The sequence below is a fragment of the Rhinolophus ferrumequinum genome, chromosome 6 (genome assembly GCF_004115265.2).
Source record: "Rhinolophus ferrumequinum isolate MPI-CBG mRhiFer1 chromosome 6, mRhiFer1_v1.p, whole genome shotgun sequence".
Lineage (NCBI taxonomy): Eukaryota > Metazoa > Chordata > Mammalia > Chiroptera > Rhinolophidae > Rhinolophus > Rhinolophus ferrumequinum.
In genome coordinates, this window is record NC_046289.1 from 4,391,247 (window position 1) to 4,911,228 (window position 519,982).

Here is a 519,982-nt window from a genome sequence, read left to right on the forward strand (position 1 = left end):
AGATGGCCCTTCATGCCCACTAGGGTGGCTCTAAATGTAATTCTACCTGAAATTTCCCTTTGCCGTGGGACCAACATATAATTACAAGGATATTATGGCAGTTTTATTTCAATACATTTTAGGACCTACATGGAACGGATGTTTTTCTTTAAAAACAAATAGGTAGAAATGCTGGTAATAGAACTTAAATTGGACTGAACCCTAAAACCAAACTGATAGTTGTGGGCACGTGGGTGGTAAGCACTGGGGAAACCAGCCAGCCCTGGGACCAACTTGGAGAAATGTTATATATTGCGACTGTGAATGGCCAAGCAGGCTGTTGGCAAAACAGCAGCTGGGCAGTCATCTGGAGACAGGGCTAGGAGCCTGGCAAGTGACCCTGCTCTGTCACCCCTCACCTTGCTGGGTCTGGCCTTCGATGACATGAATTCTAGGTGGTAGACTTTGGTGCCCCTTGGAGCAGCTGGAGGTGCCCGGGATGGAGTGGGGTGTTGAGGGGAAGGGAGTGGGTCCGAGGGTACAACAAACACAGGAGAGTATTTCTGGTCACCTCTACCCGCCTGCTTCAGTCAAAGCAGCTGCATTCTCAACCATATCATAGAGTGTATTTTCCTGCAAGATTTTATCTGAAGGAAGCTGTTGCTGCTAAAACAAAGTTTGAAAGCCAGCCCCCAAGTTGCTTTCAGCACTGATCTTTTCGTAACACTCACAGTTCATTGGTTTTCCTTTGATAACTTTCTGGTCTGTTAGAATTTTGAAGAAGTTTATAATGTGTGCGTGTGCGCGCTTTCCTTCTTTAACAAAACCACTGCTTAATTTGGAACATAATTTAAACTTGCTTTTCCCAAATGACATAGAAGTAGGCTAGCGCGCAGGGGGTGATGGGCCGGTGGCGGGTAGACAGTTTGCACACACGCCTGACTTTCTCTTCTGAGAATGACGAAGTTTACAGCCTTTAGGTAAAAATAGCTTGCTGCAGCTTCCGCCAGGAAGACACTTAGAGAGGAAAAGAGGATTCATTTGCTAAAAAAGAAAAAGGTTCCCAAATTGCTACCATAATTTTGGAATTCATTTTTGCAAAATGTATCAGGGGACAGAAAGACGTTCCTGCCCTCTGATTCAGTAATTCCCCTTGTGGGCATTTGCCCTAAAGAAGTAAATCTAACTATAAAAAAAGCTCAATGGACAAAGCGGTTCTCGGCGGTGTTGTTGGCAAAAGTGAAACAGTGGAAGCAGGAAAACATACTCAGGCTTGAGGGCAAAGGTTTAGGAATCTAATACAAGCCCACACGCTCCCCTTGACACTCACAGCTCATTCATCCGCATAGCCACCTCACACCTACTGATCACCTGTCCGTGCGAAGTGCTGGAGAAAGAAGAGTGAACAAGCAGCAGGGCACTCATGCCCCAGGGAACTTATGGACATAAAGGTTACATGCAAGTAAACCAATGCTTACAATTCCATGTGACGAGGGAAGTACAGTAAGAGAGACCAGAATCCCCAATAGGCACTCAGGGAAGGCTTCCTGGAGGAAGCAACTTTTAAACTGAGTTATGAAGGTGATGGTAGTTGGCAAGGGAAAATGGGAGGAAGAATATTAAGGCAGAGTGCATGGAAGGGCTGAGTAGTGACAGACAGCGGGCTGTAGTGTGGGGACAGACAGCACAGCAGACAAAGCAGAGGAAAGCGGGAAAGGAACGGGAGCCCACTAAACAGATCCCATGTACTATGTGAAGGAACTTTCTCTAAAAGCCACTGACTGCCTGCCGTGGCCACAGCCAGGCCAGCAGGGATGGTCAGCAGCCCGGGCAGAGGCAACGCAGATCGGGAGATGATGTGGACACGGAGCCTTGAGTCGTGGAGAGGCAGAATGGTGCAGTGAGTGAGTGTGAACGCTGGAACCTGACTCCGTGGGTTCCAGTCTCGATTTCCTCAATGTGTGGCTCTTAGCCAGTTAACTTAGCAAGTTAAAGATCATTGTGGACAAGAAGCCACGTCATAGGTTGTTGAGAGTCGCCATGTGTAAGGCACTTCCAATGCCTGGCGTGGCGTAAGTGCTACTGGAGTTGTTACTATTACGGGCAGTGAGTGAAAGAAAGGGGTCAAGAGGGACGCCCCAGTTGGCCTGGGCAACCGGGAGGACGGAGTGCAGGGTATGGGGGAGAAGTGGATGCATTTGGTTTGGGGCGTAAGATTGCGGTACCAGGAGACAGGCAGGTGTGAAGCTAAGGGAGCTGAGTCAAAGGTAGGCATTTGGGCCTTACCGGGGTTGAAGAGGTGACCAAGACCCTGGGAGCTGATGAGATAGCGGGGGGTGGCGGGGAAGAGGGGGAACAGAGGCCCGGGAGAGGCCCTACAGAGCACCGAGAGGTAAGTGACAGACCAGGGACATTCTCTTTTTAATGGGAAAGCATTGAGCCTGCTTAAATGTTGGTGGAAAGAGACTTGGAGGAGCACACTGGGGACAAATGCCCCCAGTAAGGGCGGCCTTTGTGATATTTTTCTTACCATCACCATCAACATGAGAGGACTGGACAAGGAGTGATGACACTAATCACAGCAGCCTGTCATGCCGCCAACAGGAGTTATAACGAGGTTATAATGACACGGAAAAATGCTTATGAAGTTATATGAAAAAAGCAATGTGAAGCATTGTATACGCAATATGTTAACTATGGAAATATATCCAAAAATGTACCAGTAGAAAAACAAAGCAGGAAGGAAATGCACTAAGAAGTAATCGTCTTATTTCTGGGTGGTAGGGATATGGCAGGGCTTCCTCCTGAATTTGCTATACTGAGTATGTATTAGTTTTATCATTAAAAACTACAGTAAACTTTATTTTATAAAAAGAAATAAACTAGGGTGGCCGGGGGCTGTCCCTGCCAAGATCACAGTGACCTTGGGCAAATGCCTGTTTCTGGGGAGGCTTTGGTTTCTACGTCTATGGGGAGGGGCTGAACAAAACAGTGCTGCGTCAACATGTGCTCCTGGAGATTCTGCCTTGTAGAGATGTCCCAGGAAGGAAAGGCTGTGTGGTCAGACAGCCTTGGGGACCCTGTGCACTCACAATCTGTGTGTGCTCTACATACGTGAGGACTCCTCCAGAAGGCCACAAGTCTCAGACACTCCACTCTTTGCTCAAAGGCCACCTTCCCCAAGTACCCAGGCTCAAGTAGCCTCTGTCACCACCGGCCCCTCCCTGCCTATCTCCAGCAAGAACTGTGGTATCTTTGGTCCTAGGATTATTAGATAGGTTAAGGGTCTCAAGGTCTCTAACGTTCTTACTAAATGTTATTCTTGCTCAATGTTAAAATGTAGCACAGTATTTATTTTGCAGAAACAGCTGTAACTGGATAAGTTCAGCCAACTGCAAAGAGGAAATCAACATGTAATTAATCAAATAGTGCATATGGGCAATGGCTAAGCCTCCCTTCCGGGAGACAGAGCCTTGGATGTGAATCCTGTCTTCTACTTGCTGCAAGTACACGAAACTACCTAAGGACAACCTCATCTTATTCTTGAAGAGAACACCCAAAGCAGCGAACCCCTTGAGTTTGGTAACACGATGGTGCCCGGCTCAGAGGAAGGAATGGTGCTTATTAGATGAATGGATGGATGGATGGATGGATGGATGGATGGATGGATGGATGGATGGATGCAATGGTCCTGCTGGACCCACATTAACGTATTACAACTCTAAGAAGAGCCACACTAAAAGCCCTGCGAAAACCTGTTTAACTCAGCAGCTCCCAAATCCAGGGCCTATTAACACCTTGTGGAATCCTGTTCCACATGCTGGGAAATACTCCTCCAAGATGACCCCCAAGTTCCCCTGCAGCTCTACCATTCTACGGGGCGTTCAGACAACCATCCCTGCTGTGGACGGCGGCCAGAGTACCTGGAGGGAGGTGAGCTGGGGAGCTGCTTGGCTGCACTCCTGGTCTCCAGATCTCTCCGTCTGTCTGTCCCGAGCATGCTGGGTCTTTCCCTCCACTGCTCCTGGCTGATGCCTGAGCCTGGCAAGGAGACCCTCAGAAGTGAACATGCCAGAACAGGGGGAAGCCTTTCCTGCAGTGTCTTGAGTTTCTGAAAATGCTTTCACATTGGCCCGAGGCCATGGACCTGCAAAGATGAAAGGTGAGGACTGGGCAACCTGAGGCCCCTGAGGCCAGGAGCACAGTGGTGCTGTCTGGCTTCTCCCAGGGCTTGTTTCAAATATAGGTGATGAGCTGATGCTGTGGTTTCTAAACCTGCCACTTCTGTGAGAATCAGAGTAACATAAACCAAAAGAAGCCACATGAAAATAGGCACACTGTGCAGTCCCACGGGTGTCTGTGGGGGCGGGCAGTGCACTGGGTGGTGACTACCCCAGCCCACTCTCCTTTCCGTAGTCATGGCTCTGAGAGGACTAGGGGTAATCTAAAAGATGCAGAAGCTCATCTGGCCAAAGGAATCTCACAGACCTTGTCACATCAGCCTTGCTGTGGCAAGGAGTCTGGCAATTTCCAACTCAGGCCTGATAAGGAGGGAGAAATTGCCTTCAAATGTTAAAAGCTGAAATGTTATAAGCAAATTATTTTTTCTAGTGTTCCCCATCCTATCCCTCCCATCGCCATGGCAACTCACCTAATAAAAGGAGCGAGGGGGGGTTAGATTTTGGGTCCTCCCTTGTCCAGGGCCTGGCTGGTCCCATTGTCACAGGATGTCATCACTGCACCCTGAAGGTCTCTAGTTAGATTTTATATATCAGTGAGGCTGAGTGCTATAGAGGAAAGCGGGACATAGTGTAAAGAAAAGCCCTAATGTGCCTATTCCCACCATTCAGAATTTGCCCTTGAAGCCCTTCCTGGTGGAAACTGGAGGGAGAGGAAGAAATGGAGAATCATTCGGCATCCGAATTGTCTTTCACAGCGTTTCCCCAAGAGGATATGTCACGGAATGCTGATCCACAGCCAATAATTAGTGTCTTGGGAGCAAAAGTGCCCAACGGTCAAGTTTGGGCACTTCTGGAACATGTCAGTATAAACAGGGCTCTTTATTATAGAACTTTGCAATGCCGTTACAGGCAGCCTGCTTTCGAGTCTCTACATACTACATGATGTGTAGTGTTTGGCACTTTCGAAAGTTACCTGGAAACCCTGTTAGCAGGAGATTAGGAAAACAGCCCCTCCCCTGTCACTCTCCACAGCCAGGCTAAGAGCGCATGTGGCTACAGGCTACCGGGAGGAAGAGGCTGGGCTCTGTGGGCTGGAAGCTGCCCGCCTCTGGGGTCTCGTTCTAACACAACCCCGGAGGTTCCAGGTCTTGTTTGCCCCACAGGAGTGAGTGGTGGTGCGAGGCCCTTGTTTGCTCTGTTAATGAGCAAGTGAGTGAACAATGAACAATGGGGCTGTTTAAAGAATTTCATTTAAATGTGGGTAAGTATGAAGATAGCAACATTGGTTTATATACATATCCTTTTCCCATTATTGAGCTTAAAAAATAGTGGAAGTATATAGATATAAAGGTAGATCTCATAAGTCAATAATGGGTCCTTTTCCTTTCCCTGATCTGGTTATTCTCTCAATTGTTAATTTCAAAATGACTATTTCTGCCAGTATTTACATAACCAAGTAAACTAACAACTGGGTATGGTAATTAAGCGGAATTCCTTCTAGTTATCTAATCTGATGCATGTTTACACACCACATGCAAATTATAGCTCCCAGGTGAGAAAAGAAATCTGTATATGAAACAGAATATAGTGTGAATCATAGCTAATTTTAAATATTTTAATTTATATACTTTCATGATTATAGGTCAATAAGAAATCCACTTTTCAGGTTTTATTTCATTACAGAATATATCTGATCAGGATACATACAAACAGATTCACCTTTAATACATAGTGTTCACTGGTGCCTTGCACTTCCGCAGCTGGCTGGAGATGTCCTAAAAATTGCTTCCAACGTCATGATTAACCGGCCACTAGAAACCACTGCTGCAGAGCTCGCGCGGTGTAATTCATTTACTTGCCTACAACAAGTAAAAATCTTAATATTTGTTCTTAAGTCTGTTGATTACTTTTCTGTTTGAAAATCTGAGACACATTCCCCAATGTAAACAATACATTTCAATCTGTCACACCATCGACATGGATAAGGCCTTCTTCCTAAATGTATGCCACCTACGTTTTACTCATCAGAACGCAATCTTATTTCCTGGGCAAGAACGAGCCGTCCAGGTACACAAGGCAGGAAAAAAGGCGGCTGCCTTTTGTACCTAGTGGAGCCCTCCAGACTTCTCCTTACTGCAGGTTTTATGGTATCTTTTTGACTTGGTCTACTTGGTCTTAAAATACAAATGTACAATGTCCATAAGCATAAAATAGTAAAGCCTAGCCTTACATATTTATTATGAATTGCTAAAATCCTATACAAGTACAATACCATATCATGCCAGTTAATATGCAGAGGAAGGTGGCCGAACATGTCCACCACTCACAACGGCACGTGAACGCGGAACCCAAGGGGGCGCCACTCAGCAGGGTGCTAAGCAGCTGACGGGTCAGGCAGCCTGCTGAAACTCTGACATGCCTGAATCCTCTGCTGAAACATTTAAGTTACTCTGGAGTCCAATCTGCTAACCGCAAGGAGAGTGCCACCGGCTTCGCCCCAGCCTCCCAGAGGGAGAGCTGCACGAACCTGAGACACCGTGACCACAGAAAGTCTATCGGCGTTTCCTGTGCAAGTCAGTTATTTCCTCTACTCCATCGCTTCATTCCTTCCTTCCAACCAACCAATCAACAGCGATCATAATTCAGTACCTTGTTATTGTCATAAATATTCGACTCAGCAAGCTCGACGGTGAAAGAGTAAAGCCTATGTACAGTATTTGGAAAGGCATTCTGTGACCATTTTCGAAGAGTTCATAGAAAAGTTAGGAAGGATACACCAGTTATTCTGTCGGTGTCACCGCAATGTAAACCTTGGCATCTTTTGTATATTAAATGTGTTTTATATATCGTACATGGAGAAACCTGAACTGCTGACCCGACGCGGCGTTCACTGACCCATGAAGCAAAGGTAACCGGTACAGGGACTGACTTTCCTGAGGGTTGTGACAACTTTTCAAACAAAACAGAAATCACAGTGACCGAGTAAACAAGGCCGTGCATCCCGGGCCTGCTCTAAATGACCCGCCACTGCATGATGCTCGTGTCTTTGCCGCCCGTGGAGATGAGGTGGCTGTCGTCACAGAGGAAGTCAACATTGGTGACGTGACTGCTATGCCCACTGTACACGTGGCTGGGAGCCTGGGAAGAAAGACACGGAGGGAGCTAAATGCAAAGCCAACGATTTGGAGTCAGAAAGGGCTGGAATGAACATTCGTTCCTCCCTTCCTTCCTTCTTCCCTCACTCAGCAGCAGCTCTCATCCGTGCAGCTTGGGCACAGGGGGGACCCAGATACAGCCATATGGAGTCCCTGCACATAGAGAATCTGGTCGGGGGGCACACATGGGTAAGTGACTGCCCTGGGCTGGGATATGTTCAATACCAGAGGGCTGTAGGGGGCACGGAGTACCCAAAGGAGGGACCAACCAGATGCCGGAATGGAGGGTGTCCTGGTGAAGGAGGATCAGGAACGGGAAGGACTAGGAAGGGCGTGCCAGGCATTGGTACCACCTCAGCTCAGCAGGGCTGGGGGTTGGGGAATGGGAGACACGTGGGGGAGGGGGGAGGATTGAGGTCCACCAAGGAGGAGACAGAGGTAGACGAGCCAGATTCTAAGGGCTTTGTCAAGTCAGGGTTTCCCCGGAGGACAGTGATCCCCTGAAGTCCCCTAGGGCAGTGGGATGACAGGGTCAAGTGTGCATTTGTGACTGGTGGCATTCACTCACAGCGCTTTTCTATTAGATTATCAAGCAGCCAGGTCAGGCTGCGAATGCGGCACCATAAGGGGTGAGGTTCGGGAAGATGCGTCCTTACCCTGAACTGAGAGCAAGGGTAAGAGAAGAGGTGTACTTTTCCGAAGTCATCACCAGTGGACAGGAGTTTTTTCTCGTGGGCCCGACAGATGGCATTGATGTCGGTTCCATCCGAGCCTTCTGGCCACACTCCTAAGACACAGACCACAGACAGAGCACTGGAAATACCAGAAACACTGGGCCACGCTGCGTGGGGACTGGCCATTGAACTCGCACCAAAATGAATTCACCTTAGTCCCCAGCTTTAGAAACCAGAGCCAAAGGACGTGGTGTCTCGGCTCAGGGCCACTCTGGGTGCCCCTGGGAAATATTCCAGGCCATTCCCAGGAACCCCTGCAACGCTTAGCCCAGTTCTACTTACTGCACGGGGATGGCAAAGACAGGCTGGTGGGGCTCCCCCCTCCTTCGGGCCCCTTCTTGACAATATAGCAGAAAGTGCACCGGAAGCCCTGGTTCCAAACACAATGCCTTTCCTTTGTCCCCGAGGCATCTGATGGTCATCTAACTAGTCCTCAAGCCTGAAGTTTCCTAACTTTTCTTTCTTCTGGGTAACTGAGTAATCTCTCCAAAGGACTTTTTAACCCTGGGTCTGTGTGTGCCTTTCAGGCATTTGTTGGTGTCAGCTCTCTGTGGCTGCTGCTTGCCTGGTGGCACCCAGCAGGTATGGTGTCTGTCTGCCGTGGTCTGGGGGGAGGCAGCCCTCTGGCTTTGCAGCCCTGGGCCCAGGTGGGCCTGAAGTGTGGTCTGAGGAGTGCCGTTTCCTGACCATTGCTCCGGAGAACCCTTTTGGTCCCAATAACTTTGGATCTGAGAGAGCTGGATGCACATCAGCTTTTCAACTGGTGAAAAGTTCTAGAGAAAACCCAGGGTGGGGCATTCCTAGCATTTTAATGCCAGAACATGGTAAAATGCTAGCTTTAAGGAGATTTGTGGAATTCTGGCCAATTTATTGTTTTACATAAACAGATTATAAATACTGATTTTTTAAAAAAATTCTACTAAATTGTGGCAATGTATTTTAGATCATTTATGAATATATTCCTAATCTGAACTATGAAGAAAGTGAAAAATTTAGTTTAAGGGCCAAAAAGATACAGTAATCACTCTAACAAAATGATAAGTAAATTGATTGAGTGCCATCTGGTCCACCTATCTAGGAAGTTTTAGCACAACCTCATGTAAGAAGATTCTAGAGAATTATTTCAAGACCCGTTTCACACAACAGTAAAGGGTTAAAACCCATCTCCTGGTTCTTCTTGCCTGGCCCTTCCCCAGGAAGCTGCATGGAATGTGTCCTGTGGGGCTCATGCAGCAGCAGACTGGTATGACAAAACTGGTGACCATGAGACTTCCTAACTGTTAGAGAAATATTCTAAAAGTAGATATACCTAATGCTTGAACTGACTGAAAGCTGGAGAAAACTTACCAAAGACGTGGAATCCCAAAGTGCAGGTATATGTTGCCCACTCAATGTCTCTCGTACTTTCCACACTTACGACTTGCTTACAAGCAGAGGGAACCCCTGGGAAAAGCAAACACAAGTCTGGTGGCATCTGAGCCAAAGAGCCCCCTCTCCTCCAGGGTAGGGCTGGGCCCTCAGAGCCAGGCCTCATCTGTTACAGAGCCCTCCAGAGAGGGACACCATCCACTCCCCAGCCCCGTGGGAGTTGCTCACAGCAGGAACTGAGCCCAGCGCCAGGGTGTGGGTGGGGCCCACCTCTTCTGTTTCCTCCCATCTCCCTCTCTGGGTCTGCTTCCCCAAGTCTGGCTGCTTTTTCCTTTGACCATCCCCTGGTTCCTAAGCCTCTACCCACCCACTGTCCCTTGGAGCCCTGAACACAACTTAGCCCCCTGCTGTCAGGCTCCCCAGCCTTCTCCCCAGCATACGCATGTTGCATACACACCAATCTGAGTTAGAAATGGAAGCTTCTGGAAACCAGTCAGATCAAGTAACTACGGTCTCCCAGGTGCTTTGTGCCCCAAATGGACTCTCACTAGTGTCTGAGAAGATTCTAGACCTGGGGCCTATCCCTGAAACCGCCCCGCCCCCTCACCCCCATTTCTGCCTCATGTCAGGCAGGACCTTGGAGAGGGCGGGAAGAGGAGAACACAGTCACTAGCCAGGAGCGAGGCGTGGCCCTGGCACAAGCCACTCCCTCTTCTTCCCCCACCAGCTGCCCTGCCTGACCCAGGCTCCTTCACAAGTGGGCCACCACCTCCCCACCCACTGGCTCTTGATGCTATGGCCTGGTATCTGAGCCCAGATTTCCTGGCCTATAAAACGAGGCGAGCCTGAAGGTGCTGTGGATTATGTGAGATGTAGGTAAGGACACTGCACTTCCTAGTACCTTCCAGCAGGGTGGAGATCGGCCCTCTCATGCCCCGTGATCCCATGCTTAGGCCAGAGCTGGGCACGTGGCAGGTGCTTGGCACATGTTTGAGGAACCTGAGCACGATGTGTCGTATGTGCTTAGTAAGCGCCAGCCATTATCATCCTCACCGTTCCCAGGTCCTGCCTGGGTGCAGACACTGGCCAGAGGGATTAGAAGAGAAGGAGGAGGGGTGCCAGAGAGCTGGGAGAGACATCATGGTCTGCCTGCTGGGGTGATGTCCCCACCAGGTCCCTCTCACTGTGACAGCTCTGACCTCACACTCTTCTTCCACATCTGCCCCCCACCAGCCTCTCTCTGTAAAGTTTGGCCTTTTCTTCCCCGGGGTCCTCAATGGGACCATGCTCGGCCCAAACTCCAAGAGTCTCAGTGTTAGGAATGACTTGAGAGGTTGTCCAGCCTGACTCCTCTATTTTACAGAGGAGGAAACTGAGGCCCAAGTTGTATGGGAAGTGCTTTGCAGGAGGCCCTGTTTTGGTCTCAGAATAAACATACTCCTGGGTGCTACTCACAGTAGAGGATTTCATAGTCTCCGGAATTTGACACGAGGAACTGTGAGTTCACAGACCAGTCCAGGTGAGTAATGAAGCTGGAATGACCCTGGGAGCGAGAAGCACTGTATGAGTCTCACTCAGCTTGTAAACTCCTGACTCACACTCTACTGATGTAATTAGAGGACGACACTTGTGTCCGTGAGAAATGATACATGCACTTACCGAGCATTTGCCAACTCGTGTGTACTTCCTCCCATTGTCACTGACTCCGTATATATAAATACAGTTGTCGTGGGAGCCTATTGCTAAGAAATTCCCATCTACAAAAATACGACAGATTACATTTCAATTGTTAAAAATAAACACTTGATCACAAGGGATCATGCCAGTTGCCATCACAGATTAGAAAAAATGGCCAGATTAACCAATTACTTAAAAAAAAAAATTTTGCTTTGGAGTCAGTCCTATACCACTTCCAAACTATCTTTTGAAAATCTACACCTGGCAGATTCCTCCCCTTATAAAATCTCCCCTGCCGTCCCCAGCACAGAGGGATGGAGACGCGATTCCTGAGTGGGGTCCACAAGGCCCTACCGGATGTGGCCTCATCATTCCTCACTGAGCACTCCACGTTCTTGCAGGCTTCTGCACACCCTGCCCCACTTCCCTGCCTAGAAGGCCCTTCCCACCTCACCTCTGCATCCGTCCCCTGCCTGGATGGCCCTTCCCGCCTCACCTCTGTGCACCTGCCCTACCCCCGCATGCCCCACCTGGTTCTTTGAAAATTAAAAAAATTGACAAAATCTTTAACTGGGTTGATCAAGAAAAAAAGAGAAAACACAAGTTACCAGCATCAAGAATGAAAGTGGGGACTTCATTACCAACCTCAAAAAAATTAAAAAGATTCACAAACAAATATTATGAACAATTTTATCCCAATAAATTAGACACCTTAGATGAAATGGACAAATTACCAAAACCGACTCAAGAAGAAACAAAAAATCTGAATAGATATATAATAAGCAAAGAAACTGAATTAGTAGTTAACCTTCCCACACAGAAAGAGCCCAGATGTACACTGAATTCACATGAATTCTACCAAATATTTAGTAAAGAAATAATACGGATCCTTTACAAACTCTTTCAGAAAATGGACAAAGAAGGAACATTTTCCAATTTTCTCTATAGCCCAATAGTAGTAGTCTCATAACTTAACCAGACAAAACCATCACAGGAAGAGAAAACTATAGACCAATATCCCTCATGAACATGGATGCAAAAATTCTTAGAATATTAACAAATAGAATTCACAAAATACATAAAAAGGATTAGACACTATTACTATGTGAGATTTATTTCAGTAATAGTTGGCTTAACATCTGAAAATATTGTAATATACCATATTAATAAAAGACAAAAACCATACAATCACCTCAATGGATACAGAAAAACTATTTGACAAACTAACACTCACTTATGATAAAAATTTTAAACACATTAGAAATAGAAGGGAACTTCCTCATCATGATAAAGGACATCTAACATCATACTTAATGATAAATGACTGAATGTTTTCTTCCTAAGACTGGGAGCAAGGCAAGGACCCACACTAGCCACTTCCGTTCATCATTATATTGGAGGTTCTGGCTAATGCAGTAAGGAAAAAAATAAAGGCATCCAGATTGAAGAGGAAGAAGTAAAACTGTCTTTATTTGCAGATGACATGGCCCTGTACGAAGAAAAGTCCCAAGGATTTTACACACACACACACACACACACACACACACACACACACCCCTACTGAAACTAATAAAAGTTTAGAAAAGTCACAGGATATAAGATCCATGTGCAAAAATCAATTTTATTTCTCTATACTAGCAACCAACATTCTAAAAATAAAATTAGACGAACAATTTCATTCACAATGGAATAAAAAGCAACTTACTTAGGAGTAAATTTAACAAAGGAAGTGTAAGATTTGTGCACTGAAAACTATAAAACATTGTTGATAAAAATGAAAGACCATCTAAGTAAATGGAGAGAAATTCTATGTTCAAGGATTGCAAGATTTAGTATTGTCAAGATAGCAATTATTCCCATATTGATTCAATATAATCCCTATGAAAATCCTGGTAGGTTTTTTAGAATTAGAAAATCGACAAGCTGATTCTAAAATTTATGTAAAAATGATAAGGACCTAAAATAGCTAAAACAATTTTGAAAAAGAAAAACAAAGTTGGAGTAATTATATTATTCAATTTCAAAACTTACTCTCAAGTTTACAGTAATCAGAACTGTGTGGTATTGGTACATGGATAAATAGAAAGGTGAATGAGACAGAACTGAGAATCCTGAAATAAACCTTTACATTTATTTTCAATTGATTTTTGACTAAAGTGTCAAGATAATCCAATAGGGAAAGGATTGTCTTATCAACAAATGGTGCTGCGACAACTGGATATCTATAAGCAGAACAAATAAACTTATACTCTTACTTCTCGCCATACACAAGAATTAATTCAAAATGGATCATAAACCTATATGGAAGGGCTAAAGCAATAATCTTTTAAAAAGAGAGCACAGGAGAAAATCTTCATGACCTTGAGTAGGACACCAAAAGCATGATCCATAGGAAAACAAAACTGATAAACTGGACTTCATCAAAATTAAAGCTTGTGCTTCCAAAGACCCCATTAAGAAAATGAAAGGACAAGTCATACGCTGAGAGAAAATAAGTGCAAATCATATATCTGATAAAGAACTCATATACAGAATATAGGAAGAGTTCTTCCAACTCTATGGTAAGACAAACAACCCAATTAAAAAATGGGCAGGATATTTGAATAGATAGTTCATCAAAGATCTGGGAATGATTGACAGGAATGTGAAAAGATGCTCAGTATCTTTAATGGTCATTACAGAAATGCAACTTAAAGCTACCCCTCTATTAGAAGGGCTCTAATAAAAAAGATGGACAGTAACAGGTGTTGGTGAGCATATGGAAAAACCAGAACCCTGACACCTTGTTGGTGGGAATGTAAGTGGTGCAGCCACTTTGGAAAGCAGTGGGCAGTTTCATACGATGTTAAACAAATTTACCATACAATCCACCAATTCCACTCCTAGGGATTTACCCAAGAGAAATGAAAACAAATGTCTACAAAAAGGGCGCATGATGAATGCCCGTAGCGGCATGACTCAGAATGGCCGAAACACAGAAACATCCCAAGTGTCCATTAACCGATGACTGGAAAACAAGGTATGGTCTATCAATAAAATGGAATACTAGCCAGCAATTAAAAAGGAACCAATTGCTGATACATGCACAATAACGCGAACTAATCTCAAAAACATGATCCTACGTAAAAGAAGCCAGATGCAACAAGCTCCACGTGGTACGAGTCCATTGATACGAAGTGTCCAGAAAGGCAACTTATAGCCGGGACAGCTGATCAGTGGGTGCCCAGGGCTGGGGCTGCAAGTGGAGATTAATTGCTAATGGGCAGGGAGGGAACTTGTTGGGGTGCCGGGAAGGTTCTAGAATTGACTCGTGGTGCTAGTTATGTAACTCTACAAATTTACTAAGAATCAGCGAGTTGTACATTACAGTGGGTAAATTATTATATGTAAATTATACTTCAATAAGGCTGTTAAAAGAAAAGTCCTCATCTTTTTGAGACATACAGTCATATTAATGGATTAGAGGATAAAATGTCTGGGAACTACTTCAAAATAACATGGGGGTGGGCCAGTGGGTAGGGTTACATATGAACAAAGTTGACTAAGAGTCAGGTAACTGCAGCTGAGTGATGGATACATGGGGATTCATATGCTATTCTGTCTAATTTTGTCTATGCTTGAGATTTTCCATAATAAGAAATGAAAAAAATACACAAACATAGTGACCAAAGAAGGGAAGAGAACCCCAAAATGCCACAATTATGTGCATGTGTAGTTTAAATTTCACTCGGAGGTTCGTGAAATTTTTTTTCTTTAAAGACATCTACATAGGATTTCATAAATGTTAGAGTTTTACAGTAGAGAATGGTTTGTTTTCTAACCTGGTGAGTAACGCATTACAGATAGTTGTTCATTTCCATCCGTGTGAACGGTGACCAGGTCTTTTGTTTCTGTGTCAAACACAAACCACCTGTTGTAAACATGAGAAAAAGTACAATAAGCTGTGTAGTGGGAAACGAAGTAAGGCTCTTACAATAATTGTAAGACTATTAAAAACTATTAATCTAAGTTCTTAATAAATACTCTGTATCTACTTAACGAGAACACCATTCCCAGCTTTTATTTAAAGACAATGTCCTACATACAAGCATTTCCTAAGAAAAGGAGCAGCATATTGGCTACTAAGTGAAACGATTCAGGTTCCGAGGCTATGACAAGGCTCCTTAGTATTTGAGTTCTGTCACTGATGAGTAAAGGAGAGAAAGCCCTCGGGAGGGAAGCTGGACAAGCACCTAACACCTGGTCGTGGCCACAGGAAGCAGCCATGGGACCACCTGTATGAGCCTGCCCAGGCACCTGGCCTGGGGCAAAGCAGGATGGGCCAGGAGGAAGGGGCTGGGACCACCTGGTGGGGGGGCGGTGACCTTCCCAGTTGTGCTGTGCAAGCAGAGGTAGGCCAAGTGTCTGACCTCCCATAAATGTTGGTGTGTGACCAGCCAGGTGAAAGAACCGACAGAGAAGGGAAGAAGGGTGAGTAGAGGACTGGTCTTTGAAGTTGACCTCCCTGGGCTCAGTTTCTTCAATTGTAAAATGCAGATAGGGCCCAGAACGACCTTGCAAGCCCAGTGTTCAATCAGACATGCTATAACGGACACGGATGGGCTTCGTATCCTCTAATAATGACCCGGCACTCGGTGAATGTCAAATGATGGAATAACTGCACTCTCCTGCCCGTGTGTCCTCAGCTGGTGGCAGTAACTGGGACTCCAAGGGCTCTCAGGGATGGAAAGGAATTCCTGCTGCTGCAGTTTCAAACCTAGGTGACACATTCCATCAGCATGGCATCGCCTAACCACCTGACTTATCCCCAAATTTCTGACCCCCTCCCCCCGAAATTTGGATTTGACTGCTCAGCTTTGATTCCTTGCATCTACAACATCCATTAACCCTTAAGGTGTTATTTAATCTTAATAGAGGTCTGAACATAGGTAGTAGAGAGACGAGCTGACTAGGCCATGCCTTTGGAAAGTCCTGTTGAATTGTCCCATTAGAGCTAAGCCTGGCACTGGGACCAGAGACGTAGGAGGCATACACGGAGGGGATGGATTAGGTTGCATGTTCTGTGCTTCCCCGTAGGACACCGTCTGTGATGCTGAGCATCCTGGCATCGTCACCATCCTGTCCCAGCACACGTAGACAGCATGGCGACGATGGCAAGACCTGACTGTCGGTCATTCATCACAGCCATGCATCAAACTGCTGAGTTGGAAGCTTTAGCTGTCTCCAAGAGAGACGGCAGGGGTGTGTGCGTGTGAGTGTGTGTGTGTGCACGCGTGAGTATGTGTGTGGCTACACAAACATTTTCATGAAGAATTCTGCTGGATATAAGGTGCCCGTCTGTTCAGATATTGCTAACTGTGACTCATCAATGGTCACTCCTTCTTTACTCACACTCTACAGTCCTAACAACAGAATCCAAGTGGTGTGCTTTTCAGAGAGGAAATCACCGAAAAGTATTTGAATTACGTCACAATGAGTGGATATATGAGGACAAACAACATAAAAGTGCAACTGAAACTTATAAAACAAGGATGATAAGCACCGTTTTGCCTGCCAGGCCACCCCAGCAGACGTTCTGCCTGTATCGTCACCTCCAAGCATCAGTGCGCTGTGACGAGGTAGGTCATATGATCACAATTTAAGGAAAGGACCTAACTCAGAGAGGTTATGGAACTGGTTCAGACACACGGCTGAAGAGCGGAGACGGGGGGTGCAAGCCCGGACCCGCTGCTGGGCTTGTCGGAGGTACCTGGTCAACAGCTTAGCTCAATCAGAGTAAGAGGCCCAGCGTCCGGGCAGTTTCTACCATTTTGAAAGGGCAGCAAGAAAAAGCATGTTTACATTCTCAGTGCTTTGAAATGCTTTCTCAACGCTGAGGCTCCTCCCACAGGCTGCAGACGAGGACTCGAGGAGTCCCACAAACGCTCTGGAAATGGAGGCAAAGGTGTGTGGGGAATAGGCGCATGTTCCAGGAGAGGGGTCCATAGCTTTCCTCAGATTTCCCCAGGCCCAAAATGCAAAGGACCACCGTCTTACATTTTCCTTTTGAGTTTTGACTTAGTTCCTGGTAAGTCATCAGTAGCTGAGAAGCAGCCAAGAGCTGCACTGAGCCTCTTCCCCAGGGACATACAGACAACATGCGTCTTTTCCATGAACTTTGAGGGCACAAGCCGTACTGACGAGGACTTACCTCCCAGTCAGTGTTCCAACTGCAACCACAGACCCTGAAGGATGAAAACCAGAAGACTGAGCTGGATCCTAAAATATTTTAAAGGAAGTGTAAATTGATGGCCAGACACAGCACTACCACATAAAATACACAGCACAGCTCTAATCCCTGAGGGCCATATGGCCCCATTTTTTTAAAAAAAGCTCTTTTCTTTCCAGGTGAGAAAAAAAAAAGTTTTCCTATTTGGACAAAGGTCATGTTTCAATACTACTAAATTTGTATCCTTTGAAAATGTCTCTCTTTCTGTCTTACACCCTTCCATATCTCCAGTAGTCAGGTGACAGACCAAGTCAATGCTCGTCCTCCAAATCTTGGAGGCCCCTTCGGGTGCCCCCCACGCTGAAGGGTGAGCTTGACCTGTCTGGAGACATGACCACTGTACCCATTCCATTAGGCAGACACTGGATGAGTGCCCACTGGGTCCAAGACACTACACAGCCCTAGAAGGACCTGGAGACAAGTAAGGAACATTCCAGGTTTTGATTGGGTGGTACACATACACGTTCATCACTAACTGTGATACAAGGTGGAACGTGATCAATGAAAGAGGTGGGAACAAGCTGGGGCGTCACAGGTGAGGGGAGTCAGATGAAGTCAGACGGGGAAGCTGGGTCGAGGCTTCCTGGTGCAGACAGCTGTGGGCTCGGCCTTCCTGTACGGGAAGAGCCGTCGCCAGTGACGGTGGAAGGGGACACACCACTGCATTTTGGGATCAGGTGTTTAGAGGGCCACAGTTTGATCGAAGAGGTTTGGGGCATATTGAAGGCCGGCAGGTAAAGTTGGAGGGTTTACAATGCAGATGTACTGGGTGGGGGTCGAGAAAGCATATGGATGACACAAGAAATGTGGGCTGTATTGCCATGCTAAAGGCTGTGCTCGCTAGGAAATAAGAATACAGGGAGTGATTCTTTTTCTTTCAATAAAAAGAGTGACATGACTGAATGTGTGTTTTAGACAGATGATCACTTGGCTGGAACGTTCAGGATGGACTGAAGTGAGAAGAGATTAATCACAAGAAGACCAAGAAAAGAGCAGCGACAGAAGCAGAAATAGAAGAAGGCACTGAAATACTGTTGGATAAACTAAAAAAAAACAAGAGACGAAAAACTCTTCAGGTATTAGTTACATTACTGCAATGCTTTTCCCAAAGTGGGAGCTGTAATTAAGCTCAGGGCTGTCACTGATACACAGAGGGAAATCATGTCACTTAAAGCTTTACCATATAATTCATTAGAGGCTCATAACATTATTGAGATGAAGACACTGAGGTACAGGCAGGGTTCTGTCTACAATTATGGGGCCAGTGGATAAAGCAAGTCGGACTTAATCGCAGATATTTCTGGCGTCTGGTTTGGCGCCCCTACCCCTCTGCCAGGCTGAGTGGGTTTATAGTCTGGCAAAGGCGAGGGGGATGGAGTAACTGGCATCGCTTTCAGAGGCTTGCTGTGCTGACAGAGACTCAGGGAAGGCCACCCTCCAGGCCCACCATTGTCACTGCGTCCGCTGGTTGCTGTCAGCCCTGTACAAACTCCTCATGCATTCCCCATCTTCCTCCAAGCCCCTGACAAGGACAAGTACAACACAGGACCCCACTTCCTCGAGCCACGCCCTGCCACCTCTGATGGCGGTGTCACCCCTCAGGCCCTGTCATCTCAGTGCTCAGCTCCACCTGTGGCAGGCCAGCTCTCATCCCTCAGTGGCCTTCTCTGAAAGCGAAAGGCAGGAGAAAGTCGGACCCAGCATGCTGGGAAAAGCCGGCAACTGTGTGGGGCTGAAAGGAGGGTGTGTGGGGTCTACAAAGGGGTTCCCCTTACAGGGGACTATACAAGTCACCAAGGGCACAGGACGTGCTTTTGAGTCACTACAGTCTGATGCAGTAGAAGATCCGGTTTTGGGAATCACACACAGCTGGGTGTGAACACTGGCTCGGTCACTTACTTAGTGACCTTGGCAAGTTGTGTGACTCTTCTAAGCCTCAATTTCCTAGTCAATGCCATCGGGGGAAAAAACCTTCATCCTTCAGGGCTGCTGCCAGGATTAAGGGTCACGCATGTAGAGTGCTTGGTATACAAACAGCGCTCAGTAAGTGTAGTCATTGCTATCACACATAGGAAAGGATGGCTCGGCCCTGCTATACAAGCTGAGTTCCTTTCGTAAAGATTCCAGAGATTCCAGCTTTAAAACATAAAGCTTTACTAAAGCTTTACGATCAAACTCAAACTGCAGAGATAAACTGTAGGCTTTTAGAGCAGCTTGTAAATTCTCATTCCAAAGGTATGCTGTAAACAGAAAGCGGCCCCATAACCAGAGCTTCTCAGCATTAGGGCCAGTGGAGAGACTCTGCACTCAGGACACCCAACAGCCCATCAGAAAGGCTAACTCGCCGTCGAAAAATTCAACAGCAAACTTCAGAATTGCATGGATGAGACCACACTTGGGGCGATGTGGAAAGCAACGTAACCCAAAGGGGGTCAATCAGTGACAGTTGCTTTGGGACAGTTTTATATCATTATTTATCTCCAGCGGAAAAATAACCATGTTCCAGATAAACTTTTATGAGAGAAGTGGAATGTGTCATGCATGTCTACCTCTATTATCTTGTCCCATACAGGCCGGTGACCAGCAGCGTCCCACAGAGTGGCATGCCTGTCGTGCCCACAGGTCAGGAACTGAGGTTTCGAGGCATGGATCGCCAGTCCCCAGAGCTCATCAGTGTGACCCTGCAAAGAACCAAGACAAATGGAAGCTCCCTGAAACGCTACAGTCAACACTCAGCCTCAATGACGGTGGACCGGGATCGCTGCATACTTCATAATGAGGCTCGGCTATTTCTCCTCCTCTCCAACTTCAGTTATGATAACAACTGAAACTCCGAAGCCGAGGGAAGCTATATGAGTGCAAAACACAGGAATAACCTCCTCTTTGTAATGCTTTACTATAGTCTCATTTTACATAAAATGAACATGTCTGGTGGGCCTGCTGGGAACGTACCTGAGTAATGGGTGCAAAGTCCCCTGACAGAGTGCCCTGTAGAACAAAGTTTCTGGTTGTGCCTATCAAGATCACATCACCTTTCCCTTCGGCCACTGTTCGTATTGGACCAAACTGTTCTGGAATCTGCATTGAAAAGACAAGATTTAAAATGTCATTAAACTATTAGCTCCATCATTCAAAATGCTTGTTTATACATCATGATGACAGCCCCTTTCTCTCTCTCTCTTTCGCTCTCTCTCTCTCTCTCACTCACACACACACACAGAGAAAGGTCCACAACCAGTACTTATTGCATGAATGATCAAAACCCCAAATCTTACGCTTAAACTCCAAACATTTTATATGCCTTAAAAGAATCAGCTAGAGTAAGGTTGTTAAAAAAATGATAATAAACAAGAGAGCGTTTTTTCCTTGACAAGGTTAAACAGTAAGAGACACTACTGGTTAGTTTACTCTTTACTTGTTATGCTCTTGGCTAGCAGCCACAGGTAAAATTGGGAGAGTGAAGAATAAGTTAACATGCCATAATAGGAGTTCCTAAAATTTACTGTAACTTAAAATGGTGATTTCTTCAGCAATTTCACTCTATTTAGTTTTGAAATCCATTGTTTATATTGGTAAACATATGGAATTATGTAAATGTGAAGAAAAATAATTTCAACATACACCAGCCAAGGACGACTTGCTAGGATAAGAGAAGGGGAGGTTTTCACACTGTCGAAAGAACGAAAGCCATAGCTAGACCCTGGTGGTTGCCCCAGACGTGCCCGTTCTAGGGAGGGAAGCAGCAGCCTGCTCTTCTGCACAGCTCCGACCTCCAGTGTGTTCGTTAGCACAGATCTGAGAACAGGTGATGTCAATCCAGGCTACTGAAGAGGAGTAGTGGATACTATAAACATGGTGAGTATCTTCTACGAAACTGGGTGAGGCTGTGCAGCTTTGATTGAGGTTATAATTTAACCTGGGTACACATTCAATGAAATGCTGGTCAAATCTTATGATAAAAAAAAATGCTGCAATGGTTAAAATCTCTGTGAAAGGGAAGTGATTTCCAAACTCAGATGAAGGGCTTCCTTTATTAAGAGCAAGAATCAACAAAACCAAATTCTTCCATAGTCAAAGCACCGTGCCAGCGGCTCTTGTATGTAACATGTGTTACAGGATGTAACATGTTCTGCGCATCTGATTTAGAAGTTGGGAAAGTTCTACAGTGTGTTCACCCTACGCTAGCGATGGCGACCATCAACCTTCAAGCTGACGCCGACCTTGACATCTGTCTGCTCATAATTTCCTGGGGTCTGGGGGAGAAAATTCAATGAGAGTGCAGAAGGAATATTAGATTTCTTGCCTTTGGCTCCTACCGGAGTGCAAGCTGCTACCCAGGTAATAAGGAGGTGAAACAGATACGAAAGAAGAACGTGGAGCTCTAGAGAATGTGTTGGCACTGAGCCATGTGCAAAGGAGATAATAAATATTAGCTCAAAGCGATAAAGTCTCCAAAGTAACACGCTAGGAATTAAAGTGAAAAAGATGATGTCAATGACAAATCAAAATATAGATAATATTCCTTTGAAAAAGTGAGACTGACTGCACTATAAAAATATCCTAAATGTGAAATATGTTACAACATCAAATTTTATAAATCTAATTCCATTTTAGTAGTTGTACTTAAACCGCCCATGATTTTAAGGAAATATTATCCCATTTCATAAAATTTTATGTAAACAGTTTTTCAAAACTGTACGCTAAAGATTTCCAACGAACAAGGAAGCTGGTTAGGATAACAGTTTAAGGTTCCAAACGAATTTCAACAGCTCTGCTCACTGTCTTACCTCGGTTTTATGAAGTTTCTGATAGTTTCCATTCCAAGAAATGAGCTTTCGGTCCTTCCCTCCTCCCGACACCAGCGTGCCGTCCCTTAACATACAAAGTGCAAAAATGCCACCCTCGTGGGCCCCTTGGACGGCATAGCTTATTCGATTCGTACCTAAACACACCAAGGACACCATCCTTAGAACTTTATGAAAAGGCTCACCCCTGCCCACCAAATCTCACGTTTGTTTTAACGTCCATACTGTGGGTTAGAACATCATTTGTAATGTGAGTCTGCAAAGGATTCGATCTCTCCAAGTTCACAGAGCACTAGGCCAGCACGGACTGGATCTCCTCATAATTAAGGAAGACAGGCTAACACAAAGCACAGTGTGGCTAGAGCACAACGGGAGGACAGCTGGCTCAGACCAGGACTAGAGTCTGATGAGCTGTGTATCTGGACACGTGACTTAACTGCCCTGCGCCTCCGTCTCTCCCTTTGTGTAACAGGCCCTGCTCATCCCACAGGGTTGTTCTGAGGGTGAGGGAAACAATCTTGAGAGCACCCAGCACAAAGGGTAGCAAGGGTACCACAGAAGTCACCACGTTAGACAGAAATTACATTGATGGGCTGTTTCCACCTTCACCCCAACCCAAACTCTGAAAGCCCTGAGGGATGGTGTACTTCCCCTTTTTTCTGGCACATGGTAAGCACACAAATGATCACAGAGCTCAACTGAATGGATGTCTTCAACGTGAAGAACCCTCTTTACCACACTGTTTGCTCACCGAGTGGGAAATTCGGATGTGACTCAGCTGTGTGCCCACAGCTTCTAGTGTGCTGCCTCGCACATAATTAGTACTTAATAGTGTCTGCCAAATACCATGTGACCCAGAACAGTTATTTAAATATTTCATAGCTAAATCAATAGTCACGGAATACATCATCATTATGATTTGTTAACAGATCTCCTAAGAAAGCTGTTAATTCCATCATAGTATCTTGGACTTAATGAGCCTTTTAGAATGACAGCAGGGTCAATGAACTCTAACCATTTTTGTTTTCCTCTGTGCTAGTGCTATGGTTTCAAGTGACACAGGCACACATGTATGTATATACCGACATAACTCGGAATTTAATAGCAATCCTATACATTATATTAGTAGACAATTCTTAACAGAAGTCACATGTGACTTGTTATAACGTTACCACAAAATGTTTGCTGTGACAATCATCAATCGTTACCTTTTCCCCATATCAAGATGTTGCCACTTGAATCTCCGGTAATGGTGTCACCATTTTCGGAAAAAGTCACACAGAGGACAAACTTTGGCTTTTCTTGCTTCTGCAGAATATTGTAAATATATACATATATTTAGTCAAGACACGCTTTTTTTGGATTAATAATATCTAGACTCACTGTAACCCCCCGATGGATAGTGCCAGTTTCTGTCACTACACTACATGCCTTTCATCTTTATCAACCATTAAGTAACTTTTACCATGAGATTATCTGCTCCAAAATAAAGAAATTCCTGACAGTTGCAGACAATTTGAGCAAAGGAGGGTGTTGGAGGGGCCTAAAGGGCGGTCTGCATTGTCACGACTATGGCCTGAGGAACAGGGGGCCCTGGCACCAGAATAAAGAGGTCCTCCAACCGCCTCTGGGCATAGGGACAAATATCCCCACAGAGAAGAGATGCTGTCACAAGGCCCCCAAGTGGCCAGACTGGAAAGCACAGGGAGAGTCTACAACCCTTTGCAAAAAGATGTGTTGCCCAATTGACCTCCTGAGTGCCTTCCTTCTTCCCTGTGTTGGCCCACCCTTCCTTCTTGGGATCTCCAGTGTCATCCACGAGACACAAGAGGCTCCCCAACTCTGTTAGGGATCCCAGGAATAGTCTTTGTCACTACACCCCCACATTGACTAATTATATTCTAAGATGGGATACCTCAAAGAAAAGTGGCTGACCACAAGGACACTCAGTGAAAACTAAAACTATAAATGTCTTTTAACTTTACCTCGAATAATCCTTGCTTCTTAACGAGGGCGTTTCCTTCTAGCGTCCAAAAATACAGATGTGATTTTCCACAGGTGACTATTATATTGGTGTCCGTGGGGTGGAAATCGGCCGCAAATACAGCTTCGTTAGAACACTGAGCGAAACAGGAGAGTCAAATGTCCCAAATCTCTTAAGACACTTAGGAAAATAAAATCTTAACCACAAATAAATACCGCATTAAGTTAAGCCCGAGCCTCTTCATTTTTCCCTATTTAATTCACCTTCAATGAACACGAAACTTCTGTTTGCTGTGGGCTTAGCCTCTCCCTGTCTGTCTCCCCACTGGCTGTAGCCTGAGGATGACACGCAGAGCTTTCTCTCCGGGCGGGCTTCTCAGCACCTGGCACAGAGAGGCCCGTAGCGTGCGTTCACTGAAGGAGTAGCTTAGGGACAGCTGGGGACTTAAGAACTGCCAGAATTGCTCTCCTCTGCCCAGCACGGATTCCCAGCCCTGGCTGAACAACAGAAGCAGCTGACGAGTGTTAAATGCAGATGTCAGCCCTTGACGCCACTTAGTGGTTGGAATCTCTGGAAAGGGCCCAGGAATCTGGATTTTCTATGGTTCCATTGCTCCTGCCTCACTTTGGCTGCCATGCTTGCCCTGGGAGTCCCTCCTGGTCCAGTTTCTGGCACGGTGCTGGTGGGTGGGTGACCAAGCTGGAGATTCAGCTCCTTGGGTGTACCACACTACCCCTCACCCATTATCGGATTTCCGGGACCTGCATCCTGGTTGGAAGAATCATGCCATGATTGTTCCTTTTACTTGATAATTCAGTTATACCTTTCAAAACCTGAATAATAACTTGCCTCTGATTATATCCAACCTAGGAACATAGCAATAACTTAAATACTTGACCAGAATATTAGAAGGCAGGGCTAGCGCATGAAAACAGGTATTAGGAAACACTACAAATTAGCACACAAGGGCTGCATCCCAACATGCAAGAAAGTTAGGTAGGTAATGTGATCCAGTGGTAATCCCAATGTGAGGTGAGGAGGGTGATCCAGCGGTAATCCCCCGTTAGCTTAGGAGAGTGATGCACTGGCAGGCATAATTTTAGGGACGTAAGGTTATTTTAGGTTAACGAATGCCAGGATGAGAAATCTGAAGTCAATTCCATAAAACAGATTGAATCCTGATTTAACAGGAGGAAAACATAAGAAAGCTTAAGGAAAGTTCATTGACATATTATACAGAATGAACGAGAGGTGGTAAAGAAAAGCCTACAGGTCATCGCTGCAGGCAGAGTCCCACGGGGGGACTGGAGTCTGGCAGAGGCACGCGCTTGTCTTTCCTGAGTGCACTCCGCTGTGGACAAGCCCCACACTGGCCGTGCTGACCTCACCCCCAGCCCTCGGCCTGCTCCCCTCCTGGCCCCTGCCTGACGGGGCACCTCAGAATCACACCTCCAGTGCTTCCTGACATGTGAGTACACAGGGGACCCTCAGCATTTATTGAATGAAAGCAAGAAAAAGTGAACAAATGAACGATGGAATGAATTAAAAGAATCGTGTCTATAAAAGAAGGTCGGGAAAACCCTTACAGACCCTGTGAAGAGAGAAGGAAACCTGCCAGGACTGGGGCATGGCCTCCTGAGAGGTGTGAGGGGCCGAGTCCAAGGGATTCTGGGAAGGAGAAGGGCTTCTGAGGGCTACGTGGGGGATGGGGGCCCACAGACCTAGTGAGAAGCAGGCAAGGGGCCGGGAGCCAGTGGGATGAGATGGCTCCAAGTGGGGAAATGAGAGCAGAGCCCAGCACAGGCTTGGACAGACCTTCACATCCGCTAGCCTTTCTTCTCTCTGCCAGTCCCATACGGAGAGCACGTGGTCATTGGAGTCATCCACAGCGCAGAGATTGCTTCCTCCGTTCTGGAAAACAAAGGGTTTCATAGGAAGACTACACTTGAGAATAAAACAGGTTGAGAGTGATTCACAATGAACATTCATTTTATTTTTAATAAAGAGTCCTCTACATTTTAGTTATAGAGTATGTACCCGCTGCTTTTGAGACCTGCTTACTTGGGCAGGCAGGCAGACAGGGAGAGCAGGTGAACGTGGGGTGATGAAGGGACATGAGCAGAAGAGAGGGGTCCCGGGGTGGCTCTTCACCAGCAGTTCCATTAAAACCAGCCTCCAAAAGGGCTGCAGAGCCCTCCTCCTGGAGGGGCCAGTGCCCGCAGCAGGCTCAGCACAGGCCTGGTACTAACCACGGCTGGGGTCACTGAAAGGTTGTGCAAGGAGTGAGGGCCTTGGGGGTGAGGCATGGGGTATGTGGATGTGAACATGTACGTGTGTCCGGGATATAAGTTCCGGACTGGCTGAAGCAGGGGTGGGAAGGGTAGATCTGTTGAACAGGCACATTCCAAGGAAGCCTGAGAGACCATGCAGCCCATTCAACTCCTGCTCTGCTCACAGACAGTGAGCCAGTCCCTCGGTGGATAGTAGAGGTGCTGGAGCCCCCGAGGGAGGGGCAGCTGAAATTCAAGGCCAGAGCAGGCAAAACTACCTCAGGAACCTGAAGAGTGTGGCTGCAGGGCCTCTTTCCATTACCACACTCATGTGGCTGGAAACGTCTGATGGGAGGCGTGTGACCTCTGAATGAGGGGACCTGGGAAGCAGGAAGGTTTCGGAGTCCGATCTGCACTCACTGGGTGGGTGGTCACCCAGGGTGTTAACGGTCTCCCTCTTCAGCCTTGAGATGATTCTCTCCGCCCTAGGGATAAAGGCTGCAGGACCTACAGGGCTCATACTTACAGATTTGGAGAATGCAATGCAGGTGACGGCTCGGTCAAAAAACCCAGTTCCGATGACATGCAGTGTATTCAATGTCACGGAATCCCAGATGCGTACATGGGGGGGCAGTTGCTGTTTAGAAAAAAACGCAAGGTCCCCAATTGTGACAGTTATACAAATTTATCTTTACCTGGATGCTACAAGATTATTTCAGTTTTGTCAAAACAAAAGGTCTTTTTCTGCGTTTGAGAACTCTTGTCTTTTAACATAAATGAAAGATTCCCAAGGCTTCAGGAGGACATGGCCACTGTGACCGATTTAACCTTAGGAGAGGTCTCCCACGTCTTAAATTTTGAATAGCCAATTCTTGATAACCACAGGAATATTTTAATTTGTACATCTGGATGTGTCTGAATTTTAAAAAGGAAAAATGAGAGGGAAAATGGAATCTCCTATAAGGGTTAGTCTTATAAAATGTGTGTGGATTCATCAAGACTGGGGCACCACCAAAGAGTTTTAAGGGGTCCCTGGGCCCCATAGGAGCACACTGGGCTATCAATTATACAAAAGTAAAATTTCGAATTGTTCTGACTTAGTTCAAAATCCTCTCAATTGTGTTCCAACATGGTTTAATACTAATTTTTCTCTTCCTCAATAGAAGAAAGCATTCCAGAACCAACAGCAGATTTATCAAGAAAAGGCCTAGCATTGCACCTAGTGGACAGAGTGGGTCAGGTGCAGGCGGGTGAGGCTCTAGTTTGAACTTGTCTCTAAGTAGCTGGGCATACACAGCCCCTCGGCCTCTCTGGATTTCTCTGTATGTAACTTGAAAGGGATGGCTCAGATGGTGATCCCATTTTCTCTGGCTCTAAAGTTCTAATTAATTTCAATGCCAGAAACTGAATTACACTTCTAATCCACTAGAGGGAGGAAAAATGGCTTACTACTAATTTCGAAGAACTTTTAAAGGACATTTAACATAAAAAAAAAAAAAAAGATGACGACTCTGTTCCACTATGTGTATTTACATAACAGTACTCTGATTTCCATTGTTCCTGTTACTTCTTCTCAGATGAAGAATTTTAATGGAAAATAGCATAAGGTTAATATTTAAAATTTGATGTTATTGAAGTATTTTCTGAAAAATGGTAGCATTCACGTTTCCTGGAAGAAAACATGTTGATAAAAATGGAAGTATTTCATGTAATTAGTTTCAGATCATACTTTGTGCAATAATAAGCTATAAAGGTAGAAATCCAAAAAGGTGCAAGGAGTTTTGGATAAGACATGACAACGACCACAGTCTGTTGTAAATAGGTAACTGGAAGCCAGTTTTGAATTGTTCGCTATTTGTTAAATTCCACTAGTTCCCCCTCTGATTCTTTAAAATACAAATTAAAGTCTTGCTGAAGGGCTCACAAAATTTGTGATAAAACTCCCGCAAATTTTGTGGATCACACACAGACACAAACTCCATGGGCTGAAGTCATAAACAGAGATTCACACAGAGGTTGCCTGAAATTCACTGAAGAGGCAAAATGCCTATATAGAATGATGATTTCTTATGACTTTAACTTAATAAATGTGTACTTACTATTTAAATGTTTATTATATATGTATGTAACTATCCTAAGAATTAATGAAATGTTAGGCAAGAACAATGCTATTTATAAATTGGTTGAAATTAAGATGAACTCAAAGGGTTTTTATAAGTCACTGGAAAGATTTTAATTTGCAATAAAAAATTCTAACGAGGGATTAAGAGGTATTCAGATACTTTATACCTAAGCAGGCTTATTCATCAGCAACATGTTCTGTTGTGCTACCAGTTCATTACAAAAATATGAAAAGAGAATGTAACTCACTTTTCCATCCTTAGACGTGCCTGCGACTTGTCCTGTTGCTATAGTGATCTTATCAGGATGAACTGCTAGGCTAAAAAAAAAAGGATATTTATAAAATACCTACTCTGTAAAAGTAAGCTTTACTTTTTTTTGATCAAATATAATCTAGTTGAAAATTTAAATATAAGAAATACATAATGCCCAACTTTTTACAGACTGACGATGAATTCTCTGAGCACCCCAATGACCTCAGACAATTAGTGCCTGTTTCATTTCATCTCAATTCCTTCACCTCCAGAGATATTTCAAACTCAAGGAAAAAGCATTCTTTACTTGCAAAATACCATTTCAATCTCAGAACCACTTAATTAGTCTGCAAGCTTTACTGAGAAGTCACTTTGAGTATTGCAAACAGCAAAGATAACATCTTTCCCCAACAGAACTTTTATAATTGACCAGGGACCTCGGACAAATAGAAATACATAAATCCATTGTTTCATCCACCCATTCTTCCAAGATACATAAAACCCCACCAAGAGTTATAAATGAATTATGAGAAAAGCAGACCCAGATATAAACATGAGGGAAAACATTTTTATTTTTATTAAAAAATAAAGACCCAAATTAGAAGCTGTTAGCATGAGATGCAGGAAGAAGGCCTCCAATCAGGGGTCTATTAGAGTCATTGGTCTAGGTAACATGGTTGGTTAAGATTACGTGTTATAAGGATAGGAAACTAAAAAAGTGTCTTAGAGAGCCAGGTAGTTACCGTGTTTCCCCGAAAATAAGACCTAGCCGACAATCAGATCTAACGCGTCTTTTGGAGGAAAGGTCGGCTAGGTCTTATTTTCAGGGAAACAGAGTAGTAGACGATACAGACATGAAGAGCTTTTCTCAAAGATCCTATTTTCTCAGATCCCTTTTCTTCTCTTTATTTCAATGCCAGAAACTGAAATACACTTTTAATCCACTGAAGGGTGGAACAAATGGCTTACTACTAATTTTGAGAACTTGTAAAGGTCATTTAACACTAAAAAAAAAAAAAAAAAATGACGACGACTCTGTTCCACTATGTGTATTTACATAACAGTACTCTGATTTCCACTGTTCCTGTTACCTGAGGAGTCAGGTGTAGACTTTTAATGGAAAATAGCATAAGGTTAGTATTTAAAATCTGATGTGATTGAAATCTTCTCTGAACAATGGCAGCATCCATGCTTGCTGGAAGACAGCATGTCGATAAAAATGGAAGTATTTCACGTAGTTTCAGACGAACTCAGCACTGATCTCCTTTCTGCTAAGACTGTGTCACAAGCGTCACAGGCACCCCAGTTTTGGAGGACTCACCACTTCACGTCATCATTATGGCCGGTGTAATGCCTCTGAAGCTGTTCCTCCACGTTGTACAACACGACCACTGACGCGATGAAATACACCGTCTCACCCGTCGGAAGTAGATACAGGTTATTCCGACAGTCGCGGCCCCTGTAGCCATAGCTTCGTGTATGTCAAGGTAAAACATTTTTTCTTCCTTTTAACACCTGACAAAGCATCAGCTTTATTGAACAGGCATAGGCAATAAAATTCTATGTGACTATTGCCATCAATTTCAGAAATTTAAATAACATTAAATTGTAAATACTCTGCCAAATATATCTGACCCTCCCCTCCCATATAGGCAGGCAATACAGTTGGAATTGGTCATTGATTTAATGTGAATATATACTTATAAATATTGGTCATTGACTTAATGTGAGTATTTTGCCGTGTATAATGCGCATCCATGTTTTTGGACCAAACTTTCAGGAGAAAAAAAATCTTTCATTTTAATTTTTTAATTCAAATTTTTATTTGTTTACATTTAGGTACTTGTTTTTTGTATTATAAAGGAATTTTAGCATTTATTTATTTATTTATTTATTTTTAAGATTTTATTGGGGAAGGGGAACAGAACTTTATTGGGGAACAGTGTGTACTTCCAGGCCTTTTTTCCAAGTCAAGTTGTCGTCCTTTCGATCTTAGTTGTGGAGGGTGCCGTTCAGCTTCAAGTTGTTGTCCTTTCAATCTTAGCTGTGGAGGGCGCAGCTCAGCTCCAGGTCCAGTTGCCGTTGCTAGTTGCAGGGGGCGGAGCCCACCATCGCTTGCGGGATTCGAGGAGTTGAACCGGCAACCTTGTGGTTGAGAGCCCACTGGCCCATGTGGGAATCGAACCGGCAGCCTTCAGAGTAAGGAGCATGGAACTCTAACCGCCTGAGCCACCGGGCTGGCCCTAGCATTTATTTTTTAACATAGTATAAGAAATTCTATGCAACAAGTAATTACAAAACACAAGAACAGATACAAGGTACAAGAAATTTTATGTACGGGTAACAAATTTATGATATTTACGCATCATAGAAGACCAAGAACTCTTCATCATTGCAAGTTCGTCATAAGTTCAACAAAACCGATTATCGTATTCCAGGGTGTTATTTTGTGTACAGATATCATTATTGATTTCTAGAGTTACACTTTTAACTCATAAGTATAAATAAAAGAATTAAAAACATTTATATAAATATGGAATTAGTCCTACCCATGTATAATGCGCATCCTTATTTTTCCCTCACAAATTTGGGCAAAAAAGTGCATATTATACATGGCAAAATATAGTACATACTTTTTTAACAGTACAAAGATGTAGTTTTGGTTTTAGAAAGTATTATATTTGGAAAGCTAAATTTTTCAGCTTGATCAAAAATGGTAACTTATTTTATTTACTAAAGGTAACTGATCGGCATTCGTAAAGTCACTGGGAGATGAACTCTTTTCAGTTTAGTCAATCAATCACGGATCTGGGGAGCAACAGCCAGGGAACAAATTTCTTTGTTGAACTGCTGGAATTTTATGTGGATGCCTTTCTTCACACCTACTCTGCCTTTAAATTTTGCTAAGCTGGTGTTCTGAAAGGCTGACAATCAAAACATTCTGCTAAACCTACCACCCTGACTCCAGAATTAAATTCACCTGAAGCTGCAGTTTGACACTAATTCCCAGGAATGCTGGAATGTTTCACACCAACTTTTGTTTCTCTTTCCTTTCTGCTGCCTTTCCTGGGTAACGTTATCACACGACTTGCTCAGATCTACTGAACTATCACAAGAGTCCCTAGTATGTTCACTTTCCCTCTCGAATCTCTGATCTTTCCAAGGCGAGGGCTTGGCTCTGGGAACTAGAATCAGAAGGAACAACAGAGCCAAGTGAATCTGTCGTCTTCTAACTCTCCATGTTGTCATCTTGAGACACGAAGCTACAATTGGGAACCGAAGTGGCCATTACTCTGTGGATTAATAAGAGATTCAGCCTGCTTCTGGAATCATGATTGGGAAATCAGTCGAATCCTGATTGCAGTTTGTAGCTTTTGTAGCTTGTTTGGAAAACTAAATATTAATATATGTGAAAATATTGTTATTATTATTCCAAATATTAAGTAGTGTGAGGTTATCAATCCTATTCCAAGAAAAAGCTTTGAGCTGTGAAGTTCCTTATGTTTTAGAGTATTTAAAAAGAAATTTTAAGATACTGACAATTGACTTTTATGTACCTCAGCAAAGTCAATTATAAGTTTATTTTTTACCATAATCTTAGATCTAAATCTTTTACATTATAAAAGTACTTGTAAAAGGTGCAAACCACACACACACACACACACACACACACACACACACAAAAGGTAAAAAATTTAGAACTTTACAATTGTACATAGAATGTTTTTACTGTAAAATTGAGTTAATGTATAAAATAATACTTTATGTCATAACAAATATATTAGAACTTACAAAAAAAAATTTTAGGTCTTCCTTGCCACAACCATTCACAGCTCCTTAGGATAATTACTTCTGTTACTATCTTGGCATGTATACACTTCTGAACCTTGAAAACTATTTTGAGAGCAAAATATCATATGAACTTGGATGTGAAAAAATAACCTGGCAAAAAATACCATTTATTTGGAGCAAATACCACTGTTTCATGTCTTCTAAAATATGAATAGGGAGTAGGCTAAATAAATGTGTTTTGAATAATACTTTCCAGATCTGATCGAATCAATTTAACCATTACTGACTTAAAGAACTGAATCACTTCAATTATGTGTGCCAAAATAGATTCCCAAATAGGTGCAGGTAAATGCTACGACATCTGAATCTGAAGACATAAAAATATGTATGCATTTGGGGGGAGAAATTAAGGTACAGATGATAATTCTAAAAAAATTCCAAAGAATATGATTCCATAATTTCAACTATACTAGTCATTTTTCTAACTGAAATTACAACAGTTTCAATTTAAATGAACTTCTTATAATTCGTGTTCAGAGCATCACGTTAAACTGGTACTCAATAAATATTTGCTTGAGGGTAGAGAAAGGGTTTTTGCTCTTTGTCTTAGAATCTGCATGGACTGGAAGGTGGCCTCTGTAGGTGTCCTCTAAAGTTAAAAACAAATTTAAAAAAATGTAAGTCATGGGGATATAATGCACAGCACAGGAAATATAGTCAATAATATTGTGATAGCGTGGTATGGTGCCAGATGGTTGCTGGACCTATGATGACCATTAGGTATATAAATGTTGAATAACTATGATGTACACCTGAAACTAATATAATATTGTATGTTAGCTAAATTTTAATTAAAATCTTTAAAAAATTAAAATAATGTTTTTAGCTTCAAAAACATTTTTTGGAGCTATAATGGAACAACTTTAAAAAATAAATAAAATAAAATAAAAATAAAAAAATAAGAAAATAGTAAAGTGAAGCAAAAGTAAACAAAAAGTGAAAAATCAACATTTCATTCACCGTTTTTCACAGGCTCTATTTTCTTGTCTTTCAGTGTTTTCTTCTCAGAAACTCATTCACTTTCCACATCCCGTACTGTATTCCAGCAGCTTTACTTCAAGACCGTTAGTCATATGGCTGACTCAGATTTTGTGGCCTAGATTTGGGGAGTGGAAGTTTCTTCATATTATATTTTTAAGTGATATTGTATCCATGCTCCACGCCGATTTTCTTGATGCCATTAATTGTACGCTTCCCTTTAATACTTGGGTACCCTTACTCTTACGTTACTTCTTCAGTTAGTCAGTGTTAATGTGCAAATCAGGTCCCCATGGCTGGCCGGGTCCCTACTTGGTTTGAGGAGGAATGTGAGTGCTTCCTTCCAGGGGATGGCTCTTTCCTCCTTCAGGTTTAGAAACTTTTTGCCAGCATAGTGTAGTGTCTACTTCTGATAATCTCACTTTCTCATTCATAAATTCAGTGTTTTCTTGCATTTTCATTGTTGTTTCCTTGTAAACATGTAAAGCTCCTGGCTTTTCCACTGGTCCCCGAAGAGTTGACTAAGTATATGACATTTACTATGAAAAATAATCAGCACTTCTATTTTCATGAGAATCCTAAATTTTACCCATGTGTGATTATTTTCGCTAAGCTTTCTTTTCTATAAGTTTTTCACTAACTTTATTTTATCATAAAAGTTAAAATCCAGGCCGGATGCTAGTGATACATCTTCCCATGACTCTCAAAAAAACAAACAAAAAGAAATCAGTCAGACAATCATATGACATTTTAGTATTTTCTTTTCAGGAAAATACAGTATATGTATGTGAGCAAGAACCACGAATACGGAATGACACGTCACTGTCCCCATAATCAGTAGCTCTTGTCGGACTCCCTTTGCGAAGACAGTACTGGGCTCTGACATGTGGCCAATTTTGTTAAATTAATTTTTTAAGTGTAAGTAGAATATTTTGCCCTTTTAGAAGCTTAAGAGCGCTTAAGTTTTATGAATTTCTAACAGTTAAACTTCAAACCAAAAGCATTCATCAACTGGTAACTTCAGTTGATCAGGTGTAAGACCTAGTCAATGAATAAAAGGATACACCCATTCCAGCTTGAGTCTCTTGGTTGGCAGTTCCATCTTTGCTTCCAAGTTGTAGGAATCCACTTGATCTTTGGGCAGGTACATGGTGACAGGGCGTCCACGAAGAAACATTTTTACATATCCTTCTTCTACAAAAAGAACAGAGATGTCAGTAAGATATCTCAGTGCCCAGTGCCTTTAAGCTATGCTAAGCCTTCTCTAGCCTTTCACTGTAAAAGTGAAATCTTTACCCTCATCTTGTTTACTTTTGATATTCTGCTTACTTAAGTCCATGGACTTATTGTAAGAAATTTCAAGAAGCAGGAAAGAACTAGATTCCATTATTTTTCCATGAGAGATTTTAGTGCTTATAATTTCTTTATCATCAGGAAGGGGGAAAATGCCAGCCCCCCAAAATACAACAAACACAAGATATCCACTGAAAACTTTTATTGACTTCAATGTATATACAATTTCGATATCAAAATTCATAAAATATCCTTCAATAGTTAAAGTGGCTTGTTATATCGCAATGTAAAAATGTATCTTTATGTATCTTTTACATTAGACAATTCTTTCAAGTGTAAAGAACCCCGAATCAGCAGAAGTACATGCTAGGATGCATGCAAAAAGGAAGATGCTCAAAGAAAAGCTAGAAATGGAAAAGACCCATTAGAGAGAGGAACTGGGAGATAAAACTTTCTAGAGCAGACATTTTGATAATAAAATAACTTTTGATGTTTTAATAAACTGTGGGGACAAAAGTAAACCTCAATAATATATCAACATGGAGCGACTCCTGGACTTTTAAAAAGGAACAGCTGAGGATCTTCTGGCTAGCATTTTTAAGACATAATAAGACCAAAGGAAATGTCTTGTGAGCTTCTGATGAATTTGGTTCTGACTCAGAGCTCGCTGCATTCTGCTGCTTCTGGAGATCAAAGGACCGGGCCTTAGTGGCACTTAAATGGGACAGTTGGAACCAGGATATCTGTACATCACTCAACTGAAAAATCATCCACAGAGAGGAAACTGGCGAGGGAACATCATGGAATCATTGCAGTACCGTTAGGTACCACGTTTACAAGTTAGTTTTGTAAGTCTTATTCCTAAGGATTTTCAAACAGTGTCACATGCAACATTGCCTAAAAATCAAGAGGCCATCCCAGTTTTGTTACCGTGTGCATGCACTTCAGGTCTTGAATGCATGCATGTGACACACTCTTCACTCTGCATATGAAGTTGGACTTTTAAATAACAACCAGTACGCGTTCACTCCTGCTCAGTGCGCCAGTGGCTGCCCTGTGTTCTATGGATCCTCCTGTTAAATATTTGCACTTGGTTCCATCCTCCCCAGATCCACTGTGACTAGCCCATCTGAGACCCTGTCAGCGCAGGCTCTCTTACCAGTCCCCCACATCATCTTATATTCTGCTGCCAAACCCATTAAGGTACAAACTGGATTTCACTGAGTCTCCACCTAAAATCCTGCACCTGCTCTCTTACCTGCTGGATTCAAGGGTCCAACTGCCCTGCCCCAAGCAGCGCACATGGATTCTCCTCTCTGGCCAGACGTGTCTCTTCATGACTCTACACATCTACCTTGCTCTGTGCCCCCATCCACGCTCTTTTCCTCGCCTGAGACCTCTTTCCTTCCTTAATCCCTCACCCCGATCCCAGCTCATCGGACTGTGTGACTAACCAAAGAACCTAAACGCGCCCAACCAGTGGACCGACAGAAGTAAAAAGAGGTACAGGCATGACAGAACTTAAAGTTAACAGAAAAGTGACTCCATCAATTCTCTGTGTAAGGGAGGAGTCACAGACTGCAGATCAGGAATGAAGAGACTACAATGCCACTTCCAGAATACACGAAATACCTACTTGTGAAGGCTGTGGTTATGTACTGGTTACAAAGTCCTCCTGACTGAGGCAGCTTACTTATTGCACAAATCTAAATTACTGCACTAGGCAAAAAAAGCACTGAATTTAGTCTTGGAATTGTCGTGTACTGGTAACTCAGACATCCTATGTCTAGAATCAAAACGCAGCAAGAGAAAGCAATGTTTTTTTCAGGCATGTTAGGATAACAGCACACAGCCACCACATCCAGGGGTGCCAGGGGGAGAGGCCAGCAGCGGTGCAGGGACCATTTCAAACAGTGGACATCCAAGGGTTGTCCTATAGCTCTCTTAAGGTTTATACAGACTTTTTAAAAGTTCCTGTAATCAATCAGCCAATAATCAATCAAGAACCAAATTACAGCTAACTCATTCAAACCCATCCAAGTCAAGGCTCAGGAGTGCTTTTAACTTAAATCCAAGTGGTATGCATCACAAAAACATTTTCATACAAGGAGAGACTCTGTTTGCCTGTATGAAAATGATTTCTGTAGCCTGGTAACAGCTTTGCTCAGAGAGCTATGAGGTTTCAGAAAGGCCTCCTACCTTTGCAGTGTGTCACCCGGCGCTTCCCTTGAGATTTCGGAGACAGACACAGAAGTGCTAGATAAAGAGATGGTGAAGTACTGCAGGGGACCTGCCTGCCCGCTCCAGGAGCAGGAGTGCTCACTGGCCCTCAGAGGGGCTACCTGCCGTCTGGCAGACACACCTGGACACACTGCCGGGATTCTGACAAGTACCCTCAAGACCTAGCCTGCAGGCTTATGGCGATTACATTTTCAGGGAGTAATTTCACACTTCCTGAAAATGAAATAAAGACTAAAGCACATGCTGATAAACACGAAATTCTGACTTTTATGTTTCATTTCTGAATTTAAGGAAAAATCTGGAAAAATTAAAATTAAATGAATTGACTATAAAACAAATAAGTCATGGGGATATAATATACAACATAGGAAATATAGTCAATAATATGGTGATAATGTGGTACGGTGTCAGGTGGTTGCTGGACTTTTCATGGGGATCACCTCTTTAGCATAGAGCATAATCAGTAATACGGTAATAACTCTGTATAGTGCCAGCTGGGTACTGTTGAATAACCATGATGTACTCCTGAAACTAATATAATAGTGTATGTTAGCTACATTTTAATAAAAATCTTTAAAAATTAAATTAAGTTAATTGATTTAACTAATTTATATATTTATCAATTCTTTTGCATTTTAAACGCACTTTTAAATAAGGTTAATATCCTAATAATAGCACCTATCTTATTATAAAATGTGTTAAAAAGGGTATATGGACAGGTATATAATGAACTATTAGTTTGCAGTTTAGGAAATCAAAGGCAGAAAAAGAAAAAAAAAGCTACTTTTAGACAAAGTTATGGCTTGATGCATCAGAAACTTTTCTTTTCAGAGAAACACATGTGTTGCTGACAGGAGCCTCGTTAGTAAGGAAGGAATAACAGAGGCAACAGAAGTCTTTGAACCCAGAAACCCCTACAGTATGGATGCGTGGTGGCATGTCACCCTGCCTCCTCATTGAGGTATCTTAAATCAGCTTTCAAGGGGGTCAGCAATGGGTTTAGTTTTTATGACGGTTTTAGGGGCCGTCTCTGCATGACCTGGGCTGCGGGACGCCCAGGGACAGGCTGACAGTCAGCCCCGACACACAGACACCAAAGTTGGACGCGTCAAAAGTTGGCCCCTGAAACAGCTACTTATTTGTGCTTCAGGTTCTGAGGCGGTGAGTGAGGGGCTCCCACACAAAATTAAATGAGACTTACCCGCGCTGAAGACAGGCTCCTTGGGTTTGCTGTGGAGAGAAAAGAACACCCGATTTTAAAGGGAGGCTGGAGGGCTCATATCATTCACGTGAGACCCCACAGTCATTAGCTGCAGTGGTTTGTCACACGTACTGCAGGAATGACGCGCGTTAGCAAGAGAAACAGAACCATGTGACTGCAAAACAAACGAGTGTGAACAGAAATGTCCAGAATCCCGGGTTCATCACCGAGAGCAAGTAAGTGTTCAGAGAAGGAAACCATTTGGCTGGTCAAGATGGGAACAGCCCTGCCCAAATGTGTGAAAGGTTTGTTTTCTGCCCCAGGCTCCTCTGACAGATGACTGACAGCATTGATTTAAAAAAGAAAAACCTAGCAAATTCCTGACAGAGGGTGTTTTGGGTAAGGACTTTTGGAGCCATCTCCCAGCAGGGTGGCCACTGTGAGCAAGCCTAGAGAGGGGAGGGTGAAAAAGAGGCAAGAGTAAGGAATAGCAGGGGGCGGGGGCATCTCATTGGAGATGTGGGGGCCCCACTGTGGGTTCCGGCCAGGCTGAGACCACCCCATGACTGCACCTGGGAACCCAAATGCCCAAAGCCTTCAAGGTCGGGCCACAGATGGACTGAGGTCGTCCCCAGGGGCAAACTTCCCACTGACAAGCCTGTGTGAGGAACCCCCCTGCGCAGGACAGCACAACCTGCCCCTGACAGCCACCTGGGGGACAGATGATCACCGCCCCCCCCACCTGCCAGACAAGGAAACAATTGCTCAGGCAGGGCAAGAAACATGCCGGATTCAAAGCCAGTTCTTCAACCCAAGTCTGTGAGACTCCAACATCCAAGCCGTCTTCACTGGACCACCCTGCTTCCCCATTACCTCTCGCTTTAAGATACAGAACAAGACATAGTAATAAATGAAACCCACACCTAAGGGGGCCTTTTGAGGCTCATAGATATTTTGTGTGTGCATATTTTAAAAAACATACCTGAGCAGATGTAGTCCTAATATGACTTCTCTCCTTTATTTTAAACTTCAAATACAATGGGAAACACCACCAGTAAAATTACCCTTAACCCCAGGATATAATACATAATATGTTAACATCCTTCATGTCCAGAGAATTTTATGCAGTCCACTGGGGAAACCTTTACTGATGCTTTACAAGTGTCTGCACTCTGTTCAAATGTGTTTTCAGTAGTTGGGTCTGCTACAGGCTTAGTTTTCTGAACTCTATACCTTTGGTCATTGAAAACAGTACTCTGACCGCGTGACACCACCTTTTAGCGGAAAAGCCTAAGCCTTACATTGGCCTATAAGGCCCTAAACAACCTTTCTGACCCCTTTACATTTCTGCCCCATCTCCCTTTGCTCTCCCCTCAGTCACTGAGTCCAGCCACCTGACCCAGCTTTCCCTCCCACATGCCAGGAGCCTGTGTCAAGCTCTGCCCCAGCTTCCCCTCCTCCTGGACGCAGTGCCACAGCCAACCACGTGGCCCCTGCGTGGGATCTGTGCTCAGAGCCACTCCCGGGGAGGCGTCGTCTGATGCTGCACTCTGCCAGCTCAGCCAGCCCTGCTCCCGACCTTCCCCGACCCTCCGCAAGCCCCATTGGCTTTATTTTACTCTGGAGCAACATTAGTGACGCCTGTCGTTTGCTTCTGCCCATTAGGAGGTGAGCGCCAGGAGGGTGGAGGTCTGGGCTCTGTTTGCTGCTGTACCCGGTGCCCGTGACAGCAGACAGTTGCTGGCTGGAAGGAGGTGAGGTCTGGAGCCCGTGGGACTCCTCTCAGCTCTCCCTCCTCAGACCAGCGGGTCTGTGTGTGGGCAGGTGGCCCTGCCTCTCTCCGCAGCCAGACACACTGCTGCCTGGAACCTGGTGTGAGGCCCAGAGCCGAGGGCGTCCCCCTCCGTCCTCCCAACAGGACCTCAGATTGCACTCTGCACCACATCTCAGGGCCTCTCCCAGCTTTCCCGTCCTTCCTACAGGGCTGGCGGCCACAGCCTGGCACCTATGCAAGGCCCACATGTGGAGGTCTCTCTCGGTTCTCCTGCTCTGCCCTTAGACGACAGCAGGCCGTGCCTGTGCCTCAGGGACAGTGTCTTTCCACACTCGCGTCCTGCTCCCAATCTCTGTCACCAGCTCACTGGAGGTCTGTGGAAAAGGGGTAGGTAAGTGTGTGACGATGGCCCCTTGTGCCTGGAGTCCCAGGAATTCTAAACTACCCTGCAGTCCACACGCAGCCTTTCATTATAAGCTTTCAGCTGCTCTCTTCTTACTCCAGCCACGCAGACTCCCTCTTCCCGCAGCTGTGGGGCCCGTCCCTCCTAAGGTGGGCTTGTCACTTTCTGGCCTTTAGTCCATCACATTACTCTGTGACTTCCGTGGGCTTAAAATACCTACGGTTTTGTACTTGCCCCAGCTTGTTCTCATGGTTGTGGGGCAGCGACACTTTTGTGCTTTTCTAAGCGGAAGCATAAGCCTTCCCTCCAAACTTTATACTGTATATTGTTAGATTCACAGGCAGGGTAAGGACACAAGAGGAAAACCTTAAACAGAAGACTACAAAGCGTGATGACAGGAAGCCAGGTAGGAAATCAGAAGACAGGAAGCTCTTTTTTCCATCTTGACTTTGAAGTAGAAAGATGCAAAAGCCATGAACACAGAAACAAGCCACCCAGAACGTTCTTTGGAGAATGAAAAGAGCAATTACAGATCATGTTCCTCTTAATCTGTAGAGGAGTGTGGACGCCAAATATAGGGAGGCCCCTGGACTTGTGATGCTGAAGCAATGTACCACGAAGAATGAATGGTCTCCATCAGAAGATCAGAAAAAAGCAGCGGGTGTGTTGACGCCTGAAGATCACTGAGAGAGGTACCAGGCAGTTCTAAAGTGCTCACATTTCTTTAACACTTACTCTAAACTCTGCTTCACTTTTTGGTATATTGTATTTAGAAAACATTCTATTGCTATATTTCATTATTTTAGAGAGTTCAATTTTTATAGAAAAAAATACTATATTTACTTTAGAATCCATTATCCCTGCCAATGCACCATCTTTCCTGAGCGGGAAGAAGAGTAACTGGGAGAGGAAACTTCACTCGTGTGTGCAAGTCTTATAAATACACACCCCTGTAACATGGCAATGAATCTTCCCAGCTGTGGAGAGAGGGGCAAACCCCCAGAACTTGTAATGATAATAATGATCCAAAATTAAGGACAGCGTGGCCTGTGGTCACACGTAGCCAACGGGAGCCGTGCACTGGACATACATCCTTTCCCAAACTCCCTGTCGGGGGAGTCAAGAGTGGGCCCTCAAACCCAGCACTATCTGAAACGTGCTTGGGCTGTGAATTCACTTGGCACAGGAGATGATGGCCTCTCGAGGCGTTATGTAATTTGTCTCTGATTACCTCGGCGTGAGCTAAATGGAAAAATTAAGTGGGTGACTTAAGATTGTCTCGACAGCCAGGGTGTGGCTCTCTGTGGGCAGAGTGAATAGGCAGTGGGACCAGATGAGATGTCATTCATCCTTCTCTGACTATGGCGTCAATACAGATGCCCCCCCCCCTTTCCCTCCCCTGGAGCTCAGGAGAGAAGTAAGGCCAGAGGAAAGAGCAAGGATTTCCCCTCTGGCAAGCAAACCCTCATCTCTTGGCTATTCTGACACTAGGCTGAGGCCAATATCTGCAAAATGAACAGTGTTGCAATCCGGGGCGGATTTTACTGCTGTGTTTTGGCAGGAAGGAGGTTGGCTGGAAGAACGGGGCTCACAGTCCCTTGGGCCAGTGGGTTCCGGAGACTGTCCTGAGGACTCATAAGCACTAAGCAGGACCGGGGTCTCACAGAGGACGCAGGTAGCCGGGAGTCTCCATCAGACCAGTGGCTGGATCTGGAGGCAGCAGGACAAAACCAGACAGTTGGCTCAAGGAAAAGCTCCCACCCTCATACCCATGAAGCAGTCACAGCCCTCTCCGTCTCGTAGCAGCAAATCTCAGAGAATGTTCATTGTGGGCTTTGGGCGCAGGGACTATTGCATTGGGCCTGTTTTCCTCTTCATCTGATAAAACTCCACTTGCTACAGTGCAGACGGGGTGTTTGTAAGGCGGAGAGTCCAGCGCAGAACGTGTTCAGACTGCGATTCACCGAGCAGTCACTGCCCTCCTTCTCCCTGGAGGGACCTCCACTCAGCACTTTCACTTGTTACCTAATTTACCCCAAGTTCCCGAAAGAGGGCTCAGCCACTACATGGCTGGGTAACAGGGCGCCCTGGGCAACCAGGATTAGAACAGAACTGACAGGCCAAATGCTGTTTGAGCAGACATACCTGCTCTTGGAAACGACCGGTAAGGCTCGATCAAGGAGGACAACCTTACAAAGTCAAACATGTTCTTTCTCTGTGACTTAGCCATCTATAAAATCTTAGCTCTCAGCATACGTTTCATTAACTCCTTTTGAAAAGGATTTCACGCGATGACATAAAATTCCGCTGGAAGTCAAAATACTCTACCATGGAAGTGATCCTTGTTTATATAAATTGTCCTTCAGCAGCTTTTTACTTGAAATAGAGTCATTTAAGAACCATCTATTCACAATGTTTAGAAGTCACTGGAGACTTTATTGAAAATGAAGAGTACTGCTTCGTAGACATTTCCAACCAATACTTCCAGCTCAACATGGCGGAAGGAGCACAGACAGTTGTTTCACCCCCATAAGCCTGTTTCCTTCCTTTACAAAACGGGGATAAAACCAGCGAGAAGTAGATTAACTAAAATGTGTGAAAAAGTGCCCAATGCATGGCTATCAATTAATATTACTTCCTTCTTCCTCCTAATTTCACTGACAAGAGCCAACATGTATTTCTGGGCTCTTCACCTAACACCTCAAAACAAGAACAACATAAAAATAACTAATAAATGCTAACAACATAAAAATAACTAATAAGTGCTAACAACATAAAAATAACTAATAAGTGCTAACTTATCAGTTTAATATATATTAAAAGATAAATGAACCCGGGCCCTGAAGAATGAAACAATCTCTTCAGTTAAGAAAGAAAGAACGAAAGAAAGAAAGAAAGAAAGAAAGAAAGAAAGAAAGAAAGAAAGAAAGCCTAATTTGTCACCCAATTTCTAGTGCAAAATGTTTCAGAATCTAAAAGGTAATGTTAAAATCATCCACCAATAGGTGGTGCTGTTTACATAGATCTTAAATAGTTTAAAATTAAATATATAATATCCTTTCATTCATTCATTCATTCAACGAATATTTACTGAGCACCTACTGTGTGCCAGGCACTATGCAAAGTACTAGAGAGACAAAGAATAGTGATACAGTTTCTTCCTCCCAAAGCTAAGTGAGGGCAAGGGGTGTGGGCGAGGTGGGAGTGGGGAAGAAGTTACAGTTACAGATGAAGTTCACGGGCAGGTACAAAGCGACCTGAAAGGCACCTAACTCAGACCCGATGGCCAGGGGCGGCTTCCCACAGGAAGGGGCAACCCGAGCTGGGTCTTGAAGGATAAACTGGAGTTCCTCCCAACACATGCAAGCATCCTTCCCTGCCAAATTTCCAGACACACACATATGCCACTCAGGAGAAGGAAAACCCTCCCCTTACTAGTGCTAGATGTGTAATCCACAAAGCGATGCATTTGTGTGGGTCTCCTGTATCTGTTTTACTTTACAATAAAAGAAAAAGATTTTTCTAAAAATGCTATCTTCTTACTTAGATTTACATTTCTTTAAGACTGAGTTTGATTAGTTTTTCATTAGTTAATTGGTATTTGTATTTCTTTGTCAGTGAACTACCTGTTCAAATACTTTACCCATTTTTCTACTGAACCGTTGTCTGTTTTCTCACTGGTTTGTGTTGAGTCCTTTGGAAATTAAGGAAACTGGCTTTTTCAGTTGCACGTGTCATTAATGTTTGTTGAGAGAATGAATCTTTGTGTATAAATCCTTCTACTTCTCACCGAGCCCTACACTGTGTTCTGTACATACCGTGTTTCCCCGAAAATAAGACCTAGCCGGACAATCAGCTCTAATGCGTCTTTTGGAGCAAAAATTAACATAAGACCCGCTATTATATTATATTATACCCAGTCTTATATTTATAAGACTGGATCTTATAGTAAAACAAGGCCCGGTCTTATATTAATTTTTGCCCCAAAAGATGCATTAGAGCTGATTGTCCGGCTAGGTCTTATTTTCGGGGAAACACAGTAGTAGGCGCTCAGTAAGTAGGCAGTGCTGTGGCATTGAATGAGTAAGGTGATAGAAACGTTCAGAACCTCTGAGTCCTCCCTCTTCCGGGTGGGGTGAGGGCAGAAACAGGAGTTGGAAGACTCTAAAATGTCCCAAAGAAGAGAGGCGCTTCCAGACTGGGGAGTGGCAGGAGCAGGGGCGTGTGCACATCGGTTCCAACACTTGGGAAGAAAGAAGGTGATAACCGCAGCTACCGTTTACCCTGTGCCAACAGTAGCAGGCTTGTGCAAGGGATTCTATGTACATGATCTTATTTAATCCTTAAAACTACCCTGGGAGGTAGGCAGTGTTTTTACTGGCACTGAGGAAACCCCAAAGAGATGAACTTGTTCACAGTCACACAACAAAAAGTGGCAGAGCTGGGATTAACACTTGCTTACGGCTATATCACCCCATCCTTTTAACCTTTTTTGTTATATGGATTGGGGTAAAAATATTTATTCAACAAAAGTTTACTGTACACTTACTATGTACCAGGCATTGTTCTAGATGTCAGGCTGGTCGGATCGGACTGGAAAAATCTTGTTGGTAACCGGATGTCTGACTAAAGTACATTTAGATAAATGGTGATCTACAACTAAAATAAATGATGACCTAAAATAACATTGTAAGAGTATATTTACTGAGACAAAGAGGTAGTTATAGAGTAAAAGAAAAAGAGGGTTATAAGACATATGCAGAAGAGTATAATTTATGTCAAAATGATACACTACACCCTAGAAACAAAACTAGATGGAAATGTAAGAAAATGTTAGCTGTGCGTTCTGAGCGGTGAGATTATATAGGTGATATCCATTCCCTCTTTTTTGTGCATCTGGGTTTCCTAAAACACGCTACTGCGTAATAAATAAATTATCTCAAAAAAGAATAAAAATCTTGCTGGGCAAAGTGAGAGCTGGACCTCAGGGCATAAGAGAGGATGAGGAGCCAAGAGATGAAGGACCCTGAAACCTCAGCTGAGAATTAACACTGAGATAGTAGTGACGCTAAAGTAAAAGAAGAACAAATCTGAGGGTCTCAAGGCATCACTAGAAAGACTATTCCATCAGATGCTAGAGCTTTAGAAAGGATGGAGCTCAGTGTCCAGCTCAGTGGTTCTGGACCTCACAGTTTGGCTAAAACGGTCAGTACGGGTGTTCAGGTTGTGCACTGCAAAAGGGCATCTAAGGGACCACATTCACAGGGTAGACAACTTCAGTATTTTGAACTTTTTTTCATATTTGTTGACTCCAAAGACGGGAAGTTGATATGTACGTTACAACAAGATTTCTAGCAGATGGCTGAAACATTTCTTTTTTTCTTTTTTTTAATTTATTTTTAATTTATTGGGGTGACAATTGTTAGTAAAATTACATAGATTTCAGGTGTGCAATTCTGTATCACATCATCCATAAATCACACTGTGTGTTCACCACCCAGAGTCAGCTCCCCTTCCATCACCATACATTTGATCCCCCTCACCCTCATCCCCCACCCCCCAACCCCCTTACGCTCTGGTAACCACCAAATTACGTTCCCCAGATTAATTTTCAAACCCCGTGGCCATCCTGTGGTCACCGACTGCCCTCCAATCCCCTCACCCTCCCCCCCACCCCCCTGAAACATTTCTTGTTCTAACAAAATCAGCCCATTACCAAAACTTTCTGATGGAAAGTGTCCTGCTTACAAAGTTGACAGCACTACAAAGGGTGAACCAGTTTTATAATTGAAACAGTTTATCAGTCTAATGACATCTAACATAAATTGTAGCTGTTTTTCTGTGTGAAAAAGACCCTTTTTTCAATTAAAAAATTCCTTATTGGATTAATATACTAGCTAGCTACATTAGCACAGGTCATTCATCAGAATGTTACTGTCGAATGTTACTGTACTTAATGAATAAGTACTTCATTAAGACACAAATCACTATATAATTGTTAATATTCACTTACCATCAATAATATATAAAGTATTACATTGTTATATACTGCTTTTGTTTGGTCAGTGCAAAGATTAAGTGCTATTAAAATTTTGTGGCTTGTTACCAGCAAAGTATTGTAAAATGTTAAGATAAAAGTCTACAATGTCACATGAGACCGTCAAATTCAGAGGCCATTTCCAAAGAAAATGAGATATAGAAGCAAGAAGACTGAAACTATCATAAAGAATATAGTTTCTATGAAAGAAAACCTGAATCATTTTAAAATGAATTATTATATCTGGGAAAATGTGAATGTTTAGGATCTCAAAGCCATTATTATTTTAGGGTAAACAGTAAGATGTGTAAAATTTATATGGAGGGGCTTTATATTTGCTATAATTATTATTATTGAGAAATATATATGCTGATTCCTTTTCTTCAGTAAAAGGAGCCTTTTTCTAATTTTCAAAAGGCATCATACGTGCTAACGACAGCTTTATACCGAGTGTGTGGCAACTGTGAGCTTTACAGCCAATAATCTGCGACCGACATCAGTTAAACCTTGGTCGGCCGTGTGAATGACTTGCTTCTTCTACAAACCAGGCCAGATCCAAAGTGACCCCTCTAATAGCATCATCCTTACTCACTTGCATCGTGATGAGCTTTCCTGAATCACACACAACCTGCAGACCAGCTTCTTCCTCTCTTCTTTTTGCTTTTGAAGATATGCAGTCTTCCAGCTGCCCCAGTGCTGATAAGCAGGCTGAAGTAATTCCAGGTTTTGAGACTTCGTATGTAACCTTTTTTTTTTTTTTTTTAATCCTGACTTTCAGGACTGGTACCCCCCCAGTGTCAAGGTATCTTGGTTCTGTTTTTGGTTTTTTTTAAATTTCATCCATCTTCCCACCCACTTCCCTTTTGGCAACTATCAGCTTGTTCTCTGTATCCATGGGTCTGTTTCTGTTTTGTTTTGCTTGTTCATTTGTTTTGGTTTTTTAGATTCCACATATAAGTGAAATCATACGCTATTTGTCTTTCTCTGTCTGACTTAGTTCACTGAGCACAGACCAGCTCATTCTGATGTCACATTAATAACCATGAGAACCGTGAGGATTTACAATACTTTTATTTCCACCTAACTACTTTTAGATTTTGCTGAAATCTGGGTTGAACTCACAGGACTGTGGGACTTACGTGGATGTAATTTAACGTGTGTCAGACCAGAAAAAAAAAATAGACAAATAACTTCAGATGTCATCTTACAAATGAGGAAAACAAAGTTTGGAATTCTGGAAAGCCTCTGCTCTGCCAGGTCTCATTTTCTCACAGCTGCCACGATAGCTATGTCCATTTACTGAGTGCCATGTGCCGTGCTGGCATTTTCCTACCAGCTAGCTCATTTATGAGATTCAAAGGAATTGGGTATAAAATCCAGACTTCACGGAGGAAAAACTGAGGCTCAGAGAAGTGGCAGAACTGGTTTACAAACCCAGATCTTTCTTTTACTCAAGAGCCTGTGCCCTTCCCATTATGTCTTGCTGCCTACCGTAACCAGACAAGGACAATCTTTTTACGTGTAAGAAGCATCCTGGAACCATGGGCAGATACTCGTGAGGGATGGGAGGGAGACCACACTACTGTGAGACCCCCGAATGCCATAATGTTGAAAAGGGAAATTGCATGAGGACTACTCCCTCTACTTGCCTGGACATGCTCTCCATCTCGGAGACTGGGCATGGGTCATTATGCTATAGTGACCAGCTCTGCTCTAGTGCCAGGTCACGGCTGCTCACATGGGAATGGAGAGGAAGAATGAACGAAAGGGGTCAGGCAGTGACTAAATCACCAACTTGACCTTCACTTGATTGCTTCTTAGCTGCTGTGTCTTCCTGTCTGAGTCACTGCTGCTACGACCCTATGGGCCCCTAATGGTGCCTGTCAGTACAGCCATTCCCAACGGGAAGGCAGGAACTTGCCCTCTGAATAGTCGTAGGTGCACACAGCTCAATGCTCTGCTGGCCTCAACTGTTCCTGGCTTCTAATGAGACAAAGAATTTATTTTTCAACGGACATGTTTAGTTGCTTGAATTATTTTTAGAAAATGATTAGTAAACTTTCCAGTCCCTCATTGTCCAATCAAAATTTCCTACTGTGGCATTTAAGAAAAAACAAAAACAAACAAACAACACTTTGTAAACATCTTTTATGGAAATATTTACCCAGCACATTTACCAAAGCCATAGGATTTAAAAGATAAAACAGATCTGGAGTTTGCACAATGCAGATTCTTCTTGGAAATTCTTAATAAAACTCAGATGTGCACAGAAGGGGCCAAGTTTTTAAGAGTTGCCAAAATCTAGACAGCTTTCAGGTCAACTTCCAAGCTCACCCTGAATTCAGAGACGCCCACAGTCCACACTGCATGTCCCACAGATGCCCACTGCTGTCATTGCAACCACTCGGCCTTATCTCCAAGGTATTATCACCCAATTAGCATAATCTTCTGATAAGAAGCACTAAGAGTTTAAATTAGAAGACAGAACCCATGTCAGTGGTTTCTAAGATTGTTACTTGACCCTGGACTTGACCTGTTATAGATGTGAGAAGCGCCTGCATCTTTTCTACCAAAGGTATCTTTTAGGAATAAAACTGAAAAAAGAGTTTAAGCTTCCTTTACAGGACTGAATCAGAATGGACGTACAACCTTGGAATTTTTACAGCCTGTGGGTTGGAGTCAATTGCTGCTAAATGACTGAGCCTTCTCCTTACATGAACATTTGAGGGGGAGAAAGGGTTTAGCCTGTGAAGCTGAAATTCCTTCCTAAGCTTTGCTCAATAGAGAGAATAAAATTAAAGCACGATGTTTAAAAAAACAGAATAAGGTAAATTAGGTAGATCTCATATACACAATACATTCTTAAACATAAAAACGTCAAAATTTGCTTTCACTAGTAAGATATTGCTATTAGTTTCATAGATATTTATCATAATCTATCACACACTAGCCTGAAAGGAAAATTCAAAATTAGGAGTAAGTGTATTTCCTGAAACCAGAAAGAAAACGGTTCCTATTTCTGGCGTTAGGGAAATATTAAAAACAGTTTAGATGAATCAATAAAAGTACAACTTTCCACCCACTCTGACTGCTGACAAACTTAAACAGTCCACTAACATGAACCTTAAAATGGCAGCAGAGAATACCAGAAATATGAAGTGCTCCATATGGAAAGTCAGAACAGCTTCCCAATACGACGTGGCTGGTACTAAACAAATTCTCGAGAACTACTTCTGACAGTGTAAGAGCGCTGGGCGTCCAAGTTGTCATTTTCTACCTGGACAACACTGGTGTGAGCTGTGACTACAGCTGCCCCCCCCCAATGGCTGGTGGATTAGCACCCTCAGTGACCTCAGGACAGGCCCACGCGCCCACAAGAGCTCCTAGCCTGTGTGCATATTACGGATCTTCTGATTCATCTCTGGGGAAAAGAGGTAACAAAGTATCTGAGCAGCAAGACTAGCGGGTAAGATGTCCCTTACCTTTCGCTGTTCTTCTTGCCGCTAGAAGAACTGCTGGTCGACCCCGTGCGATTCCGGTTGCCTTTGGAATCCCCATAGCTTTCCCTTCGACCTCCAGGAGACACGCGTTCAGAAGAGCTGGTCCTCTTGATGGTACTGAAAGCGACATGTAAATGACAATGAAACCCTCAATGGAGTGCTTTTATTTTATTGCTGAGTGTAAAAACATATACACAAAATGCCCTGTGTCTGTATGGATATTTAAAAGATAGATTGGTTCTAAAGCCTAAGTACAGAGATCGAAAAGGTCACGTGGCCAATAATCCCTCTGCTCACTGCCTTTGTGACTGTGGCAGTTCAGAGTCATAGAGGAAACTGAAAGGGAAGGCCCCCAGTGGCACCGGTGAGAGCTCCAGGGGCTGAGGGAAGTGACCCTGCCCTTGAGGCTTCAGGCCAGACCAGTGGCCGTGGTCCTCAACCAGAGGACCTTGCCCACCCCAGGATATCTGGCAATGCCTGGAGACATTTTGGGTTGTCAAAACTGGGGCGAGGGGGCTGCTCCTGGCATCCAGTGCGCAGAGGCCAGGGACGCTGCTCAACTCCCCACTGTGCCCGGGACGGCCCACCCCCCTCCTCCCAGAGAATGGCCAGCCTCAAATGTCAACAGCGCTGAACTGAAGAACTCTGGTCTAAAGGAGGCCATAGATAGGTAATGACAGAAACACTTCACGCTATGGAAGATGCTGTGTTTGGGGGTGGTGCCCATGTAAGCGCTTAACTTCCTTTTGTGAAACTGGAGGGCCAGAGCGGCTGGAAGCCCGGGGGGGGGGGGGTGTCGGGGAGACTCCCTGGAGACTAAATTTCTGGGAGACAGAAAACGAGTGGCTTGGATGTGTTGTGAGTACACAGTGGGGAAGTGTCCGCCCCAGGAAAGGGGCGTCCTATGCACAGGTAATGCTCAGGCGTGGGGTAGATCAGAGCCCGGGCAGGGGTACACTGACGGGTCTGCTCTTGGAGATGTGACTACATTACAGGTATCCATGCCGAGCTTTAAAATCTTCGTCATGAGGGTGTACATTTCTTGAGATCTTGTCTCATTTATCATTCTGCTACACTTTGATAAATGTTTATTAAATGAAAAGATAAAATAAATGAGCAAGTAAATGGGAATGACCTGGTCACAGGAAGAGACATGAGGTGCTTTAATTTGCCACCTGCTTTGGAAGAAAGATAGGAGGGGGGAGGACGGCTGTGCCGGTCTAGGGCTGGCGCTGTGGGAGGAGCACTGACTTGGGTGGGTCTAGATGTACAGGGAGGTGTGGGTGGGTGCGACCTGTGCGGTGGCGGCTGTGGACAGGAGCTGTCCAGGTGGCAGTTGCTGAACCACAGACGTGCAGGGAATTACCATGTGAGGAAGGAGACAGGAATGAAACCAGGGTAACAGTAAATGTTTACTAAACTGCCACGGGGGCCTGACGGAGCAGAGTAAGACCCAGAGAGACTGGGGAAGGAAGAAACGAGGAGCGTGGTGGGCAGAGACAAGAGAAAATGCGGCAGGACTGGCTAGGGGCTGGGTGCACAGGGAGGGAGGAGAAGGAGACCCCCATTAAGAAGTCTCAGGTGGCTTCAGTGTGCACAGCTCCAGGGGAGGGTGGGAGATGGAAATTTCCATCAGGAATTTCCATCAGGAATCCGTGGGAGCCCAGGCACTTGAGACTGCGAGACCCACTGCCCCTGGGCTGACATGCAGTGCCCTCGTTTCTCTCATAATTCAGTAACACAAGGTGTGACTTCTCGCCTTGGGGAGGCTCCCGCTGCCTCCTGGGGCCGCCTTCTCAGCAGCCATCCACTCTGCTTTTCATTCTCATTTCCTGCTAGCCTAGTCCTTCCTTCAGGCCTACGTTCAGTCCTTCTTCCTTTGTAAGTTCCAATCCTCCAGTAAATAATCTGTTAGCCTGTTTTGAAAAAACCGCACGGTGTGTCGGCCTTTGAAAACCCACTCACCCTCTGAGCGAGCAAACATAAACAAAACGGCCATAAATGTCAGGGTCTGAACACACTTTCTGCACAGCCCTGTTTTTGGTAACTGAGGAAGCTCTGAATTTACAGCACCAGAATCTTCCAGCTGGGCTCTGCATGGGCGTGCCTTTAAGACAAAATGGGAATTTTTAGAACACTCAATTTGGGGACAAGAAAATTATAGGTCTTCGGGGAGCATTACATTTTTGAAATTTGGGATGGAAGTCTAAAAATTATGGAAACCTTTGTGCTTCAAGTTCAAGATCTTCCAATGACGAAAACCACCAAACTAATTTACCTTAGTGGGTCATTCTCTGCCAAGTATCTAGTACGAGGCGCTTAGGCGCACAGCGCCAGCAGCTGGCAGCCACGGGAGAGTGGCTCTCCAGGGCCTTGTGGGAGTTCATGGCAAGTTCATGGCAATCTAAAGACTTGTATAAAACACACTTAAAGAGCTGTAGAACCATGACCATTAGTCAGCGATAGCAAATATTAACCAACTTTCTGATGACTAACAGTCAACCTGGTAGCTGTAAGAGGTAATAGGAGATATTAATGATGGAAACCTCAGCGGCAGCCATCACTTAATGTATATTAACACCTCTGCATTTTACACACGTCACTTAATTTAAGCCTCACAAAACCCATTGCCACAGTATCATTACCCCATTTTACAGAGGAGGAAACAAAGTCAGGTATAAAGCAACTCGGTGGAGGTTACTTCACCTCTCTCTGTGTCTACTGAGACTCTTAGTTAAGACCACCTGCAATTTATGAAACCCTGAAGCACAGTTTTGAGGACCTGTTAAACATCTAAAAATCCAACATATGCCAATAATTAATACAGTTACATCGCCTGAGACGTGATAAATGGGAGGCATTGCATAAGATCTCTAAGCTACTGTGTTAAAAGGGAGTTGAAGTCACCGGGCAAGCAGCTAGGGTTACCGAGTAATTCTAAGTACCCCTCACCTGGACGTTGATCTAGTCAGTTTGCCTGCATTGAGAAGACTCACAGACGTGTTTAATCTACGTATAAGAGGCACAGAAACAAAGCAGAATAAACATGAGTGCAATCATAAAAGCGTGGAAAACTATTTTGGCAAGCTTCAATACATTACAGAACACACACCACACATTGAAATGGAAAAACACTGTGGTTTGCATATATCGTCTTGAACATAATCCATCACAGCTCCTTCAAGCTACGTGTCATTCACACATCTGCATGAAAATGTAAAGTTTTTTTTTTTTAACTCTACCATTGTTGTATACATAGAAAAAACCAAGGTATTTCCTTTTGAGGGCCAAGAGCTCTTATGAATTGAAGAGGATTTCCTGGGACTCAGAGTGAAGGACAGAAAACAAAGCTTGAAGACAAGACATTTGCAGGAACAAGGGCAGCCAGAGGGAGTCATACTGTATACTCACTGTGAGAAGCCTCCTTAAATAACCAACGGGGAATATCAAAGAACTTATGTTCCCTCTGGACAGCAAGTAACAAACGGTGCTCTTTATGTTACAAGTGGTGGAAGTACTGGCTTGTGAGAGACTGCAATAATGCAGCACACTTTTTAGTGCTTAAGGCAAGTACAGTATTTCTGGTGTAGAAATGCACAGATACCGTCATTTCTTCTTTTCTCTTCTGCTCTCTAACCCCCTCCCGAACCCAAAACCTTCTGTGTTCCGAAAATACAATGGCTCTACATTTTATGTTACACATGCATTCAATGGTTTTTGCCAATTTCAACTAAATTTTATTAGACGTAATGAAATTTCTGCCACGGAAATTGGTGACCAGAAATGGCAATCTGTCTTCTTATGGTTAGATAACTGTAAGCATAATAAGCTATGATTATATCTTTTGTTATATGACTTGGAATCAAGAGTTGATTTTCCAAAATGATCCCAAACTTTTACCATAAAAAAAAAAAAATCGGACAAGTAGCTAATATGTGTGACCCAAGATTTTCTGATGATGTCATGACAACCAGGGTGACTAACACTAGAGCAAACAAATTATTCACTCAACAAACACTTACTAGGCATTGACCATCTACTGTGCACCATGCTGAGCCCTGGCGAGTCAACGTGGGACCAGAACTCACCTGGCTTTTGTCCTGCTCGTTACGAGATCATTCTGACAGATCGAGATCATGTGTGTCAACACTTAAATGTTCTTATCTTTCACTGCCTAAAGACGTATCTTTGTGGCAAGACCCAAGTCATTTCTGAAGAAGGCTGGTGGCCTTAGAGAATCTGCCAGATCAAACAAAGTTTCTTTTGCTACCATATGAAGCCAACCAACTACCTGAGCCCAGAGAGACCAGCAGCACTTTTGATGAAAGGATAGGTGCCAATTGATCTTCCCCTGTTCACAGCAGAGTATTTCCACCTCTGTTCTACTACTGAGAACGGACCCAAAGCATGAGTTTAACACCTACATTTCAATGAATCTCAGTGATAAAAATGTATTAGAAATAATAATAAAAACTAAGAGCAGATTTTGTTTTTCTGTTCTTTAAATTGTGTATGTATCCAGCGCTGACTTTGGTGCATCAACAAATGCTGTGTTTCTAACAATTGCAACTATTTTTCCAAAGGACTGTCAACTATTTATTTGGAAAGAAGATGTTGACCATCCTTATCCTACACCGGGAGCAGACCGTTTTTAAAATAATGTTCTCTTTTTGTACCAGTTTTGTTCTTTTGATCTCTCTTCTCAGCAGCTCTGCCCTATTGTAAAACTCCACATAGGAGTGGAAAGAATGAGTGATTGTTTCTGTGTTGAGCCAGTGGAAGTGTTACTCTATTGTCAGCTTCAGCACCCCCACTGGGCAAGGTATGACCTACACTTGTCTTCCCCAGATTCTCTCTCTGCCTTTTTCCCTTTGACTAATGGAAACAAAGCTTTTCCCAAGGATTCCAAAGCCAGCCCCCAATCGAAATCTTAATTGGCAACACAAAGCACAACCAGTGGGTGCTGGATAATTTCCAAAGGGGATTTTGTTCTTAAGCACTAGGCTGAAAAACCCCAAAGAAAAGAAAACAAACACATATCCATCCACATACTGCAGATGCCCCAACTCAGTTAATTTAGAACTCTGAATACAGAAAAAGTTCTACACGATTGCAAACATATTTGGAATAGCTTAGAAGTGATTTTCATTCTAATATTCACAATACCCAGCTTCTTTCTGTTTTCAAAATTCTCTCCTAATGAGAGCTCTAAAAGGACTTACCATGGAGTAACAATCAGATGCTACTGTCCGGGTTTCCAACTTCCAAAAATTCACATCCATGGAAACCCATAAAAGCCACAGGAAAAAAAAATAAGTGAATCACTACACTCTACACGGGAAACCAAGAGTCTTGGACACTTAATCTAGAAAACCATGTATTTCTAATTGGCAGCTACACAATAACTTATCAGATTTTTCACTTTTATTTTTTTTGCTCTGAATTTTTTTCTCTTTATTTAAGTTCCAAAGAGGGATGAATTATAAAACTCTATTTTCTTCAAGAATAAAGGGAAAGAATCTAAGTTTTCATTAACTACTTGCCACTTTAAAAGGTCAATCTTGAAATTAAACAACTCACTCTTTAAAAATTTGTTTTTAAATAATTTATTTCAATAGAAATATATCAAAAAACTGTACTTAAATTCATTCTAAGTTTGCTTATGCAGACACAGTGACATCTCACATTCATATTTGCATATTAAAAAGAAATAAAAAGTGAGAGAGAAACCAAGCTGCACATCACTCAAGGAGGTCATAGTGCAATCCAGTGCTTCATCATTAGAGTTCCTCAAGTTAACTGGGATAAAGAATAAAAATGGGGGGGGGCCGGCCCTGTGGCTCAGGCGGTTGGAGCTCCATGCTGCTAACTCCGAAGGCTGCCGGTTCGATTCCCACATGGGCCAGTGGGTTCTCAACCACAAGGTTGCCAGTTCAATTCCTCGACTCCCGCAAGGGATGGTGGGCTCGGCCCCCTGCAACTAAGATTGAACACCTCACCTTGGGCTGAGCGGCCTCCCAGATGGCTCAGTTGGTTGGAGTGCATCCTCTCAACCACAAGGTTGCTGGTTCAACTCCCACAAGGGATGGTGGGCTGTGCCCCCCTGCAACTAGCAACGGCAACTGGACCTGGAGCTGAGCTGCGCCCTCCACAACTAATACTGAAAGGACAACAACTTGAAGCTGAATAGCACCCTCCACAACTAAGATTGAGAGGACAACAACTTGACTTGGAAAAAAAGTCCTGGAAGTACACAGTGTTCCCCAATAAAGTCCTGTTCCCCTTCCCCAATAAAATCTTTAAAAAAAAAAAATGGCTTGTGTTTTCCTGTTATCATCATTAGATATTTATTTCTGTTATTATCATCATTGGATATTTATCCCTACAGATGTTTATCTTCTTTAGATTACATCCTGAACAAGTTCCCCTCCTCCTCCCCACACACATACACTTTGGTAGGCTGTAAAACAATGAATTTGTCAATATTCAAAGTGTAGAAACTCTTGAGAGTCTGGAGACTTATTATCAGCTACTCTGTCAGACCTAATAAGTCAATAATTATTGGACTATATTTGTGAATAGTTCTCATAGGTGATATCTTCAGGGGAAACAATACTTTGAACAACTCATTCTTAACCAATGGGTCAAAGAAGAAATCCCAAGAGAATTTAGAAAATATCTGGAGACAAATGAAAATGAAAATAAAACATACTAAAACTTATGGGATGCAAAGAAAGTGTACTAAGAGGGAAGTTCATAGCTGTAAACACATTAAAAAAAGAAAAAAAGGCTCAAATCAACTACCTAACTTTACACCTCAGAAAACTAGAAAAAGAAAAACAGACTAAACCGAAAGTTAGCAGAAGTAAGGCGATAATAAAGATTATAGCAAGATAAATGAAATATAAAACAGAAAAATAACAGCAAAAATATCAATGAAATCAAGGGATTTTTAAGATCAACAAAATTGACAAATCCTCAACTAGACTAAGAAAAAAGAGAAAAGACTAAACTAAAATTAGAAATGAAAGAGGTGACATTACAACTGATGTCACAGAAATAAAAAGGATTATAAGAGACTACTATGAACAAATATATGCCAACAAATTGGATAACCTAGAGGAAATGGGTAAATTTCTAGATACATACAACCTACCAAGGCTGAATCATAAACAAATAAAAAGTCTGAACAGATCTATAACTGGAAGGAAATTGAAGCAGTAATCAAAAAATCTCCCAACAAAGAAAAGACCAGGACCAGAAGGCCTCACCAGAGAATTCTATCAAACATTTAAAGAATTAATCCCAATCCTCTTCAAACTCTCCCAAAGAACTGAAGGGGGGAACACTTCCGATCTCATTCTCTGAGGCCAGCATTACTCTGATACCAAAACGAGACAAAGACACAAGAAAAATTCAGACCAATATCCCTGATGAACATTAATACAAAAATCCTCAACAAAATACTACCAAACTGAATTGAACAGTACATTAAAAGAATTATACACCACGACCAAGTGGAATCCACACTTGGAAAGCAAGGATGGTTGAACATATGAAAATCAATGTGATACACCATATTAACGGAATGAAGGAAAACATCACGATTGTCTTGATTGATGCAGAAAAAGCACTTGACAACATTTAACATCCTTTCATGTTAAAAACACTCAACAAACTAGAAATAGAAGGAAAGTACTATAACATAATAAAAGCCATTTATGAAAAGGCCACAGCTAACATGATATTAAATGGTGAAAGACTAAAAGCTTTTCCTCTAAGGTCAGGAACAAAGCAAGGATACTCACTCTCTCACTACTACTATTCATAATACTGGAAGTCCTAGTCAGTGCAATTAGACAAGAGAAAACAATAAAAGGCATTCAAATTAGAAAGGAAAAAGTAAAATTATCTCTGTTTGCAGATGCCATTATCTTATGTGTAGAAAATGCTAAAGATTCCATACACAAAAATTTTAAACTAATAAACAATTTCAATAAAGTTGCAGGATACAAAAATCAACACACAAAAATCAGTTGTATTTCTACACATTAACAATAACTAATCCAAAAAAGAAATTAAGAAACCAATCCTATTTGCTATAACATCAAAAAGGATAAAGTACTTACCGTGTTTCCCCGAAAATAAGACCTACCCCGAAAATAAGCCCCAGTTAAGATCGTCAGCCAGACAGACGCATTTAGTACCGTGTTTCACCAAAAATAAGACCTCGCCAGACAATCAGCTCTAATGCGTCTTTTGGAGCAAAAACTAATATAAGACCTGGTTTTATTTTACTATATTAATTAATTTTTGTTCCAAAAGACACATTAGAGCTGATTGTCCGGCTAGGTCTTATTTTTGGGGAAACATGGTATGTTATGACAATGTTCCAGAAGATGACATGACTGTATTTGAATAAATGTAGATTGTTGTACATGAAAAAATAAGACCTTCCCTGAAAATACGCCCTAATGCGTCTTTTGGAGCAAAAATTAATATAAGACCCAGTCTTATTTTCGGGGAAACACCGAAGGAATAAACTTAACCAAAGATGTGAAAGACTTGTACACAGAAAACTATAAAATGTTGCTAAATGCAACAAGGGGTTAACATTCAGAATATATCAGGAACTTCTACAATTCAACAACAACAACAAAATGAATAAACCAATTTAAAATTGGCAAAGAACTTGAACATTTCTCCAAAGAAGATATCCAAATGGCCAACAAGCATATGAAAAGATGCTCAATATCACTAATTAGAAGAGAAATGCAAATCAAAACCATGATATCGCCTTACACCCATCAGGATGGCCACTATCAAAAGAACAGATAACAAGTGTTGGCAAGGATAACGAGAAATGAGAACCCTGTGCACCGTTAGTGGGAATATAAAATGGTGCAGGCACTAAGGAAAACATTACAATAAATTCCTCAAAAAAATAAAAATAGAATTACTGTATGACCCAGGAATCCCACTTCTGGGTATTTATCCAAAAGAATTCAAAGGAGGATCTCAAAGAGATATCTGCAGCATTATTCACAATAGCCAAGAGGTGGAAGCCACCCAAAAGTGGCAGAAAAATGAATAAAGAAAATGTGGTCTATACACACAATAGAATATTACGCCATCTTAAAAAAGAAGGCAATCCTGTCACATGCTACAGTATGGACGAACCTTGAGGATATTAGGCTAAGTAAAAGCGTCCAGCCACAAAAGGACAAACACTGTATGACTGCATTCATGCGAAGTATCTAATGTAGTCAAAAACCACAGAAACAGAAAGGGGAAAGGTGGTTACCAAGGGTGGGTGTAGGGGGAGGAATTAACATGTACTGGGTATAGAGTTTCAGCTTTGTAAGATGAAAAAGTTCTAGACATGTGCTCTACAAAAATGTGAATATACTTAATACTACTGAACTGTACAACTAAAATGGTTAAGGTGATAAATTTAGTGTTAAGTGGTTTTTACAATAAAAAGGAAATCATAACAGATGGCAACCCGAATCTTTACAGAAAAATCAGTCTTCTCAATCTTGTAACACCTAGATTAAATGATAGTCCATATCTAATGCTGCCAATTAAGAATTCATAAGTCATTTCATGTTTATTTAAATAAATAAATGATTCAAACGAGTATTAAACATATATGGAAATGAAGCAAAGGATTTCATTGTGAAGTTCTAAAAAGCCCTGCAAAAAACCAATTTTCTTAAAATTCACAAACAATGAAACTCTATCTGGTGAAGCACAATGAAAATTTGCTTGAAGGATAGGCCATTATGCTTGAACACTATATATTTAAAAGATGGGATCGCTACATTTTCATTCTGAGTCAAACCCAGCATAAATCTAACTCTTACAAGCCCACTGGTACGCCCAGTACCCCACACAGCATATTCGCACCCCAGGTCCCCAGCACACATCAGGCAGTTAGTATTTTAATGAACTCGACAAGTTCTTGTAACAAGCCCCACGAGGCAGTATTGCCGAAGAATTTCTTTAAGGCTTTCCATCAGGTTATTTAATTTTCCAGAGCCTAAAAATTTAGCAAAGTGGCCTGGCATATAAATTATAAAATTTTAATATGACAACTATAAAATTATTTAAAAAGTTAACAGCAAACTATGCTCTAACAGACAGACGACAATATCTAGAACTCCACTGTTAGGCACAATTTAAAAGCTTATCCAAATTTTATAGATAAACATTTAAGGTTGGGGTGGTCATCTGAATTTAACTATGTGTCAAGTACGAACTTGGGAACAGCATAATCCTTTTTGCGTAAGTTATACTCCCACTTGTTTTTCAAAAGGGAGCTTTAAGTAAAAATACAAAACAGCACACTGTAGCTTTAGCTAATGAGATTTCAAAAATAATATGATTAAATTTTAAAAAGCAGAACAATTTTAAAAATTTTAAAAAGCAGAACCTACATGGTTCCTCTTATGGTAACTCATCAAAGACCGTAATTTTTACCTCAGATGAAAAATTGTACAGTGTCATATTAAAAAAATACTTATTTTAAAGTCTGAGATGGAACTGCTTTTAGACTCATTTAAGGCCCTTGGTGCCTACCTTTTGGTTGTCGCCAGCACAGCGGTTTCTTTCCTGGTCCCAGAGGGGGACGGTAGAGAGCCACTAGGCTTCTTTGGTAACACGGTGCCATTGTTGACAGTGGCTCTTAGAGGCAGGGTCTGCACCAGCGGTCTTGCTGTAAAACAAGCAGAAAAGGAAATCAAAACTTGCCCCTTTATCAAGGTAACTCTTTAAGATATGTACAAAGGAGGGGCGGCCGGATGGCTCAGTTGGTTAGAGCATGAGCTCTGAACAACAGGGTTGTTGGTTCAATTCCCACATGGGCCAGTGAGCTGCGCCCTCCACAACTAGATTGGAGACAACGAGCTACCGCTGAACTTCCAGAGGGGCAGCTGGATGGCTCAGTTGGTTAGAGCATGAGCTTTTAACAACCAGGTTGCCAGTTCAATTCCCACATGGGATGGTGGGCTGCGCCCCCTGCAACTAAAGATTGAAAACGGCGACCGGACTTGGAGCTGAGCTGCGCCCTCCACAAGTAGACTGAAGGACAACGACTTGGAGCTGATGGGCCCTGGAGAAGCACACTGCTCCCCAATATTCTCCAATAAAAAAAAATTAAAAGAAAAAAAAAGATATGTACAAAGGAAAAGGACTTCAAGCTGAAAATTCCAGAAGAGGGGTGGCCGGATCACTCAGTTGGTTAGAGCGCGAGCTTTCAACAACAAGGTTGCCGGTTCAATTCCCACCTGGGATGGTGGGCTGCGCCCCCTGCAACTAAGATTGAAAACGGCGACTGGACTTGGAGCTGAGCTGTGCCCTCAGCAACTAGATTGAAGGGCAATGACTTGGAGCTGATGGGCCCTGGAGAAACATACTGTTCCCCAATATTCCCCAATACAATTTAAAAAAAAGAAAAGAAAATGCCAGAAGAACTGACAAAAGTGCAAAGACAATTCAATGTTGATTTTCAACAAATGGTGCTGGAACATTGAATCTAGACACCAACCTCACATCCTATACAGAAATTAACTCAAAAGGGGCCACAGACCTAAGTGTAAAATCCCAAACTATAAAACTAGATGACAACAGAGGAGAAAAGCCGTGTGATGACTTTTTAGATACAACACGAAAAGCACAATCCATAAGAGACAAAATTGACGGCTTGGGCTTCATTAAAATTATAAAATTTTTTGCTCTGCTTAAAACATTGTTTAGAGGATGAAAAGACAAGTCATAGGCCAGGAGAAATATTTGCAAATCACATAGCTGATAAAGGATTTGTATACAGAATATAAAAAGAACTCTAAAAACTCAACAGTAAGAAAACAAACAGCCCAATTAAAAAAAATAGGCAAAAAATCTGAACAGACCCTTCACCAAAGAAGATATACAGATGGCAAATAAGCATATGAAAGGATGTTAAACATCGTTTGTCATTAGGGAAATGCAAATTAGGACAATAATGAGGTATCTCTCTACACCTATTAGGATGGCTAAAATCCAAAAAATAAACAAAATACCGACTGACTGCGGTGGGGTGCTGAGCCACAGGAACTCTCATCCACTGCTGGTGGGAGTGGAAAATGGTGTGGCCGCTTTGGAAGACTGGCAGTTGCTAACTATATAGTCTTACTGTACAATCCAGTAATTGGGTGACACTAGGTGTTTACCACTGATTGGAAAACTTATATCTCTACAAAACCTGCATTTAATATTTATAGCAGCTTTATTCATAATCGTTAAAAACTGGCAGCAACCAAGATGCCCTTGCATCAGTGAGAGGATAAACAGACTGCGGTCCATCCAGACAGTGGAATCTGAATCAGCAAAAAAGGCAATGAAGCAACCGTCACAAGCTGGATGAATCTGAAACCCACAGTGACGAGTGAAAGGAGCTAGGCTGAAAGGCTACACACGGTATTGTTTCATTTATACGACATTCTGTAACAGGCAAAACTATACAGACGAAAAGTGGCCAGTGGTTGCCAGAAGTTGTGTGTGTGTTAAAAATGTGAAGGACAAAAGATTTTTTAGGGTGGTGAAACTATTCTGTATACTGTATTGATAGATAGGGGACATTATGCTTTTGTCCAAACCTACAGACTCTTATAGCCCAAAGAGTGAACTTTATGCAAATAAAAATCAATTTGGAGATGGGGGAACCACAGGATGGAATGCAGACTGTGACAAAAGAATCTAACTTATTACAAATAAATATATGACATAATCTTGTGGAAGGGGGTGAGAGGAAAGGTGCTGACTTAAGTAATTTTGGAAATAAGTAGAGACTGTAAAAGTACAAAAGGAACTGCACAGAGCACTGTATTCCAGTTAGTAAAGTTGTTTCTCACTGGGGCATGGGTTAACAATTCTGAAACCACTATACGTGAACACTGGAATTGAACCATGAGGTAAATGCATGGAGGACGGTGGGAGCCAGTCTTCTAACTGTTGGAGAGGGAGGTTACAGACAAGTAATGGAGAGGCTAGAATGAACCAGGTGGTCATGGAGCACACCGGGAGACAGCAGGATAAAGTCATGTTTAGCTTGACGTAGCTACAGACACAAAAATCATAGATACATACGAGTATGTATACCTGGGTTAGTATAAACACACACGTGTTTCCTAGTTCTGTCTGCTGACGGCACCTAAAGACACTCAGTGCCCAAACCCTGATTTCTATCCATTCCACAGGAAAAGGAACCAGGACTCCTTGGGGAATTGCCTGAATCTAGGGCTGGGCAGGGAATATATGACACAAGACTGGAGCATCTGACACTATAGTGTCAGAAAGTAAGGACGTGTTCAGAAAAACAAGGAAACCCAAAGACCCTATACTGATGAGGGCACATCAAAGGGACACGGGAACCAACCAGTGGCCAGGGCTGGAACAATATGAACAACAAAATAAATAAAGTAGCATTGGATTACTTAAGTATTAAATAAATATCCACGAGTCCTTACTGATAGAAATGACTAAGTAACTAAATGGAAGAGACGAGATCAATGTCTCATGCAGAATAATTTATGTACATACTTTGTGCTCGAGGAAACGGAGGACAGCTCCCCACTCCTCAAGTGTGGGCTGTGTAGTGACTTTGCTCTGAACAGTACAGTATGGAAGTCGGGGGAGACTACAGTGGAGAAACCGACAAGCTCTACCTCAGCCAGGTAACCAAGGTCAACATCAACAGTGGCAAGTCCTGTTGACAGCATGTACTGGAAATAGCACTTTACCTCTGTGCTCTTCCTCCCTGAAACCCATAACCCAAGTCCACCCACGAGGAAAACATCGGACAAACCCAAATTGAAAGACAGTTAATAAACTGTCTAATCAGTATTCCTCAAAACCGTCAAGGTTATCAAAAACCAGAAAAACCTGAGAAACTGTCGGTCTAGAGGAACCTAAGGAGACATGATGACTGCATATAATCCAGGAGGGATCCTGGAACAAAAAAAGGACTTCAGGGATTAAACTAAGAAAATCCAAGTTAAGTGTGACTTTAATTAATAATAATGTATCAATTTTGGTCCATTAGTTGTGACAAATGTGCCACACTAATGTAAGATATTAATAAAAAGGGAAACAGTGAAGAGTATATGGGAACGGCCTGTTCTATCCTTGCAACTTTTCTGTAAATCAAAAACTATTCTAAAATTTAAATATATATATATATATTTAAAAATGCTAGCAGAATTTAATTTTGTTCACCACAGAATTAACTCTGCCTCAATTTAGGCTCTTAAAAACATTACTCACGACAAAACTCCATAGAATGCCAAATTTTTAATAAATTGCAACTTTTCAGCCCCTTAAGTGAGCGCCAGTCTTCCTTCTTTTTTAATGTGACAGAAAGTGGAAAATGCCACCGTCCACCCCCTTTGGCCAGAGGACGACACCTTCTGTACTCTTGCCTCATTTCCTGAGCACCTGCTCCAGCCATGGGCTTGCCCACTGCTGTACGTCACCGTCCTCAGTGGAAACCCCACAGCTGCAACACCAAGAGCCTTATCTTCTGCACCCCCAGTCTGCCCTGCTCGCTAACGTCCTCTCTTCCGGGGCAGAACGCTTCCCCTCACCGTCTTCGCCTCACTTCTACCTTCCCTCTCTACTTCACCCAGCATTTCAGTTTCTGGTCTTTTTCTTTAAATGCACACACTAGATTACACAGTGTCCACCCCCCCGCCCCCCGAATTCCTGTCTATCCAGAACCTCAGAACGGGACCTTATTTGGAAAGAGGGTCTTTGCAGATGGAATCAGTTCAGATGAGGAGGTCACCCTGGATCAGCGTGGACCCTGAGTCCAATGACCAGTATCCTTAATGAGAAGGCCACGTGAAGATAGAGCGGAGGGCCGTGTGACGATGGGATGGTGGCAGAGGCTGGAGTGACGCTTCCATAAGCCAAGGAACACCAAGGATGGCTGGCAGCCGCCAGGAACTGGGAGAGAGGCCTCCCTCGGAGCCTCCGGAAGGAACCAACCCTGCCGACTCTTTGATTTCAGCCCAGGGACACTGATTTCAGAGTTCTGGCCTTCAGAACTGTGTGAGAATAAATTTCTGTTGTCTTAAGCCTCCTGGCTTGTGGCCATGTGTTACAGCAATCCCAGGAAATGAATGCAGCACAGTATTAGCTTGTCTGCGCTTCCATTCGCACTATTACTGTCCGTCCATCCCATCTCTCCTGCAGCATAGCTCCTAGAACCGAGCGTTGGTCTCCGGACACTTCTGTGGGCTCCATGCAGGCGAATCTCCTTGAAAACCCCTCTCTTCACATCCCTCATCGATCTCCACAGCTCCCGACAGCCTGATGCCCCATGTTCACGTCACCAGAACCAACAGAAAACGGAAAAGCTGAAGTAATGACAGCAGCTACTGAGCCGCTACAGCGGCTACTGAGCGGCAGCAACAGGAAACGCACTGCTTCATGCAACTTGGGACCAACACGCCTGGTGCGGCTCCCAGCTCACAACCAAGCCTCCGGAAGGGAGGGGACAGGACACCGTTCCCGACCCCTAGGCCACTGCATGTCTGTCCACACTGTTTGCTAGTTACAATATTGTTCATATAACCCTCAGGAACCTGGCCTCATTCTCTCTATCCAATTTTATTTTTCCCATCATGCACCCAACTCTTCAGTGCCCCCTGACAAACAAAACTCCCACCTCCTTAGTTTGTTTCTGTCAGCGGCTTTCCAACCTGAGCGTGCAGCGGTCCCCTGGAGGGCGCAGATGGCTGGGGCTCACCCCCGCATCCAGAGCCGGAGGCCCTGCATCTCTAACAAGTTCCCAGCCATGCTGCTGCTACTCCCGGGACCACACTTGGAGAACCAGTGGTTCATGCATTCTCGTCCCTGATGGCCCGTCTCTGAACCTCCATTACAGAGCAGTTTATACTGTTACACTGTTGTTTCAGGTGGGCCAGTCTTACCTGGCCAGTTTGAGTGGGTGGGGGACATCTGTGCTGGGGTGGGATCACTAGACTTCTCCCTACCTTCTCTCAGTGGGATGCACTCCACACCTGGCTCCAGAGGTGGGCAGCTCACGCTCCCTGCTGTCTCCTGGGCCGGGAGCAGAACAGCTGTCAACCTCCTCTGTCTGAGGGGCCGAGAGAAGGCAGCAGCGACCTTGAACGTAAGTCAGAGAAGCTGTTTGGGCGCAGCAGCTACATCCGGTGGAGGGACCCCACATGGAAGGAGTCAAGGGAGTAAACACTCTGACCTCACTCTCTGCCCTCTTCCCAACCCTCAGCTGGGGCTTCCCTCTGCTCACGCCTCAACGGCAGGTGGACAGCAAGTGGACCTGTCTGTGCTATTCATACAAGTCAGCCTCCAGGCAGGGAGCAAATGGAAGCTATCTGGCACCCAGATCCTCTCCAGTGCCTGGCCCAGGACCCTGTACCCCCACCCACACACAGACGTGCGCGCGTGCCCCTAACCAGGTTGGGCGAGCCTCCCCTATGCTCCTCTAGTCCATGTCTTGGCTGCTGTCCTCCTATGGCCATCCTTACATCCTCACAGTGGAGTACTATGCAGCTGTGTAAAAGGAACGCAGACGGTCTCTATACCCTGCGGTGAAAAGAGCAAAGTATGGAATAGTGAGTACATATGTTACCTCTTACCTACTGTGCCAGAAATCTCAAGTCCTACAGCAGATTTAAACTGCTGACTCTTATATGTTTTAAAAGATTTTGAAAGTATCAGAATGCACATGAATCAAGTTTTAATATATTGTTTGACAAGTAGGGAAGGCTGTCCATGGTACCATGTGAATTTATTTAAATTCTCAGGCATGGGTCTAGTAGTACAAGAATCCTGTAACACTGAAAATTCAATGTACTTGGAAACATATATGGGGAAAAAAGACATTAACGAACGCATTGCAAAAGGTCATTTATTAACATCCCAAATTTCCATCAACTGATGAATGGTTAAGTGTGTTGTATTCGGCCACAAAAAGGAAAGAAGTACTGATACACGCTATGTGTGACATGCATGAACCTTGAAGACATGATGCTAAGTGAGAAGAGACAGGGGCCAAAGAATCACTGCAGGATTCCATCTATATGAAATGTCCAGAACAGGCACACATATAGAGACAGGAGATGAATGGTTACCAGGGACGGCCGTGGGAGGGGGCAAGGAGAAATGACTGCTAATGGGGATGGGGTATCTTTTGGGGTGATGAAATGTTCTAAAGTTAGATAGTGGGGACAGCTGTACAACTTTCTTTTTCTTTTTTTTTTTTTTAAGGGAATGTTCCTTTTTTTTTTTTTTTTTTTTTTTTTTTTTAGATTTTATTGGGGAAGGGGAACAGGACTTTATTGGGGAACAGTGTGTACTTCCAGGCCTGTTTTCCAAGTCAAGTTGTTGTCCTTTCAGTCTTAGTTGTGGAGGGCGCAGCTCAGCTCCAGGTCCAGTTGCCGTTGCTAGTTGCAGGGGGCGCAGCCCACTATCCCTTGCGGGAGTCGAACCAGCAACCTTGTGGTTGAGAGGACGCGCTCCAGCCAACTGAGCCATCCAGGAGCTCAGCGGCAGCTCAGCTCAAGGTGCCGTGTTCAATCTTAGTTGCAGGGAGCGGAGCCCACCATCCCTTGAGGGAGTCGAGGAATCGAACTGGCAACCTTGTGGTTGAGAGCCCACTGGCCCATGTGGGAATCGAACCGGCAGCCTTCGGAGTTAGGAGCATGGAGCTCTAACCGTCTGAGCCACCGGGCCAGCCCCACAACTTTCTGAACATACTAAAAACCAATGAATTGTATGCTTTAAAGGAGTGAATTTTATGTTATGTGAATTATCATAAGTATTTCAATAATGCTGTTATAAAAAAGCCATCTATTAGAAAATCTGAATGTTGACTTGAAATTAAGGAATTATTAATTTTTAAGTGTGATAATGGTACTATGAATTTTTAAAAAGAGAAGCCTTATATTTTAGAAATACATACCGACATATTTACAGATAAAATAAACTGATGTCTTAGATTTGCCTTAAAATAATCCTAATGGGCTAAGGGGAAGCCAGTGGGGGTGGGGGTGGAGAGGAATAATAAATAAAACAAAATTGACTACATGGTGATAAATAATGAAGCCAGGTAAAAAAATAAAAGGTGTTTTTACACACATTTTATCATTTTTCATAATACAAAGTTTAAAAACAATCTTTCTTAGTCTCTGAAAAATTGACTACATCTACTAAACCGTTTCTATAAATCACTAAAGAGTGCCTATCTAAACTGGGGAGGGCAATTAATGAGACAAATGGAAGAAACTATAGTGTGCTCTGTCTAAAAGAAAGCAAAAGTTACTTTCTGTAATTAAATGATTTGTAAAGCAAAACGTAAGGAGAAAGCACAGTAGACAGAAGGAAAAAAACTGCTATCTAAATTTGGTTAAGTAGGACAAAGAATTAAGTTAATTATTCATTAATTTCATTCACTGCAAAGAGGTTCAATTTTAAAAAAAATTAGTTAGCTGTACCTACCTAATAAAATTTGTGAAGGAACCGTAACAGAGTATTTCACACAATTAGGTGTTGAATATGATCTATTGGATTGGGGATACTTTGTAAATCAAATTAAACCTTGAGAAAAGAACTCTCATTTCTAGTTATATAGTTATTCATTTCTTAAATATCTGATTTGTCTTGAATAATGCTAATTTAAATAATATTGCTAAGAAGCATGCAGAGCAAAGCAACACGGATGCCAGAAAGAATCCATCTACCCGTCCAGCCAGGTGTTGGGGCCCAGTCCCAGACGTTCCTGAATTAGGTGTAATCTGGGGCAAATTATTCAATCTCCTAGAGACTGCTTTCTCATCTGTAAAATGGACATAATTACACTTACCTCAAAGAATTGTGCAAGGTGAAATGAGCTAATATAGCCCAAATACCTACTGCAAAGTCCAGCACCTAGCCAACTAATAAATGGTAGCTACAGTATTATTTTAAATAGCAAGGTTAAGTGTTAATGCAGCTGAGGCGACATTATTAAAGATAATTCATAATCTGCTTTCAACAGCAGTCGCAGGAGTTAAATCCTGTGACCAGGTTTCGACGTGCTGAAACGGCCGGACTGACTTGCTTATCAGCATGTCAGCTTTAGGTGGTATTTATTAATTCTCTGATCTGTTCATGGATGGGGCTGTTAATATGACCAATACAAAACATGTGTAAAGGTATGTTCAAGTTTCACAAAAGGCAAGCTGCTGAATTACAGTGTGAACACACAAGCAGAATTAAAATGAGAAAAAGGACTACCTGCTGCTTAATGCCCAAGAAAACAGACAACCCAGATGCATGGGACGATGACTATATTTTAACCCACATTTTACATTTAAAATCCTGTGACACTCTCCTGGTGCTGAAATGGAAATCAGCTGTGCGTGTGTACAATGGATCTATTATTAATTTAACTCCAAACCATGATTCCTGTCTGCTTGAGAACACACGTGAGCCAACTCCAGCGCTGGTGTTTGCTGTAAGCCCTGCTGCTGATCTCAGTACAGTGAAGATCCGATTCAGTGGTAAGAAAGGACTCATTTTTAAAACATAATTTCTTCTGCTTATTAAAGAATATGCACCAAAGAACACTTCGAAGCCAACTAAAAGTATAAAAAAGAAAAACATACTTATACCACTCAAAAAAAAAAAAAAAAAAAAACACAAACAAACAAAAACAACCAGTAACTCTTGGTATATCTCTTTCCAATCTTTGCATAGATTTTGTCTAATTATTTGGAATTATACAGTATATACAGTTTTATATCCCGCTTCGACTCTTAATGTAGCACATAAGCATGTCCCTGTGTTACCAATAACAGACATTTTTAAGGGTTGCACAGCATTCAAGCGTATGAGGTGCTGTAGTTTTCTGGCCGTGCCCCTACACTTGCTTTTCCTCTAATGTTTCTTATCCAGTTTTTCCCCATAATGAACTTCTTTATTCATCAAGCGTTTTTCTGTGTTTGCACTCATAACAGCAATACCTAAGAGAGTCCATTCATTTCGTTCTACTAGGAGCTGGCACTGCCCCACTCCAACCACAACACTGAAAAAACTTGAACATTAGCAAGAATCTTAGAATACATGCCCCAGAAGCAGCCTGTTTCTCCTTCCTTCACAGCATGGTAACCCCAGCTGGGCAAACCTTCCCAGTTGAACGTAAATCCAACATGAACAAAGCAAACTGCAGGCTGACATTCTCTTCACTTAGGACATACGACAGGGCAACAGTTCTTAATATTTAAGAAAACATATGAAAGTACAAGGAGAAGAGCACAGTTGGGGGAGCTTAGGTAGAGGCTGAGTTTATCCTATGACCCAGTATCACTGGGTTAGAAAGCGCGGGGTAATTAGTACAAAAGGCCATTCCAGGGACAGGAGAACATTGTCCAAAACAAGGAGCCTGACACACAGCTCCGTCTGTACAAACCGTGTCCACAGGCCCAGCATTTCATGGGATTAGCCACAATCTTTCCCTGTCTCAGGAAGGCTCGAACTTGATCTGTGAGCGAATTATTTTCATGAGACTGCAGTGGTCATTGTTCTGCTAGTTCAGTCATATAAAGAATGATGGAGTCAGTCCAAGCTCAGAGGTCATGATAACTCTCTTCCATCCTGTAAGTGGAGTCCCGTCCTGGAGAGGACCTGGAGCCACCGGGTCTGGCCTCACCGGCCTTTCTGAGACTCGGGAGTGGAAGTCTAACAACGGGGGCGGCAGAGGCACCAACACGCGGGCTCTTCACGCACGCGCTTCAAGCACGTTGAAGGTCACCGGCTTCCAAGGCGACCTGTTTCTTTGTAGCACAGCCATCCCTGTCCCTGGGCAAACAGCACAAAGATGAACACCCGAAGCTCAAGACAGAGCTTGACCACTAAACTTGGGGGAAAAGAAAAATCATTTAATATTTAACCATTAGGATGCCATGTGTCCAGTCTACTTCAGGTCTGTATTAGGATGGCAAGCCAAAAGAACGGAAATCAAAGGAGGTTTGCCTAAAATCCCTCTTGTCTTAAAGATCCCCCAAGCAAGCCCCAGCTATAGAGGGCCAGCTGTCCAGGCAGAGGGCACAGCCAGCGCCACGGCCGAGCTCTCGGAGCTGGTGACGGACTCCATCCTCCCCCCTCTGCTCCGGCGTCCCCTGAAGCACTGCACACGAGCAGGAAAAAGTACGGCCCACGCCATTCAGGGCACACCACGCCCTCCCTGACTTTCTTCGCATCTTTTCTCATTTCGTGACATGACCTTCTGGCCACTGTGCTTTATTGTCACTTGTGAAAAGAATGTCACAAAGAAACATCAGCTGTAACTATGAAAAAAGTGATCTCCCTTAGAAGAAGTTTTATCAAAATCAAACTTTACTCCAAATCAAGAAAAGATAACTGCTGGACAGCCCACTTGTATTATTTTTCCCCCTAATTTTCTAATAATAAAGAAGTTTTTAGAAGTCTGAAATTTTATATAGAAAGCAACTACTTCGAATGCACCCTTTAGGATACAGTAGTCATCACAATTATTTTTGGAAAGCTGAATAGGTCAAGCATACCTAAAATAACCCAGTTTCTATGTAAAATACCCTAATCACTTTGTAACTTAGGAGAAAAAGATCATTTAAAAGGTTCTTCAAAATGTAGACGTTGCCAGCATGTACATCTCACATGGAGTTGGTGATAAAAGGACAAAGAAATAGCTTTCTTTCCACAGGAATGTGAAAATGTATGAAAATATAACCAAGTACATGAGAAGAAAACTGGCATACACAGCATCAGACAGTACCCTCTCCTGACTCCAAGGAAAATACAGTTAACTGTGAAATAACTTGTTGAATCCAAACGAAAAAAGTTAATTTTAAAGGGACACTTACATGCTGCAATCTCAAAATGTTTTAACCAAAGGAATTGTACAGCCAGGAGGAATTTAATTCTGCTTGCCAGCGTGATCCATGAGGAAAAGTCATTCTGGCAAAAGATGAGCCTTGCGGATAGGTTGAAAGCAGACAGCAAAGTCTACTAGCAGGACAGAAGCTGTTATACAGAGGCCTTTTATTTCCAGCATTTTAGGAAGAGGGTCACAAAGTTACTTAAACCACACATTTTGCTTTTTTATGCTTTGTTCCCAGGTCCCACAGGGAAATGAAGTGATGATTTCAATTTGCCAGAAAGCCATTAGGTACAGGTGGTAGGCTACGTTCTCATGGGCAGCGAGAAGGAGGTTCAAAAGAAACGGGAGGCTTGGCCCAGGGGGAGCTCACTAGCTAGAAGGGGGAGCAGGGTTAGTGATGAACTTCGGGGTTCTGAGCCCCTCAGGGGAAGAGACGGGCCTGTCCCCACTGTGCCCCCAGTCCCCGGCTCAGAGCTTGGCATGTCCCACAAGGTCAGTTAAGTGTTTGCCGGGCTGAAACGAATGACAGTATAAGGTGAGTAAGAGAAAGAGATGCGAGTTCTCAAAACAGTTTCTAGGTTAACCTGCCTCCCAAGGGCACACAGCAAGGACTGTGGGCTTTTTCTGCAAGCTAACGCTATTTGGGAGATTCTGTATAAACAATTGTTCTCAGTCCGTTGTGGACAGTTCCTCCCCTGACCCAACAAGCATTTACTGATCACCTACAAATGTCAAACATTACCGAGCGCAATGTATCGGCCCGCGCAAGGGTCTCCAGCGAGCCTGACTCAACAGCTGCTCCTGTGTTACCTAAAACGCCCACCTTTGGTAGGTCCTTTCCGGTTGAGCACGGCCTGCTGCTCCTCGGTGATGTTCAGGCGCCGAACCACGTCGGCCAGGGCCGACTTGAGCAGCTGGATGTCGTCTTCTTGCATCTGGACCCGCTGCTCCAGGGAGGCGATGCGGTCCGTCACCTCCATGCTACTTGCAGCGGAAGCGCTGTCATCTAAACCAGAGGAAAGGAACCAGTGAGTCTGAAGTGCTCCCCTGAGGAAGTAACCCAGGAAGCACACACTAGCATGTGGCTCTAACGTAGTAATTAAACCCCGAAGACAACAGTCCTTCCGAAGAAATCGTGTGGGATCTCTTACTACGTAGGACTACAACACTCTCTCTGCGATAGCCTTTTCCTTCTCTCTGTTAGTGCTTCGCATTTTTTAAACTGTGGTTTTAACTGCCATTATGTCTTTCTAGATGCAGGCCAACTTATTTTCTTTTCCATGATATTAGAGAATCCCAGAGGTAGAGGGGATGTTCGAATCTACTTCCACTTCCCACATACTGCAGAAACCCACTGCAGGGTCTTCTAGTGTTTACTCCAACAATGCTAACTGACAAGCAGGTCAGATAACCACAAGGCCAGACCACCCATCAGCAAGACTTTGAAGGACTGGCTACTCTGATGAAGCAGTAGGAGTGGTCAGATCTGTCTGGTAAGCACCCCTTACAGTCATGGCTGTCATGTTTTCTCGTATAGAATCACTGATTCCCAATTCCTTACCAAGGTCTGTCAGGCCCTCCATGACTTTCGTGCCCCTCCGACCTCATGTGCTGCCATTCTCCATTCCCTCACCATGCTCCGGCCACGCTGACCTCTCTCCTACCTGAGGGCTTTTGGATCTGCTATTGCCTGAGCTTGAACTGTTTCTCAACCAGCTTTTTGGTGACCAAATTCGTCTGTTCTTTAGGTCTCAACTCAAATGGGAGCCCTTCGGAGAACCTCCTACAACCTTACCTAACGTTGTCACTTTCGAACATCAACCTTATTTCTTTCATAGCATGACAGCGAATTACAAATGATCCTCTCATTTGTTTGCTTACTGTCTATGTTCCCTAACTAAAATGTAAGCATCATAGAGTCGCTTCTGTGATGACAGACCCCTTGTGGACAGCAGCCCCTGCTGAAAGCAGTTCTCTAGCCCGGAAATCACACAAAGACCACTACCTGAGGGTTGTAGAGAGCAGGCCTGACCAGCTCTGATGGGGAATCTCCACTCACTTGGCGCAGGGCCGATGGACAACTCTACAAGTAAATTCCTCTTTTCGTGGCTTTTAGCCCAGAGCTAAGTGGTGCACCAAGTGGGGGTGAGGGTACATGTAGGAAACCCTGCAGATTTTTTGTCCTAAAAACCAAAAAGCGAAGTCCAAAAGCTGTGAACACTGAAGAGAACGGGGAAACCCCAGGAAGGAAAAAGCCAGAGACGGGCTCCCCAAACTCTGTCTATTCATACACATGTTCACACACACTCAAACCATCCAGCTAACGACAAAAGATCAGAACTGAGGTTTGCACTTCAAGTCCAACAAAGAAAAGCACCCAGGACAACAAAGAAAGTAACACTCACCAGAGAAAAATAATAGAGAACAGAATCTCCACAACTTCACATTCCTAATACGCAGGATACAATCCAAAATTACTAAGGACATCCTAAGAATCAAGAAATGGAACACATTCTGAAGAGAAAATAAAATAAATTGAATACAACTCCAAAACGAACAACACGTTGGAACTAACAGAAAAGCCTGAATAAATACTCCATTAAGAAACAAATATGCACATGAAAAGATGTTCAATGTCATTAGCCATTAGGCAGATGCAAATTAAAACCACAAGGAGATATCATTACACACCTATTAGAATGGTTAAAATACAAAATACCAACAAAAGCTAATGCAGTGAAAATATGGGGCAAATGAAGTGCTCCTCCATTGCGGGTGGGCACGTGAAATTGTATGGCCACTTTGGAAAACTGTTTTCCAGTTTCATATAAACTTAAACATATACTTACCATGAGACCCAGCAATCCCTAGATACTAACCCTAGGGAAAGGAACACTCATATTCATATAAAAATCTGTGAACCAACGTTTATAGTGGCTCCATTCATACTTGGTAAAGACTGGAAACAACTCACATGTGCTTCCACGGGTGAATGGATCAACTGTGGCACGTCCATACAGTGGAACACTACACAGTGAGAAAAAGGGATGGACGATGGATCCGTGCACCAATTTGGATGGACCTCAAAAGCATTATGCTGAGTGAAGGAAGCCAGTCTCCAAAGGTTACACACCGTATGATTCCACTTACATGAGATTTTCCAAAAGACAGAGCTAGAGTGAAGGAGGATAGATCAGTGGTTGCCCAGGTTTGAGGGCGGGCACACATCTATCTCATAGGGCTGTTGTAATATTAAATGAGCTGATATACACAGAGCACTTAGGACATATTTTCGCATAGAGTAAATGCTTTGTAAATTAAGCAATAATTAAGGTACTGTCATCATCATCATTATTACTGATCAAAATTACCAAAGTGCATTCAAGTTTAACGTCTCCTTCAATGTGCTAACTGAACATTGTTACGCAAACAAGCACTAAAAAATCAGAAATTCGTGTTTTATGAATAATATAATGTTATCTAAGTCATAAAAAATCTGGTGCATAGAATCATGAATTTCTATGCTTTCTTGGGGTTGTGTGACTAGACAGCAGCTCTGAGAGGGGACACACGCCCATTAGGGGCACACGAGCACACTGGCTGTGGTGGCCAGCTCAGTGTGAAGGAGGAAGTCAGTCACCGTCGTACGACCTTGCATTTTCCAATCAATATTATATAACAACGTACCAAGTAAGACAAGACAGACCTGCTGACTTCTAAAAATTTATGATGCAAAACAGCAGCAGTGTGGCCTCAGTTTGCTCTATAGATGGCTGCAATAAAACTGCATAAATCAGACTCCACTTTAATTACATAGCCAAATTTGTATAGGTAAAAGTCTAATTTTAATATTTTACAACAACAACAAAAAAAAACCCCAACCGCCCAATCAATGCCTGCCTTCAAACACAAATGATTAAAAACTGAAATGTCTGCTCTGCTTAAGAGAGGCTCCACTGGTGGGATTTGCGGATGTTGTCCCCAGGGCACGATCCGATCCGAGCGCTTTTCAAAGGCTGCCAGCACAGCTGCGTGAACCTGTAAGGGGCTGTCTGGGTCTGCCCCTGCAGGTAATCACTCCCCAGAATAGAGGAAGCTTCCAGCAGTGGGAGCTCCTCTAACATTTCTGTGCACTGAAAAGGCCAGCGCTGTTCAAATGACTTCACACTCCCATCCAGCTGGGAAGAAAGTGGAGGAGCACAAGGAAAAAGGAAACCCAAAGCTTGGTGTAACCAACACACACCATTTCCAACCTCTGAACATTTCTCAGGACTCCTCAGCACTAGGGGAGAGTTCACCTGAATCCCACCAAAGGAGACCTCATTCAATGAGGAAGCCAACACAAATAAACCTTAACGAGGTATTTATTTTAAAGTCCTTGTCCTTCCTGTACCTCTGGAAGTACCCATGGAGGCCACTCCCATCGTTTTAACCACAGAGCCTCTTTATCTTTTCTTCCAAGCTTCACATTCTTGTCAAGTATCACACACTTTGTGGCATTGGGGGAGGCTCGAAAAAGACAGTATTCTCTCTATTTTTACCTCTTGGCGTTTTTAAACTTCGGTCTGAACTAGAACTAGTGGCTGGGGTTGGGGCACCTGCTCATTTCCTTAGGAAGCATGGGGGTCGATTTACACACAACAGGCAGTGCCCCTTTATCACGGTAGTGGGTTACTATCTCTCAGTGATCATACTGCATACACTGAGGTGATGGGCAAAGGGCGGGCAGGATTTAATTCCAGGTAGAACCAACCCCAGAGTGGTATGAGGCCCTTAGTGCAAGTTTAGCTGTCTTAGCTGGCTACCTGCTCTAGAAGATACTCTGTATCCTCTGCCAGCAACAGCCCTTCTCAGCCTCGTGGCATTTCGTCAAGGTCCAAACATGGTTCAGAAAACTAGTTCTCGGAAAGGCTGATAATTAGTGTTACCTGCACTGGACAGCCCAGGTCCTGGGGCTTCCGAAAGAGCCCTGACTTGGGATTCAGAGCGGACAGGGTTCAGTTCCTGGATCTGTCACTTACTGGCCATGAGACCTTGGCAAATGACTCAACCCCCTCCGGGAATAATCCCACCGGCCTTCTGAAGTTCTTGTGAGAATAAATGTTGATGTCTGTGAACCATCCGATAAAAGGATGGCAAACACATAGTCAACACAAGCGGTAGTACAGGACTGTTCCAGTTCATTGTTACTGCTCCTGTTCGTAACACAAACAGCAAACACTGACCTCACTGAAATCAACATGAACAGCAGTTACTGAGCAAATTCTGAGCGTCCTGTGCAGTGCTTGGCCCATCAGAGGCCTAGACTAGAGGAAAAGGTCCATTTCGGCCTCCGGAGCACCTCTGTTCAAGTTGACAAAGTGTCACATGAACCTCAGGTTAAAGGATAGTTCCATACATTCCTTTAACCTGAGGTTCATGTGGCAGCACATGATTAGTGGCCAGAGGACGGACCAAGCATTCCCTCCACGGTGCCATCTCTGACTTGCCTCTCGTGAGAACCTAGCCAAATGCAGGCTTCTTTCTGAATTTTATGTGATGTCACGAGTCCAGGCAGGACCTACATCCCCCCAGTTCCAAGGCAGAAAGATGACCTTGAAGCTCTGCCCTTATCCTGGATCTTTCTGTAGCTACTTGCGGCTACGACTTCTAAGTGTATTTACTGTTTTACAGTAAAAGGTGGCGCAAAAAGATCTTCCGGTAACTTGTCTGTTTCATTTTATTTAAAAGGCGAGGAAAATGCACTTTTCCCTCCATTCATATGATTGTCTCATTATCTAGAGATCAAACCAGGCTCTTGACTCAGGAACCCTTCTGTGATACGAAGATACTGTCGCTGTCTGAGCAGTGTTCCCGGAAGTCCGGGGGCTGTGGGGGGGTTTACTAATTTTAAAAGGTTCACTTAAATCTTGAGACGTTTCTTCCCTTTAATTATTTAAAACAATAATGACTGTCCTTTATTCCCACCCACGATGTGTCAGATGCTGTGCCTCACAGTGCACTATCTCCCGTGCATAAACATCCTCCCATTTACTTGTCGTCCCCATTTCATAGATGACATTGGAGAAACTGGGTTTCTTGTCCACCTCATGTCAAGTCGCACAGCCAGCAAGTGACCACCCGGGAGCTAGCTGGAAAGCTTCCATTATTTCTACATTTTCACATTGTCCAATGCCAAGTATTAATTCCAGTGGGACTTGCGTGGCACTATGGATGTAAAACATACGTACAACTTTTGCATCATTTTACCTTTTCCAAAATATCAGACACATGCTACATAGAAAAAAAGTCTTATTACAAGGTTTTAGTATTTTAGAACCAATCGTGTAAGCAGTAAGGAATAACAATCTTTCACTCAATAATTTGCAGGTAGACATCTCAGATAAAAGCTGGCTTTTCGTATTATGCATTGTTTGCAGAAAAGTTATGTTACATTTGTCATACTCTGAACTATTCTATTAGCATCCAATAGCAACAGAAATAAAGACTCAGGTAATGTGGAGAAGCACTATATCCTCTGTCACGTGAAGGTCTGGATCGCAGCCCCGTCACATGCAGCCATGTGCACCACTCCTGGTGAAGGGCTCCAGCTTTGCTTCCCTTCTAAGACTCTTGGTTGTCCTTTGATCACCTGGGTCATCAGGAGCTCTGAGTCTGGCTCATCCCTGGGCTGGACTTGCCACTTGAGCTCCAGCTCTGAAATTCATCCCTTCACAAAAAACTACAAGAACTGACCCTCTCCATCAGCAATACTGTCTGACCGCAGTTATCAAGCCAACGAAGAGTTCCCACGGCGCACTGAGAGTCCTTGGAATCTCTGGAGTGTGTATTTAATACCACACACAAGCATGCTCATGCACACACACGCACTCACCCACCACACACATGCACGCACACATGTACACACACACACACACACACACACAAACCCTACCTTTGCAGAAGTAATTTTGTTGCTTGTTTCTGCCAGAAATTAAAAGACCTAGGCACTTAAGATTTATTAATCCCTTCCGCCCCCTCCACTCCCCCCCCCGTTTTAAAGCAAACAAAGGATCCTATAGCTGAGCAGAAAAGAAAGTCCCAGTGATGGGGAAACAATTATGATTTAAAACATGCCCTTTGCGATGAAGTTTGATAGGAGGCAGGGGTGGTGTAGCCAGGGTCTGGGCCAGCGAGGATGAGACAGACAGAGGACGAAGACTACAGCTTTTCAATGATGCTCCCAGCAAGTCATGCGAGTCGCCAAGCCCTGACCATAAAAGGAAAGATTAAAATTATGGAGGTGGAGGAGGGAAGAGCAGACAAAATAACGAGCATTAGGGAAGAACTTGAAAGAGATCTAAAGCCGGAGTCCAAATCTTATTTTATAAGGAGACTGACAATATTCACTCGTTACATTTGTTAGACATGTAACGGCTAGACAGGATGTCATCAGTTCCTAAACTGACTTAACAAAACATTGTCTAAAAAGGTAGCCTTAATAAATTTTTATTTGCTACATGGTTTCAAAACCTGTCAGCAAAAAGAATAAAATAAAATCTACTTTTAAATTTTACTATTAATTTCCATTTGTATAAAAATTTTCTATTTTAAAGTATTATACAGTTAAATTACCCATAATACTGATTGGCTGTGTGTAGACTGATTCGTTTCAGATGATATACCCTCAAGGAAAAGCCTGTCCTTTAATAGTTGGGATGAAAACTCAGAAAAGCACAATTCAAATGGTTCAAAACCCACCAGCGGGACTAACGCCAGATAACGGTTCTCCAAGCTAAAACCTCCTAATACCTATTGAAGCGAGCGGTCAGTCTTTGGGATGATACAGTAGCTATGCTGGCTCATGGAAGATATTAACACTGAAAATTCCCAGCTTCTCAATTTAGAGCTTACCTTTTAGGTTCCTATAGAAAAAGTGGAACTACAACATGATAAGGTTAGAATCTAAAGGAAGGTCTAAGTTCTAATTCCCCACCACCCAATGCCTTTTTTGTGGTTATTGTTACTGTCAATCTTTTTCTCTGCCTCTCTGATCAACATTGCGTAGCTCCCTTGTAAAAAGTGCTATCAATTTCTCCTTCCAGCCAAGTTGGAGTCACCGGCACTGGATTTGCTCTTCTACCTGAAACAGCTAAAAGGAACAGACAAAATACATTGCACGGAGCGTTCAAGACGTTGGCCATCAGACGAGGGACACTGACTGCTCAGAGATGGAAAGCAGAAGAGGTGACCCTGCAGCTACCCCAGCACACAGCCTGGATTTTCCAGAAAGTGATGTGGGGAGGGCACCCCCTAAGTTGAGGAGACAGAGCTGGAAGTCTGGTAAGGCCAAGAGACTAGAGTTCACAGGGCAGAGAACAGAAGAGAAGGGAGCCGCAAAGAGAAAGAACATGGGAAATCTGCAGAGAATACCCCCCAAGTCTTCAGCTGAGAACAGACCAGCATTTACATGTGAGGAAACTCCCCAGGGCTGGGAAAGGAACCATCGGAAAGAACAGAGAACAACAATCAGCAGGGCTCACAGCACTCGGAAGAGTTCCTGTCGCCATCAGCCAGAGTGGAGACCACACAATCCACAGGGCGCTGGGTCCACAACACAGAGATTTTTTTCCCCAGACCAAAGGCTCCTCTGGTCCCCCTAACAAAGCTTAAGAGCAAGACTCGAAAGGATCAAATTGTTTCCAAGTAACTTACTCACATCCCAGAACAAAGCTCAAAAGTATTTATAGGAACGTAAAAATATCCAGCTCCCAACAAGGCAAAATTCACAATGCCTCATAGCCAATAAAAATGATCAGGCCATCAAAGCAGCAGGAAAATAATGACCCATAATCAGGAAAAGAATCAACCAAGCAAAACTAACCCAGAAATGACACTGATGATAGAATTAGTAGAAAAGGAAAATTAAACAGTTATTATAACCTTTCCTCTGACACATTATATACATTAAAAGAGTCAGAGGAAAGGTTGACTATGTTAGATGGAGGCATGAAAGTGCTTGTGTGTAGTGTGTGTGTGTGTGTGTGTGTGTGTGTGTGTATTTTAAAGTCAAACTTCTAGAAAACTACACAACACTGGATGAGATTAACTGAAGAGATTAGTGAACATGAAGAAACAGCAATACAGAGAGAAAATGAAATACAGAGAGAAAACAGACTAGAGAGAGGAGAGAGAATGAATGAATGAATGAATATGAATGTGAATAGAGCACCAAGGAGTTTGTAAGACAACCTCAAGGGCCCTAATATCTATGTAACTCAAGTCCCTAAAAGGAAGGAGAGAGGGGTGAACAAAAAATCATTAGAAAAATAATGGGTAAAAAATTTCCAAATTTAATGAAAATTATAAATCTACAGATCAAGAAGCTCCATGAATCCTAAGCACAAGAAACAGGAAGAAAATTTCACCAAGGCAGAGCACAATTAAACTGCTTGAGACCAGTAATAAAGAGAAAACCTGGCAAACCAGGAATATAAAACTTCCTCAACTTGATAAAGAACGTCCACAAAAAGCCTATGAACACCTTACTTAACGGTGAGTCACTGGATGTTTTCCCCCTGAATGTCGGGAACGAAGCAAGGATGTCTCCTCTCCTCACATCATATTGAAAGTCCAGCTAGTGCAAGAAGACAAGAAAAAGAAGTAAAAGTATACAAACTGGGAAAGTAGAAATAAAACGGCAGATGATGTAATTGTCTATGTAGAAAACTCCAAAGAATTGACCAAAAAAAAAAAAAAAAAAACCCAAAAAAACTCCCAGAATAGGAGATTATAAGAAGGTTGCAGGATACAAGGCGTATATACAAAAGTCGACTGCCTTCCTTTATACCAGCCATGGAATATTAGAATTTGAAATTAAAAACACAACACCATTTACAACAGCACCAAATAAATGAAATACTTAGGTATAGATTGAACAAAATCTAACCATAAAATTATGATGAAAGAAATCAACAAAATGTGTACAGGATCTATATGCAGAAAACTATAACATTATGATGAAAGAAATCCAAAAAAATATAAAGAAATGGAGAGATATTCCACGTTCATGGATTAGAAGTCCCAATATTGTTACGATGTCAGTTCTCCCCAACTTGATTTGTAGAGTCAGCACATCCCAGCATAATCCCAGAAGCTATTTTGTGAACATTGGTAAGCTGATTCTAAAGTTTACATGGGAAAGACAAGACCCAGAATAGGCAACGCAATAGCGAAGAAGGATAAGAGTGCAGGAGAACTGATACTACCTGACATCAAGACAATACAAAGCTACAGTAGTCAAGACATTATGTTATTGGTGAAAGAATAGACATATAGACCAAAGGAAAGAATAGAGCCCAGAAACAGACCACTTAAATATTATCAAGTAATCTTTGAAACAGGAACAAAGGCAATTCAATGGAGAAATAACAGTTTTTTCAACAAATGGTGCTGGAACAATCGGATGTCCATAGTTTAAAAAAACAACAACGACAAAAAAATCCCAATAAATCTAGACACAGACCTTACAACTTTCACAAAAATTAACTCAAATTGCATAGAATGGAATTTTAGAAAGTATTTTGAACTGAATGAACATGAAAACACAGCATATCAAAATTTGTGGAATGTGGATGAAACAATTCTTAGAATTTTACAGCACTAAACACCTGCAGTAGAAAAGGAGGAGGAGAAGGAAAATGATCCCGGCTTCTAACTCGAGAAACCCAAAATCAGCCAAAGAAAGGAAGTGATACACATCAGAGGAGAAATCACTGAAATATGACAAAAGACTATAGAGAAATGTCAATGAAACCAAAAGCCGGTTCTTTGACAAAATAAGTAAAATGGACAAACCTGTAGCTAAATTAATCAGGAAAAAGGGAGAAAAGACACAAAATGTCGGCATCAAGAATAAGAGGGGACGGGCTGGCCCGGTGGCTCAGGCGGTTAGAGCTCCATGTTCCTAACTCCGAAGGCTGCCGGTTCGATTCCCACATGGGCCAGTGGGCTCTCAACCACAAAGATGCCGGTTCAACAACTCGAGTCCAACAAGGGATGGTGGGCAGCGCCCCCTGCAACTAAGATTGAACACAGCACCTTGAGCTGAGCTGCCACTGAGCTCCCGGATGGCTCAGTTGGTTGGAGCGCGTCCTCTCAACCACAAGGTTGCCGGTTCGACTCCCAAAAGGGACGGTGGGCTGCGCCCCCTGCAACTAACAACGGCAACTGGACCTGGAGCTGAGCTGCGCCCTCCACAACTAAGACTGAGGACAACAACTTGAAGCTGAACGGCACCCTCCACAACTAAGATCGAAAGAACAACAACTTGACTTGGAAAAAAGTCCTGGAAGTACACACTGTCCTGTTCCCCTTCCCCAATAATAAAAAAAAATCTTTAAAAACAAAAAAAGAATAAGAGGTGTCATCACTACAGACATACAGATGTTAAAAGGATAACGAGAATATTAAGAAAAATTCTATATCAATAAATTCAATAACTGAGATGAAATACACAAGTTCTTTGAAAAACAAAAACTACGAAAGCTCACGCAAGAAGAGATCATCTAAATGGCTTTATTAAAGAAATTGAATTTATAGTTAAAAACCGTACCACAAAGAAAACCACAGACCCAGGGGACTTCACTGGTGGATTCTACCAAACATTTCAAGAAAAAACAATACTAATTCAATGCAAACGTCTTCCAGATAGCGGAAGAAGAGGGAGTTTTTCTCAACTCATCTATTAAGCCAGCATTACTCTAATGTCAAAATCAGACAACTCTATTACAAAAAAAGTGTTAGGATGTGGAACAACTGGGTCTCTGATATAGCGCTGTGGGAATGTCAGTGGTACAACCGCTTTGGGAAATACTTAACCTACGCCCACTGTTGGATCCACCCGTTCTACTCCAAGGTATTCACCCAAGAGAAATGCAGAGACCTGGACACAAATGGTTAAAGCAGCTTTATTCGTAATAGCCCCAAACTAGAAACAACCCAAATGTCCATCAACAAGAGAACACAAACTGTGTATATACACACAATGGATAGACTGCTTAGTAATAAAAACATAAAAACGTAAATCTCATCCATGCTGAGTGAAAAAAGCCACAAAACAGTGTACGTGCTGTATGATTCCATTTATATAAAATCACACAAGATGGAAACTAATCTGTATGGACAGAAGACCAGTGGTGGGAGGAAAGAAAGGGACAGGGTGTTATCAAGGGGCCCAAAGGAACTGTAGGGGATGATTATGTCCATTATCTTGATTATGTTTATGGTTTCATGGATGTATGTCAAGACTTATCAAATTGTTCATTAAAATATGTTCAGATTATTGTGTGTCAATGATGCTTCTAGAGAGCTTTTTTTTTAAAGGGGGAGGAAAGCAGAAACAAAACAAAACACCTGCCATCTTTCAGTAAAATATGAGAAAAAAATTATACATATTTTAATGATTCCAGAAAACCTACTCAAGTGCTACAAGATATCAAAAACCCATCATGGGATGAGGCAGGATACAAAAAACAAGAAAATACTCAGTTTACACAAAAAAAGAAAAAAGATATATTGGATTGTTTCTGGACCTGAAGGTTATAGCACATTTTTTTCTTAATGTACCTTGAAAGAAAACTTTTTAATCAAGGCTAATGCTACATATTACAGCAGTCCCCCACCCCCCAATTTTACTCTCTTGGACAAGCTTTTAAAATCCCAATGGGGAGAAAAAAGAAAAGAAAATCACACTGGGAATTCCCCATTCCAAATTCCACAAAAGGACCCCTCCTCCGGCCCCCCCTACCCACCCCAGCTTCCAGCTGCTGATGGTCCAACAGGAGCGGTGCCGGGATTGGAGGCCTCAGGAGGCTTCCCCACCCGGCTCTCTTTCCACTTAGAGTTCGAGTGAGACTGAGATTAAACAACAGCTCAACTATTCAGCTGCATACTCAGCTCTCCCCAAGAAGACATTCGCCTCTCCACACTCAATCTTGTTTCCAACCCCATACCAAAATCCACTGGAAAACACTGCTCAGAGTACATTGCTGTAACATTTTCACTTTTAAAGGGTGTTCAAATAACACAGGTTGGCAGTCTAGTGCTCTAATCTGTTAAATACACTCGAAAAGGATATTTGTGCGATTGAGTTGTAGCATTTTCCAATGTGAAATTTTGCAGTTCAATTCTTTATTCGAGTACCATTTGCAGTTTACTCGGACACATGCATACAGTACCGGGGAAAAAGTGGGACAAAGCCAAAAAAAATAAAAATAAAGGAGGGGTGAGACACAGGTGACAATTAACTTTGCCAATCTAGAACCCTCAAAGAATAAGCTTCCTGGAGAGCCAGGTATTAGCAAGGACCCACGCTTTTAAGGAGCCCACTTTTTAAATGTTTCAACCATTTTGTTCAATAGCGAAACGATAAACCACCCAATTTAAAAAGGGAGCAAAGGACTTGAGTAGGCATTTCTCCAAAGAAGATACACAAATGGCCAACAAGCTTCTGAAAAAATGCTCATCGTCATTAGTCATTAAGGGAATGCAAACCGAAGTCACACAGGACACCGCTCCACACACACTAGGATGGCTCTAACCAAGCACTGGTGACGATGTGCTGAAACTGAACCTCGTGTGTGGATGGGAGGAAGGTAAAATGGTGCAGCCGCTGTGGAAAAGAGGGTGGAGCTGCCTCCAAAGGTTGAACACAGAGCTCCCCTCCATTCAGGGGAACACACCCAAAAGAACTGAAAATAAGGACTCGAGTGGATGTTTGTTCATTCATGTTTATGGCAGTGGTATTACAACAGCGCAAAGAGGGACACACCCAAGTGTCCAGAAGCTGATGAATGGGTAAAGAAAATGTGGTCCGTCCATACAGTGAAATATTCAGCAATAAAAAGAAATGAAGCCCTGACCCCTGCTACAACATGGATGGAACTTGAAAACATTATGCCATGTGAAATAAGCCAGTCATAAAAAAGACAAATATTTATGATTGTACTAGTATGAAATACCTAGAGGAGGCAATTTCCTCGAGGTAGAAAGCAGATTAGAGGTTACCCGGGGCTGGGGGCTGGGAGACGGAGAAATGCACGCTATAGCTTCATGGGTACAGAGTTTCTGTTTGGGGCGATGAAAAATATCCTGGAAATAGATGGTGGTAATGGTTGTACAGCACAGTGAATGTACTTAATGTCACTGAATTTGTACACTTAAAAATGGTTAAAACCGCAAATTTTGTAATATATGTTTTACCATAACAAAAAAAGTACCCCAAATTTTTTCAACCATTTTGAATGACTAGCTTTCAAGAAAATGATATGTTCATTCTTTCATTCATTTGTGCTTTCTCTGTAGCAGAGTCTGTAAGCACACACAACCACACTAACAAAAGTGCAATGGCAGAAAAACACACAGACGTTCCAAAGAGGCTCAGACAGTGGCTCGAAGACAAGACTAGAGGTTCTACGAAGGCTTCTTGGACCAGGTGACCGTGGTGGCTGACTTTTAAAGGACTGAAAGGACTTAGCCAAACAGAGACCAAAAAAAGGACATCCGAATAAGTGCTCAGTTTGTATAAGAACAGCTAACAGAATGTTCAAAACAAGGGCTAACGAACTTGAACCTGCATCTTTAAAATTAGGAAAATGAAATATTGGTGGGTAAAGAACACGAAATGTTGTGGAACCATAAAGAGAAAGAACTGCAACTGTCAGACATGTATGAAATGAACCTAGAAATCAGTACCTAGTCTGCACGCACACAACAGCTTCAATTCCTTCCTTTCTCTTTATGGGCAAAAAGTCGGCATTCCTTCATATCATACAGCACTTGTACACTGCGAGCCTACTAATCCAGACACTCTACGAGGGTGGATTAGCTTGCTGGGGCTGCCATAACAACATAATACACATGGCGTGGCATGAACAACAGAGACGTATTTTCTCACAGCCCAGAGGCTGGAAGCCCAAGAAGAAGGTGCCAGCAGGGTTGGCTTCTCCTGAGGCCTCTCTCCGTGGCGTGTAGATGGCTGCTTTCTCCCTGTGTCTTCACATGGCTGTCCGTCTTTACATGTGTGTGTCCTAATCTCCGCTTCTCGTAAGGACACCAGTCATACTGGATCGGGGCCCACCCTCGAGACCTCATTTTAACCTAATGACCTCTTTAAAGACCCTCCCTCCAAATATACTCAGTCACCCTCTGAATTACTGGGGGTTAGGGCTTCAACATATGAATTGGGGTGGAGAGGTCACCATTCAGCCCATAACATACGGTGTTTACAGTACCCATGCCTTTGCGGTCCGGACACTAAGGGTATTTGCACAGAACTAGAACCTACTAGGTGCCCCAGCTCTGCCAAGTCTGCTAAATGGCTCTCTGTGGGGCAGGACTGTCACTGCTATATTTATATTACACCTAGTACGTGAACAATGCCTGGCTTTGAATGAGTAAAAAAATGGGTGAATTTACTGACACTGTCAACTGGCTGAAGTCAGTATCTGGAACAACCTTGAATAGTCTGCTCCAGTGTCTGAACCACAATAACAGTCTGTTCCTCGTCAGTACAAAGTGCTTTGTTTTGTAGAACATCCCTGGTCACAACCAAGTTCTAAGACTCTGTTCCTGACTCATTTCCCCTCTTTGGCATGAACGTGGACTTTGGCTTTTTCCCTCTAATACTGAATCACATTGGTAACATTCATAGAATTCTTGAATAGCCTTAATAGTCATCTTTTTGCCCAAAGACTTTTTTTGCAAGAAGCAGGGCGATACTAAAATTGGAAACTCCCATTGTGTTATTGGGCGGTGGTGATACTGGTCTCCATGAACAAAGGAAAGTGTCCACCCGCGATGGGACACGAGTAGCAGCACTCGTTCCACGCCTGACGGCCACTGTGGAGGCTGGGACGCACTGCTTACAGGGACGACGCTCCCGGCGGCTGAGTTCTGTCCTCCGGAGGTGGTGGTCACGGTGGATTCCCGCCTTCCCTGACAGATGCTCCAGGCACCCCACAACTCCACTACATCCCTTCCCTGCTCAAAATCATGCAGTGGGCGCATGCTTTCAATGCTACAGACTTTCCAGAAGCAAAACAGTCAGTCCTCGCGAGAACAAACGTTCACATGAAGCCAGTGCAACTGCCCCTCCTTGGACAACCGCACACCGAGGCTTCTCTGCGGTGTAGGTACAGATCTCTGCTTGCTCGCCATGACGTTGCGAGGCAAGGCTTTCACCCAGCTCGTAACTCCTGTGAACAGAGAGGCCTGATGCCTAAAACAATTTCTCTTACATGAAAGGCCTTTATGTTTCCCTAATTTTTCCTCCAAACAGCCTGACGGTTCCCACTGCAGTCTATAGAGCTGAGTTCTGGGAACCCGTACGTGGAAATGCGTGGCAAGGGGCTGGCTGGAGCTGGGTATGAACTTGGTGGAACTGGGTATGAACTCCCAGGAAGTACCAGGCACTGCTCCAGCCACAAAGGGAGCACGGTTCCCATCCTTCAGGAGCTCGGACACTAACAGGGAAAAACGGGAAAACAGAAATGTCCATAGGCTCTGTTGAGTGCTGGACAGGTGAGCACAGGTCCTGGGGTGACAGGGAGATGGGAGACGTAGGAAGGGCACAGGCTCTACAGCCAGGGCACTCAGTTCTGCCGCTTCCCAACTACGAGGTCCTGGGTGATTACTTGGTCTCTCTGAGCCTGGGTGTCCTCCTTATAATGTGGGGGAATAACACTTTGTACAGAGGAAAGTGAAGATGAGAGCTAATGCATAGTAAATCCTCCGCCCCTAGTGGTTACTCAGTAAACCACAGCCACTCTTGTTTTAGCCTCTGACAATCAGGGAGAGCTTCCTGGAGGAAACGGTGTTTAACACCAAGTGATACCCTGGACCACCCAATCTAAGTCCCTTCAGTCACGAGTTCATTTTCTTCAGATTACTTTACACTCTAAAAAAGCACCTTGTTCATTTATTTGCTCACTTGTTCACCAACCCTCTCCCACTAGGCTGTAGGGATCTTTTTTGTTTGTTCTTGTCATTGCTCTTTCCCCAGAGCCTAGAAGGGGCCTAGGCACGCTGGAGGCGCTCAATAAATGCGTGTTGGGAGAATAAGCGAACTAATACTTCTCTAGTGCTTATATAGTCCACAGTCTGTCCACATCCATTGTTTCACTTGTTTCTACAACAAACAAGGCTTGGGGACAGGTATTATTCCATCACTTAATCCAATTTCACAGATGACAGACATTCAGGCTCAGAGAGGATCCAGGCCTGAGACCCTCTGCCACACCACACTCCACCAATAAGGGTCCGGCTCTGCCACCTAAGCTGGGGCATGGCTCCAACGAGGCCAGGGCAAGATCACCGCCCCCCACAGCATACGAGGCCCACATACGGGCTGGTGCTGCTGGGAGCCGGGAGCTCACATGAGCATCAGAAAGAAAGCTATTCTGCTGGGTCTCCTAAGTGGCAATCTTATACAAAGAAATTGAGTCCGTATAAAAGATGTCAGTTACATATCCTAAGCCAGCTCCCCCACCACCCCTAGAAGGATGGAGAGTCTCAAACCAGAAAGGGAGGGAGGGGTCTCGGTCTTCCTCCGGAGGAGGCGGTTTCTGGAGAGCCCAACACGCAGGCATGCGGAACCCAGCTTGTTAAGGCTTTGACACTCCAGCGTGAATCCAGAAAACACAGATGGATTGGACTGGTGACAACCAGCATGTCTGCCGGGGCAAAGCGGGCCAAAAAGAGGGAGTGCTGAGGTACGAAAAGGCTAGAGAGGTTTCAGCCGCCGGAATGGGACCCAAGAAATGGAAATAAACACCATTGAAAGGAGAAGAGTGCAACACTGGCTAGCAAATCCATTCCAAGCGGCCTTCCTCGACTGCTAACCTGTGTGAGCAAATTCAAGTTCTATGGCCTTCACGTGGGACGCACACGGTAATAAAAGGAAAATGAATGGCATTTTTAAATGAAACAAACACGCGTGCCACAACCCCTGGTTCTGGAAGTTCCAGTCCAAGAGGTATTCTACAAGAAAAGCTGAGAAGGGAAATGGGGACGGGAGGCGAGGATATGGATGAGAATGAATCAAAGAAACGAAAGCAAGAGCTAGGAGGGCTGAGGGGGGAACACATCTCCACTTCCCCACCCTCACTCTCCAGTGGGGGCTCAATTTCCTCAGAGACCTGACGGGAACAATAATGATGTGTAGCCTTAACTAAATCATCATTCGAACGGCAGGTGTGAAAGCACTTGGGAAACTGAATGCACCTTATCAACGTAAGGGATTTTGACTAGTGTTATTCCAACAATTGCATGTTGTTAAACGATTATTCATCAGTGGCCAGCACTCCTTCCCCCGCACACACACGTGCACATGTTATATAGCCGAATTTGGTATTCGAAAACCCCATTAATGACAGCACTATGGCCTAAAAAGGTGGAATTGAAAAGAAAAGGAAGAGCCCCAGAGCGATGCCCAGCGGCCTGAAGGTCCGGGTAGTCTTCTGCCAGAGAGAGGCCAGACCTCCCACTCGCCACCACCTCACAGGCTGCAAAATGCCTTTTTCACAAAACAGCAACCCGGCCTCTGGTTTCTGCGCGCCAGGCTGTCTGTCTGCTCCTGTTACTCCGGGTTCCACAGCGACGTGGCGTCACTTGACCCTAACTTCCTGATTTACTGCCCTCCTGACAGGCAGTGAACATGCCAGTCCTCTAACCGCAGATACCCTCACAGCTGATGGGCTGTGGTTAGCCGCGGAAGGGCACGACGGAGCCGGCATACCAGCAAGTAGAGATGCGATGGTGGACCCCCATCTAAATGATTGTTAGATCAGCTCCTATTCCATTTCACCATTTGTTGTCACATGGTGTAGACTCCACACTTGGCAGAGACGAGTCCCCTTCCCCCTGGCACAGAAGGCAGCCAGTGCAATAGACAGAAAGGGCCTGGTGAAAAGCCCCGGGCGAGGGTCCCGTTACTCCAAACAAGTCCTTTAACCGTACACCCATGGTCCTCATCTGTACAACAGGGAGAACGACCCGACTTCGCAGCGTCACACTGCTGAGACGCTCAAATTTAAAGAGCTCTGTACAGCAGCAGGGAAATTTTAAGTTAGTGCAAGAATCTCTTCTGTAGTAACCATGGTAGTGATCACCCAGCCTCTGCTCCAACCCACCAGTGCTATTGCAGGAGGGAACCTGCTAAGGCAGGTGAGTCTGGCTAGGAAGTGCGCTGGCTCTTTAAAACCCTCAGCAGGAATCTGCCACTGGGCCTGTGAGTGACCGCCTCTTCTCACGCTTTCCCCGTACCCTGGCCACTAGAGCACCTCGGTTCACTTTACAGTAGGTGCTTAGACGTTATACCTTACACAGCTGTTAATGGAGGTGAATAAAGCAAAACGCAGCTCCACTCCCGGACCTACCCCTTGATCCTTACCTGCTCTTAGGACGCGGTGTACACGTGTATGTGATGCAGGTGGGGATTAGTTTGCTCATAGAAAGTGCATTAGGTTAGTGGAAAAATCATGTGTCTTTGGCCTGATGTGTTGCCAAGCTATCTGAGTACGTGCAGGACCGGTTTTCTAAGAATTTGCTTCTAACAGTGAAACTGTGAGGCCAAAACCAGACTGGGAAGGTGCTGAGATGTCAAGATTCTTCCTCCTGATCCCCGATACTCCTCTCCCTGAAGCTGTCATGGGCGAGGCATTGACAGCCGACAGCCAGAACGAAGAGGCACAGACGTTTCCTTCTGCAGGTCTCCTCTGCCTGCCAGGGGCTGAGTGTCTGCGTTTCTAGGGCTCACCAACATCAGTTATAAGCAAGAGCAACACACTGTAATTCATTTTCAGGCAACACAGAACTAAGGATATATCGACAAAATAAAATGCTATGTTAACCCCCTTTTCTCCCCAAAAGAAGACACGGTGTATAGAGAGCTAAAAAGCTTTAAATAAAAATATTTAAAGACAGATCAACTTTCATGACCACATAACAGGTTGACAGAACCCCGACACCCCTTGCTGCCAAGCTGCCTAAATATCAGTAACATCCTCTGCATTCGTGCCATTCTTCCATCAGGACCCCTCCTGGATCCTGAGTTATGGGGGAGGACAGTTGACAGACAGCCTGGGTTACGAGTGAATTGTCTATGTGTCACAAGTTTACGGTTAGGAGATATTTTAACTGGTAGTTCTTTTATTTGTCTTGATTTTAAAAGTACAGAAAAGATTTAAAAATATAAAGAGAAATAAAAGTAATCAGCAGTCCCTCCCACCTCAGGCGAGGCAGGCGGCCTGGTGCCACGCCATACCTCAGGGTGGGTCTGGGCATTAGCAGGGGTGCCCAGGGAAAAGGCTGAGCGCCCCGTTCCAGACCCTCCCTTCTTCCCACGCATGCCTGCTTCACACCTACCACCAGGGAGGGAAACCGCAGAAAATGCTCCTGAAACCACAGACTACCTCACTTCTCAAATGCTAACAGGTCCCTCTAACTTCCCTCTCCTGTCCCTGCAGTGCCGAGGGCCAGTACTCGCCTAAACATCAAGGGAGAGACGACACTTCTCACTTACTATTCCCATCTTTGGCCATCAGTCTTAATGAAAATAACTTCCAAAATTAGCAGTAAGAAAAAAGGGTAAAATTTCTGAGAACTGTCAAACCATAGATGGGGAAAAATGCCACTCTATTTTTAAAAGAAAGATATTCAGAGGTGACAGGTGAAGACGTACACCGCCCCTGGCTTTTTACCACCCTTTTTACAGACCTAAAGTCTGTGTTAGTTCAGGAACAGAAATGTGTTATACAGGCTGTATTGCTCATACAGTATCATGCTGACTACGTTACCTTTAAACGCATGTTTAGACCATAATTCAATGTTTAATCAAAAAGTTATGCTTAAAATGTTTCTCTATTCCCTCCTGCACATGTCCAGGCCCAGGAAGACGTGGGTCTCAGCTGCCTTCCTCCCAAACCTGCCGACCTCCTGTGGCTTCCCTCTGGACTGGAGCCATTCTCCTCCTAGGGTGATGACCTCATCAACTTGGGGCTGTAAACATGACCTCTGCTGACGACCACTCAACTGAAACGTCTGGCCCAGAACTGCCTCAAGCCCCAGATCTGACTATTAGTCCACTGACACCTTCACCTGAGGACCTGGGTATGTATGCACGTGTCTGTACGTGTGTGCACGTGACTGTGACATACGAAGCTGCATCAGTCGTCCTGCCGGTAACCCCCTTCCCGTGTTCCCTCCCCTCTGTGGACGCACCACCGTGCAGCAGACGTTAAGCTATAAATCTTGGTGCGTCCTTGACTGCTTCCATATTTCTTAACCTCGACGTCAAGTCAATAATCAAATCCGGCCGACTCAGTATCTAAATATTCAGAATGTTAAACCCCTTCTCAGAAGCTATGGAGCCCTTCTCCATTATCACCCCCCGTTCTGGCCCTGGTCGTTTGCCCTCTGGGCTCCTGCAACAGCCTCACCGGCTCCCCTAGTGCTACATATCAAATACAGATTTGATCACATCCCTGCTTAAATCCTGCAGCAGATGTCCCTTGTCTTTGGGACAAGATGCAGCACTTGGGGTCTGTCCTCTCACACTCGCTAGCCCCATCGGACACCTCCACCTCCCGCACCTCCTGGACCTCCTAGACTGCAGCCCCAGCTGGACTACTTGTGGTTTCTCCTGCTTCTGCGCCTTTTCCCCAAGCTGCTCGATTGGCTCCCTCTTCTTCACCTGGCTCACGTCCACTTCTACCCTTCGAAGCTCATCGGCTTGGTGCTATTTCTTCCAATAAACACCCCTCATCACCAGCACTAGAACATATTTCCATAGCATGCTGTGGCTGACCATTATCACGGCACTTACTAAAATGTTTTGCAGACATCCATTTACGGGAGCCTTCCTCCATCAGACTGTGAGCTCCTGCAAACAGGAACTGTGCCATTCACTTTTGGAAGCCTCGGTGCCTGGCACGTTACCTGGCACGAAGCTGAGCCCCCGTGAATGTGCCAGTTGAAGAACTGTTTCTCGTACTTTCAGCAGCAGTTTGGAACGTATGGTCCCAAGACCCCCAAAAGTCCCTGAGTCCCCTTCAGGAAGTCCATGAGGTCAAAACTGTTTTCATAATAACACCGACACATGATTTGCCTTTGTCTCTGTGTTGCCATGTGCACTGTTAGTGCAAAAGCAATAGTGTCTTAGCCCAGTCAAGTTGGTGGCACAAAGTCACGGTGTTCTTTGCTGCCACTTACAGTAAAATAACATAAAATAAAATAAAATAAAAAATTTAAAATTTAAGTTTATGTAAGAATGTCTTTGATGAAGCTGCAAAAATTAATTTTATTAAAACTCAACCCTCACGGACATGTCCCTCTAACATTCTGTGTGGCAAACAAAGTACACACAAAGCACCTTTGCTGCAGATCAAAGCAGACGGTTGTCTCCAGGCAAACACTGTGCAACTGAGTGGTGAGCTTCTCCTCAGGGAACACCATTTTCACCGCAAAGAGCCACTCAGAGACAAACAGTGGTTATTCAGACATGAGGTTCTATGATCATCTCCTTAAATATGAGTGAAGTGAGCCTGTCACTTCAAGAAAAAACAATTGACAGTGTTTGCTGCAATTGAGAAAATCTGAGCTTTCAGGAAAAAAAAACAAAAAACAAAAAAAACCAGAAGCCTGGAAATCTTGCATCAGTCTCCGGGAGCTGACAGCTTCCTGACAGACACTTAAAGACTTTTCTGGTGATCTTTACCCTGGTGATTGTTTGATATTGTATAATGAAATGTGTCCACATTTGCAAGATCTGCATAACCCACTGAATTGATATTTTTCAAGTGAACGAAGCATGAGCTTGCAAAGTGATGTATGGTTCAAAGAGCCGTTCGAATGCAAGATAGACCAAAAGGTTTAAGAACCTCTGGCCTCCAGTGTCAAGCAGAAGGACTTGGGAGTAGAAGCACACAAATCTCCATCAGAAAAGACTTCCTCCTTCTCTTAGGAATCTGCCCTGTGCCCTAGCAATGAGGAATCTACCTGGCGCTTGCTTCTGACAATGGACCATCTCAGTGGAAACTTTCCTGGTTTCAAACAAAACACAACTTTCAAAGTCGGACCAAACTGAGAGGCCATGTGGAGAAAACCTGGGGATCAGGCATCCTAAGAACTGCACTCCAGTTGCCACCCAGGGGTACCAGGTGCCACCCAGTGAGCTGAGCGGAGCGTCCAGCCCAGCCTCTGAGATCGCAGTATCTTTATCTGCAACACGAGAAGCACTGAATCTGCTATCGACAGTACTGTGGGAATCCAACAAAATGTGAGGGGAAGTCCTTGCAGTCAGAACTCTGACCACAGGTGTTCCCCAGACCACACTTCAGGTTTCACCTGCCAGCATGTGGTATCGGTAATAACCCTCTGAAAGGAAGGGTGTGATGGAAGTCATTGGAACAAATGTGGAACTGAGAAATGGAGTGGAAAAGACTAGAATGAGGGAAGTGAAACAATGTTTAAGCCTCTGTGCTCTGCAGCGTCAGTAGCTGTCATGCCTGCTCCCCAGGAACCCCTACATTCTTACTCTCGTCAGATCTCTATCTTTCAGGAGCCACCTTTTACCTCGACGCACACACAGTGCCTGTCTTACAAGTCTCTCCACAACAAAAGAACGACAGTGTCACCAACATGGTTTATCTTTCAAATCATAAAGAAGATAAAGAAGAAATATCATAAAACCCTAAAAATCCTCTCAGAAATGTCCCTCCGCTGATCACTTATGAGCCATCTAATTGAAATTGTTCCTCCAGATTGCAGAAAGCAGGAGAGAGCTACTGTAGCTTGGCACTGAAACTAAACATCTAGTCATCCCCATTTTCACAAAGACAAACAAAAAGCAACCGCTGTTTGTAGAAGAAAAACAGATCATTATAATATTCTCTAAAATGAATCATTGATCATTGTGACACGATCATGACCATATTAGAAGGTGTATAGTTTCTTTTCAAAACAAAGCCTCACAGATGTCTGTTTAAGCACCGGAGCAAAGTCAAGCCCACAGATACCAAAATGACAAAGTAATGCTCAAACCACGAGCTGTGGGCTGTACAGGAAGGCTCTGGAATCATCAAACCAGGGTTGTCATGCTGGTCCTGCCACTCCCTAGCTGTGTAACATTGAGCAGATTACTCTGCCTCTCTGAGCCTCAGCTGCTCCATCTGTAAACCCTAGGTCACCCAACCTGCCTGCTGTGAAGAGCAAAGAGCATACAAACCCAGCATAGTGTCCGGACAAAGTCATTCACTCGGAGTTTGTCTTCACTAGAATAACGACTACCAAGACACACCTGCATGATGGCTTGGGAAAGTGGAAACGGGCATCTTCTCGGCTCTGAGTTAACTGGTCCACGAGGTGAGATCCACCGATGGAGGGACGGGGAAGGAGGAATGGGAGCCTCAGCTGAGTGATATGCAAGCCTCTGTATTCCCTAAAACAGCTTTAACTTTTATTTTAACATACTCCACTATGTAATCCATTCTTTGATTTACGACCTATTAATTTTAACAAAATGCTTCACAGTAAAATTGGTTCCTTTGACGTTCTTTCGGGGATTATTTTTTTTTAAGATGAATGTTAGCCGTGCATCCTTTTAGGTCCTTTATGTCTCTAGGTTTCCGTGAAAATGACAACAGCTCCAACTTTCCCTTTCTTTTCTACATTTAGGGAAAGAACAGGGTCATCTTTTAGAAATTACAATAACACAAAACACCGGTGAAGGCTACAGGTGCATCAAATACATGGCCTCCACACTGTTGTAATCATCTTGGAGTTGCAGTTCGCAGCTCCTTGAAGCTGATGGTTTTGAAGCTGAGGAAGGTCCCCGTGGCAGGCACCGTGTGTCCTGGGCAGCCGACTTGGACACTGGCAACCTCGTGGTAGGTGTGAAAGGGACTCTGAGGTCAGGTAAATGAAATACATTTTAATTGACTTTAATTGATAACTAGTTATTGATTTGGATTGGTACAATTACAGTCATGCACTGCTTAACGATGAGGATACATTCTGAGAAATGCGTTGTTAGGTGACTCCATCGTCGTGCAAACATCACAGAGTGCACCCACACAAACCTGGGGGGTACAGCCTACTGCTTCCAGGCTACAAGCCTGTACAGCATGTGACTACAAAAGATTAAATCAAGCACAAGAGAAAAGATGGAATCAAGAGACAGGATGCAATCAAGAAAATGATGCAATCAAGAGACAGCAGTAAGCAGTCCTAAGGGGGAAGTTCACAGCAATGCATGCCCTACCTACAGAAACAAGAACTATCTCAAAAAAAGCAGTCTAAATTTACACCTAAGGGATCTTTGAAAAGAACAGCAAACAAAGCCCAAACTGAGAACAAGGAAGGAAATAATAAAGATCAATCTTAAATGAAATAGAGGCTAAAAAAAAAAAAAACACCAAAAAACCGAAAAAACAAAAGATAAATGAAACCAAGAGCTGGGTTTTTTTTGAAAAATAAACAAAATGAACAAACCTGTAACCAAACTCATCAAGAAAAAAAAAAGAGGACCCAAATAAAGAAAATCAGAAATGAAAACGCAGAAGTGACAATGGAACCCACAGAAATACGAAAAAATTTAAGAAACTACTACAAACAATTATACACCAACAAATTGGACAATTTGGAAGAAATGGATAAATTCCTAGAAGTATACAATCTTCCAAGGCTGAATCAAGAAAAAACAGAAAATCTGAACTGACCAATTACAACTAATGAAATCAAATCAGTTATCCACAAGCCCCCAACAAACAAAAGTCCTGGACCAGTTGGCTTCACAGGTGAAGTTTACCAAACATTCAAAAAAGAAATAACACTTATTCTTTTCTAACTGTTCCAAAAAATTCAAGAGGAGGGAAAGCTCCCAAGCTCATTTTTCAAGGCCACCATTACCTTGTTTCCAAAACCAGGCAAAGACATTACAAAAAGAAAAAAAGAAAAAGAAAAACTATAGTTCGATATACCTTATGAACAGAAATGCAAAAATTCTCAACAAAATCTTAGCAAACCGAATTCAGCAATACATTAAAATGATCATACACCATGATCAAGTAGGATTCATTCCTGGTATGCAAGGTTGGTTCAATATTTGCAAATCAATTAACATAATTCACCACATACACAAAATGAAAGATAAAACTCATGATCATATCAATAAATGCAGAAAAAGCATTTGACAAAATCCAGCATCCATTTATGATAAAAACTCTCAGCAAACTGGGAATAGAGAGAACATATCTCAACATAATAAAGGCCATATGTGACAAAGCCACAGCTGACATCATATTCAATGGGGAAAAGCTAAAAGTATTCTCCTTAAGATCAGGAACAAGACACGATGCCACTGTTACCACTTTTATTCGACATATAATAGTTCTGGAAGACCAAGCAACAGCAATCAGAAAAGAAAAGGAAATAAGGGCAGCCAGATGGCTCAGTTGGTTAGAGCATGAGCTCTGAACAACAGCGTTGTCGATTCGATCCCCACATGGGCCAGTGAGCTGCGCCCTCCACAACTAGATTGAAGACAACGAGCTGTCGCTGAGCTGCCAGAGGGGCGGCCAAATGGCTCAGTTGGTTAGAGCACGATCTCTTAATAACAAGGTTGCCGGTTCAATTCCCACATGGAATGGTGGGCTGTGTCCCCTGCAATGAAAGATTGAAAATGGCGACTAGACTTGGAGCTGAGCTGCGCCCTCCACACCTAGATTGAAGGACAACGACTTGACTTGTAGCTGATGGTCCTTGGAAAAAAACACACTGTTCCCCAACATTCCCCAATTAAAAAAAAAAAAAAAAGAAAATGAAATAAAAGGCATCCAAATGGGAAAGGAAGAAGTAAAAGTGTCATTATTTGTAGAAGACATGATACTACATAGAGAGAACCCAAAAGATTCCACCAAAAAACTGTTAGAATTCATAAATGAATTTAGTAAACTGGCAGGATACAAAATTAATATCCAGAAATCGGTTGCATTTCTATACACCAATAATGAACTATCAGAAAGAGAAATTAAGAAAACAATCCCATTTACAATTGCATCAAAAAAATAAAATAAATAAAATACTTAGGAATAAGCTTAACCAAGGAAGTAAAAGACCTGTACTCAGAAAATTATAAGACATTGAAGAGAGAAATTAAAGAAGATACAAATAAATGGGAACATATACTACACTCATGGATAGGAAGAATATAGTTAAAAGGTCCATACTACCCAAAGCAATCCATAGATTCAATGCACTCCCCATCAAAATACCAACAGCATTTTTCACAGAACTAGAACAAATAATCCTAAAATTTATATGGAACCATACAAGACCCTGAATAGCCATAGCAATCTTGAGAAAGAAGAACAAAGCTGGAGGTCACGCTTCCTGATATCAAATCATATTACAAGGCCATGGTAATCAAAACAGCATGGTATCGGCATAAAAACAGACAAGTAGATCAATGGAACAGAATAGAGAGCCCAGAAATAAATCCATGCCTATATGGTCATTTAATCTATGACAATGTAAGCAAGAATTTACATTGGGGTAAAGACAGTCTGTTTAATAAATGGTGCTGGGAAAACTGGACAGATACATGATGAAGAAGGAGGAGGAGAAGGAGAAGAAGAAGAAAAAGAAGAAGAAGAAGAAGAAGAAGAAAAGGAAGAAAGGAAGGAAGGAAGGAAAGAAAGAAAGAAGGAAGGAAGGAACTTATACCATGTTTCCCCAAAAATAAGACCTCTTATTTTACTGTAAGACCCGATCTTATATAATATAATACCGGCTCTTATAGTAACTTTTGGTTCAAAAGACACATTAGAGCTGATGGTCCAGCTAGGTCTTATTTTTGGGAACACACGGTACTACATACAAGAATAAACTCAAAATGGATCAAAGACTTATATGTAAGGTCTGAAACCATAAAACTCCTAGAAGAAAATACTTGTATAGGAAGTAAACTCTTAGACATTACCCTTAGTAATATTTTTACTGATATAGTTCTGCAGACAAGGGAAACAAAAGAAAGAATAAACAAATGGGACTACATCAAACTAAAAAGGTTTTTCACAGCAAAGGAAACCATCAGCAAAATGAAAAAACATCCTACTGAATGGGAGAAGATATTTGCCAATGATACATCTGATAAGGGGTTAATATCCAAACCATATATATATATATATATATATATATACATATACATATATATATATATATATATATATATATATATCATACAACTCAACACCAAAAAAGAAACTCAACACCAAAAGAAACAAACACTCCAATTAAAAAATGGATCAAACTAAAAAGTTTTTTCACAGCAAAGGAAACCATCAATAAAACAAAAAGGGATCCTACTGAATGGGGAAAGATATTTGGCAATGATATATCTGATAAGGGATTAATATCACAAATCTATAAAAAACTCACTCAATTCAACTCCAAAAAAACAGACGACCCAATTAAAAAATGGGCAGAGGACTTGAAGAGACATTTTTCTGAAAAGGACATTCAGATGGCAAACAGACATATAAAGAAATGCTCAACCTCACTAACCATCAGAGAAATGCAAATAAAAACCACAATGAGACACCACCTCACCCCAGTCAGAATGGCTATCATCAATAAATCAACAAACAACAAGTGCTGGCGCGGATGTGGAGAAAAGGGAACGCTTGTGCACTGTTGGTGGGATTGCAGATTGGTGCAGCCACTATGGAAAACAGTATGGAGGTATCTCAAAAATCTGAAAATGGAACTACCTTATGATCCAGTAATTCCACTCCTAGGTATCTATCCGGAGAAATCCAAAACTCCAATTCAAAAATCTTTATGCACTCCTATGTTTATTGCAGCACTATACACAATAGCCAAGACATGGAAACAACCGAAATGCCCATTGGTAGATGACTGGATTAAGAAACTGTGGTACATTTATACAATGGAGTATTACGCAGCCATAAAGAAGAAAGAAATCTTACCACTTGCAACAACATGGATGGACCTAGAGGATATTATGCTCAGTGAAATAAGTCAGACAGAGAAAGACAAATACCATATGACCTCACTTATATGTAGAATCTAAAGAACAGAATAAGTAGACAAACAAAACAGAAATAGACTTATAGATACAGAGAACTGGTGGTTACTAGATGGGGGGCCTGGGGGGATAGGTGAGAAAGACGAATGGATTAGGAAGTACAAATTGCTGGTCACAAAACAGTCAGGGGATGTGAAATACAGTACAGGGAATACAGTCAATAATGTTGTAAGACCTGTGTAGGATGTCAGATGGGTACTAGGTTTATTGGGGGGATCACTTCATAAATTATATAAATGCCTGAGTATTGTGCTGTATACCTGAAACTAATATAAAATAATACTGAATGTCAACTATAACTAACATGTATGTACACACACACACACACACACACACACAGTCATGGGATGTAAAGTGCAGCATAGGAAGCATATTCAATGATACTATAACAGAGATGTATGGCGTCAGATGGGTAGTGGACTTGGTGGGGTTGTCACTTCGTGAAATGTGTAAATGTCTAATCATTATCTTGTTCTGTACACCTGCGAATTGTATACCGAAAGTATACTGAAAAAGAGTAAAAAATAGATATTAAAAAAAAAAAAGAAAGACGCAGTAAACATGAAATGTATGAGGCTGCTCCCGGAGTGACAGGCACACTGTTTTATAGCAAACTTTTTTGTAAGTAGGAAGAGTGCACTCTAAAATAACAATAAAAAGTATAGAATAGTAAATCTATAAACCAGTGACGTGGTCATTTATTATCATGTATTACGTCCTGTATATATGTACGTGTTATACTTTTATACGCCTCGCAGCATCACCATGAGGCCATAGGAATTTTTCAACTCCATGAATTCACAAGACCATCTTTGTATATTTCGTCTGTCGTTGGCTGAAATGTCATTATGTGGCCCAGGACTGCATATGCAAAATTTACAGTCTTCTTACATCTCTATATTTTTAACAGGTGAGGACAGTTGTTTTTGTCAGTCCTGACAATCTACCAGATTATTTGCTCTACAACCAAAAAAAGCCCACATAAATATCTATGCGAGGGCATGTGAATGTTTGCCTTGACGATTTGGAGGGGAAAAAAAAAAAGCCAAGCAATGGTTCTTTTTTATGCCCCCTTAAATCAAAAGCAGGTATTTCTCTTGCACAAGACTGTCATTTGTTGCTCCCTCATTGAGAAACACAAAAACGACAGATTGGTATTTTAAAGCACACTAAACTGGTTCAGCCATAATCCTTTTGTTCAGAATAACAAGCTTAATCATCTTTCCTCAAGAACAGTAGCTAAGGCAAATCCCTGGGCCAAACAGGCTCCTTCACCGCCATGGGCGGCACCCCATTTATTCAGCTTTAAGGAGGAAGACGTGGAGCTGACCGCATGTGGGACGGATTTGGGGCAGATAAGTTAGAGAGGCTTTCTTTGGTTTATGGCCTCTCTGCCCACTCTCCAATGGATCAGAAAAGAGAATTATTACACTCAGAAACACTTTATCTGCTCACTTGCTTTGAAACCCATGTAAGAATGTTTAGCTAAAGAAAAGCACATTGGAACAAAGCCGTTGGTAACAGAGATGCTAGTCACTGGGGACTCCAAACAAACTATTCAGGAGCCTCTATTCAAAGCTTTACATTATTTCCTTGACCCTTGAAACTTTCAGCTACCCTGCAGAGAAGCCTGGGTCCCCTTCCCTCCCCCACTCCCGTCAAACTGGCCCTAAATCTTAACACTCTGAGTCTCTTTGGTGTGGAGGTAACCTGACCCAGACGAATTGTACAGCCCATTGTATATGGAGGGAAGGGGGACGATGAGGGCTTGGGGGTGCACAATGCCACAGAGGAGGTCATCCAGAGGCTCCTGGCGGGGGAGAAATTCCCAGAAACACCTGAATGCTAGATGGTTCCTCCAAAAGGCCACAAGGCTCGTAAACCACTACTGTTTCTAGTTACAGTACACCGAAACAGAATCACCATCTGGATATTACCTAACATACACATTTTTAGACTTAGGTTAAACAACATTCCTTCGATTGACTTTCTCAGTCTATACCCAGCTGCTTTGGTGTCATAGAGACAGAGCCTTGTAAGTGCCCTCAGGCATGTGTGACTGATACCTGCCAGGGCACCACTGACACCGTCGGCAAGCGCGAACCACCTACGTTTGTAACCTACGTTACAAGCGCTACCTCTCTGGGGAGTATGAATTCTACACATGTACGGTTCACTTAGTAAGCTTGGCCACACACGGCTCTCAAAGATGAGTGAAATCATCAGAGGCTGTGCTCTTGAGGACGTCAGAAGGGAGAGTGTGGAAAGAAGTATAAGCGGTAAACCCCAAAAAGACATGTGGGGAACACCATGGGAGGGTCCCAGACTGACATACCTGGATGTGGGGGGCAGAGAAAAGAGAGGGAAATACTTCACCACGTGATCAGGTAGCATTTTACAGTTCACAAAGCACAGGCACACACTGACGCACCTGCGAGGATTAGGAAGGCCACTTCCCAGAACGGAACACCGAGGCCACCAAGGTCGATGGTCTGTCCCCGGATCTGAAAGGAGCCACCACCACATTTGGATTTGGTCGGGGTTCTTTTGGATTGGGTTTTGAAGAGCTGAATCCTAGAAGGCAGAAACTTGGTTCGAATCAACACATAATTTTGAGGGCCTCTGAAGGCTGCAGAAAAGGAAAAGCATGAGACCTGGGATCTGCAGACTGAGAGCTGTGCGTCCTTGTGGAAGGACTTAACCCGCAGTTCCTCTGCTATGAGAAAGGCCAGCCCCAGTTATGCCACGGGACTGTTGCAAGGACAGAAGGAGAAACGACAACCAAACAAGAAGCTGTAGATAGTAAGCAGATGTGAAGCATCACTGTTCCTTCTTACAAGCCAAATGCCAGCCCTTATTAATAGCAGACACTCCAATTCCGAAGGAAGGAAGGGAGGAATGGCAGGAGGGAAGGAGGGAAGAAGGAAGGATGGAAGGAAGGAAGGAACAAAGGGAGGGAGGGATTGAGTAAAGTCAGTCGACTCTGAACTTGGCTTTCTCGGGACAAAACTTGGCATATCTTGGGTGCTTGGTTCTGCAGGCCCCTGGCTGGCTCTAAGGACACTGTGACAGGTGACAGTGGTACAATGGCCTCACGGTTCCCCCAGAGGCCCCATTCAGCAATAAGCCAGGCTTTCTGCTGAGTGCCAGTCAAATGTGGAGCCACTGCCATGGACAGAGAACGCAGGGAAGACCCCTGGGCAGAGCCTCAGCAGCAGCCACGGGCGGCGTGCCCGCTTGGCTGCCAGGTCCCACCCGTCCACAAGCCCTTCCCTAAGGCCTCTGGGGCTGAAGTGCCTCTGAATTCAGGTTCTGACTGCAGCATGAAGCATGGACCATATTCCATACATCACCCCAAACGCCCAGGAGGGTCTGGGGCAGCACCTGTAACCACACTCAAAAATACCTCTGCAGAAAAGCCGAAAAGAAATGGTTTATATGAAAAGAAATTCCTATAAACCATTAAAAGCCCCATGTTTCAGTTCAGATGAGCCCCCGCCACCACCACCACCACATGATTCGTATCAGGCCAAGTCTACCAAATGAGTCACACAAAAAATTTGGTTTTCAGAGCCTGCCGGAGTTTGAAATCCCAGCTAAGGGATGGTGGGCTGACTTAGAAGCTACAGTTCTCAGACCTCGGGGCTATTGGGTCCCAAGGCATCTGAGATAAACCTCATGGCAGGGATGGACAGGCTGTGTTTCAGCCCATGCTGTGACCAGAATGGGGCCATGTCCGAGGAAGGATGTACCGCTGCAAAGCCCGCGATCTCCCACCTCTAAGATACCGCATACTGCGACTTGAGAAGGATTTAAAACAAACAAACAAAAACAAGAAAAAAACAGGGCAAGGCACTTTACCCAGGATGTGGCCCTGAAGAAGGCAAACGTTTGGTAAACATATTTAAGCAGAGAAGGACATTTACAGTTTTAAGAAAATGTTATGGAATCCTGTAAGTAATCTTGTCCTACCTTATATTTTGTACACCCAGATTTCTGAATGTCAGGTTTTCTTAAAGCAGGGTGTATCAATAAATAGTTTTCAAGGTCCAAGAAAAAAAACAACAAAATTGGCAGAACGAAAGATGCTATGGTAAGTATTATATTTACTTTTTAAACAAAGTGCTGTTATAAAGGCAGATTACCAGCTCTTGGGGGATATCAGCGTGAAGACATCCACGGAAGGCAACACGGCCTCGTTCACGGGGCCCAGGTTTCGTCAGGAGACCTGCGTGTGAGATCCGTCCCTTACTGAACGGTGTGGCCTTGGTGACGTTACTTAACAGCCAACCGTCGGCCTGACCATCTGTAGAACGAATGTGATAAAACACCATTTGACTTAACCTCAGAGTTTGGTCGTGAGAAATAAATGGGAAACAGATCTGAAGGTGCTTTTAAAGCTATAAAATGTGAGAGCGGAGACTGGTTTCCATTGGGTTATGTGTTAAGGTTCGTAAATGAAATGAAAGTAGTGTCTCTAAATCACTCTTGAAAAATTCCTTAGTCCACAGTGTCTGGCAGACGTGGCGTTCTGTAAACTGCAGCTTCTCTCAAGAAACCCCTCCAGTGCTGGGGTTGGCCCACAGACTGCAGTGGTTGGCCCATGTTCAGAGGCCATGTCAAACAACAACAACAAAAATAGTCAGCTAAGCAAAATACAATTGTATCAGTATACACCAGGGGTGCCAAAAAAACGTATACACATTTTAAGAGATGTTATCTATGTACTACTTTTCGAAGTTGAATTGAATTACGTAGCAATGTGCAGAGTGACGTTGGCTCAAAAGATGGCATTCATCAAATGAATGCTAGCTTCAGTCATAGTATTATAATTTTAAAATAGTTTTTCCCTTTCTTAAAATGTGTATACATTTTTGGGGCACCCTCTGTATTGTTTTTCGCCAGGTATGTACATCCCATCCATTGTGCAATAACGAAGGGGTTTTGCTACACACGACTGAGAGTTAGTTACCCCACGGCAGTGACGAGGAAAACAGTTCTGAGTAACACTGCAAAGCTTTTCAGGATCAGAAGCTCTCCCTAGCCTTCCATGATGACTGAAAGATGGCATGGCCCTCTGTAGAATTTCAGTATTTGATTTCTCATTCCACAATCATCTATGGAACACACACGAGTCACAGGGCACCATGCAGACAGCGGAAGGGAGCCCCATGTAAAGACAATACAGGGTCCCTATCCTCAGGGAACGCACTAGCTGGCAGTGGACACAAAAGTTACACAGTTAACCATTATGTTATGCCAGGTGGACTGAACCGAGCATCAAGTAGAGGTTTCCATAATCTGGAAATGCAGAGGAAAGACCAGTCACCCCGGTAGACCGGGGGAGACTTCTGCATGCAGGCTGCGCCCCCAGGATGAACTGTATTTCTGTATGGGAACAGGAGGGCGGGGGTAGGGGTTGACACGGCATGACTACAGAGCCATGGGAAATCTCGGCACCCGGAGGAACAACGCACCCAGTAGGCAGGGGGATGTGCTAAGACCCCCAACTCCAACATTGATGGGATTTCTACGTGGCTTCAGGAACTAGGATGCATCAATGTAATTGCAACCATCAAAACACAAAGGCGACTTTAATACTAGAGTAACATCTACATTCTGGACGACACTGCCGGGCCCCTCGTGCTTGCCCTCCAGACCTCTCTTGTTCTCTGCTCCATCCTCTGTGCGAGGGGCTGCCTGAGTGGCGGGGGGGGGGGGGGGGGGGGGGGAAAGGCTGTAACATGCTCCCTGCTCTCGGCTTCCCTCTGGGTGTGACCAACAGTGCACAGAGCAGCAGATAGGAGGAAGGGAGGAGAGTGGAGTCAGGGCGTTTATTCCTCAGCTTCTTCGTAATTGGCAGAATCAAGACCTGTGTCTCCAAAGCCCGTTGCTTTGAACCTCAGGGAAAGTAAGTTGGTAATAGATTGCAGCAGGTCTTGACAGAAATGCACGTAATCTTTTCTACTAATTCTCAAGAGTTCACGATTTATTTTGGACATGTGTAGCCTATGCCTGCTTATCGTTTTCAACAGCTCTACAAACAAGATGCTCCAATCAGACATTCAGGTCAGAAGACTGCACCAAATGTACAACTGCAATCTTTAAACAAAACAAAACAAACAAACAAACAAAACGCAGACAGTTAGAGATATTCCAAGACTCCAGTTCAGAGCCTTCCTAGCTCACGGGTCCCACGTCTCTGTTTCCTTTCTGGGAGTCTTAGCTAGTTGGGAGAGCACACATGCTATTGGTGATCAGAAGGCATATGTCATGGAATTTCTTTAGCAAACATATGACCCTCATCATTTTCCAAACTGCTCTAAATTTTTTCCACCTCCCCCATTCCTACGAGAGCTTAGACACTTGTCAGCATTCTCTGCTTGTCAGAGCAGGCTTTGTTGCTGTTCGCTGGGTGTAAAGGGCAGTGAGCAGCCTGAGCCCCACTTCTAGGATTCTGCACCATCCTCCTTGACCCGGCCTTGTACTGACGCCAGCCTGGGGGAAAGCACACACTATTTATTACAGGGATTCCAGAGATAAGATGCTTAGACTTTACACAGGCCGAGCAGAGCTGCTGGCAATGCATGTGGGTGTGATCTGGTGACACCCCAGAAGGAGTTCTGTGTAGCCTTGAAGTTTGAGGTTAATTATCACAGTCTTTGCCCCCGGCTTTGAACTCTTAGTTAGACATTGTTCACTTTGGGATTCTATAACTTCATGAAACTGTAGCTTGAGAAAAGGGTTCTGCAAGTGACATCACAGAAGGACACACACTGTGATTCCACTTACATGAAGGACCTAGAGCTGTCAGAGTCACAGGCACAAAAAGTAGAATTGGGGTTGCCAGGGGCGCGGAGGGGAGAATGGGAGTTAGTGTTTAGTGGGGACAGAGTTTCAGTTGTGCAAGATGAAAAGCGTTCTGCAGATGGACGGTGGTGATGGTGGCACATCAATGTGAGTGCGCTGAATGCCACCAAACCATACGCTTGAAAATGGTTAAAATGGTAAATTTTATGTTATGTGTATTTTGCAAGAATTGAAATTTTATAAAGGGTTCTGAGAAAAGTTAAGAGTATGATTTATAGGATAAGGCTGCTGCAGAAAAGCCGAGCGACTAGCGCTGTTAATAGAAAGACCGAGCAGTTTCACCAACACTCGCTTACAGCAGTTGGACTGGGCTACAAACAGCAAGCGTGAAAACCTCCCACGCAGGCAATTATCAGACCAAAATGACCATTTGCTATTTCCACTCTGAAATGGCTCACTCTCTGGTCCAGCACACAGGTACCAAGGGCACACAGCACGGTCCTCCAACAGCTGGGGTCTGCAGTGCAGTGACAGGTGAGGCTTGGGGCCTGGGGACACACTGTACTGCATCTAAATGAAACCCAAGCCAAGGAAGGCTTCCCAGGGTGCGGGAGCTGGGTCTTAAAGGATGAGGAGTCCATCAGGGTTAGAAGGACTGGGGAAGTGTCACTACAGGCAAGGCAGAGGGCACCATACGTGGATGCATGTAACCAGCCTACCACATTCACACGCTACTGGAAGCCCAGGGTGGTGGGATCCAAGGGCACCTGGGAGGAGAGGCTGCCCTGGGTCAGGGGAGCAGGCGGGAGGCGGGTCACAGACTGCCGTGTGCCCTTGGAGCTATGGGGAACTTCCGAGGGACTTTGGGCATTCAGATCAATGAGATTTCTGCTTTAGAAAGTGTGGACGTGTGTGATTTCAAGGGAAACATGGTGACAAGGACACTTGTTCAGAGACCCCACAGCCGTCCAGTGAAAGGAACTCAGATCTGAACTAGTAATTAGTATGCGGCCTCTCCTAGGAGCAAGGGGCAGACCACTAGCCTCTCCCAAGCCCCCATCATGCCCATGTTTTAAGCCGTCATTCATTCATTCATTCATCAAACTTAACTGAGCACCTAGTACGCTGTGGACAGTGGAGCCAGAATGCCTGGGTCCAAATCCCAGTTCTGACAAGTACTGGCCCGTTACTTAAACTTCGGGGCCTTTGTTTTCCTCACCAGTCAAAACGGAGATGATAACAGTAGTCACCTCAAAGGGGCTTGGGGGGTGTGGCAAGGATTGAACGGGGAGCACCTGTAAGGGCTCAGCCCGCGTGCCACCTGATGCTGCTCAGTGAAACATCCAGAACTGTCTGTGTTTCTCCTCCCCCGCCATTTTACACACGTACACGTGGTACCAGCACTGGGCGGAGGAAGATGAATGAGACACGGCCCCTGCCTCGGAAAAGCTCAAGGTCTGCTGGGCAGATAACAACTCTGTGGAGTTAGAGCTACAATCAAGTACAAGATGCGGTCGGAACACATATTTTTATGTCATTAAATTATATCAATTCAGTAAAAGGCCATTCTCAACAAAGGCAAAGGAACGCCACAGCAAGCCGGACGTTAGTCCTGAGAGCAGTGCAGTGGGGCAATCCAGCTTCATTACTTTCTAAAGGACTCATTTGGTGAAGCCAAGCAAACGGCATTATCTGCCTCCATCTCCCGTTCAGTCCCCGGGGAGCAGCATCCGCGGTTTACACACAGGATGGGTGAGCATTACAAGTGACTAACAATAGGTGAAGCAGGGCCACTGAGTTCTGTTCCTAAGGATCTTCAACAGTTTGTGACGCTGTAATTGGGGCTGAAATGTATAACAATGCCAGAGCAGAAGAGAGTCCTAGCTCTGCCCTACTGTTTCTCGACCGGAGCATATTTTGCTAAGAATGGTAAAATTCTTGTTCCATCAAATAACTTGATTGGGGGAGGCTGGTTTAACAGTCCAATCTTTTTTTTACTGCTAAAAACATGGATTTTGCCAAGAAGTACTTCATTGTGTCAACTACGCTGGCTCCAAATCATTTGTTTTAAGCTTCTTAAACTGCCAAACACTTTCTGCAAATGTTTCCACTTATTGAGTCAAGTGACCCAGTGTCCAGCTGGAGGTATTCTATAATGCTTGTGAAAATGAGCTTTGAGTCCATCAGGCCAGCGTCCTCACTGTCCTGCATTCATCTGTTTCCAGGTTTTACCCATAATATTCCCTCGCCTAGAATGCCTTCTCTTCTGAATGCCTAAGTCTACTAGTTCTTTGATGGAGGAAAGAGTTAAACGTCACACGTATGTATACGTGCATATACACACACCTTACACGTGTACTTATGTGAATGTGTATGGATACATACATGTGATACTTCACATATGAATATATATATATATATTGTTTCAAGCGTGCAGAAAAGCAGTGTGAGGCTTTCTCTATTTAACCACGATTTAGTGTACACGTGTTCCACGTCAGGCAGTTTGCCAAGCGTGTGTGTTTGAGGAGGTGCTGTAAGAAACAGAAGATTGTCCCTGGTTTCACTAAGTGATATTCACCAGAGAACCCATCAGGTGCCAGGCATGGCAGAGGTGCCAAGACACAAAGATGGTCACTGGGACCACCATCTGCCTGTGAGGTGGTGACCGTTTAATAGGAGATCAGGACATAAGCCATGAAGGCAGGCCTCTGGGATAACCGGGAGGCGGAGGTTTATGCTAAGTAACCACGCGGCCACCAAGGAGGGACACCTCACTGCACTGGGGAGCCAGGGACGGTGGCAGGTGAAGGAGCGGGGAGGCGGCCGAGACAGGCAGCCACCCCTGAAGGGGCTTGCGTGCCAGTGTGGGAGGGAGGGACGCTCACGCCTTGCAAAGCGGAGGCTTCATGACGAGGTCTGGCTTCCAGAAGGAGCCTTCTCAATGTCTAACTTCTCGGCAGGTGAGCTCATCTGTGCCGTGGATTCAGTTACCACCTACCTATGTACTCATGGCTCTCAAATTTTTTCTCTCCAGTCTAGACGTCTCCTGGGCTCCAGAGCCTACATCCCACAGCCTACTCAGCCCCTCAGCTGGTATGTGTCACAGGCCTGCCACCCCACAAACCCAAACTGAACCCTGTCTGTCCCTCTGGCTCCTTCTACCTCGCTTAGGAGAATGGGCCAGAAGCCTGGCTGCCTCTCCTGGCTCCCAGTGGCACAAGTCCAGATGAGTCCTAAGTCCCCTCCAGTGGAAACTCCCACGGCCTCTCCCTGGCTCACACCACAGACTCCCACCTCTCTGACCCTGCCCTCCCAGCCCACCCTCCACACTGCAGGCAGAGCCCTCTATCAGAACTCCCTGGAAATCTAACCAGCCACTCCCTTGCCTCAAAGTTCTCCGCCACATTCTTTCTGCTCCGCAGAATAAGACCAACCTGCGAACACGGCCGAGAAGCTTCACAGGACCTTGCCAGCTTCATTTAAGACACTCTGCTCCTTTTTCTTTCACCATCTGAGACTTTCTTTCACTTTCCAAAAGGTCCTTTCCCCTCAGCGCTTCCTAAACACATTTCCTTAGGTGGTCTGGAATGTTCTCCCCTCCCTCTGCCAACCCCTTTCTACCCGTCCCAGAAAAAAGGGCTCCCCAGATCTTCCTTAGGGCGTCCCAACACACCAGCCCCAGCCAGTGCCGGCAGCATTCTACCACCACTCCTCACACTTCTTCTTCGGACCCCCTATCTCCGGGCTCTTTAAAGAACCAACTGGGAACGCAGGGTTGAAGGTTGGCTCCCAATGAGCAAAGCAGGCTTCCTGTGTGTCGTGGGAACCCCCATCACTGTAATAGCAGTGCGATGGGCCCTCACTGCTTGTTTAATTAAAAAAAGGAACAGACTGGAGGGGCGGAGACTGGAGGCAGAAAGACTAGTTTGGGGCTGCTGTTTTTAAAAAGCAAACAAAAACCCAGATGAGAACTGATGAGGGTCTGACCTACAGCAGAAGCGACAGACTATCAGATAATTGGGCAGCACAATCTGCAGGACTGATTGAGGTGGGAGGGTGAGGGGAAGAGGAGCCTGGGATGATTGCTGGGGAAATCTAATATTTCTGGGGAAGACCACGTGTTACACGTTTTTAATTGTCCTATGCACACTGCAGGTAGCCTTTCGAAATTGGCTCCATCTGCCAAGTGGACGTAAAGGACTCTTTCCATGAATACTTGCCTAACCGTTTCCATCCTCATTGCCTTTAACTGTGAGCTGCCCATTGACCTTGAAAGGTTATTTGTGGGCATTATTCACAGTCCACGACAGGGATGCACAGGCCTCTGGTGCCCAGAATGAAAGACACAGCCAGTCCTGGGCCACACTGCAATAAAGGCATGATCTGGCAGCCACCCCTCGGAGGGCCGGACACGCAGCTGATGTGCCCTCCCTCTGCAGGTGCCGAAGGTCCCCTATCAGATTCCCACCTGGTTCTTGCCCTTTTGCATCATCCACACCTGTGGGTCCAAACTGCCCCTCCACAGTGGGGGTAGATCACTAAAGATAGAGTTTAAAGCTGGCAGAATAAACACACCATTGCATTTTTAAGACATAACCAAGTAGGCTGCAAAAATGTGGTGTTCCATACCAACAGTATTTTCCAGTAAAGATACAACTTTAGAGGAAACAAAATTGGAAGTATGCCTACTTAACTTTTAATTAAAAAGTAAGTACTTTAAAGGACGATCAACTCTTCTCAAGAGCTATTTCTTCAAAGCAAACCAAACAGGACTGCCTTGCTTCTCCTGGCACCAGGACCCCTCCCAGTCCTGCACGTTAAGACAAATGTGCTGCTTTCAGCAGAATATTGAATTTATGTCAAACATCTAGTGAGAAAAACATGAAGTTTTGTGGGCGGAAGTTGTATTGATAATAATTATACAACATTTGGAGTTTACAGCATACTTCTTTTTAAAAGCAATGCTGCTGATGACACTGAAAACATTTTGCTAATACTAGAAAGCTGCTGTTAATAAACTAGGATTTTAAAGATGAATAATAATATATTTCCTGAAAAAGATTTTTGTATATTGTACATAATACCACTGACTTAAAGTGCTTGGAGAAACCACCTTACTGATAAAAACAATACTTTAATGCACAATTTTCAATGCTTTCCGGGATTCACTTTTTCGTGCTCCTACTTTTATAGCATGAACAGACTGTCACACTAGAAACAAAGATCTCATTTCTCTTTTCTTATCCACCCTCCACTCAAATAAAATGTGTTTTTTTCATTTGAGAGAATATATGAAAAGGCTTACACTATCTCAGAAATGAACAATAACCAACTAATGGTTACTTTTTAAACACAGTTTCGTGAATTTTCCACCGAAATGCTTTTGTTTCTAATGTCATAAATGCTTGTGGTCTGGCTGTAAAACAAATTCCTTGCTGGGTGGAGCACCAAGTGTACCGATTAGAAATTCTTGCCTCACGTGGGTGCTTGCTCTGTGCTTTTCCGTGAAAGCGTTTTCTTCCAATTTTGCTATTACAGAAAGCCAAGTAGGTCTTCTGTCACCACGTGAGGTGCAAAAGAGGTTTGAAGATGCATCATATTGTTGAATGCAGATGACTTCCTCCCAGGAGTTCCTGGATCCTGTTTTAAATCCAGCTATTTGCCAACTTGAAAATCTTATCATAATCATAGGTAAGAGAAAGGATCAGTATTACAGACGCCAAAAGATGTTTAAGATCTTAAACAAATTATTCTTAATTCTTCAAATATACATGCTTGGAAGTTAAAACAATTTTCCATTTCAAAACCAGAAAAAATAAATGGCAGTTGCTCGAAAGATTATCACAGTGACTTCAAAATGTGACTGGGAGCAGCAGAGAGTGTGGACTTGACTTGCCATGGTTATTAACGAGTAGCACCTGCAGAAGAAACCCCGCTATATCAGAGAACTGCTAGATACATTACATACAGGCTTTAGAAGGAATATAATAAGGTCTCTCATGACACCTTCCAAGGTAAGATGGAAGAAAGGTTATTAGCCAGAATCATAACCCTTTAAGGCAATGAACTCCATGTTATTATAATGCTGTAATATGTTATATGAGTCCTGGGATTATTTACAGCAATATAACACAGATTATGATTGTGTTGTAATCTGATAGGGTTCTGCCTGCTGGAGAAAACTCAAAAAGAAAAGGTAAAAGTAAGAAAAGAAATGGCTTAACCATAGTACATGTGAAACAGACAAGAATTTTAGGTGAAAATCAGTGAAAGGTAACAACGTCAAGTGGCAAGCAAAAGGACTAATATGGTCTTGGGCAGCATTATTAGAAGTATAGACTTTGGAATAAGGGAGGTGAAGTATCCTGCTTTACTCTGCTCTGTTTAGAAATCATGCCTGGAATGCTTCATTTAGTTGTATCAAATTTTAAAACGCATATAGACAAAAGGAAACAAGTGTAGCTCATGCAAACCAGAATGATTAAGGGTTTAAAATTATGTCATATAAGGAATTTTTTTTTTTTGATGGTAATGTTTAGCTAGAAGACTTGAGAAAGAGCTATCACAATTGTCTTCAAACATGTGATGACCTAGTATACGGAAAAGAGATTAAACCTATTCTCTATGGACCCAAGGGGCAGAACTTGGGCCAGATTTTGACTCTACAAAGGAACTGACAGTCTGAACTGTCTGAAGAAGAAATGGATTGCATGGAGAGATAGTGACTTCCCAGTCCCCTTGGAAACTGCTCAAGCATGGGTTGAATACCCTTTGGAGCACTCCCCCTCCAGCAGACTTCAAGATCGGGAGGGGTGGGTGGACTGAATCAGGGGAAGGGAGGGGGCAGGACTGGAGGCTAGAGCACTGCCTCTTCCCACTTCAGATGGAGCAGCCCCGCATTTATCTGCTTCACATGTGGGTTCCTGGGTAAGCTGTACCTTGAAGAAACAGTGCAAAGGCTTAAGAAAATAAACCAGGAGATGAGATTACCTTTAAGTCCCTTCAAATGCTGAGATTCTTACAACCTATGGCAGCTAAGCAGGGGTGTGCATTGACACTTTGGTGAGCTGTGGCTGGTGAAAGTACTGAAAGTGACACAGAAATAAAATGGCAACATTTTGCTCTTTGCACTCACTCTTTCCCTCTTTCATCCAGTTCCTTAATTGCCTACTCTTTTATCACCACAGTATAATAAAAGGAGCTTGATATTTAGACGTCATAAAATTCAGATCCTCAAAAATGTTAAATCCAGAGTTATGATATAACCCAGCAATCCATTCCTCGGTCTCTTCCCAAGACAAATAAAAACATCTATACACATGACAATGTTCATAGCAGCATTATTCATGATAGTGAAAGGGCAGAAGAAACACCACAAATGTCGGTCAACTGGTGAATGTATAAACGAAATGCAGTCTTCTATAAAATGGAATATTATTTGGCCATAAGAAGAAATGAAGTACTGACACACGTGCCACAACTTGGATGAACCTTAAATCATTACGCTAAGTAAAGGATGCCAGACACAAAAGGTCAATTATGGTTTGATTCCATTTATATTAAACATCCAGACTCTAAAGAGATAGAAAGTAGGTTCACAGTCTTCAAGGTCTAACATGAAGGGGGAAAGGGAGTAACTGCTACTAAGTACTGGGGTTCTTTTGGGGGTGATAAAAATGTTCTAAAGTTAGATAGTGGTGATGCTTACACAATTCTGTCAATATACTAAAAGCCACTTAATTATATACTTTAAAAGGGTGAGTTTTTATGGTATGTGAATAATATCTCAATAAAGCTGTTATTAAAACAAAAAAGATTTGGACTGGTATCCAAGCCTTACTAGCTGTGTGACCTTATAAAGATACCACACCGCCTTAAACCTCAGTTTCCTTATATGTAAAAGAAGGTGGTAATACTACCTACCTCAAGGGAGGTCGTCAAAGAAAATATGGAGTACAGGATGGTAATTCCCAAATCATAAATTGATAAATTATAGCTTTTCTCCACTTTTCAGCAACTGCAGCTTTTCTTAGAGCAATAAAAGAAGTTTGTGATTTCTAGCCCACTTTACAGCGTTCTAAATACTCAGAAGAAAAAAAACTGCACAAATTTTCCACTTAAAAGAGAGAGCCAGTATCTAAAAGATGAAAATAACCAGTCTTTTCAGGAGCCTAGATACTGCCTAATTTACATTTTGCAGACACAGCAAGAAAAAAAGTTTAAGGGGAAGATAGGAATTTCATTCATTAGAACAAAGCTTTCTCCTGCTCCCTTCTCATTTGTATACCATCTTCTATCTTTAGCTCTCCAGGAAGACGTTAAGTGTGACAGTCATCCAAATAATAAGTATGGGTTGTATTTTTTTGAAGTTAATATATCACTATGACTTTTTAGTTCCTGCCACTATCAAAAGCATGGAGCGTACTCAACGTATGAAAATTCTTGAGTTCATATATTATGCTATTGTAGTCTTGCCATTGTAATGTAAATCTCTAATTTAAGAAGAAAAAATGTTTCAATGTAGCTAATAAAATAACCAAATGTTTAACTTAGCTCTTGGTGAAATGGTGTTTCTGTGACCCACTGCTTTAACTGAATCACCATAGTAATCAACTGAATTGTATTCATTTACATTTTCACTTAGTGGAAGCCTCTTAAAATGAATAATTTCACATCAAAACATCTGTTGCATAAGACATCATCAGTTAACATTCATTTCTGCTCCACAGACTATTCTTGCTTTAGACTTAATTCATTAGGTAACCAAAAAAAATCAGTAACAGAGCTAAGAACTTTTTGAGAAAAGTAATTCAACAGTTACGATTTACTCAATTGTGTACTGAAGTGATCTTATTGTTTGATTCTAGTTAAAGTAGTTTTTCTTTAAACTGTTACCCATACAATACGAAAGAGCTGGTTTTCACTTTCTTCTAGATACCATTACCAGTAAAATACCTTACCAATATCTCTAAACTACCAATTAACAAGAAAAGGCAGAAAACCAAAAAATTCAAGAATAGATGTGTAGGTCAACTTCATGACTAAACAGCTATTTATGTACAATATGACCAGGCCCTCAAACAACTGCTCAAATAAAAATATCTAGGCTCGTTTCATAACCTAAATCAAACTGTCAACATATATGACCACATATGAATTTTTAAAAAGCCTGGAAATCATTTAATTTTTCGGCCACATGCCTTGCGCAACTAACACAGGGAATTCTATCACAAGCACGTAGGAGGTGGTACTACCTCTTACATCAAATTACTATCAAAAATAGTACTCCCAATTACTACCAATTACTATCAAAAATAGTAATTCAAATATGATTGATTATAAGGCAATTAAGGAAGCTAGCCAAAATTTAATTGAGAATGCTATTCAACCTACTGGAGAGTAAAACCATTCCCATGACTCTGAGGGATTCCAGGGGCCAGCGGAGTACCAAGTACTCTCCACCTGCCTTATCACCTTCCGAGGATCAAAAACCACAGGGGTTCTGCCCTGGGACGGCTGTTAAATGTGAAGAGCGTCAAAACTTTCATTCCACTGAAAAGGGCATTTACTAAGTTCATGAAGGCTTGCCGGTGATTGATATGAAATTATAAGCTGCCAAAACTATCAGAATATACCCTTTTCCATGAAACAGATGATAAATTTCACCAGAGATTAAAATATCATTATAGAGGAGGAATCAACACACTCACTAATCTTTATTGCTACAGCTAATACCTGCTATTTGCAAACAGGTGTTAAATAGCTATAAAAGTTCCCCTAAGTCACACTTACAATTGCAAAATAAATAGGTTGAGTTGTCAAAGCGTCTAGAATTCCAAATTATTCCATCTGCACGATAGACAGATTCTATAAAATGCACATATTTTTCCCCGTTACAAATTTTTGGGGCCTTCTGATAAAGCAATAAATCCAAGATATAAAAAAAAATTGTGTTGTTAATTTTTGTGCATGAATTATCACACATCATGTTCTGATAAAATATGCAATGTGCTGTGAAACTCTTTTTCATGCCTGCTAGTGAGACTAAAATCTTTCAGGCATGTAGGATTTTATATTTTTTTAAAAGATGCCATATTGGTAGCTATTAATGTTTCCTTCCTGAAAAAAAAAACAACAACAACAAAAAACTATCACCCCGTAAACAAAATAAGTGGAAACACTTTTAAGGTAGGTCCATTTGCGTGTGCATTTAGATTGCATTCAATCGGGATGCTTTCATCAAAGTGAATGGATGCTGAGGGTCCATCCGCAACAAACACTGTGTGCACGCTCCTTAAGAGTGTTTTGTTATTAAGTGATTTGTTTGCCGAGTTCTTCATCCAGACCTTTCCAAACAGATGTGAGTTTGGAAGCAGAACGCAACACGTCCCCGGAGCCCGGGGGTGGCCGGGCCTCCCCACGCGCTGCCCGGCGGGTGCGCTCATGCGGGTGGCGCCGGGACCAGCCGGCCCCGCGCGCACTGGCCGGAGCTGGGGCTGGGCAACGGCGGCGGGGCGGGGGCGGGGGCGCGGCGAGCCCGGCCCCGGGCCCGCGGCCCAGCACAATGCGCCCCAGCGGCGGGAACCGCGCTCCCCTCCGCCGCAACTTTGCGCGGCCTCCCCGGCCGCCCGGCCTCGCCCCTCGGCCCGGCCCCCGCCGCGGCCCCCACCCTCCCGGCCGCCGCCGCTCACCGTTGCAGAACTGGAGCAGCGAGGACGTGTCGTACAGGCTGCTGTAGCTCGAGAAGCCGTCCTCCATGCTGAGGCCGCCGGGCAGCGCCCGCTCCCCCGGCCCGGCCGCGCTGCCGCCGCTCACCCCCACACTGAGCCGCCCGAGCCGCGGCCGGCGCTTGGCGCTGGGGCCGGCCCTGCTGTGGCGGCCGCTGCCGGTTACCATGGCAACCCCGGGCCCGCCGCCGCTGCCGCGGGAGCCGGAGCCCGCTCTGCTCGCCAGGGGGCGCCCGCGGCGGGGACGTGGCCGGGCGGGGCCAGGGGCGGAGTCGCGGGCCGGGCGGAGCCTGCCGTGTCCCCAGAGCCGAGGGCGGGCGTGCTGCCCAGCGGGCGGGGATGCTGCGGGAGCGCCCGGTCCAGATCCGCCTTCTCCAGGAGGGCGAGGCGTTGGGGGCGAGGGGACAAAGGCGAGCTGGGAGGGCAGCGGCGACGCGGGAGGGGGCGGGGAACCCTACCACGAGTTTTACCCTCTCATTTGGCCAGGGCGACCCTTCCTGCGGACGCCGAAGCCCGCGCTCCCCGGAGGCGTTGTCCCCGCGCCCGCCGGCAGCTCCAGGACCAAACATGGACAACTTGAGAGCCCAATTCAGCTGCCTTTCCACCTCAGAGCAACTCCGCTTTTGGCCAAGTCCTGCGAGGCGCGCCCGCCCCTCCTTCCCCACTGTCTTCCTTCGCAGCAGCGCCCTGACTCCAGGGAGAATTAGCACGCGGCTCATAACTCCGCTTGTACCTTTGCTCATGAGTGGGAAAAAACGCGGCTTCCCACTTCAAAAAGGGGCCGTTGTACTATTGGGCTGGAAAGTCTAGGCGTTTAAAGGAGCTAAGACGTCTGCGCTGTTCTCTCCCCCATCTGACCAGCCCCCGGGGAGCACGTTTGTTACATTACACAGTTGTTAATTTGTTACGGGACCCAAGGAAATCTGTACTCTATCTCAGAAAGAGGACAAAATCCCACAGCAGGAGAAACACACAAACCCACCCGTTTGTAACTTTGCCAGTACACACACACACACACACACACACACAGGCTAGGTTGATGATACGAGTTTCACTACCTGTCGCCTTAAGTAAAGGTGCTTGTAAACGACGAGAGAGTACTTGGATTGGATGATCTTCAGAAAAGACTGAAAAGACTGCATAACAGTTATGCTCCTTCTTGCACAATAGTTAGAATTCATTTACATGTAAAAATCGGAGTGATTTCAAGTTGTAGCTATTAATTGGGTAGGTTGAACACATTTAGGTGAAATGAAGACCAAGCAGAAAGTTGCTCTTAGGGAAATCTGTGAGCCTTCCTGGGACTCAGAGGCTCAGGGAGGCCTGTGCTTCTACAAGCAGAAGGCAGGGTTAGCGACGGCGCTCTGTCTCTGCATGTGGCATGTTTGACATAGGGTTGCCATGGCTGGCATGAGCTGCTGTAGCCAGAGGGAGCAGTGGACGCTCTTGCCTAGGTCCTCATCAGGGAGACCAAGCACAGAACAGAAGACGGATTGTTCATGAACAAGGTCCAAGTGGGAGGCTGAAGGGCTACAGGTGCTGTTGATTTGACAGTGACCTGGTGTTTGAAGGACAGTATGAGGGACAATGGTAGTGATCGTGGAGGAAGGGAGCAGGGCCTGCTGACAGGCCAATGGGCTGGTCTGACATGACTGGACAGCTTGTACTGCAGACAGTGGGAAATAAGAGTGATGGACACGGAGAATGGGGCCAGGTAAGGGCCCCAGCAGGAGACAAAGTGAGGCAGGGGGTTTTCACGCAAGCAAATGGCTGATAAGAGAGCTGTTAAGGGGATGAATCTGAGTGCAAACTGGTCCCTAAGTACAGGGACCAGGGGCATACCAGAGCGTCTGCAGCACTCCAGAAATAAGGCATGAGACGCAGATGGTCAGAAGGAAAAAAGACTGAGGGACGGGACAGAGGGAGACTGCTATAGGACCAAACAGCTGGAGAAATAGGCAGGCCGAGAAGGGACAGCAAACCTCCCCTTAGAAGTTCCCTGTGGCCACTGGAGATGCGAGACCAGCTCACCCGTGAAAGAATTGGGATTTGGGAGATGATGGCAAGGAGGCGGTAAATGAACTGTCTAATGGAGAGAATGCAAGGTCAGACAGGAGCTGGGCAGAGCCTTGGAAAGGGAGGAGAGGAGATTCCAAAGGAACAGTCAGGGGGCAGGAAAATCAGCCTAGGCTATTGTTTCATTAAGCTAAGAGCACAGAAAGCTGCAAAGAGGTGGGCCTTGTCACAGGGAGTTCAAGGGGGACGAGGCTGGGAAAGACCCTTCCATCTGGTGGCAGAGGGCTTGCAGGTTACCTGAAGCCTCTTGGTGAGCAGTGGGGACAGCAGCTGGGCTGTTAGACAGCAAAAGGAGAGCACATGAAGATGTGTGTTTCAGGACTCCGGCAGGGAAGGAAATGGGGGCCAAATATAGAGGGCAGGGATGTCAGAGGGTCACATAAAGTCTCCATACCCTACCCAGTACACGTGGACCCTCTGTATCTCTAAGGCAAGAGGCAGGTGCTATGGAGATGGGACTTTTGAAGGGCGAGACTTAATACAGGTGCAAATTTGAACTTTGCCCTTCTCAGTTTTCTCATTACCCATCGTATCCCCTTCTGTCCAATCTTTACACTATCTCTACTCCACTTTGTGGTTTTATGCATCAGGATACATTGGATAATTCGCATAAAAAGCTGACGTGTGGCATTCTTAAACTTGGCAAGGAAATGATAAGCAGAAAACGATGATTAAAAGATGGTTCTCTTTAAAAATGTTAGTGTCCCACTGTAAACCTGAAGCTGAAGCTGAATAATACTGAATGTCAACTATAACTTAATATATTGGTATATATAGTCACCAGATGTGGAGTACAGCGCAGGGAATAGAGTCAATGAAATTATAACAGCTATATATGATGTCAGAGGGGTAGTGGACTAGGAGAGGGGGGTTATCACTTTGTGAGGAGCGTAAATGTCTAGTACAGTGTTTCGTACACCTGAAACTAATAAAAACAAAGATTTAAAAAAAAGAATGTAAGTGTCCTTGATTTATGTTAAAAGTATGATATTTGATGGCCCCAACTAAAAATGGTTAGGGAATAAAGAAAATTCAGAAATGGGACAGGTGAAAAACTGAGCTGGAGATTTTCTTAGAAGATTTTACTTCCACTAGAGCAAAATTGCAAATAACAATTAAGAACTCAGTCCACTTGCTTTTGAGATGATAAAGACTGTTATTACATTCTTAACCTAGAATATTAGACAGTTATGTTTTTCCCACAGTGATAAAAGCATACTCTAAAAAAATGCAAACTTTAGTATAATTACAAGGCTATGCATGTTAAGTCAATTAGGTATAACCTACACGGCATTAAAAAAAAGATCTATGGAGAAAGTTCAAGAAAAATCTCTGAAAACTTAATAATGTGAGATTTTGCACCCAAACATTTGAACAGACTGTTAGTCCACGTCATTTTGAGATAATTTATGGCCTGAGTCCAAAGACTGTTGTCATTATAGTAAGTGATGTACACTCTCGGGGACAATATAATCGGAGCGTTCAGTGCATTAATAGCACCATTTGTACAACATGTGAAAGAGAGAATGGAAAATGGGAGCCCTGTAGCCTTTATTCATAGAGAAGAAATAAAGAAAAAATTACCCAGAAACATGGGCATCTATTGTTTAATTCAACATTCCTCCAAAAATCGTTGCATAGTACCAGGCAGCATGCTTGGGGCTGGGCATACTCTGTGGGTGGCTGTGAAGTCAATTTAAAGTGTCACTCAGCACTTTAAAAAAATAAAATAGAAAATTCCACTCTGGGTATATACACCCAAAGGAATCGAAAGCAGGGTCTCGAAGATATATTTGTTGCCCCCATGTTCATAGCAGCATTATTCACAATGGCCAAAATGTGGAAAGAGCCCAAGTGTCTGTCGATGGATGAATGGATAAACAACATGTGGTCTGTCCATACAATGGAATATTATTCTGTCTTACAAAGGAAAGAAATTCTGGCACACGCTACAACACGAATGGGCCTCGCGGACATTCTGCTAAGTGAAATAAGCCAGTCAGAGAAGGACAACTATTGCATGATTCTACTTATATGAGGTTCCTAGAGTAGCTGAATACATAGACAGTGGAACGGTGGGTGCCAGGGGCTGCGGGGAGGGGAATTGTGTTTAACGGGGACAGAGTTTCAATTTGGGATGTTGAAAATGGTCTGGAGACGGATGGTGGTGATGGTGGCCCAGCAATGTGAATGTGCTTAATGATGCTGAACCGTACACGTAACGACAGTTAAAATTTTACCACAAGAAAAAATATGTATTTTACCACGAGAAAAAATATGACATGGAATCGGAATATCAGAGTGCACTGAACAGGGTAAGAACAAGTAGTTTTGTTTGAAGCATTGGTCTTTACTTGAAATATCTGTGTGTGTCCTGAGTTGTGATGTAAATGTATTTCTCCCTATAGATCCTGAAGTCTAAGGAAACATTCAGGCATCTAATAATCATACACATAAATGTATCACTACAAATTGTGAAACATGCTGTGAAACAAAAAAAGAAGGAAGGATTTCAGATTATTCCAGAAGGTCTGAATTGGACTGAGGAGTGAAAGGTGGAACCAGAGTAGCAGTGGGCAAACCTGAGGAAATGAAATTGATTACGAGGCAGGAGAGGGAGCAGCCTGTTTACGTGGGGGTTCTGATTTCATTCTAAGAGTGAAGAGAAGTTGCCATTCAGTTAGTGTTATGGGTTAAATTGAGCCCCGCCCCGCCCCGGCCCCAAATCCATATATTGAAGTCCTAATCCCTAATGCTTCAGAATGTGATTTGGAGATGGGGGTCTTTACACAGGTAATCAAGTTAAAGTGAGGCCATTACGGTGGACGCTAATCCAATATGACTGCTATCCATACAAGAGGCATTGAGGACACAGACACACACAAAGGGAAGACCACGTGAAGACCCAGGGAGAAGACGGCCGTCTCCAAGGAAGGAGAGAAGCCTGCAATAGATCTTTCCCTCACAGCCCTCGGAAGGAACCTGCCCTGCCGACAACTCAGCCTTTGAGCCTCTGGAACTGTGAGACAACACATTTCCATTGTTTAAGCCTCCCAGTTGTGGTACTTTTTTACAGCAGCCCCAGCTAACTAGTACGGTTAGTATAGAATGTCAAAGTCAAGAACTGGCTATTCTACAGATTCAGGAACCTATCATTACTGGTATTAAAATACAAAATACACTTTCTCATGATAAGATTGTTGCTCTATAAAAATGAGTAGTAATCAGAGATTCTTAGCATCAATACAGAACACCAAATTCCGTGATCTCCAACCTGCAGGCTGATCCAGTTGTACTTTTTTACAACATCCCTGACTAGTGGTCACTCAGCCCATTGCAAAGTTGAAGAGCTTGAATTATTAAAAAGATTGTTGCTTATTTTTATCCCAAATAGCTCTCCCCAAAGCATCCTTCATAGATCCTCCTTTTGTCTGGTTGATTTAATCTCTCTTTGTCCTGGTGCAGGCTTTTGTCTGTTCTGAAATGTTGCAATCACAGCCCGTGTCCTGGTTTCCCCACCTCTGTGTTGTTACTCCAGGGTTAACTTGCCCAAAGAGGGCTTAACGAGGTCATTTCACTCTCTGTTGCCTACCCCATTAAGTGCAAACATCTTGGCTGAGACTTCAAGTCTGTGTTCCTGCCACAAATGCTGTCTTTGGCATCTGACACACTCCTGCCACACCACACGATCGACAACTCCTCACGACGCTCAGGCAAGCCATGCACTTGAGTGGCCTGGACCTTTGCCCGTGCCCCACCTTCCCTGCCCGCCAGCATAGAAGCTGCCCCATCATCTGCATGAACTTGGCGGCCTCTGCAGTCATGAGCAATGCTGTCTGCTGCACTCCCACATCTGCTGGTAGTTTACTGTATCCCCTCTGTTAGTCTGCCTTGCCTTGTAGGAATGTGAGTGTGTCCATCTTTCCCAGGTGATTCGGTGACTTTAACGCCTGTCATGCTGACACAGTGTTGAAAGTAGCTGGTACCGAGTAAATGCTGAGTGAGTGAATGAATGAATGAATGAATGAATGAATAAACCCTCTACACAAAATCAGTTGCCCATTACACACAATAGGCTTTCAAACGCCTAGAGAGCACATCTTCTCCAAGGTCAAGTTCTCCATTTCCTCCCTGTCCCGCATGTGGCATAGTTTCTAGAAACCTTGTCTGCATAGGTGCCCACCTGACACAACTGGACTCTTTCTCCTGAATCCTTGTACCCAGAACCGAACACAGTAATCTCATAGGACTGACCTGGGTGGCAGTTGCCTATAATAAATTGGATGTTATATTTCTATTGATGCAACTGAAGTTTGTATGGATTTGTTTTTATTGCAGCCAGGATATATGTTCTTGGTTCATCTAGAACTTGCCATCAATTATAAACCAATCAGTCTTTTCAAATGAACTGCTGTTGGGTCTTCTCCATCCAATACTGAGCTAATTAATTTTTTCTCTTAATCTAAAGACAGGATTTATCTTTACCCCTGTTAAATGTCATTTTGTTGGTTTCAATCCATCCTTTTAGCCAATCAAAATCTTTTAAACTCTTAAATCAGGCACCTAACACATCAGTACTTGACAGCAGCAAATGTGCCATAACAAACCTGTTAATGTTTTCTTCATCCTCGTAATGGACAAACACATTAATGGTGCAGGAGGGAGTGGAGCTCTGGACAACCTTGGACACTCCTCACCAGCTGCATCTCAATTGATCTACTTATCAATACTCTGAATATGTTTGTCCAACTAAATATGGAATCGCCCCAACTCTTCGCCCGCCCAGCCTATGTTTCTCTCTCTCATCCACGCCGTTTTATGAAGGAGTTTAACCAATGCTCTGCAAATCCAGTCTGGTAACTCCATGAAAATAGAGAACAGCGTTGGTTTGGCTCTTAGTAACCCTTTTCTTTCCAAGTGCATACACACCAGCTCTTCGGAGATCTGTTAACATTTTTGCTCAGAACCAACATTATCATCAAACTTATCTATATTTTCCAGAACCCAGCTTTTTCTACTTTTTGGAAAATTATGACATTTTTTCCCTTTTCCGTTTTCTGCAACTCCCATCTGGCAAAATCCAAGACAGTTTGCCCAGGCCTCGAGAAGGGATTCGCAGTAACTAAGCAGTCCCCCAGTCCTCTCTCACTGTCTTGGGCTTGACAGTTCCTCCTAAGGGTCATTTCTTCAACACTCTCCAGTTTCAAACGTATTCTCCTTATTGAAGAAAAAGAAACCCGCAGCGGAAAGTCCTAAATATGCACATAGGTGTCAGAGTCTTTCACGGCCCCATTCCTCAGCCTCTGTCAATCCATGCTGCTTTCCATTCCCTGAACACCCCACAACTGTCTGCCCCCAGGGCTTCCTTGTGTGATTCCCGCTATTGGAAATGCCCTGCACTCAATCTGTGAGTTCAGCTCAGATGCTACCTCCCTCTGTCCCACCAGAGTCCCTGCCCCCTCGGATTGCTAATGGTAGCCAGCACCTTTCCTCTGTGCTAACGAACCTGTCTTTGAAGCTCTGTAGAAACTGGACTGTCAACACCATGGGACACCATGGCAGGGGAGGAGGGCCCTGCTCTTGCCTGTGTGTGTGTTCACGCATCCTCCCACAGCGGCCAACATGGAGTCTTCACAGAACTCTCCCTGGCCTCTCCCCTGGCTGGGAGCCTTATCCTCAGGTGTGGAGGCAGGTCTACAGCTCATCTCACGCAAAGGTGAGGCATTCGTAACCTGGTGCACCCAGCTCCCTCTCTACCTGTGCACCACCTGTCATGGTGGGGTGGGGTGGGTAAGAAGCACCAGACAAGAAAACACTATGTGATGAGCACGGCCTTACTGAGGGCTCTTCCACTTCATTATCCTGTCACTAAAATGTTGACACTGCAGAATCATGAACTTCAGAGCTTTCCACAGGCAATCTGTTAATTGTCCAAATGGATATGAAAATGCCTTGTTATCTAAGAAACCCATGGCCTTTTCCCACGATAGGTTATTCTCTCAAAAGTGTTCTTAATGATTTGCATCCATCAAAAGAATTGACATGTTTTGAAGTGTCTGAAGTGAAGTGAAAAAAGAAAAGCAACATTCAGTTGGTTTTCTCTTTTAAAAATGTCACTCCATCTAGGAAACTTGACGTCACAATTGTCTCTAATTCATACAGTGATGCAGGCACTGCGGTAGATTGCAAACGAAATTTCCGTCCCAGGATCTCCACCAAACAATGTCATTTTCAGGAATTTTTGTTCATTTGCTCCATCATGTTACCTGTGAGGTTTTGTGGCCATTCTTGGCTTGCCAGCGACTAGCCACAGAGTAAATACACTAATATTATGTCAACTACTCATGGCAGGGTGCTGGAGCAGCCCGGTGTACTCCGGCTGCCTGGGTACTCATTAACTTTCTCCCTTTGACTCTGAAGTCTTCTGGTTTGGATGACAAATTATATGGTCATCCTAGCTAATATGGAAAGACCTAGAATCTATCCATATTGAACACTGAAAAAAATTATTGAGGTTTGTACAGGTATGTTTAAAATGCCATCCAAAGGTGCCTCAAAGCATCAAAGTTGCAAGAAATATAGAGAAGTTACCAGAAATCTGATTATTTATCCTTAAAGTCAAGTAAAAGACCCACTTCTGGGATTTACTTGGTCCGTTCCCAACACCCTCATCATTGGCTTTTTCATCCCAGTGGTCCAGATCCACAATACTTATTTATAATTAACAAAGTGTCCGGGAACCCTTCCGAAAACTTTTGCCTGTGGAGTCCAGATTTCAGCTCTCCCACTGATTAAGACAGAGGCTTAACGGGTCTCCTGATCAGAGCTCATTGGCAAGAGGCTGCTCCACTTCCCTCTGTTCTCTGCTTGTTCACTGTGTTCTTCATCACTGACAGTTGCTGGCTGCTGACCTTTGGTTCATTCACTCACACACGCTGATGCCCACTCTGCACTGGGACCAGGGGACACAGAAGGAATACAGCCCCAGCATGCCCCCTGAAGGTCTCCTGGTGCAGAAGGGGAGCAAACACACAAGAACACACCAAAACAATCAGGAGGGACCACACACACAGAAACTCACTGGGGGAATGTGTCGGCCACCGACTGTCCTTGCATCGGCTCCATTCCAGTCTCTCTCTCCCCCTCTCTGCCACATGAGGACACAGCGAGAAGGTGGCCGTCTGCAAGCCAGGAAGAGAGCCCTCACCAGGAACTTACCATGCTGGCAGCCTGATCATGGACCCCTAACCTCCAGAACTGTGAGAAATACATTTCCAATATTCAAGCCCCATCTGTGGTATTTTGTTATGGTGGCTCAAGGGGACTAAGACAGAAGCAGTTAGATTCCTTCTTGATCCTCCCTGCAGAACGCTGGATGTTTAATCTCTGGAACAGGAGAACTAAAGGATTCTCTGCACGAACAGATACCAGGGGGACCATCCTGAGCTGAAGACAAAGGACAGCCTAACACTGAATGATGACACCGCACCCAGCCCCTTCCCACCCTCAGCTCCCAGAATCCTGGTTACCAGTGCCTGCTCTCCAAACAAGAATGTAGATAGAAGACCGTTCTTTAGGAAATATGTGAAACTCTTGGGAAAAGACCCAGAGTTATGGAAAGTCAGGAATCACAGGGAAGTCCTCCTGTTCACAAGTATCCTCTGTGGACTCAGAGCTTCTAGGCAGTGTTTGAGAGTTCCTCTCTAAAATTTGAATGGAGAGCCAAGAATCTGTAAACGTTTGGGAAAATATACAAAGAAAAAAGGGAGGGGGATATGAGGAAACAGACAATACAGACAACAGAAGGAAATAAAGCGACCGTTGACATTCTCAAAGGTCAAGGTTACTGCAGTCACAAAACAAAGACAAGATGCTAAAATTCGATGATAAAAAAGTGTTTGGAAATTTTAAAATATGACACTGAGATAAAATATCCACAAAAAACTCTAAAATAGAATTAAGAAAATCTCCCAGAAAAAATAGAACAAAAAGACATAGCAATGTAGAACATAGGAGAAAAAATTCAATAATTATATTGGGAAGTTCAATGTATGAATAAAAGGAGTTTCAGAAAGCAAAAATGAAGAAAATACAGGGAGGACAATCATTAAATAAGTAATTCAAGAAAAATTCCCAGAACAAAGGGACAGGAATTTCTAGATTGAAAGAGTCTGCTAAGGGGCGGCTGGATGGCTCAGTTGGTTAGAGCGCGAGCTCTGAACAATAAGGTTACTAGTTCGATTCCCACATGGGCCAGTGAGCTGCACCCTCCACAACTAGATTGAAGACAATGAGCTGCAGCTGAGCTGCCGGTGGGTGGCCAGATTGCTCAGTTGGTTAGAGCACAAGCTCTTAACAAGGTTGCCGGTTCAATTCCCACATGGGATGGTGGGCTGAGCCCCCAGCAACTAGATTGAAGGACAACAACTTGACTTGGAGCTGATGAGTCCTGGAAAAAACACAGTTACCCAATTAAAAAAAGAAAGAAAAAGTCTACTAAGTGCTCAGCACAACGGAGAAAGAAAGAAAAGTACAAAAAAAATATATCCATGTGACATTTTAGAACACTGGAAATAAGGAAACCATTCTAAAAACTTCCCAAAAGAAACAACAGGTCTAAGGCAAAGATTTAAGAATTAGAATGGCACTGGATTTCTGAACAGCAATGAGAGGAGTTGGAACACAATAAAGAAATGCAAAAAGTAAATTTTTGAGGGAAACTCCTTTTCAACCTATAGTCACAGGCCCAGACAAACCATCAAATCAAATGTATGAGTAGACTAAAGAGATTTTCAGTCATGCAAGGTCTCAAAAATTTATCTCCTGTGTGCCTTCTTTCTCAGGAAGTTACTGCAGGATGTGCTCCACCAAAACGAAGTTGTTGCCAAGAAAGAAGAAGACATGGGATCTGGGAAACAAGGAATCAAACCCATAAGAGAGGTAAAAGGAATCCCCAGGAAAATGGGACGAGAGAGTCCCAAGACATCAATTGTGCAATGAACAGTCACAATTGTGCAAGTGCAGCCAGTCAGATTACAGGCAGAGGACAGAGGCTCTGGAGAAATGCCACCTAGAAGATGAAATTAGAAACTATGGAAAGGAGATTTACACATTAGCCAGAGTATTTGGGGATGACCTAGGGATAGATACATGGAAAACAGAAAATAATTACTTACTCCAGGAAAAAAAAAAATGTAAGAGAAAGGAAACTCAATTGTATACTGTATGGCTTAAATGTGAATAGTGTTTCATAGTCATAATATAAAAAAATTATAACATAACTATATTGGAAAGATGGGGAGAAGTGTGTGTGTGCATGTGAATTTGTGGGGAGTGATGTGAAAGAGAACTAAGCCTTCACCTTCCATGGTGGGACGTTAACAGAAATAAATTCCTGAACCTGGAAAATCAGGAAGTATTGGTATTCCCATGTTATTTCAAAAAAGATAAAGGACTACCAAAAGGAATGGATAAAATATTTGGAAGTGGCAGTTGCTTCTGGAAGCAGGAATGTGGGGCTGGCATGGGAAATGAGGGGAGGCAACCGCTAGTTTTTGGTATTAAGCCTTGTAGAACGATTTGATTTTTAAAGATGTGTGCAGTATGACTTTAATAAATTTAAATTAAATTTAAAATCAAATGTACATTTTATAATCTAACTTCTTGAGCTTCAATTTGTTTATTTGTTCTTTAGTTTGTTTGTTTGTTCATTCATTCATTCGTTCATTCATTCATTCATCCATTCTACAATCATTTGCTGTGAGGCCCTGTTCAGAAGGTCAGGTGCTATGCCAGATGAAGACAGAGCATCAGTTCCTGCCCCTAAGGACACTTCCCTTCGAATAAGAAAAGCTTCACGGAGGCTAAAGATTTATGTTTCTTTTTACTTTGCTTTGCATAGTAGATGGATTTCCCTAAGAACTCTACATTCTACATTTGTAAACCAGTTGAAGTCTGAGGATACTGTGTGGCTGAAGCTTGTGATTTAAAGGGGTCTTATGATAAATCTTTCAGGAAAAAGAACTCCCCCCATAATATGTCAATGTGTAAACTTGTATTTTCATATATTGGCCACGCTGGTGAGAAATAAATGTGGCAGCAGGAGAGGTAGTGTGAGCACAAATTTATGGGCCACATGTCACCATTTAGGAAGAGGGGAGTTCATTTATGACCAGTATTACTAATGACAACAAATTAGAATTCATTTATACACCATATACTGAGATGTGGTCCTTAATTACATTTTTATGTGCATTCTTAATGATGTCGTTTAGTGATTAAAAACTAACCATATCCAATAAATGGGATAGTAAAACGTTCAGCTACACATCATCAGGATTCTGCATAATGAATTTCACAGGATGTTACATTTTCTCCATTTATAACAGATATAATTACTTCCTTTCAGCTACACCCATAGGGGCACCGAGGAGAAATTCTTCTATATATTTAATATACGAATGGCTGTTATCTGCTGAGAATTTAGTTTTGCCCGTAGGACATTTTATTGCACCAAATGAGAGCAGCAGGAAAATATTCTTAAAAGATAACCCTAGTTTGGAGAAACCATCTGTTTTAGTTGGAAGAGTGTACACATAAACTGTACCGTGAAAATTTGCTGTGAAAATGCTCTTTCTCCCAAATGTTACCTTTTGTGCTGTGACTATTTATAATGTTCTGGGTGAATCTACAAAACGTTTTATTCCAAGTCCTCGTTGATATCCCCATACGGCCATTATGTGGGCAACAGAAGAAGCTAAGAATTTATCCCCTTGCACTAGGAGTGCCTTTCAAATTGGTACAAAAATTATGTTAAGTGAAATACATCCCACCTACTCTGGTTTATCTCAAATGCCATTTACTCAAACGCCACTTCCTCAGGGGACCCTTTCTGCTGTCCCTGCCAGATGGCCTCTCCCTCCTCTGAACCCCTTGGCACCTAGTGCTGTCCACAGGAGCTCGTCCTTCGAGACCTTGCCTTGCCCACCCAGTGGGCTCTGCGCTCCCTGAGAACAGAGACAGGGTCCCTCCAATGCTCTGTAATTAGAAGATAGGCTTGACTTGGAGACACGGGTCCCTGTAACTTTTCAAGAAGGTTGTGATGCTCTGCCTGTGTCTTAGGCACTGGGCCAGAAAGCTGCATTCCTAATTGCATAACCGTATTAAAATGGAAAGTGTATGTCAGTGTGAAACGAGAAACAACCACCTTTTTTTAGGGGGAGGGGAAAGAGGGGGAGGAATTTGTGACCAGAAAAGCTCCTTATGATCACTGGACTAGTTTCCATTTTAAGCTAATTAGTAAATTGCATTTTTTTGCTCTTTAACTAACTAGGTTAAATTTAGCTCATCTTTTCCCTTAAAGTCAAGCTGTCAGTGGGATTTGCAATTAAAATTTTCACTCTCAACTTTCTCTCCCATTCAGGGGATGTTGGCAACGCACCCCGTCTTCCAGCCCTCCTCTCTGCAGCTTCTCCCCAACCCAGGGCTCCATGTGGACACAGCGAGACGACTCCTTACCCCTATGAGTGTCACAGCATGGCTGGCATTCTTGGATCGCCCCCACAAGCAGGCAGGGCACGTACCCACAGCTGCAAATCCGCCCTCAGTCACGTAGCTGAACTCCTGTCAGATACCAGGCCTGGAGGCCCCCTGATGCGTATGACAAGGACCCTTTGCCTGTTGGACATGGGGAGTTCTGCGGGGGGTGGGGGGAGTCTCAGAAGAGGAGGCTGGGTGGCAGGAGAAAAGGATGCCCACAGGGAGAGAGTTGGGGGGTGAGCACTACAGAAGCATTTGAATCTTTTCATAATCAGCATGGCCAAACCAGGGGGTACCTGCTGACTCTGGGCCCTGCCAGGCCCCAAAGACGCCTAAGAATGTCACGGTGAGGAGCGTGGAAAGGTGTTAGTGCGCAGGAGCCCAGGTCGCCCCCGCACAGCTGTCTCTGGTGACCAGAGTCATTCTGAGAGCAAGGAAAGGACCCCACCCCTAGAATCCCAGCCTCTCACCTCCAAGCCCTCTGCTCTTTGCTTGGAACTCTGCTTTACTCCTCCCATGCTGTCTCCCCTAGAGCCCTGCAAAGGGCTCTTCCCACCCACCCCCAAGTGTGGGTCAGATGCACCCCCATGGCCCAGCAGCCCAGCCCCTAGCAGGATGGCCTTGGGGTGGGAAGGGGGAAGATGCTCACCCAGCCTTCGTTGGGCAGAAGAAAGACACCAGGCCAGTTCCTCCCTGTGTGAGCAGCCCGGCTGCCCCTCCTCCAAGGGGAGGTGGGGAGGCAGAGACCAGCCTTATGAGCGGAGGGCCTGCATCTGATTTCTCTCAGAGCAGCCATTAAGCAAGATGGGCAGTTGATTGCCAAGAAGAGAAGAGGAGGCATCCATTATGCAGGCACTAATGGCTCTCAGCCTCCAGCACTGCTCGGGGAGCAGGGCGGGTCTGTGAGGGGGGAGCAGCACCCACCTCGGCTGGCTGGGTCCTTTCCCATCCACGCTTCTGTTCCCTGCCAGGGGACCCTGCATATCTGGGTGGTGGCAAGTAGGGCAAAGGATGCCATCTCAGGGGACCGGCTGCAGTTAGTGAAATGAGCTCAGTGGCTTGGGGTGTCTACAGAACAGCGAGGGGCCCTGGGAACAAGCACCACATCTTTGCAGTCAGAGAGACTGGGAATTTCACTGGAGAGTTACCTGTGGGAAAATTGGGAAACACTTTTTCCTCTCCCACATGTGTGACCGACATTGAGCAAATCTCCACTCTTCTCTGGGCCTGACATAGGTGGAAAGGGGATTCTGGGACCTCCAGGGTCTTTCCTGCCCTGGTAAATGCAACCAATTCTCAAGAAAAAAGTCAATCAACAGATATCAACCCAAAGATGACCCAGATATTGGAAATATTAGATAAGAACATTAAAGCAGCTATTCTAACAATACTCAATGAAGTAGAGAAAAATATGTCTAAATAAAGAATACATAGGACATTTCAGTTGAGAAATATAACATAAAAATAAGGCCCTGGCTGGATCAGAGTCCCCCACACACCACCCACAGAATGGTGAGGAAAACGTGGAGTGTGTATGTCACGGCAATGGATGAATTTAATTTCAGGACTTTGCCTGTTTCTGAGATGGTCCAGCTGAGATTTTCATAGCCTTTCTTTTATGAAACAATGGGCAGAGTACATGGTCCCTATTTTTAAATGTCCTCCTTTAGCAAAATAAAAAGTTGGCAGCCTTATGTTGATGCCCTGAGAGGTCAGAGGCAGTGACAGTCTGTGAATCCTGTTTAGCAGCAAGGACTCTCACTTTGGGCTTTGGTCATTGCAGGCCAGAGGGTTTGGAAGGGGGAGGGGACACAGATGTGCACCCCATCTGTGGGGACAGCACTGTGACCACCCTGCTCCCCATGTGCTCAGGACACAAAGCCTCTAAACCTTGGGCAGGGGAGGGAGAAGCTCTTGCATTTTATTCCTTCAATGAGCTCTTACGCACAGAGCACCTGCTCCTCGTCTGCCAGCCATTAGAGCACCATGGGTCAAGCTGTGGTCATGACCCACTCACGGGTCATGAAATCAATTTAACAGGGGGCTGAGACCAGCATCCTTTAAATGAAATATTGTAGAATAAAGCAGAAAATATCAGAGTATATCCTATGTAGACATGTAGTAGGGTAAGTATTGACGCATGAACCTTTTGCTTCAAATATATATGTATTTATTTTTTGTTTCAAATATATATTCACATATACACACACATACGTATGTATATACCTGGGATGCCAACAAAATGTATACAAGTGAACACTTTGGTCAACGTTGCTCAAGCAGTAGTTTGCCATAATCAGAAGTATCTGGATGCTGATGGTAACCATTTTGAGCACCTCTTGTAATTGCAGAAGTCAAACATAACTTGTATTCATCTTTTGTTATCAGTATATTTTGAGTATTACAATTTTAATATAGTTTTCCTTTCTTAAAATGTGTAGACATTTTTTCAATATATACATTCATCACATATATATATATACGATATTCCTCTTCTGTACGGAGGAGTAAATTCCTCACAAACTAACTCTCCTGCAGACAACATCTACAAACTGTGGACAAAATGACAAAATGAGCTCCTGAGGGATCTAGACAATAAACAAAAGTAGGCAGTTTTTGGAGCAACATCAAAACCTAGAAGAGTCAACCCACGTGGGGCAAGTTTCCCATTTTTGGGCTTTGCCCTGAGGGCAGCCTCATTTGTGGTGGGGGCACAAGGTGACTAAATTCAGTAGGAAGCCTATTGTCCTTCCAGACAGAGGAACCAGGAGAAGGAGCCTTGGATAACCAGGGTAGTTGGAGAATGGGGAGGAGCCCCATAAAGGAAAGAGCCAGAGGAAAACCCCAAATTCTGTGTGTAAACACTGCCCATATCTTCAGCTGACCCCCAAACCACACATGTGCCTGGCATAATAAAAGCAGTCTAAACAGATCTGAGCACCTACCCACCGCACATGTCACAGAGTTTAAAATTTGAGTCTAACCAAGTTAATTGCCTACTGATATGGAAATAGCAACACTCTTCAACACAATATCGCAGAATCCAGTTTCCACAATAGAACATTCACAACCACCAGGACACAATCCAAAAGTACTCTGCATGTGAAGAGCCAGGCAAAGGCAACCCACTCTCAAGAAAAAAGTCAATCAACAGATACCAACCCAAAGATGGCCCAGATATTGGAAATATCAGATAAGCACTTTAAAGCAGCTATTCTAACAATACTCAATGAAGTAGAGAAAAATATGTGTAAATAAAGAATACACAGGACATTTCAGTTGAGAAACATAAAATATAAAAATGAACCAATTGGCAGCATTATTCCTGATAACCAAAAAGTAAAAACAATCCAAATGTCCATCAACTGATGAATGAATAAACAAAATATGGTAGATCCATACAATGGAATATTATTGAGCCATAAAAAGGAAGGAAGTAATGATTCATGCTGCAACATGGAGGAATCTTGGAAACATTATGTTAAGTGAAAGAAGCCAGTCACAAAACACCACGTATTGTATGATTCAATGAACAGGATATTTCCAGAATAAGATAATCTATAAAGACAAAACGTAGGTTAGTAGTTGCCAGGAGCTGAGGAGAAGGAGAAATTAAGAATGATTGCTGCTAATGGGTATTGTATTTCTTTGGGGAGTAATGAAATGTTTTTGAATTATATGCTGGTAATTATTCCACAACTTTGTAAACATACTAAAAACCACTGAATTATACATTTAAAAATTAATTGTTTTCTAATCCCCTCACCTTCCCCCTAACCACAAGATGGCCACGGGGTTTTGAAAATTAATCTGGAGAACGTAAATTAGTGGTTACCAGAGGGTAAGGGGGTGGGGGGTGGGAGATGAGGGTAAGGGGGATCAAATATATGGTGATGGAAGGAGAACTGACTCTGGGTGGTGAACACACAATGTAATTTATAGATGATGTGATACAGAATTGTACACCTGAAATCTATGTAATTTTACTAACAATTGTCACCCCAATAAATTAAAAAAAAAAAAAGGAAAAACAGGATATGTAAATGACCCAAAACTACAGAGGTCTGACTATCTCTTCTAATTTGAGCAATAAAGAAGGAAGGGGGAAATATATATTATATAAACTCAGGTTAACTTTCTTCCAGTCACAGTGTTATAACAAGATTCAAAACACATTTTGTTGCTTTTTGTTTAATACAGAGATAAAAGGTGAGATAATGTATAGAAAATAAAACATTTAAAAGTCTTAAAAAAATTGTATAAAAATTTTAGAATCGAAAACCACAATATCTTAAATGAAAAAAATTCATTGGATGAATGAGAGTGGAAATTACAGAGGTGGTAAAACACCAGTAAGCTTGAAGAGAGATGAATAAAAAATTTCTATTTTGAAATATATAGAGAGAAAATAGAATAAAATTAACAGAGTCTCAGGGACATATAAAGCAATATCAGATACTACAAGGCTACAGTAATCAAAACAGCATGGTACTGGCATAAAAACAGACACATAGATCAATGGAACAGAATAGAGAGTCCAGAAATAAATCCACGCCTATATGGCCATTTAATCTACGACAATGGAAGCAAGAATGTACGATGGAGTAATGACAGTCTATTCAATAAATGGTGCTGGGAAACCTGGACAGACACATGCAAAAAAAATGAAGCTGGACCACCTCCTTACACCCTATACAAAAATAAATTCAAAATGGCTTAAAGACTTAAATGTAAGATCTGAAACCATAAAATACCTAGAAGAAAATATAGGAAGAAACTTCTCAGACATTACCCGGAGTAAGATTTTTACTGATATATACCCTCGCTCGAGGGAAGTAAGAGAAAAAATAAACATGTGGGATTATATCAAACTAAAAAGTTTTTTCACAGCAAAGGAAACCATCAATAAAACAAGAAGGGATCCTACTGAATGGGAAAAGATATTTGCCAATGATATATCTGATAAGGGATTAATATCACAAATCTATGAAAAACTCACTCAACTCAACTCCAAAAAAACAAACGATCCAATTAAAAAATGGGCAGAGGACTTGAAGAGACATTTTTATAAAAAGGACATACAGATGGCAAACAGACATATGAAGAAATGCTCAACCTCACTAACCATCAGAGAAATGCAAATAAAAACCACAATGAGATACCACCTCACCCCAGTCAGAATGGCTATCATCAATAAATCAACAAACAACAAGTGCTGGCGCGGATGTGGAGAAAAGGGAACGCTTGTGCACTGTTGGTGGGATTGCAGATTGGTGCAGCCACTATGGAAAACAGTATGGAGGTATCTCAAAAATCTGAAAATGGAACTACCCTATGATCCAGTAATTCCACTCCTAGGTATCTATCCGGAGAAATCCAAAACTCCAATTCAAAAATCTTTATGCACTCCTATGTTTATTGCAGCACTATACACAATAGCTAAGACATGGAAACAACGAAAATGCCCATCGGTAGATGACTGGATTAAGAAACTGTGGTGCATTTATACAATGGAGTATTACGCAGCCATAAAGAAGAAAGAAATCTTACCATTTGCAACAACATGGATGGACCTAGAGAACATTATGTTAAGTGAAATAAGTCAGACAGAGAAAGATAAGTACCACATGATCTCACTTATTTGCGGAATCTAAAGAAAAGAATAAGTGAATGAACTAATCAGAAACAGTTTTGGAGACAAAGAGGAAAAACTGAGGGTTGCTAGATGGGCGGGAGGGGTGGGGGGTTGGGGGGAGGGTGAGGGGATTGGAGGGCAGTCGGTGACCACAGGATGGCCACGGGTTTGAAAATTAATCTGGGGAACGTAATTTGGTGGTTACCAGAGGGTAAGGGGGTTGGGGGGTGGGGGAGGAGGGTGAGGGGGATCAAATGTATGGTGATGGAAGGGGAGCTGACTCTGGGTGGTGAACACACAGTGTGATTTATGGATGATGTGATACAGAATTGCACACCTGAAATCTATGTAATTTTACTAACAATTGTCACCCCAATAAATTAAAAAATAAAATTAAAAAAAAAAAGCAATATCAGAAGTCTAAAAGTGTCAGAGGAGAGAAAAGAGAGAATGAAGAGGAAAAATATTAGAAAAAATACTAGATAAAAACTTCCCACATTTGGAGAAAAACTTAAATTATAGTTTCAGGAAGCTCAGCAAAATCTGAATGAGATAAATGAAGAAAACTATGGTTTAGGTATATCATAGTCAAACTACAGAAAACCAAAGATGAAGACAAAATCTTGAAAGCAGAAAGAGAAAAGCCATAAATTATAAACAGGGGATCAATGATTTGAATGACTGTGGAAGAAATCATGGAGGTCAGAATATAGTGGAACAACATCTTTAAAGTATTGAAAGAAAAAAAAATATTGTCAACCCAGAATTCTATATTCAGCAAAATTATCTTTCAAGATTGAAGATGAAATAAAGACATTTTAAAATAAAGGGAGCATTGGTAGTTTATCACCTCCAGACCTGCACAATAAGAAATGCTAAAAGAAGTTCTTCAGTCTGAAGGGAAATTATGCAGAAGGGATCTTCAAATCTTCATGAATGAATGAAGGGCATCAGAAACAGTAAATATTTGCACAAATATAAAAGATCAAGTTGCCTCTTAATTTAAAAAATTTGACTATTTGAAGCAAAAGTTATAACACTGTCTTGTGGGATTTACAGTAGATGTAGACATAACATATTGCAATGGTAGTGTAAAGGATAGTGGGAATGAGGATAAATGGACCTACATGGTTGCAAAGTTCCTACATTTTATGTGAAGTGGTGCCATATTAACTTTGAGTAAACAATGAAAAATTAAGACGTGTACTATAATCCCTAGAGTAACCACTGAAAAAAGCAGTGCAAAGAGGTGTAGCTGAAAAGTCAATCAGTAAATTAAAATGGAATTCTTAGAAATAGTCAAATAATCCTCCCAAAAGGGCAGGAAAGGTGAATAGAGAGATTAAAAACAGAGGTGATAAAACAGAAAATAAATAATAAAATGGTAGACTGATATCCAGTGAAGCCAATAATTACATTAAATGTTAATAGGCTAAATAAACACTCTAATTTGAAGGCAGAGATTATTAGGATGGAAAAACAAGTAAGATACAATTATATGCAGCCCACAAGAGACCCATTTTAAATATAAAACCATATCTAGACTGAAAGTAAAAGGGTAGAAAAGGATGTAACAAGCAAACGGTAAGTACGCAAGGTTGGAGTGACTATATTAATATCAGATAAAATAGACTTCAGGACAAAGACTATTACTAGAGCTAAAGATAGATAACTTCATAATAATGAAAGGGTCAATTTACTTGGAGATCCAAGAGGGCTGAGTAGATAAACACTGCGCCTCCTTCCCTCCATGAACACATTAAAATTACAACTAAATTATGGAACAATCAACCTCGAGAACTATCTGAAGTCTGGCTGAACAGTTTTATAACTAAGAATATAAAGAAGCCACGTCGAGACTGGTAGGAGGTGCAGAGACGCGGAATGGGCCCCACACCTGTGTATGGCAGTTGAGAATCAGGAGGGATATCTCAGCTGTAGAGGTTTTCTCGAGGAGCTAAGGGACCCCAACCCCCCACACCAGGCTCCCCAGCCTGGAGTACTGGTGCCAGGAAGAAGAGACCCCACAACATTGGGCTGTGAAAAACAGTGGGGATTCCAACCATCTGGGTGGGACCGAAGGATGCGAGGAAACCCAGACATCCTCTTAAATGTCCTGTGCATAGACTCACTTGCTTGCAGGCACTCACCTTGGGTTCCAGTGGAGGGATGGTGACTCTCAGGGGTGTTGGAGGCATATGGGGTGCAGGCTGAGCTGTGTGGCTTCCGTGGGAAGGCTGGAGGACAGTCTGCATTTTAACACTGTGGAGCCCTCCTTCCATGCAGCCAGCTGGTGGGCGCCATCTTTCCTGTGTTAAGCCTGCCCCGTATGCTTACGACCAAATTTGAATCTGATTGGCCTGGTGAGCTCTGGCCCCACCCACTTTCTCTCGAGCAGCCAGACCAGCCTGAATTGCACTCTTGCTTGGAAAACTATCAGAGTCTGCAGGTTCCAGGAGGGCAGCAACTGGCCTTGGTGTGCTCTGAAACTTTTGCTGAGTACCTCCAGGCTCAGCATTGGCACCAAATCAGAATCTACATTAACCTGGTGAACACAATGCTTCCCACTCTAGTGACTCCCTGAGACCCTGCCTCACCCAACTTGCACACCACACAAAGGTCTATCAGCATCTGAACTTTAAGGGAGCTGGCAGGTGACAACAGGCCTCAGGGTATCCTGGCTTTTTGCAGAGCTACCCCAGGACCAGTACTGGGGCAGCCATCCTTGGTTTGCAGCGTGGCCTCTCCCACATACCTCCAGGTTTAACACAGGCAGTGAACAACCATAGATCACTTTGTAGCTCCTACCAGGTAGTCCCTGGCCGGTCACAGGCAGTGTGTGACCTGGGCATTTACCAGAGCCCTTCCAAAGAGGTCCCAAAAACAATTTACTTGGAAGTTGGCTTCAGACCACAGCAGAGCACTACCCAATTAGCTCCCCAAGCAACACACACAAAAGGCAGTCTCAACAGTCACCAGAGCCCACGGGGCAAATCCTACTCAAGGGGGTAAGCCTGTAAGCTGTGGACACAGCCAAACCCCACAGCCAATCAGCCTGAAGGCCAATCCTACACCCTGGTGTGCCAATGGCAATCAAGGCTCAACCATAACACACAACCCACATAAGGGACACTCCTGGAGCACAAGGTGCAGGCGACCAGGGAGACTGTGCCAGAGCCCCATAATCCGCCTACTACATAAGCCCACCCGGCCAAGACTGGGAGATATAGCAGTCCCACCTAATTCACAGAAACAAGCACAGGGGGGCAGCCATAATGAGGAAACAAAGAAATATGTCCCAAATAAAAGAACAGGAGAAAAGTCCAGAAAAAGAACAAATCAAATGGAGGCAAGCAAACCTACCAGATGGAGTACAAAACAATGGTTATTAGGATACTCAGAGAACTTAGTGAGAACTTCAACAAGAGCTAGCAGGCATAAAAAAAGGACATGGAAACTAGAAAACAGAACCAGTCAGAAATGAAGCATATAATAACTGAAATGCCCTAAAAGGAATCACCAGCAGACTAGATGGAGCAAAAAATCGAATCAGCGATTTGGAAGACAAGGTAGCAGATAACACCCAATCGGAACAGCAAAAAGAAAAAAAATTTTAAATGAGGATAGTTGAAGAGCCCTCTGGGACAACGTCAGTGTAACAACATTTCTATCTTAAGGGGTTACTAGAGGAGAAGAGAGAAAGCAAGGGACTGAGAACCTATTTGAAGAAAAAAATGACTGAATACTTTCCTGACCTGGTGAGAGAAATAAACATACAAGCCCAGAAAGTGCACAGAGTCCCAAACAAGATGAACCCAAACAGGCCCACACCTAGGCAGGGGTCTACAACCAAGATTACTCTACCCAGCAAGGCTGTCATTTAGAATCAAAGACAAAGAGCTTCCCGGACAAGAAAAAGCTAAAGGAGTTCATCACCACCAAACCAGTACTACAAGGAATGTTAGAGGAACTTCGTTAAAACATGAAAAAAATGATCAAAATTACGAATAATAAAATGGCAATAGCTACATATCTATCAACAATTACTTTCAGTGTAAATGGATTAAATGCTCCAATCAAAAGACATACGAGGGCTGAATGGATTAGAAAACAAGACCCTTACATATGCTGCCTACAAGAGAGTCACTTCAGATTGAAAGACACACACAGACGGAAAGTAAAGGGCAGGAAAAAGATATTCATGAAAATGGAAACAAGCAAACAAAAAAGCTGGGGTAGCAATACTTATACCAGACAAAATAGACTTTAAAATAAAGGCTATAACAAGAGACGCAGAAGGACCCAGTAATCCCACTTCTGGGTATTTATCTGAAGAAACCCAAAACACTACTTTCAGGGGACATGTGCATCCACATGATCGTTGCAGCATTGTTTACAATGGCCAAGATGTGGAGGCAGCCTGGGTGTCTGGGTGTCTGTCGATGGAAGAATGGATAAAGACGAGGTGGTACGTATATACAATGGAATATTGCTCGGCCGTGGAAGGGAACAGGCTCTCGCCATCTGCAGCAGCATGAATGGACCTGGAGGGTACTGTACTAAGTGGAGTGTGTCAGACAGAGAAAGACAGATGCAATGTGATTTCGCTTATATGTGGAATCCAAAGAACAAAATAAACAAGACAGAAACAAACTCATAGATACAAAGAACGTTTTGATGATTACCTGATGGGAGGGGGTTGGGGGCTGAAAAAAGGAAAGGAATGAAGAGATACAAATTGATTGTTATGAAGTAGTTATGGGGATGTAGGGTATCACATAAGGAATATAGTCCATGATACTGTAATAACTATGTATGGTGTCAGATGGGCACTAGACTTCTTGTGGTGATAGATGGGAGGGAGGTGGGGACAGGTTGAAAAAGGTGAAGGGATTAAGAAGCACAAATTGGTAGTTACAAAATAGTCATGAGGATGTAAAGTAAAGCATAGAGAATGTAGACAATGATATGGTAATAACTATAGTGCCAGGTGAGTACTAGACTAGTCAGGGGGTCACTTCTTAAATTATATAAATGTTTAACCACTATACTATGCACCCTGAAATTAATATACAATAATACTGAATATCAACTGTAATTGAAAAATTTAAAAGGGGGAAAGGTGAAGGGGAATAAGAGGTCCAAATTTTCACATATAAAAGAAATAAGTCATCGGGATGTAATGTACAGCATAGGGAATATAGTCAATAATACTGTGATAGCATAGTGTGGTGTCAGATGGTTGCTGGACTTATGGTGATCACTTCTTTAGGTATATAAATGTTGAATAACTATGGTGTACCCCTGAAACCAATATAATATTGTATGTTAACTATATTTTAAATAAAAATCATTTAAAAAATAAAAATTAAAAATAAAGATCTTTCTTACATCTGTCTAAAAAGGGGTTATTTCATCAGGAAGACATAACAAGAATAAATGTATATGGGCCAAATAACAGAGCCTCAAAACAAATAAAGCAAAAATTGACAGCTTTAAAGGGGAGAAATAGATAATTGCAAAATCATACTCTTCTCTCAGCAATTTATAGAACAGTTAGACCAAAAAAAATAAAAAATCAGTAATGACAGAGAGGATCCCAACACGTCTTGACCTACTTGATATTTCTACACATGGGTTATGATGTGAAACATATTTCTTACTATGACTCATTTCTTTAAAAAGTTTGAAAACTACTCTTCCAGGGTAAACACAGAGGATTGAACTATAGACTCTGCAAAATTCAACTTCTAGTGGGTGAGGCAGACACTGGTCATTATAATACCAGTGGAAATTGATATAAGGGAGAGTAGGAAAAATGAAGAATTTTTATGGAGTATGTACTATCCACCTGTGTCTGTGCTTAATCCATTACAGTCATATCATTCTTATTACTTGGCCAGGTGGTATTATCATCCTTGCTTTTCAGGGGGCGGAAACTGAGGCCCACAGAAGCAAAATAACTGGGCTTGTGTCTGAAGCCTACAAAACAACCATTGGAAAACTGAGAGGGTAATTCCTTTACTATGGAGGAAAAAGGACAGAGTGGTACAATGACCTTTAGGTGTTCTTAAATCTGGGTGGACAAGGAGAGGAAAGAAACGGTGTGAGCAAAAGTGAGGAAGTTTGTGTGTGACATCTGTGGATGTCAGGTGACAGAAATTTGGAGGAAACATGGGGGACTGTAGGGAAATGCGACTGGAGGGTTCAAGTCCAGCTGAGCCCCCAATTCTATTCCCAAAGGGAGAAAGGGGGTGATAATGGAATAAAGAGGACGGGGCGGGGGGTCTTGCTCATCTCTCCCTCCTTGGCTGGCTGCTCTGGGAGATACAGCCCAGAGGAGTTTTCCCTATATGTAAGTTGAGTGTCCCCAGTGTGATGTTCTGCGACTACTTGAGCATTCAAGGAAAGCACGTCCCGAGGACATCATGACAGTTGCTCAAATGCTGAAACACACGCCCCATCCTTGGGCCAGACTGGTGTCGTACAGGTCGAGAATGGGTAGCGTAGAGACATGCAAACAATTAGCGTCCCCCTTCACTAGATGTGAACCCCAAAATGAGTGACATCAGATTGATCACATAAACCAAGGAAGCGTGGACTATCTGTTCTAAATGCATGACTGGGGGAAAGGGACTCCCAGATGAGAGAGGCGCTTATTTGTCTGCCTGCTTCTGGGGAGATCCGGGGCCAGCGCTGAGAACTAAGATGAGTTCTGTGGAACTTGTGTGCTCTGACTTTCAAAGGGATGACCTGTACGTGCTTCCAGAGCCTTCTTCTGATGGCACGCACTGCAGGGGCCCTGGGGCCAGAGCTATGTCCTCTGGGACGATGCTTTTCTTGGCATCGCAGGAATGAGTTCTTTCCACAGGTGGGAAACCTGGGTCAGGTGTCCCCACAGGTGATTGGTACCATCTGCAGAGCATGCCTTGCTATCTGCATACTGAATCCCCCCAGTTCCCCATGTGGCCAGCACTGCTGCAAATCCCTGCCTGGCTGACTTGCCAGGAGGGATCATTAATGCTACCCCTTCTCTTCTTTGCAGGCAAGTGGCTGGCAAGTGCGAGACTCCAGAGGCCACTGAGAAAGGAGGACCAGAAAGGAATCCTCTGGTGGGTTCCCCTCAATGGTAGAGGGATCTGCAGTACGTGGCCACCTTGACTCCAGGTCCAAACCACCAACCGATGCCAGTTTGGATCACCCTGGAGCCCCAAACGGCTCACAAAAGACAGGAGCGCCATCAGGGTCTTTCAAACGCATTTCTAAGTTTCCCCCTTGAACCAGCTGTTGTGGGGCATGTGTGCACTGTGGGAGCACGGATTCTCTCTGTGTCTGTTAGCGGAGTCCACAGCGCATGTGGTCAGTCCTGGCCCAGGGCCTGTCCGCCTTCTGTCCACCTCCTCCCTTTTCTGCACTCCAGCCACATGGAATTACTGAGTTCCTGGAATCGCATCAAGCTGTTCCATGCCTCTGTGTCTTTGCCCACGTTCTTTCAGCCACTCTGAGTCTCTTCCTCATGGCAGCTCTGTCAGCTCCAGGCCCTTCACCCTCCCAGCTCAGACATCGCCCCCCCCACCCCCCGACTCAGATGGCTGCTCCATGAGACTCTCGGAGACCCCACCCCACCTTGCAGCATGAACCCTTCCCTCCTCTGTGTCACCTCTGTCAGCAGTAGGTCTTTTGGAGAATCCCACTTAAAGGGAGACATAAAGTGGAACCTTACATTCGATGCATACCTTTAATGCAGAGGTGCTTCTCCCTGCCCTCCCACCCCGGCCCCCAGGAAAAACTGCTGTAAAATCAAAGGCAGGCCTTAGAATCAGATGACGGAGCCCCCTCCCCTGAGCTATCTATGTTCCCCTACAGCCTGGCAAGCATTTGCTGGACTCAAACTTGAATTCAATTCAAGTGTGTCTTGAAGAGGCCTGCTCTGAATGAAGTTGTGTGCTCAGCAAAGCGGAGGGTTTGGGACAAATACAAACTAAAGTTCCTGTCCTCTAGGAGGTCACAGATGTGTGTATGAAGGAGGGGATTGGGGAAGACCAGAAGGGCCAAAAGTCATGCAAGATAAAGCCACTAGCAACAGCACTTTGCCCGGGACTAAGGGGTTTTGTATTTGTTATCTATTTGTTGTGATTTTTTTGGGGGGGCAAGGGAGGAATAAAGTTTTACAATATGTAAATGTCTTGTATTTTCTCAATCAGTTCTACAGAGAATCCTAATTCCCATTATCCATTTCATTTTACAGAGAAAGGAATTGACTCTCAGAGAAGTAAAGAGTCTTGCCCAAGGTCAACAGGTGGAAAGTGCCAGAACCAGCTAGAAAGTACCGGAACCAGGACTGATTCGTCGTCCAGCTGTTTCATTCCCTGATTCCGCTCTCTCTTGGCTGGAATAAACTCTGCTTAGTGGAACCCAACTCTGAGATTTAAAATATAAACACGTAGCCCACTCTTCAACAGAAGTCCAATCTCTGTTCTGTGAAATAAGAAGTAAACCCTGAAATTTCTCACTACGCCTTCTTCTCACACAGTCACCATGGCGATGGGAAAATATTATGCAGTGAAGGAATTATGGGAATATGAATCAGCAGAGCCAGCAAAAGGACCTTCGGAAAACTGTGACTCCCAGTGGACATGCCGCATTGTCAAAGTAAACACTCCAACATGACGAATTGCACTTTGCTTCCTATAGAAACTCAATGGCCGGCCTGGTTCCATTAGCGACAGACCCACTGACTCCATCTGAACACTGGTCTCTTCTTTTTATAAGAAAAGCATTGGCCGTTTACGAGCATGATTGCTGCTTGGCAACACGGTGTTGTGGATATCTGCTGGCTGCGTTCAATTTTAAACATTTTTCCTTGCCAAGTGGAACAAATTACTGATGTTGATTCTCGTGGGTATTTAACATTGTCCAATAGAATTTCTATGGTGAAGAGTTCAAACCCGGTTCTTAAGTCTAAAATGATGGAGCTATTCATCAAACATTAAATACCGTTAGAATGTAATGACTGGCTTATCTTCTTATTGGTAAGCTTCCCTAAAATTGTTAGTCAATCTATGTGTGATTAAAAAAATATTGATTGAGTTCCTCAAAAATATAAATATAGAATTACCAGTTGATCCGCAATTCCACTTCTAGCTATACACTCAAAACTATTGAAAGCAGGGGCTCGAGCAGACATTTGCATGCCGATGGTCATAGCAGCAATATTCACAATTGCCAAAAGGTGGAAACACACAGGTGTCCAACGACAGATGATGGATAAACAAAATGTGGTCTGTCCATTAAATGGGATATTATTCAGACTTCCAAAGGAAGTCTGCTACAACATGGATGAAACTTGAGAACATCATGCTAAGTGACAGTCACAAAAGATGAGTCACACCACAAAAAGACAAATGCTATATGATTCTACTTATATGAGGTCCCTAGAGCAGTCCGATTCGTAGAGACAGAAAGTAGGATGGTGGGTGTCAGGGGCTGGGAAGGAGGGAAGGGAAGTTAGTGTTTAATGGGGACAGAGTTCCAGATTCACAAGGTGAAAAGAGTTTTGGGGATGGAGGGTGGTGATGGCTGCACAACAGTGAGAATGTACTTACTGACACTGAACTGCACACTGAAAAGTGGTTAAGATGACACATTTGCTGTTATGTGTATTTTATCACAATAAAAAAAAGACAGTTGAGGAATGAGCAAGACAGTGGTTTGGGGGTCCCTGGACACTGACTTGGACCTACTGCTGGTCACGCCAAAGGTCTATCAGGAAACTTCAGTCCATGACTCGCCAAGCAGGCATGGTTCTGAGGACAGGTCGAGTCCACACTGTTTATCTGTTGTGTCCCTGGGCTGCAGTGCAGTCCTTCCGTACTGGGTCAGCCACCACCTTCTTTCCTTCCAGGAGCACCTATGTTGTCACCTCCAGGAAGCCTACCCTGACTTTCACTGGCCCTCATGACTCTCCGTGTGTTTGCGAGTCTCCGTGCTCCCCTAGGCGGTAGCCCTTGGAGGCAGGATGCAGCGCCTTGGGACTCAAACTGACCAGTGACCAGTGCTGGTCTGTTTGACAGTCCCCCACCCCCATGGCTATGCCAGTCTGCTTCTTCTATGTTATCCACAGCACACTACCTGGCAAACAGTCCCCCGTTCGACAGATATTGATTGAGCACCTCCTAGGGAAGGCGCCGTGCCAGTGACCATGAGGGATAGAGCTGAATTGAACTTGGCTCCTACAGAGCTGCCAGGAGCAAGGTGATTATAATTATGGACTCTGGAGCCAGACAGCCTGAGTTCAAATCCTGCCTCTGCCACTCAAAAGCTGTGTGACTCTGCCCAAGTTACTCAACTTCTCTGAGCCTCCGTTTTCTCATCTACAAGGTGGGGATAATAATAATAATAATAAGGGGTGTGGCAAGGATTGAGTTAACAGTCGTAAAGTTCTTCAAACAGAGAAAGCGCTTCATAAGCCTAGCCTTGGCTGGCAGGCATTACAGGTCTACTAGGGCTTCTGGTTTCCTTCTGTGATTCCTCATTTCTCCCCCTCCCTGCTTGTCTAGGGCTCCCCCAGGGTCAGGCCTTGGTTGTTTCTGGGGCCCTCAGATAGCAGAGAGTGAAATGCACACAGGAAGTACAGTGAGATGGACCTGCATTCGAATCCCAGCTCTGCACTGGCTGAGTGCAAGTATCCAGAAAGATACCGTTTTCTCAGCCTACGATGGGACCAGTAGGCTGCCACATACAGGGACTGTCCATCCCAGGATAGGTGCTAACTTAATGAGATCACGATTAATATTGGTGGCTGTCAGCATGTGTTTGGGGGTTGGCCCTTACAGTGAGGTTGTGGAGAAAAGCACGTTGCGATGTTGTGTGCTGTAGGCTGCTGGCTGCTTGGAGGAAGGACGGGTCGATAGACTTCCTCCATTAGTAATGTGACATAAGAATTAAATTAACAGATGGATGAAAGTCATGTCCTTTGAACATGATGAAAAAATCCTGCACGGTAACGCCCAGCATAAGGAATGGTCCCATGCATGAGGTTTGGCAGCCGTTAGAAGCAGGAATTACAGAGCTAATGCAGCAATGAGGGGAATGCTTGTGACACAGTGGTGAGGAGAGGAGAGGGAGATGTCGGTTTGCGGGTGGCATGATAGGGCAACCTGCTCAGAAACCGACAGGGAGAGAAGGGAAGCCCACGTAGCTGGCGGTGCTAGGTTCCCAAGTGAAGGGACTACAGCTGATTTCATTTTCTTTTTCTCCATTTAGTGAATTTCCTGTATAGGTTTTGTTTACACATTTGGAAGTTTACTTTAAAAAAAAAAAAAGGGGTGGTTTAAGCCTAGCGCTGTAGTTCCTGATCTGTAACATTCACAGTAAATAAGGACAGTTAGACCCACTTGGGGCTTGACCTACAGCCATTGGGCTGAGGACAGTGATGTCCCCAAACTCACAGTGCCACCACCGAGCTGCTGACCAGGACAGGCTCTTCCGTCTCTGGCTGAGGCCAGAACTGTAAGACCTCCTGTATGGGCAGGAGCCCAGGCTACTGAGAGGATGGAATGAACGGAAAGAGAATGTGCCCACCGCTGGTGACGGTTGATAGCAGGAAAGACACTGATAGTCACAAAGGCCATACACAAAGAAGGGGATCTCCCAGCCCAGGGCTGCACTCAAGGCTGGCTGAGGTGACCCCAGGGAGCGGCTGAACCACCAGAGAACCATAGGGTCAGTGGCATCAGGAAGGTGGGCAGGTGTGGCAGCAGCTGGCAGGAGGATGGAGGGCCCCCAGGAAGAGGCAACCTCCAGCCAAGCAGTCCCCACAGAGACACCCCAACCCTGATTACAGGGTGCCCACTGTGCACTGCGGCACCTGTGGGAGGGTGAGGCTGGCACGGGAGGGCAGGGCCCTGTGCTGGCCCCAGACACCTGGGGTGGGGGAAGCAGAGCCCCTTCCTTCCCCTCCCGCTAGAACCTGGGCCCCACCCTGACTCCCTCGCAGTGCTTATTGCATGACGCTAGGGCCACCTGTACCTGAACAGGCTCCAGTTCAGAAAAACATGAGCTTTTTAAACTGAAACAACATGTCAATCCCACGTCTGGGCGTCAGCTTTTCAGCAACAGGGACCTCTGTCAGGTAAGACTGTTTTCAAGGCCTGTGGGCCTGAAGCAAGTCGCCCAGCGAGTGCAGGCCTGACCCCGACCGTCCTCCAGACCCACCAGCATTGCTGTCAGAGGAGCAACAGCCAAGTAAACTCCAGAGTCTTTGAAAACCAGAGGCCCACGTTTTAACAGAGCTGGGAGGCGCTCTGCACGTTAGCCGTGATGGAAAGGCAGGGCGGGCAGGCTGGAATACTGCTTTTCAAGAAGTCCCTGTGAGCAAGCCTTCTGTCTCTGGACCGAGCCATTCCCAGCCCTCCTGGCCTCGCCAGGACGCCCTGGTGTCAAATGCATAATTTATGAGGATGAGCCTATGCATATTCATGAGCTCACTGCCTTCCAAGGCCAGTTGCTGTCTGTGAAAAATCCTCGAATAATGAATTATTGCGTGCGGGGAGGGCCTGGGTTCAGGGCAGCCTCCAGTCCTCGAAATTACTATAATCTCTAAAACTTGCTTTGAAGAAACTGCTCCCAACTGTGCCTGCCTTTGGTCAAATGTGGGGAGATGCAGAGAATGAAGCCTCCGCCTCAAGGAACCCCTTAGCCCTCAGGCTGCAGGGGTTGGGGCACACCATCAGCATCCAAGGAAACTGAGGCAGGTGTCCTTCTGCAAAGCAACCCTGCCTCCATGGTGGGTGGAATTTGGTAATAAGCCCTCCTAAGCCTCTGAACACATCACAGGAAGAGCCAAAACTGGCCCCCTGGCCGGGGCATTGTCCTTTCTGGGCCTCAGTCTCCCCATCTGTTGACTGGGGAGGCTGCTCTGTCCTTCCACTGACTCTCAGACATGCTTTTCTTGTTTCAGCACTTCTGAGACTATGACTCCCATCAGGGTCTTGGCTGGTGGCGTGGTCTGTACATTTCATCATCAGTGAGATCCTAGGCTCTGATAAAATATAGCAATAAACTACTATTTACTAAGTGCCTACCGTATACCAGGCATCATACCTGGCACTTATAAACAGTGGTGCATAGATAATATGTGCATATCACATGTTCCACAGAACAGAGGCTGGCACGTAGTAGGTGCTCAATGAATGTGAGATTCCCTGCTTCTCCTAGGAAGAAAGGGTGCCCCATTCATCATAATTTGTCTGGTAGAGAATTCTGTTCACGAAACGCTTTATGTCCACGTTTTATTCAGTGAGCTGCGTGGTGCTTGAAGCATTAAATCAGGGCCATTTTAATCTGGATTTGGGGTGAGGGAGGTAAAAAGTTTTCCCAAACTAGTCACAACCCAATTGAAATGTTACTCATGAAACCCAAGACAGTGATTCATTTAATACTCCATCTGGTGGCATTTCTTGCTTACAAGCAATTCACATATGACTCAACTTTGATTTTGCTTATTAAACGTTAACCAGCACACTTCCTCAGCCCAATAAAAAGTCATTTTGAAAGTGCCAGAGGGTGCATGAGACACAGGCACATGAACCACACATGAAGCCCCAAGACATAGATTGCACAGGCCTGCGTGGGGCTCAGGAATGGAGCCTCTGCCCCCAGGGACCGTAATACACACCCAGGTTTGAGAACCGCTGGCCTCAGGTTTTAGGCACTGAACACTGAGGCTGATGAGGACAGTGGCATTCTTTAAGGACATTCATGCAGCTCAAAACCATCTCATTACCCACCCTATTATCTGAATTGGGGTTCTCAAAGGAACAGAAGCCCACGAGGAATGTCAAGGAACTGACAGGCGCCGAGGCTGCTGAGCACGGGGAAGCCGGCCAGAGGCCTCCATCGGCTGCCTGGGCCCGACCCACGCGGTGACTCACAGCCCAGCAGGACGGAGTGGCCTTGATGGCTAGCTGTCCCCCTCCCACTTCCCTGCATCAGCTACCCCGCGATTTCTCTGGTTTATCAGCGTGGGTCATACTGTGGGCCTGATCCCGGCACCCCACCCCTCCCCGTGTTCCAGACCTGACACCCCCCTCCTCCAAGATCCAACCTAAATCACAAGTGATTGACATTGGTCAGCACTCCCCACCCCCAATGCTCTTGGGGGTGCCACCTCCAGAAGCACAGGGTAGGGTCCTCATTGCACCCTCCTGGGGCCCAGCAGGCACTGACTCTCAAATCACTGGCTCCTGGTGACCTCACCCAGGATAACTCCACTCCTAGGCTCCTTTCCACTGAAAGTCCTCTCACTGGGCACATCACGTCCAGGCAAAGGGCTGCAGGACGGCAGCTGGTGACCCTGGGCTGGCCACTTGAGCTCTCTGAGCCTCAGTTTCCTCATCTGTGAAATAGCCTCTCCCCGTGCCGACCCTCGGCTTGGGGCCTGACTCCTGTCCTGTGCTCTCCTTCAAGCCATACCTCCACCTGGAGGCGACTGCTTGGCCACCAGAATCACATCTCAGTTTCCCCACTCCCACCCCAGGGGGGTCAGGAATGGAGCCACCAATGAGCATAAGTGTAAATTAGAATTGGAGTCCCACAAGCTTTGGGGTGGGGGGTGCCAGGACAGGCCCCTTGTTTCCCAGGAGCGGAAGTGGTCTCAGAATGGGCAAGAGGCTGGCCCAGCCCTGGACCGCCAGTCTGTAGCCCTAACAGAAAAGACGTTTTCTACTGCCCCGCCCCTTGAGCGTTTTCTTCCATAGCTGCCACTGCCAAGCACCTACTGTGTGCCAGGCACTCCGCAGGCACTCTCTGGAGCCCCCAAACTATCCAAGAGGTAGATGGGGACATCATAGATGAGATGAGGTCGCAGAGAGGTTAGGAGTCTGCCCAAGGACACACAGCTTGTTAGATACGAGATTTAAGCTCAGGGCCATTCCAGTGACGCTGATGCAGAGACACCTTGCCTGTCCGAGCAGCGTCAGCCCAGCCCTGAGCTCCTCTGAGCTTCTAGGATCCCCGGGCCATCTGAGGCTGAGTATCACCTGTGGTTCTTCCCCTCAGCTCCCCAACACAGCCCAGGAGGCTGGGGGACCAGTGCCAGCCTTTCTATTATTCATATCTCCCTTCGGTTGCCAGCAGGGACGAGGCCCAGAGGCCCTGGCTTTGCCAGGAAAGATAAGGTGCCAACACCTGACTCGCCCTCTCCTGAGCTCCATCTCAATTTCCCGAAAGCACACAAAGGCCTGTTGTTCCCGTCCCTGGCGGGAGCTGGACCTCCTTCTCATGAAAAGAAGATAAACCATTAGCAGGATTACTACCGGTTAGATTTACAGCTTTTCTTCGTGGCCACCTGTCCCCTCCGGTGACATTGCCTGGGCTCGAGGGGCGCGTGCCTGCCATCCGAGGGGCCTCAGGGGTGGGGAGGCGTCAGCTCCCACGTGCCACACTTCCCGGGGTAGGTACTACCAGTTGTCTGTAAGAGGTGAGGAAACTGAGGCTCACTCAGCCTACACAGCGGGCGGATGGCTTTGTCGGTGCTCGCTGCCCCATGTGGGATGCCAAGCTGACTCATTTCTCCTCAAAACAGGTCTTGGAAGCAGTGAATTCGTGTGTGTAAACCCTGCTTCTAACTTTATCGTCAACCAAGTGGAAATCAAAAGCAGAAAACAAAAATGCAAGTCTACCAAAGGGAGCCCCTGGAGGTCAGTCTGCGGCCCCCAGTTCACCCCTTCTCCAGCACCAGGCGGGTCTGGGAGCCCAGTAGTGACCCCACCCAGAGGTCTGACAGAGGTCGCTGGGCTCGGAGGATTCCCACGGTCTCCAGGTCTCTGAGTGTCACGTGGGCCACCCAACGGGAAGCAGGGAACAGGGTAAGCAGCATTCCAGGCTAGGAGATGAGGCCCCCTTCCCACCCTGACAGAACCCCCCCAAGCTGATAATGCTTCCGCCTGTCACAGGATTAAGGGGATGCCACAGGAAGTAGCCTAGTGCTGGGACAAGTAACCATCTGCAGATGGCTGGCATTCCAGGGCGTGGAGATAATCTTATGTCCCCCACCCCCTGTGGTGAGGCACTTTAGAGACCATCAACTGCAGCCCCCCTCCATGTCACGCATCAGGAAACTGAGGCCCAGAGAGGGGAAGAGACTCATCCATGAGCCCCTAGGGACGCAGGGCAGGGCCAAGGAGGGTCTCGGACACAGAGCGGGTCGGGGGCACTTCATGGAAAGCCCTCTGCCTTTGCCTCCCAGCAGCCTTCTGTTGAGACCTCACGCCTCCATGGACCAGCCGTGTGGTGATCCACACCCTCTGAGCCTCAGTTTTCTTGTCCATAAAATGGGAGCGATAATGATACCTAGCTGATGGGGTCTGAGGGAGAAAAAATAGGCAGTGCACGTAAGGGCCTTGCCACCTACTCAAGCCTAAGTGCTTCGTAAAGGCAACTGCAGGAACAAGGACCAGCAGCATCAGAGAAATGATAAGACCGTTTGGTAAGCACCTACTATGTGCCAGGTGCTGGGCACAGAGACGACTCAGACACGGACACTGCCCGCTAGATGTCACCATCTAGTGAGGGGACATACTGAGCGATGGAGGCGTCCAGAGAAGGCTCCTCCCTGGCGGGGAAGGAGAGAGTGGGAGGGAAGGAGGGTTTTGCTGGGAATGACGAGGCATTCCAGGAAGAGGGACCAAAAGGGGAGAAACATGTGTGATGTGCAGAGAGTTCCATCCGCCTGGCTGCACTTGGGGTGGGGCTGGCAGTGCTAGACAGGGAGTCCGGGGTGGCTGGAGGGGTCAGACCACCCAGAGAGGGCCCATGCGTGCCAGGCGGAAGGGTTCAGAAATGGACTCCAGTGCAGAATTCTCCCTGAAGGGTCCCATTAGCTGAATGTCAAGGATGCCAGACCATTGGGCAGAGACAAGAAGTGGCTCCTCTGAGAGGGTAGGTGCGGGGCTGGGGCTGCTTCCTGGGGGGAACAAGACCTCACGCCTCTATGTGTGCTGTGCCCACTGTGCCACCCACCCTGCTTCCTTCTCATGGCTATCCTGAGGTGGGCCTGATTATAGACAGGGCACCTATGCTCGGCAACGTGCAGTCCCTCACCCATAGGTGACTGCAGGGAGCAAGGCCAGGGCCAGCCCCCCACCACCAGCAAAGGCTGCGTTCCCTCCATTGTAGACCCCGCCTTTCAGCTCCCTGGAGTATTTCTTCCATTATCCACACAGTTATGGTTTTATTTCTTTTTTCAAGCTTCACTATTTTTTTAAAAAACTGCTGTTTTTAAAATGTGTATTGTTTCAATGTGTATTTTAAACAGGTAGCAGCTGATGCTTCCTGAAGTCAGTCTCCCTCTGGCAACCCTCACCCACCAACCCTGTCTGCTCAGGATCATAAATCACTTTTTCAGGGGCCGGGAGACCAAGGGGAGGTCGTTGCCCTTGCCATTATCCACACAGTTTATGGTTTTATTTCTTTTTTCAAGCTTCACTATTTTTTTAAAAAACTGCTGTTTTTAAAATGTGTATTGTTTCAATGTGTATTTTAAACAGGTAGCAGCTGATGCTTCCTGAAGTCAGTCTCCCTCTGGCAACCCTCACCCACCAACCCTGTCTGCTCAGGATCATAAATCACTTTTTCAGGGGCCGGGAGACCAAGGGGAGGTCGTTGCCCTTGGTACTTAGCAAGCTGTGGTTCACCAGCTAAACAGGGTTTGGGTCTGGGCTCTGGCGGCCCAGAGAAGGCAGCCCAGAGTGGCCAAGCCCTGACGCAGGCACCCCTACCTGGGAAACCACCTCTCCCCTCCAGTCTGCGCCTCAGCAGGCAGCCTCCCCACACCGACGGGACCAGGACACTTTCTATGGCCCTGAATCTTGGGGACCCTCCCTGATCCCCATCCTCCCTTGCTCCAACCACAGTGCTCAGGGAGGTGTTGTGGGCGGATTCAAAACCAGCATCATCAGAGGTGCTTCTGGGGGTGGGGGAGTCTCTAGTTGCCAATAAGGAACAACTTACACTAAAAATGTTCCTACCTACTGTTGAGCTAAAATTCAGATGTCACTGCACATCCGTGTTCTACCTGGCAGCCCATGTTGACTTCATGAGTTACGAGTGCGTGCCTATGCGTGCATTTATATATGTGGGACTGTGCATGTGTCATCGTTCTAAGACCTTGCCATGGAGAATCAGGATCAAGAACTTGAAACTGGGAGGGTCTTTCTGGGTACATAAGGAAAAATGCCTCTCCTGGAGCTTGTGCCATTTACACTGTGTCAAGGCCAACACTCGGAGCTCCCAGCACGTTGGAACTGTACGGGCTGGCGGATGGCATTTTAAATATCAGCGGCACTTGCTGGGTCCATTAATGGTCCCTCTGGAGCAGCTCCACCAGGGACGCTGTGATTAATCACACTCCAGCATGCCTGGCAAGAAGGCCTTGGGTTTGACATCTCTTATCTTCTGGTGCTTAGACTCCCTGGGTATTAACATCCCCACATGTTGTGCTTGCTAGTAAAACCCTGTGAGATCTCATCCCTCCCCTGCTCAACACCCTTCCCTGACTCCCGTCTCATTCAGTCAAAGCCAATGTCCCCACTGAGACTGCAAAAAGTCCCTTCACAATCTTCCCGTCCTGCGTCCTCTGAGCTCATCTCCCACACCCCATTCACTCTGCCCAAAACTGACCTCACTGGTCTTCCCTGAAACGACCAGGCACTCCTGCCCCAGGGCCTTTGCACCTGCTGTTTCTTCTGCCAGGAATACCCTTCCTTCAGATGATCCCAGGACTCATCCCTCAAGTCCTTCTCTAGTGTCACCTTCTCAGACAGCTCTTCCCCAGCCTCTCTCCACAGTACTGCTCTCTCTCTTTCCTGATTCACTACCCTCTGTCCTCACCACCCTCATCATCATTGCACACACTCTGATTATTTATTTTGTGAGTTATCTGAATGGCCCCTGCCCACCCCTGAGTGTCAGCCCTGTGAGGGCATGGATCACACGTTTCCTTGTCTGCAGCTGATCAGTGAGTGTTTGTTAAATGACTGACTGACTAAATGCAGCTACTTCTCTGCTTCTGTGCCAGGTCACCCAGGATCTTTTGCACAGCAGGCTTCATTTGGAGGACTCAGTTTGTAGCAGGAAGACCCATGTGCAAGGCTGTCTCTAGCACACCAGAGGCGCGATATCTCCCTGGGCCCTGGATGACCATGCTGTCCTATGTCCTACACTTTCCATGCTGCCCTCTGACCTGGAAGATCCTCCCCTCTCTTGTTACTTCCCATTCATACCTTAAGACCTGGCTTGGACTCACCTCCTCCAGGAAGCCTTCCCTGTCCATCCCTCACAGCTCTCACAGCACGTGCTCGCTGGGCTCTCATTGTCCATCTGCTCATTTGTCTCCCCGTCCCGCTGTGACAGAGCATCCTCTGTGCCCCAGGTCACAGCCATGGCCTGGCCAACAGCAGGTACTCAGGATGGTTTGGCAGCTAAGTAAACAATTGCTTGCATAGTTTATTTTTAGGTGTTTTTTGTTTTGTTTTGTTTTGTTTTAATTCCCCTTTACCGACCCTGGGACTTCACCTGGGAGATCTTTAGAGACACCTGCTCCAGACTGGTTCGTTTCACAGGTAGGGAAACTGAGACACGGAAGATGGAAAGTGTGGGAAGTAAGTCCTGTTCAGCATCTTCTCTGAGCCAAGTACCCGTTCCCAAGCAGTGACTCCTTCTCTGGCCACCCCCACTTCTGTGGGTCCCTTGGTAGCCGTTGCTTGGGTGGGCGGAACGGAAGTCATGGCCCTGAACTGAGGCCATGTTTGCTGGGACACTCAGCTTAGTCTGAGTCCCTCTGGAAACAATAGACTTGGGATCCAGGTTTCACAGAAAGATGATAAAGATTTCTGAACCAAAAACTTCTCTTCCCATATCAAGACAAAAGCCTGGAGGGCACAGAGAAGGGAGAGCAGTGGTGGAGGAGCCCGGGAAGGAGGGCGAAGGGCAGGAGTCACAGGCAAGGAGAGGGCTTGGCTCGCCCTTGGGGCAAAACCGCTGGGGCGGGGGGTGGTTCTGAGACCCTCAGCCATTCCCTGGGTCCCTGGCCGGAGCCTGGGGGACAAAAGCTTCTCTGAGGAATCCTGTGCTCGTGCTTGTAGGGGGCTGAAGTGTGGCCCGAAGGATGTCAGGCCCTAATCCCAGGGCCCTTCGAATGTTACCATATATGAAAAAAGAGTCTTTGTGGGTGTGATTAAATTAAGGATCTTGTGATGGGGAGATTATCCGGATTACCAGGCGGGCACTGAATGCCATGACAAGTGCACGTATAAGACAGAAGCAGACAGAGATTTGATGTCTAGAAGAGAAGATGGCAATATGGCTACGGAGGCTGACACTGAGGGATGTGGCCACAAGACAAGGAAAGTCTACAGCCACCAGGCGCTGGAAGAGGCGAGGGACGAATTCTGCTCCAGCGGGAGCATGGCCCTGCTGACACCTCGACTTTGGCCCAGTGCTAGTAATTTCAGACTCCAGGTCCCCAGAAGTGTGAGAGAATAACTACCTGTTGTTTCAAGCCACCAAGTTTATGGTCATTTGCATACTGCAGCGGCTCCAGGAATATAACCCAGTGTCACAACCAAACTGTGTAAGAGCAGAGGAGTTGGGGGAGGAGATGAGAAGCTTGCAGGGCCCTTGGGGACCGAAGCCTCCTGGCTGGCTGGGACTGGGGTACAAAAGCCAGGCCCTCTGTGTCAGACTTCGTGGTGCAGTCTACACTCCAGCGCTCCCCTGGGATCAGGCTATATGGAAGGTCCTATTGTATTTCAGTCACGCTTGGCAGGCATCCTACAAGGTATCATCAGCCTCGTTCTGTACATGAGGAGACGAGGGCTCAGAGAGATTATGTGACTTGCAAAGATCGCACAGCACCAGGTGGCAGAGCTCAAATGCCAATGGCAGTCTGTCTGATTCCCCAGCCACACCCCTCTCCCTGCTTCTCACCTGCTGTCCGAGGGGCTGTGGACGTGGTGGAAAGATGAGAAAAGAATGTGGGACTCTTGGCTGCTGCAGCCCCAGAGCCTGGAGGCCCCTTCAGCTATGACACTCCTTTCCTAGATGTTAAACTCAGCCAAGCATCCAGAGCCATGGAGCCCCCTTTCTCCCACTGGGCTCCACAAGAGAACAGGAATCGCTCCCTCTGGGTGGCCTCCGGGGTGCGCTGCGCGGAGGTGAACGTGTCTTCCGGCCGTGATGAGCTGACGGTGTTCCCTCACCTCGCGCCCAGCTCTGGGTCAGGTTATAGCTACACAATCAGCCTGACCGTCAGCACCTCCACCAGGCCGCAGACTGCCGCCCAGCCTCTCAGGAGGTGCTCCTGGCCTCTTTCCAGTGCTCTCCAGTGATAGACACAAGCGTGCAAGTCCAGGAAGGGCAATGTCACCCCTCGGGAGCAGCCAAGGGGAGGAAGCCAAATAACTCGCGATAAGAAAAACCCGCAGATGTTTCCTCACCAGGAACCTGAAGGACGGGCTGGGTGTATCTTCACTGAGCGTGTGGTCTGGACACCCACTTCATGTGTGTTTCGCCGGGCTGTGTAGACGCGGCCGGGCTACTTGGTCTGCCCACCCCTTTTGAGCTTCAAAGCTGGGAAGAAATCACCCCACGATGGACCGTGTCAGTCGGCACCTTCTTTGGTGATAGTGACCTGTTCTAAATGGGTTTGGAATTTGCAGAAACTTCCAGATTTCCACATTTTTCTATATCCCTTCCTCACGCCAGCCTTCAGAGGAGGGATTCTAAGCCCAGCCTTCAGCTTCAAGCAACAAACATTTGTTCAATGGCCACCCCCAGGAAATGTCACTGAATCCTCATCATGGCCTCGGAGGCAGGCGCTGCCATTGTCTCCGTGTTACAAACAAGGAAACTGAGGCTTAAGAGGTGATGGCCAATAAGCCCATGAAAAGCTGCTCCCATTATTAGTCACCAGGGAAACGCAAATCAAAACCACAGCAACATGCACCCCCACTAGCACGCACGGAATCAAAAAGATAATACCAAGTGTTAGCGAGGCCGCGGAGAAATCGGAATCGTTACATACACGCCGGTGGGGATGGGACATGGTGCAACGCCGGCAATTCCTCAAAAGGTTAAACATAAAGTGACCACATGACGAAGTCATCCCAGCTCCAGGTGTACCCCCAAAAGAGATGAAAACATATGTTCACCCAGAAACATGTACACGAGTGTTCATAGCAGCACTATTTAAAATAGCCCCAAAGTAGAAATAACACAAATGTCCACCAACTGAGGAATGTATAAACAAATGTGGTCTATCCATTCAATGGACTATTATTCAGCCGTGAAAGGAATGAGGCATTTACATGCCACAACATGGACAAAACTAAAAATGTTATGCTGAGCGAAGGAAGCCAGTCACAAAAGGCCACCACTTATCACACAATTCCGTTTATACAGCATGTCCAGAACAGGCAACCTATAGGGCCAGAAAGTGGATGAGCTGTTGCCAGAGGCTAAAGGGTGACTGCTAATGGGGAGGGGGGTTGTCTTTGGGGTGATAAAGATGTTGTAACATTGATTGTGGTGACGGTGGCACAACTCTGTGAAATTCCTAAAAAACACTGAACGGTGCGCTTTAAGTAGGTGAGTTGTATGGTATGTGAATTACGTCCCAGTAAAGCTGATAACAACAACAACAACAAAATAGTACTGCAGCCAGCACGGGGACCAAGACTCTCGGCAGAGCCCGTGGCCTGGAGCATCCATCACTGGGCATTGCCTTTGTCATCCCTGGGGGACTTGGAGGAAGCCGAACACAACTCCCCTGGCCGGCCCGCCCCCCGAGTTCCCCACAGCTTCAGGGCCAGCTTGGGAGCCCGGGACCTCTGAGTGGGCCAGAGACATGCCCCTGAGACATGCTCTCCTCGCCGCTCTGGGGTTAAGGCCACCCTGACAGCCCCGCTGGACTAGAAAAATCTTGGCTGCGACTCCTTCTCCTGCCAGTGCCCCCTGTCTGAGTTCTGACTCTGGGGGAGAAGGGCTACTGCCCAGCACCCTGGACACACACAGTCTTACGGCTGTCACAGCTGCCAGTCCTGGAGGCACCGAATTATGATACCGTACCTCCTGGGTTGGGGGCAGTCCTGAGGTCCCTCCTTTTTCAACAAGTTTCAAGATTGAAAGATAAGGGAAGAGAGTCCATGGCGGCTGAGGGAGGGGCTTTTGCTAGGCCCTCCCAGGGCACCGAGTGCCTGACTTCCTGCTGGGTCACAGGACAGAGCACCAGTCAGGGAGGAGCAGGGGCTAGGGCAGGGTGCCGAGTTCCTGGGACTCAAAGTTAATTCCTCACCCACTGGTGTCCAGGCATGTGAGACGGGGACAGTGCCCCTCAGAGCTGTGACACACAGATTAGTGAGCACAGATGGGAGGGAACCTCCCAGGGCAGGGCTCACAGTAGCTGCTCAATAAACCAGAGTATGCGGCCATTTGTGCTTCTCTCACTGGGAGGAACTGGAGAGGGTTGGGATGGGGGCAGCCCAGGGGGTGGGGACACAGCACAAGGCCCTGCTCCAGCCTCAGCCACACTTCTTGGGCATGAAGATGCCAGAGCACCCACAAGTGTTAGATCGGTTAGGAGTGCAGCCCTGGGCTGCATGGAGGGTCCGGCTGGACCCACCCTGGTCCTAAGGCAGAGCCAGGGGACCAGCCCTTGGCTGACAGTCACCGAGCTGCGCCTTTGGAGGCACCTCCCAAACCCTCAGCTTCTGCTACAGGAAAGAGAACGGATTACCTTATGTAACATTCCTGGGCCCAGAATCTGATGGAAGCCTCTCCAGGGAGGACAAAGGACTTGGCTGGAGGTCACTCAGTGCGTTAGTGTCAGCACTGGGCTGGGGCCAAGCGTCCAGCCTCCAAACCCAGTGCTCCCCCTGGCATCCCTCTGCCTTCCAAAGAAATTCAGACTCAATTTCATCTGCTTGTCTTCTCTCCTGGTAAAAGCCTTTCCCCCAAGCCTGCTGCCTGACCCGCCGTGCCCCCTTCTTAGCAAAGGACTGAGGCTTGGCCAGACCTCTTGCCAGCCCTCCTCAGGCTGCTGGGTGCAAAACAGCAGACCCAGGCTGTGGCCTGCTCTCCTGCATCCGGCTCCGGTCTCTCCCACTACCTACTGTGCGCTCCGGGGCCAGTCACTCAATTACTCTAAACCTCAGTTTACTTATCTGAACAACGGAATAATAATGCTTACCACAGAAGGTTATAAGGAGAGTCATGTGGAATTCTGTGTGTGGAAGGACCTAGGGGAAGGAGAGCGGGCATTTATTTAGTGCCTACTATATACATTCTCCTTTACTGCTCTAGTAACCTCAGTCTATTAACCCTACGGGCGGTAGAGGAAACTGAAGTACCAGGTGAAGGCAATCCCCAGCCAGCTCTTCCCTCAGGCCACAGTGCCTGGTGGGACCCCGTGCACATAGGACGTGCTTAGTTAAGTACCTGCTGAATCCGAACATGCACTCAACCAGTGAGCTCCCCCCTTGCCACGAGGAGCCACAGGAAGCGTGTTTTGTGCAACCGCACCAGCGTTTTGACATGTTTTTCCACCCGAAATAAATGAGGCGGGATTCCTAGAAGATGTGTTTAAATTTGGTAGAGTTCTCTAAACACTTTGGCTTAGAGGTTGGAACATGGGGCCCAGAACTGTAGGAGTGTCTGATCCCCCACACGGAGCCCAGCAATCCCAAACTCAATTCCGGTTTTACTTCCAGCAATTCAGGTGACGTCACTGACTCTCAGCGAAGAGCTCAGAGAGGACTGCTAGTCTCGGCAAAAGTTATTTTTAAACCAAGTTTTATCTCTTTATATGAAACCATGTGTGTTGTTCACCGCCATTGCCCTCTGCTAAGCTGTAAAGTTTTATTTAAACTCCTTTAGTTACATAGGATTAAAAGTCAATGGGGATTTTAAACTGAGGATGCAGCCCCTACTTGCTGGGTCATCGAATCAAGGAACTAGTGTCTGCATCAGAGCGACGAAGCGTGCAGTCTCCTCAGAGTTTCGTTTTCCAATATTTTTCTATAATCATTACCTTCTAAACTCATATCCCGTTTTTCAATCTGCTGACTACGTTGATTTGAACAGGTTCACGAGCTATCCATCCCAACTTCCTCTTTTGCGCCTTAGCAAGTAATATAATACATCAGCGGAGCTTTTGGCAATTGACAGCTAACATTTCTCTGGGTTATGCTTTCCCTTGCTGGTGTCATGACCAAATCTTTCTGAAATTACTTTTGTACTTTTAAATGCAAATTCAAGTCTGTAGGAGACAGCACATATTTTTAAAAATCTTGCCCCTTGCTTTGTGATTTGCATATTGGAAGGACTCGTGATATGCAGTTCAGACGCTAGCTGACCACAGCTCATAATTAAAATGGATTACTTAAAAAAAAGTCAACTGAGAAAAAAAGCCAATGCGAGGCAGCTATTGCTACTGCTCACTAATGATGGAGGGCTGCCGCTCCCCCCTTGCCACTGCGTGTGGCACGTACCTTGCTTACGCCAGTACATGCCAGCAGCAGCAATATCAGTCACTTCCGGTGGGAGCATTTAATTGCCAGTGTGGTGTGTCCTCCTCCCTCTTCTCCTGCCTTATGCCTGGGGAAGCGTGGGTCCATATGGAGGCATCAGGCTGAGCTACCCCGTAGGGGACCTGCCCTAAGAGTGGCCCAGACCCACAACAGACTTTGCATGAAAGTCCTTCATTGTCTTAAGCCACTGAGATTTGTGTTTTCCACAGTATGTCTAGCCCATGCTGAGTGATACGGTCAGTAAAAAACAAGGGGATTGGTGTGGTGAATGCAAAAATTTGAAATCAATAGTTATGGGTGACCACAAGTATCTTTGACCTGTCTCAGCATCAGCGCCTATTTCATTTTCAATGCATAGATTCAAGGAAAAACAGACAGGTGGATGTAAACACTAACAGCTTTGTTTGGTTTTTAAAATATAATAAGTAATTTTAAAAATCTATCTTGCTACATCAAGAAAGCTCCATTAGGATGGACTCAATACTTTGAAAGAGCAGAAGTAGGCAATTTCGTTTGCAAGTTGACTGCCCAACAGCTTCTAACCTGGATTTCTGGCCATATGAGTAAAAGCCCCAGGCCACTTCAGACGCTGGAACGAGGACTCAGCCACATGCATTGATTCATTTGCTGCTCTGAGCCCACGGGCCAGGGATGAGGGCCAGCACAGAGCAGGTGTCCCTGAGTCCTGCCTGATGTTGCAACACGGGACATGCCTGCAGAGCCGTGTGCTCACATGTAGGATTCCACATGAGTAGATGCAAACAAATAACCTCCGAGGCCAGAAGGAGGATTGTCCCAGGTCACACAGCACTGAGCCCCACCCAGCACATCTGACATCCAACATCATGCGAGCAGGACAGGGGGTGACCAGGTTGGCACTGCTCAAGCTGGAGCAGATGGTGGGAGGGGGTGCAGGGTCTCCCAGGGCAGCAGAACTCAGGGGAGAGTCCCTGGAGGAGGCAGGGCCCCCCCAGACCCAGAGGATAGGCTGGCTTTGAGCAGGAGGAGGGAAGTGGAAAAGACGGAACAAAGGTGCCGGACGGGCTGGACCTGTTTTGGAATCAGGTCTGAATCCCAGCTCATCATCCCTTAGCTGGGTGACCGTAAGCCAGTCTCTCTTTCTCTTGGGCCTCAGTTTCCCCTCCACAACATGGGGACCCCCGGGGTCAGGAGTGTGGACGTGGAATGTGGTGTGATGTGTGGGAGCATCCTCTGGAGGGTCCCACATCGGCCCCGCCCAAACCCCGCCTCTCGTGCAAGGCCTTTGGGGGCTGCTCAGGTTAAGTTCTCCTTGTCACCAATAGCACGGGCCCTGCACGCCTACGGCAACAGCTGAAAGGTTCATTCCTGAGGACCACAGGCTGCCACCCACACCTACCCAGCCTGTGGTTCATAAGGAGCTTGAAGGTGTCATCTCATCTAACCCCCATGACACCCTCCAAGGTCGTGGTGAAACCTTCACTTAACAGATGAGATGACTAAGCATCAGAGAGGAGAAGGAGCTGCCTGTGTCCACAGTGGGTGACAGGTTCGCCTGACTCTAGAAACCATTCCCCATCCACTCCAATGTGTTGCATGGACTGAGCCCTGGCACTTTGCCAGGTTTTGCCAGGTCACGCGCCAGTCCCCTGGGAAAGAGCAGTCTGTCCTTTATCCTTTAGACCTTCCTGATGGGTGCGGCAGCATCAGGCGCCAGCCTCCCCACCCCACCCCCAACACTTTCCAGATGCCCCCATCATTCCCCTCCCCCCCCTTGAGGTGGCCATACCCTCTCTCATCAGGACCATCTCACCAGCCTCATCCTAGGCCTCTTGGCCCCAGATTCTCTCTCCAGCCCCTCTGCCCCCTACACTGAAGCAGTCCAGGTACCTCCTCGGCTCCAGAGTCTGCACTGGATCCCTATTGCCCAAGAGATGTAACCTGAACCCAGTTGCCTGTCTAGAAAGGGAGGCAACCCTCACCAACACAACGGGAGCAACCTAGAAAGACGCTGAGGCCAGGGACCAAGCCCCCCTCTCCTGGGAGAAGACACTTCCTCTCTAAGAGCAGGGCCTAAATAATTAAAGTGTTTTGCTTTTATCTCCTCACAGAGTTGTTCGCCACAGGCCCATCCCTGAGGTCAGTCGGTAACAGAAAGGAGAACAAAACCCAGGCAGGACAGGGTGGAGGTGGAGGCCACTCTGCTCCCTGGCAAGGGGCTTCCTGTGAGGTCTGGAGGACAAGAAGCTGCGGCTGGATGTCTGGGACGCCAGGAGGAATTGAGTGAGGTACGGGGTGGCCCGCCCCAGTGTCAGGCCCCCACCCTTGGAAAACCTCCTTGCATTCAGGCAGAGAGATATCTAGAGGGCCAAGTATGGGGGCCTATGGGGGACCCCAGAGAGCTGGCAGCCCTCCCAAGCTGAGTTACTTGGAAGAGCTCCAAGAGCTCAGAGCATTGAGGGAGGCGATAAACCAGGGGAACCAGCCGCTCCCTCCCATACACAAACACAAAAACCAGGCACTAGCAGGGGTGGCCCTTCCCACTGTACAAACAGGGTGACTGGGACCCAGAGGGAGCAGGGGAGCGGGTGGGAGGTGACACAGGAAGAGAGAGAGGGTCACTCTGCTGGCTGAGCACTTAGCTTAGGGGTGTCCATCCTCACCACACCTCCCAACACAGGGCCAATGCCCCCCAGTCATTGAGGCTCAGAGAAGTTAAGTGACCCGCCCAAGGCCACAGAGGCAGGGAGTGGCAGAGCCGAGACTGAACCCTGGGTTCTGATGGACCTGCCTTGGTGCTCTGCTGAGAACACAATGGCCTGTCTTTGGTGCTTGGAATTGTAAAATTGCTTTGCTGGAAACCTTCCCAAACATGGGGGGAACTGACAGCACAGAGGCTGGATTCTCTTCCTGCGGAGTCCTGCCAGGAGGGGTGGGGGTGGGTCACAAGGTCAAAGGCAGGAAAAGACAATCAACAGACCCAGGATGTGTGGAGCCAGCACCTCCTGGGCCCCTCCATCCAGGCAGTGACAGCACTCAGACACCAAGGGGCAGAGCCAGGCCCAGCATCGGGACACTGTAAAGGCGGCACCCCCACTGACACGGTGTGCCGGCTGGCAGTTGTCGGTGCAGCCAAGTTCCTGCTATAAATACGGTGCTGACTCTGGTAACCTTAGCCTCCAGGCTCCCGGCCCAGGCACAGGGCCATAAATCCTGGCCGACCCACCACCTGCCGCTGTGCTCCTGCTCTGTGGGATTTTCCTGACACCCTAACGAGGTACCACATTTTTTTACAGGCTCCACATTATTAGATGCATTGGTGAGACTGCAGTCTCTGAAATGAGGGGGTCTGAGGGCCAAAAGGCCTATGAGATTGCCAGCACACCCTTAAGTGAGCAGGGCGGGAACCTCCCTGGAAGAGGCCCGGAATCGAAGTTCTACACAAACAGGGTATGGGGAGCTGGGTTCGAATCCCAGCTCTACCATTTACCAGCTGGGCGACCTTGGGCAAGTCTGCCTTTCTGAGCTTCAGTTCCCTCAGCTATGCAGTAGGGTTCATGCCACACTTCCAGGGATTAAACAATGGGTCCAAAATGGCCAGGGCACAGGATAGAGCAGATAATTTCATCTCTTCGTTTCCTCACGGGGTCGCAGCTCATTTATTGGTTGAATAATAATAACAACAGCTACAACTGCTGACAATAAGCCTGGAATTATTTTTAGTACATTACATGTCTTTGGTCACTTAATCCTCACTGGAACACGAGGAGCTAATGTCCTATTATTGTCCCCATTTAACAGATGAGGAAACTGAGGCACAGTGTGTTTGAGTAATTTGCCCAAGGTCACACAGATAGTGGGTGAAGAGCTGAGAACTTTCCCGCGGCTGACACAGGCCCAGGGATTGGTTACTAAAAACAGAAATATTTCCCAGCAGTCTCCTGGGCCCTATCGCTTCTACAAGGTAGGAACACTAGAAAGACTTGAACTTCAGATAATAGAGTCTAGGAGATCCCCCCAGAAATAAAAATACACCCCGGCACCCAGATGCTGTCTTCACTCCTGCCAACTAGGTTCCATCACAAGCCCAGTACATTGGAGACCAAAGACCATCACATGGCACTTTATAGGCAGGCAGCCAAGCCCCAAGCTCACCCAGGGCTACCCACCCAGCCAGGGTGGGCAGAGCCAGGATGGTGCCCACTGACTCCCAACCCAGCTGACCCTCTCCTGAACATTGAAGGGGCAGCAAAGGCCATGTCTTCTCCTAGCCTCCCAGACACACACACACACACACACACACACACACACACACACACGTGCGCGCGCGCGGTTGGGGCCCATTCCATCACCCTAACAGGCTAAATATTATCCCGGCCTTCCTGAAATACCCATCTCCACGCGGGTGGTTTTACAAGCTGCTAAAAGCAGGGCCGTGTCCCTGGTGGAGGGAAAGAGCTATTCCGGGTCCGTGTCAGGTGTGGGCAGAGCCAGCCAGAAAGGGCCTGTCTGCCGCACCCCCCACACTGGCTCCTCGGCTTTCACAGCCACGGCGGACAATTCCTGGCAGCCAGTGCCACTGGCGCCCAGCGGAAGAGGGTGAGGTCAGGCCACCTTTTTCAGTGTCCCCCTCCCCAACACACACACACACACACACACACACACACACACACACTGTTCCAAGTCTGACCCAGATACGCTCCAGGACTGGGACTGTCCATCACACACCATGCACAGTGGGGCCACGCTGCTGTCACCCACAACCCACCCCAGGACGCCTGGGACAGCTTTCTGTGCCCATCATTCTCGACAGCAGTGTTTGACAGATAAGGAATCCAAGGCCACAGACCTGCAGTTACTCGGACAGGGAGGCCTGGCTGGAGGGGGCAGACCACACACGCAGGCCCCTGCACCCCTGGGCTCCTGCCTGGATCCCCACTACTGGCTGCTTCCACGAAGGTGCCACTGAGTTCTCGCTGCACACCAGACACTGACAGACGCTATCACATGTCATCACATTTACTCTTCACAGCAACCTGTGGGTTGGGGACTATTACCACTGTCTCCTTTTTCACCTGGGGACACTGAGGCTCAGAGCAGCTAAGCTTCTACCTGCCCAAGGTCACCCAAGCTGGAAGTGAAAGAACTGGGATTTGAACCTGGCAGCCTGACTCCGGAGTCCCAGATGTACCTCCAGGATTAAACTATCACCTACCCCTGCCCCACCTGAGGCCAATTTGGGGGGATGTTCCGATCAGAGCTTGTCTTCAATTGGAAGGAGCTGGGGCAGCCAGCCAGGTAATCCAGTGGCTAGTCACCACCACAGCCCCTTGCCTGGGTCAGGGCAGAGGGCATGTGGGCAGACCCCCGGATCTGACCGCCCTCTGCCTGCCTGTGTCCCTGGTCATTTCTAACCTAGAGGATTTGGGAGCCCACAGCGTGCCTGCTTGTGCTGGCAGACCACAGGCTCAGAACTTCCCACAGGTCTCAGAACTTTGGGGAATCAGATGGAAGCTGTAGGTTCCTCCCCTCTCAGATAAATGTTCACACACACTCTTTTCCATGCAGTTCCAGGGGCCCAGGGCACCCTGAGACCACCCAGGAGTCCAGCTGCAGCCTAGGCTCCCGCTGCACTGTGGGGCAGCTCTGCGTGTCCCGGCTGACAGCCGGAGGGTTTGCAGCAGGCACAGCTTCCTGCTCCAGTCCCATGGGGAAGCCACGGGGGTGCAACAGAACTTAACTTTGAAAGTCAAGCTCCCCCCTCCAGGAGTGCAGGCCCCCAGACATCAGGCTAGAAGGAAGGGGGTCCAGCCCCACAGCTGCCTGCAGCCTGGGGGGGCGGGGGCGGTACCCTCCATGATCAGTGGCCTTGGCTCAGCAACCAGACCTGTAGTAGGTAAATATAGCACTGCCACTCACCAGCCGAGGGGCCCTCGCCGTCAGACATGGTGCAGGAGAAGCGGGCAGCCGGCCACAAACTGCAGGGACACTCAGAGGCCTCCGGGCCGTCGCCCACCTGGTGGGGCTTGGGGCTGCCGGCCCTGCTCTGTGTCCAGTCCCCAGGCAGCGTCCCGCCCCTGCTGGCCAGCCACCTCCCCCCATGCTGGGCTGGGCTGATAAGAACAAGCTCCACTGCCAGGAGCCCTCACGATTGGTGGATAAATCTGGGCACTGCCCTCCCCTGCCCGGGGCCTCTCCCAGGCAGCCTCGGAATGGTGCCTGAGAAACCACTGCACCCCTGGGTGCTTGGTCGGTCCCCAAGACCCCAGGCCCAGAATGCCTGCACGCATTTATGGGCACTAGAGAAAAAGAACCACGAGTATGTGCCAGGTGCCGGGTCATGCTGAGTGCCACCACATTTGTCATCTCACTCAGCTTTCTGCAGTAGCCATGACCATCATTGCCATGTCACAGATGGGGTTAAGTGACCCACCCAAGGCCACCCGGCCATTTTGGGGCGTGACCCGAGCTGGGCCCTGGAGCCCGCCTGTCACTCTTTCCAAGGCTCCAGGAAGGCACGGCTGCTGCCTTTGACCGGCTGACCAAGAGCAGCCAACACATATGAGCACCTCCTCGGGGCTGACTGCTGCATATGTGTTGGGGGTGCTGAGTCGGGAGGAAGTGGACCCGCTGGGAGCAGCCATGTGACTCTGGCTGGCACAGAATGGATTCTCAGGAAAATTGGTTCAGAGAACACACCTCAGCAAGCATTTAGTATGCACATGCTGTGGGCTTGCCTAAAAGCCAACATAGCTCCTCCTTTGGGTCCCACACGGGAAGGGCAGGTCTAGCCAAGGTCCTGGGCCAGAGACCAGGGCAAGCGGCAAGTGGAGGGCTCTGGGCTGAGATCCCAGACACATCCTCCTGGGTTCCAGGTCTACCCAGGTCTGTATGCAGAGCACAGAGGGAGTGGAGTGGCTTACGGAGAAGGAGAAGCTGACTATCAAGCCCAATCAGAGAGATATGGGAGGGCTTCCTGGAAGAGCTGGCATTTGAGTTGCATCTTTGAGGGATAAGAAAGTTTTTCCACGGGGTGTCCGGATGGCTCAGTTGGTTAGAGCGCGAGGTCTCAACAACAAGTTTGCCAGGTCATTTCCCACCTGGGATGGTGGGCTGCGCCCCCTGCAACTAGGATTGAAAATGGTGACTGGACTTGGAGCTGAGCTGCGCCCTCCACAACTAGATTGAAGGACAATGACTTGGAGCTGATGGGCCCTGGAGAAACAAACTGTTTCCCAAGATTCCGCAATAAAAATAAAGAAAGTTTTTTCAGGGGAAGGGGGCATTTCAGGAAGAGAGCCAACAGGTGCCAAGGTAAAAGATGGGAAAGCTTGACTAGAGAGTGGCAGGGGTCTCTGGCAGAGGCTGAAGGTGGTGGTGACCCCGAGATGAGAAGAAGGCTGATGCTTATGGAAGGGGAGTCATCCAGGTCTGGGGGAGTCAGGGGAGGCTTCCTGGAGGAGGGAGCAGACGCTGGTCCTGAAGGGTCCATGAGTTTCAGGAAAATGAGAGGGCATGGAGTAGCTTTCTAAGATATCTGGCAGATCTTCCGTCAGCATCGAGGCCTTTCCCAGCTCAGAGATCTGGGGAGCGAAGGCAGGAGCAGCCAGGCCACCATGTTTCCAGAGGAACTCCCTTCTGGGCACTGTGGTAAGGATTACGAGGTGAGATCTAAAAATATGGTGAATGTTTAAATAAAAAAAAATATTACAGTAAAAGACACATTACAATCGATCCCCCTCAAAATACTACCCTCCCTGACTTCAAAAGCACTTATCCCATCGTTCTTGCCACTTTCTGAAGCAGTTCTGGAAGTCCTCTTTCATAGCGTCTTCAGTTGTGCTGTAGTGGCTGCCTCGATGTCTTGAATCGATTCAAAATGTTTACGTTTCATGTTCATTTCGACTTTGGGGAAGAGCCAGAAGTCACATGGTGCCAGATCTGGTGAATAAGGTGGATGAGGACACACCGTAATATTTTTATTTGACAGAAATTGCCGTTCCAGAAGCGATGTGTGACACAGAGCATGTCATGATAGAGGATGAAGTAAAGACACTCATGAAAGAGGACTTTCAGAACTGCTTCAGAAAGTGGCAAGAACGATGGGATAAGTGTGTTCAAGCGAGGAGGAGTACTTTGAGGGGGATTAATGACAATGAGTCTTTTACTATAATAAAATTTTTTAATTTAAACATTCACCATGTTTGGTGATCACACCTTGTAGCGTCAGGGCCTTGGAGGGCATTCCACCTCCCACCCTGCAGCCGTCAGTCTGTCTGGCCCTGAGTCCCACCCAAACAGGCCGCCTGTGTCCACCCAGCTGGAGCCAGCTTCCTGTGCGCAGGCCACTTCCCCTTCCTGTCTCTGGCCCCAAGTCCCTTCCTGTTTTTTTTGTTGTGGGAACATGTGTTGGGGAAAAAAAAACCTCCATTCCTTTGCTCCTGAGGTCACTGCAGCAGCTATGGACCCACTACATGTGTGTCAAAATGTGTATGTAAATGTATATGGCAGTGAGCATGTGTGTGACAATATGTGTGGGTGTGCACGTGTGCGTGGGTGTTGGTACCTGTGTAGGAAAATGCATGTGCATGTGAGAATGTGTGTGCACATGTGTGAGCGTGGGCGAGTGTAGAAGTGAGCATGTGTGTGAGTGTGCACCTATGTGCATGGGGGCAGGTACACGTGTGTAGGGGAGTGTAAGTGTGAGCCTATCCCTTGTGAACATAAACTCGTATATGCATGTGCAGGGGAGCATGTATGCACGGGGGGGCGTGCATGTGCTCCCATGTGCACATGTGTGTAGAAGCGGGTGTGTGCGTGGGGGAGCGTGTGTGCATGTGGCGGGCCCACATGAGCACGTGCCCTCTGAGTCCTGCCAGCTCATCCTGCAGCTTCAACTCTCCAGCCAGCATTGGTGTCCCTGTTGTGGGCACTGAGACCTGGCATGTCTGTTGCTATCTTCACTACTCAGAGGGCACAATGACAGACAGTCCCATGGGGCTCGTAGGTTCAGTGGAGGAAAGGCAGGGCAGTGGTTGGGGGAAAGGTGGCTGTCTGGGAGGACCTCTTTATGAGTGTCGCTCAGGCCGACACCTGGAGGGGAGCCAGGCGCTCAGGCAGGACCGGGGTCAGGTGCAGGTGGAGGAGAAGGGCCAGCAAGGAACTGGGGCTCCAGAAGTGGACGGCGGCAGGAGATACAGTGAGAGACATAGGCGGGCCGCCCATGAGGTCTCGGCAATCGGCATGCGTTGGGGTGCTTGAAGGAGCAGAGGACGAGCGGAGTGCACATGTACTGATCGGGGCCCTCTCGACTGCTCCCTGAGTCACAGTAGTCTCAGGGGAAGCTGTCGCCCAATTTACAGGGGAGGATGACCACAGGCCCACAGTGCCCACTCACCTGTGTACTGTGTGCTCAGCACCCCACCCACACCCCTGCTCCTGAGTTCCCACACTGCTCAGCCAGCCAGCACAGATCTGAGAGGAAGGGGTGCCGGCGGGGCCCGAGGAGGGGCAGGGCCGGTCCGACCACAGGTGGGCAGGGCATCAGGGAGGAGGCCCCACTTCCTGTGCGCCGGCACCTGCTTATTCCACATTCATGCGGACCCCACATTCAGCTGGGTTTGGGGGTCCCACACCTCCTCCCTGATGGGGACCCCATCTTCCTGGGCCTGGGATCCCACTGTAAATAGAGTCAGGACAGTCTTTAACAGGGAGTTTCACCTGGGGCCTTGTGGGCATGACTTAAAGAAAGACCGTGGATGGCCACATCGAACGGATCCACTCCTCCCAGGTGTGTGACGCCTTGGGCAGCCCAGGAATCTCGCCAGACGTTGCCTCCTCTGGCCCTCACGCTGTGGAGTGCCCTTTGGGGACTGGCAGACTTGCCCCAGGCTACCCAGGCTGCCTCCCACTGGAGGTCCAGCCCCCCAGCAGGGCCTACCCGGAGGGTGATCAGTTTCCTCAAGTGAGGAGGGAGTGCAGGAGAGGCTGTGTTCTGGGAGAAGAGTGGTTGTAAAGCTCCAGGCTAAGGAGGGGCTGGGACTCCGTTGGTCCCCCAGCCCAGCCCTAATTCAGAGGAGTGACCCTCCGGCAGTAAGCCTGTGCCAGCTGCCAGAAATACCCCCAGTGTCTGTCTCTCCCTGGATTGGGGTTATTTTTGGATGTCCAGGCCGAGATGCCAGAGGCTGTCTGGAGCCCAGGGGTGAGGTCTGGGCAGACATGTGGATTCAGAAGTCACCCACCCGATGGGGGTTGAGGCCCTCCTTTTGGTCACAGACTCATCAGGAAGCCTGCTGAGGACGCAGCATTCTCGGCCCAGAGGACAGCAAACACGCAGAGGAGATGAAATGCGCAGTCACTGGCCTGAGACACCTCTTGCCCTGGCCCGAGGTCCACTCCAAGTGGCCAGGCCCGCTCTCACAATCAGCCAGGAACCCACACACACACACATGTGCTTGCGGGGGCCACCTGGGCTGGACCTACCTGACTCTGGACCAGTGTAAAGGACACCACACCCATTTGGTCAAGACAACCAGGAGGGTCCCCATCCAGAACATTCCCGGGCAGGCAGCTAATCACGGTCTTCTGCCCACCCTCGCTGGCTGCCCCTGAGGGCCACAGGACCAACAGGCAACTCCAGAGCCAGCCCCTTATTCCAGCCGCCAAAGCACCGATTAGGAAAACCTGCCACCCACCAGTCGAGGCCAAGCTTCTCACCTGGCCCAGGTAGGGCAGGGCTCCCAAGGCCTCACCCCCAACCTGACCTGGGCCACAAGCCACCCAGTGGGTTCTTACTCGCCAGCCTTCAGGCCCCTGGGCCCCAGAGCATGGAAGGTGGCTTCCACTAGAGCATTTTAAGCGCTAGAGCAGCTCAGCCTTGCGGAATCACGGGGCATCCCCAGACCCTTCCAGGCAGCAGGAAGCAACCTGCACCCGGCTATCCTCTCTGTGCCTTTCTTCACCGCGGGCCCATCTTGTCAAAGCTGCCCCTCACTGACAGCCCCACTTCCGCCAGCCAGAGACCCACCGCCAGACCCAGGTCCATCGCCAGGAGGGTGAGGGAGAGGGGCCTAGCTATCGCGGCACCCCAGCCTGTATGGCAGTGCCCTTATCGCCCCCACAAGCCGCCTGACCCTCAGCGTGTCTAGGTGGTCCCATCTGTGAAAAAGCGAAGGTGATGCCCCCTCCCTATTTCCACCCCAGTAGTCAGTAGATGCGCCACTGGATGAGCCTGGGCCGGGGCGGGATGCCGAAATTTGCACCCTCTAGCCCTGACCCCTCCTCCTGGAGACGAGCTCGCGTCTTCTGGGGCCCCACCCACTCACTAGACCTTTCGGCGGTGGGGAGCACCGCCCCCTTGGCCAGAGACCGTCGCACGGACCCGATCGCTGCGCCGCGGTGCCACCGTGTGGCTGTTCTGGGAACTGCCCTACCTGGCCTCCCAGACAAGCCCTTCCTTCCCTGGAGGTAACAGCAATAAAGATGCCACCGCTAGTGACAGTTACAGCAGGCAGGTCTGCAGCACTGACGCTTACTGGCTCTGTGCTAAGCACGATCCAGGTAGAAGGCTCTTAATTCTCCCACCAATCCTCGGATGTGGCTCCTACCAGTATTATTCGTCCTCCCTTACAGATGGGGAAACTGAGGCCCAAGCACCATAACCAATGACAGATGGGGTAGGATTTGACCCCAGAAGGTCTGGCTGCAGAGCCTTGCTCTTGCCTGGCCCCAGGGTTGGTACCAACCCTTTGCACGTTGGGGTCTCCTGGTGAGACTTAAAAAGAAAAATTTCCATGCCCCACCCCACAGACTGATCCAGCTGGCCCAGATGACTCTTATACCGTGTTTCCCCGAAACTGAGACCAGGCCAGACCATCAGCTCTAATGCGTCTTTTGGAGCAAAAATTAATATAAGACCCGGTATTATATTATATTATATTATATTATATTATATTATATTATATTATATTATATTATATTATACCGGGTCTTATATTACATTAAAATAAGACTGGGTCTTATATTAATATTTGCTCCAAAAGATGCATTAGAGCTGATGGTCCGGCTAGGTCTTATTTTCGGGGAAACACGGTATATAGCCAGGTCTGAGAACCACCTGCCTTCTCACAGAAAGTCTGTTTTTTGTAAGAGGAAGTGGCTCAGGAGTATCAGGATGGGTGCACTGACCCACAGAAAACGACAGCGGAGCCAGATTGGGGTCTAGCTCCTCAGCCCTCCAGCCCTGGGTGTCCGGTGCTCGGAGGCAGGCCCAGGCCTGCAGTGACCCGGCTTGTTGAGCTGGTGGTAGGTCACTGGATGCAAAGGGCCAAGAGTTTGAGTCCTGAGTCCTCTATGGCCTGGCTGTGTGCTTTGGCCTTGATTTTCTCATCTGTGAAATGGGCTACACTCTAGAGGATTTGAAGACACAGTGATGTGAAGCCTCAGGCTCAGCAATGGACAAATATTTTCTAAGTCAGGGGACAACAAAGGCAACTTGACATTTCCAGAGGGAGCTGACCCCTCAAGAACCCTCCAGAAAATACCACGTTGTGCCTCTGGAATGCTGAGACTTGGTGGCCTATGGATCTTTTAGATGGCTCAGCGCTGTCCTGTGGGGGCCAGGCCCAGCCATGGCAGGAAGTAGAGGGCATGGAGTAGCAGGGGCTAGTGCTGGGGACCTGGTGTGGGAATTGGGGGGTATGATGTGGGAAGGCCATGGAATTTGTGGAGCGGAGGCTGCTGTGGGGCTGTTTGGGGATCTGTTGGGGGGCTGATGAACCTCAGGGAGGGGCTGCAGAGGATGGGGGGGTCCCAGCAGGACAGGCCCTGGGAGCAGGGCAGTGCTGAGGGCCCAGGGATGAGACGAGGAGAGACAGCGTGTTGGGTAGCCATGAGAAGGGTCTGCTTTCAGGCAGGGCAGAGGTGAGCAAGGGCTGGGTTTGGCCATGCAGCTGGAGGCAGAGCCCGTGCACATCAGTCTTAGAGCCTCAGAAGGTTCTAGGGCCCCCCCAGGTAGGAAACTGGAAATGGAGGGGGTGGGGTGGAGCTTAATAAGGGCCAGCTGAGTGCCCAGGTTGGCATGGGGCTGAGGAAGCAGGACCCCCGCTCCCAGCTACAGAGGCACCCCAGAGGCCAGACCCTCTGCCCAGAAGCTCAGGTGAAACTCCAGCCCGGGCGGGGGACCCGGCTCTTCCCCAGTGGCAGTACTGCCACCTGCACTGAACATGTCACTTCTCCTCTGGAGCCTCAGTGTCCTCATCTGCTAAAAGGGAAGCTCCCTCAGAGCTGTTGTTTAAGATTGTGACAAAGACTGAGGAGCCCACGTACGGCCCAGCCCAGCCCAAGTGCACACCCTCCCTGGGGTGGAGGGGCACCTTTTCAGGCACGTGCCCCAGGTGCAGGGCGAGGGCAGTTTGTTCTCTGCACAACGACAAACTCCCAAGTGCTGAAGGAGAGACGGGGCCAGGCTTTTTCCTTGGACGGGCCGATACTTACTGCCCATTGGTCACCACAAGGCCCTGGGGAGGAAGGGGTGGCTTCTTCACCCAACCACCACCGTGCGAGCTCCAGTCTCACCACTGGGGGCTGGGTCCCCACCAGCCTTCTCCAACCAGGTCAGGAGGGGCAGCATCATGACAGCAGGTGAAGAGGATGCCAGGGCCATGAGGCCAGGCATCCAGGTGCTCAGCTCCACCAACTGCCCCCATGAGAGGGCCCCCGGCCCTCTCAAATCAAGCTCTCAAAACCCTGCCTGGGGCCGGCCCGGTGGCTCAAGTGGTTAGAGCTCCGTGCTCCTAACTCCGAAGGCTGCCAGTTCAATTCCCACATGGGCCAGTGGGCTCTCAACCACAAGGTTGCCAGTTCAATTCCTCGACTCCCGCAAGGGATGGTGGGCAGCGCCCCCTGCAACTAAGATTGAACACGGCACCTTGAGCTGAGCTGCCGCTGAGCTCCCAGATGGCTCAGTTGGTTGGAGTGTGTCCTCTCAACCACAAGGTTGCCGGTTCGACTCCCACAGGGATGGTGGGCTGTGCCCCCCTGCAACTAACAACGGCAACTGGACCTGGAGCTGAGCTGCACCCTCCACAACTAAGGTTGAAAGGACAACTTGACTTGGAAAAAAGTCCTGGAAATACACACTGTTCCCCAATAAAGTCCTGTTCCCCTTCACTAATAAAATCTTTAAAAAACAAACAAACACACAAACAAAAAAACTGCCTGTAATCCCAACCTCACACCACACCAAGGAGCACGATCTTGCACAGAACAAGAGAACAGGTTTCTGTTAACACAGGGCCCTCTGGGTAATCTAGGCAGTCTTCTCCCAAGGGCCCAGTGTCTGGGCCTCTCCAGGGGCAGCTTCCAGAGCTGCATCAGTCCTTAGAGGGACCAGCCTCAACACCACTCCACTTTACAGATGAGCAAACTGAGGCCACAGCACCCTGGCCTGATCTGGCCATTCATTCATGCAGTCAACACATATTTATTGAGCATCAACTCTGTGCCAGGCCCTCAGTGGGCATGGGGGGCTCATTGACGAATCACATTCAGACCCCGCACTCGAGGCACTCACAGCCTGGCAGGGCAGTCAGTCACATCAAAGGACACTCATGATACAGTGTGGTCAGTGTGGTGTTAGAGGTAGCACAGGTGACCAAAGGAGCACAGACAAGGGGCCTCTGGCCCGGCCAGAGGTAGCAGGGAGGGCTTCCTGCAGGAGGTGACACCTGAAGAGGGCTTTAGGGAGTGAGCAAGAGTTAAGGTATCTGGCAGAGGGAGTGGCCTGTGCAAAGAGGTGAGGGGAGACAATGGCACATCTATGTGGCATCTGGGAGCTAGACAGGGACTAGTCCAGGAAGGGCAGTGGAGTTAGCAGCAGACAGGGAGCTCTGAGGGGGGTGAAGCAGGCATGGGTGGCAAAGGGCCCTCTGGGAGCCAGTGTGCAGGGTACCCCAGAGGAAGAGGATGGGGACAGGGTGGGTGGCAGTGGGTTGCAGAGGAAGGTGGGCACGGCCCCTGCCCGAGGAGTCCGGTCCTGCGCAAGGTGCCCTCAGCAGGGTGGGGGTGGGGGTGCAGGCTGCCAGCCCCGAGGCTGCAGGGTGCACAGCACGGGGTCCAGCGGCTTGAGCGTGGCCTGCTCCTGCAGCCCATAACGCTGCCCAGGTACCAGCCGGAACTCGAGCCTCTGCAGCAGCTTGGCCATGACGACCTTCACCTCCATCTGGGCATGTGGGGGGGGGCAGAGTGAGAGGGGAGAGCAGGGAGTCAGTGAATGCAACCCCAGAATCGCTGGGTCCCCAGCCCCCAGCTCAGAGCAGGGGGCTTAGCCCAGGACAACATACCACCCTGCAGTCACTTCTGGGCAGCAAACCCAACCCGGCCTCCTACCTGAGCAAACTGCTGCCCGATGCAGGAGCGGGGGCCCAGAGAGAAGGGGAAGTAGGTGAACCTGGGCCTGCAAGGGGAGAGGAGTCAGGAGCAGGCCCGCAGCCGCTCGACAGCACAAAACAATGACTAGCTGTTGGGCCAGGGCTGGAAACATCTACAGCTGACTCTGCTCAACTCTGGCCCAACAGTTTCTCACATTATCCTCCTGTTGACCCTTCCAGAAGGAGCTATGTTTATCCCCGTTTCACAGACAGAGGAACTGAGGCTCAGAGAAGCAAGGCAATTCGCCCAAGGTCCCGTGTCACTTACTTGTTCGGCCAGTCACATGTCCAGTTCTGGGCAGTCTGGGTCTGGACTCAGGGGCTCTGTTCCTGGAGCCTGGCTCTCCCCACTGCTGCTTCAGCACTTTAATGCGGTCAGTCCCACAGCACCCCCCAGAGGGAACCATTGGCATTGCCACTTCTCAGATGGAAACATCGAGGCTGAGAGAGGTGCAGTCACTTGCCCAGGTCACAGGGCTTCCCAATATAAAAGACTGGCCATGAGCCGGCTTTAAAACCAGTGTGAGCTGGGCTCAAACCCCAGTTCTGCCACTTACTGGTTGTGTGCCCTCGGGCAAGTTACCTAACCTCTCCGAGCTATGATGTCCTCCCCAGTAAAAGGGGGCAGGGTGGGGATCACAACTCCCTCACAGTGGTCTGAAAGGCTCAGTGGGCTTGGTGGCCGTAGGCAGCTCAGACCAGAGGCTGCTGGGACCGTCCTCCCACAGGCCTCCATCCGTGGACAGCTCGAAGAGACACTTACTTGGGTGCTTTGGGGCTGAAGCGATCGGGATTGAAAGTCAGTGGATCCTCAAAATATGTGTCCATGCGCCCCATGACGTAGGTGCTGAACTGCCGGACAAAGGATCCGTTTGACTCCGGTTCCAAGGATTGGTCCCCTTCCCCCTCCCCCACACACTGTGACCACCCAATGGGGTGACTCAGAGCAGGGTAGTACCCCAACTCCCCACCCCTACTCTCCCCACCCACGCATCTGGGCCAGTGTGGGATCCCACTGGCCCCTGGAAAGTCTCTAAGAGGAAGAAAAAGGACAGCCCACTGCCAGTGACGCCCAGCTGGGCATGCTCCATCGTCCCATGCTTGGCCCCGCCCTGGGGGAGCTACCATTATCCCTTTACAGATGAGGAAGCTGAGACTCAGAGAGAGGTTGGAGGCTGGTCTGAAGTCACCTGGCAAGTAAGTAGCCAAACACACTCAGACTCAGGTCTGCTGTGAGGCCATGTTTCTCCAGATCAGTCAAAATCTGAGAGCTGTTATTATTCCAAGTTTCTCTTCAACGCCAGGCTTGCTGGGGATGTGGGGAGCTGCCGACCCCACCCCCACTAGCCTTTCACCTACACTCATGGCACCTCTTGATTTAATGGGGTTAATACTCCATGCCCTGCCCCCAGGGGCCCTGTGTGCCCCCCATAACTTGGGCCCTGGGTGCCAGCTTCTACCTCTTTACCCCGCACATAGTATGTCCCTGGGCCACTCTGCCTCTGGCTCTCTTGCCAAGAGTCCAGGGGAGAAGGGCCTGGAGGTGAACTTTGACAACGTGAGTGGGAGTGTAAGGCAGAGCGGGGTCGGAGGTCAGCAAAGGGTGCTGCTGATATGCCTGGGATCCTTGTCAGACAGACGACTTACAGAATCCTGTTGCTTCTTCTCAATAAACTGGGGCTCAAGTACCACCATCCCCATCTTACAAGGATGGTGCTGAAGCCCAGAGAGTCAGGGTCTCACCGAGATGACCCAGCCAGGCCAGCTGGGTCAGGGCTGGGCTTGGAGCCGGGGTCTGCCCACTCAAGGCCCGCTGAGGTGCACACCCAAGCTGCGAGGCATCAGCTGCAGGCCTCGGCCTGCCCGATGTGAGGGCATTCTAAGGAGATGGGCATTAAGGCAGGTGGCATCGGTGCAGGGGTGTTAAAAAACAGGCAGATAAACAAAATAAAGAACCACACACGTAGATGAAGCTTGGATACGTGCTGGGCAGGCGGGGCGGAGCCCTGGGGAAAATGGGGCTCAACAGATGGGGCTGGAAGCATGGCGTTCTCCTTTGTGAAAATAAAAATGGGTCCTGTTATGGGCTGAACTGTGTCCCCCTAAAATCCTTATGTTGAAGCCCTAACTTCAGAATGTGACTATATTTGGGGAGATCTTTAAAGAGGTTATTAATTTAAAATGGGGCCATTGGGGTGGGCCTTAGTCCAATCTGACTGGTGTCTTTCTAAGAAGAGGAAATTAGGACACAGACACACACTGAGAAGAGGCCATGTGAGGATGTAGAGAGAAGATGGCGCGGCCTGCAAGCCAAGGAGAGAGGCTCAGAGGAAACCAACCCTGCCGACACCTTGACCTTGGACTTCCAGCCTCCAAAACTGTGAGGAAATCAATTTCCGCTGAGCTCCCCAGTCTGCGGTGCTTTGTTATGGCAGCCCGAGCAGACACGTACAGATCCGTACCTCACACCGTACATGAAATCAATTCCAATAGATAAGAACCTAACTTCTAAAATAAAAATGTAACATTGTTAGAAGACAATGTAAACGAATATGCCGACCTCAGGATAGGGAAGGATTTCTTACACAAGACAACACGAAAGAACCAACCGCTAAAAACCTCTCTGAGCCTCAGCGTCCTCAGCTATAAATGGGGCACCCGCCTTCCAGAATCATCCACTGTCATCTTACACTGGACAGTGTGAATGGGGAGAAAGAGACCTCACAGGGTTATGACGAGGACTCAAGTGAGAACACCAAGGGTGGCCAGTGAGGAGAACGGGGCACAACCTCGGAGGAGAGCCCCAGTTAGCCACTGAGGACACGCAGGCGGGCCCCACGCACCAGGAGCGGGGTGTTGCCAGGCACCCTGACCCCATCAATCAGGGTCTCCTCCTCCAGCAGGCGAAAGGTGCCCCATGCTGGTGGGTACAGCCTCAGCGACTCTTTGAGGACCTGCAGAGCCACACGGGGAGATGACAAGAGAAGTCAGGAGATTCGGTGCCACATGTCCCAGCCCGTCTCCGCTCCCTTTCGCAGTGCTGGATGTGTACCCACATGCAGGACTGGGGCCCAGACACCTTTGTGTTCAACCTCTCTTGTGACAGAAGGAGAAACTGAGGCCCCAAAGGAGAAGGAGGTTGTGCAAAGCCACAGTGGCAGAGCCCAGACCAGGAGCCAGGCCTACCTCTGAACCTGGGCTCCCACCATCCTGGGAACCCCCACAGCACAGGCAGAGTCTTTTGCGGTGCTTTGTCTTCCAGGGGAGGAGGCTGCTGGGCCTGGCCCCCTGGGTGGGAAGCTCAGGGTAAATGCAAACACAGCTCCATTCACTGAAGAGCTGGTTTCCAATCTTGGCTGCATATTGGAATTCCCTGGGAAACCTTTGCAATGCTGCTGCCTGGGCCCCGCCCCCAGCAACTCTGATGTCATTGGCCAGGGGCGCAGTCTAGGCAGGGGAAATCTCTTCCATCTCCCAGGGTATTCTCATGTGCAGGGAGGCTAGAGAACCCCTGTTCTAAAGGGTTAGAGAGGCAGCAGGCCTGACCTGACCTGACCCACATCTGCCCAGAAGCTTCTCTCCACCCCCACACCTGGGACAGGTACTGCAGTCTCCCCAGGTCCTCGTAGTCAAGCTGCCTCTTAGAACCGATGACCTCGTCCACCTCGGCCTGCAGCCTGTTGGGTCAGACAAAGACAAGTTCATCCCTAAGGAGAGGTGTCCCCACATGAGTTTTCAGAAGCGGGGATGGAAGGAAGCGTGCAGAGAGGGGCCTGGGGTTTCCCCACCTGTGAACACTGCCCACCCACCCCATTGTGGAAGGTATCCAGGAGCCACGACATCCAAAACAAGGTGCCCAAGCAGGTGGGAACGATGTTCCAGGGCCCTTTACAACATTCACCCTTTGTGCCAGCTGCTGGGAAGCGGCACTAGGAAATCAACGAGTCACAGAACAAGGCCTCTGCACAGAGACGCCATCTCCGCCTGGGCCACAGCTGGGAATGGCAGAATGAGCGGAGCAGGGATGCTGGCTGAATGAACCCTGCCTGGGGTGTGCATTGTCAGAATCGTGTGCAGCTCTAAGAGTGGACTGGACCACCTCACACCCACCCACTGGGAGGGCTGTCACCAAAGACAGAAAAGAACAAGTGTTGCAAGGACTTGGACAAATCGGAACCACTGTGCACTGTTGGTGGGAACGCAAAAGGTGCTGGTGCACGTGGAAAACGGTGGGCAGACCCTCAGAAAGTTAAACATGGGACTACCATGTGATCCAGCAATTCTGCTCCTGGGTATGTAACCCAAAGAATTGACACTCGTGTCTCAAGTAGATATTTGCACCCTCATGTTCAGGGCCAAGAGGTGGAAGCAACCTAAGTGTCCACAAAGGGACAAGCACCACCCGTCTGTCCACACGGCGGCATGGACTCAGCCTTGAAAAGGAGGGGCATTCTGGCACAGGCTACAACATGGATGGACCTGGGGGACATTATCCTGAAACAGCCAGTCACAAAAGGACTCCACTTAAATGAGGCAGAGTATTCAAACCGTAGACAGAAAGGGGACTGGGGGTTGTGGAGGCGGGGTGGGGAGTTAGTGTTTAACGTGGACAGAGTTTCAGTTTGGGAAGATGAAAAGTTCTGGAGACGGAGGGTGGGGATGGGTACAAGACAAGCTGAAGTGCTGAATGCCACTGAGCTGTACGGTTGAAAATAGTTAAAATGGTAAATGAACTGAGCTGTACAGTTAAAAAAATGTATACAAGTGGACACTTTGGTTAGCGTTGCTCAAGCAGTAGTTCACCGTGATCAGAAGTGTCTGGATGCTGATGGTAACCACTCTGAGCACCTCTTGTCATTGCAGAAGTCAAACGTGACTTGCATTCATCTTTTGTTAGCGGTATATATTGAATATTACAATTTTAATACAATTTTCCTTTCTTAAAATGTGTATACATTTTTTTGGCTATATATATATATATACACACACGCATATGCGTGCACATACATACTCACACACATACAGAGGGTACCAAATATATGTATATATATAATATACATATTATATATTATATATAATATATATGTATATATAGATTTCATATATATATATATATTACCATAATATTACAAAAAGTGGATTTGGGAAGAGGTCACAATAATGTGGCGGTGATGTCGTGATAAAACACATGGTAAAATTCAGTAGTTAGCCATGAACTGTCTCTGGATAGGTGTGGGCACTACAGGCAGATTTTTTAATTATTATTACTATTTTAACTTTTCTCTCTTTTCTAATTTTTTAATAAAGAGCACATTATTATTATATCTTTTTAGAAATGCAATAAATGATTTTATATTCTCAAGAAGCCATTCACGTCCACCCTTTTATGCTGGTGATAACGACTAAGCACAGACCTCTTCCCACGTCCCCAGTGCTCACACCCCAAGCCTGGTGGCATTTTCAGAATGCTCTTACATTTGGCTCAGTCAGTCTGGGCAACAGTCCTTGAGGGAACCTGTTTGTATTTAAGGAAACCAATGGCCCCGCTCAAATGCCATGTCCCCAGGCACACCTTCCTTTGTCCTGCCAGCTAAAGACAAGCGCTCCCTCAGCACTTCAGTTGGAATTCTGTTCAGTCCTCAGTGCCAGCACCAGGCCAGGTACTAAATACACCACAGGGAGGGAAAGAGCCACAGTCCTGCCCTCTTAGAGCTTCCAATTTCATGACTGAAATAGACTTAAAGCAAATAGTCCCAGGAGAAAACACATTCATGAGCTGGGAGGAGATAGAGGAGTTCTCCAGAGAGAAGAACTTTCAGAGGAGGGAACAGCATGTGCAAAGGCCCTGAGCTGCAGAGAAGCAGGACACAATGCAGGGGGCTCAGCCATGGGAGGTGGGAGCAGGTGGCCCTCTAGAAATAAGACATCAAACAAACCCTTCACCAACGTCAAGGGAAGCCGTGCATCCTCTGGTCCCCCCTCTCCATACCTCGCCAAGATCTCAGGCTGGCGTGACAGCTCCATCACAGTGAATGCCAAGTGATTGGCAGAGGTCTCGTGACCTGCAGGTAAGGAAGAGAATGGCAGCTCCACATGGGACAATGAGGCTGCTGCTGGCCTGGTCTCTGACACCCCCAGCCCCTCACTTCTGCCCCTCGAGGCTGAGGTGGGCATACAGATAGGGAAACGCCTTCTACCCCCACAACGCCTGTGCCAGCCAGTGTAGTCACATAAATGGCGTTTGCCCCGGGCATCCACACTCTAACAGGCCCTTTCTCCAGCTGTCCTTGAGCCCTGCCTGGCCTAGAGGGATGTGCGTCCATACGTTGCAGAAGAAAAAGCTGAGGCTCAGAGGAATGTGTCTCGCTGAGGTCACAGAGCCAGAGGAACAGAGCCGGGACTCAAGTCAAGCAAGGCTTTCGAGCCCATGGCTATGTTCTCCCAGAGCTGCGAGCACCAGTCCCTGAGATCTGGAGAGAGCACACCTCCAGTTAGAGGGCCTGCCAGGGGCTTCGCCCTCAGAGGGCAGGGCTCATTGCGGGAGGGCCGATGCTGAGTTCTGGTAGGATCTGGCCAAGTTGATAGTCAAAGCTCCCGGTTGGCCTGGGAGGGAACCATCCGTGTCGTAGGAATTTCCTCTAAAGGGGCAGGTGGCTTACCAGGTGGCAATCACTGCCAGCCAAGGGGCTTTGCGGGTCTGCTCAAACACTAGAGAAGGGCCTACACCTCACAGCAAGTAGGTGCTGGGAAGTGAGGCCCACCTGCTCCTGGGGCGGGAAGGAGGAGAGTCACGGACAGGGCACCCTGCAGGGAGGGTTTGGGGACAGAGAGAGAAGCATCCAGAAGTCCCAGCCTGGCCCTGGCCCAGCATTGCCAGCTGCGACTCAGTGTCCAGACACTGCAGGAGCCCAGGGGAGGCAGGGCAGCTGTGTCTATTTTCCTTCCTCTGAAAACCCACTGCCCGGCAAGGTTCCCAAGCAATTCTGTCTCTGTCTGTCTGTCTGTCACTGCCATCAGACTGTGAATGGTCCCTCCTCTTGTTTTCCTCTGTCTTCCTTAAGCCTGGTATCCATTCACTTGTTCATTCATTTCATCCCATCTTCACAGATCCTACTGTGCTGGGCGGTGGGAACACACAGGTGGGAGAAACAGCATAACCCCTCACCGAGCATGCAATCTGCTGGGGAGACAGGCCGCGTGGAATAACACCAATAGATATACAACTTAAACTGTGAGACATGTGGGCAGAGAGCTCTGGGCCCTATGGAGAGAGTCTAACTGGGGGCCTGGTGAGTCTGGGTAATCACTGAGGGCTTCCCCGAGGAAGAAGCACCTGAGGGATCGCTGAGGGGTGAATAGGAGCTTTCTAGGTAAAGACAGACGCTCAAGAAGTTGCTTAGCATGTCTTTTTGTGTTAGTCTACTGAAGGCCTCCCCACAAATTCTGAATGAGGGAGTACCTTGAATTCACATGGCCAAGCTCTCCTGAGCCCCAAATCCCAGCTCCACAAGACCCCATGATTGCCAGCTCCATTACCAGGTCGGATACCACCAAGAGGGCCTCCTGGGCCTCCCTAAGCAGAGAGAGGGGGCTTCTGCTCCCCTCATCCCAGCACCCCCCCCAATTCCACAGCAGAACCCTGCTCTGATGGCCCGAGAGATCTCAGAGGCAGAGCTTAAGGGATCCACAGTTCCCATCATTTCTGCACAGCTTTGAACCTTTGGTCCCCACTGAAACTACAAACCAGCAATGAAGAAGGTGACGAAGTTGTCCAGCAGAATCTCATCGTCCTGAGCCCCCTCCTCAGCTGAAAGACAAGGAGAGGCTCAAGGCGCTGGCAGGAACATCCGCGACACTCATACTTCTGCTCCCTCTCCCCACAGCTCATCAAGACCCCACCGTCTTTCTCCCCTTAAGCCAGAGCCATCTGGAGCCATCTGTGATGGACCACCCTGACAGGAGACATCCCGACCGCCCCGGCCTCAGAGGGAGGTCCTGCACCTTTGAGAATCTGTGTGAGGATGTCAGCAGGGACGTCCTCCCCCCTCTTCAGGGCCTCCCGGCGCCGCTGGACCCAGTCCTTGCCAACCTGGCGCAGAAAGCGGACACTCTCGCGAATCTCACGAAGCTGCTTCCATTTTCCGGGCATAAACTAAACAAGAGTTCCAGCTGAAGATGGTCCACTGAACACATATACTTCCCTCTCCCCACCACTGCAACATGACTTTAGAAATCCACAGCAACACTGGCAAGCTGAGAAGAAGAATGTGAGATAATTCTAGAAAAGATAAAGTAGCCAGGCAGACTAGATCAAGATGGCAGGCCCAAGCCCATGCATCCATCGGCTTCCCCTTCCTGCACAAAATCCCTAGAAATGATGGAAAAGACGCCTTAAAACATCCAGGAATCACTGGAAAAGAAGAAGGGATCCCTGGAGGCTGGGTGTGGTTAAGAGGAAACCACCACCGCAGGACAGTGAGGTGGAACCAATAGCCGAAAAGATGGGGTGGCATCAGAGGACCGCAAACTCAGAGGCTAAAGTCCCAAGAACAGGAGGGAGTCCTGGGCATCTGTCTGAGAATCAACTCAACTACCTCTTTTCTCCCTTCTTCCTCCTTCAAGCCTAGAACAAGGAGGTGATAGCTGGAGCTGCAGCAGCCATCTTATGACAGTGAGGTGATGGGCTGGAGACAGTGAAACAAAAGAAAAACCCAGGAACATCTGACATTGTGGAGCCATCATAGCCAACCTAGACTGCCTGCTTCAGGGATCATTTTACACAAGAGAAAAATTAACTCCTAATTTACTTAAACTACTTTCATTTTGAGCCTCTACTTGAGGCAATGTTTGCAAATCCTAACTGATTCAGAAGTCATTTCACACATACACACCAGAACTCAAAATTCATTCTGGGAAAAAAAAAAAAAAAAACACTGGAGGAGGTGCTCCAGCAAATGAGGACACCACAAGCTCCAGCGGCTGGTCACCAGAAGGGGTGCTGAGGCAGTACCTTTGCCAGAGTGTTACGGGATGCGGTGATACCCTCCAATATCAGTTTCACTTTCCCGGACAGAGGCTTCTGGGCACCCAGCAGCATGCTGGTCTCCATCCCAAAAGCTGCCTGGGGAGAGAGAAGGGAGAGGTGAGACCTGGGGGACAGGAGGACCAAAGACCCAGTTCAGAACCTGGCACCATTTAGCTGGAGACCCAGGCCCTGGGCTAAGGGCTGATGTGCATCCTGTCATTGACTCCTTAAAATGAGCCATGATAATTCCGACCCCGTTGAATGTGGTGGGGGTTAAGTAGCACATAGTAGCTACTCAATAAACGTCAGCCTCCTTTCTTAACAAGATGCATTTCCCTGAACATGCAGCCTTCCTTGTGTGTCCTTTCTACACTCAGCTTCCCAGTGAACTGTTGAATGACAATGACTCTTCACACACTGTCCCTACACTCCAGCTGCCTGACTGTCTTTACCTGGGTTTGGGGTTATCTGGGCCACTGCTGGGTGTGCCAAGGTGAAAAGTCAAGCCATTCCTCCATGAGGGATGCCAAGGGGGAGGTGGGCTTTGGGCTAGGAGTCAGGCAGACCTGCGATCCAGTCCTGCTTTGGCCCCTGACCAGCCATAGGCCACTCCCCACGCCTCTCCGTGTCCATTTCTAGAGAACGAATTAGTAGGCCCAATCTCACTGGGCTTTTTGAATAATCAAGGAGATATGAAGGTCTCAGCTCAGAGAAGGGGCCACTGACGTGTGGGGGATCAAGACAGTGGGGAGGAAGTCAAAGAAAGGGAAGAGGAAGGGAAGAAGAGCCCTCTGCCGCGCGTGGCACGCCCCACCACACGCCCTGCCCCACCACACGCCCTGCCCCACGTGGCACGCCCCACCACACGCCCTGCTATACGCCCTGCCCCACGTGGCACGTCCTGCCACACGCCCTGCCCCACTTAGCACACCCCACCACACGCCCTGCCACACGCCCTGCCCCACTTGGCACACCCCACCACACGCCCTGCCACATGCCCTGCCCCACGTGGCACGCCCTGCCCCACGTGGCACGCCCCGCCACACGCCCTGCCACACGCCCTGCCCCACTTGGCACACCCCGCCACACGCCCTGCCACACGCCCTGCCCCACGTGGCACGCCCCGCCACACGCCCTGCCCTCCACCCATCACCTTGGCCAGGATGTCCATGGTGGTGCAGGTCAGCATTTCCTGCATGGACACCGGTGTCTGCCCATCTGCCTTGGCTTCTAGAATCTCCACCAGCTGCTCCGCTTTCTCGTTGAATGTCTCCATCAAGCTAACCAAGGAGCTGGAGAAACAGCACACTTATCAGGGGCCAGTGTGTAGAATGGCAGTTGTGGCCCCTCCCAGCCTTTCTGGCCTCCCTCAAGGCCCAGCTCCCAGACTGGAGTTGCAGTAATCAAACTAAGCCCTGGGCTTTCACCATTCTCCTCCACTCAGGATGGCTGCTGTCCCTTTGCCCTTGTCCTAATGGTTCCATGGGTCCTCCATCTACCACTGGGCCCCTCAACTCTGACCTCAAGGGGATGTGGAGGCATAAAAATTCTAGAGGACAATGGGAAGGAAGAGAAGAAAGGCCTTTTTGGCTTCCAGAGCCCATGAAGCTTCCCTTCCAACCTCTGTGCTGGTATGGCCCACTCTCCCCATCTGCCTGCCCAGGGCTGTCATCTGCAGCCTTTTGTTTTCCCATCGCATTCCCTGCCTTTGAGCAATCATGGTGTCCAACCCTACATGGAAATGAGTCCTCAGACCCAGAGCTCCCAACCCACAGCGCGCCCTGCCCTAGGACAGCTATGCAGGTCATCTGCCAGGAATAGAATTTAGGAAGAGGTATGGAAGGATGCGCTCCAAACTCACAAAAGTGGTATCCTCAAGTGAGTGGGAAGGGGGTAGACTGCTACTTTGCACATTATGTATTTTGAAGTTTTAACTGACAGAAAGCACTGCCTTTGAAATTGAGAGCAATTTTTAATGTTAACCATCTGGGTAAAGAATATAGGGGTATTCTTTCTCTTATTCTTATTCTTGAAACTTATCTAGATATTTGAAATTACTTCCAAACAGGAAGTTTTTAAAAACATTTAAAAGAGAAAATGGGAGACGCAAAAGGACAATTTTTTAAACCAACAAAGAAAATCAGCTCTTCGTTGCCCATCCACCAACCCTGCTCTGGCTTCCTGGCTCTAGTACAGACCCTGGTACCCTCGTACTTGCTATCACCCAGCCCCCACCCCACTCTGGCTGTGAATCTTATCCTCTATGGCCCAGGCCACGACTAAAAGCGCCACTCTGTTCTGGTCCCTTACCGACTTAAAACACTTTGAAGCACCCTGTCACTCTAAGGAGGGAGCAAAAATCCTCACCTGGGCCCAAGAGGCAGACTCTGCCCCTTGCTAACTCCCACCTGCAGTGTTGCCTTTCTGTTACAATTGCCTTTTAGCTCCTCCAAAGCACAATGCTCTGTCCCACATCAGGGCCTTTGTACATGCTGTCCCCTCTGCCTGGAGTTCTCCTCTCTGCCACCCTACATCCCCATGCTCCACTACAATCTTAACACCTGCCTACTCTCCAGATGGACACCCAAAAGCCACTTCCTTAGGGAAATGTCTCTTGAGACCCAAGTAGGCCCCATGCTCCCCAGCACCTCTGACTTTTTCTTCATATCACTTACATGGTTTGAAAATATATATTTATTTGCAAAATTACTTGTAGTTGTCTTTTTTTCTTTTTTAATCACATTCAAATTGACTATTTGGGTAGCATGTGGCTGGTATCAGACCAGTTCCGAATCTCTTGCAGCTATTGTAGTATAAACTCTGGGCTGGAGAGTTAGTGGTACAGTACAATCCCAACCCCCTTGTCTTTTATAAAAACAACTGGGACCAAGGTCTTTCAGTAAAAGTAATATCTGAAAAAGCAGAAACTGGCAATTTACTCTCACAAGTTTATTAAAAGTATATAACGATATTCTACATGAATAATGGCTGGAGATGAAACTCACCAGTTTTTTTTCTCTCTCTCATTAGTGAATTAGAATTTAGCAAGAGTTAAAACATTTACCAGGATCTCCCAAAGCTTTTTTCATACAACTTTGTAAATTTTACATTTCCAAAAAAAATAGTCATCTCTTAAATAACTACCTTTTTGTGAAAATAAAAATTAAAAATGTGTGGTGATGGTTGCACAACAATGTGAAGGTATTTAATACCACTCAACTGTATACCTAAAAATGGGCAAGATGGTAAATTTTATGTTATGTGTATATTACTACAATTAATTTTTAAAAATAAAAATGTCTATGAAAGCATTAAAGAAATGAAAAGTGCTGTTCAAATGCAAGGTCCTGTGTCCTGGAAAGCATTCACCTAGACAATGGCACTGGTATTTAAGCCATGGACACTGGATGGTCATCTGGTTAGAATCTATGTCCTCTTACAACCTCAAAGCTTCCTGAGGGCAGGGACCATGTCACCTTGGATGGCCTTCATAGCTCTGGCTCTTGGCACAAAAAGTATTTATTAAATAAATGCCTCTTTCTAGTCTATTTCTTCTTGTTCTCACTCCTGGCAACTCTCCAATAAGACCAAGACTATTTCAATTCATTATTTCATTAATGTATTCATTCACTCTATGGGCATTTCTGGAGGACTTGCAAAGTGCCTGGTGCTGTGGTGCAGGAGTTAGGAACGGGGTGTGCCTTCTGCCTTCAGGAACCTGAGATCTAGAGAGTGAGGTGGATGTGAATGAGAATCACTGCAGTGGGCATGACAGGAGCATGAACTCAGCCTTGGAAAGTCAGGGAACAATTTCCCGAAGCAGTGACATCTTAGCTAGGTATCAAAGGAGACACAGGATTGATACCCTGGGGAACACAGAAAGCAGAAGGAATGGCAGAAACACAGGCAGAGATGCCAGAAAGCCCAATGGTTCTAGAACAGTGGAGAAGAAATGGTGCAAAGGCTGGAGGGGCCTAGCAGTGGGTGGGGTCTTACCCTCATCTTTCAGATGACAGGGACCCATTGAAGGCTTCCGGACAAGGGAGTAATATGGCCAGATCTGAGTTTTAGCAAGCTCTCTCCGGGGCAGTGAGGTGGATGCATTGGAGGAGGAAGACAGGAGTCAGGGAGGCCAGGGAGGAGGCTGCGATGAAAGTCCAGGAGAGGATGTTTATATATTCACCCACAGATTACATACTAAGTATTAATGTCACAGTGGAGAAACCAGGAGAACACTGTCTTAACCAAGTGAGCAAAGTTAACATCTCCAGAGACAGGACAAATTGACAGCATGTGCCTCCTGACGTGATGTCCTGAGGAGAACACAACAGCATTTCTGCCATTTCTGCCAAAAAGCATAACCTGAGTGTAATGATGCAGAAACAGCAGAGAAACTCAAATTGAAGGACATTCAACAAAATTGGCCTGTAATCTTAAGATCGAGAAGGTCTAGGAAAGACTAAGAACTGTTCTAGAATGCAGAAGAGACTTGGTAATGAAATGTAACGCACGAACATGGATTGGATCCTAGACAAGGAAAAAAAATAACTGCAATTGCACAAGTGACAAAATTCGAATATAGATCATGGATTAGATAACTGTATTAGATTCATGCTAAATTTCCCCATTTTGATAACTGAACTATAGTCGTGTAAGAGAATGTCCTGTTCTTTAAAAATGTACACAGAAGTATTTAAGGAAAAGGATCCCAATGTCTCCACCTTACTCTCAAATGGTTTAAAAATATATGCATTAAAAAATATAAATATTTGTATATACACACAGAGAGAATGATAAATATATTTATATGTACATACAGAGAAATGATAAAGCAAATGTTGATTTAAACAATAAATAATTCATGAATATGGATAAGAAACATACAGTAGTCCCTTATATTATTCTGGCAAATTTCCTGTAAATTTGAAATTAAACCAAAATAGAAGATTACTTTCCTCAAAACATTGAATATAGAAAGAATTACTATCTGACCCAGCAACCCCACTCCTAGGTATACACCCAAGAGATATACACACATATGTCCACGCAAAAACTTTTACACAAACATTCAGAGTTGCATTATCCATAAGAAAGTGGAAACAACTCAGACATCCATACAATGGAATTTCATTTGGCAATAAAAAGGAATGAATTTCTGATATACCCTGTAACTTGGATGAACCTCAAAAACATTATACTAAATGAAAGAAGCTAAGCACAAAAAAAACATATATTGTATTATTCCATTTATGAGAAATGTCTAGAATATGACAATTCATAAAGACACAAAGTAAATTAGTGGTTCCCAGGAGCTACGGGCATAGAGAGGAAATGAGGAGTGACTGCTTTAGGGGGTGATAAAAATGTAAAACTGACTAAGGTGATGGTTGTACAGTTTTGTGAATATACTAAAAAACATTAAATTGTACCCTATAAATGGGTGAATAATATGGACGGTGAGTTGTATCTCAACCAAAGTTATTTTTAAAATGTTACCCCAAAATGAAAACTATAATAAATAAAATAAAATAAAATGCCCCGATGAGGAGTGATGAGGTCTGAGCCAGGGAAGCTCCTGGGGGACAGGGACCGTCACCCCTCCAAGCACCATTGTCACTCAGCCTTCGATGTTCACACACAGTGTGGTGACCTCTCTCAGCCTCACGTCCCAGTGGCCGACCTGCCTCACTCTCTCTTTCACTACTAATGCCGTCTCTTTCCTCTGCCCTTTCTGCCTGGGTGAGTTCCCCTCCAGGCCCCCCTCGCTGGGCAGCCCAGCCCCGTCTGACCAGCCCAGACCCACAATGCCCGCCTCCAGCCACACTCACCTGCGACTGAATGCCAGGTCCATGACTTTCCGCTGTTTGTGCCAGCGCTCGTAGTCACATTCGGACACCAAGCCTTGGCCAAACAGTCTGCGGGACACAAACACTAGGTGAGAAAAATGGTGAGGGATGGGGACAGACTGCTTGACGGGTGTGCGGTCACCTTTGGGGGTGACGAAAATGTCCTAGAATTAGACAGTGGTGATGGTGACACTGCATTGTGAATGTACCAAATGCTACGCAATTGTACCTCCAATGTGGTTAAGTGGTAAATTTTATGGGATGTGAATTTTACCACAATAAAAAATAAATAAATAAGAAAGAAACAGGGTGATCATGTGCCCCGGCCTCAGCGACCCCCGTCCTCCCATCTGCCATGCGAGGGGAGAGAAGAGAAGGAAGGGGCTGATGAGAAGAGCGCTGGCCACCATGTTTGGGGCACACATTGAGTGCCCAGCAGCCAGGGCCTCGGGCCCTAAGGCTTCCCCGAGGCTCTGGAGCCCCTGGGCCGCTGCTCACAGCTGGAGCCTTGCCTTACCTCTCGCCAAACACAGTCTGGATTGCGTGGTACATCTTGGAGTCCTTGTTGTACTTGGTGGACATCAGGAATTTCTAAACAACTCAAAAAATTCAATATGAGCTCCTGCACCCGTGAGAGGCTGCAAAGGACTCAGTGGTTTCCTTGACTCTTGTGAAACACACCCCAAGGGATCACCCTGAGCCGAGCATCAGCTAGAGTGTGAACACTCCATACACGTGACCTCACCTAACCCCCACAAGTCCTGTCTTTAAGCAATAGCATCCCGGCGTTCAGGGATGAGGAAAGTGGGGCACAGAGAGGTGAAGTGATTTTCCTGTGGCCACACAGCTGAGGAGCTGTGCAGAGGGGTTTCCTCATTCCAATGCCTACACCCAGGACCCCACACCTTGCTGTCTTCCAAAGTGACGAGCAAGAAAGGACACAGGCTGCTCTGAAATCAGAGTGGGGCAGGGGGCAGGCCTGCAAAGAGGGCTTTGGGGACACCGGCAAGACACTCAGCACAGATTCAGTGTTGCTTGTGCCAACACAGCCATGGAAGTCAAGGAAGGTTTCATGGAAGTCAAGGAAGGCTTCCTGGAGGTAGGGTCAACTTTCTCACCAAGAGCTTATGGTACAACAGTAACATTAGCTGACAGCTCTTGAGGCAGATGGCCCAGGTTATGGAGTCAGCTGGCTTGAATTTGAATCTGAGCTCCACATCCTTACCCCACCACGTGCTAACAACTCTACGACCCAGCTCAAGTTACCACCTCTGACCCTCAGTTTCCTCATCTTACAAGATGGGGATAAGAAGAGTGCCGGCCTGGTAGGGTCGCTGTGAAGAGTAAATTAGTTCTGTATGAAAGTGCTGACAATGGTGCCTGGCATACAGCAGGTGCTCCAGAATGCCAGGTGCAATCAACATCCTGTAGCTCATTTAATGCCCAGTCAACCCTAAGCTGTGCTCATCTTCCATACAGAGAAAGAAACTGAGATGTAAAACTGGCCCAACGTCACACGTGTGGTAAATGGTAGCCATAGGATTTGAATCCAGGCCATCTGCTGTGGGGGAGGGGAGAGAAGGCTGTGATCCTGCAGGAGCAGCCGGGGTCACATGGTGCATTCAGGTAGACGTGTGTGGAGTGGGGAGGAGCAGCAGGGAGGATGGAGAAACCTGGCCTGGGGATGCTGAGCTTTATCCTGTGGGAGCTGGGAAGCAGAAGGTGCCATCTCTACTGTACATTAACTCAGGGGCAGCTGGTATTATCTGGGATCTAATATCAATTTTTCAGCTGAAAGGAACCCCAAGAAATGGTTGACTTTGGATCATGAGCCACATCCTAGGGACCCCACCCAAACACTGTCATTTGTAAGCCAAGTTCCATCACTACCCCACTCCCACAGGTTTTCTCTTCTGCACAAAGACGTGACAGTAAAGGGTGGCCTCCCAGGCCCCTCTCAAACATCCCTGAGCACAACTCTTCCCAACCTGAATGAAGGAGCTCCCACACTGAGGCACAGCAGCCTCAACACAGGCCCTGGCCGGGTGTCCCTTACAGGAGCTCCTCACAGCCTGCTGTCCCTGGAGCGGGGGGCCCTTTGATGGCCCAGTGAGCTGGGCTCTGGGACATGAGGGAGGCCAGCACCTGCTGCCTGTGCTGGCTGCCCACACTGACAGCACACTTCTGCCTACGAAGGGGTAACTGCTAGTGACTTGCCCTCCCTCCATAAAGAACCAGAAATATAAGCAAAATGTATGAAATGTCTGTTTTAGACACTGGACAACAGGCAGTGTGCAGGATTGTGAACCCTGAGAGAAAGAAAAGGAAAGAAAAAAAAGACGTGAGCCATGTGACCTAGGATTACTCCAGCTTTCTGCCTAGAGTCAATTTCAGGACAGATACTAAAAGAAGAAACTCAGATATAGCCCAGCAGCCTTTCCAAACTGATGAGTCAGTGATGAGAATCCAGGCAGGCCAGAGGACGCTAGAATTTGCAGGCAGTGTCCCTGAGAGGGGAAACTAAGCATCGGAAGAGCTCCTGTGTGGAAATCGGCATAGGGATCCCTTGTGTCTTTGGATAAATACCACCATGTGCATGTGTAGAGTGAAACCCCCCAAGACTGGGTGAAAAATCAACTTCTGGGAAAAGGAGAATTACTGGGTAACTGTAGGCTGTATAATTCTCAGAACTTACACAGCCAAGAATTGTTCAAGTTCCCACCGGCCAGAGTTAAATCTCAGACACAAGCCCTTGATTAGAGGCCCCAGAAGGGGTCATTCCTTAGGAGTGACGCTAAAGTGGCTCTACAGTAAAAGTCCACTCTATGTCAACGCTACAAAATCCTTAAAACAAACCTGGAAAGGATAACACTGATCTGCAAGTAACTGTACCATCTACCAGAATGAAGTCCAGCACTCTTCAAAGGAATAAGACAAAACCAGGCACTCAACAGTGTACAATTCACAGGTCAAGTGTGCAATAGAAAAACCACTAAACATGCTGAAGAACAGGAAATTCTGACCTATAATCAGGCCCAGAAATAACAGAGATGACCGGATTCACAGACAAGAACTTTAGCACATTTATTACAAATACTATAAAAGCGCATATGCTCAAGGAACCCACATATCCAAGAAGTTCAAAGAATCCTAGGTAGAATTAACACAAAGAAAGGTAAACCAAGGCAGATCATAATCTATTTTCTGAAACCAACAATACAGAGAAAATCTTAAAAGTAGACAGAGATGAAGTAATACAATATTACTTGAAGATAGAGTGATATAAATTAAAGATTATACTATGAATCCTAACACAACTAGTAAGTGAGAGTTAATAAGACAATAGTACAGATACAATGGGATACTAAAACATAATCTAAAAGAAGGCAGGAAAGGAGAGAAAGGAACAAACAACAGATGGGACAAATAGAAAACCAACAACAGCATGGTAGATTTAAACCTAACCATATCAATAATTACATTAAATCTAAATGACTTAAGCACCTCAGTGGAAAGGCAGAGATTGTCAGACTATAAAACAGCAAGACCTAACTACATGCTATCTATAAGAAACCCACTTTACATATAAAAACCCAGATAGGGTACTATCTAAAAGACAAAGATATATCATCCAACACTAAGCATAAGATAGTTGGAGTGGCTATATGAATACCAGACAAAACATATGCCAGAATTAGAATATTACCAAGGATAAATGAGGACATTTCTAAAGATAAAGGAATCGATTCATTACAACAAAATAACAATGCTCAATGTACACATACCTAATAACACAACTTAAAAACACATGAAGCAAAACTGATAGAACTGAAAGTAAAAATAGACAAATTTATAATTGCGGTTGGAGAGTTCAACATTCCTCTCTCATAAATTGTAAGAACACGTAGACAGAAAATTAGTGAGGATTTAGAAGATTTGAATAACACTATCAACCAACTTGACCTGATTGATATTTCTATAACACTCCATTCAACAATTACAGGATATACATTCTTTTTTTTAGGAGGGTGCAGTTCACAGTGGCCCATGTAGGGGTCAAATTGGCAACCTTGGTGTTATTAGCACCACGCTCTAACGAACTGAGCTAACCAGTCACCCGAATATACATTCTTTTTAAGTACTCATGCACATGCCCAAAGATAGACCATATGCTAGGTCATACAACAAGCTACAATTAATTTAAAAGGATTGAAATCATGAACAGTATTTTCTCTGACTTTGCAGAATTAAATTAGGAATCAATAACAGAAAAAGTCTGGAAAATCTCATAATATTTAGAAAGTGAATAACACATATTTAAATAATCTATCATTCAAAGAAAAAAATCACGGGAAGTTAGAAATTAGGTTGGTGGAAAAGTAATTGCTGTTTTTGCAATTATTTTCAACCTTTTAAACCACAATTACTTTTGCACCAACCTAATATATTGAACTGAATGAAAATAAAAGCACAACATATTGAAATGTGTGGTACATTTGTGCTAAAGTAGTGCTTACAGGAAAATGAATAGCTTTAAATGCATATATTAGGGGAAAAAAGTCAAAAATCAATTATCTACTCTCTCGCCTTAAAATAGTAGAACAAAAACAAATTAAACTCAACGTGACTAGAGGAAGGAAGCAATAAAGAGCAGAAATCAATAAAATAGAAAATGGACAAACAATGGAGAAAACTAAAAGCTGGTTCTTTGAAAAGATGACTAATACTGATAAATCTCTTGCTAGCCTGATCAAGAAGATAAGAGAAAACTCAAGTTAGTATTCTTAGGAATGAAAGAGGAGAGACATCACCACAGATCTGGTAGACATTAAAAAGATAATAAATAAATATTGTGGACAACTTTATATCAATAGTTTCAACAATTTAGAAGAAATGGACAAATTCCTTGTAAGACACCAAACTCAAGGAAAAAACAGAAAATTTGGATGGTCACATATCAATGAAAGAAATTGAAACAAAAAACACTTCCCTCAAAGAAAATTCCAGGCCCAAATGGCTTCACTGGTGAGTCCTATCAAACATTAAAGGAAGAAATAACACCATTCCTATATAAACTCTTCCAGAAAATAGAAGAGCGGGAACATTTCCCAACTCATCTTCTGAGGCCTATTAACCTGATACAAAACCAGACAAAGGCATTATAAGAAAAGAATAAAGATAGAAACAAAAATTCTTAACAAAAGATGAACAAATTGTAAATTGTATCCTTGTATCCATGTATTCAGGAGCAAACTGTGTCAGGACCAGGAATTCAAGGTTGGTTTAATACTTGAATATGTATCAATGTAAGTCATCATATTAATATATACCTTTTGACTCATTTTCTGATTGAACATCATGAAGGTTTTTGTGTATGGCTTTTGGTAGCATGCTTTTAAAAGTCTTCAACTGTGACTGTATTTGAAATTAAACCTTTTAAAATAAAATTATTTTTAGCATCCTGTTAGAGACACCATAAGTGTTCCACTTGCCTCCTGACTCGGACCTCAGTTGTACTTTATCCCTCTTCGTGTCACCACAGCCACCCTGCATGCCGAGATTCACCCTACACATCATCTGAGTACCCACTGTGAGAAAAACAGCACCATCCTTGACTGAGCAATTGCTGTGTGCCAGGCAGGGCTGGATCTAGTCTCACATACTTTATTTCAGTTCCATTCTCACAACTACCTGTAAGAAAGGCAACATCCCTATTTTACAGACAAGGAAACTAAGGCCCACAGTGATGCCTCAGTTGTCCTCAACTTGTCCGAGGTCCCACAGCCAGTTGGTGGCAGAGCCCAGATTTGAGCCCAGTTCTGCTGACTCCCAAGTAGGTGATCTGATGGCCATTCTTGGTACCCACACAGCAGACACCAACCTGCACACACTGCAGACCAATTAATACTGCCTGTCTCTGTTTCCTCATCTCAAAAATGGGGACTAATAAGATCCTACCCCTATCAGATTAAATTAACAATTGAGAAGTACATAAAAAAGTGCATGACCCATGTAAACACTGTTTAAGTGGGTTTTTCTGACCTTCTATTTGTTAAATAAATTGATCAATATTTAATTCGCATCACAGCCCTGAAAGAGAGGGGTTATAATCCCACCTTGCAGATGAAGGCACTGAGGCTGAGGTGAACTAACTAAGTGTGTGTGCACTAGTTGGGCAGACTCCCAACCCGCATGAGTCCCACGGCAAAGTCCCCTCTCAATGACATCCAACAGTCCTGCTTGTAAGACCCCCCCCAAACAGTGGGTGGTTGAAAAGAGGCCATTCCCTTTTGGATCCTTGGGAAACCACCCCAAATGCATGTGACTTGAATGTTTCTCTTCCAATCCCCCAGGCCGAGTTTCATGTCCCCACCCCAGGGATGGGGAGGACTATCCGCATGAAAACCATGTTGCTTCCTACCTTGACTGACTCGGGGCTCGTGACGATGACCGAGGTCTTATGGAAGACATTGACCCGCACAACGGGCCCGTACTTCTTAGCCCTGGAAACCAAAGTCACCCAAAGGAGGCTGTCAACTACTTGAAAAATGAATACCACCAGCCCCGACCCAGCAGGAGAAACAGGGCATCCCATCCCAGGAGGGGGCTCACCAAGGGCCTGGGGCTGACTCCCTGCTGAGTCATGTCCCCCACTGGGCCTCAGTTTCCACATCCATGAAATGGGGCTGCTATACTCTTCCTTTGCCCCAAAGGTTGTGCTGGATATCAAGCAATACCATGTCTTTGAAAATGCTTTGAAAAGTGTAAAGCACCACCCCAAACAATGACTCTTATCTAGTCACACCTCCCACTCAGTTTATAGATGAGGAAACTGAGGCTCAGAGATGGCTGGTCTAAGGTCACAGGGTTGGCGAATGGCAGAGCTTGCCTTTTGAACCAGCCTGGTCTGCCTCTCCACTCAGGGGAGGAATTGCTGAGGGTGGGAGTAATCTGGACGAGGGAAGAGGGAGTGTATGTGCTGGACTGGGGGAGCAGAGGGGAGCTGACCTGGGAGGGACCTAGACAGGAATAAGGGCAACAAAGGACAAGTGAAAGACCCACCAATCCAAAAACACATCTTGGAGCACGCGGCCACAAACCTCATCCTTTTTCCAAAAGTAGGGGAGGTGTCCTAGAAGGAAACTAGAAGAAATGGGAAACATTAAGATAGCCAGAAGTCACCATTAAAGTGTGTTTCCTTCCCCACAAGACCCTGTGAAGTCAGCGTTATTAGACCCACTTCCCAGATGGGAGGACTGAGGCACGAGGAGGTATGGCACTGGCTCAGGATCACCAGGCAGGATGCAAACCTGGGTCTGACTGGCTCTAGAGGCCTCCTAGGAGAGGAGATGGAGAGGAAGAAAACCATCTCCCTGGTACGGAGGTCAGGAGGTGGCACTCAATTATATTGTGTGGAATTACCTGGAGACATTCATTGAGCACTCCATATGCAGGGTGCCATGCTAAGTCTCACCCCATCTGACCTCCTCACACCACCTGGAGGTATAAGTCCATTATTAACCCATTTTACAGGTAGGGCAGCCGAGGCTGGGCAGGTGAGGTCACATGCCCACAGTTGTGCAGCTGGTACCAAGGTGCTGGTACCAAGGTGCCCCACAGTCCTCACTAGGAGATGGTAGGGTCAAGCTGAGTCTGCAGTGTGATCACCAGATTGTAAACAAGCTTTTAGGTGTTGCATTGAGGCACGTTCCAAGGTATTCATGGCTGCCTGTGTTCTCTCTGACTCTATTCCAGTCAAGCTCACTATTGCTTACAGAATGGGTAACAACAAAACTGCAACTGGGGTTTTCTCGGTCAGTGAACTCATTCTCCTGGGGAGAGACAGAATAGATAAACAAACAAATAAATATGAAGTTAGAGAGTGATGGGAGAAAAATCAGACAGGGGGAGGTAAGGAGAGCTGGGGATAGGCATAGGGGTGGCCATTTTATACAAGCAGGTCAGGGAACGTCCTTCTATGAAGGTGTCATGTGAGATGTAAAAAGAGAGGGACTTGGCTGCGAAGGAAACTAGGGGCAGAGCCGGTGCAAAGATTCTGAGGAGGGAGTATGCTCGGTAAGTTCAAGGAAGGCGTGTGGCTGGAGCAGAGTGCGGCGGGGAGCATGGTACCAGGGTGGGGGGGGCAGAGCGCAGGGGCCTTGGGGGCCGTTGTCCCCACTTTGGCTTTGACCTCGGTGACGGGCGGCCACTGGAGGGTTTTGAGCAGAGCAGAGACGGGATCTGACTTGGGTTTTAAATGGATCGCTCTTGCTGCTGCAGTGCTGAAAGAGGGGTGAGGAGGGGGCAGGGGTGGAAGCAGGGGCACCAGGGAAGGGGCTGTGAGAAGTGACGAGGGCTCAGACCAGTGGGGGTGAGAAGTTAGTGGGGGTGAATGTATGCTGAAGGGGGAGCCAAGGGGACTTGCTGACCATTCAGATGTGCTGAGTGTCCAGGATGACCCTGGGCCACTGGGACAGTGGGTGGAGCTGCCATTTACTCACGTGAGCAGGACTGAGAAGGGGCTTGTTGAGGGCAGCGGACCCCATCGTCCACCCCCTGCCCATGTCCATGCAGGTGGGCAGGCTGCCAAAAGCCAGCCCTGAGACTGCTGGCTCCCTGGTCTCTGCCTGCAGAAGGGGCGGCCTGGAAACTCCAGCTCAGCACTCCTAGAGCAGCCCTCCCTCCGCCAGTGACCCCAACCCCTTCACCTCGGAGGGGCAGCTCTGCGACATGTGCTCCCCCCAGGTCCCAGAGTTCCTCAGGGGGCTATACTCAGTTGTCCCCAGAAGGAACTTGCTTTTCTGGCTTTCTGGCCCTCTCTCTCTAGGCAATCCCCAGGCCCTATTGAGGTCGTCCCCCATAAACTCCTTACACTTCAATTTTTATCTCAACATTGGCTTCTGGGGACCAACCTGAGGCAAGCGGATTCAGTGGGGAGCTTGGCTGTGGACCTGTCCACTTGGTGGTACCTGTCTCACATGGAAAGGAGGCAGGTAGACACTTGGGGCTGGAGGTGGGGGAGGCTCCAGGCTAGAGAGGCACAGCAAGAGTCCTCAGCAGGCACGTGGCATCTGCAGCCCGGCCACTGGATTCCGCCACAAGCAGGGGAGTGTAGACAGAAAAGAGGCCCAAGGACAGGCAGCAAAGGGACAAGTCACAGAGACCGAGCAGGAGACTTGGGGAGGCTGGAGGAGAGCTGGAGGGAGGGGAGTGGGTGCTGCGGAGAGAGGCTTCAAGGAGGAAGGAGAGATCAGTCTGCCCCAGGCTGCTGAGGGGCCAGGCAAGATGGGGACCCAGTGTGGCCTCTGTGGTAGCTCCAGGGAGGACCTTGGCCAAAGCAGGTTAGTTGAAGAGGTGGGGGCCAAAGCCCAACGGGGTGGTGGGTTCAAGAGAGAGCAGGAGGGAGGAACAGGGCCTCAAAGACAGGCAGGCTTCTCAGGGGTTTGCTGTGGGGGTACAGAGACAGGGGGCGGCCGTTACATGGAACGAGAGGGGGAGGACAAGGGCTGTAGTGGGTTTTTTAAAGCATATTATATAAAAATGGGAATGATGCAGAAGAGAAGGAGAAGTGACGGTGCAGGAGAGAGGGGACATTGATGGGGCAGGGTCACTGAGCAGTGGGCGGGATGGAGGGTGGGCTCCGTCCTTGGCCAGGAGCCTGTGTCCCCGTGGGAAGGGTGCGTGGGCCTGGTGTGGGGAAGGGGGCCGCTGTGGGGGCCGAGCCCTGAAAGGAAGTTCTCCCCGACTGTTCCATTTGCTCTCCGGGAAGTAGGAGGCAAGAATAAAGTCTGCCAGTGCGGATGGAGAGGCGGAGGGGGAGGTGCCGGGATTGAAGAGAAGGTGGCATGTGCAAGAGTGGGCGGGCAGACGCCTGGGGAAGGAGGTGCAGGGTGGCTACTGAGGCCCACTCAAGGTGAGCGGCCTTCAACTTCTACCACTCCACCTGCAGAAGGATGGACCACGGACATCACACATGACTGAGTAATCTCGTATCCATGGTCACTCCACAAAGCTGCACATTTCAGGACATGTTCTCAGTTTTCAGTCACCTGAGTGAGAACAGAATCTGTAACCCCCTCACCCTCCCAGGCCCACCTGAGAGCCTCTGCCCTAACCACTGTGGTCCACTACCACCTGGGGAGGAAGGTGAGTGACACCTCAAGAAGGCTAAGGGCGTGGAGTGCTGTGGGGTCCCCACTGCCAGGCAAGACAGGGAACTAAAACCCGTTCCTTCTGGTTCCTGCAGGGGGCGCGGGAGAGGCAAAGGCAGGGCATGAAGACCAGGGGTTAGAAACCAGCAGGTAAGGGCTGATCAAATGAGGGGAGGTAGAACACTGGGACTGGGGGTGGCCAGTCCCCAGAACATGCAGTTCTCTGCAACGTGCACAGTGGGGAGCCAAGTTTTCCTGGGGGCAGAGAAAGCTGTGTACAGTAACTGGAGCAGAGATCATCTGGAGAGCCCACTCTGAGACCACCCAGAAGGGTAAAGGGAGCCCACTGGATGGCGAAGGGGTGGGCCATCCACAGGGTGAGGGTGAGGGGTCATGATTGTGCCTCATGCCACAGGAATGGGGTTGTAAGTGCTCAGCTGGGCACCCAAAGTCCATTGGGTGCACCACCCAACAGAACTAGCAGTGGGTCTCCACCATCACCAGGAACCACCCAGTAACCTGTTGAACACTCCCTACCCCCAACACCTGGGCAAGTAGGAGTGGGAGGAGAGAACCAGCACTGTCCAGGAGTCAAACTTGAAAAACCTACTCCAAAAGAAGTAAACACGGGGAGAGAGACTTTTCATTGTCAAGTTTACATTCACCCCACACTACCAGGAGAGTGGGGGCTGATGAGGAAGTTTAGAGCAGTGACAGAGAAATAAAGAAGCTACAAGTGTTTGTGTGGGATCTGAAGGTGGGGTCTGAGGTTTCAGCTGTTACATGGATGATTGCAGTAGGATATTGTTTGTAATTAGAACACAGAGGGGGGCACTCAGGGAGGGCATCCTGGAGGAGAGGGCATTCTGGTTACTCCTGCAGAATAAGGAGGATGAAGGGTCAGGTGGAGGAGCACAGCCGCTGCCTCTTTGCAGGGCAGAGGGGTCCTTGCCTGCAAGCTGGTAAAGCCCTGATGCACCAGTGGGCAAATGGCACTCCTGGAAACTCAATACACTGATTTCTTGTCCACCATGGTATTGCCAATCATGGTCTGGGAATCCAGGCTTTGAATGCCAAAGCATCTGATTTGTGCTAGAAGAAGTTCCAGAACTTTCACTTAGTGCAGTTTTATATTTGACCACCAACCAATTTTTAATCCAAAATCTGCCTGTGGACCTTTCAGTTTACTTCCTTAGAACTAAGAGCCCCACCATAATTATATTCTGCCTCCTTCCACTCCTCTGACCACCCACATACACCTATAGGTCACATGTAGATTCTGTGGTGTAAGATTTGGGAGGGAATTCAGGCCTAAAAAAGGGAAGAAATGAGGACACATGCTACTCCATGGATGACCCTTGAAAACATAATGCTAAGAAGCCAGACACAAAAGGCCACATGTATGGTTCCATTTCTATGAAATATCTAGAACAGGCAAATCCATAGAGACAGAAAGTAAATTAGTGGTTGCTTATGGCTGGGGATTGAGGAGAGATGAGGAGTGACCACCAATAGGTATGAGGTTTCCTTTGTGGGTGATGAAAATGTTCTGGAACTAGAGGTGATGGTTGTACAACTCCGTCACTACATTAAAAAGCACTGAGTTGTATACTTCAAAAGGGTAAAGTTGATTTATTGCCCTTCCAAAGGGCACACAAATTTTATTTTTTAAATGTAAGTTTAAAAAAAAATGTGGGGAGGGGCAGAGAGGGGCTTGCCTTAAGTGTTTCCTTCTCAAGACACAGAGACTGCACCGGGTCTGTAGTGCTTGAAGCACTTGTGTTTACGAGAAGGCCAAATCATGATGAGACCTATCAGAACAAGCCCAAAAGTCATTCAGTTCCAAGCGGTTGATGGCTGACTTGAAAACTTGAAAGGGTGACAGTGTACCTAACAACGTGCAGATTTCCACCAGCCACCTTGAATCACCGTCTATTGATTGTCTACTCTGCACGGACCAGGCATTGCTATGCTAGATGTTGGGGACATGGCAGAGAACAGACAGACACAGGCCTATGAGGGAGACAGACATTTAACAAGAGGTTGCACAAATAAATTACTCAATTGCCGTTAGGGTCACTTAGAGTTCATAAAATGAACGAACATAATATATTTGGGCGTGGGAGCAGGTGGGACCTCCCTGAGGAGTTAGCATTAAAGCCAAGGCTGCAAGGCTGGGGGAAGAACCATCTAGGTGGAGAGAAAGACAGAGCTGCTAAGCAAGGGAAAAGGGGTCGGGAAGACCTCAGAATGGGAGAGGGCACCTGGGAGGACAGAGAGCCGGTAGGGAGAAACAGCTGCCTCCCTGTGTCACCAGCCACAGAGATCTTTCCCGGACCCACCAAACAGGAATTCAGGCATCTAATACCAGGGCACCTGGCTTGTGCTGGAGGTGGGTACCTTCCCGATGTTCAGGTCCTGAGGCTTTAAAAAGTGTGTCTAATACCATTGTTTATTCATTCATTCAACAAATATTTATTGAGCTTCTGCAATGTGCCAGGCGCGGGGAATACACAAGCAACACAACATCCCTGCCCTCCCAGGGCTCACATTCTAAAGGGGAAGACAGTCAACAGGTGAACAGACAGTCAACAGGTGAACAGAAGGTAACTTCAGGGGGGATGGCCCTATAAGGAGTTTGGGGCTAGGTGGGCTTTACACAGGGTGGAGGGGGAACAGCAAGACCCCAGAGGAGGGAATCAGCTGGGGGAGGAAGGTGCAGACCGACTGGGGGCAGCAGTGAGTAAGCAAGGGGGGAGAGGCATGTTCTGACAGCTCAGCAGGGGCCTTGCTGGCCGTGGGAGTGGACTTAATTTGGAATTAGATTTAGTATTAAGGTGATGGGAAGTCTTTGGAGCAGAGAAATGACACAGTTGATTTAAGCTTCAAAAAGGTAAGCTTCAGGTGGGGTGAGGTAGGTTGTGGGGGATGGGGGCCAAGGATGGAATGGAACTACCGAGAAAACAAAAAGGATATGCCAGGACAGAGATACAAAAGAGAATGTGACCAAAGTACAGTGTTCCAATCCAGGTTGAGTAACCCCGTCCACGTCCCCAAAGTTAAGAGCACCCACTTTAGAGCCATGCTGACCTGGGTTTAAATCTAGGCTTACCGACGGTGTGACCTTGGGCAGGTGACTTTGCCTCTGCGAGCCTCAGTCTCCTCGTCTGAACGATGTGGTAACAATAGCGCCTACCTAACAGGGTTGTCGCTGCCATCACGTTTGTGGGGCCCAGCAGAGCGCGGTGGGCGCCGAGCAGCTGTGGTCGCTGTGAGTAATTTGTTACTAAGAATAGTTAGCGCCCCTCTCCCGGCCGCGGTCTCCAAGCGGCCGCGCGCAAAGGCGAGGCTGGACCCCCGGCCCCGATTCTGGTTTGGACGCGGTCCCCCGACCCCCCATTCGAGCGCCCCATCCAGGCCCCCGCCCCCACCTCCCGCTCACCTGGGCCGCGGAGGCCCGGGGATGTGCTCGTAGCGGCTGCGAGCGCGGTGCACGAAGGTGCAGCAGAGACCGAAGGCGACCAGGACGGCGCTGCCGAGCAGCAGCAGCAGCCCGGGGCTCATGGCTCCGAGACAGGCCAGGCCGGGGTCAGGGCCGGGCACCAAGGGGGCGGGAGGCCGCTAGCCGACTCAGCTGTCAGCGCCGCGCGCCGCCTCGGCCCCAGGCCCGGCGCGACCCAGCACCGCCCCCGCCGCTCGGCTCCGCCCCCGCCAGCTCCGACCCCTCCCAGAGCGCTCCGTCCCCGCCAACCACGTCTCCGCCTCCGGCTCCAGCTCTCCGGGCCTGCCCCCGCTCTGCTCTGCTCCTCCTGAAACTCCGCCCCAATATTAATTATGCCCTAGCCTAGACCCCTCCCAGATCATGTGGTCTCCGCCAATCACAACTCCGCTTCTGGCTCAGACCCCCTAGGCCCCGCCCTCTCCCCGCCTCCCCAGGCTCCGCCCTCAAGCTCCACCCCAACAGAAGCTCCGCCCAGAACGCGTTGTCCCTAGCAACCCTAATTTCTCGGCGCTTGCTAACCTGGCGGCGGCGCTAACTTCGGCGGGCTGGTTCCGCCCTCTTCGGCGCCTTCAAATAATGGCGTTTCTCCGCGCGCGGTCCTAGGCCCCTTCCTTTCTCCCTAAAACCTTCCTGGAAACCCCATCCTAGTCTCCAAATTTCTGTATTACACCGACTGTTCCCAAACCTCTTCCTGGAACCCCCAAAGTTGGTTTCTCTGTCTGGCCTGTCTACGCTGAGTGCCCTCGGTCTCCCAGCTTGGGGCAAGTGACCAGCACCCTGGGGACACAGGGAGGCCTGAGTCTGAGAATGAAGAGCGCATCTCTGAGCCCGAGGCTGCTCTCCCGGAGTTTCAAGCACTTCTAGAATCTCCCACATTCAGGGAAGCCTCATCGGAGGTGTCGACCCGGCTCCAAAGTTGCTGGAGTGGGTGAAAATCTTGGCACGCAAGGTCACCCTCAAGAGAAAAGGAGAAATGTGAGCCGCGTGCCTGAAGGGTCTGCTTGAACTAATAACTAAGACTGCCTTCCCTTCTGTAACCTGCTTCTCATCACCCGTTCTAGTATGACAGAAGGGGTCAGCTCTGGGCTTTTTAGTTCCCAGTTCTACACTCAGGTGTCCCCCGGAGTGAAAGCAGTGGGTGGAATGGGCCAAATGTGCCCACTCCTAGTCCAGATAAAGATTCTCTGGGCTGGGGAGAAGGCACCCAAAGATAGATGCCGCTGGGTTTCTGAGAAGAGAACATTGTCCCTGCCTCACTCATGGACCAGTCCAGGAGTGGTTGTGCGACTGGAAAACTGAGAAGGCCTATGTGCCCGCTTTCCCAGGTACAGCCAGGGACAGTCCCCATCAGGAACAGGACTGTCAGGGGTATGCGAGCTGCGGCGTGACGGAGAAGGCCAAGCTTTAAGAGCTGGGTCCAGTACCGAAGAGACAGGATTTCTGCACCGAGGCCACCGCAGCCTAGGCGTCCTTCCCGGCGTGGGGACCTGGACACGCCCCCAGTAGGGCTGTGAGACAGTGGCTTGCGATCGCGCCCCCGTGTGGCGGCGAGAAGCAGCCGCAGACGCGCATCGGAGACCTTTGGTTGGCCCTGCTGCGGGGAGAGGGAGGTGGGGAGGTCAGACAGCTCCTCCTGGGCTGTGAAAGCTCCAGGGGTTGGAGGCAATTTGAAGAGAGGACCGCGAACAATTGTTCTTTGAGGGCAAGGAGGGCAGGGCAAGGTCCTGAACTGCTCTGGCCACAGTCTGTGCCCCACAGGAGGAGGGCATGGAGCAGCCTCGTGGTATAATTGTGAACCTGAGCCTGTCCAAGCAGAGCTAATGAAACGAGTGGGCGTTGGATAATACTCTCTGGTGCACGGGTCAACACCAGTGATCTCTGGCTCAATGTGACCGTGGCTCAACCTGGCATTTCTGTCAACAGAGGACCCCTGTCCCTGATGCGCAAGTCAGCTGTGTCCCCTCCACATGGCGACCTCATCTGATTCTGCCAGCTCTCCTGTGATTAAGTAGTGAATAAATAATGAGACCGGAGCACCATAAGGCTATGTCCGAGGCCTTTTGACCAGGGCGCGCAGCACTGCGAGCTTCCAGCAGACGGCGCCACTGGGAAGCACCTGGCCAGCCACCTGGCTCTTCCTTTGGAAGGTCTAGACTCTAGACAAACCAACGGGGTAGCCACTGGCCACATGTGGCTATCAAGTGCTTGTAGCATGACTAGTCCAAATTGAGATGTGCTGTGTGTGCAAAATACACAACAGACCATATCGACTTAATACAAAAAGAAAGTAAAAAGAAAAAAATCTCATTGATATTTTTATATTGGTTACCAGTTAAAGTGATAATTTTTTAATATGTTAAGTAAAATGAATCTCACCTGTTTCTTTTCACTGCTTTAACAGGGCTACGAGGAAATTTGAAATTACCTAAGTGGCTCATTTACATTTCTGTTAGACAGCACTAGTGTATAGACAATGGTTCTCCAAGCGTGGCCCCTAGGCCATCAGCATCACCTGATGTCACGATGCAAATTCTCGGCCCCACCAAAACTGAGTAAAAAAAACTCTGATAGGATCTGGCAACTTGTGTTTTAATCAGCTCTGAGGTGATTCTGCTCAAGTTTGAGAACCACCGGTAAAGATGGCTCCATACAGGAAGTGGTTTCCCGGAGGGAATCATGGAGGGAGACACAGGCAGAAGAGATGGCTCTGAAGTGGCTGCCCTCATTTGAATGTCCCGTCAGGGGACAGATACAGTAGCCTAGGGAAGGAGAAAGATAAGGCTCTGTGGAGGGGACTTTGGTTCAAAGCTGCCTCACCCTCTGAACATGGAACCCAAGACTAGTTACATTGTCACCTTGGGGATCTGCCCCTTCATCTGGAAAAGAGGGATGGTGATGTCAAGGGTGCCTTATGGAATCACTGTGAGGACTAAATGAGCCAGCACACCTGAGACACCTGGCACATAGTAAGTGCTCGATAAATGCTAGTCTTAGAAGGAGTGAGAGAACAGAAGAAGACGTCCTCTACGTGGTAGTGAAGAGGCTCATCTTCCTCCCATTTTGAGGATTTGTCCCAGGTCATTCTCATCTGGTCCCTCCACATGGCGTACCCCTCCCCACCCTGTCTTGTGCAGTTGGCAGCTGCCAGTGTGGACACCACCAGCCTGGCATTGAGCATTCTTTCTAGGAAACAATGGGCTGGAATGGGCTGGACATGTTTGCAAATGTTACCTCAGTTTTCTTCCAATAGTCCTGCTGATTACCTCTGTTTTCCAGTGAGGCTCAGAGGGGTTAAGTGACCTCCCCAAGGTCACACAGCCAAGGCTGGAACCCTGGTCTAGCCTCAAAGTCAAATATTTGCAAGGTATAAATACAGGGATGTCTTAGTGAACTGGAGGTTGCCAACTAGCTTGCTCGCCTTCAGTCACTGACACAGCTGTCAGGGCTGCCAAGGACAGGGGGCCTCTCCTATCGTCAGAGGAGAAAGGTGGCGACCCAGGGCCCTGGTCCAGCTGGGGCTTGCCAGAGGGGTGCAGGTGAACAAGGAACAAGTGAGGGCCAGTCAGGGATCTAGGGTGTTGTCAGCCCTGAGGCTGATGCCATAGATGCAGTCCTGGGCACTGAACCACACCCGGGATATTCCTGCAGCTCTGGGCTGCGAGGGCTCCAGAACGAAGCTGTGTGACGCTGGGCAGAGGCAGCCCCTCTCTGGGTCAGGTTCTCAGAGGTCACTCTAGCTGCTGTATGGAGGCTGGATTAGAGGGAGTGAGGGCAGAGGTCTGGAAGGAGCAGGGGGAGACTTGGCCCAGACCATCGCCCACCCTCAGGGATGCTGAAGGACTCTCAGGCAGGATCAAAGTCCCCAAGGACAGAGTCACTTGTGAATGCTGCTTTGGTGGCTGGCCATAGGCGATGGAGTGAAAGGAGCACTGGACAGGGAGTCTGCACCCAGCTCTGCCCCTCCCTGGATTTGTGTCCCCATCTGCACAGTGACAGGGCCTGATGATGGAGATCACTAAATTCAATGGTCTGGAGGTAGCACCGTGTGATAGCCCACAGCTGGGGCTCCAGAGCCCAGCCACCTGGTTTCAAATATTGGCTGTGTGACGTTTAGCAAGTAACTAAGCCTCCCTGGGCCTCAGCTTCCACATCTGTAGAATGCGGGAGACTGTCACATCTGCCTCATAGAGTTACTATGAGGATTTAATGAGTGAATAACAGGTAAAACTGAACTGTACCTGGCATGTATACACGCTCAGCAAATGTCAGCGATCTACCCTTGTTATCACTAGGAGCTGTGAGTCTTGCCAGCTTCCTTCTCAGGAGTCAGGCCACAGCCCGAGCCTTGCTTGGAGCCTGACGGATGATGAGTTGGGGGACTGGTGGGCTGAGGACAGCACTGTCCAGAGGAGTGGTGAAGCTTGTGAACTTCCCCAGTTGCCTCAACAAACAGCTCAAGGCCCCCGCTGAGGGCTGGGCCACTCCACTCCACCACTCGGGGAAAGGTGCTGAGGGCCCCAGAGGGCAGCCCCATGCTACTGGTGCTGAGATGCAACCCAACACTTCTGCCCCGCCTGCCAGGCCCTACCTTATGTCGTTCGTCATGGCCTCCAGGCCTTGAAATGGGGAGGGGAGCTCAGACACCTGGGGAAGGGCATGGAGAAGCCCAGGAAGAGGAGGCAGAGCCTGCTGTGTAACCCATCCCCCGACTCTGGGCCAGAGGGACTGACAGCTCTGGTCCCCACACTGGGTCGGGCCATGGTGCTGCCCTGCTCTGAGGGCCTTCAGGGCCACCCCACCTTCCCTGGGCTCTAGTCTCAGCTTAGGTGGCCACAGGCCTGGGCCAAAGCCTCCCAGGCCCATGTCCCCATCTGCACAGTGCAGAATTTGGCCTGGACGGTCACTGAGGGCCATCCCAGCTTCCTAACATTCTCAGAATTTTCCTCTTTCCTGGGAAGGTGCCCAGTCAACCCCTGGGCAGTGAGAGGCCGCACAGCCACACACTGGACAGAAGGGGCTCACAGGGGTCTCGTCTCCATCAGCTGCTCCCCAGCCAGGCTGGCAGCACACAGTGGGCAACCCGCTGGGCCAAGCTGCACCCCGAGCTAGGGAGGGCAGTGGTTAGGGTGCCAGCAGGCGCTCAGGCTAGGCTGCTCATGTTCAAATTGGGTTTCTCCCCTCCCTGACTGGGTGCCCTCAACTAAGGTGTTTAACCTCTATGCACCTTGGTATCCCCATCTGTAAAAAGGCAGACAAGGGCTGTTCTGAGGAATGAGTTCACACATGCTGACCGGTCTTACAACAGGGCCCAGGACAGGTCACATCCATGGCAGTGCTAATTGTGTTTTCCACGATGGGCACAACAGTGCCAGGTAGGCCACAAGGCCCAGGGCCCTTGACAGCCTGCTCAGGGCAGAAGTAGGAGGAGTCCGAGAGAGTGACCCTCTAGCGACTGCCTGCAGCCCGACTCCACACCCAGCTTCAGTGAGCAGAGCTTCACAGAGCCATTTCCTCCTCTACCACACGGCCCCATGTGCCAGCTCCACTCTCAACAACACGCAGGCTGGGCTGGGCTGGGCTGCCCCACCCGGAACGCTTCGCCCTCAACACGGGCCATATCCCCTCCTCTCTGCCCAGTGACCATCTGCTTAATGCCCGTGTCCCCCCCGCCCCCCCATCAGAAGCTGAGCCCAGCTGTACTTGACGCCCCTGCACAGGCCTGGCCCAAGCCAGGGCCAAGGCCCTCAGTGGGCAAAGGAACAGTGAGCAGGCCGGGGGCTGCAGGCCCATCCCCCACCCTGCCCACCTCCCCAGCTCCCAGGCAGCCATGGGTCAGAGAGAAGAGACAAGAAGGGAAGGGGCTGTAAACAGTCACGGTGTTGGCACAGCCCTGGGTGACAGAGCATCAGTAGTCTCACTGGACCACAGCCTGGTTGGCCCCAGGGTGGGGCTGGAGGAATGGAAGGAGGGGTTCCCTGGGATTTCAATGAGCAGGCGTGGGTTTTGAGATGACACCGGTGGGCCCAGTGGCCCCGACACCTTCTTGAAAGTGGAGAAGCCCTAAGCCCCCCACTCACCAGGAGCTGGGGTGCTGGGAGTGGCCACTGGGAAGCTCTGCCCAGTCAGTGCTGGGTGGCTTTTCTCCTGGGGAGAAGGGGAAGTCAGCCCTTAGGGTTGGGTGGCCCCGCACCCTCCCCAGAGCACCCACATGGGCTCAGCATGATGAAGAGGTTCAAGATGACCAGGAGGCTTCTCCCAGAGGTCGTCTAGTGCCCTCCAGCCAGCGCCCCCCAACCTGGGCACTCGCTGGGACAAACATGGCCCATTATTACCCTGGACCCATCGGTCTGATGGCTTCTCTTTGTCCCACTGGATGTCTCTCTGTTCTCTTCAGCACCTCGGACTGCTGGGCCACCGGTCCATGCTCTTTGGGCCACATTCCTCAAGTCACACATTTCTCAGCTGGTCTAGGGCCTCCCACTACATTTGTGAGCAGAGCAAGCCTGGTTCCCCTCCCTCAGTCTACCAGCTATGCCTCTGTTAATGCAGGCAGGGGCCATGTCTGTCCTTGAAGACTGGCTGCCCTCAGTGCTCAGGGTTCCATGCCAGGCTGTATTCCTGCTGCTGCTCAGAGGTAAGAAAAGAATGCCTCCTGCCAGGAACACACATTCACAGGGCCCCCAGACCCCAACACATACTGGGGCTTCCAGGCCGAGGACACATGGGCAGGGACACACAGAGAACACCATTCACTGTGCATACCTCACTCGCATCCACAGGACAGCATTACAGATGGGCCACCTCCACCCTCAGACTCCTGTGCACACACCAGGCATGCACAGGGAAGAGGGCCCTTCCAGGCTCCGGTCCAACAGAGGACAGCCAGGGCAGACAGACTACACTCGCCTACAGATCGGGGTCCTCGCGGCTGCACACGACGCCCGCGTCCTCCTGATGGCTGCAGTTGTGCGTGCCCAGGCCGGCATGTGTGCACTCCAGCAGGGTTTTCTCACTGCCTGTGCAGCGCACGTCGTCCAGCAAGATGGGCAGTGCACGGCCCTCACCGAACTCGGCGCGCCTAGTGGCGCGCACGGCGTATGCAAAGCCCAGCTGGCGGCACACAACGGCCGCGGCCTTGATGTCCCAGCGGTCGTCACACACAGTGCCCCAGCGTCCACCTGCGAACACCTCCACGCGCCCACGGCCTGGACTCAGGCCCGCAGGCCGCACCAGGCGTACGGCGCCATTTGAGGGCGCGGGGTCTGCAGTGCCTGGTCGTCCCCTCCGCCGCCCACTGCCCTTCCGGCCCCCAGGCCGCCGGGTGGGCCTTGCCGGCTTCCGGGTGGGCGCGGGCCGTGCGGCCGTGGGGCGGCTGTGTCGGGGCGCCTTGGTGGTAGCACGCGCTGTGGGCCGCGGGGTGCTTTCGGCCCTCCGGATGAACTCTGCACAGAGGAAGAGCCTGCGATCAGGGGACCTTGGCCACCCTAACCCACCCCAGCTCACCACCCCAGAATGCAGACCCTGGGGAAAGATGTCCTCATTCTGCCCTTCGCTCAGATCCTGAGGATGGTGTGCCTCTTGGGGCACCAATGGTGGCTTCCCGGGTCACCCTGGTCCCACAGGATGTGAACCTGGAGTTGGGTGCAAGGTGCTTCTTCAGGCATTCTGCAAACACTCACTGGCAGCTGCTTTATGCGGTCTGCTGCTGGGTCACCCCACACCTCAGCCTGCCCTCCTGGGAGTCCCAGTCTTGGGAGAGTGGGGGAGGGGGAGGGCCAGCAGACCCTCATGCTGTAAATCCTGGAGCTCCGTGGAAGGGAAGGTGTGTCTGGAAGGGCTTCTCAGAGCCAAGTGACCCTTTCTGGTTCTAATCTTTGGCTTAGGGGTGGGCAAACTGAGACCCACTGATGGGGAAAACTGCAGAGGGGCCGTGGCAAATGGACAGAATGGGAACCAGACTGCCGGGGCCCGCCTGGCCACAGTGAAGCCTTCCCTCCAGGCCTCCAGGTGGCCTTGCTTCTCCCACTGCGCCTCTTGCTGCTCCCTGTGCCTGGACTGCCCCCCGCCCCCCACCTCATGGTGAACCCTTCCTTTTCCTTCCAGGCCCAATCCTCAGCTCTGCTCTGGGACCACCACTGCCCACCCCATCCTGCACTGCTCTGGGTCCCCGTGGCACCCAGCACACGGTTCTGTCACTGGGCCTGGGACACTAAATGACTTTTCTGTGTGTCCCGCCAGGATACGGCTTTGTCTGACTTCTGTGGCTCCAGCACCCTGCCCTGAGCGGGTCACCAGCAAAAGTACCAGAAACTGCCGAATGAGTGAATGGAAAACTGGCCGAGGCCTAAGGCCAACTGAGGCTAGAATTAAGCTCCCCCAAACAATGAGCTCATCTCTTCCCTCAACTTTCCTCTTCCCAGGGCATCTCTTCCTCAAGGCCGGGCACCCCCACCCACCCATGTGCCCAGCCTCCCCTCTTTTTGCAATCCCTATACGTGGTCCGCCATCTGGTGACCTGTTAGCACACTTGGCCCACTAACGTATTCCCTTTGGCCCACAAGGCAGTTTTTAAAATTTTGAGCTAGTTGCCAAGATTTTCAAATGGGATGATTTGTATGTGACAACTCTAGAAGGCAAGGACCACATCCGTCTCACTCAGCAGTATATCCCCAGAAAGAAGCACATTATGTGCTAAATGAACTAATGAAGTAATTAATGGATGGGTTTCCTGCTTCTCTTAAGAACTGGAAAGTCTGACAACACTGGGTTTCTGTCCCCACCTAGCTTGGGCGCAGTAGAACAGCCCCGCTCCTTGGGCCAAACCCTTTTCAGTTGTCCCCAATCCCAGGGGGATTGGCACACACACACACACACACACACACACACACACACACCCCTTCCCACCAACCTTGTCCAAAGGGAACATCTTATGGCAGGCCCCGCCCAAATGCCCCCTGCCCTACAGGCCCTTGCACCTAGAATAACTCTTTCCAATGTTCCTTGCTCACACACAGATGCACCCTCTTTTTCTGTCCCTCTCAAGAACTCCAAGTGTACCTTCCCTGGTACCAGCTATTTCTCCCTTTGTCCCCCTCTGAGACCTGCATCCCCTTGGGGCCACCCACCCATGGCCTGGGGCTGGCATGCACCACACCAGTGGAGGGGGGTTAAGGAGGTCCACCCGCTTTAACTGAGCGTCTAATGTGTGCTCTGCATGGTGTTGGGCACAGGGGCCGAGGAAGGGCGTCCAGGTCCAGCCGTGAGGACCCACATCTGATGGAGGGGCAGGAGCTCCCCCCCCACACTGTGTCGTCGCTGGTGGGCACTTACTTTCTTTGGGCACAAAGTGGATGAGGCGGCTCCTCACCTTCACCTGGGCAGGCTGGATCTGACACTTGCCGGGGGGTGCCCGTCTGCCAACACACAGGAGGTCATGAGTCCCGCCCTGGGAGCCGGCCCTGAGCATGTCCCTCTGACATCACATTCCCGCTGTAGCCAGGCAGGAGGGACGGGCAGTGTGCTTTCAGGCCTGGGAAGGTGTGCACAGTGACAACGGCGGCCATTTATGAAGCACCTACTATGTGGCGGGCAGCATCCCTGCGTGCTCCATGCCCAAGGCTCTATAAGAGCCCAACCCTAGCGCAGGAAGCCCTTATAATGGCCTGCCAAGAGCCCGCTCAGCTTCTGCATGAGGGCCGGTGGCTCACCTGAGCCACTTCCGATTCAGAGCATGACCTGTCTGCAGAACATCATCAAATGTCACAGTCCTCCTCCCCCCATAGCCCGTAACTAACCGCAGCCCGACTCCTGCATGCTGCCCTGGCCCCCAGCCCCCACGGCCTTAGAGGAGGGTCTCTCTCTGCCCCTCTCGTTCCTTGATTTCTGCTGATGCAGAATCAGAGATCCCTCTGCCTGGAGGAATCAGGGAAAGATTAAGTCCATTTAAAGAATAAAGGTGGGGGGGTAGGGAAAGAGAGAGAGAGAGAGAGAGAGAGAGAGAGAGAGCGCACGCCCCGGGCTGGCAGTAGAGCCAGGGATCTGGGGGCCTTGGAGAGTGGGAGAGAAAAGAATCAGAAAAGGGTTGCCAGGGCTATGAATTGGGCTCCTCCGACATCCTTGAGGGGCACCAGTAAGGAATGGAATCCCATTTTAATTAGTTTTTGGCTGTCGATATGTAAGTCTTTTAAATGGGACCGATCCTATTCCGGGGCTGACCCACGTGGGTGCAAGACTTCAATAGGTTCCACCAGCACAAGGGGGAAACCCTAGGGGTAAAGCAAGCGTGTGACATGAGGTGGCTTCCAGACAGAAGGGACTTGGGCTTTTCCCCCAGAAGCTGAAGAAACGCAACCAAGCAACACACTTCTCAAAGCCATAGAAAGGTGGGTTTTCTGGTTGCTCTGAACTCCAGATAATATCCTCATGCTTCGCACAGACCCAGCAGAGTTTTGCTCCTCAAGAAAATTATGTTAAAAAAATCTTCATTATGCAAAAGGGTAGCAGATACATCAAAAAATGCCACAGCAGTTATACTTGGGTGGTCACGGATGACCCCACCCCCTCTACTCCTGGTTTCTCCGTTTGTCCTGTCATGAGACCTCTGTGCAATATGTCATGCGGCAAAGAAACACATTTATTCCAAAAGAGAAAAATAAAAGAGAGGAGAAGGATCAGAGAGGGTGGAGTCTAGCCTTTTCCTGGCTCCTCCCATCCACAACCTGGAGCAGAAAGAAACTTCCCTCTGTTGCACGGGGATGGTAACGGGTCAATAGCATGCTGCCCAAACTAGGACGAGGTCAAAGGCAGCATCTGGCACAACGTAGGTGCTCCATAAATGTGACATTTCCTTAGAGAAGCACTCTTTTTTTAAAAAAAAAAAAAAATGTAAATAACCTAAATGCCTGAGGAATGGTTAAGAAAATTATGACACAGTGAGTCAACAGAAAAGTACGCAGCCATTAAAAACGATCCTTTTGAGGGTGATGTTGCAACGTGGAAATGTTTATACAAAGCAGGGAAAAACGAAGGAAGAAAAATGCAGTTTGCATGTGCTCCACCGTGATGACGTAAACCCTGGGCTATGCAGGTAAAGATGGGTGAGACCTCAGGGAAACGAAAAGGGGGCATGAAAAGAGGACCTATGTTTTTCTTGATAAATAGTTCTGTCAATAATTAATAGATTGGTGCTTTAAAAAAAAAAAAAGTGTGGTGAACAAGGAATGTCTGAGAAGCTGTCACAGACCAGAGGAAGCTCAGGAGACATGATGACTAAATGCAATGTGGGATTCTGGATGGGATCCTGGAACAGAAAAAGAACACTGGGGAAAAGCTAGAGAAATCTTTTTCAAAAAGTGCAGTTATTTCCATGTTTTAAAAAAGCGTGGAGTCTAATTAACAGTAACGTACCAATACTGTTCATTAGTAGTGACAAAGATACCATGATAAGGTAAGACTTCAATAATAGAGGACACAGGCTGAGGGGAATAAGGGAAACTCTATATTATCTTTGCGACTTCTCTGGAAACCTAAAACTACTCTAAAATTTTTAAAAGAATTAATTTTCTTTTAATGTGATGATGGGGTCTGCGCTTATTGGCCCCCACCAGTATCTTCGACTCCCTCGTATCATGAGTAGAGCTGAACTTTGAGGCTGGCAGACCCAGTTTTGAATCCTGGATCTGCCCCTCACCAGCAGTATGGACTTGGCTAGTCACATCCCGATTCTGGGCCTCAGTTTTCTCATCTGAAAAGTGGGGATATGAATAATACCCACCTTAGGGAGTAGTAAAAAGGGGAAATGAGGCAATGGAGGTGAGGGCTCCTGGCAGACAGTAGGAACTCAGGCAATGCGGTGGGCTGGGACTCACCTGGAGGGATCAATCATTTTGTAGACAACCCCACGGGCCGCTGTGGCACTCGGCACGCCTGTCGACATGAAGTACAGCTCCCCTTAGACAAGAAACAGGGCAAGGAGTGAGAATGCTGCCTGGATACGGTCCCAGCCAGCCCCATGCCCCCCACCTCAGGCTCTGAGACAGACCCTAACCTCAGAAGGCAAGCCATGAGGGAACATGTTCCAGCTCAGGGTAGCTCTCCAGTGCCCGGAACTGGAAACAGAACCTGAGAAGGGCATCCAGACATGCCCAGGGGCTTCTGTCAGAGCCTGGACCCATCCAGGCTCTAACCTCTGCTCTCGTCCTTCCTGGTGCCCGAGCCCCACCCCTGGTCCCTGCCAGGGTTTCACGCCCAGCACACCTCTGGATACAAGGAGGGTCCTCAGCCCAGCTCCCCCACCAACTGCTTACTGGGTGGCACAGGCACATGTGGCTCTCTGAGCCTCAGCTTCCTCATCCCAAAAGCAGTCCTCCTAGGGCTGCTATTAGGATTAAGAGAGCACACAGTGAGTGCTCAGTCAGTGTTAGCTATTACTGCTAACTGTCCCTGTCACTGTCACCCAGGATCTGGGTCCTTCCAAGTCCTTGAGGCCAGAGTCTCTCTCCACTGACCAGTAGGCAGAATACAAGCTCGGGGAGTCTCTCATGTGAATGCTAGTCCCTGCACTCAGCCCCAACAAGTGAGTGCCAGCAGCTGTGGGACAGCCCCACTCTAAGCCTCAGTTTCCCCACCTCTCAGGATGCAGTGAAAATGCAATGAGTGAGTTACAAACACCTGGCACCATGAGTGCTATCAGGGAACAAGAGTTGTCTGTTCTCTGCTCATCCTATTCTGCCCCTGACTCTTGCTACCGGAGGCGCCTATGTCCAGGAAATAGGCTTCATTATTCCCATCTTACAGATGAGAAAACAGAGGTTCAGAGAGGTCAAGTGACTTATCCAAAGTCACACAGCTGGTGAGTGGTTAAGCCAGACCTGGAATTCAGGAACATCTTTGCCCCTAAGCCCACACCGATTCAGGATACATGGTTGGTGGGAGGCCCAGACACAGGCCACGTGTGACTCAATGTGATAGTTCAGTCACGCGAATACCTTCTGTCCTTGTAAGGGACAGTGGAGAGCTCTTCCAAGGTTGGGGGTGGGGGTGGTTTCCCCAAAGAGAGATGGAGACAGCGAGGTGAGAGCTCTGTTTGGGGGGGTGGGGAGCAGGAAGTAGGGGAGGTAATAGGCCCACATGGTGATTATACAACCTGTGGGAGGGAGTGGGGTACCCTGGCAAGCTGATTCCTGCTGGAGAGTACAAAGGCACAGCCGTGAATTTGCTGTGTAGCCTTGGGCCATCACTTCCCTCTCTGGGCCACTTCCTGTCTCCCCCCTGGCTGTGCAGCCCTCCCACCTACACTCCAGCTCCTGGAGCAACTCGGGGCTCCCTGTACACTCAGCTCCTTCAGCCTGGAATGCCTTTCTCCATCATCTTCCTTTGGCTGGCCAAAGCTTAGAGCCCTGCTCTGGATTCAGAACCCCCCTCCTCATGTCTGGGCATGAACAGTCAACCTCAGTTTCCCCATTTGTAAAATGACAGGGTTGGACCGGGCACACTCCAAGGCCCCTTCTTCCATGCTTGGGCAGGGAGCCCCCATTGGCACTGCCAAGCCCACTCTGCCGTCTTGGTCTCTGCGATGTGGACCGTCCCTGGAGGACAGCCGGCCAGCAGAGGTCCTTGTTTTACAATTTGCAAGTATCAGAAGAACAACTAGAGAGGCGGAGGCTGGAGCCTGCCGCTGGGAGAGATTTGTTTGCGTTGGACCCCAGAGCTCTGTGCCTTCCAGGGGCCGCCCGCTCAAGCTTGCCAACGGGCTGTTCCTGAGCTGTCTGTCTCAGAGGGGCCTCCGCCTGGCGAACCATCACTCAGTGTCACTCAGAGGGCTGAGGAAGGGCCCCTGGGAAATGCACCTTCCAGGTCCTGCCTCTATGTGTGTGTGGGGGGGGTGCAGATGGGGAGGGTGGACAGAGAGCACCCCTCCTTCCAAAACACGTTAACCCCCTATTGACCAAAAGAAAGGACTTCCCAGGGCCCAGTAGGCTTGGGATGGCAGTGGGGGCTGGGGCTGCCCTTTTGAAAATTTAGATTCTGATGGGTACTGGTTCAACAAAGGTTTCCCAGACTCAGGCCTGGGGGCCCTGGGCACCAGGCCCTGCAGGGGACACGCCTCAAAAGGCCCCTGGCTGGGCGTTGCCCGGCAACTGGGCCAAGCATCCACTAGGCCCCCTTGGGAACCCCTAGGCTTTTGTCTGAGGACAATCCAGGGCCAAGGACAAAGGCAACAGGCTGGAGCAGCATCCAGCCCCAGTGGCCCCTCTTCCTCTCCCTTCCCCCACTGTTCCTTGCATTGAAAACGCAAGCTTGAATGGGGGACCCACGAACAGGCAAGAAGGCCATGTATACCCACACTCTGAAGACAATGTAGCTTCATTTTATAGGCCCCAATACATTTGCCATCAGGAAACCAGGGCAGTGGAAGTCTCAGGAGGCGCTCTTCCCCTAACTGGCTGCTTCGCCATCATTACAGAGCCTTTCCTGGTCTGCTAACTGCCTTGGACTCTTACCCAGGTGATCACACTATCCGCAGCAAGCCTCTCAGGGTGGGGCTTCCAGATGAGGAAACTGAAGCTCAGACTGGTGAGGACAGATGCCCAGCAAGGTCTTCAGCCCACTGGACACATCACTCTCCAGCCTGAAGTTGATTTCAGGCCTGAGACCCCATTCCTCAAATCCCAGGCCAGAAGGACCCATGGGGTGGGGGCCTCGCCCAGATGGAGAGACCCCAGGAGTGCTCACCGGCCTCGTCCTCTGCGAAGGAGATGATGTGCGGATAGTAGTTGTTGATGAGGCCCGGGAACTCGCAGGTCTGGCCACGGCCCATGCAGATCTCACTGTACCGCCACTGGCCTGTCCCCTGTTTCTCTCTGAGGGACATCAGACGCCTGCAAAGGAAGAGGAGCTGTGGGGTCATGCCTGGCATGGTGCCCAGGGGAACCCCACCTCCAATCCATCCATCCACTCATCTGTTATCCAGGCAACGAGGACCATATGTAATTGTAGGGTCCAGTGCAAAATGAGCAGGCAGAGCCCCTTGTTCAAAGAACACTAAGCAGTTCAGGACACTGAAGGCAGAGCATTAAGCCAAATGTGGGCCCTTCTGAGCGTGGGGCTCTGTGCCAGTGCACAGGCCGCACATCCGTGAAGCTGGCCTTGCACGCAGTCTTTACTGAGCACCTACTATGTACCAAGAAGCTTGGGGGCGGGGCACACAAGACCAAAGACCAGCTTGGTTCCTGCCCTCTCAGCTCAGACCCACCTACTGACCAGCAGGCGGCAATCAGGAGCTAACTTGGGTTTCAGAACCCTCCAAGGCTGGTGCCCAGGAGTATACGCGCACTTTGGGGTTGCCTCAGCTTCTAAGCACGACATGGAACCTGGGCATCTTCAGAATATGCAGATCTGGCCCCTTGCTCCCTTTTCTACCTGTCAGTTACCCACTGATACTTCTAGCTCCTGCTCGGCTGTCTGTCCCCTCCTCTGGGAAGCCCTCCTGACTGCCCCCATGTTGGGCTTCTCCAGCCTGTGCACAGGCTCTCTGGGGTTGGACTAGCAAGCACTGAGATTTGTCTCCCTGACTCAGGTACGAGGTATTCTTCAACTCTGGCCCTGGCACCTGACCCAGCAGACAAGCTTGGGAAAGGTTGGCAAAACTAATTGAATCTCTATAGTCAGGTGACTTGGGCACTCCTGGGGGAGGGAGGAAGGGGGATAAGTGAATCAGGGTAAAAACAGAGGCTTCATCTAGACCCATTTATCAGATGGCATAGCTGAGTCCTAGGGAGGGGTGGAGCTGGGAGAAAGATCCAGCACCCAGAGTCCCAGATCAGGGCTCTCTCTCTGCTCTAGCTGCAGATATCCTGGCCACACACACACCCAGGTCAACAGCCTGCAAAAGGTGAGAATGCCCCTGCCAGCCTCAAGCTCTCTTAATTCCTTATTTTCCCTCCTGAGGAACAGCTGTGCTCGTGTGGAGAGTCTAGGGTGACAATAATCAAGAACCACGCGATACCATCCGCATACTAGATTCTAAGTGCTGTGTGAATTAACTGACTCAGTCCTCAGACAGCCCTAGGACACAGATGCTCTTATCATCTCCATTTTGCAGATGAGCAAACTAATGCACAGAGAAGTGAAGTAACTGGGTCAAGATCACATGGCTAATAAGTGGGCCAGGATTGGGACCCAAGTGATCTCAGCTGCACTTTTAAGCATCATGCCAGGTGTATATCTCCCTTGTGCCTCTCTGGTCCTCAGTTTTCTCCCCTGTACAATGGGAGAATGAGGCGGTCATGAGGTCCCATAAGCGCCCCTGGGGAAGGAGTCTGACCCACAGCAGGTTTGCAGGGTATGGTCTTTTCCCCTCCAAAACCTGTGTAGAGTGTGACACCCACACCCACACCTTCTAGGGTCTCGGTAGGTAGAGGTGGCACTGCCATAGAGTGTGGGAATCGGGCAGCAAGCCTCCAGGGGCCCCCATGGTCAGCCCTGGGTTGGAGCCCCAGCTCCCCTCTCCCCAGCAGGATCTCTCTCTCCTGGACCAATGCTCACTGGGGCCCTAGCCCGCTGGTACAATGACTGGTCCTACCTACTCTGGGGTGACCCTAAGCCTGTCTAGGAAGTTGTTTGTGTTCCCCAGACTTTGCTCCTTTGCCCTCCCAGCCCTCTAGAAATGCTGTCAGGCCACCTACCCGCTCATGAAATCTCCGAAAATATAGAGGCCATTCAGGTTGGGGTACTCGCAGCCGCGGTACACATAGCCCCCAGTGACTGACTTGCCCAGTTTGTGCGGGTAGGCAAATATCGGCAGCACGTCATCTGCAGTGTGGGGAGAAGGTGGGGTGAGTCTTGGGGAAATCCCCTCCCCCACAACAAAACTTCGTGGGTAGTCCTGAGTTTTGCTGGGCAAGGGTATATGAGGTCACTAGGAAGGTTCGAGATGGGGCTCCAGATAGTCACTCAGGGAGGGAGGCGCTTACAGCTTATAAGGTGGGTAGCACAGCATGGGTTGCGGGGGAGAAAAGGAGGAGCCTCCCAGGAGAATTGGGGAGGGGGGACGAGGCGAGAGGAGGTCCAGGGTAGGGGTTTGGGGGGTCCAGAAGGGAGGCATTGGCGTATGTCCCGTGGGTGAAGGATGGATCTGGGATCAGGGACTCCCCAGGGGCCATCTCGTTGAGCCTCGGGTAGCCACCGAAGGAGGCGCTGGCGCACAGCGGTGGGGTGTGGGGACACATCCGAGGAGCAGGGTCCCGGGAGCGCGCAGAGGGGTGGGGGTGGCGGTCACCGAGGGAGGTGTTGGCGCACAGCTTGCGGTCGTAGCACTCGAAGCCCTCGCGCGCGCGCCAGCCATAGTTGCGACCGCGCTCCACCAGGTCCACCTCCTCGAACTTGTTCTGGCCCACGTCGCCGCAGAAGAGACGCCCGCGGCCGGCGCCCGACGCCGGGTCGCCGCGGTCGAACGAGCATCGCCACATGTTGCGCACCCCCAGGGCGTAGACCTCGGGTCGCGCGGCGGGGTCGCCCACGAACGGGTTGTCGGGCGGGATCCGGTAGAGCGGGCCGCGCTCGTTGCCGTCCACGTCGATGCGCAGGGCCTTGCCCAGCAGCGCCGACCTGCGGGCGGGTGGGTGGGAGACGGCCCTGCTCGGAGTCGCCCTGCGCCAGGGCTCTGGCACCGCGGGGCAGGTACAGGGGCCCGGGGCCCACGGCCCAGCCAGAAGCAAGGCACGCCTGGGCTGTGGGGCCAGAGACCGGGGATTCAGTCTTCCTCAGCTCCTTGCCAGCTGGGTAACCTCCTTCATTCATTCAGCCTTACTATGTGCCAGGCCCTGTCCCAGGCATTGAACATGCATACCATGCTCAACCGGTTTAGGCCTCACAACAAACCTTTTAGGTAGGTGGGTATTATTGCGACCCCCATTTTACAGATGGTGCGGCTGAGCTCAGAAAGGTCACAGAAGTGCCCTGTTGCCACACGGCTAATAAATAGTAGGGCTGGAGTCCAGCCCAAGGAGCTTGGCCATAGAAACCCAAGCTCTTTACCACAACACTGTCTGACCTTCCCAGGCTGTGTCCTGCACTGTAATATGAGGCTGGTCCTTCTCTTTCCTGCTCGTTCACAGGGTTATGCTATGGGGTGAAAGTTAATGCTCCTAGAAAAATGACTCGTGTGTAGTTTACTTCCAGCACCTAACACAATGTCTGGCACATAGTAGGTGTTCTATGTGTTTGCTGGGTGAATGAATGAATGAATGCAATCAAAGTCAAGTGCACCATACAGAACACAGGTCAGGGCCGGGAGGTGGGAGAGAGAACACTGCAGATCTTCGCATAAGGGAGAATGACTTCTTGCTTTCTCTCTCACACGCCCCTAGGCCATTGTAGGCAGAACCACAGCATGCCAGAAAGCGCATAGGCCTCAGTGCTGGTTCAGTTCACCCCATATTCTACACCCCTGCCCCTACCTCAAAGATCAGGCAACCCAGATTCTGAGAGGGGGACCACTTCCCAGATCCTGCAGACAGCTCTGGACTGGAAGCCAGGCCACTCCACAGCACCACACAACATCACCTTCTACAACCCCTGGAGTGAGAAGACCTCAGGACGTGCCCTCCAGAGCCACACAGAGCAGGCGTGCAGCCCTAACCTCCACAGAGATCCTGGGGGTGAGTAGCTTGCGGGTTTCCTTCATCACATGACAAAAGTGACACATGATGGGGGAAATCTGCGTTGTGCTTGAAGATGGGAAGCACATTGGGAAACGCTCTTTTATCTGTGATTGTTGACGCACCTACGTAATTAATGCATGGGTTTTCCCTTGCTCTCAGCATTTTGGTGACTCCCAAATGCTGCTTTACAAGGCAGGACTGGCGTGGTTTGCACATTTGATGCAACTGTGTGCCCACCATTCGCACACAGCTTCAGCACCCAGGCATTTCCCTCATTAAAGACATCTTACAAGTGTCCTCTGTAACGATGATAAAACGCTCGCACCCACTAGAGTTCCCCCAGTTGATCCCCTACTGCATACGTTTAGGTTTTGCCCAATGGATTCCTGTCGCGTGCTCCAGCCTGCTCAGCACCAAGCTGCAGACTACAGCCCAGAGCCACACCAGGCACCAGGATTCCATAGGTAAGTGGGCAAAAGTCATAGCAGCAAAATAATGTTTTAAGTTCTGTCCAATTATCCACAAATCCTTAATTTCTATTTTCTCAACTTCATCTTGAAACACATCCCAAACACGAGAAAGCTGCACTGACTCTTACACTGTCACATATGAAAGCACAAGTCACAAATTGTGACTACTTTAATTACTGTAATCAGCATCTGACTCGCTATTTTTACTTTCTGGGCTGAGGAGGGTTTTGTCCTTTTGGCTAAGAGAATGGAGGAGGCTGTCCTGAGACTGCTAGATAGCCTTGTCTACACTCCAAAGACTCATAATTGTGTGTGTGTGTGTGTGTGTGTGTGTGTGTGTGTGTGTGTGTAGGAGTGGAATGACGGCAGGCCATCTGCTCAAGCCAAGAAGTGAGTAACAGAGCAATTTCTAGGCCATCGTAGGTGACCCCTGGGACAGAACACCCACTTAACCATACGACCCTGCTCCAACCAGCTCACATGCCCCATTTGGTCTGAGAAGCACCCCTTTCCTTTCTCTGGTTCCAGCAGGGCTGGGCTGACTTCAGAGAAAATCCTATCTTCCCAGAGGCTCTTTGATGTCACTTATCAGGTACCTGTGACAAGTAGGCACTATGCCTGGCCCTCCACAAACATGATTGTCTTTATTCCTCACGACAAGCCTCCCCATGGAGATTATTATTATTCCCCTCTGGCTGACAAGAGGCAGTGACCTGATGAGACCCCAGCTGGCTAGCTGCAGGCCAAGCTGGGGTCCAAGGCCCTTTCTGCTGCCCTCCACTGCATGGCTTAGGAGGTAACACCCTCCAGAAGAGTGTGTAATCCAGGAGTATATAAACCAGCCCACCAGCCAGCCGGAGCACAACATACTTGTTTTGGGCATTTCCAAACTTTCCAAAGGGGTCTCCAGCCATCCCGCCATCTCCGGTAAAGATGTAGAGGTACCCATCGTCCCCAAAGAGGAGCTGCCCCCCGTTGTGGTTCGACGCTGGTTCTTCGATCTCCAGGATTATCCTAAAAGAAGATAAGCCGACCCCCACCCCCAAAAATAACCTCAGCCAAAAACACAAGACAAAGTCACAGCAATAAAACCTCCTCTCTCTTGGATGCCATTTCACAGTTGGAAAGATGTTTCATATCATTTATAGCAAATGATTTTTACAAAGATCTGTTCGGCTCGGCAGGGATAATTTACTCCATGTGCTAACAAGGAATTGGAGGCTCAGTGGGGTTGAGGAACTTGCCCAAGGTCACAGCCATAGGTAGCAGAGCCGGGACTAGAACTCAAGTCTGCTAGTTCTGGTTTAGCGCTTTTTCTACTACTCCCCACCGCTAGCACCTGCCCTGCTATAATGATGCAAAACTGTTGACCCAGTCACTGGCACAGCTGGTTTCTTCATCGTCATAGCTACCCACACACCAGCCATGTAAGCTGCGCACTTTCTATACACTCCCTCATTTGTTATCTACTGTAACTTCGAAGGAGGTGGGCTGGTGGCATGGGCTCCACACCCACATCCACCCATCAGCAACCTCCATTACTGCCGGCCAGCTGGCTTCCGGTTCGGCTTTGCCAATGGAGAGTGGAAGGCAAGAGCCCCGTTTCCCTGGCTTCTGGCTCTGCCTCCAGGAACAGTGGTTGCGGAGATGGCAACAGCGCTGGTGAGTGTGGACACCTGGGCTTCAGCCCAGACTTCTTGGTACCAGGAGTAGCAAACTCAGCAGCACAGAACTTGTCCCTTTTGTTCTCCAGCCCATGAGTGGCAACAGACTTGTGCAGTTACTAATCTCTAGGTAACTTGACCTTCCCCTTTTCCTCTCCAGCTGTGTTCAATTCCCTCTTACTGACGTGCTTAGGCTGGTTTAGACTTTCCAGCATTGGTCAGTGACTTACCAATCTCTTATTCATACAGATGAGAAAAACTAAGATACAGAAAGGTCAAGAGCTTGAGCCCAGGACTTTGGGCCTTCAGAGCCAAGACTGGAAACCTTTCCATGTGAGGCACACATGACTTGGTGAGCCATACGGAGCCCCAAACCCCAGGTCGCCCGAGGAGAGGACAGCTTAGACTGTTGGTTTGTCCACCTCCCATTGGTATCCCAGCCCTGGGAACAGAGACTGACAGCTGACTCAGGAAAGGATGACCACTCGTTCCTGGCCCTGTCCTGAGCCAGTCAGGCCAACTTTTCCCCCTACATGAGTCAAGTTCTAGGCTTGTACTTGTGAAGCCCCCACAGGACCCTCAATGAACGCTGACTCTAAAATATGTTCATTTGTATATTTTGTGTTGCACCTTCAGTCTTTATCAGGAATACATTTTTAAACGTCACTATTGAAGACACGTCCATTCTGTCCCTCTGTCTCCCCTCTGTGAGATCCATGTGATACACTTGGTCTCTCTTGGAGAATTGGTTGTGCAGCCTCATATAAGACCATGAGTGTTATGTTGTCTCCTTTTACTCTGGCTGCCAGGAAGCTCATAGTCAAAATTACTGCTGCAGGACAAGATCCACATTAGCTTAGCCAGCATGTTTGATTCCTTCTCCGTTTTATATTTTCAATGTCAAGATTTTAGTTCTATCAAACACATGACGTATTGTTATTTGCCTGTTTGCCCTCAGATCCAGTCGGTCCTAGCCCTCCCCCTACCTGTTCTCTACTTCAGAGGGCTAGTTCCAAAAAACTGCATTTCCCGTGTTTCTTTGCTAGCTAGATTCAGCCAATGACAGCATTGGCAAGAGATTGGAGTGCGGGAGAAAGGGAGAAGTGAGGGTACTTCTCCCCATATCTCTCTCTCTGCTTCAGGCAGTGTCTTGGCAATATAACGGCACCTCCTCCCGGGATCTAACTCGCCCTGCCCGGGCCCACCATGGTTTCAGCTTCCACTGCGTGGCTCCAGCTCTGGGGCTCTAGTCACCCCACCTTCTCACTGTGTCCTCCAGCCCAAGAGGTGGAGGCAGCTTCCTTCAGCTATTAAACTCAAAGTTGCCTCACTTCTTCCGCAGGTTGCTCTGCCATCATTTGTAACACCTCAGTAACTAATTCCCGTATCAAATTCTGCCTATTGAATTATCTGGTACAAGGTTTATTTTCCGGACAGACCAGGGTTCCAGCTCTGATGCTTCCTGGTTGTGTGACCTACCAGGTCACTTCACCTCTAAGCTTCCATGTCCTCATCTATAAAACGGGGAAGGTAATACTAATCTCACTGAGCTTTATGAGAACCAAATGAAACGGACCATCTGAAATGCCTGACCAGGAGTCTGGACTTGATCCTGTGATATCTGCTTGGCAGCTGTCCCTCCCCTGACCCCAGAACAGAACATGGGGTTCAGCCCCCTCCCCAGGGTGATGTTCCAAACATTTAACAACCTGAGCGGCACACAGCATGAACTGACATGGTCATACTGGCCGAATTCCACCCCTGCCCCCACCCTGCCCGGCTCCCCAGGGAGGCCACCTCTCAGACTCGTGGTCCACGGTGTTCCCGTCATCCTCCGAGACCCTGAACTCGCTGATGCGGATCCACTCGTCAAAGTCGACCCCCACCGAGTAGTAGACGTAGAGCTTGCCGTTATGCCGGAAACGAGGGTGGAAGGCAATGCCCAGGAAGCCGCGCTCGTCGCCCTCCCAGGGTGAGGTGAGCACGGCCAGGCTGATGTTCAGGAAGGGCTTCTCCAGCCGTGAGCGGTCGGGCAGGTAGGCCCACACCAGCCCCACCTGCTCAGCCACGAAAAAGCGGTGGGTGCCGTCCCAGGCATGGACCATGGCCACGGGGTTGCGCAGCCCATTGGCCACCTCCTCCAGGCACAGTTGCAGGCAGCCCTTGGCATCGGCCACCACACGGCCCAGGTTCGAGTTGAGGTTCTCGTTGACCAGCAGGCGCGGGAAGCAGTAGTCCGTGTCGTCCAGGGACAGGTAGCGGCAGAACTTGGCACGGTTGCCCTCCAGTGCCCAGAGTTCGCGGTCCGGTGAGAGGTGGCGGAACAGGCCCCGGCAGGTTTGCCACATGTCCAGGCAGTAGTCCTCGCAGAGCCCGGGCACTGTCCGCAGGGGCGTGGACGGGTCTTCCGCGTCGTAGAGATGGGCCGCATAGGGCGAGCATTCCTGTGCAGAGAGGAACAGCTCAGGGATGCTTTGTGGTGGCACTTACCAGCTGTGTGACCTTGGGTAGGTCACCCCACCTCCTAGAACCTCAGGCTGCTGATCTGTGAAATGGGAACTAGTCCATCTGTCTGTTAGCAGGGTTAGTCGCAACTACAGCAGCAACTACGGCAGGCCTCAAGTCTCCTTGCTGGCATTCTTTTTCTCTTGCCTTAATGCTTCTGTTAGAACAAATAACCACAACTATGACTGTGACTACTAACAACAACATCAGTAGCTACTCTTGAGCACCTACTGTGTGCCAGGAGGGTCTGAGGTCCTTTTATCTACTTTCTCTTTTAATGTGATGCCTCCTTTGCTGTGTTTAGTTCCCGGCTCAAGGGCCGTCTCCTCAGAGGTCTTCCCTGACCACCTTCCACCACCTCCCTTTCTGCCTGGCCTCCGACTCAGCTTATGAAAGAAGAAAGCAACACCTAACATGCCTTGATAGTATAATAAAAATGAATGCATTTACATGGTTATTGTCTGTCTTCCTCAGGACATTAATTCCATGAGGGCAGGACTGTAGCCTGTCTTGGTCACTGCCCCACCCAGAGCCTAAGACAATGCTCAGTACATACACAGTAGGCTCTTGGTGAGTACTGAGGGAAATTGCTGAATACCACCATGCCTGACCATCCCTTAATGGTGACTAAGTTGCTCCTACCTCCATTATTCACTTAATCCTCACAAGAGCCCATGGGGGGAGAGTGCTACAGATGGGGAGACTGAGGCAGCCCCCCCCCCAGCTGTGATTCAGTGCCATTCCATCTTGGAGGAGTCTGGGCTTGGTCGCAGGCCGAGCCCGCTCTCCCCAGCACCACGGAGGCTGGCACCTGTATGTGTGCGTGTGTGCGTAGATAATGCCCATGCCCTCACACCCCCCAGCCCCTGGGTCCCCCTCTTCTTCATCCTTCGGGCACCTTGTTACAGCCTCTCCCAGGCACAGGCCTAGGGCTGTCCTCCACTCCAGGGGCTGGCCCCTACTCTGTCAGCTACCAGAGCAGTTTTCCCATGAGATAAAGGAATCAGACCCCTGGGGCACCTCTTCAGACCCTCTCAGCCTCAGTGGCCCCCATTCTAGCTCTGCTGGGCACTAACTTCACAGGGTAAAACCCAACAGCCATGGGTCACCCCTTGCCTCCCACCAAGGGCTTCCCCATTCATGAGACACTGTGGACCCCATGCAGTGCCCATGATTTGGAACGTGCAGGAGGTAATACCTCTGGGGCAAGCCTTTGACCCCTGGGAGGAGGGAGCTGACAGCTGAATTGTTCTGCCTTCCTCCCTGCCCCCGAACAGTCTGGATTCACAGTTCATATGGTTTCCTGGAAACGTGGGCCCGCAGCTTCAAGCATCAGTCACGTTCGGCAGTAGCCAGCTGGAAACATCTTCAACTGGGCTCCCCCTCCACCCATCACTCCAGCTTCCTGGGCAACTCAGTCGAATAAGAAAATAGCCCACCAGCTTTGCCTGAGGTTCTGCTTTGGGAAACCCAGGTGGAAGCAACAAACCTGACCAGGCCTCCCCCAGCATCAAGCCTCCAGCACCCGCCCTCTGAGAGCCGAGAGCCCACCCCACCTCCCATCTCCCCCGAGCCTGACAGCCAACACAGACATATCCAGATACTCGCTGACGCCTGATCCACTCTGCCCACAGCTTCCCCATAGCTCTGCCATCAGCCCCCATCTCCAGTGTCCCCGCCTCCTGCCCACCCTCCATTTCCTGACATTTTCACCTCTGAACCTTAGCATGCACTGTTCCCTTATGCAGGCATGCCCTTCCCTTGTAGACAGAATTCTATTCAGCCTTAAATAATAACCATGACCTTTGGAGCATAGTAATAATAGTAACAGCTCCTGGGCATTTGGGCAGACTGTGGGCCAGGACCAGGCTGGGTGCTCCAGTGAATCTGAATTTCCTCCTTGAGGTATCTGCAGGCAAGAGGTGTGTACAGATGGGGAAGCAGAGACTCAGAGAAGGAAGCCACTGACCAAGGTCACAAGCCAGAGTGGACAGGCTTGGGTTGGCAGGCAGGAGGAAGGGAGAAGCAGAGTATTTCCCAGCTCCACTGGCTGGCTGCTAACTACCCACCCCCTGGCACCATCTTACTGGCACCTCCCTGCCCAGGGCAGAGTCCTCAGCTCCCCGGGCTCTCTAAACACCTCCCTTGGTCGGAGCCCCTGACAAGAGCAGATATAATTACTTCTGTCTGTGTCTGACACACACACCGCTCCATCATGAGCTCACCCAGCCAAGGCCAGCTCTGACTCAGCTATGGGCCCTGGAGGACTCAGGGGCTGCTCTTCCCGCAGAAGGGGAGGTGCTGACAGCCGCGTGTTCCCCTCTCACAGACAGGGCCCGGCCAGGTTCCAACAGGAGGCCTCCAGCACAGCGGTGGCAGACTGCCCTTTTGGCTGTGTTCTCAGGCTCCAGGCCAGGGGCTACTCCCTCCCGTTACATGATTGTGGCTTTTGGTCACACCACAGCCTGTCTTCCTGGCCCCTCCACTGCTACTGTGGGGCCGAGGGCCACTTGGTAATGTGCACTTAGAGGTTCAGTCACTGTCCCAGGCCCAGACGGGGACACCACATTTCACACGCTCCGCTCTGCTGACAAGCGGCCCGACGGCCGGGCCTGGCCTCTACAGTGCCACTTCTCCCCCCACGGTCCCCCGAGAGCCTCCTGTGGTCCAGCCAATGGCTGTGGGAGGACCAGGGGGAGTCTGTGCACACACATGCTTCATTGACTCTCCGTGTGGTAGGGTCACTGTGACTCCTATTGTATAGATGAGGAACTGATGCGTAAAGGTCACAAGTCAAGAAGTGGCCAAGCCCGGCTCAGACGCAGGCCTCTGACGTCCAGACCAGGGCTCTTTCTACATGAGTCAGCAATGTCTCATTCCGCAACTGTTTACTGGGCACTGACTGTGTGCCAGGCACCACCCTTGACTCAGAGACACAGTGGGGAGCAGAACAGACCTCTAGAAACTAATCTGAGTGCCCTCCATTCACCAAAGCGCAGCCTAGAACTGGAGAGGGAGTAAGGAGGGTCTCTAGGGAGACAGGGAAGTCCAGCACCCACGCATCAAAACACTGGATCTGGTAGGCCCTTGCTCTTGGCCGATGTACTTTTACTGACACACAGTGCAAACCTGGTGCCCAGACCTGGGTAGTCCAGAAGCAGGAAATGACTAGAGGGTGAAGGGATGGCTGCTGACCAGCAGGACAATCAGAAGGTCGCCAGTGGGGGCAAGTGACAGAAAACCCACGGAAAGCAAACCCAGAATCGTCGTGCTCAGCTGCCTGGGCCATTCCACCCAGGAGCAAACAGCTTGCTCACCTCACTGCCCCAAGGCTGCCACCGTGCAGTCACTGATACTCCTGACTCATGGTCCCGAGTCCGGAAGGCTCCTTATGTCCACCCCCCATTCTTCAGGAAGACTGAGTGCACAGTGCACAGTGTTCTCTTGTAGGATGTTCCTGCCCCGCCCACTTCTGCATCTGGAAAACTCCTATTCGTGACTCAAGGCCCAACTCAAAAGTCTCTTCTTACTTCTCCATTCTCCCCGGGCCCTGACTCCTCCCTGGCCCTTGTAGATGCTTTCACAGTCCTCTCTCCACATCTCAGACATAACACTCACCAAACTGTTATTCTGTAGCTAGTCGGGTGAGCTCTCCACTTCTGCTGTCACATCACCATTGCCAGAGATGGTTCAGCTGGTCTGCTTAGCTAGGACTTAATTATCTCTGTGCATGTATGTCTACCCCCCTGACTATGGGACCCAGGGCTCAGCACACAGTGGGGCTTCAAGAAGGCAGGCAATATGGCAAAGTGATTAAGAGAAGGGCTTTGGAGTCAGAGCACACTAGAGACTGAATCTACCATTTCCTGTGTGACCTTGGGCAAATTCCTAACCTCTCTATGCCTATGTCCTCATCTGTAAAAGGGGACAGGAATTCCAACTTCATAAAGTTTATGCATATGCTACTTTGTTCAGTAAATGCTCTAACAATATAGTCTATCAAAACTACTACTACTACTACTACTACTACTACTACTACTACTACTAATAATAATAATAATAAAAGTAACTCAATGTTCCTTCCTCCAGGAAGCCTTCCCTGACTTTTCCAGGGAAAGTGTAGCCTTTCCAAGAAAGCCCCAAGAAAGGGTCTGAAGGGTCCAGGAAAGACAATCACCCTCTGGCTAAGGAGCTATTCTGGGCATCTGGAAGAGCTGTGGGTGCCAGGCGGGGGCAGGTTCTGGAGGGGACTGTGGGTGCAGGCATGTTTTCATGGTCTCTCTTTCCTGTCTGGAGTCCATCTCCCGAAGGCAGATGTGAATGCCTGAATGCCTGCTGCCTTTCACTAAAACTTGTAAATAAGGTACCTCGGCAACCTCCCCTGGTGGTGGAAATCAGGAGGAGCTGAACCCAGACACAGCCTTGGCTCACAGAATACAGCCATCCGTCCAGGGCTCTCCAAGCCTCCCACAAGGCCCCTTCAGGGAAACCATGATCCAGTCTCCGCTGCCCTCTCCAAGTTCACTCCAGACATGAGGTCACTCGAAGAAAAACCTGGGGTGAGATGCTAGCAGCTATTCCACTGCTGGTTGCTCAAAGCCAGGCCGTACTGGGAAGGCCTCCCAAGAAAATAGGGGACCCTATTGCCAGGGAGGTAGCAGGACTGACCCTTTCCTTCCTCCTCCACAGACCTGCTGAGCTTGCCACATAGTAAGTTCTCAATCAACAAACGTGGAATGAATGCACGAATCCTGCTCTGTGATCAGAGGTGAGAAGGCCACAGGACCTGGCCCCAAGGAACCCCTCAGGCAGGGGAGGGAGGCAGATGTTTGACCAGACCATTCTAGCTCCTCTGAGATGCACAGTGGGGCCTCAGCAGAGTCCATAAAAGGCAAGCACCCCCGTCCTTTGCATTCTGGAGCTCCCCAGGGTCCCCCATCCTCTCCCAACCCCTCTTATTTCCCACCCAGATGGTCTGCTCACATTAGCAATGAGTGCAGTCCAATTGCCCACACCATGGCCACCACTGGGCTGTGTGACCCCCAAGCAAGTCCCTGCCTCTCTAGGCTTTCACTAAATCAGCCTCTCGGCCTGGCGAGGTCCCCACCCAGGTCTGGGCAGCTAGTGGGGGCCAAGGAGGCAGCAGAGAAATCCAACTGGAATTGTCCATTGAGCCCCTTGTATATGTCATTTAGCCTGTGTGGCAAACCTGGGGGCTGCTAAGATTGCCCCCATTTTAAGGATGATGCAACTAAAGTGCAGCAGTGACCTGCGCAGGGTCACACAGCCAGGAAGTGGCAGAGCCAGGATCAAACCCTAGTTTGTCTGATTCTAAGCCAGTTCTCCTGCCTCTCCCACAGCACCTGCCGTGCTGGCTGAAGGCTGGGATACTGCGCTGACCCTGCAGGACACCTCTAGCGCCAAGTCCTCTCACTGCCCAGGTGCTGGGACAAGGCCAACCTTAGGGCTTAACAGCCTTGACCCTTACCCACCCGGTTCCGGTCAGCCATTCGGAATCAGACCCACGCAGGAAGAAAATGAACAGCTAAGGCACAACCTCGTGTGAAGAGAAGCTGGGGCTCCATCCTCAGAAGGGAGATGGGGACAGATAGGTTTCACCAAAAAGTTGTCACTCAGGTGGTCTTGAAAGATGAGTGAGCCTCTGAATGGTGGGGACACCGTCCTAGGGAGAGGCCACAGCACCAACAGAGGTGGGGCCCAAAGCCGCCTGGGCATCCCAGGCCTGGGGCTCACCCAAGGTCTGAGAATCCAGGCGGGGCTCTGACACTGCTCCCTGGGGGCAGCGGAAGGACCCTCATTGGGAGCACTGCCCCCCCACCCCCCTGCAAACCCAAGGCCAGTACATTGACCATGCCCTCTGCAGGCCCTTGGGCTCCCACCTCCCCTGGGACAACGCCAGGGAGCGCTGAGTGGAACAAAGGCTTCCCACCCTGGTTCCCCGACAATTGGGGGCGGGCTCCCTGGGACGGGGCACTGGGAGATCCCCGGACAGAGGATCCCCTAAATGCTGAGGGAGTGATGACAGCATCTGTCCGGACTCCTGCTTCAGGAGGGGAAACTGAGGCCCACAGAAGGCCCAAGTCACAAAGCCAGTGAATGGCAAAGCCTTGGCCGTCCCAGGATGCCTGTCCCCTCGTTCTGGGCCGACTTACTCCCTCTGGGGGACTCGGGGTCCAAAGCCCACTGCCTACCCATAATCCTCGCCCAGTGGTGTTGCCACCGCCGCCGCCCACGGCTGGGCGAACGGGTCCCAGGCGCGCGCCCTACCGCCGCCCGCGCGCCCGCTCACCTGGCACAGCAGGTCGAGCGCGTAGCCGGCGCACGAGGCCCACAAGCCGGCGTCCACGCGCGCCGCCAGGGCCCCAAAGCGGCCGGCCAGCTCCGCGTCCTGCTCTGCAGCGCAGCAGCCGAAGGCCGAGTACTGCGCGCAGAAGCGCAGCGGCTGCGGAGGCCGGAAGGGCGGCCTGAAGTCCAGGCACTGCGGGTGCGTCGCTGTCCGGAGCACCCGCAGAGCCAGCAGCGCCAGCAGCGCTCCGGCCCCGGCCCCGGCCCCGGCTCGCCCGCCCGCCATGCCGCCGCCGCCCCGCTCCGCCCCGGCCCCAGGGGAGCTGTCGGCCGCGCCCCGAGCGCCCGCCTCCCGCCTCGCCGGCACCCTCCCAGGACGATCGCTGAGCGGGGAAAGGGGGGCCACCCAGCAGGGCCTCGAGTTTGGGGATCTGCCCTGCAAGATAGTCACCTCTGGTGCGGGACACCCTGGTGGGACTGAAGAAGGAAGAGGGGCACGGTACAGAACTCGAACACCGCACAACCTCTGTTCCGGCTGCTCTGATCCGGCAGCCTCTTCCTCCTAGACCCAGAGCCTTTCCAAGGACAATGGCAGTGGGCCTGCCTCCTGGGGCCCCTGGTGCGGACTGTTTCCCGTGCTGCCTGGGACACAGCTTCCAACCTCAGGCGCTATTTAGCCCAGGAGCCCCGGGAGGGAGGCCTGGACCCTGGGGTTCCAGTCCTACCTCTAACCAGGCCAGGGGAAGGTCACAATAGAGAGGATGGCTGGGAATTCTCACGAAATCGCCTAATAATGGGGGTGCAGCTGTACAAAGGGTAGGCATTGTTGCTCGGGGAATCACAAGTAGAAGTGAAACCTTGGCGGGGGTGTGGGGAGGAAGACTGGGGCAGCCTCCAGAGTCCACTCTTGGACCCCACCCCAAGCTTCTTCCCTTTCTTCCCTCTTGAGCCAGCAGATTCTGCTACAGCACAGGACTGCTGGGCCTGCTCCCTCCCACACTGCATGCCTCCTGGGTGGGCCTTCAGCTCTCCATCCTGCAGCTCTTGGCCCGGCTTCTGCCCTATACCATTCCCCTGGATTGTGGGTCCCATTATACAGATGACAGAACACAGGGTAATCAGGAGCTTGCCCAGCTCACACAGCAAGCTGGTACTTGAAAACACGAGCATCTCCATTTCTGTTCTGATACATAAGGAGCTTGGAAGCCATCACACCTCTCTGCCAATAGGAAAAAAGCTGAACAAACTGAAAATCAATGACTTTTCTTAGACCAGTTAGAGAACTGAGGTCTGAGGGTCCACCAATACCCCCAAACCTGGAGAGACAAACAAATCCAGTCTCAGTCGAGATCTGCTCATCAGGAGAAGTTGCTGGAGCCATAAACTGGTAGGATGGCTAAAATGGGAGTTCTGATGAATTGCTGTGGGCCGAGTGTGCACTAGTATGACGTTGAGAAACTCGGGGGATAGGGATTCACAGTCCAAAGGAGGGGGGCAAGATTTTGTGATTTTTACCTCCAGGACCACCCCCCCACACCCAAGGCCTCCTCATGGCTCTTGCAGGGGGAGGGAGAAAGTCATCACTGTGAAATATACCCACAGCATTCTCCATAGCAAAGGCAATTCTCCAGGGGAAATGGCTTTACCAGAACCTATCTACCCTGAGGGAAGGCATTTCCCCAAATCCAGCCCCTTCTAATCTTCCTGTCTTAACTAAGGGAGGGAAACTAAGAAACACTAGTGAATGTCACAGCCCAGGGACATACGGCTATGGAACATTTCTCCTCCCAACTCCTTACTACCACCTCAACAGGCTTCTAGTATAGTAACAGGGTTGCAGCCCCAAGAGGTACAAGACACACACTCTATCTAAGGTGGGGTTCTTAGGAAATCTCAAAGAGAATGGGAAAAAGGAGGACAGCAGAGGAATTTGCAGCCACTAGCTCCTACAGCTGCAGCAGAGATTAAACACTAGCAATCCCTAGCCAGATCACATAAATCTTCACACCAACAGTCTATTTCAATTCCTGTTGCCCAGTAGATCATGTCTGGCTTTCAAGAAAAAGTTACGTGGCATGCTAAATGACAAGAAAAGACCCAGTCTGATGGGGAAAAATCATCAGAGCTAGACTCAGGGGAAGACACAGAATTTGGAACTATCAGGCAGGGAATTGAAAATAACTATGATTAATATGTTAAGGGCTCTAGTGGAAAAAGTTGACAACATGCAAAAACAGATGTGCAGTGTCATCAGAGAGATGGAAACTTGAAGAAAAAAATAAAAAGAAATGGTAGAAATCAAAAACACTGTAACAGAAATGAAGAATGCCTTTGGGGGTGGCTGGTTAGCTCAGTTGGTTAGAGCATAGTGCTCTTAACAACAAGGTTGCCGGTTCGATCCCCGCATGAGCCACTGTGAGCTGCGCCCTCCACAACTAGATTGAAACAACTACGTGACTTGGAACTGATGGGTCCTGGAAAAACACACTTAAATAAATAAAACTTTTTTAAAAAAATGCCTTTGATGAGTCCATCAGTGGGCTGGACATGGCCAAGGGGAAAATCAGTGAACTTGAAGATACGTCAATAGAAACTTCCCAAATTAATTGACAAAGAAGGGGAAAAAAAGTTAAAAAAAAAACAAACAGAACAGAACATCCAAGAAGTGTGGCACAATTTCAAAGGTTATAACATCTGTGTGATTGGAAAACCAGAAAGAGAGAATGGAGCAGAAGTATTTGAAGTAATAACGGCTGAGAATTTTCTAAAATGAATGACAGGGACCGGCCCGGTGCCTCAGGCAGTTAGAGTTCCATGCTCCTAACTCCGAAGGCTGCCGGTTCGATTCCCACATGGGCCAGTGGGCTCTCAACCACAAGGTTACTGGTTCGATTCCTCGACTCCCACAAGGGATGGTGGGCTCTGCCCCCTGCAACTAGCAACGGCAACTGGACCTGGACCTGGAGCTCAGCTGCGCCCTCCACCTAAGACTGAAAGGACAACAACTTGAAGCTGAACGGTACCCTCCACAACTAAGATTGAAAGGATAACAACTTGACTTGGAAAAAAGTTCTGGAAGTACACACTGTTCCCCAATAAAGTCCTGTTCCCCTTCCCCAATAAAATCTTTTTTTTAAAGTGTATATTTCCTCTGTACTATTTGCTCAAAATTTTCTGTACATGTAAAGTTGTTCTAAAATAAAGTCTATTAATAAAAAAATTACAGCATAAACAAAATGTAAATTGCATGTGCCAGAGCAACCACTAAAATAACTTTTAAAAGAAGTATAATTGGGCTGGCCAAGTGGCTTAGGTGGTTGGAGCATGGTGCTAATAACTCCAAGGTTGCCAGTTCGATCCCTGCATGGGCCACCGTGATCTGAGCCCTCCTTAAAAAGAAATTAAAAATAAATAAATAAATAAATAAAAGACATACTCGTAGACTATCAGAGTGGATAAAAAACAAGGCCCTACTATAGGTTGTTTACAAGAAATCACTTTAAATATGAAGACTCATGTTAAAAATAAAGGGATGAAGGGGCCGGCCCGGTAGCTCAGGCAGTCGAAGCTCCGTGCTCCTAACTCCGAAGGCTGCCGGTTCGATTCCCACATGGGCCAGTGGGCTCTCAACCACAAGGTTGCCGGTTCGACTCCCGCAAGGGATGGTGGGCTGTGGCCCCTGCAAATAAGATTGAAAACGGCAAATGGACCTGGAGCTGGGCTGCGCCCTCCACAACTAAGACTGAAAGGACAACAACTTGAAGCTGAACGGCACCCTCCACAACTAAGATTGAAACAACAACTTGACTTGGGAAAAAAAAATAGTCCTGGAAGTACACACTGTTAAAAGAAAATTAAAATTAAAAAATTAAAAAAAAAATAAAGGGATGGAGACTGATACGTCATGTTACCACTAAAAAGAAACCTGGAGTAGCTACATTAATTTCAGACAAAACAAACTTCAGTAATAGAAGCCAGAATGGAGTCCTCTAGTCCCTACTGGCTGTTGAACCCCAAGGGTAAGGTGTCTGGCACATGCTGGGCATTTTATTGTTTTTATGAACAAATAAGCACATGTATGGACAAAAGGATGAATGAATGGATGAGTGGATGAATGAATGAATGAATGAATGAACGAATGCTCTGACTTTGCTATCAGGGCCTGAGCTCCTGCCATAGCCTGTAGCCACAGGCTAGATGGCCTGGACAATTTCACCAAATGCCTCTGGAGCCAGGGATGTTTATGGGAAGGTGGGGGAAGGACAATGTCAGCAGCAGGGACAAAGCTGATCATTTGAGCTGATGTACCCTCAAGCCCTGTCTGATGGAAACAGCCACGGAAGCCAGTCCTGTGGCTGAGAAAACCTCCGGATTTGCTTCCCCAAACATTGGCTTTGTGCTGTCAGCAGATGATTCAGGGCTCACAAAGGCTGCCTTCTCGCCCATCCAGGCCCCGCCTAGCACGAGGTAGACACCCAGCCCTGCTGTAATCTCCCCTCCCTGACCCCATGCAGGACCCTCCCCCAACTCTCAACCCCAGTTTCCATACCTCTTGAGTGGGGGTGGGGAAGAGATAAGACCAGGCCACTGCTGGCCGCTCTGGGTCCCAGCCCATTGGTTCTGAAGGTCTAGGAGCTCTGCCCACATTTCCAGGAGCCTAGTGGGCACCACCGGCTGCCAGAACTAGGACACGCAGGGCAGTACAACATCCAAAGCCTCTTCGGCCAGACTGGGTCAGTGTGGGCAGCCATGCGTCGGCTCCTGCAGACCAGACATCTGCTAATTACATGGTCATTAGTTCCTTGTCCAGAATGAGGAGGAAGAAAGGCCATGAGGCAGCCTGTTTGCCCACTGGGCCACCTGCCTCCCTGTCTCAGGGTAGCAGCCCTGGCCTCCTAGGCCACTCAGCCACAGCCAGAGAATGTGCTAGGAGTCGTCTTATGCGCTGGGGTGCGAGTTAGTCATCGCTCTGCCACCCTGGGAGCCTGACTACCTGTGTGATGGGGATCATGGCCAGGCAAGGGGCCTGGGGCCCCTACAAAAGCAGGCGGCTTTTGTAGACATTTTACACCTACAGAAAATTATAAAGGAGAGAAGAAAGAACACCCAAGAACACACCACCAGACTTCAGCCACGTGAATACTTGACTACATCTGCTTCAGATGTCTTAAATCTGTTTTGAAACATGAGGAACTGTGAGCCGCAGTGTGAGGCGATGTGGGTTAGCAATCCAGAGCACTGGGTTTGCGTCCCGGCTCTGCAACCTGCTAACTGGCCCAGCGGTTCTGGGGGATTCCAATTTCAAATGCTGCCTTCAGACATTTCCCACGCTCTGTTCTGTAGAGTATGGGTTTTGGGTGCTTTCATCAGGGGCTGGGGCTACATAGGGTGCCACAGTCAGGTAAGTTTGAGAAACACCATGTTCCAAGCCCCTGCTGAAGATTCAAGACGCACCTCTTTGCTAAAGGCTCTTAGAAAGAAGTCCTGCGGCCAAAGCCTGGTTCATTTATTCGCTCTTATAAGTCTTCCAATTTTTCCAGCACACCTTTTAACACTATTCTAATCTGTTGCCTTGCTACACATCTAAGCCAGGACACTCACCTCTCTGTTTCCTGACCTGTAAAAAGGAATGGCATCTCGCCCTGGCAGGTCTGGAGAAGAGTTAGGTGGGAAATGTAAAGGAAGGGCCCCCGCCCGCCAAGAGGTCTGACAGATGTTGTCCCCACTCCCAACCCCTCTAGGGCAGAGGCACCTCCACCTCCAGCCCCAGATAGAGGCCCACCCAGGCTCTTGCTTAGAAGCCCAGGGGAAGACATTTGCACACTCTGAGCCCCTGAGCACACTTCCCTAGAGGGGCCTGTGGCTGGGAGATTTTTCAGGAGCTGACTATGAGGAACCTTCTGGGGAGCTCAGCACAGCCTCCCTTCCCTCATCCCCCAGTCCCCTGAGGAATAAATGCCAGCTTTGCTCTTATCCTGCTAGGCTCCCAGAGGTGAGAGCTATAGCCTTGCTCCAGGACAGGCTCAGATTCTCCTTCCCCAGTCCTCAGAAAGAACCAGCCCTGCTGACACCTTAATTTTAGATTTGTAGCTTCTGGAACCACAAAAGAATAAGTTTCTCTTGTTTGAGTCACCCAGTCTGTGGTACTTTGTTATGGTAGTCCTAGTAAAGTGAGACAGGACCTATTGCACCCAGGAGCCCCAGCTCCCTGCTCCCCGACATCCTGCCCACTTACTAGCAGTGATCTTGGGCAGTCTCTTCTCCTCCATTACCTACCCTGGCTCCTACTCACACCCTCCAGTGCATATTACTTTTATCTCGCTTGGTCCTCATAGCAACCTTCCAGGGTGAGTATTATTATTAACCCCATTTTACAGATGGTGAAACTGAGGCTCAGCGAGGTGGAGAATGGATGACCAGTCAGATGTATCCGACTAGAGCACCCCAATGCAAGGGCATGACCTGCCTATCACTGAGGCATTTCTGAAGAGACCAGACAGCAGGAAGTGGGGGTAGAGGATGTGACGCAATGAACTGTGGGTACTGTGCATGGCCAGAGGCTTTGGGCAATAAGGCCTCCTCTCTGTTGTTACAAACAGCCACCTGCCCAGTGTGTGGTAGGCAAGTGCTGCTTTGGCCAGGGCTTGTAGCCAGTGGCCTCAGAATCCCACCCATTGCATAGATTCCAGAAACTGGACTCTGGGCTCATTGGGATCAGAAACCATGGCCCCTGGCACCCAGGAGGCGCTCAGCCAATCCTAGACATTCTACAGACACCGAAAAGATCACCTCAGGAGGAAGAGGTTAAACCAGGCAGAAAGATTTCAGTCCACGGAGAGAGGGTCTTTCCCGATTACGAGTTGGCCTGTTAAGAGGTAAGCACCCCACCACTGGGGGCATACAAGCAGGTGCTGAGCAGCTCCTGTCAGCGCCGCTGTAACTGGGAGAACATTTGGTCACTTCCAAGTTCCTTTCTGCCATTGAATGTCCATGAATACTTCAATCTTTCATGTATTTTTAAGTATAGGCAATACGTCTATGTCATTAAAAAAATCAAAAAAACACAAAACTAAACCCTGTGATGAGAGCTCCTTCCAGCCTACGCCCCCAGCCCCCTGATTCTGCTTCCGGGAAGTGCAGAAGCTCTCAGGTTCTCGCGTGATCTTCCACAGTCTATGCAGGCACTCTATTTTTAAACGAATACACGTTCATGTTATTTTTCACTTACGGTCTGCCTCTTGCTTGTTTCCCTGACAATGGATTTTCAGCAGCAGCCTGATGATATGGGACTGTCCCCTCTAGGTGTCCACATGTATAACATGGGGGTGACGCCCACATTACAGGGCTGTTGGGAGACGACGTTTTCCTGTCGGCACCCAGAGAAGCTCCTGGCACCAGTCTGGGTCACGAGAAAGGTCCTACGTAGTTCAGTGGATGTCAGGGAATGAGCCCGCCCCGGCCCTTGTGGCCGCAACAACTCTTCAGGCCACCAGGGGGCTCCATGGAGCTACCTCATCCCGCTGGTGGCCCAACGATGTCCAGAGGTGATCAGGTCAAAGGCGGAGGATCCGCAGGGGGAGGGAGAAAAGCACGTGGGCTGGACTTCTGCGTTTTGGATTTCCAGACAGTGCTTCTTCCTCCATCCTCCTTGTCCGGAATATGGGGACAAGAAGCTGAGGTCACCTGTGACCCCACACACCTCTCCTGAAAAGAATAAAAAGTTAAAAGCAATCTTTGTCGTACTTTTCATTCAGAGAAGACAGAGAGGAAGAGGTTGTCCTACCCGCGGAGCCACACGCTCACCTGCCCCACTCACACCATCCCCTCAGCACCTGGGCCCAGCCTGCCTTAGCAAAACTCGCTGGGGGACCTCATGTCCTCTGCTCTGTCCATTTGCCTGTCTCCTTGCAAGCCTGTCTCTCCTGCTCATGCTGGTGCCTCTGTCTGGGGTGCCCTCGCCCTTCCCAACCCTATGCCTGCACAGCCATCCCTTTCGGGCAGGCTGCACGCCAGCACCCATCCTGTTGGGAGCCCACAGGGCCAGCTCTGGCCTGACACAGGTACCAGATTCCCCCATCCTGAAGCTGCAGACTTGGCCTGCAAGCCCAGAGCTCGGACAGCTGGGTGTCTCAGGGGCCTGCAGTGGTCTTGGGCAGTTTCCACCTCTTTCCATTGGTCCCACCTGACAGGACAGACCAGAACAGGATGGAGCTGGAAGCTGGGAAGCTGGGAAGCCAGGAACCTGTTTGGCAGGCTCCTCTGTGGCCTCTCAGCTCCGTGGGAACCAGGAGGCCCAGGGATCACAAACACAGGGACCCGGACCGCCCAGCTGCTTCACCAGCCCAGAGCCAGTGCCCACCGGGGCCCCAGGACTGTCCGAGCCACAGCTGCCGTTCTGTTACCACACTTGAGGCCAGCTATCCCAGAGTCAGAATCACCTGTAAAGTCGGTGGTGGGGAGCCCACTTCTCTTCCCGCATCAGGACAGACAGCTGCACCTGCTGGAGGGATGCGGATACAGACATTTCCTGAGCGCCGACGTGGGCCCGCATAGTTCTAGCACACTCAGTCCTCACAGTGGAGAAACAGGCCAAGTCACTTGTCCAGGGCCACACAGGGAGGATTTGAGCCCAGCAGACCGGGCCCGTGCTCTTAACCAGCAGGACACACTGCCTTTTGGAGTAGGGATACTTAGCTTGGGGAGGGGGCAGGGGGCTGTGCTTTGTACATTGAGTGCCTCTGGTTGAATTTTCAGGCTTCCCATTCATCTCCACCGGGTGCATCACCAAATGCTTCCAGGAGCAGATGGGTTGGAGTTTGTGCCTGAGCCCAGGATCTGATGGAGGGTGGGGGGACAGACCCAGGCCACATGATGGGGGCCTCACATCTTTAGCATAGTCCTGGGGCCAGCTGGGACCTGACTAATTATGGGCCCTGGCCAGGCACTTGGCTCCAATGATGCAGTCACCCTGACCTGCCTGCCTGGAGCACTGCCCTCAGTAATAATAATAATTATAACTATTATTACTATTCTATTGTGATGATGGTAAAACCTGTGAGAGGCAGTTTGGCGTGGTGGTTAGAAGACCAGACTCTGTGTCAGGCAGACCTGACACACCTTGGCTGCGGGACCTGAGGCCAGCGACTTGACCTTCTGTGCCTCAGTTTCCTCCTCTGCAAAGTGGGATGAGGTTGCATCAGTTCCCGGCGGCAGGGATGGAATCATCACCAGCCCAGGGAAGATGGAACCTGAGCTGCAGCCACAGAAAGCAGGCCACTGCATGCTTTTAGGGTGAGCGCACAGTGTCCCACAGAACCCACAGTCCAAAGTTCTGCACCTGTAACACCTGTCAGTCATCAGCTGGTGAGGGTTTCAGGTCCTGGGATGACAGCCCTCAGCTAAGTGCCTTATGCACTTCGTCCTGGAGGCACCCTGCAATGTCACTAAGTTGGGGACTGTTCTCTCTCCAGCCTCCTCTCTGCCATGGAGACATGAATTTGCTGGGCTCTCCACTTTAGAGTTAGGGTGACCGAGGCACACAGGAGGCCAGGGGCTTGCTCCAGGCCTGAGAGGGGGCAGAAGGTCGGGGTTCAAGCAGGGGTTCTCAATTTGGCCTCCTCTGTGTAGTGCCTGAACTAGGCTCCTGAGGAACAGGACACTGGTTGTGGCTGCACACACGACCGACTGTGCGGGAGCAAGGGAGTCGCGTGGCTTACAGAGGCCATTCGCATTCACAGGCCAGCTGCTCCAGCCTCCACCTGCCTTCTCTCCTCAGATCCCAGGATGGATGCACAGGGGACAGGGAGCTGGTTAGCCTAGACACTGTGTCACCAAGTTTGCATATCTCCTGGCCCCACAGGGTGCGAGGTAGGGGAGGTCGGTGCTACTGCTACTCCATCCACAGCTGAGGAGAAATGCAAGCGGTGAAGTAATTGCTCAGGCCACACAGCTGATTGGAGGCAGGGCTGCACTGAACCCAGGGCGGGGTGTCCCCAGATCCTTGTCTCATCTCACCTTGTCTCATCTCACACTCCAGGGAGCCACTGCCCAAAATGGGTGAGCAGAGCAAGGTGGGGAGTCAGCTCTGGGCTCTCAATGGGGCTCTGCAAGAACTTGGCGCCCCCGGCCCTTCAGAATTTCCACCCTCTCACCTGCAGGGCTTCGCAACTCAGCCGCCTCACTAGGCTGTCAAGTGGATGGAAGACAATGTGCCCATCTCGTGCAGTAGGTACTCGATAAAAGGAAGTTTCCATCTTCCTTTCCCTTGATAATAAAGTGGTGTCCCTCTCCCAGGCAAAATAACGTACATTTTAACAGAAGCCCTTTTCTTAAGAGGGGCCATGCGTGATGGTGGAATTCAATGCATGTCAGGCTGGGCAGCAGCTAGGAAAAGTCTCCGTGTTGCTCAGATCACGTGAGCAGAGGCTGCTGCCACTTGTGGCACGCCAGGGTTCTCTGCCCTCCTCCCCCGCCAGCCGTGGCTATCGTAATCTCAAAGGCACCACTTCTAAAAATCACCCACATTCTCCTGGGCTGAGCTCATTTCACAATCTTGAGCTAATGGAGAAGGACTTCCCTGGACTCATACCTTAAGGAATTGTGGTTCTCAGAGCCGGCCTTAAAGGGAAACAGACATGCAACAAAAAAGTGCAGAATAAGGCTGCTCCATCAGCATTTCACCCCTGTTAATCAGACACACAAATACTAGCAAGCGCATCATTAAAATGAAAAAGCCGGTGCTGGTGGGGCTGTAGGAGACGGCTCACTCCTGGAGCCAGCGTGTTCTTCCCCAGCTCTGCTAGCTGTGGAACGGGGAGCCCCCTTCCAGGCTCAGCACGCACATCTCCTCTATAGGGAAGCCCGCCCAGCTCTACATCAGAACCACGGCTCCCTCCCAGCGGTTCCCACAGTACACTGGTGGCTCTTTTTCTGTTCCCTTCTCCACTCCTAGCCAGAACATGAACTTGAGGACAGGGACCCCTGGCTCATTCAATCAGCCAGTGAACGCCAAGGGTCCACTGTGTGCCCAGCACTGTGTACACACAGTCTGGGATCCTCACCGCAACACTTAATGTGGTGAGGACCCTCATTTGACAAATGAGGAAACTGAGGCTCAGAGCGGTTCAGCCATTTGTCCAAGTCTGACTGGCCCCGAGCCTGGGCTCTTTCAACAACACAGTGTTGCCTCTGCAGGGACCCAGCTCTGGTTGGGCTCTGGGGACCCTGGGTTTCCAGGGTGTAAAGCAGGGGCTGGGCAGCTGGGCAGATGTGACCAACACAGTGCATGGACGCCGTGATTGGGGATCTGGGGGCCTGTGGGAACCTGATGGGCTGGCGGGGAGCATGAAGAAGGACTTCACAAACCTGTGTCCTGGCAGCCAGGTGAGGAAGAGGGACAGGGTGTCTAAGACAAAGGGAACACTGTGGGCAGAGCCATGGAGTGTGACAGACAACGGTGTGTCCAAGGAGCAAGCTCTTTATGTTGTCCTTTGGGCAGAGTGCAGATGTGTGCTGGAGAACAGGGTGGTTAGGAGAGGTCACTACTTCCTGAATAGAGGGACCTAGAGATGATGCTTTGAAAATCAGTGCAACCTGGAGTCAGAGGTCTCTAAGGGCGGGCCACAGGTCTCTGTCTTCAGCCACGTCCATTTCAATCAGCGCTTGGACAGAGGCGGAGCCTGGGAGGCTTGCTTAACAGATGTGCCAATGGCAATGCCCCCCGGGAGCCTGGCCTTTACTGGAGCCTCCATAGGTGGAACAAAGGACCGAAACTAACAGAATGGAATTGAACAGGGAGAGCCAGAATAACCTGCATTCAGGTGCAAAAGGGCAATGGCACAAAATGACGAGTTATTGATGAGATATTTTGTTCCCCTCCCAAATTGTCTTAAAAACGGGCATCTTGTGAGGCTGAGATGGGGAAACCTGTTTCCTGGGCCTGCCCGTAGAAGGTTCTCTATCAATGTTCTGTGGTCAGTGGATGGATGCCCTGCAACTGTGGGTGTCCTGGCCGGGAGAGTCCTGTAGAGGAGGCGGCCAGCGCCCCGGCACCAGGACGGGCCTGACCCCAGCAGTGTCTGTGAGGCTCCCCACCTACTCACAACAGCTGGGGTTGGCCTAACCCACATAAAAGACCCTCGTTCTATCAGGAACAGGCATTCCAGCTGCCCGGAGACTAAAGAGGGCCACGGCCATGTCAACAGCACCTTTGGGGTGGGACAGTGGGGGCAATTCCCTTCCTGTGGGAGTGACAGAGGGCAGCCCCCAGTGCCTGTGGTGAACTGTGGACAGTGGTTAGGAGAACTGGTCAAGGGGAGACTCAGCAAGCAGGAGGCCTGGCACACAGCAATCTTCATAAATGGTGATGGTTCATGAATGAGTCCACTCTCTTCAGAGCTCCAGAAAAGCCACCTCAGCCCCTGCACCTCAGTTTCCTCAGCTGTTAAGTGGGTATAACATACATAGCAGGCTAAGTATTGGTCAAGTAGTGGCATAGGATGGGCACTCAGCCTGGGAACCCCCCACCCCAGTAAGCACCCCCTCTCTACCTCTGAGAGACAGTCATGTTACCTTAGCTTGTTCACCTCTAGTAACAGAGACCTCACTACTTGGAGTCTGAAACAGCAGACTCTGGCCCTGCCTCAAAAAATTGATGGTCTTGTGGTGGAAGCATGCTGGTGCCAGGCTCTGTGGAAGCCACTGGACACCGAAAAGCTGGCCTCACAGGGCTGACGTTCCATGATCCTATTAAGGGTGTTCCCAGTGGGAGAAGGGCCAGAGTGTCCCACAGATGGGCCCTGGAGAGGCCCTGCGCAGAGGCCTGGCCTACCTGTCTTCTGCAGCGGGGGAGAGGTCCTCTGTGTTCAGGCAGCTGTCAGGAGCCCACAAACCCCGAGACCCCAGCCTTCTTGGGGGAGCGAGGAGGCCAGCACTCCCTTAAGTTTACTGTTCCCCAGCTCCCCCTCCCCCCTTTCCCTCTCTGCTTCCTCAGGAGAGACCGGCCCCTGGGGACTCCACCCCCCAGTGGTGACCATCTAAAGGTGTGTTTCAGGGATAGCAGTGAGGGCTGGCCCATCCTCACCCACCTGGGTGGGGGACGGGGCTGCCTTGGGGAGGCGCCTGAGCACTGCCCCCCTACAGTACTGAGGAGTGCTAACCTGGAACAGAAAGGGGGTTCTATGCCAGAGACCAAGGTCAGTGCAGGGGGCCTCCTTGACCCTCAGCCCCGGGAGGCCTCCTCCTCTGGTAACAGCCAGCAATTCCTGTCAGGCAGGTCAGAGGGCCCGGGGGCCAGAGGCGCTTTGTCATCTGAAAGGAGGGCGGGATTGTCTGCCCATGGGTTGCTAGGCCTCCTTTCTGGCTTTTCCCAAAGCTGCTGACAGACCTGCCTTCCTGGGGAGCTGAGGGATGGTTTTCTCACTTCCTCTGACCTCTGCAGAGAAAATCCATCACCAGCTGGCCCTGAAATCTGGGCGGGCTCCAGAAAGATGGCATTGAGTCACTGGGACCCTGTTTGCTCTAACAGCCGGGAACCTTGATTAGTAACTAGCTCTTACAGAAAAGGGCAGGTTCTGTCATTTCCCCACCGGAAGTGCCAGGCGGGACTTGCTGACTGCCCCTCCTTGGTGCCAAAGGAAGGCCAATCCTCATCCTGGGCCAAACTAGGTTAGGTTTGGGGGCTGGTAGCGTTTGGGGACTGGGAGCGGGAACACATCCATCCTTTCACTCAGGAACCCCACTTCTGGGAAACTTAGACAAGGAAACAATCCAGCAGGAAGACCAAGCTGTGCACAGACAAGTCCCACAGGAGCTCTTTAGAACAGTGCAGCCCTGGAAACAGCCGCTGTCCAGCAGTGGGGGACCAGCCAAGTACCTGGGCTGGTTAAATATCAGACGATTGTGAATATAAGTCAAGTGGTGGGGGTGGGGGGGAGGTCCTGGATCTGGTGAGTCCTGAAGCCAGCACTGGTTAAACAGACAGATCCCAGGATTCACCAAGAGGTGGTGGGTCAGAATCTCCAGGGAAGGGATCTGGCTGACTGTCCCCCATGAGTCTTATCACCAGGCAGGTATGAGAAACCCTACTCATGGCTAAGTCTGCAACTCAGCGATGCATTTATTTAAAACTTGCTGAGCCTCAGTTGTTGCATCTGTTAGATGGGTCTAGCATGGGGCCTGCGGGGAGGAGGGGGTTGCCAGGAGGGTTAGTGATATGGATGAAAAAGGGGCACTGTAATAAATCCAAGGAAACAGGGTGACTTGCAATAAATTGCAAGTAACAGGATGACTTGATCAGAATCCCTAACGGGGGAGGTCATGGTGGGCAGTCAGCCCCAGCCCATAACTCTCTTAGTAAAAGGCTCATCTTTGCCTTAAGCAGCTCTGTCCGTCCTTTGTGTGCATCTAGGTTCACACACCTTTGAAATGCCCAGGGATGTCTTTTGCAGACCCCTTGGAGGCATAACCACCCTCAAGGGAGCACATGATCTTGTTAATTGTCCTGTAACCCCATCCTGCCTGGTTGCTCCCACCTTCCTGCAATCTTCCTTCCAAAGTTCCAAATGTATAAAAGAAACTGCAAAACTGTCACTCTCCAGACCATTTGAGATCTTGCTTCCTGGTATTGTCATCAGTTAGGCTCAGAAAAACTCTTACAAATTCTCTACAGGTATGGTCATTTTTTTACCTTGTCAGTGAAATTGTGGACATCGTGGCTCCGTGAGCTGCTGTCACCACTTTTACAGCCTGTGTCTCCTCCTCCCTGTCTCTCCCTGTCCTATAATCGCCAGAGGAGTTTGTGTCTGCACAAGTCACCCGGGCCACACAGGCAGGTCTGAGGACATCCAGTGTCCTGGGAGCTGCGTGGAGGCTCGACTGACGTTTCTGCAGGGTCTTCTCCACGGCACTTGCCCTGCCGAGGGCCTCTGGACCAGGAGGGGTGTCTCCAGCTCTGAAACCCCAGTGTGGCTTCTTCTCCCTGGCCCTCAGGCAGGTCCATCACCTGTCTTCATAGAAGGGTGCACCAGCCATGGGAGCGATGCATCGTGAACCCCCAAATACGCCCCTGAACCTCAGCTTCTGTGATCTGATGGGCATAATTCCTGCTCCTCACAGGCCTGCTGGGCAGATAGAGGGAAGGGACTGTCACAGACTGCTCTGTAAACTGGAAATGACCACAGAAAACGTGGGGACAGACTGGGGGGCCCTCGAGCAGGAGACCTTGCATTTCTGAAAATGCTTATATTCCATCCAGTACCATATTTGCTTGATTTTCCCTGTGGGCAGAGAATCCAGGCTGGAATCCTTCCCCCTCAGATTTTTAAGGCAACTGTGGCTGTGGTCTTCTAGCTTTCAGTGCTTCTAATGGGAAGTCCAATGACAGGCTTTTAAAAATATGTATTAATTTAAAAACACATGCACAACATTTCAAAAATCAAAATTATAAGGCTTATTAAAAAAAAAGTCTCCTGCCCCATGTCTCCACCCAATTCCTGCTTCTCAGAGGCAATTGTTTTCTATTCTCCTGCCTTATCTCCACATCTCCAAATAACATACTTATCCTGTTCTTTATTGACCTTCCAATGTAGGCCTTATCTCTGCCTTTCTTTAGAGACCAGGAGGGTTTAACCCACTTATTCCTCCCCACCCCCCCACCTGCCGTCCCCTCCCCCATCCTCCTAGTATGGTTACAGGATAATTTTTGGTTAAATCAATATTGTTTATATAATATGCTATATAAACATTATTGCCAACAGGGCCACCATATGTCCTGTGACTCTATTTCCTTCCTTGTAGAACTTGTGGGTTTACCTGGGAATTAATAATTGCCTCCTTGTTTGGTTTTCTTTGTGCTTATCATTTATTCACCACCAAATGCTCTGATAGCTCTAATAGTCCTCTCAAGACAACCAAGCCCCCCGGGGAATTCTTGAGTTGGGTTCTCTTACTTGGCCAGCTCCTCCCAGAATCCTGCCTCCCTGTTCTGTCTGCACTGGTTGCTGCTGGTCCCCAAGCCCTCCCACTGCTGCCGTCCCTTACACCATAACCTCAGGGCTCCCGTTCCCCCTATTTCATATCTGAAAATGTCTTACCATACCCCCACATTTGATTGACTAGGTTCTGAAATAATTTCCATCAGAATGTTGAAGGCATTGCTTCACAGTTTTCGAGCTTCAGGAGTGGCTATTGAGAATTTCAGTGTTACTGTTTCCTGACCCCTTACATGTGGCGCTCTCTCTCTCTCTCTCTGTCTCTGTCTCTGTCTCTCTCTGTCTCTCTGGATGTTTCTAGGATCTTCTCAATCCTGGTGTTCTGATGAACTTAGTATAGCCTTTTCTTTCTTTTTTTCCCACTTCTCTGCTGGCCCTATGTGTTGTTGATGTAAAAAATGTCCACACCTGTAGAGAATTGTTATGAGTTTATTTGAGCCAAACTGACGACATATGCCAGGGAGCAAGATCTCAGATGCTCCAGAAAATAAGTTTTGCAGCTTCTTTTAAGCATTGGAAGTTAAGGAGAGGACAGAAGGAAGATTGGAGAAAGCAAGGTGGGGATCAGATTACAGAACGGTTAACCAGATTAAGGCTCCCTTGAGCCTTAATACCCTCTTCAGGGTTATTACTTCTGGCATCTCAAAGGTCTGTTAACCTAGTTGTACAAGAACAATGGACAGGGCTGGCTTTAAAAACTTTCTTCACTAAAGAAATTATAGGTCTGGGGCTTGACTTCCCACCATGACCGTCCAGTTAGGAATTTATGATCAGAGCACCATGTGAAGTTATTTTTCCATAGAACTGTTTTTTTCTTCCACAGTGTCCATCAGTCCCAGATAATTTTTTGGTATTATATCTTTGATACTTTCCTTCCCTTCATTTTTCCCCATTAGATACAGGGGATACAAAAACAACAACAACAACAACAACAAAAATAGGATTGTTAAGAGAACACTACAGTGAACTGCAGAATCCCCAGCCCCCTTCCCTACCCCAGGCCACACAGTTGAGTATTATTTGGGGAATTTGGATAACCGTAGAGAAGGATCTCTAGATCCAGACACTTGGGGAGGGGTGTGCCCCCCAGAAATGGGGTGGGTTCTTCTAACTCAGCCTGACACCAGTGCACAAAAGCCTCATCTAACCCAGTGCTTCTCAGCCCTGCCTGTAAGACTCACCTTCTCCAGATATTCTGATTAAATTGGTCTGGGAAGGGCCTGAGCACTTGCATTTTACCAACTTGTAGGTGATTCTGACGGGTGCCCAGGGCTGAGACCCACTGGGCTGACCTTGCTTGGAGAGCCCAGCCAGATGCCTCCTTAGGAGCCCGGCTCACTCACAGGGACCCTGAGCATTCATGATGCAAAGGTACGTGTCCTGTGCTGGGTCATAGCCAGGCTGAGCCTGTTCTTGAGAGAAGGCTCAGCTCTGCAGTTAGGCTTTCAGAGTCTGGAGAGACTCATCCAGCCTGGGCTCTCGCAGGGACCCAGCAGCCTTTCCCCAGCAGAGCAAAGACTCAGAGATACAGCCACTCAGAGAGGTACGTGACTTCCCCAGGGCCACCCAGCTGGCAAATATCAGACCAGAGACACAGATTCTAAGTCTAGGGTTTTTCTACTTAGCCCAGCTGCTTCGGTTATCATTCATTCATTCAACAAACACTTGTTGAGGCCTCAGGTTCTATGCCCAGAGGGAACTACGGAGCAGCAGGGAACAAAACGGTGGACCTAATAGTCTGGTTGTTTAAGTTACTTATGTCACAACGTCTGTCTGCCCAGTTGTGGGCTCAAGTGGGGTTTGGGAGGAACAACTTCATTTCAGCCCAGCCTCACCCAAAGCAGGTCACAGGAGGAATTACTGTTATTGCTGTTGTTGTGTGAAATAGGAGGGGCAAGCTGGAGGGGGTTGGGAGGGCTGGGCCTACAGAGAGCAGAAGCCACATTAACAATTAAGGTCTTGTCGACTTTCATTCCACCCTCTGCGCATGAAATATTCAGGCAGGAGAGGAGATGGGGCTCGGATCTCTGCATTGCTGGTTGGAGACCTTGGGCCTAGGGCAGCACCCAAGACCTGTCATGCAGGGCATAGGGGCTGCTAGGGGCTGGGCAGGTGTGGCCCAGAGGTATCTCATGCCAATGGTGTGAAGCACAAACCCCAAGAACACCCCTGGGGCCAGGCCCTGAGGGTCCCAGGGAAGATCAAGTCTTTGTCCTCAAGAAGCACGGCGGGGAGGAGGCAGACGCAAAGCACCCATCACAGGTGGGGCGACCCACCTGGGCTTCCCCCCCACCACCGCCCGCACAGTGATGCACAGAGATACACAGCTGTGCTCCAAGACCACATATCTGGGGCCTGGAACTTGTCACCTGGAGTAAACCCTGTAATTATCCTATGAGTAGCACAAAACATGTTGCATTGTATTTGTGCATGTGTGAAAGTATCACTCTGATATAAACATTTCAAATAAGTCACCAGTGGGTAAACTGCCTCCACTGTTTCTTTTTTTTTTCACTGGGCACCTCATGTATGAAATTTGGCCTGGGCTTCTCTTGTGCTCTGAGAGCCCCAAGGGAGACAAAGTGGGTCGTGGAAAGTGCACAAAGCTTCACCCACCAGAGTGACACCACCAGCCGTTGGCAAGGACAGGCAAGCCACACTCTATACCCCGCTGGCGGCAGTGCGAAGTAGCACCACCTCTTTGAAAAGGAGCTGGCGTCATCTGGTCACCCTGAAGCTGTGTGCACTGTATGACCCAGCCATACTGTGTCTCGGCACAAACGTGAGCCAAGTTCATGCTCATGTACATTCTGATATGTGTGTAAGAATATCCATCCATGGCCGCATTGCAGGTTAAAGCAAAAAACTAGAAACAAATCTTCAACAGGAGAAAAGTAAAAGTAATATGTTCGTGCAATGGGTATTAGGACAGCAGAAGCTCCCCCGGGGGCCATTTGGCAAGGTATGGAGATCGTTTTGGCTTTCACAAGTAGGGGTGGGGGCCATGTGAGCCTCAGTGTACCCCTTTGTAACATGGGGATAGAGAACTGTTACCTCACAGGACGACAGTGAGGACTCAATGAGCCCATCTGTGTAAAACCCTAGCACGTGTGGGCACGCAGAAGCGAGCCTTCAACACTATCCGTGTCAAGAATTACGGGCCCTTTTCCATGGGCATCGTAAACATTCAGCGTAGCACAACCCTCTGCTGGGCACACCACCTTCCTCGGCCTCTGAACACTGCCCATAAGTTCACACTCGGTGATCTTAGCTTCGTGGAAACAAACAACCAAGCCAACAGGAATCCATGTTCAATGCCAGAAGAGCTAATGACAACATCTCCTAGGGCTGTTAAAACCATCACGTGAGGGCTGGTTTAGAATCAGACGGAGCTCGGGCAAGTGGTAGGTGGTGGTGATCATTATTACTGTTGTTGCTGTTGTTATCTATCAAAGCCCCAGGGAGAGGGTGATACCACCTCCCACGGCTCACAGAGCCCTTTGCCACCCAGCTCCACTCCTATACTCCAGCAGTGGCTGTGTCTGGACACACCCTCACTGCTGCTCACCTTGGGCCTTGGCTTGTGCTGGTCCATCCACCTGGAGTATCCTGACCCTCTCCTCCCTCCTAACAATCTGACAAACTCCTACTCATTCTTCAAGAATCAACTCCAGCGTCAGCTCCTCCAGGAAGCTGCTCCCAGTGTCTCAGATGCTTCCAAAATGACGTGTTCTGCTCATCTCTTGTGGTACAATTTACAACGTATATATGATCGCATATATATATATATATATATATATACACAAAAATATTACATAAGACTTTACACATAAATGCGTATATATACGTGTGTGTGTATATATATATATACACGCATTTATGTGTAAAGTCTTATGTAATATTTTTGTGTTCAGTAAAACCAGTGAATGAATTGACCTTGGGCAATGAAAGTGACCTTCCTGGGCTCAGTTTCCTCATCTTCAAAATGAAGGGTTCAGACTCAGTGGGCCATGCACCGAAGGGTCGCACATTCACTCAGCAAACACCAGATGGTAACCTGCACCCCCAGTCACGGTAACCTGCGTAACCTGCGTGCCCCAGTCACGCAGGAGAGTAACAGAGCCCTTTCCCTTCCCAGTGGGGAGACAATCACTTACCACCAGGGTGGTAATTTGGAATATTTTGGGGTATTTTGGAATACTTTATTTACTCTGTGTTAGGATACCGGCTCTCGCCCCAGCTGGCTCTCAAAAACATTCGTGTGGCTTTAAATGGACACATACAGTCTAGGAGATTCTGGGGGGGAAATTGGGGATTGGTGGTGCATCTTTATTAAAAGGCCCACAAGTCCGTTGACTGGGTGGCTATCTAGAGAATTACTGTGTTAGAGGTCCATGATCTGGCTTTACCATTTTCATGACAAGGCAGGGCTTCTCATGTCCCAGGGGCTAAAAAGCAGACATGTGACATTTCCGAGATCCTGGCTCGGGCTACAGGGTCTGCTGGGCTTTGAGTATTCTAGGGGACTTGGCGCCTCTTACTGGACCCTGGGGATGTGGGCCTTTTGTGGGCCCGTGGGTCTCCTGCTTAGATGGCCCTCTTGCTTCAGGAGCCTGTTTCAGCTGTGGGCCCTCTCAGCCTTCTGCCATCCTGTCCTGCTCTGCCCGAGCCTGTCCGCCATGGTGCGGGGAGCAGAGACTTCCTCTCAAGCTACCCGGTGGCCTCATCTGTAGCACTTTGTCTTTGCTGCACCAGAGTGATGTTGGGGACGCTCTTGTGGAACTCTTGGCCAGGGGACTCTCGGTCCCGCCGTCTGTAGATGATGCAAACAAACCTCATCTAGATGGAGGCTTCATTTTTCTCTCAGAAAGTTCAGCTAAAGCTGCCAGGGGAGGAGGATCAGGGGATGCAAGCCACAGGAAGCATGAAAAGCCACAGGCAAATGGGAAGGGGGTTCCCACAAGTACAGGGTTAATCCTGCCTGAGACTTCCCTAGTGAGTCGTGCATCGTATGCTCAGTTCTGACTCTCCCAGAAGCAGATCTGTGCCCAGGCTTCATTGGGTGGGGGGAGCCTTCATGGAGCTGTTTAATTTGGCTTCTTGGGGTGAGAAAGACCCATGGCCTCCCCAATATGAGCTGAAACCCTTTTTCTCTCCAAACCCAAATGGCTGGGCCTGTGGAGCACAGTGCCCCAGAAGGGGAGAACGGCCTCGCCAGGGTCTGGGGGAATGTCAGCTCCCCTGGGCTTAATCCTCCAAGCTATGCCCCTCAGGCCCATGCTCTTCCCACCTGGTCTCCTGAACATCTACCTGCAGAGAGGAGTGGATGGGAGTGGGGGGAAGGAGGTACTGAATCTGGACTTCTGTGCACACCCCTCACCCCCAATCCCTTCTCCACATATGGCCTACAAGCGAGTCTCCGAAAAGGCAAATCGGGTCATGTTGCTTCCTGCTAACTCCCCACTGCTTTCCCAGCTGCCTTAGAACCAGGCATGAGTTGGCCCCTCTGGCCTCATCTCTCACCCCCCTTCCTTGTCCATTCCCAGCCTCACTGGCCTTCCTTGAATAGGCCACTAACAGGCCAACCCCAGGGCCTCTGCACTAAGTGTTCTCTCCACCTAGGGTTCCCTTCCTCCTGTCTTTGTCCTTTTCTTTCAGATTTCAGATTAGATGCACCTCCTCAGAGGTCCTCCCTGACCACGGGATCTAAAGTAACTGATTATCACTTTCTGTGACAGCAGCTTGTCTTAATTCCCAGCCCAGCACTTACTACAGTCTCATAGTTACCTAATTTGTTTATCTTCTCCGGGTCTCTCCCCCGAGAGGGCCGTGGCCTCTGCTGTCGTCCCCTGCAGAAACCCCTGGGAGTCTAGAACAGGTCTGGCCTAGAGAAGGCGCTGCGAACACGGGTGTCGGGTGAATGGTTGAGCAACTGTAAATGGGGACATCAGCTGCTGCGCGGGCGCGCGCTCCAGGCTGTGGCTGCTCACGGTCGAGTGCGCGGGTTTTATCTCCTTGCAGGTCCCGGGGGACCGACACCCCCCCCTCCGCTCTGCTCTCAGCAGACGAGCCGTAAATGCTCTTCGGGGACACGAGGATAACGAGACAGACTCACAGGCTGTGGGAAGGGGCGAGGCTGTCGGCTGGGAGGGGGTTCTGCAGCCCGCTCGGCGCCCTGCAACCCCGGTGTTAAGGCCCCAGTGGGAGACCTTTCTCCACTGTCCCAGAGGTTTTCACCTTGCGAATCGCAGATTCCCCCCGTTGTCCCTGGGACCGGCGGCCGGGTGTGCGGGGAGTGGAGCTTTGAGCGCCGCTCGGGGCGGGGACACGTTCCTGGCGCCCTTGTCCCCTCGGGGCAGGGAATAGGGTGAGGTGCTCCGGGACACCGCGGGCGAGGCCCTGGCCCTCCCCGTGCTCACAAGATAGAGCCACAGCCCCGGGCTGGAGAGGAGACGCAAGCTCTCTGCGAGTTCCGGCAAGGCACCGCGGTGGAGATGGGGGTGAAGGAGCAGGGGGCAGGGTAGGGGACAAAGAGCCGCCCTGCCGCCGGGAGAGCGACCCCCGTGTCACAGGCCTATTGTTCGTTGTATCTCAGACTGAGCTGGACTCTGGTGCCCCGGGAGGGAGAACGGGAGCTGTCCTCCGGGTCGTGGGTGTTTATTGGGTACGGGGAGGGTGGGCGGGGGTCGAGGGCCTGGGATGGGGCTCTGCGCGCAATTCCGCACGTCTCCTTTAAGGGAAGCCCGGCCCTACCTTTCCCACCGTCGCCCTCCCCATACTGTACCTGCATTTTAAAAGCGCCCTGTAGCCCTAGGATTGGCCCAGGCAGCGTCCTCCGGGCGCAGAAACTTGAACCGCCGGGGGGATGGGGGAGCGTTGGAAGCCCAGTGGGTGGACTGTACCATCTCTTCGGCGTCCCCCGCGTGCGCCCCGCCCCTCCCACACACCCCCGAAGAGACCCAATCGGATGGGCGGGAGGGCGGGACCGCGGCTCGAACGCGCCTCTGGCAGGGCGCCTGGCGGGCGGGCACATAGCGCGGGGGGATGTCGGGGCTCGGCCGCGCCTCACCCCGCCCCCTCGCTCCCCCGGAGGCGGGGCCGGGCCACGGCGCCCCGCCCCCTCCCCGCCCGGAGTGGGCGGGGAGGCTGGGGCTCCCGGAGCTGGGCCGGGGGCGGGCCTCCGCCTGCTTCGCCGGAGTCCGGGGAGCGCCTGGCACCGCGGCGGCGGACGCAGCTGTGGTCCCTGCTCGCCGAGCCCGGAGACGCGCGGGTTCCCGGCGGCCCCGGCAGGCGCTGCGTGAGGACGCGAGAGGCGGCGCGGGGCGGGCCGCACGCACCCCCGGCCGACCCCCACCCGCGCGCGGACCGGCCCAGCACAGCCCGGGCGCTGGGAGCGCCGGCCCGGCGAGGGCGCGGGCGATGCCGTGGTGACGGCCCTGCCATGGCGAAGCCCCCGGCGGCGGCGGCGGCGGCGTCGGAGGAGCTGAGCCAGGTGCCGGACGAGGAGCTGCTCCGCTGGAGCAAGGAGGAGCTGGCGCGGCGGCTGCGGCGAGCGGAGGGCGAGAAGGTGGGCCTCATGCTGGAGCACGGCGGCCTGATGCGCGACGTGAACCGGCGGCTGCAGCAGCACCTGCTGGAGATCCGCGGCCTCAAGGACGTGAACCAGCGGCTGCAGGACGACAACCAGGAGCTGCGCGAGCTCTGCTGCTTCCTCGACGACGACCGGCAGAAGGGGCGCAAGCTGGCGCGCGAGTGGCAGCGCTTCGGGCGCCACGCGGCTGGCGCCGTGTGGCACGAGGTGGCCCGCTCGCAGCAGAAGCTGCGCGAGCTTGAGGCGCGCCAGGAGGCCCTGCTGCGCGAGAACCTGGAGCTCAAGGAGCTGGTGCTCCTGCTGGACGAGGAGCGCGCGGCGCTGGCGGGGGGTGCAGGCGGCGCGGGCGGCGGCGGCGCGGGGTCCCGCAGCTCCATCGACAGCCAGGCCAGCCTGAGCGGGCCGCTGGCGGGTGGCGCGGCGGGCACCGGGGCCCGCGACGTGGGCGACGGCAGCAGCACGTCGAGCGCGGGGAGCGGCGGCAGCCCGGACCACCACCACCACGTGCCGCCCCCGCTGCTGCCTCCGGGGCCGCACAAGGTCCCCGACAGCAAAGCCGTAGCCACGCGCAGATCCCTGGACGACCTGTCGGCGCCACCGCACCACCGAAGCATCCCCAATGGCCTGCACGGTAAGGACAATACCGGCGGGGCAGCGCGGGTCACGGCCCCTTCCCCCGCGGGCGCCACCATTCCAGACCTCTCCTCCAGCTGCCATCCATACTCTGGGCAGGGCGATCCCACGCACACCCGCAGTAGAGCTTTGGGTGGCCTTTTTCTGCTCAATTGCTGGAGGCGTGTCCCTGCCCAGCTTCTGAGCCGCAGCTCGGCCGGGACCCACCAGACCCCAGAAAAGTTTCTGTCTTGCAGAGTTATCAGTATGAGTATCCGGGCAGGCAGGACTGGCCAGGGGCGCCTCACCCCAGCCCGGAGACCCTTGTCGGGGAGTGGGAAGTTCTTCATGGGGAAAAAACAAAAAGAAAGGCCCTTTTAGCATGCATGAATTTTCCCTCTGACGGAGCAGCAGGCTTTCCCCACCCCCAGCTCCGTCCACGTGTGTGCTGGGGCTGGAATTCCACCTGAGCCTCCTCGTGCTGCCTGCTGGCTGGGAAGGAGCACAGGCTGCTAGGATGAGACCCAGAGTCATTGGGCCAGAGGATGGGGCTTAGAGCCTTCTGGGTTTGTTAATTGTCCTGCACTTCTCAGGGGTGGGGAGACCTTTCTCAGCGGAGGCTCTAACTTTCCAGAGGAACCTATGTGCCAGGAGTGGATCCTTGGCCCTTTTTCCTCTGTATGCCTCAGTTTCCTTGTCTGTAGAATGGAGATGGTGGTCCCTGCCTCCAGGATCTGAGGTGGAGAGAGCCTCTGAAGGGATTTGTAAACTGTTGGTCGCCTTTCAGGAAGAGTCATGGTGTTAGGTGTTAAGGGTGTGTGTGGGTGGCGGGACCTTTGGCCTCATGACAGCTCAGGTCTTCCAGGCCAGTGTGACTGACTGTTGGGCCCAGTGCAGGGCGCCCCCGGCTTGGGTCTGGGGAGTGGAACAGTGGCGCCCAGTCCCAACTCCCCTGATCGTTTGCCCTCCTCCCTGCTGCCTCATTCCTCTCCTACCTCCCTGTTCTTTCACATTTTTGGTGGCTTAGTTCCCAGTTCTGGTGACAATTGCTGCTACCTGAACTGTTTGCCCAAAGGTGGAGATTAAACAGCCCTTTCTGGTTCTTTTAAAGGCTTCCCTAGTTCAGAGTAAAATATATCTAGGCCTTAAATGACCGCTCTTTCCCAGAGTGACAGCCTAAGCAGGGGAGGGACCTCTCTAGTGTGGTGGCCAAGTGGCCTGTGAAGGCACCTTGGGGTGGGGTCTGGGGTGGGAACTGGAGGTGTGGTGATAATTAGTGTAGGACAGTTTTTCCTTTATTTATCTTTCCAGCTTGTGAGTTCAGGGCAGGACCAGGTTGAGACCGATATTTTGTTACTGATTAGCAATCTATGACTACCACTCCGGTTACTTTTTGTAACTCTGTATTCACCGACCCTCCCCCCACTTCAACCTCAGGCTCCTTAAGGCCAGTGGCAGTAGCTCAGAGTTAGGTGGTTTAACGTGTTGGCGTTTCAGGGTCTGGGGGATGAGGAACTCCAGTCCTAGCCTCTCTGGCTTCACCTTCTGGGGGGGCCTTGGGAGAGTCAGATTTCTGGGCCTGGGTTTCCCCAAGTGCATTAATAGGGAGGGACTGCTTCAGTCCTGTGGCTGGGAAATGAAATGTTTTCAGCTGCGTCATTGGTGACACCTGGCAAAAGTGGTTCACTGCAGGGCACTGAGGTGCTTGAGTGTTTAGCATATTTGCAGAGAAGTTCTGTCACCTTTTGGACAAGGGGACTCGAACCCTGTCTGGCTGTGTGCCAGTTGCAGCAGCCAGTGATGCAGGAGTGGGGAACTGCACTAGACCTGAGGGTTTCCACCCCACTGGGTGGGTGGGGGTTGAGGTGTAGGGTTTCCTGCAGAATCATGTACCCCTCCCCCAGGTCCCCCACACACTGCGAACAGGACTGCTGCAGGCTTTGTGGTGGCAGACCTGTGCTTTGGGGCGCACTGAAAATTCAGCATCATTATCACAGATTTCAGTTGCAGACAGTGCAGCTACTGTTAGTTTTGTCTCTTAAAGTCATGGGTGGCCTTGAGCTGTTCTCCCAACAAGACGAACAGGGTGCCTGGAAATAAGGCAAGGCCCTTCTCTTAGAAACGCCTTTTTGCAGGCTGTAGATAAAACAAATAATGAGCCTCAGCCTGAGTGGAGGAGAAAGTGGAGTCAGACTTGGGGCTTGTGCCTTGTGGAACTGGTCTCCGCTCATCCCAGGAGCTGCAGGAAGTTGTATTATCCCCGTGCTAGAGACAAGCAAGTGGACAGAGGTTTTGAGCATGGCCTGGGAAGGCAGCTGAGATTGAAAGCGTCTCCATTCCAGTTGCCTGGGTGGGGCCGCGGTCCTCCACTGCTCAGACCTAGGGCTGACTTGCATCTCTGTCCTATTGTCATGTTGGCTGACACTGTTAACCAGCAGACACTGGTGACTCCCTATTCTTGATTCCTGACCCAAGTTTCTCATTCTCCCATCCTAGGAAGTGTCGCTTCCTTATCAGTCACCACTGAGCAGACGGTTGAAAACCCCATTACCCAGAGGGGCCAGGCTGTGTTGGGCTCGAATCCCCACTCCTCCTCTTCCTTCGGGAAGGTACTTAAGTTCCTGGAGCCTCTCTCTCTGCTCTTCTGTAAAGTGTAAATCCAGAGTGCCCCCTTTATCCACAGGAGGTCAAGGGAGGTCAGGGTCTGCACACAGTAGGTCTCAGTGGTTGTCAGAATCCTTGTGGTGAATATTTCTTCCAAGGCTCCTCTTGAAAAACTATAGGGACCTCTTTGGGGGCTTGCCAACAGTCTTTGGTGTCCATTCTCTTTACAACTTGGTTTGCTGTGTAGACAGACAGCTCATCTGAATGTTTGTGTCTGAGCCTGGGTCTGGCTGCACCTGCCAGCGTGCCTCAGGAATGGTGGCCCTGTGGTCCTCTCTTGGGAGTTGTGGGGTACCTGCAGCCGCCTGGGTGCCCTGGAAGGCCCCTGGAGGCTGTGGTGGGAGGGGGCCCATCTGTATTCAAGGCAGTCTTTGGCTGGGCCATGCTGGCGGGCCTCTGACTGTGAGTGCAAATAGACCTTTCTCCCCCTTGATTTTGACAGAGGGCTGGACGAGGGCACTGTTTGCTCTAATCCAGTGGGGCAAACTGAGGCAGGTGAACCCCAAACACCAGAAAGTCAGGTTTGCCCCCTTGAACTGATGTGATTTTTCAAACAAAAGCATTTCCAGCCGTTTCTCCCCTGCTCTTCCCCCTCCCGCCCGCCCCTCCCCCCATGTCCTGTGCCTGTTAGTGCCCTGTCCCCTCCTCCTACCCCTGGGGCCCACGCCCCTTTAGCTAACCTAGGGAAACCAGAGCCTCCGGCAGGCTTTTGTATGGCCCTCTTTACTTTTTCAAGTTTGGATTAAAAATTTGAGCTTCTCAAAATAAGATGGGTTTGTTCATCGGCTTGTGTTTTTGTTGGTTTAAAGGGAGGGTGGAGCGAGGGTGGTCTGGGTCTTTAAAAAAAGACAGAGCTGCTGGTCTTGAATAGGTCTTTCATGGAGGCCTCCAGCTCAGGGCCTTCTGTGCAGAACTGGCTAAGAAGGAGGCTTTTCCTAAAGCCAGCCTAGGCTAGCCTGGAGCAAAGGTCAGTGAAGACAATGGGCCGGGTTAGATAAGCCTTTCCACTCCCTCCCCTGTCTGACCCTGACCATCCTTCAACGGCCTTGGGGTGCTGGCCTGGCACAAAAGGCCTTGGGGTGCTGGCCTGGCACAAAAGGCCTTGGGGTGCTGGCCTGGCACAAAAGGCAGGTAACCAGGGGCAGGCCAGGGGATGCCCAGCGCTTCAGAGAGCTCCCCAGCCCCAACTCCATTCTGTTCAGAGCTCCCAAATGGTCCCATATCACAGATGGGGACACTGAGGCTTGGAGATGTGCGGTGACGTGTGGTGACATGCTCTGGGTCGTGTGGGTTGGTGGGTGGGGTCTGGGATCAGTCGTGAGTCTCCGTGTGGGAGTCGGCCAGGTGCCCTGTGCCTGCCGCCCCTGTGTGTCGCGACAGTGTGGCTCCGTGGGGCGGGGGGGGACTCCCACGGGAGGCCTGGTCCTCAGCAGGTGGACCTAGGACAGGTAGGGAGGGAGCTCCAGGGGCGGGACCTGTGTGACAAAGGTGTGGCACCTCTTCCCGGGAAGTGGGCCCCTGCGCCTCATCCTGGCTTCCTGTTTCCTCCCAAAACCCCTCAGGTAAGATAGACTAGGCAGGCGTGGTGAGGCTTCTGTGCACAGGGTGTCCTCACGTCTCTGCCAGGCTGGCTTTCCTGGGCTGTGGGAGCCACTACACCTCTCTCCCGTGGCCTGGCCTCTGAGCTCCGAGGACAAACGCGGTTTAATGTCGTCCCCAGAGCAGCACGAATAGCAAGGAACTCTTTTGTTGCTCGCAATCTGTGTTTCCCCGTGGGGACTTTCCACACCATTCTTGTCATCAGCACAGAGAATTGAGAGCCTGGGACTTCAGGCGAGTTCTGGAAACTGGGGCCTCTGTTTTCTCCTCTGCAAAGTGGGAAGCCATTATCAGTCTGTGAGTTGAGGGGAAAGGAAGCATGGCGATGTGTGCACACCAGCCGGCCCTCTCCTCCCAGCCAGCGCTCTCAGTGCTGGGGGAGCTTAGGGGCGCTGCAGCCTGCTGGTTAGGGCTCTGGCTTCAGTTCGGAGAGACCTGGGGGAGTCTTGCTTGGCCTTGCCACCTGCTGTGTGTACATGGCAGCTCCCTGAATGGCTAAGCCTCAGTTTCCTCATCTGTGTCCTGAGAATAATAATAATACCTTGGTCCTAGAGCCGAGCCTAAAAGGGTGGGTTCGGTGGCCTCTACTGCCACCTGGACCCCTGCAGATTTGCCTTCTCGCAGGGGGGTGGGGGACCCTCCAACACAAAATTTTGAGGGGAGCCCTTGGCCTGCCCTGTGTTGGAGCCAAAGGAGTCCTTGTCTGGTCGAAGGGCAGTAGGAGGTCCCTGCCCATTGCCTCCTCCATTGTGACCTCTGAGATCAGGCAGTCCTGTGGGCAACACACTGTGCCTGCAGTCTCCCTCTGTACCCACTGACAGAATAGCCAGCCACGGCCGCTCTGCCCACGCCTACAACCTGCGTTCCCAGGATCAATGCCCGCATCCGTGTAGGGACAGCTCTGAGACTTCAGAGCTGGGAATTAGGTGGTTCCCATCTCCTTGGAGTGTGATGAGAGGACCCAAGTGGCTTCCTAATGGCTTGGTGACAGAGGAATAAGCTTATCTGCTAAGGGGATGTGATGCTCCCTTTGTCATGAAAAGTCAGGAATTGTCCCCCTCCTAGCAAGTTGCTGTCCCCTGCCTCCACAGGCCAGTGGGTCCCCAGGTCTGGAGCTGGGTCCCCAGTGACGGATGCCTGCTTTTGAACAAGCCACCGTTGGTCTCCAGCTCGGGTTTTATTGATTTGCCTGTGAGTGTCCTAGGGCTCCCCCTGTACAGATGTTTCACTGGAGGTGGGGAGCGTGGTCTCACTGAAGCGAGGCCAGTGGCCCTGGGGAGTAGGGAGGGTGTGTTCCCCTTCCTCCTTCCTGCTTCCCCATCAGCCAGAAGCCTTCGCCGTTTGTCATTTGTTGTTTCCTGAATTCAGAGATGGGCTGCTCCCTTCTCTGCTGCCGTGTGGGTACGTCTTAGAGTTGGTGTGTGTGTTTACTGGAGGGTCTCCCTTCCTTCACTCTGGAAGAGCCATTGTTACTAACTGTGTGGGCATCTGTGACTGATGTTATCTTGGAATGTAGGAAGTACCCGGGAGAGCCGGAAATCCTCAGGAACTGTCTGGAGCCAGTGGGCACTCAGAGGAGACTTGTGAGGGAGGGGTACCCCAGGCCTGGCCACACGGGTGCTGGAGCCCCCAGACCACCCGTGTGGGCCCTCCGTCCATCGTCTCTGTCTATCTCTGAGCTTGTGTGGCCCCGGCTCTGTCATCTTGACTTGGCAGAGGGGCAGGTTCCCAAAATGTCTTTTGGGGAGAACCAAATGTGCCTGGGCACGACGCTGAGAGCTGCGGTGTTTTATATCACTGCTCCTCAGAATGGGAAGAGCCCCACTGCTCCACTGGGATCCCCGCCGGGGCTGAGGAGAAGGTGCAAGGTGGTGAGACAGCTCCCACCAGGTCAGTGGGGTGGGAACCGGGCCTGGGGGTCCCGTCCGTGTGTCCCTGGAGTCTGCACTGCCTGCACGTACCCAGGTGACGCTCTCCTCCCAGTGTGACTGTTCGTCATGTCCCTTTCTGTCTCTGAAGTGCCCTGGTTTGTCTCTCAACCTCTTCAGGGTGCTGGGGGATCAGGGGAGGGGGTGGCTGAAGTTGGGAGCTGAGGGACATATGCCTCGAAGGTGGAGAAGACAGCAGGGAGGAGGCCAGGCCGGTCGGGCACCCAGGCTCACAGTGGGCATTCGACCTGCACACCTGTCTCACTGCGGCGCTGGTGACGGGGACCCAGGGGTTGGGTAGTGGGCACGGCTGGGGCAGGTGGGGTCTGTGTGGCCCCTCCCACGGTACCTGTATCTCCCCTGAAGTCCCTGGGTTGGGCTTTTCCAGCTGTGGACACTTCTAGCTGTGGCTTTTTTTCTTGTTAAAACAATTTTTAAAAATTATTTTATAAATTTATTTTTAAATTATACTTGGTACCCACATTATATTCGTTTCAGGTGTACAGCATAGTGGTTAACCATTCGTATAATTTGCGAAACGATCCCCCTGGTGAGTCCACTCAGAAATCGGATCTTTTATACAGCCCATCCCTTCCCTTTCTCCTGCTCCCCACTGCATAAATACGCAGATGGGTTATCTGCTGGGCCTGAGAGTGGCCCCATCAGCTGACGTGTTCCCCGCATCCGAGGTTTTGTGGGTGCAGTTGGGCCACTCAGCACTGTTCTGTGGGTTGGATATATAGACAGAACCTACAGCTTCCGTCCACTTGTGACCTGGCCTTATGCAAGTCCCTACCTCTCTCCGGGCCCTCATTTTCCCATCTGTAAAATGGGAGTCTTCCATGGACTGGGCTGAGGGTCCCAGAGAGCCTAGTCTTTTCTGGCCCCTTGACTCAGACTTCCTACGACAGTCAGAACCACAACAAAAGGGCTGCCTGCCATGCCTATCCTGCTTCTTGTCGGTCACATTTGTGGTTAAGTCTCTTGCCTGGCTTGGTCCTCAGCAGGGGCAGTTCTTAGGATGGAGCAGCTGGGTGGTGGGGGTGGGGTGGCTGCCTGTGACGCACAGGTACTGCTCTGTCTGGCCTGGTGAAGGCCGAGACCCCTACCTGGCCAGCCTGTCCTCATGCAGGGCCGCACTGAGAGCCTTGGTGGAATTACCTGCTTCTGCCACCTGATCACCTCTTGTAGGACCAGGTAACAGGTTTGGCGCTAGAGGAGAGCGCTGAGCTCCAGTTCCCTGGTGTGGGGTTTGCTGGGGACAGGTCGCTTATCCTGGACCTGAAGTTCTCCCTGCCATCCTGTCTCTTCCCCAGTCCATACCCTTCTTCAGAGCAAGGTCCACTCTTCGTGGCACGTAGTAGGTGCTCAGTAAACTCTGGGGTGAGAAATGGGTGGCCGTGAGGCACTGGATGGTGACGTACTCTCCCCTTCTTGTTCTTTTAAACCTGACACTGGTCAAATCACGTTGGCCACCTGCCTTTCCTTTTTCATGTGCTCCATTTGGTGCCAAATGGTCTTCAGCTACTAACAAAACAACCAAACCCAGCCCCCAAGGGGGTGACTTTCACCCCCTCCACTCCCACCCCACCCCGGTCTGTTTCCCTTAATTACTAAAAAAATACATGCCTGCTTTTATCAGTCATTCCTAACCTCGCCTATATATTAGCTATCATTCGGGAACTCTAAAAATGCCAGTGCCTGGATGGGCCCCCAGAGACTGGTCCAGTTGGTCCAGTGGTTGTAGAAGCTCCCTGGGAGTCCCTGGGGGGCAGAGCACTGTGCGAAGCTCTGGCAGGAAAGCCTCAGGGTCATCTGGGAGCAAGGACTCTGCCTCACACTGGGTGACAGCCTGGCTGGCCCGGGCTGGGAGGCTGCTGTCAGTCGACATTAGCTGTGAGGGAGAAATAGGTCATTTGTGTTGTCCCCTCCCCGACCTTTGCAGCGTAGACACCCAGGGAAGTGGCTTTGGTGCGCCCAGCCCGGGTAGCCTGGCTGCAGTGGAAAGCTGGGTTTGAACTGGCCTCCCATTTTCTGAGCACCTACGCCAGCCCTGGACAAATCCGCTGGCTCCCCCCCAACCTGGGAGCTGTCATAGGCTGCCAGACATTGCCACGTAGGCTACGCCACCCCATTGTGGGATGCTGGGCCACCCAGACGGGGTGGGGGCCTTTGAAGGCCGCATTCAAGGGGACAGATGCAGGTAGGGCCAATGGCACTGAGACAGCAGTTATGGAGAAGACTCGACCCATTTCCAAAAATAGCCCATCCACTGTCAGGGGAAGCATCTCTTTGTCTCCCCCAATCTGTCTTTCCGTTGGCTCCGGGTTGTAAGGCAAGGAGGCTCACTCTTGTCTTGGAATCAGAGGCTCTGAGAATCTTCCCCTGCCCCCCACAAGGGCCCAATTGTGTACGGGCCCTGAATGCACCCGGTGTCACCGAGCGCTGCAGCACGGTTCCTGTCCCTAATGAGCCCGCTTTGGGAGTGGCCTTTTGTCGTGGGTTCCGGCTACACTGCCTGCCCTGGGCTCTCAGAAGGCTCGATTTCCCAGCTGCTTCACATCTCCTGTAGCTGGTAGGACAATGAGAAGCTCCCGCCTTGCCCTTTCTCCTTTTTCTGTGTTTCCCATATTTTCTGGAATGTGCACACACCACTTTTATACGGGACAGAAAATTGAACAGCGAATTTCTCCCTCTTTCAGCGCCTTGTGTCCTGGCTGGCGAGGAGGGCTCTCCCCGACCGCCCCTCCTGGGGAACCTCCCCCACCATTGTCTCAGACCTAACTCTTGGGTCTCTGGCTGTTTCCCCTACAAATAGGCTCGTGTTTCCTAGTCCAAAGCAATAAACGAAATCCTCTCCCTTCTGTCATCCTGCCCCTCAGGTTCCCTCCCTTCCCCACCCAATTCTCCAAGGAGCACTGAGGCTGCCACCTCCTTCCCACCCATTGCTTCCTGGCCCCAGGTGGCCCTGGACCCTGGGAACTGCAGCTCTGGCATGCTCCAGCGGCCTCTTCGTGTCCTGACCCCTTGGTGGCGTTTGATGCCCACTTCAGGCTTGTCTTCTAGAAGATGGCCTCACAATGGCGGTTTCCACCACCTGCCCTTGGTGGGAACGTCCCCCGTGCTAAGCCCCCAGTCTCTACCTCCCGCTCCTGACCTTGAGGCCCAGTGTCTTACTGGTCACCATCCTGCTGACTCTGTGCCCTCTGGGTTTGGGTCCCTTCCTCTCACCTGCGCTCCCGTACCCTCCACCTCACAGGTAACCAACCCTGCTTCTAGGTTTCCTGGCCCTAGCCCTGAGCTGTCTACCGGCCACAAGTGTCTGCTTTAGTTCAATTTAATTAAGATCAAGTAACATGAAAAGTTTCAGTTTCTGAGTTGCACTAACCCTTGTAAGAGCTTTGCACCTTGTTGACAATGAAGCAAAGAAACAGTGCCGTCATTCCAGAGAGTTCTGTTGGGCAGCTGTGATCTAGACAACTGCTTGCTGGGCCATGGGAGGCTGTGGGACTCCCCCTTGTCCATAGAAGGAAGCTCTGACGCCAGCATGGTGTCAGGACTCCTCCCCCAGCCCGGACCTGGAGTCCCAGGCACATGCAGACCCTTAGAGCTCCTGCTGGCAGGCACCCGCTGAAACCCCACCCTTCCTTTGAGGCTTAGGTCAGCCCGTATTGATGGACAGTCACAGGATGTGGGACCAGTCACCCTCTCCTGCTCAGCATCTGCAGGACTAGGCTCTTGGCGGTTGCCCTACAGCCATGGATGACACTTCTGGTGGCCTTGTGTGGGTTCACATGCATATGCTGGAACCCTAGCTGGGAGAGGCCAGGTGGCTCCATGGGGCTCCTGAGGCCTCCCCCCCACAGGGCCCAGCCCCCTGCTCCCAGCCACCAACTCATCCTCAAAATGAGGCCAGGAGCCTGCAGGATCAGAAAACAAAGAAAACAGCTTTTAAAACAGTGGGGTGGAGGGGGCTGGCCACAGGCACTCCCTCTGCTCCAAGTGGGGAGCGTCCTGGGGAGGCTGCAGACCACCCCTCCCTGACTGGCTGGACCAGCTTTGGGCTTGGCTGTCCTCCTGCCCTCGGTGCCCCCGGTTCTCTGAGGAGGTGGCTGTGGCGGGTGGGGGGCTGTCTTGCCATGTCTCATCTCGGGGTTAGACGAGCTGCCTGGATCCACCTCTGGGCCATGACTCCAGCTGGTCCCTGGCAGATGAGGCCATTGCTTACCATACAGGGACTCTGGCCCTGGGCCTGTCCCTCTGCTCACTGTGCCTGCTGTGTGTGTGGGGATGGGGGCGTGGTGGTCAGGGTGACATTGTGAGGTCCCAACAGGGTGACCATCCGCCCCTGACCCCTGCCAAGGCCTGGGTGGGGCACTGGCAGTGTGGGTCGGAGGAAGGCCCCTTCTCAACCGTCCTGCTCTGGAAATGCAAGGACAGTGCTGACGTGGTGGGAGCCATGTGGGCAGGGGACCCCGATGTCAATGCCCTGGAGGTCCCCAGCACCCCCTACAGCTCTAGAGCCTCCTGCTCTGCCTACCGCCCCCTCCCCCGGCATTTCCTGGCCCGAGGAGGCCGAGGGTTTCCTGTGAGCCTGCTGCCTCCTCCACCCGCTGCAGCCTTTGCCCACCGTTAGAATCCTTGCTACTGACTGGGGGGTGGGGGAGGCAGACAGCAGCTCCTGGAGTGGGGTCCAGAGGCCCTGGGTGGCTCCCTCTCTGCCCTCCTGCCCAGCCTCCGAGGTCCCCACCCCAGGGGTGGCCTGGAGTGGGGGCGGTGGCTTTCATCTTGCTTCCCCCTGCAAGTGCTTAATCCCCTTTTAAAACCTTGTTCCCGTGAGTGCAGCCTGCCTGGTCTTGGGCAATGTGAGCTGTTCCCCAGTGCGTGGGGCTGAAATGCTGTGGGAAGTGCGGGATGAAAAGACCCCTTGTTTTTGGTGCAACCCAAACTCTCTGAGCAGCAGGGAGCAGAGGGGGAGCTGTGGCGCAGGCGGGGCACTGGAATCTCAGGCCTGGGGCTTTATTATGGGGGTTGTGACAGGAGACAGGCTCTGAGCTGGCCCCTCGGCAGCCCCCGCTGCCTTCCGTGTCAGCTGTGCCCTCCTCTGTGCAGTGACCCGAGGGCTCCTCAGCCAGCGCTGTAGGACAGGCTTCAGGGAACCCCTGCGCCCTGGAGTTGACTGTGCACTCATGCATTTTTCCTGGGCCACAACCTATAGTTTTCATCAGAGGCTGAGAGGGGTCGTGGCCCAGGAAGGACCAAGAACCATTAGTGAGGCTCCTCCTCCCTGAAGCCTTTAAAACATAAAGATAAATGAACTTCACGTGTGCACGCAGGTGGAGACGTGCAGGGTGCAGAGGCGACGCGTGCCCTTAAGCTCTTCGTCCCGCTTCTGGCTGAGCGTCCTGGACACCTGACAGTCCCAGTCTGTCCCCGTCATCCGGCACCTTGGAGGATAGGCTCTGCCTCACCCCCATCCTCAGAGGTCACACCCCTGGCGCCCCTCTCCCGAAGCTGGGTTTATGTGAGGGTTTTAGGGTTGGATAGATGTTCTCATGCAAATCTGTGCTTCTGGGACTTCTCTCTCCATCATTTCCTTTCTGCCTCAGTCGCTCCCCACTTCCCCTGGGCCTCAGTTTACCCATCTGTGAGATGAGGCAGTTGGAGGGGCTCCAGTCCATGGGGGCTCCGGAAGTTGAGAACGTTCGAGAAGCCTGGGTCCTCTCTCCGTACCAGCCTTACCCAGGTGGCTGCTCCCAGCCCAGCCCATTCTCTCATCCCCCATGCAGCCGGACCAGGGCCTCTTGGGTTTTGGACATTCCTGCTGCTCTGAGGCCTTCAGGACCCACAGTGGCCCAGTTTCCAATCGCAGGCCCTCACCTTTCGGGTGCTAGCCCAGGTGGGGGAGTGATCTGACCCAGAATCAGAAGGCAGCAGCCAGAAGGGATCATTTGCCACCCCCACCCCCTAAGGCTTTGCTTTCCCAGCTTGCCCCCCCACCGTTGGCCTCCTGTGCCAGCTCCCCACGGCAGCGGCAGCCACTGCCAGCAGGAGCAGAATAAAAACGAGAGAAGTCTCCTAATTTTCTTCTTTTGAATTGCAACCTTGATCCTTCGTCCCCACTCCTACAGACCAGGCTTCTGGTGACTTTTGAATAGGTCCGTGGGCTCCCTTCTCTCTGGCTAAATATGCAAGCGTTGGTGCCCTGAGGACGCTGGCCCAGCTGCCTGCGTTTGACTCTGAAAGGTGCTAATTTACTGGCGTGCTGGCTGGTGTTTTTGGCATCCTGGATGCCAGTGGGGGGAGGAGGGAGTCCTGTATCCACCTGACACGCCCTGTCTCCCCAGTGTTATCCCCACTTGCCCCTCGGTGGTTTGCTGATTGGCAGCTGGAAGAAGAAGGAAGGACAGTCCCAATCAGAGAATGGCTTTGGAGGCCTGTGGGTGTGTGCGGACTGGGGCTTGGGGTGAGCGGTGGCCAGGGTGATTCAGGAGGCTGAGGGCACAGGGAAGGTTCGCTGGACTGAGCTAGCCTCCTTCTCCATGCTGATGGGGACTCAGAGGCTCACAGGAGGCCGCTTTGTTTATTTTGTAGCAGACACTTCTGAGATTGCCGTGGGGTGGGACTCCAGGCTAGAGTGACCGCAGGCTGCCATGTGCCACTTCTGCCCCTGGGAGAGCCTGTGGGGTAGGAGGGTCAGCCCACTGGAAGGACAGGAAGTGGGGCTGCAGGGGGGCCAGGGGCAGAGGGGCAGTTCCCACAGGTGCACTTGCTCTGCCGACCACCTCTGAAAAGCAGACCTCTGGGCCTGTGGCTGTCCACCACGCAGGGCCCACAGCTGGTCCTGTTTGGCCCGGGGAGACCCTTAGGTAGGGGAGCAGTGGATGGCAAGTCTGAGCTTGTTGAGACCCTCTCCCCTCCCCCGCCCTCCTACCGCCCTGCTTTGTCACCTGTGAAGGACTCTTGGGTTAGGGATCTAACTTCATAGGGGGTTGGAATAAATCCATGTACACTGTCCTTGATTTTTTTTTTTTCCTCTAATAATAAGGAAACTAACAAACACAATCTCCCTCGGAGGCCTCGAAGGGACAGTTCTGACCGTTGACATCAGGCACTGAAGCTATTTTGGGTCATGATGCGTGAGACGGTCTGGGGAGGAGGGGGCCCAGTGGTCGCGGGGGGTGTGGGGGGTGAGGGAGCCCTGCTCTGAACCCTTGGGCGCTGGGCACCGGTGATGCAGGCCATTCCTGACGCAGGTGGCTATGTCAGATTCATGCCCTGGTGCCCTTACTCCTGTCCTGAGATTTCCTCCTTTTAACACCCCAGGTAGCTTAGGGCCTCCAGGGGACCCAGGAAGGGGAAGGTCCCAGTGGGGAGGCTGCCCTGTGGGAGTTGGTGGGTGGGCTTTGAGGGGCCCGCGGCACCATCCCCCAGGATCTTGGCCACCGCTTTGCAGATTCCTGTCCTGTTGGGACTGTCCCTCCCACCCCCACCCATAGGAGTGAGCAGGACCCTGGGTCAGAAAGGCAGGGACCCTCACGAGCTGTGGAGGTTTGCCCATGGCTGCAGGACTTGGTGGTGGCATGTCAGCCCTGAGGCCGCCTGGTGTCATTTGGGGCTGTGGGGACCTGGACCAGCAGCAGCAGCAGGGGCCGTGGAAGGGGCAGCCAGTGGGCAGTGGGGGCCAGGCTGGGGGCGCCTGATCACACATCGCCGTTCCTCTCAGCATCCCGAGCGGCTCAGACAGGGAAGTGCTTGAGCGCACGACAGCGATGAGTTGGCATCTGGAAATGATGCCTCATTAAAGAGATTGCTTCCCCAAAATGTACGCATTTATCATTAAAGGGCTTTAGGAAAAGGAGTCCTTGGGGCTGCTGGGGCCTGGGTTTGGGGAGGCGGAGGTTGGTATCAGCCCCCGCCGTGGTAAGATGAGGAAACAAAGCCTCAGGAGCCCATGGGATGTCACAAGTGTCCCCCATCCCTGTGCCTCAGTTTCCTCCCTGTATACTGGGTGGAGAATGGAGGTTTAGAAGGCCCAGCACCCCAGGCCTTCTCAGCTCTGTGCTGTACTGTCTGTAGCTGAGTGCCACAAGCTATGAGGGGCGTTAGTGGCAGATGGGACCCTTGCCCCTGGTGCCTGCTGACCACTGCGTCCCCACCCCCACACCTAGGCTGCACCCTGCTTGTCTCTGCTGGGGAGACAGATGGGGTTTGGTGTCTTTCTGAGTTGGCTTCCATATGTGTGTGTGTTTCTATAGGAGACCCAGAGCAGGTCAGGGGCCTGGTTCTGGCCCCAGCCTGTCCTGGACCCCTCCTCGGCCCTCATCTGTAAGGGACCCTGAGGTTCCCCAGCCTTGCTCATCTCTGGGCTTTAGAGTCATGTTGGCTCATTATTACTCCTGGGTCTGGGAGCCACCCAGAGGCAGGCAGGGGAGACCTGGAGAGAAAGTCCTGCCCAGAGTGGGACAGCAGCTCTGTACAGGGAAGAGGAAGGAGGCTGCCAGGCGGCAGGCCTGGCCCCTGTGTCCCCAGCAGGGCCGTCTCCCAGCCTCAGGCCTGAGATTCAGGGAGAAGGGGCTTGGGCTCCGGCCATCTCACTCACCTCCCTGCTGTGCTTGGCAAATGCCCACTCACTGGTGGGTCCCAGGTGGGATGGTGACTTGGTTACCTGGCTGGCCCTCTGAGTGTCTGAGCCACCCGTGAGGGTCCAGGGGGCTGGTCCTTGCACCTTAGCTGTGGTCGTGGGTCTATGTGTGTGAGCCCAGACAAGTCACGCAAACCCACGTGCCTCACTTTCCTGCCTCCGTTAGATGGGGTGGCTCCATCTGTTTCCTCTTACGGGCTGTTGAGGACGAACCTGGAGAGTATCAATAGTAGTAACAAGAGCAGCTGACAGGGACTTAGTGAGAACACTGACCACATGTTCACGCAGGCGTGCTTTCCCTGGTTGATGGGACGTTCTCCCCAACCGCGGCACAGAGGGTTCAAGCAGCCCAAGGCCAGTACAGAAAGGGGCAGAGCTGGGGCGCACAGCCTCTCTGTGCACCAGCGGCCTGTGCACATCGGTAACTTTTTCTTCTTCCAAACCACTACTTGTTTATTATAGAAAATGTAGAAAAACAATCACCGTGGACCTCAGCATGCAGAAGGCGTCTGTGTGTGGCCAGTGTTGCTATTGGCAGGAACTGGTATGTGTCCGCCCTTCCCACGGAAGGAGGACTAGCTGTGGAAATGTGTGTGTTCAGGAGACAACCCGGAGCGTCCTAGTTTCCAGTGTGATTTTCCTGCTCTCTGTGGGCAGTGGGACAGTTATGTGGACGTGAAAGTGGAGCACGGGCAGAACGCTCATTCTGGAATTTCTTGGCTCCAAAGCCACGTGGGGTTTACTTTTCACAGCGTGGCCCACGATGCGGATTTCTCCTGGTGCGTCATACGCTCCAGATGTTGTTTCTTCAGTTTGATCTGAGACCCACAGCCTCCCCCTTGCAAGCCTGAGCCCACTCAGCCTTCCTAATCTATCCTGGGTGCTCCTCACAGGGGCCCCAGGACGCTGGAATGCCTGCTGATATGCGAACCCCACTGGGGGTGGGAAATAAGGTGACCCCTCCTTTGGGCTCTGTGGGACGGGTGCATGCAGGGAGAGGGGGCGAGGTTGCTCACACATTCCCGGCGTCATTCCCAACAGACGTCCTACGAGGCTGGGGCTGGGCACACCCCTCCAGCTGCCATCTCACCTGGTCCTTTCAGGCCGCAGACTCCAACCCCCACCCCTATGATTTATCATTGGTGGAGATGCAGAGTGTCGCTCACCCCTAAATAATCCATTGCTCATCGTGCAAAGCTTGGGAGACTCCGGGGGGTTCAAAATCGAAATTGAACATCATCTGTGCTAATACTTGGTTCTGTTTCTAGGAGAGGAGTCGAAAGGGAGGTCTGTACACATCTTCTGTTCAGTTTTTATTTTGAAATAATTATAGCCTCACAAGAAATTGCAGTACTAGTACAAAGGGCTTCTTTGTGCCTTTCCCCCGCCGCCCCCTCTCCCCTTGGTGACATCTTATAGAAGTAGAGTGTGTCATCAAAGCCAGGACCATGATGTCATTAGCGCCAGGACCATGGTGTCCGCACAGCACAGTGGCTGGACTGTAACCCTAACTCAGATGGCACCGGTCCTTCCCTGAACTCATTTCTGTGTGTGTGTAGAGTTGTATGAGATCTTATCACATGCGTAGAGTTGTTATACACACTTTTAAAAATAAATTTTGCTCTTTAGACCTGTTTTTAGGTTTACAGAATTATTGAGGAGACAGCACAGAGTTCCATAAACCCTGCTCCTGCCTTCCGAGAGCGGCGTCGCGCATTTGGTACGGTTAACAGCGAGGCCAACAGCGAGGAATTGTATTAACTCGAGTCCACACTTTATTCAGATTTCCTCAGTTTCCTCAGATTTTACCTAATGTCCTTCTTCCATGTGGGATCCTCTCTAAGACTTTTTAAAACACAAATTTTGCCACATAGTATTTCTCTTGTTTGTAATCCCACCTTTTTCCCTGTGAGGTGTTGGGAATATCTTATCACTTACATCAGTGACGGCCGTGTCTGAGTGGCCTGTGGCCCACGGCTCGTTCCTACTATCATGTGGATGCCCCAAGGGGGCACCTTCAGAAGGGGTGCTGTGTTCTGTAGGGCTCTCCAAGGGGCAGGCCTGGCACTGCCTTCTTGTGAGAGGGGGACACCTTTAGAGGCACACAGCCCCTCCCAGTGTCCCCCAGCCATCAGAGTCCTGCCCTTGTCCTCCCGGGACACTACCTGGGATGAGTGAACATGAGGGCATGTGTCTTTGAGACTGGACAAGATCACGCAAGGGGCAGAGCATGGCAGCACAGTGGCATGGGGCAGAGAAAGAGGTTAGCGTCTGGCTCTGCCCATGCACACTGGCCACGTGGTCTTGGGTGAGTGTGTCCACCTCTGTGAGCCTGTTTCCTCTGGAGAAACCGGACACACTCAGCTGTCCTTCACACCTGGTGGGAGAAGCGAATGGGGGCTTGCAAAGTGTAGTGACTTGTCGTGACTGAGTTAGTAATGATTAAGGCCACTGGTTTTAGTTTTTGAGACTAAACAACCTCTTCTCTGACCACGCCTGTGTATGACCTCGCAGCCCAACCGCGCAGTTTGGTATAGCGACTCCAATCCGGGCCACTTCCGAAGGGTCGTTGCTCCATCCCCTTTGTGGCCTTGCAAGGCCAGGCCATGAGCAGCAGGCCCCGCTGACAGGATGTTTGTCTGCAAGCCCATTGAGAAATCCCTCTGGAAATCCTCCTTTGGCCCTGGCGCGGGCGAGAGAATTGGAGGTAATGGGACCACGAAACAAAAGGCGCAATTGTTGGGGCCACCCGGCAGGGTCAGTGGGTGCCCAGGCCAGGGAGGCAGACCCCTGAGGCAGGTAACGGGGTTTCTGCTCACCAGTAGGGAGGCTGTGAGCGTGCTCTGAGGAGGGGAATTGAGGCCAGACCCCAGGCCTGCGCGTCGTGTTCTGTCTGCCTGCCTGGCAGCCCTCCCAGGATGTTGCCTTGGGATGTGACTTCAGGGGCAGCATCCTCTGCAGGCGGAGTCCAGGCCAGCTTGGCATGGTGTAATTGGTGGCCTGCTCACTGGGCTCCATCCACTCTGCCTTGCCCAGGTCGTTGCCCCACCAAGCACGGTGGTTTGTGGTGAACCTGTGCCAGGATGAGTGTGGGTCTGCAGTCTTGCAGGCTGGGCTCACCGGCCTCCCCTGGCCATTCTGTGGTGGGATTTCACCCGTCCACACCCACCCGCTGCTCCAGGATTCCCGGAGCTAGCCTCCCAGCTGCTGGAACACCACGTCCTGCCCTCATTCTGTCCTTCTGGAATGTTTTTAGTACGTAGCTTCCACCCTGCACTCAACCCCACGGGGCTCTGAGCATCCACATCACGTCTAGGCTCCTGGGAGCAAAGTTGAAAGTGCTCTGGGATGTGACTGGAATCCTTTTCTATCTCTATCTCTGCTCTCCTATCTTTTCCGGCAGCTTCCATGAGCCCAGGCCAGTAACAGTTCCTGAATACCATCCAGGCATTTCCATACCCCCCTGCTTTGCCCTGGCTGTCTTCTTGACCTCTAGTTCGCTGCCCATTCCCTAAGCCATGGCTGAAATGCTGCCCCCTCTTTTCACAGCTCTAGTCCCTCCTCACCTCCCCGCCCCAGTGTCCACAAGTCCCTCTTGCCTTCACCCTCAGTGCTTAGTGTGGATCTCTTGGAGACGTGTTTCATTCTGTCTGAGCTGTGACAGTTTCAACGTCAGCCTCCGTCGTGAATTCCTGGGACGTGCCATGTCTTACCTGTAGTTGGTCTGGCACCTACTGCCTCCTTGGGGAGTGGCCATGAGTGACTGGTGGGTGCTGGGGGTGCCCTTGGCAGGACAGGCGAGGCCCCCCTGGGCCCCGTGGCCTCACCCGAAGGCCACACCCGAGCCTGGCCCCTCCTTCCTCTGTAGGCCTGGAGGTCAGGCCAACTGCTTCCTGCTGCTTCCTGACCGATCCAGTGGCTCCGGCCGTCTCGATGACGGGTTCCTGGAAGGTGTCTGCTCTCCAGCAGCAGCCCCAGGAATGTGAGGCTGAGACGAAGGGCTGGCCCTGCCCCAGTGACTCACTCTGGGTGTATGTGGTTCGCCACAGTGGACGCTGCTGGGGTCACCCTGTGCCCTGCCTCCCAGGCTGACACACCCAGAGCTGTGAGACTGAGCCGGCGAGGAGTGGGCAGAGGAGTCTGGCCTCAGGCCACCTCAGGCAGACAGCCTGGCAGCCCGCTGTGTCGCAGTGTCCTGATTAGTAAGGTGAGGATGGAGAGTCAGGAGACGTGACACAGGCAGCAGTTGGTGTGAGCCCATCCCTGCAGCCACGGGCCCTCAGCGTGGTGCGGGGTGGGCAGGGCCCTGGGCGTCACAAGGTGGCCAAGCCTGTCCCACCTGGGCCTCCTTCAGCCATCCCGAACCCGAGTCCTTGCCTTTCGGGGCCACCCGGTCCTGTGTTCTTGCCCTTAGCTGTTCGGGGCGGGTTCTGGGCAGGCTCACAGGAGAATGGGGTGAGTTGCTCAGTGGCTCCCGGCTGCCAGTGGGCATCTGGAACACCCGGGCCCTTTGTGGGTGCCCTGTGGGTCCTGCAAGGTGAACCGGCCGGAGCCTGGGGCTGGGGCCCCCCCGCCTTGCCGCTGAGCCCCAGTTCTCCTCAGCTGTCGAGTCAGCCACCAGCTTCTCAGATTAACGGAGCTGCAGACGGCGGCACAGGAAGCTGAGGAGGGTGGCGTGTGACCTCTCAGTGTTCACCTGACCAGGCTCCCCAAGAACACGGAGGGCCCCAGGTTCTCTGACCTGCCCTGGGCTCAGTACCTGGCCTGGGTGAGAGCGAGAATTGGGGCCTTTGATTTGTGGGGAGCGGAGGAGATGGACCTGGGGAAGATGCAGTTAGATAGGAAGACACAGGGGGGGTGTGCATGCGTGTGTCGTGTGTATGTGAGATTCTACATGTGTGTCTACATGAGAATGTGTCCATGGGAGAGTATGTGAGTGTGTGTTTACATGTGTCTAAATGAATGTGTGCGTCTATAGGAGAGTGTGTGTGTGTGTGTGTCCACGTGAGGTTGTGTGTGTGAGTGTGGGAGTCCCCACAGCCCGTCCACACACCTCGCTCCCCTTGGTCACATTCAATGGATTAAAAGCACCGTCCCCACAGCTTCTATTTTTGCTTTTGACCTTTAGTTAAATGCTGACAACTGCCGGGCATTGGTGCGGTGGTGAGTTTATCACGTGTAATTGGGAGAGAGGACAATTTTATTTCTTTTAATATCAGTGCTGCTCCCCCAACCCCTCCCAAGAATAGAGCTGACTTCTTGAAGCTCTTTTCCGGGGTGAGTGTTTGATCGTCTAGGTGACAAGTGGATACAGCTGTATTGTGCTGGCACTCACACGTGCACGGGCCGCCCTCCCTCCGCAATGCCTGCTGGCTGCGTGGAGGAGAGCACGCCGAGAACACAGCCCTTCTCCTCCGTTGCTTATGAAGTCCTCAGTGCAGGTGAGGAAACAGCCATGGAGCTTACAGGAGCTGCCCGCGTCACAGGGTGGAGGCCCGTTAGACCAGGCCACCTGAGCCCTGGAAGTGCCCCGGCCGTGTGCCTTTCTCTGTGAGGTGGTGCCTGGGCGATGCCAGGCCCACGAGAGGGAGAAGCGGAGGGTCTGAATGCCCACCATGGTAGGCAGAGGCCTCGCCACGGCGTCCCCACGGCGCACCCCTGGGACCTGCTCAGCCATTGGCGGAGGAGCCCTGGGGACATGCCAGGAGGCCCAGTGTGACTTCTGCTCCTGCCACCCACTTGCTGGACAGATTGTCTCACTGCTCTGAGCCTGAGTCTCCTCGGCTGTTAGGGGACTCCGGGACACTCAGGTGGTGCTGTGCAGACTAGGGATGCACACCTGGCACCAGCAGCTTCTCAGTGGTAGTGACAGTCTTGTTTATTTAATGTGTTTACTAAGCGCCCTGAGCAGGAGTAGTGAGCAAGATGCAGACTGGGAACCAGAGAGCAGACCGTCCAGGAGAACTGTGTCTGTGGGTTGGAACCAGCCCAGCTTGGTACAGCGGCAGCTGCTTCCCCAGCCGACGTCTGCTGTGACACCCAAGGCCCCCGGGTGGTTGCAGAGCTGACCAGGAACTGAGGGGGCAGGGTTCGCTGGGGCACATGCTCATGGGTGCCCCTGGGGTGGGTGGCAGTGCTCAGCGGGTTGGGGGGAGGTGCTCTGAGCCCCGATTCCCTGCAGAGTGACTGATAGTTTGTCCCTTCCCCCTGAATCTGACGGCGTTGTGGGATAAGAAGATTGTAAACCCCAAAGAGGCCTTGCAAATGTTTGCTGCTGTCCAGGCAGCTCTCATCAGTAACACTGTTCTCCCCAGTCAGGTGGGAAAGTGAGCTACAGGTGGGCTCTGGACCCATGTGCACCCAGCACGCCCCTGGCATCCCTGTGCAGACGTCAGACTTGGCACCTTGTTGAACACTCCCTGGACTCACAGGTTCCCAGAGGTGAGGCTGCTGGGCCAGAGGGGCAGGTCCCACCGGCCAGGTTCATGGGGACAGTTTGTCCCCAGGCAGAGCTGGGGAGAGCTTCCCGGGAGCTCCTTCTCCTGGGCCAGCTGGTCCTGTGCTTCAGAGCGGGAAGGGTTGCTGTGTGCTCTCTGGCCGGCTCACCCCATTCACAGCGGCCCTCAGGACCACTGACTGTCTCAGGGCCGCTGGCCCTGGGGTTTAGATGTGGTCAGTGGGGAAGGCTAGCAGCCACGCTCTGATTTTTACTAAGATGTCTAGGAATCCCCACAAATATCACAGCGTGACTTCATGATTTGTAAGGCCCTTGGATGTGGCCCCCTCTGTGGGTCTGTGGTTTCTCTTTGGGGACAGAGGGAGAGGTGACCATCTGCCTAGCGATCCCCATGAGAGGTGCATGGCCAGGGGCGCTGTGGGGTGGGTGGTAGATGAGGCTGGTTTTCCCTGGGATTTCCACTGCAGCGTGAGTTCTGGATGGGAACAGAGGGGGTCATTTTGGCTTAAGGCATCTGATTTGGCCTGAGAGGTGACTCAGATTCCTGATGTCCACCCCTGTCCCTAGCTTGCAGCCGTGAAGCACAGCCCATGTGTGGGGCAGCATGCTGACCTTCGTTCTTGTGTGTTCTGGGGTGGGCTCCATATTCCAGAAGCCTCTTTCCCGTTGGTTTTGTTTTATCACTGATGGCCTGTGAATGGCACAGCTGCTCAGGGCCGGGCCAAGGAAGCCTGGAGGGGGCGAGGTCCTGGTCTGTCCCTGGCAGCCTGCTGTGTGGCCTGGAGCTTGAGTGTTCGCTGGGCATGGAGCAGGGCTCAGAGGGCTGTAAGCCGGTGTGGTGTGTGGGGCTGCCACTGTGTTGTGTCCATTTAAGGGGAAGAAAGCCTGCTGTGCAAACATTTGTGAATGATTTCCTCTGAGGTTGGCAGCATGCGTTTTTGCCGTGCTCTGAACACTGCTGAGTGAACACTGGCTGCTGGCGTCTGCCAAGCCCCACACTGGTGGGCACTTTGGTGACATAGGAGGAGCAGGGTTGTAACATGCAGGGTGAACGGCGTGCCGGTGGGGCCCTGCTGGCAGAGGGGCTCAGGGTCTGTGCTCCTGAATTACAGGGCTTCTGTGCATCTCCCGAGATCGCTGTCACTCACTCCCCTTGCTCAGTTGGACTAATTCCGGCGTAATCCCCTAGTGCCAGTCAGCGGTCAGGAAGCGGGCCCCACCCACGGCTCCTGTGTCAGGGAACTTGGGCAGAACAGGCCGGCTCCGGGGAGTAGTGCCACTTAAACAGGAAGGAGGAAGCACTGACTGTCCCCTCGGAGGCTGCAACCAAGCCCCATTCTGGATGAGTTCCGAAAGGCTGTCCTCTGGCTCCCGTCCTGACCCTCCAGGAAACATTGCTGCCCTGTTGCTAGTTGAAGCCGTTTGCTTGGTGACCTTGGCAGTCACTCAGTTCTCTGGGGCTCCAGGTGTAAAAATGAGATGGCCCATGGGATGGCCAGCGTCCCCACTGAGCAGCTTCCATGCCCATCCCTGGGTGAGCACCTGACCTGTGACCCCATTCAGCTCCAGAATCCCTTGTGGCAGGTCTGGCTTTGCAGACCTGGAAATGGTTTTAGGGACATGCCCAGGTGACAGAGCTGTGAGTGGTGGCGTCAGGCAGGCAGACCCCAGCCCGCCCAGCTGGTGCACCCCTCAGGGCAGGCATGAAGACCAACCAAATCATTTCACGTTGACAAGCTCCTAGATGTGCTTGGAAGCCAACGGACGCTCCCCCAGCACCAGTTGCCTCCTTTCCCTGCCTTCTCTCCCTACATTCCCTGAATTCCAGGCCCAGCCTCTCTGACACCTCTCACCACATGCTGGGTCAGTCCGTGGTCCCCTTCATCTTTATTCCCCCACTGCTCCTGGTCTGGATGGAACTTTGCAGGGTACCCTGTGCCTTAGTCTGGGAGGGGTGGGGGAGTGTGCCGGGTGTGTGTCAGGTGGTGGGGAGAGCTGCACAGCCAGCATCTCTGCCTCCCCGATCCAGGAAAAGGTCCAACTGCTTCTACTGTGGAGCGCACGGCAAACCCCCAAAACTGTCTCCATGTCCTCCGAGCTGCCCCCGGGGCAGGGCTGCGGCTGTGAGGTGGTAACAGTGACTCAGGATTTAACTCCTGTGCACAGCTGGCAGCGAGCGTGCCCTCCGTCAGTGAGGATGTCTGGACAAGATCTTGGGTTCCAAGTGGCAGCTCCTGAATGTGGCATCCATTCCCCTCTGTCCTTCGTACTCCAGGGCGACGAGCGTGAGAATTCCAGCAAGGCAGGATCTGGAGACCCCCGTGGCCAGCCCCTCATTTGCTTGGGGCTGTGCAGAGCTTGTAGAGACCAGGGGGGCTCTGCAGACCACGGATCGGAGGCTCAGCGATTAGAGGGGCTTGCTCAGGTCACCCAGCAGGTGCAGTGGGCCCTATCCAGGCTTGCGTGTGTCAGTTCCCCGCCCTTCCATGGGGGCGGTGCAGAGGGAGTTGAGGGTCTTGGGTGGGGTCGTGGTGAGGGGTGCATTTGGGAACAGTGGCTGTAAAGACCAAGTCCTCATGGAAGGCTGCCACCCGCCACCTGCCAGGTGGCTGCGAGGGCTGGACACCTTGCACATGGAGCACGGAGCTGCCTGGCTGGTCAGAGCGCTGAGGCCGGCAGCAGTGGGAGCTGAGTGCTGCCGCCCAGGGTCCCTGCCTGGGAGCACGTGCAGGCTCCCAGCCAAGCCCTCGGGGCTTCCTCGCTGACCGCCTGCTGTCAACAAGGCCCTGTGTAGCCTGCCCTTCTGTGGGGACACTGAGGCCCAGAGTAGGGGAGCAGTGACTGCCCTGCAAGGCGGTGGCCTCAGCTGGTGCCTGCACACTGGGTCGCTGAGGGTCCTGTGCTTCCACGTGAGACCCAGAGGCCGTCAGTGCTCCTCAAAACTGAACCCCTCTAAGGGCCTGGGAGCAGCACCCCTTTCTTAGTCTGCTCAGGCTGCTATAACAATACCATAGACGGGGTGCTTATGAACAACAAACATTTATTGCATACGGGTCTGGGGGCTGGATGTCCAAGGTCAAGATGCCCCCCCAGGTGGGTTCTGGTGAGGGTCTCGCTTCCTGATTCACAGCTGGCCCCTCCTCACTGTGTCCTCACGGGGCCCAAGGGGTGAGGAAGCTCTCTGGGGTCCCTTCTATCAGGGCACGAGTCCCGTTCACGCAGCTCCGCCTTCACGGCACAAGCACCTCCCAAAGGCTGCACCTCCTAACACCGTCACCTTGGGGGTTAGGATTTCAATATATGAATTTTGGGGGGGGGCACAAACACTAAGACCATAGCCACTCCCAACCCCAAACCAGGCAGAGCCAGCTCCCTGGGGGCTCCTTCCTTTGGAGGGAGCACCAGGGGGTGTCTGCACCACTGCTGTTCACTCTGGGTGGTCGGTGAGGTGTGGCAGTGGCTGGGCTGGGGGTACTGGGGGCCCCAGGAGACATTAGACGGTGTGTGGGTAGTGACCATCTGTGTTTGGTCTCTGAGCGCCCCCAGAAACAGTACAAGGCTCTGCCCCCTTCAGCACCAGGCTCTGTCCTTGGCTTTGCACATGGTGTCTCTTGTGGTCACCATGATGCCCCCAGCTTTGAGGGCACTGTCATCCTATCTTATGAACAGGGAAGGTGGGGCTCAGAAGTCCAGGAGCCTGGTCAGCGCGGGCCTGAGGTCACGAGAGAAGAACTGGAACCCGGGCCTCCTGGCACCACCTTCCGTTGCTGGGCCGCGTGCTCTGTTTCCGCTGTGGATGGAGCCCCTGCTTCACGATTGTTGATTGGATGTCCGTTTCCATGTTCCTGGGAGACTTCAGACTGAGGTCTTGTTAGGGAGACAAACGAGAAAACAAGTCAATGGACAGGATGGTTTCATATACTGGTGAATGCCATGAAGAACAAACAAAAGATGGTGGCATCTGGAAGGAGGGCCACCTGGATGGGGGCTTGGAGGGTCAGGAGCTGTCCCTGGAGGCTTTCCAGCCAGAAATGGACGTGGAGGCCGGTGGGGATAAGCTTGGTGCTTTCCAGGAGCAGGATGGAGGCCACTGTGGCTGGAGCCTAGTGACCTAGTGGGCAGAGTGGGCAGAGCTGTTGAGTTAGGATTTTATCTAAAGCCAGGCAGAGGTGACACCATCTCACTTACACTTCTTGAGGCTCTCTGGTTTCCCGGTGGAGGATGGGCTTGAGGTAGGGTGTGGGTGCCTAGATTGGTGGCCCCTGCAGTATCCTGGTGACAAAGGCACAACTTTCAGCCTCATGAAAAATTGGGGGCGGAAATGGCAGCAGTGGTGTGAACAGCCCACATTGTGGCCTTCAGACTTAACGTGTTATTTCTTGGAAACAATTTCATTTTTGAAGGATGTGCAGTTGTCCCCCGGGAATGGAGGAAATCCCAGGGAGGACCTCAGCTTGGCCATTCACAACGTTGCTGGGGCCCTGCCAGGCTGGCTGTGTTGGGGCCAGGGTCACAGGAAGCCTGCCCTGTGGTCCCTCTGGGGCCCTGTGAACACCAGCCGGCAGGCTTGGGAGACAGAGTGGGGAATCTGGCCCTAGCCGCTGACTTCCAGAGACTTCCAGGGGCTGGGTTAGGGTAACAGGACACCATGTGGGGAGTGTCTGCACCTCATGCTTCTGGAGACGCCCCTCTGGGGCTAGGATGCCTACACTGAGCAGTGTCTAGCTCCATTGCCCACATCGCTCACCCATCCCTTCAGCCCCTCTTCCTCTGGCTCTGGCAAGATAAAGGGGCAGGAAGCTGGGCACGGATGATATTCACGGTCACTCATGCGTCAGAAGGCGGGAGGAAGGGCTGAGTGGGACTTGCTTTTCTAATCAGCCTGGTGGAGCTGGACTCATGAGAACAGTCCCAGGAGCCTGCAACCTGGGATCTGCCGGCCGAAATATTTACATCCGCAGGCCCCAGACAGGCCACAAATTACCCTGTGCCTGTGATTCAATTTCCTGTCCACCTTTGTCTCTGAGGAGTTCCTGGCACCATAAATCTTTCTGCAAACAGTAGGGACGAAGAGAATCCCAGGTGCTGCAGAGCGCTGGTATCCACGGACCACGCTGATCTTCCTGGCGGCTGAGGGCCCCGGCCGGCTCCCCTCCCCACACATCCTGCCAGGACACCTGGTCACCACTGCCTCGGGGCTGTCCCTCCACTTCTCAGAGCTGCTGCTCATCTGTCAGGTGGGGCTGGCAGTGCAGCTCTGGTGTCCAAATTCAGCACCGCGTGTGTACGAAACGCTCTTGCCTTGGTACCACAGCCGGCGGACCCGGGTGTCGGTGTAAATTGGTAATCATTATTGATTGCTGTAGTGGCCACAGTAGCCCCGGCCGGCAGACCTTGGCCAGATGCCCTGGGAGGGGTTAGACTCCGAATGGCCGTTCTGGAAAGGCTGGTCCTTGGTGCCCTCCCGGTCCCTCCCCCATGGCTGCGTCTCTGGTTGACCCTGCATTTGTGGTGAGAGGGCCTGGTGGTCCCTGCTGCTGGGCTGCCTTTGTCTTCATTCCTCCTTCCTGTGTACTGGGGTGAGCTCTCTGCGGGGTAGTTTGCTGGAGGGAGTGTGCCCCTGGCAGGCAGGGCTGCCTGGGCAAAGGGGGGGTGGATAGTGGGAGCCTGTGGGCTGGCCGCGCTGCTTGAAGCCCAGGAGGCGGGGGGAGGGGTCCCCTGTCCATCTGCTGGGACCACGCAGACTCCGTGCCAGCCCCGGCTGGAGCACGTGCCACCCCCCTCCTTGGTTGCGGTTGCTCCTCTATTTGTGTTGAGGGCCTGGGTCTTTCCGCTCCTCCTCAGAAGGTGGGTGTATGTACCCGTGAGGCCTGTGCTTTTTGTGGTCAGTGGCCCAGAATGTTAACATGTAGATAAGACGCATCTGGCTCTGGGTGGACCCCTTGTTCCCAGGGTCCTGCAGGGCATATCTTGAGGTCCTGGAATGTATTTCCGTGTCTCCTGCCCGGCCTGCTGGGTGATAGCCCCACACCCTCCTCGGACCCCCCCCTGCTGGCTGGGCACCACCTTAGAAAGCCCAGCCTGGTATACCTCTCACAGCCAACGCCCCTTTCCCCCCCTCAGAAAAGACAGCATGGCAGCATAAAAGACGCAGCCCCCAGCCCCTGCTACCCTGGGCTCTGCCTGGGCTACTTCTGGTCCCTGCTGAGGTTACGCATCTATAAGGTGGGATTAATGAGGAATGCATACCACCGGGCCCAGTAAAGGGCTGAGCGTGCAGGTTTCCTTACCGTCCTGAGCCTGGTGGGAGGACGCTCTGTCCAGGGCTCCAGTGTTGGTGACTGTGTGACCTGGGGTTGGCCGTTTAACCTAACCTCTCTATGCCTCTTTCCTCAAGGGTTAAGTGGGAGAATGCTAGAACCTTCCTTACTGCAGGGTTGTGGTGAGGCTGGATGGGATGAGGTGTGTAAGGTGCTCAGGCGTGTAAGAAGTGAGGCCATGACAGCTGCACATGCATGTCACTGCCTGTGGAGGCGTTTTGGTCTCAGGAAGGCACATTTCCAGCCCCACGTCCAAAGTTCCCTCTTTGGAGCTGTCCCTGCTCACACATGAGTGGCCAGTTAAGGCGGCCCTTAGCTCAGGGTCCTTCTAACCAGCTCCAGCATTAGCAGGTGTCCTCAGCGAGTCCACGGCTGGGTTCGGAGCCCGGCCCTGGGACAGCAGCCATCACAGGGAGGGTCATCACATCGCCATGTGCAAGCGCTGTGCTCAGCACCCTCGGTGCGGACCCTCGGAGGTGTGGACAGCTGACCAGATGCCTCAGGCTCTAATGAGGTCTCCTGGGTGGCAGTTTGAGGTGGGAGGTGCCAGGTCCAGGTGTTGGCTCGGGAGTGTCCTGGCTTTGTGGCGTTGGGCAGCCGGGCCTCTGTCTTTATCATCTCGGAGTCTCTCTGGATAGGTGGCGTTGATTTCATGGCTGTGGGCTGTCCCAGCACCAGGGGCCAGCCTGTACTGCTTCGATCCCCAGGCTGTGGGGGCGTGCTGCCGTGGGGCAGGGCCATCCTTACAGCCCTGGGACCCGTGACATACTGCCTGGGACAACTGAGCAAACACCCCGGCAGTATCAGCGCTGCAGAAACCAGAGCCGTGTGTGTGTGATTCCCAGGTTTCAGGTCCTGCTTTTAGGCTCCTTGCGATCAGGCTGCCCCAGGAGTTAGATGAACTTGGATCTTCGGTGGATAAGGCAGACGGGTTGTGTGGGTCTTTTGTTGAAGAAGGATGTTGCTTGGCTGGGTTTGGGGACAGTCTGGATGGTCAGGCTGAGAGCTCGGATCGGACCTTCACTCTCTGCGCCTGCCGCCCTGCAGCAGGCTCTCCCTGCAGCCGCCCTCTCCTGGGGTCCCCAGGGACCCTCGGGCAGCCCACCCACATGTCTGAGGCCCATGTTCCCGCCACTGTACCAGACACCAGCCTCCCCAGCAGAGAGGCCCCTGCCTGCCTTCCAGGACCACTTTCAAGGTGGAGGAGGGCAGGGACCCCCCAGAAGTCCAACAGAGCCCCTCCTTCTCCACCCTCACTTCCTTTCCAGTTCTGTCTGGGACGCGGTAATCCTCCCCTTGGTTGACAGCCTGATTGAAGTCACATTTTATCTGCCCTTCTTTAGGAGCCTGTGCCTGGCTTTTGGCCAAACCACTAATAATAACGCAGCTCACAGACATCCTTATGTTTGTGGGATGGTGGCCTGGCCTGACCTGTTCCCGGCCTTATCCTCCCTGAGGGCCTCATCCCCGTCCCCTCGTCAGCGGGTCTGTGTCCCTTTCCATATTGGCATGCGGTCCAGTGGCCACGTCTGTCTTGAGCAGTGTCCTCATGTCTTTCTCTGGCTCACTTGCCGGCCCGTCAGGAAGGTGCTGTCTTCTGAGTGTTTGCACGTGTCCAGGGGTGACAGCAGAGGCCAGGGCAGCTCTCAGTGTGGCTGTGGGAGGGCAGAGGGCTGTGGCATCTCCAGGCCTCACCCTGCCCTGTGGTGCTGTGGGTGTTGGATGGTACAGCATGACGGCACCTGACCTCAGCAGGCCTTGGGTGTGTTGGAGTGCGTGGAGGTTCCCGCATCTTCTGCCTCTGGCTCCTTGGGGATCGGGGATCGGAGCCATCCGGGCCCCTTCTTTTCAGTGGATGGTGAGGGACAGTGAAGTGACTGAGGAGCCCCCGAGAGCCCACCACTGCCTGCAGGAGGCAGGCACCCTACCAGGTGGGGGGCGACATGAAGTGGTGTGCTGGGCTGGCCTCCTGTCCAGGTGTCAGGGTGGCTGCTGGGTGTGGGCTGGAGGTTGCTCAGAGCCCTTTTTGGGTCAGTAGAGGTGTGGCAGGAGGTGGGCGCCTGTTCAGACACTGCCCAGGCAGGGCGAGGGGCATTTGTGTCTTAGGGACCTTGGCACTTTGCTCACTCTCCAGAAGTGTGTGACCAGGATGCTCTACCTCCCTGGGCAGAGGGAAGGGAGGCAGGAGGCCGTGGGTTGGGGATGAAGTGGCTCTGAGTGGGTCAGCCCTGGATCAAAGCTTGAGACCCACCAGGTGCCATCTGGGATGACATGGGTACTTTACACCACCACCCAGACCTCAGTTTCTCTGCCTGTAAAATGGGGTAATGATAGTGCCTACCTCATAGGTCTGCGATAATTCATGTGACAGGTTTGGCACAGTGCCTGGCGTGTAATAAGTGCCAAGTCGACTTTGGCAGTGGTGCTGACGGGTGTGAGCAAGCCTTCTGTGCTGTCAGTGCTCAGGAAAGCCCAGTTTCCTTTTACAGTAACATTTAGTACGTATGTGTAGTGGGGAGAGCACTTCCTTCTCTAAGTTCCTGGGACTTTCTGTAAAGTGGCCCAGGAGTTCCTCCATCACTCTGCCTTCCACCGCCAGCTGCCTTGCTGTTGCCTTGAAGTGGGGGGGTGGCCAGCATTTCCCTCCTGCGTCATTATGCCCCCACCCGCATTCCCCACCGGCCTGCTGGACGTCTGTTTATGTTTGTGGTTGTTCCGGTGTCTTTTCTGCTTGGGTTGGGTTGTGCAGTATAGACTCCTCCGTTAACAGAACAGCCAGACAATGGTTATTAAACATGGGGGGGCTGGCTGGTGGGGGCTGGTGTCCTGTTGGGCTCACATGACCATCCCAGGGATGGGGGTGTTGGGGGAGGGAGCTCTTCCCAGCTGCCCTGTGCAGCCTGCCCGCCTCCCAGCCGGGGCCTAGGCACGCACGCCCCTCTCCGTCCGTGCCTATACGAATTGTTTTGATACATCCTGCCCTTCAGTCAATGCACATGGAGTGTCAGCCGTCTCAATTTTAGGTCTTCAGTTTTTCTCGAGCTTGCATTCGCCCCGGTTAGCACTGCAGGTTTCGGGTGACCTCTTGGGGAGGGTCCTGGGTTGTCTGACTTCATGGGGGATTGAAGGCCCTTCTCCACGTCCCTCCCTCGGCACAGTACAAGGCGTTGCGTGGCAGGCCCGCGGTCCCCCCACCGAGGGCCAGATCTCCCCGCATGTCTCTGCTTCATGACCTGGGAGATGTCAGAGCCTGAGTCCTGGGCTGTGGCGGTGGAGCAGAGGGCCACCTTGAGGAAGGGAACAGCACATCGAAGCGCACTGCCATTGCAATGCTGTCCGGCTGGTTTGGGCAGGACAGGCTGTGGCTGATGCGTCTTCCCTGGTCTGGGAATGCAGAGGGAGCCTCACCCGGCCCAGCCCCCAGCGGGACGCAGCCATCTCCCTCCCTCAGTTTCCTCCTCCCCACTGGGCTCCTCTGACCCCCCCACCCCCAATAGCCTGCCTCTGGGGCTCTGGGGTTTTCTTGTTAATCAGTCCTGATTTTTAACTCCTGGGCCTTCATTGGGGACAGAGGTGTGCTGACTTGTCGTGTTCACGTGCCCCCAGCCCCCTTTGTAACGGTGGCGTCTGTATTAGGTCATGTGATGTCCTCGGTGGGGCTTGGGGACGTGGGCCTACAGGCAGACAACCTGGGCACAAGTCCTGGTGCCCTCATTTGCTGAGTCACCTTGGTCAGTTGTAGACTCTGTCTGAGCCTCAGTTTTTTCAATTGGAAAATGGGAGAACTTAATATAAGCTAGGGGAAACGCAAATTAAAACCGCAGTGAGATAATCACTTCACACCTGTCGGTGGCCATCATCAATAAAACAACAAACAAGTGTTGACGAGGACGTGGAGAAAAGGGAACCCTCCTGCACTGTTGGTGGGATTGCAAACTGGTGCAGCCGCTGTGGAAAACAGTATGGAGGCTCCTCAAAAAATTAAAACTAGAACTACCCTATGACGCAGCAGTCCCACTTCTGGGCATTTATCCGAAGAAATCCAAAATACTAATTCAAAAAGATATAAGCAATCCTATGTTTGTTGCAGCTTTATTTACAATGGCCAGGATATGGAAGCAGTTATAAAAACAGTTATGGGGATGTAAAGTACAGCACAGGGAATATAGTCAATAATAATTATGTATGGTGCCAGGTGGGGCTATTGGGGTGATCACTTTGTAAGTTATATAAATGTCTAACCACTATGCTGTACACCTGAAAGTAATATAACACTGTATGTCAGCTATACCGTGTTACCCTGAAAATAAGACCTAGCTGGACAATCAGTTCTAATTCGTCTTTTGTAGCAAAAATTAATATAAGTCCCGGTGTTATTTTATACCCAGTCTTATGTAAGACCTGGTCTTATATAAGATCCGGTCTAATAGTAAAATAAGACTGGGTCTTCTATTAATTTTTGCTCCAAAAGATGCATTAGAGCTGATTGTCCGGCTAGGTCTTATTTTCCGGGAAACACAGTAATTGAAAACTTAAACAGTGAAAAAAGAGAGAGAAGCTGTAAACTGAGGGGAAAAAATATCAGCTGGTTTTAGGGTTGTTGTGAGGTCCAGTGAGGTGGTGGGTAAGTGAGATTCGTGTCTGTCATCTTCAAGCTTTAAGGAGCCACAGAACGGCCCAGCTGGGGCGTTCATCTGTCTGTGGGCACCTCCACCCCAGGTGGTGAGCTGCTGAGAGCAGGGACCACGGATGCGTCCTCCCTGGGTGAGGGCCCGGGAAGGTGGGTGGCGCCCCTTGTCTCAGGGCCCTGGCCCCCCTGGAGCACCCCTTCTCACTGCCCGCCCAGACCCACCCCTGCACCTTGGCCTCTGAGTTGAGGGCTGCAGGACGCAGTGAGGCCCCTGTCAGCTTCCCTTCGGTGACATTGTGCCTGCACGTCCTGTCTTGGGGACCTACTCTGGTCCTGCGATGTCACCATCAAGCATAGTTTCTCACCCTGCAACCTGTTGTCCTGCCACCAGACTGGACGTGGTGTCTCAGCCTGGGTGGCTGTGAGGGGCCGGTGGGCGGGCCGGGCCGTGGGAGGAAGTAGGGGTGTCGGGGATGAACGCAGCATGTGAGGACCAGGGACCTGGGAACAGTCTCCAAGTGGCTGCACTGTAGTTGGCGCCACTCTCGTTCGCAGAACCAGCTGGGGACAGTGCGATCAGTGGCCCGTGACCAACCCCGAGTACAGCCGCTTGGCTGCATGCTCAGAGGCCGGAGGCCGCCAGGGAGGGTCTGTTGCCCCTTCTTCTTTGGGGCTGGCCCCACGTGGCCTCTGCTGCTCCCAGGATTTCTGGCAGTTCCAGAGCATTCTGTGGACAAGCACATGTTCCCCATTGCTTGTTTCCTCCTGTATCTACTCCCTGCTGCTCCCACCCCGGTCCGATCTGCCCCTAAGCTGACTCAGTCTGTGCAGAAGGCCTCAGGTTGGCTGGGTGCCCATCTTTCTGCAAGGATGATTTAATTTGGATGGTCACTGAGGGGACTTAGCAGGCTGGACATTGGTCCTGGGGTCAGGAGATGGCCTTGGATCCTGCTGTCTCAGATTCCTGATGGCCTGAACCAGATGTCGCCACCATCAGACCAGCCAGGCGCCACACCACCCCCAGGGGGTACATGCACACAGCAGATGAGTCCCTGCCTTCAGGCGGCTCAGAGTCAGGCGATGGATGCTGATTGGGAAGGGACTGCATGATGAGACAAGAATCAAAACGAGCTTGAGGCCCTGGTGCAGAGGGCAGGTAGCCGGGGTGGGGGCAGTCCCAAAGGCGCCGTGGAGGGGAGGACCTCAGAAAAGTGCTGACTTGGTCCTGCTGACCCTGACCCTGAGATGCACCTGTCTAGCCGCAGGGTGAATCCAGGCAGGTGGGGTGTATCCTGGGGTCAGCCATCCTGGGGGTGGGGGTGGGGACATGGGACAGACAGGAGGTGCTTCCAGGTAAGAGGAGGCAGAGCTAAGAGGCCTGCAGCTGGCTAACTCCTTCACTTCAAAGAACAAAACAGAAAACTTTCCTCAGACCTGCGAATGGAAGAGGGTGTTCTCACTCCTGCCGTGGGAGTGTGAATGGTGCAGCCTCCAACAAGGGCATTTGGTAATGTTTAGAAGCTTGCGAAGGCAGCCTCCTTTGGCCCAGCAATCCCACCATTGGGAATTTATCCCGCAGGTAAACTGGCACATAGGCTACTCACCGCAGCAGTGCTTGTGATGGCCATCTTTGCAGACAGCCCAGGGGTCCACGGCCAAAGACTGGTGCCCGCCACCTCCAGGCGCTCTGGGGGTGTCTTCAGAGGAAAGGCCGCCAGTCTGGCTCGTGCCCAGGAGCGGCACAGCCCACCTGCTCGTGCATGTGCCATCCACAGGCTCCCTTGCCCGCCAAGAAGCGTGCTGGGGATGCTGGCACATGGGGCCAGGGTGGCCTGTGGGAGGGGGTGATTTATGTCTGCTGGCAAGCATTGCACTGTGCCTTCTGCCAGTGTCGGGGAGCATGGTGCCGGCTTTCCCTGCCCACTCTCGTCCTCTCCGTTTCATCCTGGGGTCTTGCAGGTGTTGAGTGACTACTGAATGACCTGGTGGTTTCAGCCTACTCCCTTGGGGGCATGCACCTGCACCAGGTACACTGCTGGCCCAGCCATGCCCTGAGCTGCCTGTGCCCGATGGCTGGGGACCAGGAGGCAGGCAGGACAGGGGTGAGGCAGCGCGGTCCTGCCCACAGCCCTGCTGGGGCCCGACAGGATGAGTGATTGGCTGGAAGAGGCTGCTGGCCACGCCGCGCCATCTGGCGGGGCTATTGTGGACCACACAAAGGATGGAGCACGGTGGGGCAGGGCTGCTGAGGAGTGGACAGACACGCAGGAGGGAGGACTCGGGCCTCCTGGCTGGAGCTGGCACATGTGTTCTGTGTGACCTGGGCTACAGAGCAGAGATCTGGTTTATTGCTTCTTGAGGGGAAACAAGGGACGACTCCCTCCCCCGAATCTTTGGCTAGAAGGCTTTAAACAACTCTGGTTCTGAGCTGATTTATTGCCCTGCTAAGATGCAAAGGCAGTTTTATGTACTGGGTAATTAAGTGGCATTATAGACGGCTGAGAGTAAGTGGCTGCTGTTTTAATAATTAAAACAAATGACCCCTTGACTGCATCCCAGCTCGATACTGTTTTCCCTCAGTGTCAAGACCCTGGAGAGAGACAGAACGTGAGTGTGTGAGTGTGCACATACCTGTGTGTATGTGCATGTGTGGGTGTGAGCGGGTGTGACTGCGTCGCTGTGTGTGCATCATATGCGTGTGAGTGTGAGGTGTGCAGGGCGGAGGACGAGGTGGCTCCTTCCTGATCTGGTTTCCGGGACAGCTCTCGGGGCGCACATACTGCCTGCGGCCGGCAGAGCCCCCTCCTGGATAAACTGTCCTTCTGCCCTTGAGGCCAGCCCGACCCACGCAGGTTTTGGACATCACCTCCCGTGTGGGGCAGCCCTGATTCCAACCCCAGCTCTGGTGCCGCGTGGTGGCAGACAGGCCGCCCCTCCTCAGAGCCTCAGGCTCAGCCCCTGTAGGATGAGGTGACCGTGCCCATCTCACATGCCCTGTGCCGGGCACCCAGGGGCACGTCAGCTCTCCTTCGATGATGGAGAGGCATGGAGTCCCAACTCTGTGTGGGCCCTGGGTGAGGGCTCGTGGAGGCAGAGATGAACCAGGTCTGCCACTGCCCTCAGGGTCTGAGTGACCAGTAGGGATGCTGGAGTGGGGGCGAGGCCATGGGCAGTGGTGACAATGGGGAGGGACCTGGCCCCCGGCCAGCCAGAGAGCCGGTGTTCTGTACGTCTGCTGCCTGCTCAGGGCTGCACAGGCCTGTGGGCAGCTGGCCAGCCTGCGGGGAGTGGCATTTTCTTCTGCCCCAGACTGCCATGGTTTTCTGGCCTTCCCCAAAAGATGTGGATCGTATGGCACAGTGCGTCCTCACCCTTGTGAGCTGGCACTGGGCTGGATGCCTACCGGGCATGTCTGGGGCAGGTGGAGTTGAAGGAAGCAAGAGGTCCAGTCAGTGGCTGTGCTGAAGTCCTCTCATGAGTGGCCCAGGCAGAGGGGAGAGAATGAGGGACACATCGCTGGGGGTCAGGCACTGTACTAGGCTCTCCACCTACTATGGCCTATGAATCTAATTTCATCTCACCAATCCTGCAGCAAAGGGGATTCTTTCACAGTTGGGAAAGTTGCAACTCAGGGCTGTTCAGGTGCCAAAGCCACAAGGGGGGGACAGCTGTAAGGCCCCTTCTCCTGCACTCCCTTCTTGTCCCACCTGGGCATCCTCCATCTGGCCTCCCCACAAGTGTTTCCTTGGCCCCAGCATATGCCGGGAGCTGTGGTTCTCCAGGCTGGGCGACTTCACACGACCTCCTAGCCCCTGCCCGGCCGAGATTCCCAATGTTGCACTTGCAGCCTGGGCGTGCCAGTCCTCGACTGGCCTGTGTGACCAGCCTGCACCTCCCTCATCCCAGGCCTCGGTTGTTCTTTCTGAAACATGGGCGTGTCCGAGGCCGCTTCTCCCCTTTGCAGCGCCCAGCCATGGCTGTGCTGTGTGTCCGTGGGATGTGGAATGTGACACAGAGCTGGGCTCCAGGCAGAAGCATGTCTTGCCTGAAAGCAGGCCCTGCCCACCCGGGCACTGTCCAGCCCTTGCAGGGTGTGTGCTGCCCGCATCTGTGGGTACCCCCCACAGCCCCCTTCCCTTTGCTGTTTGTGAGCTCCCAGGGCAGGCCCCTGTCCTCAGAGTCTGACTCCAGCACGGAGGGGACACCCAATGAGTGATGTCTGTGCTTGGGTCTGCCCACCTGTAGGAACGCTGTGGGTCCCTGGGCTCTGTGGAGTGAAGCTTCTCCTCCCTCTGGCCCTGCAGTTCTGGTGGCCCCCGGTGGGCCCCGGCGCCTCTCCCCTAACCGATCGTCTTTTTAAGCCTGGTAAATGGAGTAATGCCAGTGTGGTTTGGTTGCCAGAGTGACTCGCCCAAGCTCGTGCCATCCCAGTGCTCAGATCCAGACATGCCAAGGCTTAATGTTGCCTGTCACAGCAGTGGCAGCTGTGGGAAGGTTATTCTCGAGTGCTGCTGCTTCCTGAGGTGCCCGAGGGCTCCAGGGGACATGGCACAGCCTCCTGATGCTGCTGTGAATGCCCCTCCCTGCGGAGCTGCAGCCAGAGTCCTTCCTCCTATCGGGGGAAGGGAGGCGCCTGCAGGCCCCGGAGGGAGGCTGGGGTGTGGGGCTGACAGGTCAGGGCCTGCTGACCCCAAGGCTGCCTGTGGACTTGCTGCCACCTGTCCCCCACTGTCCCCGTCTGTGTGATCCCTGAGTTTCAGAGGCTGGGCAGTGGGGGAGGGAGCCCGGGATGGTCCTGAAGGAGAGTGCCGAGAGGTGGAAACAAGCCTCATTTCTTCCCTTTCTCCCCTCTTCTCTCATGGTTGGGTGGGCTCAGGCACGCGGGTCTTCCCGCCCAGACTCGGGTCTGGGGTGGGTTGTTTTCACATCCGCCCTTTCAGAGGCCCTCTGGCCTTGCGTCCCAGGGGACTTGAGCCATCTGGGGCTGTCAGCCTGTTGGGAGGCCTGGGTGTGAGTGAATGCTGTGGTACCTGCCTGTCTCTGGCCTCCACCTCCGTGTCTCGGTGGAGCTCACAGCAGAACCTCCACATCCAGTGGAGAGCGTGGCGGTCAGTGATTCTTAGAGCAGCAGAGTCCCCTTCGCAAGCAGCCCTCCCCCAGGAAACAGGTGACAAGGGCAGGGGACTGTCCTGGTGTCCGGCCCAGGCATGGTCGGCTCTACCCTGGCCAGGTTGTGTGTGGGCCTCAGGGTACAAGGACTTTGCAAGGAGCCGAGAATCAGGGCAGAGGTCGTCTGGTCCAGCTCACTGTTCAGGCTGGGACAGGAGGGGCGGCAGGCCTGGGCTCAGCCTGGCCCAGCACAGAGTGGCCGCCGATGCACCCACGGGGTACCGTTGAGCTTCAGGGCAGGCCCACTGAGGGTGCATGAACGAGTGAGTTGTCCTGGCTGGACGGAGGGCTCTGGCCTGTGGCTGCAGCAGGACGTGGCCAAGCAGACATGGCTCTGCGGCGTGGCTGTCTCCGTGGTAAGCTCGTTAGTCTGGAACTTGGGGGAGTGGTTGGTCCTCCCAGTGCTGCTGGAATCCCCCCAGGGTTACGGTGGGCAGTGGGCAGGCCCCGGGCTGGGCAGGGCTTCTCATCCCAGCTCTGTGACTCCCCGCTCTGGACCTTGGGTCCCTCCTGCGGAAGGGGCTTCTCAGGCTCCCATGGGCTCCGGCGTCAGGACAGAGCTGGGCTGTGGGTGTTGATTAACCAAGGTGTGCCCTTGGTGGGAGTGTGTGACCAGCGCTGTGACTTTCTCAGCTCGGAGTTTTCCTTAGTGTGTGACCTTTCTCCGGGCCGTGGGGCAGGGGCATGCTTTGAATAGCTGAGCTCCCTCCGGGGCCCTCTGAGAGCGTGCCTGTCCTTTGTACCTTCATTCAATGGCATTTGAACGTCCCCATGAAAGGGGCCTGGGTAGGACCCACTGGACATTGCTGAGCCTCTGCTCCTCCTCTCCAAAGTGAGCCTGGCACCTTGGGGGGCTGCTCCGACAGTCAGAATTAGGAGTGCTGAGTGCATGGGGGGCTCTAGAGCTGCTACATGAGGTGTTTGTCATTCTCGAGCCTGCCCTTGTGGCTTTATCCAGGTGGTTTTGCCAGTACTAGTCCCTTTTCTTCGTGTGTGTGATCGTCACCATTTCACAGATGGGAAAACCGAGACTCAGAGGGGTCCTGGGCCATCGTAGGCTCTCCAGCCCAGACCCTCTTGCCCATTCTTCATGCAGGCTGACCCTGGCTGCCGTGTCTGAGCTGATACATGTGGACACGTGTGAGGTCCGAGGACCCCTCTACCTGCTGGGACAAGGGGACAACCTTGGGTGGTATCCACTCACAGGCAGCTCTGGGCTGAAAACTCCTGGGTCCCTGTCCCTGGTGTCTGGGGCATACCTGCCAAGGAGGCAGCTGGTGTGAGTGAGCCTGTTAAGGAAAGGAACTCTGTGCTGTGGTAGTGGGACAGCGAGACCCAGCCTCAGAGTTGATTATTTATTTTGATTTCTAAGAGGATACATCTTCATTAGAGAAAGAAGATTTGGAAAAGTAGAAAGAAAACCAAAACGCAGTTAGCCCAGCCTCCCAGGCAGGTCCTGCTCAGAAGAATTTTTTTCCCCTAAGATTGAACTGTTTATTTTGTCCCCGTGCATGAGTGTTTTGGCTGCTGGTCATCTGTATGTTTAAGGTGGAATCTGGCTTTTTTCACTCACCATTGCATCAGGTGCTTTTTTTTCCCCCTCTCTCGGTCATCATAAACGTCGTCAGTGGGTTAATCTCCATGTGGGCTAACCAGAATTTATGTGACAGTTGCTCTGTTGTTGGACAAACAGACTGTTTCCTGATCGTCCCTTGTATTCACAGCAGTGTTTTTGGTCAGTGGTGACCTCGGGCTGGTTGGGGTTTTGGTTGGTTTGGGGGCTGTGGAGGCCACTCTGCCCACTACACCAGAACGGGGCTCTGGATGGCTCACGCCGGTGGTGACACAGTGTGACTGGGATTTGGTCATCATCTTACTATTTCCCCACTTAAAAATCTATGAGAAGGTGTGTTTGTTTCTGGGGGCTGCCGAGACAAATGACCACACATTGGGAGGCTTACAAACAACAGAAACTTACCTCTCCCAGTTGTGGAGGCCAGAATTCTGAAATCAGGGTGTCGGCAGGCTTGTTCCTTAGGACTGGAGGCTCCGAGGGAGGGGGCGTCCTCCGTGGCTCTTCCAGTTCCTGGTGGCTGCCGGCCGTCCTTGCCGTCCTTGGCTTGTGGCCGCCTCGCTCCCATCTCTGCCTCCGGCTTCACACGCCTCTTCCTTTGTCTGTGTCACTTTCTGTCTCGTATAAGGACATTCGTGTGGAGTTAGGGCACTTCCCAATCCAGAATGGTCTCAGCTCGATCTCTACTTTGATTCCATCTGCAAGGACCCTTATCCAAGGTCGTACTCTGAGGTTTCAGGTGGATGTGAATGTGGGAGGATGTGGCTCAGCCCCGTCAGGTGTGCACTACCTTTATGCCCCTGGGGAGATGAAGGGCACGGAGAGAGATGCTCAGAGAGGTGGAGTAACGGTCGCGCCGCTGTTCATGGTCAGAGCCGAGTCTGAAGCCGTCTGTCTCCCCACTGTCTGCGGAGCCCCAGCCAGCACTGGAGCCCTGGTTCAGGGCGTCCCTGAGAAGCCACAGAGGTTTCCCGGGTTGTTCTAATAGACTTACACAGACCTCTCAAATGTGCTCAGAGGTTGATTGTTTATTTTTCCTTAAAACTGAACTGAAAATACGTTTTTTTCTGTGATGTTTCATCTTCTCGATATGTTATGTTTGGAAGGATGTGGATTAAGCTGCCGTCTTCGTAGATGTGCAGGTGAGAGAAGACGGGGACGGCCTGCTTGCTTGTCAGTGCAAAGAACGCTTCCGCTGTCCTTTGCCTCAGACACCCCCAATGGAGGGGGCGGGGGCAGGGGGCGTTCATTCAGTGGGGCCATCGGCCGTTGGAGGCATCTCCCTGGCAGGCTGTTGGGGTGGGCGGGAGGGAGCCGTGGTGGCTCTGGTGGCCCCTCTCCAGGCCAGCATCACCACCTCTGCGCTGGCCCCAGATGTGACCTCAGCAAAGAGCCTCTTGCTTGCTGCTGATGTTGAGAGATGGACCCTAGATGGCCCTTGTGTTGCAGGTGGGGAAACCGCGCATAGGCAGGGAGGGGTCACAGAGTGGCTGAGGGGCCAGTGTCCCTCGGGCGGCTGGGGGTGGCCTGTGGTCCAGCCCACAGTCTGGGTTGCAGTGGGTGAGCATCCCGGGACCTTGGCTCTGGTGGGTAAGAGCAGGCCTGGGCCTTGGATTCCCTTCCCGCTGCACCGCCTCCCGCTTTGTGAGGTTCAGTGAGTCGCCTCCTTATCCAGGCCTCAGTTTCCCCAGTTGGAAGTAACCACATCTCTCTTAAAGTATTTCTGTGAAGATCAGATCAGATGACAAAGATAGAGGGCCTCCCGCGAGGTTCTGGAAATGGTGGAGAAGATGTCTTAGTTTTTTTCTTTAAAGTGAGTTTAAAGTTACAGAAATATGGCAAGAATAGTAGAAGGACTCCTGTAGCTTTCCCCTAGATTTGCTAGCAGTTTTTGCCTCATTGCTTTGTCATTCTTTCTCTGAGCGAGGACTGTGTTTTTTTCTTGAAGCGTTTGAGAGAAGGTGGGGTTAACACACCCTTTCAGCCTTAACTAGATGTACGAATGAGGACGGTCACATAGTGATGGCACAGTGCCACGCGGCGGTGAACATCAGGAATTTGGATGCCGACACCCTGCTTGTCCCATCACGATGCTTTAGAGGAAAGATTTTCTGGTCCCGGGTCACACGCTGTACACTCTCTTTAGCTTTCTTTCACTCGGAACCCGTCTTTAGTTTTCCTTTGTCATTTCGCCGACACTTTTGAAGAGTACAGACAGCCACATGTTGGCCCTGGCTGACGTGGCCCCACAGTTGCATGCAGGCTGTGCGTTTGGGCAGGACTGGCCCAGAGGGGAGGCTGCGTGAGTGGCATGTCCTGTCACGAGGTGCCTGGTGCGGGCCGCTCTTGGGAGTGAACTTGCTCATTTGGTTTAGGAGTTTCCCACAGGTCTCCCCACTGAGAGATTAGTGATACATCTTGTCATGAATAAACAGCCTGTGGGAGGCACTGTGAGACGACGTGGTTGTCTTGTCCTTGCTGGACACCCCCACTCTGGATCAGCGTCCACTGGTTCCCTGCCCGGCCGTGGGAAGGGGGGCTTTCTAACTTCCTCCATCCTTCTAACTTAGCAGTTCGCATTCTGCTGTGAGGGGCCCTTCCCTTCTCTCTCGTCTGCCTGTGAGTAGACACAAGGATTCTTATTGTATCTATCGTGGTTGTAATCCCTGGCTCTTATTGTCATTGTCACCTTGCCGATGACAAACAGCTGGCTGCCCACCAGGAAGGAGAAGGGAGTTAGGCTTTGGCGTGCGTCATTGTCATGTGGGAGACCCTGCTTGCTCCGCCATTTGTCGTGTGGGGCGGCCTGCGGGGTCTCTGCTCCCGCTCCCCACATAAGAACGCAGGACATGGTGAGGCCAAAAAGGAACACCCACAGAGCCATACATAGGGGAGTCATGCCACTGTAATCTCACTGGTGGCTGTATTCACACGACCTGCAACCTGCTGTCCGCTTCTCTGCCTGCCAACCAACCGACTCCACTCTCCAGCGCAGCCGCGGCAGTTATACCAGTGGCTAATTGGCTAACTGGTTATAGCTGACGGGCAACTAGCCACAGCTGACGGCCGTCTACTACCCGAGCCAGCACCTTTCCACGTGAGGCCGAGAGCCTGGAAACTGCTCTCTGGGACTTTGTCCCCACAGTCCTCATAGGGTCATGCAGGGCCTGGGGGCCAGGGCGCCTGCCCTTGTCCTGGCCGTGCCGCTGACGGCCTGCGACCTTGGATAAGTTAGCAAACACCTTGGGGTCCTCGGTTCACCCCAATATTAGGAGAGATGGGGACAGGCTGACCTTCAAGGCCCTTCTGTCCCAACCCCCAGAGCCCGTTGCGGTCCCCTCCCGGGCCTTGTGCTGTCCTTCTGCTGAGACCAGGAGCTGGTTGTGGGGCACTTCTGGTGGCCAGCTGTCATGTCACCTGTGGCAGTGATGACACAGAGGGCGGCTCCGTAGCACCCTGTCCACCTCACTTCCCTGTGGCGCTTCTCCAGCAGGGCCCTTCCTTGGCAGATCCCTTGGCAGACCAGGCCTGTTTGTTCTCGTTAGTAACCAAACACTGACCTCATCCTGGCACCGGCTCCCCTGACCTTCGGGTCTGTTCATATCTGTCTTAAGGAAACACAGCTGCGTGGGAAGGCACGGTGGTGTGCTGCAGTGATGGGCATACGCCCACCACGCCTACTGAGCCCACCTGTGCCTGAAGGGCCCCCAGAGGCTCTCAACTCACGCAGTACAGAGGGGTGTCCTGGGTCCCAGAGAGCAGACTCCCGCCCAGGGTCACACAGGCCCCGGTGCATGCACTCCAACCCCCTCAATGGAGGTGCCTGTGTGCCCTGGATGATGACAAGCTTCACACGTCACCTGTGAGAGCCGGAGGTGGTGTTTGGTCCTGGGGAAAGAAGGGGCTAATGTCCCTGCTCTGTCCCACGGCGGGGCTTTGAGAGTCGAGTGCAGTGTGCAGGCAGCAACATGAGGGCGGCCACCCTTCTCCAGGTGCCAGGCTTGGTGAGTGGTGCAGCCCTGCAGGAACTCACAAAGGGGTATGCACACTCCAGTAGATAAGTGCTCCAGGCGCTGGGCCCAGCACACTCAGGGGAAGGGCCCCCTTGCCGGGTGGGCAGGGGCTGGGGGGCTCCCCGGCTGTGGAGGCTTGGCCCGAGGTGCCATGGAGGGGCTCAGTGTGGGGACAGTCAGTCACCTTCAGCTGAGAGGTGGGGGTGAGGGCACCGAGGGGAGGGAGGAGTGAGGCTGGGAGGCCGTTGCTGGGGAGTTTAGATGGGAAAGCTGTGGGGACAGGTTTTTGGAGCAAGTGGAGCAGGACCACTCCAGCAGGGGTGGCGGGGGAGCCATGGTTTGCCCACAGGGCTATGGTCCTGGAGCAGGGGACCAGGGGCCCAAGGGAAGTCCCTTGGTCAAGTGCCATGGAGGGATCCGAACTCTAAGCTTGTGCTTGTGAAGGTTCTGGAAGGACCTCGGAGAAGATTGTTAACTGCCTCCCAAATTCCTGAGCTGCAGTGGCCTGGCCTGGGTATTTCAGAATCATCCCAGCAGCCCAGTGAGCGGGCATCACCCCTCCATTACAGATGAGGACGCAGAGGCTCAGAGATGTTTAGTCACCAGTGTGAGGTCACACAGCTATGAGTACAGAGAGGCCCAGCTGACACCAGGCCGGTTACTCCGGTTCTGTACCCCCCAGCGCATCCTCAGTGCCTGGGTGACTAAATGTCTGGCCAGCAGGACAATGAGCTCCTGGTCTGTCAGTCCTATTTTGGGCCACCACTGATGTCACGGTGGGAAGTGGACGGTTTTATAAGCCCTGCCCAAGGAAAGCAGGTGACCTTTGAGCCCCAGAAGTCGTGCACCCCCTCCTTAGTGGGGAGATCTGTGGGTCCAAAGGGCAACTTTAGCTGGATTTACTGGGTGAAAGGCAAGTCAGAGAGCTGAGCCCACCAGTGATGGCAGGACAGGAATGGACCTGGCGTTGAAGCTGGGCTGGCAGAACCCTGCATCCCAAACACCCAGAGCCCCCCGTCAGCACCACCGCCTGCAGGGCTGTAGCCCTCCTCTGGTAGTGTGTCATGCAGAGCGCGTGCCCTTCTGTTTGGGGTCTCCGGGAGCCCATCCGTCCCCACGGTACCGAGGGGACACTGAGGCTCTGCTGTGGCCATTCCTGCCCCCATGCGGCAAGCCGGCCCCCTGACTCCACACCCAGGGGCTCTCCACAGCAGGGTGCGGAGAAGCTCTGCCCGCCTCCTCCCTGCCAGCTATATGGGCCTGGCCTGGGGCAGCCCTTGCCCTTCTGAGGCAGCCTCTTGGCCCCCAGGGACCTCAGGTGGAGGCACCGGTATATCGGCTTTCCGAGTAGTTGGGTCAGGGGACAAGATTGCAGTCCACCCAGGGGGCAGCGAGGTCCTGCCCACCCACCCCTGTCCCTAGGAGCAGTGCTCTATTCTCCCAGCATGCCAGGGGCAGCGGGAGGTGGTCTCGGCCTGCCTGCCCTGAGACGAGCTTTGTCCTTCCCCGCCCTGAGCCTCCCACCTGGACCACCCAGCTTCGGGGTTTGTTCTCACCCTTGCAGCATTCAGATCAGATCCCCAGGTGACCTGTGTGTGACCAAGGGCTCCCTGCCTGCTTCTTGTCGCCATGTGGACCTGGGGTCTGGATGAAGGCCGGCTCAGGCCGTTTCTCCTCTTGCCAGTGCCTTCTTTGCTGGAACCTCCTTCCTGCCTGGATTTGGCTTGAAACGGGGTCAGTTTGCTAGGAGGCAGGAGGCTGAGCCTGGACTTAGGGCTCCGGTCTGAGCCTTTGGTGCCCTGCTCGCTCGCTCGCTCCCTTCCTTCCTCCCTCCCTCCCTTCCCTCCCTCCCCCCCCACAGACCACCTGCTCTGCCCGTGAACATGGGCCGGATGGTCATCAGTCACTAGTGTCCATCTGTCCCCAGGGCTCCATGCCCTCCATGACCCTTTCTGCCTGGGCACTCTGTATGGTTGGAAGGGCTTCTCCTCTGCCGTGCATGGAGCCAGCCTTTGTTTGCTCCCACATCACAGCCAGCTCCATGGTCCCAGTACGCCATACGCTACCAAAATCTCTAAAATAGAGAGCGGGCATTTGCTTTACGAACAAAGGACACCACGTTCGCTTCAAATGACCTTCATGTGTGACATTCCTAAATTGAATTCAGACCCCACTTTTTAAAGTTTGTGGCGAGGCCCCAGCCTTTGCTAGCTCTGAAAAGGAGACAGGTGCTGGGCGCTCGGGTGAGCCAGGTCCCGGGTGGCAGTTACGCAGTGGACGTGAGTGGCACGTCTCCATGGCGAGCTGGTGCTGAGGACTCAGGGCGGCGTGCCCTCAGCTTGGCTGTGTGGAAGCCTCAGCTCCCCGGTCCTTTCCATCAAGGTCATGCTATCTGTGTGTGGGGGGGGGGTTTATTGAGCATCTAGTAATGTTGGGGGCTTTTATAGCTGCTGCCTTTCTTGGTCCCCAAAGCAGCCTTCCAAGATGGGTTTTTAAGTTCTTTTTTAAATGAAAGTGAGACCCAGAGTGCTAGACTAGCGACCTAAAGTCACACAGCCACAACTTTTAGTTCCTGAGTTAGTTTCCTTTGGCTGCTATCACACATTACCACGACCTTGGGGGCTTAACAAACACAATTTATTGTCTTACAGTTCCAGAGGTCAGAAGAGCGAAAATCAGTGTCAGCAGGGCTTTGCTCTTTCTGGAGGCTGGAGGGGAGAATGGTTCTCCTGCCTTTTCCAGCTAGCGGCTGTCTGCGTTCCTTAGCTAGTGGCCCTTCCCCCTCTTCAGAGCCAGCAACAGCACATTTCTCTGACTGTTCTTCCCTGGTCACAGTTCCCTCTGACCACAGCCGGGAAAGGCTCTCTGTTTTTAAACATTCAGGCAAGTAGGTTGGGCTCACCCAAATAGTCCAGGCCAACTTCCCACCTGAGTTCCATAACCTTAATCACATCATAAAGTCTCTTGTCATGTGGGATCCCATCGTCCCAGATTCTGGGGGTTAAAGGGTGGGCATCTTTGGGGTGGGGGGTGAGCGGGGACAGAAATCAGCTGAGTACAGTTCACAAGCGCAGGCTGAGGACAAGTCCCCTGTGATGTCATATGGGGAAACAGAGCCAGAGGATGTGTGGAGACTGCTGCCGGGCTTTTCTCCGGAGATGCACTGTCGCTTCCTAACAGAAGTCTCTGCGGCTGTCACGGGCAGGCGCGGGGCTTCCGCTTTCACGTTCCCAGCATTAGTTCTGCAACGTGCCCTATGCATGAGGAGTTGATCCTTTGCCACAGTGGGAAGAAGGTGCCTTCCTCAGGACCTCCTGGGGAATGGCACCTGTAAGCTGGCTTTGTTGCTGATCCCTTGGTCAGTCGTCACCCTGCGGTGAGCTCTATGTGAAATGGGAAGTGCAGTTTGCTGTCCCCACGCTGAGTCCGTCATTTCTGACTGGGCGGGTCCTTGCTGCCCTGCCTAATTGCAGGGACGCAGTCTTGCAGGGGCTCTGAGTCGAGTCCCTCTCCTCCTCCACCTGCCACACCTCCCTGCCTCTGCACACAGTTGGACTGTCCTCTGGTGTCCTGCTGCGTGCCTCCCCACGGTTCTTGCCTCTGCTGGACAGTTGGCCCCATCCTGGCCTAACCAGCCCCTTACGCAGGGCCTGCCTGGCATTCAGGAGAGATTTCGTTGACATCTGATGATGAACAAAAGCTCCCCTTTCTCCTGAAACCAGCAAAGGTCTCCCCTTTTTGCTGCTAAGGGGCTTGACACGCACGTTTTGGGGCTCAGTAAATGTTTGCCCCCCTCCCCCCACCACCCCCCAGACTTCAGTCCAGCCCGTCCCAGCCTCGTCACAATCCCTGAAGTTCAGTTGTGTTTGCAGGAGGCCGGCCCTACCAATGAATAGTCAGGGCCAGGAGGGCATGGGGTCCCTTGGGGATGGAGCCCAAGGGGCAGACGACTTGAACAGTCCCTGCTCAGCATAGATCAGGGCTTCCAGGCCCTGTGTGTACGGTAGACTCACAGGGAGGGCGTCTAAAGTGTATGTGGATGTCCAGGCCCCTAGAGTCCAATTCAGAAGAGATCAGATGTTACAAGGTCCCCAGGGAGCCAGCGCATGTCTGTGCTGTGGTGCTGACAGCCACAGGCCCGGGGTGTCTCAGCCACTGTGTGTCTATGTGTGTGTCCTTGCTGGGCAGGGTCTGTGGAACCTGCTCTCCGCCATTATCCGCAGTTCCCATCGGAGTAAGTCAGGCTTGGTGGGGGAGGGTACAGGAACAGGGCTGTCACCGTCACCTGCCCACACAGGTTAATTTCTGTGAGAATTGAAGGCACAGGAGAAGTTCTGTTTTTCCCCTTTCTCTCTGGTTTGAAACAATGACACGGCCTTGGTTTGGCTTGTCAGGCTTCCCAAGCCATAGCAAGGAGCGTGAGTTTTTGGTGAGAGAATACCGGAGGCTACCAGGCGGATCCAACCCGGGGCTCGTTCTAAATGAGCCGATTGGGACCCGGCTTCCTGTTTTGTTGCTCCCTCGAGATTTCAGTGCAGTTCTGGAAGCCTCGTGTCTTGCCCTGGAATTAAGTGTTTGGCACCCCTGCGGCTCAGAATGGCCAAGGCGCTGATCCGTGGGGATCCCCAGAGCGGCTCCTGCAGCACACAAAGGGGCAGATGGCAGCCAAGGGACAGCCATGAACCTTATCAGGGGAGGCTGCGCGGCCCGCTTGGAGAGAGCCCAGTTTTCATTAATGCAATCATTTGTTTTTCTCGGTGCCCATTAATTTTTTTTCCTCTGTGGACTCGGGATGGAGAGGGTGGGGCTCCAGTCACGGCTGTTCCATTTCATTGTTCAGTGGCATTCGAGGTTTCCATGATCCCACGTCTCCGGGCGTGGAGGTGGGAACATGGGAGGGGCGGGATGCCGGCCGTTTGGACATCTGTGAGCCAGGCAGTGTTTTCACTGTGTGACTTTGGCCTTGCTACTTAACCTGTCTGAGACTCAGGCTCCTCTCCAAGAAGCAGGCAGAGTAGTAGCAGGACCTACCTCACCAGCCGGAGGTGAGGATTGTCTGTGGTGACGGGAGGTTCAGGGTTTTCCTCAAGTGTCTGCTGGCACACGAAGGTGCTCAGGAAAGTTTGTGTGTGCGAATGGCAAAGAAGGTGGCCTTCTCAGTGCCCTGTGTGGACGTGAAAACTGTCCCAGGCCCAGGGCTCCGGAAGTCATCACTGAGTTGCCTGTACCACCCTGCAGACCCCTTTGGGCAGCCCAGGTGGGCAGGCCAGGCTGGAGGAAGGAACGGTGGGGGCCAATGTGCCCGGACCTGTCAACCTGCCCAGCTCAGGGCTGCCACCCCTGACAGGCGTCCTCACAGGAACCCGATGCTCCCCTGATATGCCTCTCCCCGCCCTCTCGCCTTCATCCATAAATAATACCTGTCTCACATTCAGCCTGCACCTCCCGGAGCTGCGATGTGTGCCAGGAGGCAGATGCTAACGGCTCAGGTGTACCCGAACCTGCCTGTCACAGTCCCACCTCCGTGCCTTTGCTCACGCTGTGCCCTAATCTTGTACTTGCCTTCCATCCCCACCCCATTGTCTGCCTGTCAGAGTCCTGCTTGCTCTTCAGTGCTTAGTTCAGATGCCGCCTCCTTCAGGAAGGAGTCCCTGATTTCTCCCCATCAGCACTTGCTGTACCTCTTTACTCTTTGCCCTTCAGCAAATGTGTTTAGTCCTACAGCTCTTTCATTAGGCTGAGAGACCCTCTAAGTAGGGGGCCAGGTCCTTGGACAAGCATGTGTGACACTGGTTCTGCTGGTGCCCAGCTCTGTGACCTTGGGCAGACCTGTTCACTCTCAACATCCTTTTTCTCTGCCCACCTGACAGGGTCCCTGGGAGGCTTGCAGGGTGGCAGTGTGAGTGCATCTGCACTGAGGTCGGCAAGCAACTTCCCGTGCCCTCCTCACACCTACATTGGGAACCTTCAGTGATCCAGGGGCTCCATCCAGCAGATGATGCCTACACAGAGGCCATTCAGCCTCTCCTTGCTTCCCCCTAGTGATGGGGAACTCACACCCCACTGGAAGCCTGGATTGTCATGAAATTGGCAACTCTCCTTTCCAGTGCTGGGTTCTGCTTTGCAAGAATTCAATGCTTTAGAACTGCCCGGGGTCCAGGGAGTAGGGGGGCCTTGGGATGGAGCCTCCTCCACGTCCTTTGAGAAGACAGGACCATTTGCAGACTCCGCTGGATTCGTGTCCTGGGCCTCGCTGAGGGAGGCCTGGACATGCTCGTGGGTCAGAGGCGAGGGCAGCAGAACGCTCAGCTCCCAGGCCTGCCGAGCCTGGCCTGTGGGCAGGGTGGGTGGGCAGCAGCTGCCAGGGGACCGAGTACCAGCCAAGGACCGGTCATTTTCCAGTAGGACTGTGTACTGCAGGGAGCGTGGCCTTTGCTGCCATCTTGGGCTCAGGGCTGCACTGAGCCAGAGGGAAGGAAGGTGGCCAGGAGGAGGAGGCCGCTGTACCACGGCCTGGTCCACACCATCTTCACCCCCCTGAGCCTCAGTTTTTTTCATCTGTGAACCGGGGGCCGATGGCCTGCGCCCAGTGAGGAGAGATGAGGACCCGTGTGTGTAAGGAACCACCGCTGGTGCTCACCACGTGTGCATGGTTATCAATGGTTCTTTGTTTTTTAAATTTTTAAAAATTTATTGGCGTGACATTGGTTAATAAAATTATGGAGGTTTCAAGTGTACAATTCTATAATGCATCATCTGCCCATTGCGCTGTTTACCACCCAAAGTCAAATATTCTTCCATCACCATATATGTGACCTCCTTTACCCTTCCCAAGCCCTTCCCCATCCCCCCTTTCCCTCTGGTAACCACCATGCTGTTACCTGAGTCTGTGAGTTTGTTTGATTGTTAGTTATCAGTGGTTCTTGCTGCAATGACCTGCTCTTGCTCTATGATGGAGTCTGTTCCGGCTGCTACAACAGAATGCCACAAACTGGGGGCCTTATAAACAATAGATATTTATTTCTCATCGTGCTGGAGGCTGAGAGTCTCAAATCAGCACGCTGGCAGATTCAGTGTCTGGTGAGGGCCCGCTTCCTGGTTCATAGATGGTGTCTCCCTACTGTGTCCGCAGTTGGTGGGAGGGATGAAAGCTCCCTGGGGTCTCTTTTTATCAGTGCACTAATCTCACTGCTGTGGACTCCACCCTCGTGACCTAATCACTCCCCAAAGGCCCCACCTAACACCATCACAGTGGGCATTTGGTTTCAACACATGGATTTTGGGGGGAAACAAACATTCCGACCATAGCAGTGTCCCTGGTGCCTGGAGCTGGTCAGAGCTCCCTGTGGTTGGTCCTCAGCGCATGGCTGCACCTCCTTTCTGTGCCGGTGGGGATGGCAGTGCCTCCCCATGGTGGGGAGGGGTCTGAGGTGACCTGTGGGAGGAGCAGCTTGCCCGTGTCAGGCACAATGGCGCCACCAACAGGGGGCACTGGTGCAGAGTGGGGGCGTCTCCCTGCCCTGCCCTGCTCCATTTTGATTTCCACGACCCTCACATGACCGTAGGTATGTGCGGGCACTTCCTGCCCCTCGGGGATGCATCCTGGACAGGGGAGAAAGGAGAGAAGCCGAGAAAGCAGATGCTGTCTGAGCCGTTTTCATTCCTGGGACAGAGAGGGCATGGACCCCTGGAATGAGGAGGGTGCTTCTGTTTAATGAGGCCCTTCCACCCCACGGAGCCATTGGCCCTGATGCCACCGCCGGCCCCGTTAATGAAGTGGAAAGAGAAGGGAATTTAATCAGCTGAGCAGCCCTGTGGAGGAGTCAGCCATCTCCCGGCAGAGCCCTCACGGAGGAGGCCTAAGGCGTGGTATGGCTGCTGCGTCCTGCTAATGACCTGCCACAAAGCCCGCCTGTCCCCAAGGCCTTTCAGGGACCCTGCTCAGTGGGAGGGGGCTGGAAGGGAGGCAGGGCTGGCAGGGACCCTGGACGGGGCAGTAGCTAGAGAGTCAGGCCCCGAGTGTCACTAGTGTCACTGTGACCCCCCCACCCCCATCAGCCTATACTTCTTCCTATGCAGACAGGGACAATCGTACTTTCTCCTGAACAGTGGCAGACTGTTGGCACCCTGCCCAGATGCCCGAGGCACTTGCCACTTCCGGGCCCACTACTCACTTCACCTGCCAACACCCGCAGCTCCGCCTGGGCGCTTTTCCTGTCAGCTCTCCAGGTGGGCAGGGCTTCAGTATCAGTCGCACCTCCCATTGGGAGCACCCCACCAGTGAGCCCTTGGGCAGGCGAGTAACGCTGAGACCCCAGAGCTCCCCAGTGGATTGACACCCCTCTCATTCTTCCCCACCCTGCCTGACTTCCCCACCCCCCAGCTGGGCTGGGGACGGTCCCCTCCCACTAACCTGCTTGTGCTTGAGTCCTGTCTCACCCAAACTAGGATGTCAGCTCGTAGCAAGGTCTGCCCTCGACAGCGTGTGCAGAGCTGGCGAGTGGGGTCTGAGGACCTCCCGTCCCTGTCACGGGCTGATGTGCCTTCCTCTCATTGTAGCTGAAAGCTGACTCCTCCAGGAAACTGGTCCGACCCACCCAGCAGGATGAATTCCTGCTAGGTCCTCAGGTTTTTTCCAAAGACCTACTATGTGCCGAGCAGTGAGCTAGGTGTGAGCTGAGTAGTGAGACTACAGGGGTGATCAGATGTGACTTCGGGCTCCCAAATTTTTACGGTGTGGACTGAAGGTGAGGGAGGCTTGGCCAACACTGCCGAGCCAGGGAGGAAGCCAGGCCAGGAGGGGAGATGGGACCGGCCTGGCCTCACAGCTCCCGAGAAGGCAGGGTCGTCTGATGGTTAGCGCCAGTGCCGAGCACCGGGCTCCTGGGAGGGAGACAAACAGTGCCCGTGGGGAGGGAGGGGCTCACAGACTGCAGGCTGGTGACCACCCCCCACACCATGGGGTACACAGAGGATCTGCGAGGAGGGACAAAGCAAGGGCTGATATTCTGGGTCCCGGAAGTGAGAATGTTGCAGGGAGCCCCCCACCCCTTGCCCCAGATGGAAGCTGAATCGTGAGTCACCCAGAATTGGTCTAGTGGGCCCAGGAGGGGCCAGAGGAAGGGGGAGGGGTCGCCTTGGCCAGTCCAGCCTGGAGTCCCTTTCCTGGTCAGCTCCCTCGTTTTCCTCACAAGCAGTGAAGCCGGGAAAGGACGCTTCCCTCCCCCTCCGCTCCTCCCTCATTATGCGAACCTTGGGATTAATTTAATTACACACTCGTCTCCAAGAGGCTGGGGCTCAGAGGCGCCGGTGGCATCGCACGTTGCCTGAGGCTGCTGGGAAGGATCGTGCTCCCTGGGAGCCAGGCCTCTCCCCAGCGGCTCCTGCCCTCCTGCCCCCCCGCCCCCTCACGCTCCACCTCTCATTCTTTCCTGCTCTGTCCCACGGGTGACCAGATGCCCTGCTCCCTGGGTCCTGGCAGTGTGCAGGGTCTGGTTTGGGCAGCTGAGTGTGTGGTCAGGGTCCGGCGTGGCAGAGGAGGCTTCTCCGGGACTTGCAGGAGGCAGCCTTGAATCCTGATAAACTGCAGGAATGGGAGGGCTGGGGGTCGGCTGGAGCTGTGGAAAGGCCCCCAGACCGGAGCTGGGAGAAGGGGCCGGAGGGTGGCTGGTTGAGCCCGCTATCTGGGCTGCCCTCCCAGCCACCCTTCTGCCTCCCTTGGATTAAAAGCTTCAGTGATGTCAGTGGGTGGGTCTGCAATGTGAAGGTGCAATAATTAATTCTCCTTTTTTATACAAGAAAGATTTCTCCCTATTCTCAAAGTAGATTATGTGAAAATTAACAGGAAATGGTGTGAATTAAATTTTAAAAATCACCCTTTCCTCCACGTGAGCCCTGCTGCTGTCAGTATTTCCAGGTGCCCTCTCCTGACGTTATTTCAATGCATCAATTTTTAAAATGTAGCAGCAATTACACATATAATTTTGTGTCCAGTTCTTTCCACTGGCATTTAAGTGTTTTCCCACATTGTTTAGCAGAGAGACTCTTCCTAAACGTCATTTGAATGATGGCGGAGTGTCTGTCTTGTTGGACACATCGTTATTTCCAGTTTTGGCCACTGTGACACTGTCTGCATGCTCCATTATTAGAATTAATTCTTTTGGATGGATTCCGTTGGAATTACTGGACAAATTAAAATATTTTAAGACTCTCATATTGTTCTTTTGAAACTCAAAAGAAAACCACAACCCCAGTGGTCTATAAAGTGTGCTTTGTTTTCTGTAGCCTCTTGGGTTTTGGGGTAAACCCAGACAGACAGGTGGAGCAGGGCCCAGTCCTTGGTCTGGGGCCATAGACATGGCCTGTGGTCTGTGCCCACGTGTGGCCCACTCGGGAGGACAGTGGCCTGTGGGCTGTGGCCTGTGGGCCCTGAGGTCTGGCACTGGCGGTGGGCGGTTGGGTGTTTTTGGGTCATTTGTGGAATGTGAGATGGCCTGGGTCCTTTCCCGGTACTGCGTCTGTCACCACTCTTCTCCTCACGGCTGTACTGGGAGCTGGGTGTTGGACCTGCTGTGGCTGAGGGAAAGGCTGCCTCAGACAGGAGCAGTGGCGTGTCCGGCCTGCTCGCTGCCCACTGAGGGTGCTGAGCCGGTCAGCGGGTCTGCTGACTCCATCGCAGTCTGTGGCTCCAACTGCAGTCTAACCGAGAAGGGAACTGCTGGGAGCCCGACTCCGCCCATAGAAATGGCAGAGAGGCAACACGCTCTGCCAGGAGACTGGGTCGGCATTGTGTCCACCTTCTGAAAGGCTGAGTGCGTGAGTTAGTGACCGTGCGTGGGCTGTTGTCGCACACAGTGGCTGGTCCCTCTCCTGAGTGCGGCTGTGCCTGGCAGGCCTAGCCCGTGGTGGGAGCTGCGGTGAGCAGGGCTTGCGGCCACCCCCAAGGATTGGGCAATAATGAGAGAGGCTTGACCAAGTATTGCGGCTCCTTTCTTTTCTTTTTTTCTTTTTTTTTTTTTTGTGTCATTTGAATTTTTTATTTGTCACCAAGATCTCTCTGCTAGTGGACAGCTCCTTTCTGGGAGCCTCTGCCAGCTCCCCTCAATGGTGCGGTGCTGTCAGTTTTGCTCAGGGCGGCCAGACACTTGGTGTCCTGAGTGCTGACCGTCAGGGGTGGGCCTGGCTGGTGGGGATAGGAGCAGGAAGGCTGGGCCTGGGCCCTCCTGCTCACACACCAGCAAGTGGGGACCCTGCATTTCTCGTGGCCTCCTCATCTGGAAAATGGAGACATTGCCTACTGCAGGGGCTGCCATATGTCACATGGGGTGGGGAGTGGGTCCACCCCTCCCCCACCAACCCCACCTAGAGGGAGACCACACTGGGGCCTCCTTGCCTTAACTTGTACGGATAAGAGAGCTGGGACCGTCTTCGGTTTATCTTGTCTACTGGTTTCCAGCTGGCATTCCAGGGAACCCCCCTGCTAACAGCATGCAGGGGACAGACAGGTTGGGGAGCCCCGGGCATACCCCTTCTCCTTCCCTGTGCTCAGGGGGGCTCAGCAAACTCTGGACACCGAGGCCTTTTCCATCAGGCCTGTTTGCATGGATGGGCTGTGGGAAGGAATGGAGAACTGCTTGTCAATTTTGGGTGACTAGTGAGTAAACTGAGGCTGGAGGCAGTCTGGACTGTAGTGACCACGGGCCAAAGAAGGGTGTGAGCAAGGCCTTCTTACAGCTGTGGCCACCCAGGCCTGGGCACGTGCATCTGCCCAGCATGGCGAGTGTGCACAGGGTCCCAGTGGGGGGGCCCTTGGAGTCTCTGTCTAGGGTCCAGTCCCACCTCTGCCACGCTGTGCATTGTGCTGTAAACACGCCGCTTCACCTGGAACCTTGATTCCTCAGCTGTCAAAGGGGGCTGGCTCTCCAGAGCTGGGGTGAGGTGAGGCTGGTGTGGGAGCCCCCAGCCCCCAGAAGGGCTCCCCGGCCGAGCTGGCCTGTCGTTATCAGTGTCATCCCTGGGGCTGAAGGTGGGGTAGGCTGCAGGGGGCCACTGTTCTCCCTTTCTAGAAGGCTCTGCATTCCTGAGAGGTGACTGGTGTGGACTGGAATCGGGGTGTCATTCCCCAGAAGTGAGTGGTTGGGGCCAGCTGCCACCCATTCCTTCCCAGGGCTGGGCCTGATGCTTAAAAACGCAAATGCTCGTGGGCCTGGTCTGGGGCTGGCTGGGCAGGGCTCCTGAGGGTCCTTCCATGTGCTTAGGGAACAAAGTGAGGCAGGTCAAGGGGCAAACGGGCACCCATGCAGGAAAGCTGCCTCTTCTAACTGGGGGCGGCCTCGGGGACAGCCTAGCCGAAGGGCAGGAATTCCTGGGTCCGTGGCCAACCCCTGGTGCAGGAAGGTCATGCCCGGCGTTCTGGGGGGAGAACTGCTGCCGCCCCAGTCCTACAGGGCACCAGTGGGGCAGGGGCATGACATCCCTGCCATCTGGGAAGATGCCAAGAGGCTGGGCTCATTGGGTGGTGCCGGCCGTGCGCTGGCGGTGGGCAGGTGCTTCATTATTCCCACGAGTGCGTGGTGGTCCAGCGTCTGGCGGTTCTCATTGGTAAGAGTTGGGAGGAAGGTGGAGGCTTACCTGCCATATGTGCCTCCTCCACTGACTGTAGAAGTTCCTGCACATCAGGCGCGGTGCAGGCCGAGGACATCAGGGGCTGAGTTAGCATGCTGAGGAGCCTCAGTTTCTCCTGCTGGACCCTGGACCCTGGGGTGCTCTGCCCCTGGTTGCGAGGGTCCCATCAGGGGAGTATTTAAGAGGACCCGAAGCATTGCGGAGGCGGAAGGAATTGGTCCAGGACAAGCTGGCGAGGGAACCCCTCCTTTCTGCAGAGGACGTGTGGGAGGGCAACTCTCCCACTGGAGACCAAGTCTGATGGTTAATGTGTCCCCCGTCTTGTGTCATTACAGATCCCTCATCCACTTACATCAGACAACTGGAGACCAAGGTGAAGCTGCTGGAGGGGGACAAGCTCCCCGCACAGGTAGGCCTGCTGGGGGTGGACTTGGAGGACCGTGTCTGTTGCACGCAAGGGCCAATATGAGCCCTCCACCCACCTCTGGGTGCCCACCCCTGGCTTCTGTGCCCACCCTGGCCCAGCTCACCTGGGCTCCCTTCCCCCTTCACACTCGTAACCTCCCACCCGCCCCGCCACTCCCATCCCAAGCCATCTCCTGGAACACCGTCACCTAACCCTTGCTCACTGCTTCTGGGGTACCCTGCATCACGTCTTTTCACTCTCTGTCCCCCAGTGGTCTGCGAGCTCCTTGGGGGCCACACTGAACCTGTACCAGAGATGGTACAGACACACAATTGCTGAAGTAATAGGCTGCTTTGTTTGCCCTTCTAGCAGCTGGGTGAATCCAAGCTCGGATGTGGGCTGGCACGCGTCCCTCTGAGGGAGACCCACACGGAGCCCTCCCTGCCCCTGCCGCACCCAGGCCTCTCTGGGCTGGGGTCCATCTTCCTCCCTCCTGGGCCTGACTGGTGCCCACAGACAGATGAGGCCACGTCTCATCCTCAGCACGTCCCCAGCACAGGGACAGCGGGTTGGAGACTAGGCGATGAGGGCATGCAGAGGGCATGCAGCAGGGAGGTAGTGCAGGGTGAGAGGCAGGGCCCGGCAGTGCGGCTGGAGCGTGGTGGGGGCATGACTGTAGGCACCAGGGGCCTTTCCTGCTGTGGGTGGGGCAGTGATGGAGGCTGGGGTCGGGGTCCGTTGGCGTGGCCGGCCCCTGTAGCCTCTCTCCCTTGTGCCCATCCCTGGCTTAATCTCCCCTCTCCCTCCCTTGCCACACCCCTGGTCCATAAGCTGCTGGCCAGCTGGGATGCCCACAGCATGTCTCTGGGAACCAGCCCCAGGGAAGGCTCAGCTGCTTGGCCCCAGTTGCTGGGCAACCATTGGGCTTGGCGCCACTGCCCTTCTCAGGGAGCCAGAGGCACCCTCTGCCCGCTGGGTGGCTGCTGGCCCCCCCGGCCCCCTTGTCCCTGCTCAGGCCACGTGGACAGTTCCCACAGCTCTGCAGAATACAGGGTGCAGGTTTGGGTTGCCCTCATTCCTCACTCCCATGGCCGCTCCGCCCCTCCCCACCGTGCTCCGGTGCAGAGCCAGGCAGGCATTGCATTATAGGGCTGGTTTTATAACTTTGTGATGGGGTTTAAGGTCCCTCATGGTGGAATGGCTTGGCCACAAGTCTGGCTGACTCCCTGGGGCTGGAAGAGCCGGGAGGAGCCGGGGTCTCACCTGGCTGTGTGGGCTGGGGCTCCTTAGATCCAATGTTCCACGTGGGCCCGACCTGGGCTGGTCATGGTTGCTAAAGAGGGGTGTGGGCTGGGCTGGGCTGTGGGAGCTGTGGGCGGAAGTGACATAGGGGAACGGGGGTGGCGGGGCAGCAGTAGGGCTCGGGAGCAGGTGCCAGGCCAGCGAGTGGGGGAGAGATCCGCCCCAGCCACTGTGCAGCGGCATGAGGCCAGGACCACGTCTGGTAGCCGAAGCCTCAGGCCGGTGGGGTCGGCGGCCATGCGAGTATCTCCGGTCTGCTCGTTCTCTGTCCCGTTGGTCCTGGGAGAAGCGGGATGAGAACCAAGCGCTGGTTTGGGGTGCTGTCTGCAGTCACGTTCCGTCGTCCATCAGAACATTGCTTGTGGCCCTGTTTCCACAAGGATGGAGTGTCCCTGATCCCATCGCCCTGCTGTCCTGGACCACAATGTCCCTTTGGGAAAACACACGCCACCGGCTCCAGGTGGTGGACTGGGGCTTGAGGAAAACGTGCACACGCGTAGGTTGCAGAGTGGCAGCTCTTTCTTTTCCTTGCTGTGCACTCCCTGCTTCCCAAGGGAGCCCCCCCCAATCAATGTGCCCCTTTGCCCCACGCCAGCATATGCAGAGGTGGAGGTGGACAGGGGCCCCTTTCCTGCTGTGGGTGGGGCAGTGACGGGAGGCTGTGGCACAGGGGGACGGCAGCCGCCTGGGCACAGGTGGCTCTGCCCAGACCCTCTACCTCCCCAGCCTGCTCCGACTGCTCCCAGGGATCAGACTTGGGCCTCGGCCTGAAGGCAGCAGCGCTAGGGTTCTGTCCCCCACCTGTGCCCACGCCTGGGCCAGGCACGCTGGGCACAGACATGGTCAGATGGGGGCAAGTGGACCCTTGCCCGGACCCAGGCTTGCTAAGTTAGGTTGGGACTTAGGGGCAAGGACACGGTTTTCTCCGTGCATTGCCAGAACAGGAGAAGTGCTGGGAATTCAGAGGCCAAACAGTATGGAAGCTTCCAGCGTCTTATTTCTGTAGAGCTTTTCCTTCTCCTTGAATGAAGCCTGGTGAAGCTGAGCTGCTCTGGTGGCAGCTATGGGTGCTTGCGTGTGTCATGGGGGTAGCCACCCAGCTCTGCTTCCTCGTCTCTTCCTCGGCAGGGACTTTGCTGGTGGGCTGGGGCCTTGCCCAGGGTGTCTCAGGGGGCCGGCGTCAGCTACACCCAGCAGCCCAGGAAGTCGGCCGCCATGCGCTGTGCCGCTCAGGCCTGAGCATTGCGAGCCCACTGCCCTCGTCTGGCACAAGCACTCAGGAGCCAGTGGCATTGGCCAAGTGTCTCCAGGGTCACCCACGGGGCTCCTGCTGCCCTGCCACTCACTGTTGCAGGTGGGTGGGCGTTGCTGGCCTTGGAGAGCACGGCTGTTCTGAGCCCTGCAGGAGGAGAGAGAGGCAGAGAGACAGTGAGAGAAGGGCCACCCCCGTCCCTGGGCTTCCTGGTGACAGTTCACACCTTGCTTGCCTTTGGATTCCTGGGGTGGCTCAGATGGCACCAGCCTTATAAGAATCCTCAAGCCACTTCCTGTTCCCCAGCATCCGTTTACTCACCTGTAAAATGGACACTCACTCAGTACTGTAATTGGTCACTTGCTATATGCATGGCTCTGGGGATCCAGGGGTGACCAGGCAGAGCCTGCCATCAGGGAGCCTGCTGTCCAGTCTCACTCTTGTCCCTGCCTGACCACCTCCTTTCCTGGCCAGTAGGACTCACGTGTACAAGGGGCTGCTGGAGGACAGCAGAGCGGGTGCAAGCCCCATGGTCAGGGCTTGGCCCATGGGGAGAGTACTGGCCTTTTTCTAGCGGCGTCCAGGGAAGATGGAGTTTGTTTAACCTTCTTCCTCCTGGACTCTCGCAAGTCATGGGCTCCCAGCTCAGGTGTGACCTCCTGCCAACAGCCTTCTCAACCACCTCCAAGAGGCTTTGTTCATGCTCTGTGCTCTCAGCCCCGTGGGCTGCCTGTTCTGCTGGTGGCGTAGTGAGATCCTCCACTGGGGAGCCTGGCCCTCACCCCTGCTGGACTGTCAGCTACTCAAGGACTGGGCTGCAGGGTCTGAGTGGTCAAACCTCCAATGCTCAGCATAGCTGGACTGGGTGGATGCATCTTGGGGAGCCCCTGGCTGCCCCCCACCCAGAGTCTAAAGTCAAGAGGGGAGGCTGGTTCTTGCCCAGAATGAGGAAGGTCTGTTCAACCATTGGAGAGCTGCTTTATAAGGTAGTGAGTGTATCATATTTGGAGGTAATCAAGTGACGGATGAACATATTTGGGAATCTTGAAAGGGTGGGATTCTGGCCTTGGCCTCATGAGCTCTGGCTTGTGAGATTTTTATGATTCTAGCGTTTAAGTCTTGTCATTGAAATCAAATTGCACAGAAACCTCCAGCTCTGTGCAAAGTGGGGAATCTGCTTGTTGGCGAAAAGTCAGGGAGAGCATTAGTATTCTTTGAACTGTCTTAAGGGGATGTGGCTTTGGGGTTTGGGTGGGAGGACGGCGAGCCTCTGCGGATTCCCGCTTCCCACTGCCCCACCTCTTCCCCCCACGGCCACTATTTAACTCCCAAATAGCTTTAATTAAAACTGTGCCAGAGTGTTCACAGACTAAGTTACTGTATTGCAGTTCGTGTTTTCTTTCTCTTGTCGGCTTTAAAAATTTCATCAGCACAGCTGCTTCCTCTGCGATGATTCATCTCAAGCCCCCATACACGTTAGTGTTTTCCTGTGGCTTCTCTGGGCCCGGCTGGCCTGGGGAGGGGGCGGCGATAATTGATGCCTGGCCTCCGCCCTGTCTTTCCCTCAGTTAACTCCCCTGCTGCGCCGATAAATGAAGCCTCTGTGTGAGCCCAGAAGCCAGCTTTACAAAAGCACGCGGAGCTTGCGATGCTGTGTCACACCGGGCAAGCAGGCGGCCATCTGGGGGAGGGCAGTGCAGGCATTGGTCCAGGCCAGTGCCTGAACAGCCCCCCGCCTGCCTGCCCCCTCCTCCTCACCCCTGTCTGCTCTTTCCCCCATCCTGTCGTGCCACAGTTGGGGGGGCTGAACACTCAAGTTGGAAGTGACCCCAGGATTTACACCAAGCACAGATAGGGAAACTGAGGCCTGGTGGAGCGGGATTTCCTGGCATGGGTGACTGTTTGTTTGCGAGGGCTGCCGTAACAAAGAACCACACGCTGGGCAGTTGAGAGGAGTGAACTGTATTCTCTCCTGGTTCCAGGGGCAGAAGGCCAAGGTGAAGGCAGGGTTGCTTCCCTCTGAGGCCCGGGAAGGAAGGGTCTGTCCCAGGCCCCTCTCCTTGGCGTGTAGACGCCCATCTCCTCCCTGTGTCGAAACGTCTTCCTTCTGTATGTAGTGTCCCAGTGGCCCCTTTCTATGAGGACACCAGTCATGCTGGATTAGAGTCCACCCTGAGGACCTCACTTTCACGTGATCACGTCTGTGAAGACCCATCTCCACACAGGTCACATTCTGAGGTCCTCGGGGAAAGGACACCAACCTACGAGTGGGGAGGGGGGACACGGTTCAGCCTGCAGCGGTGCTGCCATTGGCCTGATCGTATAAGAAAGTGGCTTTCCCTGCTGTGTGGCTTTCGGTGAAAGTCCGTGTGTCCTGGTACCTTGGTTTTCTTACCTGTAAGGCAGGGATGATGGTGAGTCCAGCACACTGCGTGCGGCCCTGAATGGAACCCGGCACCTGGGGAATGCCCTGGGCCGGGGCTGACCTTCTCACCTTTTCCTGGTCCCAGGACCCGGAAAATTTCAAGGTCTGGCAGACTGTGCCCACCGGCCAGTGTCTTGGACTGGCCTATCCCCAGATGAACCGCTCCTGTTTGTCCTTTGTCTGAGTTTTGAACCATCCAGGCTGCTACCAGCTAAGCCCATCGCCGACGCCCCTATTGGGTTTCCTGAGTCCCTGAGGAAGACAGGCTATTCTGATGCGTGGGCCCCCTTGCCCAAGCCCTCTGGACATGCTGGCCCCATGGCGTTTCTTCTGTGGCGGTTCAGCTTGCTGGGGTCTTCTGTGACATTTTGCCTTGGCGACAAGGTCTGGGCCGTCCCTGCCCTGCCCATTTGGTGTCTGGGCTAGGCCATCGTGTCCCCGCCCCGGGCAGTCACGGGCAGTGTGGTCTCCACAGGGCTTTAAGTGCCTCGTTAGCAGAACCTTCGAACCTGTCCAGCCCCTCCTGCAGCCCAGGAGGGAACCCTCTTTCCAGTACCCGAGCGGAAGGTCAGTCTAGCAACATGGGTGGGAATGGAGTAGGAATTCCACCACTGCCCCTCTACCAAAGGCTTAACCGGTGGCCTCTGTGACCACACACTGGGGGAGAGTCAGCATGGCATGAGGCCAAGCCCAGGTCTCTAAGCCAGAGGGTCAGGTTCAAATTCCTGAAGTGCCATCTTACCAGCTGGGTGGCATTGGGCTAGTGGCTTAGCCTCTCTGTGCCTCAGTTTTCCCATGTGCAAAATGAGGACACTAGTGGTGCCTGCCCCGGGATTAAAGGGCAAATCATGGAAAATACCGAGGACCGGGGCTGGCCAGTGGTGATGCTTATGGATCAGGCACCGTGATCTCGCCTGTGGGCCATCCGGCAGCCGTGTCCTTTGAGACCCCAATTTATGTGCAAGCAGAGACGTGAGAAGTGGGTGGGCTGCTCAGACACATCCAGCCACGATGGTGTTTGCAGCTGCACATCTGTGCCCACCTCCTTCCTCCGTGGGACCGTGAGGTGCTGCGGTCATTGTGATGGACGAGGCCTGGTCCACATGCTACCTGTCAGTCACCGCTCCAGGTCCTGAGCCGTGCACACACCGAGTTTGAAAAATGGGACTTGGGGCCAGAAATTGCGTGGGGAGTAGGGGAGCAGTGCCAGCGGTGGATAAGTGATATTAGCCACACAGTCACCACACGTGGGATCTCCACTGCCTAATCGGAGGACTTATTAGGAAGAACCCGCGGGGCCCATCGCCAGGTGCATAACGGCCTGCAAATGAGTTCTCTTAAAATTAAAGAGAAAAAAGGAAGTGAATCTGGTTGGCACCGGTCTGCTCGGTGAGGACCTTGAGGACAGAGCAGAGGCCAGAGGGAGTGCGTCCGGACCTGGCCTCTCCCAGCTGGCTGGGATCTGGGGGTGTCTCCAGGCCCATGCACCCCACCGCAGCCCCTCAGAAGGGCTGCTTTTCTGCTGAACGACACCTGCATTCTGGTGAGCCTTAGGGAGGGCTGCCAAGGGGGTAGGTGCCCTGCGCCAGGGTGTGGCAGATGCTGTCAGTCCTTGTGAAATGTGGATTTTTAAAAATGGGGGGCTCCTGGGAGGTGTGTTTGGGACCTGCCACCCCAGTTTGAGGTGTGGTAACACCACTCCGGCCAAGGTGTCCAGGGTAGGGGGACCGGTAAGGGGCGTGAATGGCTTTTGGTGGGTGACACTGCTCGTCTTCCCTTGCAGCTGCCCCAGCCCTGCGTCCAGAGAAGCTGGCTTCAGGTAGAGCCGCTGGGTGGGACTGGTGTGCAGTGGTGTTTGGGGTGGGGCGGGGCTGCTCTGAGTGCTGTGTGCTGCTCTGTCTGCTCGGGGTCCCCTCACTTGGGCCCTTCCTGTCCCTTCCTGGGAGCTGACCACCACCCAGGGTGCCCTGGTCCTGCCTTTAGAGTCTTCCTGGGACCTGCCCTATCTCTGAGCTGCTGTCAATTTCCAGTGTAACAAAACGACAGGAAAAGAGCAGGTTCTTCTCACCCACTCACTGGACCCGCCCCACTTGGGAGGTCAGCAGGCTTAGTCGCTGTGGTTCCCACTGTGCGGTGAGAACCCTGAGGTACAAGCTGGGAGGAGGGGTTTGCCAAGGCCGCTTGACTTAGTGGTGGCTGCCGGCTGGCCCAGGCCCCTGAGGTGAGCAAGGTCCTTGGGGCTGCCTGGGGAAGGAAGAGCCCCTGGGGCTCTGCTCAGCTCCCTCCCCTCCCCGCAGCCCTGCCTGTTCCCCTGCCCCCCGCCCCCCCAGGAGGTAGGTGTGTTAAGGTTTTGGAAAGCAGGACTAGTAAGTGTCACAAGCCCTGTTCTGAGACGCTCACCCCTCCCTGCACCAGGAGGGCCCACGGGCTGAGTCGCTGGCCTGGCCCCCTCTGAGCGGGTACTGCCCCTGGTCACTGCATGCAAATTGGCCCAGGGGCCTGGGTTTGACAGTTGGAGCAGACAGACACCTGTGGACAGGCCACTGGGCAGGGATACTGGGCACCAGTGTCACTGCTCACCCTCGAGCCCCTCCTGCGGTCAGGTGCTGGAGGCAACAGTAGGTCCTTCTTGAGCAGGAAACTGCTCCAGCAGACGTCCTATTCATGGGCCCAAAAGCCCTTTGGGAGCAGGAAGGAGGGGTGGGAATGGCTGTCCCTGAGCAAACCCTGAAAGGGGACCAGCCCACAGCTGCTGGCCCCCCAGACAAGGAGCCCCAGTGTCCAGACCAGGGAGGTGGGTATGGCCTCCTTTTCTCTGTGTCCTGCCCTTGGCCTGTTTCTGTTCAGCACCTTCTGACAGGGTTCCGAGCTGTATCCAGGGGTGTCCCCCAGGAAAGGTAGTGGCACGCCCATAGCACCACAGAGGCCCAGAGAGGCTGGAGTTGGCCTGTGGAATCCGTGGCCAGCCAGCTCTGAGCGTTGGTCACGGCCCAGGACAAAGCCTGGGCGTCCTAACAGTGGACTGGGGGGCCCTGCAGCCTCCTGGGTCTCCCCTTCAGGGACTAGAACTCTCGCTGGCCTTGGGAGGTGGGGACTGGACAGAGTAGAAGGGCAGTGCTGTGTGTGCAGCGCTGGATCTTGTTACCTTCTCTTTTACGGATTCGGGAAACCCTGTTTCAGCCCCCGCTGTGTGTGCCAGGCCCTTCTCCAGCGGTAGTTAGGGAGACTGCAGGTGGGCAGGTGTCTTCCCTGGGGAGCGGCAGTGCCCCCATGCCCCGAGGTGCAGGCCCAGCCGCCCCGAAGGCAGCGTGAGCTCCCTTCCCTCAGCAATGAAAACCTGGTGACTTCTTTCTTCCAGGGCACCAACAGGCAAACACCAGGATTTTTAATTTGGGTTTAAGTGCAATTATGGCTCCTCATTTCGATGCGTCATTAGTCACTAGTCACGTTGCCCCTAATGAGAGATTGTGCCTCCCCCGCCCCCACTGCCAGCTTTGAGGTTTGCTAATGAAGTTCTGTGGACATGCAAATGTTTATAGATGATCGCTGGAGGCGAGGGTGGGGACTGCATGTTGCTAATTAAGAAACTCCCCCCCCCCCCCACACACCTCCTCCCAGGGAGCTGTCTGGGGGAGGGAGGAGACGACACCAAGCAGTGTTTTGGGAGCAGCCGTGAGCTGTGGGCTGTGGGCTGCCTCGGCATCCGCTTGGTCCAGGGCCAGAGAAGCTGGGAGGAGGTGAGATTCCGCCCAGGGCAGAACGGTGTGTGCCTAAGAGCAGGGCAGTGCCCAGCTGTCCTGGTCCAGGGGCTGGTGGGGGAGAGCAGCGGCCCAAATCCCTGGCCTTGTGGCTGTGTGTGTGTGTGTGTGTGTGTGTGTTGGGCTCGGCTGCGCCTTACATTTGGTCTTTTAACTTTCTCTGCGCACCGCAGGTAGGAGTGTTCCTGCAGAATGGTGTCAGAGAACAGGTAGGTGGGCGTCCTGTATCACTGGGTGTGGACGTTCAGTGTGTCTGGGTTTGCTACCCAGTGTACTCTCTGTTGGGGAAGATTTTGTAGCCCTCATAGAGACCTGGCCGGGAAAATAACTTGGCTCGGGATTTTTGCCTCTTATGGAACTGGGAGGGACCCCCCAGGAAGCACAGCACCCCACGAATGGGGATGTGCATGGGGGTGGGGGGCTGAGTGAGTGCTGCGTGGGAGGGGCAGGGGTTGCGGCCTCTTTCTCTTTTTGGTGTCCAGTGGCAGGGGGCTCACCCTGATCGGAGCCCTGGCTGGGCCAGGGGGACTGAGGTAGTGTGGGCTGTCGTGCCCCCGGCTCACCCAGGCACAGCCTGGTGAGGGGCACAGCCGCCCCATGTTCAGTTCTTGGGCCGTGCCCAAGGTCTACCTGGTAAGACCTTGCCACACTTTGGGGGCCACCATGAGAGGGTGATGAGCAGCAGGAGGGGCTCCCAGCCCCAGCCCGGTCCCAGCCTGTTCCCCCTTTACCCCTGGCCCTGCCCTGGTCCTGCCCTTACCTGTGCCCCAGCCCTGCCCCCGCCCTTGCCCTGCCCCAGCTGGCCTCCTCCCCTCCAGGGTTTGTTTGGGTGACTCTATAGCCTGCTGATTTATGGGACGGACATTCCCCTGCATTTTGTCTGCCCAGCAGAGTTCCCTCAGTTCCTTTGAAGTAGAAAAGTGTGCTTGTGGCTTCTCAGCTAGACCAGGAGGCCTGTACAGGACTGAGTGTGACCCCTGGGTCCGCTCTGGGTGTCAGCCCCCAGCCCTAGCTTCTGGGGCTGGGGAGTTGGGTTGCTTTGCCCTGAAGGAAACCACCTAAGACCAAATCTGTGTATTCATTCATTCGTTCACTCCCTCACTCATTGCTCATACACTCATTCACTCCGGCCTCCCTCTCTGCCCTTGCCAAGTACGCACTGGGCATTAGCTATGAGCCCAGCTTGCACTGGTTCCTGAGGAGACAGGGGTGAGACCCAGGGCCCACATTTCAGAGCTCCTGTCCGACGCTGGAGGCTAATGGAACCCCTGAGCAGAGCACTGTAGGGAGCCCCAGCACCCATGGGAGGTGGGGAGGCTTTCCTGTGGATATGCCCCAGGGCTGGAGAAGGGGTGTGGGGAATCCAAGTGGGGGGTGCTGGAGCAGAGGAATGAAGGTCAAGGGGCGAGATCCACACCCTCATTCACTCACCTGTTTTTTCAGCTGTTCAGCCAGCATGAGTACAACACACAGTGGGGAGCAAAAGGAAGGCCCGTGGCTCATGGCACCCACAGGGATGGGATGGAGTGGGCTACAGCAGGGTGGGGGGAGAGAGGGAGGGTGCATGGGCGGGGGTCCAAGCAGGTGGCAGAGCAGACCACAGCCATGAGGGAGGGAGCAGCTCGGAGGCCCTGGTAGGAGTGTCTCGTTTGGTGGTGGTGGTGGTGGGGCAGCTGTTCCTGGTCCTGACGGGGCACAGTCCTGGCCCCTCACATCTGACCTCTCACCCCCACTCTCCTCTGCAGCAGGCAGGCTCTGGAGAGTACCGGACGCTGCGGAAAGGCTTCTCCCCGTACCACTCGGAGTCCCAGCTCGCCAGCCTGCCCCCCTCCTACCAGGACTCCCTGCAGAACGTAAGTGCCCCCATCCCAGGCTCCCAGTGCTCCCATGTGGACCTGGCGCCTCTGGAATTCTTGGGCCACGTTTCGGTGGAAGGGTGAGGCTCAGACTGGCTAGTGACCTGCCTGGGCCCGTGGACAGTCTCTGGCCAAACCGGGTTTGGGACCCTTGGTTTCTGTCCCAGGTGCTTCCAGGTCAGGGGAGGGTAGCAGGTCAAGGTCTGGCCTTCCTCACTCCCCTGCCTTCTTCCTGCACCCTCCCAGGGAGGGGCCTGGGCTCCTTGACTGGCCCTCAGAGACTTAAGGGCTCATTTTGGTGGTTAGAGGTGGAGGACCAACTCTGGCTGACATTAGGGCAGCGCAGGGCAGTGTTCGGCTGCTCAGGCCCGGCTACCGTGCCGCTGTGCAACGCTGTAGCATGTGTCACTCCTGGGGCAGTGGGGACAGGATGCCGGCTGGCGCTGGAGCTTGAGCTGGGGCTGCGTGTATGTATATGGGGTCACTACCCCAGGCCTTGTAACTGAGGGTGGGGAGGAGCTCACGTATATGGATTGTGTACTTCAGTTATCCACAGCGGGTTATCCTGGGCTCTGACCTGCCCTGATGGGAAAGGAAGGGGTGGCGTGGGGCCAGCTCTCTGCCAAGTGGGCAGCCAGCTCCGGACTGCTCCCTGGGGGTAAATGCCTCCATCATACCTGACATGCTGTGTACAATACATACCGTGTTTCCCCTAAAATAAGACCTAGCCGGACAATCAGCTCTAATGCGTTTTTTGGAGCAAAAATTAGTATAAGACCCAGCCTTACTTTACTATAAGACCAGGTATAATATAATATAATATAATAAATATAATATAATGTAATACTGGGTCTTATTTTACTATAAGACCAGTTATAACATAACAAACATAACATAACATAACATAACATAACATAACATAACATAACATAACACCAGATCTTATATTAAGTTTTGCTCCAAAAGACACATTAGAGCTGATTGTCCAGCTAGGTCTTATTTTCGGGGAAACACGGTAGATCTCTAGGGGCAGAGAACACACGAGTGAATGCCAGGGGCTGGATGTGGGCAGAGTGTGGAGGGATCACTAACAGGTGCGGGGTTTCTTTTGGGAGAGATGGAAATGTTCTCTTGTGACGATGGCACGAATCTGTGAATATGCTAAACACCACTGCCTATGAGCTCTCTGAGCTCTAAGATGATTGTAACAAGAATGACCAGTGTATTGAGTGTCTGCTATATGCAGTGCCGGGCAGGAAGCTCTCCACACACACAGGCCACAGCAAGGCAGGGACCCTGACTGTCCCCATGGAACAGGGCTGGCCAGGGGTCACCTGCAAGGTGGGCAGGTGGGCCTGGACTCTCGGCCCAGGGTCCTGGTCCTGCCGTCTCCCCTTCGCCCCGGCCAGCGAGGACGATGAGCAAAGCCTGGCTGGTCCTGGCGCTGGCAGACGTGGGTGGTGCAGCGCTGGCTGCTGGCCGAGCGTCTGTTTCTCTTCTGAGGCCCTCGCACCTTCTCCAGGAATGTAGCTGCTGACGCTGTGCAAGACCCGCTGACAGCAGATAATCCAAATATTTATCCAGGAGCCTGTGGCCAAATGAGGTTCCTGTTGTTTCATGAGGAAGGGCCCTGAGATGCTGGTGACGCCCGCAGGGGTGGCTCCTCCACTCCTTCATTCCCCCTGCCCCCCTCATTCGTTCTGATCGCCTGTGGGAACCCTAATGGCTCACAGCGATGGCGTGCTGTGTCCCGAAGCCCTCTCAGTGCTGTGAAACCGGCTGCCTGCTGTGATGGGCCAGGCCTACAGGATGGGAGCAGAGGGAGCCGTGGCCCACGGGTGCGGGGTGGATTGTCAGGGTCGCCCAGGTAGTGCCTGGGGGCCAGGAGCCAGCATGAGGTTCTACTGAGGCTGGGGGCTGGTCCCTGGGGTGGGTAGAGAGGGTCGGGTGTCTTGTGGGAAGGGCAGCCGTAAAGGCTGCTGAGGTGGCAGGAAGGGGCCAGGGCCGAGGTGGAGGCTGAGGCCAGGATGTTCCTAGGTCCCAAGCCCTTGCTGGGTCCTGGAGAGCCTGCGTCTGGCACGTGGGTCCATAGGGAGACTGAGGGCTTGTGTGGCAGGACCCTCTTTGTGTGGCTTGGACGCTGCCGGGGGCATAGGCTCTTCCACACCTGGGCACGTCCTCTGTAAAGCTGCCTGTAGATCCCAGGGGATGGCAAGGGCAGACAGTCCATGAGTCAGAGGGTCCCCAGGGGAAACAGGTGACCCTCTGTGATGGGGACACGCCGTCCCTGCCAGGCTGGCTGTCCCCAGTATCCCCACCTCCATACCTACCCACTTCGCTCCCCCCTGCCCCCCTATGTCAGAGGCTGAGTGTCTGCCCAGGGAGCCCGCAGCTTCTCCCCCACGAGGGTCACTAGCCCAGGTGGCTGTGGGGCAGGGTACAGGGCTTCTGCCTTGGGCTGCAGGAGGACCCCGGCTGGACTCTGGACTCAGGGCCCCATGGGAGGAGCTGTCAGCAGAGGGAGGAGGTTTGTACCCATCAGCCTTCTGCGAGGACGTCAAGGCTTTTTGACAGCTCCCCAGGGAAGCTGGTCTCCCCACTGTTTTATCAATTAACTTTATTTTTCAGCATACAATTCAGTGGTTTTTAGAGTATTCCCAGGTTTGTGCAATCATCATGGGATCATTTCATCACTCCCCAAAGAACCCCGTACCCATAAGCCATCCTTCCGCATTCTCCCTCCTCCCAGCTCTGGCAACCGCTAGTGGACGTTCTGCCCCTACAGGTTTGCCTATTCTGGACATTTCACATACAAGGAGTCCTCTGATAAACGACCGGTGCTTTGTGACTGGCTTCTTTCACTGTAGCAGTGTCTTCGAGGTCCATGGATCAGGGCTTCACTCCCTTTTACTGTCGAATAATAATGCACTGTGTGGACGCACATTTTGTGTATCTGTTTACCATTGCTACGCATTTGGGTTGTTTCCATGTTTTGTATGTGACTAGTGTTGCTGTGTACACTCCTGGACAGGTATTTGTGGGGACATAGGTTTTTAGTTCTTGGGTATATGCTGGTCTCCCCACTTTTGGCATCAACCCTGGAGTCCTACAGGCTCGGGTTCGAGGCCCAGCCCCATTGTTTACCAGCTGTTTGGCGTTGGCAAGTCATCCAAACTCACCCTCATCACCTGTAAAATTGGGATGTAAAAACGTAGCATCTGCCTAGAAGGTCCTGTTAACCACTCAGTGGACAGAGGAAGCAGGAGTAGCCCATTGTCTACTCTGTGGCCCGCCCCACCATGAGGAGGCCTTCCGGTGAGCTGTGCTTGTCACCTCATGGGGACTGGCCATGAGGTGGCAGTCCTGACTACATGCCATTGCTCCTTGTACGTATTATTTGTCCAGTGGTGGCTTCTTTTGCAGGATACCGTGGCCACACTCTCACTGGCAGCCTGGTGAGGCGGGCCAGGAAAGGGCTCCGTCGCACAGCCTTCCCCGGCCACTCCTGGCTTCCTCCTGCCTTTGCTCCCGGAGTCAGCTCTCTACAGAGCAGGCAGATCAGGGAGCCCCAGGTACAGATGGAACAGGAGTCCGGAGGTGGCAAGGGCCAGGCACTCTGGCAGTACGTGTGTGGCTGTCGCCCCCTCCTGGCCAGTGAGGGGAGTGCAGCCTTCTGCCTCATGTAGTGCACCTATGTGTGTGGCCTGCTTTCCACCTGCTGCCAGCTCCCCCAGAGTCCCCAGGTCTTTTTGGTTCCCCCACATGACATACCTGGCCTGGGCACCAGGGGCTGGGCAGCCTGGGGTGAAGTTAGGGGAACAGCCATTGGGCAGCGTCCCAGGGTTCTGCACACACCCTGGGACATAGGGACCCTTTCTGTTGTCCAGATGAGGGAACCCAGGCAGCGTGGTCGGGGGTCCTGCCTCAAGTCACAGCCAGCAGAGCCTTGCCCAAGCCCAGCTTTCCCTGACCCCAAGGCTGTGGGCCCCGGCCTCTGTGGAGGCCCTGGAAACAGGTGTGGGCCGGGCAGGCAGATAAGGAGAGTGCAGGGGCCTTGGCTGCTGGACAGAAGGTTCTGGGGCCATGATGGTTTCTGCACAGCGCAGCCTGGATGGGCGGGATCCTTAGCCAAGCTCACCACATCTGCCCAGACGCTGGAGGAGTCATGGGGCCCACTGATGCGAAGCAAACAGAGACTCAGAGAGGGCAGGGCCTCCGAGAACCCCGGCTTGGAGGACTTATCCCTGATCAGTGCTCACCAGCTCCCTGGGGCACTCTGGATGTTTCTGTCCGGTTCCCCTTAGGTCCTCTCCCAGCGTCTTCTGACCTGCTGGCTCCTCTTGGCCCCTGGGGTTCCACCCTCCAGGCCGCCTTGTCTGTGGGTTCCTTCAGTGGGGCCCTGAGTCCCGGGTCCCCCTGCAACCTAAGGCACCCTGGGTACTTAGGCCAGTGACCCTTATTGGGAGAAACTGGAAGGCCCTGGGCAGACACTCGGCCTCTGCCGTAGGCGGATGGGGTGCTGGGAGTCTGGCTCCCCTCCTCGCCTGGCTCGTCCTCCCCACCCCCCGCCCCAAGGCTGATGTGCGAGTTACCAGTTAGAGTGTTTGCTGAATTAGGTGGCCAGGTGGCTGCACAGGGCTGGGAGGCAGGGTTCGGGCCTGGAAGAGACTCAGTCCTGGGGGTGGAATGGAGTTGAATCACCCACTGGGTGGCGTGGAGAGTGTGAGGGGCTTCGGAGTCCAGCCACCTGGCGTTTGCCGGTGACCTTTGTGCGTCTCTGCCCTCAGTGGCACGTGCTTCCTTCCATGTGTTCTGTGCGAGAAGCCTGCTGGGCATGGTGGCTGGAGGCGCTGCCTCTCGGCCCTGGCCTGGCCCTCATACCTGCCTCTCTCCCCTGTCACCCACCCCCATTTCCTCCTGCCTGGCCCCATAGAATCAGGGACCTGGCTCAGCGCTGGTCACACCTGTGGCCGCCTCCTGAGAGCCACTCAGGGTGAGCTAAGCTGCGGAATTCCTTCCCACAGGGCCCGGCCTGCCCGGTACCTGAGCTGCCCTCGCCCCCCTCCGCCGGCTACAGCCCTGCAGGACAGAAGCCCGAGGCTGTCGTGCATGCCATGAAGGTGAGGGCCAGGCCCTGCCCACCTGCCCCGCTCCCCCTCCCTCAGGAGCCCGCTCCCTGGGGCACTGCGGGACATGGGACCTTGGACCCCACGTTTGCCCTCTCTGGGGGCATCTGAGCAGCAGGGTGGGGCTTTCACCTGTGTGTGGGGGGCTGGATGGCTGTGACCGCCTGGAGCACTCTAGGGGAGGGACTCAGAGGTGCCGCATGGTGGTAGCCAGTGTCATGTCTGCCATGCCTGCAACTGGGGAAACTGAGCCCTGGGGGGTGGGGGAGGGCAGGCACTCCTTCAAGGTGAGATGCACGGCCAGGACTCGGGCCAGGGCTACAGCCCAGGCCTCCCAGGCCCAGCCTGTCCTCCAGGTGCAGCTGCCTCACCTCAGGGCCTCCAGGGGCAGATCTCGACGAGGTGGTGCTTTCTCCTGGGGCACATCTCCCTCCGCTGTGCCCCTCATCCCTTTACCTGTGTGCAGTGAGGGGTCCTCAGTCTTGCCCAGTAAGCACAAGTGGGGGCCTGGGGTTGGAGTGAGTCCACCTGTCCGAGGGTGGTCCCTGCTCCCAGCTGACCCGTCCTCAGCTCTGCCCCCAGTACGGCTTCCCTTGTGTGGTGTCTGCAGTGTCTCTGGGGTGAGAGGACACAAAGTGACGAAGGACGACCTGCCCTTCGGGCCTCTCCACGTCCCTGACCCTGGGGCCCAGCGGCTCAGCGTCCTCGGCTCCCGTTTACAGCAGGGCAAGGCCCGCCTGGTGGCCTCTGCCCTGACCCTGACCTGTGCCCTGCAGGTTCTGGAGGTCCACGAGAACCTGGACCGGCAGCTCCAGGACCGCTGTGAGGAGGACCTGAGCGAGAAGGAGAAGGCCATCGTCCGTGAGATGTGCAACGTGAGGCACTTCGCGGGCTGGGGGCGGGGCCGCGGCGGGCGGGGGCACCTTGGCCTGACCCTGGGAGTGTGGGTCAGGTGACCTGGGGGGCTGGGAGGAGGCACTGGAGCTGGGAGCCCCAGCCTGAACTCATCCCACTGCCAGAGAATGGGGTCCCTGGTCTCCGTCCACCCCGGGAGTGCTCCCCGCGGACCCCCAGGACTGGTCTTGTTCACCCTCGGCCCTGGTCCCAGGTGTCTGGCTCCTGGCCTCCCAGCTGGCTGGTTGCCCCTGGTGGGTGCACAGGTGCTCAGACTGGGGGTGCAGGCAGGACCCTCCACTCTGACAGCCTGCAAGGCTGAGGCTGCAGGGAAGGGAGAAGCTGCCCCCGACCCACCTCACTGACACGTGCCGCCTCTGGACCTTGGCAGGGGCCAGCAGGAGAGGGTGACTCACAGGGGCTGAACCAGGGGCCCCTGTGGGGTAGGTCTTCTGAACTCCCTCATGCCCCCTCCTGAGTTCATGGGCTCCACTGGGCAGCCGCAAGGCCGAGCCTGCACCCCAGGGGTGACTTGCTCAGGATGGCAGGTGTGGCCGTGAGGGTGGATGTGCAAAGACCTAGTCTGAGTGTCTCCGGGCCTCAGTTTCCCCTCCTGGCCTGTGGCTCTGGGGACGTAGTGACTTTGAAGAGCAATGAAGCAGAATGTGTGCACAGGCCAGCGGGCGGGCTGGGCAGGCCAGCGGGCGGGCTGGGCAGGCCCGCCACTCACGTCTCTCCTCTGCCCGCAGGTGGTCTGGAGAAAACTGGGGGATGCCGCCAGCTCCAAGCCCTCCATCCGGCAGCACCTGTCTGGGAACCAGTTCAAGGGGCCCTTGTAGGGCCTTTCCTCCATGGACGTGGACTGTCCCTGCCCGAGGTCCCCAGAGGCAGTGGCAGGCCCTGTGGCCCAGCCGCTGTCTTCTTCTGTGATGAATTGTACATAGGACGCTGCTTGCTGTGGCCCGGCTGCCATGGGCCCCACATACTGCTGGCCGGCCCACGTCTCACACACCAGCAAACGGGAGACGAGAAGCTGCCGGCTGTTTCCTACAGCTCAGCAGCCTGGACAGCACCGTTCCCACCCCAGGGCCCAGGCTTCAGGCTCCACTGGCGAGAACCGAAGGTTGCTCTGATGCCAGGCCCAGGAACCATGCCAGGCCATTCCCAGCCCTTGGTGGAGGGGCACCTCATCAAGCCCTCCACCCCCTGGCTGCCACCTGCACTGGACAGACGCCACTGGCAGCTGGACCTGACGCTGCGGACACCACTTATCCCCCACCTGCTGTGTCCTGAACGCTGGCTCCCCAAGCACTGGGTCCCGGGAGGCGCAGACAAGGGACTCCTGTCCATGGCTGGCCAGAGGCTCCTGAGCCTCTTCCTCTGGCCCCTCTGCCCAGTGCCTCTGCTGCCAGCTGCCACTTGTTTGCAGAGTTCATGCTTCCACCCCTCCCCCTCTGCAGTAGCGCCCCGCCCGGTGCCAGCTTGTGCCCTTTTCCGGGCCCTCCTGCCCAGTGTCTGAGGCATCTTCATGGGTCACATGACGGGCCAGGGATGTAGCAGGCCAAGGGCAGGGTCCCTGGGCTGAGCACATGTGTCTCTCCTGGATGGGTAGCACTGGGCCACGGCTGGGCCCCCAGACCCTGGTCCATCCTGGGGCACTGTGGACAGAGTTGGTTGGCCACAGTGACAAGTTCTGCCCTCCTTGGAAGGAGCCTGACCTGGCTCTGGCTTTCATTTGTTGTGTGACCTTTAGCAAGTCACTCAGCCTGTCTAGGCCCCTGGTGCAAAATGAGGCCTCAGAAGCCTCAGCGTACTCATGGTTAGAGGCCGTCAGCTGTCACCAGCCTGTGTCCTTGTTCCCAGCACGTGAGCCGATGGCGTCCACCTGCTGGAGCAGCCACGGGGTTGGGGGCTGGGGAGCTGAGGCCCCAGCTGAGTTCTGCTATTTGCTGCCTCATCGGGTGCAGTCCCCTGCGCTCTGAGCCTCAGTGTCCTCTGCTGTAGAATGGGGCCATGAGGCCTTCCTTGAAGTGCTCTGGGGATCAAATGAGACCGTCAGTGGAAAGGGCCATGTAGAAACTGTAAAGTACGGTATATAAACTTAAAAACGTGAGGATAATGAGGCCCAGAGGGATTAGGAGATCTGTAGCAGGTTACCAGTGAGATCCCAGAACCTGGAAGGCAGGCAGATAGGCCCCCGTGAATGCTGTCCCCTTACTCTGTGGAGTCCCTTGCGCAGCGGGATTGAGGGCTGCGTGCGGCCTCACGTGGCCAGCATTTGCAGAGCCCGAGGTTGTCGAACCTTGTTGGGCGGACCTTTGTCCAGGCCTAGCTGAGGGGTGGGGACCAGGCGGGGGCGGGAGGGGCTGCCCTGCTTCCCACCTATTTGCCATTGGCACCCTTGGGTCATCCATGCTCAGGGGAAAGCCCGTGGCCCTCCTTGTGCCCAGGGAGGGCTAAGTGGTACTGCCGACGGCGACAGGCATGCTCCCCTTGCTCTGGGTGTTACAGGATCTATGGGCTCTTTCTGGAAGGCGCCAGCCGTCGCGGCAGGTGGTGATCTCCCTGTCACGGGCTGTGCACTGGCAGTGGGGTGAACATCCTTGGTCACGGCACTGGGTGATGCCTGCCCCAGTGGGCAGGGAGCTGGGGGCCGAGGCCCCCTCTGGTCTTGGAGTCCAAAGAACCACAGAGCAGCAGAGGGCGGATGGATCCACTTTGGGTGGGAACCACATCTGGGAGCCCACTTGTCATGTTTGGGTCACTGGCTTTGCCACGACTGAAATTAAGCAATAAGGCAGGGCTCCTGGTATCTGCAGACCTCCTGCAAACTGACCCTGGGAAGAACAGCCTCAAAGGGACCTTCCCCACTGGAGGGAAGTGACCCTGTCCCTAAGGCTGCAGTGGTGTCCAGGGGTCAGGTGCAGCGTGTCTGCCAGAACCCTCCTGTCTGCCACGGAGGCAGAACGAGCCGGGAGACGGCTCCCGTCCCTGAGCCAACACTGCACAGGGATGGCTGTCTAGGACACAACTGTCCCTGTGAGTCATCTCACTAGTGTAGTAAGCTGTTAAAAAAACAAAGCCAGCAGCACCTCTGGCTGACCCCACAGGATACAACGCGCTGTTGGGGGAGCCCACAGGCTGGAGGGGTGCACAGGGGCCTCACCATGGGGGCAGTTAGGGGCCAGCTCAGGGGAGTCCCAGCTCTGCCACTAACAGGGAGATGCGTAGGGTGACACTGGGTGACTCCTCCCCTCTGGAGCCTTAGCTCCCAAAGGTCCTGGTGGGGGGGACGTGTTGCTGGACGCGGTGTCCTTTCATAAAGGTCCCTTTCCTCCTCTGCAAATACTCTGATTTTAGCTCTTGAAGCCAGTGTGACACCTGTGCTGTGGCTTCAGTTCCCACTGTGACGAGACCACCCTTCTAGCCTGGAATTGAAATCTGCTGAGCACATTTTCTAGGGTGGCACATTTTTATCCGATTAGCTATACATCAGTGTTTAAAGAGAAAAAAGTGACCTTTCATTTTTTTTTCCTTGAAAACTTGAGAGGAAACAAAATACTACTGATTTTTTTTTTTTTTTTTAAGAAACAAACAATGCATGACTGCAGAGCGGTAGAGGTGTATATTTTTCATGATGTGGGGCCAGAATCTGCTGCTTTCTGGAATGGGCTGGAACTGTCTGGTCCCTGTCCCCGCCGGCAGCCATGCTCTATTTTCTGTAGGACGTGACCGCCCGAGAGCTGGGCCAGCCCCTCCCGGCTCCGGGCAGAGCTGGGCGCTGTGGACTGCTGTGCCCGTTTCTACCTTCTATTGAACCACTTTGATTTGGGGAGAGAGAAATAGAACCTTTTGATAGTGTGGTAAAAACACTGATTTAACTATTTTAGTAAAAGGAGCACCAGAAGATTGTGACAGTGTATACTTTGCGCTAGATAAATAAAGGCTCTTTACAAGCCTCTGTGCTGGGTGCAGTGCTTGTCTCGGGTGGGGGTGACGCCGGGGCACAGGGCTGTGGCCCCTGCGAACGCCGCACGGGGAGTCAGCTGGGTGGGTGCGGTGGAGACTGCTAACTGCTACCCCAGTGGCCTCCGCCGAGCCACGGGCCAGAGATGGAAAGGACTTCAAATGCAAACCCTTGTCTAACCCAGGAACCTGTGTCTGCAGGTACAGCTGACAGTTCCAAAGTGGTTTGCAATTCCCGGTTCCTCTGAAGAAAGCCAAGCAGGCACAGGGCGTGGGAGGCTGGTCCACAAGGGTGCTGCCTAGGAGATGTGGGGTGAGTGAGGTCTGGCCGGTGGTGAGGCCCCTGGGCAGTGTCCCCCCACGCCTCCCGTTGGCCCCGGGGCCAGAGGCAGATGTGCTACAGGTCCCAGCCCCCTTCCGCCACAACAGACACAGGTTTCACGACTGACTGTATTTGGATGGTCTTGTTAGTAACCAAGGTGGAATTCACAGTATGTTGTTACATTCACACTGAAAAAATGTACCTCTATGTACAGGAATCTGCGGATCATGTAAACATACATGACTTTCCAAGTACACTTCCCCCTTTATCCCTGGAGGAAAAAGAAAAAAGCCATCCAACCAGGCACCCCTTCAAAATAACTTTAATACAAAGGATGTAAATATCTCTAAATCAAAAAAGTGGTTCTTCTGACCTACTGGGTATCACGGGACAGATCACAGAATGAAAGCGATGACAACAGCTTGACTTCAGATGGAACTGGACTATTTAAAACGGAGCATCCAGGAAAAATAGGCACTGATTTCTAGAAGGAAATTCACTCCTTACTGAAGCTATTCATTGAGCCAATATGGCTGGTTAACATTTTCACTAGTATAAAGTCACCCAGTGCAGGACTCAGCCGACATCAGCTGCCACCAAGCACCGTCGGTGGCAATCGGTGCTGCCTAGGCTACACTGAAAGCCACTGTCCCCGTTCTCCAGATGTGGAGGACCACCCCGATTTCATCTCAGCCAGTCGGTCCGCTTCCTCCCATACTGCAACTGTCTAGCATTATACAAGGTACCCTGCTGCTCACACACTTCAGCTACTCCTCAAGATTAGAAAAGCTTGTTACAAAACCAAAGGAAGAAAAGGCGTCAGGTTATCTCATCCAGGCTGCCCGTCCCAGCCCCCCAACTGGAGGCATGCCGGGTGGGGGGATGGGGGGGGGCACAGGCGGCTGTCCTCCAGGGGGGACGGATGGAGGTGGGTAGCTAGCTGGTGGCAGGCCCAGGCCTGGAGGAGGGTGAGGCGGGACGGCGTGGGTAGGGGGCAGGCGTGGGGGTGGGAAGTTGGGGTTGTAGGTGGGGGGAGGTGGAGGGTAGCCAGGAGTGGGGGGCGGGATGGCGGGTGGGGGGAAGGAGGCTGGGGGAGGGGGCACTGGCGGTGGGGGGGGGTTGGGGGGGTAGACGTGGGGGTGGTAGGGCAGGTGAGCTGGTGGCCCGTAGGCGGGGGGCAGGGCGCCGTACGAGGGGCCCTCCGTCTTCATCATGGACTGCAGGCTCTGGTAGCCCTCCCCAGACATGTAGGAGCTGGTGGTGGACATCCCGGTTATGTAGCTGGAGGGCGGCGGTGGCGGCGGCCGGTGTGGCAGCGGCGGGGGCTGGTGCACGGGGGCGGGGTGGGCCGGAGGAGGAATCTGGACTTTGGGGAGGTCACTGGCATCCACAGGGCCCGGCGGCTCGGCCTCGCCCAAGGCCGCTGAGAGGGGAGGCTTCCGGTCTGCGGGAGAGAGACGCGTCGGTGCCCGGTGCCGGTGTCCGGTGCCGGTGCCCAGGGCTGCGGTGCAGGGCGGGTCCGTGGCGCCATAGCGGCCCTCACGGCCACCTGCCACGTTGCTGCTCCCCCAGGGACGTACTCACAGAGGAACCGGGAGCAGCTATCATGTCTGAGGCCAGAGCAAGGCCAGGGCCCACATCCTGACACCATCAGCTCACTCCCTACCAGTCACACAGGCCTGCACCCCACCTCCAGCCAAGCTAGCTCCTAAGCACCCCAGTCCCGGCGGCCCATGGAGCCCCCTCTCCCCGGCACAGACATGCGAGGGCCCCTCCGGAGACTGGGCGCAGGGCCAGGGTCACACTGCATTACTCCTGCAGCACCAGCTTTAGCAGACGCCTGAGACTTGGTCAAATGAATGAGGCAGCACGTGAAAAATAACAGACAAGTCACTGACACTTGCAATGTGGCCACAGAGGTGGCAATTCCGGTTCTATTCTACCAAAGAGAAGTGAGGCCAAAGCCACCCCGTCCTCTCAGAAAGCAGTATCTGCAGAGGACGATGCGTGGGGTCACGCATCCCGGAGACACTCCTGTCGCTGTCCCTCGTCCCTCGGGGTGGCCCGGCCACAGCTCCCCCCCCCGCCCCGCACTCTCCCTTCCTCCAGAGCCTCACCCCACCGAGACTCACTCCTCATTCACGGTCAGAGGCCTGAAAAATGACACCGGACCGCCTCACAGGGGTAGCCAAACACTGAGACGTGTGTCTTTTCCCAAGGTGGCCCAGGGTCAAAAACAAATGACAGGAGCAAGACTTCTGGTCCCAGAGAACACGAACGAGGAAAAGCAAGGGCCGTGACGAGGGTCTTCAGCCTCCGCACTTTCTCTCCCATGTTCCGTCACTGTGCAGCCATGGAGCCACAACATGCCAGGGTTGCCCTGGGCAGTGGGAGGCCAGGGCACCGCACACAGCCAGCCACGAGCCCACCGCTTTCCCACCCACAGGGCACTGCGGTGTCTGCTGTTCCCTCCCTGTTGTCGCCAAAGTGAGTGCAAGGCGGATTTTAGGTCGGCGAGGACATCTTTCAGCAGCAGCCATGTCCCTGGGGCCTGCTCGGGCTACCAGCAGCCTACTGCCCAGTCAGGAGGTGACGCCTCCCTGTGGAGACCACGCTGGGCTCCGGGGGCGCCAGGGGCCCTGTGGTTCTGGAAGTGGAGTAGGGCGCACGAAGTTTGACCTCAAGGCCTGTGCAGAAAACGCCAACCCCCCAGAATCCCCCCACGTGTTACCCCCCGGCTGCGTGAGCCCACAGACGTGCTTCCGTATTTGGGAAACCAGCTCGGGTAGCACGTAACTCTGCCGCCGTCGCAAGTCAGCATGTGCCCTGCGCTCTGTCGCTCAACTTGGGACACAAGTGGTTTCCCAGCACCTGTGCTGCTTCCCTTCACACTGCTGACACCCGACTGTCACAAGCTGCCCTCTGAAACGTGCCTGTGACTTCCTGTCAGCTCCGGCCGAGTGCCTCTTGGGAACTGTGGTTCCTGCCCCTCTTCCCCCCCAAATCACAGACGCCTGCTTCTCCTTCTGATCCTTCTGCCTGCCCCCCAGCCCACCCCCACAAAATAGTTCTAGGTGGCTGCAGCGAGCTCCTGCGGCTGCACCACTGCCCCCTTCCTACCTCCATCTTCAGAGGCCCCGCGTCCTCCCCCAGTGGCCCTTCTAGCGGCCTGGCTGGCTCCTGGCTTCCAGGCCCACCATCCCTGCGCTCAGCACCTGCCCTGCAGCATCCCAGTTCTTCACTGCCTGGGGCTCCCCAGGCCAGCACAGCCTCCTGAGCACGTCCCCACCTGCCCCATCAGGGCGCCAGAGCTGGGGACCCACACTTTCCAGGAGATGCTCCATAAACACTGAGTGACCAACGGCAGGCAGCTTTTCCGGCGAGTGGGTTGTGGGATTTGTCCTCACGTGGGAAACGATACCTGCGCTCTCAGAGCTCACCAACCGGCGTGACTAAGTACATACAGAGAAGCCTGAGCAGTGGCACGTTTGCTGCAGGCGCGCGGTTCCAGGAGCCTAAGGTTGGCTGAGGGCCGCCCAGTGGTGACTACGGCCGACTGAAGGGGCTGCTGCCACTGAGGTCAGAGAATTCTCTGGAACATCCACCACCCTTCAGAAAGCACACACACAACTTCCTGCCTTCTCTGCTAAACGCTTCATCTTCCAAAATGCTGCCACAGGTAAAGCATTCTTTACAACTCTGTCCTCTGCTCTTACTGATGCCGACCAAGGGGGCGCCCTAGTTCACTGCACGCCTGCAGAGAACTTTCCACTCTTACATTTATTCTCCACGTGGCCTGGTGAGTGAGTGCTTATCCTTCAACATGTACTCAGAGGATCTGCCAACAGGAAGCAGGTGCGAGAGACACAGCGACGGGCTCTAAGATCTATAGCCAGGATGTGACTCAGTGTGCACACGCTGGCGGGGCTCGTTTTCCTAAAACTGATTCTAATTCGTTCTCTCTGGGTAGCTCAGCGTTTCTGGATGTGCGAGTCACAGAACATTCAGATAGACTTCGAATTGACAACACCCTCAAAGTATCTGGTTTGTGAAAAAGGTTTTGAAAGATCCTTAGTCACTACTGCCTTTGAAAATTTCGGCTACAGAAGTCTCCCTTCCGTAAGCTCTCCCCAAGGCCTCCCAAGTCTGCCTTTCAAAAGGCAGGAACAAAAGCTGGCTTTCCCGGCAGCTTCCCGCAGACACTTACCTGGCGGTGGGTGGGCCGGAGGCAATGGAGGGTGAGTGGTCTCAATTTTGGAGATTTTAGGTGGTGGTGGTTCTACAAAGAAAATGTAGATTCATGTAAATAAACATATTATACAGAAAACAAATACTGTTCAGGAATCTCTTTGGGGAAAAAGAATGGATATGACCCGGGCTTTAAGGGAACCTGAGGAAGCCCTCAGCTGAATCATCACGTACTAATTCTTTTACAAGAACAAAGCAAATCAAGTCAACACACCCCCTGCAACCCAAAATAAAGCTAACCATCCAGCTTCTTACACTCAGGTTCTTTCCCACAGCTACCCCGCTTCCTTGCCGACTGTTAACACAAGCCCTTCCATGGCCTGAGAGCAGCGGAGAGCACCTCAGGGACCCAGCGTGACCTATCGGAGACACACAGAACAAGAAAGCCCAGAGCGCTCACAGGACAAACCGCCTTTTTGTTCTTATTCAGGCATATTTGCAGTTGATTTTCTCTCACCAAGTTACTCCCAGGTGGCAGCACGTCAGAGCGGCACGTTACTGCACCAGGACAGACATGGTGCGAGCCGCCCTGAAAGCACAGCAGCCAGGCCCACAAGGGGCGGAAGGCCCAGCCCTCAGGTCAAGCAGCTACATGTGACCGGCATCCAGTGACAACGCTAAGTCGCCCACAGAGGCTTCCCCGCGTCCAGTATCTTCTGTTTACAAAGGCGGAGAGTGTGCTCACTTGATCTTGTTGTCTGTTAGTCTGTTTGGCCCTTTCTTCCCGGAACCCACTTTACCCTGGCTTGTACACTGGTCTGATTCTGCTCTGGCGGAGCTGACCACTTGGTTTTGTGGTTTCCTCTGCCTCAAACAGGCTGGATTCAAGGTCTGGGGATGTCTCTCTCTTTATCATCTTCCTCGGAGATCAAAGCCTGTCTCTTTAGGTGGATGAGCTGTAAACCGACGTCTGTCGCTTCTCTCTTGCCCCCAAGCCCGGGCACCTGGCTTCAAGCCCCACCCCTAGACCCAGTGGCCAGCACCTCACAGGCCTTTTCCCTCCATCTCTAGTACGTGGGATCATCTGACCTCAGGCGTCTCCCTCCAAGCCCCTCCCACAGCCAGCCAAGGAGAAGGGACCTAGATCAGTGCTGTCCAACAGGCAATTTTAAATTCTCTAGGAGCCATGTTACAAAGAGGTCAAATTAATTTTAATATTTAACCTTAAATACATGCAATTTGATCATTTCCATGTGGAATCTATGTGGAGCTTGACCAGTAAGAGTGTTTACATTCCTTCTTCTTACTACCTCTCAGGATCTGGTGGGGGTCCAGCACTGCGGGCACACGGCCATCACAGCGGTCCCCCGGAGCCAGTGGCACGCCCTGCACCACGCCGTCGAGATCCCACGGCCAGGCTGGGTCTGACCCCTCCCTCCCGGCCCGGCCTGCACTCTGACTCTGCCGTCACCAGGTCTCACTCAGATGCCGGCAAGCTCTTCCCCCTTCCCAAGCATCGGTGCTTTTACTGCTGCCAGAAAACTCTTTGTGAAATGAACTTGGACTTGCCCTGCCCCTGCTCACAAGCCTCCCGTGGCTCCCACTCCCACGCAAATCCCTCTTCTTCCCACAGATGCTCCTGTCTGCTTCCAACCACACTTGAGGCCTCTCGCAAGCGACTCCCTTCCAACTCCTCACAGTCCAGGAAGACTCCTCTCTCCCTTTCCTCCCAATTCCTTTACTCACCTGCCTTCCTCCACTAAAGGCTCCACCCCCTCAGCTCCAGGCCTCCAAGGTCACCATGGGCTGTTTCCACTTCGCTTATAGATGCTGCACGTCAGCTCAGTGACAGCATCTCCACGTGGCGAGGAGCACAGCCCACTGTGTGTCTCACTTACTGTTTGCTCAGTGCAATTTACCTGCACTGAACTTATCATTCCCCCCTAGGTCCTGGGAAAAATGTAGCTTTACTGTAACTTGAAGATCTCAGTAACAGTCCAATAAATAATTCACTGGGTTCCTAGCCTGGAACTAAGCAACAGAGAAACAGAAAAGAGTAAACCCAGTCTGTGCCTTCATAGAGTTCAGTACAACAAGGCCGCTGACTGACAGAGACAAAGCTCAGTCAAAGCGCTTCTAACTTTGTCTTCTGTACTCTTTCCGATTTTGCTCACTCCGTTTGTCTCCAACATAGAAACGAATTAACCAACGTCGGGCTCTACTACATCTATCTATTAGGTTGGTGCAAAAGTAATTGCGGTTTTTGCAATTATTTTTAACCTTTTAAACCGCAATTACTGTTGCACCCTCCTAACACATCAGAGTCTGGAAGAGGCCTGGCTCGCGTTAGCAGCACGTCCAGGCGTGCGGGGGCTCTCCGGGCACCACTCCTGCCCTCATGCCCATCCCTTCTCTGTATTACTGTGCTGCTCAGTGTTCGGTATGGGGATGCCCAGGGCCCTTTACTCTCTTTACTGTGGTGTGTTTAATCTCTAGAAGCAAATACTGCTGCCACAGCTCTGCATTCATAATTCCATTGTTACGTACATTACTGAGTACACTGTTAACTGCCACTAATGTTTTCTGATGCCTTTGCTCAGAATATACTCTGAAAGTGTAGAGTCGGGATAAACAGAGCAGACAATGCACCTTTTCTGGCAGGCAGGGTCAAGGTTGTAGATGTGCTGCCGAAGCGAGCACGGGGTCAAGTTTTTGATGGGCTCTAAGATTAAATTTTAAGGCCCATCTAAATCTGAAACAATGTTGACTCAGAATTTAGTTTTGATAAGCAGACACACAAAAATAAGATATATATAAAAAAGAAAACATTAGAAAATGAAATTACCTGCTGCTTTGTTCTCTTCTTTGGGAGAAACGACCTGTTAAAAAAGAAAACACAGGACCGTTAACCGCGACCCTGGGAATAGGGAGGAAAAACTGCTGACCCAGGTGCTGACAACCACAGCGCCAGACTGCGGCCTCCCAAAATCTCACGCTGACCGGACTGTGCAGGGCAAGCCTGGCACCTCCATTTCTGCTTCTTTCCTTGCCCTTTTCCAAATCACACAGAAATACCAACTTTTCTCATGAGTGAGTTCTAAGCAACACTCAGTTACCGGCCCTCTAACGCTCTGCCCTCAAGTGGATGAGCGGAGTTGGGGGATGCACGTTGATCCTGCATGGCTTCCTCTGGGGGCTGTGTAACATCAAATGGCTTCCCCCACAGGCCACGTCGCTACCGTGGGGAGAAACTCTTACAGATACTGTCACTCAGAGAACCGAACGCTATAGAGCAGAGGGAGTTGGAGACACCCATTCCAGCAGGGTACAGCGTGGAAACAACCCCCTGGCAGGTTTCAGGCCCTGCTGGAGATGACTCAGGTGGCGGTGGCTGGAGGAGGGGACAGAGCCATCTTGGCTCCAAGGTACTGCTCCTCCGACGTTGGTTTTTCAGACTCCCCATGGACACGCCGTCAGATGGCGAGGTCACCCTGCTTTTGGTGTTCGTGGGATCCCTTATAGACGGGCACAAGCTCGGGTCGCGTGCTGCCACCCAGAAAGCCGACCATGCCCTGTGCCAATCTGGCCACTCACCGCGGCTCGCTTCACTTGGCGGGGAGGACTAGGCTGTGGGGATGGCTTCTTGGGTGGCGGGGCCGGCTGCGGTGGTGGCGGGGCTGACGGCTGGGAGTCCTTCTGCTGGGGCTGGGGCGGTTCGGAGCCTTGAGGCAGCTGTGACTGTGGCACTTGTGGCACTGGTGGGGGGGGATGGAGCGGCGGGGGCTGCTGCAGCTGATGGGGCGTGTGATGAGGCATCTGCTGTTTTCCTTGTGAGTACAGATCCAGGATTTGGTGGCAGATGTCTAAGTGACAGGTAACCATTACATTCACCACAAATTATTGACATTTTAAGTAAAACTGTACCTCGGGGAAAAACCCAGCCCATTTCCCTCTGAGCAACGATTCCCCTCCGAGGACCAGGGTATGGGAATCCCACGTGTAACCACGCCGTGTCTGCCATGCACAGCGCGGTGGGCATTTGCACGGCACCAGAACAAAGCGCTCAGACAGCGCGGACCATTGTATTGGAGAACTGAACTAAAGACGCCTCTGAGAACACTTTACACAGGCCTGTTTGGGGGGGTCCATTTTCGGGACTCAGGGTTTACAGGCAGCACCAGTTGAACACGGAGCGCCCGTGAGGAGTGCCCAGCAGCCCAATACCTTCCAGCACGTCCACAGGGACGTCCTGCACAAACTGCTCCCACCACCTCCGGTACATGGGTTTCGAGGTCCATTCTTGTATTTCAAATTTGCACAAACGTCCTGCGAGATACATCACTGCCACTGCTATGATCTCTGGCTCCCACTGCAGTGACAAGGTCGTACACAGACTAGTTCAACGAGAAAAAGAGAAGATTTGACTTGGATGAGCAAACATTTATGATTAACTAACCCAATGGAAATTAGGTGCCACATCTAAATGTCGATTTGCTTACTCCTCCCAAAACACGATCGAGTAAAGTATTAGAAATAAAAGAAGCATGGCTCTAGTCTCCTAAAGGTATCAAAATAAGTTACTTTAACCACCGTTACTAACTTGTCTGTCTAAACAATCAGAAGAATTTCAGTGAATTCAAAAATTGCCAGGTCATAAAATACAAGTGAAAATGGTTTATGTTCTTCAAACTGTTGAATCCCAGCCACTGAAATGTTCCTTCAAAAGATGGCAACGCCACTCACAGGCTCTGTTCCCCGTGTGGTACCTCGTTAGCTCCCTGGGCTCTAGAACACCCAGGCTCTAACACCACTAGAAGGGAGTATTTCTGCAGAACCGAATGGGTTCTAAGTATTTAGGCATCAAAACGGTCCAGTGTGTTGTTTTGGACTTAGGTTTCAAACTGGTGATGAGATTTTGGCATCTCACACCACCGTGACGTGGCAGGGCATTCCCTCTGCTGGGGGCAGACGACCAGGCCTGCAGCTCCAGCCCTGCCATTAACTGGTTTTTCAAGCTGGGGCAAGTCAGTTTCCGCAGTACAAAATAAAGAGTCTGGATAAAATGACATATAACGTCCCTGCCAATTTAAAAACACTAATTATATCATCATTTGAACACATGTACCTGTCATTTACAAATGTCCATGCCATTTGAACCAACTTTTGAATTTTGTTTTTATCACCTAGAAATGGGGAGAAAAAGGTAAATTAGAAGTGGCAGAAGAAAAGCAGCGCAAGAAGCCACAAGTCCCGATTCGAAGCCCAGTGTGCCCTGAGCATCATCCCCACACGCAGCAAGGACTCTGCGCGGGCCCCAGCCCCACCTCCGTGCTTTCCACACGCCCTTTCTACCCTGAACCTCCATTTATGGGAAACCTGACTCCAAGGCTGATTTTATTAGGCTATTTAAAACATTCGGACTCATTTTCCTGCCTTGTTATCACCCGGCAACGGATGACAGAATCCATTTCTACATAAAAGGAAACAGTAGCAACAGCCACGGTCCTCAGCCGTCTGGGCAGCTACGGCCTGGGTCCCGCACACACTGAACTTCCTGCTTTCCTCTTCTAAGAGGCATAATCTCAGCATCTTCCCACCATTGTAACAATTTGATTTCAGAATGAAGAAGTTCTCTGAATAACTTTTTTCTCACCTTTGAGTTGTTTTGCATATTTGAGTAGGAATTGGTATGGATGCTCCACCTGTAAATCAAACTTTATAGTCTGTAGTAAGATTCTCTCCAGAACCATCACTTCTTCCTAAAAGTAGAAGAACAAATGTCAGGATAGTGATTTACTACAGATCAGAAACATGAAAACGTGAGCTTTCCTATGTGTTCGCTTCAAGTTCTATTTTAACAATAATTTTTCATTCCTTTCTCCTCACTCCCACTCAGGCGTTTAACATGCTCAGAGACAATGATAAATTCTGAAAAGCACTGAAAGTTAGAAGATGAAACAACCAGAACTAAGTTTTTAAAAATACTGGAAATAAAATAAACATTCTTAGAAATGTTATTGCTTTCAATCCACGAGTCCCCTTTTACAAAACAGACCCTTACTTTATAGACAATTTAACTGAATTGTAGTTTCTTTTCAGACCTCCATCAAAAAGCTGCACTCCTTCAGGAATTTACATTGAACACTTTAAGAAGAGATTATGATGGTGGCGGCTTTGTGCAAACTCGGACTGTTAGTTGTACCAGTTGAAAATACTTATTAGTGTGTGCATGTAAACGAGGTCACATCACTGTCATGCTGAAATCTTTCATATATCTAAAATAAGCTGTCCCACTGTTATTTACTGAATACATAATTTTCTTTTATGAAACCACATCCTAAACTATCTGTGCGCACACATGATCTTTTCTGTCCATTGATTTGTTGTCTGCTTCTATATCAGGATCAAAGGGATTCAACATTTGGAAGGGACTACTCCTTTTTCAAAAAGTTTCTTGTTTTTGTGCGTTTCCCTCTGAATTTTAATATCATTTTACTTAGTATCGTTCTAGAAAAAAAAAAGAAAGCTACTGACGTTCTGATTGGGAACTCACTGAATCTACAGAACAATTTGGGGAAATGGACACATTTAATTACATTGAATCTTTCCATCAAAAATTTGTAAAATACAATCAAGACACCCTGTGCGGGAAGACCAATTACAGAATCGCTTGTTTGCATCAGAGAAGAAAGGGCTCAGTAGAGGATTGAAAGTCTCATCATCATCAGCTGCATAAATCCATTAACTCTGGGGAGAGAAGACTCAGGCAACTGGCTTCCACTTTGAAGTATGGTGCTACTTCACAGAATAGAGATGAGTCCCTCATGATTTTATTATGCAAATGGCACGGCAGAACTAAGGTTCTTCTACCCTAGTTTCCCAAGCATTCTATTCTCTCAGGAAAGCTTTTTAAAATCTTAGTAGCTTTCACACAATATGAAAAAAATCCTGCCGACACTTTTCCCCCCCATCCATTTTTGTCACCACCTGTTTCTCAGAAGCTTCAACACATTTTCTAAATTTACAAACACTTTTTTTACTAAGTGTGCCAATCCAGTCCAGGCTGTAGCTCACAGTATTATAAAATAGCCCAAGGCCTGGCCTTTCTTTGTGTCTCAAATACTCGATTAATGGGGGTAGTTAGAGGTCTGTGCCTAACATCACCCCTCAGGGCACTTCCCCTCAGCCCCAGACACCTGTGGGGGGACTTGTCTGGGTTCCCAGGTTGAATGCTGTCACTGCACCTTTAAACTACAGCTCATAATCAGACAGTTACATGAATACTTGATTAGATCTGTTATAGTTGTTACCGCTCAACTATAACATCCATGAGCGTAAACGCCATGTCGCTTTTGTCAACACAAGCACCTCCACATTCATGCGACCACGAGGAACCGAGATTTAAAGGTAGGAAGTTATGATTCTTACCTTCGGGTCATCTCCAAACTGGCCAAACTGTACATCATTTAATAAACTACGAGCTGTTTTGATGATATCTTTACATTTTTTCGGTGTTTCTTCTACTTTCCCAGCCAGAAAGAGACAACAAGCTCCTGTGACCTAAAATGTAGACCAAAGTCCCTGAGACACCGGTGTCAGAGCTCACACAGGCACAGAAGCAAGGACTCCGGTCTTCTCAGCACACTGGTCCCCCCCCCACCTCTTCTGCCTTCCTCTTTCTCACTCACAAATACTCTGACACTACAAGCTCACACACACATACCGCCCCCTGCGCCAATTTGGCTTCATAAATTATTTAAAATTTAATTTTCTGAAGAACATGTCATGTAAACAAAATAGATACCAACAAGGAAGAAAGTCATAGAAACAAATTTTCATTTCACAGTTAGCTTTGCCACAGAAACAGGCCAGAGCTAAACGCACGTCTTGTGGGCCATCTCTACACCAGAGCCCAGGCTTGCTTCTCTTCCCCTCAACCTGCCTGGCTCCCCCATAGTCCAGTTCCCATATCACCGAGGCCTTCTCACGGCTCTGTCGTCAGCGTCCTCTGCCCACGCCAATGGCTCCTGCATGTCCCTGCCTCCAGAGTCCTGGTCACATTAGATGGCAGACACTGTGCCAGAGGTATAACGCTGATTCTGACATGGTCTCCTTCACCCAGAACTCGCAAAAGGAAAAATGCCAATAGACTAACTCCTTGTTAGGTCTATTGTATCACCTTCTTTAGGAACTCTTCAGTCACCTCAGTTTACCCACTGAAGTCACACGCCTGAGTCTGGCATTCAAGGCTCCCTCTCGTCTGTTCCAGTCTTACCTTTCCGCCCAGGGTCCCACCTTCCCCTTCCTGCCCAGCCAACCGCCTGGCTCGGCTGACACTGCACCACGTGCTTCCTCCACGGCTGTCACGCTACATCCTGTTGGACTACTGCTCTGCCCCATCTAGCCGGCTACGCCCTACGCAGTTGAGGCTTCACTTACCGCTGGCACCTCCTCCCTGCATACTCCCCGATCCCCTCACAAGGTAACTAATCTTCCCCTTGAATGCTACAACCTTCCGTCTCTACCTCTTATGGCCCACTCTCTACCATGTGTTGTGTATATGTCATGTCATCTATTCTGGACTGAAAGCTATTTATCTTGGGGAAGGTCATAAGGAAGTAAACTTTCACACAAAGTGTAATAGGACTGTGGTCCATATTAGCCTAAATTAAGATTTGAATACAGTGAACTGAAAAGTTCAAACTTCATTTTGTTTATATATAGTATGTACTATGCAAAAATAAATACTTTCTGGAAATATGATAAAAAGACTACGATCAGTCCACTAAACTGTGTGGAAATAATAACGTGATAGAGAATTACAATAAAACTCAAATACTTACATATCTTGGGAATTGCTTGAAGGAATGAAACATATAGAAGCGATGGAAATAAATTATTCCAGTTGCCAGGGTATCATAGTGGCTATTGGTCTGGTTAAGGACTTTAGCCCAGAATTTTTACAGGTTATATTCTTAGTTACATGTGCCAAAACAATAAAGACAAACAAGCAACAGCAACAAAATCAGTGGTGAAGTAAACCCTGTCAGTGGCAGAGCAGGCAGACGGCATCTCAGGGGGTTGGAATTCGGGTACAAGACTTAGCAAGGTGCAGGTTCCATACCAACGATACAGGCAGGGCTTCAGCACCCGGGAGGAACGTCAACTGTGGCCACTTGTTCAGTGGCTAAGTCTACATATTTAAATGATAAACATGAAGTAGAAACCCCCTGAAGAGCCCAGGAAATCGTAACATTTAAATAGCAAAGATATTTAAGAGCTGTTTCAGGACAGAGATATCACTACACATTTTGTCAAGAGCATCTCATCTCATTCTTGGTGGTGGCACAGCTATCTATACAGATCCCAAAGCGAGAAGGATACAGTCCCAAACGCGTGCCCACATCAAAGATGAACCGAGCCCCCTCTCGGCGGTACCGGGCCTCAGTGGCTGGGTCGAGTCCTTCCAATTGCGAGGGTGTATGGGCCAAGTCTTTCTTATCCCAGTACCAACATGGTTTTGTGTGGTCCAGGTTTGCTGAGGTTACTGAAGGGCTTGAATTTTCTTTATTCTCCTTCATTTATTGAAGTAGACTTGTTCTTTCCAAAAGAGTCTCTGAAAATGTTAAGGATCCTAAGAAAAGAGGAAGAAGCAAAGTTGAAAAGGGACACCCCATAGGAAGCAATCCCAGTCATTATAAACTATCCATAATTACAGATTGTACCTGATTTTGGATCAAAATTTCCCACAGAAATAACACTTCTGATTGGCAGTTACAAGCCCAGGTCTACCTCCAAAGCCAAGTTTACACATCCGAACGCACTGTTCTACATCATTTTAGATAAGGGACTCGAACACCTAGGGATTTCGGAATTCTTTTGTAAGAAAATGTGTTCCTTCACCTCCATTTATTTATTTATTCAATCAATCCTTTATTTACGTTAGTGTGGACTCATCAGTATTTATTTATTCTCTGAGTTATCATCCAACACTATCACCCAAACTGTTCCCGCTACGGCCGTTGCTAGGAGCTCTTTTAAGTTGGCTTCCGAGTCTTTTTGTAACTGACTTTGGAATCATGTAGATGTTTAACATATTCATGAACTTAACTAAAAAACAAAAAAAGCAAATCCTAAAACTCAAAGTAAACCCCGTGTTCATCAGAGAACATGCTCACACAGGAAACCTCTACAAGTAGTTTCTGCCCTTGTTTCATCCTGAGTGAGAGACAGTCTACAACAAAAAGAACTGCACAGAAATCTTGAACTTCTTCAGCAACGCATTTAGTAGCAGCATGAATACTGCAATTGTCAAACCACTTTCCTGTAACTGCAGGACAAAGCAAATATATAAATGGCAATGTTGTCAGGAGTCGAGGCTTTCAGTGCAAAGTAAACAAATACGTATACAGAAAAAATTAAGGAAAAACCTGTAGTGTTAAATTTTAATTGAAAATAACAAAACCAATGATGGTTTACATCCTTCTGTCTCCATCCTTCCCAGCTCTGTCCACCTCAAGTACCTAGAAGAAACAACACCCCTGTAATCAGGAACAACCTCGTACCCGCATCGTACTTCCCAACACTATTACCCTCTCCACGACTCAGGTCTCCTTTCCAGTCTGGGGCAGGGGCCTGCCTAGGATGTGCTCAGGCTAAGGGAAGCTTTTCAGGAGACACAGCAGCCAACAGGGTGGACTCCCACTGGACAAATTCAGGGAATTTGAATATTAAAAAGAAAAATGACTATGATTGGTTATGAAAGAGTGAATAAACAATCCACGATTCCATGCTAATATTAAAAAAAAAAACAACCACCCACTTTGCTAGCACTGGTAGTAATTATTGTGAAAAACGTATCATTTCTTTACCAAATATGATCAAACTTGGCATCACGAACAGGCTGAAAACCTGCCATTATGTGCCTCCTGATGTGACGCAATATGAAATAAACATCACCCACCTATGTAGTATTCTTACCCTCTAAAAGCTTAACCTGTATCCAGCCAAGCCTTTAGACCTAACTTCTAGTATAAATACTGGGAGTAGAAGAACAAGTTAAATAGTACAACAAAGAAACTATGTGTCACATTCAGAAAGTGCAACATTCTACAAGACAACTGACCTAGCTTCTTCAAAAAAGTCAATGTCATGAAAACAAGCAAAAAAAGATGGGAGGAACTGTTCTACATTTAAAACAATTAAAGAGGCATAATTAAATTCAACGTGTGAACCTCGATTGGATCCTGGTTTTTAAAAAAAGCTATAAAGGAAATTTTGAACAATTAAGAGAAATTTTACTATGAACTGTGTATTAGAGGCTAAGGGTATTACTACTATTTTTCTTAGGGGTAATAATGATATTGTGTTTACAAAGGAGAACGTCTTTATTCTTCTATTGAAGTATTAATTTCTGAAGGATTGTGGAATGATATAGTATCACTCTTTCCATCTCGTTTCTTTTGCTCAAATATTACGTTTTTAGGATTCATCCTTGTTGCATAAGGCGGTATTCATTCATTCTCATTTGCTATGTAGCAGTGGTTATCAACCAGGGGCGAATTTGCTTCCCAGGGAACACCCGGCAACGTCAGGAGACATTTTTGGTTGTCATAAGTGGGGACTTGCTGTTGGCATCTAGGGGGTAGAGGCCAGGAATGTTGCTGAACATTCCACAGTGCACAGAAACCCCACAACAAGAGGTAAGCTGATCCAAATGGCAATAGTACTGAAGTCGAGAAACTCTGGGGTACAGTAAGTATTCTAGTCTATGAACATATAACCATTTTCTATCCATTCTACTGTGGACGGACATTTGAAATGTTTCTGGTTCTTGATTATAGATAACAGTAACAGGCATTCATATATGTTTTTGTAGAGCAGAAGGCAACTGGCCAGCTGGCTGAGGGAACCAATATCTCAGCAGAGCTGTAATGTACTCATGGTACACTAGCTGGGAACCTCTACTTTAACATACAGTAACCTAACAGCTCTCCATGTACAGCACTTACTCACTGAAATATTTACTGAGCATTTACTATGAGGCAGGCCTTGATAACATAGCAGGGAACAAGAAAGGTAAGGTCTTTGACCCACCAGAAACATCTAGTTGCAGAGACAAAGAGAAACACATATGTTAATATTTGTCAGAAAATGGTAGGTGCCATGGAAAATAATAAAGCATGGAAAGGGGAGAGAGAGTGGAGAGGCTGTTTAGAGACGTGCAGAAGGCAAACCGTTAGGAGTCTACAGCAGCTTTTTGCGTAATGCCTAATGACGCACTGTCCCCACACACTGGGAGCAGGAGAAAGCAGCATCATTAACTGGCTGAGAGGCAAACAGCAGCAAGAGATGATTTCAAGTTTGCCTGACTGACACAGAAGGGTGATACCAAAAAGAAAAATGGGTAAGGAACAAGTTGGTTTTGATGAGGGGAGAAAAGGAAGAAGGTGGTTCTAAAAGTACTAGATTTGAAGAACTTTTAAGACACTTTTGTGGAAATATCCATCAGACAGATAAACAGCCTTGCTGAAATCTGGAAAGAACATATCTATTACACTTGGGATTCACCTACGTAGAATTGACAACGAAAGTCATGGTGACAGATGGAGAGTAAAAACAGAAGGGGTCCCGGGACAGGACTCTGAAGAACTGCAGAAGCAGGAAGAGTCACCAACGGAGCGAAAAGGAAGGCATGGTCGGTCCGAGGTGGGGAAATGCGCACCCTTAATGCACGAGAAACCAAGAGACAGCAACTTGAAGCCAGAAGTGGTAGTCAGCAGTGACAAACCTAAAGAAACATTAAAGGACAAGGAATTAAGGAAAGGTTACTAGTATTAGTGAGTGGTTATTTGAGACAATGAAAATTGATTGTGATGATTGCACAGCTCTGAATATTATAAAAACCACTGACTTGTACACTTTAAATGGGTGGCTTGTACGGTGTGTCAATTTTAGCTCAATAAAGCAGATATACACACATATGTAAAGAGAGGGATCTTTTCAGACGTGCAGTGGGGCCGAAGGAAGACCACAAGGGGGGCTAAGGAAGGAACAGGCCATGAAATAGGTTAGTCTTATTTTTTTCAGCCGAAAGGAGAATGAAGGCTGTCTAGGCAAAAGGGAAAGAGCCATTAGAGGAGCCACTGAGGCGTTAGCTGGTCAAGGGGTAATAAAAAACAGCAGAAAAGTTAACCTGAGAAAGGAAGCTCTCTCTATGACAGAAGGGAAGGAAAAGTTTGAGGAAGATTTCTGAAAAATCATCTAAGGGGGAGGAAGTAAATCATCAAAGAGCATCTCCACTTTCTTTGGGCAGTTGCGTGCCAAGACATCTGCTGAGAGGAAAGGGGCCGAGGGGAGAAAAGGGTAGGAATAACCCAGCAGGGATGAGACAGGGATGGACAAGAATCTCAGTCCACAAGTGGACAAACCACAAATATATTCAAGCCTGCTTTACTCTGCTGTCATTGACGAAACCCCACGCCAATAATCTAGTGTAGATGCCCTTAGAGTCGAGGGCAAAATGAACAATACATGAAACACAAGAAAAATAAATGTACATAAATAGAATAGAAACAGTCCTCTAAATCATTCATTCTACTGAAAAAGTTCTTGCCTCAGTTCTATAACCCTGTCCCCTATTACTCTTTAATTATTTTTTCACAAGGCCCTAAAAAGTCATAAATTTTCTCATTAGCAGTTCACAATTATTGTGAAAATGACTGAGAGACTTATGAGCCCCACAAAGTAAAAATCTCTCGATAAACAAAGAGCTGACTGTCAAGACAGGTTAGCAACATCTTTCAGGAATGTGCTTCAGATTATGTCATTTTACATGATGAAAGATTAAATGCATTTGCAACATTCAGAATTATGGATGCTTACAAGTTGGAAATAATAAAGGTCACCACTCAATTTTTTTCACACAGCACAGAAATAATTCCCTCTGAACATTAAGTACATCGGGTCACTCACTAAACTTCATTAATGGGACCTTGATAGTTTACAAAGCAGGCCTATGGCACTGCTGAGTATCAATAACTGGTGTTCACATTAATTGTTGTATTAATTTTATATTGACTTCCATCTGTTCTATTCATCTATTATCTGTTATGTTCATCCCCTAGATCTGGTACATAGATGGCCCAGAATAATGAATGAATGAATGAACTCTACCTTTCAACAACTCTCTGTCGCTCCTTGAAAATACCTTTCCCTTGTCTACTAATTGCCTTTCAAATATATAAAGACAATTTTTACATTCCCTTCTCTTCTCCAGGGCAAACAAACATCCCATTTCTACAACATGGTTTTTTAGTGTTTCAAGATCCCCCCTAAATATAGCAACCAAAATGGAAAACAATACTCTTTATGTCATCTGCATAGTACGGAGGGGAAGGGAGAAGGGAGACAGCGTGCCACTGATGGCCCACTGAGTCGCAGCATGCCTGCAGGCTATGTTTTCTTATCCTCACAATTTATCGCTGAGAAAATAGAGCTATGGAGACAAGAAACAACTTGCCTAATTCACACTGCTAGCACATGGCAAAGCCACAATTTGTCATTAGACTAAGATACTGCCTTCCCTCAATCTGGACCCTACTTTGTTTCTATAAACGGAACATTACATCCTAGAACCATTTTTTGTCAAGTTAGGTCTTTCTCATGTCAAACAAGGACAACAACGTTTTTGTAAATTTAATCATTCTTGGTAAATTTGTATCTTATCTGGGCCTCCTATTTCAGTCTGTAAGAACTCGTTGAATCCTGAGTGTCATCTAACATGCTGGCTATCTTTGAGAAGCATGCCTCTTACATATTTAAAGTTGGTAATAAAAAAAAAAATGCTGACCAGAGTAAGAGCAAGACTAGAGCCCTGGAGCCTATCTCTAAAGACCTCTCTTCATTCAGGCTGACATCAAGTCATTAATCAACATTTTGGGTTTGGTAGTCTGAATGGATATAAATCCATCCAATTAGACCTCATCCAGTGTACGTGTATCTGTGTCTGCTGGGATAGGAAGAGAGATTATGTTCAATGCCCGAAGGAAACCTGACTGAACTCAGCGCCCACCCACTATCAACCTAGTACATTTATAACAAAAGGAAACATGGTTTGTGTCACCCAGCTTTTTTTGGACTGGAGCTCTGCTGGTTTGAGGGAATCAGCTCTCCTTTCCCAAATACGCACAAATGCTCTTTTTGCTCCCCCAACAAGATTCTAAAATGGATTAATAACAGGTTCTAGCATCCAGCAGTCATCTAATTGCTCTGCAAAAACTGAGACATTGACCAGACTCCAGTCTTCTATCATTCACTATGCTTTTAGGATTCCTCTAAAGCTATAAACAATGATTTTACAATCTTATCTGCAAGTTCTCTGGCATATAATTTATCTGAGCCTAAATATACAAATGAGATTTAATCCAATTAAATGTTCTTAACAATCTCCACAATTACCCTGAACTTAAGTCTTCTTCATTTGTTTGTCCTTACCCAGTTTTGGAGAAAACAAACAAAACATTTTTTTACCTTCTAGATACTCAGTGAACTCACTGCTTTCCAACATAACCTGCAGAAATGAACTACAGTCCCACGCTACTTAAGGATGGGAATATGCTTTGAGAAATATGTCGTTAGATGATTTCGTTGTTGTGCGAACATCACAGAGTGCACTTATACAGTCCGAGGTTGTATAGCCTACTGCACACCTAGGCTATATGGTATAGACTACTGTACCTGTGCTACAAGCCTGTACAGCAAGCTACGGTACAAAATGAGATGAAATCAAGCACAAGAGAAAAGATGCAATCAAGATATGGGATGCAATGGAGAAAATGATGGAACCAAGAGACGCAGTAAACATGATGTATGGCGTAACAAGCATACTGTTTTACAGCAAACTTTTTTTAGCAGTGTACACTCTAAAATAGCAATAAAAAGTACAGTTTAGTAAGCACATAAACCAGTAACAGTCATTTATTATCAAGTATCATGTACTATACTGTACAGAATTGTATTTGCTATACTTTCATACAACGGGCAGCACAGGTTTACACCAGCATCACCACAAGGCCATAATGCCTTGTGCTACCACATTACGATAGCTACGATGTCACTAGTGATAAGAATTTTTCAGTTCCACTATATATGGGACCACTTGTACACTAGGTCCATCCTTGACCGAAACGTCGTTATGTGGGTCAAATGGTAGCATGACTGTAGCTCATTTCGTAGGCCAAAAATATGATCAATTTTTTTCTTTATGATGTTCAATTTTTACAAATGGCATTTACAGTTTAAGGATCTCCTTAGCAATTAGAATGTTTCTTTATTCCTTGTTGGTGCAAACTATGTTTTCAAAATGAAACAAATATTAAACATGCTTTATGCGTGAATCAAGCAATGTTTGAAAAAAATGAATACATTCACAATGAGACAAAAAACACCCCCTAAAATTAGACACCTCTGATAGTCACATTGGAAAATAAACAAAACACAATCCTGGAAAATTATTACATTTATAGTCAAGATTATTTAACAAGAAAGCATCTGAAGAACAAAATCGATCAGTCTACCAATACCACTACTATAATCACCCATTCTTCATTCAGCTCTAGGTGCTGGGGATACAAAAGGCACTTCACGGAGCTTTCATTCTAGCAATACCATTCACATAAACCTTTAATGAGTGCCTACAACTGCAAGGCACTGTGCTAAGTATCTCTAAGGAGCCTTAGAGCTTACCTTAAAAACATAAAAGGCCACCCGCAAGCTAACTGCTCTCAGAAGTTTCTAACGTCAGACGATTTCGCGAAAGCTCCATTTAACTGGCAATCCAAATTTAGGAAGCGTTACCGACCATGCTTTGTGCTGGTAATAGCTGAAGAGCCTTCAGAGAACTTCGATACTAACGCCTCAACTTTCTGAAGAACAATTCCTTTAGTAACAAAGCGAACCAACCCAGAAGAGGGCCGGTAAGAACGATGTCTCGGTAAAAACGAATCTAATCGCGGAAGTGCCTTTTCCTCATTCCTAGTCCCACCCTTGTTACATGGCTCTTCAGACGCCAAAGCCGGAGTACGCCAGATGTGGAACAATACCCAAAGTCTCAGGTCTAACCAAGGTTGGGACCGAGACACTGCAAAGTAGTTGGGAAGATGTGGGTAGGCAGCGGTTGTGCGGCAGAATGTGCGCGCGCGTTAAGACCCCTGCCCCTTCTCACCACCTGCTACAAAGTCCCCGAACTCTAGCCGTCCCTCTCTGAGAGAGCCGCTACCTGTTCCTAGGGTACGCGCCGGACTCCTTCCTCCGCTCTTGCGCCTCAAACCCTCTCCCGAAGCCCGTCCCGCAGTCCCGCCATCGCCCGCTAACTTCGATCTACACCGGGGGTAGCCGAGGGAGGCGGAATCCAGGAAGAGAGACTCCGCCAGCGGATGGAGACAGTTGGCCAAGCCCTACTCCGACCTCCAGGTACGCGGCGGGGGCGGTGGGCGGCGCTACCAGTGGTCCGTGGGTCACTCACCCTCGCCTCAGGCAAGCCCCTTAGCTACGTCTCTCCTTGCCGACTGCGGCCATCTTGGACGTGGGATGTCGGGGAACTACGTCATCGCGCTGCGTCGGCGACGGAAAACACGCGACGGGAGTCGCCTGTGAACCAATCAGAAGAAAGTAGAGCTCTCAAAGGAGGAAAGAACAGCCAGTCTCCTTTCAGCCCCTCCCCTCAGGAGGAGGAGCCTGACAGAGGACCCCTCCCATAGTTCCCGCCTCCGGGGCAAAGGAAATTCGGGAGCAACCGAACCTGCTAACGGAACTTGGACGCGAGAGGTGGGGCCCGGGGCTGCCCACTCTCCAATCAGCGCCCGGGCGTGGCGTAGCCCCACCAATTGTAGCCCCTGAGCTGGCGGGGGCCGAGCCGGCCGCTCGGGCCCAGGAGCCCTCTGGCCCAATGGCCGGGGAGGAGCCCGAGCTCAACGGTAGGGGGGCGGTGGGGCGGGGCCGTGCCCATGCCTATGAGCCGGAGGCCAATGGGCGGCGGCGGCGGCGGCGGCCCGGGGGCGGGGCCCGGGGGCGGGCGGAGCCGGGTTGGGCCGCGGCGGCGGGCCGTCTCAGGCCGCGGTCCCGCCCCTCCCGTCCGGCCGCAGCCGCCGCCGCTGCTGCCTGGGGCTTGGTTGAAGCAGACGGTGGGTCTGGCCCGGAGTGTGGTGCCGCTGCGGCTGCGCGAAGGGACCAGCGGGCAGGTGAGTGCTGGCGGTGGCCCCTCCGCGCGCGCGGCCCGCGGGCCAGATTCGCGCCGTCGTTCCCGAGCGCTGAGAGGCTGCCCCCAGCCCTGGCCGGCATCCCTCGGCCGAGGTCCGGCCCGCGCTCCGCTGGCCGCTGCGGGCCTGGGGTGTGCTAGGCGGTGGCGCCCTGGGGCCCGGAGGGGAGGGCGGGGTATGGGCGACCCGGTGGGGTCGGAGGGTGCCGCTTGGCCTTTGCCCTCCGGCCCTGCCGGGACGGGGGCGCACTCGCCGCTGCCCCGCGTGTTCTTCTGGAGCCCAACGCTCCGGTCCCCGCTCCGCCCGCCGCCCAAGGTGGTGGCAGGTGCAGGGAGCGCCGGGCCCCTCGTCGTCCACCGGGTGGGGCCCGGGCCCCTTTCCCTGGCGCTCGTAGGCTCGGCTCAGCGTGCGGCCGGCTCGCGCTCTCGCTTCCTTCCTTCTTCCCGTCGTCACCCCGCTGCTTGGGTGAAGGCTGTGTGTGGCTTTATGTTCCTCTCTCCAAATCTCAGGTGCCCGCCGGGGTGCCCCGGGGTGCCCGAGGACTAGCCCCTGCTTCTCTCACTTTCCAGTTATGAAAACAGTCGTTGAAAATAGGTCATCTTTCTTCCCACGCGCCCTGGCCATCTTCCACACGCTTCGTGCCCTACTAGGGAGAAGAATTCAGTGCTTTGGAGTTTGTCATTCCGGCATTAAACTCTTTCTCCTCGTGGCTCCAGCCTGGCGACGCAGCTCTGCCTCTCCGACTGCCACTTGGGGAAAAGGAGAGGATTACTGTCGGGCGCCACTTGCTGCGGGGGGCCTCACGCCCGCGGTGTGTTGACACATTTAGGATCACTTGAAGGGTATTTTGCTTTTCCAAATGAAGACGGTGATGTTTCAAAAGCAAAAATAAATTTATAAAGTATATGGACAGTTTAATTTTGCTTTTACTAGGAGCCTTGGAAGAGTTAACCTTTTGACAATGGACCTGACAGTAGTTTGGTTATGGTGGTGGTTACCCAGCTATACACCTGTGTCAAAACTTAGACCTGGACCCTGAAAAGTGTGAATTTTGTCGTATGTAAATGATACTTCTCCCTACCCCATTTTTATTCTTAAAAAAATGACCCCATTGGTATTTCAAAACTGACCTAACCATCAACCTCTAAGAGGTTTTCCTTACTATTTTAAGGGAATGCATTTACCTCAAGAATATAGCAAAATAATCACACTTTCCTCACCACGGTTAAAACTTGGCAAGACTTGCTTGAACCATGGTGTATTGTGTCTATAGAGGCTACGGTGCCTGCAAGTCCTGCCTTACCAAATGAGTCCCAGGGGCTGCTGTGATTGATATTTTGGTAAAGTTCCAGCAATTTAAGGAGTTTTTCTCTGGCCCAAGAAAGTAGTTTGTAACGCCAAATTCTCAAACAGCTGCAGAACAACCTCTTTATTGGGACCCCGAATAATCTTGGCTTTAGCCTTCTGCTACCCCTTCCTGTCTGCTCTCCTTTCTCTCTGTGTATTCAACTTTGTGAGTTAATATCTGAAATGAAACTCCAGTCTCAACCAGTAAAACGGTTGCTGCTTCTCACCTCCAGCATGCTAACATCTCTCAGTGCTTTTTTTCCTGGAATACGAATGATGTTGGAGTTGATAATTAAAACTTTTATGCCCGCATGTGCGGTAGGAATGAAAGTTTCTGTTCAATTCTGTCAATAGGGGTGCAGTAAGATTGTCAATAAGAAAGGAACACTTACTGAGCTTCTCTTCCTTGTGGTGAACATTTAAGCCATGTTTTAAATGATAATTAAACCTTTGCTTTAGAGGCCACTGGAAAATGAGAAAACTAGAGGCCTTTCTGCAGATTTTTTCCATTCTGAAGTTCAACTGTCTTTATTTTGAGAGCTCTGATAACAGGTCACAATGGACTCCTTAAAACTTGATGCTCTCATATTAGAAGAGAAGGACAAAGGAGATGGCAGCCGGAGGAAAGAATCAACATTAGTACAACAGAGGCTTGCTTGTAGTAAATATTTAGTAGGTAATTATTGAATTCAATGAAAACCGGGTACCTAGTTTGTGCTGTGTGGAATTTTGGTGACAGTACGAGTAAAAATCTTACCTCCTAGCTCAGGGTTACTCTACATTGTTTTTAATTCGATGTCAGTTTAGTTTGAGGCTTTCCAAGTCTCTTAAAACGTTTCAATTACATACTCTCCTTTTTTCTTATCACTAATCTGAAGTAGCTTTTAGAAATGTAACTAATAATAGTGTGTCTTTTTTTGTGTGGTTTGATGACTATCTTTCACTGGGAGGGTTTTTATCTTTAGAAACTGGTTTGTCTGCCCCTGGCTACTGTGCATCGTGCTTCTGTTGGGGCGTGGGGAGGAAGAGTTTCAAGTGTGTTTCCTCTCCTTGGACCTAAATCCTGGGAATGGGGCCTCCCCTTTCCCCTGCGGAGGAGCAGTCATTTATTACTATGGCATTAAACATTTTTAACAGAAGAGTGAATATATCTTTATTATGTTATTTTGGAAGTTGCTTGTGGCCGGTTATTTTTTCAATTAGCTAGCATTCTAATTGAGGCCAATGTTTTGATGTCCTGTGTGCAACCTTTTTCTCTTGCTGTAGTCATAGCAGTGTTCATCTTGGCTATCTGTTCGTCCTGAGTCACATTTAGCCAGTTAAGAGGACTAAGGAGTCCTTGCTTTTAAATTTTTCTAGTTTTCACTTCTGTTGCGTTTACAGGTGTACCTTACTTGGCAAAATTGACTTCTGTACATTGGATTTCCTTTTATCATCTCACTTTCCGATTCATAAAGTTGGAGATGTCAATCAAGTGTTTTTATCTGCAGATATAATTAATTTACATAATGTAAATTTACATAAAGTAAAAATAACTTTCTAACACTATTAATATGCACACTATATTTTTCTATTATAAAGGAGTTGAGACTTGGTTTTTGGTTTTTTTTCAAGTCACTTAGTTGTCTTAAAAAGCTTAATTAGTACAACTGGAAAGTTAGAAGTCTTGCTTTCTCTTGTTTAATTCACCTAGTAACTCAAGCCAGAGATTAGCTGTGTAGACTCCATTTCTAGGTGGTGAGTTTTCTCCAGGTTTTGGAAATAAACAGATGGTAAGACAAGAGGTACAAACACAGGCAATTTTCAACTGAAATTGACAATTTTCAATTGAAATAAGTTTGGAAGAAAAATGACTCCAAATGATTATAAAATTCATATCCTAAAGTTAAAACTTTGAAATTCTTTCTTAAGTACTTTCCAAGTTGAAGTTAATTGATAATCAAGATAAGTCTAACCACTCTTGGCTGACAATACAAGAGAAGACCGACTCTGGAGTTCAGATTTTGAAAGGGATCTGAGTGGTACTGTTTACCAAGCAAAGTGGGATTGTCATGTTTCGCATGCCCAGGCTCAGTCATGGGGGACAGAGGGACTGAGCAGGAAGAAATTCTGTCAGCGTTTTTCAGAAAGATGAAAGAATTGTCTAGAGTATGTAGATAATGAGGTGTCTACATAGAACGTTTAATAAATATGCACTATTTTAGGCTTATTACCTATCTACGAGCCTGCATTTCACTTTCCATCTTTTTAGGATACAATTCATTAGAACATAAAAGGTCTCAAAAAATTCTGTGACTTAAGTGGTTTTAAGGTTTCAAGCTCAGTGAGGCATGACTTCAATCTCAGTAGTTTTCTGTTAAGCACAGTTAAGAGAAAGTAAGGCTTAATGTTGAAACATACTTGTTAGTTGCTTTTACCATAACATTGACTAATGACCAATAAAGTTTTTCGTTTGTTGATTGAATGCTTTAGTATCTACAGGTCATGGTCTACTAAGTGGTTTCTGCAGTTTTGCGATCCAGGACAAGAGGATGTCCTGTTTCAAAGATGGGTGTGGGGGGGGTGGGACCGGGCGGAAGCTAATTTGAAAGTTTTGATCATGTCCCACAGTGAAGTGGAGGCCACTCCTGTGTATTTGGACAAGGCTGGCAAAATGGCTCTGTCCTTTTAAAGACCAGAGAGAGAAAACCTTCACGTTGTATGTTTTACTACTTGAGGGAATACTGTTGTTTTGAACTTCCGAGATGACAACAGCCCTTCAGAGCCTCCATAGATGGCTTGGTTTTGAGCTGTGAGTCCATGAAATCTATTGAGTATCAGTCAAGTTTGCCATCAAGCTGTGCTGGGGAGGCTCTGCCTCCAGCTGTCTGTCATCTTGCATAAAATGAATTAACCTCCAAGCTTCAGCTTTCTCATCTGCAAAGGGGGCATAAATAATGTCTGTCTGTTGTGTAAAATGCTTACCTCAGTTCCTGATGTAGTACATTCCCGAATGATGCCACTGTGAGGAAGACAGTCGTGCTGGGGACCTGCTGGGGCGCACTGGCAGGGATCACATAGCTGCAGTGGCCTAGAAGCCAACAGCACGAGGCTAGCATGAGGAACTGTCTCGGGTCAACACTCAATTTACTCCAGCATGTCTGTCTTGCTGCAGGTCAGGGTCTGTAAGGAAGGTTCCAGTTGACTACCATCTGATCCTGAAGGCTAGGGGAGCGTGTGCACTGACTGCGTGAATGGCTTCACTTGTTCACTTGGCTTGTAGAAAAGCGAGTGCGATCTTAGGTATATTATTCGTGAAACCTCCTTGAATTGAGTTCCAGGAAGGCAGTGGTCCCTCTCAGAGCACATCTGAAGGGTTTTGTTGACTTCGAAAAAAAAATTCACTGAAGTGTAATGTCCCGAAGTGGTTTTGTCCATTTTTGAGAAGTACCTTGTGAGGAGCATGTTAGGTGTGGAGAAGGGAAGACTTGGGGGGAGGGGGAGGCGCAGGAAGCCGTGTTCAAAAATTTGAAGGGTTGTTTTCTCTTTTAAAGGCAGACTTGAGACAGGTCAAGGTGGATGACGAACTTTCAAACAGTCAGGACTCTGACCTGAAGAGACGGAGCAGCAGCCGGGGGCCAGCAGTGCGGTGTGTTGGGGAGCAGAGGTGCACCCTCAGAACTTTTGGTTTGTTCCCGCCTCTGCCACTTGGCAGCAGCGAGCCTCAGGTGGTGTCGTTTGTACCAGGGATGACACAGCCCTGCCTCTCGCACAGGGTTTTCAGACGAATTTGTAGTGGATCGCAAAGCACTTTAACAGCCATGGCTGCTACATAACATTAGATGTCATTATTTTAAACATGTGGGGTTGAGAGTTAACACAGGTAACCCCAAAGGTCTCTCCTAAACTTGAAATTCCACAATTCTACAATCTAGAATCCTTTATGGGAGGACTGTGGGTGGTTTCAAGGTAATTTGACAGATTACAGCTGTTCCTTCACACTTACCATTTTTTCTTTCTTCTGTTAGAAAGATACAATAGGAAATGATTATTCATGATACCAAATTATTCGTTGCTTTATGAGAAGTTTTTTTGCAACTCCCTTTAAATAGGAGCCTCATTTTAGTTTAAGTATATTTGCAACTTAATTCAATAGCAGTTTAAAACTAAAACTATTATGTCTTGAAGAGTCAATCAGAAATAGTTTAAGCACCTCTAAAATTATGGTGTAAATTAGTGGAAAAATAGCAAAAAAGCATCGTAGAAAGCAAGAAACATCTTTTTTTTAAAAACCTCAAGTTTGTGTACATGTATATCTATATCTATCTGTAAGACAACCCAAATTGTTCTGTGTAAAGATTGAAATTTTACTTACATGCCATTTGTAGGTCCACGTTCATCCTCCTACTTAAGAAGCTCCTGAGCTGAAGTGAATTCCAGTTTCCGGCCTGCCTGCTTGCCTTGACCTCTTGGTCCTTTAGAGTTGTGACACATCAGGATCTCCTTTGATAGATTGGAGTGATGGGTGCTAGTTAGCCGCTTCAACTGGTGTAAGTTAGTATGGCTTGACCCTGCTGCGAGGCCCTGCTCGTCAGCAGAGAAAGAGCGCCTGTCTGATGCACGCTATAGTTTCCGTTAACCTGGTGCCATGCGACGCAGGCTGTGTATGCCTTTCCGGTTCTGCAGGAGAGAGACATCAGCACAGTTACTACTTTGCAGTTGGGGAGTGCTTTCATTTTCCTGAGCCATCATCCCGTAACTTGTATTTTAATTCGGAACGTAGTAATCCGATATCAGTGGCCTGCAAAGTATTTTCGGGAGATTTTCTTCCTACACAAAGATCGGGCAGCCTCTCACACTCCCTTCAAGTGCGTTCTGCAGCTGGGTGCCTGAGGTGGGAGGAAGCCACGGGGCCATTCTCTCCTTTAGTCAACTCAGCTATAAAGTGCGATACATTGAAAAGCAGGTGCTGGGTTTGAGCTAAGGTTTCCTGGATAAATTGCCAAATAAGTATAATCAAAAATGTTCATTCTAGTTGGATTTAGTTGAAAGTAACTGAAGAAAAATACAAATATACATTGTTTCCACTCAGACTTTTTGGAAAAAAAAATACTCACGCAGCTGAATTCCATCTCAGTCTGTTCAGTATGTGTGAACTACGTAAAAATGGGTCGACCGTCCATCCAGCACCTTCTCTGACCGCCACCCCCATCATCAGCCAAGGTCCCTACGTGCACTTAATCTTATTTCTCCTGACCTGTTTGTCCCACCACCGAGATGATATGTAGAAGAATCACTGGATTGGTCTGAAGTGGTGGTTGATTACAGATGCCACTTGCATATTAGTCAGCAATTTAGATAATTGAGTATGCATTTATTTTACTGTCTTCTAAAGCTCATTTTATCTATTAGGTAAAGAAGTTGTTGGTGGACTTGCTAAATAGTTTGTGGTGTTTTAAAGAGCATTTAAAATCCACATTTTGAGGATTCTGTAGATTTTTAAACTCTCTTGATTAAGAAAAGTAGCTGTGTGTGAAACTCCTGGCGCACTGCTCCATCTTACAGATGCCCCTTTGAACAGCTATAACTATTATTGTTCGTAGAATCGTTTGTCTGTCAGTCCTCTGTTGCTTTTCTACATATTTTCTTTAAAAAAATTTTTTTTTAATTGGGGAATATTGGGGAACAGTGTGTTTCTCCAGGGCCCATCAGCTCCAATCTAGTTGTGGAGGGTGCAGCTCAGCTCCAAGTCCAGTCGCTGTTTTCAATCTTAGTTGCAGGGGGCGCAGCCCACTATCCCATGTGGGAATTGAACCGGCAACCTTGTTGTTAAGAGCTTGTGCTCTAACCAACTGAGCCATCTGGCCACTCTCTACGTACTTTCTTTTGTCTTAAGTATTGTATAAATCCTTTTTATTCTCTCCACATAATTCAATAAAAATTTGTAAATTATACCTGATTTCAATCTAAACTTTGGGAGAACTTTTATTTAGCATTGTACCTTCAGGCTAGTATTTGAGATTGCACTTGAGTGTGTGTGTGTGTGCACATACTTAATTTAGCACATCTTTATATTTTTCTAATATACATGTTTGAAATAAATGCTGAAGATAAATATCTGGTCTTTGTAGGAACTTGGTGAATTTCTAACAGGGAGCTTTTCCCACTGAGAGCCCTATGGGTGTACAGGATGTCTACTTGACTTGTTTGTTGAAACTTGGAATCTAGCCCCAGATACAGCTGAAATCACAATGAAAATCATTCATTGTGTGTAACGGATTTTTGAATCGTAAATGAAAAGGGTAGGTAGTTATTTCAATTCAAATCCATAATGTAGGGCAGGGGTGTCCAAACTTTTTTCAACGTTTTTCACCAAAGGCCATATGCGGTAAAATACACACACAGCCGGGCCACTCACTCGAGGTGAAGTACGTATTGCCTCACCTGGTTTACTTAAGTAAACTAAACATATTTTGGGAATTTGCTGCGGGCCAATAAAAAATGGATTGCGGGCTGCAGTTGGCCCACGGGCCGCAGTTTTGACACCCCTGATGTAGGGGAACTCTGTTAGCTGAAAAAGGCCGAAGGAGGTTGAATTTAGGAAACCATTCTTACTGGATTCTCCCACCTTCTCAAACTGAGTCTTAAAATTTAGTCATCCTTCTTGCCCCTCCCTGGATTTGAGGCCTTCTGGTTTCTTGCCTTCTGGACTTGAGGAACTCTCCTTGCCGAGTCTTGCTTCCCCACCTCCTCATCCCTGAGACCAGGCCTTCTCTCCTTTGCTCGGCTCCTGCATGTCTCCTGCAGCCGCTAGCATGGTCCCCGGGCATGGTCCCAGGCGTGGACCAGAGAGCTTGTTTCAGCGAGTCTCCTGCGCTTACAGCCTGCCTGTGTGCCGGATGCAATACAGGATTTCAGGTTGGAAGCTGTGGGCTTCTGGCCAAGTCACAGCTAAGCCCCCTGATGCAGCTGCCATCACCGGGAGCCTCTGCGGGTGTGGCGGCGGGACTGTGTCTGACCAGCGAGAGCAGCACACAGATAGATGCCTGTGCCCCGGTCATGGTGCCCACAGGGCTTCCAGCCACGTGTTGGCTGTCGCTCTTCCCGTTCCGTGGAATACACTTACCCCTGCTTTGTTGTTTTCTGACAGACCAGAAATGGCTGCTGAGAAGAGGGAAGGCTTTCGGAGGGCCGCCTCAGAGTCACTGGGCACCTAACACACAGCAGGTCTGGCCCCCAGAGCCGCAGGGAGAGCCAGGCGAGCCCATCCCCGGAGGCGGGTTTCTGCAGGCGACACACACTTGGGAGAGTGATCAGAACCCTTCTTTCCACACTATGGCTAGTTTTCGTTACTTTTAGGTCAAGTTCAGTGGCCCTCCCCAAAGGTGCCCCGGGAGACACGGAAGGGCCTGAGATGCAGAGAAGAGCCACTGGTGCCTCCTGTCCCACTGTCTCATCTGGTTGTGGAATGTTCTGGTCCTTGCGTATATGTTAGACCTTACAGGACTTGTGGGTGGTTGAAGTACCAGATTGGGAGGTACTGGGAGACCTCATTCAAGTCTGTGGTCTGCCGTGGACTCCAGTGAAACTCTGGGCGCAGGACTGTGAATTTTCCATGGAACAAAATGAAGGAGTTAGGTGACCTTTCTCTGAAGTTTCTTTGAGCCCTAACATGTCCAAGGAAATGAGCCTTTTAAAGCAAAACGTGGAGAAAGAATACAGGTGTATCGGTTTCTGTGCCCAGAGGATAATTTTTGATACATATATGTATCCTTAACTTTTACCTCTGTAGTAGAGGGGAATAAACATTTTAGTATACACAATAAAACCTGTGTAATTGGAAAGAAGTTCTAGAGTAAAATTTGCTTCTATTATAGTTTCTGTAGGTGAAGAGAAACAGTTTCTTCCAGAGACTACAAAGAAGATTTTGTTTCATTTGAGAGCCTCCAAATGCTAATATTTGTTACACGTTTTTTTCTTTTTTTGGAAGGAAACTTCAGGATATAGCACCTGTGAGGTAAGTTCTTAGCATCTTAAGGCTAAGCCACTGTGGTGGCACCTTTTATTACTTGATTTTGTTCTTTGGAAATGTAATGTGAATTTCTCTTTGTCCTTTCTTCCTCTTCTCTGTAGTCAGAAAATGGGTAAGAAGAGTCGAGTAAAAACGCAAAAATCAGGCACTGGTGCTACAGCAAGTGTGTCACCGAAGGAAACCTTGAACCTGGCTAGTGAGTTGCTGCAGAGTAAGTCGCGCTCTCGGCCTTCCCATGGGGGACGTGCCTTTTGGCTCCTGTGTCCTCAGTGCTGCGAGGGACAGTCACCTGTGTGGTGAGGCGTGAAGTGAGCCTGTGAGCTGGGCAAGTTAGGGAACCTCTTCCACTGCGGCGTGCTCATCCGCGCGTGGAGCTTCCGTGCCACTGTCGGTGCCGCGTGACTGAATGAGGCCTGTATTTGATACTGAATGTAAAGCGCCCATAGCGCAGGCGCCACAGCAGGGGCTTCCCTGGGCACCGGGGGACACGGACAGGCTCATCCACTTGTTAGCAATGTGGCCTCGGAAATTACTTCCCCGCTCTGAGTCTCAGTGTTCATATCCGTAAATAAAGACCATCTCGGGAGTGTCACGAGGGCCACGTGAGCTACGACACGTGAAGGTGTGTTCTGGGATGTCGAGCCCAAGGAGAGCAGACCTGGAAGCAAGGGCACCCGTACTAGGTTGGCTCACCTTTATCATTAGTGGTTCAGTAAGAGTTGTCCAGTTTTTACCTGCTGAAGTTAGGCGTTCTTGGTTCAAGGAAATGAAATCTTTTGCTTTGGAAAGGTAGTATAAACTGGAACTTTTTTTGACTGCTGCTGTGTATGTTTTAAATTTAGCTGTAGTCACTCTATTAACTACTAACTACACTAGTCTCATTGATGTTTGGATTCTGTGAGTCTAAGCCCCAATACAAGTGTAGCTTTCTCTCCTGACAAGCAGGCAGCAGCGAGTCCGGGTCACTCCCCCCCTTGAGTATCCCACGGCCCCTGGACCCTCATCTCCCCCTCCTGCAAGAGCGCTGTGGGTCCCCACAGAGCCCTGATGCACTGACCGCTTACCACCTGCCTCGCCACTAGACTAGGCAGCTTTAGGACAGGCTCATGTTCGTGTATTCCAGGGCCTCAGTCAGTGTTTGTTGATGGAAGAATGAAGTAAGACTGGTCAGCCTTAATGTTACAGTTCTGAGTCAGCGTCTACCTGGTCATTACTGATTACATACCACGTAGACTCCGTTCCTTGGACAGCAGAGCGGGCCGAGAGGTTTAGCGGAGCGTGGGAAGGGCTCTCTAAACTGGTAGCTGTTTCAAAGGGAAGAGCTGCTGCAGGCCGGTGCCCCGTGTGCAGCCTCCCAAATGCCAAGTCGCAGGTGTTGCCTGCGGTCCTGGCCTACCGCAGAATCCCCGCTGCTTCCTTAGCACTGACCGTGCTGTCTCTTTTTGTGACTCCCCCAGAGGGCTTAATATAGTGCCTTACACATGGATGTGGATGTTTGTTGACTAATTGTCCTCATATCCAAATTGACGATTCCCTTAGAGAGCCATCGTTACAGGTTTAACTAGAAAGAAACATTGACTTTCAATGTTCCCATTTCTTACCATCTGCAAGAGTTTTCAGGGCAGTGTTTTGCAGGTTAGCATAGCTTTTTAGGTTTTCCTGTTTGCACGTATGATCTGCGGATGGTGTATCAGAGCAGCAGGAATGAAGTAGATACAAGCTGGGTGTTAACACCAGGTACTGGGGCAGCAGAGGAGCACTTGGCATTTGAATAGTTTCGGAGGGTTTACAGCTTGAAAAGTATAGCTGACTTACACTTCTCACGTTTCTCATCATGGCTGTAGTATCTTTGTCCTTTAAACCAACGGCAACAGCAAAACCCAAATCCTCTTTCTTCTGAAGACTAACAGGTTAAGCTGAAAGAAATGTGTGCGTGGCTTTTATGTTACAGAATGCAGTAGTCCTGCCCCTGGTCCGGGAAAGGAATGGGAAGAATATGTGCAGATCCGGTCTCTGGTCGAGAAAATACGAAAAAAACAGAAAGGTACATTTTCTAGAATGCTAATCCTAGTTTAAGAAAATCATGTCGAAACTTGTCATAAGTCAGAAAGGTTTTGGGAGTAGTCACGCTCTCGGTGTCTTTCATGCCTCCGCAAGGTTGGGGAAGGGGCCGCTAGGCTGGGAGAGATTGCCCTGGGCACCTCTCGGGAGCCCTCCCGTTGCTGAGAGGCTGCCTGCTTTGCAAGGGGTAACCGTGTTGAACTCTGTGGAGGGGAAATGCTTGTTTCTGGGGGCTAACATGATATGCCTTTTCTTTATCTTTATTTTAGGAAATAGTTGTTTAAATCTCTTTTTCCATACTGTGCTCCCTTTAGGGTTGAGGTCAGTCCTTAGTGCTGGGTGTGGTCAACACACAAGGATTTACTGATTGCTTAATGTTTTCGCCGAGGTTTACAATGAACTGAAACATATTTTGATTAAATAAGAGATGTACTTTATTTCGGAGCTGTGTTTTACGGGTGTATTCAGTAGATGTCCGAATGATTCTCGGCCACGCTGGCAAGGGGCCACGTGTCAGCTGAAAAGCCTGTTCAGTGTACCTATTGTTTTTGTTCTGTAATGCGCAGAAAGCGAGGATACTAGTCCTTCAGGGCCACAAGGAAGGTGCAGGGAAAACATAATAAGGAGCCTGTGCTTAAAAGGAGGAGGAAACCTTCTTAGACTCCTGTTTATGTATTGTCAGGAAAGTGAGTCAGAGGAGGGTTTGTTTTTTATTTGCTCCCTGAAGTAGTGGCTTTATTGCTTTTCCACAAACATCTACAGACATGTAGTAGCCTTCGGTTAGATGGTCTCAAGCCCCAGATGGTGACAGGCTCCTTTATGATGTGTTTATTGGCACTAAATGGAGACTGCTAATCCTGCCTCATCGAAAATGGGGCTGAAAAGTTTTGTGTATCCTCAGTGTCTCCTGAGTACAGATTGTTGACTACATCTTATGCTAAAGTTAGAGATCTCGCTCGTTCTCAGTAAGTGAAGTGCAAGTTCTGTCTTTCCCGTTACTCGTTAGGAGATGTGCTGCGGCTAGCTGGTGATTCGTTTTGGTTTTTTTCAAGATTGGAGTGTTACTGGTATTTCCTATGTCAGTTACGCTCTGTGCTTTATTTCTTGGGAGTTGTGTGAATGATACATGTCCTAAAAGCAGCTCTTATTTCCTGAAACTTGGATCGATACAGGTCTGTCTGTTACTTTCGATGGAAAAAGAGAAGATTACTTTCCTGACCTAATGAAATGGGCATCTGAAAATGGAGCTTCTGTCGAGGGTTTTGAAATGGTTAGCTTCAAAGAAGAAGGCTTTGGCTTGAGAGCAACAAGAGATATCAAGGTGAGTGTATAACCTATTGGTCTGGTCGGTCTGTGTGTCTGGACTGGGGTGTCGAGGAGCAGGCACAGGACGTGGAGACAGATGCCTTGGGCTTGTGCGCCTGTCGGCAGGGAGGCAGCGTGCCACCAGCGCTCCCTCTCCCGCCCGGCAGCCTCCTGGTAGAGCCCGTTGTTCCGGGCAGCCCCTCCCAGCTCGTCCTCCTCGGGAGCTGTGCTGGGGGCCGGCGCTTCCCATTTCTGGGCCTCTGTTAGGTGATGACAGAAGCACCTCACAGGAGTCTGAGATTTAAATACAGACAGGATGTGGGCTCAGGTGGTTTGCAGGGGGCGCACCCAGGGCCTGCGGTGGACGGGATGTGGGGTGGGGTGGGCTGGAGGCCGGGCAGCTTGACTATGCTACCACTCTCTTGGGTGGAGGCACCCCTACTTAGAGGCAAACCAAGGAAAGGAAGAAAATACACATATGCTGAAGGACAAATGCTTTTTCTCCACTCCGGTCCTTCCTTCAAGATGGAGGGAGCAGCGGCCCTCTCTCAGCCTCTCACTGTGCCTCTCCTAGAAAGAAGGCGGAATTAATCTGTTTGATGATCTGGGGAAGAAGGACTGGGGTTGGCCTCTTTCTTGGTGGGAGCTGGCTTGCCCATGTGCGTGCATTCGTTGCGCTGTGTCCTCTGTACCCTCTGAGTTTTCCAGGGGCCCGGGTCACACATGGGAGGCCTGTGGGCTCCAGTGCTGCCTGTAACCAGGTGGGAGAGTCTAATTCTGGGGTTCAGTAGGTGGTATTCCGGGTGACCATCTGTTGTCATCTTGTATCTCTCTGAGTTGCTTCAGAACCTGGGTGGAGGAAATGGAGTTACTTAGTAGGTCCTCTTAGACTTCAGCAATGTTTTCGGCCAGGTTGTAGGTGTACTGACAAACCATACACTGGTTTTATTAGATAACCTCTTAATATCCAGTCTGTCAGCAGTACCCTTGCTTGTTCTTATGCCTGGCTTGCAAAGAAATCCAGGGTCTCTTCCTGGGGACAAGACACACAGAAACAATTCAGATAGTAGATAGACGTTGGGAAAAGGCCAGAGGAAACGAGCGGTCACACGTTCTGCCCTTGCATCAGCTGGGGGGCGTCAGCAGCGTGCACACTGCCCCAGCCGTCCCAGCGGGGGGGCGGGGGTGTCTGCACTGCGTGCACGGGCTTTTTTAAGCTTTATTAACGATTGCTGATATGTCAGAAATCACACATATTTAATACGTATATTTGATGAGTTTAAACATGATACACCCGTGATACCATCGCCACAATCAAGGTACTAGAAGCAGTATAAATACACATACAGAACACACTGAGAAAAAGCCTCTCCTATTGCCAAAATAGGAAATAACACTTTGGGGAAAGAAAATGAGTAAACCGAAGTCTGTCTTAGGGGCTTGTGCTTTTGCTGGGAACTGTTTTTAAAGACAAGTGTGGAGAGGAAGGACTGTTTCCCCTAGCTTCCAACGCGCAGGAGCAGGCGGAGCAGCTGACATGTCGGAGTAGAGTTCTGTTGAAGGTAGAAATTATGTTCTGTTTTTTAGCACTTAAAAATGTAAGTGCAGCAGAGAATAAATAAACACCTTTGTGCTCCACCCCAAGTTATAGTTTGCTTCACATTACAGTTGAAAGTTCCCTTTTAGATTCTCTCTCAGTATGTATAGTTTTTCTATTGTAAACAGGATTTTAAACCAGCTTCCACTCGCTTAACCACATCATAAGTGCTTACATTTAAAATATATTTGGTAATTAAAATGAAGTACTTACCTGCAGCCGTAGTTGTGTTCACGTGTCGTGGGCTTTCCGACCATAGACACTATTGGATCGAAGACTGTTAATATGTTTTGATGATTCTACTGTTTTCTTGTTTTTTTTTTCCTTCTAGGCAGAAGAGTTATTTTTATGGGTTCCACGGAAAATTGCTAATGATGTTTGAATCTGCTAAAAACTCAGTTTTGGGTGAGAATAATTTCTGACTGTTCAAAGCCAAGTGAAATGACAGAAACACATAAAATGTCATTTTGTGGTGCTAAGGACCATATTTGGTGGTTTTCTCAACTAGTGAAATATTCCCCTAAATCCACATTAAGTTGTTTTCCATGCTTGTCATCTGACATAGTAGAAGAGTGTCCAAACAAAGGTGCATGTTACTTTAAGTGTTACAAGACTTTTCGGGTATTTCTATAACTTTAATATATATTTCGAATGCACACTTTTGAAAGATGTTGGTGGAACTTACACTGTTAACTTCTGGGTTGCTTCAGGGCCCTTGTATTCTCAAGGACCGAATTCTTCAAGCCATGGGAATATCACACTGGCCTTTCATCTGCTGTGTGAGCGCGCCGATCCTAACTCTTTCTGGCAGCCCTACATTCAGACCCTCCCCAGCGAGTACGATACCCCTCTCTACTTTGGGGAGGACGAAGTTCGGTACCTTCAGTCCACACAAGCCATTCACGATGTCTTCAGCCAGTATAAGAACACGGCTCGGCAGTACGCCTACTTCTACAAAGTCATTTCAGGTGAGCCGCTGGTCCTTGTAACGGTCTGTCTGACAGGGCGAGGAGAGAAAGGAAATTGATTACATAGGTGTTCCACTTGACGTCTTAGAAAGGACGCTTAAACATTTTGCTTTTCGCACGACAATGTGTTTTAGTCCATTGTTTCCATTTTCACAGCAATATCACTGAAATATGGTTTGACTATATCGATTTCATCAGTGTCCGTGTTAATATAAGCAGCACGTGTTCCTAAATTACGAAAGTCACTAAGTTTTTCTGAAAACAAAGTACAATGAAAATTTAAAAGCCATAAAATGTATCTAATACAAAAAAGTGCTTTGTGTATAAATTTTCCAAGAAACTGAAGATCTGTTTGTGGGTTCTTCATACATATTAGCAGTAAAATGTTGACAATTAATTCACTAATTATAATGCTGATTTGTTTTTTAAAGTATACTGTATATTAGTCCATTTTAATTTGTTCTAAGTAGAAGTGTCGTATACAAATCTCTCTAAGGTTGTGAACGAGGCCTCGGAGCCCGTGGCCGATAGTAGCACAACTTCCTGTGAAAACGAGGGCATCGTGGCTGAAGCCACCTTGGCCAGTCAGGGTGGTGGCAGTTGAGAGGGCGGGCTCTGGGGCCGGCCTGCTGGGTTTGAGTCCCTGCGGCTCCTTGTGGAGCACTGTCCTTTTGGGCAATCTCTGTGCTTTCATTCCCGTGTCTGTAAAATGGGATAACGCAGCATCTGACACGCAGGGCTGCTGAGCGGACGAAATGAGTTGACCTACGTGAGACCATCTGTACAGTAGGTCTCGTTATAGAAATGCTCGGTTTATGTTCCTGTTTTGGGTTTCGACCCTTCAGGCCCTGTTGTTTGCTTGTTTTGTTTTTTGTTGTTTTCAGTCGCTTCTCCCCCGTCCCTGCAGTACCTTATGTTAGCATTTCTTCACCTTTTCTTGTAAGAAACTCCTAGTGGCCGAGGATAGGGGAGACTGTTCCTGCAAGACTAGGGACTAAACCCAAAGTGATCCACCACAAGCTCAGAATGGCTTCCAAGTCTCATGTTTTTGTTGCTGTTGTTGTTGGTTTTTGGTCTCATGTTTATAAATCTTAAAAATTCATGCAAATGTTTATGTTTGCTCTAGTTTTAAAATCTTGTTAAATGACATTCTGTCAAGTCTGATTGGCATTGTAGGTAAACGGCCCCATCTCCTGTGACCCCACATGCCACTGGGTACACTGGGGAACCCCCATTTTAGTGGGAACAGCTCAGCTGTGACCCGACCGTGGTCAGTGTGGGTGTGGTCCGTGACAGAGAAAATGGGACCGTCACCTAACAGTAGTAGAAACAGGTGACAGAAGGGAATCATTACCAACTGAAAATACATCATAATGAGCTTTCGTAGAAAAGTTCTTAATTAGTGATTTAGTTTCACCATGAGATGTGCTGTGTGACAACTAGGAAGGTGTGTGCTGTGGAGTCGAAGACTCATGCATGAGGTCTCATGACAAAGAAACACGGATTTAAGCAAAACTTCTCTTTCGGAACATCATATTCTGAGTCTAGCTGCTTTTCTGCTTTGCGAATGTTCACGTTGCTTCCAGAAGTTTCAGTACCAACTCTGAGTAAACTTGAGTGTTTGCATCGTACTGCTGCCTTTTATCAGAGCCGTGTTTTCTCCCCGCGGTACCACACGATGTATCGATCGTGCTTTTCCAGGATCCGACGGGCCTCTGCTCTGTTAGGAGGTCACTGATAACTGCATCAGTGCGTTATCACTCGGCGGGAGAGAGAGGCTATTACGTCAGTTCATATGTAACATTTTCATTACAGTGACCTGCCCCCAGTTTGATTTTTTTTTTTAATTTATTTTGCATTGTGGCTCTTAATCTTTTTCAGGGTCAGGGGAACCATTTTCCCAGAGAAATAAAAGCAAGTGTGTCCTATATCACAAACACTCTCATACCATTTGAGGGGAGCAGGGCCAAATTCCAGAACTCAGTTCGCTGTTTTTAGTTGTGACTTCCTATTTAAAATCATCTTCCCAGGGTCTGCACCAAGCTATGCATCTGAACTGAAACCCATTATTCTTGTGAGCTGACGGCTGGCTTGAGGGTCTCTTGGCTACTGTCTCCTGGAGCACCAGTGGTGTGACAGCAAGCGTGATTCAGGTCCCTGTGTCTGGTGGTTATCCCAAGTGCATGCAAGTGTCAGGGTCCATCCAGCCTCACAGCTTACTTTTTATCAGGCTTTAGGATTTTTATTCTAAGAGGAAAGTAGCACTAGTACTGATTTTCGGTAATTATAAATTCCTTTCGGTAGATTTTACTGCATTGCATTTTTTATTTTAATGTTTCTCTTTCTCTCGCTCTGGTTGTCGTTGCCTAAAAGCTAGAAAAATGATTTCCTGTGTTCTTTCCTCCCAGCATGTTTCCTTGGTAAAGGACCTTTTAGTGAGGCTACTTGTTTGTTCAAATTACTTTCTGTCTTTAACTTGCTTTTCCAAGTTCGTTTAAAACAGTTTTTTTGAGCCTCTGCTGGTCTTCATGGACTTGGGCTGTACGGTCGTCTATGTTTTTCATTGTATTTACACTGTATCCTTCTTGAGACAGTCAACATACAGTATGTCCTTTAGGTGTTCAGCAGATGATCATATGTCACCAGAAGCCTCAAATGCAAGGAATTTGGAGAACATCCCCCCAGGTCCTGGAATAACACCCTTTGGTTCAGCGTCAGTTCATTATGTCGATGAGAGGCTGGAGGAACTTCCTCCTGTTAATATGAATTAGCCTACAGTAAAATTGGTTTTGTCATATGTTGTTTCGCTCAAAGTCACAGAACCCGTCGATCATGTTACCTGAGGACTTTCTGGACCTTGTGTTAAGATACAACACCTGCTGGTGAAACTTCATGCTGCAGCTTAATGGTTGCATGTCAACACCCCAACTCTGGAAGCTAAATTTAGGAACGTGGCTCAGCCAAATGCTGGGAAAGGCTTGTGTGGATTGACAACCCTAAGTGGTGGTAAAACTTCTGTCAATTTGTGAAAAGGAAAGAAACCAGGGAAGAAGAGAGCATTAATGGTGGAAGGCAGTGTAATGACATTTAAAACTGTCTCAGATTTTTAAACCTATAAAAATACTCTCAGCAGATCAGGGCATTCCACAGTTCAGCTCCAAGGTAGATGTTTTGCCTGGAAATAGGTGGCCAGTTTTGTTTAGAAATCAGTGGAAAAGTAGGATGTGGATTAACCCATTTTTGAAGTAGTGTAATTGTGTGAAAGTGAAGTAAATTACTTCAGATTTGATTTGATTTAACATAGGTGAATGATAGTCCAAATATTTCTCACCCATGTCAATGAAAAAGAATTTTACAGACCCTGTGAGTCAGCTGTTTCATTGGTAATCCCATGTAATGGACCAGGCACTGCGGTCGGAGCTGCCACCTGGCCTACGGTTAAGAGTTGTCTGAGGGACATGCACAGTTTCCTGTGTTGTTGAGCTTGAGCACGATGCTCTTTGAAGTAAATGCAAGTATCCAGGGGTTAACAGAACAGAGAGGCATATCTATAAAATTACCATTTTTTTCCATTGATGTCATAATTTAAGTGATTTGTCCCCTTCTTTTTTACGTTTCCTCTTTGGGGTCCATGAAACAGTTGGAGAGGTGCAGGGAAATGTATGGAGGTGGAGAAACTCATTTGGGCCGTGAACTTATTTCAAGGCACGCATCCATTGCCGCAAGCTCCCACATTTCCTGCCTTACGCTTCAGGACGGAGTAAGGCAGTCATGTTGGCTGTCTTCCTTGAACAGGCAACTTCTCCTGCCTAGCCAGAAGATTCAAGCAGCCATATTCACAACTTGCTGAAAACAGGGCCGCCAAGAGCCAGAGGAAGATGTCACTTTTGGTTCTTGGCATCTTGTGGCAGTTGTGGCTGAATACAAACAGTTGCTTCTCCCATTTTTCGTGTTCTTGTGACAGAGCCACACAAGGGTAGCACAAGATGTGACTTGCCAGAGATTCGATTTAGCCTGTGTTTTCCTAACACATCCACACATAGAAACCTACACAAGGCCTTCAGAAACAAGCATCAGATTAGGGCATTAGGGCATTTGCGTACTTTACACATCCTGCCACCCTTAAACTCTCGGGCACTGTGTGTCAGCATCTGAAGCGTCAGCAGACATGTGTGGGTGCCACTGTCAGGGAGCACACATAGATGCAAGTGTGACGTCCTCTGGTGGCAGAGGTGCTACCCCGCGCTTCCCAGTGTGTGCACGGCTTGTACTCCATGTCGTCCCTCCCATGGGGCTCTGGAGCCAGCCCTCCCGCTCTGCTAGCCCTTCCCCTCTACCTAGAACCTGTGTTGAGTCTGCCTTCTAAGGAAAACCAGCCACCACCTCCTCCTGACCTTGGACTTGCCATCTTTTTGTTTTTAGTTCATTGTGTCCTGTTGATTGTTTATGAATTTAACTAATATTTATTGAGTGTCTTTCAAGTGTGGGGTACCACACCTGGGGATAGAGACTGGTATCTCTAGGGATGCAGAGATTTGTTTTTTGATTTTGAAATAATTTTTTTTTTTTTTTTAAGGAGTAACAGTTTTGTGAAATTATTTTTTTATTTTTTTATTAGTTTCAGGTGTACAAAACAATGTCATAGTTAGACATGATCATTTCTATCCCTCACACAGTGATAACTCCCCTCCCCCAATTGACATACTTCTTTAGACTTACGAAAGAGTTGCAAACATAGTACAAAGTTGAGAACGTGGCTGTGGACACTGCTTGCTAGATACCATTCTCCTGACCTCACTCCCACTTACATATTTCCCTGGAGGCAAATGTGTTCCATATGTGACATTTTTGTTCTCAGCCGACTTCATGTCAGTGTCACGTCCACTGACTGAGGGGTGAGGGGTACGAATAGCTACAGAAGTGAAGAGGGAAGGGACAGAGTCAGAGGTGATGGTGAGCGTGAGAGACGGCCAATAGAATAGGCTGGCGGGATTGAGGTTCACGAGCAGTGAATCCAGGATTCACTCCTTGGGTTGTGATAACAGGAACTGGGTAGAGAGTCCAGGGCGGAGGAGGGGAAGAAGGATTTCTCTTTGCAAGTTGTTCACCTGAATTGGCCGGGGGCCTTTTTCCGTGGCGCTAGGTCCCTGTGGGGCTGAGAAGGGAGGGTTAAGGTGGCTGGGAGTGGCTCCTGGGCACCTCGGAGGGAACGCAGAACCACAGCTGATGCCCAGTCAGTGACCCTCCCTGAGGCTGCTTTAATCCTTCCAGCCACCTGGGGAGGGAGGTGTTGGTCCTCCCTTTGCAAATGGGAATCTGAGCGGTGGAGCAGGGTGTGCACACCTGGGCTGGCTCAGAGCAGCTCAGCTAGACCCCAACCCATCCAGCCCACAGTCTGGCCAAGCCACAGTCTGTCTCTGTCGCTGCTGGGGACTTAATTTGGGGATGAAGAAGTGGTCTGGTTTTAAGGGCAGAGCAGTCTTGTTTTAAATCTGTGTTGGGCTGTTACTTGACACAAAGCTGGCGTGGCTTGCCCACTGTGACTCCTGTGCTCGCAGGTTCATCCCGGGAGCCTGCCTGGGGTCGGCCTGCTGACGGTTTCTTCCAGCTCCCTGAACGAAAGCCCTCCTGCCCAGACGTAGTCTCAGCTGTACCGAGGGCAGCTGTTCACTCTTAGAAGAAGCCATAAGGCGCCTGGTTTCCCCCAAAGTGGTGATGAAGCTGGTGGTCCTTTCTCTCTTTTTTATCCTTATCGATTAGACTTAGAATGATGTAAAAAATGAGAAAACACCAGGACTCAGGCAAGTCATTGCAGACTCACACATCTTTGGAGGGATTCCAGTTCCTGTGGGATCTTTGTTAGAGCCTCTGGCTCTCTTGCTGAAACTCCCTGCCCTGTGTCCTTGCTGGTTCTCGATAGCTGACCTTGGCTTTTATTAATCTGTGTTAAATGTATGAGTGTTGGCCTCATTTGAGTTTTCCGCTTTTGTCAGTTACCCGAAACGTGTATCCGATGTGCATTGTTTTCATAAACATAGGCTGCGTGCGGGTGCGTCATTAGAAAAGTCGGACTTGAGTTTGTAACTGAGCACTTGTTTTGTATACTGTTACAGTAATTCAGGTAGAGTCAAACCTCACCTTCTGGGAATCTGGAGTTCTTTGTTTCTTCCAGCTTTTGTTTCAGCAGCCTTTGGGGGACTAAAGAAATGCAATGCTTTTTCTCTGTATGCACGGTTCTAGTTGTGGAAGCCGTGCCTGGCGTCTTGTCGGTGGCACATATTCCTGTCTCAGGGACTGAGGGACTTCGGCCGTGGGTCTGGACCAGTGGGCAGGCTTGGCAGCCCCACGCCCTGTGCCAGTTTTTCAGGTACAGATTCCGGGCTCTCCGTCTGCTGTGTTTGCTGGCGACACGCCTGTCTCCCGTCCCTGCCCCTGCCGACTCTGCCTCTGGCAGCCCTCCTGTTGAAGCACAGCTTTCCTCCCCTTTCTCAGTTCGTTACCTGACTTGCGGTCCCGGGCCCCTTTAGAAAAATTTCCAACTTCGCTACTCAGAGTTAGGTAAGATGTCCAACAAAGCAATGCACATGGATTGTCCCTTGTCTCCTCCTTTACGTAGCACCAGATGTGTGCATGTTACCTGCTTGGGGACTGCAAACAGCCCTAACGGGAGGGTCTTACCTATGCGTTCCTGGTGGTAGGACGCAGGAAGGGGTTAGCATTTATGGCCATGCCTGTTGTGTGCCAAGCACTGTGAGAACTTTCTCTCCTTTCATTCTTCCAGTGAGGAGGAGTTGGGAACTACTGCCTTCCCATAGACTCTGAGACAGAATTAACCAAATTAGTTTCAGAAGAAAGCTTCACTACCAGGCCCCAGTCGTTGGTAGTTGGATTCGTGTCTGAAGAAGTGGAAGCAGAGGTCAGAGATGGGGCCTCACTCGTCTGTGATGTTTATCGAGCAGACGCCCCTGCGTGCCGGGAGGGCCGAGGGCCTTGACGAGGCTCCTTCAGTCCTCATCATCACCCCAAAGCTGGGCATCCCCCCTTTTTACAGAAGTAAAGAAGTGAGGTGACAGGCTGGAGGGCGAGACAGCTGGCCAGAGCTGCTCATGGCGACTCAGGGTTGAAGCCCTGTCCGCCCCGCCCAGAGACCATGTGCCGCTTCCCTCCGTCCCACAGCCCCAGCCTTTTCTCAGTCTCGTGTCTGTCCCTCCAGCCTCCGCTTCACCAGCCCTTGGTCTTTCCCACAAGTCTCATCAGTAGGACTTTTTGTGAAAATCCCCACAAGTTTAGAAACAAGAAGCTTCAAAAAAGACTTACTTGGAACCTGCTTTTTTTTCTTTTTTCCAGCCCCGCTAGGGTCTGTTTGGTGAGTCAGTTCCGCATCCCGTGGGATGCGATTGGAGTTTTATTTTGTTTTGGGGTTTTATGTTTTGTAAGCCAAAGAGGGAACTTGCTTATATTTTTGAGACCTCAGACAAGCACCCTTCTAAGAACATTCTTCCGAGTTAACAGACACATTTGTAACCAGCCACTCATGTTAGTTGTTGGTGATGATGCAGATTTTCTCACTTGCCTTGCCTGCAAAAACTGTACTGTTTCTCAGTACAGAAAGTGCTGTTTCATAATTTCCTGGGGTCTTCCCATTTTGGGCCGCAGCCATCCCATGGTCAACTCTTTGTGTCTGTCAAGGAAAACAACACTTGTGATGAAAGTGTGAAAAGGAAGTAGAGACAGTAGAAGAACCTTTGTTACAGCAATTATTATATTGTTAATAGACAATTTTAATCAGCAGCTGAATGTGGAGGCACAGTTGGCACTTTTCACCTCGCCGCATTTTAATGCCAAGTGGAAGAGTGGACTGAGCTTAATCTTGGGTGAACTTGAGTGAATCTGTAGACTGTGTCTAGTGAGCTCGCGAGAAGGATTGCTTTGCCAGAAGTGGTAGCTTTGTGAGTCGTCCCAGGCAGGCCAAGGTGGCGTGTTGCCGTTCGTTTAAAGGTATCATTTCTCTGATACAACTGCTACTCCAGCCTTCCTGGTTTCCTCGGATTGGAGGCTTTGGTATTCACCGTGGCTTCTTGCTTTTCTGCGTTTGCATCGCTTGTTAACCCTCCCTGGGATTGATACTGCCTGACACTCTGATTTGAATATTTGGTGCTTCGTTCTAGCCCTGGTGGGCTTACAGCCGGTACAGGTGGACCACGTCATTGACCGTCATGGAAATTCATTGTAGCAATAAGTCTCTGCCGGGCAGATTATCCCAAATAGGGCCTGGGCAATATAGTAGTTTCAAAAGCGGTCTTGTTAATAGCAGGTCTTCCAACTCCATCCTGCTGTTCACGCTGCATCCAGCCTGCCAGCTTTGACTTTTCTGCCTATGTTTCCGTGGGGTGCAGTGTACTGTGGAGGCAGGAACAGTTCCTCAGGGTCCACGCCTGCTGCCTGCTGTGTAAATCTGGGCAGATCATGATGGAGTCTGAGTTCCCTTATCTGTAGAAAGGAGACTTGTGTGCTTGCCCTGCTAGGCCCTGCATAGGTATCACTGGGCCGGGGCAATAAAGAAGTGATACCTATGCAGGGGCTAGCACGCCGGTACCAGCCCTGCCCCAGACCCAGCGGGGTCGGCCCAGCCCGCTTCCGGGACCCTCCTCTGGTCTCTGCCTGACCGTGTCCCTGCTCACGGCCTGGTTTGCAAGGCAGCCCTTCCCAGTGTGAGGAGATGTGTTAGGGAGCCACTCCATAGATGGAGGCAAAATATGCCTCCTTAGAACCTTCATCTCATCGTTTCTTCTTGACTTTTAGAGCAAAAGAGTACATTTCATCATCTGTCACGAGTCCTGTCCCACCCCCGTCTGCTCTCCAACTGAAGCTTTCACTCAGCAAACACCTTTTCTGCATGACGCACCTGCTTGGAATCGATGGCTCACAAAATTAACCAGAAGCTTAACATTCTGGGCATGTTTAATTAGTTCAGCAAAAAAATGATATTTAAGGGCACAGATTAAAAACATGGGAGTTCAGAGAAGGAAGAGTGCTTTAGCTGAGAAGCTTGAGGAGGGTTTTTGGTTTCTTTTTAAGTAGGAGAAGCGGCATTGGAGAAGATAATTGCCATGTTAATTAAGTGAGAACCCACATTTGTTTAGGGCCTTATAGCTATGAACTGCTCTCCTGTCCCTCCCAGCAGTGCGTCTTCACCTTCTGGCACGGGTATGTCCTCTCGTCCACGTAGGAGATAGAAAGCTGGTGCTCAGAGGCGGGCGCAACCTGGCCCAGGCGAATGGGGTCTTTGCCTGTTGTCTCCCTGACTGAGGGGCCCGAGAGCTGCTGTCCAGACGTCTCCAGTGTCCAGACCTGTCCCTTGTGGCATTCCCTGGGCCACTGCTCCTCGTCTCAGAGACACGCCCTGGCTTTGTACCCTCTTACCTTGCTTTCTTTTTCTCCTAAAGCTTATTAGTACCGGACAGCTGTTACATTCTTCATTTGTTTACACTTTCTGTCACACCAGCGAATTGCCTCCCTGCCTGTGGCTTGTGCTGGTATCTGAATATACACTCCTGACCGTCTCCCCAACTGTCCTCCTCGAGGTTACTGGATGGCTCCACCTCACATACGACTGCAGCAAAATGCTCTGCGACGACTACATTTTAACCCGAAGTCTAGTTTTGGAGAGCCATCACTTTTAGGCCCACCTGTGTTCCGTAGTCCTCGAGCTTTGTCACATGTCATGCTTCGGGTACTTCTGTCCTGTCACAAATCAACTTTATTCTTTCAGCTCTAAAGAAAAAGTAAGTTCTGAAAATCAGTAATTGAAAACATGGCATGCATACTTTTTTTTTATTAAATCAAATAACTGCCTATTTAAAATATTTTCTGATAATAATGGAGTTTTACTGAGTGCTTCTCTTCCATTTCCGTGGTAGGTGCTATAAGGAGATAGAAAAGTAATACGAAGGCCCTTGCCTTCTAGAAGTTCATAGTAGAGATGGGAGAAGAACAATTGGCAGGAAATGTTGAAGAGCAAAAATAGTAAACTGAGGCAGGGTCTACTGTCTGAGCTCTGAGATGCCTGGGGCGTCTGATGGTACCAGAGTTGGGGCTTGAAAGGCAAACTTGTCTGGTGGAGGGGAATAGCATCATGAGGTTTGGAGTTGGGGTGAGTGGGGCAGAGACGGGGTGGGGGGCAGGAGGAGACAGCCGGAGCCCAGCAGAGATAGAGCCCCTGGAACTGAGGGAAGTAACTACAGATTTGTGGGACCAGCTTCCCGAGTCTGACACGGGCATCTCCCTGAGATGTTTGTGGCTTCTGGGGCTCAGGCCAGGGTGGGATGGAGCAGCTGGGGCTTTAGCAGTTCTGTTTTTGTGACACCTGTTCAAGTGGCTCAAACTCCCTGAGCCTCAGTGTCCACAGTTACAACCTACCCTGTCTCACTTAACAAGGGATATGAATTGTTTTTAAAATGTAAAGCATGCTGTTAACATAATGAACCAGAAGGTGGGTCTGCGCCCCTTTCAGCTCCTTCAGGGGTCATGAAGGAGAGTTCCGTACTGGATGTACAGGCAAGAGGACGAAACGGAAAGGCCTGTTCCCAGGAGCTGGGATGGAGGGTGTGGGAGCTGGCGGGAGAGGAGGAGGGCGCCGAAACGGGCAGGAGCTAGGCTGAGGGCTTCAGCAGGCCCTGGAGTTTCTGTCCTGGGCATGACCAGGAGCCATGGGGAGCCCACCATCAGACTGACCTGGCTGTGCCTCCTTGTTTAAAGATAACCTCCCACCAGGCAGGCCAGATGACCAGATAGCCTGAGGAATTTGAGAAGTGTTTTAAGGTAGAATTGACAGTATCTGGTGACACTGAATGTGAAGAGTTTGGGAGTAATTACGGATGGTCTTGAGGTTTCTGGAATAAATTGGTTTGAAGTTTATCTTTTCCCCCTTGTTCCTAAACTGACTTTACCAGCCTTGCTCTACTTCTAACCTTTATGGTTTGGAAAGGAAATTTTCAATCCTAAATTTCTGGCTTATGTTAACCGAAGACACACCAAACGTAATCTTGTATCTGAGTTTTCAGTCCAGACAGGTTTATTTTGTACTTTGGGATATATATTTCAAGCAGAAATCTTTTGTATGCAGAAGTGAAGCCTGGAGCAAATTTTTATTGTGAAATTATAAGCTCGTGAAAGTGAAGGTTTTAATGGAAGTGCTCACCCAACCTTAACCATAGTGGCATACACAATAGCGTGTCTGAATGAAAAGCTGTCAGACGGGCAGCTTTCAATTTAAATATATCAGTGATTTCAAGACCAACTCTAATGAGTTTTAAAGTCTTTGTGTCAGTCTCATGTTTTCCCTTAAATGCTGTGAAGTTGTTTAAAATTAATAAGCCAGTTTTTATTTGGCAGCGTTTACATCAGAAATGCTACCGTCGGCTTTGGAGCCCTTGCTCCCATGTGGTCGTTTTATTGGTCTAAAGTGTGTTAGTGGCCGTGGTTTCTAGAACCAGAAAGACATTGGCTTCCGTTAATGGGCAAGTAGACTAACCTCAGGCACGACCTAGATACAGCTGCTGTGTCTAAATGCTGACTCTTCGTCACCTGAATGGGGGTAGCATAGTGACAGGAAGTGTGTCAGTGAATGCTAATGTAGGTGTGAAATGGATTTCCTTGAGTTAGCGCAGTGTTGGACCAGGGTGTACTGAGGACTTCAGAATAGAATGCCCAAACTGAGAAAGATGCCCTGGGGAGAGGCAGTCTCCGTCATGCACACGCACGTGTACACACACCCTGCATGCACACACATGTGCGTACACAACCCCCCGTGTACCACTGTCCCGTCCCCCCCCCCCCGCTCAGTCACACAGCACACTCACTGCATCTAGGCCTTTCTCTTTGGCAGTTAGCCGTGTTATCCCCACTCGTACGTCAGGAGCACTGTTCAGGGCTGGGACGGCAGCGAGCTGACGATGCAGGGGCTGTTTTCCCGTTTTCAGTCTAGTGGAAAACCAAATGCAGTAGGTGATACGATAGCAATTGGGGGAAACTAGCCCAAAGGAAAGGGAAATAGCAGAAAAGTGGGGAGTCAGGAGAGGCTTCCCAGAGGTGGGAATCGCAACTGACCCTGAAGAAGGCCCAGGAGTCTGCCCCGTGAAGGGCAGAGGGCACAGCACGACCACTCATTGTGGCTGCAGTGTGGTATGCATGGTGACAAGAGGCGGTGAGGGTGGAGACAGAGACAGAGGCTGGAAGGGAGGGAACAGAACTAGCGTGGGGTAGCACTTTCCTCAGTGCCAAGATCTGCATTAAGCACAATTCCATCAAATCCTCACACTAGACCTGTCAGTCCGATTGTTATTCCCACTTGACAGATAAGGAAAGTGAGGCCTATTTCCCGGTTGTCTGCTCCAGCACTTAAATGAGTGCCTGGATCTGTAGTATCCTCCATTGGATCATACTGACTTTATCTTGTAACCAAGGCAGCTGGTCACTCATTCCATAAACATTTATTGAGTACCAGCTGCGCAGTAAATCTGATTTGTATTTCCACACAAACTGCTGACATGTTTTAAGCCGTGGGTGATGTTCTCAGGAGACCTGCTAATGGCGGGTCGGCCTGTGTTGTCCAGGTGCCGAGACCAGTGAGTGCCGGCACGGAGTTAGAACTCAGTCCTCAGTCCTTGGGTGAAACGCCACCTGCGGTATGGGGCCACGAGAGGGTCGTGATCACGTCACAGGGCTAACACTTACCGCCACAATTCTGCATCTTCTTTTGGGGTGTGGGTGGGCGCTACCTTCCCGGAGGCTGCTGTAAGAATTCAAAGCACCATAAGAACCTGACAATGAACTACATCAAATTTGCATGAAGAAAAAGTCATTCCAAGGCAACCTCACTGACATTTTCCTTTTCAGTATAAAGGGGGTGTTGAACCTCAGCTGTGAGAGAGAGCGCTAAGTGAATGGGTGGTTAGTGGATGGCGCCAGGCTGTGGCGAGGCCTCCAGGGGCCTGTTTGCAGGCCGTCTTACTGGCCCCGTCCTGCCCTACACTCTGGTCGGGATAGAGATGAACACCTGAGAGGCATGCGGTCAGATTTCTGGGTGACGAAGGACTGAGGAGGCGACTTCCTGTGTGGATGAACCTCTTCACTCAGAAAGCTCTCTGCCCTTGGAAGGACCCTGAGCAGGACGTATCTGGAAGGCAGTAGGCACAGCGGGGAGACCGATGACTAGACAGCCTGCTCTGGAGTCCTAGCCTCCGCCAGCAGCTCGTGTTGCCACCGTGGACACGTCACTCACGCTGTCTGAGCCTCACTTTCCGCACGTACCAGAAAAGAGAAACTGCCCTGTTTCCCTTCCTGTTTCCCTTGTAGGAGTGTGAGGCGAGGTGAGAAATGGAAGGAAAGATGGGTTTAGACATAGAGCATTTTACAAATGCAGGTTTTTTGTCACTGCCTTCCGGGGTCCCGGAGCGGTGGTTTTCAGACACGGTGTAAACTGAGCAGGGTGACCTGTGAGAGTTCCTTCCAGTTCACTGAACTGTGGAGACTCACATTCAGGGCACCTGCGGTGTGAAAGGGCACAGGTTTAGCCCTGTTCTCTCCTCAGTTCCTGATGCCCAAGCTGCTTGGGGAAATTAGTCACATGGGGAAAAGCTAAATGACAATACAACATTCAAATAGAAGGATTTTGCTACTTGCTATAAGATCAATTACCAAAATTCTAGGCAAAAACTGCTAAGAGCACTTCAGAGGCAGGAAAGAATGCAGTGATTTAAGAGTTTCCCACATGAAAAATACGGGTATACTTTAAAGGCTTAGATAAAGATCAGTAATAGCTTCCAAACATTAAACATTATAAACTGTTTTTGTAAGATTTATCTACAGTCTCTGCAGACATTACATATGGCAAGTAATAGAAAAAGGTAAAAATAATATCTTCTGATGAATTATATCATAGAAATAATGAATAGGCTTTTGACCATGTCAGGTATTTTTTAAAATGGCCAATGTTAATAGAGTAAATGCAGACTAGACCAGAGAGGTAGGGGACGTTTAGTAACCCCCTGGAGTAAAGGCAAGCAGCTGGGACTGTTCGTCTATGAGCTTCTACTTTTTTCGAATTGAGATTTAACTTATACACGTAACGGCCACATATGTTAACTATAGATTAGCTCTTATCCTAAGTAAGCACCACCAAGATCAAGCTGTGGGACATTTCTGGCACCCCAGGATGCTCCCAGTCGGTACCCACCCCCCTTTTCAGGAGAGGACCTCTCTCACCACAGGTTATTTCTGCCTGTACGAGCTTCCTGTAGGTAGAACCATGCGCGTGGACTTGTCTGCCTCCGCCTTTTGCTCACTGTAGTGACCTGGGACATTCGTCCCTGTTGCCGGGTGGAGTAGTGGTTTATTTTCTTTGTAACTGCTGTATAGTTTCTATTGTGTGCATATCCCACAATCTGTCCTGCTACTGGTGGGCATTCTGGTTGTTCCCAGCTTTTGGCTCTTACAAACAAAGCAGCTGTGACTAAGCTTGTATCTGTCCTCTCGATACGCGTTCCCTCCTTCTGGGTATTCTCTTGGGAGAATTACTGGGGTATTGGGCAGTCACCTGTGTAGCTTCAGTAGACGTTGATAAACTGTTTTCCAAAGTGGCCGGGCCAATGTTCGTGAACATTCTAGTTGCTCTCCATACTCGGTCCTTGAGACATTCCTGTGGGTGTGCAGTGGAGTCTTGTCTACTGACTTCCGTTCTCTGATGACTGATAGATAGCGTTGAGCTACTTGGATGTCCTCGTTAGGGGCATGGCCAGTCAGATCTTTACTCATTTAAAACAAAATTGTACTATATTTAACTCAGTACACGCATATAATCAGTATAAAATGATTAACGATAGTTTACATTTTTTATAATAAGTTTTCAAACTTCAATGTGTACTTTTGGGGGCGAGTATAATTATTAAGTTTTTGATTGTGGTAAAATATATGTAACAAAATTTGCCATTTTGACCATTTTTAAGTATATAATTCAGTGGCATTAGTTACATTTATAATGTTTTGCAACAATCACCAGCACCATCTATCTTCAGAACTGTTTTATCACCACAAACAAACTATAAACATCCGTAAACCCTGCCCTCCTTCTCTTCCATTGCCCATGTATAATTGGGTGTTTCCTTCTGGATGTGTATCCTTTATAAGACATGTTTTGTGACTATTTCCTCCCAGTCTGTGGCTTGCCTAGTCACTTTCACAACGATATCATTTGTGGAATAGAAGTTCTTCATGTTAATGAAGTTTAATTTTAATGAATTGAATGAATTCGTTTTAATGAAGTCTAATTTATCAGTTTTATTTTTTTGAAGATGATGTTTTCTGTGTCCTTTTAAAGAACTCTTTGCCTGGCTGAGGGGTTCTCAACCAAAGTAATTTGCCCCCAGAGACAGACATTTTTGGCTGTCACAGCGGGACCAGGGATGCAAACAAAACTCAGTACGTTGGTTATCAGGAGCTTTGTATAGAACATAGTAATCTTATAGAACTAAAGTTTTGGTTTTTGGTGGTTTAAAAGCAACATTTGAAGCATGAAGTAAATGGCCTGGCATTTACAGAAACCAAAGATGTTTCCTCCCTTTCCATCTGATTATTAAGAACTTAATTTAGAACTTTTGATGTTGCTTTTTAACTTTCAGGTTACAACCATTATGAAAATCCCTGCACAAAAGATTCGGTTCAAAAAATAAATTGACTGTAATATGTGCTGTTTTTATCAGACTGTTACCTGGTTCTTTGCATATAAATGTGATAGGACATTTGCTAGACAGAAGGGAATTTGTTTTTTCCATTGTAGTTCAGTAGTATTTCCACTTTCAGGTCTTCCATAAAACGGACCCCTTAAATATACGAATCCTGGTAGGAGAGGTTGTGATGTTTTAGGATAGCTAGGATTCTAAGGAGAAAGCACTTTAAGGAGTGGTGTCCTGGGACCACGTGGAAGCCGATCTTCAAGAGGATGGCAAGCTGGAAACGGCGTTAGGAGAGCTTTTCTGTGCTCTGTGGTCATGGCGAGTAGATTCGTAGTATTCTTATGTTAAAATCTTATTGTATGTGAGAATTTGTGGCTGGAGAATGGTCAGATGGAGAAAAGTATCACTGTGTCCAGTATGTGCTGTGAAATGGTCATTGCTCTGCTGCTGAGCCTGACCTGGCAAGGGGATCAGTTGATCTAGGGTCAGATGCTTAGATCTCACTTTAAAATCCTTAAAAATACATGATGCGATTGTGGGGCACCACTGACTCCCCGTTTTCTGCATTTGTGTTAGGCACTAGAAGGAGTGTTCGATTCGGAATCAGGACACCTGGGTTTGAGTTACAGCTCTGCTTCTAAGTAACCTAAAGGGTGGCAGGTCACTTAACCTCAGTTTCCCCGTTTGGTAATGGAGGCACCAGTCACTGCTGTATGTTGGTACTGGGCAGATTAAATGAGAAGGGTAAGAGCACTTTGTAAAGTATGAATCTTCACATAAATGGAAAGTACCTGCTGTGGGCACACCCAATTTTAAAAAATTGACTATTATATGTATTACGTTTCTATAGAGACAGCACTTGAAGTGGTTAGGTGAATGGGTTCAGAAGCTCCTCCACTTCCTAGCTGGGTGACCTGAGCCAGGTTTCTTCTGGGCATGGTGTCTTTGTCTGTGAAGTGAGGGTGATGGTAGTACCCATCTTATAGCATTACTGTGAGGTTTGAATTTGTTAACATCTGTAAAGTGCCTAGGACATTTCATGTGCATGGCACATAGTAGGTGCTCCTTGAGTGTTAATTATTTTTATTGTTAACGTTAGAGTTGATTTGGATAATAGTGAAATTTAGGACCTACCTCAGTCAGACCCTTTTCCATAGACACTGACCAGTGCTGTCAAAACATGTATGATTAGTTCTTGAAATAGGAAGTTGAGGTACCAGCACTGGGATGTGGGGCTGATGGGTCCCAGAGGCTCTGCTGTGGGAACGAAAACAGTTCACGAGCAGGTGCACAGCACTTGCCTGTGTCTCCCCTGCCCAGCAGATCTGGAAGTTTAATCGTTCACTAATGAGTCACCTGCTTAATTTCACTCATTTCTTTATCAGGGCCGGTTTGAGTCTCTGGAGGGCTGAGAACAAACCTTCTTCAGTTTTGTTTCCACAGCTCCCAGCCTGATGTTTGGCATGTTGAGTAAATGAATTTTTTGCAGGTCAGGTCAAAGCTTGTACTAGAGTTCTGAGAAAATGAATAATATGGCCAGAGTTAGAGATCCTGAGAAAAACATCATGTGGCTGGAGTCTTTGGCTCTGCTGTCAGAGACGTTTTTGACTTTTTCTTAAGTGAAATTATTTTTTAAATTATAAACCATACATATGTGTAATACAACATATTAGAAAATACACAGTAGTTTAAGGAGGAAAATGAAAGTTTTATTTATTCCATTTAGCAAGGGTTCAGTGACTCAGAGCCACAAGTGGGCAGATCCAGACAAAGAGGGGGCCAGAAGCCCTCGTGTGAAGTGCACCTTCTCCCAGACTGCATTTTGCCATCATTCACATGTGTGTGTCTGCACACGTGAGGGGCAGCAGGGGTTGAATCAGATAGCACAGACCTTCACCCTTCTATTTGGTGGGAGCTGGCACTAAACCAGTTACTGGACTCACCTCGAATGAACATAAGTCACCTGGGAGACATGTTACAAATGGTGTTTCCTGGGCTCCACTCTCGGGGTCCTTAGGTCTGACCCGAAGGCCCGGATGCAGCACACGCGGAGAACGGGGCGCTGGGTTACAGGACTTGGGAGAGCAAAGTGCTTCTTTGGAGCCTGTCCAGAATCTCTTACGATTTCCTTTATGCTTCACAATTTTCATCTGTTTCAAAGAACAGAAACAGGTGTATGGAATTGAAGAGACCAAAATAAATCCGTAAGCATATAAGGTGGGCCGTATGGAGGCCTTCAGATCGCCTGCTTTTCATAAGTCACTTTGGAAATGGAAGCGACTCAGATGGGGTTCTGTGTTGGATTGGATGCTGCTTGAGACTAGCAGTGTAGAAGCAACTGTTCATCACGTTTTAGCTAGCCAGTGTCTTTGTTCAGACTACACAGCATATGTTTCAAAGAACTGGAGATCTCTAAAAGCTAGAAATTTGGGACTGGCAGAGAAGATCAGTTCTCAGGTGACTGGTGAACGCTGAGGACAGTGAGGGCAACTGGACGTCGTAGCAGCACATTTATGATAATCACAGAACCCACGAAATGACCAACTTTCTCAGCAGTCTCCTGCCTCTCATCTGAAGAGAATCGAGGTGTTTCGTCCACCGTCAGTTTCCTTGGCTTCTCTCCGTCCTTCTCCAAATCTCCCCTTACCCATCCTCTTCACTTTTCTTTCCTTGTCTAGACCAGCCCTTTTACCTGCGTCCTTGGTGGCACGATGCCCCACGTGCCTTGGTTCTGTCACTTACTCTCCCTCCCATGCTTCTTTTTCCTTTTTTCCTGCCAAAGTGTTCATTTCCTCTGTCCTAAAAGGCAGGAAGGCACTGACATTTGCTGATGCCTGGGTCCTGGAGTTACGATGCCACGGAGCAGAGGCACAGCCAGCCCCGCCCCCATCCTCCACTTCCTCCACTCTGTGGAGTCCTCCTTTGGTTGATTGCTTTCTCTAGAGAAGACCACCTTCCTCATTTCCATCATTTACCAGTGTCTGCCAAATTTAAATCCTTTTTCCTGGGAGGATACCAGCTTACTGATGCCTCTAAAGTACAGCAAACGTGGTAGAGTCTCTGTCTTGTTTTACAAGTGAAGAAAAGGATGGTGGGTGAGGCACTGCTGCAGAGCCCTGCCCTGTGCTCGGCCCCTTTGCAGGGCCCTGGGGGCCGGACTCACCAGCTTCCTACCTTTCCATCCACTGCCCCCCTCCACAAAGCACCGCCTGGGCCTCCCCAGACGAGCCTGCCCTTCTGCCCTGCTGTTTCTGGTGCTGTCTGTGGGGGACACGCCACCTGCCCGCCCGCCTGCATTTAGAGACGTCACCCATCTGCCCCGCCCTCCGTGAGTCATTGCCAGATCTCCCTTCACAACAGTGTCGGTAACCTCTTCTCTGTAATTCCAACGCATGCCGTTGGTTGTGGCGTGACACATCATGTTTTGCCCATCTGGACTCCCTGCGCTAGCATCATAGCTGCTTGTGAGTAGGGGACCCACTTTTCTCTGTTGCCCCCACAGTGCCTTCCACAGAGCAGACACTCGGTAATGCGTGGCGAGTGGAGGGACGAAGCTCGGCTGGAATGCACTGAAGATGCAGAAACATGCGTGAGCACATGAGGGTGAAGCGGCACCCCTGCATTATTTTCTAGCAAATACCAGCGACTGGACTTCGCTGTTCTTTTCCAAGATTGATCAAATCCTTTTTATAAAGTTTCTTAACACCTGCTCCTTTCCTGTTTTTTTGCAGGTATATTTCATCCTGTAGCTCACAGAGTATCACAGTAAATACTATGTTTATTGCAGTATGTCCCGTTTTTCATGGACATATATTTTAAGCATAGTTAGGAGATTGAAAGAGGTGGTTACTTTGGCCGTCCTTATAACGGGTGCCTTTTTCCCCGGTAACAATCAGTGGGCGTTTTCTAGTCTAATTTCTGTGGCTGTTCAAAGGTACGTTCTCCTTGTCGGCATGTGTGCATGTTAAGTGACTGAGTGATTTGAAGTGCTTAGCTTTATTTTTCCAACCAGAAGGCTAACTTGCCGAGTGACCACACTTGAGGAAGGTAGCATGATACTAGGAGCGTGGCTGGAAAAGTGCCTGGGACACGCTCGTCTGCCCCCACGCTCAGGACTTGTCCGGCCACAGTTTAGAACGAGCCACGCCACCGATCAGAATGTACCTGTCCCCACCTACTTCTGCCTGTGGGCCGATGTGAGTGCGCGTGTTGGGGCGTGTTTGTGTGTGAGGGGCTAGGAGGGGTACCTGCAACGAAAAGCAGAGGGGGCTCTGCCCGCCTGGACCAGCAAGGCTGTAAATGGGCACAAGGAGGCTGGCTGCCCCTGAACCTGAGATCACAGCTGGAAGTTGCCTTCCAGAGCTTGGAGGACCGTTCTTCATGTGCTAATTCAAATGTGCTTCCACCTTGGAGATGCCCCTCTATTTGTTTTCTTTTTAAATAAAGCGCTAATTTAAAAAGAAATCTCCACATTGGTCCAGTGATCACTCCAGGATGGGCAATTCTCTCACTTTTCCTCCAAACTTAGTTTACGACTTGTGCGGCACACAGGACGCAGGCACAGTAAACGTGGGTGGCGTCTGGATGTGTCAGTATGTGTTTGACAGGTTCCGTGGGAGAGCCCCCTCCCTCCGCCAGGCCACTCTCATCGCAGCCGTGCCTGTGTGTCTAGTCCCCACCGTCCACCAGACAGGAAGAATTTATGCGAGAGCAGAAGCCAGCGCTGTCTTCCTCACTTGTTTCCAGTTCCTGGCACGGTGTGTCACTCAAGGGGGCACTCCATGAATATTTGTTGACCGAGTGGGTGGATGAACGAATGAATGCTACAAAGCAACTCAAGAGCAATTTAATATAGTATAAAATCAAGTGCTAGGTGGTATTTTGCAGACTGTTAGAAATTCAGAGGTCACTGGAGGTCATATAAAGGTTTGAAGGAAGAGGGATCCTAAACTGCCTGAGGGGTTGGCTAAGTGAATCAGTGAAGGGGGGTAGATTATTCTAATGTGGAAAGTAATTCCAATGTTAGTTGTGAAAATTGGGGGAAAATATTTTCTACATCAGGTTTTTTTCACGGATAAATAATATTACTTCCAGGTTTTGCGACCTTTTTTTAGAACCTAAAGGACGAATAGGAAAAACAGTGGTCATTTTGCTGAATATAGAGTCTTAATTGACAAAGCTAATGATCTAGGAAAACCTATGTTGGAAATGTCACTTTATTATATGTGTCTGGAAGTGCAGATGGGGAAACAGATTTTTTCTTTTTGCAGTAGATTCATTAAGTGTTTAGGAAGGGGTTCTCTTCTACACCACCTTCCCCAGCCTGAGTAGTTGGAGACTAAATCTAAACTCCATTTTTGTCTCGTGTCTCTTACGAAAGAGCTGACAGCTGTCCTTTACTGACACACTCACGTCCTCCTCACCGCCCTCTTTCCCCGCTTCCTTCCGCTCCTGGGCTCAGGAGCGTCGGCAGGAGTGTCCGGGTGACCGTCAACTCCAAGATGAGGCAGACCTCAGCCTGGCCCCAGCGATGCGGCGTCACATCTTCCTGACCTCTGGCTCATCCCCCGCGAATTGTTTCGTCTCTTCAAGCACAGAGCCCCCCAGGCTCCCGATTCCTCCTTCCCTGAGAAAACTGAGACCGTGTGACCGGAACGTCTGTTCTTGTTGTCTCCATTGCAAGGCTTTTTGTGTCTTCACCTCCCTTAGTTCCTTTGAGAAAGAACCTTCCCTGGGAGCTCAGGCAAGCACCGCGGCCGGCCGTCAGGGCCCTGACATTGCTATGTGCGCTCTCTTCATTTCCCTGCCTTTCCTTCTGTCTTAGCTTTATCCCCTTGGTTTATAGGATGTCTCTATGCCTTTGAGATAATGTCCTTTCCATCTTATGTCTTTAACCACGATTACCAAGAATATTCCTGTCTCAGCCTGCGCCCCCACCACTGCCCTGCCAGTGACAAACTTTCTGTGGGTTTAGGGGCCGCTCTTCACCAGTTCCGTTGGCTGTTCCCTGTGCCCAGCCACCTCGCCCTCCCTGACGTTCATTCACACTTATCCTTCCAGCACGTTCTTCCCCAGGCTTCTCCCACTCTGCCATTCCGGTCCCCCGAATGTAACTGTTCCCCAAGTGTCAAGACTCTGGGTTAGGAGTTAGACCTGGTTTTTAACCCAGTTCTGAAGTCTTTTCTCATCTATGACTATAATCTAAAGTCTTCTTATATCAAAATATGACTTAAGTCGATATATTGGATTTCTTGCTTTCTGTTCCCAGCGAACAATTTAATGATGATCTGTTTTATAGGGAGTGCTTAAAAGATATGCACTGATTAAACTGTTCTTTTCTTGACAGTTTGTTTCCAGATATTGACTGCTTCAACAAAATGGTATTATTCTTAGAATGTGAGGTAGTATTTCCTCTGATAAAAATGAGAGTGAAATCCATTTCATAACTATTGATCAGTGAAGCATTTAATTAAGAAAATACAAGGCAAAGCATAATTTTTATGGAAAAGGAAGTAGTCAGATTCACATTTTCTGACTTGACGGCTTGGCCACCACTTGCTTGTTCTCATAAGACGGAAGTCAGGTAAAGCTCGGTGCGAGCCCCACGCGGGTAAAGCTCGGTGCGAGCCCCACGCGGGTAAAGCTCGGTGCGAGCCCCACGCGGGTAAAGCTCGGTGCGAGCTCTGCACAATTTGGCCCTCCCTTTCCTTCTTAGTTTCAAGGCAGAATCTACCCTTAGAAACACTTCACAGAAGAACTTTTCTTTGTGACTTCTCTCTCTCTGATCTTTTCCTGAGAAATTACAATGCTAATAGGGGAAATAGACAATAAAGGTAGATGCCATTTTAGTGCTTTTATTTATTTCTTTATTTGGGGGGAGAAGTGCGTGAAAGAGTTCTGGTACCTGTTTCGGACTCTTCGTGGAATCAGAGAGGGAATTTTTTCATCAACTGAAGATGAATATAAAATAATTTTGCTTAAGGAAAAAGAAAGCACTCGGCTACTACTACCAAAGGCATGGACATTTTAAATTGCATTTTGTGAGTCAAGGGGCTGTCTGGACTTGCCGTGATACCATTCAGTTTTCACTCTAATAAATATAACCCTGCAGTTCAGAACATTGCAGTTTTCAGGGGGGTATTTTTGCCAGTAAGGTTAAAATATGGGTTTTATTCATTACATCTCAGGGTAATACATTTGAAAGTTCCCTTTCCAGGTAATACAGAAAAGGTTTGGACTTTTCCGAGCCATAGCTTTTTATCAGCGACTTCATATTACAACCAGAGAAGTGTTGTCACCTCTTGTTCAGTGGAATCTTCAGGTGATGATGTTTCCTTGGTGGTTGGGACATTTGTAATTCTGCTCGAGCGACAGTGACCAGAGAAATAGTGTTGGGTATTTTCTCTTTGATTGGTATGTTTCCAGCACAGGGTAAACACGGAAAGTGGAGAAAATGAAGGAGTTAGAATAGTGTGCTGAGATGGAGAAGGGAGCAGCACACTCACGACTGGCTGTGTCCCCAGACTGGGCTGACAGACCCTGCAGGGGCCGTGGAGACGCCCCCTGAACCTGGAGCTGTGTTCTCGGCCACGCACCCTCCCCCACCTCCCTGTGACCCGCAGCCGGAAGTGGGGCAGCAGGGACCTTTATCCTAGATTCTATCCCCGGGATTTTCCACAGTAAACTCAGGGCAGCTGGTGACAAACTAGCAGACTGATGTATTGATTTATATGACATGCCTGAAAATGTGGGCGCTCAGGAGGCTCACGCCACCATGCGAGGCCTCCCAAACCATTAGGGTTGACGTATTACTACCTCAGAGCTTGGCCCATCCTTACCAGAATCCCAAGTCTGACATCCACGGGTTCTCGGGTTCTGTGGTGCACCCCTAGAGTTCATTTCCCACTGGCCACTCACAGACTCCCTCAACTTCCTTCAGGCTTAAAGGCACAGCATTTACGAGGCCAAGGTTCATTTCCTTAACAACACGACAACTAGGAGAGCTGAAAGTAGCCAAAACGATGTGAGAACTTGGAGATAATGCCGGTTTAATGATTGATAAAGCTGTGGGGTGTCTTAGAGGCTGTTCAGAGTTATCATGAAAATGATAGGAATTCCAGATAATAGAATATTGGAAGTTGTTGGCACACCATGGTGGCATAATTCTAGTGAAGAAAATACCAGAAAGTAAATTCCAAATGTGACTCCTGTGCTTTAAAATGTCAGGAAGGAAAGGAGTGAGTATATATCTCTGTGTGTATTTGGTACGTATGTGTTTTCTGGGACCAGGGTTCTCCACGGCCAGAATGACGGGAACTGGGTCAGGTGATCTCCAGTTACCATCCCGGTCTGAGGTTTTATGACTGTAGATAGTGATTTTTAACTGAATACAGTACCCTTCCTGGTGGTTGGGGAATACTAGAGTCACAGTCTTAGCTTTGCTAATGTTGGCTACTTCTCAGCTTTATAATTCCCTTTCCGATAGCTCTAATTCTAGAACTTCACTAAGAAACAATGTATTTACCGTATCAGAACTATGCTTTATTTGCAATCCTTTTGGCTTTAAACTTCAGAGATCTTTTGCTTAGGTCGTTGTCCCAGCCCCATCGTTTATTAACTGGGTAACCTTGGACATGCTATAAACTTCTCTGTCCTTGTATCCTCATCAGTAGAATGGGGCTAATAGTGCTTGTTTCACAAGAACCAGGATGATTAAATTACACAATACACATAAAGTTCTCAGAAGAGTTCCTTGCACAGAATGCTAGGCAGATAACGATTGCTAATATCTACCCCCTTCCTCTTCCTCTCTCAGTTTATTTCTCTTTCACTGTCTCTCCCTGGGAGATCCAGAGAGCTTCCCTGTGTACCAAACCCTGGCAGTTCCTTTTCGGGGACAAGGGTTTATGTGCATGCTCTGAGTGTCGGTCACTCCCTCAAGGAAATGGGTTTCATAATGGTGGTCATAGTGCTTTCCTCTTATAAATGCCTGGTGACTCGGAGCGTGCCAGCCTGCTTCATTTAACCAGAGCCAAAGTCCCTGAAGTCTAAAATAGCTGAAGTGAAAAGTAAAATACTACGTAGCCGCTAATAAATAATCCTTGCCTGATTTTTTGATGCAAGTATCTTCTTGTAAAACAGTAACTGCCTTTACCATTCTGCGTATTTCTAGTTTCTCTGATAAGCTTAGGGGTTGCAAGAGTATGTACCTTATGGATAAGCATCCAGCACTTGCTGGAGCCGTCGTCTTTGCAGACCAGAGAAGAGCTTTGATCATGGTTTGGGGTCCTTACGTGACTCAGATTGAGATATTTTGGGCCGGGGAGTGTCAAAAGGCAAAGAAAGGGTTTAAGAGCTTAAAAGAAGATAGAGGTTGCTTGTACTGACCCCCTTTTCAGATGACAACACCGAGACACGGGTTGGGTGATCTGAGATGACACTGGAAGTGACAGGCTCACCTTTTCCGAGGTGCGTACTCTGCTGGGTGAGTGGCAGTGTGGTGGAGGGAGGCGGTGACCGCTGGTACAGAGGACTAGTGGACTCCTTGTTGGATTCTGAAAGGAGAGTGGCGCTTTCTCAAATGAAAGTGTTGAAAGATAGGTTCGGAAAAAAGAGAGAGAAGATTCCCTGACCGCTAGATGGTGGGAAAATATTCTATTCCTAGGAGATGGAAGATAGAAGAAAAGGACACTGTCTGAAACCTGCGGGGAGTGGCTCTGCAGCCAGGGTGCCCACGCAGGTGGGCAGAGCCTCTGACGGGAATGTGGGAACCAGACCACCGGCCTGTAATCTGATTACAGCCGTTCCTGGTTACCCTGGTCCTACCTCTCTTCCCCTTTGGAGTCATGGTGGCTTGGGAAGTTGTCATTTCTTTCATTCTTGCCTGCCTGTCCTTCCGGCCATTGTGGATCTGTAGGGAGGAAATAGGAGTCTGCCAGGTGACAGCTGTCCTCCACCGTCCAGGAACAGGGCAGAGAAGTGTTTCCTTCTTACTTGGAGGAAGAGGATTTCTTTGAGTGTGGCCTTGGGGGTTCCCTGGTGGCCAAAAAAGATGTGGTGGTCCCTGGCTCACTGAGCTTACCTACTGGGGGAGAGAAACATGAATCAAATGTGTACGCACACACATACACACAGCGAGGTAGCAAACAGCTCAGCCTGGGAAAGAAGGGCACAGGGCTGGGAGGACCTGGGTCGTTGGGGGAGGTGGCCCTGGGAGGGGGGTCTGAGCGCTAACCTGTCGTGTCATCTTTTTTGTTGTTAAGTCACCACCTGACTGCTTCTAGGGAAAACCCTCCAGAGGATGTTAACACGTCTTTTCGTCCACCTGTCGTCACATGGTACCTAGCAGCATGCCTTCCACTTCAGAGACAGTACATAAAACATCTGTTGGATGAATGAATTTCTAGTCCTAACCTATTTTTGACTTTTTTCTGAGTCAGTAAATATTTGTTAAGTGAATAAATGATTGACCGTTAAAGTGTTGATTGATTATGACTCAATTTGGTTCATAGTTGATGGACATCTTCAGGGTATGCAAATAGTAACCCATAAAGTTCTGAAACACGCATATTTTTTGCAGTGTTTCAACAAATTTCAATTGAATTTAAACTGGATGTAGGTTATAGATGTCATTGTCTTCCAATGAAAACAATTCTTCCATCTTGAAGTAATTTTATAAATTTATTGAACAATGTTTATTCCTCCACTAATCTCATTTTCTTAATTTCAATTTTTTTATTATAAGGTAACACATTTGTTATAGAAAAATTAAATATATATAAGAGAGAAGCAAACAATTTAAATTTAATGTGTATTGATATATTTATTTGATCGTATTGAGTGAATTCAAAGAACTTTATGATGAAAAATTCCCTTAAGAGTTGGATGTAATCTGTGTTTAAAAATAAAAGTCTTAAAAATTGATTTTTTTCCCTCACGAGTCAACATGAACCATGCTTTGATTCTGATTTATGGTCTTCAAAACTAAATTCTAGATTCAGTAGATACTTTGCAATTTGTCATTATGTTAAACTGTGTTATACCCACTTAGAAAGTGCAATAAGTGGAAGGATTGGGCGGCCTAGAAATGTGCCGCCTTACACGCTGCTTCTCATGAGCCTTCATTGGGAAGGGGGGACCTCACTGTTTTTCCTTCTGCCCCCCTTTACGTTGCCTTCCCTCTAGTCTACCTACCGTCTTTTGCTGTCTGTCAGTACTCTGCTGTCTTCCTTTTGTTTGCTGTCTCCCACTTCTCCTTCGGTCTTCTTCTTTCAGGGGAAATCCCTCTTCTGATCTGCCTCTGGCCCCTTGTCCTCTATGGTTGGTGCAAGCCAGGCCCCCGCGTGGGTCCATGGAACCGCCAGGGGCCTCTCCCTTCCCCCCAGTCAGCTGGCGATTGCTGAGACTCTGGACCCACACCGGGCTTAGCGGGGGTGCCACAGGGTTGTCCTGCGGAGGGAGACATTTCAGATGGCATTCAAAGCACCAAAGATCTCCTGGTTGGTGGGCTGGGGTTACATGTCCAAAACTTATACGTGCCAAAACTTATATCTACCCAAAAAAGGTCAAGTCTGAGGTTCTGTAACTGATTTTACCCTTGTAGAAGTAAGAAATGGAACCATCGCCAGGGTTAGGTGTATCCATAGCTAGTGAACCCGACTGTCCCTTTTAATATACGCTGTAAGAAGTAAAGGCAAATATAATCTGAGACATATTTTAGTTACAAAATTTTAATTGCATACTATTAAATGTTTTTTTAATCAGAACAAACTGGGTGCAACTTCTAAATTACGTTTTGTGATTCCTGATACTATAGAGCTGTTAATAAGACACTGAACTACTATATGTATTTTTGAAATTAATAGTTGATTATATACTATAGCAGGCTATAAATTCTTTAAAATACAGTATGTAGGAGGCATTTCTTTGAACTGAACCACTTAGTATATTTAAATGCCTCGTTGAAGACAATTATTAAATGTATTCACTTTGGTTTCCTTATAAGACGGGCTGGGTAGAGATGAGTATTCTTGAAAAGCACAGATCTGATTTTGAGAAGAGTTTGTTTCTTAAAGGCTGTTTGTGCGTTTTAATCCTCTTTTATTTTTTTCTCCTTAGAGAATTTTGAATCTTTCTTTTGGTTAAATGTGTTTCTTTTGAGAATTGTTTTAGGAAATACCTCCTCATATATATGGGCACATTTATCTTCATTATTTAAAAAATGCTTTTTGTTAGATGTTTAAGAAAAAAACCCACTTTATTTCAAATGTATCTTGTTCCTGTACAGAACTGGTAATGTTTCAAAGCTGTTTCACATACTAAAGGTTTCTGAATTAAGAATTCACATAATAACAAATTCTGCTTATTTTGGTTCCCACAAAGGTTTGTTGTTGGAGCTTAAAATAAGACTGCAGCTGATTCACGTGACACATATTAACTGTTTATTTAGTTTAAGTACATGTCTGTATCTCTCATTTCTGATCAACCTGAAGAATTTGCACGCTGTGCAGCAGCCATCTTCTTTTATACTTTATTAAATATCTGTCAATTATAAATATCAAGGTTTTACATTAATGTCAAGATAGTACATCAAAAATTCATGGAATATGTGACTTTTTCCAAGGGTATTTAATACTTAATGCATTTGTGTCATTTTTCTTTCCAGAGATATTGACAGGTTTTATTAAGTGTTTGTTAGGGAGATTTCATTTTTATCAAGGGACTATAAAGAGAAGCTGCATGCTAAATCAATTTTTTAAAGCCAGAATATTGTTCATTTTTTCATCTTCAAACTCTTGTAATCCATAGGTTTTATGTAAATTTCTTCTTGGTTTATTTTTGTTTTATGTGAGTGATAGTCCAAGACAGAACTTTAATAAGGATCAAATATGCTGACTGTAGTGCTTTTTAATTTCCTTAAGCATAGCTACTAGACCCAGGCAATATGGTAAATTCTTCAAAATGTCATACTTACATATTTAGCAATATTACTTCTTTTTATTGAAGCCAAACAAATGATTTTAGATATTAATCTTTCCCAAACGTAGTGATTATTTTGTACTAGGTACGATATTACTGAGCCTCATCTGGAATCTCTCCTAGAGGAGGGAGTGAAGAGTGCCGGGCTTGGCGTAGGAAAACGAGCTCCTCAGGGCTTCAGGTCTGATTATGAGCTGCGGCAGTTGTTCATTTTTCCAGCTTCAAATGTTTGTAATGCTCAAGAAAGGGAAAATATCAGCCACTTAAAAAATGTGCAGAAAAGCTGTGGCTGGTTTCTGAACCCGTATTTAAGGGGGCCGACCCAGTGACCTTCTCCTGTTGGGCCCTGGTGCCCAGGAGACCCTGTCACTGTCTGTCACTGTCGTCTCTTCTGACATGAACCCCTCACCCAGCTTATGAGTATCTACAACTATCACAGCTAAAACGAACTGGCCACAAAGTGTGAGTTTTCTGGTTTAATTTACAATTTTATTTTTAAAGTATAGGTCAGTCATGTGTGTTCTAGTCAAGATAAACAAAACCCCTACAGGATTTTGCTCTGTAAAGTGAGGCACGTTCAGTTAGCCTCCCTGTAAAGTATGAGCTTAAAGACTGTCACCTAAAAACATTTTAGTAACTTTCAGGTAACTTCAGGTTAATATTACATTTTTTACAAGATGTATTTTTAAACCTTAACTTGGTTTTCAACAGGGAAAGGCTTGGTATTTAAACCAAAAAACCATGCTGTCCAGTGTGTTTTTTTTTTTTTTAATCACTCTGTCCAAAGCTTAAAGAGTGTTTGAATACACATTTTTCTTATTCTTGTTCATTTTTTCAGGATATCTGAAAATATTTTTTTTCCATGTTAAATGTTTTTCACATGCAAATCATTTTCAATCTTTGAATGTTTCAAAATCCTTGTAAAACTATTATAATTTCAAAAGGTACGGTAGATATTTTAGAAACCAGATTTTGCTTGAGTAAAGCTGAAGCAGTAGCCATTCTAGCTAAACCCAGTCTTGGTTTATGATAAGTTGCTATGAAGGCCTTTCTTGCCCTGGGAAAGAATTCAAGAACTCTGCGACTGTAACCTATCTACCATGACACCAGTAGGTGGCGGTAGTGTCACAGTAGTGAGAGCTCTGTTGAAATGGAAGTTATTTGCCATTCCCCATAGTGTCACATTTTGCTTCAGTGTAACTGTTAAGTGCATGTGTCTGTGGCAGAATTGCTTTTTAGATCAGAATTACGTGCATTAGGCACACCCTATTTTTTTAAGCAGGTAAGAACAACTATTTCTAACAGATTCTGCATATATTACATAACCCTATAGCCAAAATGATCTTAATCTGAAGAAAGCATTTGTGCATTTTTTCTTGAGCTTTCTTTACAACTTCATCAGGACCGTGAGCATGTTTTCGGTAAGAAATGTATACAAGTAGTAGGAAGGGAAACACTTTGGCGAGAAGTTTTCATCTTTTTAGTCCTTGAGGGGGTCGCTGTTGTTTGAATCTTTCTGTGGTGTCCAAAGCCCTTTGAAGATCTTTTGAGTGTTGGAAGATTCTTCCTGGAGTCATTTTAGCATTCAGCATTCCAATTTCGAGAATTCTCATCTTTTCTGCTATTCAATAAGTCAAGCTTTTGGGCTGAGGGGCGTGGATCAGATTTTGAATACTTCGGGGATTTCTCATTGGAATTTACCAGCTTTCAAAATACTATAGTGCATTCCACAGTTTAAATGCATTAAAGTATTTTAAAGTAACAAAAACAACAATGCTCACTCACCTCCTAGAGTTTGAGGAAAGGTGGGATGTGAATACTCCCAAGTACCATCAGATGTGAAGTTTCATTTAATTATAAGTGAGAGGAAATTTTAGCAACAGAACGCTGAGGTTTTTCTGTGGTACTTTTTACCATAAAAGCAGTTTTAGGTAGAGAGACGGTTCTTATCTGCTGAATTTGTACTTTTTTGAGGAAAAACCTGAATACTGTTGTGGTTAGGTTTCTTAATTCAGTGGAAAACATTTCAAGGTGCTCAGGACACAGCCGAGCATTTCATTTGTTACAAAGAAGAGGCAGTCAGTGGCCCCAGTGTCTTGGATTCTTGCGTCTGACCATGGTATCAATTTTTTTTTTTTTAACCCCAAAGATAGGATTTCCTGATATTCCTGTAGCAGCTAGAAAACACCCCAGGGCAATATGATGTTTTATGTATTGACTTAAAAAACGTCGTCTTTAATTTCATTCCGATTATCACAACAGTTAAAAATTAACGTGACTATATTTTTATATGTTGACTTCTTCCAAAGGGTTAAAACTGGGCGAGGATTCGAGGGGAGAAGCGGGCACCTGGGAGCTAACACCCAATTGGCAGCCTTTTGTAGTATATAATTTGCCTAAAATTGCGCACTGAGCACAAGCTTTTGTTTTCTAATTGATTTACGGTTTGAGCCACTTTTACCTCATCCCCTACTGTCCTGCACACGGTGCCAGCGAGTACATTACAGTGAGCGATGATAAATTACTGTGCACTTGTGATGCTAATGCGTCAAGAGTAAAAACTGCGTAGTACGTGGGGCTTCATGCGTTAGCTGTGCGCAGACACAGGACAGCAGAATTTCATTTGTAGCCCAGGAATAACCATTTGTTCATTTGATCGCTTACTGCAATCTGTCTATCAGACTGTAATTGAAACTGAAGATTAAAATTATACTGTTACAGCTTTTAATTTCTTAATTGAGACAAAGTTTTTAAGTGCTTGAAAGGTCTAAGGTGCGGGCGGCGGGGGAAGTGTTGTGAAGACAGACTATGAAATGTATAAAATTTCCTCGTAAGTGTGAAGTTTTGGATATTTTTACCAAACGTTCTTTTGTCCAGAAAAAAAGGAGTAATAAAATTTAAGTATGCCGAGCTCTATGTTTTAAATCTGTTTGTAAAATTTATTTTGTAATTTCACAAAACTGTATTCTTCTTGATTTTTTTTTGTCTTGGAGCCACACTTAACCATGTGTGTGATTCATTTACACGTACCAAGTTGATTCCCATCCAAATGATATGTCAAAGATAAATGAAAGAACTTTCCATTTATTAGAGTGCCGTTAATTGTCCCTTTTATTGATATCAGAAGAGATTTGAAATCTATGCGTAAGGGATATGCAGCACGTGATGGCAGAAGACACAAAGGGAGCCCGAGTGGACACCTGACTTTGGGGGGTTCTGGGTTTCTGCTCAGGGGGCGTGCCTACCTTTTGTGAAGTCAGTCTACCTTAAATTTTATTTTTGTGCCGTGTCTGTGGGTTCTAGCATCGAAATAGGAAGCAGCAGATTTATGGCGGCTGCTGGGCACAACAAATTAAGTTGACAGTGATGTATGAGCGCGTAATAGCATGATGATCCCTCAGTAGCGCTGCTGGACGCCTCCTGCTGCATTTGGCTCTTGTTAGGATCTGTTAGGCAGCTAAATAATGAAATTCTGCTGACTGACTTCTGTTTTCCCTTTTTCTCTTTTCACCTCTGCTTTCTAAAACTTGTAATTCCCAGACTCATCCTCATGCCAACAAACTGCCCTTGAAGGATTCTTTCACTTATGAGGACTACAGGTTGGTTGGGTGTGTGTGTGTGTGTGTGTGTGTGTGTGTTAGGGGTGGTTCCTAAGTGAATTTGGGATCTTGGAAGTGCAACATGCTTCAGGAAGAAGTGACCCGTGTGACCATGTAAAGCCTCAAGACGGAGATAGTCTTTCAGAAGTTACAATGGACAGCTGGGAAGAGTGTCAGCATTTTAATGGCCCTGTGGAAATTGCCATTAACCTGTAATGGTAGGGGATTAGTTGAGGCAGCCACCTGATACTGGAGATTAATGCTCCTGTGAGGTGATCATGAGGATTTTTTTTTCTTTTTAAATAGACAGTTTTAGTGTTAAGTGGGACTTCTTTTTGAACAAAAAGACTTAATTCACTGCACAACATAATAAAACATAGCACTCCACATTTTGTAGAGTTCTTAGAGGATTTCTGATCAGAAAGGAATTGTTATTTGTACCTTGAAAGGGGCCGAGTCAGCTTGTGGGTAAAAGAGGGTGGGGTTGGCTTGGAGGGGGGAGGGTCTGTGCCGGAGGAAGACCCTGGGGCCTCCTGCCAGGTCTCCTCCTGGGAATAGCCTCCTTAGTGGCCTGCTCCTGGCTGCCCTCTGCTCCTTTCTCCTTTCAGTTCCCCTTTCCTCCTCTCAAGCCTAGATTTAATTTTAAATGAAGGTGAGGAAGCCCAACCATCAGCGTTAGTACTTAGGAAAAGGTTTTGAAAATTCGTGAGCAGTCAGGCAAACCTCAGGTTCTGGTTGAGTTATTACAGCCATGGGCTTTTACGTGTTCCGAGTGTAATTCACCTCTTCTCTGGTTGTTCCAGGTGGGCAGTCTCCTCTGTTATGACACGACAAAACCAAATCCCCACGGAGGACGGTTCCCGAGTGACTCTGGCGCTGATTCCCTTATGGGACATGTGCAATCACACCAACGGCCTGGTAACGACCTCCTGTGTGTGTTGTGTTTAATCGGGGAGGCTGTTGTGGTTAAGCTTGAAAGTGGACATTCCACCTACAAACCATTTTCTCTGCCGACTGCCTCCTCCAAAGGGAACAAACACCCCTCCTGCCGCCCACAAATAGAGGCTGGTATTTTTCTCTCCCTGTGTTTACTTAATCCTGAAAACCGGGAACTTGAATCTTACATCACTTTCAAAAACCACAGTGAACTGCATTTATTTGCTAAACCATAATTCCAGCCTAAACATTCATTTTCTTATCTTATTGAACCACAGACTAAACCAAACTTTCGTTTTTCTTATTCTTGTGAAAATACTGTTTTATTGAAAAAACCTTTCTTCTTTCTCATTTTTCCTCGTATGTTCCGTGTTTTCTTCCTTTGCTGACTGTATTTCCGGTTATATACGATTCTCCGATTCCTTCCCGGCCCCCCTCTCTCTACCTGACATGCTGACACATCTTGGCCCGTTTACTAACCTGCTTTTGTTCAGGAGCGGTCCCGGACTCCTGGTCTTGGGGTGGGAGGACGGTGCACTTGGGCTTTCCGCCCTTGGCCTTGAGTGCAGGACTTAGTTGGTAGCGTCAGATGTGGGAAGCGCTGGTTGGGAGACATTAAGAAAACAGGGAAATTTTGTGATGATCATTAAATATCCTGCGATGCCGAAAAGGAGGAAGTCTGCTCTCTGCTTCTTAGCATTCTTTGGATTCCAAGCAACAAAGGAGGTTGCCAGCTCTCTCTGCTGAGATGGTTGTCTGAGGACGATCTCCTGATAGTGGCAGTAGATCAAAGTGTGACCAACTTCACAATATTTTGAATTTTTAAACATTATACTGGTATACTGGTTTGGTTAATTTTTTTTTGTTGTTCATCTTTTTTCAGTGTTAGCTTTCTTTGTTATTATTAGCAGTATTATACATAGACTGAGAAAATGCTGTAAATGAGTGTTTCACGACTAATTCTACAAAGTGGCCAGCACACATGTAATGTATGCCAAACTCTTAAGATAGAATACCCTGGCGCTCATTTGGAAAGGTCTAGCAACAAGTACACTATTAAATTGTAGAGAAAGACTAATTCCACTTTTACAATTATATTTTAGCCTTAATTTAATATGCTTCATTTAATTAGCCATTTTAAGGAATAGTACCATATTTTACCATTTATTTTCATTAGTGAATAAAATTTTACATTCTTCCTCTTTATTTTTTTCCTTCAGAGCTATTTTAAGCTGATCATAAGGTTGAACTTAAAAAGTTTTCAAATAGCTTTTAATATTTGACTGTAGTGTTTTTCTTTCTTTTTTTTTTTTTGGATTAGATCATTGGTTCCCAAACTTGATAGATCCTTGGGATTTATTTTTTTATTTCTAAAGTTTAACAAGTACATACTTTACTGTAAACACACAAAACCAATTAAACAACACAGAAGCCTCTGCGGAGTTTCCACCCCCCACCCCCCAGCCGCAGGGTCCCTGCCTCCCAGGTTGACGGTTTCGGTTTCTTGCAAACCTCTCCCACCCTTTGCTGTGCATTTGAACCTTCACCTTCACCTTCTCTCTCTCTCTCTCTCTCTCTCTCTCTCTCTCTCTCTCTCTCACACACACACACACACACACACACACACACACACAGGTTTTTGTGTTGCTTTCATGTAAATGGGATTCAGTGATTTTCTAATACTGTTGTTCATAAAGTCTTTAACTTCCACAGGCCTGGCAAAACCTCTCTAACCTTTAGAAGGTTTATACAAGATGTTAGTACTTTCCTTACAGTGGTTGTTTTCCCTGCATAGTTAATGCAACCCCTTTGGGGAACTGTTTCCCCTTGTAATTATAGGACTTCATGGGAAATTTCGCCTGGTAGAATTTAAGGATCTATTTTAACACTATGAAGTTGTATGTTATATGTATTAATAGTTAATCTCTTTTTTAAAATAAGGTACTTGAAGTTAAGGCTCAGCTTTTCAGACAGATTTTCTTTTGTGAGTGTGTCTATCCTGACAATTGTTGTCTGTCTATTCTGACTGTCACTGAGAGAGTAGATAGAAATTTGTAACCCGGCAACGCTGTGTGCTTCGAACAATGTCTCGAAAACCTGGTTATGGGAGTAGAATGGAAGAATCAAGTTTGTGGCAGTAATTTCAAACCAGTAGCAGCGAGAAGCAACAGAAGGAAATAAGAGGCTAGGTGAAGACCTGGGCCAGAGATTCTGGTGAACGTGAACTGATTTCCAGGCCACGTGGAAAAACAAATTTAGACAAGTTTATACGACATAGTATTAAGCTGTAAGAAATAATATGTCTTTAAGTTCTGCTTGACTCGTTCAAAATTAACATAAGCAGTAGGTCTCCTTTTTTGAGGTGGTTCAGTTTGCACAGAGAAGGACACTTCTACGTAAGTAGTTTATAGGCCATTGTGTTAGTTCCAGTAGGTCAAGTGTGTTAGAATAATCAGCCCTGGTATTTGAATATGTGACTACAGTCAGGCCAAGGAGCGTTGGGAAACTCACACAGGTTAAGGGAGGCTCTTTTTCAAGGTCTTTCTGTTTGAGTATTGAAAATTTAAAAACATTTAGATTGACATGAGGCTTTCAGTCTCCAAGTAAAAGCTCAGGTTTTTACAGTAGCAGACAACACACCCGCCCAGCCTGTCCCCATTGCACACACAGGCCTTGGCCCCTGAGGTTCCTCAGACACGAGCACAGCCCACCTCAGGGCCTTTGCACATGCTGGACCCTCTGCCTGAAACCTTGTTCCTGGGATGACTTCAGGACGACTCAGACCTCTTCCAGCGAGGCCATGCTGAGCGCCCTGCACAAAATCCACACCTCGCCTCCCATAAGCCTCCCTTCCTGTCCTGTTGTCTATCTCCCATATTTCTACCTATTTACTTTTGTGTACTGTGGCCCTCCGCCTCCTTCTTGCCCGCTTCCCCTATCTTCTTTCTTGTCTCTTCACGCTCCTGTTGGGTCCCTGTGGAGCCACGCTGTGGAGTGCCAGACTTAGGGCTGGGCGTTGACGCGCAGTTCCTATTCCATGCCTTATTATCAAGGTCAGGTTTAGAGTCAGAAAAGTGATTTTTTTTTTTTTTAATGTTGGGCAGGAACTTCATGGAGCTGATTTTATCACGTGTTTAAGCTGTTCTGGGAGTGAAAGTGTGCAAAATACCTGGCTTCTCATTGCTTTCAGCTTGCTCATTGGTCTTGCAGATCAGAACTATGAAGGATTTCTAAATGTATGGTTAATAAAACAAACAGGCCAGTGTCATGTCAGGAGGCTGAAGGGAGGTCTGGCCCTCCTGGTAAACTGGACTTGCTCAAGAATTTGGAGCGGCACCGGAAGGTTTGAGACAGGAGGTCGACACTGTAATGTCACCAGGGATGCAGGAGCGACAGTGCTGGGTTTGGGAGTCCAGTTGGAAGCTTTTTGCAAATGCTAAGCTAGGCCAGAAAGAACAAGTCCTCAGTCATGCTATGGAAAGATGGGGGGGGAGGGGAGGAAAGATCCCAAGGATAATTTAGAAGATAAAATGCCACCAGCTGAGGTGCGAAGAGTTTCTTTGTGACTCCTGTGCCATGACCTTGAGGTTTCCTGGTGCCCACTAGGACAGGAGAAGTTAGGAAGTGATGCAGTTAGTGGATTTTTTGTATTTATTTGTAATGGGCTTAGAAACTCACAATATAGCTCTCAGAAAATGAATAGGATACAACTATTTTTCTTTGCTTACCTGAAAGTTTTAATGTCTCTAAGTTCAGAGTAATATATGTACATAATTCAGAAACAGCTTTTCTTTTTCCGTGATTCTTTATCCAAAGGAAAACCCACTTCAGTTTCTTAAAGGCCGAACATTAGATAAAGACAATATTTGCAAGTCAATTAGAGTTCTCCGGAGTCCTAAATCCGACTGTGGGGGGCAAATGCCACAGCTTTGCCTCATGGGGGGGCCTCAAAGGCACTAACTTTATAATAAATGGTTTATGTTTGGCTGAGGCCAGCAAGTGATAATCTATACAATATATTTTCCTAAGAGTACGTCCTTGACTTCAGGTATGGAATCTTCCATAAGAATTTCTGGCGTAAATAGCATTAATTAAAATAACCAAGCATTTCTTCCTTCGGTTTTATAAAGTACGCATAATGCACCCTTTTAAGTACTTTGGATAGCTTTTATTCTCTAATTGTCCAAAAAAAAAAAAAAAAGGCCTCCTGAGTGAGCGGCCCTGGACATCTTGGGCTTCTTGTCATCTCCAGATCACCACTGGTTACAACCTGGAAGACGACCGCTGCGAGTGTGTCGCCCTGCAGGACTTCCAGGCTGGAGAGCAGGTGGGTCGCAGTGTCTGCCCGTGGGCTGGCCCGGGGGCCCTGAGTTAATACCGTGCTGGTAATTTAAAAAGGCGTTTAACTCGGGCAGAAAATCTTGGGGCTTATATTCAGGATGGTTTGGGAACACATCTTGAGACCTGAAGCTGCTATGCTTTGTCTTGGACCTTTGGATCCACAAAGAAAAAAGATTTAAGTGCAGCCGTTTGCACCATTGAGCTAATATTTGTAATAACCTAAAATTTGTAACTGAAAATAAGCTTTGTTGTTCTAGCAGGAGAACAGATTTTTCAATTTTATAAACTGCACTGCTGTCATTTCTTTTTCTGTTGACTAGAACCTTCTTTATAAAGAAGCAGTTTATTTAAGTGGCAAAAACATAAGTGAATCGTAGCCATAAGATCTATCTCCCTGTGCTTTCACTTTAATCTGAGTTTTTAATCAAATAATTTGGGCAGGGGCAAGATTGAGCGATTCGGTAAGTTTGAAAACATGCACCTGTGAAGACCTGTATTCTTTCAGTCTTTTGACTGAGCAGATAATACACAATACCCAGAACTGACGTAGACCACTGACGTTCCAAATGAGACAAAATGAAAAGTCTTAGTCTAACAAAGCACTGATCTCTTCCTGCAGACAAGTTCATAAACCCTCCTAACTGGTTGCAGAGTTGCCATAGGATCTAGAAAGGAATTCCTCACAGACATTGCTTTAAACTCTTGCTCCAGAAGACTCTCTTATACTGAAAGGAGAGGAAGAATGTGGTGAATTTTAAAGGGCACTAGAAAAGCAGTAGGCTTGCTGTCCGTCAAAAGGAAAGGCGGGAGGCCTGGGGACTCTAGGATCCCGCTCCTTTATGCACCGGGAAGGCCTCTGTGAGCAGCGGAAGTGATGGTCTTTCTCAGCATCTCAGACAGTTTGGGAAGTTGGGGAGATCGCATGCCTTGCTGAAACTTCACCCTAGCCACACATGATATCCAGAGTAGGTGTGTGGTCACTTCAGAGCTGTGTTGTCACATTAAGTATATGAGAACTGACCCATTGTCCTGCTTTGTGTTAAGAATGGATGTTAAGTTTCTTTTATGTCCCTTTATTTTTTCTTCACTGCATCTCAGATTTACATTTTTTATGGCACTCGGTCCAATGCAGAGTTTGTGATCCACAGTGGTTTTTTCTTTGACAATAATTCACACGACAGAGTGAAAATAAAGCTTGGAGTGAGTAAAAGTGACAGGCTGTACGCTATGAAGGCTGAGGTCCTGGCCCGCGCAGGCATACCCACGTAAGTGAAAACAACGGTCAGCTCTTTCCTGCGGTGCTTGAAACATTTCCAGTTGCATAATGTTTAATTGGTATGTTAATAAAACTTCTCTACAGTGGTTTGTCTTAATCCCTTTATCCCTGTTACACAGCACATTTAAACCTTTGAGATGCGTGGTGATTGACCAGCGTTTTTAGATAAACATAGTTGTATTGCTGGGAGCCTGCACCATCCGTTCTAGGGGATGTGGCCTGAAATCCTCATTAAGTGAAATAAGTACTTTGGTATCATTAATGTCTTTCACCTTGAAAAGGTTAATAACCTGGATCAATTTGTTTCATTTAATTCTTGGCCACCATTAGTTTCTGTAATGAAGTCATGATCCTCAGTGATTTCAAGAATTTCTGGTTAAATTCTTTAAGGTTTTCTTGCATGTGAGGTGCAAAATGATAAAGAAGACAAGAATTATGACTTATTGGTTCTATGGGGAATGAAGGAACCATTCTTAATGAAAATGGATTAGCCAGGCCTTTTTTGTATTGAACTTGTCAATATTTGATTAATGATTAAAATGTGAAGTCAAATGATTGTGAACATTTTTTAAGGTCCACGGGCATGCTGCATTCTCATACCGTGTTGTATGCAGCCTGAGATTAAGGCTGTTAGACTGGGAGAATTGCTGGCAGAGGTGGTTACCGCCATCCTTTCGGTCAGCCAGACCTTCTGCGTGTTTCAAGGACCCAAAACAGTGCTTCCATGCTCGAGACCCTGAGCCTGGAGCGGCTCAGGCCCACTCAGCGCTCCTTGGGGTCGGACGGGCTGTAGATTTAAGGGATGGATTTCACTTTGGAGCAAGTAAGTGACTCCAAGGTGACTGAGCTCCTTCCTGCTTTTGTCAGTTCCAGTGTCTTCGCCTTGCATTTTACGGAACCGCCCATCTCTGCCCAGCTCCTGGCTTTTCTCCGAGTATTCTGCATGACCGAAGGTAAATCATTTCAGGGGGAAAAGATCTTCATTTTGTTTTAATTCAGGAAAATATAAAGCATCGGGATTCAGATTAAAGATAAAATTGCTGGAAACCGAAGTACCTTTTGGGGGAGGACGTAAAATGGTGGTATCGGAGAAAGAAAAAAATTGATCCATCTTACCCTAGAAATGTTTTACTAAATCCTCAGTGTGTTACCAGTATTTATTTGTAATAAACAATTCTCTACTGCATTGGAAGAAAACTTAAAACATCTTGGATTATCTAAGTGTATCACAATTCTACATTTGGAGATGGGAGTTTTTAATGTGCTTATTGCCGAAGTCTGACAGAGCCTAATTGCACTCCCAGTGTACTAATATCTTTAATTTGCCTGGAGAAGTTAATGATCAGCTGACCCTGAAGTCACATGGCCAGCAGTGGCATGCATGGGCCAGGATTTCATTTGTCAGCCAACTGCGTTCTGAATTTGAAGTTGCCAGCAGGCTTCTTAATGTCAGGCATCCTGTTAGAGTAAATAACACTGCAAACAGAATCTGTGTAAGTCCCAAAATCTTCTTGTCTCCAGCCTCTCTTTTCAGGCACAGAAAGAGTTAAACATATGTATGGAGCACTGACTTGTATGTTTGCTTAAGACAAGGCATTTGGGGTTTGACCTGTTGTGATTGTGTTTCCATTTCTCATCTGAAACCGCTGCTCGTCATCCTCGGTGCCGAGGTTTCATTGTGTGAGTGTGTGTGTCTGTGCACGTGTGTTTGCTGTTGTCAACTACCTTAAATCCTGTGCAGAACAGATAGGGTAGGAGTGAGTGGAGAGTGAGAAGGAGAGAGAGAGAGAGAGGGAGAGAGAGAGAGAGAGAGACCGCCTCCCTGCACAGACCAGACGAGTCAGCGTCCCCCCAAAGCTGCTGCCCGAGCACTGGGGACGGGCAGTGTGGGCCGCAGCAGTAAACCATGGCCCGTGGAGGGGAGTCTGCTGGGCTCTGTGGTCCTCAGCTCCCCGACCTCATGTCTGGATCAAGGACAACTGCTGCCCAGGTCCAAGGTCTTCATCAGGAAGGAGGAAGAAGAAACTTAGTCCCAAAACACAGGGAGGCAGTTTAGACACAAACTGCAGAACCCGCCGAGTGCAAGATGGTACTTGTCCCTCAGAAGCAGCCATATTGCTGCAGCCTCACCGTCACTCAGGTGAGAGCTTCTGGTGACCTGGTCCTTTGGTAGTTCATCAATTCCATTTAACAAACAAGAGTTCCTTGTCTTGCATGTAATGTAGGGATACAGAATTGAATGTCACAGTTCCTCTGCTGAAGGGATGATGGTGACCATAACTCCTGTAATTTGTGGGCGCCTGCTGTGTGCCTCGCGGTCCTCATCAGCCTGGCGAGAGATAAGGGTTCCCGTTTGACCATTTGACTGCCGTAGAAACGCCAGCTCAGAGGGGTGACCCAACTTCGAGCCCTGCTCTACTAATGGCAGCGCCTGCGCCCAGACTCCCACGTAGCTTCTGCTGGTTTGCAAATCACGTAATCCATGGACGAGATCCTAGTACTCCTGGGGATGGAGGAACCCACGTTTGACACGGAGCCAAATGCCTGGGCGCCAAACACACAATCCCTCAGTGGCCGGGTGAAGGGACGAGCCCTGGTGAGGACGGGCGGACCCCAGGCAGGGACTCCACCCAGGGTTTGTCAGCTGGAGGAACGCAGGGCAAGGAAATCCACTCCGGAGCTGATGGTTCACTTCCCCAAGAGATGCACAGTTTCAGTTTAAAAGGAGCAGAGAGAGAAGGGTCTGCTTCTGCACTTCAGCTTTCAGCACGCGAGGGGAAAACTTGGGTAGGTCGAGGAAGAAAATGAAAACAGTAACCTTAAGTATTTGGGGCTTCTAAGAAGTTTCTACCACTAAGGGAGCATTTCTTAAAATCTTCATTACCTTACACAAAGACTTCTAGAAACTGCAGGATCAAAAATGTAAAAATCCTGAATTTTATCATGACATATTACTAACAATGGCAACATAATACATTTCTTCTTTGAACATTAGATTAATTTCTGTTTTCTTAAAAAAAAAAAAAAAAAAAAGAAAGAAACAGCCAAAAAAACTGCTTGAATCACTTTAGGGCCATCGGTGATTTCGTTTCTCTTTAGTCATAGAGACAGTTTGTCATGTCAAGACAATTGATGTATTCTTCGAATTACTCGAAGACTGATAAAAGTTTGGTTTGCTGGCAACAGAAGTTCTTCAGTTTGAATTGTAAATAGTGACAGCTGTGGGGCATTTTGCTCTGAAAGAGATACTGTCTCATAATTACATAAAAAGCCTGGGTGTGTTTCTTGAGGATGAATAGGATCGGCATGTTTTGGTCTTTTGAAGCTAATGTGCCAGGAGAGAAAATGCTCAGAGCAGTTGCTGAATGCCTTCTTCCTCTTAAATATATTTGAAGGTAATTGAGATGTTACTTGGGTTTATTTGTGATTCCTATTTAAATTCCTGACAAGTGAGGGACATAAGCACATTTTTCATTAACTGAGATTTTTATCGTCCATTTTCTTGTTTCTCTCAGTTTGTGGGCTTACTTGTTATGAGACAAATAACTTTGTCAGGTCAACTACTGGAATAAGCACCAATCAGACCTAAATTTTAGAAGGATCAGTGGAGTATTGTGCTGTTGTTCGTTTTTACCCTGTATGTTGTTCACCTAAAGGCCTTTTTGACCCAGTTAGTCTGACTGAGCTCATGGCTTGTGGGAAGGGTATTGTCAAAATGTCGTTGTAGATTGTCTTTCCAAAAGTATCTTGTGTCTTTCAAAAGTACCTCGTGAAAACTGTCCAAAGACTTTCAGTGTCCCTCATAAAACCATGAGAAATGGAATGCAATGCCAAAGCTTCATCTGGATAGTGGCTCAGGAAGACGGCACCTTGTTTTCCTGCCGGAAACATCTCTGACTCAACTCTGGAGTGTCTGGAAATGGCTTGGCTGACTGAGCAGGGAAAGCTTTTAGCCACGAGGAAGTGACATTGGTGGAGAAGATACTTTGTAAGGTGGATTGCTTGTTAAAGTGAGTAGTGCTTTTTCTCCCCTAACAGATGGCTGTTTGTGTTTCTTGCAGAAGAATTGAAGGAACATTTGCTAGGAGATAATGCCATCGATAGAATCTTCACCCTGGGCAACTCTGAATATCCTGTGAGTTGGGACAATGAGGTCAAACTTTGGACGTTTCTTGAAGACCGAGCCTCGCTTCTTTTAAAAACATACAAAACAAATATTGAGGTAATTAGATTATTGAATGAGGATTTGAGCTTTGTCATGTTTTAAAAGATGCTTAATAGGAGATTCCTTCCTAAATGTAAATTACTATAATTCTTTAGCAAAATTGTGCATTTGACATTTTTATTTAACTTAACATTTTTCTATTTAACACATTTATACTTATTGAAAGAGTCACATTGAGGCATTGTTGATTAGAAGATAAAATTTTAAAATTATGTAATACTTCTCTATAATTTCTAATTCATAGTGTACAACAAACGTGAGTTTTCATTTGTACTTTCAAAGTTTGCCATTGAGTCACTGACTTGAAACACTTCTCGTTCATTCATTCACTCATTCATCCATTCATTCATTCAGCCAAGGGCTGAGACCTGGGGTTCCGTCAGTACACAAGACAGAACGATTTCAAGACTAAGTGAAGTTCTCTGTCATTGTGTTAGAGCACCATTTGATTTAGGCTCTTCTTTTTTGCTTTATGATAGTTTTATCGAGGTATAATTTACATACAGTAAAACTCACACTTCTAAAATGTACACTTTGATGTACATATATAGTCTTGCAACCACCTCAAGTTCTAGAACCTTCTGTCACGCCCTAAATTTCCCTCATGCCTCAATCCCCAGCAACAACTGATCTGCCTTCTGTCTCTGTACTTTTACTGATTTAGACTTCTTATAATTCATTTTGCTCTTTTTCATTTTCCAGGAAGACAAGTCCTTCTTGAAAAACCATGATCTTTCTGTTCGTGCAACAATGGCCATCAAGTTGCGCTTAGGTGAAAAAGAGATTCTGGAAAAAGCCGTGAAGAGTGCAGCTGCAAACCGGGAATACTACCGCAAGCAAATGGAGGAGGGGGCTCCACTCCCCAAGTACGAGGAGAGTAACCCAGGGCTGCTGGAAGGCGGCGTGGTGGACTCAAGGCTGCCCCTGGTCCTGAGGAACCTGGAGGAGGAGGCCGGCGTGCAGGAGGCCCTAACCCTTGTGGAGGCCGTCAGCCGGGCCAAGGCTGTGGAAAACGGGCTCATAAATGGCGAAAACTCTATCCCCAACGGGACCAGGTTAGAAAAGGAAGATTTAAATCAAGAGCAAAGTAAAAGAGCGACCGAAGATGCCAAAGAACCTTCAGACAGCACTGAGGAAGTTAAAGAGTAGCTCTGGGGATGCACCGTCTGCCTGGGAAGTCAGTTTCGCACAAGTCCATGGACAGTCCATTTACATTGCTGTGTTTCCTGTTCACGTTTTTGGTTTTGTTTTTCTGCAGAGAGAAAAATATGTTTTTGCTGCTTTATATAAAAATAATTTTTTTAAGTTATTTAAAAAAGATCTAGCTTCCCTTTTTGATTAAGATTGCCATCTTGCTTTTAGGCAAAACAAACAAGTTAGCAAACCATGACAGCAAGGGGGACGAGAGGTGGCTTGGAAGATTTTGCAGACCCATTGTGGGCAAATGTATTTTCTTCCTGGGGAAGAATCCGGCTCCTCTGTCAGCTGTGCTTTTGTGGGCCTGTCAGCTTGACAACCAGAATTAAAGCCTGCTCTGCCTCCTGCCAACAGGACTGGGTGGCGGAGCTCTGGGTGTTTGTGTGCCGGTGGGGCAGTTGCACAGCAGAGAACAGGCTTGAGGTTTGGAAACTTAAGAGTCTGGGCAAAAAAATGTTTTCCTACAACTATCACACCCCAGTACCAAAAGCAAAGTAAGGTGGCAACCTTATTTTTAATAGTTTTAAATGTTCATGATAATCCTAATTATATAAACACACACACACACATATCTAGTGATTTCTAAAGATTTGTTTACTTTTGTGTTTTGTTTTACTGTATTAAGAACTTGCCCTTTCTTCTTGAATCAAAGTAGGACATGCATCATCTTCCTAATTTTAACTGTTGGCTCTGATTTTAAAGTGATGCATTTGATTTCCAGCTTCGGAGACGGACAGTTTGCCAACCCACTGGCCACAGCTCTCCAGCCAGGTTTCAGAGTGAGGTGGCTCCTGGCTCTTCCGGTTTTCAGAACAAGCCAGAGATTTTCAGAGCTACACTTTTGAGTAAAAGGCCTTATTAAAATGAGAACATGATTAATGCTTTTGTCTGTTCCTTTCCTTTGGCGTGGGACAGGACCTTTGCACCGAGCTTTCATGCAGACCGTCTTACTAATCCTCCCGGCAGGTTTGGAACCTCACCTGTGCTGTGCTAGCGCTGGCTGGAGTTTCAGAGAGGAATGAAAGAAAGGCCCGCGGTCACCCCTTACCAGCCCTACAGGGGACCTAGTGGCAGCAGGAATGCAAAAAGAGGACCACTTAAGTTTGGGGGGAAGTAAAGGCTTGGCATGGTGTTCTGGTGGAGGGGGTGTCATCCATCTCCAGAAAGCCACCAGTGTTCAGATTATGGTGTCCCTTCTCTATCAATTTTTATATTGAGTCTGATGTTTTACTAAGCAGATCACTCGCTTTGAAAATGGTATGTGAATGATTCACCTGGCTGTTGGGGTGGACATTGCCACACACAGGTTGTCTGAGGATGGTCTCAGTGTTTCTCCTTGGAGAAAACAGCTGTCCTGAGAACACCTGTCTTCTGGGGCTCAGCAGGTCAGGTTTACCTGCCACATTGGGCATGATTCGGCAGGTTTCATCCTTATGGGAGGTGGGCAGCATCCTTCTGCGTTGGTGCCTGTAACTTGCTACGTTGCTGATGTGTATGTAGTTTGAACTCATTGAGAAGAGGACTTTTGGGGCTGCCATCTCCTGTCTGCTTGGTACCCAAGGTGCCTCACCAAAAATAGGAAATAGTCTCTGAAGCATCTTCATTAATTCCCAAAAGGCAAGAGCACTGTGGTACTCAAGGAGTTTCCTACTCTGGTTGTAGAAGTCCCAGAGACTAGAGTTTTCATGACTAACTTGTCTGTAGATGTATTTTCTCATTGGATTAAAAGTTGTTAAATCTAATACCGAGTTTTTCCTTTAAAAAAACACACCACACAATTCAGAGATAAAATAGCGTCATAAGATGGGATAGTTTCCGGAATGTTCCCTAGAGGAGATCTGAGTTTGATGGAGCTGGAAGAGCACTGGACTGGCGTCGGGATTCCGGCCCGAGTCATCACAGCACCAGCAATGATGGCTGTTGGGACGCTCGGGCCTCCATTTCCTCCTTTACTTGTAAGATGAAAGAATGATACTACATCATCAAACGTCCCTGCTTAAATGTCTGGAGGCTATTCTGTCCATGAATTCCCCATCAGCAGCTTCTGTTTGTTAAGGTCATTGGATCAGAAAATGATTATATGTCAGGCTCCTAATCGAGGGACATAAAATTGGTGCTCATAAGAACAGGACTTTCTGATGTCGGAAGACAAGAGTATCTATTGAACGACATTGTTTCCTCAGTTGGGTAGAATGGCCCTAGAAAGACTGTGAGGGTGGCGAGACCACAGCAAGCGTTAGTCACCGCCTCAGCCCTGAGTCGTCTCGGCAGGTGGGGTGCTGCTGTACAGACACTTGGAGCCATAACTTCAGCGTTTGAAAATGGAGAAGTGATGAAATTGGCATTGAAGAACCCTCGTTGCCATCTGTCATGAAAATAGACCTTTCTCTCAAATCATTTTGAAGTTTACTTTCTCTTAATGCTTTTGCATACAAGGCTGTTCAGACTGGTCATTGGAAAAATGCCAGCTTCTGCTTCTGTGTCGTTAGCTCTGGGTGTTATTTGTGTAAACAGTCAGCAATTAGATTTCAGCAGCCTAGAAGAACCACTCAGTGCTTCCACGCAGCCTGGCAGTCGATGGGGGATTTCCCCCCAGAGTTTCTAGAACAGGCTCACTACAGGATATATTTAATTTTTTTTTTTTTGAGATGGGGTGAGACATTAAAAATATTTTCAGGTTTGCCATACACATGGTTATGCTAAATTAAACCTTCGTTTAAAAATGAGGGAATTTTCTGTAAGTCATCACTGTATTTTTTTTTTTTTGGTGGTTAATATGTACATGTTGGAGTGAAAGATGAAAAAAAAGACAATCCAAAGAGAGTACCTATGACTTGAACTCAAAACTAGAATAGCACTAACTAAAGAAAATCTAGTTTCATAGGGGTAGTTGATTTGGGGGGTTAAAGAAAATCTAGTTTCATAGGGGTAGTTGATTTGGGGGGTTAAAGAAAATCTAGTTTCATAGGGGTAGTTGATTTGGGGGGTGAGTTTCAGAGAGACCAGATCTTAAAGTGTTGGCTGTAACCATGGCTACAGTGAGATGCTTTTTATGTGATGCATTGTGCCATGCTCATATTGATCTGGCAAAATGAATGTGTTTAATAGGGTATAGCTGATAACCTGACCCAAGAATTTTGCTCGCTTTTATTTAAATGTCAATTTCAGGTAGGTATAGAGTAGAATCCAATCACCTCATTAAGGGTGACCCAATGATTTTAATCGGCAGCACCTTATTTAATATAATCCTGAAGTCCTATGTGTACATTGAATTTGAGTTACTTGAATTGTATTTAAATGTACTGGTGAATTTGTTACTTACATGAAGCCGGTGTGCTTGGGCTATAGAAAGGAGGTGTTCGCAGGGATTTAATTCCTGACGTCCTATATTTGAACTGCTGCATGAAGGAGGAACGGAACTACTCAGAGTGTCAGGAGGCAGCTCTCAGCCCCGTGAGGGACCATTTTCTAACGACACCAGCCGATTGGTGGGCGGGCGCTACTCACTGTTGGGACATGGACAGGCCGCCGGCCATCAAAGGTCTACTGATCTGCAGAGGGTATTGTAAATGTCCAGTGTGTTTTGATTTTCTTAGTCATTTTACACAGCGGCTGAGTGCACGTTCGGAACACCCCGCCTGCTTCTCTCCTGGTGGCAGAACCAAGGGACGGACAGCCTTTGAATGTTTGCATATCCTCCTTTAGGGTTCCTTGTGCTTCCTTCCTCTAGAGGGGACCGGGAGGACCAAATGAGATCACACAGATAAAAGCTTCTGGCACTAGTGCCTGCTGTGTGCTAAGCATTCAGTAAATGTTAGTTATTACTATTTTCTCAGTCTGAGCCACTCCCAGGAGGCAGACAGTGTTCGTAGGACTTGGGGCAGCAATATTATGCCTGCTCTGCAGGAGCAGCTCGCATCTGTGCACTGATGCAGGAACTTCAGGCCCAGGCTTAGCAACAGTTGTGGTGTTGGCGCAGTGCCAGGTTCTGTGGGGACCTCAAAGATTCCTAAGAAACCTTTGCTGCCCTAGAAGTGGTGAGTCAGCCATTTGAACAAATAACCGTAACCCGGGCAGAGCGTGCCACGTTCACGAGCAGTGCACCCTGGACTGTGGTGCTGAAGGGAAAAAGGACCGACCAGAGGGTATGGCAGCTGAGCATCCAGGGGTTTCTTTGTGAGCAGTGGAGTGGGGGCAGCAATGGCCAGGCGGGCACAGGAGGGGCCAGGAAGGTCAGACTCCTGGAGAGATCCTGCAGGAGACAGCCCTGAGCACCACTGAGCCGGTGGGTACCACGGAGGAGAGCCCCTGGGGAGGTTCACCTAATTATTACAGGAACCAGTAGCTTCTTGACGTGGAAAATGTAGCCATCGCCAGCTCCTTTGAACACAAATGCCACCATTGGTATTTCCCCTAGAAACGAGATTAAAAGGCAGAGAAGCCGGTGTTTGTGGACTTCATAGCTCGACCTGTGGAGCTGGGGACGTAAACTCAGATTGTGACCCTCATCAGCTCTGACTCCTGGTCTGTATGAACTGTGTTAACGGCCTCCAACTCGTGTGGGCCACTTCCCTGGGCCTAGCCTCGGGCTTGTGTGTGTGTCCTACATGTATACGCAGAGATATGTGTGTATGTGTACACAGACACTAGTGTGTGTGTGTAGTATGTGTGTATATACTACTCATTGTTTCAGGCACCAGAGATGGTCCTCGGCATGCTTTAGGCCAAGCTCTACAGCAGCTGTGCTGAGCGGATGTTGGTGGCGGGGAGGCTCTGTTCCCCCACGGGCTCGTCTGAATGGCACCTAGTGCGTGCTCGGAAAAGGGTTCCCTGTTGATGGACCGGTCACAGCAGTGGGAGACACCCCCTCCTGGACCTGTGAATGCGCTCCTCTGGAGAAATCCCAGGTTGATTAAAATCTCCCTCCTTCCCTCTGTCTCTGTTCTCGCTTTGCTGTTTCTGCTTGTTCTGGGAGAAAAAGATCAGATTGTGGTGGAACCTCAAAGCACCCTTTTCCATCTCAACAGCATGTGCTTCAAGGAGCCACTGTTGGGATCACAAGGTCCGCTTAAATCCCCCAAAAGCAACTGGAGCGCATCCCGGAAAGGCTGCCCGCGGCGTCCACATGCCGCTGGGGAGGTTTGTCCCATGCCCGTTTCCTGCCTTTCTGCAAAGTGTGTCCCAGCTGCTCCCATCCTCATCTCTCCACCTGTTTTATTCACGCAGACTTGCTTTTCTGACAGGGAACTAATGAACAATTTCTCCCTCCAGTGTAGACGACTGGTAGGACTCCGCAGTCCTTCGAGAGTATTAGCATTTGAGCCGACAATCAGGATTGGAGCCCAGAGAAGAAACTGCTCATCCAAAAAACAGGGACTCCGAAATCAGGCAGAGCTGAAGTAGAATCCTGACCCACTGCTTTCTCCACCATGGTTTGTGACCTACAGCAAGTTTCTTAATGCACAGGGCCTGGGTTTTCTTATCTGCAAAATGGAATTACCATATAAGATTGCTGGGAGGTGTAGCTGCAACAATATGTGTAAGTCCAGTACCTACTTCAAGCTACATTAAATGGACATTTAGGGAGGAAATGAGAGGATCCAGCCTCAGTGATAGGCCACGTCTGGGCACAGAAGCTTGTCCTGTTTCTACTTCATTCCTGTGACAAGTTTTGTTGTTTACTGCCCAAGCCGGCTTTGGCTGAAGCAGCTAGGATCTCTGTCCATGAAAATTTCAGTGTCTGGAAATCCAAATGAACAAATATACCTCCCTGAAACAAATATAAAACGACTCCCGCAGGCATCAAATACTTCTCCAGGCTATCTCTAAGGAAGCCAGAATTTCCAGTGGCAATTAAATTGCATGATTGGATACAGGGAAATTTTTATAATTGCTCACAGGTAGCAATTTATTAGGATAGATGTTACTCGTGACATGTGTCAAAAAGGTCAAAGTTTATACTTCCTTGAACATTAACCTAATCTTTGAAACTCTAAAAGTTACACTTTTTGGTCATTAATTTTTTTTTACAAGCAGAGATTTTGACAATTAACCCAGTTAATAAAGGTCAAATTTCAATTTTTTCCAATTTCTGGGGCACTTAACTTATTCCTTTTTGAAAATGGGAAGATAGAGGATGATAAATAGTTATTAAATGAATACAAGGATGTAGCTGTGCTGTCAGGGTGATGATTATAAAACAGCTGATACTGGAAGAATAGAATTGCTGTGTATCTGATGGGAAGGAAAGTAGATTACAAGCCTAGGAAATAGAAAAATTAAGCCCAAATAATGTGTGCAGTTAGTAGGATAATATGAGTATATGCGCTTGTTAAATCATCTCAGGATTCTATTCATTCAATTATGTAGACTTCAGGCTTCAACTATTGAATCTGCACATTTTAAAATAAGTGATTTCTGCAAACTTGCAACAAAGTACAACGGTGAGTTAGGAGTCAACCCCCCACCCCACCCCCCGCCCCACTAGGCTGCCTCCCTCAAATGAGTCCACAGACAACAGGCAAGCAGCAACAAAGCAGCTAAGTCTCCGTGACCAGAAGCCAAGGGCGCAGCTGAGTGGTGGGGGCGACGCACAGCACCACCCGGAACAACCCCGAGAATGGACATTGGGGGGTGCTGATGAGAGTTTTATCATCTATTCACGGCAGGAGCAACGGTAGAGAAACCCCACAAAGCCTCGCTCTGCCATCCAAACAAGACAAGCCAAACCTCCCTTCCCACCCCCGTCAAAACCAAACCCACGTGCCCTCGCTCTAGCCCTGGGTTCCTGCTCCCCGCAGGCCTTTGTGGGAGTCCTTACCGGGGCCTTCCCAGTCCCCCTCCTTTGCGCCCCCTGGTGGCGGTGCCCGATGGGATGAACCGCCAGCCAGGCGCTGCCCTGGGAAGCGGGGCAGAGTTCTTGCGCCCAACTCGCTCTGAGAGCAGGTACCTTTTCAGACCGAGCCAAGAACCTGGTCCGAGAGGTGGGTTTTTGTTTGCATGGGGTATGTTTGGGGTTTGTTGTTGCTGCTGTTGTGGTATAAATAAAGCCTTCTCAGTACAGATGTGCTCGACGTTAAGGAACCAACATATAAAAAACACGTTTACATTGCATCTATATATCCAAGAAATACCAGCGTTGTGCTAGGACCCAGCACCCCTCGCTTCCGCCTGCCCTATGGCTGGGATGTCTTCCCCACCCGGCCTCTCTGCGCTCACACTGCGGCTCAGCCCCGCCATCCCGCTGCGCGTGGTGTGGTGTCCTGTGCTTGTCCTACCATCCCATCGGCTGCAGTTCACTTTGCGGTTGACATTCAAGACCCTGTCTAGAGCCCTGTGCACCCGCTGTTCCTTGCACACAGTAGGTGCCCAGAAAAATGCCGAAGAAAAGTGCAAGCTATTTAGCTCCACAAGAAGTCTTGAAACAGTGGACAATAATAGAGTCTTAAAAAATACATAATTTGGGAAATTATTAGAATGGTGACTTTGGCTCTAATGCTTTATTCCCAACAATTCCACCAATGTTATGCCTGTGAATAGAGAGGTCGCATGCCTTCCTTGATGGTAGAAAGTCACAGGGGGATTACCTACTTTTAAGGAGGATAAATCACTTTCCCAAAGATTTGTAATCGGGAGACAAAAATATGAGCAAGTTTACAGCACTCCGGTTAGTAGGGTGCCCCCAGGAGCTCACATTGCAGGCAGTGGGTGCCACCTGCACGAAGGGCCACGGAAAGAAGGAGGAGACACAGGAGAGCCGAGCAGCGTCTGCCATCCAGAAATGTCCCTGCAGGCTGCAGACCTGTGTGACATCAGCGCATCTGATGCTTTGAGCCCTTTATGGGGCTTGGTGGTCAAGCAGGCTGTCGTGTGTTAGCCAGGAAGCTGCAGAAAGGTGACTTTGGCCTTGCCTTTTTCTCCCCTTTTTACCTCCACCACTCATAGGGGACCTGCCTCCATAGTTTGCAAGATGCCGCCCTCCTGGCTTCCTCCTCTTGCCCGTCCCCCTCCCTGCATCCCTCCTCTTCCCTCCTGCTTCCCCAGCCTCCTCCCTCCCCATCTCCAATGCCACTTTTTGCCACTCCATCTCTCCTCTCCCTATGTCATAATAGATTGTATCAGAGATATTTTTGCATCTACGATTTTCTCAGCATTTATGGGGGGGCTAGACTCCCCCAAGTGTATGGGATCAGGGCTAGTCTGGGTACACCAGAGGGACGCGAGCCAGCATAGGGGTGCCCAGAGGAGGTGGCCTCAGAGCCTGGCCCCAGCACACAGGGAAAGTCTTCTCTAGGGACAGGGAGGCAGGTGGTGCCAGGCTGGCCTGGGGCTGGGCTGGTGCCACGGGCAGAGGAGCCCCCCACCTCAGAGAGGACCAAGGCCTCACAGAGCCTCCCATGTCAGGCAAAAGAAGTGTGGCTCTTTTCCTCTAGAGAGGAGCTCTCTGAATTTTGGGGAGATATTTGTGGGGCCCTACACAGCGCACTGGGGGGACCAGGCTGGAGTGAGGAGCCACTCAGGTATGGGGAGGCAAGAGGGCCCAGCCATCCCACAGCACCGGAAGGAAGGGCAGATCTGAGAGAGGCGCCTATGGAGGAGCGGTGAGCCAGGACCACACGGCCACAGCTTGGGGGCTGGAAATGCCGTTACCCAAATGTCTCTGAGGACGGGGAGCAGGTTTGCTGGGGAAGAAACAAGCCCCCCACCCTCTCCATGCTGCAAAGCTAACAGGCTGCGTGACAAGTGTGAGTCTGCAGGAAGGTGGGTTCAGTTCAGCTCTTGCAGCACTTGGCAGGGATATTTGCCTGGACTCAGTTTCCCCATCTGTACAATAGGAGAGCAAAGAACATGGCAGAGCACCCGCACTGAACCTAATGGCTTAGATGACCCCTTTGTGTGTGCATGGGAGGGGCACAGAACACGTGCAGTTGAACCTCACCATGAAACAAATCAATGTCTTCATGACGTATGGGTGTCTGGCTCGACTTCAGCAAATCTACCCAAACCTAAAGTGTTTGGGGGGCCACTTGTGTGAGTCCCTTTGTGACCCTTCCCAGGCCCACAAGGAATGGGTTTGTCTTCTATTTCCAGCAGAACCTCCACTCCCCTGCAGCTCCCGCACCCCTCGGGGTTCACATTAAAGGACTGCTCCTGGGGCAGGGAAAAGGCCCTGAGTGTCTCCACGAGGTTTCTCAGGCCCTTCACATGCCCTTCACATACCCCCTGCCCCCCAATAAACCAAACAGACCAGGACATGGGGGATCTCTAAATGGAACAAAAGCCCAAACAATGAACCAAACCATATTACGAAAGATTGGAAGCTGCTCAAAAGTTCATAAATAGGACAGGGATTGAATAAGATTCTAAATAACCACCTGGAAGGGATAGGGAAGGAAAGAACTAACCCAAGCCACTTGGGACAGGAATGTCTTGACTAGATTCTGCGAGGCCACAGGAGAAAGAACTGCACACAGGTGCTGTCGTCTAGTCAATGAGTATGCTTCTCACAGCAGTTCTGAAACTACCTTCTCCAGACATGAGGATCGAACAAACAAGTCATTGTAATATAGATAACAAGAGCTGGGCTTCTCACTGTTGGAGGAAAAAGTTCCGAATCAGGAAAACGGGAAGGCTAACACAAACCCTGTGGTGTTGAATGAGAAGCCCAGGTGGCACTGGACCGCACGGCAGACATGCATCCTGGGTGCGGGGGCGTGTGGCTCAGCACACAGCACATGTGTTTGCCAGTTCCACCCACGGGAGGGTCTGAAGTGACAATGGTGCCCCAGTGACAATGAGCACACCTCACCCCCAAACTTGGTTTCTAAGCACCATCCTCCAGGACAGGCTCGGTGGAGGAAGAGGCTCGTCACAGGAGGGGCTCGCGGCATCTTGTGGCATCAGAAACTCAGGAAATGCTGAAAGTGGATGCGGGCTTTTCGGGAGGACACAGGAGCCAACACGAAGAGGATCCCAATGGCCAAACGGGAACACTTTGTGCAATAAAAATGAGTAATGGTGGTATCGGATTATAACATGGAATAAAATAAATCTTTACGAGCTCATATGATCTAAATCAATAAATACGGAGAAGGCACGGTTCTTCCTTACAGTTGAATTCCTGTTATTAATGTAAAAGGAAAGAAGAACATAGAAAATCACCCTTTGGCAAACATTGTAGTGTAACACATTTTTCGGACAAGATCCACCGACGGAGGCTTAAGTTAGTGGGCAAAAGTTTGAAAAACACAATGTGCATGGTCTCAAAGAATCTCCCTCGAAATATTTATTAATTACAAAGGAAAGATAGGAACTTGACAGTGGAAAAGCCTGGTAGACGCGCCCTTGACCAAGTGATCAAGGCCAGCGTCACCAGGGATAAGACACGGACACCAGGGACCCCGACAGGAAGCACTGAGCAGGACACAGCACCGTCTCTGCGGGATTCTTGTCCAAAATGCACAGCCTCGGTCCAATCCTGATGAAACGTCAGACAAACCCAGTTGCGGGACGTTCTATACAATGTCTGATCAGCACACGTCAACAGTGCCAGGGCATGAAGGCCACGGAAAGACCGGGGACTGTCACGGACTGGAGCCCACGAAGGAGCCCTGGGCACTGCAGCAATGTGGGTGGGGCCAGGGCTGGGGTCCTGGAGCTGAAAACGGTCAGTAGTGGAAACCCGGCGGCATCCGAATAAGGTCTGTGGTGTAGTCAGTAGTATTGTAGGTTGTTCAGTTCCGGGGTCTGCTAAGTGCACTGCGGTCCCCAACATGTGGACTTGCAGGTAAGCTGGGTGAGGGGTATATGGAAAATTGTACTATTTTTACAATTTTTCTGTAAGCCTAAAATTAATCAAACAAACAAACAAACAAACAAACAAACAAACCCCATGTCCTGGCTGAGACTGCCTGGGTGTGAATCCTGCCCTGCCACGTACCACAGCGTGTCAGGGTCACAGTCCTGCCCACGGGGACAGAGTCTCATTGAAAGAGCCCACGGAAAGCTCCAAGGACAGTGCCAAGGGCCTGGGGCTGCAGGAAGCCAGCTGTGCAGCTGCACAGAGAGATTTAAACATTTGTTGTGATTTCTTTTTGAAAAGTACAGCAAGAACTACACACAAATCTGTAGCAGCACTTAAGGGTCCAAGGGGTGTCTTTTTGCTTTTCAGATGAGATGCAGAGACACTGGTAGGCCCCACAGAGGAAAAAAGACGGGGTTTTCAGGCAATTTTAATAAATTAATTAATTTTTTGGAATTTTTATAAGAGTTTATTTGAGCCAAACTGATGACATATGCTGGAGAGCAAGGCAATTTTTAAAGCTCAGCTGAAAGCTACATGTTGGTGTTCACCTCCAGGGCAGGGGGTACCCAGCTGGCGGCGGATGGGGTCTCACCAAGCCACCGCACGGATCGGTCCTCCAGGGCCCCAGCTCCGCCTCCCCACTGGCCTGGAAGGCCCTGGAATGATCTTCCTGCCACCACCTGCCTGCTCGCCACCTACCTGGTGACGCCCGCTCTACCATAGCCTCCCCAACCCGAGCTCCTGAGCCCTCCCTGGCTGGGCCGAGCGTGCCCCCCACTATTGTCAGGACCTGGGTGTTCCATGGATGCTCGTTTACGGTGTCCCTCTGAGGTCGCCCGAGTCCCCTCCATGACTGACAAAGGCGAAAGGAGGAAATAATGGAATAAATTGCCAAGTGCTGTTCCATGTTCTGGGTGCTCACCACGAGCCTAGCAGCCCCCTGGGAGGCTCCAGTGCTGTCTCTCCTGACAGCCGAGGAAACCGAAGCTGGCTGAGGTTAGTGCATGTGTGTGTATGCATAGGTGATCGTGTGTGTGTACGCACATGTATTATGTAAAGGTGTGTGCACGTGTATATAAATGTGTGCAGTGTGACCGGGACCCAGCAGGCTGGCTGCAGAGCCTGTGTCCTCAATCCCACAACGACACCAAGCTGTGGATTACTGCCTTTTTCCAGACAAGGAACTGGACCCAGAGAAGCCTGTGCCCCACGCAGGGAACAGCCAGGGGAAGGCAAGCGGGGCTTCCCCCTAAGCGGCCTGCACTCAGCGAAGCAGCCTCTAGAGGCTTAGGAGCGGCCCTTCCGGCCTCAAACTGAAATGACCAAAAAGCATGTTACAATGACAACCGAGATCCTTTCCCTGCAGGGCGTAGCTCAGACGCCACCTCCTCAGAAGTGGTGGGTCCTGCCTGCTGCCTCTCCAGTGGGCCATCTCAGTGCGTTTTCAATCATTTGTTTCTATGTCTGCCTCCGCCATTCAACTGTGAGTGCCTCAAGGTCAGAGACTCGTCAGATTCAGCTTTGCGACGTTGGGAGTATATCTGAACGCTGGGTGACACATCACCCAGTGCCAGCCTGGAGCACGTTCATTCATTTCTCCACCCAGGAGACGTAAAGGCGTCCTGGACCTTATGCGGTGTCCCTGAGGCCTCACGACTGGAAACCACTGGTTATTTCTCCACCAGATTACAGGGACCTCCCCACCCCCGCCCTGTGCCCTTCCAATCTCCACACCAAGGGAAAGGTCGATTTAGTACCCCGTTTTCTAGAGGAGGGAAACTGAGGCCCACTGAGGTCAAACTCCTTCTCTCCCATTTCTGGGAAGATGAAGCTGTGACTTGACCCCATTCCCTTTCCACGACATTGTCACCAGTGTGGAGAACTTCTTCCAGGGCTGAGCGTTTCCTGTGTCTGCCTCGAAAATTCTACCGCGAGATGAAACTTCTCACCTCTCTTTTCTCTTATTTAAAAACAAACGAAGCTATTTTTCACCACCCCCGCGCTGCATCCAGCCATATTAAAATACTCCTTTCCTTCACTCTATTACTTTTCCGCCAGCTATTTATCTTGCAAAAAGAAGTCATAATTCTAAAGAAGCTTATTCTCCATTATAGTAAAGAGCCTCAGTGTTGATCAGTCTGAGGGAGTCCACGTGACTGAAATTTATGGTGTGCACAGAAAGCTGGGACCGGTGAAGTTCCCAAGCAACAGCATAGACGAAAGTTCCCGGAAAACAAACAGACCTATAGAGCACAAACTGGGCGTCAGCTGGGCATTTCTTGGCTTTCAGGGAGCAGCTCAGTAGAGTGAGTGCTGGTGGGAGGCTAGTCTATGCAGGTACCCTTCCCACCAGGGTGACTTGCATCCCATCTGACCTCCAGCACAGCCCCGAGAGGGGCAGGGTGCAGGGGTCTGTCCATTTTATGGATGAGGAAACTGAGGCTCAGAGAGGTGAGGTGAGACTAGAATGTAGGAGTCAGGCTCCTGCCAAGCCCGGGGCCAGGTGCATCCATTTCCCAGCTTGGGAGCTCCTGCACTGGGAAGAGCAGGGAGGTGCTCCTGGGTCTTTGAGGGGATCCCACTCTGGAGGGAGAATCCTACAGCAAACCAGTAAAGAGGTAAGATGGTTCCAGAGGCTGACAAGTACTAAAAGGGAAAGAGAGTCAGTAGGAAATGAGTGGCTGGGGAGGAAAGGCCGTTTACCTGCAATAGTCCAGGAGGGCCTCTCAGGGGAGGTGACATATGAGCTGAGCTGTGATCCACAAGGAGCTGTGGCAAGTTGCCTGGGGTGGGATGGAGCCTTTGGGGGGAGGTTCAAGGGCACTGGAAGACCATCATGGTCGAGGCCAAATGAGCAAGTGGGGCAGGGCACGGAGATGAATCGGGGTGCAGCCAGGTTTCTGCCGAGCCTCTGGTGGGTGGTGTGGAAGCCATTTACTGGGATGAGGAGAACACAGAGCGGGGAAGAGGGGCCAGGAGATCTGCTGGATGAGTGTCAGAGGTACAGCTGCAGACAGAAATGTGGGAATGTGGGAAAGGCCCCCGAGCAAGCGTTGATGGCGTGAGTTCCTGAGACATCCAGGTAACGGCCCTGTCCTAGTTTTGCAGCATTAGGTCCAAAACAGTTCTTGGACCAGCCTGCATTAGTGTGGAGCTGCCGAGGGTGACAGACAGATGGGGAGAGGCTCGCATCTGAGTGTCTTGTGTTCTGCTCTGCAGTCTCGTGGGTGGAGAGGAGCACAGGCTCCAGCAGGGGGCCCTGCCTGGGTCCAGCCCAGGCTTCTGTGTGAGCAGGGTTCCGCCTATGCTGGCTTTGGGGAGGAGCTCATGAGTTTCTGCAGGTCCATTGGGACCGTCACTCACTCAGAAAGTATCAGCTGCAACTGTGTACCATCCAGGTGACGAATCCAGGAGCCTAGGAATTGGCCCCTCTGGCCTGGTCTGCCTGTATCCTAACCGTCTTTGTCTAAGCCCATAACCAATGTGTTAGGTCTCTGAATGTTAGAGACCTTGACTTCATGTTAGGTCTCTCATTGTTAGGTCTCAGAGACCTTGACTTACACACAAAGCCATGTCTGCAAGAAAACAACAAAATGTCTGTCGGCCTACACCTGCAGACAGAGCCAAACTTGCGATAACCGAAAATGCCACAAAACAGCTACCGGCTTGCAGGCAGTCAACATTTTCTGTTCAAACAATGCTTCCCTGTCAGCACAGCCCATATAAAACCATCCTCATCCCCTCCTTCGGGGCTGCAAGTCTCCTTTAGGCGTGCAGCCCGGACTGTAGCGGTCTTTGCTCAGTGCGATACACTTTTCTCTCTTACAATAAAAACTTTCTTAACTTGGCCTGACCACGCGCGTTCCTTTACGGGCCGACCTATCACAGTGCTGTCAGCACGAGGACCGTGCAGGGAGGCACAGGCGGTCTGGACGGGATCCTGCTGCTGCAAGTGTGATGGAGAAGAGGGTCCAGGACTTGGGGACACCTACACGGAAATGTAAATGGGTGGGAGCATCGGGCTGAGACGGAGGAGGAATGCCAGCAGGGTGCCACAGGCAGGATGAGAGAGCATCTCAGGATGGGCCGTCAGCCATGGGGACACAGGTGGCCGTTCTGTCAGGTAAATGACCACTGGATTTGCCTATGGGGAGCTCATAAGGTGACCACAGAGTGTGGGCCCAGCTCGGGGAGGTGGGTCGATTTGGGGATGACAAATACAACAGATTCCTCCTTAGGGGCCCAGGGAGCAGAGTGGACATCTGGGAAAGATGAAAAGGTGGGAAATGTGGTTCTGGGCGGAGGGAGAGCTGGCCCTAGAAAAGATGCTCTGGGTGAGCGAGCAGGGATGTGAAGTGAAACTGCTCGTGCGTTGCCACACTTTTCTCCAGCCACCGTCCTTGCAGGCGTGAGGAGGGAGTTTAACGCACTTGGCGAGACTCCTGCTGCGGTTCGGAGGAACAGGGTGTAATGTGGGGTTTGGGGCTCTCCCCTGAGGAGGCAGGGGAGTGATTTTGAGGGGCTGCTAAACAGGCGAGGTCTGGAGGCCCCATAACTGCAAGGGAAGGGTGCTGGAGGGGGGCAGTGAGACCACAGGAAGTGAGGTCGTGTCGCTGAAAAGCTGAGGGTGAGAACTCATCCCCAACGTGGCTGTAGCGTCCCTGGAGGGGCAGAGAGCTGTGTTCCAAGCAGAGTTCACTCTTTGTTCAGCAAAGACGTCTGTCGTGGATGGCTTGGCCAGCTGAAGCTTGCTGGCCCGGGGTCCCCTGGAACGAAGCCCTCTCCTTGCCAGGAGACCAAATGCTGCAACAGAGCTGGCAAGCCCAGCTGTACTGAAAACACTCAGTAATGACCAACCAGAACGGAAGAGCAAGCTCCCCTGAAAGGTCATTTGCCCGAGAGAAGAAAATGATTCCTTTCTCGGAGGCTGTCATCTTTTGCTTTAATTAATATCAACCGCGTACACACTTGGCAGTGGCTTCAAGTGTTCGAGTGGACTTCCTGTGACATTTTTAATAAAAAAATAAAAAGTAAATCCTCGTGGGTTACCTGAGGTGTCCATCAGAGCCTCCTGGGCTGCAGGGAGCCTCCGTGGCAGACAGGCTGGCCCAGCCAGTGGCCGAGTGAGGACTGAGAGTCTCGCTCTGAGGGCAGACTGGGGCAGCGTGGACCCTCCTGCCTGTTTCCTTGTGATTAGATTCTGGTTCTGCGTCTTTCTCAGGCACACGACAGAAGTGAGGCCGGGTTCCACTCGCTGCATCCCATCAGGTGATGCAAGATTTCACTTTGTCCCAGAGCCAGTGCGCTTGACTTTGTTCATTTCATTATGGTAAGTTCTGCCAGATTTGTAACTGTAGAGTTACTCTTTTCCATTTGTAATTAACAACATACACATGCATGTGTGTCGGGGAAGGTGCTACCTTGTGTGTGTGTGATATGTAAATATCCCACTCCCCATCTATTCCGATTATTATTATTATTTACCATTATTTATTTGATATCCCAGTTGTCCCTGGTTTGGCCAGTGGGTTAGCCTTTGAAGTTGGCCCTGGTGTCCTCTTCGTTCTCCGAGCCTTCTTCACCTCTCTCTGCCCCAGCCCTGGATCAATGGCTCAACCACTTCTCCCAGGAGCCCTGTTTCGTGTTAGTGGAACGTAGTGCTAGCAGCCAAGATCTGGGCACTAAGTGTGCAAGTGTGCTCACTACTATTGGGGTGTCAGTCTCCCAGGCTCTCTCAGTGGCCAGAGCTAAACACACACATGTTCACATACACCCCTTTACATCGAAATGTCTATATCTTTCTTCACAATTCGCACCTCCAATTCCATTCCAGCACCGTAGAGTTCATGCCAGTTGTCTCCCTTCCCATGTTTCTAACGCCCTTCCCCCACAGTGAGAGTCCAGACTCCCGTCGTCCTCACATATTTACGTATAGGATCCATCCCCCAGTAGGTGACCAATCTCCCGTTGCCTGGATGCCCCCCTCACTCTGCTTGGGCGCCAGTATCCCGCCACCATCACCCAAGTGTGCAGGCACCCTCCTCTCCCGTCTCTCCCCACCATGATATCCCAATGCCCCCCTGCTCACATGCCCTCCCATCCCACTCGGGCCTTGGTATTCACACCACGGAGCTCCAGCATGGAAAACACTCACCTTCCTCTCTTTGGTGTGGCCACTTACTCTGCTCAGCCTTAGCTAATGGCTTTTGGACTGAATATTCCACAAGGAAAGAAGGCAGGCAGGCTGCATATTAAATTTTAATAGAGATTGCCAAGTTGGTCTCCAAAGTGACTTTCCCCATTTGTAATCTCCCCAGCAGGGTAAGAGAGAGCCTATATTCTACCCGCTCTCCAACACTTGATGTTGGCACACTTAAACTTTTGCCAATCTGATGGGAAAAAAATATGTCAATTAATTTGCATTTCCCTTTTTTTTACTAATAAGTTGAGCATCTTTTAATACGTATAGTAACCCTTTATAGTTTCTGTTCTGCATCTGGCCTACTCATATCTTTTTCCTGTTTTCACAGTGAATGAATTCTTTATATATTTCGGATACATTTATTACCTATGTTGTAAATATTTTTCGTCTGCCACTTCTCCTTTAACTTTATATTATTTTTCTTCATACAGACTTGTAATTCCGTAGTAAAATTTATGAATTTAAATCTGATTAAGATTCATCAATGTCATAAACATATCCTCCTGTTTTCTTCTAGTCCTCTTGCAGGTATTTTTTTTTTTCTTTTTAAAGATTTATGTCTTTTTTCCATTAATTTTTGTTAACGGTATGAAGAATTTTATTTTATTTTTTCAGATAGGAAATTGTTCCAATATTTATTGAATAATCCACTTTTTCCCTACTGATTCGAAAGGCCACCTTTGTTCATATACTAAATTCCTATATACATGAGTCTGTTTTTTTTTTTGATCTTCTATTTTTGTTCCCAGGATCTATTTATCTATTCATGTGCTAATATCACATTATATTTATTAAAATTACTTTATAATATGCTTTGACATCTTGTCGGGCAAAATTCCCCTCTTTGTTTCTCCTTTTTCAAGCTGTCTTGGCTATTCTCGAACGTTTACTCTTCCCTCTGAATTTTACAATCAGCTTGTCAAATCCCATTAAAATCTTGATCAGTTTTGATTGGGATTGTGTTGAATTTATATAGATTTATTGAGGAGATTAAAATGGGATTAAATATTAATTCTTAGCCTTATGATGTGGCCCTGAGAAAGTATGTGGTTTGTGAATGACTCTCCACCACAGGTAGGCAGTTTGCTCTTTGGGCACTGAGACGAGCTCCTGCCCTGGGGTCTAGCTAGGCCCTACTGTGTCTCTTGCCCATCAAGCAGGGCCTCCGGCCCTCCTCCAGAGGATCTGTGGGGCCTCCCTGAGATACAAAATCCTGGCCTGGAAAGACCAATTCTAAGATCGCTCACTCACCGTCATTAAATGCTCATTGAACCCCTGCGGCCAGGGAGGTCCAGGTACCAGGTATGGAGACGACCCAGAGACCAGGCAACAACCTCCTGCCTGTGGAACATGGTGTGGTAACCCCAAGGAAAGGGCCACTGACTGCTGCCTGAAGGGAACAGCCCCTAGGGTCATCTCTGCAGAATGGGTTGGTTTTCTGGGCATCTGGGGGGCAGTGTAGGGAGAGGATATGGTGCGTAAGACACAGCAGTGTGGACAGGGAGTGGGAGGAGTGGGGTGGCCTGAGTGGGGTGGCAACTGGAGTTGAAGCCCCCTGGAGTCATGTCGTGGCCTGTTCGGGCTGGGCTTGTGTGCCATGTACAGAGGTGCCCAGGGTGGGTGAGAGGTACAAGGCTGGGGACTGCAAGCAGGAGGCCTAGGGGTGTGTCCCTGGGGGTGGGGACAGGAGGAGACCAGGGGGCTGCCCAGAGGTAGCTGAGTCTGCGTCCTTCAATGGCCAATGGAAGTTATTTCCGTGTAGACTTGAAAGGTTGTTAAAGCGTGAGTAACAAAGTGTGCTGACTTGAAGCTCACATATGTCATTAAAACTCAACAGTAATGCCAGCAATTGTCTAGGACTCAGACCAACAGAAATTTCCCCCCATTATTGCTGATATGTATAGAATTGCAGGCATGTGATGATAATAAAAGCAGACTGACTTTTAGTCGGTTTTATTATGTTTAAATTCTCTACAACAGTGCACCTGGGAGAACCACCTCCAGCACTCCCCACCTGCGTTCATCTCCACCCTTCCAGCTACGGCCTCCTTTCTCTTCCCCCTTTCACAGCAAACCCACTTTGCTAATTTAACAGGGAGACCAACAAAAGAGTATTTGTGCAAATGCATACGGTATAAAGAGGAACTATACAGGAACCCTCGTGTGCCCAGCACCTAACTTAAGAAACAGGACCGTATGTCAACTTTGAAGCCCTTTGTGGACCCTCCCAGGTCCCATCCCCGGCCTGCCTTCCCGCATAGGCAATCACGCCCCGTAGTTTTTGTTTATTATTCTCTTGTTCTTTATTGTTTTTACTACATGCGTGTGGCCCGAAAAGGTGACATTGTTTAGTTTTGCATGTTTTCGAACCGCATGCAATTGAGTAATGTTATGTGTCCTCCTTCTGAGCCCTGCTTTGTTTCCCCTCAATGCCACGTTCCCAAGATCGTCCACATTGCACGGATTCCAGTTCCTTCTTTCTCACTGCTGTGTAACGTTTTGTCACGAATAGACCACCGTTTGCGGATTCATTCTCCTGCTGATGAAATAGGGGTGTTTCCCGTTGTCGTTTTCTGCTATCATAACAGTACAAGTCCAGTCTTCGGATGCTCCTGGGCTAGAACCCCCCAGGATATACACCCTGGGGTGGAATTTCTGGATCATGAGGTATTCGTTTCTTCAACTCTATTTCATACTATGAAAAGAGGCTTTGGTAATTTTGACTCCTGCCAGTGTGAAGTTCCCTTTGTTCCACATTATCGTCAATAATTGATATTGTCATTGCCTAGAATTTAAAAAAATTTTGGCACTCATATATGAATGATATCATGGCCAGGTCCAGGAGTCTGAGGTCACTGCCTTTCTTCCCCCTCAGTAGAATCTCAAACACTTTCAGATCGAAAGGGCACTCCGAGTTTCAGGCAGGATTAGCCTGGCAAAATTCCTAAATTCCAGGGGAAACTTATTAAAGCTTTCAAAATTCCAGACAGAGGAAAACAATGTTGTTACTAAGAGAATCTAGACTAAAATCAGACTTCTCATTTGCCACCCTGAAAGTCAGAAGACAGAGGAATCATGGAATTGTTACAACAACCCCATAAGTCAGGAGTGTTTTTACCCCCACTTTACAGCTAAGGAAACAGAGAGGTTGGGTAAGTTCTTTAAGGTTACGAATCTAGTAAGTAACTTATGATTCAGATTTATAGTATCTGACTAAAGAATACACACTTTTTAACTACAATGCTTTTCTAAGTAAGATGGAATATAAGAAAACTGCTCAAACAGGTAGAGGCCTTTTACCAAACTGAACAGCAGACGGAAATTCTAAAGCCAGTGTCATTAAAATTAGAACCAAGAGAGGGTGCCTGCTATCACTTCTGTTATTCAACACTGGTCTAGCTGATACAATTGGAAAGGAAAACAAACAAAAACAATTTAAGTACATGAAAAGAAATGATAAAATTGTCTTTCTTTTGCAGGTTATATAGTTATGTATCTAGAAAATTCAAGCAATTAAATAAGGACAAAAAAAACAAAAAAAAGGTAAGGTGGCTGGATGCTGGAAAAATAAGCAACAGTAAAATAGCTTTTCTTTATATTAGGAATAAACAGAAATGGAAATATTTGAAGTATTTTATTGACAATAGCATCAGAAAGAATAAAATATTTAGGAATAAATTGAACAAAAAAAAGCACAAAATTTATACTTTGAAAACTACAAAACATTGTTGAAAAAAATGAAAGAATATCTAAATAAATGGAAAGACATCCCATGTTCATAAATTATAAAATTTAGCATTGTCTTGTTTTTCATTTTTTTGCTTTTAATTGGGGAACAGTGTGTTTCTCGAGGGCCCATCAGCTCCAAGTCGTTGTCCTTCAATCTAGTTGTGGAGGGAGCAGCTCAGCTCCAAGTCTAGTCGCCGTTTTCAATCTTTACTTGCAGGGAGCGCAGCCCACCATCCCACGTGGGAATTGAACTGGCAACCTTATTGTTGAGAGTTTGCGCTCTAACCAAATGACCCATTTGGCTTCCCCGCTGGAAGCTCAGCTTCTTCTCGTTGTCTTCAGCCTAGTTGTGGAGGGCAAGTTCACTGGCCCATGTGGGAATCGAACTTGCAATCCTGTTATTCAGAGCTTGCGCTCCAACTAACTGAGCCATCCGGCTGCCCCAAGATTTAGTATTGTTAAGATGGAATACTTCCCCAAATTATCTACAGATTCAACGCGATCCCTATCAGAATCCAAGATGACTTCTTTGCAGAAATTGCCAAGATGGTTTTAAAATTCATATGGAATTTCAGGGGACCAGAATGGCCAAAAGAATTTGAAAAAGAGAAGTAAAGTTGGAAGATTCACATTCCTGATTTCAAAACTTACTACAAAGCAACAGTAATGAAGACTGTGTGGATTGGCATAAAGATAAATGTATAGATCAGTGGAATAGAATTGAGAGTCCCGAAATAAATCCATGTGTCTATAGGAAATTTGTTTTTGACAAAGGTGTTAAGACTATTCAGTGGGGGAAAAATAGTCTTTTCAACAAATGATGCTGGGACAACTGGATAGTCACATGCAAAAGAACCAAGTTGGAGTCTTCCTCACACCACATACAAAAATTAACTCAAAATAGGTCAAAGAACTAAACTAAATTAAACCAAAGCTATAACACTCTTAGAAGAAAACACAAAGGTAAATATTTGCGACCAGTTTTGGCAATGGATTCTTAGATGTGACACCAAAAGCAAGAGCACCAAAAGAAAGAATAGATAAACTGGGCTTCATCAAAATTAAAAACGTTTGTGCTTCAAAGGACATTCCCAATAAAATGAAAAGACAGCCCACAGAATGGGAGATAATATTTACAAATCACATATCTGATAAAGGACTTGTATCTAGAATACATAAAGAGCTGGTATAACTCAATAATAAAAAGACAACCCAATTTTAAATTGAAAAGAGGACTTGAATGTAGCTATTTCTCAAAAGAAGATATACAAATGGTCAATAAGAAGCTGAAAAGATGCTCAACATCTTGTTATCAGAGAAATGCAAATCAAAACCACAATGAGATGTCTCTTCACACTCAGTAGGATGGCTAGATTAAAATGTCAAATAATAGCAAGTGACCACGAGGATATACATAGCTGGTAGGAGTGTAGAAAGGTGCAGCCATGTTTGAAAACAGTCTGGCAGTTCCTCGAATGATTAACTGTTGAGTTACTACATGGCCCAGCAATTCTACTCCTAGGCTCATGCCCAAGACGAATGAAAATATATATTAGTCCACACAGAAACTTGTATACAGATGTTTATTTACATGGATGTTTATTGCATCATTATTCATAATAGCCAAAAAGAGGACACAACCCAAATGTCCATCAATTAATGAATGGATGAACAAAATGTATGCTATCCATACAATGGAATATTATTTGGCTACAGAAAGGAATGAAATATTGACACATGCTATAACATGGACAAACCTTGCAAATATTATGCTAAGGGGACGAAGCTGCACAAAAGAGCACATATTATATTACTCCATTTGTACGAAGGGCCCAGAATACGAAAATCTATACAGACAAAAAGTAGATTAGGGGTTACTTAGGGCTGAGCAGGAGGGGGAATAAAAGGGTGAATGGTAAGGGGTTAACTATAGCTCAACAATGTGCAGTTTCTTTCTGAGGTGATGTAGTGTTTGCGATGATGATCGCACGTATCTGTGAATATACTAAAACACCATTGAAATATATGCGTTAAGTGGTTCAATTGTATAGTATGCAAATTACATCACAATAAAGCTGTTTTCATGTGTGTGTGTATATATGTGTGTGTGTGTGTATATATATATATATGTATATATGATTTTTATTAAAAATATACCTAATATATTGACTATATTCCCCAGGGTGTACATTACATCCCCGTGACTTATTTGTTTTATACCTGGAAATTTGGACCTCTTATTCCCCTTCACCTTTCCCCCTTTCTTAAATTTTTCAATTACAGTTGACATTCAATATTATTTTATATTAATTTCAGGTGTACATCATAGTGGTTAGATTATCCATATAATTTAAGAAGTGACCCCTGACTAGTCTAGTACCCGTCTGGCACTATAGTTTTATTTGTTTATTTTGTTCTTCAGATTCCACATATAAGTGAAATCACATTGCGTCTCTCTTTGTCTGACACTCCACTCAGCACCACACCTCTGTTCCATCCATGACACTGCAGATGGCAAGTATCTATTCCTTTCCATGGCCATGCAATATTCCATTGCATATATGTACCACCTCCTCTTTATCCATTTATCCATTGGCAGACACCCAGGCTGCCTCCACATCTTGGCCATTGTAAACAACGCTGCAATGAACATATGATGCCCATGTCCCCTGAAAGTAGTGTTTTTGGGTTTCTTCAGATAAATAAGTACCCTGAAGTGGGATTACTGGGTCCTTCATTGTCTCTTGTCATAGCCTTTGTTTTAAAGTCTGTTTGGTCTGGTATAAGCATTGCTGCCCCAGCTTTTTTGTTTTTGTGTTTTTTTTCCATTTTCATAAAATATCTTTTTCAAAACCTTTACTTTCCGTCTGCGTGTGTCTTTCAATCTGAAGTGATTCTCTTATAGGCAGCACATGTAAGGGTTTTGTTTTCCATTCAGCCCTCCTATGTCTTTTGATTGGAGCATTTAATCCATTTACAATGAAAGTAATTGTTGATAGATATGTAACTATTGACATTTTATTATTCATAATTTTGATCTTTTTTTTTTTTCATCTTAAATATTCCCTCTAAGATTCCTTGTAATACTTGTTTGGTGGTGATGAGCTCCTTTAGCTTTTTCTTGTCTGGGAAGACCTTTATCTGTCCTTGGATTCTAAATGATAGCCTTGCTGGGTAGAGTATCCTTGGTTGTAGGTCCTAACTTTTCATCACATTGAATATTTTGTGCCAATCCCTTTGGCTTGCAAAGTTTCTGTTGAGAAATCAGCTGACAATCTTATGGGAGCTCCCTTATAAGTTACTAGTTGCCTTTCTCTTGCTGCTTTTAGGATTCTCTCTTTGTCTTTAACCTTATGTGACTTGGTGTGGATCTTCATCTTGTTTGGGACTCTCTGCATTTCCTGGACTTGTATGTCTGGTTTCCTTTGCCAGGTTAGGAAACTTTTCAGTCATTATTTCTTCAAATGGGTTCACAATCCCTTGCTTTCTCTCTTCTCCCCCTGGTACCACTATGATGTGAATGTTTAGCACTTGATGTTGTCCCAGAGGCTCCTTAAACTGTCCTCATTTTTTAATTTTTTTTTCCTTTTGTTGTTCTGATTGGATGTTTTCTGTTACCTTGTGTTCAAATCAGTGATTCAATCCTCTGCTTCATTTAATCTACTGTTGATTACTTCTAGTGCATTCTTCATTTCAGTTATAGCATTCTTCACTTCTGACTGTTATTTTTATGGTTTCCATGTCTTTTTTTATGCTTGCTATCTCTTTGTTGAAGTTCTCACTAAGTTCCTTAAGCATCCTTTAACCATTGTTTTGAACTCCGTTTCTGGGAGATGGCTTGCCTCCATTTAGTTTAGTTCTTTTGCTGGAATTTTCTCCTGTTCTTTCATTTGGGATGTATGTTTTTGTTTCCTCATTCTGGCTGCCTCTTTGTATTTCTATGTGTTAGGTCGACCTGCTATGCCTCCTGGTCTTGGCCGGGTAACCTTATGTAGTAGGTGCCCTGTGGAGCCCAGTGGCACAGTCTCCCTGGTCACCTGCTCTGGGTGTTCCAGGAGTGTCCCATGTGTGGGCTCTGTATGCCCCCTTGTTTTAGTTGAGGCTGATTGCTGTTGGCATGTCAGTGTGTGGGATTGACTCTCAGGCTGATTGGCTGTGGGGTTGGCCATGTCCACAGCATACAGGCTGCTGTGCAGGAGGCTTACCCCACTGAGTGGGATTCACCCAGTGTGCTCTGGCGCCTGTTGAGACTGTCCTTTTTATGTGCTGATTGTGGGGCTCACTGGGTAGTGCTCTGCTGTTGTCTGAAGTCAAGCTCCAAGTATGTTGGTTTTGGCGACTTTTGGAAGGGCCTCCAATGCAGGCCCAGGTCAGCCACTGCCTGTAACCAATTGAGCTAACCGGTCACCTGGGACTACCTGGTAGGAGCTACAAAACCATACATGGTTGGCCACTGCCTGTGCTGGATCTAGAGGCGTGTGGGAGAGGCCAAGCTGTGAATCGAAGATGTCTGCCACCAGGGGTAGCTCCACAAAAAGCCAGGACACCCGAGGCCTGCTGCCATCTGCTGGCTCCCTTAAGGTTCAGCCACTCATAAAGGCTTGTGTGGTATGTGAGTTGAGTGAGGCAGGGTCTCAGGGAGTCACAAAGGGGAAAGAGTTGTGGTCATCAGGTTAATTTACATTCTGTTTTGGTGCCAGTGCTGAGCTTGGATATACTCAGCAAAAATCTCATTGCACACCAAGGCCAGTTGCCACCCGCCTGGGGCCTGCGGACTCCAATAGTTTTCCAAGGGAGAGTGCAATGTGGGCAGGGCAGCTGCTTTGCATTGAAAGTGCCTCAGGCATTGGGTAGCTGGGTGGGGCGGGGCTGGAGCTCCCCAGACCAATCAGATTCAGATTTGGCCATGGTGGGGGCGGGCTGAACACAGCAAAGATGGCGACCGGCTGCAAGGGAGAAGGACCCACACAGGGAAAATGCCAACTGTCCTTCAGCTCTGGCTTTGAAGCCATATACCTCAGTCTGCCCTCCCATATGTCTCTGAGGTCCCCCAAGTCACCGTCCCTCCGCTGGAGCCCAAGGTGAGTGCCTGTGAGTGAGTGAGTCTGTGTGTGGGCTGTTTAAGAGGATGTCTGGGTTTCCTGCAGCCTTCCGTCCCACCTGAACCATCAGGATCCTCACTATTTTTACAGCTGGATTTGTGGGAGCTCTTCTTCCCGGCACCAGTACTGTGGACTGGGGAGCCTGGGGAGCCTGGAGGGGCTGGGGTTCCTCCTCCCTCTGGGCAGAACCTCTGTGGCCGAGATATCCCTCCTGATTCTCAACTACCACACGGAGGTTTGGGGCCAGGCTGTTTTGCGTCTCCACCCCTCCTACCAGTCTCGATGTGGTGTCTTCTTTATATCTTTAGTTATAAAACTTCTGTTCAGCTAGACTTCAGATGGTTCTCCAGGTTGATTGTTCTATAATGTAGTTGTAATATTAATGTGTTCATGGAAGGATGCAGGCACAGTGTTTATTTACTCTGCCATCTTGGATCCACCTTGATATATCTGTGTTTGTTTTTGTTTTTAAAGAATAAGTTCGGGGGTGACCGGTTAGCTCACTTGGTTAGAGCGCGGTGCTATTATAACACCAAGGTGCTGGTACGATCCTCGCATGGGCCACTGTGAGCTGTGCACTCCTTAAAAAAAAAAGAAAAAGTTGGAACAATATATTGATGTGGAGAGATGTTTATGATAAATGCTTAAGTGAAAAAAGGAAGTTTCAGAGTGTTATGGGTTGAAATAGTTCCCCCTTCACCTCCCAAATACGTACATTTATGTTTTAACTCCCAGTAAATCAGAATGAGACCTTACTTGGAAATGAGATCGTTGCAGATGTAATTAATTAAGCTGTCACGAGTGGGGTGGACCCCTAATCCAAAATGACTGGAGTTCTTAGAAAAGGGGGAAATTTGGACAGGCATTCACATGTAGGGAGAACATTCACTCCACGTGAAGACTGGAGTTAAGCTGTCACAGCCAAGGAACGACCAGAAGCTGGGAGACAGGCCTGGAACATATCCTTCCCTAAGGCCTTCGGAGGGAGTATGGCAGACACCTTGATCTTGGTATTCTAGTGAGATCAGATTATTGTGAGACAATAACTTTCTGTTGTTTAAGCCACTCAAGCTGTGGTACTTATTACTGTGTTTCCCTGAAAATAAGTCCTAACCGAACCATCAGCTCTAATGTGTCTTTTGGAGCAAAAATTAATATAAGACCCAGTATTATATTATATTATATTATATTATATTATATTATATTATACCCGGTCTTATATTAATTTTTGCTCCAAAAGATACATTAGAGCTGATGGTCCGGCTAGGTCTTATTTTTGGGGAAACACGGTATGACAGCCCTAGGAAATTAATACAGAGTCACAATAGAAATAGAGGTTACTTTATATTAATTTAGTTTGTTCACATTGGTTCTCTTATGGGATTGGACTGGAGTGGGAGAGGCTGTTTGGGTTTTAAGTATCCTTTTATTGTTTGAATTGTTATAATGGACAGGTATTTCTTTTTGCATTTAAAAAACAAGAGTTTTTTGTTTTTTTTTAAAGAGGACTGGGCTACAGGTTTGGGGGCTCTCTTCATTTCTTTCTTTTACCTTCCATGGTCAGACATTTTTAACTCTTCTCTGTAAAGGCCCTCCTCTCCAGCCCCTAAATTTGTTGGCCAAAGATATTCTCTGAAACAGTCAGGAAATTTCTACAGAACTGGTGTGGTGAAAGCAAGGCAGGAACGTGTTTCTTGCTCTTCTGACCTGGGAATGAAGACCTGCCTGGTGAGGATGAGGATGAGACCACGATGGTGGTCGGGGGGGGGGGCGGTAGTGATGCAGGAGGAGGAGGAAGAGAATTAATGCATGTTGAAATGTCTCATTTGCACTTTCCTCTTCCCCATTCAAAGGCAGTTTCTTCCATTTACAGATTTGGAAACTGAGGCTCAGTGAGGTCAAGTGATCTGGGTGGAGGCCCACAGCTATTACGTCATGGAGTCAGGATCCGAGCCTGCGTTAGCCTAGCTCCAACCCCGTTTTCCTTCCAACACCACAGAGGTTGGGGGTGGTATGGTGCCCCTCCACCCACCCCAAGCCCACCCCCACCCCCACCCCACCCCAATTCCATCCCGTGTATCAGGCCGTGTCCTTAGCCTAGTGGGAACCTCCTCTAATTCAAATCAGTGATGAGTTAGGAAAAGAAATTGGGACCCCACCACCGTTTGTCTGCAGTTTTCCAGCAGCTCCCCTTGGTTTGTCGTGATGTGGGAGGCCTGCATTATTCAAGCCCATGGAATATTCAGGCTGTTGGGCAGAGGGATGAGCGAGTCAGGGCTGGCGGAGCTGTTCTCACAAAAGGCCCCTGTGGGCTGGGGAAGCTGCCTGAGCCCTGTGCTGGGACAGATGTGTCATCCTGGCCTGACCCAGGTTGGGGCGCGGGCTGCCTCTACCACCTGATAGATGTCCCCACATGGGGGAATGTATTATTGAGCACATGGGCCATCTCCAACCAGACTCTGGACAAACAGGCTCAGCTGTGTCCCTGCTGGTGGGAGCCCCAATGAATCCACTCCCAGCGGGAGCTTGCCCAGTGTGCCGGGCCTGTGTGCACCTTTTGGGGTAGTGAATACCTCCAGCAGGAAAACGTGGAATTCAGGACACCTGGTTTCTGGGCTGTGCCAGACATGCGACTGTAAACATGCCGGATCCATCAGGGTGAAAACCCTGGCTCTCTGTGTGCTTTGGCTCCCATGAGGTCAGTGTGAACCGGGTCCCTAAGCAAGAGGTGGAGCACTGGGGTCCATGCTTCTAGAATCAGAGCACTCGTCCTTCCTGAACCTTTGCCTCTGAGCCCTTGGGCATGGTTCTAGAATGGCAGAATGCCATGGTGTGTGGGTCTGGAATCCCTGAGCTACTGGCTCTAGCACCCTGATGGGCAGTTCTGGAACCTTGTGGTAGAATTTCCTGAACCTCCAAGTCGGTGGTTCTAGAACCCTGGGATGGTTCTGGAACCTGGTACTCCCTAGTCTGGAAACCTGAGCTCCAGTCACTGCAGAGCTTACCAGCCCCCTTCTGAAACCTGTGTTGGTTCCTGAGGTGGCCTCATAGCTGCCTCACCAACCCTGTCTGCTGCTGACGGGTCCCTCTTCCCAACGTAAAGATGTCCCATTAGGGTCCCAAGAGAATAACTCAGTTATCTCCATTTTACAGAGTAAGAAACAGAGGCATAGAGAGCTTAAAAATGTTTAAATTGTTCAAGGTCACACATCAAAACAGCAGTATATTTAGGATCAAATGCGTATCTGTTCCTTTCAACTCTACCACAGTGTCTCCCTCATTCCTGCTAAGATGCTGAGCTCACTCAGTCATTCAACAAATATTAATTGAATACATAAATAATAGGCCCTATTTTAGATGCTGAGCAAACAGCCGTCAACAAAACAAAGTATCCTGGCCCTCAGCGAGCTGATATTCCAGTGGCCGGTGGGGGAGGGGTTGGAAACCAAACACATAACCCAGCTTGGCATCAGGATGGAAGGTGAAAGAGAGGACCCTTGGCTGCTCAAATGCCCCCCACCCCAAGCTGGGCAGTCTCAGAGCTACAAGAGCCACCCCCAATAATAAGACCAGCTGACTCCTTTCACCCTGCCTCCGCGGGAAACGAGCCCAGAGAAGTGTTAGTCCTAGCCCTCTCCTCCAGTGCTGGATGCTCCATTTCCCAGAAAATAGGGCTGAGGAGCCAGGCCAGGGCGGCAACTCTGGGCAGGCCCCCTCTGGGCGCTTTTCTCTTCTCTCACATCCGTCCAACTGTGAGCAAGTGGGCGCCCAGCCTGGCTGCGCAGACCCAGACCCCCATAAATTATGCACATCACTCCCATTGCTAGATGGAGGCACTGGAGAAATTACAGCTCCCATTAAGTTACACTGCACCGGCAGCCCAGCTGTTTCTCTCGCCTGCTCCGGCCTTCCTGGGCTGGAAGGGACTGGCTTGGCGGTGGGAGGGCCGGAAACGCTTGGCTACTCCGGGCCTTAATGCGCCTCGCTCCGCTCATAACTCCTTGGCAGAGAGGAGCCTTCCGTCCACAGCAGGAATGGTGCTGGTGCCGCGCTAGCTGGTCTGATGCTTGAAAAGCTAGATGGAGAGGAAATGGTCATGGAGAGGCCAAACAGTGTGTCACAGGTGCTGCTTGCTGGCCGTGTGTGAGTCTAAGGTGCTGGGGCTTCAGGCCGCCTTCCAGGGGTCTTTCCCGCCCTTCCACTAGTCCTCAAGGTTCCATGTATGCGAAATGGGTTGACCTCCTCCCAGATGTGGCAGAAACTGGCCAGAAACCAGTCGCTGTGTGTGTATATATATAAGGCATCCGAACCGGGGCAGTAAGGGTGTCTGGTCCACTCAACCCATTTTGCTGGTGACAGAGGAAGTGACTCACCCAAGATCACCAGGGTGGGAGAGGGTTATGGCAACAGTTTGAGGTGACTGAGTTCCTTTGGCTGTGGGGCCTTGGATTGGTTGCTAACCTGCCCCCCTGAGGATAGCGACACTTACCTGCCTGCATAGCTGATTGGACCAGGGCTCGGGGGCAGAGCCAAAGACAACCACAGGTGGGCGATGGCATGTGTTCTGTCCAATAGGAACACCCCATCCTGGAGTGAAACAAGCTGAGCCAATCAGACCCTCTCACGGGGACGCTATGAATCCTCAGCTGGGCTGCCTGCACACCTCTGGCGGCAAGTGGGCGCCACTCTCTGTCTTCTCCAGCAACTCAGATGTCCTGCCAGTGCCCTGGAACTGAATTTCCAGCAACTCAGGTGTCCTGCCAGTGCCCTGGAACTGAATTTCCAGATGGCGCTGACCCTCCCAGATGAGAGCTTGGGAGGTCCCTGGAGCAGGCCTCTGCCCACTCAGGGGTAGCCTGCCACAGGCTTTTCAGCAATGTCACGGGCTACTGAATTCCAGCATCTGCAGACAGACTGTTTAAGTTATACACGGCTAAGCCCGGGGATACTGATCCCCATCGATATTTATAAAAGAGCCAGCTGTTTCCATATTGAAGGTGTCTGTCTGCTGGCCCTTAAAAATATTAACTCATAGGTCCAGGGATATCGGAGCTGAGGACCGAAACTCTCCACTGCTCAGGTAGGAAAGGCGCTCAGGCAGGAGCAGAGCCCAGCCCCCACCCAATCTTGTGCTTACCGTTTTCTTTGCATCTGAGTGACCTCTAGGGACCTTCTCCTTTCACCGATCTGTTCTGTGGGTGGCAACAATTAGAGTGCTGCCTGCCGTGTATTGAATGGGTACTGGCACATGTATCATGCTGGACACTTTATGTAAACACGCTAAATCTGTGAAGACGTCAATGGTAAGCTTCCTCATCCTCTTTATAAAGATGGGGAAACTGAGGCCCACACAGTCAAGTAATTAACCCAAGACCACATCTCTAGAAAATGGTGGAACCGGAAACCGCAACTCAACTTCTGATTCCAAAGCTGTGTTCTCGGCTGCCTGTGTGTCCTTTGAGTGGGTCTTGAGAAATAAGGGTGGAAAACATTTATTCACTCCTATGTGTACTCATTCATTCATTCATTCATTCATTCAGCAAAGTCGTCTCACAGTTCTAATGCTTTCCTTCTTAGGTTCATAATCTGTCCCTTTCTTGTGTGTTGCCCTGCTTTCTGTTTGTGTGCGTCTTCCCCTAGAACGTGAGCTCCATGCAGGCAGGGACTGTGTATGCGTAATTCACCCCAGTGGCCCCATACCTAGCAGAGTGTTAGTCCTCAAGAAATGTTGGCTGAATGTTGAATGAGTTATAGGAAATCAAGAAGCACAGATTTATTTAGTTGTTGACTTTGGTTGTTAAGCCCCTAGAGTTGGGTTGTTACAGCAGCAAGACCTAGCCCGTCCTGACTAATGGAGTATGTGCACACAGTGTGGATACCGAGAGCAGAGTAGGTGTCCCACAAAAGGCGGTGGGCAGATTCTCCGGCTCGTCACAGTTTAGCAGGCCTTTTCTTTCCTGGATGCCAGGGACACTGTCTGGGGACAATGGAGACATTTTTCTCCAGCTCTTTCCCAGTTGGCTCTGCCACAGGAAAGCAGAGAAACCCAGACATGAAGTCACCACTTGTTTTCGGCAAGAGAGCAAGAAAAAAGCCGCCGCAGTATTGTGTTTGCCTTATTAAGTCTCATTTTCTCATTACAATTTTCCCTCCTAATTGCTAATTTTTCCAGCTTCTCCAAGAGCCATTCTACTTCCGCCTTGTTTCTTCCCCCCTCCAAGAGCTGGTGCTTTGAGAAGCTGCCACAGATGGGCAAAGGAGAAACACACATGGTTGTTTTTAATTTACTTGAAATCCTCTTCTCTTGGTGCTACTGGGGCGGGCAGCTGCCAGGCTCTTCTGGACACGTAGCTGGGGACTCAGTCCTGAGGACCGCCCCATGGAGGAGGGAGTGGTGCTGGTGCAGGTCCACGGCTCCATGCCCTTCCTGGGGGCCTGACCTTTGGTGGTACTACGGCCCTCCCCTGGCCAGGATTTCTGAGTCTTACGATCATCTGTGCACAAGCCGAGAGGCCGCTGGTCTAAGTGCTTGGACGCTCTGAGTGCCCGGTAATCACCCAGAACCTGGAGTGCTGTGGTTCCCTGTGCCAGCGGTGCATCCAGTCTCTTCAGCAGGAAGGAGCCGTGGGCACCCCATTTTCAGATGGAAAGATGGACAGACAGACTCAGAGAACGGAGGAGTCTCTGCTAAGTCTGCCTAGGTAGCAACAGCAGGAAGTTTCCCTCGGTTTGTCTGTCTGTCTGCTCCAGGGGCTCCTTCCAGATCACACACCTGCCCACATCAGCAAAGAGCCCGTCGCAGAGACAGGAACCTTTCTCTGCTCTTCCCGGAGCCGGCTCTCAGGCTGAGCGACGACTGCTTACTGGCCATGGGGCCCAAATAAATTCCTTCTGCCCTCAAGGTCTTGGTCCCCACTTTTGACTGAGGGGATGGGATCAGATGCTGCCTGTAGGTCTGACATTTGGGACTCTAGGCATGATACTCTCTTGAGTCTCCCAATCCTTGAATCGGTGAGGATGGGGACGTGTGACACAATATTACAGGTAAATCAGACCGAGTCGAGCAGTAGGTTTGGAGTTGCTAGGCTGGCTCTGCCACTGGTAGGCTCTGTGCATTTGGGCAAGACTCTCACCTCTCTGAGCCTTCGCTTCCTCATCTATAAAAGGAAAGTAATAATCCTGCCTCCTTGGTGGGAATTAAAGCAGAAGTGTAAAGCCATTAGCCTGGGGTCTGGTAACAAGTAAACACTCCTAGCACTGTAGTTATCATCACCATTGTTGTTGTTTTTTAGAATTGGAGAAAATCACATACCAAAAAGGTCACCTGTTTTATACAAATCAAGAAACCAAGTCAACAGAAAAGAAATGCATGCTCAACCCGGCATCAACAGAAATGAGCAGAGCTCCGTTTTACCCTCTGCCTCCTTTCCCCACAAATGGAAAAATGAAAGCACCTGCATTTGAAAACAGTTGCACTGACTTGTCCGGTCCCTGCGGGAAAGGATCCATCAAACACAGTTGCTGCCGAATGTTGTATTGTCGTCAGTCAGGACAGCCCTGTGCCCCAGCAAGGTGACCCAAAGCCTGGGCAGCAGCAGGGGCCTCTAGAGGTGGGTCCTGGAGGTCCACATCTGGGAGCTTTGGGGAAGGGTAATGTCATGGGCGAGAAAAGGCCCATCCAAGACGTCCAGGACCACCTGGAGTGCTCAGAGGCAGCCGCTCTTCAGGGAACAAAAATCCACATCGTTGTTACTTATTGACTGGACTGTCCTTTCCCCCAATTATGACATTTATTGGGATGATTGCACCTCTAGAGTCTGTCTCCTGCTGCCGTGCAAGCTCAGTACTTCAGAGCCCATACTTGTTAATTACGGTGAAAGAAATGAACCTGAATGGAATCCTTTGCATTTCTTCACCAGGTTTGAGTTCATGAAGTTCCTGTGTGTCCACTCATCTCATTTCACCCATCAAAGCCCAGGGGAGGTCAGGCGTCACAGTTCCATTTGTAGATTGGAAAACAGAGGCTCAGAATTTGAAGCTGGGCTTGCCAGTGTGGTAGCCACTTGTGGCTATTTAGATTAAAATACAGTACAACTTGAAATGTTTCATTCTTCAGTTAATTATCATTAGCCAAATTTTCAGTGCTAAATGAATAAATGAATAAATAAATAAATAAATAAATAAATAAATAAAATGAGTGGCTAGTGACAACCATACTGGCAAACACAGAAGTACAGACTATTTTTGATATTTGGCAGAGAGTTCTATCACACAGCGCTGTGGGTAGTTGCAAGGCCACTTAGTCGTTACTGGGCAGAGTGGGGCCTATTGCACCCCTATTCTCTGACTTCTAGTGCAGGATCTTCCAGGGCCCCTGAGAATGGAATTTGGAGTGTCAGTGTGAGGTGTGTGAGGGTGCTGTCTGAACTTCTCTGGCTCTGGGGTTTCTCACGGTGTGCTTTGGTTCCAGGAAGCCACCTTGGGGGGTGGGGGGGCAGGTCGGCTGGCATGGGATTCAGGAACAGTCTTTCTTCTCTCCAACAAGAGCAATTTCTGTCTCCTGTTTTGCATGAAACTAGTAAGAACTGCTCCATGAACCCCAGTGCAAATGTGTAGTGTCGCATCATTTTTCTAATGAACCAGTAGCCGCGCCTCCAACAACAGGAGGTCCAGGGCCTGTCCCCTGGACTCCGCCCCTCTTTCCCCAGAGTTGTCCCAGCCTGGAATGCAGGTACCCTGAAAGAGGGCGCTGGCTCCTCCTCCTTCTCTGCTCAACTGGACCGAAGCTGGCTCTGAGTGCTCCTGGGGTGCTGGGGAGTGGGACCCCTGCTGGAGGGGGTGTGGCCGCCGAGCCAGTGGCTCACATCCAGAGGTGGGCTGTTTAAGAATGCAGCCGCCACGGGGAAAGGGGATGGACACCCTGGGGTCAGGGGAGGGGGGGCTGCCCCCTCCAGACCCAGCAAAACCTCCCTCTTCACCTGTGTGTGCATGTGGCTGTGCCCAGAGCCCAGAGTGTGGAAAAGGAGGCAGGAGGGGTTGAGTGGATGGGTGAGGCCAGCACAGGGGTGGTTTCTGAGAGCCTGCTGGGAGGCAGGTGGGGCTGGGGCTTCTTTCCATATATTCTTCTTGATTTCATCTTTACACTATTCCTTCCATGTGAGTGAAGATTTGCTCAACGTCAGGCAGCTAACAAGCCAAGAACCACTGAGCACTTTGGAACTCCGAGTCTGACACTGGCACTCCCTGACCCTTTCACATCAGGAAAATCAGGTGCAGAGAAGACAGGTGACTTGCCTAAGAGCGCACAGTTACTGGTGGCGGAGCCTGGTTTCAAACCCGGCACCGTTTGACTCCCTGGCCTGTGACTCTTAAGAGAAAGGAGCCAAGGATTTTTTTTCTAACCCAGCAGCTCTGAGGGGTGGGGCGTAGGAAGGTGGGATGGGACTTTCTCCAAATCTGGGGGTCGCATTGGAGCTGTCTTCTTGTAATTCTTGTTTCTGCTGCCCTGGAGTTCTCCCTGCCTCCGTATGTTAAAAAGAAAGAAAACAATTTAACGACAACAACACACACAAAAAAACTTAGATCATTTAAAAAAAATACAAAAAAGTCTGACTTATGTGAAATTTAATTTAATTTATTTTTATACCACCAGCTGTCAGTTCAAAGAACAACAACAAAGTAGCCATCTGTGCTTAATTTCATCAATCCACTGCTGATGGTCACGTGAACAGGGCTTTTGGACGGAGGCAGAGCACGTGGTCACAGCTCAGCGCCCCCACCCCCATGGGGCTTCCGTCCAGGTGGGGAGCCGAGGCGCACAGCACCTGGGCACAAGGGCTGAACTTGTCGCTAACTAGAAAAACCCAGCTGTCTCTTAAGACACAGTAGCCCCCTGAGTTTTCACATTTGCGTAGCCCCATGTTATTTCATCCACCCCACATACAGTGGTGAGTGGGCGTTTCAGCCCTGAACAGTTAGGGAAACTGAGTCTCAGAGGGGTCTCCTGCCCAGAGTCACAGGGCCGATAAACACATTCAAACCCTGGTTTGTTACACTCCCAACCCCGTCTTCTCACTATACCCAGTGGCCTCCTGAGCTTGAAGCTACTGCGAAACTTACTGGGAGCCCAGGACAGGGAGAGGGGCTCTCCCCACCGCGGACCAGAGCCCCTCCTGCAGGAGAGGAAGACTTCTCCAGGGTGCATCCTTCTCCTGGCCCCATGGGTGGCCACACTCATTCCTTGGGGCTTAGTGAGGAGTGTGGGTGCTGTCACGCTTCCCCATTGACAGGCGTGACCAGAAGGCTGGCTCCACATGTCGGGGACTTGCCCAAGGTCAGCTGAGGAGCCCGGGCTGGAGGCAGGGTCAGCTCTTAAACACTGGAACATGGGGCTCATCCAAACCACTGGAAAAATCCACAAGAACCCAAAACTGCAGGGTTGAGTCTCACAGCTGGTGGGCCCACAGGGACCAGCCTGGCCTCCTTCCTTCTGCAGCCCGAGAACCTGAGGCCCGAGAGGGAGAGGGACCTGCCAGGGTGTGCAGGGTCAGCAGCAGAGCCCACCTGGGGCGGTGCAGCCTCAGGTTTCGTCTGCACTGCAAGGCCACGTTGTGACCCCTCTCCAAGCAGCCTGTCCTCTCTGAAGTGGGCTGGGCTTGGGGGCCTTTCCAGGGCCCCGTTTCTTTGTGATTCTGGGAGCAAACCCTGCGACTGAGTGGCCCCTTCCAGAGGCAGTCAGGAAGGGTGTAACCTGGCAAAACTCTCCTATCCTCCCAAAAAGACCCAACCCCTCAAAGCAAAATAAAAAGAAATCCCACAGAAATCCCTGGGCAAATCGCAGCTTTATTTACTGCTGAATTAAGAGAAATAAGAGTGAGCAAGTCAGAATCATTAAAATATAGATCAAGAAAGTCACATTTTTCGATTTGCCATATTAAAGAGAAGAGGGAACACGCCAATTGGCTTGTCATCTCCTCATTAAATAACAGATGGCCTCTGAGTCACTGCTCCCGGCAGTCCGGACGCTGCTGTCTGCCGGCTTCCTAGGCTGCCTCACTGGGGCCTAGCTGCTCGGGGCTGGGGGACCTGGGGGGGCAGAGGAGGAGGAAGCCCCACCTCTCTCCGCTTCCTTCTCCATCCAGCCCCTTTCGCCACCACCTTGCTCCCCAAGGTCCATTCCTTCTCTTGTTCACTAAACAAATAGTCTTGAGCACCCCACGTGCCCTGTGCCCAGGCACCTAGTGGGGGCCCCGGCTGGGGAGGGAGTTGGGAGATGGGCAAAAATGTGGCACACTGAAGTTGGGGGTATGGGAGGGGATGTCCAAGGGCTGTGGGGATCCAGGGGAGGTGCCTGACCAGCCTGGGGAAACAGCACCATATCCCACATTGAACTTGGGGAGGGGGTCCTCTCTAAGGACTAGCGAGGCAGCCATCCCATGGCCCCGCTGCCCCAGGGGTCTGAGTCTCCTGGCCTGGAGGGTTCTTCCTACTGATGGCCGTGCTCCTGGGGGCCCTTTCTCTTCTTCTCCCCTCAGTATCCTTCCAACTACCCCTTCCTCCAGCCCCCACCACATAAGCTTATTGAGCAGCTGCACCTGCCAGGCCTGTGGGTGGGCACAGAGGAGCAGAGGGCCTTCCTCCAGGGGCCGTTCCTGGCCGTAGACGGTCATTCACATGACCCTGTCCCTGACCGGCTGGCTCCCATTATCGTTGCTTTTGGAGACTCCGGTGCAGACCACACCACGGCGACGCCTTGACTCCATGTTTCAGATGCTGTCCCCAGGGAGCTCTTGGTGGGCCCAGTAGAGTAGCAGCCATGACTGAGTGTCACCTGGGACATGGGAGAGGGGCTGTGACGGGCTGATGACTTATAATGAGTCCTTTCAACGAGCAATTTGGGCCAATTGGAATTTTGGTAGGAACTGCATTATACTATCTACAGATGGCTTGCGTAGTACGGATTTTTCAACAAGATTGATTCTTCTGATCCATGATCACGGGGTGTCTTTCCATTTGTGTCTTCTTCAAGTTCTTTCATCAAAGTCTTATAGTTTTCAGTGTACAGATCTTCCCCTGCCTTGGTAAAATTTATTCCTAGATATTTTATTGTTTTTGATGCTATTGCGAAAGGGATAGTTTTATTTCTTTTTCAAATGTTTCATTGTATAGAAACGGAACTGTTTTTTGTATGTTGATTTTATAGCCTGCAACGTTACTGAACTGGTTGATTAGTTCCAACAGTTTTTGGTTGAGTCTTTAGGATTTTCTCTATGTAAGATCCCATTATCTGCACGTAATGACAATTTTACTTCTTCCTTCCCGATTTAGATGCCTTCTATGTCTTTGTCTTGCCTGATTGCTCTAAGCGAGGACTTCCAGTGCCATGTTGAATAGGAGTGGTGTCTTGGAGGCATCTTGTCTTGTTTCTGATCTTAGAGGAAAAGCTTTCAACCTTTCACCGTTGAGTGTGGCATTAGCAGTGCACTTGTCACATATGGCCTTTATTATGTTGAGATATGTTCCTCCTACACCCAGCTTGCTGAGGGTTTTTATTCTGAAAGGATGTTGTATTTTGTCAAGTGCTTTTTCTGCATCTATTGAGCAAATCACATGATTTTTCTGTGATTCTATTTATATGATGTATCGCATTGATTGATTTGTGCATGTTGAACCATCCTTGCGTCCCAGAGATAAATCCCACTTGGTCATGGTAGAATCCCATGCTCTCAAGGCCAATGGGGAATCCCAGCTCTCATTCCTTGCACTCTCTGTATGCATGTCACAGGCTCATCTTGAACCCAGGCCCCACAAGCCCAGAGGCCTTTATTTTCCAGGACATGAGATCAAGCTCATTTGATGTCCAGTCTTAACTCCAAAGGTGGTGTGGAAATGGGTTCTGCTGGGTCCCAGCCATGGGAGCTGGGTAAATTCCTTCCTCCTTTGCTCCCCCCGGGCAAATGGCAGGAGCAGTCCCTAGGCCTGGTTGTGGTGAGGACTCCACCGCACGGCATGGGCCTGCCCAGGAGAGAGCCTGGTCCCCGGGAGGGGCCCCACTATACAACACTGGGTTTTTAGGACAAAGTGCGCCAGAGGAAGGGTAGTTCGACTGTTCGGGTCAGGAGGCTCCCTCATTAGCCCATCTTTGGGACACTTGGATGGATGTTGCTGTTATTCCATGGTGGCGTCTTGGCCCTCAGTGCACGTGTATGGAGGTGTGTGTCTGATATCACCCAGCGTGACTTGGTAACGGGCGGTCCCATTCACCACGCCCACCCCCTGAGAGTTCCCATCTGACCTGCTCCTCCAGGCGGCCTGCCCCAGCTTTAACAGGCTCCTCTTGTCTGCGGATAAATTATGAAATTCTTTGCATTTTTGCACAGCAACATCTGGTCTCGTTGATCCACGACTCCTGATGAAGGGGTGTTGAGCTCCTTTTCCCGTCTACCTTCGCCGGCTGGTATTTTCCACCTGCTTGAAATCAATATCGTCTGGTGTCAGTTGTGACATGCCCTCTGAACTATGCCATGGTCCAGCTCTGTCTAGACAGCTCTCGGTGCAGACGTTGGCTGGCAGGCGCGCGCCCTGATAGTGGGTCTGTGAAATGACTTCCGGGATCTCGGCCAGCAGCCGGGCCCAGCGTTGGTGGGCATTCTCTTCTCACCCGAAGTCCCCACAACACCGACAATTCAGCACCTCCAAAAGCCTCATCCACTCTCACTCCACATTGGCTCCTCTTGGCTTTCTGATCTCTGTGAAGGTCCCCAGTCACCCAACCAAGAAACCTGCATGCCTATAACCCCGTTAACAAATTTTATCGAGTTATATCCTAAAATGATCTAGAACCCGGCCTCTTGTTTCCTGTTTGTAAATGCTGGTGAATAACTCTGATTTCCTGGCCTCCAATCTTGTTCCTGTCTCAGCCATCCTCCAACAACCACATGAGTAACCTTTCTGTGACACGCATCTAATAGTCTCGCTCTCCTTCTGGCTCTCTTTTGTCTTAAAGATGAGGCCTGGGGTCCCGGACATTGCGTGCAAAGCCCCCTTGCTTAGGATCTGCCTTCCTGTCTGCTGTATCTCCCGCTCACTCCTCGTCCTCTGGCTCTCGGTTAAGAATTCTCCTTCCTCTCGCCTCTGAGAGACTTCCGTGATTCTTTCAAAACCTCAGCCTTTCCCAGACTTAATCAGTGCTTAATCTGTGCCGTACGAATACTTGCGGTAATTTCCCTATCACCTGTCTGCAGCAGAGGCCAGTGTTCATCAAAGTTCAGCTCCCTGCCTCCATGGGGAGCGTGGTTGGAATGGACTTGGCCAGGTCCCTCTGCATCTTGGTGGAGCTTGGTGACTGGTTCTCACCCATGGGACCTGAGGGGAAGGGATGTGCCATTTCTAGGCAAGGTGCCTGAGAGGCCCGTCTCCGTCTTCTCTTTAGTCCTTTCACGGGCTAAATTGATGTACACATGTTGAAAATGCTGGAGATACCAGGTGGCAGGAGCTTGGAGGGCTGAGTCAAAATTTAGAGGAAAGACGCCCACTGACCATAAATCAATGTATAGCAGCAGCTAACACTGCCCTAAACCAAGTGTCAGCAAACCACCGCCAAGGGCTGGGTCTGGCGCACCACCTGTCTTTATAAATAGAGTTTTATTGGCTCTGTGTAGACCCCTGCTCCTCCCAGATCATGTGCTTCCCTGGGGCACACCAGTTCTGCTCTTCCCTGGGGTACCTGGCCTTGGCTTGGCCAACTCTGAACCTCAGCATGCCAGCGCTTGCATCTGCCACATCCCACGCCTGGTCTTGGTTTTCCCATCCAGTTCCACGTGGGACCTAGTGGGATCGCTCCCCAACTTGTGGAATAGTTGATGATCCCCCAGCAGCCTTCCCAGAACTCCACCAGGGTTTCTGAGAACCCCACAAACGCCACCCAGATTGCTGCATAGAACCCCATCGTATTCCATGTGACAATTCCAGATCTTATGAAACTCTGGCAAAATTCCACAGTATTCTACAAAATCATTTCTTTTTCTTTGTTTCGTATACCTAGAGGATAGTCCTCAGGGGTTAAAAAATATTACACTGCTTAAATAGGGTGATGGAGCCAAAATGAAAGGATGGCATAGGATTCACTTCTTTCCATCTTCCTAAAATGGTTTACAACTCAAGCAGCCAAGATGGACACAGAAGTGAGCTAAAAAAGCCCAGAGAAGCAAGAAAGATGCCTCCTCTGGGAACGTTTATTCATCAACATGGCACTTAGAGTCAAATAAAACACAAATGTAGTAACTTCGTGGGCAGGCAGTCCTAAATGTGACCATGCAAGCAAAGCCTCTTCTGCCTCCCCAACAGCGTGGCAGTGGAGCGGGAGAGGTGGCCACATCAGCATATCCCCAAGCTCAGTGCAGGCTCTGGATTGTGAGCACAGAGGAATCCAGCTCGGCCCTACCTACCTCCTAGGGCATTTGAGAGGCAGGTGAGACAATACCTGATTCATAGAAGAGACAACACATGAGTGCATGGAGATTTGGGATCCATCCAGTGGACCAGCCTCCCCCGGGAAAAATGAGAAACAAAGGACAGAGAAAAGGGGCTCATCCTCTGGTCAAGACCACAAGACCAGAGTCTGTGTCTCTCCATTCTGCATCCAATTAACTAAAAATAGAAGTTAAAAATGCCCACCTGTGCCTGTGTTTAGTGTCTGACAGTTGGCAAAGCGTTATGCAATCCTAACAACAATCCTGTGAGGTAGTCAGGGCAGGGCTTTTGGATTTCATTTTGCTGATGAGGAAATCGAGGCACGGAGAGGAGAAATGGCTACCTGGAGATTGAAATTTAAGTTCAGATACAAATTCCCAGATGCTCTCCTCCCTGTCTTCCCTCTCTTTTCTCTCCCTCCGCCCCCTCCCTGCCCCATCTGTCCTTCCCCCACTAGGCCTATTATGCCTGTTGCAGCTGACCTCCCTGAAGAGAGCTGCGATGGCCCTTTGCGATCAGTTAGTCCAGAGGCATTGCTTCACGGATGAGGGCACAGAGTCTCAGGGACACCACGTGACCTGCCCCAAATTCCTCAGGTGTCCAAGGTCAGGTCCTTGGGTGCTGGTCCACTGTCCTTTTTATCAGTCTGCTTATCCAGTTCCATCTCGGGTCCCTCAGGACAGACAAGGAGGATTTGGGGACACTTGGTTTGGCACATTTTCAGGACAAACTGATTTGCCCTGTAGTCACAGGTGGTCCCACTTTGTCATGCCCCTCTACTTGGGAAGCGGGTCGGCCATGTTTGCATCTCTGCAGATTTCCCCGTTTGCTGAATTCCGAGCTGGGCTCCAGGGGTTGGGGCCAGCCTCATGCTGTGATGGTCATCAGGGAGCCCCTTGATGGGCCCCACTTCCTTGGGGACTGGCTTCGGGAAGAATCGTCTCCCGCCATCTGCCCCGTCATAGGGCAACCAGAGTTAATTTCTCCACAGCGGCTCTGAGGCCGTCTCCTCATACTTATCTCCCTCTTGGCTTATCTCCCGGTACGGAGGCCTTGTTCCTCCTCTGTAAAGGAAGTCTGTGTGTGTGAGTGTGTGTGCATGTGTGTGCATGCGTGTAACCTGTACGTGCCCTTCCAGGCTCCACACTTGATGGTACTGGCTCTTTTTATCTAGGTTCAAAGTGTTATGCTAATGGCAGGCCCACATGCAAATCTGTTTCAGTTTGCCCCATCAAACCCTCCTGCTTTTATACCTGAGGATTCCCCAGCTAAAAAGGAGCTCAGGTCCCATCAAGATTCAGCCCAAGCTTTGCAGGCAACAGATAACTTTCTCTTTTCAGCAGCTTGGGATACAAAATGAACATATATCGCTTTTAATATTCAAATTAATCAGACCCAGAGCCCCTCATCTCTATGGGTCCTGGAGTGAAATGTCATGCTTCCCTTCCTGAGATTTCCTCTAGTTATGATTCAGGAACGCCAGGTGTGGACTCCGCAAAGGGTTTGGTCCCTGTGTTCCCACTGAAACCTGACTCAGACACTCCCCCTGGAGGTTGGAGGTCTTCTTAACAGCCACTAGAGAAGCACAATCCTACAATAGATTGGTGGGGATGCCCAGTATGGCTTTTTGGATTTTCCTTTTTGTGCTGGGATGGCTGAATCAGACCATGTTCCAGCAACAATAACCTCCCACCTAAACACACACACATACAGACCCAAGGTTACCTGGCAAAAGCCCAAGGTTACCTGGCAAAATCTCTTGTTCTTCATGATGTTTTCCCCTTCAGGAGTCCCTGGAATCATCTACCAGCTGACCTTAAATGGGGCTGTCTCAGTACCTTGATTTTTAGCTCTCACATTGCTACCCATCCAGGAGACTGTGTGCCAGTTTCCCTTGCAGCTAAGTGAATAATTTATGGCCAACGATGTATAAACGGAAATGTCCTGTGGGACTTCCAGGAATTCATCTTCAAGTTAGGAGCATAGCTTTCTTCAATTCTTCCTCTGTACTGCCGTCTGGAACATGGAGGTGATGGCTGGAACTCCAGCAGCTATCTTAGATTGTGAGGCTCCCATTTTTGTAAGTTAGAATGAGCCCAGGTTCCTGATGTCCCTGTGTCCCTCATATCAGTCCTATATTTCCTATTTCTGGATCCCTTTAATGTGAAAAAGAAATAAATTTCTCTTGTGTCTGAGTCTCTATTGTTTTGGGTTTGCGGTCACACATAGCTGAACATGATCCTAACTGATACACTAAGCAAGCTTCATTGCTAAACAAAGAGGAACTCTGAGGGTATTTGTGGACCTCACATGTTCCTTTTCCTGTGGCAGCTACCGAGCCTGTCTTCTGTGAGGGGACACACAGATCCTGGTGTACCTTGCTCAAGAACAAGAGACAATAGTTACAATCTGTTAATCCCATCTGTTTTCCATGAGAGGGGGAAAATGGTTACATGGTGATGACAGAAATTCTCAGGCCAGTGGGGAGTCTCCTATAACAGGGACATAAGGGATGGAGGGACACAAAGAAGAGAAATTCATGGAGCCAACCCCAAGGGATTTCTTATCTGGCATTGACAGAGTTTGTCATTTCCAAAGCCCATTTTCATTCATTACAACCATGTTAACTCCTGCTTCTCTTTCTCCTTCCAAATCTCCCAATGACAGGATTATTATCCTCACTTTACAGATGGTAAATCTGAGGCTGAAAGGTTGGTGTGGCTTGCCCGATAGGGAATGCTTTAGCAGGTCTGCCTGGCTCTGTTTTGTTATACTTTCTCTTAGTGGAGGGAGAATAATCTAGCAACTCCTATCCTAGACTTTCCAGAAAAGTTCCAAGATGATTAAGTATTTTTTTTTCTCCCAAAGCACATTTGTTCCAGACAGATCACTCACACTGAGTTTTGGTTTGGAAAATATGTTGGTCACTGGGAAACACCTTTAAAAATCACCCTCCAAAGTAGCAAGTGTTTCAGAGAAAGATGGAGCAAGTACTGGGAGTTCAGAGGAAATCAGAGAAGACTTCCTGGAGGAGGTGGCCTTTGGTCAAGGTATAGATATAACACTGAACTGGATGGAGGAATATGCTCCGGAGATAATTAGGGTTCCAAAGAGGAGGTGGTCGTGGAATGTAAGAACATTCTGGAAGAGGGAAGAGCACATGAAATATAAAGACGTAAGCGCTCCCTCCGGTGAAGCCTCAGGGAGCTGTGAGGCACGTGATGTACATGGAGTGAGCATGAGGGGAGCAAAGCAGATGAGACAAGGCAGTGGTCCCTGTGAGAGATGGGGTGACCTCGTTTCGGACAGGGGCAGTGGGAAAGGAGAGGAAGAGACCTCAAGGAGGCCAACTGGACAGGATAGGACTTCCCGCTGATCAGATGTGGGCCGGCATGAGGGAGGAGAAGATGAGAATTCCCGGGTGTCCGGCCACGTGAAATGACAGATTCCTTTTTTCTCAATAGTGAGGCATGAGGTCATCACACCCAGGTTAGTAACTAGTGTTGTGCCCCCACCCCCATAGTCTTTAAATATTTGCTTAAAATTAATGTTATGAGTTCAAGGAGAAAGTGATTTTATATTAATAAAAACTGTGTTCAGAAACAGGTTCACTCACTAATTCTCTTCCAAATAGCTGAAAAAGTTTAGCCAAACATTTCCTATACTTTTTTGCTTGTAGTTCTTGTTCTCAGTTCAGCTTTGAATATATGGTTTTCTCACATAGGGAAAAAAATAAAAAAGATGTACACCAAAGTATTAACAGTCGTATCTATGTTTGGTGTGATTATAGGTGATCAGTTACTTTTCTTTGTGTTTCCCAAGTTGTTTTCACTGAGCAAAGAGATATTTAAAAACAGGTTACCTCTAAAGAAAGAAAAAACAGGCTTACTCCAGATTTCTCCTTTGAAGACTACACACAAGAAGCAAGGAAAGTCTCTCTTCAGAATTTGAGGGGACAAGTTTGTGGTCCAAGAGTTAATTACCAGCCAAGTGTCTTCAAAGGAAATATCCTTGGATAGGCCAAGACTAAGAGAAATATGGCTCACGTCACCTTCCTGGGAAAAAATTACCCTGGGATGTACAGCCAACGGAGAGGTGAATCAGAAGGAAGACCTCAAGATTGAAAAGCAGCCATGGAAAAGGGGCTGCTGAAAAGCATCCAAGCCAACTAAACATGGAGGTGCAGGTATAAATGATGCTATAAGCAGGTCAACACAACAGAGTGGGAAAAAAAAATCATGAAAAAAAGATTTAGAAAATAAAAAAATTGTCTGGAAAAAAAAGCTGGATTTATAACCCCAAATTGAAACGAAGACTTGGGGGGCAGGCAAGAAGGAAAGCATGAAGAGTAATGAAAACTACATGGAAATCAATCAAGCCTTATTATATTGTTCTTGATTTTGACAAAATATAGAAATATAAGCCCGAGTGTGCATTTGATGAACTTAAAGGAAGGAGATCACTAACAGAACTAAGAATACGCACCAAAATATATTAGATGAAAAAGCCATGCAGAAGAGCTTATACATTTGTGTAAGAAAGACGAAGATACATACACCTGTAATGTTTGCACAAAGTAGATTACTGCTAGGGAGGGCACCTGAGGTCCCAAGTGGGTGATCTCTAGTGAGAATGCAAATTTTTTAGAGCAAAATGGCACGCATTTTAAAAAACAGCTTTATTGAGGTATAATAGACATAAAGTGCACATATCTCCGTGTACAATTTCATACGTTTTGGCATCGGTGAACACCTGTGCAGCCATGGCTGCACTCCAGATAGTGAATAAATCCATCACCCCCAAACATTTGCTCCTCTCTCCTCAGCAGAACAGGTAAAAATGAGCAACACTTTACATAGACAGCAAGGAATGGGAATAAAGAATAGTAAGGGCACTAAAAAACACAAAGCATAAAACAAGACAACAGAAACAAGGCTGTAAGTGAGTTAAACAATCTCATAAAATACAAAGATTCTCAGAAAAATAATATCAATAAAGTGTCTCTCTTTGTACACACAAGTGACAAATTCACCTTATTTTCAAGAGTCCATGGGACATCAACCAGAGCTGAGGATATGCTAGGTCATAAAAATCCTATTGTGTTGCAAAAGATATATATTTCACAGATCATATTTTCTGATCAAAACAACATTAAACCATAAGTAACTATAATTACAAAAAATTCTTCTTAGTAATGATTGGAACATAGAGGAATAAAATACATTTACAGAATACTTGGAAAGTAATAAAAATAAAAACACTCTACCTGATAAGAATAAAGCTATTCTCCAAGGCAGATTCATAGTATTAAATGCATTGTTTATCATAAATGAGAGCTAAAATGTGTATAATTTAGGTAGTCAATTCAATAAATTAGAAAAGGAGGAAAAGGCAACGCCAGTAAAATAAAAAAGACAAAGCCAAACTTAATGCAGTGAGAAACAGAGCTGACAGAAAAATGTGTGTTGATTTCAAAAATAAGCTTCAGTAATCTGGTGACTCTAATTAAATAGAAAGATACAAACTACAAATAATCTGACAAAGGATTTACTTGCAGAGAGGTGGTTTACAAAAAGAATAATATATGTAATTATGCGAAATCTCTCAAAACCTCAATGATCAGGAATTATCTGGAAAACTATCGCAAACTTAATAAGTATAGCATACATTGAAAGTTTTGTAAAAATACTTTCAAAAGAAGGTTGCAGTCCAGGTAGTTTTATATGTTAAGTTATTTAGAATATTTAAGAAACAGATGTACAACTCGTCCAAAGCCCAGAAAAGACCAAAAGCTCCCCAAATAATCTCACAAAACTAAAATAATCTCATCACTAAAAAATCTATCAAAGCTAACCTCAAAATGAAACGATTGACCTTTCTCACTTATGAACACAGATGGAAAAATGCTAAATAAAATACAAGTCAAATTCAATAGCGTGTTAATTATTCATCAAAGTCCAGTAGACTTTGTCCCAAGAATGTAAGAATGGTTTAACGTTAAGGTGAATCTATTAGTATAAAAAGTGTCATCAACAGGTTGCATAAGAAAAGACATATAGGGTTGTCTCAATACGTGCCTAAAAGGCATTTGACCCAAGTGAACATTTATTCCATTCTTAAATGCTATATTTAATGTAGAATCGTTTTTACTATGTACTGGCCACCTTGCTAAGTATATGACTGGTTTATGTTATTAAACATCCATAGTAGCATCCGGAGATGGGACCCTGTCCTACCTACGGCCGATCCCTCCACCTTTGTATGTCACGTCCTCTCCTCCCCTTCTCAGGAACCTAATGCAATCAATCACCCCTCCCCCACTTCTGGCTCCCTTCCATCAATATTTAAACAAGCTCGGAATCTTTAAAAGAAAACAAAACTCCCTTATCCCTGGGTGACCCTCCAAGGAAGACTTCCGGAAGTAATTGTCTATGTTTTCTCAAGTTCCACCTGGAGCCTCCTCCAGGCTGCTTTCTGCGCCTTTCACTCCCTCCCAACAGCTTTCCCAGATGACTTGCACGCTGCCCAGCCCACTTGTCACTTTTCAGTCACATCACGTGTGCAATGATGCTCTCAGGAGGTGCAGCATTGTCCTGTGCAGTGAATAACAAAGGGGCTTGTGCGGATTGGGGTGGTGGCTGTGCTGTGCTAACAAGGTACCTCCCCAATACAGTGGCTCTTGAAGACAGGACGGGGCAGGGGTGGGGGGTGATGGCCTGCTTTCGGGCATCGCCTGCCTGGGGTGAGCAGCTCCTCTGCTCCTGGTGGTGACTCAGGCATTCAGGTTCCTCCTTCGTCCTGTCTGGTATTCAGGAAAGCAGTCATTCCTCAGGTACAGATGGTGTTTTTCACTTTACAAAGCAAAGGACCCCTGTGGGCTACTGATTTTTATCCCAGTTTTGTGGATAATGAGACTGAAGCTCAGAGGCCCTCAGCAAGCAGACAAGCATCCCACAGCGAGAAAGATGTGGAGGCAGGACTGGCACGCAGGTCACAATGCTTCTGGTGGGAGGTCACCTTTTACAGATTCTCAGCCCTGCCTGCCTCTAACCCAGGGCCAGGGGGAGCCTGCCAGCAGGTGCTTCCCTTAGATTAGAGGCTCAGAAAGTCCCCTGGGTTTCTGGAAGTCTCTTCTCTCCCCCATTGAAGTTTTCTCAGTGGGCCCAGCAGCCCCCTCCCATATGCATTTGGGGTCCTGCCAAGAGCCTTTCAAATGTTCCCCAAGAAAAGGCCAGACCTGTTCATTGGGCTCCACGGTTGGCCAGACACCACCCTCTTATGTGCTGCTTAGAAATAAAACACGGAGGTGACAAGCAGCTTGGAGGAGTTGAAATGTCAGCGCGACACCCTGACATCTCCTTGGAGCATGTAGCTCGGAGATGGTAAAGGTTGCCCAGAAAGCAAACTGTTAGCGAGGAACCGTGGGGAGTCCCTCCTCTGGGCTCTTGGAGCCAGCAGCTCCAGAAGAAAGGGTGTTGATGCCAGGAGCCCACCCTGACTCTCCGGCAGGCCGTTGGCAAGTTCCAGCAAGCCGTTCCGTCGCTCAGTGCTCTCGCTGTGCCAAACCACTTGTAGCTCCTGGAAGCTGTCCCTGTCCCCTCACCTCCAGCATCCCCTTCCTGGGCAGGCCTCCTGCCCTCTGCTCTGCTCAGCCAGGGCAGCCACCTCCTTTCCCGCCAGACCTGGAGCTCTTTAGAGGCAGAGACTGCGTCTTCTATTTCCTTACCTGGGGGCTTGCTGGGGGCCTGGCACAGAGGCGGCTCACTAGGTGGTTGGCTAACGAACACATGACGCTTCCTGGAGCTCAGCACTTGGAGTGAATGAGCAGCCAAGCTCTGAGGTCCTTCCCATCATCTGTCGGCACTCAGGAGGAAAGGCCACCTGTGTCCGGGCACCAGAGGCAAGGACATTGGACATGGAAAGAGGACCAGCCCGGAGGCAGACCTCCCACTTGCTCTCACCTGGACCACAATTTCCTCATTTGCACAGTGATGGGGTGGATGATGTCTAGGTTCCCCTCAGGACCCGCTCTGTGCTCTGAGCTCTGTGCTCAGATGCACAGCAGTTTGAATTCCTCCCTCTCGTGCATGTTGCAAAATAGCCCTGCCATGACCTGACCCCCAGCCTTGACTTTGCTGCTCCCGGACGCCTACCCATCTCTGCTCCTGCCAGACCTTAGAAGCGCCTGCAAGTAAGGAGCCCTGAAGCCCGAGCTCCGCCCACTTCACAGAAAATCCACCTGAGAAGAGGCTTATGTGTGTATATCTGCGTGCTGGTATGTGCTGGTATGTGCGTCAACATCTTAGGTAACAGAGAAGGTGCGAGGTGTGTGTCGGTTTGTGTCTTTGTGTGTCATCTCATAGATTTGATTAGAGGCAGATCAGAATCAAGAGGGGTAGCTGGGGGAATGGACGTGGGGTCAGGCTGGGCATCACCCTGAGGAGAGAGTGGCGTGTACATGTGCATGGGTGCAGGCACACGGGGCACCTGCCACGCGTCTGACCAGTGGTTGTGCCTATGGCAGTTGAGAATGTCCCCTTGGGCCTGTTCAGAAGTGAGAAGAGATGTCCTGGCAGGCAGGTGGAGGCCTTGGGAAGCAGATATCCTGTTGGCACCACTGCTCACCTTTCCTTTTTTATCCATCTTTAAGTATTGATTGTCACGTCTAAAAATGCTGGCATGGCAGCTGCGGCTCTGGGAGCCAAAGTGCTGTGTGAACTGTGAAAACTGTCTACCCTGTGTGGGAGGCAGAAACGGTTTCCTATTTTAATCCTCTCTGAGACGCCAAAGGTTAGTGGTTTCTGCAGATCGAACCACAGGGGCATGTGCCTGAGCCCCTCACAAATGATCCTGGAGGCTGCTGGCCGGATAGAGAGACCCCCTTCCTGAGCGCGTGGTGCCCTGTGCAGGGACTTCCTCCTGCAGCAGAGCCGCAGAGCTGTAGGCACCTCAGAACTCATGTAGTTGAAACTTCCCATTACAGCTGGGGACAGGTCAGTGAGTGAGAGGGACACGTCCAAGGTCACACAGAACAGACATTTAAACCCTGTGTGTCCAGGCCCACAGAGCAGGCGCAGGACATGGTGGCCGGGGACGGAGGTGCGGTTCTCCCACGAGCCGTGGGAGCCTGGGTGGTTTTTGAGCAGGAGGGGCACATGCTCTCTGACACATTTTGGTGCAAGGCAGAGTATAGGGTGGGCAGGAGACAGAAGCGGGAAGGCCCCTGGGGCTCCCGGGAGCCTGCCCTGCGGCCAGATGTGCTGGAGAGTGAGGGAAGGAAAAGCAGGCAGGCCTTCAGCAGATGGAAAAGGGCAGGGAGGGCAGAAGAAACAGCAGGTGCGGAGGCAGTGACAGGCACGTCCTAGACGGACAGCTAAGCGTTCTGATGTCACTTCGGGGTCCCCGTCAATAGCGGCTGTGGTTGAAACTGAGTAGCCAGGCAGGAGAGTCTTGAACTCTCTCCTGAGGTTCTTGAAGAGCCACTGGGGGCTTGGGACCAGCCCTACGAGATCCGTGTTTCAGAAGGACAGCCCTGAAACAGAAGGGGTGGATTATCGGAGGCGGGGAGTAGCATAGGCGAGGGTGAATCTGGGGACTGGGCTTCCTCTCAGTGGTGCTTCAGGCTAGGACAGAGGTGCGAGAGGAGACAGGTGGGACCCTGACGTGGGAGGCAGTGGCAGGTGGGGAGGTGGTCCAAAGCTGGGCCTTTATGTGTGCTTGTCCCCCGCCATCCTCCACTCCTCCCACCCCGCCCACCTTCTGAAGCTGTCTTAGGACGTGCCATGGGGTGACAGAGATGGCCATCTGGAGAGGGCTCAACCCCTCTCTGAAAAGTCCATCCCTCCCTGCAAAGTTCAGGTGGTGTGGGGGAGGGGCAATGAGTGCTGCCGTCCTCCCAAGGAGCTGGGGGTCGTGAGCACCCAGCACGAGGTCTGAGGGCTCGGGGCCAAGCACTGAATTCTTCTGAATGTGAAAGACCTTTTCTGTGGAGACTCAGGGTGTAGGTGGCAGTGTCTGTGCAAATCCCCTCCCCTCCCGACAGGTGTGACGGTGTGACCACACCTGTACAGGTGGCCGACCCCACTCCGCCCCCATCTGCTGTTCCCTGTCCCTCTCAGGTGGTCCTGAGCGTGCTGGGTCTCGTCTGAGAACTATCAAGGCACATGTCCTTATCCTACTGAGCTGCCAAGGAAGTCACCTTTGCAGGCTCAGCCCTGGGCACATCTCTACCTGCCTCCCTTTCTCACCTCCTTTCAAGGAACGTGAGAAATCTGCATTCTGTAAATGAGGAGTCCAGAGCTCAGAGCGGTGAGTCACTTGCTGAAACAGCACAGACGATAAGAGGCAGATCTGGGACCAACACACACCTACCTGAGCGTCCTGGAGCCAGGTGGCCTGAGTTCAAATCCCACTTCCCCCACCCCCAGCAAGCCACCAGCTGACCTCCGTCCTCCTCTCTTAGTAGAGGGCAGTTCTAGTGCCTGCCTCGCAGGGGCAGGTGAGTAAACACAGAATGAATTAGAGGATGTCTGCTCCCTAGAAGCGCTCACCCTTCTTCCTAGGAAACAAGATGCCGGCGCATAGCTCACGGCCGTGTGCATCAATCCCACCAAACCCTTGCCCACATCTGTGTTCATTTGCTAAGGCTGCTGTAACAGAAAACCACACTCTGGGTGGCTTCAACGACAGAAGTGGACTGTCTCACAGTTCTGGAGGCTGGCAGTGCAAGAGCAAGGTGTCTGCTGAGCTGGTTCCTTCTGAGGATGGTAGGGGTGGTGTGGGGTGGGAATCCGGGCCTCTCCCCTAGCTTCTGGTGGTTGCTGTCAATCTCGTGGCATTCCTTGACTTGCAGATGCGTTGCTCTGATTTCTGCCTTCATCGTCACACAGTGTCATCACTGGTGTGTGTCTATGTCCTAATTTCTCCCTTTACAAGAACATTAGTCATATTGGATCAGGGCCTACCCTCCTGACCTCATCTTAACTTGACCCTCTTCTGTGTTAGTCTCTAACCGTGAGCTTCGCGGTCTGGTGGAGGGGGATCAGACTCGTGCAAAGCAGGTGCAAGATGGGGTGATGTGTGCCCTGAAAGGGGAGTGCAGAGCATGGCTGTACTCAGTGCTGGGGCCGTCCTGGCCCGTCCCTTGGAACTGCCTCTTGGTGGATGGATGAGTGAATGAGAACAGATGACGAGATGGCACAGGGATGCCATGTCCCAGGAGCACCTGAAGCCGCTTAGAGGCAGGAAGAAATTTCTAGCCCCAGGCTCCACCTCCTTGGGTGTTGAAAGATCAAATTCCTGGAATTCATCTCCTCTATTTAGGCCCTCCCTTTATCAAGCACAGAGACCTGGGGAGATGCTGGCAGCATGTTAGGGCTTGACACAGGGTGTTAGCTGGGCTCCACATGCAGTCTGGATTCCAGGAGTCTCCAAAGCCAGCTCGATGTATGTGTGGTCCCGCACAGAGCGTTTCCATCATCCAGTGGTCCTGGTCTAAAAACCAGAGGGAGAGCCCCTTTGAAATCAAAGCCTGGTTTTCTGGAGCCACCCTGCGAACGTAAAAGCCCCCACGTGGCCCAAAGCAGGGCAGACGGACTGACGTAGCTTTGCTGGCTGTAGAGATGCTGCCTTTGCTTTTCTTACTCTATAGAAGCTGGTGTCTTGGCTTTTAGGGGCAGGAGTCCATGATAGGACCACAGAATGCTTTTACGATCTCTTCAGTTGGTTCAGTGACCAGAGTAGGGGGTCCTCTATCAGCCACCCCGCCCACCTGTGCAAGCCACTTTCTCTTTTGGAGCCTCAGTTTCCCCATCTGTACCCCATGGACTAAGATAGTGGGTACAGGTGATTTATTGGAATTATCCCAGTTTGAAGTTTAGTGACTTATTACTATTGGGTCTGAAGACCTTATAAGCTGTTTTTATGGAGAACCTGGTGGTAATAATCTGTCATTTGGGGGGAAACTTGGCAGCATCAAGATGATGCCGAACTTCACAGCAGGTGTGGGGAGTGGATCATGGACCCATTCGCTGCCTGCCCAGCAAAGATTTGCTTCGTGTTCCGTATGATACAGACCGGACAGAGGAGGGTCAGCAGGTTCCCATCGCCATCCCTCATTCTTCTGTCAGTTTCCTCTGAGCACAACATAAATAAAATGGGGAAGTTTGGGCTCCCGCCAATGTCAAGATCGACCAGCTCCTTTTGGTATTAGCCGGAGAGGCTCGGCCAACGTCTTGTCTTGGAAGACCAAACCGCTCTTCCCAATATTTTGCCACCGAGCTGGCATTCCTGGAAGTCAGCATTTGTGAGCATTTCAAGTGTGTGGGTGATTCGTTCCACGTGCCACCAATGAACAACCTTTTTCTGTTTGTTAAACAAACGAATGAATGTTTATTCTGGGACCGATTGAATATCGGTTGAGCCCCTCTGTCCTGCTCATCTTGACACTAGTCGGATTATCTGCTTTACCCACACACAGAATCACAGAATTCTGTGCGGAACAGCACAGCTGAGATTGCCAAGCAGGACTCTGGTGAGGAGGAAACAAGCTTGAAAGGCGAAGTGGGTCGCTCAAGGTGGCACAACGGCCTTCCATGGGAGGTGGGCCCGGATCCCCCCGCCCTCAGTCCAGGACACTCACCTCTATGGCTGATCAGCCACAGGCCAGGAAAGTGCCTCTGATGGGCTTTGAGTTTGCAGGTGTCCTAAACGAAGCATCTCTCCCATTGGGTGGCCATGACGCAAACGTATCCGTCACAGGCTCTTCATGCCCTCGGCTCAAGACATCTGGGGTCACACAGACACCCTGGGAGGAGTAATCAGAGCAGCTCAGGCCACTTGTCAGGAACCAAGAGCAACGAGCCCCCAGCTGGGGACATAGATAGACAGGGCTCAGCCAACGTAGTCTGATTCACAAGCTCCAAATCAGGGGAATGAAGCACTTTGGTCCAAAAAGAGGAGAAACAGAGTCCCGTCAGGGGACGGCTGAGGCTGGAAGCCACAGGGCGCCTGCCCTCAGAGTGGGGCTGCACCGAGGGTGATTCATGCAGCGGGTAGGGCAGGGTGGGGAGCCTGGCCCCATTCCTCGTGTTGGGTTCATTCCCTCAACCTGAAGGAAATGAAGAAATCAGAATAAAGGAAAGACAAAGGTAGGAAAATAGGACGAAGCCATGAGTGAAGGACACAAAATAAATGCAAATACTGCATGGGGCATACGTATACTGGAACAATTGTTCAACATTTCTCTGGACTTCACATTGAACAGGGCACCCTGTGGTTTTATTTGCTAAGTCTGGCACTGACACCTGAGGAGATGGGGTGATGGGGCTGCTGGCACCCCCACCAGGAACCTTCCCAGCAGCTTCTTGTATTGTCTTTAATGTGGGTGGGACATAAGGCCAAAGTGCAGCCCAACCAGGCCCAGTCTGTTGGTCCAGGTAAGCAGGTGCTCTGACGCTGAGCTCCTCTCTGGGCTCTTGGCACTGTGGTGGTTAATCTTATGTGTCACCTTGACTGGGCCATGGGGTGCCCAGATAGTGGGCCCCACGAGATTCTGGGTGTACCTGTGAGATTGACATTTAGATCTGAAGACTGACTAAAGCAGATTTCCCTCCCCAGTGTGGGTGGGCCCCACCCAATCAGCTGACAGTGTGAATAGAACAAAAGGTTGGCTCCTCCCCGACCCCACCACCCCCTCCCGAGTAAGAGAAACTCCTGCTGCCCGACTGCCTTCGACCTGGGACACGGGCTTTTCCTGACTTTGAACTTGAACATCAGTTCTTCCTGGGTCGTGAACATGCCTGCCTTCCCATGGGACCCACACCATCGGCTCTCCGGGGTCTCCAGCTTGCCGACCACCGATCATGGGTCTTGTCAGCCTTCATTATCACGTGAGCCAGTTCCTTCTGTTCCCATCACCCCCTTCAGCCGCTCCCTTGGCCTGTACCATGTGCCTCAGTGTGCGAGGGGCCGGGCTGAGCACAGGCGGCCTTGGCCTTGCTGTGGACAGCCGGGGCACTGGATGGACCTGGCACAGGCCACCATGGGAGACCTTTGTCGCTTGCCTGCTTGATGACGGAGGGTGCTTCGAGTGACTTCCAAGAGGAACATACAGACTTTTCAGAAGGGAGACGTGCTCTTTTTTTCTTCTCAAATTCACTGGGATGGCACAAATCTGCTCTTTAAAAGCAAGAGAAATGTCACATCCCAGGAAGGGAGATGGGGAGGAGGCATTTGTTAAGTGTTTCCAAGGAGCCAGGTTCCCTGCAGATATCATTTCATTCCGTTTTAATTCTCCTGAGGACCTCAGCAGCACAGGACCGGGTCGTTATGGTCCTTGGTTTACGCCACATGCTCCTGACTGACCCAGTGTGTTTCTATTCTATGTATGGAAATCATACACCCCATGCACCCACCACCCAATACGGGACAACTTGGCTTCTTCCCCAGGGCTTCTGCTCTCCCCCAGCCCAGCTGACCACACTCCTGAATCTTGGGTTTGAAGTTAAAGAAGAAAATTACATAATTTTCACAGAAAAGTATTAGAAAAGTTATATTGTTTAGTTTTATTTTTCTAAAACTTCATAAAAAGGCATCTCTTTTCTTGAATGTCCCTGGAACCACATGGAGCCAGGCTTGCTGGCCCATTTCACAGATGGACAAGCAGAGTTCCGGCACAGTGAGTGGCCCAGCTGGCATCTGACCCTGAGCCTGTGCAGTTGGTTCCGAGGCCGTGCTCCTTGAGCTCCGGCAGCTGGCCCCTAAGGGGTGGTCATCTCCCACAGGCAGGTCCAGGGATCTGCCTTGTTCAGCAAAGCGTCCCCAGGGGCTGTGATGTTTGTTGAGTAACCAAACACTATCCTTCTTGATGTGTCCACATGGAGAAAAGAGCACTGCGGTGACCATCCTTCGGCACAGAGGGTTGGCAGGTGGGTTGGCTCGTCCTCATCCGAGTTCACAGTGAATTTCCCAATTAACAAATCCATTCCCTAAGACCAGTGGCACACACAGAACTAGGATTCAGGAGCCAGGCAAGATTTTGCAGATAGACTATCTATGTGCACAGGTATGCGTGTGTGTGCGTGCGTGTGCACAGGCACGCTCCTGCGTGTATGCTGGGAGGAGGCCTGTGGAATGTTCTCGAACACCCCAGTGGTCAGCCCTTCTCCTCTCTGGGCTGCAAAGCCAGGGGATAAATGAGACACTAAGGACCCTGAATGGGGTGCGGGGGAGGACTCTCGTTGCCCCTTCTGACTCCTGCTCTGAGGATGGGCCGGGCAACTCGGTGTCTGAGCTGAGCATGTGTTTTGGAGTCAGACCAACTGGGGTCTGAATTCAGACTCTACCACTGTCACCAGGTACTACGGTCTGAATGTTTGTGTCCCACCCCATCCCCCAAATTCATGTTGTAGCTCTAACCCTCCGCGTGGCTGTATTTGGTGACGGGGCCTGTAAGGACGTCATTAAGGTTGAATGACGCCATAGGGGTGGGCTCCTGAGCCCACAGGATTACAGTCCTTGTAAGAAGAGACACCAGAACTCTCTCTCTGTTTCTCTCTTCCTCACTCTCTCCCCACACACACTGAGGAAAGGCCACGTGAGCACACAGTGAGATGGTGGCCACCTACAAGCCAAGAGACGAGGTCTCAGCATGAAACCAACCCTGGTGGCACCTTGATCTTGGACTTCCAGCGCCCCAGAACTGTGAGAAATAATGTCTGGGGTCTGAGCCCCCTGCCTGTGGTGTTCTGCTGTGAAAGCCCGAGCAGGCCAAGACACTAGGACAGCTGGTTCTCAGAGCTAACGTGTGCGTTTTCTCATCTCAATAATATCTTGGAGAAGACTTCTTCCTGAGGGGTTTGCACCATCCTGGAAGCCAAGGCCCCCAGTAGCTGAGGAAGAGTGGCCGGGCCCATCTTTGCCCTCCTAGGATGCCTGCCTACCCTCTGGTTTCAGTGGTCAAGACAGGCTCGGTGAGCTCCATCATGAGGGCTGGGCTGAGGCTTCTTGCTGCCCTGGAATTGGTACCCTGAGCATCTGAATCAAACTATAGACATATAAGGCAGCTCACCTCAGGGTCGTGTCTCCTGGCCACTGCCTGCAGGGTCCCGGAAGGGATGCCCAAACTCACAGGAAGAGCCCCAGAGCAGACAGGCCTGTGGGCAGCCCAAATCGCCTACGTCGCCACAGATGGCGCAGGATGGAGATTCCAGGAGGTTACGACCAAATGGGGCCATCTTCAAGGAAGACAGATGTAAGAGGAAGAGGCCTGCGGGTTCAGGCTTCATTCTCTTAGTTGCCGTTTATGAAACACTTGCCATGTGCTCGGTACTGGACTGAGGACTCAGGTGCGTTCCTCTCTGAGCCCACAGCGCAATCTGGAAGATGGCACCCATTTTATCCCCAATGTACAGATGAGGAAACTGAGGCTGAGAGTTGGCAAAGTGATTTGCAGCTGAAAGGGGAGACAGACCTCCCCTGACCCTTGAGGCTGGGATATCCCAAGCAAACCTCTTGTGGGCAGCACACGTTGCTTGGCAAGTGGGCACAACCGCTTTTTGCCCTCAGAGTTGGGGAGATAAGAAATTAAGAGAGAGAAGGAATATGAGGAGGATCTGGCAGTTTGTTGATGATGCTCGATTATCCCTGAGACTGGGAAAAACAGGAAGTCTTCCTAGAGGAGGGGGCACTAGGAGAAGGAGGAGAAAGGGTGGCCTAGGCTGGGCCGGGCCAGAGTCAGGGTGCAGGCATGTGCAAGGGAACAGAAACTGCATGGTGGGAGGGATGGGGATGGGTGTACGTGCTCACTTGAGCTTCCACAGCCCTCCCTGCGTCAGGGTTACTGTCCCATTCTGCAGATGAGAACACTGAGGCCCAGTTTCTATGGTGATGTAACAGGCCATGTTCACATCTCAATGTCCTGGTTTGTGGACTGCTTTCTTCACGCCAACAGGATGGTTGGCAAGGCCAGAGCAGCTGAGTGGGAACACTGGACACTTTGGCTCTGAGGAGAGGAGGCCTGGTTCCAGCTGAGGTGGGATTCATACAGGCCGTAGGAGCACTGTCCACGGGCCAGGGGCCGGGGTCAGAGCTGAAGCAGGTGGGAGATTCGAGCGGGTCCAGACATGGTGTGACCTGCGGGAGCAGGTCAGGAGCCAAGCATCAGGTACCAGTCCTAGGGAGGTGGAGGGCTAGGATGCCAGCGGCCAAAGCCAGGGCCGGCCAAACCTTTGGATGGGGCCAGCCTCCCAGGACAAGACCAGATCAGGGACTCTTCGTTCAGGCCACCTGGCCCCTTCCCAGACCTCCTTTCCAGTGCTTTCTGCTCCCTTGGAGAACTGAGGCAGGAATTGGGGTGCCTGGGAGGGAGAACAACCTTGGGAAGGGGAGCCCCCTTCACAGAGTCCCCAGGATCCACATTTCGTTGGGCAGGAAGACGCCTCCTGGAGCCTGGGGAGGAACAGAAAAGCACGGAGTCCTGGGTTGATGCCAAACCCAAAGTTTGCTCCCAGGCGTGTGGTGCAGGAGGGAGAGCAACATATGGAAAACCAGCATCTTCCACATTGCGGGAGAGGCAGCCCCCCCTCCACAGCCTGCCGTCCTCATTTCCTTTCTGCTCCCTCCGGTGCCTTCCAGGGACAGTGAATGGGGTCTCTACAGCCTGGCTCTGTGTGGCCTCCAGCAATGGGCACCAGGGTCACAGCAGCTCCTGCCTTCAGGTAGTCACAGTGTGTAGGGGGAGACCCAGGAACAGGAGATGATGGGAGGATGTGGCCAGAGGGGAAGGCACTGACTGCCTGGGGAGATCAAAGAGGGCTTCCAGGAAGAAGTGGCGGGAGTAGGAGGGGTATTGGAGGTGTGTTTCCACATATGCACGTATTTGACTTGTTGAAACACAAAGAAGTGGAGGCTCAGAAGTGCTGGGTGAGATTTGCTCAAGACCATACAGGAAGCAACAGGTAGGTGAGGCCAGGATTGACCAGCCAACCAGCCCCAGGCCTGGGTCTGTGTCCAGTCACACGGAGCCACCTTGATTCCTGAGGAAGCTTCTCCAGTCACCAGGCCAGGTGACAAGGGAGGTAGCTGGGAAAGAAGTGTGGCTTGCTCATGCTGGGATGTGAACTGAGGTGTGGGTCTTGGACTGAGAGAGGAAGGGACATCCCGTCATCAGGGGCTGGGCTAAGAGAGGGGAGTAGAAGGGGTGGGAGAGAGAGGGAGAAGGGAGATCTGGGGTTCCAGATACATCATGCAGCAGGGCCTAGAAAACCTGGAGACTCTCCCTCCTCGAAGCTCTCAGTGTGCCCCTCAGTGTGAGTGTGTAATGCACATGCAAGTGTGTATTGTGGTCATGAGTGTGTGAGAATGTGTGTGTCTACATGCATGTCTGAGTGTGTTTTGAGTATGTGTCTTAAGTGTGTATGTGTGTGCATGTCTGTATCTGTGTCTGAGTGTGTATGTGTGTGTCTGAGTGTGTATGTGTGCATGTCTGTGTGTCTGAGTGTGTATGTGTGTGCATGTCTGTATCTGTGTGTGTCTGAGTGTGTATGTGTGTGCGTGTCTGTGTGTGTCTGAGTGTGTATGTGTGTGCTGTCTGTGTGTGTATGAGTGTATATGTGTGTGCATGTCTGTATCTGTGTGTGTCTGAGTGTGTATGTGTGTGTGTGTCTGTGTGTGTCTGAGTGTGTATGTGTGTGCATGTGCACACAGCATCCTCATTAACCAGTGGTGCATGCGCTAGTGCCTGACGGGACCAGCCTCAGTGGCGCCCAGGAGGTGTCCAGACACAGAGTTCGAGTATGGAGATGCTCCCTAGACAGCCAGCCAGTCGGCAGTGTGTCCAGGTCTTGGTGGCAGCTTGGGCCCTGCAAGCTGCTAATCACGCTGGAGTGGGCGAGGACGGCATGTGGGCCACCAGACACCTGTGGGTGTCTCAGGTTCTCTGGTCTGTCTTCTGAGAAAACTGGGGCAGAGCAGGACAGGAGCAGCTGAGGAGGTGGCGGAGGTCTTGGCATCACGGTGGAAGAGGGCCCCGGGGAACCAGGGAAGTCTCTCCACTCTAGGCTGGTGGGGCGCTGGCACCCTGTACTTGGAAATGAACAGGACGGCGACCACCTGTTGAGCCCATCTGACGTGTCTGGTCAGGGAGTGTGCTCTCTGTCCTGGATACCCTCCTAGGGGTACCGACAGAGTGACCACCAGGGTCAAATGACTGAGGACAGTCCGGGGAGGAAGTGGACAGAGGGCCACAGGGGTGGGCGGAGGTGAGAACCCAGCTGATGCTTAGCTCAGGGGCGTTTTCTCACCCCGTCCACAAGGGCGCTGGGCCCAGGCTCTCACTCCGGAAGGCCATTGTTCTGCGGCCCCCAGGCCCCGCAGCACGTATGGAGGGGGTGTGGGACAGCTCTTCAGGCCACACCGGAAGCCTCTCTGGGCCCCTGAGAATCCTCCTGACCTCCCTGGGACTGACCATTTCCTGCCCATCCGCTGCCCAGTCTATCCAACCCAGCCATTGGGGCGAGTTCCCCTATAGCCCCTCTGGGGGGGCTCTCCACCCACCTCAAGGAAGCTCCGCGCGCAGGGCGGCGGGTCTATGGGAGCGCCCGGCTCGCAGACCTCCAGCCCGCAGTCAGCGTGGACGGGGCTTATCAGTTAGAGTGGCGCCCCCTTGTGGCAAGAGCACGAACACAGTTTACAGAGCCCTCTGCCCCACCCACAAAGAAATTATGTGATTTGCTGATGGGCTTTAAAATGGGTGTGAGTGGGGCTTTTACCTTAATTCCACTTCTGTCACTCTGAGACTTCATCCGTGTTGTTACATCAGGCTTCAGCAAATTCTTGTGATCTGGGTTTCCATCAAACGCAATTCACCTGTATGTTGTTTTGATCTTTTACTTAAAAAATCGCAGCTCAAAAATATTTATTAAAAAAAAACCCAACTGTATTCCTTTGCCCAGCAAACGCTTCCCAAGGGTCCACCATGTCAAGCTTTACCCGCTGAGTGGGGGCATCAAGATAAACAGGGCAGTCTGTGCCCTCAGGGGCCCAAGACCCGTTGGAGGAGACAGACGTTCAGAGACACTCCATTTCTAAAGCATTCTGGACACTGCGCCCCTGAATCCTCCATCTAAGACAGTCGTGTAGGTGTTATGAGCCCATCTTATAGGTGAGGAAACTGAGGCACAGGGAGATGCAGCAAGGGCGGCACTGGGGCTGTTGTGAGAATTAAATGAGATAACGTCTGTAGAGGGACTTTGCAGTTTGACATAACACACAGGTGGGCGTTAACTGTTTACAGCTGGAGACATGTGCAGAACTACCCCACTTCCCAGTCTTCTGGCTCTAGAGTTTAAAGTCTTCCCCCTTCTGTGTGGCGCTCTCCTTACTGTGGACTACGCTGCAGTAACAAGATAGGATGTCGTGTTACCCAGCTATACTGGTGCGCTAGTAACACTAAGAATCTGGCTTTCCTTGTCTCCACTCTCTGGCCCCATCTGGACGCTGTCACATCACCCCAGGCCCCTTGGGCAAAATCCAGTGCAGCTGAGAATTCCAGTCTCATACTCAGGGCAGGGCTCCCCTCCCACGTGATGGGACACTTGATGTCCCCTGGGTGGCCAACCAGATGCTGGCTCTCGTGTGTGTGTATGTGTGTATGTGTGTGTGTGCGGGGGAGGTGTGAGCACAGGGGCTGTCCCACACACAGCATGGCAGAGCTGGTGCTCTTCAATCTTGTTCTGCTCACAGCTGGCCCCTGGCAGCAGGTTGTCCCATGCCTCTGGCTGCACGCCAGCATTCCTTCCCCTCCAAAGTGGCCATCTCAGGGAGGAGGCAGCAAGAGCTCAGACCCCTCACTTTGCTCTGTGTCCTCTTGGACTTTGGGAGACTTGTACGTGCCTTGTGATGCCTAATGGTGCACTCTCTGCCACTGTCTGGGTATTGTTCTCTTTTGACTCCCCAGGGAGGCCAGCTAGGGCAGGGCAGCCAACCCTCCACCCAGAAAGAGGACCGACCAGGAGAGACGCTGGTCAAGGTAACTGTGCTGCCACCAGCCTCAGCCTCCCTAAGGGTGCGCTTGGTTTTCATCCAGCCAGGGTCCTGCAGTAAGCAGAACCCCACGAAGGAAGGGACAGTGACACAGGCACCTTTTACAGATGTGTGAACTGGGTTGAAGGAGCCAACAGGGACGTTGCCACCTCCAAGCCAGCAGCAGCCGGAAGCTGTGAGTTCCAGCTTGTGTGTGGGGAGGTGCACGTGACAAAAGCTGCCGTCATGTGCGGATAAAGCTGAGAAAGCCAAGCAATACCCCCATCTTTCCCTCCAGCTGCCCTCCTATCCACAGACGGGGCTTCTTATGGGCTGGACTGGACAGGAAACCTGAGGGTAAAGCTGCCCAGGAAGTGTAGGCTTTCGGCCTGGTCCACAGAGCTGGACAGAGAAGGGTGGAGGATGGATTGGGGGGGTGGGCAGGTGGTGGCACTTGGAGAACAGTAGCAGAGTCAGTCACCTAACCTCCGGTGGCTCTGGGCCCTGGCTGCCATTGCCAGGGCATCAGGAAGAGCCCCACTCCGTACCCGTGACATTCCCTCGTGTTTCAGAAAGACCCTAGACAGAGGGCCCCGAGGCAGCCGTGCACCCGGCCGCTGAGGTGCTGTGAGGGCCAGCAGCGCTCAGCCCTCAGCTGGAGCCGCCGTGGGAGGCCAGGCCTTGGCCTCGTAGCAAATGCAGTGACGATGGATCCAGAGCCCTGAGAGAGGGGAAGGGGAGGGGGTCAGTAGAGCCCCTGAGATTGGACACCTGCACATGGCCCCAGACAGTAAGGCACCTCTCACAGGCCTGTTGCAAGAATTACAATCAATAATAATAACATTCACCTTTTATTGTTTTGGTTGCTGCTAAGTTGTTCCCAAAACTGCCCGAAGCACCCGTGATGGTAAGCGTCAGTTCCCCTTTCCAGGGAGGCCCTTGCAGTCCAGTGACAGTTTGTGCTACAAAGGATGACCCCTGACAGCCTGCACCGTCCCAAGGGAGTGAACTCGTCCAGTCACACTTGGACCATCACCTGTGCAGAGGCTGCGCTGGCCCAGAAGAGACCATGTGTCACCAGAAACATCCGGGGCCGTGAGGCCCTGGGAGGGGAGCTGACAGGCCCAGGACCTTCCAGCCTGGGGCAGAGCCGTGAGGAGCCCCTCCAGCCTGGGCTTCCCTTTCCCGATGGCTCGGTTCCCACTGTGACCGGCACAGCTGTCGTTTCTGAGGCCAGTGGTGGACTCTGGATGATCATTGACAGACCTGGAGGGGGAGATAAGGCCGTCATTGGTGCCTGTTTATGTGCCCTTTATGGGTGATAAAGAGATGGCACCACTGGGGGCCACGCTCCTGTGCCACCCCCCCACTGTCTCTTTCTGCCTGTCTTTTATTGCCCACTCTTATCTTTCTCCCTCTCCACTCCCTACCCTGACAGCAGATCCCAAGACCATAACCTTCTTCAAACTGCTGCTGGCTTTTCCTGACCTTCTGCCCTAGGCACAGAAGGGAACTTTATTAGCTGGGCTGGTGAGGGCTTGGCTGGGGCCGCAGCCAAGGAATGGCCAGAGAGGGGAGAGTTCTGCCAGCACCGCAGAGACCCAGAGCTGCCCAGCTTTGGGAGGGCAAGGCAGTGAGGACTCCGGGCCAGTATAGTGGCATCCGCTCTCCCGCCAGCCTATTTCCCCCTGTCCACAGCTGCTGCCCTTCGGGGTAGGGATGGGGGTTGCAGTTCACCTTGTCTGTCCTTCCCTTGCAAACACAGTGACAACTACTCTTCCCAGAGAGCGAGGCCCCTGACAGGGACAGCAGGCACCCCCACATCACCAGGGGCCGTTAGGGGACCCCTGGGTCTCTGTCTTTGCACCTTAAAATGTATTCAGGCCCTGGCTCTGTGTCTAAACCTTCTTACCATGGTGACAAGAATAGTTGCCCATGGACGTGGGCAGCTGTTCTCAGTTAGAGAGGAAGTAAAAGGACGTGGAATCAAACGACTCGGGCTTCAACCGGAAACTGCCCCTCACTTGCACGGGGACTGAGCCTCAGTGTCTTCATCCGCCACATAGAGTCATGACCCCTACCTCACGGCCGCCATGAGCAGGATCACTACCTGTTTGCGGGAGGGCTCTCCATGTGTGGCTGCGTGGAAAGTGGACAATGTTGGAATCACGCGGACGTGGGTTCAGATGTTGCTGTCGCCATTGGGAAGTCCACCTCTCTGCACTTGTTTCTTGTTTGCAAAATGGGGACAGTGAGGCCCATTTCTGGATATGGTGAGAATTGAAGCAAAGTATACCCTTGGTGGAGGGAAGTGCTCAGTCAATGGCAGCAGCCAGGAACAATGCTAAGAGGGGATGTCAGTGTCCCCATTTCACAGGTGAGGCTCCAGGAAGACGGTCAGATGAATGATGGGGCTGGGTCAGCCCAGCTGGTCTGATGCCCTGGAACCCCATTGCCCACTCAGACCCTTTCCCTCCAGGGCTCAGTGGAAGTGTCAGCTCCTGGAGCAAGCCCATCCAGCCTTGCATACCTTGCTCCGTGGGCCAGTCTCAGCCACAGGCTGGAGGTGAGCATAGCTGGTGTGGCATCTGTCCTCTTTCCCTGAACCTGCAGGGACAAGCTAACAGCCATTCCCCAAGGGAGAGATATTGATGGCATCCCAGGGGTACGTCTCGGGCATGTGTCCTCCAGCATTCGGATTTCGGACCAGATTTGTGGGTTGGGGGTGTTGGGAGGGCATGGTGGGGTTCAGGGCTGAACTGACTCCCTCCAGCCCTGGTTCACTTGAATCACTCTACTCTGGTGCCCAACCCATGTTTGTTTTGTCTTTCTGGGTTTCAGCCCTTTGGCCAGTGGGAGGTTAAAGATTACTGAGGCAGCTGACAATAAAAGTGCCCGGCACACTGGCCTTTGACCACCCATTAGAAGGCAGTGGGATCACATTCTATGCAACTGCCACAACGGTGAAAGTGGCGAGGGTGTGGGCGAGGGGCACACCCTCCTTGTATTAATATTAAGGGACAATCGCTCCTACCTGGCAATCGGGCCAAGTTTCTCTTTTATCTGAAGCCAGGGCCACAATGTGGCATTGTTCTCCGTCTCAAAGGCCACCGTGCGGCCCCAGAGTGGACCCAGACGGACTCCACCTGGCAGAGTAAACACCCACCCAGAGGTGGCCGGTGACAACGGGGAGTGGAGCTTTCTTTTTCTCCAGGAAGAGATGTTTTTTCCTCCAAGTGAGTTTGGGAATCATAGACCTCAAGGTGGTGTTAAACCCCCTTTCTGAGCCTCAGTTTCCTCAACTGGACCATGGTGGTCAGCTTACACTCCACGCCCCAGGCAAGGTTCTTAATATTTTCTGTGGTGTGGAGCTGGGGATGTGGAAGGACCCCCTTCTCAGAGCCATGTTTCCTAAATGCATACAATAAAACCAGAAGATTACAAAGGAAACTGATTATATTGATATGCAGTCATCAAAATATTTAAAAAGAAATTTGAGACCTAGAAATACATGTGCTTCTTTATGAATGCATTGAAGAATAAAATTACTAGCCAACTACTATGATTTCAAAGTAGTGATAAGTGAAAATTATATTGCAAGATTTGTACAACAAGCAAGTCGCAGGCACTACCTGTAACGCTGAGGGTGTTTTTGGCCTATACTCCTTTTTTAAAAAATTAATATTTTGAAATAATTATAGACTCACCAGAAATTGCAGAAAGAATAGAGAAGTCCCATTTACCTATCCCCCAGCTTTCTCCAACAGTGACTCTGACAATTACGTACACAATTACATATGTTATCAAAACCAGGAAATTGGTCAGCACAATATGATGAGTTACAGGGGAAATCTTAATGCAGATTTCACCAGGTTTTGCATGCACTGGTCTTTGGGTCATGTTTTTGTATCTAGTCCGAGGGTGTTCTACCACATGTGTAGATTTGTGTCACCACCATCACATCAAGATGAAGAACTCTTCCCTCCTGACACAGGAACCTCCTCCTGCTGCCCCTTTATAGTCCTATCCACCTGCCTTTCCTAAAACTCCCTTATCCCATTAATCCTGTCTCCGTCCTTTACAAACAGTAATAGTTAACTTGCACCAGGCACTGACCAAGCACTTTCCCATGCTCGGAGAGGTTGCGTAGTTACCTGAGGTCACCCAGCAGTAAATGGGAGAATGGGTGCCACCTGCACCTAGGTCTTCTCCTCTCAGCCTCACAAACAAACCTCATGGTCTCCGGAAGGAAAACCCTAGGTGCAAGTTGGGAAGCCTGAGCTCAGTTTCCAGTTCCCACTCCTGATAGCTGTGTGACTTGGGGCACATTCTGAATGTCTCTGAGCTTACGTGTCTTCACCTCAAAGACGAAGGTTTCAGTGCCTGGGCAACTCAAGGGGAAGACATGACAAACTCACTGAGATGAAGATGGCTGCTGGATGGGCTTGGAGAGGAAGGCTTCACACCTTGGTGGAGCTCCAGGCATCTCCTCAGGGTGAGCTGCCATTGCCCAGGTGGTGTGTGCATGTGTGTGTGTGCATTTTATTTCTCCTAGAAATTATATATATATATATATATATATATATATATATATATATATATATATATATATATATTTTAATATATATATTAAAAATTTGGAGTTAAAAACGCAATGGACAGATTTAATAGTAGTTTAGACAAAGCTTAAGAGAGAATTCTAAAAAATAGAGTGAGTTCAAATATAGCCTAATAGCAGCAGCAAAAGGAAAGGGGAAGAGAAAAGAAGAGAGAGGGGGAAGAATGAAGGGGCAGGGGGAAGGGAGGGAATGGAATAAAGCCAATAAATAACATGAAGAGAAAATGGCTGAGAACTTTCCAGAATTGAGAAAAGAACAATCCTCAAAAGCCCCCAAAATTCCAAGCAAGTTAAATTAAAAGAAAAACACAGCACAATGAAACTGCAGGGCACCAAAAACAAAGAAAACATTTTACAAGAAGGAGCAAAAAGATCGATTATATGTAAAGGAGGGACAGGCTGACAGTTGACTTCTCAACAGAAACAATAGGATCTCGAAGACTGTGGAATGGTATCTTAAATGTGTTGAGAAAAAATACTTGTCAACCTGGAATTCTATACCCAGTGAAAATATCTTTTATCAATGGGGATTAAATGCATTTTTTAAGATAAACAAAACCAGAAAATTTGCCACCAATAGACCCTCACTAAAAATATTCTTTTTTGAATATTAATAATACATTTAATTTGATGTGGTAAATCCAAAACATTATTATTTCAACATGTAATCAATATAAAAATTATTTGAGACATTTTGCATTCTTTTTTTGCACCAAGACTATGAAATCTCATGTATGTATTTCCGTTACAGCATATTTCAATTCATACTAGCCACATTTCAAGGGCTAGTATACCCCATGTAGCTAGTGGCTACCATATTGGACAGCCCAGGTTGGAGAGTTCTGAGGGCACAAGTAGCTGTAGGACTGTTAGGCAAAGGGGATGCTAACCTAGAGAAAGAAGACAGCCATATTTCTGAGGGCTGTGCTATAGGATTACGAGTAGAAATTGAGGTCTGATGCTCCTGTGCTAGCATCCTGGTTCTGGCACATTTTATCTATGTGGTCTTGAACACATCACTCATTCATATATGAGCATCCATTTATTCATTCATAAAACGGAAATGTAAACATTATATTATATCCCAGAATCTAATTCCTTATATCTGAGGCCACACTTCCTTTTAATGTCCAAATTATAATGGCACAGACCCCTATTCTAATTTTTTAACATATTCCTCTCTGCTACATATCACCTCCATCAATTTAAAGACTATCTTTCCTCAACCTACTGGTTCTTTACTACAGTGCCACCCTAAGGAAGGCAAGGAATTTTCCACAACGCTCTACATTGATACTTGAGCACAACTTTTTAAGCTATATTCCTGGAAGTCTTTGTACAACAGGTAAGCGTTAACACACAAAGAATAACTTCAACTCCTGCTATATATGTGTTTCCTGAAGAACCCCAAGTATATCTTACAGACATTAAATTCCCTGCCTGCTATAGCTATTACCAAACTCCTAAAGGTCCAGCTTACCCTCCCACAGTTAAAGTCCTCTCTTCATTGCCTCCTCACAGAGAGAAGAGAAAATGTCTTTCTCACCTATGTTTAAGGCCTTCTTTTGAATCCTCATTTCTTTCTTTCTTTCTTTTTTTTTGACATTCAATATTATTTTATATTAATTTCAGGTGTACAGCATAGTGGTTAGACATTTATATAATTTAAGAGTGATTCCCCCTGTCTGGTCTAGTACCCACATAGCATTATACATAGTTATTACTGTATCATTGACTATATTCCCTATGCTTTATTTACATTCCCATGGCTATTTTGTAACTACCAATTGGTACTTTTTAATCTCTTTACCTTTTCACCCTGTCCCAACCCCCTCCCATCTATAACACCAACAAATCTAGCTGTCTTCTGACACCATACATAGTATAATATTATTGACTATATTCCTTATGCTATACCATAAATTCACATAACTACTTTGTAATAACCAATTTGTACTTTTTAATCCCTTGCCCTTTTTTCAACCACACCCTAATCCCCCTCTCATCTGGTAACAATCAATATTTTCTGTATCTATGAGCTTGTTTCTGTTTTGTTTGTTATTTTTTCCCTTTAGATTCTACATATAAACGAAATCACATTGCATCTGTCTTTCTCTGTCTGACATACTCCACCCAGCACAATACCCTCCAGGTCCATCCATGCCACTGCAGATGGCAAGAACCCATTCCCTTCCATGCCCGAGCAATATATACCATCTCCTCTTTATCCATTCTTCCATCAACATACACCCAGACTGCCTCCACATCTTGGCCATTGTAAACAATGCTGCAATGAATATATAGATGCACATGTCCCCTCAAAATAGCGTTATGGGTTTCTTCAGATGGATACCCAAATGTGGGATTACTGGGTCCTTCATTGTCTCTTCTTATAGCCTTTGTTTTAAAGTCTATTTTGTCTGGTATAAATATTGCTACCCAAGCTTTTTTTTTTTTTCTTTCATTTTCATGAGATATTTTTTTTCATCTCTTTATTTTCTGTCTTTCAATCTGAAGTGAGTCTTTTGTAGGCAGCATATGTAAGGATTTTGTTTTTTATCCATTTAGCCCTTCTATGTCTTATGATTGGAGCATTTAATCCATTTACATTGAAAGTAATTGTTGATGGATATGTAGCTATTGCCATTTTATTATTCATAATTTTGATTTTTTTTCCGTCTTAAAGAAGTCCCTCTAACATTCTTTGTAATACTGGTTTGGTAGTGATGAACTCCTTTAGCTTTTTCTTGTCTGGGAAGCTCTTATCTGTCCTTCAATTTTAAATGATAGCCTTGCTGAGTAGAGAAATCTTGGTTGAAGGTACTTACTTTTCATCACATTGAACATTTTGTGCCAATCCCTTCTGGCTTACAAAGTTTCTGTTGAGAAATCAGCTGACAGTCTTATGGGAGCTCCCTTATAAGTTACTACCGTGTTTCCCTGAAAATAAGACCTAGCTGGACCATCAGCTCTAATGCGTCTTTTGGAGCAAAAATTAATATAAGACCTGGTATATTATATTATATTATATTATATTATATTATATTATATTATATTATATTATATCATACTATGACATGGTCTTATATTATAGTAAAATAAGACTGGATCTTATATTAATTTTTGCTCCAAAAGATGCATTAGAGCTGATGGTCTGGCCAGGTCTTATTTTTGGGGAAACAGGGTAGTTGCCTTTCTCTTGCTGCTTTTAAGATTTTCCCTTTGTCTTTAACTTTTGCCATTTCAATCATAATGTGTCTAGCTGTGGGCCTGTTTGGGACTCTCTGCACTTCTTGGACTTGTATGTCTATTTCCTTTGCCAGGTTAGGAAAGTTTTCAGTCATCATTTCTTCAAATACGTTCTCTATTTCTTGCTTTTTCTCTTTTTCTTCAACCCTATGATGTGAATGTTGTTACCCTCAATGTTGTCCTAGAGTTCTCTTAAAATATCTTAATTTTTTTAAAATTCTTTTTTATTTTTGCTGTTCTGATTGGGTGTTTTCTGCTATCTTGTCTTCAAATCAGTGATTCGATCCTCTGCTTCATTTAATCTGCTGTTGATTCCTTCTAGTGCATTTTCATTTCAGTTATTGTATTCTTCACTTCTGACTGGTTCTTTTTAATGGTTTCTATGTCCTTTTTATGCTTGATATCTCTTTATTGAACTTCTCACTGAGTTCCTCGAACATCCTTATAACCATTGTTTTGAACTCTGTCTCTGGTAGGTTGCTTGCCTCCATTTGGTTTAGTTCTTTTTATCTATTTATTTAAATATTTTATTGGGGAAGGGGAACAGGACTTTATTGGGGAACAGTGTGTACTTCCAGAACTTTTTCCAAGTCAAGTTGTTGTTCTTTCAATTTTAGTTGTGGGGGATGCAGCTCAGCTTCAGGTCCAGTTGCTGTTGTTAATTGCAGGGGGCGCAGCCCACCATCCCTTGTGGGAGTTAAACTGGCAACCTTGTGGTTGAGACGATGCGCTCCAACCGACTGAGCCATCCAGGAGCTCAGTGGCAGCTCAGCTCAAGATGCTGTGTTCAATCTTAGTTGCAGGGGGTGCAGCCCACCATCCCTTGTGGGAGTTGAGGAATTGAACCGGCAACCTTGTGGTCGAGAGCCCACTGGCCCATGTGGGAATTGAATTGGCAGCCTTTGGCGTTAGGAGCATGGAGCTCCAACTGCCTGAGCCACTCAGCCGTCACTGGTTTAGTTCTTTTTCTGGAATTTTCTCCTGTTCTTTTATTTGGGATGTATGTCTTTGTTTCCTCATTTTGTCTGCTTCTCTGTGTTTGTTTCTATGTATTAGGTAGGGCTGCTATGTCTCCCATTCTTGGCCGGGTGGCCTTATGCAGTAGGTGTCCTGTGGGGCCCAGTGTCCCTGGTCATCTGAGCCGGGTGCTCCAGGAGTGTCCCTTGTGTGGGTTGGGTGTGCCCTGCTGTTATAGTTGAGCCTTATTGCTATTGGCAGGTCAGTGGATGGGATTGATCCTCAGGCTGATTGGCTGTAGGGTGTGGTCACATCCATAGCTTATGGGCTGCTGTGCGGCAGGGCTTACCACACAGAGTGGGATTCAGTCCAGTGGGCTCTCATGCCTGTTGAGACCAACCTTTGCGTGTCCTGATTCTGGGGCTCCTTGGGCAGTGCGCTGCTGTGGTCTGAAGCCAAGATCCAAGTATGTTAGTTCTGGGGCCTTTTGGGAGAAGCTCCGGTGCAGGCCCAGGTCAGCCACTGCCTGTGACTGGCTGGGGACTACCTGGTAGGAGCTATAGAACGATCTGTTGTTGTTCGCTGCCTGTGCTAAACATGAAAGCACGTGGGAGAGGCCTTGCTGTGAACTGATGTCAGCTGTCACCAGTACCAGGCCTGGGGAAGGTCTGCAAAAGCCAGGACACCTGAAGGCCTGCTGCCACCTCCCTTACGGTTCAGTCGCAGATAAAGCCTCTTGGAGGTTTGCTAGTTGGGTGAAGCAAGGTCCCAGCTGTGTCAGCAGGGCAAAGCAGCAGAGCTCACCAGACCAATCAGATTCAGATTTGGCCTGCGGGGGGCAGGCTCAACAAAGGCAAGAGGGCGCCCACTTGCGGGCTGCACAAAAGGAGGACTCCTCACAGGGAAAATGCTGACTGTTCTCCAGTCCTCCCCCGAGGCCACACACCTCAGTCTGCCCCTCCATCCCCCGTGTGTCTCTGAGGTCCCCCAAGTCACCGCCCCTCCACTGGAATCTAAGGTGAGTGTGTGCGAGTGAGTCTGTGCATGGGCTGTTTAAAAGGACATCTGGGTTTCCTGCAGCCTTCTGCCCTACCGAAACGGTTGGAATCCCCACTGTTTTTCACAGCCTGATGTTGTGGGAGTTCTTCTTCTGGCATCAGTACTGTGGGCTGGGGAGGCTGGCATGGGGCTGAGGTCACTTGCCCCTCTAGGGGGAACCTCCGTGGCCGAGATATCTCTCCTGATTTTCAACCTCCACCTGGAGGTTTGGGGCCTGTTCCATATCTCCGCCCCTCCTACCAGTGTCGACATGGCTTCTTTATACTTTTAGTTATTGGACTTCTGTTCAGCCAGATTTCAGATGGTTCTCCAGGTTGATTGTTGTATAATTTAGTTGTAATTTTAATGAGTTCCTGGAAGAATGCAGGCACAGTGTTTATCTATTCTGCCATCTTGGATCTCTCAAAATATTCTAAAAAGAATATACTTTAAGCAGATGGAAAATGATTCCAGGTCAGAGGTGTGAGGTGCAAGAAGGAATGAATAACTAGGAAGTGATACAGTGTGGGCAAAATTGTTTTGTAAGGAGTATAAATTGTTTTATATGGAGTATATCAAAGTATGGCATCACGTGGCATGTGCCTATTGAGTAGGTGCTCAGAAATGGTGGTGTTGGTGGTGATGATGATGACGCCAATGGTGAACACAACTGCCAGGGTGGTTATATAGAAAGAGTGGGATTAGTCACAGAAAAACTTAGGTTTGATGATAAACTTCCATTTATCAGCTGAATGAATTTGAGAAAATTACTTCAACTCTCTGTAGTTTTGTAATATATTAGGTAGGGATTTAAATAGTGTTCATGGAGTTTTTGTGAAAAATAAAATAGATATTGTGTATAAATCACTGATCACAGGACTTGGCACATAGTTGGAACTTTCATCTGAATGTGAATCTGAACTTCTCAAAGTCTGGAAATAGAGGGATAAGATGTTGAGAAAAGTGGGTAGGGGCCCAGTTGTTTAAGGATGTTAATAACAAAAGCTCCCATACATTGAGCATCTACTATACACTAGGCACTATATCATGAACTTTGTATACATTTTTTAAATTGAATCTTACAGTATCCTTGTGAAATAGTAGCGTTTCTGGTGCATTTAACATCTGAAGCAGATGATTCTTTTTAATACTTTCTCTCCTCAACATAAGAAAATTACTTTCAGTAACAATCATACAATAATCATTATTTTATTGATTGTTATTTAGTTCTAAAACAATTAACAATTTAAAAAATATCAATGTTAAATATATTTAAATTCAGCATAATATTTTATTTATGAGTTAAAATTTTTCTCCTATCAAAGAAAAATACTACACTTCTCAGTTTGCAAGTTTGCACAGTTCCCAACCATTATGAACTTACCTTCCAAATGAACACATGAAACTGAGTTCATGTGTATTGGGTGCAAACCATTTAACTGGAAGTTTTTCGAATTAACTTCCATGTAGGATATAGTATTCAATAAAAGGTAAGTGATAAAAATGTGCTAGTTTGAAACTTGCCTACATATTATTAATATTCAAATGTAATAGCAGCAATTATTTAGAAGCTAGACCAACAAAAGATTTTTTTTTCCAGGAGTATTTTATTACTTGCATTATTTAGAATGGTCAAATGCATGGTATTAATAAAAAACAGATCAACTTTTAATTAGTTTTATTATTGTTTTAAAATTATTTATAGATAATTGCCTGCATACAGGGTGGGCTACTCTCATGAGCCCATACTTGACACACCATCATATGCCATTGACTTAGATATTTCCTTTGAAAATTTTCATTTTGGTTGGGACTGTCACTTTTTAATTTCACATCTATTACATCTTTGTGCTTCATTCAAAACTATTAGTTTAATGTCTTTTTATCCATCCATCTAAAATGGGTGTGTATATGTGCACACTTAAATGTATAATAAACAGATCATTCTAAAATTTAATATCATGCTATGTGATTAAAAAATTTTCCCTTAAGGTGTCCTGAAGAGATTTTCAAATTATATATAGGGAAAATTATCTCATTAAAAATGGCTACATGGCATTTTATAGTGTAGATGCACTATAATTTTTTAAGTACTTTAAAAAATTGAGTGTAACATACATACAAAAACATACACAAGACCATAATCATATAAATTAATATAAATTACTTGAAAGCCAACCCATTTGTGTAACTACCACATATATCAAGAAATAGAAAATTATCGGCACCCTGGAAGCTCCTTTATATCCCCATGCGGTCATGGCTTTCCTCAAACGTAACCTCTATCGTGACTTCCATCACCATGGCTTATTTTGCTTGTTTTTTGAGCTTTATATACATGGGCTCATACAGTATGTAGGTGTTTGTATCTGGCTTTGTGAAATTTGTCCGTATTGTTGCATATATAAATAGTTCAATTTTTTTCTCATTGACCTATATTATTCCATTTTATGCCCATACCATGATTTATTTATTCATTCTACTATTGAGAGATATTTGGGTTGTTTCCAGTTTGGGGTTATAATGAATAAAGCAGCTATGCAGAATCTTAAACCTGTCTTTTGGTACCTGTATATTCACATTTCTGTTGAGGAGGGAATGACAGGATAGGCTCATATTCCATTTTTGTCAACATTCTTGCCTTGTTCCTAACCTTGAAGGGAAAGCATTCAGTCTTTTACCATTCAGTATGTTAGCTAGAGTTTTTTGTAGAAACTCTTTATCAGGATGATAAAGTTTCCTTCAATTTGTAGTTTGCTCAGTTTTTACTCTGAATGAATGTTGAATTTTTTCAAATGCTTTTCCTGCATTTTTTGAAATGATCATGTGGGTTTTCTCCTTTATTCTATTAATATGGTAAATTACATTGATTTTCAAATCTTAAACCACTTTTCCATTTCATTTCAAATCAAACTCTACTTAGTTATGATGTATGGTCATTTTTATGTATTGCTAGATTTGATTTGCTAATATTTGTCAAGAATTTTGTATGTTTTTATAAGGGATTTGGTTTATACTGTCCTTTTCTTATGTCTTTTTCTGATTTTGGTATCAGGGCCTCAGATAATAAATCAGGAAGTATTTCTTTCCTGTGTCTAAGAATTTGTGTAGGATGGTATTATTTATTCCTTAAATGTCCGGTAGAAATCACCAGAAAGTTGTATTTGCCTGGACATTTTTTTTTGGTGTGTGTGTGAGAGGATTTTTAAATTATAAATTCAAGTTCTTAACAGTTACTGGTCTACTACTTGTTCTGGTTTTCATTTTGAATTAGTATTGGTAACTCATGTCTTTCAAAAATTTGCTTATTTCACCTAAGTTGTTGAATTTACTGGAATAAAGATATTTGCAATATTTTGGTAAGGATTTTTATATTTAATTTTGTGAGGACTATTGATGTGTGAAGCCAGCTCTTAAAGACTCACAGGGTCTATTGTGAACATCTCTTTTGAGCTGTGCACTCAGTGACGTCACATTGACAATAGAAAGCAGCCATGGTGGCAGTACTCACAACATGGAAATTGACAAACACTACAAATAAACATTTTTTCCCTGCCAGAGAGAGCTCATTTACCAGCACTATGCTGTTTATAGGTATTAATGTCTATGGGACCTGTGGTAGTGTCCCCTTTTTCATTCTTGAAAATGATAATCATTTTTCTTGATTACTCTGGCTAGAAGTTTATCAATTTTATTGATCTTATCAAAGAACCATCTTTTAGTTTCACTTATTTTCTCTATTGTTTGTTTTATCTTCCACTGATTTCTGCTCTTTATTATTTCTTTGCTTCTTTGCTTACTTTTATTTGATTTTAAAAGTTTCTTAATATAGTAGCTTATAGTACAGATTTTAGGTCTTTCCTCTTTTCTACGATATGCATTTAGTAATCTTGTTAATGTTACTTACGAATTTTAATAGTTCACCTGTGGATTATTTGGATTTTTTATATAGGCTGCTGTATTGTCTGAGAAAATGAGTTTATTTCATCTTTTCCATCTTATGAGGTGTGATCAGAAAATATGGTGAATGTTTTAAATTAAAAAATGTATTACAGTAAAAGACACATTGCCATTAATCCCCCTCAAAATACTCTCCCTCGCTTTGTACACACTTATCCCAACATTTTTGCCATTTTCTGAAGCAGTTCTGGAAGTCCTCTTTTGTGAGTGTCTTTAGTTGTGCTGTCATGGCTGCCTTGATATCCTGAATCATTTTGACTTTGGGGAAGAGCCAGAAGTCGCATGGTGCCAGATCTAGTGAATAAGGTGGATGAGGACACACTATAATGTTTTTATTTGACAGAAATTGCTGTACCAGAAGTGATATGTGACACAGTGCCTTTCCGTTGTGATCACAAAATACGGTGAATGCTGCTGCCGAGTGCCAGCCAACAGAAAGGCAAGGATCTTCAATACGGGAAGTGGTGCATTGAACCTTAGTAACAGTGTGTGACAAGTTTCAACTTGTTTGATGTAGTCAGGTGTGAGCTACGGTTGAGAGAAGGTATGTTCTAAAGTGTGCCATAAATCATTCTCCATCATGACAACGCTCCATGTCACACATTGCTTCTGGTACAGCAATTTCTGTCAATCAAAAACATTTCAGTGTGTCCTCATCCTCCTTATTCACTGGATCTGGCACCGTACAACTTCTGGCTCTTCCCCGAAGTCAAAATGATTTAGGACATCGAGGCAGCCATGAGAGCACAACTGAAGACACTCACGAAAGAGGACTTCCAGAACTGCTTCAGAAAGTGGCAAGAACAATGGGATAAGTGTGTTTGAAGCGAGGGGGAATATATTGAAGAGGATTAATGGCAATGTGTCTTTCAAGGTAATAATTTTTTTATTTAAACATGCATCGTATTGTTTGATCACACCTCATATATTCTTTATTTTTCATTCCTTATCATACTGTCCAGGATCTTCAAAACAATGTTGATATAAATGGCAGTAATAGGATCCTTGTCTTCTTTTCTATATCAAGGAGGAAAGGACAGAGCATGAAAGTTAATTTCTATTCTGGGTTTGCTAAGAATTTTTTTTTTTTTTTAGGAGAGAATGTTGAATTTTATGAAATTATAATACCATTTTCTGAAAATGTAATGAATCAACCTGGTTGCTTTTCAAATATTGTACCATCCCTGCATTTCTGCAATCAATCATCTGTGGTGATGATGTATGATCCATTTTATAAATCACTCGATTCATTTTGCTTAAATTTTGTTTTGGATTTTAGCATCTACCTTCATGAGAAGAATTGACCTGTAATTTCCATTCTTGTTATGTCTTTAGCAAATTTTGACATCAAGATTATATTGATCTCATAAAATTAGTTGGGAAGTATCCCCTCTTTTTTATTCTCTGGAAGAGTTTGTGTAATATTAACATCACTTCCCATTTAAATATTTGAAAGTACTCACTGGGGAAACTTTATGTGCCTGGGCATTTCTTTCTGGGAAGATTTTAAATTAAAATATAATTAAAAATATTTATATACTAATCACATTTTAAATTTCTTCTGTGTCAGTTTTGGAAGTTGCATTTTTCTAGGACTTTGGACATTTCATCTAGATGGTCTTATGCTTTGGAAAATGGTTGTTCATAATGGGTCCATGGGATCTATATTGTTGTCCACTTTTCATTTCTAAATTGATAATTCATCTCCTTCTCTTTGTTTCTTGATTGATTTTTCTGAATATTATCAATTTTAATAATCTTTTTCAAAGGAATAATTTTTGTCTTTGCTGATTTTCTCTACTACCTGTTTGTTTTCATTTCCTTTATTTCTATACTCTTCTTTCTTTATTTCCTATTTTTGTCTTCCAGCCTTCCATCTTTTGTAATATTTGCTTGTAAGGCTGTATATTTCCCTCTAATCATAGCTTTAGTTCTATATCATGTTTTTGTATGTTGCATTTAATTATCATTTCATTAAAATATTTTCTAATTTCTATTTTGTGGTTATTAGAAATGTTTTGCTTCATTTCCAAGTATTTGGAGTTTTTTTGGTTTTCCTTTTGTTGTTGATTTCTGGCTTAAATCCCCCATGGTACCAGAACAAACTTGGAGGATTTCAATCTTTTCAAATTTATTGAGAATTGCTTTAGGGCCCAATGTATGGTCCTGATGTCTTAAAAAATATTTTTATAAACATTATCTGAATTTTCTAGTTGTTCTTAACAGGTACATTAGTTTCCTGTAAGCTATTCTGTCCTAACTGAAAGCAGAATTCCACTGTATCATGTTTTAATTGGTAAAAATTTAGTTAATTTCTGATGCTTTATGATATTGAAGAATCCTGCAAAGGGTGTTCTTATAACTACTGTTTTGACTCTATCAGAGAAGCAGAAGATCGTAGCATAATGGTCGAAGGCATGGGCTCTGAGCCAGATTCTTAGGTTCAAATCTTGGCCCTTTATCTTGTTAAAAATACACATTCCTGGGCTCCACCTCAGACCTATTGAATCTGTATCCTAAGTAATTCTCATGATCCTTCAAGTTGGAGAACTACTGCTCTAAAATAAGGGGTAAGAATGATGATGACACACTGACTAGAATTGCTAAAGTACAACCGCTTATTACAAATTTTCTGAGAAGAAGAGAAGGGAGGGAGGGAGAAAGAGAGAGAGAAACAGTTATTTTCTCTGCTGCCTTAACTTCCCTGGGTCCCTTTGCCTCCACCTAAGTTGCTCCCAAACTTGTGTTATGATTGGCCATTCTTGAGTCTTCCTTTGCTCTCCAGTCATACCCACGAAGAAAAGCAGACTATACTTAGAGATGATATTTGGGGAGGATTGACTTGTGGGCCTGGGATTGTGACCAGATCTATCTTCATGGGTTCTGGCGGCTGCTGGAGAATTCATCTCCATTTCATCTGTGGGGCTAAGCAGAACCATGTCTCAGGCATTTCTCTTGGGGTCATACTCATTCCTGTTGGAGGTAGGACAGACTTAGGAAAACCAGGTCAGGTTAACAGCACAACAAAGCAAGTTCCAGGGACAGGCTGGGGTCGGGGATGGGGGGGAGGGAAGCTCTATCAGGTTCTTCCAACTAATGTTTGCCTTCAGATATTAATCTTGAGGCCATAAAGCTGAGAGGACCTCAGCTTTCAGGCCCAGCTTACCATTCATACCCACCCCCAACTAATTTATTCAATGTATAACGCACCTCGGTACAAATCATTTATTCAACAAATACTTATTGTTCTATCACTGATCAATCACTCTTCTCATTGCTGGGGACATAGCAGTGAACAAAATAAATCCAAATCTCTGCCCTCACAGAGGTTATATTCTGGTATGTGAATGCAGACAAGAAACCAAATAAGTGAAATAAGCTACACTGATATGTCGATAGCTGCTGTAGAAGAAAAGAAAGCACAGGGAGGAGATAGGAAGGGCCAGGAAAGGTATTGTAATTTATGATATTGACTAATTATTTGACATAATTTCAGACTTACAGAAAAGTTGAAAGACCAATACAAATAATTTTCAGATACTCGTCAACTGGACTTCCTGAATGCTAATTCTCTCTCTCTCTCTCTCTCTCTCTCTCTCTCTCTCTCTCTCTCTCTCTCTCTCTTTCGCTTTCTCTCTCTCCGGAAGTACTTAAACATAAGATGTAAATATGATGCCTCTTTACATCTGAATATTTCAGGGTCTGTACTTCTCTTATATCGCCACCGTGCAGTCATCAAGACCAGGAAATTAATATTGGTGCAAAACTATTATCTAAACTCTAGTTCTTATTTAGGTTTCTCCACCAATTGTCTCAATAATGTCTGTGCACTAGGAGAAACTCCAGGGTCATCTGCTGCACTCATTTGCCGTGACTCTTCTGTTAGTCTCCTGTTTCCCGGCACTTCCCAGGAACACAGGCCAGTTCTTTTGTAGAATGGGTTTGTTGGTGGCTCCCCACCTTTGGATTCAGGTTAGGCGCTTTGGGCAGGAATACCACGGGAGGCCTATGTTCCTCTCGGTGCATCATACCAGGGGGCACGTGCTGTCAGCCCTGTCCTGGCGATGTGAACGGGAGCATTTGGTTAAGTGGACATCTGCCAGTTTCTCCAGTGTAGTTAGTATTTTACCTTCATAGTTAAAAAGCATCACATGGGGTGACACTTTGAGATTATGTAAGTGTCCAGTTAGTCCTCAAACTTTTATCCGCTAGTTTTAGCCTCCACTGATGACTCTTGCCTGAAATAATAATAAATTATTACTATTATTATTACTGACAAATAGTGATTTTTAACTATGTCATTCCTTCTACTTTTATTAGCTGGCCTTTTACTGTAAGGAAGTCTTCTCATTTATTCATTTATTTTTGAGTTAGCATGGACTCAGAGATTCTTCATTCTATAGACTATAATCATTTTTTGCCATTATTATTATTTTTTTAATGCTTCAACTGTCCCACCTGAGCCCAGTGGAAGCCCCTTCACTCTGGCTCTTGTGCCTTTCACATGCCTCCATCACTTTTTTGAGCACTTCCTTACGTTTTGCCACCAGAAGCTGTTCCAAGCTCATCTTGTACTTCCCTGCCCCAGCCCTGGAATTAGTCATTGATTCCTTTTAGGGAGGATGGCATTTATAAAGCAAGATCTTGTCCATTGCTCATGCTACGTGTGCTCATTGCTACTCTGCTCCGTTAGCAGACAGAACTGGGAAATATTGCGTGTGCACACGCGCACACACTCATGTACATATTGACTCACATTTATATTTATTTCTATATCTCGCTATCTATATATATTTAAAACCTGTACATTCACACTAAGTACTTCAATTCCCAACAATGCCTCGTGGTCCATTTATCTTTCCCCCTTTCCGTATTTGTAACTGCCGTCTTGACAGTGAAAAGCTCAGCTCTCGTTGTCAGCAATATCTTCACTTGCTTGTCCCATCCTAGAATGTGCACTGAGTAGTTTCTATGTGCGTTACCCATTCCTTGCAAAAAAGAAGCCCACTAACGAGAATTCAATATTTGCTTAGAGATCTTTTTCTATTGTCTGAGGACATATAATGCAAATACTGTGTTCAAAAGTTACTTCGTTCTCTCCTTTCAGTATACTTATGTTCTTTATTTGAAATACAGCTCTGTGTGATTTGTAGTTTAATTTAGGTCCCCTCCCCAATCCCCAATCCTTGTTGATTTTCTTTTCTTTTTTGAGTATGTAAAACATTAACATGGTTGGGATTATATAACACATTATAGTCAGAAAAGTGTTATTCCAGCACCGCCCACCCCTCAACCTTCCCGTGCCATTCTCAGCCAAGTTCTGTTATGGCCTGAAGTGTGTGCCTTGCCAGTCTGCATGCTGAAGTCCTAACCCCTAGTACCTCAGAATGGGACTGCATTTGGAGTTAGGGTCTGTAATTAATATAAACTGAGGTTGCTAGGGTGGGCCGTAATCCAGTCTGACCTTTCAGAAGAGAAAATTAGGGATGCACAGGGAAGACAGCCCCTCACAAGCCTCAAGAGAGGCCTCCGGAGACTCCAACCCTGCCGACACCTTGACCTTGGACTTCCAGCCTCCAGTCCTGTGAGAAGACAAATTTCTGTTGTGTACGCCACCCTGTCATCTGTGTGTGGGCCTTTGTTCTGGCAGCCTGAGCCAACGGGTACAGTCACCATCCTTGCTAGTCCCTGGTTTATCATTCCTGTTTCTCTTTGTTCAAGTGAGAAAATGTAGGTATGTTTTTATATTTCTACTTTTCTTTTACACCAAATGAAATATACTATAGGTACTTTTGCACTTTTTCGTCCAGTACTGTATTCCAGAGATCACCCTGCATCAGTACATGAATTGTCGAATAATAAGTTGATCATGCATTCCTAGTGTAAATCCCACTTGGTCGTGATGCATTATCCTCGTAATACATTGTAGTGTTACATTTTCTAATCATTTGTCTAGGCTTTTCACACCTATGTTGGTGAGGGATAAAGGTCTGTCATTTTCTTGTAATATCCTTGTTAGGTTTGGTATGAACAGTACTTGTCCTCACAAATGAGTTAGGAAGTTTTCCTTATTTCTTTGTTTCCTGGAAGTTGTATAAAATTGGTAGTACTTCTTCCTTAAATGTTTGGAAAAATTCACCAAGGAATTCGTCTGTGCCTAAAGGCTTTTTTGGGGGAGGGGTTGCTTTGTTTTTGTTTCTTCTGATGGGGGCTGCGGGAAAAGAGGTAGGAGGGAAGGAAGTTTTCAAGTTAGATGCCATCTTTAACAGACATGACTGTTAAGATTTTCTTTTTCTTCTGTCAGTTTTGACAAGTTGTGTTTTTGAGGGAATTAGTCCATTTCCTCTAAGCTGTCAGTGTTCTGATGTAAAATAGGCGGACCAGGAGGGCCACATGAGAAAGCAATATGGGAGCAGAGACCTGAAGGAGGGGAGGAAGCAGGTCATATAGGTATCTCGGGGAAGAGGATCGCAGAGAGGGGGAACAGAAGGTGCAAAGGCCCTGAGGCATGCGTGTGCCCGGTGGGTTGAAGAACAATAAACAGTCCAGTGGAGAGTGAAAGCAAGAGCAAGAGACAGAGACAGATAGAGAGATGGAGATGAGGTCAGCGGATCACAGAGCCTAGACCTAAGACCATCTGGGCTGTTGCAGGGTCTTTGGCTTTTACTCTGAGTGATTGAGGATTTGGGGCAGAACGATGTTGTGATCTAATTTATGTTTCAAAAGGTCAGAGTAGCTATTGAGAATAGGCTCAAGGATAGAACGAGAAAGACCAGCTAGGCTGTTGGCCCAGGGAGGTGGCAGGGGAGGCAGTGAGAACTGGTCACCTCTGCAAAGGTTTTTAGGGTAGAACCAGTAGGTGTACTGGTGGACTGCATGTCTGGTGTGGGAGCACGAAAGGTCAGGGAGGACTCTGAGAGTTTTAGCCTGAGCCATGACCATGTACCGAGGGAGGGAGCATTGTGGGAGGGGCGGGTTTTGACGAGAGAGTTCAGAACTCAGTTTTGGAGACGTATTATCAGTCTATTATAAGGCACACAGTGAGGAGGTTGCAGGGGGTTGGGTACAGGGAAGTAGAGTTCAGGGGACAGGCTTATAAATTTGGAAGTCGTGGCATGTAGATAGTATTTAAAGCCACGTGAGTGATTGATGTCACCAAGGGCGTGAAGGCAAATTGAGAAGAAGTCCGAGGGATGACACAGGGGCTGTCCTACGTCCAGAGACTGAGAGATGAAGAGGGAACAGGAAAGAGATTGCTGACTGGTGAGATGAGAAGAAATATCCATGTGCATGTAGCCTCCTTAAAGCTCACCGAGGAGGAGGGAGTGCTCAGCTGGGCCACGGGCTGCTGCGGGGTTCGTCCAGAGTACTGAGTGCCGACCATTGGATTTAGCGACAGGGAGTTCACTGGTGCCCTTGCCAAGTGCAGCTGGGTGGAGCTGGAGAGCCAGCGCTGATGGAGTGTCTTCCAGGAGGAAGGGGAAGACAGCTATTCATCTGAGTGTGTGCGAACAACTCCTTTCAAGAATTTGCTCTTCTTGGGGAAATAGGGTGGCACCTGGAGGCGACATGGGAAAATTATAGCATGTTTTAACTACAGCCACTAACATGAGGCCATTTAGTCCATGCCTAAGACATGTCAACACTGTGGCACTTGGGGGACTCAGAGATGAGGGAGATACCATTCCTGCCCCCACGCAGTTCAGCAGCAGAGATGGACCTACAGAGATTTACAGCCCAGTGGGTGATGATGCACTGTGATGGATAAAGTCCAGCGGCTGGTGGGAGCCCGGTAGAGGAGTCTGACCCAGCTGAGCAGTCAGGGAAGTCTTCCTGGTGGAAGTGATGCCAGCAGAGCCTTGAAAAGGAGGCTAAGGGGCCTCTACCTCCTGGAAGCCCTCCATGATCCACCTAGTCAGAGTTATCTTGTCTTTGTTTTCGCACAACGTTCCCATCTTCTTCCTGCTGCATTCTGCTTGGTATTGGTCACTTGTCTGGATTCCATTTGTCTGTGTCAGGCACTTTCCACACTCAGATACTCAGTTTGGTACTTGTGTCTGTATCATCTCAGAGTCCTCAGACGTCCTGCTATGTTTCTTCACCTTCTGATGTCTGGACTAAGGCATGGTCCTGTGCTGGCCTCTTACCTCCAATCTCAACACCTCCAACCACTTCTATAGGCTGACTCTGAATGGTCCTGCCATCAGAGCCCTGCCTCTGCCTACACCCCCTTCAGGGGACTCAGGATCATGTTCAACGAAATTAGCCAGGCATAGCTCCTTCCATTCCCTCCCTCCCTCCGTCCCTCTCTCCCTCTTTCTCTCCCTCTCTCTTTCTCTCCCTCTTTCCCTTCTTTCCTTCCTGTCTACCTTCTTTCTCTCTTCTTCTTCTTCTTTTCTTTCTTCCTTTCTTTCCTTCTTCTTTCCCTTTTAATTCTTCTTCCCTCCCTTTCTCCTTTCTCTCTCTCTGTTCTCTTTCTCTATGTTCCTTTCATTCGTTCCCTTTTATTAAAAATACCATGAAATATTCTCTTTCATATATTTCTTTCTCTTAGTTGGGATCATGCTGTCTGCTTTGTGTTCTGCTCATCTCGCTGGTGAGGAGGCTGCTGCACCTTCCTGCCGGTGGGCCTGCGGCAGACGCTTAGCCGCTCACTAGGTCACCCTTGCCTCATTCCCCACCCATCGCTATGTGTGCTCCTTTGTCACTCCCTCCCTCGTCTCCCTCGTTCACTCCATCCACTATCCATGGACTTACTGGTCCATGCCCTTAATCCCAGGAGCTTCCTGAGGGTGGAGGCTGGTGACACACAAGTGGGTGTCTGTGGTCTCTGCCTGCAGTTACTTATGGCCCAGGTGAGGGACAGAGAGAAAAACCTGCAAGACCTGGGATGTGGTAGTTGCCATGGGAGCAGAAAGACAGAGGGGCCCTGCCGGAAGGAGGTGGTGAGGGGGCAGACTTGCAGACTTCCTAGAGGAGGGCCCTGAACCGGGAGTCGCAGCATGTCACCTGCTACAGGAACCAGGCCAGAGACACAGTGTACGAATGGAGGCCACGGTGAGCACAGCACTTGGTTTGCAGGAGCCCACAGCAAGTGAAGAAGGTGGTCCGGCTGGGGATGAGATCAGATTCTGAAGGCCCTTTCAGTGGGCCTCGGTTTCCCCATGTGTAACCAGAGGGGGCTGAACCACCACTCCCAGGATTCCTTTAACTCTAAGTGTTCACGGAATCGCGTCCATTCTGACATGATTGCGACAACGAGTCCCTGGCAGTTTAGAGTGTTTCGGTTTCCCATGGTGGGCAGTGTGCCGAGCCTCACGGCCCTGAGAACATGGCAGAGCAGCCTGGACACTCCCCTGGTTGGCTGGGTGCCACAGTGAGGTTGCTCAGAGAACAGCCTCTCCTGCTGGGAGCCCGACACGCATCAGTATGTCACCTCCTGGGTGTCCCCTTCCTTCCTGAGTCCCTGGTTTCCTTAGGACCTGGTAGCCTTCTTGGACACCTAGTATGAGGTGAGGGCTGGCCTCTCTGGCCTCTCACAGGGCATGCGTGGCACAGTGGGAACTCGCAGGGTAGTGAGGCGAGAAGACTCGGAGCAGACAGAGGAAGCCCCAAATTGCCCTTTTCCTTCCCTGATTGGAGAGTCCCATCACGCCTGCCAGTTCCCTGTCACCCAGTGTTGTCCTGGGCAGCTGGGAGTCATGAACCTTTTTCAAGCCTTTGTCAGGCCTAATGGAGACAAAGTCCTGTGGTTTCTCAACAGCTTGTTTCTCATTTGCTGATTGACAGATTGAAAGGGGATTTGGGGAATGTTTAGGTGTAGCCATGGGCCTGGGAGTCAGGCGTGGAGGCCCAGCTGGGCCCAGGCACTGCCTCTGGGCAGGTGCCTCTGCGCCGGCCTCAGACTCCCTCCCGAGGTAGGTGGATGGCACCATCTCTTGGTTCCTCCCAGCTTAAAAGTTCTCTGTTCCAAATCCATCCATCAAACACTATTTTGAGGGCTTTGAAGTGAAGTGGGCTTCGAAGTAAGTGTTTTATATTATCCCACACACCTATCTCACGCTTTCCGGAGTTTGAAAGTCTCTTGATTGGCACGCCAAATGGACACATTTCTGGATGGGAGGGGCTCTATCTGTGAGCCGCTTTTTCCAAGGAGCTGACTGGTCACCTCCAAGTCCTGCAGGCCTGTTTGTCCCTGGTGGCAAGATGCACAACGAGTAATAAAGTCTGCTGGATTCAGACCCCTGTATTACCTTGAAGGTCCCATACTTCTTCAATGTGATGGGGGCAAGCACACAGAGAGAGATGGTGAAAGAAACAGTGCCACCAGTGAATATCAGAGCGTTGCGAAAAAAAACCAAACAAAACATTGGCTCAGATTAAGAATCCTAAGTTAGTTATGTAACAAATCAGGTGCGTTATCTTTGTCGTGGAGCCATTCTCTTGCTCCCCAAGTTGACTGGTGAAGAAATTTCTCTTTAAGGCTCATTTGCCCTTTTATTCAAGACATGGTATGTAAGGGACACACTGTCTTTGGATATGGTGGCCAACAGGCACAGCCTTCCGGTATTGCAGGTGCTCATCCACATTTCCCAGCCTCCCTTGCAGTTAGGTTGGGTCACATGACTACCTCTAGCCAATGGGCTGTGAGTAGAAGTGAGTGTGTCATTTCCGGGCTGAGGCAGACCAGTGTGACTCTTTGATGTCCCTCTTTCCCTGCTGTGGCCTTGGAGGCCATGAGGTGTGGTGAGAGGGGCAGGAGGTCCTAAGCTAAGCATAGGACATCAGAGAAACTACACGTTTCCTGTGTGAACACAGTTGGAGCTTAGTTTGTTAGGCGCACAGCCCGGCTTTTCCTGGTTAACGTGAGGATGTAGAAATGAACGGTACCCACACCACTGGAAAACCTGACTTTGGATCCTGACTCTGCCACTACCGGCTGTGCGGTGCTGGGCAAGCTGCATGACTTGGCTTTCCCTCCTGTGAAATGGGATACCGATATCTAACTGACAGGGTGAACATGTTGAAGAGTGGATGTAAGGTGTTCAGCCAGTGTCTGACACTCAGTCGGGGCACAGATTCTGTCAGTTCTCGTCTGGAACCCTAGCCCCATGACTCCACTCTTTCTGGAGGTTCACAGTCTAACAGGGAGACAGCCCCCTGTTAGCTAAGTTACACCAGCTTGCCATACATGCGTGTTTGGTCAAAGTTGCAGAGGCCTGTGTCTGGGTGTGAAGCCAGCACTTCTCAGAAGTGTGAATTCTCTATTTGCCCTCCCACGCTGCACACACAAGACCCCAGGCAACAGAATCGTCGGGGTCAATTCTGCCCCCAGCCTGAGCTTTCTTAAGAGTGTATGTGGGGGAGAAAGAGATTCCTTTCTGAGCTTCCATGTGCTGGAGCAGGGCTGGTTTTATTTGCCTGAAGGATCTCATGGGTGTGTACGTGGAGGGGGAGAGAGCAGTGCTTCTAGACTCTGTCATGTCACAGATGGTTTCAGTACAAACCCAAGACACCTGTCTTTCATCGAATTCCATTTTCCCTAGCACTGTGTCATTCGCTGCCGTTCCTACACAGTGGTCTGCTCTTTTTTGTCTCTTGTTTTTTATTCTTTATTAAACCCCCAAATGAAAATGAAACCCAACCACAAACCGAGCTGACACCTCAAGTGGCTGAAGAGTTTTAGCGGGGTGCTGGCTTATTTTGGAGTTGATCTTGCATAGATGCTGACTGTCTGCTTACTGGGGGGGGGGAGGGGGTGGGATCCGAGGGCCCCTGGAAAGGCTTGTCAGCCCCCGAATGTTCCCTGCACTGAAATGTTGCTCCTCCCCCCCACCCCCCAGTTCTGCCGTTATAACTGGAATGTGAAGTATGTTTGAAGCCCGAGCTAGGATGAGAGGCTGGTGTGAATGAATGAGTGGGGCTCCAGTGTGGAAGGATGAAGCTGCCGTCGTCCTGGCCTCAAGACATTTATAGTCCAGTTGTTATTGCTCTTTTTGAAGGTGACAAGGTGGGGGCGCGGGGGGGGGGTGCAACAGTTCTTCCCAACATTCTTATTGCAAATAAACATAAACTTCGTGGGTTGTAGGAAAGGCCTGTGGCCTCTGAGCCTGAGTGCAGGGTCCTCAGCTGCATTGTCCAGCTCTGTGCCCCTGTGACTCCCTCAGCGCCCATCATGTAGCTGGAGCATGTGTTCGTTTCCTAGGGTTGCCGTGACAGCAGTACTGCAAACTGGGCAATTAAAACCACAGACATTTATTGTCTCACAGCTCTAGAGACCAGAAGTCTGAAATCAAGGTGTGGGCAGGTCCACGCTCCCTTTGAAGGCTCTCGGGGAGATCCTTCCTGCCCCTTCCAGCTGCTGGGGGCTGCTGGGCATTCCTGGTGTGCCTTGTCTCGTGGACCATGGCCTTTTCCCCCATGTGTCTCCCTCTGTGTGTCCTCTCCTTTTCTCATAAGGACTCAAGTTGTATGAGATTAAGGGTGCGCCCTAATCCAGTAAAATGTAACCCTAATTTATCTAATTATATCAGCAAAGGTCCTATTTCCAACTGAGGTACAAGGGTTAGGACTTCAACATATTTGGACGGGACACAATTCAGCTTGTAACAGAGCGCACTCCACATTTACCGAGTGAATGAGCAGATGCTTGGGAGCAGAGAGGCCACTGGAAAATGAATGAGGGAGATCCAGTAGGTTGTGGTGCCTGGTGATACATGAGAAAGCCATGGTTTTCACCCAGTTCTCCCCCTGCCCCTGCTGAGGCCCAGGGTCTTTCTCCTCTAAGGGCCACTGAGCACTTTTCCATTCATTCAGCGACTACATTGAGGACAGACTCCATTCTGAGTTCTGATGAAACTTAGAAGGAAAACATACGTGCCACCCCAAGGAGTACCCAGCCACACAGGAGAGAAGGCTGTGACAATGATAATTTTGATGCCATAGGCTGGTAGATGTACATTTAGAACTCGAGGGGGATTTGCCTTTTCTTATTTTTTAAGTTTTAGTTTATCCAAGTCAGGATCCTTGATCTAAAAAGTATTTGACTTCACAACTGTTAGGGAAAATCTGGGTGCCCTGACTAGGGTCAGGGTTTTCTCTGCAAATATCAGAGCGTGGGTGCTGGTGACAAGTGCACTTCTCCACGAGGGCTCAGGGCTGGAAGCAAACGCATCTCCAGAACTGGCTGTGAAGCTTCCAGGGGAGAATGTCCTCTGCAGGAAGAATAGGAGCCATCCTGTAGCCTTCCCTGTTCCAGAAGGCTCTGTGGTGAATACATAATTAGGCCTCTGTAATTACCAGTTTGAATCTGCCTAGGACACCAGGGCTCCCACCCCCTAATTTACCTTATAAATTTATTCTGCTAAAAAAGTTGAAAATGTCAGTCTTCTGTGAAAGCTGCATGAACGAATTATCTCCCTGGATGACAGAAGGAGGGGGAAGCTTCAAGAGGACATTTTTCATTGTGAGTGTCTAAAAGTACCCCCCCGCCCCTGCCCCCACTTAGCATGCACCCAGCACAGAGCCCGGCGAGGCTGCTATCTGAGGCAGATGCCTCTGGGCAAACTAGGCTCCATCAGGACCGAGAGCAGCAAGTCTTCGCCCTACGAAGGTCCAGGGGAGAGGTGGCATTTCAAACCACCCCCTTTGGACTTGAGAGAGTCTTGCCTCAGTGAGCAGTTTCAGGTGATGGAGGTCCCCAGACAGAATAGAATGAGGGGGAAAAAACAAGGCAGCTTCTTTATGAAGTGTGACAAAAAAAAAAAACTATAGTGGATGCTGCTGCCCCGTGCCATCCAATGGAAAGGCAGGGATCTTCAATACGGAAAGTGGGGCATCAAACCTTAGTAACAGTGTGTGACAAGTTTCAACTTGTTCGGTTCAGTCAGTCGGGTGTGAGCTACGGTTGAGAGAAGGTGTGTTTCAAAGTGTGCTGTAACTCATGGATTGCGAACAATGCATTAACATGAAAGGGGCAAACGGTTTCATCCTCCATCATGACAACGCTCTGTGTCACACATCACTTCTGGTATCTGGCAATTTCTGTCAAATGAAAACATTACGGTGTGTCCTCATCCACCTTATTCACTGGATCTGGCACCATGCGACTTCTGGCTCTTCCCCAAAGTCAAAATGACCGTAAAAGGTAAATGTTTTGAATTGATTCAGGACATAGAGGCAGCCACGACAGCACAACTAAAGACACGCACGAAAGAGGACTTCCAGAACTGCTTCAGAAAGTGGCAAGAACAATGGGATAAGCGTGTTTGAAGCGAGGGGGAGTATTCTGAGGGGGATTAGTGGCAATGTGTCTTTTACTGTAATAATTTTTGTAAAAATTTAAACATTCACCATATTTTTTGATCACACCATCCAACCTTGTCCTGTAGTCCCCCTGCACCCATGATGGTCCCAATGCTAGTTCAGCGTTCTCCTGTGACTTCATCTCAAGCTATTCTTCATAGCCCAGTGATCGCTCCCTTGATTCTTTTACAAAACTTCACAAAAAATGTGGTGGCAAGTCTTTCTTTAAGGACATTTTAGGGTGTTTGGAGAATCAAGTTCTTTTAAAAGACTCTCTAATCCCATAATGCTAACACAAAGGTGGCTGTCCTTCCTGCATCGCCTTTCAGTCATTTTTGTCATAGGCGGTCTTTTAATTACCCTCCCCCCTCCTCCCCTGAAAGTACAGTTGCTACAACTTTTTTAATTGTGGCAGGGTTGATTGTAAAAGCCATAAATGCTGACTATGGGAAATTTGGAGACTAGAAGGGAATGAATGGTGACCCTAGGGTCCCCATCTCTGAGATGACACCTGCTGACATACCAAGGGTATTCTTCCTGGCCTTTGTTCTGTGTGCTCAGCCTTTTCCGTGCCCCTGTGCCAGTTTGCAGATGTGTTAGGCCTTGTATGGACGTCTAGCTGGCTCATTCATTGATCACCTACTACCGTGTTTCCCCGAAAATAAGACCTAGCTGGACAATCAACTCTCATGCGTCTTTTGGAGCAAAAATTAATATAAGACCCGCTTTTATATTATATTACATAAGACCCAGCCTTATAGTAAAATAAGATCTGGTCTTATATTATTTTTTGCTCCAAAAGACACATTGGAGTTGATTGTCCAGCTAGGTCTTATTTTGGAGGAAACACGGTATGTGCCAGCTGCCCTGGGCACAGGAGAAAAAGCAGACTCTACTGCTAGGAGCCCTGAGCCCAGTGACGTGCTATAGTTGCTTGCAGTACAGACTATGACATCTTCCTCTAGGTATTACCAGAGGTTAGCTTGGTCCCTGGCACAAAGTAGGTGCTTCACCAATGTTAGTTGAATGTGTTCACGAATCAAATCTGAGGAGAATTGCTCTTTCAGTGTTGAAATGGAAGTGCTGAAGTGTATGCCATAGGTGGCGCTGGGTGTGAGTCTCCTCTCAACCCCAGCATAAAGCCCACATAATAATGTCTGTAATTTATTAAATGCCAGACCCTGTGCTGGGGCTTTCAGATGGACGATCTGATGTAATTCTCACAGCGTCTTGGGTGTAATATGAGGATCTGAGACACGGAGACAGGAAGCAGTTTGCATGAGGTCTCCCAACTCCCAGTGGCACAGTGGGGCTGTGCACCAAGCTGTTTGTGTCCTGCCCTGCCGGCAGGACAAATTCAAGTCAGGGAATAAAAGGGCTTTATACTCTGCAGCAGTCTGTACCAATCTTAGTTATTTGCCCGTTCCCAAATGTAACCAGCAGACCCTCTGTCTATCCTACCGTCTCTTGCTGCCCTGCAGCCCATTGCTTCCGTTTAGTCCTCTCTGATACTCGTCATCTCCAGATCATCTATCTCTGTCTTTCCCCCTTCTTTTTGCAGGGCACGGGGGAAACTCTGGTTCAAGGTAGCAGGCAGCCTTCTTGGCTGGTGGTGGGAAGGGGGCTGACAATTGGCCTGGCCTGGCCATCACTCCTAGCAGGCAGGGTTTAGGGGGTGGATACCTCATCTTTCATTTAGATGTGACTCTTGGCGACAGCTGGAGGTAGTTGCACGGCAATGCAGCCACTGTAATCCTTGTCATCTCTAACAACTCAATGGGAGCTGCTGCTGCATTACGCGGGGCGTTCAGGGGCTGTGTGCCTCAGTGGTGGGTGTCGCTGCCAGAGGTTGGGCTGGGCACCAATGCAGCTAGGGAATGCAGCGCCACCTCACTGTGTCGTTAATGAAAGGAGGACCTACATGACCACTGGCCAGCCTAATAGGTCATGTCCAGTTGCAGTGAAAGTTAGTTACCCTTGAAGACCTTGGTGGGAAAAAGCAACTCAGAGCAGAATAGCTCACTGCAGGAGGAGACCACCTCTCCTAATGGTTTCTGGGGAGAAATCACCACCTGGCCTGGATATTCCAGCTTTGGGGGTCCCCCTGCTACCTCCTGGGAGTCTGGGACCTGACCTGCATTTGCCCCTTACTTGGGAACTGTACCCCTTAGAGATCAGGAGGAGCCTGGGAATAAGACAATTCAATAAACTCACAATAAAACATCCACAGCCTTTCATACTTTTTCACTTTCTTTAACTCAATTTATTTTTCATTTTGTGGACAGAGATTTAGTCCGGGTATTAGTTTATGATTTTTTGCTGAAGGAATTACTCAACACACACACATATAAAAAGGAAATATTATTTTTATCATTTATTTTGTGCCATGTATACCATAGGAGAAAAAAACGGAGTGAAATCACTTCAGTACCGCTGTGTTTTTCATTACAAAGTTATTACATATAGAAATTACTCCAAATTATCTGAAATGAATGGAAATTATGAGGTTTAAATTCCCCAGGTTACTGCAGGCACAGCTCTGGAAATTTATTTTGTCATCTTGCTGAACATAATTGCTACAACAAAATTTCTTCCATTTTACAACTGCAGCATAACTTATTTATACCGGTGTAGCTGTAATTTTACATCAATAAGTTGCATGGGAAGGAATACACAGGTGGTAATTGAAAACAATAATTTGTACTGAGGTCCAGGTGGAACGGTTGGCTGACGAAAAGACTCCAGTTACCGTCGGCAACAGCTTTGTGTCACTGTGGCCTCTTCCCATCCCGTTAGCCAACACCCTGCAAACCATCCAAACACCTTCAATCATGTCCCCAGTGGCTGCCAGGATACGAGCAAGGGCTTGTCCAACTTCCCACCATGGCCCGTGCACCCTGATGTGGAAACTGAGGCCACAGGGCCCTGGGGGAATGAGGGAGGCCTGCCCCCTCTCATGCTGTCCAACTTGCTTCTGGGTTGGGTGCATTTAGGTACCCGGAGCTAATTAAGGTGTTTGATAGATTTCAATCGGAGTATGAGTTCTTGCCAGAAACATCGACAATTCGATTCCCCAAACACAACGCGGAGTGTTAAATCCACTAATGCTTTATACATTACTATGTTCCTTTCCAGCCGGAATGTGTGGTCTGGGTACAATATCGAAACGGTCCCCAAACAGGCGTCCTCACTCTTCAGTTCTCTAATTGTTCCTGTTAAGCAGATACAAATAATGAAACTGCAGATGCCTGTGCTAAACCCCCATGGCTGACGAATCTACCCGTTTGAATCCAGAGACCCAAATTCAGATGTGAAAAAATCGACCGTAAATCTGCCCTGTTTAGTTTGCAGACCATCGGAGACAGATCAGACAGAGATGGTTATCTTTGCTGCTGTCCAGTGTTCCATTCCAGACAGGACACATGTGGGGAAGACAGTGAGAGAGAGAGAGAGAGAGAGAGAGAGAGAGAGAGAGAGAGAGAATCAGAGAGAGGAGAGAGAGGCAGAGGGGCTTTGTCACAAGTTCAAATGGGAAATGTTATTGCCACATCCATATTTTAGAAGCCATTGTTGTTTCAATGATCCCAAAGGCTTAAAATCACAGTGAAAACATTTTTTTTTTTAAAAAAAGGACCCAGATTAAACTAATACACTGTACCAGAATGCACAGCAATCCAGCATCTCAGTTTTCCCTGGGTGGTATTAATTATCTTTTGTTGTAGCAAATTGTCTGCCTTGTAAATTGAGCTGAAAGTGTGTCTTCAAGCAGATGCAATGTTTTAACATGCGATCATGAAACAACTTCTATAACTTCCACGTACTATAGATCTATTATTCCATCTCCAGTAACGTTCCTGCAGTTCAAACTTTGTGTTGTGGAGGCTTGTTTGTTTACCATCTTGCAACCTTAACCCTTCTCTGTTGAGGGAATACCGCTTAAGTGTTTTCTAGGGCACAAACCACCTTTGTTGAATTCACTCGAAAGCATACATGGCTGTTTCTAGAACTACAAAACAACAGATGAGATCTCCCAGAACCCTTTTTCTTTTCCAGTTCTGGAAGGCATATCTGAAGCAAGGTGTTGGCTGGTTTTTATTTTCATTTTTCAGTAAGCGCCCCCTTGCAGCGTTCTCCTTAGCTGTGTGTTTCTGAGGATGCTAGTCTGACTCATGCCACTTTCTCCTTCTCTCTTCCCTAAGCAAGTACTTCCCCCTCACTTCCCCTCCCCACCACTTCCTTTGTAGTGCATCTCAGCACAAACAGGAATTTTCAGAGCCTGGGTTTGGGTGGGGGTGTGTGTGTGTGTGTGCAGAGTTTGCAACTGAGTCAGATTTGTCTACAACTCCAGCTTAGCATTTACTGAAACTTCCTCTTTCTCAAACTGCTTAAGGATACAAACTAATTAATCCTCACAGCCCCATAAAACCCTTGTTAGAGGTGATCATTATTGCCTCCACCTCAGCCCCCCCCCGCCCCACCCCCATTTCCTAGCACTACACACCTCACTGTAGCAGCCCGAGTCAGAACTGAAAATTCCCTTCTGATTTTAACTCTCTTTCTCTTCCTTGTGGATGGTCTCAACAGGGGAGATTGACTGTCACTGGATGACTGAATTAAAACTGGTGTGTGTGTGTGTGTGTGTGTGTGTGTGTGTGTGTTACACTTTCAGTTATACAGTCTGGAGACTTGGTGACAAGACGGAAAGGAGCAGAGGAGACCCTTTCTGTACACCACCCACCCCCCCCACCCCCCCCACACACCCACATCCACACCCACACCCACCTGCACAGCCGCTCCATCTCTGTGCGTGGGGGGGGGGGTGGAGGGGGGGCCCTGGTGCAGTCGATCATTTTTCTGAACAATATTTCTCCCAAGCCGACCAACTGGGTGATGCCAGTCCCCACCAAATTTGAATTGATGACTCAACTAAAGAATTAAAATTAGCAAGGCAAGAAAATTCCAAATGAGGTGAGAAAGCTGTAGAAATAGTTCCAGATCCCCTAGTACTGAAGCCATTCAATATCATTTCTGATGACAGGGACAGAGCTAGGAACATTCAATGTGGGTGTGAGTCTTTTTCATATACGAAGAGCTGGGTGAAGCATTTTTTTAAGGAAAATAATACATGAATCAGGAACAGTGACTTTGGTTTAACCCCTTGCAGGCTGCAGCTGTAAAGGCAGGAGGCAATGGTGCCTCTTAGATTTCCTAGGACGTACCTATGCTTTATGTAGTTAAAAAATACTCGGAAATCTATGACCGTATAAAACCCAAGTATTTCTTGCAGAAATAAGGTACAAATGATGACGTGTTTTAACAGAAGCAATGTTGCAAAATTCAGTACCTGGAAAGAATCAACCAAGCAATTGTTGGGAGGCAGGTTTTGTGGTCCTACCTTTGCTATGAGATAACAGTGCAGAAAAGCCCCTCCAGATCCAGCAAAGCCTTAATAGAGTGCTTCTGGCACTTAGAAATTTGCTGTAATTTTCAGAAATGACATCAAATAATTCTAGAAGATATGCCAGGAAGCCCTAAAGACCTCTTTTGTCTTTTTATGCTTCTGGATTTGATAGCTCCTAGAGATTCTAGAACTGTAAGGAAGGAGTTAAGAGCCATCTTGGGGGCCTTATTAATGTGTACACAAATAGGATTTACTTAGTGCCTCCATTTCAGTTTCCTCAAAAGTTAAAACAAGTCAATCCACTGATCAGATCGATGCAGTTTATTTATCCTTCTCTTCTCAGTCAATAGCGTTTATAGATCCCGAGGAACAGAAATTAGCAGTTTGCTTCTGAGTCGGCCCCACACCTGTAAATGCCAAAAGATTCGCGTTCTCTTTGCACAGCTTTTCTGCAGAAACATTGGGGGTTCCCATTTCAACTGACACTACCCATCTCAATTCTTTCCAAATTTTTGTAAAGACATAATATAAAATATAACAGCTCAGAAGGCAAAGATACCATTACAGAATCTGGTACAGAGCCCTACCTCAGCTAAGAGTTAAGTTATCCGTTGGTTCAAAGAATTTTAAACAAGAAGCCTGGCTGGGGGGTCATGTGTCTGTATCATCTGCCCCCACTGCATGGTGTGTTATATGTAGCACACATAGGGAAGCAGAGCCCCACACGTTAATAAAAATGCATCCTGATTTGATGCATTTCTGAACTATTCTTCTACAAAGAAATTTAAAGTGATTGAGAATATGGGGGATTATGTGCTGGAGTGCAAGGTGAAGCTAGAAAAAGAAGAGCAGGGAAATATTTGTGAGTTCAAAAAGCTTTTTGACATCTTTTTTTTTTTTCAATAGTACAGAAAATGTAGCATTTCTTTCCATCTAATTTCAGTTTGCACAAAGCCCCAGCTCGGGGCCCAGCACACAGTAGGCCTACAGCAGGTGCTGGAGAAGTAAGTGTGAAGTTGTGTAATATTTAGGACCATATGTTCATCTGCACTTTTTCCTTTATGTATTCACATGTTAAGCACCTGCACCTCCCCTTCCCCTTTTTGGCCAACGGAGTGACTTTTATTCTAAACAAAGGATTGGTAGTTCAAGGGGTGGTGTGTGTGTGTGTGTGTGTGTGTGTGTGTGTGTGTGTGTGTCCAGAGTGACCTTCTCAGAAGGGACTGGATCCTCTGTCTGCCTGGGGTCTTGAGGAAGGGGTAGGGATCCGGCTGTGGCCCGAGCCCTGCCACCCCTTCTGGCCCGCCGCCTGTTCTCTGGGCATTAAGAGAGTGGAGAAATTTTAGTGTGGGCCAGCTGCCGAGGCCGGGAGGGGTCGAGGGAGAGGTCAAGGTCGGAGGAGAGGCGGCTATTGATCCGGTTTGGAACGCGAGACTGGGAGCGCAGCAAGACTAAAGGGGGAGCTGTGAGACCAGACATTAACAGCTTTCAGCGCTAATGACGCCCGCGCCAGACGGGCAGAGGGAAAAAAGGGAGACTGGAGCGGCAGCTGGGATCGCTCGCTGCCTGCTCCCGGCCGCCTCCCGGGAGAGAAGGAGGAGGCGGAGGGCGAAGGGGCCAGTGCTGGGCTGGGCAGGGCCAGAGCCGCCTCTCCCCGGCCGCCGCGAGATGGAGCGCGCTGGCAGGCGGTGGCGTGTCCGGCCCTGCGCCGGCCCGCCCGCGCGTCCCTCTTCCCGCCGTCGGGGCAGTGTGGGGCCAATGAGGAAGTGCTCCGCGGTCAGTCGCGGCCCGCGCCGCCCCCTGCCCGCTACTTCCTGCCGGGGGTGGGGCGGAGGTGCCCCCCTCCCCAGACCTCACCGCCTGAGCGCGCGGGAGGTGGCAGCTGCAGCCCGGCCCCTGAGCATTCTGCGCAGTCTGCTGAGAGTCCCCTTACCTGAGGGGGTTGCCCCATTACCTCCAGCCCAGACCGGGTCCTCTTTCATTGTAATCAGCCCTCGTTGGGCAAGGGTCGAGGGTCGGGATTTCGCGCGCGGGGGCGCAAGGGGCGCGGGCAGCAGGCGTGTGGAGGCGATTTGAGTCGAAAGCTACCCCAAGGGCTGTGTGACCTTGGGCAAAACGCTAAACCGTTCTGGACTTCACAACGCCAAGTCTCAGAAAGAGCTGCTTTCCCAAATTTAAGAATCTGCGCGACTCGGGATGACTGGTTTATAGTTTTCTTAAGAAGTTTATTAAAGGTGCGTGTGGGCATTTTTTCTTAGGCCACTTTCCTGGAAAGATTTTAGCGGTGGGGCGGGATGGGAGGAGAGGGAGGTGCTTCTAGACTTTGGACCACGTGGAGATAGGGTGAGAGTTGGGGCGGTGGGCAGCTGCGGGCAGTCCCCAGGGAATCAGATCCCTGATTCTCCTGGGGTGGAGAGTGCCGACTGGCCCTACCCCACCCCGCTCCACAGCCCAGTCTCCACCCGCTCGGCCCGCGACCCTGCAGCCTATCCGCAAAACTACATGCTAGGGCACATTTTATTATTATTTTTGGGGGTGGTTTGGACAGGGAGCTCTTTCTGTCCTCACTAATGGGCGCTGCGCTCTGTTAAGTTGTTGGTCCCGTTGCCACACCCAAGACCTTGGGGTTGAACAAAAACCCCGTGTGCCCCCGAAGGAAAAGGCCCCGAGAGAGGTGGCGCGCCCTGAGGCGTCACGGCCCAGCCCCTCGCTCGGATGAAGCCAAGGGAGCTGGGCCTGGGGGCGGGGTGGGGTGGATGCAGCTAAGCTCGCCCGCCAAGCCCAGCCCCGAGCCAGGCCCCGACCCGCCCTGGCCGCCTTCAGGCCCAGACCAGAGAAACCCTGAGAAGGGAGAGCGCTCTAGCTGCTTGGCGCGCCCAGCCGGGGAGGTCAGGTCTTCAAATAGACGAAGTTGGCCGTGGACTGGGGAGGGATCCGGCTGGGAGGGGCGATGTCCACGCGGACCACGACTTGGCCTTGTCCCTGGGCCACGGACAGGCCCCCCCAACTCCACTTGTCCTCGCCGGGTGCAGAACAAACGGCTGACAAGGCAGCTGTGTCCTTTCCAGTCAGACCGGCGATTTCAAGTCCTACCCTAGGCAGAGGAGCACTGGGTGGGTGTGTGGAGGGGAGGGCAGGGGGAGGCGTTACTACCAGGTTGCTGTAATTGTGGGGGTGGGAGGTAACAGGGGCACCCGAGTATCTTCAGAGATCCGGCCACACCTACTTCTGGGTCAGCACGTACAAGTTCCTCTCCCACATGGAGAGCCCCTGCCCCGGTACCCCAATGCTCCCCGCAGACCCTGGCCTTAGGGGGTGGGGCCCGTGTTTGACTCTCCAAGTAGTTAAAGGGGTGAGGTGGAGGGAGCGCATTCGAGTGAAGACTCCTCCGGAATGAGACTCAAACAAGGTCCACGTTCCTCCCCCCAAATGTGATCTTAATATTCTCCTCTTAGTATCTTTATTTAATGTTGTCCACTTCGCTTTCCCAGAGTTTGTAATGCCAGGATTTATACAGAGACACTTTTTGGAAGTTTAACCCTGATCCCCCAATAAAACAAAAAGTACAAACAACCAAGTGACTTTTCCTGGGTGATGAAGCAAGTGACCATCTCCCCCGGTCCCTGCGTCCACTCCAACCCTCTTGCACAGCGTCCCCCTGACTCCAGCCCCCCAAGTCCCACAGCTTTTGGTGGGTGGCTGGGAGTTACTGGCGTTGATTCAACTTACTTCCACACACAATGTACTCCGCCCCCCTTCTCAGGGGGTCCTGCTCCCAGGAGGGGAGGAGGGACAAGAGAATTTTCTTTTATTGAAAAATATCCTGCCCACCGGCTCCCCCGCCCCCCTTTTGCGCTGCCCGTGCACGAGGAGTAGATGAGTGCACAAAAACGCCGTTTGCAAGTGTGGCCGGCCTGATCTGCGGGTGTGCGCACG

General features: G+C 49.0%; 6 protein-coding genes and 1 non-coding gene across 29 annotated transcripts; 3 read left to right on the forward strand and 4 right to left on the reverse strand.

Moving 5' to 3' along the window:
- Nucleotides 1–5,746: 5,746 nt before the first annotated feature.
- Nucleotides 5,747–169,583, reverse strand: EML1 (EMAP like 1). Of its 5 annotated transcripts, none has more exons than XM_033108794.1 (24): nucleotides 169,414–169,583; nucleotides 72,824–73,006; nucleotides 60,657–60,792; nucleotides 53,028–53,084; nucleotides 50,058–50,192; nucleotides 38,362–38,390; nucleotides 37,119–37,175; nucleotides 34,691–34,820; nucleotides 30,118–30,267; nucleotides 28,792–28,861; nucleotides 26,948–27,058; nucleotides 25,967–26,062; nucleotides 24,153–24,287; nucleotides 23,376–23,475; nucleotides 22,150–22,304; nucleotides 20,315–20,440; nucleotides 19,912–20,043; nucleotides 17,285–17,352; nucleotides 14,916–15,004; nucleotides 11,077–11,174; nucleotides 10,873–10,960; nucleotides 9,397–9,492; nucleotides 7,972–8,102; nucleotides 5,747–7,298 (listed from the first exon to the last, which is right to left on the reverse strand). In XM_033108794.1, the coding sequence occupies exons 1-24, from the start codon at nucleotides 169,439–169,441 to the stop codon at nucleotides 7,173–7,175; spliced, it is 2,526 nt and encodes an 841-aa protein (XP_032964685.1). In that variant the 5' UTR covers nucleotides 169,442–169,583; the 3' UTR covers nucleotides 5,747–7,172. The 5 variants fall into 5 exon arrangements, with proteins under 5 accessions (XP_032964685.1, XP_032964684.1, XP_032964686.1 ...); XM_033108793.1 differs by lacking the exon at nucleotides 169,414–169,583 and adding an exon at nucleotides 118,645–118,812; XM_033108795.1 differs by lacking the exons at nucleotides 37,119–37,175; nucleotides 169,414–169,583 and adding an exon at nucleotides 118,645–118,812 and having other exon boundaries at nucleotides 5,753–7,298.
- An 8,377-nt stretch (nucleotides 169,584–177,960) lies between these two features.
- LOC117023672 (cholesterol 24-hydroxylase) lies at nucleotides 177,961–207,645 on the reverse strand. The gene is made up of 15 exons (XM_033108729.1): nucleotides 207,387–207,645; nucleotides 200,856–200,936; nucleotides 200,215–200,296; nucleotides 194,311–194,384; nucleotides 193,776–193,862; nucleotides 189,101–189,239; nucleotides 187,933–188,043; nucleotides 186,924–187,074; nucleotides 186,667–186,729; nucleotides 184,912–184,984; nucleotides 182,515–182,599; nucleotides 181,766–181,876; nucleotides 179,686–179,774; nucleotides 178,882–178,948; nucleotides 177,961–178,714 (listed from the first exon to the last, which is right to left on the reverse strand). The coding sequence occupies exons 1-15, from the start codon at nucleotides 207,506–207,508 to the stop codon at nucleotides 178,544–178,546; spliced, it is 1,506 nt and encodes a 501-aa protein (XP_032964620.1). The 5' UTR covers nucleotides 207,509–207,645; the 3' UTR covers nucleotides 177,961–178,543.
- Nucleotides 207,646–213,267: 5,622 nt separating this feature from the next.
- HHIPL1 (HHIP like 1) lies at nucleotides 213,268–259,909 on the reverse strand. 6 transcript variants are annotated; one of them, XM_033109373.1, is made up of 11 exons: nucleotides 259,827–259,909; nucleotides 258,830–258,939; nucleotides 244,282–244,757; nucleotides 230,040–230,686; nucleotides 227,449–227,592; nucleotides 224,725–225,053; nucleotides 224,132–224,258; nucleotides 222,180–222,325; nucleotides 219,314–219,395; nucleotides 216,777–216,859; nucleotides 213,268–214,888 (listed from the first exon to the last, which is right to left on the reverse strand). In XM_033109373.1, exons 4-11 carry the CDS (start codon nucleotides 230,588–230,590, stop codon nucleotides 214,353–214,355), a joined length of 1,998 nt encoding a protein of 665 aa, XP_032965264.1. In that variant the 5' UTR covers nucleotides 230,591–230,686; nucleotides 244,282–244,757; nucleotides 258,830–258,939; nucleotides 259,827–259,909; the 3' UTR covers nucleotides 213,268–214,352. The 6 variants fall into 6 exon arrangements, with proteins under 6 accessions (XP_032965264.1, XP_032965263.1, XP_032965262.1 ...); XM_033109372.1 differs by lacking the exon at nucleotides 259,827–259,909 and having other exon boundaries at nucleotides 258,830–259,654; XM_033109371.1 differs by lacking the exons at nucleotides 244,282–244,757; nucleotides 258,830–258,939; nucleotides 259,827–259,909 and adding an exon at nucleotides 241,603–241,697.
- On the forward strand, nucleotides 239,393–239,466 carry TRNAK-CUU (transfer RNA lysine (anticodon CUU)). Its single transcript has one exon. It is a non-coding gene; the product is annotated as a tRNA-Lys (tRNA).
- A 508-nt stretch (nucleotides 259,910–260,417) lies between the features above and the next one.
- CCDC85C (coiled-coil domain containing 85C) lies at nucleotides 260,418–334,887 on the forward strand. 6 transcript variants are annotated; one of them, XM_033107721.1, is made up of 8 exons: nucleotides 260,418–261,264; nucleotides 317,202–317,275; nucleotides 324,035–324,070; nucleotides 326,183–326,218; nucleotides 327,755–327,862; nucleotides 332,890–332,985; nucleotides 333,768–333,866; nucleotides 334,635–334,887. In XM_033107721.1, exons 1-8 carry the CDS (start codon nucleotides 260,484–260,486, stop codon nucleotides 334,722–334,724), a joined length of 1,320 nt encoding a protein of 439 aa, XP_032963612.1. In that variant the 5' UTR covers nucleotides 260,418–260,483; the 3' UTR covers nucleotides 334,725–334,887. The 6 variants fall into 6 exon arrangements, with proteins under 6 accessions (XP_032963612.1, XP_032963616.1, XP_032963613.1 ...); XM_033107725.1 differs by lacking the exon at nucleotides 332,890–332,985; XM_033107722.1 differs by lacking the exon at nucleotides 324,035–324,070.
- Nucleotides 334,888–338,479: 3,592 nt separating this feature from the next.
- CCNK (cyclin K) lies at nucleotides 338,480–360,000 on the reverse strand. 2 transcript variants are annotated; one of them, XM_033107719.1, is made up of 11 exons: nucleotides 359,886–360,000; nucleotides 351,746–351,995; nucleotides 351,205–351,286; nucleotides 349,790–349,921; nucleotides 348,015–348,120; nucleotides 347,487–347,544; nucleotides 346,586–346,755; nucleotides 345,956–346,224; nucleotides 345,207–345,240; nucleotides 342,381–342,452; nucleotides 338,480–339,617 (listed from the first exon to the last, which is right to left on the reverse strand). In XM_033107719.1, the coding sequence occupies exons 2-11, from the start codon at nucleotides 351,940–351,942 to the stop codon at nucleotides 338,998–339,000; spliced, it is 1,740 nt and encodes a 579-aa protein (XP_032963610.1). In that variant the 5' UTR covers nucleotides 351,943–351,995; nucleotides 359,886–360,000; the 3' UTR covers nucleotides 338,480–338,997. The 2 variants fall into 2 exon arrangements, with proteins under 2 accessions (XP_032963610.1, XP_032963611.1); XM_033107720.1 differs by lacking the exon at nucleotides 359,886–360,000 and adding an exon at nucleotides 359,640–359,868.
- Nucleotides 360,001–360,446: 446 nt separating this feature from the next.
- On the forward strand, nucleotides 360,447–421,069 carry SETD3 (SET domain containing 3, actin histidine methyltransferase). 8 transcript variants are annotated; one of them, XM_033108184.1, is made up of 16 exons: nucleotides 360,457–360,600; nucleotides 365,499–365,611; nucleotides 366,333–366,494; nucleotides 369,935–369,961; nucleotides 370,078–370,187; nucleotides 371,928–372,020; nucleotides 373,210–373,358; nucleotides 375,271–375,344; nucleotides 375,650–375,903; nucleotides 408,154–408,215; nucleotides 409,019–409,133; nucleotides 413,404–413,478; nucleotides 414,591–414,757; nucleotides 415,636–415,721; nucleotides 418,830–418,990; nucleotides 419,696–421,069. In XM_033108184.1, exons 8-16 carry the CDS (start codon nucleotides 375,311–375,313, stop codon nucleotides 420,140–420,142), a joined length of 1,401 nt encoding a protein of 466 aa, XP_032964075.1. In that variant the 5' UTR covers nucleotides 360,457–360,600; nucleotides 365,499–365,611; nucleotides 366,333–366,494; nucleotides 369,935–369,961; nucleotides 370,078–370,187; nucleotides 371,928–372,020; nucleotides 373,210–373,358; nucleotides 375,271–375,310; the 3' UTR covers nucleotides 420,143–421,069. The 8 variants fall into 8 exon arrangements, with proteins under 8 accessions (XP_032964079.1, XP_032964072.1, XP_032964075.1 ...); XM_033108185.1 differs by having other exon boundaries at nucleotides 365,499–365,593; XM_033108183.1 differs by lacking the exon at nucleotides 366,333–366,494 and having other exon boundaries at nucleotides 365,499–365,672.
- Nucleotides 421,070–519,982: the final 98,913 nt, after the last annotated feature.

What these genes read in the sequence shown, in the direction of transcription:
- HHIPL1 (XM_033109369.1), bottom strand. Translation starts at nt 237,339, where the DNA reads ATGGCGGGCGGGCGAGCCGGGGCCGGGGCCGGGGCCGGAGCGCTGCTG. An exon ending in TTTGGAAATGCCCAAAACAA is followed by an intron (nt 225,054 to 227,448) that starts GTATGTTGTGCT and finishes ACCCGCCCGCAG; the next exon opens with GTCGGCGCTGCTGGGCAAGG. An exon ending in CTTCGCAGAGGACGAGGCCG is followed by an intron (nt 219,396 to 222,179) that starts GTGAGCACTCCT and finishes TTCTTGTCTAAG; the next exon opens with GGGAGCTGTACTTCATGTCG.
- SETD3 (XM_033108188.1), top strand. Translation starts at nt 375,311, where the DNA reads ATGATGTTTGAATCTGCTAAAAACTCAGTTTTGG. An exon ending in GCAATCACACCAACGGCCTG is followed by an intron (nt 409,134 to 413,403) that starts GTAACGACCTCC and finishes TGTCATCTCCAG; the next exon opens with ATCACCACTGGTTACAACCT. An exon ending in GCCCGCGCAGGCATACCCAC is followed by an intron (nt 414,758 to 415,635) that starts GTAAGTGAAAAC and finishes TGCTTTTGTCAG; the next exon opens with TTCCAGTGTCTTCGCCTTGC.
- CCDC85C (XM_033107721.1), top strand. Translation starts at nt 260,484, where the DNA reads ATGGCGAAGCCCCCGGCGGCGGCGGCGGCGGCGTCGGAGGAGCTGAGC. An exon ending in AGAATGGTGTCAGAGAACAG is followed by an intron (nt 326,219 to 327,754) that starts GTAGGTGGGCGT and finishes TCTCCTCTGCAG; the next exon opens with CAGGCAGGCTCTGGAGAGTA. An exon ending in ACCAGGACTCCCTGCAGAAC is followed by an intron (nt 327,863 to 332,889) that starts GTAAGTGCCCCC and finishes TCCTTCCCACAG; the next exon opens with GGCCCGGCCTGCCCGGTACC.
- LOC117023672 (XM_033108729.1), bottom strand. Translation starts at nt 207,508, where the DNA reads ATGAGCCCCGGGCTGCTGCTGCTGCTCGGCAGCGCCGTCCTGGTCGCC. An exon ending in CCCGGGCCTCCGCGGCCCAG is followed by an intron (nt 200,937 to 207,386) that starts GTGAGCGGGAGG and finishes CATTTCTTCTAG; the next exon opens with TTTCCTTCTAGGACACCTCC. An exon ending in CCATGGACATCCTGGCCAAG is followed by an intron (nt 188,044 to 189,100) that starts GTGATGGGTGGA and finishes CTCTCTCCCCAG; the next exon opens with GCAGCTTTTGGGATGGAGAC.
- EML1 (XM_033108793.1), bottom strand. Translation starts at nt 118,711, where the DNA reads ATGGAGGACGGCTTCTCGAGCTACAGCAGCCTGTACGACACGTCCTCG. An exon ending in GGCAAGAAGAACAGCGAAAG is followed by an intron (nt 38,391 to 50,057) that starts GTAAGGGACATC and finishes TTCTCTCCACAG; the next exon opens with CAAACCCAAGGAGCCTGTCT. An exon ending in CACGAGTTGGCAAATGCTCG is followed by an intron (nt 10,961 to 11,076) that starts GTAAGTGCATGT and finishes TCTCGCTCCCAG; the next exon opens with GGTCATTCCAGCTTCATTAC.
- CCNK (XM_033107719.1), bottom strand. Translation starts at nt 351,942, where the DNA reads ATGAAGGAGAATAAAGAAAATTCAAGCCCTTCAGTAACCTCAGCAAAC. An exon ending in GCCAAGTGAAGCGAGCCGCG is followed by an intron (nt 345,241 to 345,955) that starts GTGAGTGGCCAG and finishes CTTTTTTAACAG; the next exon opens with GTCGTTTCTCCCAAAGAAGA. An exon ending in AGAAGAGAACAAAGCAGCAG is followed by an intron (nt 342,453 to 345,206) that starts GTAATTTCATTT and finishes TTTTCTTTGTAG; the next exon opens with AACCACCACCACCTAAAATC.